General features: G+C 46.5%; 2 protein-coding genes, 4 long non-coding RNA genes, 2 other non-coding genes and 2 pseudogenes across 68 annotated transcripts; 7 read left to right on the top strand and 3 right to left on the bottom strand.

Annotated features, from left to right (window-relative positions):
• Positions 1 to 2,783, bottom strand: part of LOC129474409 (spermidine synthase-like) — an 8,929-nt pseudogene extending 6,146 nt beyond the window's left edge.
• Positions 2,784 to 20,567: 17,784 nt separating this feature from the next.
• On the bottom strand, positions 20,568 to 22,664 carry LOC134735923 (uncharacterized). 2 transcript variants are annotated; one of them, XR_010119529.1, is made up of 3 exons: positions 22,499 to 22,664; positions 21,579 to 22,049; positions 20,568 to 20,797 (listed from the first exon to the last, which is right to left on the bottom strand). It is a non-coding gene; the product is annotated as an uncharacterized lncRNA (long non-coding RNA). The 2 variants fall into 2 exon arrangements; XR_010119528.1 differs by having other exon boundaries at positions 20,568 to 20,905; positions 22,499 to 22,663.
• Positions 22,665 to 22,755: 91 nt separating this feature from the next.
• LOC129474457 (uncharacterized) lies at positions 22,756 to 31,683 on the top strand. The gene is made up of 3 exons (XR_008654541.2): positions 22,756 to 22,911; positions 27,127 to 27,256; positions 31,479 to 31,683. It is a non-coding gene; the product is annotated as an uncharacterized lncRNA (long non-coding RNA).
• Positions 27,446 to 27,511, top strand: LOC129474935 (uncharacterized; annotated as a pseudogene).
• Positions 31,684 to 68,867: 37,184 nt separating the features above from the next.
• On the top strand, positions 68,868 to 198,917 carry SULF2 (sulfatase 2). Of its 11 annotated transcripts, none has more exons than XM_063633381.1 (21): positions 68,868 to 68,965; positions 97,603 to 97,878; positions 117,906 to 118,145; positions 152,441 to 152,592; positions 164,769 to 164,938; positions 170,501 to 170,651; positions 171,903 to 172,078; positions 176,483 to 176,611; positions 178,102 to 178,158; positions 178,613 to 178,742; positions 182,913 to 183,108; positions 190,014 to 190,239; positions 190,377 to 190,476; positions 191,044 to 191,138; positions 192,166 to 192,225; positions 192,733 to 192,902; positions 193,143 to 193,285; positions 194,441 to 194,564; positions 196,581 to 196,614; positions 196,859 to 196,912; positions 197,919 to 198,917. In XM_063633381.1, the coding sequence occupies exons 2-21, from the start codon at positions 97,704 to 97,706 to the stop codon at positions 197,947 to 197,949; spliced, it is 2,613 nt and encodes an 870-aa protein (XP_063489451.1). In that variant the 5' UTR covers positions 68,868 to 68,965; positions 97,603 to 97,703; the 3' UTR covers positions 197,950 to 198,917. The 11 variants fall into 11 exon arrangements, with proteins under 11 accessions (XP_063489451.1, XP_063489454.1, XP_055122225.1 ...); XM_063633384.1 differs by having other exon boundaries at positions 190,380 to 190,476; XM_055266250.2 differs by having other exon boundaries at positions 68,916 to 69,172.
• A 505-nt stretch (positions 198,918 to 199,422) lies between these two features.
• On the bottom strand, positions 199,423 to 432,312 carry NCOA3 (nuclear receptor coactivator 3). Of its 50 annotated transcripts, none has more exons than XM_063633346.1 (25): positions 349,124 to 349,254; positions 269,046 to 269,173; positions 265,042 to 265,120; positions 252,468 to 252,564; positions 233,740 to 233,841; positions 231,803 to 231,975; positions 230,415 to 230,515; positions 228,712 to 228,886; positions 228,139 to 228,327; positions 227,869 to 227,970; positions 222,206 to 222,346; positions 221,652 to 221,778; positions 220,159 to 220,550; positions 219,112 to 219,983; positions 218,104 to 218,239; positions 216,673 to 216,867; positions 216,044 to 216,298; positions 215,815 to 215,941; positions 213,634 to 213,805; positions 208,945 to 209,238; positions 207,195 to 207,299; positions 205,013 to 205,286; positions 203,696 to 203,870; positions 203,205 to 203,346; positions 199,423 to 202,872 (listed from the first exon to the last, which is right to left on the bottom strand). In XM_063633346.1, exons 5-25 carry the CDS (start codon positions 233,820 to 233,822, stop codon positions 202,861 to 202,863), a joined length of 4,242 nt encoding a protein of 1,413 aa, XP_063489416.1. In that variant the 5' UTR covers positions 233,823 to 233,841; positions 252,468 to 252,564; positions 265,042 to 265,120; positions 269,046 to 269,173; positions 349,124 to 349,254; the 3' UTR covers positions 199,423 to 202,860. The 50 variants fall into 50 exon arrangements, with proteins under 50 accessions (XP_063489416.1, XP_063489407.1, XP_063489396.1 ...); XM_063633337.1 differs by having other exon boundaries at positions 207,207 to 207,299; positions 221,652 to 221,799; positions 349,124 to 349,253; XM_063633326.1 differs by having other exon boundaries at positions 205,013 to 205,283; positions 221,652 to 221,799; positions 349,124 to 349,253.
• LOC134735818 (uncharacterized) lies at positions 271,978 to 285,023 on the top strand. Its single transcript, XR_010119336.1, has 3 exons — positions 271,978 to 271,996; positions 275,234 to 275,279; positions 284,938 to 285,023. It is a non-coding gene; the product is annotated as an uncharacterized lncRNA (long non-coding RNA).
• On the top strand, positions 359,042 to 359,149 carry LOC129474980 (U6 spliceosomal RNA). The gene has a single exon (XR_008654719.2). It is a non-coding gene; the product is annotated as a U6 spliceosomal RNA (small nuclear RNA).
• Positions 368,515 to 368,618, top strand: LOC129474990 (U6 spliceosomal RNA). Its single transcript, XR_008654727.1, has one exon. It is a non-coding gene; the product is annotated as a U6 spliceosomal RNA (small nuclear RNA).
• A 25,929-nt stretch (positions 432,313 to 458,241) lies between the features above and the next one.
• Positions 458,242 to 463,949, top strand: LOC134735816 (uncharacterized). Its single transcript, XR_010119334.1, has 2 exons — positions 458,242 to 458,471; positions 463,779 to 463,949. It is a non-coding gene; the product is annotated as an uncharacterized lncRNA (long non-coding RNA).
• The last annotated feature ends 42,218 nt before the right edge of the window (positions 463,950 to 506,167 follow it).

Consider the following 506,167-nt stretch of genomic DNA (forward strand, 5'->3'; position numbering starts at 1 on the left):
CTTTCCTGACGCAGGCCCCCTTCATTCATGTATCGGGGTCCAAGAAAGCATCCTCATATCTGCCACATAGTGAGGGCTGGGAAACCAGGTGGGCTGTACTCTGATCCTCCAACTTCCTCTCCAGGGTCACCGACTATCCAGGATTGCCCAGAACTCTCCAGTTTTAGCACTGATAGTCCCATATCCCAGGAAACCCCTCAGTTCTGAGCCAATGAGGACGGGTGGTCCCCGTGCTTCTCTCCCGGCAGAGCCATCCCTATTCTTCTGCAGATGATTCCAGTGAACAACAAGGGTTCTTTGCTAAAAGTTACTGCAAATAATCAGTCCACATCATCCTCCAGATAGAAAGGAGCATTAGTTATGATACAGGGTTTCCCAAAACAAGGTACACATACCTCCAAAGATGATTTGGGTCTTTCACTAATGAATGCTGCTTTTTTTTTAATGGAGATAGGGCCTCACTGCCCAGGCTGGTCTCAAAATCCTGGCCTCAAGTGATCCTCCTGCCTTGGCCTCCCAAAGTGCTGGAATTACAGGCATGAGCCACAATTCCCAGCCTGTGCTGCTTATTTTAATAGTATAAGAGTACTCAGACGCTAGACAAAAATAAAACTAGTATATGAAACATATGAATTTAAAAAATTAATATTAGAAGAGATTGCATTATGCAAATGATAAAAATTATGACAGCAGTTTGGGAATGTCTGAGATTTGAGAGCTCTGTTGCAGTAGGAAAATCCGAGCCTGGGAGCCTGTGGGCTGGGATAGGCACCCTCCCTCTGCACCTGCTGGTCATGTGACAGTGGACACGCGACATGACCTTGGAATTCAGCTCCTCATGTGTAGCATCATGAGGCCGCCATGGCTCTGTGGGTTCTTCTCCCTCAAATGCAAAGACCAGCCGTGTCGTGGATGCCAGGGTGGGGCCTGCACAGGCTGCCCCCCAGTTCCTGCTGCTGAGACTTCCTGGTATGGCCCCGGACTTGTCCTCTCTACCCCTGGTCCCCAGCCCCTCCTGTGTCTGAGAACTCCACACAGAGCCAGCCATGAAGTCCCTGTTTGGATTGAGTTAGGTGTCTGCCACTTGCAGCCAAAGGGCCCTAATGGATACAAATGGCTCTAGACCAGGGGTCCCCAACCCCCAGGCCACAAACCACCACTGATTTGTGGACTGTTAGGAGCCAGGCTGCACAGCAGGAGGTGAACGCCTGAGCTCTGCCTCCTGTCACATCAGCAGCAGCACTGGATTCTCATAGGAGGGCGAACCCTATTGTGAACTGTGCATGAGGGGGATCTAGGTTGCATGCTCCTTATGAGAATCTAATGCCTGATGATCTGTCACTGTCTCCCATCACCCCCAGCTGAGGCCGTCTAGTTGCAGGAAAACAAGTGTAGAGTTCCCACTGACTCTGCATTATGGTGAGTTGCATAATTATTTCATTATATGTTACAATGTAATAATCATAGAAATAAAGTGCACAATAAATATAATGCACCTGAATCATCCTGAAACCATCCCCCCCCCCCCACCTCAGTGAGTGGAAAAATTGTCCTCCATGAAAGTGGTCCCTGCTGCCAAAAATTTGGGCACCGCCGCTCTAGACGGTCCCATCATCCTGGATCAGGTCCCAGATCACTTCCCTCTGGCCTTGCCGGCTGTACCTTTGCATGTCCTGGTCCTGCCGTCTCCTCCTAGGACCTCCTTCCTCACTCTCCCACCTTCCCTGCCCAGCCCAGCTCACATGTTAGCTCCTCCTGGTAGACCTCCCTGACCTCCCTTCTCTGGGCCTCGTGGCACCTGCTCCTCTGGACGGGCTCGCCTGTGGCCCTGCCTCCTCCTGAACTGACTGACCACAGCGGGGTCTGGGTGATGTTACTCCACCCAACCAGGGGCTGGAGGAACCAGAAGGCCCTCCTCCCTCTGTGGACAGGGTGCTAGACACCTTTTTTGGGCTCATTCATCCTTATAGGCTCCATCTTCCTGTCTCAACTCCTATTTCCCCCAACGCTGACTCTGGGTTTGTAGCAACCAGCTTGATCACCTCCCAGCACATACATGGCCACAGGAGGACTCCAGTGATACATGTGGGCTATTGCAGCATGCATTTCATGGGTTGAGGGGTGAACATCATGAGTGTGGGTCTCGCTCAAGCTTTTTCACCATGAGAACATTCTAGAGAAAGCCTGGAAGCTGGCGGCATCGGCCGACATACTCTTAGTTATAAATTCATCACAGCTCATAAGTCCCATGTTTGGAGCATCTCCATAGGAACGGTGCGAAGTGACCTTGGATTTGCTCCTGACTCCTTTCTCCCTCACATCACTTCCAACTGATCAGAAAATCCTGCTGGCTCTATTTTCAAAATCAGTCCTGACTCCCACCACTTCTCCCCACCTCCACCGTCCCACCCTGGACCTCCAGGCCGCCCTCATCTTTCGCCTGAAATATTCCGAAGCCTCTTCACTGCCACCCCCTTCTCACCCTCTATGGGGCCATTTCTTCCATGACAGCCACAGGGCTCCTGTTAAACCCATTGAATCATGTCCTCTCTCTGCTCAAAACCCCCCAGCAGCTCTGTCATGCTTGAGTCAAATCCACACTCCTCACCATGGCACAAGGTCCTGCACGTGGTCCAGAATCTACCTAATTTTTGACCTCATCCCTGACTTCTCTTCCTATTGCCCACTCCACCCAGGCCCACCAGCTCCTCAGCTTCCTGCAGCCCACACTCGACCCACTCAGGTCCTGCCCTCTCTGGAACATTCTCCCCAGACGTTTCCATGGCCCACATCTTAGCTGAGACTTCGTGGAGTGGCCTTTCCCAGCAGTCCTCTTGGGATATCCCTCTCTCCTTATCCCTTTATCCCAAAGGCTGGTTACCTTCTCTCCATATCCCTTGTTCACCTTACTTGATGCCCCAGGAGCCTGGCTTCTAGGTACTTTCCCCCAGCCTCTCTGGCTTCAGCCCACAGGCACTCTGGCAGGGGATGGAGGACAGGAGTAAAGAGAGTTGCCCCAGGGTGCCAGGCAACAGCTGCAGCGTTGGCAGCAGCTGCAATTCTCAACACCCGCAGCTTCTGCGGCCCCTTCCCCTGGCTCAGATTCAACCAGGTTCTGATACACTACCTCCTCCTTTTGCCCCTTCAGGCCTTGGGAGGCTGGAGCTAGTCCCAGGGACAGCACCTCCACCTTGGTCCCCACAACCCAGCCACACCACTCATGGTCGCTGAACAGTCTCTTCCTTAACTCTCCCCAGCTCTTCTTTTTCATGAGGTTTTCCTGTCCCACTCTGAAGAGAAGGAGATTTAAAACACCATCAAATATGCTGTGACACAGCATCCACTCATAAGATAGATGCCAATTTTAGAGATGTTAAAGATGTGGGAAAACGCGTATCTTAAAGCCAAGGAAAGGTATTAGACATTTACGTCTATCTTGTCTGTCTCTTTCACTCCTCCAGCGGGAACTACATGAGGCAGGGACGTTGCCTATTTTCCTGTCGACTTCTCAGAGACCAGAGCGATGCTGGGCTTGTGGCAGGAGCTCACTACACACTTTTTGGGTTTTTTTTGTTGGGTTTTGTTTTTGTTTTTGTTTTTGACACAGTGTTGTGCTGTCACCCAGGCTGGAGTTCAGTGGCACAATCTCAGCTCACTGCAACCTCTGCCTCCCAGGTTCAAGCCATTCTCCTGCCTCAGCCTCCCAAGTAGCTGGGATTACAGGTGAGCGCCACCACGCCTGGCTCATTTTTATGTTTTTAGTAGAGATGGGGTTTTGCCATGTTAGCCAGGCTGGTCTCGAACCGCTGACCTCAAGACATTGCTAGATCACTGTAAGAAGGTGAGAAATGCTTGACCCGGCTCAGCGTGTTTTGTGCCAGGGTTATGTTCTGAGATATAGGAGGGTTAACTAAGCTGGGACTGTGGATTATTTATACCCCCCCACCCCCGCCACCCTGTGCCTCGACCTCCCAAAGTACTGGGATTATAGGCATGAGCCACTGCGCCAGGCCAGTATTTGAATAAAAGATTGAATCAGCGAGAGACACCCAGCCTCTGGTAGCTGGCCTCCAGTGAGCCCCCCTTTCTGGAACTCGGCTGTCCCCCACTATGTAGTACCATATTTGGTGGGGGTGACCAACAGCATTTGGGAGAAGTGATGATGTGCCACTTCCAATATTCTAAAGGCAGCCATTTCCATCTCGGTCCTCTCTCTCTCTCAGAAGCCATGTGGTGGAGAGGCCCATGTGGCGAGGGACCAAAGCCTCCACCCAGTAGCCACGTAAATTATCCTGGAGGCCCATCTGCCTCCAGCTCTTACAAGTCTTAGAAGACTGCAGCCCCAGCCAACAGCTTGCCTGCAACCTCGTGAAATGCCTGACCCTCAGAAACACATGAAATAACAAATGTTTGTTGTTTTAAGTCACTAAGTTTTGGAAGTAATTATTTACAAAGCAATAGATAACTAATCCACAGCCCCAGCTTAGTTAACCCTCCTATATCTCAGAACATAACCCTGGCACAAAACACTTTGAGCCGGGTCAAGTATTTATCATCTTCTTACAGTGATCTAGCAATGTCTCGTCCTCTCCACGGCCAAGCCTTCCAGGATCAACTCCATTTTTCTCTTTCAGCCTGAGCCCCGGGCCCAACTGAAGGTGGGGGCTTCCAGAGCTTCCCCCCGGCCAAGATCCCTGTGAGCTTTGCCCTTCCCCAGTCCTGACATTGTTGCTGGTTAACTTTCCTGCAGACGCTTCTACATGGGGCCCAAAAAGACTCAGGGAAAAGAAACAGACATTTGTTATGGTACATATACACCATGGAATATAGTATGCAGCAATGAAACAGAAGGAAATCATGTCCTTTGGAGCAACATGGATGCAGCTGGAGGCCATTATCCACAGTGATTTAACATAGGAACAGAAAACCAAATACCACATTTCTCACTTGTAGGTGGGAGCTAAACATTGGCTACACATAAACATAAACATGGCAATGATGGACACTGGGGATTACTAAAGAGGAGAAGGGAGGGGGGAAGGGCTGAAAAACCGGGGGGCCGGGTGCAGTGGCTCACGCCTGTAATCCCAGCACTTTGGGAGGCCAAGGTGGGTGGATCACCTGAGGTTGGGAGTTCAAGACCAGCCTGACCGATATGGGGAAACCCCATCTCTACCAAAAATACATGGGAGGAGGAGGGGCACCTCAGGGTTAATCCTGCTTCCCCCCCACTCCTCACCCCACTCGCTGCAGGATAAATGGCCTCTCGGTCGAACACCTCACAACGGGATGTGTCTTAGCGTGGAGTTTATCAAATCGCAGGCTGTGATGCATTAGTGGGTCTTGAAATCAATTTAGAGGGTCAAGCCCGGCATTGAAAATCTGCAATAGACCAGAATAGACTAGGTCAGGAGACATCAGAGCGTGTTGTGTGCAGCGAGGCTGAGTGTCGTTTGGGGAAACGTGCTGCGTTTCTGTATAAACGGATGTGCGTGTGTGTGCTGGGTGGCAGTTTGCAATGGGTTTCTTACAGTGGTTGCACTAAAAACATTAGAGAATCTCTGTACTCACCGCCTTACGGTAACACAAAGGGGAATCACCTAGCGGTGATCATTTTCCTCAGAACCTTACATTTCCCTGATTTGAGACCCGTTTATAAGACTGAGAAACAGGTCCAAGCTGGTGCCAAGAGTTTTGGTTACATCAGGGGTAGGGCTGTGGCTCTCTCATCCCACAGTCCATGCTGAGGGGTGGAGGGGAAATGAACTGCAGGAAGAAGAAGTGATGAACATTCGAGAAATGAGACCGGGAAAGGGAGAGGCTCGGAAGGCAAACAGAGAGGGGGAGAGGAAGGGACGTGGGGAGGGGTCTGCGACTGGGAGGGAGAGAAAAGGGGAGCAGGACATTCCTGGAGCTCAAGGACCTGCCTTCCTACATTGCTGAGTCAGTGCCACCTGGACTCAGAAACACTCACTGTCCATTCAGTGACCCCTTGGAGCTTTAAGAGCTCTGTTAGGATCCGAGATACGTCTAGTAGATCTTTAGAGCCATTCAGTTTTCATCCCATGTGGGCTCTGGACACCTGTGCATGCAAACTAACACGCTTACACATATGCACACACAGATACACATGCCCACAATCATGCATCCATGTGTTCACACACAGATACACTCATACATATACATACATGCACCTGTGTGCCTACAATGCCCACGCATATATGGACACTGATACATACACACTCACACAGACACACTCATATGCACACACTAACACACATAGACATATGTACACTCACACTCATGCTGACTCCTACATGCACTCTCCCACACCCACACACACCCACGCCCTCACAGACACAGGGAGTCAGGTGTATTTAATATGCAGTTCGTGCCTGTGCCTCCCCCCACATCCCCATGTGACCTGCTCATCAGAGGAGGCCCAGAGTCCTGGGGGAGCCCTGGTGTCCCTCCACCTGATCTCCATGACAACCCATCCCAACACCGGTTTGTGAGTGTGAAACCTTCGGGGCCCACATGACCTCCCGCGTTAATTCATGCAGATCAGCTGTTCACTACTCAACACTCCCATGTTATGTGAGGCAGCAAGGCACAAAATTGGCATCTGCTGTGGGGTGTGTGTGTGCGCGCACGTGTGTGTGTGTGGTGAGCTTGGCACACAGGATGAGGTTTGGGGCAAAAGAGCATGAAAGATACAGACAATAGTAATTGCATTACAGTTGTTGATTGCTTTCAAATGGCTTTACATAGAATATTCATCCCAAAGATATATTACATCTGGTGGTGAATTCTAGAGCATCTCACAGATAGAATGGGGGTAAAAGGAGAAACATCACACTTGCAAATTTGATGAAATTTCCCACACGGTCCTGAAATTGCTGGTGGAATGGGGGATTGCAGTCCGGGTATGAGGCATTCGAGAGAATCTGAATGTGTCCCCCAAAGTGCTCCCCAGAGACCAGCACTGATCAGGCCGTGGAAAGCCCAAGGCCTCACACGACAGGTTCTGGGCTCTGCCTTCGTTGAACACAGGGGTGGAGGGGCTGGGGAGAGAGGCAGAGGCTGAGAATGGCTGGAGACAAATGGTCGGATTCGATTCTTTTATCTGTAGCAGGGACTCAAACCCAGGGTGTCCTGGCTGCTGGAAGGTTGAGCAATGCTGGGCCGTATTTCGACACATGGCTTCACTGGCTGAAGCAGGGCTGTCCTGTGGCCGAGACCCCCTCTTCCAGCCCTGCACAGGTCCCCTGACCCCCAGGCCTGCAGGCATTCACATACCCCCCTGCAAAGCCTCCAACCCTCCTTGGGCAAGGACAGGCACAGCTTCATGACATGGTCCTCCTGCCCTATGTGGGCAGAGTTGAGCCCCCAGAGCTGAGAGGGAGGCTCCCCAATACTCATCTCCCCGATAATGGCCAATGCTCCTCAAAGGGTCACTTCCAAAGAATGCCAGGTGGCAGGCACCAGGTTTTGGCATCTGATACGCTCCCATCCGCTCCCTGGGGACCCAAGCAATCATCCTTTGTAATCTCTGACGGGGAACAACTGGCCATTGTCCTTTAATTAGCAGGGGACACACTAAGCTATGGTCTCCTGCAGGCTCCGTAAACATCCGTGAAATCAGCCTGGTGACTCCAAGCTCGGTGCAGACTGCGGGGACCCATAGTGGCCAAGGGGAGCCCCCGTCCCTGGTCTGGCTCTGAGAACAGCCTCCAGGAGAAACTGCCAAGCCGCTGGGACTCGTGACAGCTGCTCAAACTGGCAAGTTTTTTCTTGCAAATTGAGATCCAGGCTGCGATCTGGGCTGGCTCTGCACATTCTGGGCACCCGTTATGTGCTGGTTGGAGCTGCCTGGACGCCTCTGAGGGCTGCTTGTGCGCGGGTGGAGGCTGCTTTTGAACACATAGCTGTCCCGTGGGCTGCGCCTTCTCCACTTCTTCTGGCCTTATTAAATGATGGTTATTGCAGGCAGCATGCAGCGCCAAGCATCCTCTTATGCAGCGCCGTGAGATGTAGGGTGTCCAGTGTCCCAGGAGAAATTCAAGCCTCATTTCCCTCTGAGACACTGGGATGGGGCCACATGCAGAGTCTCAGTGCCTGGATACGGGGTGCATCATCTGAGTCTGTGCATGAGGTGCCAAGGCCAGGCCTTGGGCTGTCTGGGATGAGATTGAAGTGTGTCTGATGGGAGGGCCCAGGTCACACCCACCAGGGGCCAAGAGTGCACAGATGTAGATGCCAGTGCCTGCCCAAGTTACCCAAAACGGAGAAAGGGAGGCGCTGGGAAGCCCTTGGGCCAGAGGCTGATGACGTGAAATCCTCGAGGGGACTGCGTGCTGCTCAGTGTAGAAGGGGACATCCTGATGTGGCACCCGTGACAGCCCCCCACCGTTCCTGCCCCTCAGACCCACTGTCCCTGGAGACCTATGGAGAGACCCACTGCTGACGAGAAAGCGTCTCCGTCACTTTCTTTGTCTCCCCTTGGTCACCACAAAGACAGATGCTCACAGCCCTCGGGTCACAAGCTTCTGCTTCCGCCCCCTTCTGATGCCCCTGCTCCACGGGTGTGGCCACTGCTCCTGGCTTGCAGTGTCTGTGCAGCTATGACAGCCCAGGTTCCTCTCAGGGTTGGTGTCCCTCCTGCAGAAAGCTCACCCTGTCACCTGGGCCCCGCCCTGCTCCTGAACAGAGGAGGGAAGGACTGGGGTGGTGGCTGATGGATTCTCATGTCACCTCTTTCCTGTATTCCCCTAGGCTCTTCCTTCAGAGCCTCCACCCTGCACCCTGATGACTCACTGTGTCTCATGTAGGAAGCCCCCGGTGACATCTCATGCCCTGTACACAGGTCCCTGCAGCCCGGGCCCCTCCCCAGCTCTGCTGCCTCTGGCGGAAACCCCACTTTCACCCCTCCCTCCTTACATCTGGCGGGGAGTGCAGGGGGCTTGTTGGAGGGAAGCCGCATGTGAGACCCACACGATGCACCAACCCTCACTGTGCAGACCCCACCCCATCTATTTTCTTCCGTCCCTTCTGCAGTCAACACAGCCCTGGCTCTGCATTCGGCCCTCTCTGTACAGGGCTGTGTCTGGGCAGATGGGCTGGGGTGTGTTGTGAATGTCACAGCCCGGCCTGTGCAACAGGAGGCTCCAGGATCCCTTTAGGGGTAGGGTAGGGGGCGGGAGAGTGCAGGTTAAATGGGATGGGCAGGGGCAGGCAGGCAACAGGGGTGATTAATTTTTCTCAAAGTGTTGCCAGGCTACCTTTCAATTCCTTGTCTATGGCCCAGGCCAAGGAAAGCGAATGTTCTGCTGCCAACCTGGCTTGTCTTTTAATCACACCCTTTGCTTGTCAGTTTAGACACCCTGGTATACTCTCATTGCTTTTTAGAAATCTTTGCAACTTGCTGGACTTTTCCACCCAAATAGGAACAGCAGATCATGTGTACTGTGTGCCAGGCACTGTGCTAAATGCATTAGCTATTTCGATCCTCACAATAGCGCTATGAGATGGGCACTATCATTATCTTTATTGTGTAGATGAGGAAACTGGCACAGAGAGGTTAATTAACTAGCCCAGAGTCACTCAGCTACTGAGTGGCAGAGCTGAGATTTGACCCTAGGCAGCTTGGCTAGGGTCTATGCTCTTAATCTCTCACTGTAGGGGCTTTCAAGTGAGTCCCCAGCTTCCATGGCTTCAGTTGAAGGGGCTTCTCTGTGGAGGCAGGGCTAGGAGGAAGTTTATGCATTAGGTTCTACAGCAACCACCTAGAAGGATGGGATTGGCTGTGACTCAGACTCAACCCTTGCTGCTGCCCCTGCCTGGAGCTCTGTCCCCTGGCTCATCCCAGGATCTGCTCCTCCTCCCTCCTCGGGACTCAGTGCAGCATTGCAGAGGATGTTTGCTGAGCACCTGCTATCTGCCAGGCACTGTGCTAGGTGTAGGGGATCTCGAAACAAACAAAATTCCTGCTTTTATGAAGCAGACATTCAGTAAGTGGAGAGGGATAAACAAATCAGTGAAAGGTACGCATGTCAGCTGCTAATCCATGCTATGGGGAGACATTCAGCAGGCTTGGGGATAGGAAGCTCCAGGTATGTGGGAGGGTGTGTTAGCTTCCTGTGGTTGCTGTGACAAATCACCACCAACCTGATAGCTTCAAACAACACAGATGGACTCTCTCCTAGTGTGTCCGGAATTGGTGGGTTCTTGGTCTCACTGACTTCAAGAATGAAGCTGCGGACCCTCGCGGTGAGTGTTACAGCTCTTAAGGTGGCGCGTCTGGAGTTGTTCGTTCCTTCTGATGTTCGGATGTGTTCTGAGTTTCTTCCTTCTGGTGGGTTCGTGGTCTCGCTGGCTCAGAGTGAAGCTGCAGACCTTCGCAGTGAGTGTTACAGCTCTTAAGGCGGCATGGACCCAAAGAGTGAGCAGTAGCAAGATTTATTGCAAAGAGCGAAAGAACAAAGCTTCCACACTGTGGAAGGGGACCCGGGCGGGTTGCCACTGCTGGCGGGCAGCCTGCTTTTATTCTCTTACCTGGCCGCACCCACTTCCTGCTGATTGGTAGAGCCGAGTGGTCTGTTTTGACAGGGTGCTGATTGGTGCATTTACAATCCCTGAGCTAGACATAAAGGTTCTCCACGTCCCCATCAGATCAGTTAGATACAGAATATGGACACAAAGGTTCTCCTAGGCCCCACCAGAGCAGCTAGATACAAGAGTGTCAATTGGTGCACTCACAAACCTCGAGCTAGACACAGGGTGCTGATTGGTGTGTTTACAAACCTTGAGCTAGATACAAAATGCCGATTGGTGTATTTGCAATCCTTGAGCTAGACATAAAGGTTCTCCAAGGCCCCACCAGAGCAGCTAGATACAGAGTGTCCATTGGTGCACTCACAGACCCTGAGCTAGACACAGGGTGCTGATTGGTGTATTTACAATCCCTGAGCTAGACATAAAGGTTCTCCACATCTCCACCAGACTCAGGAGCCCAGCTGGCTTCACCCAGTGGATCCTGCACAGGGGCTACAGGTGGAGCTGCCTGCCAGTCCCGCACCATGCGCTCGCACTCCTCAGCCCTTGGGTGGTCGATGGGACTGGGTGCCATGGAGCAGGGGGTGGCGCTCGTCAGGGAGGCTCGTGCCACACAGGAGCCCATGGAGGGGGTGGGAGGCTCAGGCATGGCGGGCTGCAGGTCCCGAGCCCTGCCCCGCGGGAAGGCAGCTAAGGCCCAGTGAGAAATAGAGCGCAGCGCTGGTGGGCTGGCACAGCTGGGGGACCCAGTACACCCTCCGCAGCTGCTGGCCCGGGTGCTAAGCCCCTCATTGCCCAGGGCCGGCAGGGCCGGCTGGCTGCTCCGAGTGCAGGGCCCGCCAAGCCCACGCCCACCCAGAACTCCAGCTGGCCCACAAGCGCCACGTGCAGCCCCGGTTCCCACTCACGCCCCTCCCTCCACACCTCCCTGCAAGCTGAGGGAGTGGGTTCCGGCCTTGGCCAGCCCAGAAAGGGGCTCCCACAGTGCAGCGGTGGGCTGAAGGGCTCCTCAAGTGCCGCCAAAGTGGGAGCCCAGGCAGAGGAGGCGCCGAGAGCGAGCGAGGGCTGTGAGGACTGCCAGCACGCTGTCACCTCTCACTAGCTCTGGAGGTCAGGAGTCTGCCATCAGTTTCACTGGGTTAAGTCAAGGTGTCAACAGGGCTGGCTCCTGCTGGACACCCTGAGGGCAGGATTCTTTGCATTTTCAGTGTCTGTATTTCCTTCCTTCTTTCCTTCCTTCCTTTCTTCCTTTCTTCTTTTTCTTTCTTTCCTTCTCCCTTCCCTTCCCTTCTCTTCCTTTCCTTTCTTTCTTTCTCCCTTCCCTTCCCTTCTCTTCCTTTCCTTTCTATCTTTCCTTCCTCCCTTCCTCCCTTCCTCTTTCTTTCTCCCTTCTCTTTCTCTTCCCTTTCATTCCCCTTCCCTCCTTCCCTTCCCTTCCTTTCCCTTCCCTTCCCTTTCCTTCCCTCTCCTCCCCTCCCCTCCTCTCCTCTCCTCTTTCTTTCCTTCTTTCTTCTCTCCCTCTCTTTCTCTCTTTCTCCCTCCCTTTCCCTCTCCTTCCCTCCCTCACTCCCTCCCTCCTTCCCTTCCTTCCCCTTCCCCTTGCCCTTCCACTTCCCCCTTCCCTTCCCTTCCCTTCCCCTTTCTTCCTTCCTTCCTTCCTTCCTTCCTTCCTTCCTTCCTTCCTTTTTTTTCCCTCTCTGTCTTTGTCTCTTTCTTTTTTTTAGAGACGGAGTCTCACTCTGTCACCCAGGCTGGAGTGCAGTGGTGCAATCTTGGCTCACTGCAGCCTCTGCCTCCTGGGTTCAGGTGATTCTCCTGCCTCAGCTTCCCAAGTAGCTGGGACTGCAGATGCGAACCACCAGGTCCAGCTAATTTTTTTTGGATTATTAGTAGAGGCAGGGTTTCACCATGTTGGCCAGACTGGTCTTGAACTCCTGACCTCAAGTGATCTACCCGCCTTGGCCTCCCAAAGTGCTGGTCCAGCCTGTATTTTCTTTTAAGCTCCTCATATTCCTGGGCTCGTGGCTCCTTCCTCCATCCTCAAGCACATGATTCCAGTCTCTGCCCTGTCACTACAGCTCCTCTGACTCAGACCCTCCTGTCCCACTCTTATAAAGACCCCTGTGATTACACTGGGCCCACCCAGGTCATCCAGAATCATCTTTCGATCCCAAGATCCTTCATTTAAGTACATCAGCAAAGCCCCTTTGCAATGGACATACACACAGGTCCCAGGGGTTTGAATGTGGACATATATGGGGGGGGCCCTTGTTCAGCCCCCTATGGAGGGTGGTTGTTGATTTTCAGTAGGATGGTCAGGGAAGACCCTGCTGAGAAGCCACCATTTGAGCCAAGACCGGAGGAGCTGAGGCTGTGGGCCAGGATGACGTAGAGGGTGGAGCCTTCCAGGCAAAAGAACAGTGAGTACAAAGCCTGCAACAGGTGTGCTGGCATGTTCCAGGAGAACCGGGGAGGGAGCCACAGCTGGGGCGGAGTGAGGAGAGGAGCAGCGGGAGGTGAGGTCAGAGAAGCCTTGGGGACAGACTCTGTGGGCCTCATGGTTATCATGAAGCTCGGGGTTTTACTCTGAGTATGTGGAAGCCATGGAGGGTTCTGAGCAGAGGAAGCACGGGACCTGACCTGCGTTTCACAGGCTTCCTCTGGCTGCTGTGTGGAAAATGGGGAAAGCAAGAGTGGAAGAAGGGAGGCCTGTCGGGAAGCTTTTGCACAATGGCCCGGGTGAGAAAGACTCATGGCTTGGTCCAGATGCTGGGATGTGTCCCCTACATCCCCTTTCAGAAGCAGGCATGCATGCCCCACTGCCCAGGGGGTTGCCTGCTGAGAGCTCACAGCTGAGACCCTCCCCAGAAAATGCCCCTGGCCGACAGGAGCTGCTTTGCCCAGTCACCCTTCCTGAGGTCCGTCCATCTCTAAGGACTGGTAGTAAACACAGGGGTCTAAAGGTGCAGCTGCAGCCCCTTGACTCGATTCATCGCGGTTCTGAAGGGCTGTTTTTGCTGCAGACTTCCTCGAAGGATGGATTGCAAAGTCATGCGTAGAGCGTGCAGGGCTCGGGTGACTATCTGTATGTCTCTCTATATTTTAGGATCCCTGTCTACATTAGCAATTTGTTTAAAAATATATTTCAAAATTCCTGTGCCCACGTGAGGTCTAGTGGTTTATCCATGAAGGTATAGAATAACGGATAGAGAAGGGGTACTTATGTGGTTTATTGTCCAACAGATCGTGTGGAAGTTTTTCATCATGTCCAGGCACCACCGCTTCCTGGTCAGGCCCATGTTATATATGAGAACAATGGAACAAGTCAAAGGCAAAGCAACACGTCCCCCTGTAAAAACTGTCAGTGTAACCGTCCACTTCCGTATCTGCCCAGTCACTTAACAAATATTGACAGACCACCTTTAAACACAGGCTGCTGTGCTGGTGTCTGGGACACAGCGGTAAGAGCCGTCTGATCTCATTACGCTCTCAGGAAGTTCCAGTCTGTGAGGATGGACAGCATGCAGGTCAACACATAAACATCATTCAGACTGAAAAATACAAGAAAGGACACAGACTGGGATATGGGATAGAGTCATGGGGGTGGAGCTACTGTCTCATTTTGGGTGGTCTGGGAGGGCCTCTCTGAGGAGGTGACATGTGGGCTGAGTCCTGAAGGGTAAGAAGGGGCTGCAGTGGGTGATTTGAGGGAACAGTGTGCTAGGTGGGAGGAACAGCAAGTGCAAAGGCCAGAGATCAGGCAGATCAGAGATGAGGCCAGGGTATCTAAGAAGTCAGGAGAGTGCTAAGAGATGGGGATGCAGAGACGCTGTCAGGTGAAATAGAAAGAGAAGGGAGCCAGGTGTGGTGGCTGACACCTGTAATCCCAGCACTTTGGGAGGCAGAGGTGGGCAGGTTGCTTGAGCCCAGGAGTTTGAGATCAGCCTGGACAATGTGGCCAGACCTCATGTCTAAAAAAAAAAAAAACCAGATGTGGCACATGCCTGTGATCCCAGCTACTGAGGAGGCAGGAGGATCACTTGAGCCTGGAAGGTTGAGGCTGCAATGAGTCAAGATCATGCCCCTGTAATCCAGCCTAGGTGGGTGACAGAATAAGAACCTGTGTCAAAAAAAAAAAAAAGAAAAAAGAAAATAAAGGAAAGGGAAGAGAATTGTCGCATTTTATTCCAACGACAGTGTTTTGTTTCATTTAAACAATTTTCTCTCCCCTTTGAGTCCAGCCTGACACTCAGGAGATGGGGAGAGCCTTCCTCTCATTCTGCCTCACGAGGAGTTCAAACCTGCTCCCTTAAATCTCCATCAGCTCCCGCAAGCCCTTGGGCTCTGCTGGCTCTAACGCTGCTCCCTGTTTACCAGAGGCTTTTACAGGCACATTAAATGTGTCACTCAGACCCTGAACTAGATCGAGCCACAGAAAGCTTTGATTCATGGAGCTGCTGGTCCCCATTACCACAAGATATGCATTCTTTCTCTTTGTTAAGGAATTAAGGTGCCATATTGAAACTTTAATCTGTAAATGCAGGTAAATAAAACATGATTACAGAAATCATTTTCAATAAAAATTCATCTTGAGCTTAAGTTTCTGCCTTACCGAATTCATCTTTTGGGAGTGTGTGGTTGTCCCTGCTGCAGATAATTGTGACCCTGAATAGCTGGACCTGTCTGTGTTCACTGTGAACCAACGGTTTCCTTCAAGGGCCCCAAAGACCCTAAGTGTGAATCGCCCCAGTGGGTGGGGTCTCTTGCCCTGTGAGTCCTCCCACCAGGGGCCCCGTCCTTCCACCCATCTTTCCTCCGGCCTGTTTCCCTTGAGGTCTGAGCTGGGGTGCCCAGTGAGGGGTCATCCTTGCTGTGAGATAAAACCAAGTGGTGACTCCCCATCCCCATGCAGGGCCCTAGAGGGTGTGTGCGGCTTCAACCATCTGATCAAGGGTGGGTTCGACTCCCTGCTCAGAGCAGCAGCTCGTGGTTCATTCAGCCCCAGCGGCGTCTCAATGCGGGTAATGTAAGGGGCACAGAGAACCAAGGATTGGGTCTGATGGGATTAAACCCCCAAATGGTGTCCCTATGTCTTCTCTTTCCTGACACCAGACACCAAGAAGAAACAGCCCCAAGCACACCCATCAGTGAATTCCGAAGGGTGAGCTGGGGGCCAGGCGGCCTCTGAAGGCTCCACGTGGGTTTTGAGCTTTTGCTTTTTGCAGCAGCAAATCTGCTCTGGGCTGGGAATTGGTGTTTGCTAAACACACAGGTGGTCTGGAGAGATGTTTTCCTTCTTTAGCAAAGTAACACATGCTCCTTACAGAGTGTTAGACATGCAAAGAGACAGGCATGTTTTTTAAGGATAAGTTAAACATTCAACAGATTCACGAGGCTTGAGTGAAAGGTGTCCCCGCAGGTCAGCCCCTCAGCCTCCCAGTTTCTTCTTGGAGAAGCCAGTGCAGGGCCCCGCCGTGGGGGCCGGTGGGTAGGAGGCTATCTCAAGACACCAGGAGGCGATTAGAGGGTCTCAGTCCATTTTGATACCTGTGCTCGGGAGTCACTGGCTGGGACTGGACTCCTGGCAGCACCCGGTGAGAAAGGGACAAACCAGGCTGTGACTCTGGCCGTTTTCTCCTCTGCGATTATGATTCCTTTGCTGCACCTCCTCTTCCTGGCCCATCCACAGAGCACAGACCTGTCCTTGATGGCTGACATTTCCCTGCTCCCTGAGGCCAGGTGTGCCCCCTGGGGATGCTCAGAGAGTGTCCCTGGATTGATTTCAGGGCCCTCACTTCTTGGAGGAGATGTCATTCCCTGCAGAGCTGCATTCACCTGCTCTGAGCACTCCTCGTCCTGCCCAAGGACGTGCTCTCTGGTTTGGCTGGAGAGAATGACCCCACCATGCCAACTCTGGGATTCAGGCAAATCAGAGCTGCTGGGCCCAGGCTGCGTTGTCCAGCTGGCCCTGGTGTTTGTATTGAAACACAGCTGTGTGCCCACTGGTTGGTGCAGAGATGCTGTCTCTATCCCTGTGGAGACCCCATGCTGGCACCCCAAGATACAGCAGCACAAGGGGCACAATTGCTGGCCCAGCAGAAACTTGGGGACACTACACACGAGCTACGGTCAGGTTGTGGGGGGAGCCACTCGCTCATTTCCGCCACCTTTGTTCCTGTTTTTTCTCTGCTGGTTCCTGTGGGGGCTGGGTACATTCAGAGGTAGGGACAGGCTAAAGGTCTTTGGCTTTTTGGTTCTGTTGATGGGTGAGTTCCAAATACTAGCTTTCTCTTGTTGGATATTTCATTTATTTATTTGTTAAAAATATTTATTTAGAACACACCATTCATGTGCCACACACTGTTCTAGCCACTGGGGATAGGGTGATAAATGAGATAAACAAAAATACTTGCCCACGTTAAGCTCCTATTCTAGGGAAGACAAAAAAGAAAGAAAATACACGTGTACTTAGGACATTAGAAGTTTCCAGGTACTGTAAAGCAAAATAAAGCAGGCTGGACTCAGTGACTCACGTCTGTAATCCCTAACCTTTGGGAGGTCGAGGTGGGCAGACTGCTTGAGCTCAGGAGCTTGAGACCAGCCTGGGCAAGGCAAAATCCTGTGTCTACAAAAAAAAAAAAAAAAGTTAGCTGGGTGTGATGGCATGCGCCTGTGGTCTCAGCCACTGGGGAGGCTGAGGTGGGAGGATTGCTTGAGCCTGGGAGGCAGAGGTTGGAGTAAGCCAAGATCATGCCATTTCACTCTGGCCTGGGTGACAGAGTCAGACCCTGTCTCAAGGAAAAAAAAAAAAAAAAAAAGAAAAACAAGAAAGCAGAGATGGGAGCAAGCGGGGAGGGGCTGGGGATGGGAGCCTCCCTGAGCCCCCACAGTTCTTCCTGCCCCTCTCCTGTCTCACTGGGCACGGGCCACCTGGGGCTTGTGGTTGTTTTGCGCCAACCTAATATCTTGTTCTTGCCAACAGTCGGAGGCCAACTGAGGCTTCTCTGTCCTCCACAGGGAACAGCATTGGCCTAAACCTGCAGGCACCATTGCAAAGGGGAGTCAGCTCAGGTAAACCCGCTGGTGAAGCATGATTCCAGCGTGGGGACACAGAGGCTGACATATCTTGCTGTAGGTGATTTAATATTGGGCCTCAATATCTCACTCCCCCTGTAAGAGTATGACACATCCACATCCTTACCAGGGCCCGAGGGAGGGTGGATAGACTTATCCATCCCATAGGTATTGCTCGTGGCTGGGTGACTTGCTTATGCCAATGAGATATTCGTAGACACGGCACAGGCAGAAGCCTGGAATGTGTTGGCACTGCCAGGCCTGCCCTCTAATGCTCTTGATTTTTCCCACGAGACCAGTGTGCCCCAGGGAACTTGGGCTCCGGCTGCAGGATGAGAGGCGTGTGGAGCACGCAGGGTTCCAACCCTCAGCCTGGAGTCAAGCCCAGACTAGATCAGCCTAAGCCCAGCCAAGCCACGGGTGCAGGAGTGAAAAGCAAATGCTAACTGTCGATGACATTGACTTTCAAAGGGGCGTGTCATGTTATGTGGCTCATCCCAGCAACAATGAAGATATTTCTCTATCAGTCAGTTGGTAAATGATTATTGACAATGTGCTAGGAAGGTGGAGTGATTGGAGTAGATTTGGTCCCTATTCTCATGGAGCTTACTTTCTAGAGGGGAAGACAGATGATGGGTGAATGAATATAAATTATTCTATTAGGTTGGTGCAGCCATAATTCCGGTTTTTGCCATTAAAGATAATGGCAATCAAAAGCAGGGAGGAGCCGGCGCTGCAGTTCATTAAAACTAATGGCAAAAACTGTGATGACTTCTGCACCAAACTAATAGAATAATTACGAGTGTGCACAACGTTGCAGTGGGAAAGTTCCAAGTGCCAGGATAGCATTTAGCTTCCTGGAGTCAGGAGACGGGGGTTTTCAACCTAAGCAAGGTTAAGTCTAAGCGATGGGGGTGGGCAGGGGGCGATATTTCAGTGGAGACTCCAAGGATGAATGGAAATTAGAAAAGTGAACCCAGCTGGTGAGGGGGGAAGTGTTTCGGGCACAGAGAAGAGCATGTGCAAAGGCCTAGGGGGGGAGGACATCGTGTGTTCATCGACCTGAGGGGCGGCCAGCAGGCTGGAGCTGAGCGGGTTGAGAGGAGGATGGGGAGCTGGGGAAAGGCACTCCACACAGAGGGCACAGCAGAGGCAAAGGCCCGGAGTCAGGCCTGAGCCTGTGTGGTTTGAGGAAGTAACAGAGGCCTGTCTGGGAGGAAAGCAACAGCAGAGGGGAGACCATAAGTACAGGGCAGAGGGCAGGGCCATGCTGGGCACTGTGGGCTGTGGATGGAAACTGGCATTTATGCTCGGGTGAGGGGAACGTGTTAGAAGATTTTAAGGAGGGCAGGAACATTTGGGGATAATGTGTATTCTAGGAATCTCAACCAACTAAATTCATGGTTTGAATGTTCACAAGACTTTTGCACAGGCAAAGGGAAAGATTGTTTCTAGAGCTGTGAGATAAGATCATAGTAAAAAAGAATTACTAAGTTTTAAAGTCATTTCAAATGGTGGATTTCCATCTTACAATTGAATATAAGTAGATTGCAAAGTTGATGGAAAGTAGCAAAGCTTCCAGACTTGCGTGAACAGAAAAGAAACATCAATTTGAAAGAAAACATTTATTTATTTATTTCCTCTACAGTTTTCCTGACTGCTACATTTCATAAGAAGGGATTGTTTATGAGGGTCAAGGAGCTGGAGGCCTGGGGAGGAGCTGGTGTTTTTGTTCAACTTTGAGGGTCCTGGAGCTGCAGCCCAGGGGAGGAGCCGGTGGTACCACTGATGCCTTAGGGTCACGGAGTTGAAGATCCCAGAGGAGCCAGTGCTGCTGTTGCAGCTTGAGTTTCGTGGAGCTGGAGACCCAGGGAGAAGATGGTGCTGCTGTTCTAATTTAAGGATCATGAAACAGAAGACCCAGAAAGGAGCTGGTGCTGCCGCTGCTCAAATCTGAGGGTTTTGGAGCTGGAGCCTGGGGATGGAGCCAGTGCTGCCTTTGAAGTCTGAGAGTCATTGAGCTGGAGGTCCAGGAAGGAGCTGGTGCTGCTGTTCTAGGGTGAGGGTGGTGGAGCTGCAGACCCAGGCAGGAGCAATGTTGTTGTAGTTCGAGGGTCCGGAAGCTGGCGACCCAGGGAGCAGAGGTCTTGTTCTAGTTTGAGGGTCATGGAGCTGCAGACCCAGGGAGGAGCAATGTTGTTATGTGAGGGACTGGAAGCTGCAGACCCAGGGAGGAGAGGTCGTATTTTAGTTTGAGGGTCGTGGAGCTGCAGACCCAAGGAGGTGCAATGTTTTTGTAGTTCGAGGGTCAGGAAGCTGGCGACCCAGGGAGGAGAGATCTTGATCTGGTTTGAGGGTCATGGAGCTGCAGACCCAGGGAGGAGCAATATTGTTGTAGTTCGAGTGTCAGGAAGCTGATGACACAGGGAGGAGAGGTCTTTTCTAGTGTGAGTGTCGTGGAGCTGCAGACCCGGGAGGAGGGATGTTGTGTAGTTTGATCGTCATGGAGTTGTAGTCCCTGGGAGGAGCAATGTGGTTCTAGGTTGAGCGTCGTGGAGCTGCAGAGCCAGGGAGGAGCTGTGTTGTTTTGAGTGTCGTGGAGCTGGAAACGCACGGAGGAGCCGGTGCTTCCTTTGAAGTCTGAGAGTCACTGAGCTGGAAATCCAGGGTGGAACTGGTGTTGCTGTTCTCGTCCAAGTGGAGTGAATCTGGTGACCCAAGGAAGAGCAGGGGGTGCTGTCATATCTGAGGGTTGTGGAGCTGGAGACCCAGAGAGGAGCTGGTGCTGCTGTTCTAGTTTAAGGGTAGAGGCGCTGGAGATCCTGGGAAGGGCCGGTGCTGCCGTTTAAATCTGTGGCTCCTGGAGCTAGAGCCCTAGGCAGGAGCTGGTGGTGCCGTTGTTCAAATCTGAGGTCATAGGGCTTGAGGTACAAGGAGGAGCCGCTGCTGCTGTTGAAGTCTGAGGGTCGTGTAGCTGGAGAGCGGGGAGGAGGTAGTCTTGGTGTGTAGTGTGAGGGTGGTGGAGCTGTAGACCTGGGGAGGAGCCGGTGCTCCTCTGTAGTTTGAGGGTCGTGGAACTGGAGACTTGGGCAGGAGCCGGTGCTACCGCCATTTAAGTCAGAGGGTCGTGGATCTGGAACTTTGGGGAACAGCCCATGCTGCTGTTTAACTGTGGGGAGGATCCGCTGTGTCAATTGAAGTTTGAGGGTTTGGGAGCTGGAGACTAAGGGAGGAGCTGGTGATGCCATGCTATTTAGAGGGTCGTGGATCTGGAGACCTGGGGAGAGGCCAGTACTGCTGTTGTAGTTTGAGGGTCTTGGAACGGGTGATGGGGGAGGAGCCAGTGTTGCTGCTGTTCATGTCTGAGGGTTGTAGAGCTGGAGACCCAGGGAGTAGCCCATACTACGGCTTTTTAAGTCTGAGGGTCATGGAGCCTGAGCTCTGGGGAGGGGCCAGTGCTGCTGTTCAAATGGCTCCTCCCCGGGTCTCCAGCTCCATGACCTTCAAACTAGGACAGCAGCAGCAGCTCCTCCCGGGGTCTTCCAGCTCCACGACCCTCGCACTAGAACAGCAGCACTGACTCCTCCCTGGGTCTCCAGCTCTACAACCCTCAGACTTGAGGAGCTGGAGACTCGGGGAGGAGCCAGTGATGCTTTTCTACTTTGCGGGTTGTGGAGCTGGAGACCCAAGGAGGAGCCGGTGCTGCTGTTCATGTCTGAGGATTGTGGAGCTGGAGACCCAGAGAGGAGCTGGTGCTACTGATCTGGTTTGAGGGCTGTGGAGCTGGAGATCGCAGGAAGAGCCGGTGCTGCCGTTTAAATCTGTGGGTCTTGGAGCTGGAGCCCTGGGGGGAACCCGGTCCTGCCATTCATGTCTTAGGGTCGTGGAGGTGGAAACACAGGGAGGCGGCGGTGCTGCTGGTCTAGTTTAAGGATCATGAAGCCGGAGACCTGGACAGGAGCCGGTGCTACCGCTGTTCAAATCTCAGGGTCATGGAGCTGGAGCCTTGGGGAGGTGCCGGTGCTGCCTCTCAAGACTGAGAGTTGTTGAGCTGGAGATTCAAGGAGGAGCCGGTGTTGCTGTTGTTGTTGGAGGATTGTGGAGCTGGAGGCCGAAGAGGAGCTGGTGTTGCAGTTCAAGTTTGATGGTCGTGTAGCTGGAGACCTAGGGAGGAGCCGGTGCTGCTGTTGTAGTTTGAAGGTTGTAGAGCTGGAGCCTTGGTGGGGAGCCGGTGCTGCCTCCCAAGTCTGAGAGTCATTGAGCTGGAGATCCACAGGCGAGCTGGTGCTGCCGTTGTAGTTTGAGGATTGTGGAGCTGGAGACCCGGGGCGGAGTTGGTGCTGGAGTTGGAGTTTGAGGGTCAGGGAGCTGGAGAGCTGGGGAGGAGCCAGTACTGCTGTTTAAGCCTGAGGGTCGTGGAGCTAAACATGGAGCCAAAGCTGGGGAAGTAGAGAGAGAGAGTTACAGGATGACTCCGGAAACGGTAGATGTAGCTGTACCCCAAGCAAGCTAAGCATGGGAACTTCTCAATGCTAGTGATGAGTGCATTCTTTTTCCTCTTACACAGTTTGGATTTGTTTTCTGTCTCACGAGACAGAAAGATCCTGATTAATACCCTCAGGAATTGAAAAGCTTAAAAAAACTAAAGGGTGTTGGTAATAATAGTAATGGGAATTAAACCATGATTATCCTGGCTGACAGAGACAAAATCATACACACACACTGTATATATCTTTCAATCAGTTAGTAAAATAAAAAATAAATGGAAAAATAGACCCAAGCAAAGCCATAAAAAGTTGTTTCATGGAGAAGCGAGGGAGGACAGAGATTAATCTGAGAGTTGCTGTTAATGGAGAAACTGAGAACTTACCATTTTTCCCGTGAGGCTTTGGTGTAGAATGATACTGTGTGAGTTCTGGCAGCTGAGTCACTTCACAGAGCCCGGTGATGCAGTAGGTGTCACAGAAGGACCCTGTCCCAGTTGGTCCTGCCTCTCTGCTACGATGAGTGCGGCCTCTGATCCCCAACAGCTGACTGTGTCTTGAGACCAGGCCCATGAACACAAGGGTTTCCATGGTGAAGGTTCCTGGATGGAACACCATGGATGTTCCTAATGTTCCTTCCTGATGTTCGTCTGCCATCTTGCTATTTAATGCAATGCTTTCTGAATATTGAATAGAAAGAAGTATTTGTACAATATGGGCAAGGTATAAAGAATATCCACACACTAGACACACAGACAGGGAGGGGCACCCACAGCAAACTCCCTTCGCCTGGGAGCAGGTGTGGTCCTTGAGTCCTATGTCGCCTGTTTCTTCCTCTGCCTTGGCCTACAGGCCCGATGTGATCTGACCTCCGCCTGCCTCTCCGACTCCGTCTCCCCTCCTGCTCCTGTTCTTTCTAACAATTATGTTACAGCCTCAGTGAATGTGACAAGGACCCTGAATCATGGTAGCTTTATTAAGAAAGTTTCATTCCTTTCACATGAAAGTCCAAGCCAGTCGGGTGATCCTTCTCTGTGCATTTTTCAGGGTCTTAGGCTACTTCCATCTTGCTGCTCTGACTTTCTTAGGGTGTAGCTTCCCCCACAGTGTCCATCCTATCTACTGCCAGCCAGCAGGGAGGGGAGAAGAGAACAAGAGGACACAAATCTTCCTTCCTCTAAAGGCAGTTGCTGTGCACTTGCCTCATGTGCATTGGCCACTGCCTGGTCACGTGGCCACTGCTTGCTGCAAGGGGTGCTGGGAAGTTTTCATCCCAGATTCCAGTGCCCACCTGGGTGACTCCTGAGGTTGAGGGGAGAGAGGACATGAAAGAGAGTCAGTGACTCTTCCCACCATCATGCATGTTGCTGCAGTCTAGGGAGACCCACTGCCTCAGCTTGCTCAGGACTGACAGAGGTCTTGGGGCACAGACCTCTCAGTTTTATAACAGGGGCAGTTCCAGGCAAATCATCCCAGCTTGGCTGAGACTCAGAAGTTTCCTGGGACATGGGATTTCTAGTGTTAAAACTGGGAAAGTTCTGGGCAAACCTGGACAAGTTGGTGCCTGCCGTGGGGCCTTTGCATCTACGGTTACCCCTGTCTGGGATTCCCTTTCTGCAGCTCTGTGCGGTGCTTAGTCCTCTTCTGTTGAGGAAAGGCTGATCTCTGGGTGTCCCTGGATGCCTGGTCTGCTGTACTCAGCACTACATGCTCTGTGAAAATCCCTCCATGCTCTTCATAGAATGAGATCTGTTCTTTCCACCCTTCCCTGCCCACTTCAGTTTCAAAGTCTCTGAGGATTATTAATTTTGATTCTCTTCAGCGCTGAAAGATACATCTCTTTCCCTAAATCTGTGGCTGGGTTCACGCATAGTCAGATAAATCTGATATTAACAATAACCTGAATGAAAAACATGTATTAAATCCCAAGATTATGATGTAGGTAGCAAGGATTCTGAAGAGATGTGTAAGCCTAATAAAGGCCAAAGGGTGTGGATTAAAAGGAAATGTGGGGTGGAGAAACATTTCATGAAATAGAACCCCACCTCTTGGGTGAGGTCATTGGTACAAGCTTTCTGGAGGGCAATTTGGCAACTGCCCAATGAAAGTGCATAACTTTTGGTCCCATATTTTATTTATAGGCATTTATCCCTAGGAAATGGTCAGAAATATATGCAAAGATTAATTTTTAAAGATCTTTATAAGAAGAAAGAAGTAGGAAGCATAAATGCTCACTGGTGGTCCCACACCCTGGCACCAGTGCTCCCCTCTCCTAGTGGGTGGGCATGTGCTACATTTTCCCAGGCTTCCTTGCAGTGAGTTGTGTCCATGTGACCAGGTTCTGGCCAATGGGAGGCAATAAAAGTATTGGGTGGTATTTTTGGAGACCCCCTTTTATAACTTCTCGATATGGTTTGGATGTTGGTCCTCTCCAAATCTCATGTTGAAATGTGATCCCTGATGTTGGAGGTGGGGCCTGGTGGGAGGTGTTTTGGTGATGTGGGCAGATCCTTCTCACAATAGCTTGGTGCCATCCCAATGGCAATGATGTTTCTTGCTCTGAGTTTATGGGAGATCTGGTTGTTTAAAGGGCCTGGCATATCCTCCTCCCTCTCTTGCTCTTTCTCTCGCCATGTGATGTACCTGTTTCCCTTTCACCTTCTGCCATGATTGAAAGCTTCCTGAGGCCTCCCCAGGAGCAGATGCTAGTGCCATGCTTGTACAGCCTGCAGAACTGTGAGCTAATTAAACCTCTCTTCTCTAAATAACCCAGCCTCAGGTATTCGTTTATAGCAACGCAGATGGACGGACACATATCTTTAGTGTCATTTCTTAGTTGTTCCGTCCTTTGACCTGCTTCCTGGAATAAGCATATGATGGTTGGAGCTATTCTTGTCACCTTGAACCTTGAGGATTAGGCTTCTACCCTGCGGATAGCAGAATGTCCTCTGTAAGGAAATGAAAGTCCCTAACGCCACCCTAAAGTGACAACCTCCAGTTTTGTTTTTCCTTTTTTCTTTTTTGAGGCCCAGGGTAGAGTGCAATGGCGTGATCTCAGCTCATTGCAACCTCCACCTCCCGGGTTCAAGTGATTCTCATGCCTCAGCTTCCCGAGTACCTGGGATTACAGGTGCGTGCCACCATGTTCAGCTAGTGGAGACAGGGTTTCACCATGCCGACCAGGCTAGTCTCGAACTCATGACCTCAAGTGATCCACTGGCCTCAGCCTCCCAAAGTGCTGGGATTACCGGTGTGAGCCCCTGTGCTGGGCCCAGTCTTGGTTTTTATGAGATAAACTTCTGTCTTGACTGAAGTTAAATCACTGATGGGTGATAAAACCATAACTGGATAAAAAGTAGAAAATTCATGTAATACTTATATCTACATACGCCCATACCAAAAATGATAGTGATCTGTTGTTATCTATATGTAAATATGGACACAAAAATATTGCTTAGTGTAAACAAAGGTCTTCTTTTTTTTTTTTTTTTTTTGAGACAGAGTCTCACTCCGTTGCCCAGGCTGGAGTGCAATGGTGAGATCTTGGCTCACTGCAACCTCTGCCTTCTGGGTTCAAACAATTCTCCTGCCTCAGCCTCCCAATTAGCTGAGATTACAGGCACATGCACCACACCCAGCTAATTTTCGTATTTTTAGTGGAGCTGGGGTTTCACCATGTTGTCCAAGCTGGTCTGAAACTCCTGACCTTCAGTGATCCGCCTGTCTTGGACTGCCACAGTGCTGGGATTACAGGCATGAACCACTGCACCTGGCCCATAAAGCTTTATTCTATTTTAATGAAGCAAAAGTGCGTAAGTGTGTAAGTGTGATAATATGTGTGTATGTCTAACAGGAGCACTACATAGAGAAATGCGAATGCTGCTCATCTTTGGTGTTGGAATCACTTGTGATTTAAAATCTTGTTTTCTTCTATTTTTCAAAACTTTCAAAATGAGTTATGACTTTGATTATTAGCAAAGAAATCTATAATAATTGAGAGGAAAGAAAACCCCACCTCTTGTTGAAACTGACTGGAGCTGGGAGAAATGAGAGATTCCTTTGCAGGTGTCACTTCTCTACCAGAAAAGTGGCCTTGCAGGACTGTCCCACAAGCCAGATGTGCCTCTTTCCCCCGGTCCCTGTACCTGGTGTGAGGTCGCACAGACAGTGAGCGTCCTTCACAGAGTCTGACCTGCCAAGGTCGGGGTGAAGTAGGGGTCTAGAGACATTCAGAACCTGGGGGAGCCGAACAGGTGTGACTGTACATTTGCAGGATGACCTCTCCCCTCAAAGAGCAAGAAATAACTCTAGTGCAATTTCTAAACATTTACAAGAGAGGATTTTTAAACTTTTCACTTCTTTATTCCAACTAGCACATTTGGAAGGATAAAATGCACAAAGAAGACCTGCTATTCACAGTCCGTTTCACTAAGCCAGTGTTATATTCAAAACAGCAGATAAAGCTCATGGCTTTGATAAAAGGGGCAGTCTTTTCATTGGAAACAATACTGCTCCTCGTTCTGGGGAGAATTTAAAGAAAATAATTTGGAAGGACATTTGGCTTGGCATGACACAATCAAATGATTTCAGATCACAAATGTAATCATTTGATGTTGCTTTAAAACCAAACATTTCAGAACAATCTGGCATCACATTCTCTTCTGAGTCTGTGAAAGTGAATTCTGGGTGAGTCTGAATTCCCACAGCAGGACTGAGGATAGAAAAGATTTGATGGTAGAAACCTGGTACTGTGTGGTTATCACGTGGGTTAAAGACGTAGGCTTGGTTCACCCACTGAACCTGCTTACGTATGAGGCTCACCTGAGAAGGTGATATGGACAAGCCCATCCGATGGGTCTGAAGGCTCTTCACCAGGAGTAGAGCAAGGAGGATGGCCCCAGTGTCCCCGTCTCTGAACACGTTTAGCGGGAGGGCTGTAGAGCCTGGACAGATCACCACTGGCTCCATGGGGAAATTTCAGCAGCACTCATTGCCTGTGTCTGTTCTGTGCCAGGCACTGCGCTCAGGGCGGGGATTTGGGATTCACCAGGGCACGAGGCAATGTGCCTCTGTCCTCACGGAGCCTAAGTGCTGGTGGAGACGGACAGTGCAGATGCCAACCGCAAATGACGAGGCACTTGCAGGTAGGGGTCAGCGCCAAGAAAGAAATGAAGGGTGTGTGTCGCTGAGACTCTGGTGGGGGCAACTTAAATAGGGCCATGGGGGAGGGCCTCTCTGAGGAGGTGACATTTGAGCTGAGGCCTCACCAATCAGAAGGAAAAAGCATAAAGGGTCTGGGATAAACTCAACCTGCAGACTTTTAAAATAATATAAGGTGTTACAGCTCTTTCAGAATTTGTCTAGCATGTTTTCCGGTTTTCACTCCCAGGTGGGCTTGGGAAGAGGCATCTGTGCCCAGCTCCTGGCCTGTTCTTTGCACTTGCGGGGGAGGGGCCCCCTTCTCCCACAGCTGTCCCCCCGGGGCCTGCTCCCAGGTGGGGTCTGGTTTTCACCAGAAAGCCCTCCATGCAAAAAAACAAAAAAACAAAAAAACCACACAATTGAATTTGAATTAGTTGCCAACATTTACATTTAATTCTAAAAATCTGTGTTTTCAACTTCATTGGGAAGTCAGACTATCTGGCCAGGCCGGGCTGGGATCTGGTGGATTTCGGTATTTTGGTTTCTGGTTCGGGAGAGTATTTGGGGTTTGCGCCTGCAGCATCTGTCCCAGTGTGGAGTGGGGGTGGGGGCCCAGGCTCAGGTGGGAGAACTGCAGTGGCTGAGGGCCTCGACTGTCTCCAGACGGCCGGATGGACCCTGCCACCTCCTGCTTGGGGTGGGCTGGTGTTCTTTGCTGCCTCTCCTCCCAGCATACAGCCTCTTTTTTTATTTTATTTTATTTTTATACTTTGGGTTTTAGGGTCCATGTGCACAATGTGCAGGTTTGTTACATATGTATCCATGTGCCATGTTGGTTTGCTGCACCCAATAACTCATCATTTAGCATTAGGTATATCTCCTAATGCTGTCCCTCCCCCCTCCCCCCACCCCACAACAGTCCCCGGAGTGTGATGTTCCCCTTCCTGTGTCCATGAGTTCTCATTGTTCAATTCCCACCTATGAGTGAGAACATGCGGTGTTTGGTTTTTTGTCCTTGCGATAGTTTACTGAGAATGATGTTTTCCAGTTTCATCCATGTCCCTACAAAGGACATGAACTCATCATCTTGAACTCCACTGAGACCACCCCCATGTGAGGCTGGGAAGGGAAACCTGCCTTTGTAAGTAAAAGCAGTTGAAACCGGGCTGGAATGTGTCAGTCAGAAACTAAAAGGCCCTGTCACAAGCATGGCCAGGAAGATTGTCACCATTGTGGCACGCAAATGACAGAGATGTGTGGGACAATGTCTACCAAGAGATGAGCCAGGTGAGGGCAGGTCGTCGTGAAGGAGGGAGGAGGGGTCCTCCCCACAGCAGCAGTGCCATCCCTCAGAGAAACGGCCCCTGGGGAGGGACGCGTTCCAAGGAGGCCCCGTGCTGTGCAGAGTGGGTGGCTCGAGGCCTGAATGCCGGGCACTAGGAGCGGTCAGTGTCCCCGTGGGAGCAGGGGTGCTCTCAGCCAGGTGATTGGGGTCCTTGGATGGTCGGCCCCTGTGTGTGTGCGAGGGGGTGGCCCTCTGCTCTGTCCCTTCTGAAGGCAGCCATAAGGGCTGGGATCTGGTGGATTTTGGTATTTCGGTTTCTGGTTAGGGAGGGTATTTGGGGTTTGCCCCTCCAGCATCTGTCCCAGTGTGCAGTGGGAAGCAGCCATAAGGGAAGGAGGCCAAAGCACTCAGCATCAGATGAGCCTGGGTGCAGGTCCCACTTCCTGCCAGGCCAGTGCCTCTGAGCCTCAGTTTCCTCATCTGTATAGCAGGGTTAATCTCAAACATGTATACTGCCTGCCTGCCATGTGCCAGGCCCTTCTTACACATCTTTGATTGCTTGAGGGCAGGGACTTTATTATCCTCCTTTAGAATTGAGAAAGAAGAGGCACAGAAAGGTTAAACTACTTACCGGTGGTCACACAGCTGCTATTGCAGAGTAAAGTCTCCAGACTCAAATGGAGCACTGAGCCCCGCCCTGGGCGCCAACAGGTGCTTCAGGAATGTCCGGTGCCATTTATCACCCTCATCACCTGCTGGGAGCACTCGTCCCATCATGCAAACCCCGTGAGCATGAAGTGAGGGGACACGTGCAGGATCGAGTGTACTGGCGGGTGACGGAAGCGAAGTAATAACCTCAGGATGATATTCACAACCCATATTAGTGCTACCAACAGCCGCATCTGCCTGCTTCTCTGGGCCAGGATTGTCTGCAAACTCCCAGGAGCTGGTCTTGAGTGGGTCAGAAGAAAGGTCTGAGGTTATGGGAAGGAGCAGCTTGCCCAGCTCATGGCCTGTTTTGTACATTGGGAGTCCCTGTCCCCCACAGCTGTCCCCCAAGGCCTGCTCCCAGGAGGGCTTGGGAGACCCCAGAGCTGCGTGGCTTTAGGCCAGGGTTCTGCTGGGTGCTGTGTGTCTGTGGGAGTGACGCCCCCCACCTCAACCCTCTCGCCCCGCCAGCTGCTGGACACACGGCAGCTACAGGGCATGAACTCTGAGACCAGAACCTCTGCAGGTCCTGGGATGCAGAAGTTGCAGCGAGCCAAGATTGCACCATTGCACTCCAGCCTGGGTGACAAAGCGAGACTCTGTCTCAAAAAAAAGAGACATTTATATGAGACAGTCTGTAGAGGTTTGAAATGCAACATGATCCATCGTGTGGAGATTTTTATAGAGAATTAATTGTTTCAGTTCAGTGTGAAGGGACTTAAACTCCTCTCTTCACTAGAATTTTCCAAACTGTTAAGGGGGCATATGTAATCGTTACCTGCATCACATGTAATCAGGGGCTCATATGAAGAAGTGAAACGTTCCTTTCTTACGTGATTGTTTTTGGTGAATTGAGCAGTTTTGTATTCATCATTCAAAATGCACAGGCCAGAGGAATTCCCAATACTTCCGGCTGCCCACCCTCCCACCGCGACTAACAAAAGCCGGCAAGCAATGGCTGTTGATAAGGACACAACGGTCATCGTCATATTTCAAGGGTGTGTGTGTGTGTGTGTGTGTGTGTGTGTGTGTGTGTGTTTTGAGACGAAGTCTCACTCTGTTGCCCAGGCTGGAGTGCAGTGGCACGATCTCAGCTCACTGCAACCTCAGCCTCCCAGGTGCAAGCAATAATCGTGCCTCAGTCTCCGCGAGTAGCTGGGATTACAGGCGCCCGCCACCACACCCAGCTAATTTTTGTAATTTTAGTAGCGACGGGATTTCATTATGTTGGCCAGGCTGGTCTTCAACTCGTGGCCTCAAGTGATCTGCCCACCTCGGCCTCTCAAAGTGCTGGGATTGCAGGTGTAAGCCACCACATCTAGCCAACATTTCACGGTTGTTTGTTTGTCTTTAAGACAGGCTCTCTCTCTGTTACCCAGGCTGAATGCAGTGATGTGATCAAGGCTCACTGCAGCCTCAACCTCCCGGGCTCAAGTGATCCTCTTGCCTCGCTCTCCTGAGTAGCTGTGAATACAGGCGCATGCCACCACACCTGGCTAATTTTTGTATTTTTTGTAGAGATAGGGCCTTGCCATGTTGCCCGGGCTTGTCTCAAACTCCTGGGCTCGAGCGATCCACCCACCTTGGCCCCCCAAAGTGTTGGAATTACAGACATTTCAGTGTTTTTAAAAAATCAAAAAAGCATGACTGGATACAGTCAGGATTTCAGTAGAAGTAGAAAATACAGGAATGTCAGTGAGCAAATAAATGCAGAGAGAACAGGGGATGAGAAGAGGAATGTGGGAAGATGGGAAGCACTGGGTGGAGATGAGGATGGGGATGGGCTGGGGATGAGGTCTGGAGTGCAGGCTACAGTCAGGAAACCAAAAGCTGCCCAAAGCCTTAAGATTGCCCAAGCCAGAAGCACATGAGGCAGTTTTCAAGAGAATAAGGAGCAAGAGATCATTAAATTCACTTACCAGGAGAGACAAGAGATGGTGGGAGTAATTTAATGAGAGAAGCATTGACACTACAAAAAAATCTAAATTCATTCTTTGCCTGACTGTTCACAAGGGAAGAGGGGGAAGCTGTTGCCTTCAGAAACCATAATACATTTTTCTTACTGAGACAAAATTTACAGAGAGGAAGAGATGGGAAAAAGAAGCAACCGAGGTGATGGGAAATGGAGCTGATTTATTCTTGGTGTTAGAGTGGCAGTTTCTCTAACACAGATAAACTTTAAAAACCAGCTCAGACTCGTCCCTTGAGCCCTCGCTGGTTGCTCTCCACAGGTCCCAGCCCATTCAGAGTTTTCAAGGAAGCAGCTCCCCCCACCAGGCTACTGTCACCTTCCTGGGACCTGTGAGCTCCTCATCACCCAAGCTGGCAGAATACCTCCAACTCATGGCTCCGTGAAACCTGAGTGCCTGCCTCCGCTGACCGATTCCCTGGGTGGATTTTCTTCTGGTGGTCAGAAAAATATATCAGTCTTTTCCAGATGTCTGGCATTACATTCTGTCATTTGGAACAATGTGGGAGTTGGCACCAAATCCCACGCAGTCGAAAATCCACATATAACTTTTGACTCTGCAAAAACTTAACAACTGATAGCCTACTGTTGACCAGAAGCCTTACTGATAACATAAACAGTTTTCGTATGTTAAATGTATCATATACTGTATTCCTACAATAAAGTTGGCTAGAGCAAAGAAAATGTTATTAAGAAAATCGTACGGAAGGGAGTATACATTTACTCTTCACTAAGTGGAAATGGGTCATCATAAAGGTCTTCATCCTTCTTCACATTGAGTAGGCTGAGGAGTAGGAGGAGGAAGAGGAGGGGTTGGTCTTACTGTCTCGGGGTGGCAGAGGCAGAAGAAAATCTGCATATACGTGGTCTCTGGCAGTTCTAACCTGTGTTGTTCAAGGGTCCATTGTATTTGTTACCCAGTGGGGTGAAATCAAGACAAATTAAACACAGGTAAGTCCCATTTCAAGAAGTCCAATACATAAAAATCTGCCCATAGAATACTCAAACAACTGAAAGAGACCCAAGGCTATTTTGGATCCAATTTCCCCAACACTGAAGAGGAGAATGTGGCCTTCTGAGAGGCATTCAGTTGGACTCTGTGTAGTGGGATTGCTGTTCCTTTATCTAGGGTCTGGGCACAGGTGCGTGTACCTGATGAGGATTAATTGAAATGTACTCTTATGATCTGGACACGTTTCTTTTCTTCCTCTTCCTCCTCTTCTTCTCCTCCCTCTTCCTCCTCCTCCTCCTCCTCTTCCTCCTCCTCCTCCTTCTTCCTTTTTTTTTTTTTTTTTTAATAGAGATGAGATCTCACTATGTTGCCCAGGCTAGTCTCAAACTCCTGACCTCAAGTAATCGACCCACCTTGGTCCCCCAAAGTGCTGGGATTACAGGTGTGAACCACCGCTCCTGGCCTGGGCACTTTTCTTATGTATGCTATCATTCAATATTTTTTACTCCCGGTGGAATTTTGATTGACAAAGAGCAAGGCATTTTTTGTTTTGTTTTGTTTTTGAGATGGAGTCTCGCTCTGTTGCCCAGGCTGGAGTGCAATGGCACGATCTCGGCTCGCTGCAACCAACCTCGTCTCACTTGTCCTCCCAAAGTTCTGGCATTGCAGGCATGAGACACCATGCCCGGCCTGAGCAAGGCATTCTTAAAAGGTGAGCCACCCCCCTGCGAGGGTGTTTGAGCCACTCCCTCAGGAACCACTCATTCCTGGTTCTTTCCCATGGGATTTACTCCAGCCTCTGCTGCTTCCCCGGCTTCCCACTCCTGGCTCCCCTCCTACCCTCCTGCTTTGTCACGTCCCCTCCAGATCCCCCAAGGACCCTGGCTGGGCTGACCCTCCCATCCCAGAGTTCCCTGTGGCCCCCACTGTCTTGGCTCAGGGAAGCCTCTTTCCCAGACAGGCCCATCCTGGCCACCACCCCACCCTCCATCCCCCAGATGGCACATGTACAAGTCCATCACAGACCCCATCAGAGCCCAGATTTCTTTGGTGAAGATGTGACTTGGCACAAATGAACCCACTCTCTTGAAATTTCATTTCTGGGCTGCATAACCCAGAGGCAGGGCACAGCTAGCATCTAGACCCCCTGTAATGGTTTAGAGAAGGAAAAGAAATCTTGGACTGGTGTGGTGGCTCACACCTGTAATCCTAGCACTTAGGGAGGCTGAGGCAAGTGGATCACATGAGGTCAGGAGTTCAAGACCAGCCTGGCCAATATGGCAAAACCCTGTCTCTACTAAGGATACAAAAATTAGCTGGAAGTAGTGGCATGTGCCTGTAGTCCAAGCTACACAGGAGGCTGAGACGGGAGAATTGCTTGAACCCAGGAGGCGGAGGTTGCAGTGAGCCGAGATCATGCCATTGCGCTCCAGCCTGGGTGACAGAGAGAGGCTCTGTGGAAAAAAAAAAAAAAAAAGAAAGAAAGAAAGAAATCTTAGAGCCCAGGAAGAGAACAAGAACATACCAGGCAGACAGTGACTATCGATCTTCCCCAGTCAGCTTTCCATCCTGTGGCCTCCACAGTCTTTCTCCATCCAGCTCCACGCACGGTCACTCTACTGCATAAAAACCCTCCAGCTCCTGAAATGGAAAAATGCACTTCCAAAGCGGCGTGCTCCCATCACTAACTCCCCCAAAAACTCACCGTCCACACCCTGTGCATATTCAATGTTGGTTCTTATCTTTAATTTCCTCTCTCTATTTTATATTGGCTTATTTTGTTTTTGTTTTGTTTTGTTTTTTGTTTTTTCCTATTTTTTAAGAACTCAGTACTTTTACAATCACCCTTTTGAAACTCTGGAGCAATACAAGCATTTAAGACTATAAATTTTCTTCTGAGTACGGCGCTAGCCGAGTCCCTCAGATGCTGATGTAAACTATTCTTGTTGTTTTCTAGAAACCATCATTCTAGTTTTGGTTTCTGCTTTGATCTGGGAGTTATCTGGGAGAGAATTCCTTCCCCAATAAAAGGCACTGTTCTCTGGGTCCCATTCAATGCGTTTTGACAAATGTGTCTACTCAAGTAAACATCATCCCAATCAAGACACAGAGCATTCCTAGCAGGGCTATCTTTTATTTTATTTATTTATGTATTTATTGAGACAGAGTCTCACTCTGTCACTCAGGCTGGAGTGCAGTGGCATGCGATCTCAGCTTACTACCTTTGTTTCCCGGGCTCAAATGAGAGCTCCCACCTCAGCCTCCCGAGTAGCTGGGACCACAGGTGCGCGCCCCCACATCTGGCCGATTTTTTGTATTTTTGGTAGAGATGGGGTTTCTCCATGTTGGCCAGGCTCGTCTGGAAGTCCTGAGCTCAAGTGATCCACCTTTCTCGGCCTCCCAAAGTGCTGGGATTACAGGCATGAGCCACCACATCTGGCCAGGGCTATCTCTTTATCATTTATTTTAATGTCATTTGTAATGATCAGAGTGTGGCCTATAATATTTATTTTTAAAATTTTGTAAAGGTTTCTTTTGTATTCAAAGAAACAAAAGAAGGGAATAATTTATTAAAAATTCTTAAGCATCAAATATCCTCACCCTTTGTACATTTCCAGCTCTGTTTCTGTATCCCTTCCATGAATTTCCTCTTCCCTGCACTCCTAACCTGGTCTATCCATCCTTAAACTATAGCTCTAATCATGCCCCAAACACTCCCCCTCTTTCAATAGATTGTGAGTAGCTGAAGGGTCCGAGGCCACATGGTTTCCATCTCTGTGTCCCTGCAGCTAGGCCAGTGCTCGATGTGGCAGAGGTGCTCCACCAACATTCACTGACGACAGGTGAATTAAATACACCTGTGAACTGGGGGGACCCAGGCAGGAGGGCAGGTGGTTCAGAGAACCCTTCCTCTAGCTGCAGCCTCATCTCTACCTTGGCTCCATTCACAGCAAGATATTTCAGATTCTTCTTCAGAGAGCCTGAATAATTAAGGGAAAACATTCTAACATTCACCTATTGGTTTTTCTGCCAAGCCCCAGTGGCTTGAAATAAGTAAATCATTTAAACCATCCCATCCTTGTGTCTCGGGGAAGGTGGTAATAGACAGGGAATCGATAGATTCAATCAAGGGAGTGAGAGGCATGCGGATAAAGGTCCCTGGCCAGGGCCTCTCTGCGGCCCTCCGGGCTGGAGACGCCTTGGAAATCCAATCAGGGCTGTTCGCAAGGGACATCACCGCTGACCGTCACTGCATTCTTACCCCTGAGCTGGCTGAGGGTCCCTGCCTAGAGACATGGACACGTGGGCTCAGGAAATAAAGACTCAAAGCCTCCACTTACCCCACACCTCAGCCTCCGAGGGATGCGGGATCGCCTGCTGGGAGGGAGGGGCAAGGGCCACACTGGGGGTGGCACATGGGTGGGATCCGATCCTGCCTGGCTGAATGTCCCCCATGCTTTATCTTTTTCCCAGGCCACCTGGACTTTAAGAGCACTCACCTGACGCCCTCATGCCCCAGCTTTCCAGCCCGGCAGCATCCTTGACTGTGGCTGCCAGGCTTTGTGCCATCTGGCCCCTGCCTGCTCTCCTCTTTCACCTACTCTGCCTTCCTGTTTCACTGGCTTCTCTCTGCTACTTTTTGTTTCGTTTTGTTTTGAGACACAGTCTCATTCTGTTGCCCAAGCTGGAGTGCAGTGGCTCAATCTCGGCTCAGTGCAACCTCTGTCTCCTAGGTTCAAGCAATTCTTGTGCCTCAGCCTCCCGAGTAGCTGGGATTACAGGTGTGTGCCACCACACCAGGCTAATTTTTGTATTTTTAGTAGAGACTAAAAATAGGGTTTCGCCATGTGGGCCAGGCTGGTCTCGAACTCCTGGCCTCAAGTGATCCTCCTGCCTCAGCCTCCCAAAGTGCTGAGATTATAGGCGTGAGCCACCACGCCCGGCCTTCTGCTACTTCTTTGAACCAGAGCCCCGCGCTCCTGTCAAGCCTGTGTGATGCTAGCCCCTCTGCCTGGAAGGCCCTTCTCCCAGCCCCGCAACAGCCCTCCTAGCTCAGGAACTCCCAGAGGATAAACATGAGATGATTTGACAGAGCAAACAGGGCTAGCACTAAGATCGCTGAATCCTGTAGTGGTTCTTCTCCAATTCTTCAATCACCTCAAAGAAAACACCTTGATTTGGTGCTGATGCGCCATTAGCTCCTTTCCAGACCTTGCATTTCATCCTTTTGAACAAAGAAAGGACAGGCCCCGGGCTTCCTGCAGAATGAAGCACCTCTGTTCAGGTTTATTGCTTTTAGTTCTACCGTCATCATCCTTTTGCAAGCAAAAGATGCTGGTTTTCTGTGTACTCTGGTGATAGAGTTTTCCTTTTGAATTCAAGTTTCTTAGTAAAAACAAAAAGGGGGTTGCTAAGCAACATACACTGATGTTAGGGTTGGCAGAAATGGCCAAAGGACCGGGGCATGGGTGAAATCACACTCCTGGGTTGCTCCAAGGTGTTCAGTAAACTGTGTCTCCAGCAGCCGCTTGGGGATGTGGAACTTGGAGAGGTGAAAAGCAGAAGCAGCAGCCCACGATGTGCTTGGATGGAGGGACCCTTGCAGAAGCGAGAAGGGCAGCTGTGAGATGCAGAGTGGAGAATTTGACCTCAGCAGAGGCCAGAAAACAGAGCTGGGAGGAGCAGGAAAAATGTCAGCTCCGTGAATGGCAGAAATCGTGACGATGATGATTTTGGACATCCCATGCGCTCAGGATTTAAACACTGGGATTACAATAAGATTCTGTGGTCCTTTCAAGCCGGAATTGTTGGTCACATGAACAAATTTACAGGGAAAATAACAGCCACCGGTAACTCAGGCAAGTCAGGTTCCCCCAGGCTATGGATAAACAGTCATGCCTGAGTCAGCCTCTTTCTTGAACATTTTTTTTCCAGTTACCTGAGCCAATAAATCCACCTTCGCCTTAGACCATTGGGGTTTAATGTTTCATCACTTAGCAGATGAAAGAATCTTAACTTACAGAAACCACAGAACATAGGTATAATTAATCCTCCATTTTACAGCAGAGGAAACTGAGGCCCCACCTCCTTCTATCTTTATCCTCGGATTTTTGAGACTGTTGCCTTCCGCTTCATCCCAGACATCTGTCCCCTGTTTTCTCCCATCCAAAGAGAAGAGAAAAAGAGACAATGTTCACACCCCACTGGCCATGTTTTGGTCACAAGGAGGCCTGGGAAATGTAGTCTTTATTCCAGGCAGCCGGGCTCCCTGCTACCAGGAGGAATGCTGAGGTCATCCAGCAGTCTCTGCCACAGCTGGGTAACCCCAGCCCTGTCTCTGTCCCCCAAGGGGCAGCTTGAGTGCAGGACAGAGGACCCTCAAGCCCACACCAACCTGACAGGGCACCTTCATCACATGGCCCGGCCAGGTCATCCTCACAGGAGGACAGCACTGGGGTCTGGGCAGGACCAAGGCTCTAGACAGGCCAGAGGGGAAAGGTATGAGCAGTGATGGGTGCAATATCCAAAAAGGCCCCACCCCTTTCCTGGGTGCCCAGGGAACCCCAGGGTCTCCCTCAGTGCTGCTGGCTCCTTCCCGCACCAGGCACCTGAGACAGAGGCTGCGGTGAGAAGACCCCCTGGTCACTCAATCTTGCATTGGATGGGAAACTCCTCCCTTTGAATGAAATGCTAATTATAGCCTCCATGTGTGCAGTCTGTTACCTGCTAAAAATATGCTGTCTTATTCTTGTCTGCACAGGTGCAGCTGAGTTGGGGGAAATCATGCTGTTTTTAGCACTGGTGTAAGCAGACAACTGAATCCTAGACTTTGGGGACGATGTCTGCCTGGGAACTTGTTTCCAAGAGTGTGACAGAAGTGAAGGGCCAGTCAGAGGAGGTGCCACAACCCCAGGGGCACAGCAGAGCAGTGCCAATTGTAGGAGGAAGCATCTTCCAACAGTGGTATCAGCTTCACAGTGGAGGCAGCCTCAGCTTCCAGGGCTGAGAGACATTTGTCATCTTGGCAGGAGGGAGGCTGTTAAAACAGGCACTGGGGGGAGCACAATGGGGCCCCCAATCCACCCAAGAAAGCCCAAAAACAGGGATGTCGGAATGAGATGGGGAGGAGAGGGTCCCGAAGACAGAGGAAGCAGGTATGGGAAAGGATTGAGAGATGACATTCCTTCATTCATCCATTCATTCATTCTACACATATTTATTGAATCCTACCACATACCAGGCACTCTGCTAGGTGCTGGGTTGAAAGGGACAGATAAGGTCGCTGCCCTCATCTTTATTACAATAATATTTCCATGCATATTGAGCCAGGAACTGCCCAAGACACTAGAGACACACATTGAACAAAAACCCTTTCCTGGAGCTAAAATTCTAATGGGGGAAGGGGGGTCTGATGTCCCCTCTCCCAAGAACAAATGAACACGGAAATGATGACAAGAGTTGGGGACTCCCATGGGACCCTCCCATCCCTATTCCTGGGTCTCCAGTTCAGCCTTCGAGAGTCCAGGAGGTGTCGGCTTTCCCACCTGGCCACATCTGCTGCTCGGTTTGTTCTCATGCTGCTCAAAGGCTCAAACCAGCATCCTCAGCCCTGATGTGCCCCCTCACTCTGGGGGATCACAGTCACAGGATGCAAGTGAGCCAGATATCGAAAAAGGTGAAGACCTCCCGGATCAGACAAAAGGATCCAATTGGCTGAGCCAAATTTGCACACAACACCTGCATGGGAGGCAGGCTCTCTGGGTTCAAATCCCAGCCCACTGCCTACCACTTACTAGCTGTGTGACCTTGGGCAGGTTATTTAAACCTCTCTGTGCCTGAGTCTCCTCCTCTTTAAACTGAGGATAATGATAGTTCCTGTTACATAGGATTATCAGACAAGTTAAGGCAGAAAATACCAGTAAAGTGCTCAGTGCACTGTCTGCCCATGGGATGTGAGGGTTTAAAATGTTAGGCATCATCACCCTCATTATGCTTGCATTGAATTTTATATTGATTATTGGCTTTATATTGATTACTTCTGATTATTACTCATTGGTTTTACATTGAGTATTATATGGCATCTGATAACATTCTCATGACCTTCATTCCTGGCCCTACAGTGTCATGTGTTTCTTATAATGCAATCAATTCCATTCCCTGGATCCGACATTTCCCTGCAGAAACACAGGCTGAGAAGGGAGCTCTGAGGTCATCCCCATCTTTATCACAATCAGCAGCCACAGACGTCCCTGAGCCCAGGGCAGGTGCTGGCCCATCGTCCCACAGATGGTTGCACTCTACACTCTACAGAACACATGCTTCCCATTCCATCTTCCAGCATCTGCTGACCCTGAATGGCTCCCTAGCCTTGCCCTGGCCTCCCCTCCTGGTCATGAGCAGCCCCTTCCCCACACAGCAGTTAGAAGGATCCTTCTCATGCTGAATCAGACCTGGGCACCTCTCTGACTGCAACCCTCCAGTGCCCCCATCACGGGACTGATGGGCCGGGCTCTGCCCCCTCTCAGCTCCTGTCTCTGCCCATGCTCTCCTCACACCTGCCCTCAGTCCCTCCAGCTTCCCTGCTGTGTCCCACCACCACCCCCTCTTACTCCCAGCTTGTCCCACCACAGATCCTTCTACCAGGAGTGACCTTACTTAAATATGCCTGCCCTCCGCTGGCTCCTCCTCATCAGACAAGGCAGGTCAAGTGACACCACCTCAGGAGCCCTCCCAACTCCCAAGTCCAATGTCAGCCACACTCTCCCGTCTGTCTTGTCACTCTCCCTTGTTTCATGGGTCTAAGATGGCTGCCAAACTCCAACCATCACACTGACATTCCAGATAGCAGGAAAGCACAAAAGATAAAGAAGAGAATACCTCTCTCTTTTAGGACACATCCCTACAGTTGCACATGATGATTTTGCCTACTTTCCCACTGTCTAGGACTAAGTTCCCTTGCCATGTTTAGCTGCAAGGGGGCTGGGAAAGGTAGTCATGACTCTGGGTGACCATAGGCACAACTGATAGTCAGCATAGTTCTATTTACTAAGGAAGAAGGGGGAACAGCTAAGCTGTTAGGGAACCACTTGGACTCCCTGCCACTGCCACCTACTGACTATTTCACCTTGGGCAAGTTACTGGAGATCTTTGTTGTGAATCTCAGATTTCACATCTGTCATATCAAATGCAAACTCACAAGATCCAGCCTGTTCTGTCCCCTGTCTGTCCTTACGGTCACACCTCTTTCCACTCCCCCACCTGATTCACTTTTCTCCCAAGCATGGGACTCCTTTGTCTCAAATGTGCCAAATTCATTCCTACCCACAGGGCCTCTGCATTTGCTGTTCCCTAAGCATGGAACTCTCTTCTGATGATTTTTCCAAACTGTGGTAAATTACACACATAAATTAGCCACCTTAACCATTTCTAAGTGTACAGTTCAGTGGCATTAACTACATTCACACCATTGTGCTACTATCACCAGCATCCCTCAACAGAACTTTTCATCTGGCAAAACTGAAACTCTGTATCTGTTAAATACTACTCCATTCTCCTCCTCCTCAGCCCTTGACAGCCACCATTCCACCTTGTCTTTATAATCTGACTACTCTAGGTACCTCCTATAAGTGGAATCATACCGTGTTTTTCCTTTTGTGACTGGCTTATTTCATTCAGCATGAAGTCCTCAAGGTTCATCCGTGTTGCAACATGTGTCAGAATCTCCCTCCTTTCTAAGGCTGAGTAATATTCCATTGTATGGCTATACCACATTTTCTTCATTCATCTGTCAATGGACATGTGGATTGCTTCCGTCTTTTGGACATTGTAAATAATACTGCTATGAGCATGTGTGTACAGATACCTCTTCAAGTCCCTGCTTTCAATTTTTTGGGGTATGTACCCAGAAATGAATTGCTGGACTATATGGTAATTACATGTTTAATGTTCTGAGGAACAGCCATACTGTTTTCCATATGGGTATACAATTATACCCCCATAGTATACCCCTATGGTATAATTCCATAGGGTATAGCCATAGGGGTATACAATTGACATTTCCATCAATAGTGCACAAGGGTTCCAGTTTTCCTACACCCCCACCAACACTTGTTAGTTTCTGTTTTCTTGATAGTAGACACCCTAATGAGCGTGAGGTGGTATCTCATTGTGGTTTTGGTTTGCATTTTTCTAATGATTAGTTGTGTTGAGCATCTTTTCATGTGTTTATGAGCCATCTATATATCTTCTTTGGAGAAATGTTTATTCAAGTACTTTGCTCATTTTATAATAGGGTTATTTCTTTTTTTGTTGTTGAGTTGTAGGAGTTTTTTTTTTTTTAATATCCTGGATATTAGCCCCTTATATATATTTCAAACATTTTCTCCTATTTCATAGGTTACCTTTCACTCTGCTGTGTCCTTGGATGCAAAGTGTTTAATATTGCTGTCGTCCAATGTATCTATTTTTTCTTTTGCTGTCTACACTTTTGGTTTCACATTCAATAAATCATTGCCAAATCCAATGTCATGAAGCTTCTCTCTTATGTTTTATTCTAGGAGTTTTATAGTTTTAGGTTTGTGTTGAGGTTTTTCATCCATTTTGAGTTAATTTTTATATATGATGTAAGGTTCTTTTGCATGTAGATATACAGTTTTCCCAACACCATTTGTTGAAGAGACTGTCCTTTCTCCATTGAGCGGTCTTAGCATCTTTGTCAAAGATCATCTGCCCTACATGTGAGGGTTTAATTCTGGGCTGTCTATACTGTTCCCTTGGTCTACACACCTATCTTTATGTCAGTATGATACTGTTTTGATTACTGTAGCTTTGCAGTAAGTTTTGAAATCAGGAAGTGTGATACCTCTAACTGTTCTTCTTTTTCAAGATTGTTTTGGCTATTTGAGGTGCCTTGAGATTCCATATGAATTTTAGTATAAATTTTTCTATTTCTACAAAAAAAATTAGAATTTTGATAGGGGTTGCATTGAATCTATAGATAGCTTTGGAAGGTAAGGGCATCTTAACAGTATTAAGTCCTCTGATTCATGAGCATCATCTGGTGTCTGCATTTATTTGTGTCTGCTTTAATTTTTCAGCAATTTTTATAGTTTTTTATAGTTTTTGGTGTACAAATCTTTTGCGTCTTCAAATGTATTCCTGTCTTTTATTCTTTTTGATGCTATAGTAAATTGAATTGTTTTCCTAATTTTCTTTCTGAATTGTTCATATTCACTGATTTTTGCATGCTGATTTTGTGTCCTGCAACTTGTCAAATCCACTTATTAGTTCTAACAGGGGGATTTCAAGAATCTTTAGGGTTTTCTGCATGTAAGATCATGTCACATGAGTACAGAGATAATTTCACGTCTTCCTTTCCAATTTGGATGCCTTTTATTTATTGTTCTTGCCTAATTGCTCTGACTAGGAGTTCCACTGCTATGTTGAACAGAAGTGGTTCTTCCACTAGTTTTCACTCAGTAGATTCCTTCTCTGCATTCGAGTCTCAACTCAAATATGTTCTCCTAACAGAGAGCCATCCTTGACGCTCCCTGGTCCCCAGTCCCTTGCTATCACATCAACACACTTTATTTTACACCACTTAGTATGATCTGAAATTACACTGTATATTTGTTTATTTATTATATATATAATATACATAATATAATTTATTATATATATAATATTAATATATATATTAACAGGAAATGTTAATTGTTCATTTCCTGTTTTGCCTCCTGCATGGGGGCTCCATGGGTACAGGGACCTGTCCTTCTTGCATGCCCCATGCCTAGGATGGGGTCTGGCACAAAGACATTCCTTGATAAATGTTTGTTGAATGAATTGGTCAAGGATGGGACTGAGGCATCAGCAGATGTAGGCTCCCACGCCCCTGGCAATGCTTCCTTCTCTCAAGAGGTTTCTTCTCTGCCTGCCGACAAAAGTCTTCATCCAAATAGGTTGATTCCTTGCCATCCTCTATAATTGCTCTGAGCAACTGCAGTCGGTCATCTGAGTGGGGATGCATAGCAGTGGCCCAGGATGGGAGGTGTAGAGGACATGCCTTTCTTATCAGGGATAGTCCTAATAACAATATCTTATTTACAACCCACTTCACAGCCTGTGAAGTGTACCAGATGTACTTAAGCATCTGCCATCCCTGAAAGAGAAAGGTAAACACAATTGAGACATTTAGGCAGAAAATGAAGGGAAGATGAAAAGGTTTAAAAACGAGCAAGGGATGCATTTTCCAGCACTGAATGAGAGCATAGGTTTCTTCCTGGTTTCAAGATAAAAGAGGATACCTGAAGGAGAAAAACATTCAAAAAAGGTGATGCTTTATCCTGAAGATTAGCCCACAGCAGAGTGTCAGGGAATCTGTAGTAACGGAGACTCTGGGATAAATTTTTTAGATTAAGAAGCAGAAGGAGAAAAGGCAGCAGCCCTGAGCCTCGACTTTGGAACGTCCTCCATCCGTCTGCATCTGTCAGCAGCTGGCAGAGTGGGTGCATGGCAGGGGGAGCCAGGGCCATTGTTCCTCCCCTCAGCCCTTTCTGCTCTCAGTTTAGGATAAACCAATGTTTGATGGCTTGTCTCTCAAGAGCAATTAGAAGCAAAGCTGCCCGTTACAGGCTAAATCTCAAAGCGCTCCTACAGAAATCTCACTTCCTAAGCCCAAAGCCCTGATCCCGGGCTGCGTTTTGACAAGGCTCATCTGTGACCCTGACCCACACCAGCAGACGACGATGGGCTGACACACACAGCACTTACCGCGGGCCGGGGACTGCAGTTCTGAGCTCTCTCGGGGTGCGTGAACTTGCTTAATCCTCACTGAACTCAACGATGCTATTGGGATTCAGCTCACAGATGAACAGAGCCGGGCTGGGCAGAATCAATGCTCCCTGGGCCCATGGCTGCACAGCGGAGCCACTTCCAGGACCCCTGGCCAGCACCAGGCCCACACCACTGACCACTGACCACTGATGGCACTCTTGACAGAAAAGGGGCCTCAGTGACAGCCCTGATACCAATATTGCTCCAGATGCCTCTTTCCAGGAAAACATCCTCTTCTGAGACAGTGAATCCAATGAACCAGACTTTTCCAGAGCTCTCAGAATTTTGGCTGCTTTCCCACAGTTAGAAGTGTTGGAACCAATTTGTTCTAAAGAGAATATGGGAATCTCTATGAAAGCCATCAGTCACCACCCTAACATGAAAGAGGGACATTTGAAAGGAGATTTCTAGGAGTGAATTAGCAGGAGGAGACACTTTGGCCCAAGACAAGGAGCAGGGCTTCGAGAAACCACCGGCAGAGGCTGGGCTACTCTCCAAACAGGACAGCATCTCCCAGATTATTCTTCCCCCAAGAGTGCTGGGAACCTCCGCGGGCAGAGGGGATGCTGGACTGCACCCATCTGGGAAGGGGTCCGCTGGGTGGGGGTTCCCTAAGGCTTTACATGGGGCAGGAATTGAAGGTGAGGTTTGCAACAAGGGGTGCATTCCCAGCGCCCCAGTGTCTGAAAAGCGTGCAGTATGGAGCCCCAGCATGTCTCTGAATGCTCCTCTCCCCACGCCCCATGCACCTATTTTATGTCAGGTACCGTTGAAGCAGATCCTGAGCGGAGGACCTTCATGCAAGGACTGGATCTAGGATCTGCACCAGGGAAGATGAAAAAGGGGTGGGGAGAGGGGATCAGAAAGAGCAGGAAGCCGGGCCAGGGTGCGGCCTTAAGCCAAGCCCCTTAGGGAGGGAGGCAGGCTTCAGCCCACCCTGCAGGGGAATCCAGCCCAGGGTGTGAGTCACAGCCACTCCTTGCCCTGCCTCAGGGCAGGGAGCTGGGCTTCCGGACACCTGCACTCCAGACACAACCAGCTCTCTGTTGAGGCAAGGCAGATCCAGGAGCCCCAGGGCCGTCCTCTTATGAGAGCCAGAGGTGTGGCCCACGGAGGGGAAGGAAGGTACAGCCATCAGGGCCAGGCGGTGAACACAAAATGCAGAAGAGAATCCCAGGGCACAGAAGCTGGCACCCCCGCTGGCCGCTCCTTATTTCTCTGCTCACTGCCTGTGGGACCCTCAGCCTGTCTCGTGCCCTCCCTGAGCCTCAGTTTCCCCAGCTCCAGAGTGAGAATCGTCATAACTGCCCTGACCTCCAAGGGCTGCCATAAAACCAGGAGAAACTGTCCAGAAAACCCAGCACAACTAGGACCAGCAGTGGGCTCATTAAGAAAGCTAAATATGCTAAAGTGGGTGGGGAATCCAAAAAAAACCCGTTTACACTCACAGCTTTATACAGTTAAAAGAAAACACGCAACTCTCCTATAATTGGCGAATATTTTCATGCCAGGGCTAATGACTTTCTTCATAATGTGGGCCTGCTGTTGGATTCTCCCATTGTCTTTGTTCTTTATATAATTCTACAATGTTCAGTTTGGGCTTCTTTGAAGTGGAATGAGGGTATAAAAACACTTGCCACACAGTCTGAGTGCAGCATGCCTCCACACCAGCATTGTCCAGTAGAAACAGAATGTGAATCACAAACACAGTTTAAAATGTTTCTGTAACTGCATTAGGAAAAAAAACCTAAAAAGAAACAGAATAAATTAATTTCAATGATATATTTTATTTAACCCAACATACCTAAAATATTATTTCAACATACAATAAATGTAAAAATGAAGGTCATTTAACGTTTTTCATTCTAAGTCTTCAAACTCTGATGTGAGTTTTACCCTTCCGGTGCACCTCCATGTTTATCAGATATACCTGACTTCTATTTCGATTTTAGAAATTTGACAGCTGAAAAAGTAGATTCACATAAACAACTATCCCCAAACATATTTAAAAACTTTCCAATAACTGAATCACATACCAGTTTTTAATCATTTAAATTAAAATTGAACACAATTAAAAATTCAGCTTCTCAGTCACATCAGCCACATTTTTTAAAAATATTTTTTAAGTTAGAGATGGAGGCCAGGCTCAGTGGCTCATGCCTGTAATCCCAGCACTTTGGGAGGCTGAGGCAGGCTGATCACCTGAGGTTGCAAGTTCGAGACCAGCCTGACCAACATGGAGAAACCCTGTCTCTACTAAAAAAAAAAAAAAATACAAAAGATTAGCTGGGCGTGGTGGCACATGCCTGTAATCGCAGCTACTTGGGAGGCTAAGGCAGGAGAATCACTTGAACCCGGGAGGCGGAGGCTGTGGTGAGCCACTATCGTGCCATTGCTCTCCAGCCTGGTCAACAAGAGAGAAACTCAGTCTCAAAATAAATAAATAAAATTAGAGATGGGGTCCCATTATGTTGACCAGGCTGGTCTCAAACTCTTGGCCTCAAGCTATCCTCTCATCTCGGCCTCCCAAAGTGCTGAGATTGCAGGTGTGAGCCACCGCATCCAGTCACATCAGCCATATTTAATGTGCTCAGTAGTCACACGCAGCAATGACTATTTCTTTCAACCCTTTTTTTTTCTTTTGAGACAGAGTCTCTTTGTTGCCCAGGCTGGAGTGCAGTGGCACGATCTCGGCTCACTGCAGCCTCCGCCTCCTAGGTTCATGAGATTCTCATGCCTCAGCCTACCACGTAGCTGGAGCTACAGGTGGGCGCCACCATATCTGGCTAATTTTTTTTGGATTATTAGTAGAGACGGGGTTTCACCATGTTGGCAAGGCTGGTCTCAAACTCCTGACCTCTCAAGTGATCCGCTCGCCTCGGCCTCCCAAAGTGCTGGGATTACAGGCTCTCCCGCCCAGGCTGGAGTAGAGTGGCACAATCATAGCTCACTGCAGCCTTGAATACCCAGGCTCAAGAAATCTTCCCATCTCAGCCTCCCAAGTAGTTGGGGCTATGGTTGTGCATACCACACCCAGCTATTTCTTTTTTTTTTTTTTTTTAAGTAGAGACAGAATCTCCCTACTTTGCCCAGGCTGGTCTTGAATTCCTGGGCTCAAGTGATCCTCTGGCCTCAGCCTCCCAAAGTGCTGGGATTACAGACATGAGCCACGGTGCCCTGCCTGCAGCAATGACTATTATGTTGGGCAGTTACTGGGCAGTTCTCGATATTTTTCCGATCTCTTTTTCAGCTTTTTGCCCTTAACAGATCTTTCCAGACAATTCAACTTGGTTTTCATAAAAACAGCGACTCCCTTTCTTTTTCCCCTCCTAATTATCCATTTGCTATGTTTACTAAGTTTTGCAATTGCAATGCCAGGTACATCCAGAGTAAACAGGTTTGGGAACAAACCCCTGAATTTCAGCAAGCAGAGAACACGATGGGCATTTCAGAGAGTAGCAGATAGCCCCAAGCTGTGGGCTTGTCCATCTACTTACAGAGGAACGGAGGGCTTGGAAGCATCAGGGGGGCGAATTAAGGGAGTTGCACAGAGAAGATTCTACTCGCATTTAAAGCTCTAAGTTCAGTGAGTGGCATGTAAAACATAATTGTTGTCATCTCTGCTAGTCTAAAAGCACACCACTCCACCAAAGCCCTGCTCAGATGGCTGCCTAACCAATATCCTTCTGCACATTCCTCCTCCTGACAGAAGCCTGACTTTGTCCTGGTGTCTACCTGTTCCCCATGAAGCCCCTTGGTTCAGGGGATGCTGACTTGGTCCTCAGCTTCAGGGTCATCCCAATTAGTCTACAGTCACTACATTCAGCAATCTCCTGGTGATTGTCAGTGGTCCCGGAAGGGACACATGGCCCAAGATGGCCAATTGTACTGAAGACAAGGAGTACATCCCACACTTGAAGGAATGATTTCTCTCTCAACGTCAGGGGACCTGTGATAGGGACAGGAGGCAGAGAAACTCTGGGCAGAAGAGGGCGGTCCCCAGCCAAGGGTCCTACCCTCGAACCTGGAACCGTGGCCCAAAGTGAGAACATGGTCCCTGTTTTCTGACTTGGATGTTGCCTTTTCCAAAACCACACATGACACACCCCACCCCCCATCCTGTGCCATAAAAACCCCAGGCTTCTCCAGCAGAGAAGAGGAGAAGTAGCTGGACGTTGGAGAGAAGCAGCTTGACTCCAGAGGGATGGCTTGACGGTGTTGCTTCGAAGAGGAGTCCCCCCGGGGAAAGATTATCTTCCCGCTCCATCCCCTTTTCCATCTCCCCTTTCATCGGCAATAAAATCCTCCATATTCACCACCGCTCAATTCGTTCATGCAACCTGATTTTTCTTGGATGCCAAACAAGAGCTCAGGTGCCACAGGTGTGGACACTAAAGGCTGTCACACTGACCTGCTCTCGCTGATGGAGAGCAGCAACCTCATGCAAAAAGGCAGAGGGCCCACTGAGCTGTTTAACACTTAAGCCATCTGCGGACGGCAAAGCTAAAAGAGCACCGTGACGCCCATCCGCTGGTGTTTCTGGGTTTGCAGGTACTCCCCGCTTAGACGCTGCCATGGGGCCCACACAGTTTGCTCCTGCCAGTGCCCAAAGGCACTCGCCACAGCTCCTGAACCCACTCATCGACATGCTCCCTCCCACAAGGGGTTGAGCGCAACAGCTTGGAGTGAGTGGAGTTTGCTCTGCTGGCACCGAAGTGGCCGGGTAGCTCCAGCCTCCAACACTCCAGGTCCCACCTGGGAAGGGGTCGGGGAAAATTTCCTGCTTCACCTGGACAAGAAGACGTGGTGCCAGTTGCTGGTGGCAGCCACATTGTGACATCCCACAACAGGCGAGGGAGACTGGTGGTGTTGCAGAGCCACTGAATCAACCCACCCTGAAGTCCACCTCTCTTATGGGAGATAACATACTCCCTCACTGTGTAAGCCAGATTCATTAGGGGTTTCAGTCGCTTGCAGCCAATGGCAAGCTGACTCACATACAATCCCTCCTAAAAAGCCTTCTCTGACCCTCTCCCTTCTCTGGACCCTGGGACCTTTCTCACTGCATCCTGCGTGCCATTTATGTCCGTGTGTTTCTCCCAGCAGCCCACTGAGAATGAGCTCTGTTTCTTCACTCTTCTCCTTAGCCCAGGGTTCTGCACTTAGTAGGTGCTTTGTAAATTCCATTGCACAAAAACATATTTTATTTCAGTTGCTTTAGAAAGCTGGATAGATGGGTGGAAAGCACTCTTTTGTTTTTTGTTTTTCAGAAACTCACCACTGTGATGTAAACTGCTCTGTTAGATGACACTGCAGTACTTCTATGCCAGTAAAGACAGGTTTTAAGATGCTTTATTTCACTGGGACAAACTACATGTCCATAAAAGTCCCATCCGTCTTTCTCCCACTTGATGGTATTTGAAGACTCAGTAATTTCCTTCCGGCGATTAATATCCCTCTTTAACATTCAAACTCCCTTAAACAGATGTAGTGCTTTCCCACAAACCCATCTGGACAGGTGGCAGCCACGTTAAATCTCCTGCATGGGCCTGCGGCATTCTGGGTACTCACAGAAACTTCTTCCATTCATTCTTTTTTTTTTTTTTTTTTTGAGACAGTCTCACTGTGTCACCCAGGATAGAGTGCAGTGGTGCGATCTCGGCTCACTGCAACCTCTGCCTCGCTGTTTCAAGCCATTCTCCTGCCTCAGCCTCCCTCCCGAGTAGTCCGGCTAATTTTTGTATTTTTAGTAAAGACTGAGTTTCACTATGTTGGCCAGGCTAGTCTTGAACTCCTTACCTCAAGTGATCCACCCGCCTCAGCCTCCCAAAGTGCTGGGATTACAGGCATGAGCCACCAGGCCTGGCTTCTTCCATTAATTCTTTTTTTTTTTTTTTTTTTGAGACGAACGTTCACTCTGTTGCCCAGGCTGGACTGCAGGGGCTCCATCTTGGCTCACTGTGATACAGTTCCAATGAGGGGAGGAATACCAGGGCTCTTGTCTCATGTCGAATTAGATAAGATGACACGGACACACACGGAGTGGTTTTATGGAGCGGAGAGTTTAATACGCAAGAAGGAAGGGAGAAGGAAGAAGCTCCCCTGTACAGAGACAGAGGAAAGGGGGATCCAAAGCTGAAAGAGGAGGTCCCCACCTGCCACGGATACCAGCCAGGTATATATACAGAGGCTGGAGGAGGCGGTGTCTGATTGGCATAGGGCTCAGGGGATTGGTTTGACCAGGCATGTCATTCATGGTAGCCCATGAAAAAGCTGGCTCTCCCACCCTAGTCTTTTAATATGCAAATACAGGGCGCCATGATGGGATATGTGGGGATATGTGGGGGCGGCCATGTTGCCAGGAACAGGTCGGGAAAGGGCAAGAAGGCTCTGGAATCTCCATGTTTGGGTGGACCCAGTTTCTAATGGCTTGCATTTGCATATCAAAGGTTGCCGGCCTGGCTCTAAGAGCCGGGCTTTATGAGAAACTTTTCTGGAGATGCTTTAAAAAACGAAAACTTCCCAAGGACCCCTTTTCCTTTCTATCTGCCTAAAATAATTTCTTAATAACATCTACCACAACTGCAACCTCCGACTCCCAGGTTCAAGCAAATCTCATGCCTCAGCCTCCCAAGTATCTGGGATTATGGGCGCATGCCACCACACTCAGCTAATTGTTGTATTTTTTTAGTAGAAACAGGGTTTCACCATGTTGGTCAGGGTGGTCTCGAACTCTTGACCTCAAGTGATCCACCCACCTCGGCCTCCCAAAGTGCTGGAATTACAGGTGTGAACCACTGCACCTGGCTCCATTCATTCTTTCCAGGCAGGGGCCGCCCATCCTTTCTAGATACGCACCCCCACCATTAGAATAGAATCCAGGTGGAGTGTTTAAAAGAGAAACTGATGCTGCTCTGGGCAACTTTACGTTAGGGAAGAATGTTTTGGATTTAAATCAAAGGTTAGTGTTTAGGGTCCCTTCTGCAGGTGGGCAGGGGTCCCAGAGACTAAGGGTGGAGACACTGCTTGGCCCCAGGGTCACCTTTGGGCATCAGGGTCACACAGTGCACACTCCTGCAGGTTTCTGATGCCCCTTGTCTTCCCTCCAAGCCAGTCACTCCCATTAAAAAAAAAAAAAAAAAGGCGCCTACAACCTTCCGGCGATTAGGCCAAATCTTAGAGTCAGCGTAACCCTCCTCTTTCTCTTATTCCTCCATATCCCAACCATCTACCAAACCTGCTGGCTTTAGCTTCCAATGATGGCCACCATGCGATCGCCTGGCCACACCACTCCGAATACGGAGGCCTGGGCGTCCATCATCCCTTCTTGACTGTGGCAGTTGTCTCCTTGCTGGTTTCCCTACATTGATTCCCTGCATTGATCCTGCACCATCCATGCTCACAGGCAGCCAGAGGGACCCTTTTAAAATATTAAGGCAAAATACATTAAGTCCTCTGTGCCAAACCCCACCCCATCTATCTCAGAATATGACCCAGATGTCTTTGCCATGACCCATGAGGCCCTCTATAACCTCAGCTCGAGCTCTTCTCCTTGTTCTCTCCATGCTGACCCTCCTAGAACACACCCAGCACACTCCACCACAGGGCCTTTGCACATGTGGGTCCATCTACCTGGAAACTTCCTCCCCCAGATGTGCACATGGAAGACTCATTTAATTCCTTCAGGCCTCTGCTCAAAGGGGGCGCACCTCAGAGAGGACTTCCACATCCCAGTCTAAAGTAAACCCTCCAGCCACTTGATATTTGAAGTATATGTGCACACATACACACATATGTCTATGTGACTGTACTTGCGGGGGCAGGCTGTACTTGTTCACTGCCCCTCCCACCCCGCCAGCTCCCCGAGAACAGGGCCTTGGTCTTTTTCATCCACAGTTGCTTCGCTGGTGCCTAGAGCATGCCTGGCACGTAGAAGCTGCTCTGAAAAAGAGCTGGAGTATGAATGAACGGTGGAATCTTCTGAGAGTGCTGCCTCTTCGGAGAACTCGGGGAGACAGAAGCTGCCTGGCCCAGGGCGTCTGATTCCAGGGGCTGGACTTCTTGTCTGGTGTCCCTCCAGGAAGGTGTCCCTAAGAGAATAAGCTGTACTTTATCTTCTCAGTACAAAGGATCTTTTTGTAATTCCCTGGCATGGGAACCATTCCAGAAGCCCCGGAGTCACCAAGTTTGGCCACACTGAACACACTTCCTAGAATGAGCCTCAAATGGTCGGGTCTGCCCGTCTCCAGACACCCAGTTCCTGGACAGTCACCGCAGGCAGCTCCCCTGTCAATCAGGACAGAACCGGACAATCAGGGTGTGGGGCTTGGTGCATCTGAGGGCTCATCTCGGGCCACCCCCGCTCCAGTGAGGAACCTGAAGGCCAAGGAGGGGATGTGACTGGCCACTGAGGGCGTTGCAGGCAGAGCCGGCCAGGACTGGCTTTCCCCAAGGCCAGGGCACTTTCCTGATGGAAGTTTCTGGAAGTCTTCATCCAATTCCATTCTCTCACTCTTCTTGCAAGTCAGCAGGGCAGAGGCAAGGGCAGCAGAACCCCACTTGGCAAATGAAGAAACTGAGGCACAGCCAAGGTCAGTGACTCGCCTTTCTTCAAAGAGCTCATTACTGTGGGGCCCCCAGTGAGTGGTTACAGAGTGGGTCCTGAGCCATGGCCTGGGCTGGGTCCTGGCTCTACCGCTTTCAAGCTGAGCAAATTGCTCACCCCTGTGTGCCTTGTTTTCCCACCTGCAGAACAGGTAATACGCATAATTGACCCGTGGCTTTTCCGAGCACAATGAAACCCAGGCATCACCAATGAGAGGAGCCCAGCCCTGGAGGCAGATGCCAGTTCCACCCCACCCGGCCCTCCGCCCACCAGCTCTCAGGCTCCCTTACCCCTCTGCAGATGGAGGTAGCGGCAGTGCCTCCCACACAGGGCAGTTGTGAGACTTCATGATGGTGTTTTATTGATTTGATGTGTTTTCGATGCTTCTTGTTTCGTTTTGTAAATCAACTAGAGCAGTGCCTCCACACAACAAGCGCAATGTAAGTATTTGTTAAATAAAAATATAGAGAATGCATGTAAGGTGCTTAGACCAGTGTCTGATGTGAGTGACGCTTGGTGAGTTTCAGCTGCTCTGACTTTTAGTGACAAGGACCAGAGCGTGAGTCGTCCTGACCCTCTGGCTTCCCTCCCGTCCATGGTAACTCCCAAGCCATATCTCAGGCCCTTGGGGTCACCCAGACACCGTTTCTCCTTGGAGGTCACCTTGCTCTCTTTGCTCCCATATCCCACTGCCTGCCTCCTCCAGATACTCTGTCTTCCACACATACACACTCTCACACACACACATACACACTCTCACACACACATACACACACATACATACATTCTCACACACAGGCTCACACACTCATAGAGTCTCACACATACACACACAGACTCATACACACATACACACAGGCTCACACACATACACAGGTTCACATACACCTACACTCACACACATTCACACACACACACAGGCCCCAACACACCTACACTCACACATACACACGCATACATACACACAGGCTCACACACATACACACATTCACACATGTACAGACTCACATACACACACCCTCACTCTCACGCGCACAGTCACATACACATTCACAGGCGCACATATACAGACACTGTCACCCTCTCACACGCACATGCGTCCCCTGAGGCACGTGCTACCCACCTCATCCTCCCTGAAGCCCCCCCACCCGCTGCCCAGATGCCCAGCTTGGGGGCTGCCTGCACTGCCAGGACTGCCAGGACTCGGCTGATGCTCTGGCCCGGGGAAGCTGCTGGGACTCGCCCCTCTGCTGAGACAAAACGGGCTGCACAGGCTCCTCATGGTCTCCTTGCCCCACCCACTCCTGGCTTTGTGCCCTTCCCAGCAGCCATAACCAACCCCAGCCATCTGTTCAGGCCTCTGGTGCCTCCCTAAACCCAACCCAGAGACCCTGGCAGTGCTGTCACCCTGTAACCAGGCACTCAAGGCAGTGTAGAACTGTCCCCAGGCAGGCTGGACTCTGGTCTCAGTCAAAACCCGGAGAAAAGGCAAATGCCACAGACTCCACGGGGCAATGGAAAGAAATGGATGGACTGGTGCAGCAGCTAAAAAGCGACCAGCTCCCACAGTGCAGCCTGAGCCATGGAAGGACAAGGGCCACAGTCACACCCATAATCCTCCTTCTCTCTTCTGGAACACCTGGTTGGCCAGAGGCACCCGGGGGCGTCGGGAGTGCCGTGGAGGAGGAAGCTGCGGTGCACTCTGCTCTTGCACTGGCTCAGCACAGACTATGGGCTCTTCTGAGACAGCACCAGGCCAGGCTCAGAGAGGGCCAGGACTCTGTTCCCACAAAGCACTGGGGCTGGTGGGGGACCCACCTGTCAACAGTCAATAGCACAGCACCAGGATGAAATAATCCTGGAGGCGGGGTGGCCCCAGCAGGAAGCCCTCAGCTCCCACTGGGAGTGTGTTGAGGGGGTGTTCAGGGACTCAGGTGGGTTGGGGAGGTGGTGTTGGAGTCAGGCCTCCAAGAATGAGCAGGACATTGAAAAGAAAGGAGGGAGGAGGGCGGGGGTGGGAACAAAGCCAGGGCCAAGAACGTGCTTAGTGGGAGCGAGAAGGCGGCTTTGGTGGATGGAGTGGACAGGGAGAAGTGAGAACCAGGTTAGAGAGGGGCTGGAACCCAGAGGGCAGAGGCCTGAGACGCCCATGGCAGAGCAAGCACTGTGTCCCCTTGATTTAGGCATTGCCTGCCACCTGTCTCATGGAGGGCAGGCTGGGATGGCATTGAACACTTTAAAGATCAATTTATTTTTTAAGTATATAAATTTATTTCAACATCAAACTTTATATGCTTAAGTTTATTGGAAAAAATTAAGTAGAAACCAAAGCAACATCATCAATTGCAGGTAGGTACATACGATGGCCTACCAAAGATGCTAGGCCCAAGGCTGGCTCTTTCTTGGTTCCAGATGGAGATGAACAGTGTTGGAAACGTGTTAAGAATATTAGCACCAAACTGGGACTCTTCTCCTTGAGACAATGGACTGGCTTTCTAACCATGTGTCTCCATGTTATGTCAGGAAGATCTGAGTCACCCAGTGTCACCTGTCATCATCCCCAGGGGAACAGGTGCTGTTCATGCCCTACACATAGCCCTGGAACCCTCCAGCAGGCTCAGAGCCACTTCTAACTGCCAATATCTTCTTTTTGCCTGCAGGCTTTTGTCTATGATCTCAGCAGGCCACTCTACCCACACCTGTGGCAGGTGGGAGGTGCCAGGGGATTAACACTCACCAACAACCCCCAAATAATAACTCATAGGAGTTGGTGTTTAAATACCCCAGCTCCCTCGCTCCTGGGATTCCTCTGTTGTGTGTGATTTCTCCATGGGACTGAACTCCAGCTGTCCTCTGCACCAGCTGGCTGAATACTACGCCCTGAATTGGCCTCCTCCCTTTCCTGTTGCACTTCTAAAGCGCTGCCAGAGCTTCCTAAGGTCACCTCCCAAATAAACTACTTGCTCTCAAATTCTTGTCTCAGAGTCTGCACCTGGGACAACCCAAACTAAGGCATCAACCATCAGTGACATTTGTCCCATCCATCCTCAAGGTCAGACCCCAAACCTGAGAGACTCAGTCCAAAGAGACCAAGAAGACAGCTTGGCTCTTATAACTAGATGAGAAATCAACCCAAGAGAAGCCTGCATGGCAATTTATAATGGGAGGGGCTGGATTTTTCTGTGAAGTATTTTCACATGGCATTGATTACTGAGAGTGAAACTAGAATGAAATCAATCAGATCTGCAGTTGGAAAAGCTCACTATGGCTCCTGTCGTGAAACGTGGATGTGGGCAGTGCCCTGGTCTGCACAGGGAACTGGGTCGGGTGCCACTGCCGTTATCAGAGGTGACACTGGAGGAGACTGGCAGGGGTGGCCGCCCTTGGCAGGTATTTAGGAAGGACAATCACAAGGAATTTGAAATGGATTAAGCCAGGGGAGGAGATTGAGGAGGAGGTGATTTCTGACTTACAATGGATAGAGGTGGAAGTCACTCCAAAGACAAACACAGCAGGAGGAGCAGGTTTGGGAAGGAAGGTCAGGAGTTCAGACCCAGGCGCACTGGCTTGAGTTGCCTTCAAAACATCCAGGTGGAGATGTCAGGATGTCTGTTGGATAAATGAGACCAGAACTCAGAGGAGAGGCAAGAACAACAGTGACCATCGCCCTGCAGACATAAATGAGGGAAAGGGTGTGGATTTTAAGAGTTGTGTATGTATGTTTCTTTTTTCTTTTTTTATTTTTATTAATTTGTTTATTTTTTGAGACAGGGTCTCGCTCTGTCGCCCAGGCTGGAGCACAGTGGCACAATCATGGCTCACTACAGCCTTGACCTCCTGGGCTCAAGTGATCCTCCCACCTCAGCCTCCCAAGTGGCTGGAACTACAGGCACGTGCACCCATACCCAGCTAACTTTTGGTTTTGTTTTGCTTTTGGCAGAGACGGGGTTTTGCCATGTTGCCCAGGCTCAAACTCCTGAGCTCAAGTGATCCACCGGCCTTGGCCTCCTCCCAAAGTGCTGGGATTACAGGTGTGAGCCACCAGGCCCAGCCGTGTTTCTTAAAAAAAAAAAAAGTTTAATTTTTAAAAAGTTTATTATTTCATATCTATGGACATGGAAAAAAATGTTGAGTTATGATAAAATACACAAACATAAAATTTACCATCTTAAACATTCATTTATAGACACTTGAGTTGCTTTCACCTTTTGGCTATTGTGAATAACGCTGCTATGAGCACGGGGGACAAATCTCTCTTCAAGTCCCTATTTTCAGTTCTTTGGGGTATATACCTAGAAGCAGGATGGCTGGATCCTATGGTGATTCTATTTTCAATTTTTTGAGGAACTGCCATATTGTTTTCCACGGTGGCTGCACGCAAACATTTTACATTCCCACCAACAGTGTACAAGAGTTCTAATTTCCCCGTAGCCTCACCAACACTTGTGATTTTCTGGTTTTTGACAGTAGCCATCGTAAAGCGTGTAAGTTGGTCTGGCCAAGGTTTTTGAACTACAGATGTCACAAAGGTACAGAACAAGAAAAGGACTTATGCAGCATCATAATAAGCCAGGGAGATGTTCTGGTCATACCGACATCATTATCAACCTCACGAACCTGGATCAGTTGGGGATGCTCTTGGCTGCAAGTAGCAATGTTACGAAAGCATTTGCTGTCTTGTTAATAAGAACTCCCTGGGCTGGTCTTTTGTGCTCAGTCAGGCTCAGCTGATTGGTGACAGTGACATTGCCCTTCCCGGCCATATGTTGACTCTTCAATGCCACACATATGTGTGCTCAGGACCACATATAGAGCAGCAGGAAGGGGGCATGAGGCAGGGACTCCTCCTTCCAAGACTCTGGCCTTTTTTTTTTTTTTTTTTTTTGAGACGGAGTCTTGCTCTGTAGCCCAGGCTGGAGTGCAGTGGCGCGATCTTGGCTCACTGCAAGCTCCACCTCCCAAGTTCACGCCATTCTCCTGCCTCAGCCTCCCGAGTAGCTGGGACTACAGGCACCCGCCACCGCACCTGGCTAATTTTTTTTGTATTTTTAATAGAGACGGGGTTTCACCGTGGTCTCGATCTCCTGACCTCGTGTTCCACCCGCCTTGGCCTCCCAAAGTGCTGGGATTACAGGCGTGAGCCACCGTGCCCGGCCGACTCTGGCCTTTTTAACAGGAAGAAAACGACTTCCCCAAAACCCAGCAAATACTTCCTGACATCTCAAAGGCAAGAACCAGTCAAGTGCCCATGCATATGACTGGCGCAGGGTAAGTGGTGCTAGTTAAAGCAGGGATGGCTGGGCCCCACCCACAGAGTTTCTGATTTAGTGGGACTGGGATGGGGCCCAAGATTTGGCATTTCTAACAAGTTCCCTGGTGATGCAGATACTGCCAGTCCAGGGACGACACCTCGAGGACCACTGGCTTCAGTGAGCTTGAGCTGGGCACGTGACCACCCAAACCAATCAAAGGGAAAAAGGGGGTAGGTGGTGGAAAAATACAAGACTTTCTGCCACAAACTCTGTGGAGCTCACATGTATCTTTTTTGCCCACTAGACTGTAGGCCCCCTGGGAGCAGGGGGTCACGAAAGTCACCTTTTTGGGCCTTGGGGTCTTGATACAGTTACTGTGTAACTTTAAACAGATTTTGCAAATGAGTGGATAAATGACCATGTCACTAAAGATGTCCAAGGCTGCTGCACCCTCAGGTCACCTCGATCTAAACACCTTCCTGGAGCCCATGCAGGTGAAACACAAAGCAGGCCGGGCGCGGTGGCGCACACCTGTAATCCCAGCACTTTGGGAGGCCGAGGTGAGCGAATCACGAGGTCAGGAGTTTGAGACCAGCCTGGCCAACAGGGTGAAACCCCGTCTCTACTAAAAATACAAAAAATTAGCTGGGCGTGGTGGCAGGTGCCTGTAATTCCAGCTACTCAGGAGGGTGAGGCAGGAGAATCACTTGAACCCAGGAGGCGGAGGTTGCAGTGAGCCAAGATCGCACCACTGCACTCCAGCTCGGGTGACAAAGCAAGACTCCATCTCAAAAACAAACAAACAAACAAACAAACAAAAAAACCACACACACACACAAAGCAGCCCCTTCCCTACCAGGACGGCAGCTCCCCTACAAAGCAGCTCAGGTGTCTTCCCTGTCAGCCTGTCCTCCCGGGGAGGCTGGCTCCCTGTTCTGCAGTGACACTGCAGGGTCAGAACTCAGCCTGTGGATAGCCCAAGAACAATGCCTGTATGGGGATATTCACCGCTGACATAGAGAGCCTGTGGCCATCCATCCCAAATAGTGTCTGTTAATTGCCCACCAGGATGTGGTCCCTTTTGAAGTCAAAGAAACAAGCCCTTAATTCATAATCGTCTAAACAGACACCACCAGCTGAGAACTCCTATAGCCCGGCATGTGATGCTTTATGACCCTGAGCGAATGCAGCTGCAAACAGACAGTACCTGTTACATATTCCTTATCCACAGGGGAAACTTCTGGAAAGTTGCTAGCATGGAATATGATTAATGAAGAAGAAAACGCCTTATCTTTCTGTTCTACATTCACATTCACATGTGATCCACGCTGTGGTCCTGAAATGATCCAAGGTTGGGGGAGATCTGGGAGTCCGTTTACCGATGAGGATCTGCTATTCGGAGCTGACGTCCCATATATGTGCAGTGAATATTCAATCAGCGTAGCTGTGATACTCATAAATCACCCGCTCTGAGGTGAAGGGGAACTGACTAGGATAAGCCAGGCTCACCCCAGAGGCCTCTGCTGCAAGCCTGGTTGGCAGCCCAGTGCTTGTGGGTACCAGGACCTGCCAGAGCCACAGACGACCGGATATAAGCACAAATTGATGAGTCACCCAAGAGCCATTGCAGGTTGAGGACAGACCTGGGTGCCAAGTGGGCAGAGATTCCACCAAGTCCTGGCAGAGGACCAGGCTGTGACGGACAGGAGACACCTCTCAGGTCAGACTCACGTGGCAAGGCAAGGGGTTGCTGGAAGGCAGGCAAGGAAATGCTCCAGCAGGAGCCCAGCAGAGACCGGCCCTGGGTGCCGATCAGGACCAAGCTGGACCCAGCCTCTCTCCAGGGTTGTACAGGGCTCAGGGAGCTGCGCCAAGGTGGAACAAGAGTAGAGGCCGGGGGCGGTGGCTCACGCCTGTAACCCTAGTACTTTGGGAGGCCGAGGTGGGCAGATCACTTGAGGTCAGGAGTTCGAGACCAGTCTAGCCAACATGGCAAAACCCCGTCTCTACTAAAAACACAAAAATTAGCTGGGTGTGGTGGCGTGTGCCTGTAATCCCAGCTACTTGGGAGGCTGAGGCAGGAGAATTGCTTGAACCAGGAAGTCCGAGGTTGCAGAGAGCCGAGATCACACCCCTGCACTCCACCCTGGGTGACAGAGCAAGACTCCACCTCAAAAAACAAATAAATAAAAGAGTCGAGGCCCTGGGTCCTCTTCTCCCCTGTGTTAGCCTTGCTATGTGTTCTTGGGGGTAGTGCTTCACCCCTCTGGGGACAGTGAGCCTCACGTATCTGATTCTGGGCCATGCAGGGGCTGGGCTGGGCCTCCTGACACCCACTGACTCCCTGCTAGCAACCCCAGTTCCCAGCTCCCATCCTCCCACCCTAACTTCCAGGGCAGATAGGATGTGTGCACTGGGGAGTGGACACAGGGTTCTCTCCAGCCAAGTGGAAATGGGACCAGATCCTCCCTCCTCACCCCGTCCCCAGACACTATCCACAGCCCAGATGGGCTTTCATGCACCTCAGCAGCCGGCTCCCGCCCTCTCCCCACCACCACAGCCAAAACTGCTTCTGTGGATGCCTATTGGCATGTTTTGAAGTTATCTACACATTTATTTCACGGTCAACTAGTCCTGAGCACCTCTGGGGAAACCTTATACCACTCTCCTTTTCCCCCAGGACTCCCCAGGGAGCAGGAGTTCTCAGCCCTGGCTCAGGCTGGAGCCACGTAGGGAGCTTTGAAAACCACCCATGCCCGTGAGGGATGGAATTGGGACGATGAAAATGTTTTAAAACCCGATTATGGTAATGGTTGCACAGCTTGGGAAATTTAAAAATCATTCAATGGTACACTTAAAATGGGTGAATTTTATGGTATGTAAATTGTACCTCAATAAACTTGTTTAAAAAAAAAAAAACACTCAGGCCTGGATCTATCACTGAACCATTAAATCAGAATCTCTGATTTCGGGCCTGGGCTGAGATTCCTGCTCTGGTGTCACCGTGGGGACATCTCTTTCCACTGCCACCATCACTTATTCACTCTGGAAGAAGAGGAGTGACCCCTCCCCCAACTCACTGATGGGCATATCCATTTCCTAGAGCAGTTATAACAATAACCATGAACTGGGAGACTCAAAACAGCAGTAATTGACTCTCTCATAGTTCTGGAGGCCAGAAGTCCAAAATCAAGGTGCCAGCAGGGCCGCACTCCTCCAAAGGATCCAGGGAGGGTCTTTCCAGCTGCTGGTGGCTGCCAGAATCCCTGATGTCCTTGGCTGGCAGCAGCATCACTCTGATCTCTGTCTCCTCCTTCACATGAACTTCTTCCCTCTATCTCTACGTCCCCACTCTCTCTGTCTCTTTTTTTTTTTTTTTTTTTTTGTGAGAGAGTCCCGTTCTGTCACCCAGGCTGGAGTGCAATGGCTCAATTTTGGCTCACTGCAACTTCTGCCTCCTGGATTCAAGTGATTCTCCTGCCTCATCCTTCCTAGTAGCTGAGATTACAGGTGCACACCACCAAGCCCAGCTAATTTTTATATTTTTAATAGAGGTGGGATTTCACCATGTTGGCCACGCTGGTCTCAAACTCCTGACCTCAAGTGATCCAACCATCTTGGTCTCCCAAAGTGTTGGGTTTATAGGCATGAGTGACCACGCCTGGCCCCCACTGTCTCTTCTTAGAAGGATACCAATCATTGGATTAGGGTCCACCCTAATCTAAGTATAATCTCATCTTAACTATCTGCATCTACAAGGTCCCCAATTCCACATAAGGTCACATTCTGAGGTTCTGGATTGGCATGAATTGGGGTGGGGGGACACTGCTCCACCCAGTATAGTGGAAATGCTGGCCAAGTCAACTGCATTCAAGCCGGTCATCTCATTACCTATAGTACATACACACTTTCCTGGGTAGACCACCTTATTTATTTCCAGTTAAATGCAATTTTTATTGTCCAAATTTCCAACACTTCTGTTACTTTCCTAACTGGAGTGCAGTGGTGCGATCTCAGCTCACTGCAACCTCCGACTCCCGGGTTCAAGCAATTCTCGTGCCTCAGCTTCCCAAGTACCTGGGACCACAGGCATGTGCCACCACACCCAGCTAATTTTGTATTTTTAGTAGAGATGGGGTTTCATCATGTTGGCCATGTTGGCCAAGCTGGTCTTGAACTCCTGACCTCAGCAATCCGCCCACCTCAGCCTCCCAAAGTGCTGGGATTATAGGCGTGAGCCACCACGCCCAGTCCTAACTCATTTTTTTTTTTATTGCAGCTTTAGCTGAAAAGCATCTTTACCTACATGCCCCTGCATATGGATATCCAGTACTAAATATTCTCCTTTTTAAAAATGTACAGGCTGCTGGGTATGGTGACTCATGCCTATAATCCCAGCACTTTGGGAGGCCAAGGCAGAAGGACTGCTTGAGCCCAGGAGTTCGAGACCAGCCTGGTCAACGTAGTGAGACCTCGTCTCTACAAAAAAATAATAAAAATAGCCAGGTGTGGTGGCATGCACCTGTGGTCGCACAAACTCAGGAGGCTGAGGTGAGACAATCATTTGAGCCCAGAAGGTCGAGGCTGCAGTGAGCCATGATTGCACCACTACACTCCAGCCCGGGCATCAGAGCAAGACTTTGTCAAAAAAAAAAAAAAGGTACGGGCCAGTAATAAGGTAAAATTCACAACAGAGTCTACCTACCAGAGTGGAGTGGGAGGGAATCCACAGAGTCAGACCCTTGCCAGCGGGTTCACTCTCATTTAGCAGAGAGAAGTCTCTGTTTGTCCTCTTCTCTTCAGGTTCCCTTTCTCGGCTCCTGTGTGAGCTTCCAAGGGCTGGTCTCAGGGGTGAGAATCAAAATGTTTAACCACAGGCCCTAACCCATCAGCCCAGATGCCTGCTGTAAACAACCAGAGCTTTTTCCAGGCAAATGTTGACCTAGCTGGTCTCACACAGGGCAGTGTCAGCACTTCCAAGAAGTTCTCCTAGGGGCATTATGCTTGGAGACAGTTTCTGTGTGAGCCTGTGAACAGCCAGTGGTGCTTAAAATCATGGGCCTCTGGCCAGCCTATTCAACATTAATCGTAAGTGCTTAAGAAAGGTTGGCGTTAGATGCCAGACACTGTTCTAAGCTCTTGGTATATAAGCTCATTAATAACTCACAACAGTCCTAGAAGGTGGAGAGATGATTGTCTTGTCCCTATTTGGCAGATGAGTTTAAGGGACAGAGGCCTTACCACAGTAACACACAGTTGGTGCTTGGTAGCAGTGGGATTGAAGTTGTGTGGATTTATCTCTAAAAACTGGGGTCCAATCCCTTCATTTTACTACCATTTCTGTTTGAAAACATCACATATGGGATATTCATTCATTTGTTTAACAAATATCTATTGAGTATCTACTCCATGCAAGACAATGTTCTGGGTACTGCAGCTACAACAGTGAACAAATGGACACGGCCCCTGCTCTCTTGCAGGTAGTGTGGGGTGGGGAGTGGGGAGGGGGACATAGACCGTGGTCACAGACAGAAAGTAAAACCAGAATTTCAGATAGTGGTATGTCATAGGAAGACGCTAAAATGGGGAGGGAGGATAGAGTGATTGGGAAGCATTTTTAGGTGAAACAGACAGGGACAAACTCTCCCAGGGGGTGACATTATGCTGAAACCTGAGTAACGAGAAAGAGTTTTTGGAGCACAGTCTGGGGAGAGAGATGCCAGGGAGAGGCCACAGAAAGTGCAAAGGCCCTGAGGCAGGAAAAGGCTTGAGGAACAAAGTCAAAGATACCTTTGTATCTCTGTGAGCAAGGGAGTGATTACGGAATTACTGTTCATTTCCTTTGGTGTGATAATAATAGGGAGGTCACCTGGGAAAACAACTGATTCTTAGGAGATGCCTGCCCAAGTCCTGAGGGATAATGTGTCATCATGTCTGCAACCACCTCTCAAATGTTCCTGCAACTTATAAAGCACACACGGCAAAATATTAGCAACTGTTGATTTTAGGTGGAGAGTATAAGTGTGTCCACTGTACTATTCTTTCAACTTTTCCACGTGAAATTTTCATAATAAAAATGGAAGCAAGACAGCAGAGAAAGATGTTGGAGTGCCAGGCAGGAGCAGGATTGCATTTCCATCTAAGAGGAGGAGATTTTAGGCCTAGGAGTGGCGTGATCTGGTTTCCTTTGGCATCATTGCCTCAACTGCCCTGGATTTCAAAGTCTGGCTTTGCAGACCATTAAGGAGTGTCTCTCTCAGGAGCGCAAGACAGCATGTTTCCAATTCTGATTTAGTGAACACTCATTGTGTACCTTCCAGCCAGGCATCATGTGTGCGTTTTACCTTTATCAATCTCACTTAATCCACATGACAGCCAGCAATGTCCTCGATATTATCCTCGTTCTTAAGATGAGGAAACTGAGGCCTGGAAAGATCAGCCAAGGAGGGGCCAGACAGTGGAGGCAGAGCCTAGGTTCATTAGAAACCTCAGCCCTGGGGGGGCCCTAAGTCATCATTCCACTTTTACTAAATCACCATCAACATTCATCATAATTGATTAATTAATTATGATCAAAGCTTAAAGGTGATTTTTCTGAAATACGATTGCAAAACTAGATGCACTGTTCCAGAGAGAGCCCTAAAGTGAATTGCGCTAATGGTCAAATGGATCCTGCTTTTTCCCCTGAGAAAACTATCGTCCAACAGAGTTCCCCGCACTCTCCCTTGTCCACAGAGATCTGCAGCTGTGCCGCCTGGGGCCACATTACTCATTTTAATATTCAATTGCACATTTGCTGATGCTGTCTGTGTGCCTGGATTTCATCACATCACAAAATATGTGGAACCCACATCTTTAATCTTTCTTGCCTGCTTATCCAAAGGAAAACCACTAGTGTGGTAAGCAACTAGACAAATTGTCCTGTTATCTGTGTTCTTAGAACAGTATCTTAACTGGAGGCAGCCCTACTGTCTTTCACTGGTAAGAATTCAGAATAAACATCATCATTCTTTGAAATCACTCATAAGAAGCCCCCAGGAGACTGCAGTTATACCCGTTTATAATTCTCCTCCCTCCCAAACTAACCCTCGATTCATAAATGTGCACTTTTCGGCGTCAGGCGTTAGAATAAATTAGACGATACAATTATGTGTAATTAAAGGGGAAAATGGGTACCGTGCTGCAAAGATTAGCCGTGTTTTGGTGAAGTAAAGCATGTCTGTGTCAGCGTGCTGGCCCAGGGAGGCAGCATGAAATACAATTAACGTTCTTCTTACTTAATGGAGGTTTATGGTACTGTTTTTCATTATCACAGTATCTCAAGAAATATAAACAGTTTTTCTCTAATGCAATTGCATCTCTACTGACAACACAGCTTGGGTCTAAGTGAAAATTCAGCAGAATTAACCACAGATTTATATCGTTATGGATGATCCTGGAATCTGTATTTTAAAACCCATGCAAAACTGTCTGCACTCAGGAGCTGAGGAGTTTGATCTCAACCTCCTGAGAGTGGTTCTGCAGCCTCTTCTGCTCTTGTAGAAGCAACTTACAGCCAAACTTGTGTGCATTATTGAAGCCACCTGTGCCCCAGTACTACGGCTCACATTCCCAAGCCTTCCGTCTGCAGTCATGTTCCTTCTTCTAACGTTTCTCCTTTACACGCCAATTTGTTTGAGACACGTTAAAAGCTTGACTTTTACAACCCTCATAAAATCCCATCGACTCCAACCCAAATCCAGCCAGAAGTGCTCGGACAATCAGATTGAGTTTCAACCTCTTGATGGAGATAAAGAAACACATAGCAAGAATGGTTTTTTTTTTATTGTTACATATGAGTCAAGGGAATAAAACAGCAACTCCGGCCTTGCAAGGGAGATAGAATCGGACGGGTGTTCTGCACAAAAGGGCTGCCAAGGAACCTGCAGAGGGAAGAAACGAGGCACGGAGGTGTCAAGAGAAAGGTCCCCCTGAGGTTAAATCAACAATGCTGGGGAGAATGGGGCGGTGTGAGGAGCTTGAAAAGCTTGATTGTCCAGCTAGGATGGTCAGGATCATACCAAGAGATGTCATGGGGGATGAGGGATGTGGGAGGAGAAAGGCTGTCTCCATGTGGGTGGAGGCGGCAGGGGCTGGAGTATCAGGAGGCCATGGGGGTGCCCAGGATTCTGCTGAGCCCCACCCAGGCCCGGCTGAGCGACTTCCCAGGCTGGGGGACATGTGAGCCCTCAGGGCCCCTCACGTATCCCAGGCAGACACCGAGTTCCGAGCTCCAGAACAGGGCCTGCGGTCCCCACCAGCCTGGAAGGACCTGGAAAACAGGCTGAGGCCTTGAACCCAGAAGACCAGGGAGTTTGCTGGGAATTATGGGGAAGAAACATGGCCAGAGGAGCTTTGCAGACCCTCTGACCTCATGGGTGTCTGAGCCACTAAGTCCAGACTAAAACGCATGACCCATAGCACCTGCCTACAATGAACACACACACATACATGCTCGGACACACAGGTACACATGCATGCACACACAAGATCTGTCCCCGTCTACTTAAGGAAGGATAAGGGGCCAACATAGACATTACCATGTTTGGTAATGTCCAGCAACAATGGAAACAACATATCCAAAAAGATAAGCAAATGCCACATGTCCGCCAGGCCCACAGCCACAGAAGAAGGGATTGTAAGCGTCCCCTCTCTGACTGGGGTTACCTGATGAGCAGAGAAGGATGGAGTGAAACATTGTGGGCAGGATCCATGTGGGTATGGGAGAGCCATGTTCAGGAACTCAAGGCCCGAAGGGCATAGTGTGGTAATGCAGTGGGTTTTTTTAAAACTTTTTTTTTGCCGTGGAAATTTCGCCACCCCTGAAATATTCTCCAGAACCCAACATAAAAAGTAGGAGGGAGGCAGATCCCATTCCTGGGCCTCCCTCCTCCACCCCAGGCCCCAGAGGCACCACCAAGGGGCTCTGAGGACCCCGTAAGAAAATTGCTTCTGCAGTGGGGTACATGTCCCCAAACCAGGGACAGCATCAAAAGGATTGAAATCCCACTGGCCAAGTTTTTGACTATAGGCAAGACCCTTTATCTCTCTGAGCATCAGTTTGCTTGAAAGATTGTCAGGAGGATTACATGAAATGACCCGGTGGAAACAGCCATTGACTGCAGAACCTGCCGGAGTTGCACTGTCCCCTGAGCCACACGTGGCTGGTCCCAATTGAGATGTGCTGTAAGTTTAGAATGTACACCAGATTACAAAACTTACTAAGAAAAAATGATGTAAAAATATCTCATTAATTTATATTGATTACATGTTGAAGAGATATATTTTGGATATACTAGGTTAAGTAAACTATATTCTTAATATTAAAATTAATTTCACCTGCTTTTTTCAGACAGGGTCTGACTCTGTCATCCAGGCTGGAGTACAGTGCAACAATCATGGCTCACGGCAGCCTTCACCTCCCAGGCTCAAAGTGATCCTCCCACCTGAGCCTCCCGAGTAGCTGGGACCACAGGCACATGCCACTATGCCCAGCTTAATTTTTGTATTTCTTGTAAAGATGGAGTTTCACCATGTTGCCCGTGCTGGTCTGGAACCCCTGAACTCAAGTGATCCACCCACCTCGGCCTTCCAAAGTGCTGGGATTACAGGCGTGAGCCACTGTGCCCGGCCCTCACCTGTTTCTTTTTACTTTCTAATGCCACTACTAGAAAATTCTAAATGATATATATGTCCTTCTGCAGAGATGAGGCGGAAGGAGAGGGGTCTCCATTATTTTTTGGTCTATGATGCTGAAGCCTGACATTCTGTCCCAGGACAAAGAAGGTGGCAGCTGATCAGCCTTATCAGTGATGCCAAAGGTAGGGCCAGCACCCGACTTGGAAAAGCACGTTCAACGTTTTTCTGATTTATTTAGGCTCTAACTTGATTGGGGAGGCTAACAGGTTCTGGGGAGGAGCCTAGAGCCCCAAACCCAGTCAGGAGATCCTATTTGAATTTCAGATTTAAAAATGAGTATTTTTTTAGTACTAAGTTCCTCCCCGTGGATGTCTGTATTTATTTGTTAAGTCTGATAACTCTACCATGGAGGATCACATCAGAGAAAGGAGATGCTAGGCTGAAAAGTAAAAACCTCCTTGGATTTAAGAGCATGAGCCTGGAGCTAAGGCTTCTTGGCTTCACAGGATCCAGCACTCATAATTGTGTGCTCTTCGAACAGTTACTAAACCTCTCTTGGTTTCCATGGTAAAACGGGCATAGTAACTGTGTGAGATTGTCACAAGATTTAATAAGTTACTGCTGCTTACAAGTGCTTTCCCACAGCGGCGTCTGTTTCCCCTTAGCAAGCAACTCGGCCGTGTTTTCTGCAGCTGCTGGTGGGTTCTCTGCCCGCTCTTTGCCCACCCGCGTCAGGCCGGTCCCCCTCCGGCCTCTTCTGTGGCGCGAGGGACAGCGGAAACCACGGTAGACAGCACCCCCTTGAGTCGAATTCCTCCCCTTTCGGAGGAAGCCGGTTTCTCCTTTCTTTGCTACTCCCGGGCCATTTCTGGGCAACAGCTGCTATTTTCACTTGAGCCCAAGTTAATTTCTCGGGGAGTTCTGGGGCGCGCACAGGCAGCTCGGTTTGCCCTGCGATTGAGCTGCGGGTCGCGGCCGGCGCCGGCCTCTCCAATGGCAAATGTGTGTGGTTGGAGGCGAGCGCGAGGCTTTCAGCAAAGGCAGTCGAGTGTTTGCAGACCGGGGCGAATCCTGTGAAAGCAGATAAAAGAAAACATTTATTAACGTGTCATTACGAGGGGAGCGCCCGGCCGGGGCTGTCGCACGCCCCGCGGAACACTTGGCTCCCTCCAGCTCCGAGAAAGGAGAAGAAGAAAGAGGAAAAGAGGCAGATTCACGCCGTTTCCAGCCAAGTGGACCTGATCGATGGCCCTCCTGAATTTATCACGATATTTGATTTATTAGCGATGCCCCCTGGTTTGTGTGTTACACACACACACACACACACACACGGCTCTGGCTCGCTTCTCTCCCTCGTTTCCAGCTCCTGGGCGAATCCCACATCTGTTTCAACTCTCCGCCGAGGGCGAGCGGGAGCGAGAGTGTGTCGGGTGAGTGTGCGTCTGTGTGTCCCGGCGAGGGTGCGCGCTCGGCGCCGGGAGCGCGGCCAGCTGGGTCCGGAGGCATCGGGAGGCCGAGAGCCGCCGGGACCCCAGCTCTGCGTTCACTGCCCCGTCCGGAGCTGGACTTCGGGGCCGGGGCCGTGCGCCGGGGACAGGCAGGGCTGGGTCGCAGGCAGCGCGTCCCCCGAGCCGGAGGTAAAAAGCGCTAGCGCGCGGAGGGCTCGAGGAGGGCACCGCGGCTGGGCCCCCCAGCGCCCCGGGCCCCCGCCGTCCGCGGCTCCCGGCCCGACGCTCCCCGCCCTCGAGCGAGCCCGCCTCCCCTGCGCGGAGGCCGACGGCCGGCGGGCAGGCGAGCGGGGGGCGGTAGCGCCATACCAAGGGGCTGGCGGGGCAGCGCGGCCGGCCGGGCTGGGGCGATTTAAGAGCGGTCCGGGCGGGGCGCGGAGCCGGACTTTGGCTGGGGCGGCGCGCGGGGCGGGGGCCGGGGGCGGCGGCGGCGGCGCTGGGGGGCGGGGAGGAGGCAGGAGGAGGAGCAGCAGCGCTCGCCGGGGGATGCAGCGGCGGCGGCGGCGGCGGCAGCGGCAGCAGCAGCGGTGGCGGCGGCGGCGGCGCGGAGTCCCCTGCGCCCCGCGGCCCGGCCGGGCTGCGGCAGAGGCGGCGGCGCCCCGCTCCGGGTGAGGCTTCCGGGGCCGTGCGCGCTGGTGAGTGGGGCGGGGGGGTCAGGTGGGTGGCTGGGGGACGCTGGGGTCGGGCGGGGGCTCGCGGCGGCCGGAGCCTTCCCCGGCGTGAGCCCAGCCGCGAGCGCCGCCCAGGTGAGCCGGGGCCGGTCCCGACCGCCCGGCTCCGGCCCCAGCGCTGCTTGCGGAGGGGGGACCCGGCGGGCGGGAGGGAGGCCCCGGCGCCGGCCGGCCGCAGGGGGATGACCTGTTTGACCCCGCTGGCTGGCGGGCGGGCAAGGACTTCCCGCCTCGCCCCTGACCCGCGGACGCGCCGCACCGAGCCCAGGCGGCCCCGGGGGAGGAGCGCGCCTGGGCCCGCCATCCGCAGGGGCATGGCCTTGTTGACCCTTAGGGTTTAGACCCAAGGGACCAGCTAGAAGCCAGCCCACGTGGGGCTTGTCCGGGCAGGACTCGGGGAAGCAGTGGGCCGGATGTTCAGAGTGATTGGAAACTCGCAGACACCGAAAGGACAAACAGGATCGAAAAGGCAGACTTCCTCCCAGGCCAGGGCAGAACCAGTTTCCATCGCCGGGCGGAGAGATGCTCCCCTCCCCGGCTCCTCGGGATTTCAGAAGTCTAGCGGTGAATTCTAGGAGTGCACTTTTCCAAACAAACATTCCTTATAGTAGTTCGTTCATTCGTTCTACAAGCATTTCTGGAGCACCCCCTCGTGCCAGGCACCGCGTTCTGTTCCAGGGAAACGCGGCTGAACAGGATCTGGCTCCTGCGCGCCAGAAGCTGCCGGTTCACTGGGAGGGCAGCAGGGTAGAGAGATGCCGTCTCGGGGTGGAAGATGGAAAGGGAAGCCTGCAATCCTAGTTTGCACAGTGGCCTCGGTCCGCAACTCCCCACCTGCACGCAGTAGGCCCAGCACACAGTAGGAAGGGCAAGCCAGACCTGCTTGTGACGACCCCCTCCTCCTCCTCCTCCTCCTCCTCCTCCTCCCCCTTGAAAGCTTTGATTGATTCCCTGCCCCCCTTTCTGGACAGTCTTCCTGCAGCTTGTTTTAATCACTTTTTGAGTTAAAAGTCAATATTTAATTAACCAAGTAATTACATTCAGCTTACGTTTCAATCTGGGTATTTGCTCATCTGTGCGTGTTGGGACTCCCGCCCTCTCGCCCCTCCATCTGTCCCCTGCCTGTTTCCCACAGGGTCCACCCCCACTTTTGGGGCAGAGACGGGGAGGCTGCGCTGGAGCAGGTTCTCAGGGGGAGACAGGGAGCAGGTGAGACGGGCTTTCTCTGGAGGACACCCCTAGATCTGCGCGCTCTCCGGATTTCAGCTTGTAGTGAATAGTGAAGGTGATTTCTTGACTGAGCCTTTGCCTCCCATTACAGAACCACCAGAGGGTTATAATTAAATTAGAGCCAATCGTTAAGTATAGGAAGGGGGTAGGGAGGACAGAACGAAGGCCCCTTCCCTGTAAGAGATGTTCTCCCCAGCTTCATCTGCCCCACATCATAGAGAAGAGAAAACTCATCCAGACAGCCTGTCGGGTGTGTAATTTAGCCTTCTAATAAGCAGCTTGAAAGGCGAAGGTGGTGGGCTTGGCGGATGGTATGTTGGACCTTTGTACATGAAGGCCTCTTCCTTTCCCAGCCAAATTTATGTACATAAAATCCGTGATGTTGGCGTCACTGCTGTAGCTGAGGGTCAATGTGGGTTTGGGGTTTGAGCTTTGTGTGTACTTCTTGGGTTTTTTATTTGAATTTATGGCTTTTTCTGAAACCCTAATAACATGTTAAATTTTCAAATTTGAGAGTAGAATGATGAGTTGATTGTAAAACTCTGGTCTTGGAGGAGGGCAGTATAGCAGTGTGTGTGCATGCACGCGTGTGTCCCCCAGTTCAGCTGCTGTCCAAAGAACCCAGTTGATATGCAGTTTCACACCTGATTTGAACCTGATTTGGGAGATTTCCTTCTCACTTTTTCTGGCACTGGTTAGTTTATCTGCTTGGACCTGCCTCAAGAAGGCAGCCCGGTTAACCAGGCAGAATATCACCCAACTCTGTCAAGCTTTGGCCATTATCTGATCTTAGACTTTAGTCCTGCAGAAGGAGTCCAGAAGCCCTGTCCTACAGAAAAAGATAAGCATTTCTGACCAGCGCATAGTTAAAAGGTTTAGTCCAGACTTAAGATAATTGATAACACTTAAGTAGTTTTGTATGGGCCTGATCTGAGCCCTTATACCTCACTCATTAAATCCACACAAACACCCTATGAGGTAAGTACTGCCATTGTTGCCATATTAAAGACGAGGAAACTGAGACACAGAGAGGATTGTGACTTGCCTACAGCTGGTCACAGGTAGAGCTGGGATTCAAGAGGCCCTCAAGCTCCGGGGTCCACTTGGAACCACTGGACTCTCCTCCATGACCTTGGCCTTTGTCCCAGATGTAGAAGAAACACATATGCAGGGGAAGAAAACACCTTCAGACAGTCAAACTTTGCAAAGTAGAAGGCTCTCAACTTTCCATAAACCCCCACTGTCCCGACAGAGAGTCCCGGGTTTGTATTTGAGGTCTTTTGCCCCAAGGAAAACATGTGCCTGCCTGGTGCTTTTTCTTCTGCTTGTGAGCAGACACACCGTCCCCTCCCCCAGTCAAAATGCAAAGGGAAACATCAAATGCAGCTGATGGAAAAGCCAGGGGAACCGAGGTGAGGATTTCAGCCCACTCAGAGCACAGTGGCCAGAGGGCAAAAGCTCTCCTGGTGAGGTGAGACCTTCCTGTGGTTGGTGATGGAGTCTCGTTGGCCTGGCCATGGGGGTGGTGCCAGGGTGTTCTGTGTCAGGCCTGGGCGGATGTGGAAGATGGGGGCCTCTCAATGCTGACCTGCAGGTGAGAGGGCCCTCCCTGAGACCTGCTTTCTCTGGGCCTCCTTGGAATGGGCCTTGTTGGAGATCTACAGACAGCCCTGGCCCAGCCGGATTGAAGGCACTGTCTAATTGGGAGAGCATTAAGATCATTATAATTAATTGGCATCCTGATAAATGGCATGGTTGCCTAATTGGGGTGGTTGCTAGGGAACGAGGCCTCACTTGGAGCCTAAAGGGGAAGAGGCGCTGGGCTGGCCACAGTTGGGTGTCAGGGTACAGAGCCAGCGGTGAATGGACCGGAAGGGAGAGCAGTCCATCCGTATCTGCTGGCGTTTACTGAGCAGCTGCTGTGTGCAAGTTGCAAATGGGACATCAGTTAGGGGTACTTGCCTAGAAGAACTGTAATCAGGTTCCTTTCTCTTGCAAGCAACAGAAAAAGAGAAGAAAAAAACTCAAGCCAGCTTAAGGAGAAACGAAGTGGACTTACTGGTTTTTATAACCAAAAGTCTTAAGGTGACTAACTCTAGCTTCAGACACAGCTGGACCCACAGCTCAGAGTTTGTAATGAGAATCCATTCCTATCCACCGCTCCTCTGCCTTCCATGAGGCTGATGTCTCTCTCCAGCTCTGGGGCGGGCAGTCCCTGGCAGCTGTGGGCACCATGGCTAGGAGAGCCAGACTGCCTGGCTCCCTGCCTAGCAGTGGGATCTAGGGCATGCTACTTAACCTTTCTGTGCCTTGATGTTCGCATCCAACAAATGATGATGATCATAGCACCTGTCTCCTGCTTGCGGTAAGCATGAAATGAGATGATCAATGTCAAGTGCTTAGCAGGGCATCTGACCCAGGTGAGCCTTCAGTAAGCATTGACTGTTATCATAACTTAGGTGTCAGGACAGATGTCATGGAGCAGAGGGGTCTCATCCCCTCTGGTTTAAGCCCAAAAGGAAAGAACAAGCCTCTGATCTGGCAGTGCACACCCGAGCCCCATGGTTCCCTCTGATTGGATTGTTTTTTGTCCAAACTAGTCACTGGCTAAGGAAATGAGTTGCCAACAATTGGCTTAAGCCAGGCTCACAGGCCTCTCCCTGGAGCTGGATGGAGGCTGACTGCTGAGACCCCAAAGCCTGGAAGAAAACAGCATTGGGAGTCCCCAGTGAAAGGGAAGCCCAGTTGCTGGAGAGGCAAATGGCCAATGCCTGCGATGATGGGCCACTAATGTGAGCAATGCTGGCCAGATGGACCCAACTTCATTTTGGCCAAGGTGGAGACTGGGGAAACACGCTGCCTGGGCAATGTCTCTCCCTTCCACCAGGGCCAGCAGGCATCAAAGGCCTGACTTTTCTGCCTTACTGTCTGAAGGATGGGGCCTGGCCTTGATCCTGTGCTTTCGGGGGGCCAGGGGCAGTGTTTGTCTAACCTCCCACCATGAGAATCATCTGGCAGTATTTGTGTGAAAAGGCAAAGACCAGATCCTGTTGAATCAAACTTCTAGGGAGGGTCCTGGATGCTGGGGGGCATGACCGGTGTGTCATGTGTATATTCTATATCAGCAGGAGGCTTTGGGGAAGAGGGCTCTGGAGCGTGAGCCCCTTTGTCTTCCTGCCTAATGCAGGGGCTGTCAGAAGGCAGGGAAAATGCTCTAGGCCTGGCATTCTGGCTCATGCCTATAATCCCAGCACTTTGAGAGGCCGAGGTGGGAGGATCCCTTGAGGTCAGGAGTTCGAGACCAGCCTGGCCAACATGGCAAAACCCTGTCTCTACTAAAAATACAAAAATTAGCCAGGTGTGATGGTGCATGCCTGTAATTCAAGACCAGCCTGACCAACATGGTGAAACCCCATCTCTGCTAAAAATACAAAAATTAGCCAGGCGTGCTGGCACGCGCCTGTAGTCCCAGCTACTTGGGAGGCTGAGGCACCAGAATCGCTTGAACCCAGGAGTCAGAGGTTGCAGTGAGCTGAGATCACACTACTGCACGCCAGCCTAGACAACAAAGTGAGACTCAGTCTCAAAAAAAAAAAAAAATTAAAAGAAAAATGACTGCATGATGTGATGGGGTGGGAGGCAACTCTAGGCAGGCTGTCAGGGGAGGCCTCTGTGAGGATGCGACCTTTGAACTGTGACCTAGATTTTAGGAAGGAGTCCGCCTTGGAAAGATCTGGGGGAAGAGCATGCCAGGTAGAAGGAACAGCTAATGCAAAGGCCCAGAGGCGGTGGGAGGGGCCTGTCCAAGACACTTGCTCCAAGCACAAATAGAAGTCAAGTGGGGTAGGCCGGGCACGGTGGCTCACACCTGAAATCTCAGCGCTTTGGGAGGCTGAGGTAGGTGGCTCACTGGAGGTCAGGAGTTCAAGACCAGCCTGACCAACATGGTGAAACCCCATCTCTGCTAAAAATACAAAAATTAGCCAGGCGTGCTGGCACGCGCCTGTAGTCCCAGCTACTTGGGAGGCTGAGACAGCAGAATCACTTGAACCCGGGAGGCAGAGGTTGCAGTGAGCCGGGATCACACTTCTGCATTCCAGCCTGGGCAACAGAGTGAGACTGTGTCTCAAAAAAGAAAAAAAAAAAAAAAAAGTCAAGTGGGGTAGAGGGTCGGGAGTAAGTGGGGGAGGGCACGTCAGAGATGAGAAATACAGGCCATGCTAAGAAATTTTAGACTTTATTTTAAATAAAATGGACAACTCTCTGGACCCGGTGGCTCATGCCTGTAATCGCAACACTTTGGGAGGCCAAGGCAGGTGGATCACCTGAAGTCAGGAGTTCAAGACTAGCCTGGCCAACATGGTGAAACCCCATCTCTACTAAAAATACAAAAATTAGCCAGGCATGGTGGCACGCACCTATAATCCCAGTTACTCGGGAGGCTGCAGCAGGAGAATCGTTTGAACCCAGGAGGTGGAGGTTGCAGTGAGCTGAGATTGTGCCATTGTACTCTAGCCTGAGTGACAGAGCAAGACTCCATCTCAAAAAGAAATAAAAAAATAAAATGGAGAACCATTGGAGGGTTTTAAGTCAGAGAATGATATGATTTGTGTTTCGAAAAGATCCTGCTGGCTCCTGTGAGAGGCATGCTGTGCAGATGGAAGTGGGGTCACCGGGACTGTTAGGCAACTGGGAGGGCCCAAGAGTGGCTTGGACCATGGTGGTATCTATGGAGTTGGAGTGAAATGGGGATTGGAGATGTATTTTGGAGGTAGGGCCCACAGGACTTCCTAGTGGATTGGATTACAGAGTGAGGGAAAGGGCTTTGATTCTCAGCTGAGGGTGATTTTGACAGCCAGGAAACATTTAGCACTATCCGGAGACAGTATAGGTTGTCCCAACTGGGGAAGGGTTGCTACTGGCCTCTAGAGGGTAGAGGCCAGGGATGCTGCTAAACCTGCAGTGTACAAGATGACCCCACAATGAAAAATGATTCAGCCCAAATATTCATGGTGTGTCCTGCCAAGGAGTCAAAGGTGGCTAGGGAGCCTGGTGCGTGGTGATTGCTAAATAGGGAAGATAGGAGAGAAGGTTTTGGGGAGGAGTGATCTGGAATTCCGATGTGGAAATGTTGGGTTTGAGATGAACCCCACCTGGATGTCTGAAAGCTCAGTGGGTGGTGAATGTGGATGTCTGCAGCCGGTCGGGGCTGGCAACCTAAGTTTGGGAGTTATGAGCACATCGATGTTATTTTAAGCTGTGGGACTGGACACGATCATCCAGAGAGAATGTGTTTTGTTTTCTAGTGTGGTTTTCTCCCCAAAACCTCCCCCTAATGCGTGTCATGAATCTATTGGATGAATATTTTTAGCACATCCCACATGCTCACCTCTCTGACGTTTCCAAGAAGTTCCTGAAGGCTCGGGCTGAGCTTCCCCTTCTCCATCACCTGGTTTCTCAGTGATTAACAGACAGAGCTAAGTATTCATTGCTCTGCCACAGATGCCCTTGGGAAATTGCTTAAGGTCATGTGGGATCTCGGGCCTTGTAGGCAGCACGATGCCTTCTGGGTGGAACAGCTGTTGGCATGGCCTTCAGAGCTTCTCCTCCAGCCCAGACCAGGGCTTCTTGGAATTCTCTCTAACCAGAATGTTTTGAATTCCCCACGTTCTCTTAATGTGAATCCAAAGCACACGTTGCCCAGTGGCCCTGACCTCTGCCATGGAGCGTCATCTTATAAGAGGCCTGGCCCACTGCTCTGCACACCTGGGCCCAGTTTGAATCTTAGATAAATTCTATCCCAAACTCAGAGTTGTTATGGCCAGGTCTTGTGTGTGTAAGTTGGTGGACAGGGCCATCCCCAGGGACCACAAACAGTACCAAAGATGTGTTTGGCCATGTGGAAGCCAGATGTGTTAGGGGAAGAATGTGGCCAATAGCTTTTCTTATTGGCTCATGGTCAGGACCCCAGCGGGTGACTTAACCCACCTCAGTAGCCAGAGAAGAGGAGCTTTTTTGTTTTTGAGACGGTCTTGCACTGTCACCCAGGCGTGCAGTGGCACAGTCTCAGTTCACTACAACCTCAACCTCCCAAGCTCAAGTGATTCTCCCACCTCAGCCTCCCAAGTAGATGGGACTACAGGCCACCACACCCAGCTAATTTTTTATTTATTTATTTATTTTGGTAGGGATGAGATCTTGCTATGTTGCCCAAGCTGGTCTCAAACTCCTGGGCTCAAGCGACCCTCCAAAAGTGCTGGGATTACAGGCATGAGCCACCCTGCCTGGCCTGAAGCTTTTTGAAAAGAGATTGAAAAAACTGTTAGCTCACAGAAGCCTTGGAGATGTTCCTGCTTGGTGAAAATCAGACCATCTGAAAGCCACATTTCTGGTCTGCCCTGGAGACAGATACTATCCATAGACTTCTGACTGCAGGCCACTTATCTGGATATTTCAGAGACCAGGAAAACCTACTATAATTCTTAGTAGCTTAGAGTCCTGATCATTTGAATGTGAATTGAAATGGTTTCATTATGAGGAATCGCATTTCTGACTGACAGTGGCTGATGCAATAGAAACATTTAATTCTCACATAACACCAAGTCCAAAGCGGGACTCCAGGGGCTGGTTTTTCAGTACAACAGTGTCATCCAAGGTCCCAGGATCTTTCAAGCCCCTGTTCTTCTGTCCTCATCATGTCTTTGGCCTTATTGCCTCATAGTCTCAATATGGCTGCCACAGCTCCAGACGTCGCATCTCCCTGCAAAGTGGGACTATAGGACAGGACTCCTTGCTGTCTCTCTTAATCAGAGAGTAAAATCCTTGCTAGAACACTCCCACCCTAGCAGACTTTGCTTTCTGTTTCATTGGTCCAGGGTTGGGTTTTGCACTCACCTCTAAATCAAACACTGGGAAAGGGCCTGGCTCCTTCCCATCCTTCAGGTCTCAGCTGAAATGTCACCTCCCTAGAATGCTGGAAGGACAACCTGTTTTATGTTTATAACACTTATCACTCTCTGGAAGTAGCCTGGTTTGCTTATTTGTCCTTTGTCCTCTCACCCCTCACTAAAAAGCAAGCTCTGTGCTTGGGACGTTGTCTTGTTCATCGCTGTATCCTCGGCACTGAGAACCAGGGTGGCACTCTTTGGATACTCAGTAAATATTTTTTTGAATGAAGGAAGCAAGAAAAGAAAGAGGCTTGGAGAGCTACAGGCAGATCTGGCTCGCGTGTTTGCTCGAAGGTGACTGTTCAGGGCAATGATGTCAAAACCTGTTAGTCCTTCGCAAAAAGCTAAGCGGGTGGCTGGGAGGATTGGTTTCATACACACTTGTTCCCCAGTGCCAGAGCTGGGGTTTTTTGCTAGCATTGCTTGCAGAGGAAGGATCGTCCGCTTTATGCCACGGCAGGGACCTCATGGCCTTGCAGAAGGGCTGGTGGAACCCCCCACTTCTGATGACTCTTGGGCCAAGCTAGTCTTCCAGGTCAGTGGTGTGACATTCTAATGAGGGCTCTTGGGTTGAATATTTCTGCGTATGCCCTTGAAAAGACAACTCCCTTCCTGAAAGAACAGCTGTCACAGCCCAGGAGACCAGCCTCTTTAACCTCCGCTCTCCAACCTACCCTCCTGAAAGCTCGCATTTACCGAGCACTTTCTACAGGCTGGTGGTGGTTTAAGTGCTCACTCCTGTGAATGTGTAATAACTCAGCGATGTGGGGATCTTCCAACCCCGTTTTACAAAGGAAGAAAGAGACACAACGAAGTCTCCTTGCACTGCCATGCTGGTAGAATAGGACATCACAGGCCGCCTAACCAGGGGCTGTGTTCAGCTCACAGAAATGTTTTGTTTGAACCTTTTAAAAAGTTGTCAGATTTGTAACAACGAGATTTCACATTTTAAAAATCTGGATTTTTAGCTTCTCCTGAAAAATGGGGAGATGTGGTCCCCACCATTCCCTATAGCCTGAGATTGTGAACCAATTCATTTGACTTTTTTCATTGCACTTTCCCTCCTGTTTTTCTCATTGTGGAGCAATATTTCTCTGTTCTATCTCTACCAAAAGTGGCCAGATGAGAGCTGGAGAGGAAGTGGGGTGTGGAGTTTTCTTACGGGTCCACTTCACCCATTTGTATTACCTTCCTGGCCCACGTAGGCATTTGAGTTTGTCTCCCGTTGTGACAGTTTGTACCAAACGGCTACACTTCCAGGGACATTGTAAGTGTCCCTAGACACTTACATTGTACATTGCAAGTGTGTAGTAATAATAATGTCTATTATCTGTTGATTACTTTTTGCCCAGCATTTCATCATCACAGCAAGCCTTTGAAGCAGGGACTAATATCATCTTCACTTTATCAGTAAGGAAACTGAGGCACTGTGTGTGATGCCATCACTAGAACAGGAGGTCCTGAAGCTTGTTCATCTTTGTACCATCCGTGCTAGGCTTACTGGCTGTTTGAATGAATGATTAAAGGAATGAATGAATGATGTTCTCCTCCAAGTGTTCATTAGCCGAGGAGGCTGAAAGTCTTAACCTCATAGTCATTTGTGACATTTCTGTTGGGGGTATGGGCTCTGATCAGTGTCACTGAGGATTCTTGGGTTGTGTTTCTGCTGTATAACAAACCACTCCAAACTCAGTGGTTTAAGGTAACAACATTTTATTTTGGACGATTCTGTGGGTTGACCAGGTGGTTCTTCAGCTTCATGTGATATCAGCTGGCAGATCTAAAACAACCCCATTCAAATGGCTGGGAGCTCTTGCTGGTCACCAGATGGGAGCTCAGTTATTCTCCATGTGGGCTCTGCCCTATGGCTACTTGGGCTTCCTCGCAGTATGGCAGGTTCAGGGTAGCCTGACTTCTAAGAGTGCAAAAATGAAAGCTGCCAGGGCCTCTTAAGGCTTAACCACAAAACTGGCACAGCATCACTTCTGCCACCTTCTCTTGGTCAAAACAGGTCACAAAGCCAGCCCGGTTTCCTGAGGGTGGGGCCCACACAAGGGTTTGAATACCAGGCAGTGTGGCTTTTTGGAGTCCGCCAAAGTACCCATTCATCACAGACTGCAAGTAGCAGAGCCCAACACTTACTACCTCAAGCTGGAACAGGGTTTACTGGGGGGCTCAGGAAAGGACAGGACAGGAACTGAGGAAATTCTGGGGACCTTGGCACAGGAGTTACTAGCAGCCTCCTGAAGGAGGGTTTCCATCCCAATGTGACAAATGCACCCCTGCTTTTTCTTTCTGCCCTTGACACTTTATTTGACAGTTGGGGACATGGTGAGAAAGTCTAATTGACTGGCCTTGGTCACATGATCACCCCTTGGCAGAGAGGACGGGGGCATCTTGGCAGAGGGGAGGGAGTCCTCAAAAGGAAGCTGGGGTGCTGTCAAAAGAAGGGGACCAGATGGACAAAAATAGTTAGAAATCTCTGCACCGCCCCTGCATAGGTGACTCCACCCCTGGCAGAGCAATGAATATTTTAAAACGAATGAATGGACTTTGAAAGTCCAGTGTAAGTGGAATGCCCAAACCTGTGTGGCAGCTTCTCCAGCTCCGGGGCCCCATAGCCCAGGTGCTGCTGGGGGTCTGGAAGCTTCTCTCCACTTTATGGGGCAAAGTCAACTCCTAGAACCCCTGCCATGCCTCGATTTCCCCCTCCAGAAGATGGGGGCAGTTTGCTTCTGGCTCCTGAAAGGAGAGCATGCGTGGTAATGAGGGACCTGGGCTCAATGCCTGCACTCCCTCCTCCCAGACCCCGCCTCGCCAGTGAGACCGCCTTCCACCCCCACGCCTGGTGACACCCAGTGAGTCCCCGTGGCAGGGGAGGCTGCTAGTAGGAAAAACTGATCCAGACTCATCCCAGCTCGCAGAGCCTCTGACCCGGGCTTTCCTCCCACTTGCCGGTCTATTTCCGGCTGCTAATTAGATTGCACAGCACGCCACGTTGGGAAGCTGACCTGTCGTTCCAAAGGCACTCCACTCGCATCTCCAAATGTAGCGGGTGATTTGGTAAAAGTTGCTTCTGACTCCTTACCCTGGCTTCTGAAATAATTGTAAGCGTCGGGCTGTTTCCAAGGTAAGCTAATGAACAGCTCATCTGCTAATAGCAGGGGCAAGCCGCTGAGGACGGCACGCTCACCTGTGGATTGGGTGAAAAGGAAAGAAGTAATTGGATTATTAATACCAAGCCGTCAAAATACCTTTTATTCCTTTTATATTCTTCTCGAAGGAAACGACAGTCTCTGGAAACATAAATACATGTTCTTTGGGGGTAAGCAGGGCTAAGAAAATGTGGGGCTGAAAAGGGGTAGGGGGTTAAAAAGGTGGAATTGTCAGCCCTCACTGTGGCAGTCTACACTGAGAACCAGCCTACAATTAGGCGTGAATAATGACTGTGTTCAAGTCGGACTTTATTGCTTTTGGCCAAAGGCCTTTTGCAGAAATAACTTTGTAACTCCCTGCCAGGGAAGCTTTTGTCCACAGCTGAGACAAAGGAACAAAGAACAGAGGTGGGAATTTCTGTATCTGATTTCTACTTCCTCTAAACAGCCAGAAAGGACGGTGGGTGTGGCCTGCCCAGAAGGCATGGGCTGGGGCAAAGGGGTGTCCAGCCTCCTGTGGGCCACACTGCTGTGCTCGGCTGTACCATGTTGGTTTCATTCTGCACATTCCCACCCCAGGGCCTTTGCACTTACTTCCTCCGTTGCATAGAAAGCATTTTGCCCACAGCTGGCTTCTCGCCTACCTCTGCTCTCAGCTCAGATGCCACTTCCTTATGCCACCTCCTCATGCCAGAAAGGCCTTTCCCAATTTACTGTCCATCCTATCACCTGACAACTTCCTCCAAAGCTCTTAAGACAATCTGAAATTCGTCTTCATTCATTCATTTTCTCCTCCACCAAGGTGTCACAGCTCCGTGAGGACAGAGGCCTGGCCTGCCTTGTGGCCACTGCTGTTTCTTAGCATGTGGCACATAGTAGGTGCTCAGGAAAGATTGGGTAGCTTGGAAGAGTTGCACATAGCTCCCAGGCCAAGCTCCAGCGGGGCTTTATGGAGCCCACTCAGTGCTTAAAACAGGTTGAAAGTTTTTACTTTGGAAATGGCGTTTCCAGTGTAGTCCAGGCACCACCCTGTCTCTTATCCTAAATCTAGGCCACTTCACTCACTCAGGTCTCCTGCCTGACCCTTGGACACATTTGCATATTTGTCCCTGCTTTAGACAAAGGCCACTGCAGACAGATATCTCTCTCCAAAGGTCACCAGACAACATCCAGACTTCTTGCAATGCGAAGTCTTGTGCCAGACCGCTGGCCTCCACCAACCAGGTCCCATTGACTGGATCAAGGTGTAGTCTTCATCTTAGCAGCCCCCGCACAGGGCGTAAATGGTGTTGATCTCAACATAAGCAGGTCATGGCGGGAGGAGGGTCGGGCAGGAGACCTGAGTGAGTGAAGTGGCCTAGATTCAGGATAAGAGACAGGTGGGGCCTGGACTACATTGGAAACGCCATTTCCAAAGTGAAAACTTTCAACTTTTCCTTTTCTGCTCTCCTCCAAGCCTCTGGGTCATCAAGGAGGGAATCGCATGAACTCCTCCTTCATAGTCTTCAAGGAGACCTACTCCCAATGTAAGGGGAAGTGCAGAGGCCTTGGCGAGCAAGAATGTAACCACAATGTCATTGCCTTTATACTGTTGCCATCTAAGTATGGCAGGGGTTCTCACCTAGGGGCAGTTTTGCCCCCTCGGGGGAGGGACATTTGGCAGTGTCTGGAGATATTTTTGATTGTCACGACTGGGGTAGGTGCTACTTGCATCTAATGGACAGAGGCCAGGAACGCGCTGAACACCCTGTGATACACAGCACAGTCCCCCATCAAAGAATGATCCTGCCCACGTGGCAGTAATGCCAAGGTTGAGAGACCCAGGTTTATGGCAATGGGTGCTGGTTCCTCCAAGATAGACTTTTCTTTCTAAATAAATTTACTGAAATAAGGGAATGAATGAATGAATGAATGAATGAATTTAGGCCCAGATTTGGGTATCCTACTTATACCAGACTTTTAAAAATTCATTTATTCTGAGACCCTGGCATATGGGATGGAGCACAGAGGGTAACGATCAGCCCTGTCGTCCCTTTCGGAGCAGATCAGGCTGTACCATTTGCCTCAAAATCAGGAGCCCCTGCCCTGGAAGCTGCCATCTTGCCAGAAACTTCCTGGGGAGCTGCCTGTAAAAAAAACGCTAGCAGCAGTTGATTCTGGCCCAGGTGGAGAAGCTGTGTTATCCCAGGGGGAGTTCCGGCAGGTTGGGAGATGTTTCCAGGTGTCCTGCCCAGCCAGGCATGATTAGCATCCTTCCCAGCCTGGCCCTGGAGCCCTGGCCCAGCACCCCCATTTGAAGCCTGCAGAGCCTCATCATCACCGCCGCCCCCCCCCAGCCCCCACCCCATCCTGCCACTGACAAGCCAATACCTGCCTGATGAGAGGGGCTCCCAGGGACAGCAGCCTTCCCTCCTGGACTCCAGGGCAACCTCTATGTTGATGGCGGCTTTGAGCACAGGGCTCAAGGGCAGAGCCTGAGTTGGAAAATTTCTCGCCTCTGCAGAAGGGAAGAGCTGGGGGAGGTTGGGGCCTTTTCCCCAAATAAGGTCTTATTCTTCTGTGGGGTTTTCTGGGTTTGTTAGGTGGCTTCCTTTCTACTTAAAAATAAGCTGGGGGTGGTTAAAAAATGGGAAGAAATCAATGTTTCCAGCGTACATAGAACTGAGCAGATGTGTTATCTAGAATAAGGAGAAGAGGTTGTTACTGTGACTCTAGCTCCCAGTACGAGCCCTTCAGTTCACCCTTCTGCCCTGCTCAGAACCCCCTGGACCTGACATCGTGGCTTTAACCCACTTGGGTCATGTGAGAAGGAAGAGTGCCCACCCAGGACTTTCTGAGGCTCAGGGATTCTTTGAAATGGGCGTGGGCACAAACGCCCAACCCTGACAGCCAGGGATCAGATCAGGTTTCACTTCCTAAGAGGGACGATGTACTGCAGGGGAGGCCCATGTGGCTGCCCCAGGCCTGGCCAGCCTCTGTGACCCAGCAGGACCGACTGTTTTCCAGGATGGCCACATGGTACCCTGCAGGCTCATCCATGGTGGGACCTTGATGCTCCTCTGTCGAGAGGTGGGTCTGTGTCCCCTCCACTTGAATCTGGCCAGATGTGTGTAGTCCTGGTAGAAGGAACACCATGGGACAGCAGAAAAGATGAGGCAGCTCCCCCTGGATCACTGGGACCCTCACTGTTGTGTAAGAAATCAGACCCCACTGCAAGGCCGCCATGCTGTGAGGAAGCCCAAGCCACACTGAGGCCACATGGAGGTGCCCACTCTGCAGCCCCTCCCAAGCTCCCAACCGACTGCCAGCAACTGCCAGACAAGCCAAGGCCCTGCTGAGCCTTCTCAGTGGTGGCCTCAGATGTTACAAAGCAGAGACCAGCCCTTCCTGCCATGTCCTGTGCAAGTTCCTAATCAGGAGCCTCTGAGAATAAAAGAAAGGTTTTAATTCACCACTAAGTTTTGCGGTAAATTGTTACACAGTATTAGTAACTGGAGCATTCAGCCAATTCCAGTCTTCCCACCGTGCAGTTATTCATTCATTCACTGAACAATATTCAGAAACCATCCACCTCTTGCCCCTTCCTTGCTCCCACTTAGTCATCTCAGTGGCCTCCCTATGCCTACCCTCATGCCCTGCAGTCTGTTCCCTTCACATAGTCAGAAGGATTCTGTTAAAACCTACATCAGGGCTGGGCATGGTGGCTCATGCTTGTAATCCCAGCTCTTTAGGAGGCTGAGGTGAGAGGATTGTTTGAGTCCAGGAGTTCAACACCAGCCTGGGCAACATAGCGAGACCTCATCTCTACCAAAAATTTAAAAAGTAATCGGACATGGTTGTCCTCACCTGCAGTCCCAGCTGCTTGGGAGGCTGAGGTGGGAAGACTGCCTGAGCCTGGGAAATGGAGGTTGCAATGAGCTATGTTCGTGCCACTGCACTCCAGCCTGGGTGACAGAGCAGGACTCTGTCTCAAAAAAAAAAAAAAAAAAGAGAAACTACACCAGGTCACATCACCTGCAAGCTAGAACCCCCCAGCCCCCTTCACTCAGCTCTGCGCCGCCATGCTTGCCCCCTTTCCGGCCTTCCCTCAGGCATCTTCCTACCTCAGGACAGTCGCGCTTTCTGTTCCCTGTGCCTAGAATGCTCTTTCCCTAAATATCCAGAAGGCATGTCCCCTCCCCTCCTGCAGGGATCCGCCCAATTGTCATCTCTCAGGCCTTTGCTGCCCACCCTATTTAAAGTTACCCCCTCACTCCCTAGCACTCCAGCCTCCCTCCTTAGGACTTGATTTCCTTGGGACACGTTGCCGCATATGCTGTGTAATTTATTTTGGTGTCTGATCCATGAAGGATTGTTTTTCCTGATTCCCAGCACTGAAGAATAGGGCCGGGAGCATAGTAGGTGCTCAGGAAATCTTGGTTGCCTATCTGGAAGAATTAGTACCTCGGCTCTGCCAGGAGCTGGGGCTGTGGCGTCAGGCAACCAAGAGACAGCCTCTGCTCATGCGAGCTTCTGGTGGAGGGATGACCCTCTACAAAATAAAAACCCAGGCCAGGTGCAGTGGTTCACGCCTGTAATCCCAGCACATTGGGAGGCCAAGGTGGGCAGATCACTTAAGGTCAGGAGTTCGAGACCAGCCTGGCCAACATGGTGAAACCCTGTCTCTACTAAAAAAAAAAAAAAAAAAAAAAAAAAAAATACAAAAATTAGGCAGGCGTGGCCGGGCACGGTGTCTTAGGCCTGTAATCCCAGCACTTTGGAAGGCCGAGGCGGGTGGATCACGAGGTCAGGAGATCGAGACCATTCTGGCTAACACAGTGAAACCCTGTCTCTACTAAAAATACAAAAAAGTTAGCCAGGCTTGGTGGTGGGCGCCTGTAGTTCCAGCTACTCAGGAGGCGGAGGCAGGAGAATCACTTGAACCCAGGTGGTGGAGGTTGCAGTGAGCCGAGATCACGCTACTGCACTCCAGCCTGGGCGACAGAGTGAAACTCCATCTCAAAAAAAAAAAAAAAAAAAAATGAGGCAGGTGTGGTGGCAGGTGCCTGTAATCCCAGCTAGTCAGGAGGCTGAGGCAGGAGAATCACTTGAACCTGGGAGGTGGAGGTTGCAGTGAGCCAAGGTGGCACCACTGTACTCCAGCCTGGATGTCAGAGTGAGACTCCATCTCAAAAAAAAAAAAAAAAAAACCCACAAACTCAGGCCAGAGAGTAAATAGAGGAATCACAAGTTATAAGTGCTCTGAAGAGAGCAGTGCTGGGACTGGGGGTGGGAGTGACAGAGCAGGGCCTGCTTCAGGGACAGAGGTCCAGGGAAGGCTCAAGTCACAGCCAGGGTGGCCGAGTCAGGTCCAGAATTTGTGATTCCCACACCCACGTTCCTTCCGCTTTTCCACACTACCTTGTCAGTTGTCAAAGAAGGATGGGCGAGTTGGCCCTCAATAAGGCAGAGAGTTGGGCACAGGCCGAGGAGGCCTAGCGTGGGCTGGCAGGCCATGCCCTGAGGCCTCTGTTCACACAGGCACAAGGTGGCCAGGAAGCCACTTGAGTCAGCCCTCTGCCTCCAGCCCGCCCCCCATTTGGGTTCATTTGGTTGCAAGTGACAGAGCAACTAGGAATGACCTAATTGAAAAAAGGGAATTTCAGTCCTGATCTTGAAGAGTCAAAGTATGGGGAAACTGACCTACAAAGAAAACAGAAACTAGTTAAAGAGAAAGAGGAATTTATTGGGCCTGAAACAAAGAACCCAACCCAAATCTTCCTCTTTCAGGCTGGGCTGGATCCAGGTGTCCAGTGCTGTTAAGTCGCAAGTATGGTGCCTTTCACAGCACTGCTGTGTTCAGTGTGCTGGCTTCATTCCCAACCCCACTCAAGACAAAGTGGCGTCTCTGTCTTCCTTGGTCCTCACATTGGAATCACATGGAGTGAGTTAGCCAGTTGTAAAGACTGGATGCCTCTTCCTGACCAGTCAGGCCAAAGGGCCTGGATTACTCTGGCCCATCACTGAGGCAAGGGGTGGGGAGGCTCTGATTGGCCCAGGTCTAGGATCCCACGATCTAGCATTGTAGCTCCAGAACTGGAGCCTAATTTGAACTTTGTGGACCAAGGGTGGGGAGAAAAGGATCCCCCAATATTTTTTTTTTTTGAGACAGAGTCTTGCTCTGTCGCCTAGGCTGGAGTGCAGTGGCGTGATCTCAGCTCAATTCTCCTGCCTCAGCCTCCCGAGTAACTGAGATTACAGGCACATGTCACCACACCTGGCTAATTTTTGTTTTTTTTGAGACACGGTCTTGCTCTGTCGCCTAGGCTGGAGTGCAGTAGCGCAATCTTGGCTCACTGCAAGCTCCACCTCCCGGGTTCACACCGTTCTCCTGCCTCAGCCTCCCAAGTAGATAGGACTACAGGCATGTGCCACCACGCCCGGCTAATTTTGTATTTTTAGTAGAGATGGGGTTTCACCACATTAGCCAGGATGATCTCGATCTCCTGACCTCATGATCCACCCTCTGCGGCCTTCCAAAGTGCTGGGATTACAGATGTGAGCCACTGCGCCCAGCCTAATTTTTGTATTTTTAGTAGAGATGGGGTTTCACCATGTTGGCTAAGCTGATCTCAAACTCCGGACCTCAAGTGATCCACCTGCCTTGGCCTCCCAAAGTGCTGGGATTACAGGCGTAAGCCACCACACCCGGCCTCAGATCCCCAAGAAAATTGGGAGCTGTTATAGAAAGGAGGTGAGATAATCCTGGGTGGCCCAAACCTAGCAGAGAACACAAGCCAGCATTTATTGGGCACTTGCTGCATACAGACCTGTTGAAAGGCTCCGTGCATGTTAAACCATCCACTCTGTAGGCAAGTGCTGTAGGTGTCCTCATTTTCCAGATGAAGTCACTGAGAAGACGAGGTTCAGACACTTACTTGCCCAACCTTTAGTAAGTGGTGGAGCTGAGATCCAAACCCAGGCAGGCTAGCTCTAGATCCTACCCCTCTCCTACTCAGCATGTTCCCTGCTGCATTTTCCCCCAAGTAAGTATCAGGCTGTTTGCGTACCTCTGTCCGCTCTGTTTGTCAGCTCTGTGAGAATCGAGAGTTTTGTCTGTTCTTTTTTTTTTTTTTCTGATCATGAAACAGTACAAGGCAAGTGGCAGATGCTCAGGTATTTGAGGGTGTGAATTATATGGCCTGTCAAACATCTACCCACTTGACATACAAAACATTTTGGTGCTCAGCCTCCTAAGACTTGAATATATTGTTTTTAAATTTCCTTTGTGCTCTAACTTTAATCCATGGCCACTGTTCTCACAGCTTGCCTGTGGTTTGCCATTATTTCCAGTCCTCTTTTCTGATCGTTCTCACATGTAGCTGGAGTCTTTCAGCTCCAGCTTTTCCTATGTTGACTTAGAATATCACTTCCAGAAGGGCAGGGAGTTTTCTTTTCACTGCTTTATCCACAGTGCCAAGAACTGTGCCTGGCACACACGAGCCTTCAGGAATTTCTTGTTACATCAGTAGTTAGGCAGGTAACTGGGTTCCTAAGCCCTGCATTTTTGCCCTACAATCTTTATGCCCTAATTTCCTTTCCAGATCCTGAGCCTTTGTCTTGAAACCTGATCTTTCCCTCCTCCCTCTGAATGACCCTTCTATTGTCGCCTGCCCTGTTCTTGAGAGCCGGCTTGGTTCTCTGCCTCCATTTGGAAGTCCAAGAACAGGCAAGGAGAGCCACAAGATGGCCTGGACCTAGGTAGGGGAGACAGGGAGAAGCTGTGGCCCATAGGTTACAGGAGCTTCTGTCCTTTCTTTGACGGCCCCAAAGAGGAGGAGAGAAGGCTGGAGAAAGCCTGTAGCCAGGAAGAAGGGGAGACACAGGGGAGTGTAAAGTTTAACAGATGTGCGTGTGTCATCCCCTGTCTAGACAGCTTCTGGGCTTGTGAGGTTTGGGACCACACTTTTCCATCCCTCCAGGGACCTCTCTCTCTTTCCTCTGCCTGCTCTTTGCCCAAACTGTTTCTCCTGCCTGAAGCATCCTGTCCTCCACCATCCTCTTCACGGGCTATCCAAGTCCTGTGGATTCTTCAGAACTTTGCTCCTGGTAGGCTGCTCAGTTTATGCTAAGTACTCCTCCAGGAAGCCCTCCCTGACTGCTCCCAGGCCAGCAGTTTCCCCTTTCCTCTTACTGTTTATGCAACATGCTTAACCTCAGTCCGTTGTATCACTTGTTGCTTTCCGAGTCAGCATAAGTGTCAAAAGAGTAGGCGCTGGGGTCAGAATGTCTGTGTGCAAATAGCCACGCTGGCTGGCTTTGTCTGTCACTTGGAGGTGGCACATCCAAGTGAACCTCCCAGGGGACAGGGAAGAGTGGATTACTGTTGTAATTGGGCAGGGTTCTCCTATCACTGAACACTGTGCCTCACATATAGCAGGCCCTTAATAAATATTTGTAAAGTAAATGAAGGAACAGAGAAATGATCAGGCTCCCTGGACCACCTGGGGAGGCCCCCACGTCTGTTGCTGGGCTCTGGCCCCAGCCCATGGGACGTATCTGCACACCCACAATTTCCTTTCTTCCCACCTCTCATGGGTGTTTCCCGTCTGACCAATGCCGCCTTCTGCCTCTGGCCCCTTCTTCCTCTCCCACCACCTCAACTGCCTAATTATTACCAAACTTCTCTCTTCCTCTTTTTTTTTCTTTTTTTTTTAGACAGTGTCACTCTGTCACCCAGGCTGGAGTACAGTGGCTCGATCTCGGCTCACTGCAAGCTCCGCCTCAGAGTTCACGCTATTCTCCTGCCTCAGCCTCCCGAGTAGCTGGGACTACAGGCGCCCGCCACCACACCCGGCTAATTTTTTTGTATTTTTTTTTTTTTTTTTTTTTTTTTTGTAGAGACGGGGTTTCACCGTGTTAGCCAGTATGGTCTCGATCTCCTGACCTCATGATCCGCCCGCCTTGGCCTCCCAAAGTGCTGGGATTACAGGCGTGAGCTGCCGCGCCCAGCCCTCTCTCCTCCTCTTGTTGGATTTGGAGGTGGAGAGAAGATGGGAAGGGAGGACCAAAGGGACAGTATTCAGCACCCATGCTGCACGACACTGGGCAGGTTCTGGAGCCTCTTCGTGCCTTATCTTCCTTGTCTGTAAATGGAGCATCCCAACTCACAAGGTGGTTTGTAAGGGTGGCATGAGGTCACACACTAAAAGTGCTTAGAATTGTGCAGGGCCCCTGATGTTAGCTATCATTCATTGTTGTTGTTCTGTGGTGTTTCCTGTTTTGGTCTTGGTGCTCCCTGTTGCAAATGACAGCCCTAATTCGGACTCTCTTAAGCCGCAAAGGGCACTTATTTGAGCCTGTACCTGGCTACAAGATGCAACTTGGTCCACCCATTGTCACCAGCATCCTCTCTCGGGCTCCATCCAATGGGTGGCCACCATCAGCACCAGATTCACCCCTCCTGGCACCCAGCACAGTCTCCTCCAGCCTCCAGGACTCCCTCTCGCTTATTGGCCAGACTTGGGTCACATGTCTGCCCCAGGACCAATCGCTGAAGCTGGAGATGGAATTGCTGATTGGTTCCACCTGGCTCACATGATCCGCCCTGCAGTCAAACTATATATAAGGGGTGGGGGGGAATAAGAGCACCTGTGGCCTCAAAGCATTAATAGGGGCTGTTACCAGGAGACAGGAGATAATTCTTTGTTAAGCCAGTAAACATTTTGAATGTCTGCTATGCCCCAAGCACTGTTTTAATTGTTGAAGATATAGATCTGAACAAAAATGACAAAAACCTGCACCTTCAGGGGGCTGATATTCTGCTGGAGGACACCCGCAAAGAAATAAGGGAGCTAGTTGTGACAGATGGTAAGTGCTACTGGGGAGGGCAGAGACTTCGGTTTTAACCTGCCAAGGTGCAATTTGAGCAAAGACCTGAGGAGGGGGAAGAAGGGATGGTGAAGATAACCTGAGTGAAGGCTCCAGGCAGAGGGAGCAGCAAGTTCAAAGGCCCCGGGGTGGGGTGTGCTGTGCTAGCATGTGCAAGGAACAGTGCAGAGACCATGTGGCTGGAGCCAGGTGTGCAAGGGAGAGAGGGGAAGGCAATAAGGTCGGAGAGGTGATGGAGCAGGTTGGGTGGGTTCTTGTAGCCCCTTTGGAGGGTTTTTGCATTCTACTCTGCATGGGATGGAAGTTATTGAAGGCTGTTCAGTGGGGGAAGGCAGGCCTTTGCTTTTGTTTCAACAGGATCTGTCTGGCTGCTTGATGGAAGGGACGAGGTAGAAGCAGGGAAACCAGTTAGGAGGCTGTTGGAATCCAGGCAGGATTCTCCTATCACTGAACACTGTGCCTCATAGGAGGTCCTTCATACATATTTGTAAAGTGAAAGGAGGAAGAGAGAAATGATCAGCTTCTCTGGACCACCTGGGGAGGCCGCTAGGTCTGTTGCGGGGCTCTGGCCCCAGCACGTGGGACATATCTGCACACCCACAGTTTTCTTTCTTCCCGCCTCTCATGGACATTTCCCATCTGACCAGTGCCTCCTTCTGCTTCTGGCCCCTTCTTCCTCTCCCACCACCTCAGCTGCCTGATTGTTCCCAAACTTTTCTCTCCTCTTGTTGTTGGATTTGGAGATCCTCAGAGGAAAACAGCCCATCTGGATCTTTATAAACAGGTCTGGATGAGGTCCCAGGTGTTTGTTCACCGCTGTGGTTTGTGGCATTGGGAAGGTGAGGGCATCAGTCACTCTGAGACCCGTTCCTCTCTGCAGATCGGCAGAGAAGTTGATGTTTCTAAATGCTCAGGACGTTAGGTGTTTCTAGAGATGTCTCCTGGGCTGGCAAGCCCTTTGTCAAGGTCCTGGAGAAGATTCAGGATGGAGAGGAGGAGCCAGAGAGACCTGGAAAGGAGCTGGTGGGAAGGAGAGGTGTTGTCCATGGCAGGGATGGAGTGGCAGGCGGCTGGTGCTGCATGAGTTCACTGGGTGCTCAGTTTAGCCACTTTGAATATTTTACCAAGAAAAAGGAAAAAAAACAAGGCAGAATCCCTTGTGTCATCTTTAATTGATTTCTTCAGCATCCGGAGAGACTGGCACAAGGCCAGGAGAAGTCTGAGCCAGGGGAATTCATCAGAAATCGACCCACTGATGACTTGATCTGATGAAATAATTAGCTCCTGTTATTCTCTGGCTTCTGGTGCCGGAGCTTTGACTTCCATCCAGAGGAGAGCGGGTGATAGCTGCCCAGGAGTGGGGGGTGCTCTGAAACCAACATGGGAGCCAGGAACGAAGTCCAGCTGACTGTGCCCCAGGCTCCATCTTTACCCAGCCCAGGGCTCCCAATGAAGACTGCCCTTCCCAGCCCCCCTGTACCCTGGCATCACAGGCCCAGGGCCAAAAAGGCCCTTGGAGGGCACCTGGCCACCTGGCAAATGAGGAAACTGAGGCTGGGAGACTCTTAGGAACTTGTTCAAAGATCTGCTTCCAGGGGGTCCTGGTTGAGCCGCCCAAATCAGGCCAGACTAGGTTTGAACCCCTTCTCTGCCACTTACCCATATGATCGTGGGAAAGTGATTTTAACTCTCTGTGCCTCAGCTTCTTCATCCATAAAATGGGTGAAATATTGATAGGTGGGTGTGCATATTAATTGGGTTGACACCTGCAAACAGCTCAGAGCAGAGACTGGAGTGTGCTGCAAGCTTTCAGAAAGCTTTTCCTGTGATTGGTTTCTGGTTTCAGAGAGTTGCTATTTGTAGGGCACCCCATCGGAATTCTCCTAATATTAGCACTCCACATCTGTCTCTCTGAAGGAACATGAATGTGCATTTTAGCACGCTGGCTGGTGCACTCATAGTTTCAAGTGCAAAGCATCCCATAGTGTTTCCCGATAGAGGGACATGGGCCACTGATAATATATCCATCTGTTTTCACTCTGCTGATAAAGACATACCAGAGACTGGGTAATTTATAAAGAAAAAGATATAATGGACTCATTGTTCCACGTGGCTGGGGAGGCCTCACAATTGTGGTAGAAGGCGAAAGGCACGTCTTACACAATGGCCGACAAGAGAAGATGAGAACCAAGCAAAAGGGGAAACTCTTTATAAAACCATCAGATCTCACGAGACTTATTCACTACCACGAGAACAGTATGGGGGAAACCACCCCCATGATTCAATTATCTCCCTCCAGGTCCCTCCCACAACACGTGGGAATTATGGGAGCTACAATTCAAGATGAGATTTGGGTGGGGACACAGCCAAACCATATCAGATAAACAACATAGTTTGAGGATTACTCTGATTTCGGGTGGTTCAGGGACTGATTCGATGGCTAGAGTTTGTCTCCTTTTCAGCTGTCTCGCAGCCTCCAGTTACCTCCAGCAGAAAGTCTCAGATGGTGCTAATGTGCTTTGACTCCTATCAACACCTGCTAATCTCACTTCAAAAGAGAGTGCGAGCTCGAGGGCACGCGAAGCCTGGGAAGCTATTTGAATCAAGTTCCACTGATTCAGCTTTCTTTGACTTTTATTTGTACAATTAGCTCTACAGGGAAGCGATGTCCACTTCCCATTTATCTTTGGATAGGAAGTTTTCTTTCCCCAAAACATGTGTTTGTGTTTTTATTTTAAAATGAGGCCATTTAAAGAAGCACGTTAAGGGCTCTGCAGATTCAGCAGAAATCAGGGCCGTGGTCCTTGAATGGAAAGAGTTGGGAAATCCGAGTTTCGTGATGAGAAGCCCACACTGACCAGTGAGCGAGGGCAGAATTCACATCCCATCCCTGCCATCTTCTCTCTGAGTGGCCTCAGAACAGTAATGAAACCTCAGTTTTCTGTGGGGCTAATAATAGTACTTGCAGGAGGGAGCCTTGGTGGAGGTTGAAGGAGATTCCACAGAGTGCCTGATGCAGGACAGCCGCAGTGGTAGGATCAATCTAATAATGGTTTACACTGTGGAATATGTATTCCAGTTAGTACACATGGCCAGGCTGTAGTCCCAGCACACTGTATCAACACATTTAATCCTGCACACCCATTTCACAGATGAGGAAACTGAGGCACAAAGGTGTTACTAGCTCAGGGTCTTTCAGCAAGCAACTCCAAAGTCCATGTCCTTAACCATCACACCACGTGGCACAAAGCAGGTGCCCAGCAAACAGTTGCCGCAATGGCTCTGGCTGTCAGGAGGTGTATGTTTCTGCATATGAGAGATTGAGAAGGAAGCTGTTGTTCGCCCTCTGGTCCCATGAAACTCAGTTCTCATGTCAGACGACTGCATCGAGTGTGTCCCCAGCTCCCCTGAAATTGTGACTCCCTCAGAGCCACCTGGGAAGGAGGCATTGAGCGGAGCCTGCTTCCTGCTCCCAGGGGAGGTGACAGAAGGGAGACGTGCTGTCCTGGCCAGCCTGACATAGGATACAGGTCCCTGAATGAATTAAATTAGGGTGCGCATCAGGACAGCTGGGAGAGTTGATTGAAAGCAGTATTTTCAGAGGCAGATGGGCAAAGGGAGCAAAGAAATGATGCTGCACCCGGGAACTGGTAGCAATAGGAGCCTTACTTTCCCTAGACTTGATGGGGCAAGAGGAGGGAGAGGTGAACTCAGAACTGGAGAGACACTAGAGCCAGGAGGGGCCCCTGGCAGTAGCTGCATCCACACGCAGAAACACGAAGGCTACTGCCTGGGGAGCTACTGTGTGCGGGAAGAGAATAAGTGCGTGGACTTCCCACCACCTCCCATGCTGCAGCCTCCCAGCCGGAAGCCAGAGAGCAAGGATGTGCCGACCGTGCCTTCTGTAGAGCTCAGCCTCCCAGGGTGCCAAGCAGAGCTGGGGGAGAAATGGAGCAGGAGGGACCCTTCCTGGGGTTTTTCAGCCATAGCACTGCCCAGAGAACACAGTGGCCAGCTCCTCGTTGGTGTCCATGGAGAGTGGCTGGGGCAAGACATCAGTGATGGGCGCCTGTGAGCCACGTAGACCCAAGCTATGGCACGGCCCTGCCGAGTCCAGCTTCCCTCACTCTGCGGAGCTCAAAGGACCTTAACAGAACCTCTGTTCCTTTATTTATCTAACTATTTCTTTGTGCCAAAGCCTGGAGACAGCCATGAATAACATAAGCCTGTCTCTGTCCTCAGGGAACTGACCCCCTAGTGGGGAAGAATTGGACAATAAATAAGAAATTGCAGGCTGTAATAGTGATTACAAGAGAAATAAAACCGGTTATAAAATGCAGAGTGCCTGGGTTGGGGGCCGCTCTTTAAATAGGGTAGTCAGGGCAGGCCTCTCTGAGGTGATGACGTTTGCTCTTTTGACAGAAAGGGCCATGAGTACAAAGCAGGAGTTTTTTGTTGTTGTTGTTGTTTTTGAGACGGAGTCTCACTCTGTCACCCAGGCTGGAGTGCAATGACATGATCTTGGCTCGCTGCAACCTCCATCTCCCAGGTTCAAGCGATTCTCCTGCCTCAGCCTCCCGAGTAGCTGGGATTACAGGCATGTGCCACCATGCCCAGCTAATTTGTGTATTTTTAGTAGAGATGGGGTTGCACCATGTTGATCAGGTAGTCTCAAACTCCTGACCTCAGGTGATCCACCTGCCTCGGCCTCCCAAAAGTGCTGGAATTACAGGTGTAATTGTGCCCAGCTGCAGGAGTTATTTTTAAAAGAGCAGGTGCAAAGACCCTGGGGCAGAGAGAAGCCTGACTTGTCCATTCAACAGAAAGAAGCCAGTGGGGCTGGGAAGGAGAGGTGGAGGAGAAGTGGGCAGGAGCCAGATCTCACGGGCCCGGGCAGCCCTGGCAAGAAGTTTGCATTTTATCCTGTGAGCCATGAGCAGCCGGGGAAGGTGCGGCAGGTGAGCGCAGGACTGGCACTAAGGTGAGGCGAGTGCCTGGCACTCGCACAACCTGGGAGTGAGCACCCCCTTCAGTCTGTACCTGCACGGGGCACTGTGCCCTCCCCTGCCCAGTGCTGTGATCTGATGTGTATTTTAGGAAGATCCCTCCGGCTGTCCTGGGAAGAATGGAGGATGGGGGCAGGGAAGAGGGAGGCGGGAGACCCCTTAGGCCACCTTGCAGTCCTCAGGAGAGATGAAGCAGACAGCACATCCCCCTGCCGAACCCAGAGCCGTTGCTGAGCCTCTGAGTTATGACTTTGAGCTGATGGCTGGGGTTCCCCCATGGAGGGCAAGGACAAACAGACCCTTTCAAGGTCACAGAGACACAGCCACCCCCACGGCACTTGGCTTCCTCCCAGCGCATCTGCAGGCTGTGGCTCTCTCGCTCACGCTCTCTCGTTTTAAATAAATGATACCAAAAGTCTATATCTGGATAGGACTTGAAGGCTCATTTCCTCAAGAAGTGAAAAAATGACCACAGAGAGCAAAGAGCAGGGTGAGATTGGAGACCTGCTTGAGCCAGAGCCGCGTCCTCACCTCCCCGCACCCACCTTCGCTGGTGACCTAGTCTGACCCGGGGCCAGGGGGGTGACTGACGGCACGGTGGCCTGTAGCAGGTCTTCCCCCTCCACCTTTCAGCGCTCAATTTTCTCTATTGTCATTTCGTTTATTCTGCAACTTAAAACTAATAGGCTGGGCACAGTGGCTCACACCTATAACCCCAGCACTTTGGGAGGCCAGGGCAGGTGGATCGCCTGAGTTCAGGAGTTCAAGACCAGCCTGGCCAACATGGTGAAACCCCATCTCTACCAAAAATACAAAAAATTAGCCGGGCGTGGTGGCAGGCGCCTGTAATCCCAGCTTCTCCAGAGGCTGAGGCAGGAAAATCGCTTGAACCCTGGAGGCAGAGGTCGCAGTGAGCTGAGATCGCGCCATTGCACTTTAGCCTGAGCAACAAGAGCAAAACTCTGGAGGGGGGAAGAAACTAATAGGAATACTTTCTTGCCCAACTACAAGATCCCTTAACAAGGGGCTTTCACGCACATCCCCAGCGGACTGAAATCTTACAACAACCCTGTCTACCTGTTTTATTCATGGGGAAACCGAGGTTCCAAACGGGCTTGCTCACGGGAAAACTGAGCCAGTGAGTGGAAGATCTGGCACTCACACCTGCCAGTTGTCCAGCCCAAAACGTCCAGCTCCAGGTTCTCGTTTAAACCCCTGATTGAATCCCCCGCTGCTGGGGAGGTGGAACTTCATCTCCCTCACCTCTGTACCCCACGGTGCGGGCAGATGTGAGAGGACCACTAATACCCCCTGAGACCAGCCCACTGCTGTTCGTCTCCCTGGGGACGATTTGTCTGTGGAGTTGGGTGGATTATTCAGAGACGGCTGTTACCTGATTCGGGTCTTGGGCTGCCACCGACACATCAGAGGCTCACTGGATCCAGGGAAGAAATTGTTTCTGCAGAAGTGGCCGCAGAAGGCTTTTCTGCCAGTCTGTTGACCAAGCAAATTGTAAAGACTTTGCTAACTTCAGCGGAGTTCGGTTTTCACTCTGCCATAGCCACCTCTGTTCAAAGAAACTCCCATTGTTCATGCCAGCCACCGTACAAATCATTATGCAAGAATGAGCAGCCGGCAGCCTTGACATAAATATTGACCTGATTCTTCCTCCTCCTCTAGATCTGCGAGTGAAGAGGGACTTGGGAAAAGAAACAAAGCCACAGACGCAACTTCAGACTCCGGCATCCCAAAAGAAGCACCAGATCGGCAAAAAAAAGAAGATGGGCCCCCCGAGCCTCGTGCTGGGCTTGCTGTCTGCAACTGTGTTCTCCCTGCTGGGTGGAAGCTCGGCCTTCCTGTCGCACCACCGCCTGAAAGGCAGGTTTCAGAGGGACCGCAGGAACATCCGCCCCAACATCATCCTGGTGCTGACGGACGACCAGGACGTGGAGCTGGGTAAGCCTCGGGGCCCCAGGGTGGCACCTCGGCCCCTCAGTGCAGGGTCCCTGGGTTAGGCTGAGGCTCCTGAGGTGAGGCAGTGGTGTTGATTCGTAGTGCTCACTTTTGAGTACATTGAAACCAAGACACGGGCCACCCACACGTGTTTGGGGTCACAAATGGGTCCTCAAGGTTAGGGGTCTCTACCCTTCTCCAGTTGCAGAACTATTCCTGGATTTCTCCAAAGAGTTAAAGAGAACAGGCTGGGTGCGGTGGCTCACGCCTGTAATCCCAGCACTTTGGGAGGCTGAGGCGGGTGGATCATCTGAAGTCAGGGGTTTGAGACCAGCCTGGCCAACGTGGTGAAACCCCGTCTTTACTAAAACTACAGAAATGAGCCAGGCGTGGTGGCGCACGCCTGTAACCCCAGCTACTAAGGTGACTGAGGCACAAGAATCACTTGAATCCAGGAGAAAGAGTGCAGTGAGTGGAGATCATGCCACTACACTCCAGCCTGGGTGACAGAGTGAGACTCTGTCTCAAAAAAAAAAAAAAAAAAAAATGAGACATGAGCCTAGAGCCAGATTTTGGAGGCTGTTGTGGGTTATGGCAAAGACTGCCAATCATTGATCCTGTGAAGGGTGGTCCCTCAGTCTCTGTCCACTCTTAAAGGATAACAGCATGTTGTTGGTTGTGAAGGTTGACTAGGTTAGCCTTGACAACCTGAATTTGTCTTTTAGCTACCAGGAAAAGGTAATTTACATAAAACCAAGTTGTTCTTTGCAATGCTTTGTGTTAATGATCACAAGTATAGATTTTTTCCTCCGGGAGCTTCTCAGTGCAAAAAGAATTTGTAGCCAGGAAGCAATCAGAGCCCAGAGCTTTTATTGACAATTTGACACATAGGATACCTATCTCCTGGCAGCATTTAGAATGAGGCGCATTTGATAACTATGGGGAGTCTGCAGACTGTGGCCAGAGAGGTGTGTTTTGTTTCTTGCAGAATTTTGCAGAGAGGTCTTGCAGGCAGCACCTAGACCTCAGAGCTTCTTGGCCTCACATTGTGTAGCCCTGACGCTGTTTCGGCTGTAGTCATGCCTAGAATTTCCGATGCCCTGCACGTTCATTCATTCATCCAGCAGATGTTTATTACGCATTAGTTGCATTCAGTGTGCTGTGTCAGGAGCCAGAGAATTGGGGGAGGCTCATTCCAGGTGAGGAGAACAGGAAATTCAAAGATACTGAGATAGAAATGAGCTCGGTGGTTTGGAGAAAAAAAAATTGCCAGGGAGCCGGAGTGGAGGGAGCTGGGGCCGTGATGGAGAGAGATGAGGCTGAGGAGCCAACTTGGCCCGGGTTGCACCAGGCCTTGTGGCCATGGTGGGGGCTTTGAGTTTGATTCTTAGTGAAATAGACATGGATGAGGGGGCCTTAAGAAGAGGGAGGCCGTGACCTCACTTAGGTTCCAACAGGATCCCCCAGCTCTTTTGATGAAATTAAATTGCAGGGGTAAGGGCAGAAACAGGACACCAATTCGGAGGCCGATGCCGTGATAGGGCAGTGATGATGGAAGCTCAGACCTGGGCGCTGAGATGCGGTCCCACCTGATATATGTTTGGGAAATAAACTGATCAATGGGTTAGGTATGTGGGTTAAGGCAAAGAGACGTTTCAAGGGCAGCTCCGAGATTTGGGGCCCGAATCAACAGGTGAGTGGCTGAATACCCATTCTTAGGAACAACACATTTTTGCAACATGATCCAGCTAAGTCTCATGTCTGAATCTGACTGAATATTGCATCTGTGACTCGTGAATAAAACCAACAGTGTATGCAGATATAAGGAAACCAACAGCATATGCAGATATAAGGAAACCAACAGCGTATGCAGATAAAAGGAAACCAACAGCGGGTATGAAGTAGACACAGGAGAGAGGAGAACAAAGAAAGCCGCGGCTGACTTAAAATACAGAGATTTCTTCTCTCCATTTGACAGATGGAAAAACTGAGGCAGAGAGAAGCCACTTGTCCAAGTTTGCACAGCTGGAATGTGATTAAACATGATTTGAGCTGGGTGCCGTGGCTCACGCCTGTAATCCCAGCATTTTGGGAGCCTGAGGATCACTTGAGGCCAGGAGTTCGAGACCAGCCTGGGCAACATAGTGAGACCCCCCGTCTTAACAAAAAATGTAAAAATCAGCCAAGGATGGTGGCACACACCTGTAGTAGCAGCTAATAGGAGGCTGAGGTGGAGGATCACTTGAGCCCAAGAGGTCAAGGCTGCAGCGAGCCTAGGTCACACCACTGTTCTCTAGCCTGGGCAATAGAACAAAACCCCATCTCAGAAAAAAAGAGAAAAACAAGATTTGAACCCAGAACGCATGATCTTAGCCACTGCTCTATTTAGCCAGATTCCTGGGATGGATATTGAGTTGTTTTCAGGTTGGTAGTGTGTGCGTTTGTTAGTTTTTCACTGTTATGGATATTGTTGCTGGAAATTTAAACAGGCATCTTTGCACAGGCAAGGGAGTGCTTCGGAAGGATAAATTCTAGGAGGTAGATGCGGTGGGTTTAGAGCCCCTGGTGTTCAGTGGCCTGTGTCAGCTCTTGCCCAATAACATTACACAGCATAGATCAGGGCTTACAAGTCTTGCCCTCTATAAACAAGCCAGACCTCTTCCACCAGCAGCACTGCGTTTTAAAGGAGGCTGAGCCTCCTTCAGGAGGTGAGGGATGGGAAGGTGGTTGTGGGAGGGGCATGATAGGCTTTTTATAAACCACTAGACAGACCCAGATCAATAATGCATGTCCCAAAAAAGCCCAATACATTATCTCACAGTCTCTGCTACAACTGGCATGCAGCGGGTGGTCCTAAAAAATTTATCATTTGCTATTTTCTGCTCATCCGTGCAGCAGTTCTGACAGCCCTCTGGGCTGGAGACTTCTCGACTGAGATAATCCCAGGATTCTTTCCAGTCCCAGGGCAGAGAACAGATGTCCATCCTCATTAGGGTCCAGTTGGGAGGACTGGTGCCAGATACACAAGACGAGGGGCTTGTTCTGTTTCCTAATTGCAAGGTTGAGGAGTTGGGGCTGTACCACGTATATTCGATTTTCCTTTCCCTGCGTGCATTTGACTCCCTAAGCTGTCATTTGGAATTATCAAATGCCCAGGGGAACTGCTTCCAGGGCCATACTAGTTCGTAAGTGACCTAAATTATCATTACATGTTTAAAGTAGTTGGGGACATCCCTGTGTCTCAGTGGCCCTCTGAGACCAACGGACTTTTGCTGGCCTTCCACTCCAAAAGAATAAGAGGGAAGCATGTGGACGTAAAGGTCTCATTTGCAGACGTCCTTTATTCAGGGAGGCTGTAGAATCTTTGGTCTCTGCCAGAGTTTACTGGTTTACTTTGATCTAAACCTCTGGAGAGCCTCTGCGGCTCCGACAGGCTCTAGACACCAAGAGGATTAAGACATGGTTCTGGCCTGGAGCAAGAGAATTTTTGCAGCATCCCAATTCTGATCTATGACTTGAGAATTTCTTTAACTGGATTTATTTTTGAAGCTTAAATATTATTTTAAAAGGAACCTCCAAATTCTGACTGTAAAGGAAAAAACCAATACCCATTGCCTTCGGCAAAGGATCACTGTAAAACCAAACACGGTGAAAACCAAGTAGTGTTTTTGAATTTCAGCAAGATGCTGCCTCCCACAAAGCCGGTGTGTCTCTAATGTAATGAGGGTGATGGGCAGTTTCGGAAGTGGCGTTAAAGGTGAAGTAGCGGCCGGGCGCGGTGGCTCACGCCTATAATCCCAGCACTTTGGGAGGCCGAGGCGGGTGGATCACAAGGTCAGGAGATCGAGACCATGGTGAAACCCCGTCTCTACTAAAAATACAAAAAAAAAATTAGCCGGGCGCGGTGGCGGGCACCTGTAGTCCCAGCTACTCGAGAGGCTGAGGCAGGAGAATGGCATGAACCCAGGAGGCGGAGCTTGCAGTGAGCCGAGATCACGCCACTGCATTTCAGCCTGGGCAACAGAGTGAGACTCCGTCTCAAAAAAAAAAAAAAGAAAAAAAAAGAAAAAAAAAAAGGTGAAGTAGCACCTGCCGAGACTTTCTTCTTGACCTGATCAGCAGGAGAGAAACTAGAAAAGAGAAGAACTTTCTCAAGCTTTTGATGTGGGGGTCCTACTTACATGGAGACCACTTGGTGGTGGCTCTTGTGTCAGAGGGTTACGGATACAGCCAGACTTCAGACCCCAGAATATCGGGGCGGATTCCCCAGTGCTCATTTTCCTGAGTGTTCACACCAGGCAGAGATGGGTGCCTTTTAGAGGCCCTTCAGATTGTCGGATTTGAAGTGTGCCCCACGAGACTGCATGCAGTGTTTGCATTTCTTTTCTTTTCTTTCTTTTTTTTTTTTTTGAGACAGAGTCTCACTCTGTCGCCCAGGCTGGAGTACAGTGGTATAATCTTGGCTCACTGCAACCTCTGCCTCCTGGGTTCATGTGAGCCTCCTGGGTTCATGTGATTCTCCTGCCTCAGCCTCCCAAGTAGCTGGAATTACAGGTGTCTGCTACCATGCCCAGCTAATTTTTGTATTTTTAGTAGATTCGCGGTTTCGCCGTCTTGGCCAGGTTGGCCTCGAACTCCTGACCTCAGGCAATCCGCCACCTCGGCCTCCCAAAATGCTGGGATCGCAGGTGTGAGCCACCACGCCTGGCCTGTTGTTTGCATTTAAAAGAATTCTTTGCCTCTCAGAGCATCTTTATTTTTATTTGTTTATATTTTTTGAGACGGGGCTTGCTCTGTCACCCAGGCTGGAATGCAGTGGCATGATCACTACTCACTGCAGCCTCAACCTCCTGAGCTTAAGCAATCCTCTTACCTCAGCCCCCGAAGTAGCTGGGACTACAGGTGTGCACCATCACACCCAGCTAATTTGGGGAGTTTTTTGGGGTTTTTTTTTTTTTAGAGATGGGCTTTTGCCATGTTGCTCAGGCTGGTTGCAAACTCCTGAGCCCAAGCAATCCGTCCCCATCGGCCTCCCAAAGTGCTGGGATTACAGGTGCGAGCTGCTGCACCCAGCCTGTCAGAACATGTTTAAATGAAAATACTCCAAGTAAAGTTGCAAGGGTAAGAGGTGTCTCATTAGCCACCAGGTTCAAATCCTCACTCTACCATTGACTGTGTGTCCTTGGGAAAGACTTGCCCTCTCTGTGCCTCAGTTTACTCATCTATAAAGTGGAGATGATGATCTGTCTCCTTGGCATTCTTGTGAGGACTGAATACCTGGCACCTGTCATATATGTGACAGTTAGCTCTCACTTGGGTTGTTAAAGCCATCCTCTGTTAGAGCACCCTGGGCCAATGCCACAGTATTGTTTGTCTCTAGCAAACTTTACATATAAAAATGACATTAAAATCATTTATGTGGCACTGAACAGCACCATTAGAGTCTCCTCCCAGCCGACACAGTGGGGTGAGTGGTGTCACACTCATGCAGGTGAGCTGGCACCCACTCTGCCAGGTATGTGAGGTGAGCCTGGCATGGCGACATACCCCATAATTTGACACTTGTCAATCAAGTTTGCCGTGGGTTCTTCTGCCGTTACTGCCTCTGCTGATGAACAGAGTTGCACCATCATGGCTGGTGAAAAGCAACTGAGTGGTGGTTTTGGGGCCTGCAAAAGTGCCACGGGAACCAGCCTTCCACTGGATGTTAAAAACGTGTGTGTCACAACCACTGTCAGCCCAGATTCTCTCAGTTACGAGTGATGTAAACCCAACTCAAGCAGGATTGAGGAATCAAAAAGGGGACTTTATTGGACTCATATGAATAAGTCCAAATATACATTGAGCTTCAGGTGTGGCTGGATCCAGGAGTTTTGTCTCTGGATGGCCTCTGTCCCTCCATCTCCCTGATCTCAGCTTTCCTCCAAGTTGGCTTCACTCTCAGGCCAGCTCTCCAGGCAGCATTCCTGGCATCACCAGACCCACATGAACACCATACAGGTACAAGCCATCCCTGTGGAAAGAGAGTTTCTCTCACCTAGAAGAGAGTCCCCAAATTGAGTCTTTTTGGTCTGACACTGTCTGGGACTTCTGGTCAACCAGACTCAGGGGAATGGAACACAGTGGTTGGCCGGATGGAGTCACATGCACATTCCTGGAGCCAGGACTGGAGCCAACCCCACTTGAACCACGAGGACTGGGACTGGGATAGAGCAGGTTCCCTAAAGGAAAATTCAGAAGCTAGCACCAGAAGAAGGCAGGTAGCTGGTGTGCAGTCCAGTTGGAGAGATGCTCATGACACCCTCACGTGGCGCTCTCTGAAGCAGCTGCTCAAACTGTGGACCAGACTCAATTCATTCAGCAGGTGTTTCCTGAGCACCTACTGTGTGCCAAAGGAGATCCAACAGCAAACAAACTAAACAGAGCTTACATTCTAATGCAAGAGTTAACAAAACACATCGAATCTATAGTACATAAGAGAGCAGAAAGTGAGGAGGAGAATAAAGCCAGGAGGGGAAGCCAGGAGGGGCGATCAACCAGGAGAAAGGTGGAGAAAAGAATCGCTGGGATTTTCTATAGGGTAGTCTCATTGCGAAGGGGAAATCTGAGCAAAGAAGGTAAGGAAGCCAGTCAAGGGGGATCCCTGGGGAAGGGCACTCCAGGCAGAGGGAACAGTGTGTGCAGAGGCCCTGAGGCAGATGCTGTCCCAGCAGGCTCAGAGCAGCAAAGAGGCCAGAGCAGTGTGCACAAGGGCAGCAGGAAGAGTGAGCGGTAATAGGGAGGTGTGGTTGGATGGACCGTGCAGGGCATGAGCCTTTGAGTGGGAGGAAGATTTTGGCTTTCTGAGTGAGACGGACACCAATAGAGGACATTGAGCAGAGGAGGACATTGAGCATCTGATTTGTGTCTTCATAGGACCCCTCTAGAAGAATAGACTGAATAGGTGTAATGAGAGCAGGGTGTCCAGTAAGGAGTCTACTGCAACAGTCCATGCATGAGATGAGCCCAGTGAGGAGTCTATTGCAATGATCCAGGCATGAGATGATGGCGGCTCAGACCAGAGTGAGGAAAGTACTAAGTGCTGGTCATATTTCAAAGGTAGAGCTGATACAAGTGCTGATGGAACTGATGAGGGATGGGAAAGAAGAGTTGAGAATGACTCCAAGGTTGTGGCCTGAAAAACTATGAGAATGGATTTTCTGTATACAGAGATGGGGAAAACCATGGTTAGAAGCTCTGGGCCGGGTGCGGTGGCTCACGCCTGTGATCCCAGCACTTTGGGAGGCCAAGGCGCGCAGATCAAGAGGTCAGGAGATTGAGACCATCCTGGCCAACATAGTGAAACCCCATCTCTACTAAAAATACAAAAATGAGCTGGGCGTAGGGGCATGCACCTATAGTCCCAGCTACTGGGGAGGCTGAGGCAGGAGATTTGGTTGAACCCAGGAGGCGGAGGTTGCAGTGAGCTGAGATCGTGTCACTGCACTCCAGCCTGGTGACAGAGCGAGACTCCATCTCAATAAATCAATAAATAAAGCTCAGTTCTGGACCTGGGAAGTTGCAGGTGCCTGTGAAAAGCCAACAGGAACTGTCCAATAGGCAGCCGCATCAGTCAAACTTCGAGGAGAGGGGCCCAGGCCTGGGTGGGCTTAGAGTAAGGGAGGGTGGGGATCATATACAAACTGTGTGCTTGTTTGTGCTTTACTAAATCTGAGACCCACCCCAGATCCTGAAAGTTGCAGGGATCCAGCCTGGAGAGCTGTCCAGTGGGAGAGGCAGGCTTTTGAAAGAAAGGCGTAGCAGAGGTCTGGCCGGCCTCCTGTTTTCCACTTTCCATCTGTGAACACAAGGAAACCACACCCTGTGCCACAGACTGATATCCAGGAGATCAATTCCAAATCACAGGCTCAAGTACTCTCCGTAGGGGCCAAATGGCTGGAAGCCCAGGACAACATACCCAGATTCCAGATACCAGATCGGTGGTAACTTCCAGCTCAGCCTCTCTGAGATCCCACCTCCTGGCCTTCCTGCCGCGGATCACTAGAGGAGGAAAAACATGTGGATGCAGGTTATCTCAGGAAGAAGAGAGGCTCATTTGGACCCACACTGGTGTTCAGCTTGCCAAGCACATTCCTGTAAGATGATTTTTTTTCAATTCAGCAACATTTGGGAGATCACTTGGGTTCTGGGAAGTTAAGTGTATCAGGATTAGGTTTGGCTGCGTGTAAAAGAAAACGTAAAATAACAGTGGCTTAAACAAGGCAGAATTATACAAACGTCTGGAGGCAGGCAGTCTAGGGCTGGCTTGGTGGCTTCAAGGTTATCAGGGACCCAAGCTCCTCCTCTACCTTTCTGTTCCATCATACTTACTGCATAGCTTCCATCTGCAAAGTCACCTTGTGGTTAGAACAGCTGCTGGAGCTCCAGCTATCACAGCCACACTCTAGGCAGCAAGAAAGAGGAAACAGAGGCAGAAGGGCAGGAAAAAGAAAAAAAAACCCACTTCAGAAGTCACATGCAACACGAATAGATCTTATTTACTTAGCCACATGATCTCAGCGAGAATTATAAAGCACACGCAAATTTGAATCATTGGAAGACGGTTTAAGTATTTTCTGCTAAGGTGTGAGCAAGTGCGAGGAAACCACTAGGGATAGGGCAGTGCCCCAGGCTAATTAGCAACAGTGGGACAAGAGGTTACTGGAACCCAGAGACACAGAGGTTCACCCCACAAGAGCTGTCACCCTCTGTTGGCACCACAGAGAGGAAGGTGGAGGAATCTGTCCGCCAACCTCACTTTCTTCTTTCTCCGATCTCCTGCCAGGGGCCCTTGTCAGTCAAATCCAACCCAAAGCCCAGAGAGTGAAGGGGCTTGTTGAACCAGCACCTCCAGGCCAGTGCCCTGGAGTGGAGAACTGGACAAGAGAGCAGGGCTGGAAGGCCACAGGCAGGCTCCTGGCACATCTTTGGCCATAAAGGAGTCTGGGAAATGTTTCCTAGCTGGGTGCATTGAAAATAAAGTCAGGGCCTGATCAGAGGAAGAAGGGGAAAGAGATATTTGTGGGCAACTGAGGGTCTCAGCCACACCAGAGATCAGGAGCAAGGGTCCCAGTGAGGGCAGCTCCCCTAGCAGTGGGAAGTGTGGCTGTGCGGCCTAACACTGGGGAGACCTGCGTCATGAGGAGACATTCACGTGGAAACCCGAGGCAGGAGCACTGCAGGCAGAAGCACAGCACGTGCAAGAACCCTGTGGCAGGAAGAGGTTTCCCAGGACCTTGGAGGAGGGCAGCAGGACCTGGGAATGAAGGGGAGAAGGATGGGGAAGGGGGCGGCAGAGAGCAGACAGGGGAGACCTGGTGGTCTCCAGCAGGCCATGCAGCAGGGTCTGGATTTGATTGCAAGCCCAGTGGAAGGTCCCCAGAATGTTCTGAGCCGGTCAGCTATGCGTGCATGTTCTCAGAAGCACACCCCGGCTGCGGGTGAAGAGGGTGGCCCAGGGACAAGAGCGGAAGCAGGGAGATCAGGTGGTGTTTGCAGTGGTCCAGGTGGGAGATGCTGGTGGTACAGAGCAGGACGGGGCGCTGCAGAGCGAGAGAGGTGGGTGGATTCCGGTGCTGCTTGGGAGGTCGGCAGGGTTTGCTTGATGGATCATGAGTGGGTGGGTGAGGGAAGAGGAACCGGGGATGACTCCTAGGTTTTTGGCTGAGCCGTTGGGCAGATGGCAGTGCCATTTACAGAGATGGGAAGGCGGGGGCAGGAGGAACAGATTGGGGGAGGTGGGGAAGGGGGGACTTAAGCTGCTTTGCAAACATCACCCACCAGGCCTGGGGCTGGGCAGCAGCTCTGCGTAGCCCCTTCTGAAAAATGGGGAAAACACCCTGGAAGCCCTGCCCCATTGAATAAATATCCCCTCCCAGGGATGGTGATTGTAGCATTTCAAGTTAGAGGAATATTTCTGGGTGGAGCTTCTCAGAGAGGAAATGACCAATCATTGCAGAGCCCCGTCAATTACACCCAAGCCCTGCCCTTTCCCACGTATGCTCTGCCACCTCTGTGCTACGGTTGACGATGACCATAGCAGAATTTTCTCCCAGGAACTTCTGCAACCAGAGGCAGCAGAAAGCAACGGAGAAAAACTTAACTGCATGGTCTCTCTGACAACCCGATGCTTATTAATAGAATCTCAGTCCGGCCTCCTCGACATCTGCTTAATTGATTTTGGGTTTAGGAACCGATTTGGAGCCTTGGCTTTTCGTAGCTGAAACCAGCAATAACATTTGACTTTATTTTGTAATGTCCAAGAGTCAGGAGTGGTTCACCTTTGCACCATCAAAAGAAAAACAACAACCTCTGAGCAACAGGTCTCCAGAATCCAGTGTAATTATTCTGGATTGAGTTACAGGCACAGCAAGAGTTGCCACCAGCAGCAGTGAGCACATTACTAGGTGAAAAATAAGAGATTCCTTTTGCCCATGTGTGGCTCCCGATTTCTGCTGTTTGTGCCCCAGGCCTTTCTCTCCCCTCTGCTGGAGACAGAGCTATTCTGGGGCAGTTGGTCAGGTCTGATGGGGCCCAGCCTGCTGCAGCCCATTAGCAGGTGTTGCCTTGGGCATGGCAGGGAGCTCACAAGCTGATCCTACAGCACTGCGGACATTCCAGGGACATTTGAGGGCCAGGAGAGGGCTGCTGAATGAGTTCCAGCCTGTTAGGTGGACACCAGTGGCCAGAGGACAGTGCAGGACACAGGTTCTTCCCCACCTGTGGCTCAACTTCATAGCCCTCTTCATCCCCTACCTGTCCAGGTCAAGACTCTGTTCCAAACTGTACCTGACCCCACAGCCTCTCTTCCCCGCTGAATGCCTGTTCTCTGCAGGTCTCTAGGCCCCAGTAGAGCATTACCTTTGCAGATTTATTTAGCTGCTCCCTTCACTTGGAATTGAATCAGCTAAGGGTTGCAAACTCCATGTCCACAGGGCTAGGCAGGTGCTGGCAAGGAGGAAGTCGGCATGGTAGGGGCGGTGGAAGACCAGAGAAGGACCTTGTCAAGTGGGTCTTCGCTACTTGGGTCCAGCCCACCGTGGGCCCATCAAAGCCAGATCTTTGCATTTTTCAAGCAAAGCCAGAAAGCTGAATTGATGTGAAATCTCGCAATTTAAGAAAAAGGCCATTCAATTTTTAAAATCCTTTCCTTTTGGGCAGACCTAAATCAAACACACATGCAGACAAGATTTAGTCTAGAGGGACTCCGTTTTTTAACTCTGCGTGAGATGATACTTGTTGAAAAGCTGACATGTGGCCGGGCACGGTGGCTCACTCCTGTAATCCCAGCACTTTGGGAGGCCAAGGCAGGTGGATCACTTAAGGCCAGGAGTTCGAGAACAGCCTGGCTAACATGGTGAAACTCCATCTCTACTAAAAATACAAAAAATTAGCCGGGCATGGTGGTGGGAACCTGTAATCCCAGCTACTCAGGAGGCTGAGGCAGGGGAATCACGTGAACCCAGGAGGCAGAGGTTGCAATGAACCGAGATCATGCCATTGCACTGCAGCCTGGCTGACAAGAGAGAAACTCTGTCTCAAATAAGTAAATAAATACATAAAAGCTCACATGCATTAAGTGCTTTCTGTATGTCAAGCATTGAACTAAAAACTGTATATATATATATATATATATATATAATTTTTTTTTTTTTTTCTTCTCAAAACTCAGAGCAACCCTGAGAAGGAGGCACTGTTATTCTCCCTGCTTTGCAGTTGGGGAAACTGAGGTGCAGGGTGGCTAAATCATTTGCACAAGGTACCTGCTTAATGGGAAGTGGCAAAAATCAAGATTTGCAATCAGGCCTTCTGACTGAAATCCTTTTTCATCTTATTGAGTATGGTGGCATAGCGATAGGTTCTAGAATCTGTCCTAGAATTTCATAGTCAAACCTTATACCTAAAGTTATTTATGGGCTGTGTTTTTACAGACAGGGAAGCTGAGGCTCAAAGAAAGTCAGTGATTTACGGCAGTTCACACCTCATTCCTGGCCTCTCAATTCAGTGCTCTTTGGCACCCAAAGTCTACGGATGAAAAAGGGCCTGGTGATTCAGTCTAGGACCGAAGCGTATATGTGCATGTGTTTGTGTGTGCGTTATACACGCACACATATTCATTTGTAGCAGCTGAACCCTTTTAACATACAAAACAGGTAAGAGAGGAATCAGGAGAAGGATGTGGCCTGGAGAGGGGTGTGTGGTACCCCCTTCATCCTCAGCCTGCTCCATGCCAGGTGGACCTTAATGTCCTTCTCCTCAAGGAAAGAACGCACAGCTTGGGGGCCCCTGGGAGCAGACTGGCCCCAGATAGAGTGTAGCAGGTGATATGTGGCCACAACAGAGAGTGTCCTATGTTTCTTGGTCATCTGTAGAAAGCCCACTGTGTGCCCTCTTCCCCTAAATCCCAGGGCCTGCTTCACGTAGGGGTAGCACACAGACAGGCCTGCAGACCCGTGAGGAATGGTAAGTGCCAAATCCTGCCCTCTCCCATTGTTCTAGAAACCTGTGGCCCTCTTGCTGCATTTCTTTTATTTATTTTTTGTTTATTCAGGAGTTCAACACCAGCCTGGTCAACATGGTGTAACTCTGTCTCTACTAAAAATACAAAAAAAAAAAAAAAAAAAATAGCTGGGCTTGGTGGTACTTGCCTGTAATCCCAGCTGCTAGGGAGGCTGAGGCAGGAGAATCACTTGAACCCAGGAGATGGAGGTTGCAGTGAGCTGAGATCGCGCCACTGCACTCCAGCCTGGAAGACAGACGGAGACTCCATCTCAAAACAATCAATAAAATTACACAAGCAAAACTTTAAAATATCCAAGTAATACAAAGCAGAGATAGCCCTTGACTCCCCACCCACCGTGTACACCACTCACCCCAAAGGCACCATCTGCAGCCTGCGTGTCCCCTGAGAATGTTTACTCTTCATTTACTCACACGGAAGCACCAGGAAGAGCAGCAAAAGGCAAGAAGGGAGAGGAGGGCATGATTCTAATCAGCACAGTCCAGAGAAAGCCTTGCTGAGAAGGTGATATTTACAGAAACCTGAAAGCAATGAGGTACTGAGTCTGGGCTAAGGAGTGGCAGGTGCAAAGGTCCTGAGGCAGAAGCGTGCTTGGTGTGTTCGAGGAACAACAAGGAGGAGGTCAATGTGACTGGAGCAGAGGAAGCTTAGAGAGAGAGAGCACAGTAGGAGTTGTAGTTGGGGCGAGTGAGCGTCCAGATCACTGAGGACCTTGTAGGACAGAGGGAGGACTTTGGTTTTTACCCTGAGTGAGGCGGGCAGTCACTGGAAGACAAAGAGCAAATGAATATGATGATTTCACTGACTGTTTTAAAAGAAGTCCTGGCCAGGCAGGCACGGTGGCTCATGCCAGTTATCCCAACATTTTGGGAAACCAAGGCAGGAGGATCACTTGAGCCCAGAAGTTCAAGACCAGCCCGGGCAACGTGGTGAAGCCCCATCTCTACAAAAATACAAAAATTAGCTGAGTATGGTAGTGTACACCTGTAATTCCAGCTACTCAGGAGGCGGAGGTGGGAGGATCACCTGAACCTGGGGAGGTCGAGGCTGCAGTGAGCCGTGATCACACTACTGCACTCCAGCCTGAGCAGCAGAGTGAGACCCTGTCTCAAAAGAAAAAGCCTCTGGCCACCAAACGGAGAATAGAAGAACAGCTTAGGAGCCTACTGCAATAGTCCAGGCAGAGAAAACAGTGATTAGAATGAATTTAAGTCAAGGTCCTGTGTTTACTTACTCCGCCTTTATTTTTCTCCCTGCCCCATCCTTCCTTCCACTGCTTTCCCTAGGATACCCTGCCATCACAGACTCTAATGATATGTCTATAATTTTAAGAAACTAGCCATAGGAAGGCATCTCATTAGTTATACATCAAAATCACCCAAGTTGAGGGCCACAGGGATTTGTCTGGGAGGGGTGCGGGGTTCCCCTGCTCCCAGCTGAAGCAGGCCTCCAACAGACAGGAGCCACCTAAGCCTCAGGAATGGCAAAAAAAAAAAAAAAAAAAAAAAGTCATGTTTTGAATCCTGAAACTCGCTGGCACCTTGCTAAGTCCCCATAGATAGTGTTTGCTCTGACTTAGACCTTTAGAAGAGCAAATTCATTCAGCATTTCCTATGACACTGGCAAGGTCGTCATCTGTGGCAGGTCAGCAAAACATTGATTTTTATCAATGATGGACTTATTGGATGGTGCATCAAAAAATATATATATAACTCGCACTTTAGTTCTCTAACTTGACATAGTTAACTTGGATTGAGATTAAAGGGTTTTTTCTTAAATCACATTAAATAAAAATATCAAACAAATGATAGCACAGTGGTGCACAGAGAGGCCCCCAAAAAGCCACCGTGAATGGGGAGGCAGTTCAGGAGTGTCATGGGAGAAACTGCATTCTAGCAGTTGGGTGGTTTGGGCCCCCAAGTTGAAATCCCAACAGATGGGGGTGGTGGTGAGGCCTCTCCAGCCCATCAGAGTCACAGAGGTGTCAGAGTGACCTCACCCTCGGCCCGGTGTGGTGGGAAGGTTTGGTCATGGAAAGAAATCGGGTCTGTTTTTGTCTGCATGTCCCCAGGTTTATGTTGGACGAAAGAAGTTGAGGTTGGCTGGCCCAGCTGCATTGAAAAGCTTGAAAACTGGCCTTTTCATTTCTGTGTGGCCGCGTCGTTCAGGTCCTTCCCTCCCGTCGGAGCTGTCCTTCTGCATCAGGGCCAGGGCTGGGCAAGGGGATGAGATCATATGTTTTTGTGTTAAGAGATGTGGGTTTACACAGCCTCGTCGCTATGGCAGTTTTAATAAAGCAGGTTACTGTCCCCAAGGGGAGGCTTAGCACGTAGCACTGCCCATGCACAGATGCTGCTGTCATTCCGGGGCACTGTTGTCCTTTACTCATGGATTGACACAGCGCTCGTCCGCCAGCTGATTTGGAAAGGGTGAGTGCTGGCCAAGAGCACCTCACAGCTCGCTTCCTCTGGAATGAGGAGGAAGGAGATCTAAGCATTTCGAGACCCTGGATCTGAGCCCGTTAAAAACAAGAAATGGCTCTGGAGGCTGTTCACTGTTTGCCAAGGCAGCACTGGGGGCTGCGGACTGCAGGTGATTTCATCAGGTGACGGCCTGCCCTGCGTTCTTTTCCAGGAGAGGGGTCTGACCAGTCGGGTGGGTGGCCAGCTTTTGTCCTTTCTGCAGGGTCTGGAGACCGAGAGAGGCTGAGCTGTCACTACCAGCTGCTTCGTCCTTTCTCCTTAGCATTTGGGACCAGGGAGCAAAGGGTTGATTCCACTTGGGGTGCCCTGGACTCATGCATTTAAGAAATATTTGTGAGCACCTGCTGCGTGCCAGGCACTGCTCTAGGCTGAGCTGTGGAGCCATCAAAAGTCACAGGGGACAGCAAACGGGATCAGTAGATAAATACGTAAAAGTATATCATGTGTTAGATGATGCGTGCAGGATCGAAAATGTCAGGCAAGGAAGGGAGTAGAAAATATTCGGGGCCAGGGAACGCTCCACAGAGAAGGGAACTTTTGAGTAAAGACAAGACGAGGGTGAGGGCACCGCTGCAGGGCTCCGGGGGAGAGGTCTTCCAGGCAGAAGGAGCAGCAGGGCGAAGGCTCTGGGATGGGAGCACATCTGGTCAGTCTGCGGACAGAGTGGGGGCCCCTGTGGCTGCAGAGAGTGGGCGGAGAAGGGGATGGGGTTAGGGAGGGAGGGAATTGGGTCCCACCACACTCTGTGGATGGCCAGAAGGACTTGGGCTCCTCTGCTCCTCTGAGGGAGCAGGAGCCCCGGAGAGTGTCAGGAGAGGAGACACTGGCTGCACTATGGGGAATAAGTGACTGGAGTCCAATCAGGAAGCAACTGGCCTGATTTCGGGGAGAGAGGACGATCGCCTGGCCTACGGGGGAGGTGGCAAGGGTCCGATCGTGGATGTTTAAGTTGAAGGGAGAGCAACAGGCTTTGCTGATGGATTGTATGTGGGAACTGAAAGATGGGAGGAACCGTAGCCAAGATGATTTTCCAAGTACCCGGAGGAGAGGGGAGTGCTTCGGGAGGAGCAGGAGGGGCGGTGACATCAGGGCTCGGCTGTGGGTGTGGCACCTGAGGTCTAACCGACAGCCGAATGACATCAACGGATGTCAGGGTTGTACCAAGCCACACATCAAGTGATGTCAGGTCCGGGTTGTACCAAGCCAGTGATTGCCAAATTCTAATCATTCCCTCACAATTTTCATCATATACCTGTGTGCCACTTGTACTATTATTTACTTTTTAAAAATCGGCTGTAATTGTTTGTTGTTGTTGTTGTTGTTGTTTTAAGAGGATTTCCACTACCCTAAAGGAAAAGCTAAGGTTTCTTGCCCTAAGTAGAAGGAAACCAAGCCACGCAATTAATCTAAGGCAGTGCCACCCCCTGCCTGGAGCTCCAAGCGGCCTTTCACACCACCAGCATCCCTGGTGTTTGGTGATGTGACCCTGGGCCACCCCCACCACTGGTGTGCCTGATGAAGTTACCACTAGAGGACCCCCTTCTGGGTCACCTAGGGACCATTCTGAGCTTAACTGAAGCCAAGAGTGGACCTCTCTGCACTTCTTCAGGACACTGTTACCACCTCCTGTGTGACTGCGACATTTTGTGAATGTGAAACTCAGCACCCCGCCTCTACTAGGCTTGAGTCTTCACCGCCTTCCCAACTGTGCAGCCTTAGCCAGTCATTTAACTCCCCAGGTCCAGTTCCCTCTTCTGTGAAATGGGGCATCGGGAGAATTAAGTGATGAATGTCTTCAGCCCAGCCATAAGCATTCAGCCAGTGATAGTTGCCACTATTAATTATAATGCTTATTACTGGCATAGAAGACTGCCCTCTTCCCCAGGAATAAGTTGGAGCACTCTCAATTCCTTAGATATATCAGAAGGTTGCAACACCCAAGCCTTCAGGGGTCGAGCAGGTAATGAGAGTGGGTGCAGGTGGTGCAAGACTGTAGGGAGCGCAGGGGAGTGTGGCAAACTGGAGAGCACATATTCTGTGTGATGCTATTTAATGTCAAATTTTAAAAATCCACTCTACAAGACACCAACACACAGATCTGTGGACTCCAACTGGTTTGGACTCCTGAGATACGAAAACACAAGAGTGTAAGATAGTATTTTATGTGTTAATTTAGCTGGTCTCTGTTGAGCACATTATGTGCCAGGCACTGTGCTAGGCAGTGAGCAAAGTAGGCTGGGTCCCTGCCCTTGTGGTGAAGGCAGCAACATACAAATAAGTGAAATCAAAATGACTTATGTTTGAGGACAGTAACTGCTGTGGAGAGACATGGAGCGGGGAAGCAGTGGAGAGTGCTGTGGGTTGCGGGAGGTGGTTTCAATACAGGCCAGGGAAGGCCTCTCCAAGAAGGTGGTGTCTGATCAATACCTTGAAGGAGACAGAGGTAGTCCTGCAATTGGAGGAGTGAGAGCGTCCCAGGCTGGGGGTACGGCTGAGGCAGGGGCCGGGAGGTGGGAGGGTGGCCAGTGTGCAATCCTGGGACCTCAAGGGCACGACCTTGGTGACTTGATTGGTGGTAAAAATTCAAAGTAGAAGCAGCTGATTGGTGAGCAGAGGGCCTTCCCCAGATCCCAGGAGGCTGCGGTGGGTCTGATGCTTGTTTTCAAGTTTCTAGGGGGTTGCTAGGTGATTGGGATCACAGCCTTCACATGCCTGGTAGACCCTGTTTTGGTTTCCCACTGCTGTCCTAACAAATCACAAACTGGGTGGTTTAACACAATTTACTCTCTCAACAGTTCTGGAAGCTGGAAGTCCAAAATCAAGGTGTTAGCATGGCTGTGCTTCCTTAGAAGGCTCTAGGGGAGAGCCCTTCCTTGCCTCTTCCAGCCCTGGGGACTCTAGGAGTTCCTTGTTCCTTGGCTTATATGTGCATCCCTCCAGTCTCTGCTTCCCTTTGAATGTGGCCTTCCCCTCTGTGCCTGTGCATCTTCTCCACTTTATGTCCTATGTGGACACTTGTCACTGGATTTAGGGCCCACACAGGGAATCCAGAACAAATCTCATCTCAGTAGCCTCAATTTAATTACATCTGCAAAGACCCCTTGTATTAGTCTGTCTTCATGCTGCTGATAAAGATATACCCGAGACTGGGTAATTTAGAAAGAAAAAGAGGTTTAATATACTCAGTTGCATGTGGCTGGGGAGGCCTCAGGATCATGGCAGAAGGTGAAAGGCACATCTTACATGGCGGCAGGCAAGAGAGAATGAGAACCAAGCAAAAGGGAAAACCTTTATAAAACCACCAAATCTCGTGAGACTTACTCACTACCAAGAGAACAGTATGGGGGAAACAACCCCCACGATTCAATTGTCTCCCGTCAGATCCTTCTCACAACACATGGGAAATATGGGAGACACAATTCAAGATGAGATTTGGGTGGGGACACAGCCAAACTATATCACCCTCTTTCCAAATATGGTCAGATTCACAGCCTCCAGAAATTAGGACATGGTCTTATCTTTAGGGGATGGGGACACCATTCAACCCGCTGCACACCTTAAGAACTGCAAGGAAAAGGGGAAAAACCAAGGATGGCTGTAGAAGAAAGAGAGAGGGTTTCCATGGAATATTTCCATCAAATCACTAAGGGTCTGGGTACCAACCACAGCATACAATTGAGCATGCACTCATCACACCTATGTTGAGTACCCACTGTGTGTCACACACAGCAGCAGTGCTGAGGATTCAGCGCTGAGCGGGGCACACGGCCTTTGCCCTCCTGGACCGTGGCCTGCACACAATAGGGCTCCCACACACGTTCATTTGCTTCCTTCCTTTCTTCCTAAGTGTCTTGCTCTGCTTACAGCTTGGTTGAGAAACAAGAACAGGCGTGGCCAGGCAAGGTGGTTCATGACTGTAATCCCAGCACTTTGGGAGGCAGAGGCAGGCGGATTACTTGAGGTCAGAAGTTCCAGACCAGCCTGGCCAACATGGCAAAATGTCGTCTCTACTAAAAATACAGAAACTAGCTGGGTATAGGGGCTACTTGGGAGGCTGAGGCAGGAGAATCGCTTGAAACCGGGAAGCAGAGATTGCAGTGGGCTGAGATGATACCACTGCAATCCAGCCTGGGCAACAGAGCAAGACTCTGTCTCAAAAAAAAAAAAAAAGAAAGAAAGAAACAAGAGCAGGCATGACCGAAACCTCGAAGCCTGAGGTATGATCAGTACTCAGGACACACGCTACAAGAGTGCTCAGAGCTGTCAAGCCCCGGCAGCCAGGGTGGTGTCAGAGGCTCCCTACGAGAGGTGTACTAGGCCGATGGGTTGGATTTGGGGTGAGGGCTGGTGGGTTCCAGGCTGGAAGAAAAGTGTGGACAAGAGGCCAGCAGGGTTTGTGGCTGAAGGCAGAGCACCTCAGCCAGGGAATACTCAGGGAGAAGGTTTGCCACCAGGTTGGCGTGACCAGATTTTCAGTAAGAGCAAACAATTATTGGGAAGGTTCCAAAGAAAACAAAGTATAATCTTCCCTCAATTTACATGGTAGTTGGTTTCCAAGAGAAAAAACAAAACAATTTATATTAATACCCTGCAAAAACAATGCTGTGTTTAAAATTTGTAAAAGTTTGATTCCAGTCTCAGGTCATTTATAAACAGGTTTTTACCTGCCCTGCAGGTAGAGATGCAATTACAGTACAGGACAGTGACAGTACAGTCACTTACAGTCACTCAGCTCCAGCACCATTGCAAAATCCTCCAGACTGCAGACCTGGACCGCAGGAGTGTCCAGGCGGACTCGGGACCCAGGGTCCTCCCTGATTGTGCAGGACAGTCCCACCGTGCAGCAGTGGCCCCTACCCCGTCTGCTCCCGTAGGTCTGCAGAATGTGCCTGCTCCAGACCTAGGGATGCCACGTCCTGAGAGCCCCCCGGTGCGAGTGACCCCCTGGGTCTCCTGCCCTGCGCCTCACTTCCACCCTTGCCTTGCAGGTTCCATGCAGGTGATGAACAAGACCCGGCGCATCATGGAGCAGGGTGGGGCGCACTTCATCAACGCCTTCGTGACCACGCCCATGTGCTGCCCCTCGCGCTCCTCCATCCTCACCGGCAAGTACGTCCACAACCACAACACCTACACCAACAACGAGAACTGCTCCTCGCCCTCCTGGCAGGCACAGCACGAGAGCCGCACCTTCGCCGTGTACCTCAATAGCACCGGCTACCGGACAGGTGAGCAGGGACGGGGGCGGGTGCAGGAAGGGAGTGACAGCCGGGGCGGGCATCCCTGGGTGTGGTCTGCACACCACTGCGGTACCCAAGATGATTCTGGATAGCCCCTAGAGCAACTCTCTTACAATTTCAGAGTTGTGCATTTATTTCTGTGTGTATTAGAGAAATACAGATTTATTTGCCTACAGTAGTGATGTAAAGTGACCTTGTCAAAGGAATTTGAGTCCCCCCAAAAAGTGAGTCTTTTCAAACTATGAATTATAGCGCAGAGAGGCCACAAGGTGCCCATGCATGAGTTGCATCCTCTGTTAATAGTTATTAAGCCCATCAGGGACTGTTTTGCTGACTTCAAACCATCGGCTTGGAAGAAGATTCCAAAACATAGGGGTGGGGGATGGGAATTCGTGGAGGGGAACAGATGTGGGGCTGTGTGGTCACTCTCTACATGGCAGTAACCAAGGTGGTGCAGAAACTGACGTGGTAGTTGACTGTCCACACTCACCCGTGTCGTCCTGGGTGGAGGGCGACCCAGTTCCTGTTTGCTTATCCTGCAGGAGGTCTTTGGTGGGCTCTGAAGGCTCACCTGCCAGGCTGGTTGTCTGAGGTAGAGATGCAATTACAGTATAGTCGCTTACCTCTGGCACCATTGCAAAACCCTCCAGACTCAATTCATTTAACTTGCTTTAATTAAAAATAAATAAATACTCCCCGCCTCGGGTAAGAAGCCGCGGCAGTTGTGAAATCAAGATATTGTGGCTCAGATGTTGCAACCCCAGGAAGTTGCATCCAAGTGACAAGGGGTTTGTTTGGGTGGGAGTGCCGCAAGGGAAGGATGGACGCCTCCTTCAGCCCTGTCCGCAGCCCTGAACCTGCAGCCCTCGAGGCTGGGCAGCTTCCTCAGATACACAGTGTGGGCTGGCAGGGATGCTTTGGGGGTGGGGAGCAAGCCAGTAAGGTGTGTCTTCTTACAGCCTCATCCCTCAGCCAGAATCACCTAGAAAGTATGTTCTGCTGAGAACTAGGGAGGCCTCGTTCCTATACCTTGTTCCTGTATATTGTGCGTGCCATTGTGCAGAATCAACCACCTGTTGGTTCCCCTGAGCCTCTGCAGAAAGCCACATGTGTCAGAGGTTACCATGGCCACCACCCTAGATGGTTGGGGGCCTGGATGTTGCTAGCAGAAGCAGGACAGGCAGGCCCACAGCAGAGCAGTGGGTCCTTATTGAAGATGCACCTGCAACTTGGGTCTAGAAAGTACAGCCATGCACTCAAGAGTGACCAACCTTGAAATGTTTTAAAGTCTGAATATTTCACTGAAAATCTTATTTTAAAATATGCAAGCACAACTTATTTTTTCTTTAATGTGTACTGGGGGCCAAAGAAAATATGCCTGAGGGGTGAGTGTGTGGCTCACAGACTCTTTTCACAACCTCTGGGTGAAAGATCTGTACAGAAACCTTTCGTTTTGAATGCTGGAAGATCAGTAAAGACCCTAAACCTGTTCTCATCAATCCCCCTCATTTCACAGCCAGGGCCACTGCAGCCCAAAAAAGAGACCTGCCCAGAGTCAAAATGAGGTGTTTGTGGCATAATCAAAATGGAATGCAAGATCATGGGAATTCAGAGGGGGCGTGGAAATAGTATTCATCAGACTGAAAGGAAACTCATATATTCTGTGCCATTTTGAGGGCTCAGGGTGGGAGCTAAAGGCTAGTGTTTCCAAATCTTACGGGTGACATGAGAAAATGAATCATTTCAAGAATAAACATTCTCTAAAGTGGATTTCTCAAACTTGTCCTTGAATGTATGCAAATCACCAAAAAGCTGTCTCCCTAAATAAGTGCTTTTATTCAACTATGCTTCATTATTATACCCTTATGAAGACTGGGAGTGTAATGTCAAGTGTAAAGAGCCAGATACAGAGAACATTTACATTTTTATAAAACTGCCACTGAGAATTTTATTCATTATATTTAGAATGCCACTCTGTGCAAAGAATCCCATTCCAGCCTTACTTTCAGAACTCAGGACCCTGAAAACACCTGTTTAGTCTGATGAACTGGTGTACTCCTGGTTATTACATAGTAAGAGCCACATACCCTGTATACTTTCCCTCTTTGCCCTGGCAGCTAGGAAGCTCAGGTTTGAGTTTTATATTAAGTTGTTGTTTAAAGTGGAAATATTTTTAAAGATCCAACTACATGATGTGTAATACTGATCAGTGTTGACTAAGAAAAATGACAAAAATCTATAATGAATTCAAAACCTTTTAGATTTTTTCCTTTTAGATTGATTTGTACATACATATTAGAATATATTGTAAATTTTTAATCCCCCAGGGACCAAAAGTAAATTGTTCCTGCTGAGTCTTCAGCCATGTTAAACCCTGTGTTCACGTGGCCACCTAGCAAAGTTGGTTCAGTTGGATTTAAGTTTGGCTGTGTGTGTGAGAGCGACTGGGGATGTCAAATAAAATTCCAAGTTGTTCTGGTGGCCCTGCTCTATGAAGTGGTCAGAGACTCCGACTCCATTTCTCCTTATTTCCCATTGGTGAGAAACGAGTCACATGGCCATGCATGGCAGCAAAGGGGCCTGGGAAATGTAGTCTTATCCTAGGTGGACATTTGCCCAGATGAAAATTATTTTACTGTGGGAGAAGAAGAAAATGGATACTGAAGGACAAGTAAAGTCTAGACCACCCTAACGGTTATTAGCCATTTGTGTTTGTGATACTCATTTGAATAGAGGAGATCAGCCTAAACTGAGGAAGACTGACCCTAGAAAAATGCTACTTAAGTGGACCAACATTTCATAATAAATAGTGCTTTTAATGTATTAAGGTATTTGATCTTGAAACGAAACTACAATATTTTGAGAATAACTCTGTTATGTTATGTCTCTTTTTTTCTTTTTTTGAGACGGAGTCTTGCTCTGTCACCCAGGCTGGAGTGCAGTGGCACAGTCTCAGCTCACTACAACCTCTGCCTCCTGGGTTCAAGCGATTCTCCTGTCTCAGCCTCCTGAATAGCTGAGATTACAGACGCCTGCCACTACGCCTGACTAATTTTTGTATTTTTTGTAGACATGGGGTTTTGCCACGTTGGCCAAGCTGGTCTCAAACTCCTGGCCTCAACTGATCCACCTGCCTTGGCCTCCCAAAGTGCTGGGATTACATGCGTGAGCCAACGCACCCGGCCCTCTGTTAGGTTGCATCTAATGACGTTTAACAAATACTGGGCTCTAGTTGTAACTAATGAGTTGATTCTTTAAGCAAGTGAATTGATGAAGTGTAGGGAGGAATATAATGTGTTTCACAAATTTAAATGGATGGCACAAGATGATATCCTTTACTTCACCAGGGACATTTTTGTAAAAGTATTTGAGGATTTGATCAATTTTTCCAAGGGCCTCTCCTAATTCTTTGACATCTGAATCTTCCCCTGTGAAGTGCATCTCATACTTCACCATCCTTCTCAGTAGTCTCTTCTCCTTCATGTAGTATCCTTATAGACCAGGTAATTATTCGTCAGTGGATTTGCATGTGGTTTTTGAGCTATCTTCCAGCGTCATTTTAATTAATTTTACAAACCCTGCATCTTTTAAAAGATTTGCAATTTCATGTTGCAGTGCTCTTGCTTTGCATGGCCCCATGTTTGCAGTGGAGATTGACAAAGGACAAAATGAGAGAAGCTAAGTTTAAGCAGGATAAATATCCATTTGTTCATGAATATTTCTCTGTATGGCTTCTTACAACTTGGGGGACTTGGATCTCAGATATGAATACCCTTGGAAGGATCAATTGCATCCTCAGGTTTTTTGTTTTGTTTGTTTGTTTTTGAGATAGGGTCTCACTCTGTTGCCCAGGCTGGAGTGCAGTGGCACAATCTCAGCTCACTGCAACCTCTACCTCCTGGGTTCAAACGATTCTCCTGCCTCAGCCTCCCCAGTAACTAGGATTACAGGTGCGTGCCACCATGCCCAGCTAATTTTTTGTATTTTTAATAGAGACGGGGTTTCACCATGTTGGCCAGGCTGGCCTTGAACTCCTGACCTCAAGCGATCCACCCTCCTCGGCCTCCCAAAGGGCTAGGATTAGAGGTGTGAGCCACCACACCTGGCCACATCCTCAGTTTTTACAAAGGTTTTATAGTCATCCTTTAACACAGTTCAGCAGTTGAAGTGCTGTTGCCCTGCCTGTGATCACTTATATATCCACAAGTCAAATTTGTACAGTGTTCCCGGAATAAGACACCTCCCAGCTCTCTGCAGAGTGGTTGAGGGCATTAGCTTTGCCTGGGTTCGAATCCAGTCTCTGCTGCTTTCTGGCTGCATGAACTTAGACAAGTTGTTTAGCTTCTGTGTCTTGGCCACTTCAACCACAGTTAATAATGTCATTTATAGAGTTTTGTGAACATTAAATATATTAGAACAGTGTCTGGTACATGGTCATGGTAGGCACTTGGGGAATTTCACAATGATGGCTGGGTGCAGTGGCTCACACCTATAATTCCAACACTTTGGGAGGCCAAAGTGGAAGGATCACCTGAGGCCAGGGGTTCGAGACCAGCTTGAGCAAAATAGTGAGATCCCTTCTCAATTTTTAAAAAACAATAATAAAAAAAATTAGCAATGACAATGACGATTTGCACAATAGCACCACATCACACAGCCCACCTCAGGCCAATGTTCTGATGAATGTCATGGTAAGTTGCACTCATGGATCAAAATGTGGCAGCAGGTGCTCATCCTCTCTGGTAATCAGCAAAATGCAAACGCAGCCAACAGTGCATTATCACATCCCAGCCGTGACCACAGCAAATATGAGGAGGTCCCATAGCACCAAATGTTGGTGAGAATGTAGGAAAACAGGAAATCACGTGCACTAGCAGTATGATGGTAAATTGTTCCCTCCACTTTGAAGAGCAGTTTGCCAATTTCTGGCAAAGCTGAAAATGGGCATCTCCTTCCACTCAGCAATTTTACTCTGGCTGTGTCCCCCTCGATTCTAAGGAGGTGATGTTGATGTGTGAGTTCTGCCTGAGCAAGGGAATGCACTTCCTGGCTGTCTTGTTTGCTCTTGAAGATGTGTGATGCTCGTGGCAATAGATTGCCTTTAGATCCAACAGACAGGAACCCCGACTGCAGCTGGCTTCAAAAACATTGAATTTTCTGCTCTCTAAACAAAAGATACAGGCCAGGCACGGTGACTGACGCCTGTGATCCCAGCACTTTGGGAGGCAGAGGCGGGTGGATCACCTGAGGTAAGGAGTTCAAGACCAGCCTGACCAACATGGTGAAACCCCGTCTCTACTAAAAATACAAAAATTAGCCAGGCATGGTGACGTGCACCTGTAATCCCAGCTACAGGGGAGGCTGAGACAGGAGAATTGCTTGAACCTGGGAGGCGGAGGTTGCAGTGAGCCGAGATCACACCACTGCACTCTAGCCTGGGTGACAGAGTAAGACTCTGTCTCAAAAAAAAAAAAAAAAAAGATACAGGCGAGTAGCAGGCAAAGTTGGATCTTGTGGTTTACAAGTATCATGATCATATCACAAGGCTAGAGGTCTGGAGATGGTGGCTGGCACTCCAGCAGCTGTGTGCCTCCTTGTCCACATCTGGCAGGAGCAAGAGAGCATCCTTTTCCAGAATGCTCAAGGCATGAGACCCCTCCTGATTGGACCACCCTGAGTCACATGCCAGCCCCTGAGCTAATCATCGTGTAAAGCACATGGATTGTGCCAACTTGCCCAGCGTGGGTTACCTGCTCTGCAGCAGCTGGCTGAGTCCCTTTTTCTCCAGCACTTGGACTGCCAGGTAGAAATCAAGGGCTGCTGGAAAGGATGAGGAAAAGCATACTGGAGTGCCGATGACAATTTTACTACACTGCCTTTGGCAAAAAAAAAAAAAAAAAGTAACATCAGCTGGCCGGGCACAGTGGCTTACGCCTGTAATCCCAGCACTCTGGGAAGCCGAGGTGGGTGGATCACAAGGTCAGGAGTTTGAGACTAGCCGGGCCTACATAGTGAAACCCCATCTCTACTAAAAATACAAAAATTAGCTTGGTGTAGTGGTGGGCGCCTGTGATCCCAGCTACTCAGGAGGCTGAGGTATGAGAATCGCTTGAACCCAGGAGGCGGAGGTTGCAGTGAGCCGAGATTGCACCACTGCACTCCAGCCTGGTGACAGAATGAGACTCCATCTCAAAAAAAAAGTAACAACAAAAAGCCAACCTTTTCCAGCCCTTTTCTGGTGAACTAGATTGGAGTGTCATTTTCTCCCCATTGGGATGATGCCTTTCTCCTTCCACACCTGAATCTGGCAGTTCTGAGGTTGTTTCCCGGCCCCAGCTTCTGCCATCCGGTCCAGACTTTCGTAGAGATGGTGGCGGGCCCTCTGCCCTTCCACATCGTGTTCTAAAATGTGCCGGGGGAGTAGGGAGTACATGCTCCTTACAAGACCAGGCCTTGCCAGTGCTCTCAGTTGGAGCCTGTTTTGGGGTTTGGCCCTGAGTACCCCAGTTATTTTCACTCTTCTCGCACAAAGCTGGGTAGAGAGGTCGGCTGAGGACCGGAACCTGGCCATCAGCCTTGGGCAGCTACCCTCACCAGGGACGGGGGGGCCTCTGTGCCCTGATGACCCCACCATGGTGGGACACCCTATTTATTTATTTAATAAATAAATAAAATAGATTTTATTTATTTATTAAAAATAAAATTCCATCGCCCTCTCACGCAGGAGGATGGAAAGGCGTCCGCTGGGCATTTTGGCATCCCCAACAAATGAGACTTGTAAAGTGGTTTCATTCAGGACCACAGGGGTAGGAGGGCCGCTGCGTGGGCCATCCTCCTCTACGATGCTGTAAAGTGGTCCAGCGCCCCTCTTTCCCTGCCACTCTCTGGATCTGCCCTTAGCCCCTTGCCCTGAACCCCGTCCACCCTGGCCCCTCTGCCTCCTGGCCATCGCCCTTGGAGCTCTCCCTGGCACATCAAGCATGAGTCCATCATCACTTCCTGGTCCCCCGCCTCCCCGGCGCCTCTCACAGGCTTCTCCTCGGCACCTCCAGTTTTCCAGTTGCTCAGGCCAAAACCTTAGTGCCATTCTTGATTTTTTTTTTTCCTACTCCTTTCACACTCCACATTCAGTCCATCAGCAAACCTTGTCAGCTCTGCCTTCAAAATATGCCCAGAGTCCCCTCTGCTGCCACCAGCCCATCTGCGCCACTGTCTTCCCCGCCTGCCCTGTTCCAGGTTTCTCCTGGGATCCCCCAGCTTCCGCCTTTATGACCCCTTGGTCTCTTTTCAATGCAGCAGCCAGAGGGCTCTGGTCAGAACCTAGTTCAGATGTTCTTTCTCCTCTGGGCAGAGCCCTCCTTGGCTCCCACCTACTCAGGGTAGAGGCCCCCACAGCCACCTCAGGGTCCCAATGATCCTTCCCTTCTCTCTGAACCCTCTCAGCCTCCTGGTCTCCCCTCAGTCACTGTGCTCCAGCCACAGCTTCTCAAGCAGTCAGCCACAACCGACATGCACCCACTCACAGTGCTTTGCACTTCTTTCCTTTTCTCAAAACTTCTACACGTCTGCACTTTCCTCATGTCTGTGTTCCAATGCTGCCTCCTCAAAGAAGCCTTCCTTGACTACCCCATGCCTCCTGTTCATCCCAGTTTTTTCCCACCAGTGCCCCCGTCACCACTGAACACCACTGACTGTGTATTCTGCCCTTTTGTCTCGTTTATTGTCTCGTTTCTAAAGTGCCAGCTCCCAGGCCCGGCGTGGTGGCTCACACCAGTAATCCCAACACTATGGGAGGCTGAGGCGGGTGGATCACTTGAGGGCCAGGAGTTTGAGACTAGCCTGGCCAACGTGGTGAAACCCCATCTCTACTAAAAATACAAAAATTAGCTGGATGTGGTGGCGCACGCCTGTAATCTCAGCTACTTGGGAGGCTGAGGCAGGAGAATCACTGGAACCAGGGAGGTGGAGGTTGCAATGAGCCGAGATCACTCCACTGCACTCCAGCTTGGGTGACAGAGTGAGACTCCATCTCAAAAATAAATAAAATGCCAGCTCCCTGGAAGCAGTGGCCTCTGTTCTGTGCCCTCGTGGGTCCCCAGGCCTAGAGTGCCCACCCCATCGTAGGTGCTCAGGAGACCTTCCCAGGATGAGTGGTGACTGAGTCTCCACATTCTGTCCCCGCTAGCAGCCCACCCCCATCTCTTCCACACTCCTTTCTCCTCTCCCGTTTCTCTCCTCCGCACCCTCACTCCCACCATCTCAGCCTTTCCTGCTCTTTCTTCTCAGCCTCTCTGCACACACAGGGAAGAGAAGACTGAAATTATTCCCGGGATGCCGTCCCTGGGCCCCTGGTGCAGCTGTCCCTGCCTTCACAATGGCAGCCTTCTCTTTGCTTGGCTCTTCTCCTGGGTTTGCTCCCTGCTCTCTTCCTCTCCCCTCGAGTGCACACAAGTGTGCATGCACGCACGCACGCACACACACAGCTCCCTTCTTCCCTCATTCCAGCTGCCTCATCTGCCCATCTTCCCTCCCCCTCTCCGGCCTGTGGGGGGACAGCAGAGCCTCTCCATTCACCCCGTGGAGTGTATCCGCTGCTCACAACAGGGAGCCTTCCTGTCTCTCTCTCTGCACCAAGTACCCAGCCTTCCCCACCGTGGGGATCCGAGTATCCACAGGGATTGCACAGCCCCTCGTGGGACCCAGGCTGACCCAGCGTGTCCTTGAGAGGCACGGATTTGCCACCTCCGTGCACATCTTCACGCGAAATTTCTTCCTCTAATTTGATAGTCACTTCCTTTCTCCAAGACCTCAGATGTCGAAATAAGTGAAGCGCTTGTTTTGAGCAAGAGTCTAAAGAATTAGACTTCGCCTTAAGCGCCCTTGTGACCTTGAGCTGAGACCTCATCTCCTCTGGGCCTCAGTCTCTCCATCTGTGCAGCAGTGTCGTGACATATAAGCACTAGTCACCCAGTGCCTGTGATAAGACGCCACCCTGAGCGATACGTGACCTGTGCCCACAAACCCAGGAGGAGAGGTTCCCTGCGCCGTAAGAGGAAGCGGCCACGGGGGAAAGAGGAAGCAGGTGTGAGGTTTCCGTTTGTTTCCAGGTGACACCCTGTCTGTCCCAGCCCCTTAGCAGGTGTATCCACTTTCCTAGTGGACCACAGACTGGGTGGCTTAGAACAAAAGGCGTTTTTCACAGTTCCGGGAGCCAGAACCCCAAAATCAGGCATCAGGGCCACGCTTTCCCTGAAGGCTTCAGGGGAGGGTCCTTTGCCCTCGAGTTCCTGGGGGTTGCTGGGAATCTTGGCACCCCTTGGCTTGTGGCCGCGTCACTCCAGCCTCTGTCTTCATCTTCATGTGGCCTCCTCCCTGTATGTGCCTCTCTTCCCGTGGCCTGCTCCTCTCTGAATCAGTGTCCAGAGTTCCCTCTTCTGTCAGGACACCAGTGATTGGACTAGAGCCCGCTCTGATCCAGCGTAACTTCATCTTACAACACCATGTTACAAACGCGGTCACCCTCACAGGTACCTGGGCAAGGACTTAAGCATATATTTTGGGGAACACGTTTCAGCTCGTGACGGCTGGGTTCTTTCACACATTAACCCCCCCGGAAAGGCTGCAGAGCCGATGTCAAACTGAGCAAACCTGCCGCTCTTCCCCTCTTCACTGCCCCAGCTGTGGTCCTGGGTGGGGAGCAATGTGGCCGCCCTGCAGATCAGCTCCGTGCGTAGCCTTCCCTTCCCAACCATGGTTTCTCTCAAGGAATCTCCACCTGCAGTGGGCGTTGAAACAGCTGCAGAGTCAAAAGTGAGGGAAGGGTGACTGTGGTGACAAACACGCACACCCTGTCTCCTGGGCCTCAAGAGGCTTCCAGGGGGTTTCAGAGTGCATGAGACCTTTTGTAGTCTATCTGGGTGCTAGCTGCGACTCCCTGAACATTCTGGAATGAGTTAGGCTGGAGCCACGTGGCCCAATACCGTTGCCACTAGCCACAGGGAGCTATTTAACTTTACGTTAATTACAATTAGCATTTCAGTTTCTCAGGTGCACTAGCCATGGTTCAAGGATTCAGTAGGCGCACATGGGTTCTATACTGGATAATGCACATACAGAATGTTTCCATTGGCACAGAAAGGACTCTTGGACAGCATGAGAATAGACTCTATGGCTGGCCCTGTAATCCCAGCACTTGGAAAGGTCAAGGCAGGAGGATCTCTTGAGGCCAGGAGTTTGAGACCAGCCTGGGCAACACAGTAAGACCCGTATCTTTACAAAAAATTTGAAAAAAAAGTTAGCTAGACATGGTGGTCCGTGCTTGTAGTCCCAGCTACTTGGGAGGCTGAGGCAGGAGGATCACTCAAACTAGGAGTTTGAGGCTGCAGTAAGCCATGATCACACCACTGTACTCCAGCCTGGGCAACAGAGTGACACCTTGTCTCTACAAAAGAAAGAAGAATAGAGCCTAATCAAACAAAATCTTTTGGGAGTGGGGAGTGACACACAGCATTGAGAAGGGGCAATAAAATTGCAGAGGGTGGTGGCTATTGAACTTTAGGTGAGTGCTTTCCATAATTCCTCATCTGTAATCCGACGTCCTCCTCATCATCCCTGCACTCATTTCCTCTTATGCTCCCAGTACCTTGATCTGTCTTCCCAAACCTTCCCGGGTCTCGGGTCAGGGTCTCAGGACAGGTTCCTGTTCTCCGAGCAGTGGGCACCATCCATCCGGGGGCCAGCAGGTCGTGCCAGCCCACACAGCGAGTCCTTTGGGAATCCATCTGTGTCGCAGGGGATTTGAGCAAATGAAGGGAAACCGAGCTCCTACACCGAGGCCGGGAGCGGGGCTTCCTCTGCCATCCCTGTGTGAACCCGTTCTAGCCTGGGGGCTCCAAATGCATAGAGGGCTGGGCAGATAGCCCAAAGCAGAGAGGCAGGCTGGGTGGGGAGGGGGTGCCCAGATTTCAACTGTGGACTGTTCACTCTTGTTAAGAATGAGCAACTGAAAACACCAGGCAGGCCCACAGCAAACACACCTGAGGGATGGATTGGTCCACAGGCCAGCAGCTTGCAAACTTCTTTCTAAGCCGGTGGTTCTCAAGGGAGTACACCGCCCCCTAGGGGTTAAACTCTGTGACAGCATTGCCGGTGATGGTGAAGGATTTGACTTTGCTGGCTTCCTGGGGGCGGAGACTAGGAAGGACTTTGATGTCCTGCTCTGCACAGCAGAGCCCACGTGGCCCCCACATTGCATTGTATTCCACATAGCTTCTGAGTTTCCTACCACATCACTCATATGGGTAGATTATTTTATGTTTATTGTCATCTGAGCCTTGAACCTACGTCTATTTTATATGTAAATACTGGAGAGTTTTTGCATATTCTCAGGAATGTACGGAACAAGAAAATGGAGGGAATATTATACTTGAGTGCAAAACTTTCCCAAGAGTCATTCCTTATTTCTGAAAGTCCCATCCCCGATGACAGTGCTACCCCAAAGGATTTGAATGGCAAATGTTGCCCACCCACCCAGCTGCCCTTGTAACTGTCACATTCCCAGTGAATCTGTTTCTAGGTGCAGGCGTCCGCCCGACTACTCTGTTGTGTCTTCTTAATGGATGTGCTGGGGGAATTTTATATTGAAATTTATCTTCGTTATAAATTGCTTTCCTTTTATTTTTCCTGTAGATTGCAGTTAGAGCATTATATTGATTTTCTGGAAATGACATGCATAGGTAGCTTTTGTTACCTATAAATTTCCTTTCAAGAAAACAAGGGTGCTCTACAAAATATTTGTCATAGAAATGGGAGGTCAGTCTGATGGCGCTGAGAACAGCCCTTTGAAGGATGCAAGTAGTGTCAGATTCCTCCAAGGCGATAATTAAATATCCGTTGAGTGACAGGCCTTGTTCTGAGGGTCTGTTGTGGATTTTCTCCCCCTCCTCTAGTCCATCCCTCTGAACAAAACCACACTTTAAAAGGCACAAGACAGATATTTAAGATACAGCTTGTCCTCGTGGTGACTCAGCAGGCAATAAAACCTGTCACTAGAGATGGAGCCCTCCATACCCAGCTAATTGAGTTTCCAGGGAATGAATGGGCCTCGTCCTCACTTGCAGGAGCTGCAAGACCCTTCTAGGGAGCGGATGGCTGGGGCCAGCATTTAATTAGGCACAGGCAGCCTGCCCTCCATGCCACCGACACCCAGAGCTCCGCCTGGCCCTGCTACAACCAGTCAGCAGGACCTTGGTGTCCTCTGCAGCCCAGTCTTCCTCAATAGCCACAGCCTCACTAAAAACAGGCAGGCGGAAGACAGGAATGCATGGAGTGGCAAGACAGAAGCAGCTCTCGCCTCTCGCCCTGGTGATCTGCTTGTCCCTGTTTGTCCCCAGCAACTGGCCACTTCTTCTCCCCACCCACAGCCAGAGGCTGCTTTTTAAAAATGTAAACCTGACCACATCACTTCTGGCTGAAAACCTCTCATGGCTGCCCACTGCTCTTTGGATAAACTGACGTCTCCTCGTCAGGGCTGCCAAGACCTCGCTTGGCCTGGGCCTGCTCACCTCTCTGTCCACATCTCCTACCTGTCCCTTCCTTGGTGACAGCACTCAGGGCTGCCTAGACTCTTTGTTCCTCAGAACTTCCAAGGTCATTCCTGCCCCAGGCCCTTTGTACGTGCAGTTACCTCTGTCTGGAGCACCGGCCCACAACCTTTTTGGTACAAGCAACCAGTTTCGTGGAAGACAGTTTTTCCACGGACTGGGGGTGAGGGATGTTTTGGGATGATTCAAGCGCATTACATTTATTGTGCACTTTATTTCTAATATTATTACATTGTAATATGTAATGAAATAATTATACACCTCACCATAATGTAGAATCAGTGGGAGCCCGAGCTTGTTTTCCTGCAACCAGATGGTCTCAGCCGGGGGCAATGGGGGACAGTGACAGATCATCAGGCATTAGATTGTCATAAGGAGCGCACAACCTAGATCCCCCGAATGCACAGTTCACAACAGGGTTCACGTTCCTGTGATCATCTGCTGATGATCTGACAGGAGGCAGAGCTCAGGCAGTAATGCAAGTGATGGGAAGAGGCTGTAAATACAGATGAAGTTTGCTCACTCGCCTGCCACTCACCTCCTGCTATGCAGCCCAGTTCCTAACGGGCCACAGATGGCTACCTGTCTGCCTATCTGCAGCCCAGGGGTTGGGGGCCACCCACCACGGAGAACTTCCTCCATCCATTCTCTTTTCCTTCCTGCCCTTCCTGTGTCGGTTAGTACTCCTCACCCCTCTCATTCTCGACCATGACACCTGGCTTTATGTTCTTCCTAAGACTTCTCGCCCCCTTGAAATTATCTTGCGTGTTTGTGAACTTTCTTTTTTTTTTTTTTTTTTTGAGATGGAGTCTCACTCTGTCACCCAGGCTGGAGTACAGTGGCATGATCTTGGCTCACTGCAACCTCCACCTCCCAGGTTCAAGCAATTCCCCTGACTCTGCCTCCAGAGTAGCTGGGACTACAGGCACCCACCACTACACTCAGCTAATTTTTGTTTTTTGCTTTTGGTTTTTTTTTTTTGAGACAGAATTTCGCTCTGTCGCCCAGCCTGGAGTGCTGTGCCACCATCTCGGCTCACTGCAGCCTCCACCTCCCGGGTTCAAGCAATTCTCCTGCCTCAGCCTCCCGAGTAGCTGGCATTACAGGTGCATGCCACCAAACCTGGCTAATTTTTTATATTTTTGGTAGAGATGGGGTTTCGCCACATTGGCCAGGCTGATCTCGAACTCCTGACCTCAAGTGATCCACCTGCCTCAGCCTCCCAAAGTGCTGGGATTACAGGCATGAGCCACTGCTCCTGGCCAATTTTTGTATTTTTAGTAGAGACAGGGTTTCACCATATTGGCCAGGCTGGTCTCGAACTCCTGACCTCAAGTGATCTGCCCACCTCGGCCTCCCAAAGTGCTGGGATTACAGGCGTGAGCCACCACACTGGTGAGTGAACTTATTTTTTACATGTTTTGTTTGCTGCCCATCCAAAAATAGCACCAGGCAGGTGTTGAGTACTCAGTAAAGATTTGAACAAGGCCAGGCACAGTGGCTCACACCTGTAATCCCAGCACTTCGGGAGGCTGTGGCGGGAGGATCACTTGAGCCCAGGAGTTCAAGACCAGCCTGGGCAACATAGAGAGACCCTGTCTCTACAAATAATTTTAAAAACTGGCCAGGCATAGTGGTGCACACCTGTGGTCCCAGCTCCTTGAGAGGCTAAGATGGGAGAATCACTTAAGCCCAGCCTGTTAAGGCTGCAGTGAGCCATGATTGTGCCACTGCATTACAGCCTGGGCAAGTGAAACCTCAACTCAAAAGAATTAAAAAAATGAACAGATGGAGAACTCTTGGGCCTTAGGCTTGAAGTAAGCAAAAAAATGAAAACAAAATGGAATTTAGATTACTATCTCATTTATCCAGCACGAAGAAACATAACTGAAATTAGTTCAGGCAAACTTGGCCAGGTCCCAGTGCTCAAACACTGTCAGAACCCTGTCTTTCTGCTTCTTGGGTTTTCTGTCATTGGGTTGGCTTTATTAGGAAGGTTCCCTCTTTGTGATGGCAAGATGGCCCCCACAGGTCCATCTCCCCAGTGTAGTGACCCCAGCTGAAAGAGAGACCTCTTTCCAAGGGCTCCAGCAAAAGTTCCAGGGAAAGCTCTCATTGGCTCATCTAGGGTCCTATGTTTCTTTCACCCAATCACAGCAGCCAGGCAAAAGGAGATACCCTGATTGGCCAGGCCAACCTCATGGGCCTGGTCCAGGAGTCAGCGCTAGAAAGAGCCTCATCAGAACATGTAAGGCTGAGAGCGGAAAGGTTGGTTCCCTCCCTCTTTTTGGTAACTGAAGGCACAATTATGAAAAGACAGGAGAATGGATTCCGGGTGGAAAAATAAAACAGATAACCACTATAGAAACCCACATGCAGGCCGGGCGCAGTAGCTCACGCCTGTAATCCCAGCACTTTGGTAGGCTGAGGCGGGCGGATCACTTGAGGTCAGGAGTTCAAGACAAGCCTGACCAACATTGTGAAACCCCGTCTCTAATAAAAAAAATAGAAAATTAGCCGGGCGTGGTGGCGCATGCCTGTAATCCCAGGTACTGGGGAGGTTGAGGCAGGAGAATCGCTTGAACCTGGGAGGCGGTGGTTGCCGTGAGCCAAGATCATGCCACTGCGCTGCAGTCTCGGTAACGAGTGAAATTCTGTTTCAAAAAAAAAAAAAAAAAAGAAAAAGCTTCTCCTGAAAGGGCAAGTGGGAGGAGAGCATTTCTCCCAGCCCCCAGCTCGCTCTGCTTCCAACATAAGATGCCTCCTTCGTGCAGAATCATGACCCCACCTTCCTCATTTGTTTTCACACAGCTTTCAGTTTAGCAAGATCCCATCTCTGGCATCTAGAACTTTTACAGCATTGATTTATCACTTCGTGCAGTGATTTGCATTTAGCATTTTTTTTTTTTTCAAAAGCAGAAGAACTCGACTCAGGCTGTAACCTTGCAAAGCAGCACAAAGTTAAAAGGATCCAGTTACAGAATATCAGAAATACCCCAGCCCTGAGAGCTGTGGAGCTGTGGGTTTATTTAATGCATTTCTTCCCAGCCCTGCCTCCTCAGCCAATTTGTCTGCCAAAAAAACAAAGACTTCAGTCCTGTGGCATTTCACATCTAATATTTATGCTGTTCTAGAGTTTGCAAAAGGGCTTCCTTTTCATTTATCACTGTTGCTCAGGAACCTCCAGCTCCCCTGCTAGGTTAATGGGATTGTTCTCTGCTGCCCAGACCAGGAGCCCCAGGAAACCAAATGACAGATGGTGAAAGTGACCCAGTGGAGGACTCTTCTACTGGTGTCAGGGGTAGGATCAAAACTCGGCCTGAAGCAGCTCAGTTTCTATTTTGCGACCCTGGGGGCCAAATATGGATCTTGCAAAATGCAGCTGGCAGCCTGAGTCTACACTTCAACCCCAAATTTCTGTCAGAGTTACAAGATGCTTTTTAAAATCCGGAAATTTCACCAAAAATACCCAGATTCCAAACTTCTCTTTAAAACAAAACAAAACAAAAAAAAAAAACAAAGATTATGATAGACCAGGCGTGCTGGCCTGTAATCCCAGCACTTTGGGAGGCCAAGGTGGGTGGATCACTTGAGGCCAGGAGTTCAAGACCAGCCTGGCCAACATGGTGAAACCCTGTCTCTACTAAAAATACAAAAAAAATTAGCCAGGCGTGGTGGTGTGCACCTGTACTCCCAGCTACTCAGGAGGCTAAGGTGGGAGGATCACTTGAACCAGGAGGCTGTGGTTGCAGTGAGCCAAGATCGCACCATTGCACTCCAGCCTGGGAGGCAAAGTGAGACCCTGTCTCAAAAAAAAAAAAAGCCAGGCATGGTGGCTCAAGCTTGAAATTCCAGCACTTTCAGAGGCCAAAGCGGGCGGACCACGAGGTCAGGAGATCAAGACCATCCTGGCTAACACCATGAAACCCCATCTCTACTAAAAAATACAAAAACAAAATTAGCCGGTCGTGGTGGCGGGGGCCTGTAGTCCCAGCTACTCGGGAGGCTAAGGCGGGAGAATGGCGTGAACCCAGAAGGTGGAGCTTGCAGTGAGATCGCACCACTGCACTGCATCCTGGGCAACAGAGCAAGACTCTGTCTCAAAAAATAAAACAAAAATTTGAAAAAAGATGATGATGATGATGATGGTATTGCCATTACTGGTAACATTCCTGCATGGTGGGGATTAGTAAACTGTGGCCTACAGGAGTCTGCTGCCAGGTTTTATAAATAAAGTGTTTTGGAACACAGCCACACCCATTAGTGTATGTACTGTCTGTAGCTGCTTTGGCTCTATCGTGGCAGAATTGAATCGTTGCAATAGAGACCTTATGGCTGCATAGCTGAAAACACTTATAGTCTGGCTCTTTGCAGAAACAGTTTGCTGAGCCCTCCTAAGTGGCACTAGCCCACTGGATTTGTGCCACAGATACCCCCAGGATTTATTAGAATATAGGTGGAGTTGAGGGTACTTCAGTCCCTAATTTAACAGTGTTTTAGAGATGATAGGTGCTTATTTCTCTCCCATTTGACAGTTTGGGCATAAACAGCCTAGAGATGATGTGGCAGACATGATGTTGGCTCCCAGGCTCCTCATGGGTGACGGCTGGACGGCATTCCATCATCCTGGGCGATCGTCCGTCTCTAAAGCAGCATCCCATCCCGTCTGCATCCAGCCAGCAGGACACAGAAACTATAAGGGAAGCTCACTTCCCTTCCTGGAGGGGGGTTTCCAGAAGTCACACACTGCCTGGTGTACCCCTCCAGTTCATAGAAAATACAGAGAATTACAAAGGAAGCCAGTTATATCAAAACACATTTATCAAAATATTTTATAAACTGTGATATGTATGCTTCTTTACACATAAAATGGCACGATGAAGTGGTTATTTAATGGACAATCTGATAACTTCCATGATTTCGAAGTAGCGCTGGCTCAAATGATACTTCAAGAAGTCCATGTTGACTACGATGTGATATGAACATATCCATGATTCCCATTGGTGACAAAGTCCCAGGGACCATCATTCATAATTGAAGGGGTTGCTAGTTATAGGTTAATGAAAATAAACAAATACATACTTTTCCCATTCAATTTCAGGAAATTATATCTTGGGACAACAGATTAAGAACGTCTTCCTCAGGTGATCTGATTCGATTCCACGGCATTAAGTGCCATCTAAATGCTTACAGCTCCTCAGTTTCTAATTCCACAGCTTTTCTGTGAACCTGGTCTGTTTCCATCTGAATGTCTAACCTGAGTCTTGAGGTTAATGTGTCTGATTTCTTTATCAACCCCCTTCCCCAACTCTGTCCCTCCCAGTGTCCCTTTCCTAAATAAGGGCAGATCTGTCCTCCTCGTTGCTCGGACCAAAAACCTTGAGTTATCCTTGACTCTCTTGACTTCTTTCCCATGCCACATCAGCAAATCCCATTGGTTCCACCTTCAAAAATAGCCTGGAACCAACCACCCAAGCCCTTCGCCTGCCGTGATTCCAGTCATCACAGTCTGTCTCCTGAATGACTGTGAGAGCGTCCGAACATTCCAGTTCCCTGCCTCGGACTGGCCTCAACTCTAGGACAGAAGCTCCAGGAAGGTGCAGGTTTTTTGCTGCTTTAATTTTTTCTGTTTTGTTCACTGGTATCCCCAGTGCCTAGAACCATCCCGGCCACACAGGAGTCCTCCTTTAATGTTTACTGATTGAATGAATGAATATATAACATCATGATCAATAATATTATAATAAAAACAATAACCGTTTAGAGACAGTTAACATATTTTCTCATTGAATCTTTCCCAGCAACTTTGTCATTGTAGGGATATTATTATTATCCCCATTTTGCAGCTGAGAAAACTAAGCAGGAAGGCAGAGGTAGCTGAACTTAAATGCAGGCTGTTGGCTCCAGAGCCCATGCCCAACCCTCAGCCCTGCCTGCCTCGGAGGATAAAAATCATTTCTGAGGCCAGGCCAGGTGGCTTGAGGCCTGTAATCCTAGCACTTTGGGAGGCCAAGGTGGGTGGATCACGAGGTCAGGAGATCAAGACCATCCTAACCAACAAGGTGAAATCCCATCTCTACTAAAAATACAAAAAATTAGCTGGGCGTGGTGGCAGCGCGTGCCTGTAATCCCAGCTACTTGGGAGGCTGAGGCAGGAGAATCGCTTGAACCCGGGAGGCGGAGGTTGCAGTGAGCCGAGATCGCAGCACTGAACTCCAGCCTGGGTGACAGAGCAAGACTCCATCTCAAAAAAAAAAAAAAATTTATCTCTGAAACCCTACACTTATGGAAAGACTGATCTGGATAATGACTATGGTTCCTACCTGTGTCCCCCATCTATGCTTCAAGAAAGGCAAAGTGCTCAGGTCCTGGGAATGACCTTCCCTCAAAAGCCCACGGCCGGATGAATTCTGGGAGGATGCAGCATGGGAAGATAACCTCAGTGTGGAAATTCCCTTCGCCTGGAATTCTGGCAGAAAGCACTTCAGGGATAGTCTGAGCCACATCGGAGAGGAGGAGCTCTCGGAGGCTGAGTCCCATTTGTGTGTGTCCCCACCTTTAGCCATGGGGCAGTCCCTCTGCTGTTCCCTCTTCCCTGCCTCTCTGCATCCCCGTGGTTGGGAAGTGCTCCAGTCTGTGGTCGCTGGAGTCCTGAGAGGCTGAACAAGGTAGTCACCAAAAGCCAGGTGGAGACAGACAACTGGGGTTGGGCCTCATCTCAGCTCTGACACTTGGCAGTTGTGGGATGTTGGGTGAAAAGGGGACTTTGCCTCTCTGTGCCTCAGTTTCTCCATCTGTAAAATAGGGACCAAAAAAGGATCTACCTCACTGGGATGTTGTAGATCATCGTCTAAACCAGTGGCTCTCAAAGCATGGTCCCAGGATCTCTAGACTCAAAACTATTTTCATGATAATACCAGGACACTACCTTTTTACCGTCATTTTCCTTCTGGTAGACAGTGGAGTTTTCTAGCAGGTACGTAGCATATCTAGTTATCTAAAAAGGATTAAAATACTCTTCCCTCTTCCATCTGCATATCCATTTTATTTTATTTTTTAGAAATAGGGTCTCGCTTGTCACCCAGGCTGAAGTGCAGTGGCACAGTCACAGCTCATTGCAGCCTCGAACTCCTGGGTCCAAGTGATCCTGCCACCTCAGCCTCTCGAGTAGCTGGGAATACAGGCACACACCACCACGACTGGCTGTATTTATGTTTTTTTTTTTTTTTTAGTTTTTGTAGAGATGAGGTCTCACTTTGTCACCCAGGCTGGTCTCAAACTTTTTGCTTCAAGCAATCCTCCTGCCTTGGCCTCCCAAAGTGCTGGGATTACAGACGTGAGCCACTGTCCCTGGCCTGCATGTCTGTGTGAGGCTGGATTTTTCATGTTAAACAACCAAAACAACATATCTCAGCAGATTGAATGCCAAAACAGATATAAGAATCCTGCTGCCTTCCAGTAAACAAGACATTGAAGAGATTGGCAAAAATGTAAAACAATGCAACTCTTCTCATTAACTGTATTTTGTTTGGGAAAAATATAGTTATTTATCTTTTTTTTTCCCCAAGACGGAGTCTTGCTCTGTCACCCAGGCTGGAGTGCAGTGGTGCAATCTCAGCTTACTGCAACCTCCACCTCCTGGGTTAAAGCAATTCTCCTGCATCAGCCTCCCAAGTAGCTGGGATTACAGGTGCTCGCCACCACACCTGGCTAATTTTTGTATTTTTAGTAGAGACCGGGTTTCACCATGTTGGCCAGGCTGGTCCTGAAATCCTGACCACATGAGCCACCACGCCCAGCCTCTATTTATCATTTTTTAAACGTATGCTAACAAGTAGTGAGTTTATTATTTAAATGAGTGAACAAATATGTTTTGAATTTCTCAGTTTTCATCTCTAATATAATAACTATCACTAGATATAACCAACATACACAGGACTCTGGGTTCCTTAATAAATTTTGACCGTATTGAAAAGCACTGCTGTTGCCTTATGCTGACCTTGAGTGCTTTTTTGGTTTTATAAAGCACACCCACAAATGGAAGTCATGTCCCGTGTGGGCCAAATAGATCCAGGTTCAGCCAGCCAAACACCATACAAGCAAATAGGAAGACAACAATTTAACAATTTTACCCACTCCTCCACTCACAGAGGGTGTGCACTGGATGATAAAAAAACAAATCTACGTTCTCAGCCAGGCACAGTGGCTCACGCCTGTAATCCCAGCACTTTGGGAGGCCGAGGCGGGTGGATCACTTGAGGTCAGGAGTTCAAGACCAACCTGGCCAACATGGTGAAACCCTGTCTCTACAGACAATACAAAAATTAGCCAGGTGTGGTGGCGAACACCTGTAATCCCAGCCAGTCGGGAGGCTGAGGCAAGAGACTCACTGGAACCTGGGAGGCAGAGGTTGCAGTGAGCCGAGATTGTGCCATTGCGCTCCAGCCTGGGTGACAGAGTGGGACTCCATCTCAAAAAAAAATCGACATTCCCTCACTTAGCTGTGCCTCCCACAGGCGTCCCATTACGAGGTGTTCGTTGGTTCAGTCGTTTACCCATTTGTTCCGCAAATGTTCATCGAGGTCTCATCACTGACCAAGCTCTGTTCTAAATGTGGGGACACAGGGGACAAGGGACTCAGAAGCCGCTGCCCTCGTGGGGCTGATACTCTGGTGGGAGGAGCACGTGATAAAAACTAGAAGACAGATTAATGTGACTGGTGAATAAATATGTGGAGAAGCAATGTCGGGGGAAAGGGGAGAGCCTGGGCGGTTTGGGGAGATGCCATTTTAATAGGAGGGTTAGGATTGAGCCCCAGTAAGTTAACATTTGAGGCTGGACATGGTGGCTCACACCTGTAATCCCAGAACTGAGAGAGGCCAAGGTGGGCAGATTGCTTGAGCCCAGGAATTGAGACCAGCCTGGGCAACATAATGAAACCCTGTCTCTACAAAAAAAAAAAAAAAAAATACAAAAGTTATCTGGGCATGGTGGCTTGTGCCTGTGGTCCCAGCTACTTGGAAGGCTGAGGTGGGAGGATAGCTTGAGTCTAGGGAGGTTGAGGGTACAGTGAGCCATGACTGCACCACTGCACTCCACCTGGGTGACAGAGTGAGACCCTGTACTGGAAAAAAATAAAAAGCTTTGAGCAAACAGCTGGGAAAGGTGAGGAAGCAGCCCATGCAGGTATCTGAGGAAGGTGATTTCTTTCAGGGAACAGCAAGGGCAAAGGCCTTGGGGCAGGAATGAGCTTTGGGGTTGGGGTGCTGGTAGGATAGAGGGAGACCCCAGGACAGGAGGCCGGGGGGGAAGTGGGGGCAGATGCGGTCACGGAGCGGGACAGGAGACAGTTGTAGGACTTTGTAGGGCATGGCAAGGACTTTGAATTTTAGTTTAGGTGGATGTGGAGCCACTGAAGGGCTTTGCACAGAGTGGGGGGCTTGATCGAATTTGTGATTTAATGGGATCTTTCTGGCTGCTGTGGAAGATGGGCTGAAGGTGGAGGCAGGAGGACCAGGGAGGAGGTTCCAGCAAGATCCAGGCAGAGGCAGTAGTGGCTTGGACCAAGATGGTGACAGGCAGATGATGGGAAGTGGTCAGACCTGGATGTGTCCTGAGGGTGAAGCTGCTGGGACATATGTGAGGGAGGACAGAGGAGCTGAAGTCCCCTCCATGGTGCGTAGCCTTGACCCACTGGCAGTGATGGATGTGTGGATCACAGGGCAAAAATCAAGAGGCTGGCGTGAAGTGCTGGTTTGACATTAAATGAAGTGATTTGAAGGAAATTACTAAATATGCAATGGTCCAAATGATACATAAAAACGGCCAAACGTGTGTGAGAGGCACGCAGACAACCAGAATTTAGATGATGCCATGAAGGGCAAAGACCCTGTTTTGTTTTCACAGACTCCGTGCATGTGAAATGGCGCGGGTCTGTTTCAGGAAGGACAGACTTTCCACAGGGTTCTGCTTCATATTTCACTGACCTCTCTGAATTGCTTTGGCAAACACTGTTTATTGTCATTGGCTCGGCTCCGCGCTCCGGCCCATCTCTGCTAATCGATGTGTGTCATGCTCAGCCGACTTCACTGTGCGGCACGAACACTCCTCCCCAAGCTCATTACTGGAGTCTCGGAGGGGCCTTGCCATTTTCCAAAATGGTGTCACATCTGGTTTCTAACAACCATTTTTATTTCTCCAGAGGCCCAAGTTTTCATCCCTCTCCCTGAAAACGGAAAGCAGGCTGTATTTTGGGAACTCACAGTTCTTTTTTGTTTTTGCTTTTTTGTATTTTTATTATTTATTTATTTTTTTTTCAGAGACAGAATCTCACTCCATTGTCCAGGCTGGAGTGCAGTGGCACGATCATGGCTCACTGCAGACCCAAACTCCTGGGCTCAAGTGATCCTCCTACCTCAGCCTCCCAAAGTGCTGGGGTTACAGGTGTGAGCTACAGCGCCTGGCCCTTTTTCAGAGTTCTTTATGCACGATCTCATTTGTTGCTGCTCCCATTTTTATAGAAGAATTCACTGAGGCCCAGGCAGAAGCACTTGCTTGCCCAAGGAGTCAGAGTCCTCTGACTCTGCAAACCAAGCTCTTTAAAGCCACACTGCACCCCTGTTGTTATTGGTACGTTTGGACAGCTTTTTAAACTGTGCACTTTACACAGAGTTTCACAACCTCGGCACTGGTGACACTTTGGGGCCGGATCATTCTTTACAGGGGGAGGAGGGCCATCCCATGCATTGGAAGATGGTCAGCAGCATCCCTGGCCTCTGCCCGATAGATGCCTGTAGCACATTTCCCCACCGACCCACCCCCCCAGGTCATAGCAGTGAAAAATGTCTCCACACACTGCCCAGTGTACCCTGTAGGGCAAAATCACCCCTGGTTCAGTGTATTCTGCACACAGCGTGCTTCGGGTTGGCAGCCCTACCTGCTCCGTTGACCCATTTTTTTCAGCGTGTAGCAAGCACTGTGCTGTAGACACTATAACAGAAATCCCTTCCTTTCTTTTTCTTCCCCCCTGCCCCCCACCCTGAGACAGGGTCTCGCTCTGTTACCCAGGCTGGAGTGCAGTGGCAGGATCTTGGTCCACTGCAGCTTTCACCTCCACTTCCTGGGCTCAAGCGATTCTCCCACCCCAGCCTCCCAAGTAGCTGGAACTACAGGTGTGCACCACCACACCTGGCTAATTTTTTGGTTTTTTGGTAGAGACAGGGCTTCTCCCTGTTGCCCAGGCTGGCCTCAAACTCCTGAGCTCAAGCAATCTGCCCATCTTGGCCTCCCAAAGTGCTGGGATTACAGGCGTAAGCCACCACACCAGGCCTAGAATCGCTTTCAGTAAGACATGCGGTTGCCACCTCTCCTGCATTCCTGGGCGAGGGGTGTGAGGCTTAACATTAGAGGGCACTGCCCCACCTTGCACAGCCTGTGTACCTCAATCAGGTCCACCTACCAGCACTCCTGTTGGCCGCTGCTCACTGTGTGCACGCTCTGGGCCAGGTACTGGGCTGGGGCTACAGTGCCCAGCACAGCTCCTGCCTTACGGAGCCCACACCCTAGTTGGAGAGATGAGGATAAACAAGAAAACAAATGCATCCATAGGATAATTTCAGAGAGTGCAGAGGCTGTAGAGGAAATAAACAGCCCGGTGAGTATAGAGGGATGGGTGATCAGGGACAACTTCTCATCTGACCTGAGGCGCCACCGTGAGGAGGCAGGCATCCCAGGCAGAGGGAAGAGCAGGTGCCAATGCTCGGGGGTGGGTAGAGAGCTTGGCTGGGGAAGTTGGAACAGAGTGAGCTCAGCAGTGCATCCCTGAAGGGAGATGGCCTGATGGCTCTTGGGCTCAGAAGGGTCCTCTGGCCATTTGGGGAAGTCTGGACTCTGGGAAGGCTGCAGAGGCAGAAGTCCAGTTGGAAGTTGGCTGTGAGAAGGAAACAGGTGAAGAAGCAAGATGCATTTCTGTCTTTTTTGGGATTTTGTACCCTGTGTATATGTATATGTTGTGTATTCGTGTATGTGTGTATATGTGCTTTTATTGTATTTTCGTGCATTGTGTATATGTATATATGTACATGTATATTCATGCATTGTGTATATGTGAACGTTGTATATCTATGCATGTGTGTATATGTGTGCCATATATTCATGCGTATGTGTATTTTTATGTCATATTCACGCATGTGTATATATGTGTGTTGTGTGTTCATGCATGTATGTATATGTTGTGTATTTGTGCTTGTGTATATGTATTCATGCATGTGTGTATATGTTGTATATTTATGCATGTGCATAAATGTGTGTGTGAGCTGGTTCCAAAATATGAGGACAAATTGCCAAATCAAAGTAAATAAATATTTAATGAAATGGTGTTGCATGATTCAGCGAGTCAGCTCTGGAACATTTGGACTCTTAGAGAGCTGTTTGTCAATTACCTTTAATGTAGTGTGTGGGTGGAGATGGTGTGGGATGAACATGTACCAAAAGTTGCTGATGTCCTTAAAAAAGCCCTGTTGATATTTCCAGCCAGATGGCCCGTCGTGGGGGAGAGAAAGTCCTCCGAAAGCAGTGGGTGCTTTCTGTCCTGCTGGCTGCCTCTTGGGAGGCCCTTAGGACAGATCAGGTCCTGTTTCACCCTTTGCATGCCTGTCAGCTCATCCACGTGCATAGCAGTGGGTGGGGCTGCACTGTCATCTCATTGCCAACAACCACAGGGGACAAAGTCCTTTGTGGTCCCACAGCTAGGAGGTGGCAGATCCAGGATTCAAACCCAGACAGTCTGACTGCAGAGACGCTTTGGGCACTCTGCCACATTACCACCTGTGTTACTAGGAAAAGCGAGAACTAGTGCTGGGAGGAACAGCGTGTTCCTACGCCAGCCCGGCATGGCGGGGACATGTCTGCAGCAGGGAGAGGTGGCCGAGGTTCCCAGTGGTTTCTGGGTGCAGGAGCCCTCTGTCTTCCCCCATAGTCCTTGGCTTGCTTAGTATCCCCAGTGATGCCTCGTGTGCCCCTGTGCCAGGTTTACCACCAGCTAATCTCAGTCCCTGGTGGCCACGAAACACAGCTTTCACAGACCACAAATGCGATTATTACAAGGCAATTTCAGTTAGATTTGGGGCTGGGAGAGAAAACAGAAGGGTCTCCTCCTGCCATCAGGCTCCAAATCGTTCCCCAGGAGCACTTAACTCAGACAAATGGGGAAGCAGCCGCGTGGAGCCTCCACCGCAGAGCTGCCTGCAGGGGAGGTGGCCGACCTGCTGGGCCACAAAGCAGGGTGCAGGAAGGATATAGGGAGCTAGTGATCCCCTCCAAGGGGGCAGGGGGACTCCATTAAGCCAGATGTTAACAGCAAGAAGTTGGCTATAACAGGGGACGGGCCCATTGGTGGATAATGAAAATATAACCCTTAATAGGCAGCCAGTTCCAAGCAATGTACAGCTGTGTGTCACATAGCAACGGGGATACATCCTGAGAAATGTGTCGTTAGGTGATTCTGTCGTTGTGTGAACATCATGGAGTGCACTACACACGCCTGGATGGCATAGCCTACTACACACCTAGGCTCTGTGGCGTGACCTATTACTCCTAGGCTGTAAACCTCTACAGCATGTGACCGTACTGAATCCTGTAGGCGATGGTAACACAATGGGAAGTATTTGTGTATCTAAACATACGTGAACATGTTAACAGAGTACGGTAAAAATATGGTGGGCATGGTGGCTCATGCGTGTATTCCCAGCACTTTGGGAGGCCAAGGTGGGAGGATCACTTGAGCCCAGGAGTTCTAGACCAGCGTGGGCAACATAGTGACACCCCATCTCTACTAAAAATTAAAACATTAGGCTGGGCACGGTGGCTCACGCCTGTAATCCCAGCACTTTGGGAGGCTGAGGCGGGCAGATCACCTGAGGTCAGGAGTTCAAGGCCAGCCTGGCCAACATGGTGAAACCTCGTCTCTACTAAAAATTAAATAATTAGCTGGGCGTGGTGTTGGACACCTGTAGTCCCAGCTGCTCGAGAGGCTGAGGCAGGAGAATCGCTTGAACTCAGGAGGCGGAGGTTGCAGTGAGCCGAGATCATGCCACTGCACTCCACCCTGGGAGACAGAGTGAGACTCTCTCTCAAAAAAAAAAGTGGTTTCAGGTAAGAGTGGATCCCCAGGGCCTCAAACCAGCATCTCTCTATCTCTCTATCTCTTGTATCTCTCTATCTCTTCTCTCTCTCTGTCTCTGTCTCTATCTTTCCCACCTCCGCATTTTTCCATATTGCTTCACACACACACAGACTCTTCCCTCTTGGTGGCAAGATGGCTGCCAGCAGCTTCGGTTATATATCCCACCAGTTCCAAGTCCTGAGGAAGACGACCTCTTTTCTAGTAGCTCCCTAAAAATCCCAGGGCTGACTCGCTGCAGTTGGCCCAGCTTGGGTCACATGCCTTTGCCTCGACTAACCAGTTTGCCCATGATCACCAGGGGAATGCGGTCCTGATGGGTCAGTCAAGGATTTGCACACATTCCTGGAGTCAACAGTCAAGGTCAGCCCGTGCGACTTAAATAAGGAAGTGTTGGTGCCCAAAGAATGACAGAGCCAGGCAGGTGAAGCTTCCACCTAGTGCCAGGCACACAAGAGGCAGTAAGTGCTCTGGCCTTTCAGCAGATGCCGGCCCTGCTACCCAGGGGCAGTCACCAGCCAGCTCATTGTCAATGGCCTTTCCTGGCCTGCCATTAATTCCTCTTAATCTGCCTGCCAAATTGTCCCACCCCCACGCCAGCCCCCAGCTTGCCCCTCCTCTTGTGCTGTCCCTGCCTCGAAAGCTCAGGGAATCCAGGCTTCCTGGGCACCAGCCACCTGCCACAATTTGGGCTGGGCTTTTAATCTTGGTTTCAATTCCAGCTCATTCTCTTGGCTGTATCTCCCAGCCCAGGAGCCCCAGGGCCCATGCTAATTTGCTTCTCCCACCTCCACTGGTGCCGGAATAACCATTTTTAAAAGTGCCTTGGGGAAATCTAATCAAATGAGAGCAAAATCTAATTTGGCACTAAAAGCCTCTGACTGAAGCCCTGTTTTCTAGGGCCTGGTGGAGACTGCATAATACACCCTTTTGGGGTTTTTAAGGGTTGGGGGTTGGAGAAAGGAAAGAGACGTGAAAGGGGAGATTCTAGCAGAGGAAACAGCTTGGGATATGCTGACATCCGTGGCACTGAAAAGAATGGGCAGGAGGAGGACCCCCACCCACTCCCCGCGAAGAAATTCGTATCCCAGCAGCCAAGCCAAGAAGCTAAACTCTAGCATTCATCAGAAAGACCTTGGCCCAAGTCTTCAAGAACCAGTAGGTTCACTGGCTGGAGATTTGGAAGATGTGGGAGTGTAGCGGGAAACCCAGTTCCCCAGTGGGGAGTTCAGTGAAGCCTTTTTCTCTGACTTTCGGTTCACTTTTCTGCAAACTGAGGGGGTGAAAATCTGTGCTTCTTAAATGACTTGGATCTGGGCTCCTTTCAGAATGTGTCAAAAGCTGTGGACTTGTTTCCAGGAAAATGCACAAAAGGCAAAATCTGGCATGTAATGTTCCAGGAGCGGTACGAACCCTGCCACTCCTCATGACAGTCTCCAGGACCCTATGGGATCTGTCCCCTCTTCCCCGTGATGACATTTCCTCCCTCCCTCACTGTCCCCCTTGGGTTCTGCGATGCCCCCACGTTTGTACTAGCCTCAGGGACTTTGTACCTGCCAATTCCCTCTGCCTGGAGCAGTTTTCCTCCTATCCCCTCTGACTCATGCCCTTCAGCCCAGCGGGGCCTCTCACAGCACCACATGGGGCCACTCTGTCCTGTCATTCTCTTTTATTTTCTTCATTGCATTTGTCACCATTCCCCACTAGAACATCAGCTGCACGAGGGCAGAAGGGATCCTGGTGGTCTTGTTCACTCCTGTGATTCCAGTGCCTGGGACAGCTCCCTGCATACCGTAGGGGTTTAATCAACACTTGCTGAATGGATATAGGCATGCATACCTTCCCTAGGGCATTGGGACCCCAAATTGAGCAATTTCGAGTGCCACCATCATGAGGTTTACCATGCCCAGGTACACTGATTCTATTAATATTTTACCCTAGATTGTTTCACTCTGGACTTCAGTTGTTTCAAGAGGAATCTTTTACATCACTGCCAGTATTGTTTGCCACGAGTAGAAAGTGTCGGGGCTCTGTAGGGGTGTAACCAAAACGCAGGTGATAAGAGCGAGATCTGGTATAAAGAAAGTGATTTTTTATTCCAAAGCTAGCTGAGGGGAAGAAGTACAGTCTTCCTGCCTTAAGGGTACTGCTTTGCTTTTGGGAGCAGAAAGGAGGTGCTTTTAAAAGGGAGCCTGGCATGAATGGCACTCAGGGAAGGAAGTGAGTGCTGGGGGGTCTGCATGTCTCGCTGGAGTACTTCATCTACCGGGAAGCCAGCTGGCAGCCACTGATGCCTTTGTGGGTGGAACTAGGTTTTAAGGGTGGCCAGAAGCTCTCCCCCGGGAGGGAGTTTCGCAGCAGGCATACTTTGGGTTGTAGATGGACCATTGTCCTCGAGGCAACCTCCCGGTGAGTGAGAGTTCCGCTCCAGAACCTCTAAGCACATGATTAGATGAACTTGCCCTGAAGAGAGTGTCTGGTGTAGGGGAGGTAAAAGGTCATAATTGCATTTCTAAAGGGCGAAGTGGGGCACAGGGGAAATGGAGAAAGAAGAAGAGTAAAAAATAATAAAACTCTGCCGGGCAGGGTGGCTTACACTTGTAATCCCAGCACTTTGGGAGGCCAAGGCGGGCAGATCACCTGAGGTCAGGAGTTAAAGACCAGCTTGGCCAACATGGTGAAACCCCGTCTCTACTAAAAGTACAAAAATTAGCTGGGCATGGTGGCCATGCCTGTAATCCCAGCTACTCAGGAGGCTGAGGCACAAGAATTACTTGAACCCGGGAGGCGGAGGTTGCATTGAGCTGAGATCACACCATTGCCCTCCAGCCTGGGTGACAAGAGCAAGACTCCATCTCAAAAAAAAACATAAAGTAAAAAATAAAATAATAATTGGCTGGGCTCAGTGGCTCATGCCTGTAATCCCAGCACTTTAGGAGGCTGAGGCGGGTGGATCACGAGGTCAGGAGATTGAGACCATCCTGGCTAACATGGTAAAACCCCGTCTCTACTAAAAATACAGAAAATTAGCCAGGCGTGGTGGCAGGTGCCTGTAGTCCCAGCTACTTGGGAGGCTGAGGCAGGAGAATGGTGTGAACCTGGGAGGCGGAGCTTGCAGTGAGCCGAGATTGCGCCACTGCACTCCAGCCTGGGCAACAGAGCAAGACTCTGTCTCAAAAAAACAATAATAATAAAACTCATCTTTTTCTTAGAAAAATGAGAATATGGATTTATGAGGGGGCTTGTTAAATTTTACCGTCTTCCTTGTTGAGGTCCTGAGCCGATTAAGAAATCAGACCCAAGGGTCAGCAGGTGAAAGTCAGCACTGCACTCTGATGAATCTGGTGAAGGCTGGGTTTGAGGGCATGGCTTCCTTCTGAGGGCATTTGGGCTTCCTGACTAAACTCCAGAGTGTGACAGACTTCTCACTGATGCAGGTCCACACCTCTCCTCCCCACGCAGACAGGACAGGCCTCCTGAAAACTAGCACTCCCTGGGGGCAGCTCAGTCCCCAGAGGAAAAGCAAGGGAAGGATTGGGCTATGCATGCCCACTTTGGCCCTTCAAACCCACTAGGCACATGCTAGGGGTCAGCAAACCACCGCCAATGGACCTAACCAGGCCCTCCATTTGTTTTAGTAAATAAAGTTGTATCGGAACATAGCCCCGCCCACTTGTTTATGTCTTGTCTGTGACTTTTTTTTCTTTTTTTCTTTTTAACAATAGCAGGGTTTAGTAGTTATCACAGAGACCCTTTGACCCTCTGGCCCACAAAGCCTAAAATATTGACTTACGGGAAAGGTTTGGTGACCGCTGCTGTATACTGTCCCCCTCAGAGGAGGTACAGGAGAGCATGGAGAGAGGCCAGGAGTGTTACATGGAGGGCAGCGTTAGAGGTGGGGGTCAAGGTACTAGGTTTAGGAAATCTTGTTTCCTGAGCTACACTTGGTCTCCAGGGGCCTTCCTGGCTCTCACAATGTGGCTCTAAAGACCTGAGGGGTGAGATGCTGGAGGGTTGGACCATAGACAGGTTTATTTAAATAAGATAGGGTTTCTCAGCAGCACACGGTGGTTCACATCTGTAGTCCCAGAACTTTGGGAGGCTGAGGCAGGTGGATCACTTGAGGTCAGGAGTTCGAGACCAGCCTGGCCAACATGATGAAACCTCATCTCTACTAAAAATATAAAAATTAGCCAGGCATCATGGTGCACGCTTGTAGTCCCAGCTACTCAGGAGGCTGAGGCAGGAGAATCCTTTGGACCCAGGAGGCGAAGGTTGCAGTGAGGCAGCATCACACCATTGCACTCCAGCCTGGACAACAGCGAGACCCTCTCAAAAAAAAAAACAAAAAAGATAAGGTTTCTTGGATTAGGCACTGCTGACATTTTGTCCTGGCTCAGTCTTTGTAGCGTGGGGGCTGTCATGTGCATCGGCGAATATTGAGCAGCATCCCTGGCCTCCACCCACCAGATATCAACAGCACACCAAGTTGTGATGAAACCAAAAATGTCTGCAGACGTTGCCAAGTGTCTCCTGGGGACAGAAATTACCCCCCTTCTGGCCAAGAGCCACTGCTTTGAGGAGCTGGATGCATTGAGGCATCTCCAACATTCCAGGTGCCAGAGAAAGAGAAGCACAGGCCTTTAGCTTGCCCGGGACTCTCATGCTGCCTCCCACTCTATCAGTTACTCCCTGACACCTAGCCAGGGACGCCCAGTCGCTGTTTAATTAGGCACCCACCACCTAATTACACTTCACTCTGTGAAAACTAGATATGACTCAGACTCAGAGACTGCAGCCGGTTCCCCGCCGCCTCCTCTGCAGAATGCCAGGTTCTTCCCGTTTATTTTTGCTCCATCCTCCCACACAAAGGGAGGTTCCATCCCGGACCTTACCCCTGAGGCTGCTGGGGGATCCTCCCTTCCTATTTTCACCTCCCCTGTGTACCCAGATCCTTCCAGGAGGTGTTTCATCAGCTCCTCCCTCTGGAGTGGTCACCTCCTGGCCCTGCATGGTGGGCAAGTCATTTATTGAAGTGCTTCCCTTTGCCTTGTACTTTGGGGGTTTCAGAATCCAGCTGTTTGGGTTCCTAAGGGGTCTTCCCACTCCTGGAAAGTGTCAGCCATCTGCCAGGTCACCAGGAAAGCCCCTGCAGAGGGAGCCAACTCCATCACAGCTCTCCCAGGGCCAGGTGGCTCTGTACTTTCTCCAAGGACACTGGTGGATGGGTTGTCCTCTCCTCTAGGGGCACCAGAGCCCCATCCCACCCACTCTCCTCCTTCCTCTGGGGGTTCACCTCCCTGGCCTTTCTCTCCTCATCCTGGGTTCTCAGCCAAGCACTCACGTGGACAAGGCCCAGCGCCAAGCTGTCTGTTAGCAAGATCTCCTTACATCCCTACAACCTCCTGGAACGCCCATATTCTGTGCTCTCAACAATACTCGTCAGAAATTTCAGAACTGCAGTGTCCTCATCTAGAAAGAGAAGACTAGAACAGGATTGCTGTCTCTGGACTCAAATTTTCCCATTTCTTAAATATGGCTTTATAGATTATAATTATTAAAAATTGTACATGCAAGCCAGGCACGGTGGCTCTCGCCTGTAATCTCAGCACTTTGGGAGGCTGAGGCAGGCAGATCGCTTGAGCTCAGGAATTCAAGAACAGCCTGTGCAGCATGGCGAAGCCCCTTCTCTACAAAAACTACAAAAATAAGCCAGGCATGGTGGCATGCGCCTGTAGTCCCAGCTACTCGGGAGGATGAGGTGGGAAGATCACTTGAGCCTGGGGGGTTGAGGCTGCAGTGAGCCGTGATGGTGCCACTACACTCCAGCCTGGGTGGCAGAGCGAGACATCTCAAAGGAAGAAAAAATGTACATGCAAAATAAAAACAGAAGAGGATCATGCAGAGGTCTTGTCTGTCTCCTCATCACAGAGTTTTTAGGCACATCCCCTTCCCAATGAATTAGGGTGATTTTCTTTAAGCTTTGTTGTTGACGTAAAGCATGCGTGTAGAAAAGTGCACAGCTCCCAAATGTCCAGGCCCGTGAGGTGTCGCCAACTGAACCACCTGCTCCAGCAAGAAATAGAACAAGGCCATCGCCCGAGAAGCTCCCCTTGCTGCTCCCACCCACCCTCCCCTGGTCTCCAGGATACCCACTGTTTTTATTCTAAAACCATAGATTAGTTGGGCCTGTTCTTGAATTTCACATAGATGAGGTCATATGGCATGTATTCTTTTGTATCTGGTTTATCTCTCTTAACATTCTTAGGTTGTTGAGATGCATCCCTCTTCTTGAATGTAGCACTAGGTCTTTGTTCAAGTCTCAATGTAGCCTTCCGTTTTGTAAATATGCAACAATTTCTTTACCCATCCTTTTGTTGATAAACATTTCATTTGTTTCTACTTATTTACTATTACAAGTGTGCTGTCATGTCTTATACCTGAGTTTAGGTGAATGTATGAATACTTTTCTGTTGGGTAAATACCTAAGATTTAAATTGCTGGGTAGAAGTTACCAATGCGTTCAAATTTGGCAGACACGTCCAAAGAGTTCCTTACCATGATTGGACCAGTTAGGGCAGCCACCCAGTGTGTGAGGGCTCAAGTTGTCCCACATCCCCACCCATACTAGGTGTTGCCCGTTTCTTTAATGTTAGCCATTCCAGTTGCTGTGTAGCAGACAGAATCCAAGGGATCCACAAACTTCAATGGGAAAAAAAATTACACTCTGGTTTTCACTAACCTACAGCTGAAACTTAGCATTTGCTTCCAATATGAGCATAGGCCATAAACCACAGTATGTTGGCAGAATCTGTAGCTTTGTCATCTGTAGAAATCACCAGTATTTAATATCCCATTGCAGTTGTTGCAGATATTGCAAAATATAATATTTTCACTCGTAACTATTCTGAAATGATCGCTCTCTACAAGGTTTTAAAAGACACAGTAGGCGAGGTATGGTGGCTCAAGCCTGTAATCCCAACACTTTGGGAGGCTGAGGCAGGCGGATCACCTGAGGTCAGGAGTTCAAGACCAGCCCGGCCAACATGGTGACACCCTGTCTCTACTAAAAATACAAAAAAGTAGCCACGCATGGTGGCAGACGCCTGTAATCCCCGCTGAAGATTACTCGGGAGGCTGAGGCAGGAGAATCGCTTGAAACCCGGGAGGCAGAGGTTGCAGTAAGCCAAGATCGTGCCATTGCACTCCAGCCTGGGCAACAGAACAAGACTCCGTCTCAAAAATAAAAAATAAAAGACACACTATATCGCAAATGCGTTTAGTATTTTGATAACCATATTTCCAAACAATTGATTTTCTCTGTAATCCTATATCTTGTATTCAGTGCACATAATAACATTGGAGAAGGGATCCATTGCTCTGTGTGCCAGAGGGCTCCATGGCAGAGCAGGTGTGCATGCCCAGGCCTCGGACACACAGTAGTTTAATAAACATCATCAGGCACTTTCTCATGTGGCCTCCTGATCCATCTCCCTCCGCAGCTTTCTTCGGGAAGTATCTTAATGAATACAACGGCTCCTACGTGCCTCCCGGCTGGAAAGAGTGGGTCGGACTCCTTAAAAACTCCCGCTTTTATAACTACACGCTGTGTCGGAACGGGGTGAAAGAGAAGCACGGCTCCGACTACTCCAAGGTAAGCTGCAACCTTTCCGGCCGGGGAGAGGCTGTGTGGCCCAGCAGTCAGGGGCCCAACTCAGGAGCCAGACTACCTGGGTTCAGATTGTGACTCAGACACTTAACAGTGTGACCTTGAGCATTTTACATACACCTCCTCAGCCAAGCACAGTGGCTCACGCCTGTAATCCCAGCACTTTGGTAAGCTAAGGCAGGTGAATCACTTGAGTCCAGGAGTTCAAGACCAGCCTGGGCAACATGACGAGACCCTGTCTGTACAAAAAAATACAAAAATTAGCTGGGTATGGTGGCACATGCCTATGGTCCCAGCTACTAGAGAGGCTGAAATGGGAGGATTGCTTAAGCCCGGGAGTTTGAGGCTGCAGTCAGCCAGGATCTTCCCACTGCTCTTCGGCCTGGGTGGCAGAGCAAGACTCTGTCTTTAAAAAAGAAAAGAAAAATGTATTCATTTCTCAAAGAATAGTCTCTGCTTCCAAGAGTTTGGTTTTTTAACATTTTGCCGAGGCAGAATATTCTTACAGAAAGTACATATACAGAGTGTACCATTCAAGGGCTTGCCACAAACTGAATGGACATGTGTAACGAGCACCTGGGTAGGCCAAGAAGAGAATGTCACCACCGCCCGCAGCAGTCCCTTCACAGAATTCCCCCCACTCGACACCCCTCCCACGAGGATAACGATGATTCAGACTCTTAGCGTTACAGATTCACTCTGCATCTGGCTTCTCTTGCTTGTGTTATGTTGAGTTCATTCTTGCTGCCCAGCCTTCCATCATGCGCTTATACCACAATTTGTTTATTTCTTCTACTTTTATTAGTCATTTAGGTATTTCCAGTTTGGGGTTATTACAAATAGCACTGCTGAGCACCGTCTAGAACCTAGCTCCTGGTGAGCATAGAGGCTTGTTTCTGTTACACCCGTTGCTCACAGCAGCGTTGCTGAGCATAGGGTGAGTGCGTGCTGCCTAAGCACCTGCAACAGTGGTCGATCCTCCGTTGTAGCTTTTTCTATATTTAACTTAAGATTAATTGACATGAGGTAACATGCACAGATCTTAACTGGACCGCTGGGTGAATTTTCACATACGTGTGCATCTGTTTCACCGCGCATCTGTTTCACATATGCGTGCATCCATTTCACCACGGCTCTGATCAAGACATAGAGCACTTCCAGAAGACTCCCTGAGACCCCTCTCCAGTCATGACCCCCCACCCTGGGGATGACATCTACTCTGACTTCTGACACCGTGGATTATTTTTGCCTATTCTAGAACTTCACCGAAACGGAATCGTATGGTCTGTTCTCTTCTGCGTCTGCCTTTTTTCACCCGGCGCAATGTCTGTGAGGTCTGCGTTTATTCATTCAACAACTCATGGACATTTTGGTTGCCTCCAATTTGGGTCTATTATAAACTAAGCTGCTATTAACATCCTTGTCCATGGCTTTTAGTGGACATATGCACCCATTTCTTTTGATTATATACCCAAAGAAGAATTGCTGGGACATAGGATGTGTTAAGAAGTTGCACCCGGCCAGGCGCAGTGGCTCACACCTGTAATCCCAGTACTTTGGGAGGCCGAGGCGGGTGGATCACTTTAGGTCAGGAGTTCAAGGCCAGCCTGGCCAACATGGTGAAACCCCGTCTCCACTAACAATACAAAAATTAGCCCTGCGTGGTGGCAGGCGCCTGTAATCCCAGTTACTCGGGAGGCTGAGACAGGAGAATGGTGTGAACCCAGGAGGTGGAGGTTGCAGTGAGCCGAGATCACATCACTGCACTCCAGCCTGGGAGACAGAACGAGACGCCATCTCAAAAAAGAAAAAAAAAAAGATGTTGCACCAGTTTACACTCCCAACTGGAAATGAGAGTTGCCCTGCATCCCTTATCAACACTTGGTGTTGTCTTTTTTGTCAGGGCTGCTTTGCTGGGCGTGTAGTGGTGTTTCATTATGGTTTTACCACAAAGATTTTTGAGGATCACATGAGTTAATACATGTAGAACATTAGAAGTGCCCCTTGCACATAGTAAATACTCAGTATGTAGTAGCTTAGATCAGGGCAACAAATATTTTCTGTAAAGGGCCAGATACTAAATATTTTAGGCTTTACAAGGCTTACAGTCCTGTCACCACTGCTGAAGTCTGCCATTATAGTGTGAAAGCAGCCATAGATAATAAACAAGCATGGCCATGCTCCAAGGAAGCTTTGTTTACAAAAACAGGCAGTCGACCTGCTTGGCTGTAGTTTGCTGACCCCTGGCTTAGATGATGATGAGGAGGAGGAGGAGGAGGAGAGGCTGACGTGATGTTTCATCCAGATGTCCCATTTTAAAAGAAATATGGAAATGAACAAATCTTCCTGCCCCATCTGAATCCTCAGAGTCAGCTCTGACATCCCCCCACAGCTGGTACATTCTTTCCCCAGACCGGCTGCCAAATCCATCCCTCTTTCTCTTTTCCCATCCCCACTGCCACCAGTCCTGGGCCCTGCCTACTGTGACTTCTCAGGTTAAAGTCACTAGAGAACAGGCAATCACTGAAAGAGGGTAGCAAGCCAGGAGTGTGTGGACAATAGGGAGTGGTGGGGACTGTGGAGAAGGTGTCTGTCTAAAAGGGGCAGATCGGGCCCAGGTAGAACTGTGGGCCCAGATGGCCAGTTTTCCTGATTTTTCAACAGAAGCCACAAATTTGTATTTTTTACCTATGAAATCTCCTGATTGGTAAATATTGGCAACTAATTCAGACTTTTCTAAAATCCTGCATCAATCGAGCATGCCTGACCCACAGGCCTGTGGCCCTTCAGCCCACCATGTCGTTCTTCTGCCAGCGCCCTCCAGGGACTGTACAGTGAGTTTCACATTTGGAGTCAATGGGATCAAGTTGAGAGCCCCAAACTTGACACATATTACGTGACCTTGGACATGCTACGTACTCCTAAGAGTCTCAACTCCCAAATCTGAAAAACAAGCATACCCTTGCATACTTAATCATGTGTACTTCCATTTACCAAGCACCTACTGTGTACCACTGAGCACCTACTGTGTACCAGGCACTGTGCTGGGTGTTTAACATGTAGTACTTCTGATATTCACAACAATCATATGAGGGGAGTGGACTAGTCAAACCTGATTCCATTATTCATTCACCACCCCGAACAAGTATTCATTGAGCACCTGCTGTGTGCCAGGCACCATGCCAAGTGCTGGCTATTCCAAGGTGAATGAAAATAGACCCAGTCATGGTCCTCCTGGAGCTCACAGTCTGGCACGTGAAGATATGATATAAACTATTAAGTGATGTGCACACATCATTAATGCGCACACAGACACATCACACCTGTCTATTTTGTCGTCCCCAGTATGAGCCATTTCAACCTCCAAGCTTGCTAGTTATTAGAATCAGCTCAAGTTTTTTTTGTTGTTTTTTTTTTTTTTGAGACAGAGTTTTGTGCTTGTTGTCCAGACTGGAGTGCAATGGTGTGATCTCAGCTCACTGCAACCTCTGCCTCCCGGGTTCATGTGATTCTCCTGCCTCAGCCTCCTGAGTAGCTAGGATTACAGGCATGCGCCACCACGCCCAGCTAATTTTGTATTTTTAGTAGAGATGGGGTTTCTCCGTGTTGGTCAGGCTGGTCTCGGAACTCCCAATCTCAGGTGATCCACCCACCTCGGCCTCCCAAAGTTCTGGGATTACAGGCATGAGCCACGGCACCCAGCCACTATAGGGTAAATTTTTTAAATCAGACTAGGCTCTTGAAGTTGTTTGTAAAGAGAAATTTAACTCCCAGTGGCTTAATCAAAGAGGAACTATATTCACCTATTTAACTGAAACCAGCTGTAGGGGTATCAGGCATGGGTGGATCCAGGAGTTCAAATGAACCCCCAAGGAGTCAGTTTCTCTCTGAGGTCAGCTCTGTTTTCTTCTGCTTGACTGTATTCACAGAAGCTCTCTCTCCTCCTGGTAGCAATGCAGCCTTCCTTATATCCTCCCATCTTCCTGGCCAGCTGCAAGCGTGGGAGTCTCTTTCCCAGGAGTCCCAGAGAGTCTCGGTGCATCTCATTGGCTCTGGATCAGTCCTGTGTCTGTCCCTGAGCCAATCAGTGCGGCCGGGAGGATGCCTGGTTCCCTGGACTATAAGTCACATGCTCTACTCCTGAGCCAGACGTGGGGGTAGCAGAAGCTTTACCCTGGAATATTGGCTGAGAATGAGCCCCAAATAAGAATGGAGTTTCCACCAGGAGAAGGCTGACTAGGTGCTCAATGGCCAAAAAATTCTCCTGCTTCTGTTCTGGAAACCCCCTCACACATGGAGATCCCTCTGCCTCTGACAGGTCATCCTGGGCTCCGCATAAGTCTGATGGGTCCAGGCCCAAGTGGCAGAAGCCGCCCCCGGCCTGCCCTCAAGTCTCACTCTGCACATAGTAGGCCTCCAGCCTCCCAAGTGAATTAATTCCAAAGTTCCGATGAGGCAGTCCAGCATGGACTCCTTGGAATATAAATTCCAGTCCCAGGACTAAGCACGCTGTTTCCCTCCTCCCAGCCTCAGTGCAGGCGGATTCTCTAAATATCCTGGAAAATACATTCCCTCCTTTTTAAAATTCTTCACCACATCCACGCCTTATCTCAGAGCAGCCCGATAATCAAGTTATCCCGGGGTGCTCAGGATTCTTTTGGGGCTAAGCATGGGGACATGGAATGTCCGTCGTTTTGCCCTGTTTCCTGCCCACACACATCTCCCCCTGTGAATGAGAACAGCCCTGTGAGGGAGGCATGAGAGGATTCCTGACACACACCCCCCACCCCCCGCCCAGTTACCAGGGGCCTAGGAACAGAGATGCTCTAACAGGGATGTGGGCAGAGGGCGGGGCGGTGAAGTCAGAACTGGCTCAGGTCCAGGGTTCAAATCCTGAGGGTAGCGGTGGGCAGCAGGAGCCCAAGCATCAAGGGAACAGGGGTGAGCCCGGGGTTTCCAGCCAAGGCAGAGCTCAGGAGCCCTGGGCCCTGGGCCCTAGATCAGGCAGTAAGATGCCTCTGGCAAGGCAGAATGTCACTGCTGGCCTCAGGCAGGCCTTTTTGGGAGGCCCAGGCAGGGAGGAAGCAGCAACCCTTCGTAATCCCCCCCTCAGAAGGCCTCTGAGGACTCTGTCCCAAGTCACTAATCCACAGATGGGCACATGCCACCAAAGGGGTCCAGATGTCAAGGGCAAAAAGAGAGGCAGTGGTGATGAGAAAAGAGTGATACAGGACAAGCGCTAATGGCAGAAGAGGGTTGGAGAAGGGAAGACAGTTGTTAGTGGGAAGGGAAGTGAGAATGACCTAGAGTTGAGTCACGTGAAAAGAGGTTTCCAGGCAGCTGGTAAAAGCGGGCCTGGGTGTTGGGTGCCTCTGCGGGGAGGTGATGGCAGTGCACAGCCAGTCTGGGGGCAACCTGGCAGATTCTATGAACTTAATGTGCCCCACCCCTTGCCACAGCATGTACACGTCTCTGTCTATCTGGAGAAGCCTCAGTCATAGGCAGGAGACGGCATGACGGAGCAGTTGGTTGTAGCTTTGTTTGTTACTGAAAGAAATCAGCAAAGTCCACCAATACACGAAATAACTAAATGACCATGAAGCATCCCTCCCCTGGAAGATCCTGGGCAAAGGATGAGGCCGGTCTGCCTTATGTCCTGAGCCCATCAGGCAGAGTGGGAAAAGCAAGTTCCAGAACTCCTCAGGTCCTTAATCAAATGTCATCTCACTTTAGCCTTCCTGGACCACCTCGTATAAGGGCACCCCCACCACACTCCTTACTGCAACAAATCACCATCTGGCGAATTACACCCTGTGTATATTACTGATTCCTTTGTTAAGTATCTGTCTCTTCTCATAAGAATACAAGCCCCATGAAGGCAGGAATGCTCATTTGTTTTGTTCACTGCTGTATTTGTCAGATAGATAAATGAATATGTGCAGTATGATGTGATTAATAATATAAAAAGATGCATAAAGTGACACTATAACGTACCTAACAAAACACTGGAAAGGTTATTCCCAGTAGGGGACAGAAGAGCCAAGGTTATGGGGGTGGGGGTGGGGGTGGGGAGGCAGTAAGGAGTAATCTAATCAAATGAGACTTCACTGTCCTTTGTACTATTTTAATTTTCACAAAGAAAATGTAGGCATATGGTTCTTGAGGAATAATGACTAACACTCATTTAGACATATCATGTACCAGATACTGTTTGAATCATTTTACACAAATTAACCCATGCATTTCTCATCAATAGTCTGTGAGGTATATACTGTTACTATTCCCTACTGTCAGATAAGAAAACTGAGGCCCAGAGAGGCTAAGTAATGTAACCAGGCCACATAGCCTAGTAAGTGATAAAGCAGGATTCGAACCCAGGCCATCTGGCTTCAAAGTCCATGCACTAAACCACAGCCTGTGGGCCCAGACTGGTGGTTTTTGTATGGCCCCTGAGCTAAGAATGGTTTTTATGTTTTCAACTAATTTAAAAAACAATCAAAAGAAGAGCATTTTTCACATGGTATATACAAAAAGGAATGTTGTTCAGCCTTTAAAAAGAAGGAAATCCGGCCAGGCACAGTGGCTCATGCCTGTAATCCCAGCACTTTGGGAGGCCAAACCAGGCGGATCACTTGAGGCCAGGAGTTCGAGACCAGCCTGGCCAACGTGGTGAAACCCCGTCTCTACTAAAAATATAAAAATTAGGTGGACATGGTGGCACATGCCTGTAGTCCAGCTACTTGGGAGGCTGAGGCAGGAGAATTGCTTGAACCCAGGAGGCAGAGACTGTAGTGAGCCGAGGTGGCGCCACTGCCCTCCAGCCTGGCCGACAGAGGGAGACTCTGTCTCAAAATAAAATAATAAAATAAGGAAATCCTATCATATGCGGCAACATGGATGAACCTTGAGAATATTATGCTAAGTGAAATACACCAGACACAGAAGGACAAATACTGCGTGATTCCACTTACATGAGGCATCTAAATTAGACAATAGCAGCAAAAAGGAGAATGGTGGTTGGCAGGGCCCAGGGGAGGGGGAACTGGGGAGTTCTGTTCAAGATGTATGAGGTTTCAGTTATGCAAGATGAAACAGTTCCAGAGATCTGCTGTACAACATGGCACTGAGAGTTAACAGTACTCTACTTCACAGATAAAACTTTGTTAAAAAGCTTACAGCTCATGTTTTTTTACCACAATAAAGCTTTTAAGAGTAATTTTCATGACGTGAAAAATACATGAAATTAAAACTGCATCCATACCTAAAACTTTACTGGAACACGGACATGCCCATTCATTTTCCTGATAGCTCCTTTCAAGCCACAGTGGCAGTAATGAGTAGTTGCAACACAGACATGGGGCCTGCAGAGTCTAAAATATTTGCTGTCTGGCCCTTTACAGGAATGGTTTGTGCATACTTGCTCTAAACCACTATGTATGCTTCTCATTAATAATTTTATCGGGGGGGAGGGGGGAGATGGATCTGACCCAAAAATACAAAAGCCTTGGCTCCAGCTCTGGATGCATGGCTTATTTGTTTGGGGACCTCACTTCCTTATCTGTAAAATGGGTATAATGTCCACTTGTCAAAGTTGCTGTGACGATCAGCTGAGCTAAGATATTTGATAACACTAAGAGCCTATGATCATTCATTACGAGTTGTCTGGAGCCCTTGGAGCTGCTGCCACCCATACGCACTGCCTTGGCCTTGGAGGGAAGCCCGGTGCCCACTCGAAGGAAACATGCTTTTGCCTAGGGCTGAGGCTGGCAGTCTCCGCAGACACTAGCTACTCAGTCGGCGAAGCTTGTGGATGCCTGCAGCCAAGCACCTGAGGCTCAGAGGGTGCTTGCCAGAGGGGGCCGGATGCACCTCGGGGTCCCGGCTGTGGCTTCTCAGCCCTGTGGAACTGTGCAGGCCAGGAGCACCTGGGTAGAGCCTGACTCCTGGGCGCCGGGTTCTGGAAAATGCACCTGGGCCTGCGGGCCTCCAACCATCTCACCCTCCTGCTCGCAGCTCTGAATTTCAGAGTCCTTCCTCATGGCTCGCCCTAGGCACCCCGAACGCAGATTGCCCATATCTGAACTCGGCCTTTCCCCCAGCCCAGGCCTTCTCTGTACCCTTCCCCCAACTGCCTAAACCAGAGACCAACAGGGGTGGGGGGTCACCCGCCCCTCCCGCACCCCACGTCCACCCAGTGGCTGTGTCCTGGCTGCCCCTGAGCATCGCTGGATGCTGCCCCCGCCACCCTGGCCCAGGCCCCCTGTTCTCTCCCTCGGATGCCTGGGCGTGACTGGAGCCCTGTGGCTGGAGGGATGGGTGGCTCTTGTTGGCCGGCCCGGCACTAACTGCCCGCCAGTGGAGCAGGGTGGCAGCTTTGGAAGCAGGTGTGTCACGTGGCATTGCGGAGCTAGCAGAGATTGGGGAAGACTTAGCCGAGGAGTGGCCACTGAGGAGGACGGATAAGGAGGGGAGCTCTCAGACATGGAGAAATCTGCCCAGCCACCAAGACAGTCCTGATTCTTAGCTGAATGGTGACAGAGAGCTGGCTGTGCACAGGACACTGTGGCAAGAGCTTCACATCTATTAGCACTTTAACCTGCCTGTCAGCCTCAAGAGGCAGGTGCCGTAATCACCCCACACACACTTTGAAACATTAGACTGTGGGAGCCCGTGACTCACCCTCCTGGGTCTCATTCCTCCCCCAGCCTGAGCCCTCCCCTGGAGGTAGCCAATATCCTGGCGCCTCTTTCCACACATACCTTTATTCTTTCATCCCATAGGCAGATATCTCAAACAATGTACGACGCTGTGTTTGTGTCCTTAGACTTTTTATAAATGATATCATATCATGCACATCCTTCCACAACCTGCTTTTCTCACCCAATATAACATTGTAAGATTTATCCATGTTTGATCTGTGTTCATCCACGTAGCTCTGTTCTTTTTCACTGCTTTATAATCCCATTGTATATCTTCTCCTAGGAATGGAGGTTAATGGTAGCTTTATTTTTAAAAAAGTTTAACCACATAGTTCTGAGATGAAGTAGTGAAGATGAGTCTGTTATGAAGAGCAATGGTGGCTTCCCACCCCACCCCACTGGCGGGTGGCAGCAACTGTCCACTACTGGCGGTTCCACCTCATTCTCATGCCATTTCCTGACTTGACCCCTTCAGGCCCTGACTGTTAATGTCAAGGTACAGAGCTTTGCACCATTTTTAGATCCATTGTAAGTTACCTTTGTCATTTTAAGAACTTTTCTAATACCTTTAGATCATGTTCCAAAACTATAGCAGCAGCTCTTTGATTTATGTAACATATATTATTTTTATGTAATAAATTCTGTAGAGCCCCCTTATAAAATTTTTACTCCCCAAAATTAATCCATAAATAATATTCAAGGAGCAATATATAAAGAAGCAAGTAACTTTCTCCGCTTCTCTCCTCTTCCCAGTCTTCAATGAGCATTTTGATATCCTTCCAGATTTTTCCTTTATGCTCAAAAATATATGAGGTTAGAGTTTGGTTTCTCCTCTTCACCCTCCCTTCCCTCTGCCCCCACAAAAAATAGAGTGTTTCTGGGTTTGACTATGTTGCTTGCTCTTACCCTTAACCATGTATCTTGGACAACTTTACACATGCCTTTTTAATGTCTGCACAGCATTGCATAGTATGGAAGCAATGCCACTAGGTGTGTTGGCTCATGCCTTAATACCTACACTTTGGGAGGCTGAGGCAGGAGGATTGCTTGAGACCAGGAGTTGAAGATCAGCCTGGGCAACCACTTGCTAGCTGTATCTACTTGGGCTAACCACTGTTAGATACTCAAGACTCTCTTTGTAGAGACCCTGTCTCTACAAAATAAGAATAAAAATGAAAAATTAGCTGGGTGTGGTGGCACATGCCTATAGTCCTAGCTACTCAGAAGGCTGAGGCAGGAGGATCACTTGAGCTGAGGATCTCAGGGTTACACTGAGCTATGATTGTGCCACTGCACTCCAGTCTGAGCGACAGAGCACGACTTGTCTCTAATATGTATGTGTGTGTATAATATATGTACATGTGTACTATTAAACATATATCCTCCTGCTGGTCACTGCGGTGTTTTTGTTTTATAAACAATATTGCAGTGGCCATTTTTGTGCATATGGATATAGTGGATGAGTGTACCTGAAAGAGTGTCTGTAGATGTATGAATACATCATAGTATGTATATATGTTGTATACTTCAGGGTGGAAGCTGTAGCCACCTCTTCACCTTTTTTTCTCAAAAATAATCACTTTTTGAAAGTAATTGTTTTGAGCAGAGCTGCTTCCTAGCAGAGGGTATATTTCAAGAACTCATTACCTTCAAGAAAGATTAGCAGCTAAATATTTACTAAATTCAGGAAGAGTTGTATGGGTGCTGTGGCTCATGCCTGTAATCCCACACTTTGGGAGGTCAAGGTGGGAGGATCACTTGAGCCTGGGAGATGGAGGCTGCAGTGAGCCATGATTTCACCACTGCACTCCAGTCTAGGCAATGGAGCAAGACCCTGACCAAAAAAAAAAAAAAAAAAAGTTAAGAGTTTAGGCAAACCTCAACTTCTTAGCTGAGCTTTTAAAGCCTCCAGTTCTGGCCATTTACTTTTCCTCCAGCTCTTCTCCCCTCTTGCCCAATATGTAAGTCAGTTCCTTATTTTCCTGGAGACATTAGTGCATCCCCATCCCTTTTTTTTGTGCTGCTCTTTATATCATTTCTGCATTTTACCCTCTGACATTTTACCCTCTTTCCAAGGAGCCAGTTGCCATCTGCCCTCTTTTCTATTTTTAGGACACATGGCAAGCACATTCCTGCCTCAGAGCCCTGTTATCTGTGCCTAGAACTCTACCCTGGATCAGTGATTCTCAATCCTGAATACCCATTAGAATCCCCTGGGGAGTTTTTTAAAAGTCTGATACCTGAGCCAAACCGCAGGCCAATCCAACCAGAATCTCTGGGGGTGGGCCCAGGTATCAGTAAGCTCTCCAGGGGATTGCGGCAAAATCCAGTGATATATATCTTCCTACGCCCAGCTCCTTCTCATCATTCAGGTCTCAACTCCAATGTCACCTCCTCAGAGAGGACCTCCCTGACTGCCCCAGCTAAAATATGCCCCTCATCTCAGCTCCCAGTTACTCTTTGTTACATCTCTCTGTTTTGTGATATTTCTTTCATCTGTCACACCTTTTAACTACCTTGGTTCTTTATTTATATATGTGTCTGCTCCTGCCCCAGTGTAGGCACCCCAGGAACTTAGGGATATACCCACCCTGCATGACAGTGTCCCCAGAGTCTTGAAAAAACTTCAGACTTAGGAGCCAAGACTCTGTAGTGCTGGGTCCAACATTTACTAGCTGTGTGCCATTGGGCAATTTACTTAGTTTCTCTGTGCCTTAATTTCCTGTTCTGGAAAATAAGGATTATCATCATACCTACTTTCTATAGTTATGTCAGAATTAAGTGAGTAAATACAGGTAAACACAGAACAGTCCTTGGCACATCGTAAGCACTCAATAGTGTTAGCTATTATTCTTTTAATATCTTTTTTTTTTTTTTTTTTTTTTGAGTTAGAGTCTTGCTTTGTCACCCAGGCTGGAGTGCAATCATGCAGTCTTGGCTCACTGCAGCCTCCACCTCCTGTGTTCAAACGATTCTCCTGCCTCAGCCTTCTGAGTAGCTGGGCTACAGGTGCTCACTACCATGCCTGGCTAATTTTTGCATTTTTAGTACAGATGGTGTTTCACCGTGTTGGCCAGGCTGGTCTCAAACTGACCTCAGGTGATCCACCCACCTCAGCCTCCCAAAGTGCTGGGATCACAGGTGTGAGCCATCCCACCCAGCCTATTCTTTTAATATCTATCTTGAGTGATATATTGCAATTCCTGCCCTGTTCTCCCTACCCACTTCTCTGCCTTATCTCTAATGAGCTTAGCACCATTTGCATCATTTGTCTGGCATTTCATTTATTTTACTTGCTTATTTCTTGTCTGTCTGCTCCCTAGACTTTCAGCTCCAGAAGGGCAGAAATTGTTTTGTTCACTGTTGTGTCCCCTGTGCCTAGCAGGGTGCCTGGCACGTAGCGGACCACCAGTATGAATACCTGGCTCCTCACCTGTTCTCCTGTCTCTCCCCACCCCCCAGGATTACCTCACAGACCTCATCACCAATGACAGCGTGAGCTTCTTCCGCACGTCCAAGAAGATGTACCCGCACAGGCCAGTCCTCATGGTCATCAGCCACGCAGCCCCCCACGGCCCTGAAGATTCAGCCCCACAATATTCACGCCTCTTCCCAAACGCATCTCAGCACATGTAAGCCTCAGCACTCTGCCTGCCAGAGGCACTGCTTAGCATGAAGAGGGAGGGTCAGGCTTTAGCAACAGTACTGTCACCACCATGACTTCGCTGTGCCTCCTCTCTAATCCTCCTGGTTTAAAGACCCCAAGAACATACTGCTTGTCCATGGTGAAACTGGGATGCAATTCCAGACAGCCTGGCCAACAGACCAAGGCAGGAGAATTTTTAACTTGGGATACACGGCCTTCCACCAAGAGGTCTGTGGATGGAACTGCGTAGAATAGGTTTCCTTTTAATGCCATGTGTATTTTATTTAAGACATCTAAAAACATTATTTTGAGGAGGGGATCTATAGTTTTACCAGACTAGTTATTTGCCACCATTTATTGAGCTGTGGGCTGTGTAGCAGGTGCTGTGCTAAGCCCTAGGCATTGTGTCCAGTCCCTGAATACTCACAATGACCCTCGGTGTACCAGTTATCTATTGCCATGTAACAAATCATCCCAGAATCTAGCAACCTAAAACAACAAACACAAATTATCTCACGGTGTCTGTGAGTCAGGAATCTGGGAGTGGCTCTTCTGAGCTTCTGGCCCAGGGTCTGCTGAGGTTGCAATCAAGGTGTCAGCTGGGGCTGCAGTCACCTGAGGCTTAACTGGGGCTCAGTCCCATGGCTGGGTCTTGCCACAGGAGCCTGTGTCCATAGGGTGTTTGAGTGTCCTCACAACGTGATAGCTGGCCTCGCCCACAGCAAATGATCAGATAGAGTAAGGCCAAGAAGGAGCCACAGTGTCTTTTACAACCTAATCTCGAAAGTGGCACCATCACTCTGCCACATTCTATTGGTCACACAGACCGGTCCTTCTACAACGTGGAGGGTCTACGCAGGGGTGTGAAGGCCAGGAAGTAGAGATTATCAAGGGCCATCTTGGAGGCTGCCTGTCACACTTGGTATTCCCATTTTTACAGATGAAGAAACTGAGGCACAGAGAGGTAAGGTAACTTACCTGAGGTCACCCAGCTCTAAGTGGCAGAGCCAGGATTCAAGTCCAGCCCGCACTTCTGCGTCCCATGCCTCTGCCCACCCCTGTAGTACACTATCCAGCTGGCTGGGAAACTTCCTGGAAAGTTCTCCTGCTTCTCTCTGCCTCAGACCACCCCCTGCTTAGCAGTGACTCAGCAGCCCTTACTGTGACATTCTGGGGCTGCAAGGATGGGGCGGTTTGGAATCTGCCTGAATATTCAGGGTGTTTAGCTTCATTACAATCAGAATACATTGCCCTCCTCAAGCCCCTCCTGTAATTACTTTCTGACAGCCCTCGAAGCAGCTCAGAGAGGGTAGAAGGCACTGTTCACCTTCCCATCCCTGTTCACCTTCCCATCCCTGTTCACCTTCCCATCCCCTGGTCTCTGGGGAGGAGGCTTTGACAGAAGATGATGAGCTGGGTCCCAGGGGCTGCAGCATTGCTGCTGTGCACATCTGTCTGGCTCCCCGTCCAAACCCAAGCCCACTCCTCTCCACCCAAGAAGGCCAGCCTCCCCTAGCAGCAGGCACCCCGCCCCACCCCTACTTAGAATTCAATCCCTGCAGGGGGTGGAGGCCACTCAGCCCTATCTAAGGGAGAAGCCGTGGGTGGGGGGAGGGACGCTTTGCTTCAGCAGCATCTCTCAAAGAGGTGCCGTCTTCACCCCATGCAGCAGCCAGCGGCGCCAGAATTTCATGATGAAATTGTTTGACATTGCCTGCTGGTTTATTTTCCCTTTGAAATGAAAATTACAGAAATTGAAAATGAGTACTGTCTGCTCTTATGTGGAGAAGCCCCCTTTGCCTTCTTAGCGGCATGTTTGGAAGGCTCTCTTATCTCGGGGGTATAATCATTTCCTAAAGAAACCAAAAAAGAAAGTTCTGCAGCTAGGATGTTTAATGATGACGTTCAAGAAGGGGTGGAGAGGGGGCAGAGCCGGGGCGCACGGTTAGAGCACTGGATCTTTCTGTCAGGGGTCTCATATCCCATCTCTCCCCTAGAAAGCCGGCACATGCCCTGTCCTGGGGCAGGCCTTGTGGACTCTGGCAAAAGCTGGTAGATGGTGGTACCATCCACCCCACAGACCCCAGGGCCCTGCACCCTCCCCACGCACCCCCACACACACAGTCACATACATACAGACACACACAAAGACATGCAAATGCACACACATAAGCACACAGAGACATACCACACAAGCAGACACACACACAGACACACGCAAGCTTGGGCAACTTAGTGAGACGCTGTCTCTACAGAAAATTTAAAATTAGCCAGGGGTGGTGGTGCACGCCTGTAGTCCCAGCTACTCGAAAGGCTGAGGCAGAAGGATCACTTGAGCCCGAGAGGTTGAGGCTGCAGTGAGCTATGATTGCGCCACTGCACTCCAGCCTGAGTGACAGAGTGAGACCCTGTCTCGAAAAAAAAAAAAACATATGCACATGCAGACATACAAAAACGCACAGTTACAGACACACAGACATACACACATGCAAACACAGACATAGGCAGAGATACAAAGATACATACAGGCATGCCCACAGACACAGCCCACCAGCTCTCAGAGCTTCCCTTCAAAGGGCGCTGATTGTGGCTTCAAGGGCTTTGGGGCGAGGGATGTTGGGGCTGCTGCTGACGGCCCCAGACACACAGTGGAGGGGCTGAGGACACCACCATCTTCCCGCCGTTTCCCCAGCAGAAGGGAAGGGGGATGGTCTTCACGCCCTTTTGTGAACGCACCAGACATTCCTCGGATGCTGGAGGAGGTGAAGTTTTCAGATCTTTGCTGAACAGGCAGCTGGGCCCATGGGAAGATGCCGACATCCTCCCTGGGTTGCCTGGCTTGACACAGGCGACCGGCAAGCCGGCGTCGACCCCAAGCACCACCCAGCTCTGCTGCCTTCTGGCCTCAGTGTCCTCCAAAAGCACTCTCTCAGAGCCGGGGCTGCAGAAATCATCATCCTCTGAACAAACTCACCCCTCACTGTTCTCGAGGGCCGACATCAGCCTAACTTCTCATGGATTCAGAGATGATTGCTGAAAATTGCATCCTGGAATCCGGGCCCTTGGGCCTGCAGGACCAATTTTCCCACACGCTGCACTGCTCTGAGAGCGTCTCTGTCCGACTGCTGCCCCCAGCAGCCCCCTTTCAGTTCCTCAGTGGGAGAGATCTGAGAGGGGAGCTGAGCTTGTTCCTGGGAATGTTCTACATGGCAGGTCAGGCCCTGAGACGGCAGAGCCGGCCCACAGGAGAGCCTGGCCATTCCGTAATGAAAGGAAGCATGGGCCCTGATGGATTTAGTGGCGCGAGGCTGCAGATCAGCCAGGGGCTCAGAAAGCCGAGTCCAGGGGAGTCTTGGAGACAGTGACTCACCACCCGCCTTACATAGCAATGGTGTCCACAGCTGCCAAGCTATCCCAGCGGCAGCGGCACAATTTCTGCCCCGGATGATTGTGATATTTGAGACGCTGCTGAAGTCCCGACATGCCAGGCCACAGGGAGACATGTCTGTGCCCCTCTGACCAGGCTTGTTTTTCCTCCTCTTCTTCGCGGGAGCTCCTTGCCCCCAGAACACCCACTGTGAAAAGCGGTGGAAACTCACCCTTTACTTCAGCCTTGACTGGGAAGAGGGGCCAGATTTGCAGGGAACCTGGCCTTCAAGAACCATCAGGGCGAGGAAGCCCACGTTTTGTGAGACCTTAAACAGTGCCTCCTGTCAATGGTGCACCCCACCCAGGAGACCTACTCCCCCATGCTGCGGTTTTCAGTAGCTCAGAGCAAGGGGCCCGCCATAAACTGAGGTAACAAGGAGGTGCTCTCTTGGTTTTCTCACAATGATTCCTCTGGTTTTGGTTTAATCTCCCATTGACTAACCAGGAAACAGAGAGGGTCAGAGACGTTTAGGGACCTGCCTGCTGAATCACGGAGTGAGTGACAGACCCAGTGTACCTGACTTCTGCCGTGGAGTCACCCATGATGACTAATGACAAAGGGACACACCAATGACAACCTCTCCTGAGCAGTCGTCACGCACTGGCCATGGTTAGAAGGGTTCCCCTTACAGCCTCTCCCTCAATGCTCACAACCATCCTGGGAACTGGCACTGTCTATATTCTCCTTGGGTAGGAAATGACGGAACTGATGCCTTGGGAGGCGACTAACTGGCCAAAGACAGAACTGTGGCTCAAACCCCAGCAGCTGGTATGGCCAACCACTACCGTGATGTCATCATAGATATCTGCATGGGGTCCCTCCATCCCTCACGTCACAGGTGCTCAGACAGAACTTTGCCCAACACACTCCTGCTGCGAGATTAAGCAGCATGCCAGGTGCAGTGGCTCATGCTTGTAATGCCGAAACTTTGGGAGGCCAAGGTGGGTGGATCACCTGAGGTCAGGAGTTCAAGACCAGCCTGGCCAACATGGCAAAACCCCATCTCTACTAAAACTACAAGAATTAGCCAGGTGTGGTGACACAAGCCTGTAGTCCCAGCTACTGAAGAGGCTGAGGCAAGAGAATCACTTGAACCCAGGAGGCAAAGGCTGCAGTGAGCTGAGATCCCACCACTGCACTCCAGCCTGGACCACAGCAAGACTCCATCTCAAAGAGGCCGGGCGCGGTGGCTCATGCCTGTAATCCCAACACTTTGGGAGGCCAAGGTGGGCAGATCACGAGGTCAGGAGATGGAGACCATCCTGGCTAACACAGTGAAACCCCATTTCTACTAAAAATACAAAAAATTAGCCAGGTGTGGTGGCACGCACCTGTAGTCCCAGCTACTCGAGAGGCTGAGGCATGAGAATCACTTGAATCGGGAGGTGGAGGTTGCAGTGAGCTGAGATCATGCCCCTGCACTCCAGCCTGAGCGACAGAACGAGACTCCATCTCAAAAAATAAAGAGAATGTGGCATGTCCCAAATGTGCACATTCAGGTTTCTTCCTCACAATTCTAGCCTTACACATATAACTATAATTATTTAATTTTTAAATCAATTTCTATTATTTCAAACTAAAATCTATTGCAAAAGGATATTCTGTGGTCCTACCTTAACCACAATAACTGCCACCTGCCATTCACCAAAGGTAGCTGCCATCTACCAAAAATAGGTACAAGGCACACAAAGCAATGCTATGGAATTCAAGTTGGGAACTGGTTCCCGATGAAGGCTCTGAACTTGACTTTCTTCCTTTTTTTTCAAAAGGGAGATGAGCAAAGCCTAGAGAGGTGTTAAAGAAACACTAGCACCAAACTGAGACTTTGCCCTGAGAGAGCCGACAAGGGACTGGCTGTCTCACTTTGTCGCTCAAGGTCACTGAATGCTGTGCCTCAGGAGCTTCCCACGTGCACACTTCACACGTGGAGAAACGCTGAAACAGGGTTTCAATAAGCCCCTACCATGCCACTGTCCCCTTTCCCACCAGGGGAGCACACCTGGCCCTGGGCTGCAGACACAGCACAGGGTGGTTGCTCATCTGGGCGGGTCTGGCGAGGACAGGGCAGGGTCCAGGCTGTCCCTGGCTTTGACTGATGCGTGTGTCCTTGCCCACCAGCACGCCAAGCTACAACTACGCACCCAACCCGGACAAACACTGGATCATGCGCTACACGGGGCCCATGAAGCCCATCCACATGGAATTCACCAACATGCTCCAGCGGAAGCGCTTGCAGACCCTCATGTCAGTGGACGACTCCATGGAGACGGTAGGTGCCCGCTGCATGCCTCTTGGTGGGCGTGGCTCCGAACCCCCAGCCAGGCCAGGGCCGAAACCTCCTGGCCCTTCAGGGTTTTCCTGGAGGAATAGAAATCAAAGGCAGAACGAAGAGGCCCCATATGCTAGACCTGGGGAACAGCTAGGAGCAATCCAGACAAAAGCCTCTTCCTTTATGAAACATATTCTAGATCTGTGCTGCTCAATACGGTAACCATGTATGCTAGTTATATTTTTTTCCTAGTGCTATTTACATTTTTAAACACATTTATTGGGATGTAATTCACATACCATACAATTCCCCCAGTTAAAGTGTGCAATTCTGTGGTTTTCATATGCCCAGAGTTGTATAACCATCACCACATCCATGTTAGGACATTTTTCTTACCCCAAAAGAAACCTTAGTCATCGCCCACTAAATCTCCCTCAGCCCCAGCCCCAGACAACTGGTGATCTCTTTCTGTGTCTCTAGATTGGGTGTTCTGCACACTTCCTATACATGGAATCGTACACGCTGTGGCCTTCTGTGCCCAGTGCCTTTCTTTCACTTAGCGCCACGTGTTCAAGCTTCACCCCTGGTGTTGCATGAATCAGTCCCCCTCATTCCCTGTTATTGCTGAATAATATCCCATTGTATGGGTATTGCCACATTTTATTTAGCCATGGCTATTTAAACTGAATACAGTAACATTATAAAGTCAGTTCTTCTGTCACACAAGCCTCATTTCACGTGCTCAGTAGGTTCGTGTGGCTGGAGGCCACCGTATCGGACAGTGCAGACGTTAACACGGCCACCAATGCAGAAAGTTCTGCCACACGGTGCCCTTCTGGATCGCAAGCTCCTGCCACAGGCTGCAGCCCGAGTTTCACTCATTCATTCATTCACCCGACGGCATTATTGAGTGCCTGTGTACATGGGATACAGCAGGCAGGGAACAAAATGACAAAAGTCTCTGCCCTAATGGAGGCAGCATGCCAAGGCAGGGACACAGATGATCCACAGATAAGTAAAAGAGATGGAGGCCGAGAAGGGCCACGAAGAACCGTGGAGGGGAGGGCGGGCCAGGGGGTGACAGGAGGCAGGAAGGTGCAGTGACAAAGGGGAGAGCCCCTGGGAAAGTTGAGCGAAGACCTGAAGCAGGGGAGGGACAGAGCCTGAGATCTCAAGCGCCTGTCACCCCGGGTCGGAGACGGGCCAAGCACCCAGTCCCCACTGCCCCTTGCCTCCTCGCCTGTGTTGCAGATTTACAACATGCTGGTTGAGACGGGCGAGCTGGACAACACGTACATCGTGTACACCGCCGACCACGGCTACCACATCGGCCAGTTTGGCCTGGTGAAAGGGAAATCCATGCCGTATGAGTTTGACATCAGGGTCCCGTTCTATGTGAGGGGCCCCAACGTGGAAGCTGGCTCTCTGTAAGTGTCATCCCCCAGGGACCCAGGGAGGCCCCTGGGCCCAGCTCAGGGCTTCAACTGTGCAGCCCAAACCCAAGCCCACCCTGGGTGGCACACAGTTTTGGCAGAAGAACCCCAGGGCCAAAGGAAAGCAGTTATGTCATGCGTGTTATACCCCTCTGCTGGGGAAGGAGAGGCCAGGAGCCTTTAGCACCTGTGGAAACAGATTGTTTGTGGTGGGGCTGTATGCCAGGAAATTCAGGGAGCTGGGCTGTAGACGTGTGTGTGCGCACATGCGTGTCACCAGCAGGTGGGAATGGCTCTTGGATTTCTGTTCTGTTCTGTTCTAGCATTGCTTTGTGTGCCTTGTACCTATTTTTGGTAGATAGCAGTTACCTTTGGTGAATGGCAGGTGGCAGTTATTGTGGTTAAGGTAGGACCACGGAATATCCTTTTGCAACAGATTTTAGTTTGAAATAATAGAAATTGATTTAAAAATTAAATAAGTTATAGTTATATGTGTAAGGCCAGAATTGTGTGGGCAGTCATCGGGCCTGGAGGTTGTCAGGGAGGAACCCCGGACCTCAGCACAGGCAGCTGGTTGTCAGCCAGGATCAGCTGAGCCACCTCCGGGCAGCAGCATAAACGGAGATGCTGTTCCCTCCCATCCTTCCTGGAGGACCGCGTGGGCCGCAGCCCTCAGCCAGCCATTCTCCTTGGGCTAACCTTTGAGATGACACGTTCTGGCAGAGAACATGCTGCGTCTGGGGCAGGGGAGCGGACAGGCCACTGTTCATGGCAGCAGCTTCCTTGGATCGGCTGAGATATTATGGAGACTGGCTCAAATGGGGTTTTTGAAAAGCAGGTGTGTTGCTATTAAGACTGTCATTTGGTCTGCCTTCTGCCCATGCCCAGATGTGGGAACACACACCCAGCACTCACACAGGGCTGGCTGCAGAATTCCTCCTGAAAAGGCGTTGACAGTGCAGTGTGGAATTCCAGACTGACATGTTCCCACTGCCTTGGACATTTTGCGAGAATTCCAGGAGGCAGGCTACATGAGTTCAAGGCCAGAAAAAGTGATGACTGTCTGTTGACCTTATCAGATCATGCCTGTCTTTGGCTGTTAGCGTCCCCATTGGAATAAGAGCTGTAATAACGATAGTCCACGCGGATGGAGTGTCCGCTCTTCAGGGCCAGGTCTAAGAACTACATAATAATTCATTGCAAGCCGGGCCCTGTGGCTCACGCCTGTAATCCCAGCACTTTGGGAGGCCCAGGCGGGCAGATCATTTGAGGTCAGGAGTTCAAGACCAGCCTGGCCAACATGGGGAAACCCTGCCTCTACTAAAAATACAAAAATTAGCTGGACATGGTAGCGCACACTTGTAGTCCCAGCACTCAGGAGGCTGAGGCAGGAGAATCGCTTGAACCTGGGAGGCGGAGGTTGCAGTGAGCCGAGATCGTGCTCCTGCACTCCAGTCTGGGCGACAGAGTGAGACTCCATCTCAAAAAAAAGTGAATAATTCGTTTCAGCATCACAACTGCCCTGCGACGTGGATGCTCATAGTAGCCCCGTTTTACATCCAAGGCCACTGAGGCACAGAGAGGTTAAGTTGCCTGGGTTGACAGAGCAAGTAAGGGAAGGGGCTGGGGCTTGAAGCCAGGCAGTCTCTATTCCCATCTGTCACACCTCTCAGAAACTCCGAACCATCTCTGTGAACAGAAAGAAGCTGACCCACTGAGGGCTCTACAAACACTGACATTGGGGGTTTGGTCAGCCTCGGAATCTGTGATCTGACTCATAGGACCCAAAACCACATCCCACATGGCCAAGGAAAAGAGAGTGCTCATGTCAGGTTTGGGACCAAAGACACACAGTATCTGTCAGCCAGGACTCCTTTGGTTGCAAGCAGAAATGACCTTTGAACCAGATAAGGCATATAAGATAAAAGGAACACAGTAACTGTAGTTACTGAAAAGTCCATGCACAGCGCCAGCCTCAGGCATGGCTGGATCCAGCAGTCTTACAATGCCATTGGAAAGCTCTCATTTCTTATCTCTCAGTCCCACTTCCGCTGAATTGGCTTTATTCTCAGGCGGGTTTTTCTCCTTATGGCAGGGTCAGCAGCTCCAGATTTTCAGCCATCCTGTTTAGGAAGCCAAACTGCTTTGAACAGAAGACCTGAGGCTGACTCGCACTGGCCTGACTTAGATCACATGTCCTTCCCTGAACCATTCGCTGTAGCCAGAGGTGACAGAAACCCTTGAGTAACCAGGCTGAGTGCATTGGGCAGTGGACTCTGAATGGGGCCAGGTAGTTCCTACAGAATTAGAAGCTGCGACACAGAGCAAGGCATGGGTGCTGGCCAGGAAAAGCAACTGCTGTCCTCCTTCCCCTGAGCCTGGGGCAGTGGGACCACTGGACAAGCTCAGCCCCATCAGCTGCTGGTTGCTGGGTTCCGCAGAGCGCCCGTCGCTCAGCAGTCTTCCCAGCTCCCTCGCCTCTGGATTCAGTTGTAGCACCTCATGCTGGCCTTCGATCCCCCCATGACACAGCCCCATCTTCAGCAGCTGCACACATGCTTGGCAGCCTGCCCGATGTTCACAGGGCACTGGACTGGGGAGAGATGAGGGGTTAAAGATGACAGAAACCCTAGGACACAGGCCCTGCCCTGGTCCCCAGGGAACTAGCGGGGAGGGCACTCAGGCGCTCTGATGGGACTGTCCACCATTCAACAGGTCCTGGGTCCTGTGCTGGGCACACCCCTCAAGTCCGTTACCCTACATTGGGAATGCCATCAGCCAGAAACAAAAGCCAGGAGAGGTGGCCCATGCCTGTAATCCCAGCACTTTGGGAGGCTGAGGCAGATGTATCACCTGAGGTCAGGAGTTCAAGAGTAACCTGGCCAACATGGTGAAACCCCACCTCTACTAAAAGTACAAAAATTATGGGTGTGGTGGCGCATGCCTGTAATCCCAGCTACTCGGGAGGCTGAGGCATGAGAATCACTTGAACCCAGGAGGTGGAGGTTGCAGTCAGCCAAGATCGTGCCACCACACTCCAGCCTGGGTGACAGAGCAAGACACCTCTCAAAAAAAGAAACAGGAGCCAGGAAAGGTGGCAGATGTATGGGAATTCACTTAGCCAATATTTACTGAGTAGCTACTGTGTGTTCTAAGGGTATAAGTCCTGGAGATACAGAAGTGACCATCTGAGCCAGCCTTCCTGCAGCTTAGAGTCTAACTGGGTAATAGACAATAAGCCAGAGAAATAAGTAAATTATATAGCATATGAGATGGTGATAAGTCTTCAGGAGAAAGATAAAGCAGGGAGGGTGGGGAGGGGGCGCAGTTCCAAATAGGGTCCTCAGGAGGGGCCTTGTGTTGGGTATCTGTGCTACAGAACAAACTGCCACAAACTCAGCAGCTTAAGACAACACACATGTCCAAACTCACAGTGTCTGAGGGTCAGAAGCCTGGGCCTAGCCCTGCAGGGTCGTCTGCTTAGGCTGAAATCAAGGTGCCGGCCAGGGCTGTGGTCTCATCCAGAGGCTCGACTGGGGAGCATCTACATCCCTGCTCACAGGGCAGGTCAAGTGCAAGCAGAGGACTTGAACCCATGCAGTCTGCCTCCCAAACTGCTCACAGTCTAGCCGCTGATTTAGAGTGGCTTGCTTCTTCAAAGCCAGCAAGGGGAGAAAGAAACCAGAGCCAGACTGCTAGCAGGATAGAGTTGACTATCTCATAACACAACCACGGGAGTGACAGCCCATCACCTTCACATCTCACTGGTTGGCAGCAGGTGCAGGTTGGTCCACACCCAAGGTGAGGGGGTCACATTAAGGTGTGACACCAGGGACAGGGATTCTGGGGACCACTGAGGCCTGTCACAGGCCTCCTTGGTCATAGAGCAAAGAATTAAAGGGGTGAGGGACGGTGGCCCCTGATCTCCAGGGAAAGAACATTCCAGGCAGAGAGGATGGTAAAGAAGAAGGCCCTGAGGCTGGACTGTGCCTGGGCTGTCAAGGAACAGTGAGGAGCCAGTGTTTGCCCCAGAGGTCCAGGGGAAGGGTTCGGGAAGGGCCAGGATTTGGACTGGTTGTAAAGGCGGGTCACCTTTGCTCAGGAAGTGGGGACAGGAAGGGCAGGAGGGGGACAGGGTGGGGCTGTCAGCTCACAGCATGGCATGTCTGAGACACAGAAGCTAAGGGGGGGCGAGCGCAGAGTGGAGGTTCGGCTGAATCTGAGCCGCAGAGGGGAGCTTGCCAGGCCGCAGAGGTTGAGGTGCCAGACTGCAGCTTCCATACCTGCAGATGTCAGCCCCCAACAAACTGCTGCCCACCTACCGCTCCCCAACGCCCCGCGCGAGGCTGAGACACCACCACCCCAGTGGCTGAGTCCCCGATCTCCTGCCTCCTGCAGGAATCCCCACATCGTCCTCAACATTGACCTGGCCCCCACCATCCTGGACATTGCAGGCCTGGACATACCCGCAGATATGGACGGAAAATCCATCCTCAAGCTGCTGGACACGGAGCGGCCGGTGAATCGGTGAGGAAGGATGAGGGCAGGTGTTGGGGGGCCAGGACATTGACCTGCGGGAACTCAGAGCAAAACCCTGTGGGTCTAGAATGTGGGGTCTCCAAGGGTCGGGAGCTGGGGTTCTCAGGTCCCCCCACGCCAACCACTTACCTGCTGTGGGAGAGAAGCATGGCCCCCTCTCCGAGATTCTGTCTTCCCATCTGGAATGTGGCCAAGGTGACCAGTTGGGGACCTTCTCTGAGCTAAAATTACCCAAAGCTTGAAATGATAGCAGCAGTGATGGTAGGAGTTGGTGCTAACTGCACGGCGCTTGTGTGTGAGGCCCTGTTCTAAGTACTGTGCAGGGAAATCTGGGAATTTGATCCTCACAGTAACCCAGCAAGGTGGACATTATCATCATCCCCGTTTTACCAGTTTGGAATCCGAGTCCCAAAGCGATTGAGTGGCTTGTCGGAGGTATCCCAGCAAGTCTGGATGTAGCTCTGGGAATTCAGATGCTGACTCACCAGGGCCCATAACTTTAATGCTGGAGGGTGTGATGGGAACATATTCCTAGGTGTCCAGAGAGGCAGAATAGGAACCGTGAGGGTGACCAAGTCAGACAGTTGGGAGGTGGGCTGAGTCGGGGCGGGGAGGCTGGTGTGGCCGCAGCAACATCTGGTGGCCAGCGCTCCAACAGCCACCAGGTTCCTGGCCTCCAGGTGCTACTTCAACTCCTGGCTTGCACCTCTGGCAGCAGAGCCCTTCCCCTGTGGCCTCCCAGAGGCTCCAGCCAGGCGAGCACTGTGTGCCCACATCTGGCTGCCCTGTAGGGGGACCGCGTCCATTGAGGCTCCTCCCCTGATTGTGAGGCCCCTCCCCTGATTGTGAGGCCAGGCGAGCTGTAATGGTATAAAATGGACATGTTTGAGGACACTGGCCTGGGAGCCAGGACACCTGGGAGTCAGGGGACAGGGTGGAAGCTTCCCCTCTCAGCTTCAGAGTCCCCATCTAGGAAATGGAAATGACCAGGTGGCACTGGATGAAACATACGAATTACATACATGCAACTGCAAAGCACCAAAGAAGAAAATACCCCCAAAACCCAATGCCATTAACCCGACATCAAGGCAACCGCTGCGCCTGACACTGAGCTCAAGACAGAGCTCGTCTAGCACCAGGGGAGTTGCTGGGCTTCCTGGTGGGGTTTGAGATGTGCACGCACGCACGTGCACACACACACACAGACACACAGTTACTTGGGTGGGACTTACAGTGACTTTGACCTGGGTCATTTCTGCCTTGTGTACTTCAAGACCCAAGTCTCTGGGGAAGGGGTGGCTCAACTCAGAGGAGGGTGTGCAATGCTCCAGTGCCCAGCTGGGCGCGCTCACTACAATTGCCGTCCAGGCTGACCGTAAACCAAGGCTGACGCCTGGTGCCGTCCCTGCTCCTGGGGGAATAGGGGGTCGTGGGAAGCCCTCACATTGCTGAGAAGCAGGAGCCATGCTTTTTTCCAGGTTTCACTTGAAAAAGAAGATGAGGGTCTGGCGGGACTCCTTCCTGGTGGAGAGAGGGTGAGTGCCGGGTCCTGGGAGGGACACCCCTGCCCACCTCCCTCCCTCCGCCTAGGAAGCTCCTGCAGCCCCACCGCATCGTGGTATTCAAGAACTGCCCATGGCTCTGAAGTTGTGTCCAAAGGCCCCTAAACACAAAGCCCATTCACTGCTCCTATAGACGACACAAAATTGGGGTCTGAGGTCACGTGTACTCTTTTGGCATGTTTTGTCCAGCTTCTACAATGTCTTCAGTTAATTTATTGCCAACTCATGCAATTTGGGAAGTTGCTTATAAAATTCCAATATCTTAAGTTTCCTAAACATCAGGAGACCCGGGCAGGGTGGCCCTGTGCCCTCCACTGTGAGGAAAAGCCGGAGCCGAGGGGGCACCCCCCTAGGTGGGCACATGTGCCTCCGGGGCTCCTCCAGAGCTGAGAGGCCGGCCCCGCGGCTCCTGCTGTCTGCCCCATAGCAAACTGCTACACAAGAGAGACAACGACAAGGTGGATGCCCAGGAGGAGAACTTTTTGCCCAAGTACCAGCGTGTGAAGGACCTGTGTCAGCGCGCTGAGTACCAGACGGCGTGTGAGCAGCTGGGACAGGTAAGAAGGCTCCGTTCCCTCCCGACGGCTCCCCCTCCTGACTGCAGCCTGACCTGCGGGGTTCTGAGAGCCACTGAACCAGCAGGGCCAGGGCCTCCCAACAGGTAGCCCTTTAATGCCCTGTGATGCCCAAGATGCTGTTTGGTGGTGCAGGATGACGCTCCCAATAAGCAATTCATTTCTCAGCAGCCTTTGGACCCTGACCGTGTCAGAGGCCAAGTGTCCCATGGGTGTGCGTATGCCCTTAGTGCCTCTCTAGCCCTTGCCGACCCCTCTTGCACAAAGGCCCCAGCAGGAGTTAAATTACTTTATCTTCACCGTATTTACTTTGACAGTATCCTCTTCGTGACTGGTTTTCCTTTTATAGGAGTAATAAGACATGGCTTTTTAAAATAAATATATGTAAGGTTTTAAAAAGTGAATTGATTGCAAGAGAAATATTAAGGAAATTATGGCTAGGAACAGTCCGTGGCTCATGTCTGAGGTCCCAGCTACTCCAGAGCTGAGGTGGGAGGATGGCTTGAACCCACGTGTTGGGGGTTGCAGTGAGCTATGATTGCGCCACTGCACTCCAGCTTGGGTGACAGAATAAGACCCTGTCTCTAAAAACATAAGAAAAAAGAAAATTATCTGGGAAGTATTCAGAGATAGCAGAAACTGACATGTTTTGGGAAAGCCTGAAGGAGGCTCTTCTGAGGCTGGAAGGCCAGGGCAGGCTTGGAGAGGAGGGTCAGGGGAGGGGCAACCCCCACCCCCAGGCAGGGTGGAGAGGGGAGTGGGTGGAGAGGGGTGTGGGCAGGGAGGGGAGTGGGCAGGGAGGGGATTGGAGATGGTGAGGCTCTGCCTTGACTGGCCCAAGGGGTGCCAGAGGTGTGTCCCTGCCCTGCCTGTCAAAGGCTGGGACTTTGAGCTGCGGCTGGAGCTGCGTGCCTGTTTCACCTATGAGAAAAAACAAAACCAGGGCCCTGGTATTGAAGGCGAAGGCCTGAGGTGGGTGCATTTCTGATGGACTGCATTTGAATGATTCCATCTTATGACTGCACACAGAATTAGTACGGGCCCATACAGGCCTGACTGTGCCTCCCCACCCAGTGTGTGTTTGTAAACCCACAGACCCCACTTAGTCACAGAATTAACCCGTATCTGCCACCGGGCAGGAGCTGTGGATTTCATCCCTCTGTTGTACAGCACGAATGCATACCTCCGATTGCCAGGCACTGTCCTAGGTGCAGGGCTACAGCCTTGAATATGCCCAACAGAAACTCCTGCCCTCCCGGAGCTGATGTTCTGGAGAGAGTTCAGCCTTGACTTTGTACCGAGATCCCAGAAGTGGTTCTGATTTTAGTTCTGGGCTAAAAGGAATGAAATGAGGAGGCCAGGAAGCCTTTGCCCCTCAACGAGGGAACATCGTCAAGTCCCCCACTGGTTCTTTCTGCATGTCTCCCCCGACCCAGATCAGGGCTTGGGCAGCCAGAATGACCTCTTTGCTGGGGCCAAGAAAGAGGAGGTATCAGCATTTTGCAAACAATCAGAGCACACCACTGAAGCCAAAGGAAGCGAGTGCTGAGGGCGGGGTTTGGGGCACATAGCCTAGGCCAGCTGGGAGGCAGCAACCCACGGCCCCCGACCCAGCCCCAGAGCTTTGGGGACCCCAGGCTCAGACGTCTGTCCCCCATCCCAGGCAATGGCCCTGCTCACAAGCCCGCACTCCCCGAGTGCCGTTGCCATGTCCCTGCTTGTGCCGTGCCTTCTGGAATGCCCTGCCCAGTGTAGAAGCTGTACCCTGTGGTCCAAGGACGTCTCTTAGGGGGCCTCACACCCAGCCATAGCATTGCCTTGGGTACCTTTTCTGTGCTACCCCACGTGGTAGATGTTTGTTTGTCCTTCGCTGAACAAACATTCCCAGGAACCGAGCTCTTGTGCATCTGCCTGTTTCCTGGTGATACGGGTACATCCTAAGGGCAGGGCCCGGCTAGAATTCATGTCATCATTGCTAAAGCCCAGACTAGGGCCCGGCCCGGGCAGGAGTAAATGTGCCCTGGGCACCTTGTAATGATGATCATCACAGGCAGCACGTGAGTGTAAGCTCTACCTCCAGCCACCCTATCTGGCAGGTATGTTCTCTACACAGGGGGAAACTGAGGCCCAGGGCTTAGGCAAACTGCCTGCAGCCTCACAGCTTCAAGTGGTGGAGCCAGGATTTGAACCCAGGTAGTCGGGCTGCGGGACCTTTGTTCTCAGCAGCTGTAGGGACTCTGAGTCAAGCCGACACTGGCCCAGCCCTGTGGGGCTCACGTGCCGCCCTCGCCAGGACAGCCTCGGGACGGGCCATGTGGACACGGCTTCTACATGAGTAGTGCAGGGACAGCAAACACTTTCCGCGCAAGGTCAGACAGTAAATAGTTTGGGCTTTGCAGGCCACACATTTGTTTTTGTTCTTGCTTTTTACAACTCTAAAAATGTACAATGTAAAAACCGTTCTTGGGTTGCAGGCCGTACAAAAACAGGCCACGGGCTGGAGTTGACTAGCGAGGGGGCTGCCATTTGCCGACCCCTCAAGTCGTGCCCCAGCTGAGTTTGTTGGGTTGGAGGGGAGAGCAGGCAGCGGGGAAGGAGAATTCCAGGCAGAGAGAGCTAAGTGGACAGAGGCTGCTGCCCAGTGCACACAGCTCAGGGCTTCATGCAGAAGTCAGAGCCTGGCTTTTCCTGAAAAATCAGACCTGGGCTTCTGGGCCTGCGCTCCCCTCTGGCGACAGTCAGATGGGTATAGCCGGTCACAGTGCCCACTTTAGCCTCCCCAGGTCCCCCAGTCACTTCTGAGCTGGCCTCATTCAGGGCCATGCCTGCTGGCCCATCAGTCTCCTTCTGCACTAAGGAATCCAGGTTGCTGGAAGGGCCTGCATGTGTTGAAGCGGGTGGGAGCATGGCAGGGCGCTGTGAATGCAATCAGATTCAGCCTCCAGGTGAGAACAGATGGGCGGGACAGGGGCAAGATGAGCAGGTGAAAGGCAGCAGGGCATTCAGCGGCGGCAGGGGGGTGGGCAGGCGGTGCAGCAGAGGGTTGGGGGGGATGGTGGCACCAGATTCCACACTTTTCCTTACAGCTCTTGCACCTCCCAGTTGTGTGACCCAGGACACATCTCTCTACCTCTGTGTGCCTCATCTTGAAGTGGCACAGTAATGACAGCACCTGCCTTGCAGGGTAGCGTGAGGTGTAGTAAGCAAGTTAGTATATTAACACACAGTGCTTGGCACATGCTAAGTGCTGGAGAGACACAGGGAACAGATCTGACCTGTGGCCTGGAAAGGTCACTTTGGCACACAATAGGCCCTAAAGAGTCACTGGGTCAATGGGCTGGAGCAGGTGTGGACAGAAGGGAAGAGAATCCAGTTTGCAGGTGGTTGCAGAATCCCATGAGGGGATCCAGGAGGCTGGAACTGGGGAAGAGAAGAGGGATCAACACGAGAGATTTGGACAGTGATTCTATCTACATTCAGCTTCTGACCACAGGCCTGGAGTTACATGCACACGTGGAGCCTCTGCACACACTGCACTGATTGAGTCTGGGAAGGTGGGCAGGGGAGACCTTGCGCTGGAGCAGACGGGAAGGAAGAGAAGGCTCCAGAAGCAGGAAGGGCTGGAGAAAAGGCATTCTAGGCAGAAGGAACAGTGAGCGCCAAGTCCCTGGGGCAGCAGCCCACGGGGGATACTGGAGAGAGGGCTGGGGCTGAGGGAGAGGAGGACCCATGGGTAGGCCAGGGCCAGATTGCAGAGGGTGTTCAAAGACTAGTATCAGGAGCTTGGGTCTTGTCTTAAAGAAAGTGGGAGCCATTGAAGGGTTTTAAGTAGGAGAGTAATACGATCCGACTTGCCCTTTAAAAAGATTCCTCTAGCTGCCATGTGGGTGGATTTTAGGAGCAGACAGAAGCAGGTAACTGTGAGAGTGGTGGCTGTCGGAGGCATCTCGCGGGGGGATGATGGTAGCTCTGCCCAAGGTTCAAGCAGTGGCGGTGGAGAGAAGCGGCATTGGAGATAGCAGAGGTGGGGCTCGGTAACAGCTGGATGCAAGCAGGGAGAGGGATGTCTCCAGGGTGGATGGGGGTGGCAGGGGAGAGGCGGGTTTAGGAGAGCAGACGAGCAGCTGGCCGAGGCCCTGGCATGTCTTGCAGAAGTGGCAGTGTGTGGAGGACGCCACGGGGAAGCTGAAGCTGCATAAGTGCAAGGGCCCCATGCGGCTGGGCGGCGGCAGAGCCCTCTCCAACCTCGTACCCAAGTACTACAGGCAGGGCAGTGAGGCCTGCACCTGTGACAGCGGGGACTACAAGCTCAGCCTGGCTGGACGCCGGAAAAAGCTCTTCAAGAAGAGTAAGTGTCACAACCTGGCTCTTGCCCCATTCATTCACTCAGACAATTCCACAGAGACTGTCGCTTTGCCAGGTGGTGGTCTAGGGGCTGGGGACACAGCCACACCTCCTCACGAGCCACCCATTCTAGTGGGGAGCAGTAGTAACAAACAGATAAGGCCAGGTGCGGTGGCTTACGCCTGTAATCTCAGTACTTTGGGAGTCCGAGGCAGGCGGATCACCTGAGGTCAGGAGCTCAAGACCAGCCTGGCCAACATGGTAAAACCCCATCTAAAAATACAAAAATTAGCCAGATGTGGTGGCTCAGGCTTGTAATCCCAGCTACTTGGGAGGCTGAGGCATGAGAATCGCTTGAACCCGGGAGGCAGATGCTGTGGTGACCCGAGATTGCACCACTGCACTCCAGCCTGGGCAACAGAGCGAGATCCATCTCAAAAAAAAAAAAAAAAAAAAAAAAAGGAAGAAACACACATACAAGGTTGGCTTGTATTGGCTGGTGAAAATGCTGGGACCAGAGGTTCGCAGGAACCTAGCTCTGTGCTTCCCCTAGGAGCCATGTTTCAATGTTCAATTAGTCAGTGTTTGTGTTGACTTTATAGAACTACCCTGGGCTGGGCACGGTGGCTCACACCTGTAATCCCAGCACTTTGAGAGGCCGAGGTGGATGGATCACTTGAGGTCAGGAGTTCAAGACCAGCCTGGCCAACATGGGGAAACCCCATCTCTACTAAAAATACAAAAAATTAGTTGGGCATGGTGGCGTGGCAGGAGAATCGCTTGAACCCAGGAGGTGGAGGTTGCAGACAGCTGAGATCATGCCATTGTGCTCCAGCCTGGGCGACAGAGTGAGACTCAGTCTCAAAAAAAAAAAAAAATAAAAAACTATCCTGAAGAACAAAAATAGACTATACTTTAGTTGAGCGGGGGAAAGCCTCACCCAACTGAAGAAGCGTCTACACCTTCACACCTCATTCTCGGCAGGGGCCGAGGAGAGGACAGGCAGGCAGAAGCCAGGGAGCTGGCGAAGTGAAGAGAGGGACTCTTCTAGACCCAGCCAGAAGGCTCAGCCGCCACCCTGGGCTATCACTTTACCATTCTGAAGCTCAGCTCCCACCATCAAATAGGAAGAATGGTCCCTGCCTGACTTTCAAACAGGAATGAGCCTGTGCCCTGAAAATGTGTGGAGGCGTCAGGGTCCGCCGGCTAGAAGTGTGTCCTCCAGGTCTGGGCAGCTTCCCACGCAGCCCATTTCTCTGGCCTAAGGACAGCCAAAGCCTAATGAGAGATTTTAGGTGTTGTTTTAAAAACAATTATGGTGAAATACACATAAAATTTATCATCTTAGCCATTTTAAAGTATCCAGTTCAGTAGTGTAAACTATATTCACACTACTATGCAACCTATCTGCTAAACGAACTCTTTTCATCTCACAAAACTAGAACTGTCCCCATTCAACACCATCTCCCCATTCTCCCACCCCACTCTCACCCCGTTCTTCCACCCCACTGTCACTCGTTCTCCCACTCCGCTCTCACCCCGTTCTCACCCCGCTCTCCCACCCCGTTCTCACCCCACTCTCCCACCCCACTCTCACGCCGTTCTCCCACCCACTCCCACCCCACTCTCACCCCGCTCTCCCACCCCACTCTCCCACCCTGCTCTCACCCCTTTCTCCCACCCCGCTCTCACCCCGTTCTCCCACCCCGCTCTCACCCCGTTCTCCCACCCCGCTCTCACCCCATTCTCCCACCCCGCTCTCACCCCATTCTCCCACCCCGCTCTCACCCCATTCTCCCACCCCGCTCTCACCCCTTTCTCCCACCCCACTCTCACCCCGTTCTCCCACCCCGCTCTCACCCCGTTCTCCCACCCCGCTCTCACCCCGTTGTCCCACCCTGCTCTCACCCCATTCTCCCACCCCATTCTCCCACCCACTCCCACCCCGTTCTCCCACCCCGCTCTCACTCATTCTCCCACCCCGCTCTCCCACCCCACTCACCCTGTTCTCCCACCCACTCCCACCCCGCTCTCACCCCGTTCTCCCACCCCTCTCTCACCCCGTTCTCCCACCCCGCTCCCACCCTGTTCTCACCCCATTCTCACCCCGTTCTCCCACCCACTCCCACTCCGCTCTCCCCATGTTATCCCACCCACTCCCACCCCGCTCTCACCCCGTTCTCCCACCCCGCTCTCACTCATTCTCCCACCCCGCTCTCCCACCCCACTCCCACCCCACTCTCACCCACTCCCACCCCACTCTCACCCCGTTCTCGCACCCACTCCCACCCCGCTCCCACCCCATTCTCCCACCCACTCCCACCCCACTCTCACCCACTCCCACCCCACTCTCACCCCGTTCTCGCACCCACTCCCACCTCGCTCCCACCCCATTCTCCCACCCCATTCTCCCACCCTATTCTCCCACCCACTCTCACCCCATTCTCCCACCCACTCTCAGCAACCACTCTTCTACTTCTATGAGCTTGACTGCTCTAGGGGACTCGTGTTAAGTGGAATTGTACAATATTTGTCCTTCTGTGGCTGGCTTATTTCTCTTCGCACAATGTTCTCCGGGTTCATCCATGTGGTAGCCTGTGTTGGAATCTCCTTCCTGATCGGGCACAGTGGCTCACGCCTGTAATGCCAGCATTTTGGGAGGCCAAGGCAGGTGGATTGCCTGAGCTCAAGAGTTTGAGACCAGTCTGGCCAACATGGTGAAACCCGTGTCTACTAAAAATACAATGATCAGCCAGGCATGGTGGTGGGAGCCTTTAGTCCCTGCTACTCAGGAGGCTGAGGCATGAGAATGGCTTGAACCTGGGAGCGGGAGGCTGCAGTGAACCGAGATCACGCCACTTCACTCCAGCCTGGGTGACAGAGCAAGACTCTGTCTCAAAAAAAAAAAAAAGTCTTTCTTTATAAGACGGATGATATTGTGCCACGGACTAATTAGAGATTGAGGTCTCCTACGGCAGGCGCGGTGATCTCCTCTGGTCCATCCAGCCAGGCAGCAAATGTCTTCATCGTGGAGCAGATAAGTCTGTCTCCATAACAGCCCAGCCACTGCCTCAAACAGCGCTTCCCAGCTGATGACCCTCCGTTACGTTTCCTCACCAGCTGATTAGGAACTACTACGTTAACTTTTCTAGCTGAACAGGATGATTGGTTTCCAGATTAGATTACACAGCCAGCATCTCCTTGCTTCAATATGTGGCACAGTCGATAATCTTTAAATAATACAAGATCTTGCAGGGAGAAACTCAGCTCTTTTCCCCCTTATTAATGCTTAGAGGAAAGAAAAATACCTAAGAGTCAGCTCAGCCCTGGTCAGAATCCTCATGTGAGTGTAATGTCAGAGCCCGGGACCTGCACCTCTCAACAGCCCTGTAAGCAGGGCAGGGGTGATCACCCCCTGATGATGGACAGGAAAGCCTGGGTCATGTGGCTGATTTGGGGACTCCAGCCCCATCTCCTGCCCAGCATTCTTCCCCCGCTAGAGTCTCCAACAAGACACTCTGTCCCGCTTTTCTGAGCAGTCAGCCTAGAGCAGGCTGAACTGGGGGCTTTCTGTCCCCCAGGGGACACTTGGCAGTGTTTGGAGACATTTGTGGCTGTCACAATTGTGTGTGATGGAGGGATGCTGCTGGCGTTTAGTGAGCAGAGGCTATGGATGCGGCTAAACGACTTGCAACGAACAGGACAGCCCCCACCACAGAGTTTGATCTGGCCCCAAAGTGTCCGCAGTGGTAAGGTTGGAAAGTCCTGGCCCACCTTGATCCACGGGGATCCTGGCTGCGGCGTGGGGAAGTCAGGCAGAGCCAGCCAACTCACAGCAGAAGGGGGACCTGGGAACAGGAGAAGGGGACGAGGACTCAGGGGATGGGCCCACGTGACTGGTGTTCATTCATTTCTTGAACTTTGTGCAAGACACTGAGATTAGAGTTGACCTAGAGAGACACGGACTTGGACCTCATGGATGAAACAAGATGTGAACAAGTGAACAAAGAGGGCCACTTCCCCTGGTGAAAAATGCATGAAGGAGATGCAGTGGTGGCGGGACCAGCAGAGAGGGGTGGTGGCTCCAGAATGGCGCTCAATGGACATTTAATAAGAACCAAGTACAGAAAGGAGCAGGTCTTGTGACCAGCCAGAGAGCAAGTGTTCTGAGGAGGGGGAAGATGGAGTACAAAGGCCCTGTGCTCAGAATGAGGGCAGTGGGTCCCAGTCACAGAGAGGTGACCGGTGTGGCCGAGGGTGGTGAGAAGCACCGTGGGCACGGGCAGCCACATCACACAGGCGGCCACTGGCGTGGAGAGGCAGGGAGGGGGCCCAGGGTGTCACCTTAGGTGAAGACGTCAGCTGCAGGCAGAGTCCCCACCCCCTGCAGTAGCTGGTCCACACCAGCTCATCAGGCATGAATGCTTCACTAGTTCCATTTCGTGCCATCCTCCAAGGAGCCCTTGTAGGGTAGGCACCATCCCGAGAATTTACCCAAATGGCCGGGGCCACACATGTGCTCAGGGGTTTGCACCTGAGCCATCTGACTGCAGAGTCAAAGCTCTTGGCCGCTGGGTTACGAAGTCCTGCCCCATGCTCTGTTGGTGTGGCAGGAAGGGTACCTCCGGGACTCTGGACACGAACACGGTGAGAGTGACGGGGAGAGCAGGTAGTGTGGCTTCAGTCCAGGAGAGGATTCATACAGGGTTCGCAGACCGCTTCTGTGAAGAGCCAGAGAGTAAAGGTCTTGGGCTTTGTGACTCAGCCCTGCGACTGCAGAGGTAGAAGCGAATGCGAGCAGCTGTACCCAGTGGAGCTGTATTCACAAAGACAGATGGAGGCCGGCCTGGGCCCTTAGGCCATGGTTTAGGGACCCCTGAGTCTAGAGCTGGGAGATGGAGGGTGGAAAGAGGCAAAGCAGCTCACTCATGAGCCGACTGAGACAAAATGAGTGGAGAGGACACGCTGCGTCTATTTCCTGAGCCTCTCGGGGCAGGACCTGCTCGGCACAGGGTGCATCCTTGGCACTTTGTGTACTTGCATCGGGAGACTAAACCGAGGGAGGGAAGTGCCCAGGAGAAAGCTGCCCTGCGTCAGAAAAGGCCCAAGGCTCTGCTGGAGAGGGGAGGCCTCTCCCAGCCCTTCAGGATCCTTCGGCCCTTGTGACTGATGGAAGGTGTCTGAGAACTGAAAGATAAAAACAAAACATCCCCCAAGAGTGGGGGTGGCAAGACCCAGGCCATGTGGGAAGAGAGCCCTTTCCTCCCTCCTTCCATCTCCTTCCGCCACCACCTGCCTCCAGCTGGTCCTCTTTGGTCACCATCTCGGGGTCACTTGGGATCCAACAAAACCTGGGCCACTAACTGGCTCCAGGCCCTTCTCTTTAAATGAGGCACATCTGGAGAAGGATGACAACTGCAGTGCGTGCGTGCTGAAGCCAGACGTGCGTCAGGTGGGCAGAGGTTTTAAAACAGAAAGGAGTGGCGGGGGCTGTGGCCAACGGGGAAGACAGTGGGCAGCCAGAGGGGCCGCCCATCCCCGGCCCGTCCTGACCATATGGAACTGTGAGCCCATGAGACATCTGTTTCCTTTCTGGAAGCTGGAAATCTGGATCCCTACATCACCGCCACCACCTCCCCTTTTTCTTTAATGTCACCAACTCAGATTTGTTTTTGAGACATAGAAGATACAGGCTACCTGGGGTGTCACTTCAGCCTGCACACCTGAGTTTTCAGCATCGGGGCGTGTGCAAAAGCCCCCTCTCAGCCTTGTTGCTGGCCCACCTGGGTGTAGCACCTGCCTACCACCTGGTGGGCAGCCTCCAGCTCTCTGGGACTCAAAGAAGCTAAGTGGCTTCCCTAGTCCCCATCCGTTTCTACCCAGAGACAGGCACTGCAGGTCCCCCTTTTCCCAGTTTAAATCAACATTTTTATATCCATGATGCTTTTTCTCCTTTTAATTGAGGTGAAGTTCAGGTAACATAAAACTCACCATTTTTGGCTGGGCGCGGTGGCTCACGCTTGTAATCCCAGCACTTTGGGAGGCCGAGGCGGGCGGATCACGAGGTCAGGAGATCGGGACCATGGTGAAACCCCGTCTCTACTAAAAATACAAAAAATTAGCCGGGCGTGGTGGCGGGCGCCTGTACTCCCAGCTACTCGGAGAGGCTGAGGCAGGAGAATGGCGTGAACCTGGGAGGCGGAGCTTGCAGTGAGCCGAGATTGCGCCACTGCATTCCAGCCTGGGCGACAGAGCGAGACTCCGTCTCAAAAAAAAAAAAAAAAAAAAACTCACCATTTTTACAATTGTATACAGTGCAGAGGCATTTAGCAGGTTCACAGTGTTGCACACCTCTACCTAGTTCCAAAACATTTCATCACCCCAAAAGGGAACCCCGTACCCACAAAGCAGTCACTCCTCACTACCCTCTCGCTCAGCCCCTGGCAATCACCAATCTTCTTCCTGCTGTTATAGATTTACCTATTCTGGGTAGTTACAGTCTATAAATAGATTGTAACAATACGAGCCTGCTTTGCGTCTGGCTGCTTTCGACATTCATCCGCACTCTAGCGTGAATCAGAACCTCGCTCCCCGTTCTGGTCGCATATTCCGTTGTACAGGTGATGTACTGCCATTTGTTTACCCGCAAGCAGCTCTCGCTTGAAATCCTCGAGTCAGTGGCTTCTTGGCTCCAGGACTTCCATCTTGCCGGTGTGATCACCTCGAGGCCCTCCCCTGCGGTCCAGGATCTGCGAGCAGGCGGGTAGATTTCACGACCCCTCGGGTCGCAGGCAAAGCTGAGCCTCATGCTTGGAAGCCTGGCCCTATCTTGATGAAGGACCCACTGCCCTGGGAGCCTGGCCAGCCTTTCCCGCCTCCCTAACTCTGCCACTCCTCTAATGCCCACAGAGTACAAGGCCAGCTACGTCCGCAGTCGCTCTATCCGCTCAGTGGCCGTCGAGGTGGACGGCAGGGTGTATCACGTAGGCCTGGGTGATGCCGCCCAGCCCCGAAACCTCACCAAGAGGCACTGGCCAGGGGCCCCTGAGGACCAAGATGACAAGGATGGGGACTTCAGTGGCACTGGAGGCCTTCCCGACTACTCAGCCGCAAACCCCATTAAAGTGACACATCGGTGAGTGTCCAGGTGGAAGTCAAGGGTGAAGGGGACAGGACAGACCTCGGCAAGGGCTTCCCACACCTCTTGGGCCCCTGGGCTGGTCCCCCTCCACCTTCACCTCCTCCAAGCCAAACGTGATCCCTTCTCTCAAGCAGGTGCTACATCCTAGAGAATGACACAGTCCAGTGTGACCTGGACCTGTACAAGTCCCTACAGGCCTGGAAAGACCACAAGCTGCACATCGACCACGAGGTGAGTGGAGAGCAGGAGAGGAGCGTGCTCTCAGCCACCACGGGCCTGGCAGGACCCCCAGCTCACGGTGGGAGGGCAGTGAGGCCAGACCCAGGGAAGAGGCTGGAGAGGTGAAGTGAGGTCCCCACAGATTCCTCAACCCAGGGATAGGCGTCAGTCCCAGCATGAGACAGACAGCTTCCTGCCCAGGCTGTCTGAGGGACGATGGCTTAGCCACGTTGTCCCCCTTTTGATTTACAAGAAGTCTGTGCTACAGTGAGGCCTTTCATCAAGCCCAGGGGAGACACTGGAGCCCTCAGTGGGCTCAGCAGGTTCCTGCGCAGGCCAGGCCAGGAAAATGACTCGGTTCCCTTGCAAGGGCTGGCTGGAGGAGAAGGCGGGCTTCCTTCAGCAGGCGGAACAAGTACCTCCTCCCCACCCAGACATGCCGGTGCTGGCCCTGGGGTCCGGGGAGTGCAGGCTGCCGCTGCTGAGCACAGACACGGCAGCGTGGGGGCGGTCACCAGGCCAAGCCTTTGTTGTCCAGCCTTGAAGGTTTCAAGGCCTCCTCTCCTGCCCCTCCCTCAGATTGAAACCCTGCAGAACAAAATTAAGAACCTGAGGGAAGTCCGAGGTCACCTGAAGAAAAAGCGGCCAGAAGAATGTGACTGTCACAAAATCAGGTGAGGCAGTAGCAAAGGGACCTCCCTAAGACCCCACTCTCCTACAGGACAGTTCAGTTCATCCCCTCTCGTGATTGACCCCTTTCATTTTTTTTTTATCTTCTCCCCTCATGGCATAAAATTATCTTCTCCCCTCATGGCATTAAAAAAATCCATAACTTACATCCCTATTGTCAGCCATTGTGGCCCACGGAACTGCTCCTCAGCCAGGCTGGTGCCCAGATTCCAGTACTGCTAGCAAGAGACCCGTGCTGGCTGTGCAGAGCCGGATCCAGGCCGGAAAAGTGCCTCTGCCGATTGCCCTTTCAGAAATCCCCCACGTGGTTTGAGGTCCATGTTCCTGGCTTAGGGGTCCCCTGGCCCAAAGGACTGAACTCTAGAACAGCTCTAACAGAACATTCTGTGCTGATGGAAATGGGCTATATCTGCACTACACCACACGTGGCTGGTGCATACTTGAAATTGTGGCTAGTGTCACTAAGGAGCCAAATTTTTTATTTTGCTTAATTCAAACTGACGTAGCCACCTGTGGCCAGTGGCTCCCATACTGGACAGCACAGCTGTAGAAGCCCTGCTGTCTTTCCAGAAAGTGTTGCAAAACACAGGCTCTCCTGTGTTGACCCTGACCAAGTGTGAGTAGGCAGGGTGGTGAGGGAACCAACCTCAAGATGCTGAGGCTTTGATATGTAAAATTAACCATCAAAAAAGAAAGGAAAAAGGATGCTGAGGCTGATGCATCTAAAGCCAGGCCCAGCTTCTAGTCGTGGCTAAATTACAATTAACCCTACCTGCTAAAGTCTAGCAAAAGTCCAGGCAGAGTCCTGGCTCATGCTTGGAGAAAGAAGCCACTCAGGCAGGTACCTGCTGCCCTGAAGATAGGGTGGTACCCTCCCCACCACCACCCCAGAAGGAGGGACAGGGGTGGGGCAGCAGCAACACACGGGAGTCCCAGAAATCACAGCTTGCACCTGCCAGCAGAGCCCTCTGAGCCACTCCTGAAGCCTGGGGCTGGGGGGGTCTGTTACAGCTACCACACCCAGCATAAAGGCCGCCTCAAGCACAAAGGCTCCAGTCTGCATCCTTTCAGGTAAGAGCAGCTTGAGGTCCTGGGGAAGAGATGCAGAGGCCTGCGTGAGGAGGTGGCCCTCCCTTAAGCTAAAACACAGAAAAAAAGGAAAGAAATCTAGGCCCTTCCCTGGGAAGTGCACGGTGGCCCTCAAGAGGCCTTACTTCCCAATCAACACTGAGCAGGCTTTCCGACGCCCCCTTGTGGCCAAATGCGGTTGCCGCAACTCCACCAAGCAGGGCAGGACACAGGAAGGAGGGGAAAGGGGTGTCAACAGCAGTCCCAGTAGCTGCCTGGTTCTGTCCCCAGCTTGTGCCCCCTTGGGAGTTAAAGTAGAATGACAAGACCCATGTTCTGGTCCCGGCTCTGCCTTGGATCAGCACTGGGACTTGGGACCCTGAATTGCTATGCCTGTGGCTCTCTGTTGGAGAAGCCTCAGCGCAGCCCTTAGGTGGACAGGAAGAGCAGAGACACGGGGTCACTGATCTCTCAGAGGCCCAAGGTGTGTGTGGCCCTCTGCGTCCATAGGAAGGGCCTGCAAGAGAAGGACAAGGTGTGGCTGTTGCGGGAGCAGAAGCGCAAGAAGAAACTCCGCAAGCTGCTCAAGCGCCTGCAGAACAACGACACGTGCAGCATGCCAGGCCTCACATGCTTCACCCACGACAACCAGCACTGGCAGACGGCGCCTTTCTGGACACGTGAGCAAGCCCAGGGCAGGAGTGGACAGGCTGGGGCCCAGGGGGTCGAGAAACTTCTTCACTTAGTGACCCAGATCTCTCTCAGAAAGGGGGTCCCCAACACCAGGGGTCCACGGTGCTCGGGACAGCCTCTTGGCATTTGGCGAACTGGTTTTGGGGGCTGTCCCTGACAGGAATCACTGTTGGCAGATGGGGTCTCCTCCCGCAGGCACTCAGGACATGCTCTCTCTTCCTTGGCAGTGGGGCCTTTCTGTGCCTGCACCAGCGCCAACAATAACACGTACTGGTGCATGAGGACCATCAATGAGACTCACAATTTCCTCTTCTGTGAATTTGCAACTGGCTTCCTGGAGTACTTTGATCTCAACACAGACCCCTACCAGGTACAGACAACCCGAGCTAGGGAGATGGGGGTGTGGGGTACACCAGTGCTGCCAGGTAGGCCCCCCCAACCTCAGGGAAGTGATGACAAATTGTCCAAGTCCCACTGAGTCCCTGAGCCAGTGGGAGTAAGTTGTGAAGCTGCTGAGATTGAGGGTTCCATGTTCAATCAGCCTATTTTGCCTCCATCACCCTGCGTGTGTAATATATATGGCTTCTTCCCTCTAACTTAACATGCAGCATTCAACCAGGTTTTGCCAGAACTTGTGAAGACTCCTAAAACTGTCAAGCTGTAGAATCAAGCCAAATATTACCCACTGCAGGACCTACACGGACCACGCAGCTAATGTAACAGTAACACACTGCACCAAGCACTCTGCTAAGTGCTTCCGTACAGTAAGCCATCTAAACACACGTGACTCAAGTGGCCCAGGACCACACAAGACCAAAAGGAGCAGTGGCATGTCTGGTCATCAGAACATGTGGGCCCTTGTACAGGGACAGTCACTACTGAGCTCCAGCACTAGAGCTTTCCTGTACTGTGGCCTTGGTATTGCCCAGGCTTTGACCTTTCAAGAAAAGCCTGAAATAATTTTTTAAATGAAATCTGATGTTTAAATGTCAGCAGCACAAATGCTTTAATTACTATATAGGTGTCCAGTCTTTCTTCTTAGATAGGTTCACCCTCATACTTTACCAAAGGGGTAGGTGAAGTCCATCACCGGTAGCTCCCAGATTACACAAGAACCCAGGCCACTTACCCGTCCTTTCATCAAATGGCTGCTTTGCAATCAGGAGGAGCTGAGGGCCCCTGAATGAAGGCTGCTGAGAAAACCAAGACTTGGAAGGCTTTCTTTCCAAGCTTGGGAAGTTTCCTGACCAGTGGCTGCAGAACTCCAATGTTAAATACACAGACATGGTTTTTATTCTCCTGAGTTTTCATTCTCATTAAGAGAGAACCTGGTGGGACTCGAAGCCAAAAAGTCACCTAACTCTTCCAAACGCTGGCTCTTGCAGAAGTTGGAGTAAGCAGGTCACCAGCCCCTAGCACCTTCCACTCGCTACCTGCCTGAAATATGTCCCCTGGCTGGTAGAAGAAGGGCAGGGGGAGAGTCCCTGTACTTACCTTGTTGACAGACTACCTTTTTTGCAACTAGCTGATGAACGCAGTGAACACACTGGACAGGGATGTCCTCAACCAGCTACACGTACAGCTCATGGAGCTGAGGAGCTGCAAGGGTTACAAGCAGTGTAACCCCCGGACTCGAAACATGGACCTGGGTGAGTAGGGACCCCAACATGGGGCCCTTGGAGAGCAGGGTAACCAAAGGAAGGGACTCAGGAGGTGGTGTCTACCCCAGTAATGAGCCCGAAATCACCAGGCTTTGGGAGGTGATACAGTTCCAGACGAGTCATGAGAGCCCCTGTCCATAGCAGGCAGATGACGTTTGACAAGCTGTGCTTCTTGAGAGAGGAACACCTGCACCAACTGCCCAGGAAACACACGGAATTCCCTCTCATTTCATTTTCCTCCCTTTTGTTCACTCATGCATTCAACAAACATTTCCTGATAACTTGCACCTGAAACCATGTTGACTAAAGATGACCCCATCCTCACTGACTTGTGTGGAGTCGGTGTTGTCCTAAGAAGAGCAGTCCACAGCGGGAGGCCTCTTGCTTGTATGGAAAGAGTAAAACTGGATGGTAGAATCCGGTGTGACTGGGGAACGGTACCGCTAAATAAAACCAGGGTCAGACCTTGAACTGAGTCCTGAAGAGTAGGACGCAGTCGACCGCTGAGAAAACATGGAGGGCTGGCGTTCCAGGAAGCTTAAAGTGTGAGGAGCAGAAAGCAGCTCTGGGGGTGCAGCCAGCACAACTGAGGCCAGTGGAGAGTGGCGGGAGGGCATCGGGCCACCCTGTGCGGGGCTTCCTAGGCCACGGTAGAGTTTAGATTTCATTTGAGGTGTATCAGGAAGCCAATGGAGGGTTTTAACCTGGGCACCGACATTGCTAGGTGGAGAATGGGACTTTATGGGAGAAAACAGCGAAGATGGTCCAGTTATCCAGGGAGAAATGGTGGTGGCTTGGACTAGAGGTGGGAGCAGTGAAGATGATGGATTTCAGATTCAGGTGGTGAAGCCCCCAGAATGGGAGGTGCGGGATTAGGAGTCCCAGGTAAATCCTGTGTTTTGTTTGGGACAGGACAAAATCTGCAGTTTTAAATTTAGAATGCCAACTAGATAGATATTTTAAGATGAAAAAAGCTAAATAGGCATGGTTGCTCATGCCTATGATTCCAGGGCTTTGGAAGGCTGAGGTGGGAGGATACTTGAGCCCAGGAGTTCAAGGTTACAGTGAGCTATGATAGCACCACTGCACTCCAGCCTGGGAGACAGAGCTGTCGCCCCATCTCTAAAAATAAAAATATATATATATATAAAAGAAAACAAAGCTAAAAGAAAAATGAAGTTCACTTACTAGTGAGAGAGAGTGGCCTAAAACAAACCTTTGGTATTTGAAGTCCCTTGGGGAAGGGACTGTGTCTAGGAGGATGCCTAGAGTTCATGTCAGGAAAATGGCTACACAGCTTAGGAGGAAGGATTTAGATGCTACAGTCGGCTCTAGTTATGAAGAGGGAAGAGCTAATGTATTTACAGAAGATGTTGCACTAATACTTCCTGCTAAGGAGCCTGATGTGATCACATTTTCACTAGTAGCTTCCTAACCTCTGCCACTCAAGTGCTGCTACTCTTGTGATCAAAGTGCAATGACATATTAGTCACTGTGTGCCAGGCTCTGTACTGAGCATTTTACACGTGTTAGCTGACAAGCTTTTGAGGTGAATCTTCTTATCCTCATTTTATGGAGTAAAGTGAACAAGGTGGGCTGACCCCAGAGCCCACGCACTTGATCCTGCCACGTCCTCAGGAAAACTTCCCCAGGGCCCAAAGGGGAACTCCCTCCTGCACTTGGTCAGAGCTCTTGGCTTTCTGTCCTCTGTCCACACATCTTCATGCCCGTGTCTACCTCCCTCACCATGACTAGGGTCAGCACTGAATGAAGCCATCAGGGTCCTGAAACTGATCATGGTGACACTGGATTTTAGGCAATCTACAAGGCTACCTAGGAGACTTAGGGCAGGTTCCCCTCATAATTCAGTCTACTCTGAGTAGGGAACACTATCAGCATCATGGGATTGTGACAAAAAAGCGTAAGATGGTTTTCTGGTGTGTTGGGGTTGTTTTGCCTAAACTATCTGCTCCTGCTTTGTTTTTTCATTTCTCCTTCATTTAGGACTTAAAGATGGAGGAAGCTATGAGCAATACAGGTATTTCGTTTTATTATTAAAGCCTAAACAAAGTTCTCCTATCTTGGCCCATCCTTCAGTCTCATCTCTGTGAGTCTGCACCTGTTATGTTGAGAAACTGCCCTTCCTCTGGTCTGCCCGAGACCAGGATCACCCACCAAAGATCGGTGTCACCTAGGAGACCTTCTTTGTATAGTTCTTTGGGGACTTTTTCTTTCTTGGTGATGGTTAACATTCATTCTCCTTTTGACACTTGAAAACTTAGGCAGTTTCAGCGTCGAAAGTGGCCAGAAATGAAGAGACCTTCTTCCAAATCACTGTGAGTTGAGGAACCAGCTTACAAATAGAGATCTGGTTCTAACTGCTTCATTTTGCCAATGCTATTCTATTGCATGCCATTTCTTACATACCACCCTTCATTTGTTCTCATGATGAGGGTAGGGGGGGAAGTACTAATGCACATCTTTCCCTAAGAAAACACTTGAATCCATTTCATGTTTTAGATTAATGCCTTGTCCAGTACACTGCTGTTTTCGCTATAATCTGTGCTTGGTAAACTTGAGCTATTACTTAGAGGTTGAGAGGCATTTAAATATTATAAATTGCTAGGCATCTTGAAGGCTGTGGCTGCAAAAGTGCTAACTGGTATACAACATCAGCAGTAGGATGGCCTCATTAAATGGTTTCCAAAAAGCCCACGCTACAAACTCTCACTCCAGTGCCATTGGAGGCTGGCAGGGACTAAAAGACTGGCAACCTGCAAAGTTCACCTCTACTCTAAAGGGAGCGGGCCAGTTTGCTCCCCGCAGGAATGGGCTGAGATTTGCCAAATTTTCTAATTCATCTACCAAATCCAAAAATGCAGGTTATGTGTGAGAATTATCATTATCATGCAATTTGACATTAAGTTAACCACGTGGGCAAATTATCCCCCTTGGTGAGCTGCCACTTGCAACCTCTGGTCTACTCATTTCTTCCTTTATATGCATATAATCCTGTGTGGCTTTAATAGGACATTAGTAACAGGCCACCTAAGCCTTTCTTCGTTGCTTCTAGAATTAAGGTACAGAATCTTTACATATCACAATCTCCTTAAGCCACTATTCTATCCAGATCCTTAAATGCCATCCTTGCCAGGCATTGAGTGTATAAGTAAACAACTAAAAATTGAGGTGACTAGGTGGTAGCAATCCCTTTCTAAGTAACCTAGAAATATTCATTCTCAGCAGCCTTGAGGCAAAGCTTCCTCAGCTATGGGATCGATTAGGAAGTCATGATAAAGACCGTAATAGCTAAGGCTAAGATGAGTTTGTTTTGTTCTTTAGGGGACAACTGTGGGAAGGCTGGGAAGGTTAAGAAACAACAGAGGTGGACCTCCAAAAACACAGAGGCATCACCTGACTGCACAGGCAATGAAAAACCATGTGGGTGATTTCCAGCAGACCTGTGCTATTGGCCAGGAGGCCTGAGAAAGCAGGCACTCACTCTCAGTCAACATGGCAGATTCTGGAGGATAACCAGCAGGAGCAGAGAGAACTTCAGGAAGTCCATTTTTGCCCCTGCTTTTGCTTTGGATTATACCTCACCAGCTGCACAAAATGCATTTTTTCGTATCAAAAAGTCACCACTAACCCTCCCCCAGAAGCTCACAAAGGAAAACGAAGAGAGAGAGAGCAAGAGAGATTTCCTTGGAAATTTCCCCCAAGGGCGAAAGTCATTGGAATTTTTAAATCTTAGGGGAAAAGCAGTCCTGTTCTAAATCCTCTTATTCTTTTGGTTTGTCACAAAGAAAGAACTAAGAAGCAGGACAGAGGCAACGTGGAGAGGCTGAAAACAGTGCAGAGACGTTTGACAATGAGTCAGTCGCACAAAAGAGATGACATTTACCTAGCACTATAAACCCTGGTTGCCTCTGAAGAAACTGCCTTCATTGTATATATGTGACTATTTACATGTAACCAACATGGGAACTTTTAGGGGAACCTAATAAGAAATCCCAATTTTCAGGAGTGGTGGTGTCAATAAACGCTGTGTGGCCAGTGTAAAAGAAAATTCCTCACAGTTGTGGACATTTCTGTTCCTGTCCAGATACCATTTCTCCTAGTATTTCTTTGTTATGTCCCAGAACAGATGTTTTTTTTTTTTTAAGGTACTGAAAAGAAATGAAGTTAGTTGATGTATGTCCCAAGTTTTGATGAAACTGTATTTGTAAAAAAAATTTTGTAGTATAAAAGTATTGTCATACAGTGTTCAAAACCCCAGCCAATGACCAGCAGTTGGTATGAAGAAACCTTTGACATTTTGTAAAAGGCCATTTCTTGGGAGTTTTTTGGTGTGTCTGTTTTTTTTTTAAAGTATTCAAGATACTACCGATCAACATCTTTTTGGAAGAAAATGCCTTGGGTTTAGAAGATTTCTTAAAAGGGGAGTAGATGGTTGTAGGTTGACTAAAGTCTACCATACTTCAAGGGACTACAGGTAAGTCTCATAGTATACCAGCTTTGGTACTTCATTTTTTAAAGTATTAATCAATTGCAAAGAAATTCGCCTTGGCCAACCCTTCTTTGTGTATCAGGTAGTCTAACCTGATACAAGTAGTTGACAGATTTCAACTATCACCAGTCCAACCCATTTCTCATTTAATAGATGACGGAGATGATAATCCCTAAAGCACCCACATTTGTTTCAATGCCCCAAACAGGCCAAGGCTCCCTAGCAACTCCCTAGTGGCGTTTTTTAACTTCTTAGAAACTGTTACCATTATTTGAAATAGGCTTCCTTAACCTCCTTTACCCTTAATCCAACAGGGATTAAAAAAAAAAACAACTCTTTCTTTAGGCTCCAATTTTAAATAGAAACCTTTATTTACAATGACATCCAAAATGGTCAGCAAAGCAGTCACAGCTCACCATCCCCCATAAGTCATTTCATGTGGTTTCGATTCTTTGCAGGATAAAGAATAATTTCTATTTTTTTAAGCAACATAATGTAAACGTGATTGAATTCATTCTCAAGAGTATAAGTCAATTCCTGAGAATTTAAATATTGCTCTCATATTTTATTCTTTGAAATTCCATATATTAGGAAGAGAGAAAACACCCTGCTCGTTTATTAACAGTGTGCCTTGGAGTTGAAAACAATAAATCAGTCCTTGAGGTTTTGCTCCTAGGAACCTAATTGTGAACAAAACTCACAGCTTCTGCAAATAAAAAGGTAACTGGGCAGGCATACATGTAACTGGCAATCCATTGTTTACTTTCAGCTGCACCTACCTCTGGATCAAAGGACTTCTAGGACATCAAGCCAATTATCTTCTGTAATACCCTACCCCTAATATAGATACCCCCAACTCACCTCAGATATTAAATACTGATAACTAAGTAGCACTGTTATTGATATTTACACCTTTCAATCCAGATAAAGTTTAGAAAAGTGGCATCATAATATGAACATTAACAATGTAACTTCCATTTATTTTTTAAAGGAAGAAACATGTATCTCCTTTATATCATTCTGACCTTTATAAAATATATATATTTTATTTATATATCTTTGGATTCAGCAAAAAAAAAGTAGGTACTGGAAATATCCCACATTCTAAAAGCAGATGAAAAGATTATACTGCTCACCCAACAGATACCAAGGTTTGAAAAAATGGGGGGTGCTGGGGTGTGAGGAGAGGTAGACAGCAGGAGTACAAAGAATTATCTAAAAAAGATAAAGGGCAATACAGGTAAAAACAAATTGTCTCAAAGACTGCACCTATTAAAAGAAAATCAAAATCTTGAGTTTGCACCAAATGAACAAGTAGAAAATATAAAAACTTATAATAAACTTCATTTTTCTACTATATAAAAAAGGGAGTGCTGCCTTCCAGTTAGCCTGGAGCCAGGTCTGAGGAAAGGATTGCAAAAAAATTTATTTTTTTTGTTTTTAATAATTTTTTAAAGTCAAGAAAGATAAGAGCACCATTCTATTTCTCCCCACACACATAACTTAAAGAAGGATTGAGCTGAAAAAGAGACAGACTGACATGGTTGTACCTCTGTCTCCAAACAGGAGAGTATACTATCTGATAAGCACAGGCCACTACAATGGAAGTTTTTGGATTTACAATCTTAGATATATTTTGAACTTGGTAGGGGAAAGAGGGCAAACTCATAATTGTCTATACTGCTTTGAAAATAAGATCCACTCTAGTGGTGGGTCTGGAAATAATCAGGATTCACTTACTCGTAAGCATATCAAAGATATTAAATGATCTTACCTTCAGAGATATCTAGAAAGATTGGCTAAATGTGTGAAATTCTTAAAATTAACTGGCTCTCAGTTATTGCTAGAAAATGACACCAAGGCTAGCAGAGACCTCTGAAATTCATATTCAGAAACCCAATTCCTTCAACTATTTGAACCCAATGAAGTAACCCAGATAAAGGGAATTAAACTTGATTTTTCCTTTCCTCCCAACTGACTAAAACAGGTGTCAAAGAGAGGCAACAGCAGAAAGTGGCAGGGGGCAGAAGAGGGAGGGGTTTAAAAGGTGCTCAGATTGTGGCTCTGAATCACAGTAAAACTGGCTATTCTGGGTACTGAGTTCCTTAAGAAATAACAGTGACACTATTCTAATCCACAGGGACATAATGAAAGCATCACATTAGTAGAATGAGGGGACAGCTGAGCAGACACCAGAAACCACACCAAGGATTCTACTCGAGATCTCAATGTGGGATTCAGGTCTTAGCAACCAAAATCTGAAAACGCTCCTAAAGGGGATGAAAAGGTAACATAATTGAACATACACAAACACAAAATCCATGAATTGCTATTATTTCGGACTGCTTAAAATCCAAAAGGTCCTCTTCAAATTGCTCGATTTTTTTTAATTCCTGATTTTTTTTTTTAAGTTTATTTCCCCATATCTATTCTTTCCCCCAAAATTAACAAAGTGCTTAGTTCTGGTAGAGGAATTTTTAAAAAATTAAAATGCCTACATCTAAACAAATAATCTCTTTAAAAAGCATTTAGATTAAGAGATTGAAAAGAGCCAGGCATCTAAGGCTGGGGGGTGGGGAAGGAAAAGCTGTGGAGCACTACCCCTCCCCCAGGCCACAAAAGTCAAGGGATGTCTCTTCCAATGGTAGCCTCACCACACAGCTTACTGAAATCAACAATGTTAAATATTTAGCTTCACAAACTCTGTAAAAATGAGTTGTTGTGACCTACAAAAAAAGGTATATACATATTTTACATAATATGATATCTTAAAGGTCATATTTACAAAAAAATCTATTCACAGAAACACTGCGAGATTCTGATTCAGAATGCAGTACCTGGCCTTGGGTTTTCAGAAGTTTATTTTCAAAAAGCATTATTGCTCTACCATATAGGCAAAGGGTGACACCAGTACTTCAAAAAAAAAAAAAATCATAGTTCTTGTCTAACACATAAGTGTAGGCAAAAACCAGGAATGTGTTTCACTATTCCCTCAAGACCTCAAGAATATTGCATTTATCCATTCTTTTTAAATAAAGTGCACTCAGCTGCACATTAGCATGTGAAAAGTTTGCTACTGCTGCAATTAAATACTGTCATCTCATTTCCCTTCTGCAAAGCCATTTGGACATCCATGACAGTTCCTGGAGGTGAAGTATTACATGACATGAACGGCAAATGAAAACCTTCATTAGGAGAAAGTCTAGGACAAATAATAGGGACAGAGCAACTCAACACCATCAGTAAAGGACAATTCAGAATCACCAATTCCACTGGACAAAGGGTCAACACAGAACTACTTGGTAGTGACAAAAACACCTGAAGGCTGGGACTATGCTCTTTGTCCAATACTGCAACTAGAGAAACCAGATGTTCTAATCTCATCTCTCTTGATTCTTCCAGTGTTCTCTGGCCCACCTACGTGTATTTAAGAGATTTTGGCTAGCAAGGCAGAAAAAAAGTGACACAAAAGTTTTATGATCAGTAACACTCCATGTCTCCAGAATTATATCCCTAGGAGGTGGAATGCCAAAAAACATTTCTGTTTTGAACACCATGATACACAGCAGGAAGAGGGGAAAAAAACACGTAGATATTGCCCTTCGGCTTAAAATCCAGTCCTGCTCAAATGACATCACTTAAAATACCCTTGACGGAGCTCAAAGCTGGTCCTTTCTTCAAAGATGGATGCCTGGAACAATGATTCCTTCCCAATAATCCTAGAGTAGTGTCATTTGTACAGTGGTTTCCTTAAGAGGTCCTGGTGCAGAGATGTCAGCAGTATTTCTGTCAGCAACCAGAAAAAAAAAAAAAAAAAAAAACTGAGTAAAACACATGCTTTGCACAACAAAAAAATACCCATGTCCACATTCATGGCTTACAGTGCAGCTCTAGCTGAGTGACTGAGGTTCCTGAGATCCCATCTTACAATGCAGCTCTGGCTTACCAAAAGTATCCAATGGCCCAGTGCCTTCAAACCAAGTTTTTTCAATTACTGTATTTTAAGTTATACATTCAAGTTAAAATATACCTAGGACATTCTGATTATAGCCGATGCTTTAGTTCTATCCAGAGAACAAGAAAAACTTTTTGAAAAAGGTAAGGAATCGATCCCATACCTGATCAGGACCCATAGGCATGCCAGACATGGGCATGGGGTTCATGTTCATCTGTCCCATGTGACCACTGCTGCCATTCATGTGCACCATACTATACACTGCAGGATTCCCCTGGTGGGCAAACTGCTGCTGGGAAAAGGAGCTGTAAGTAAAGAAATGGTAATATTACCTCTGGAAGTCACTTTAGCGACAAAGGGCATGCCCACAGAAATTACAATTGTGTCAAACATTGCTATACTTAAGCTGAGAATGTTAGAGAGAAAACTCCCTGACAGCCTGTGATCCATTTTTCACAGCTTTCTATACTAGATACCCTAATAGATATGTGAATGTTTGAAGGACTCTCAAAATGGACAAGCCAAATAACACCTTCTAATATGAACCCAGTCCTTTCAATCTCTCCATCCAAAAAGGCTTGACTGAAAAATACATTCAGTTCTTGGACTTCTGGGACTAGGATGTGACTAACTTTGTAAGTCACTGTTCTTTACCTGTTCCTGGCCAAATTTCCTGATGGCCAGCCCTTCATTTCTGAGGACTGATAGATGGATGCAGCCTGTGGGTGTTGCATCATGGGATTCTGGGAGGCACCCATTCTTGACGACATCATTGCATTGGAAGGACTAGACACTCGACCAAAGGCTGGATCTGGTTGTTGTCCCATTCCTTACAAAAATAAAACAGAAGAAATAAAAATGCCCAAATGCCTTCTCCTTAGAATATCAGATTTCTGTAGTAATTTGTTTTTTTTGAAAGGGGGTGGTGGTGGAGGGAAGTGATAAGTATAAGATACAGAGTGCTATAAGATGCTACCCCCCAGGTATTCTAGATTCTCACCAAGATGACAACTAGAGTAACAGGCTTACTACAGAAAGGAGCACCATCTGGATCACTGAAAGATCAGTTGCTTCAATGGGCTTTCTGTAGAAAAGGGACTCTATCACTCAACTCACATCACTCCATCCCTCTTTAAAGGGCAGGGGAGTTATAATCCTCAGATGACAGGGCTCCCCAATAGACACCTTTATCCCCACCATGTTCCTGGAACCTCTCAAAGGCTGAACTGAAGAGGTATCTGCATCTGTAATTAATAATAAATCCAGGGCCAGGCGCAGTGGCTCACGCCTGTAATCCCAGCACTTTGGGAGGCCGATGCAGGCAGATCACGAGGTCAGGAGATTGAGACCATCCTGGCTAACATGGTGAAACCCTGTCTCCATTAAAAATTAAAAAAAAAAATAGCTGGGGGTGGTGGAACGCACCTGTAGTCCCAGCTACTCGGGAGGCTGAGGCAGGAGAATCACTTGAACCCGGGAGGCAGAGGTTGCAGTGAGCCAAGATTGCACCACTGCACTCCAACCTGGGTGACAGAGCAAGACCCCACCTCAAAAAAATAATAATAAATCCAAGTCACCAAGAAAATCACCTTAAAAGCCCACAAAGTGCATTCCTCTCACTGACTTGACCAAGCATTCAGAGATTAGAGAGTTCTACTATACTGGAACATATAAGAAGGGGCAAGGGGACAACTTTGCAGTGTTTCTTCCAGAGTTTGGGGACTCTTAATGAGTGGGACTGAAAAAAACAACACCTGAAAAAAATACTCAACTATGACAGGATACACCTGTCTCAATTACCTGTGTGCTGCAGCATTTTTGTTTTCCAATAGTTTAAATTAATTTGGTTTTCTTTGTGAAGTAAAGAGGGAGTGAATCGTGTTTTTGTCTTTCATGTGCAACAAATGTAGTGAAGCTTATGTCCTTAGTAATGTTAACTTGGGGAAGGCATATTTTCACTGTCAGATTTACCATAATTTGGTTGATATGGAAACTGTTGTGGTGGAGCTTGTGGCATTGCGGGTCCCGCCAAAAGCCCATCCATGCTGGGGGAAGCAGTCACATTAGGAGGTGGGCTGAAGGCCTGAGTTTGCTGCTGTTGCTGCTGTTGCTGCTGCTGTTGCTGTTGCTGTTGCTGCTGCTGCTGCTGCTGCTGCATCATCATAGCCACCCTCTGTTGTCGGAAGTGATGACTTAGCAGCTCTCTGCTGCGTTGGGCGACCATTTGAGCATTAAGAAAACTCTGCTAATACCCAAGAAAGAGTGCAATTACATATATATAGCAAGTTGCATACATACAGTACCCCCACAATACACCAGGTATAAGACAGAAAACACCCAGGGCCTTTTTTTTTTTTTTTTTTTTTTTTTTTTTTTTATTTTTTTTTTTTTTTTGAGACAGAGTCTCGCTCTGTCGCCCGGGCTGGAGTGCAGTGGCACGATCTTGCCTCACAGCAACCTTCGCCTCCCAGGTTCAAGCAAGTCTCCTGCCTCAGCCTCCCAAGTAGCTGAGATTACAGGTGTGCACCACCACTCTGGCTAATTTTCGTATTTTTAGTAGAGATAGTGCTTCACCGTGTTAGGCTGGTCTCAAACTCCTAACCTCAGGTGATCCGCCCGCCTCAGCCTCCCAAAGTGCTTAAATTACAGGTGTGAGCCACCGTGCCGGCCAAAACATACAATTCTTTACATAAAAGCTTTCTGACCTGGCGCAGGGGCTCACGCCTGTAATCCCAGGACTTTGGGAGGCCAAGGTGGGCGATCACTTGAGGTCAGGAGTTCGAGACCAGCCTGGCCAAAATGGTGAAACCCTGTCTCTACTAAAAATACAAAAACAAGCCTGCCGTGGTGGTAAGCGCCTGTAGTTCCAGCTACTCGGGAGGCTGAGACAGGAAAATCCCTTAAACCCAGGGAATTGGGGCTGCAGTGAGCCGAAATCATGCCACTGTACTCCAGCCTGGGCAACAGTGACTCTCAAAAAAAAAAAAAAAAAAAAAAAAAAGCTTTCTGGCTATTACAAGGGGAGGGAGGGAGAACTGAAGAAGAGGGACCTGAAAATTATTTGGGGTTAAAAGACAAAAGACGACACACTGTCAAGCTTTAACATGACTAGAAACATTCCACAAAGTGAGAAAACATTTAGGGGTGGAATCTGAGGACAAATTTTTCAGGAACTATGAAAGACAACTACAGAAAAATGAGAATTCAGTGTGTGGGGGTGGAGGGCTGAAACATGAAGCCAAAAAAAAATAAAAAGATGGGGTTATACTCAGATAAGCAGGGGTTCACCCCAGAAAATCTTGTACTTTCTTTAAACTTTCAGAAAGAGGTAAGGGGCAAGGAGAAGCTATCTGGAGGTTCAGAAGGTGACATAACCGAAGTACGACAAGGAAGCTGATTTCGGCTCTACTAGCTACAGATCATCTCCAAAAAGCAAACTTTTATCATCTTTCTGTAGGGCATTCTAGCTCAGCTTCCACAAGATGTTTTATTATCAAGAAAATGTAAATATCAGTACTTCCAAGTAGGCATAAGACAATAAAAATCGAGCATTTCACAGTTGTTTTTTAAAAAACAATTAAAAACAATATTTCAAATCACAGTAGAGGATTGTTATGTGGTCATCTGCCTCATACACATTAAGAAAACCCCTCAATACTGTCCACCACTGGCTGGAAGTAGAAGGGAATTTTAATATCCCCTCCTACTATAGGAAACAGGTCATCTCAGAGGCTATCACTGAGAACAGGATTATGTATTCTTTATTTTCTTCTTTATAATTTCAGAATTTTACCCAGTGTGCATGTTGTTTCATAATCCAGGAACAGAGGAATATTTACAGATTTATTATTTTAAATTCCTAAAAAGCCAAGTGATAGCTGTTCTCACAGTATAGCAACTGATCACAAAGGGAACCAATTAAAAAAACACTTATCAGTGGTTTTAATGAAGGAAGCTCTCTCCCTCCTCTGATTCCTCCCAGTCACCAGCCAGAAGAATGGAAGAGTTGAAAGTCTTTAATGCGACTGCTTTCTTACACAAAAAATTCAGAGTTACCTTCATTTGTTTAACAAACATTTACCCAGAGCCAACCACAGGCCAAGCCCTGTCCTGAGCACAGAGCAATGCATGCAGAGAGGCTCATCATCCTCACCTGGGAGCTCACCTGGGGCTGCATCATAGGCCTCATCACCGCAGCACCACCAGCAGTAGGGTTTTCCATTTTCAATTCAAGTGACTGTCGGCTCTGATTCAAAAACTGAGGTGAGACAAGTTGGTTAGAATGCAAGTAGGGCACGTCAGTCTGCCAAAACAGCTTTCCAGACCCTCAGCACCAGCCAATGAGGTAATGATATCTCCAAACACAATAACCTGGCTAAGTCACATCTAAACTGAACCAGTACTTTCACACTGCAAAAAGGTCAATGTTGAAAAGTCTTTGGCTAGCATATGATGGGCTACTGTTTGGCACTGGGAAAAAAAAGTAAAGTGCGATTTTGCAGCTTAAAGTATATCTTCACACCTGCAATCCTTGCCTTTTGAGAGGCTGAGGTGGGCAGATCACTTGAGCCCAAGAGTCTGAGCTCAGCCTGGGCAACATGGAGAAACCCCATCTACAAAAAATTAGCCAAGAGTGGTGGCACACTCCTGTAGTCCCAGCTACCTGGGTGGCTAAGGTGGAAGGATCACCTAAGCCTGGGAGGTCGAGGCTGCAGTGAGCTGTGACTGCACCACTGCATTCCATCCTGAAACCCTGTATCAGAAAAAATAATAATAAATAAATTTATATATATATATATATATATACACACACACACACACACACACACACACACAGCAGAAACTCAAAAGCTTTATAGTCAGACTCTCTCTGGGATTATTCGGGCACATGGGGAAATACCTTTAAGTTGATCAGAGGAATTCTGAATAAACTCCATTAGCTTTCCCTAAATGATTTTTAGTGAAAAGAAACGGCAGAAAGTAAAATGAATGCAATAACACAGCCTTTCTGAGTTTTAAGAATATTTATGCAATAGAGAGTCTGGCTCTTTGGATTCCAAACTCAGGCATTCGGCCACACGCGGTGGCTCACGCCTGTAATCCCAGCACTTTGGGAGGCTGAGGCAGGAGGATCACCTGAGGTCAGGAGTTCAAGATGGGCCTGGCCAACATGGTGAAATCCTGTCTCTACTAAAAATACAAAAACTAGCCGGGCTTGGGTGGCTCCCCAGCTACTCGGGAGGCTGAGGCACAAGAATCACCTGAACCCAGAAGGTGGAGGTTGCAGTGAGGCAAGATCACGCCACTGCACTCCAGCCTGGGTGACAGAGCAAGACTCCACCTCAAAAAAAAACAACAAAACTTCAGGCATTCGTCTACTTATATGGTTTGGTTCCACCACATTTAATAACTCAGTATGCTCAAGACATAATAAAAACAATTTTAAAACATTTCTTGGGGACTAAGAAAACAATAGGGTAAACAGAAGTCATATTTTAGAATATTAAAAGACAGCTCTAGTTTTATAAAACATCTAGAAAGCAGAATTCCATTAAAAATGCTGAAATCAAGAAGGTTTAAGTATGTGGTTATTAGTAGTAAGGATTTTTTTCAAAAAAAACCTTATCTACCTTTAAGACTACAGTCATCAAGTTAACATTTTTCTTCCCCAAGAGCAATCCTTCCTGACATTTTTTTACTTTTTATCCTGTAAAATAGAATATTCTCATAAAACTACTCCTTAACAAGGAGCCATTTGTACAAATAAAACCTTACACAGAAGTAAAACAAAAAGAATTTCTTTAGTTGACAGGGATAGAGTGCACGAGTGTTAAGAACACTGAGAAACATAGTCTGAAAACAACAGAAGGAGAAGCCAGAGGGAAGAACACATGACTGGTTACCTGCTGGCCCTGCAGCCTCTGCTGAAGCTGCATTCTAAGTTGCTTGGGGGTGTTTGTCCGGGGTCTCATGATGTTGGCTCGCGGATGCATTCCTTGGAGAGGAAAATTGCCTTGCTGGTTCATCTGATTCATCATAGAGTTAAAAGATGGTGATTGTCCCTGAAGATGAAAGCCTCCTTGCATTGGAGGCCCCTGTGCTGGGTATGTCTGTCCATATAATCCTGCCTTCTGATCCATCATTACTGCTGCTTCTTGGCCTTGGAAAGCATCCTGTTTGGGCTCTAATGCCTGTCCCTTAAACACAACACATAGAAGAACAGTGAAGAACATCTATGAAAGAAACAGAAGTCAAATGCTCTAAAAGTGCAAAAAAAATCCAGTCATTCAACAAGTATTTAAGTAAATGCTTGTTATGTGCCAGGCATCACTTCTCTACATGCTAAGGATACATTCAAAATAACATCCCACAGGTGACAGAAAAAGAAGTAAAAGTCGATATTCTGAAGAAGAGAACAACCTGCTGTGCTAAGACAAGAGCCTGCCAGGTTCTGTGCATTTACCTTTATTTTCTCATCCACAGGCACAGAATGCCAAGCATGCAGCCAACACCCTTGACATGTCTCCCTTGAAAGCATACTTCACCCCACTGTACTTCGCAGCACTTCTCATTTTCTCCCATCTCTCTGGCCTTTCCTTGAATGAATGCTAACTGTTCATCAGGGTTCAGTCCTAGGCTCTCTTATTTTCTCTTGATATATTTTCTACTAGGTGCTCTCATCCACTGGTGATAATGAGCACATTTTTGTCTCCAGCCAAAACACCTCTGAACTTTTGATTTTGTTTACGGAAACGCCTACTTAACATCTTCACCCTGATGTCTCAGGTATCTCAGACTTAACAAGCAGAAAACAGACATCATGATTCCCAACAGCCCTTCCCCCCAAGCAGGCTTGTTCTCCTCCAACCTACCCTACTATATCACAGTACAGCTGGCCCTCCATATCCACGGTTCCACACTCATGGATTCAACTAACAGGGGACTGAAAACATTCCAGGGAAAGGAAACCATGGCTGTACCTGACTGAATACACACAGTCATCATTCTTCTTGTCATAATTCCCTAAACAATACAGTGTAACAACTATATAATATACATAACATTTACATTGTATTAGGTATTATAAGTAATGTAGAACTGATTTAAGCTATGTGGGAGGATGTGCATAGGCTATATGCAAATACTAGACTGTTTTATATAAGGGACTTGAGCATCCATGGATTTTGGTATCCACAGGGGTCCTGGAACCAATCTCCCACAGATATCAAGTGGTGACGGTACACAGCATCACCATTCATTGCCCAGGAACCAAAACCCAACAATTTGATTCTTCACATTCTCCCATTCTCCCTTTCCAAGAGTACACATGTGTGACCACCAAGTCCTGTCAATTTTTCCTCCAGGGCATATATGTATCCCTCCCTTCTTTCCATTTCACCCTTATAACCCTTCCCAGGACACCTCTTGGACTGTTACCATAGTAACTGGCAACTATGTTTCTACTTTGTCCCATCAACCTGGGTTCATGTGATCCTCCCACCTCAGCCTCCCCAGTAGCTGGGACTACAGGCACACATCATCATGCCTGGCTGAAGATATTTTAATAAAGCAAACTATACTTTAAGTTAAACCTGGCAGACTGATCATGCATGCTTACCTGCATTCACTTGCTAACCCTACTAAAATGACAATAAAGGGAACTAAGAGGTATCCAGTTTATTTAAAAAAAAATACTTAAAAGGTAGTATTTATCCACAAAACACTAATAAGGAAGGCAACAAAGGTCAAGTATTTCCATATTTATAATAGAAGATACAAAGTGAATAGAGAAGTAGGAACCAGCTCAACAGAACAGAAAAACTTAGACTTATGTGCCTACAGTGGAAAAGTATATATGAAAAGCGAGCAAATGTATCCCACAGATCTATTGAGACTCCAGTGAGGATGGTAGGGGATCAGAGCATGGTGCTGAAATGAGGAGGTTGGTTAGGAGTCTGAGTATAGAGCAGGAGGTCAACTACCTCCCTGCCTGCTCCCTGACTCCTGAAAGGCCCGTACCTTCTACCTACCCCACAAAGGTACTGGGGTTCAGGGGCACCAAGCAGAGCAGACGAAAGGAGTGAGGCAGAGGCTGAAAACAGGAAATTTTATATTTAGCATATTTATAATTTAAATAAAATTTTATATTTTATAATTCAATATCCCACACTTGCCTCCCTAGCCCAGCTCCCAAAATGGAGCCAGGTAATAAAAGATTACCGGGGGCAGGAGTGGTAGTGGTGGTTGAAAACAACTCTACATGTTGAAATCTGGGGAGTCCTGGCCAGGCGCAGTGGCTCACACCTGTAATCTCAGCACTTTGGGAGGCCAAGGCGGGTGGATCACAAGGTCAGGAGTTCGAGACCAGCCTAGCCAATATGGTGAAACCCCGTCTTTACTAAAAATACAAAAAAAAGCCAGGCATGGTGGCGTGCGCCTGTAGTCCCAGCTACTCAGGAGGCTGAGGCAGGAGAATCGCTTGAACCCAGGAGGTGAAGGCTGCAGTGAGCCAAGATTGCGCCTCTGCACTGCAGCCTGGGCGATAGGGAGAGACTCCATCTCAAAAATAAATAAATAAAAATGTGGGGAGTCCTGAAATAAAAGGGCTAGGGCTAGTTCCCCATCTAATTACCCTCAGTAAAGGCAACTGATGCTGCTCACACTTGCAAAGTGTCAAATCAGCTTCTTAATGTCTCACTCTTAACATATAAGAACAGTCAGGGAACACCAGATACTCGATAAAAGCGTCCAACACTTTCCAAGCTTGAATGTGACTCAAGCAAACCAAAGACAAGAAAAATGGAGAGGACTTCAAAATATAGAATGAATTTAATGCCCAACATGTCAACAGGCAATCCCAGAAAAGTAGGTCAGAAAAAAAAACACAGGAGAGATAAGGTTAATAAAGAAATTATAAAAGAAAACACCCCTAAACCAAAGGGAATATCAGTGCATCTAGTACACAGCAGAATGAATGAAAAAAGACCCATACCAAGATACAGCATCATAAAATTTCAGAGGGAAAAAGTTCCTAAATCATTCCAAAGAGAATAAATGGGTCACATGCAAATGAATCAAAATCAGAAAGAAATACAACTCAGTGGCCACACTAGATGCCAGAAAACTATCGGAGAAATCTTTCAAAAGTATAAGAGAAAATTATTTTAAACCTAGAATGTAATACCTAGCCAGACATGTAGGAGGGTGCAATAAAGATATTTTCAGACACACAAGAACCCAAAACATTTTATTTCATGCAGTAGGGATGAAGAAGTTAATAGAAGTTGTGTTGCAGCAAAACAAAGGAGTAAATCAAGACAGAAAGCGATTTGAGATTCAGGATACTAGGAGTCTAACACAGGGTAATAGTGACAATTATTAATTTCTAGACTTGCCTCACAAGGACACAGTAAAACAGAGAGAACTATAGGAGGGAAGGAAGGAATTGATGGGTTATTTAGTATGCCTGAACAAGTGAAGAAATAAAAAAGAACTTTTATACTTCTGTTGGAGTATAAAATATGGCTCCTCAGTGCCATGGTTCTGTGTCACTGGTATCCGTGAAGGTGTACACAAGGACTGCTCAGCGTTTCCCATCTGCACTGTGACAGCATTTTCCACATGGCAGTGTACTTCCATATGTACACATCTATTTCCCCAACAACTGACAGCCCCGATGATCTTTCCTGCTTACTGTTGAATGCACAAACCTATACAGTGGCCCCTCCATAGCCTTTAAATAAAAACAGTCATGGCTGGGCACGGTGGCTCACGCCTGTAATCTCAGCACTTTGGGAGGCCAAGGTGGATGGATCACTTGAGGTCAAAAGTTTGAGACCAGCCTGGCCAACATGGCAAAACCCCGTCTCTACTAAAAATACAAAAGAAATTACCCGGGCGTGGTGCGGGTGCCTGTAATCGCAGCTACTCGCGAGGCTGAGGCAGGAGAATCACTTGAACCCTGGAGTTGGAGGTTGCAGTGAGCTCAAATTGTGCCACTGCACTCCAGCCTGGGTGACAGAGCGAGACTCCGACTCAAAAAAGAAAAAACAGTCACTACAGAATGTGTCTTTCAGAAATACAGATTTGTGAATGGCATGTTTTCATAAGGCTGGGTATGTGAACAGGAACAGGACACCATGATGTTAGGAGGTTCAGATCAGCCACTGTAAACAAATTTTGTTTAAACAAACAAACAAAAAGCTTGCCTCATGAGAATACACACGGCCTGGCTAAGTAGTAGAGAAAGATAGTTATAAAAATGAGAACTTTTAACATGAATAAAAGGTCACATTTTTAAGAACAGTACAGTAGCTTCACTAAATAATTTCTACAATTGCCAAAAATAGTGTGTTGTTGAAAGTAATATCGCAATCATAAGTATATTTTCTATTTTAACATATGAATTGAGACCAAAAAAGGATATTTTCCAAATTTAATGCTGGTATCCATGAATGTAGTGATATAACACAAGTACTAGGAAAGACACACACAAGCATTCTTGTATGTGGCTTCATGAATGTGTACACATGCACACATGCACACACACACACAAATATACACTCTCCTACTTCCATGTTAATGCAACCTACCTGATTGACAAGTTCAGGGATGCCCAAAGCTCTGTCAATTTCTTCCAGGCCTGTGGCATCTGTGTTGCTGAGAAGAGTGTGCAGCTGGTCCAATAATGCTCTTTCGTCACTCTGGCCTTCCAGGTTGGAGGGTGGCCCGACAAGATCGTCCAGGGAATTCCTAAGAAGTGGCCTAGAAAAAGACTTGCAGTCAATTTCAATGGTGCTTTTTTTTTTCTAAGAGTAATAGATCACAGCAACCATGCATAGTATCTTTAATGAACAGTAACTCAAATGCTACAAACACAAGTAATATCAAGTGGTAAAAAAGAGTGAATGGCATCAATTTAAGTTAAAGGCCCACAATTTAGAAATTTCACCAGGCCACTTTAGACCACCATATACAGCTTAAACCCCCAATCCCACCACCAAAATGTAATTGCCAAACCCTAGGCATTTGAGGTATAGCAGAAATGGGGGCCAGGGGAGGGTAGGGAAGGATGGGAGAAGATACTCCTCACGAAAACAATGAAGGAGGTAATAATTATAATACTTGAAAATTAGGGAAATCAAAAGAGTAAAAGGAAAGATAGAAATGTTGAGCTATGGCTGGGCACAGTGGCTCACGCCTGTAATCCCAGCACTTTGGGGGGCCGAGGGGGGCGGATCACGAGGTCAGGAGATCGAGACCATCCTGTGAATGGTGAAACCCTGTCTCTACTAAAAATACAAAAAATTAGCCAGGTGTGGTGGTGGGCGCCTGTAGTCCCAGCTACTTGGGAGGCTGAGGTGGGAATGGCATGAACCCGGGTGGCAGAGCTTGCAGTGAGCTGAGATCGCACCACTGCACTCCAGCCTGGGCGACAGAGCGAGACTCCGTCTCAAAAAAAAAAAAAAAAAAAAGAAATGTTGAGCTATCACTGACGGGAGTCTGGAGAAATACCAAAATCACTTTGTCACACCTGACCCACAGAGCTCATATTGGCAAGTGTAACACAAACCCCATACACCCACAGCAAGTTGCCTCAGTTCTCCAACAAATACAAGGGCATGAAGTTAAACATTTATCCTGCCTCAGAAAAGTTCTGTTAACTTGAAACTATTTGCTCTCTACTGAGTAGAGAAGCATTCAAATAAATTCATATACAGTAGAGAAGCATTCAAATAAACTCATAGAGTACAGAAGCATTCAAATAAATTCATAGTTACATCACTGTCTGCTCAACAGATCAGTTCATTTTTATTTTCCTTGCTTAACTTACTGTAGAATTTCTGTTAGAGCTGACATTGACAGTGGCCTCTTCTATGCAAGTAAGTTACTAAGCCAAATAAAAATGAAATACAATCTACAATTTTTTTTTTTTTGGAGATGGTCTCACTCTGTTGCCCAGGCTGGTGTGCAGTGGCGTAATCTCAGCTCACTGCAAGCTCCACCTCCCGGGTTCACGCCATTCTCCTGCCTCAGCCTCCTGAGTAGCTGGGACTACAGGCACCCACCACCACGCCTGGCTAATTTTTTTTTTTTTTTTTTGTATTTTTAGTAGAGACGGGGGTTTCACCTTGTTAGCTAGGATAGTCTCGATCTCCTGACCTCATGATCCATGCACCTCGGCCACCCAAAGTGCTGGGATTACAGGCGTGAGCCACCGCACCAGGCCTACAATCTTTATTTTATGAAAAATTTTAAAGATGCTATATAGTTATTTCACTATCGTCACTGAAATGTTTAAAATAATTTTAGAAAACAATTAGCCAATCCTTAAAAGAATTTTCTCAATAGGCAGCAGGTGGTTGGGGGAAAAAAGTTTTTAAAAAAAAGTTTAATTTTCTGGACACCTGAGGCTAACCCTCTGAAGAACATTTATAAAACCACTAGAAACATGTACTTATCTTTTTTCCCCCCCTCATGGGACTAGAGAGACAATCATCTCACAGAGAGGCTCTCAGAGGTTTGGCCACTGAATGGCCCTAACGGCTGGACAACATGGTTGTATCTCCTCCCTCTCCTGTGAATGCCACATGCACTGCTTACTGCCTCAGCCTCATTTTTACACAGAGTTACATGAGAAATGCCCAGCTGGCAACCAAGTACCTCAATTACAAGGAATTCTCATTCTCTTTCACGTTTGCTTCTGTGCTCCAACTCTTTTCTAAACTACTCAATGCTGAGATTTTCTACAGAGTCACAAAATAACGCCCCACCTATTTTGAGTGCCATGAGGAACTTGTTCCATGGACAACATGCCATTGGGCCAGGAACCCAATTGGTTAGATGATGCTGCTTGGCCATAGGGATTAGCCCCCATTCCCATGGGGATTTCACCAGGCCCTGGGGGAGCAAAAAGAAAGCACAAATTCTCAAATAAGAGCAAAAATTATCCTGAAGCATCTAACTTTCTTTTTTCATGAAGTGTGGAGGGGGGACACTTACTCATTTGAAGCATCTGCTGCTGCTGTTGCTGCGGCTGCAATATTGGTCTCGCAGCTGGTATGCTATTAGACCGAAGAGGCAACGTGGGCATAGAGCCACCCAGTGCAGGTCTGGGTAAAGAAGTATTATAATCTCCTCCTGGTCTTCCCATGGAGTTTGAATTCATAGGTTCCATTCTGCCAGCCTTTGAGTTGGGTAAGCCCCATTCTCCTGAGGAAGGAGTCTGAGTCACAGTCACATTTCTGTTTGGTCCACCTAAAACAGGTAGCCATATTTAGGTTTTTTCCATATTATAATGAAATCCTTCTTATACCATATAAGTACAGCCATTATACACAACATCAGCCTTGACAAAACAGCACTTTGTCATGGTAAGAAAAGGGCTGGCCAACTGTGGAGACATAGGCCACTATTCTCATGTATTCAACAGGTTGGAAAATGTCATAGACCAAAAGACTCTTTAAGAGTTTACATAAGCAAGACATAGAATAAATGAAGGATATTCATGGAAGAAACATACTAACGTTATTCAAAAAGTTATTATTTACTCCCAATTATTCAGATGGCTTTAAGTATTTTAAATACGCTTTTCCCAAAATAATCATACATACTAATTAGAAATAACATACCCATACTTGAGCCATAATTTTCCTGACTATCCATCATTCTTGGATTCCCACCCAACATGGGTTGCTTTGGTAACATGGGGAAAGCACTGATATTTTTTACTGGAGGACTTGAGCCAACAGAAACAGGGCTATCCAGGGACACTGCTCGGTTATATGGAGGACGAATAGACTGCACAGACTGTGGACTTTTCAAACCTGTTGAAAACACAATACAAAAATATTTCTTGGTGATTTAATACATAAATAATGAAGTACAAAACACAAATATCACCACTCCTCACCCAAGAATGTCTTTCTTACAAAAACAAACATTGTCTTCCTTTACAAAATAAGTACTAGCCCTCACCCACCACCACCCCCCCGCCCCCCTGCCAGCCAGAAAAAGGTCTCATATTCCAAATAAAGTAGAAACAACAATCTCCATGTTGGCTGAAGTACTGAGAACTCTTCTGTAGCCTGATATGGTCACTGATATGCTGCGTCACTTAATATTGAAAAATTCACAAATGTTCCAAGCTCCTGAAGGTTCTTGCATATTTGTACTTAAGTATACTGTTTATAATTTTAATGATCAACTTAACCAGATAAGTTGCCTTCTGATCGAAAAGAAATAAAATGTAAAATCCCCTTCTAATCTTGTTTTTTTCCTTTTTCCCCCCCGCTCTAATTGATCTATCCATTCTAGTTTAAGAAATAATGCTACTGAAAATGAATAATGACCATTCTGAATAATTGTGAATGCTGCCTTTTCAATTGATACACACAATATATCTTTGTTTTTTTGTTTGTTTCTTTGAGACGGAGTCTCACTCTGTCACCCAGGCTGGAGTGCAGTGGTGCGATCTTGGCTCACTGCAACTTTTGCCTCCCAGGTTCAAGCGATTCTCATGCCTTAGACTCCCGAGTAGCTGGGACCACAGATGTGAGCCACCATGCCCAGCCTACCTTTGTTAAACTGATGAAGTAAACACACAGCAACAGGAGAGGGGCTAAATAAGAACCAGCAAACACCAAAGAAGAAAACTATCTTAATTAAATGACAAGATTCTGTTAAAATACCAATGGACAGGTTTTAATCTGGAGTTTGAGTTGCTTTTTAATCCAATTCTCTGTGGCTAAGAAAAATATATGCCCTAGTACTTACAGTACTCACCTGGAATAATCAAAGATGAACATTTTTCTATAAGTGCCATGATTACTGGCATATTAGTTAGAAGTGGGAAATTTATTTAAAAGTAATTTTTAAAAAACAGGAAAATGTTCAAAAAGCTTTCTAAAGCACATACAATATAAATTAGTATAGAAAACAGAGGCAGAATATATGTTCTGAAGTTTTAAATGCTATTTATATCCTGGTCTTAGTGTAAGAGTGTTTACAGGTATGCAGAAAAGTTTCAAAGGCAGCAAAAACAAAACCTAGTTCATTCTTACCCAGAGAATTAGTTCCTTGAAACACCTGTTGTTTAGTCCCCAGATGACTACCATTTGAGGATACGGAATTATTGTAAAAGTCAGAACTAGTCAGATCACCAAGAATAGCATCTAGATTATCCACGTCTCCAGATCCCTGAAAATAAAGTTTTAAAAATTAACCTGTATACATTACTAGACACACAGGTATAAACATACCCATCAGAAAAAATGATACATGAAATAGAAGCAAGTAAAATACAAAAACTACCTACAATGATAATGCCCACCTTAAAGGCCAGTTTATTATGACCCCCATCTCTAATCTTCCTCCTCTGAGATTAAATCACTACATTTGGTCCTTTCAAAGGGGCATTTTTTAAATTTACACAAGACATTTAATTCTCAAACTGTAGAATATTTTGCAGGTAACATTAGTCACTAGCAGTGCACTGATAATTAGCTAACAGATATCTGCATCTACACATACCTTCTGAAAATAAGGGTGATTAATAATAAAAGCAGCAAGCTGGGATGTTCATAGGCATGCTCTAAAAAGGGCTTCAGTCAATAAATTTGGTGAACAGTAGGTTAAGCCCACATCCTAACTTTAAGCCTTTCATTTGCTCAAGTGCATATTAATATATCCTATAAGTTTGGGAAATGCTTATACAGAATGTCATCTTGTGCATGAAACTTGATTTTACCTTAAAATAAAAATTAGGCTTTTTTTTCCTGATTACTTCTACCATTCTCTTAATGACCCAATCTGCCCATTCCAGCAATAAACACCTCCATGAAAAAATTTCATATTGGCTACTAAAGAGTTATAGTCACATCTTAAAACATACACATCTGTTATTTCTAAATTACATCATAACTTTACTGACACCCAAAATAATTATCAAGAAATGACAGTTAAAGATTTAACTTCCTTTAAATAAACCTAAAATGGAAGAATTTTTATATCACATATCTAACACAGAAAAATGATGAAATATGAGCTGAAATATACAGAAAACAAATTACCTCTTCACTTGTCTCTGTCTTAATTTTAGGGTCTTTCTCTTGACTTGAGCTAGGAATGGTGGAGCTGGTGCACTGACTCATTTTATTATCCACTCCTTCCACTTGGGGCTGTAGTTCTTTAGAGAGTGCATCACTAGGATCATCCCTGTCCAGCAGGTATCTAAGAAGTGCATTATTCTCCTTCTTCTTAGGACTTAGCTGCTCTTGCTTGACAACATTTCCGTCCCCACAAGAAGTTATGCTGCTGGTGTCTTTCCCAGTGGCTTCTGCAGTAATCTTGGCTACTTCAGCTGGTGAATTCCCATTCTGCAGCAACTTGTGCAAAATCCGGTGCTTCTCTTGTAACAGTGACCCATGCATATTGGATGTAGAGGATACTCCTCCAGGTGTAGAGGAGGAGACTCCAGAGGGGCTGGTGACACTAACAGAAGATTCTTTACAACTTGAATCTAGGGGGGAGTTGGTCAAGGATGAATGACCCCGGTCATCAGAAGAACAGGTAAGTAACTGCAGTAATTTTTTATGACCTTTGCTTTCCAAAGGACCCCTTTGATTCTCTAACCCCTCAACACTGCTCTCCTTACTTTCTTTGTCACTGAGGTGATCTCTGCTATTTGACTGACACATTGAACTCTCCACTGGATTTTGGTCACAATAAAAGCCCAGAGGACTCTTGGAGTCCTGACTGCTTACTTTACTTGGTTGGGTTATATTCATATTGGGAGAGTTATCCAATTTGGGGCCTGGCGATGACAGAGTAGATAAAAGGGAAGTCCCCACACCCTCACTGATGGCTTGCAGGGCACTGAGAGAGCTGCTGGAAAAGCTGTGGTTCCCAGTATTGCCAGAAGATCCCATGGGAGAGTGCACACCTGAATTTGAAAAAAATTTAGGAAAATAATTAGACTACCAGACACTGTAACAAAATACAACTTAATTTTTCAAAGTTTCTATTATAAAATAGATTAACTTTACAAGAATTACAGTAGTATAGAAAGAATAATTACTTAAAAAGAAAAAAATAACAGGAAATGTCAACACAAATACCTGCAACAGGAGAAAACTGATGTGAGGCTATCTTTGGACTCCCACGATTACGAGGAGAAATCATGATATTCTGCTGGTTTGGGGCAAGACCAGGACTCCCATGTGGGGGGCTACTCATGTTGAGCCCATAGTTGTTGTTCTGGTAGGAAGAAGGTGATTGCATGCCTGGCCCAGGGGTCAATGAAGCTATGTTACTGGAACCCCCGTACCTAGCTCCACTCATCTGCCCTGTGGTGCTAGGGTCTGCCAAGCCATAGGCCCTGCTGCTTGGCATCTGTAAGCCTTGGTTTGGCGACATACTCATGCCGCCTACCGAACTGTTGCATCCAGCCATAGGTGGTCTAATCCCTTGTCCAACAGGATTTGGGTTTGGTCTATATCCATTCTGTTCTCTGCAAAACAAACATCAAACTTTTACTAAAAAATTCTAAGCATGCATGAAAGCCTTTAATCAGATTTAAAATAAAATAAAAATTTAAAAAACCAGCCAGCTACAGTGGCTAACACCTATATTCCCAGCACTTTGGGAAGTTGAGGCAGGAGGATTACTTGAGCTCAGGAGTTTGAAACCAACCTGGGCAACACAGCGAGATCATGTCTCTACAAAAAATTTAAACATTGGCCAGGCATAGTGACACACATCTGTAGTCCTAGCTACTCAGGAGGCTGCGGTGGGAGGATCGCCTGAGCCCAGGAGTTCGAGGTTGCAGTGAGCTGTGATGGCACTACTGCACACCAGCCTGGGTGACAGATCAAGACCCTGTCTCTGTTTAAAAAAAAAAAAAAAGAAAGGAAGAAAGAGGGAGAGGGAATAAAAAAAAAAATGGGATGAATTAACTACCCAGGAACTTAACTTTTTAGGCAGCATTCCAATACCTAGTGACAGTTCCAATCTACATATCGATCAATTATTTACCTAGTAACATATTTTTCAGTAAGCCACAGAATCTATGAGTGAGACCACTGTAGTATTATGAAAGACCAACAGCTATGTTAACTGGAGTTTCAGGTGGGCTTTATTAGAGTTGCCATATTATCTAGGGCTTCACTTGGAGGTACCTGCAAATTACTCAAGATAATTAATGGGTGAATATCCTCCCCTTCATGCATTTCTTATTTGCCACTACCAACACAGACAGTAACTACCTTTATTCTTAAAGTTTACCCTCAAATTTTAAATGCAGTCCCCAAAGCAATACACATCATCAGAAATGAATGGTAAGTCATGTAATCAGATTTTATATGCTCTTTTCATCCACCCATTAGCCTTCCCATCACCTAGCTTTCCTGTAAAGTATTTAATAAATAATCACTTCCACATAAAAATACAACCTTAAACATATCATAATCCAGGAATCTAAACTCATTTCATCAAACCCAATAACCTTCCTAAATTTTGTCTCATTTTGTCCCTTCCATTTTTACTTTAATAATAAAGCATTTTGAGAACACTGCTGCATTTCGTATTAGAATACACAGTAATCTATCATTACCTCTGAAGGAAGTGGGTTGAGACAAAGCCATGTCGATCATTTGTTACAGGATTTCGGAAGAGTTTGCTTTTTGTCTGTGCAGTCACTATAGTTCCATCAGCCAATGAGAATCGATAAACTGGGGTTTCTGCATGGCCATTAAGATAAGCTGTTGGGGAAAATATCCCATTACTGGTAACTACAGTCAGCAAAACAAATATGTATAGGAGGGGACAGGAAGGAAATATATTTCAAGTGCATTTCTAAAAATCCAAGGAAAGACTGGATCTGCACCAAAATCATCAACAGGGTAAAATAAGAACACTCAGGAATCATTTTCCTACCCCTCACCAACAAAACAGCAACTATAGTAATGTGTATACCAAACATAATGACAAACAAGATCAAGAATCAACCCCAAAACCAGGTATGGTGGTGTGCACCTGCAGTCTTGGCTATCAGAAGCTGAGGCAGAAGGGTCAATTAAACCCAGAAGTTCAAGTCCAGCCTGGGCAAGATAGCAAGCCCTGTCTCTAAAGAATAAAATAGGAAGAATCAACCCCAAAATTCTTTACCTTCTTGATAGTGACGTTTCTGGGACCATGACTGCCCATCATTTAGACTAAAAAATCTCTGAATACACCTTCGGATTATATCTTCAAAGCCAGGCCTCATGGAAGATCTCAGTGAATTTGTATCTATATTGACAACCTTTCCTATTAAACAGAAAAAGGAAAAAAAGACTTATATCCAGCCCACAAGTATTTACTGGCTGCCTACACATGGTTAGCACTGGAGAATAAAATAAAAGATATTAAATCTTTGCTCCACCTTCTCTGATCCAAATTTCTACTATATCCAGAGCTTTTCTCCTTAAGACATAGCACCACAGGATTCTCCCTATATGTTCTGCTAAAGAGTATAATAATACATTTGGTCTTTGTCAGATTTCTAGCACAGAGCCCCTGTGTAAAATCCTCAGAATTTCCTGAGTAATAAAAGTATTTTCAAGTTATTCATAAAGAGCCCCTTTGGGACACACCTCAATTTATGCTAATGAGGTGACTTAGGGTGGGGTCTGTAGATCACCTCAGGATGGAGCTGGTAATCAGAAAGACCAAGTAATTAAAGGATTGGAACTTTCTGTTAGTAGTTCCATCTACTAACCTCCAGGAATGGGGCATGAGGGAGGAAGGAGAGCCTGGTGATTAAATTCTACAAAAAACTCTTGGCCTAGCGTAGTGCCTCACGCCTGTAATCCCAGCACTTTGGGAGGCCAAGGCAGGCGGATCACAAGGTCAAGATATCGAGACCATCCTGGCCAAAATGGTGAAACCCCATCTCTACTAAAAATACAAAAATTAGCTGGGCGTGGGGGCGTGTGCCTGTAGTCCCAGCTACTCGGGAGGGTGAGGCAGGAGAATCGCTTGAACCTGGCAGGCAGAGGTTGCAGTGAGCCAAGATCATGCCACTGCACTCCAGCCTGGCGACAGAATGAGACTCCATCTCAAAAAAAAAAAACTCTTGGGCCAGGAACACTGGCTCACGTCTGTAATACCGGCAGTTTGGGAGGCCAAGGCAGGCAGATCACAAGGTCAAGAGTTCGAGACCAGCCTGGTCAACATGGTGAAACCCTGTCTCTACTAAGAATACAAAACTTAGCTGGGCATGGTGGCACGTACTGTAATCCCAGCTACTTGGGAGGCTGAGGCAGGAGAATTGCTTGAACCTGGGAGGCAGAGATTACAGTGAGCCGAGATCGTGCCACTGCACTCCAGCCTAGGCAACAGAGCAAGACTCCATCTCCAATTTAAAAAAAAACTAAAACAAAAAAAAACCTCTTGAACAAGAGATTTGATGAGCTTCCAAAGGATGAACACATTAAGGTGCTGGGAAGGCTATAAGCCCAGGGAGGGCATGGAACCTCCAAACCTCATCCCCACCCCGATACCTTGTCCTATACATTTCTCCCATTGAGATACTCCTGAGTTGTATCCTTCATAAGAAACCAGTAAACCTGAGTAAAGCATTTCCGGATTTCTTGAGCCATTCTAGCAAATCATCAAACCTAAGGAGAGGATCAGAAGCCCAATTTATAGCCAGTCAGTCAGAAGGCCAGGACTTGCAACTGGCATCTGAAGTGAAGTACAGGCAGTTTTGTGGGACTGAACTCTTAAACTTGTAAGATCTAATGCTAAACCCAGGTAGAAACTGTCCAAACTAAAATTGTAGGGCACCCAGCTTATGTCAGACAGAGCACTGGTTAGTGTAGAAAAAAATACATCTGGGGTCAGAAGTGGTGTGGCAGTGTAGAAAACCAGTGTTTTCCCAAATGCTGTACAGAATATATATCACACAAACTCCTTTTACTTTCTGAATGTACTGAACATAACATGTCCAGATAACCTTAAGTTCAGTTTCGTGTAAAGGGAAAAAATAACACCTATGAGGAAAGTTGTTTGTCCAAAGAGATTCTGTCCCTACAACTATAAGCAAGAGAAAATATCTGCTTAAAGAGCCAACAAGGACAATTCTGAGAGATGATCACATTTTTGTACACTTAATACCTAAACTTGGAGGGTTAACCAAATACTCATTTCTACAATGCTGGAAGCTTCTGACAACTGTTGCTTAATATCAAATACAGTGGAGACACCAAATATACATACTCAAAAATACTACGAAATTAAAGAAGGTTTCATGACAACAGATGGTCCTTAAAAAATGTCTAGGCCTTTTCACTCTAAGCAGCACTAGGGTGGTTGGCAAAAGCAAGTGCCTTAGAAAAAGTGGCAGAACGGGAGCAGAGAAGAAAGTGGTTAATCCATTTCCTAAAAAAGACTGATATGATGTGAAAGCACCAGCTATGTTTAACTGGTAACAAACTAGTCAAAAGGGCTCAAGGAACCAAAACTGCATCTGATGGCCTCAAGAACTGTGTTTTTGAAATGAACCTTGCTGATCTGCATAATGATGAAACTGCCCTTAGAAAATTCAGACTAATTACTGAGGATATCCAGGTCAAAAGCTATGTGACCAGCTTCCATGGCTGGTCTTGGATCAGCTTTCAGGCCTTTTCTATGTCTTTGAATGCAGACAGAATGATCCAAGCCATAATAACTGGTCACATAGTTTTTGACCTGGACATCCTCAGTAATCTTTTCTATGACAAAATATGCTCCATGGTTAAACATGGCAGACTTCATATGAAGCTCCTGCTGATGTCAAGATTGCCAAGTTATCTGTTTTGTGTAGGTTTTACTAAGAAATGCAATAATCAGATTTGGGCAATCTCTTATGCCCAGCACCAACAGACATGCCAAATCCCAATGATGATGGAAGTCGTGACCCAAAAGGTACAGACAAATAACTTGAAAGAAGTGGGCAATAAACTGACTCCAGACAAATTAGGAAAGACATAGAAAAGGCTTGCCCAGGCCAGGCATGGTGGCTCACGCCTATAATCCCAACACTTTGGGAGGCCGAGGTGGGTGGATCATGAAGTCAGGAGTTCGAGACCATCCTGGCTAACATGGTGAAACCCCATCTCTACTAAAAATACAAAAAATTAGCCAAGTGTGGTGGCATGTACCTGTAGTCCCAGCTACTCGGGAGGCTGAGGCAGGAGAATGGTTTGAACCTGGGAGGCAGAGGTTGCAGTGAGCCAAGATTTCGCCACTGCACTCCAGCCTGGGCAACAGAGCAAGACTCCGTCTCAAAAAAAAAAAAAAAATTCTTGCCCATGTATTTATCCTTTCTATTACATATTCATTAGAAAATATACTGAAGAAAACCAAGTTTGGTTTGGGAAAACTCATGGGGCTTCATAGTGAAAAGTAATTCTGCAAAAGCTACTGGAGATTTAAAAGGCAGTAATATTGAATAAGCTGACGGAGATAAACCACCAGTCCAATAATCTGTTTAAAATTCAGAATTTTAATGGTGACCAAAAATCTTATTAGTAGCAGGTGGAGACTAGGGAAAAGGGATAAATGCATTCTGGGAAAGAGTAAATACCTGTGCACTCGTGCCCAAAATAGAGATGATTTGTCCTCAACCACCTCCCCTGAGTTTAGCCCTGGGCCACATGACAAATACAAAACAGATGTTCATAAAAATTTATTAAATGAAACACATAAGGGACAGAAGATAAAATATCTCCAGAGGTCAAAACAAGTATTGTGTTGAGTGCAATAAGCCTCCTATAAAATAAGAGATAGCCACTGGAAGGCATTAACTGTAACTACGGTAAGTAGGATCTCAGTTTTAAATGATGTTAATCACACAAAGCATTTGATCTTTCTTGCTTGGCAATTTTTTTCTCCATCATATCCTGTTTTCTTTCATGCTTGGTAATTTCCAACTTTTGTAATAAACATGTATCACTTTTATATACTGATGAGATAATTTTCAAAGATGCTACTTGCTAAACTGCTTAAAGATATTTTATTTAGTATTTTCATTAACAAATGTAAAACATGGCTATTCAAGTAGAAAATTAACACTGCCAAACCATAGGAGGTGCAGAGAAAGACCCACTCTAAAAGGATAAAATAATATATAACAATTGCTGTCACTATGTTTATCTGAGGGGAGTTAATACAGAGAAAACGTTCAAATATAAAGTAATATACAGCCGGGCATGGTGGCTCATGCCTGTAATCCCAGCACTTTGGGAGGCCGAGGCAGGCGGATTACCTGAGGTCAGGAGTTTGAGACCGGCCTGACCAACATGGTGAAACCCTGTCTCTACTAAAAATACAAAAAATTAGCCAGGCGTGGTGATGGGCGCCTGTAATTTCAGCTACTCGGGAGGCTGAGGCAGGAGAATCGCTTGAACCCAGGAGGCAGAGGTTGCAGTGAGCCGAGATCATGCCATTGCATTCCAGCCTGCGCACGACAGAGCAAGACTCTGTCTCAAAAAAAAAAAAGTAATATCCATCAGCGTAAACAAGATTGTGCTTTGAATTGTCAAAATAATCCTTTGCTACTTCTTTTTAATTGTGAAAATTAATCTCAAAAATCCTGAAGATAGGTTACTGATGGCATAAAATGGTTGAATGACTGCAAAGATAGTAATATTTCTTTAAAAATATTCTGCTTTATGTATATTATATATACATATTACATCCATATGTAATAGCGATAGCTATATTTTACGTATACCTACTCCATTTTTATATCACTTGTTAAAGGTCCACATTGTAAAATTAGTGTTACACAAAGCAAAGAATACAGGCTAAGTCAGGCAGACTCAACTATAAATTTTCTTATTAGCCATGATCTTGGACAATAACCCAATCTCTGTCACCAAGCTTCTGTTTCTTTATCCCAAATGAGGCATATATGACAAACCCTTGGCATCCCCATTTACACTTAGGTGACCATAAGAGTAACCCTGAAGGTAAATAAAAATAATATTGCCACAGTGTTTAATTTCATTAATGCATCTTATCAACCGCGATGTCTTTAATTTTTTATTTCTATGATTAAAAAATGGCAGACCAAGACTGAAACTCAGGTTGATGTCAAGAATTACTTCCGGCCAGGCACAGTGGCTCACAACTGTAATCCCAGCACTTTGGGAGGCTGAGGCAGGCGAATCACTTAAGGTCAAGAGTTCGAGACCAGCCTGGACAACATGGTGAAACCCCGTCTCTACTAAAAATACAAAAATTAGCCGGGCATGGTGGCATGTGCCTGTAGTCCAAACTGTTTGGGAGGCTGTGGCAGGAAAATCACTTGAACCCAAGAAGTGGAGGTTGCAGTGAGCCAAGATCGCACAATTGCACCCCAGCCTGGGCAACAGAGCAAGACTCCGTCTCAAAAAAAAAAAAAAAAAAAAAGGAATTACTCCCAATAATTCTCATTAAATTACTTATAATTTTTTTAAACATTGCTTCTTTATGACAAATGGGCTTGAAGTTAAAGAAATACTAAATTCTGACACAAAATGCCATTTGGAGAGAAAACCAGGTGCCCCTAAATTTGTTTTTTAATTTATTTGGGGGATTTAAAATGCCAAACATACCCAACTCAAATGCCAAGAATTTTAGTGAAATTCTTTTAAGGTTGCATAAGCAACATGAAAAATGATATACATAAAGCACTCATAACAGTAGGTATACATTTCTATGATAGTACAGATTAAAAATAGTAACATTTACAAAAATTTCCAAAATAAAAATGTACGTATACACAGAGAGAGAGAGAGAGAGAGAGAGAAAAGAGTTTTTACCTGAAAGATCATGCCTGGTAATAAAGCTCTCAGGGTTTGATGGAAATGCTCTTTCTCCTGTAGTAATGCGGCGTGCCACACAGATCATACAAGATTGCAAATCTACAATAAAAAATTCACCCTGGTAAGGATTATACTTAACTTTTGGATATATACGTTCAATAGGCAAGCAAGGACATGGAATTCAGTAAGACGGGTTACAACACAAGTTTCAAAACTCCAAGTATGGCCACTATTTGTTTCATGAACATAACATATGATAGCTCTTACCTTCCCCTTCCTCCATCATAGCTCGTGGCTGAGACAGGGCAAAGCACTGCATTGTTTCATATCTCTGGCGCATTTCAGGACTGGCGTTTATGTCTTCCAGAATATCATGCGGTGTTTTCATCAACATACGGCAATTAAACGTATGGCTTTTTTGTCTTTGGGTCTCATTTGTCCAGGAAACTCCATTAACTTTGGAAAACAAATTGAAATGACATTTTAAAAAGCTGGTAACTCATTCTATGACCATCATCAAGAATTCAAGCTGCATTTTCTCATTATGCATGTTTTCCATAGTTATATCTATACTAACATTTCAGGCTGGCAATATACAAAACATGTGAATAATTTCAACTTTAACAGAAATCTCACTGCATATTTTGTAACTATATGCCTCTTAAAATGTATACCAAATTTTTAAGTCACTGACTCCATATGTGAAAATTTTGCTATTAAATCACATGCCTTCCTACCCTCATTTGATCACTTGACTTCCTAAAAGAGACATTCAATTTTCTAACACATGGTCAAGGAAAAAAATTTAACCTATTTAGAAAATACACATTAAGAGCCTACCTGTAGATTTTGGTAAATTTTTAAGAAAATCCTTTCTGTCTTCTTCATGTAAGATATTGTAAACACTTGTGTTAACCAGGTCCTCTTGCTTATATTGCAGGTATTGTGTGACATTTTCTGACACAAATACAATGTTTCCGTCTCGATTCACCACAAATAGGAAACCATCCAATGCCTAAAATAGGATATGTTAATACAGGCTGTTATGGACTGAATTGTATCCTCCTCCCTCTAATTCTTAAATTGAAACTCTAACCATCAATGTCACTGTATTTGGAAACAAGACCTTCAAGGAGGTAAAGATAAATGAGGTCATAACGGTGGGGACCCTAATCCAATATGACTGGTATACTATATGGGGAGAGAAAGACACCAGGAATGTACACGCAGAGAAAAAGGCCATGGGAAAACACAGTGACAAGCCAAGGAGAATCCAATCCTGCTGACACCTTGATCCTGGACTTCCAGCCTCCAACACTGTAGGAAATAAATTTATTTGGTTTAACCTAACCAAGTCTGTGGCATTTTGTTATGGTAGTATCAGCAAACAGCAGCCATAGTAGTAAGCAGAATGTGTAAAAACTACTGCTGACTTAATTACTGCAAACAACTATAAGCCACCATTACTACTAACATTAGCACCATTACTACAGGCATTATTGGGGGGAAAAAAAAGAAGAAGAAGAAGAATTGGGGGTGGGGGAGTGTATACATAAATATGTTCAGCATGAAATCTGAATTAATGTCTAACCTAATTTTTAAAGAATTATATCTTCAAAGGAGCTTTTAAAAATGAGAAAAGCATCCTTAGCTCTTCCCATTTTTCCATTTGATGCCAAGTCAAGCTACAGAAACTGCTATACTATTCCTTAATGAGAATTTACAAAGAGGAATTTCAAAACTGATCAACTAAAAGTAGTTGGAACAAACTACCTGAAACAAAAAGAAGTTGACAAGTTAACCTTATGAAGGGCTTCAGCCCCTAAACAAATACAATGCACATTTTTAAGTCTTAACAATTCCTCAAGAATATAAAACCATAGCGTGCCATGTAATCAATCACGCAAAAATTCACCAAAAATGTCTGAGCTGAAACATACAGTCATCACACCCCAGTATCTGTGTAAGATTGGTTCCAAGACCTCCCAAAGATAGCAAAATCCGAGGATGCCCAAGTCTCCGATATAAAATGGTGTATTTGCCTATAGCCTATGCATATATTCCAATATACTTTAAATCATCTCTAGATTACTTATAATACCTAATACAATGTAAATGCTATATAAATAGTCATTACACTGAGGGGCTTTTTTTATTGTTTTAACATTATTTTTTATTTCTTCCCCAGCCTCCAAATCTGTGGTGCAAAACCCATGGATATGAAGGGCCATTTGTACCCAAATATCTCTGTGAAATTATAGGTTACCTTTCCTTTCCTGCTTGCTTATATTTTTATGTTTGTATATGTGTGGTTTCTCAGTTTGCAACTATATTTTTACTAGGGGGGCAAGGCTTCCTGAATTATGTGTATTGTAAATATAAGAGCATTTTACCATCATATTCAGAATACTGAACTGTCTCAAAGAAAAAAATGCTTTCTTTTTGTTCTCATTTCCTAACCAAAATTTCATCAATTTTTTATAGCTTTATAATAAACCAAAGGGCAACACAGCTTACTGGACAGTTAAAATCTTTATACTTGCCTGAAGTAAAAGCGGTCCTAAGGAGTCTTTATCAATAACTCCCTGCCCCGTAGAAGATACATCCGCTTTTTGAACATCATCATCATTGGAAATAGTTTTTCCTGAAAAGACAGAAGGCGGTATAACAAGTAACCCACTATCGGTTATAGATTAAATCACCTTCGAATAGTCCCCAGAAGAGACATAAAGATACACATGCACATGCCCATACATACATACAAAACATTTCCTCATAAGAGAATGATGCTACAATATTATAACATCAAAACTAAACTTCATAGTTACCCAGGAAGCCAGAAGATACCTAAATCGTTTCACTACTAAATGTACTATCCCACAGCTTCCTGAAAAGGAACTACCAAATAACAGGGAATTGTCTGTTAACCATTTCTAAAGAGCATAGCTGGAGGCCCAGCGCGGTGGCTCATGCCTGTAATCCCAGAACTCTGGGAGGCTGAGGCGGGTGGATCACCTGAGGTCAGGAGTTTCAGACCAGCGTGGCCAACATGGCGAAACCCTGTCTCTACTAAAAATACAAAACTTAGCTGGGCATGGTGACAGGTGCCTGTAATCCTAGCTACTCGGGAGGCTGAGGCAGGAGAATCTCTTGAACCTGGGAGGTGGAGGTTGTGGTGAGCTGAGATTGCACCACTGCACTCCAGCCCGAGCGACAAAGCGAGACACCGTCTCAAAATAAATAAATACATAAATAACAAAAAGCACAGCTGGTCAACACATTTGTCTATTCCCATACTTGCTAGCCTCCATCAGTTGCAGTCTCTATCCAAACAAAGGAGCAAAAAGGCAAATATAGCAACAAGTTCCTTCTAAAACAGGGGTCCCCGACCCCCACACAAGTATCAGTCCGTGGCCTGTTAGGAATGGGGCTGCACAGCAGCAGGTGAGCAGTGGGCAAGTGAGCAAAGTTTCATCTATATTAACAACAGCCCCTCCCCATCGCTCACATTACCACCTGAGTTCTACATCCTGTCAGCTCAGAAGCACCATTAGATTCTCACAGGTGTGCAAATCCTAATGTGAACTCCACATGTGAGGAATCTAGGTTGTGTGCTCCTTATGATTCTCTAATGCCTTATGATCTGTCAGCTTCTCCCATTACCCCCAAATTGACCCATCTAGCTGCAGGAAAACAAGCTCAGGGCTCCCACTGATTTCTATATTATGGTGAGTTGTATAATTATTTCATTATATGTTACAATGTAATCATAAAAGAAATAAAGTGCACCACAAATGTAATGTGCTTGAATCATCCTGAAACCATCCCCTCTACCAGGTCCATGGAAAAACTGGCTTCCACAAAACCAGTCCCTGGTGCCAAAAAGGCTGGGAACCACCACTGTTCAAAAAGACATGAGTGTTTTTATTACCTTGCTCTTTTATTTGACGTATCTGTCTTACTGTTTCCTTTAAAATCGCGCATTTATCTGGTTTGACATTGAAATTGTCAATATCACTAAGATTGGCAGATATCAGCTCAGCCAATTCTTCAATATATTTACTTTCCTGCTCCCGTCTCCGCTTTTCACCACTGCAGGTAAGACTAAGGGAAAAGGGGTAGAAAGGGGGGAAAGGAGACATAATATACATATCACAAAAGAGCTGTTAGCAGAATCAGCCCCTATACAACACTACTACACTATTACTTTCTTTTTTTTTTTTTTTTCCTCGAGACAGAGTTTTGCTCTTGTTGTCCAGGCTGGAGTACAATAGTGTGACTTTGGCTCAATGCAACCTCCGCCTCCCGGATTCAGGCAATTCTTCTGTCTCAGCCTCCCTAGTAGCTGGGATTACAGGCATGCGCCACCACACCTGGCCTATTATTTTCTTTTTTTTTTTTTTTTTTGGAGACGGAGTCTCGCTCTGTCACCCAGGCTGGAGTGCAGTGGCGCAGTCTCGGCTCACTGCAAGCTCCGCCTCCCGGGTTCACGCCATTCTCCTGTCTCAGCCTCTCCGAGTAGCTGGGACTACAGGCGCCCGCCACCACGCCCGGCTAATTTTTTTGTATTTTTAGTAGAGACGGGGTTTCACCGTGGTCTCGATCTCCTGACCTCGTGATCCGCCCGCCTCGGCCTCCCAAAGTGCTGGGATTACAAGCGTGAGCCACCGCGCCCGGCCTGGCCTATTATTTTCATATGTAAACAAACTAAACTCAGACAATATAAACTATCAAAAATGCTGTCTTGGAGAATTAGTACAACATAATAGAGATTCATGTAAACCTAAATTCAGTTCCATCTTTGTTAGCTAGGTGGCCTTGGGCAGAGTTAGCCTCAGTTACTTCATCTAGAAAATACGAATAAATCATCTTTACTTCTTAGAGATAATAAAACAACTAACAAATAAGAACAAAAACAGTGGTAGCTACTTATTAATGATGAAGTTTTCTTCATTGTAGATTGATATTTTTCAACTATCACATTAAACCTCAATTTACACTGACTTTGGCAAATACTTTAAAAGCTATAGTGTTGTATAGATTACATTATTTTGTTTCTAATTTTTAAGCTTCTCATTTCACTTGGTAAAAAAAGGATGCAACCTCACAAATGACAAAATATCAACTCATAACCCATTCTTAAAAGATAGCAAAGATTCTTACTTATAACTGTCAGGCCTCTGAGCCTAAGCCTGCACATATACATCCAGATGGTCTGAAGCAACTGAAGATCCACAAAAGAAGTGAAAATAGCCTTAACTGATGACATTCTACCACTGTGATTTGTTTCTGCCCCACCCTACCTTGATCAATGTACTTTGTAATCTCCCCCACCCTTAATAAGGTTCTTTGTAATTCTCCCCACCCTTGAGAATGTACTTTGTGAGATCTACCCCCTGCCCGCAAAACATTGCTCCTAACTCACTGCCTATCCCAAAACCTATAAGAACTAATGATAATCCCACCCACCCTTTGCTGACTCTCTTTTCAGACTCAGCCCACCTGCACCCAGGTGAAATAAACAGCCTTGTTGCTCACACACAGTCTGTTTGGTGGTCTCTTCACATGGACACGCATGACATAACCTTGGTCATCTATTCGTAACTCCTACCCCGCCTTCCATTCAGAAATTCTTATAGTACTGCAAATTGTTAATATTCTACCTTCTAACTGAATCAGCAATAAAAAAAACTTCTATTACATCAAAAAGATGTCCATCTCATCAGTAACACTCTATTTACCACGAAGTGAAACCACCAAAAAATCTAACCAGAGAATGTAAATGACAAGAAGCTAAAATGTTATCCTTAAACAAAGGCGGAGGGAGGCAAACAAGTGTGGTAAAGCACCAGGAAATAAGTCACCTACCCTTGTCCTGGAGTATCACATGGCAATTTGCGTTTTCGTGAATCAGTGGCCAGTGGATCCAAGTTTTCTCCTAATCCACTCATCTTGAAGATACATCAGCAACTAAGACAGAATAATTAGAAATCAGATAAGTACATTAAAAAATATACATGACTCTATGAAGGTGTTATATGACTGAATGACTGCATCTTTTAATTCAGAACTACTTTCTCTAAACAGATAATTCTCAATATTCTTTTTCATAAATGACTATACTGAAAACAACCTCAGATTTCATATTCTAATATGAATTATGCAGAATGTATGTACAACTCCAAGACAGAAATGTTCCTCAAGTCCTACTAAAAATATGTATCTTGCAGGGCGCAGTAGCTCATGCCTGTAGTCCCAGCACTTTGGGAGGTCGAGGCAGGTGGATCACCTGAGGTCAGGAGTTTGAGACCAGCCTGACCAACATGGTGAAACCCTGTCTGGCCAACATGGTGAAACCCCATCTCTACTAAAAATAAAAATTTAGCCGGCCATGGTGTCGGGTGCCTGTAATCCTAGTTATTTGGGAGGCTGAGGCAGGAGAATCACTTGAACCAGGAGGTGGACGTTGCAGTGAGCCGAGATGGCACCACTGCACTCCAGCCTGGGCGACAAGAGCTAGACTCTGTCTCAAAAAAAAAAAAAAATTGACTGATGGAAAAATAGTATGCTTTGGTTAAAATTTCATTGATGAAGAAGATAAATGTAGAGTACTTCTTGTTGAGAAAGATGAGCAGGTTTTAATACTCAGTAACAATTTAAGACATCTACTAAGCCCTCATTTGCTAAGAATTTTATCTGTACTAAACTCTTGTTTTTAAAACAAGATGATCACTGTTGTAAAGAATTACATGTCAACCAATGAAGCTCAACGATTCTAAACTATTTTTTATATATTAAAATGCATCTTGCATTCCAACTAAACTGAGACATATGCGGGAGGACACAGATTTCCACTAGGTGGCAGAATGCTACCAGGAAGGAAGACAGATTTATACAAATAAAAAAAATTCACTCAAGACGCTGATCAAACTTCAAATGTGTAGCTTTAAAAAAAAAATCAAAAGCAAAAAAACCAAAAAAATTCAAAATTTAAAAAATCACATGATCATAATATAAATCAGAAAATCTAGGTTGCAACATTGTCTTTACAGATGCACTAAATATGTATTAAATTACCGAGAAAATTCATTCTATAACTTTGATTGTAAAATGCAAATGCTAAAAAGCTGAGATGACTTAAGTATTTGTTTTTTCCCCATGACAAGTTTAAATGAAGGACAGAAAAAGACTTAAAATAACCTTTAGTGGCTCACTATTATGAGCCACTAGTAGTGACTCACTATTATTAGTAGTGACTCACTATTATTAGTAGTGGCACAGTCAGATCACACAATCTCAGGGGTACTGTATTTTCAAACGTGTCAATGTCACAAAAGACAGTCTGTAAACAGTCCAGATTTTAAGGGAAGCTATAAGAAAATGACAACTAAACGCAATATTTGATCCTAGACTGAATCCTGTGCTGGAGGTAAGAAAATGCTATAAAGAATATTATTGGATCAACTGACAAAATTGGAATATGGACAATAGACATAAAAGTGTGTTGTCAATATTAATACACTTAAGTTGATAAATGAACTACGGTTATTTAAGAGACCAATATTCTTAGTATAATATTTGGGGTAAGAGACTATTACATATGCAAATTATCCTCAGATGGTTAAGAAAAATTGCATATATAATGAGTGAGTGAATAAACCTGTGAACGGGGACAGGCAGGGCAAGGATGAGAAAGGGAGTTGACACTAGGTGAATCCTGACCGGGGGGTAGGGGAGAGATAACTTAGAAACTCTTTGTACTATTTTCTTGCAACCTTGCTTTAAGTTTAAAATTATCCTCAAATAAAAGAGTTTTAAACTTAAAGGTATGTTCAGTTTTGATTTTCCAATTTCCATATTTAAAAAGAGTAGCTCAAGTAATCCCAGTGCTTTGGGAGGCTCAGGCAGTTTGAGTTTGAGGCACTTCAGTTTGACACCAATCTGTGCAACACAGTAACACCCTGTCTCTACAAAATTTTTTTAAAAATAAGCCAGGCATCATCGTGCACACCTATAGCATTAACTACTTAGGAGTAAAACAAGAAGACTGCTTGAGCCCAGGAGTTTGAGGCTGCAGTGAGTTATGATCACGCCAATGCACCCCAGACTGGGTGACCGAGTGAGACTCTGTCTCTTAAAAACAATAATAATAATAAATTAAATAATTAAAAAGAGCCAGGCACAGCGGCTCACGCCTGTAATCCCACCACTTTGGGAGGCCGAGGAGGGTGAATCACAAGGTCAGGAGTTCGAGACCAGCCTGGCCAATATGGTGAAACTCTGCCTCTACTAAAAATACAAAAATTAGCTGGTGGCATGAGCCTATAGTCTCAGCTACTTGGGAGGCTGAGACAGGAGAATCGCATGAACCCAGGAGGCAGAGGTTACAGTGAGCTGAGATCTCGCCACTGCACTCCAGCCTGGGTAACAGAGTGCGACCCCATCTCAAAAAATAAATAAATAAATAAATAAATAAATAAATAAATAAATAATAAAAATAAAATAAAAAGAATAGTGATTCCATTCCTTAAGTACAAAAATAGAATAATTCTTGCTGTGTCTCTATAATTGGTTTGATATTTGTTTCATTCAAAGGTTATTTTTAAATTGAATGGCAAACTATTCATTGAGTAATAACTTTTTTTTTTTTTTTTTTTTAAAGACAGGGTCTTACTGTGTCGCCCAGGCTGAAGCGCAGTGGCACAATCTCAGCTCAATGTAACCTCGGCTTCCCGGGCTCAAGCAATCCTCCTGCCTCAGTATCCAAGGTAGCTGGGACAACAGGTGAGCACCACCATGCCCAGCTAATTTTTGTATTTTTTGGAGAGACAGGGTCTCACCATGTTGCCCAGGCTGGTCTCGAACTCCTGGGTTCAAGTTATCTGCCTGCCTCAGCCTCCCAAAGTGCTAGGATTACAGGCATGACCCACCACACCCAGCCTACATTTATTTATTTTAAATATGTAATTTATTCCACATTCTAGATATTATTTCCTTACTTTGGCTTTTGTTTATAAGCTGAATCCCTGAAACAAATGGAGAAACTATTCCATGGATAACAGCACTTCTTTAATTTGAAAGATAAAATTTTGCCTATATTCTCAATATTATTTCGTTTATTTGTTATTAAATATAAGATGAATACTCAGTAAGGAGTAAGGGGCCTACCACGTAATAGGTGGTCAATACATGTCTTGAATAAATATTGAATAAATATAAAAGCAACATTCAACCTACTAAATCATAGTTTAGAAATTTCCTTTATTCTGATCTATAACAATCATTCAATGCACTCCTACTGCATTAAACTTTTTAAATGTTTGCTTCTACAGTTGATATAGTGTTATAATAAATTCTGACAGCATAAATTAAATCAATAGAAAAACTAAGCCATGACAATCTCTTTATATGCAAAAAAATTAATAAGCACAAATATCAGTTTAAACCAGAAATGCAGATCATTTGTGTTAAGTCAGTGTTTATGTGCATATAATGAAACCTAAATATGTCTACCTATGTCCATAGACACATGCAGCTTTTTCTCTTGATCTCACAAAACAAGCTACACTGTACACATAAGCCTGTGTAATCTTCCTGCTACCAAACTTACTCCTTCAGAGTCCAACCTAATTATCCAAAAAGGTACTAAGGGAAGGCCAGGCGTGGTGCCTCATGCGTGTAATCCCAGCACTTTGGGAGGCCAAGGTGGGCGGATCACCTGAGGTCAGGAGTTCGAGACCAGACTGACCAACGTGGAGAAACTCCATCTCTACTAAAAATACAAAATTAGCTGGGCGTGGTGGTGCATGTCTGTAATTCCAGCTACTCAGGAGGCTGAGACAGGAGAATTGCTTGAACCTGGGAGATGGAGGTTGTAGTAAGCCAAGATTGGGCCATTGGCACTCCAGCCTAGGCAGCAAGAGTGAATTCTGTCTCCAAAAAAAAAAAAAAAAATAAGGCAAAATAATAACTTAAAATCATGAAAAAGGTGTTTACCCAAACATGAAGGTATAATTATTTAAGATATAAAATATTTCTATCTTATTTTTTGTTTTGTTTTGCTTTTGAGACAAGAGTCTCACTCTGTCGCTCAGGCTGGAGTGCAGTGGCACGATCTCAGTTCACTGCAACCTCCGCCTCCCGGGTTCAAATGATTCTCTTGCCTCAGCCTCCCGAGTAGCTGGGATTATAGAGGTGTGTGCCACCATGCCTGGCTAATTTTTGTATTTTCAACAGAGACAGGGTTTCACCGTGTTGGCCAGGCTGGTCTCGAACTCCTGACCTCAACTGATTCGCCTGCCTCAGCCTCCCAAAGCGCTGCAATTACAGGCATGAGCCACCATGTCCAGTCTCTATCTTGGTTTTTTAGGAACAGGTTGGATAGATTTGTAGTTCTTAATTAGACATGGACAAACCTTAGGTACATTTACTGTACAACTGTATAAGACACCACAATGTCTAAGAGTAAATGACAAATTGTTTTATAACAAAAAGCCAAGTAGAGCAAACATCTCCTGAATTTCATTAAAGAAAATGTTCAATATGAGAAATAAAAAAGCATTTCTGGTCCCCAAAATAATAATTTCAATATATACAATAATATAATTCCTGAGCACAAATGACTATGACAAACCCTTCAGGTACAGTTTTCTATTTGGTATTAATCTTAGCTATAAACAAAAAATAAAAAATGGCATTTGTTTTAGTTGCCACGCCTGTTGTCTCCTTCTCACTGGGAGGATATGTTATTTTGATAGATTACTCATTTTAAGATATAAAAGGTAAATGCCTAGCACAGACACACTAGATCTAGATCACTTTCAGTCAACAGCCAAGAATGAAGATGAGAGAGGGGAATAAGGTATGTACCAAGACCATGAAGTTCTTAACCGGTAAGAAACATGGATCAATAAACTGCCTGAGACTAGCTTACATTTTCACATCTTAAATTACAACCTATCTAGTTTGGAGAATATATGTAGTGGATAAAATCCATCTTCAAAGGGCAAATAATATAGCACAACAGTCTCACAGTAAGTTTGATTGTAAGAACAGTCTAGGCCAGGCGCGGTGCCTCACGCCTGTAATCCCACCACTTTGGGAGGCCAAGCAGGGTGGATCACCTGAGGTCAGGAGTTCAAGACCAGCCTGGCAAACATGGTGAAACCCCATCTCTACTAAAAGTACAAAATTAGCCGGGCGTGGTGACACATGCCTGTAATCCCAGCTACTTGGGGGGCTGAGGCAGGAGGATTGCTTGAACCCAGGAGGTGGAGGTTGCAGTGAGCCGAGATTGTGCCATTGTACTCCAGCCTGGGCAACAAGAATGAAACTCCGTCCAAAAAAAAAAACCTGCATTTAAGCAATATATTCTATGCAATTACTTTTTTTGGGCGGGGGGGTGGCGTGGGTGGAATGCAGTGGCACAATCTCGGCTCACTGCAACCTCCACCTCCCAGGTTCAAGCAATTCTCCTGCCTCAGCCTCCCGAGTAGCTGGGACTACAGGCGCCTGCCACCACCCCGGCCTAGTTTTTGTATTTTTAGTAGAGATGGGGTTTCACCATATTGGTCAGGCGGGTCTCAAACTCCTGACCTCAAGTGATCCACCCGCCTTGGCCTCCCAAAGAGTTGGGATTACAGGCGTGAGCCACCACATCTGGTCACAATTACTTTAATGTAGAATAGTAATAGTTAGAATATCTTTCAATGCTATCAAAATCTAATGCTATTTTTATATTATATGGAAAAGTCCAAAGTACATCCATGATAAGATTTAAAATGAACAAGTATCTTAAAACAACTGGATAGAATGTTTCCTAGAAATACTATAGGCCTTTCTACACGTAACATTCAAGCCATGGAACATGTTGAAGCTTAGACATCAACGGCATATATAATAGATTGCTAGAAAATGAACTTTCATGGAATAACTAATTAAAGCTAAAAAGCAGCAAAGAATTATACCTGCTAGCTCAAAAACCATGAAAATTTTGGTATATGGCTTAGTAGCACTAATCAGCTTTCCTTTTGGTTATTTGGGATTAAGACAGGAGGGGAAAAGTTTGATTATACACAGCAAATTAGCCAAATGGACAAGGATACAGGAAATACTCCCTGTCCAAAAGGAAAAGATATCAATCAACACTACCAGTGTTCATTAGGCAAGCAAGAAGTTATTTTGAGGGACCTAAAAAAAGCTATACTGTGCCAAAAGAGGAGATGGGTTATCCAGTAAATCTAAATTGACATAGAGACCAACTAAAATATTTTACTTTTCCTAAATTAATAAGAGAGAAATAAGGAGATAATTTTGTGGTAGTACAATGCTAGGCATCTCACATATACTGGGTAATTTATTTACCATGACCGTCCAAAGTATGTATTACTATAATAGTCCCATTTTACAGATAGGGAAATGGCTAAATAACTTTCCACTAGATCACACACAGATTCTGGATGGCAGAGCTGGAACTACAATATTTTTTCAGACTTCATAACCAACAAAATATGTATCAAATGTTTCTTGGGCATTTTATTCTCCCCCACCCCAAAACAAGCCATTTATACCATTGAATCACACTATAGCCAACCAGTTAGCCAGAAAATTTCTCAGCTTATCAGTAAGAACACCGAGAGGTTATGACAGCCATAGTTTAGGGGCATGCAGTATTAGGGACAGAGGCAAGGAGATGCTCAAGCTCAGCAGATACTAATGCTCCCCTCGAGCACCTTACCTAACCATTACCCTCCAATGTCACTAAACTGCCCTTCGTGGTGGTCTAATATTACCCATAACCCTTGCTTCCACTTGAGATGGTCAATGGCTCACACAGCAAAAGGAAAATTTGAGATCAACAAGTACAAACTATACTCTAAAATGGTCACTCAAGTATTGTTATTCTTTGGTTTGCTATGATTAAATGGTGGAGCTACTTGACTATCCCAGCAGCAATTTAGTTTATCCGTCAGGCTTGTTTCCCTAACTTATACAAGGTATGATTAAATACACTAATTAGAGAGAGGTTTGCTGTATTTCTTGAGAATCACAGTAAGTTATGGAAATTTTTTCAAACAGCTATGGATCTAAACTGTTTTATTAAAAACTGCTTCAAGCACTATGCAAAAGCAGAGACTGCTCAGGTCAATCAGAGAAAACAAGTTCTTGGGAAGAATGAGACAGTCATACATAAAAGTTCTACTCAAAACTGAAATTCCAAATTCTCAAATTCCTAATCAGACAACTTAGAAAATAACCACTACTAGTTAACACAAGGGCTTAATCTTACAAGGTTTTTTCTCTACTCTAAAACTATCAAAAAGTCTCTTAATCTTCTTTCTTTCAATCCTTCATTCATACCCTTCCTAATAAAATAAGAGGAGCTCCAAGAGAACTGGTACCATGGAGAAAAGACTGAAGACAAATATAACGTGTGTGTAAAGGACAGGGGAAGGCAGGGAAGAGAAAAGTTCATAAACGTGGAACTGTTATGTAAAAGCTTCCTCCTCAAGTGGATGACTCTTCCAGTTAGTATCTCCTACCTTTGTTTCCTTTCAATGCTGGTAAGGAAGTTAAGAGCTGTGAGGAGAGAAGCAGGAGGGGAAAGAAAAGAAAATTTTTTTTAATTTTTTTTTTTTTTTTTTAAGACATTGTCTTGCTCTGTCGCCCAGGCTAGAGTGCAGTGGCACAATCTCAGCTCACTGCAACCTCCGCCTCCCAGGTTCAAGCGATTCTCCTGCCTCAGCCTCCCGAGTAGCTGGGATTATAGGCACCCACCACCGTGCCCAGCTAATTTTTGTATTTTTAGTAGAGACAGGGTTTCACCATCTTGGAAAGGCTGGTCTCGAACTCCTGACCTCATGATCCACCGGCCTCAGCCTCCCAAAGTGCTGGGATTACAGGCGTGAGCCACCACGCCTGGCCTACTTGTTTATTTTTCTTTTGCTTCCTCATCCTCTGTTAGAGAGAGAGAAATTTTTTATATCCTTTTGTTTTGTGGCTGATAATTTGCTATTATGTTTTGTAGGATAAAGTATAACACAATCCTTTTTTTTTTTTTTTTTTTTTTTTTTCAATTTAATTCCATTTCAGCTCAAACATTTTGCATGCCCAGAATCATTTTAGCCCCGGAAAACAGAGATAAATGTCACTACCAATTACCAGAACTCTCAGGCTAGCAGAACAGGAAAACAGAAAAACAATTAAATTTGATAAGTGTTAAAAAAAAAAAAAAAAAAGGAAGGAATCGTTTGAACACAAAGAATAGCAAAGCTAGGAGCCTACAGTTTTTTAGAAACAAAACATATACGTGGTATCTACAAGAAACTACCTTGGTGGAGATATATACAAGAAAATAGTACAATCTCAGTTCTTGGTAATTTCTTCTCCACTATCTTTCCTTTATAATGCCAGCATATTGGGTGAAGGGCTAGCAAGAAACAATAAAGTAAAACATCCTATTTTTACCATATAAATTGAACAGAAAAGCATCTGAATGTAAATTATTTTATGCACAAGGTTCCATTCTGTCTTCCTTCTTGCACATTTGTGTTCCAGTTTAAACTTGATGAAGTTGAATTCAAACATAAACTCCCCAGAGACTAGAGTGCTAGAACTGGACATACCAATTAGCCAACTCAGGTGTCAGTTGCAACTGGAAGCTTGCTGCCAAGAGACTTCTCAACCTCTACATGAGCAACAGAGTTGAAGTTCACAGATATACACTGTACAGAGGGAGTTAAGGAAGCCAATTCCATCTAAATCCAAATCAAGTTACCCTCTCCTGACAGTATACTAACTAGCTGGGTAACTCTTGTTTTAAAGGTTACATTGACTTCTACAATTTAATACACTGAATCTATCTCATATATAAGAACAGACTTAAGTCTGAGCTTCATAAACCTGAATTTGGCTTCAGTTTAAACAACCTGTTACCAGTCATACTTCTTCCTCATCAATCACCACCAGCAACCCCAAAATGATCTTTATACTAAAAGTTTTTAATAAAGTTGACTGAAACATTTCCTTTATTTTTAACCTTAAGTCACTAATTTTTTGTTTAATCTTTCCCACATCACTTTTCCATCTAGAATATTCCTGCCCTTCAAGATTAATTTGTCATCTCTGGTAAAACCATCCCCAACTCTCCCAATTAAACAAAGTTTTCCCTTCTTTATCCTAAGCATTTTCCATACTTTTACTACAACATTTTACATATTACACTATTTCTGTCTCTGCTTCCTACCTTGTAAGCTCTCAACCATTGTATGTAACTCTATTTTATTACAAACTTTTTTTTTTTTTTTACTACCATCATTCCCCTTCTCTTTTCCAACTCCAGTTCTCCTTTGCTTTCCCATCAGCTGTACTTTTGACCAACTCCACATCTTCTTAAAATACAGAGAAGGTTCTCCTTTTACAGAGGTAAAAAGAAATAATTTGGCTGGGTGTGGTGGCTCACACTTGTAATCCCAACACTTTGGGAGGCCAAGACGAGAGGACAGCTTGAACCCAGGACTTCAAGACCAGCCTGGGCAAAGTGGCAAAACCCCATCTCTACAAAAAATACAAAACACTTAGCCGAGTGTGGTGACGCACACCTGTAGCCCCAGCTACTCAGGAGGCTGAGGTGGGGGTATCACCTGAGCCCAGGAGGCAGAGGTTACAGTGAGCCAAAGATCGCACCACTGCACTCCAGCCTGGGCAAAGGGAGTGAGACCCTAGTCTTGAGCAGCAGAAGGAGTGGGGCTTTTTTATTTTGTTTTGTTTTGGAGATGGAGTCTCACTCTGTCGCCCAGGCTGGAGTGCAGTGGTGCAATCTCGGCTCACTAAAACTTCCGCCTCCCAGATTCAAGCGATTCTCCTGCCTCAGCCTCCCAAGTAGCCGGGCTTACAGGCAGCTGCCACCATACCCACCTCATTTCTGTATTATTAGTAGAGACGGGGTTTCACCATGTTGGCCAGGCTAGTCTCGAACTCCTGACCTCAGGTGACCCACCCACCCCAGCCTCCAAAAGTCCTGGGATTACAGGCATGAGCCCAGCCGAGGAGGAGATTTTTAAAACCCCAGTATTGTGTACCACTTTTTACCTCTGGGGTTTGTAGTTTAATTTTCCTTTGACAGACATAAATATCTCTACATCAAAAGTAGTACTTATACCTAAGTTTGTCCCTGTGGCATATAATGAAAATATAAACAGCAGAGGAAGAAAGAGATAAATAAAAACCAAGAATTTTAGCCATGCTAAGGTAAGTGAGAAAGAACTGGATAAAGAAGAGTGGTGAGGAGGGAGAGTGGGTATGTGCACAGAGCAGAAATGAAATCTGATATAAATTAAATAACCAATAAAGATGTAAAGGAGAGATGATCACAGCACGTGCCCCATTCTCTTCTAATCTATTCTTTCCATCTACCTCACAGAAGAAAAGACAGTATTGAGAAATAAATGTTAAAGCTTAAGAGATGGCAACATTAGCCACCTGGTAACCAAACAGCTGAGAGCAGCAAGGATGGTAAATAAGTGTACCATGGCACACTAAGTAAACAATGAAGACGGGGAATGGTAACCATGGTCAAATGCAAGACAGATAAATATTCCTAAACCAGAGTGCCTGTAGAGTAAAAAACAAAATAACAAACTTCCCCCTATAGTACTAAAGTTAGCCCTGTCCAGCAATATCAAAAATAGAGGCTACAATGAGTCTGCTCACCTGCAACACTGTTGTTACAAAAATTAACATTGTAGAAATAAATGTAAAGCTAATAAAAGACTTTTGGGTTGATTTTTCAAAGAAAAGATATTGAAGGTAGAACACAGAGAGATGTCCTTCTTATAAAGCAAAGAGGTTGGAGCAGATCTGTAACTCTAGCAACACGACACGGCAAGTCTGACTCACGAGACTTCCTGAATAGGTCATCATCTGTATTGCTGCTTAGTCTGTGGCTCAGTCCTTTTTTTCCTGACCTCACAGCTTATTACTCTTCAACAATTATTAAATAACTTTAAATTCAAAAGAATCCTTTTTAAAAAATGTTTCCAGGCCAGTTTCAGTAGCTCACACCTGTAATCCCAGCACTTTGGGAGGCTGGGGCAAGAGGATTGCTTGAGCCCAGCAGTTTGAGACCAGCCTGGGCAACATAGTGAGATTCTGTCTCTGCAAAAAACACAAAAATTAGCTGGGCATGGCAGCATGTGCCTGTGGTCCCAGCTATTTAGGAAGCTCAGGTAAGAGGATCACTTGAGCCCAGGAGGTCAAGTCTGCGGTGAACCATGATCACTGCACTCTAGCCTGGGGGACAGAGCAAGACCTTGTCTCAAAACAGTAACAATAATAATAGTTTCCATATCCCTAGAAGTTATGTGTCTGATAACAGAATTTGTCTTTTCAAATAAATCTCTAAAGCCATTATTCATCTGATGACAACAATACAAATAATGAATAAGAAAATATATATCAAAAAGTTAAAAAATAAAAAAAGCTTTCAACATTATTTGCTTTCTGGAGGGTGGGGTAGCACTGGTAAAAAGGTTAAAAGGTATCAGAACTGAAACTCAATAAAACCCTTGACCCTCTCCATTCCTCTCCAAAAAGTAGCTACCATCTTATGTGGAGCTAAACATTTATACCATTAGGTCAAGATTGCTTCAGGGAAGAAATCTGCAGTAAGCAAAAATATAAAATACTGAAAAGAGGAGGAGAAGTACATCATTCAATTTAAAATACAACATTAAAAAATAAAAATAAAAAATAAAATACAACATAGCTTGGTTTTTTCTTTGTTGCTATTCAAATGTTAGTTTCATGATCCATAACTTTTTTTTTTTTTTTTTTTTTTGAGACGGAGTCTCACTCTGTCACCCAGGCTTGAATGCAGTGGCACAATCTCGGCTCACCGCAATCTCTGCCTCCCGAGTTCAAGGAATTCCCCTGCCTCAGCCTCCTGAGTAGCTGGGACTACAGGTGTGCACCACCATGCCCGGCTAATTTTTTTGTATTTTAGTAGAGATGGAGTTTCACCATGTTGGCCAGGATGGTCTCAAACTCCTGACCTCGTGACATGATCCAAAACTTTAAAGAACTTTTTTTCTGTACTTCACAAAACCTGCTTATCCATGCCTAGTAAATGAAGCTGGGGTTACCTCATTACTATTAGAGAATATCTGAGGCAAGAAAATTTTATTACGAACTTCTGTAAAATCATCCATACACCTAAACTGGTTAAAACCAAAATCTACTTCACCAACTATCTTAAGAGTGGTCACTGTTTAACATATCAGGTGTCATCCACATAGAAAAAGGAAAGAGTATCCCCTATGCTAAGTGCTTGGGGTAGATGAATTGTTGATCAAAACAGGAATTTTTTTGGCTTCAAGGAGCTGATGACTCAGTGTGAGGAATTAACAAACTAGTAAGTACATCATCAGAAATTGTATTATATGCTACAAAACATCTTTATTTAAAATTAATGGCCGATTTGTGATTCAGAAACAGAAACAACTGAATACCAGACATATCCTATAATGTTATACAGCTGTTCAAAGTCCTAAATCTCTATAGTAGATATGTTTGTTACTAATAAAAGAAGTAGATGCAGGTTAACAACTAAATGCTCCTGAAATTGGCCAAACTTCAGATTGGTTAGCTCAGACCTCCTCCATATTTAAGCAGCACAGAATAGAGGCAGCTGTAGCAGGAATTGGGTGTGCTGCAAGACACCAAATACAACAAGGTGAAAAGTTTAAGTCAAATGCTTCTAGAGTTCCAACCAAATTCACTAGATTTCAAGCCTTTTGATCTCAGGATTCCTTTACCTCTTAAAAACTGGAAACCTGTAATAACTTCTGCTATGTGGGTTATGTCAGTATTCACCATATTAGAAATTAAAACTTAGAAATATTTGAAACATACACTTTTTTTTTTTTTTTTTTTTTTTTTTTTTTGGAGACAGGGTCTCAGCTCTGTCACCCAGGCTGGAGTGCAATGGTGTGATCATGGCTCACTGTAGCCTCGACCTGCTGGGCTGAAGTGATCCTGCCACCTCAGCCTCCCAAGTAGCTGGAACCACACGCATGTGCCACCATGCCCAGCTGATTTTTTTTATTTTTAGTATAGACCAGGTCTTGCTATGTTTCCCAGGCTGGTCTCCAACTCCTAGGCTCAAGCAATTCTCCCGCCTCGGCCTCCCAAAGTGTTGGAATTACAGGCATGAGCCACCACGCCGGACTCATTCACTTTTTTTGTTTGTTTTGTTTTGTTTTGTTTTTTGAGATGGAGTTTTGCTCTTGTCACCCAGGCTGGGCTGGAGTGCAATGCTGCAATCTTGACTCACTGCAACCTCCACCTCCCCAGTTCAAGCGATTCTCTCCTGCCCCAGCCTCCCAAGTAGTTGGGATTACAGGTGCCCACCACCACGCCTGGCTAATTTTTTTTATTTTCAGTAGAGACGGGGTTTCACCATGTTGGCCAGACTAGTCTCAAACTCCTAACCTCAGGTGATATACCTGCCTGGCCTCCCAAAGTGCTGGGATTGCAGGCATGAGCCACTATACCTGGCCCTCATTCACTTTTTAAAGCCCATCATATATTAACATAAATAACAATTTTTGCAAAAAACAAAATTTCTGAAACAATGAGAATTATAAAATAATAAAAAAAAATTTGCAAATAATTACCTGACTTAATAGAAAACAGTTATTTACTTCTGCATTCAATCTGGCACAATGTTATCTTGATTTAAGGATATGAAGAAAATCTGGCCTCACAAAGACATGTACTTGTAAAAGGAAGGACTATTTTAATAGCCTTTTATAAATAATTATGGATATTTCTTGATATTACACTAAAACAAGTGGTAATTTCTTAAAGGTGAGTTTTATAGGAGAGAAAAAAAAATTTTTCCTCTACCCTATCTGAGTTCCTAGTTGGATCAGACCCCTTAACAAAAGACAAATTAACAAGAGAAAATCAGAAATATAATAAATGTACCTCATGTATCCATGAGAGATACCCAGAGAAATGAGTAAATCTTTTCATTTCTAAGAGGTGGCTTAGAATTCAGACTTAAATACCATCTTCAATGGAAACAAAGAAGGGCACGGGGGCTGGGGAGCAATAGTCATGGAGAAGCAACCAAGAAAAGCATGGTAAACAACAGTAAGGCTTGTTATACAGATTTAAGTCTATGCCTTCTCCATTAATAAGTTTCTAGTGATTGAGTCATCCTTTTCCTGGTAATGAGGAAGACACCCTTACAAGGAAGATTTCCTTTATAGATATAAATTTTCCCTTACAAAAGGGTAACTTCTACTCTGTTTTCAGAACTTCTCCTGTGTCTGCTTCTCAAAATAATCCTTACACCAAACAGGCATATTTTAGGGTGGTATATTCTAGTCTCCTACAGTTGCAAAGTGCAATCTGAAACCATATAAATGGATTTTCATGCTGTCTCATTAAAATGCATTGGATCTAACTTGCACTCTGAACAGATCTTTAACCCATGCATCACTGTATGATCAAACACTGGGTCATTTAGATAATACTGGTTCACTGAGTTAAAGTAGATCTTTCAAATGCTGGTACATTTCATTACACAATTTTTTTTAACCCACATTCATTAATGTCACCACCCATTTCATCAGGAAAGTAATAAAGGGCTGTCATGCTCATGGTGGCCGATTCAAGTTTACTTACTTACAATTTCACTTGAAGCTCAAATTTTATCACTGTCAATCAAGACAGTCAGATGTTTTCCCTGTAGTGATAGGTTCACCTCACTCAATTTCAAGACAGTCTCCAAATAACCAAGACTCAGTAGCCATGGTTTGTCAGTCATCCAAGTAAAAATGGTGTTCCATGAAAAAAGTGGATACCTCAGTTCACAATGCAAACTGCGCAAGTGCTTTTCCTGGAGACAGCCATCATACTTTGGCAGGCAGAAGTCTTTGTGCACATTTTCCATTCTCATCACACAGAACATTAAAACGACAGTACTTAAGGGTACAGTGAAAGGTACTTAAGGTAAAAAGTGAATGAGGGTCAGGTGTAGTGTTGCTGCTTCATCATGGACAATCCTCAGGGGAAAACTGATTTTTTTTTTCTTTATGAGCTCATGGCAGTGAAGAATGCAATGTCTACCTAAGAGCGGAGTCTGGCGCCACTGCCTTAATTCATGGTAAGGTGTCAGCAATTTTATGTGTCACCGCATTTCCACCATCAGTGCAAACACCAACAGGATGAAAATAGCAAATAACACATTAGCATTATTATGAGAACAGTCTTAACCATGTAGACCCCTTAAAAGGTTCTCAGAGACTACCGGGGTCCACACACCACACGTTGAGAGCCACTATATTAGATTAAGGTTGGGGCTGAGAGCCTGAAACTGGGTCTGGCTTCTCCAAGATACTCCACGTTCATGTAATAAATGTTTTAGGGCCAGGAGCAGTGGCTCATGCCTGTAATCCCAATACTTTGGGAGGCTAAGGTAGGAGGGTCACTTGCCAGAAGTTCAAGACCAGCCTGGGCAATGTGGCAGGACACTGTCTCTACAAAATACAAAAAAATTAGTCAGGGGTGGTGGTAAGTAAATAAAGCAAGTAAGCAGATAAGTAAATAAACAGATGCTTTAGTATCTACTATCTGTAGGCCTATATAAACAAGCCATGTTGTGAGATCAAAAGAACATGGAGACTTCCTGATAACAAAGAGAAATGCTGCTATCAATCAACACCACCTTATCCCATTGCTCCAAATATAATAATGACAGATAAAATACGAATTTTGTATTAACTTCAAAAGACACAGTTATGCTCAAACATGACAAATATATTTGTGGACTATGACAGAGGGGAAACATAAAGCAATAAATTAATAACTCCATGAACCCAACTGAGCTCCAGGACAAGAAACAAGCAAAGGTAGTCAGGAAATGAAATCATGCACAAGACAAGAAAACCAAAAGCAAGGCTCACAGGTAAAACAAAAAAATCTCATAGGTAGAAACCAAATAAAAAACTCATGAAAGGACAGTGAAAAAAGGTATTATCAATAGCTAAAGTTATTTCAAACTGCCACAGGCAGTTGTAGAGGAAATAAAAGGTACTCTAAATAAATAAAAGGCAATATATATATATAATATATATATATGTCTCATACACACACACACAAAACCTAAGTAATGCATATCACTGACATTGCAATAATACCTCAGAATTAGAATCCTAGATCTAGACTGAAAGCATGGTGAAAATGTATGAAGGCAACAAAAACAGAGGTATAGGTGGCAGGGGGACATACAGAAAAGAACACCAAAATTAAGGGAAAAAAATTAATTTCCCACTCAGCATATAAACCATAAACTAAAATTCTAAAGTGTATTTAAAAAGTGAACTAATGGGCCAGGCGTGGTGGCTCACGCCTGTAATCCCAGCACTCTGGGAGGCCGAGGCGGGCGGATCACGAGGTCACGAGATCGAGACCATCCTGGCCAACATGGTGAAACTCCATCTCTACTAAAAATACAAAGATTAGCCAGGCATGGTGGCATGCACCTATAGTTCCAGCCACTCAGGAGGCTGAGGGCAGGAGAATCGCTTGAACCTTGGAGGTGAAGGTTGCAGTGAGCCAAGATCTCGCCACTGCACTCCAGCCTGAGTAACAGAGTGAGACCCCATCTCAAAAAAATAAATAAAAATAAAAAACAACTGAACTAAGGAATAGTCAAGAAATTCATCAATATCAAAAGATGAATTCAATGCTTAATAAAAATCTTAAAATTAGTTTAAAATAAATGTTTATGATCCTTAATGAGATAAAGAATTGGCGAGGCACAGTGGCTCAAGCCTACACTGCCAGCACTTTGGAAAGCTGAGGCGGGAGGCTCACTTGAGCCCAGGAGTTTGAGACCAGCCTGGGCAACATAGCAAGCCCCCATCTCGATTTTTAAAATAATAATTGAAAGCCATTAAAAATGATAAAAAGAAACCGAAGAATAAATGGATGTTAAAAGAACTATAAGCTTTCATGAATTATAAATAATTTGAAAAGACAGTATCATCAATTATCCACGGCCAAACTCTAGACAGACATGGGACACTTGTCTGAAACCAAGAATCAATAGACAAGGTTAATTCCTAAACTGGACACACAAACATACATCATCAGTGAACAAGAAAACAACAGATCCAACTCAAATGAAGCATAGTGAAGAGGGGAAAAGAATACAGACTTAACAGCTGATTTGAGCCCAGCATGATCTTACCAAATTTACATCTCTGAACCTCAATTTCATCTTCTCTAAAATGGACATCCATCACCTTTACAAAGTTGTTGAGAGGATTAAAAACCATAGGTAAAACAAAACCTCAGTGATGTCTGGCAAATGGTAGGCTCTCGAAAAATGGCTCCCTCAAGAACCGTACGATTTACAGACAGAATGAAGGTAATTAAGAAAAACAGAATTTGGCCTCTAAACTACAAACAGGTCTATAACCTAGTTTACAATCAAAAGATATTTGTGTTTTCTAATCCCTATATTACTGATACAGACAGGAGACAGGGAAATATTGGGTAGAAGAAGGCGGTTCCCTGGCAAAGGCCCCACTCAAGCCTGAAAACCCATGACCCTAAATGAGAACAAGCATTCCTGTTTTCACGCCTAAAAGTTGCCTTTTGACCCACCACGCCCCCATATCCTGTACCCATATAAACCCCAAGCCCCCAGCTCCATAAAGAGACAAACAGAAGAGCAGAAGAATGGCAGAATGGCGCAGCAGAGAAAGACAGAAGAGAAGGAACATCTGAACACCAAGAGGAGTTTGGCTGAGAACGGTCAGAGAGGAGATGGGCCACTGGATGGCCAAATTCCAGGGGAAGATCATTTTCCCACTCCATCCCCTTTCCAGCTCCTCATCCATCCAACTGACAGCCAACTCCATCACTCAATAAAATCCCCGCATTCACCATCCTCAAGTCTGTATGTGACCTGATTCTTTCTAGATGCTGGACAAGGACCTGAATACAAAGAAGGCTCTGAGCTGTTTAACACTTAAGCCGTCCATGGTTGGCAAAGCAAAAGGGGCATACTGTAACACATGCCTGCTTGGGCTTCGGGAGTTGCAGACTCCCACCCCTGGACACTCCCATGAGAACAGAGCCCAGGGGCACTCGCCCCAGATCCCGCACCTGCCTGCATGCATGCTCCTCCTCCCAAAAGGGGTTTGAGAGCATGGAATAGATGAGCCACAGGCCTGTTGCACGTCCTGTGAGGGGTGTCAGGGAACTCTCCCGTTTAATTAGCTGAATAAATTAAGCAAATTGTCTAAATCTTGGTGCCTACAAGAGAATGTAAGAGATGTCCCTTGAGAAATACTAAAATTCTCAAAGATGCTAAGATCTTCAAATGAAGTTTTGGTAGTGGTCTTGAATTGTTCTTATGTCAGGCACTTAAAATGTTTTCTAAAAACCTCTCTGATATCATACATTTCTCCGTCAAAAGAATTTGTAGAAACCGAACTCTTATTAGGAAAGGCATTTGGCTTACAAGTGACAAAGGATTACTTCTTCCTTGAAAAATCATGTTAACGTTCATAACTTACCGCTCTGCAATTTTTTTAACGTAAAGACACTGGCAATTCAGCCTAAAAAAAATCTCTTCACTATTCATCACTCTTAATAAGATGGCTTCCTTTCCAACTGCCAAAAGGAAAATGGAAAGAAACTCAGGCTTCTCATATTTCAAATAAAATTAAGAGAGAGCTATTTAAGTATGGAAACACCAACAGTTTAGATGGTACCTTCACACCACAAACTAGACTTATCAAAAACCTAAGTAAAAATTCTCATACACAAAAATAAATTTCAACTTTCTTCTCAGCGCCTAGGAATCAAAGCCTTAAACTACTGAATCATGTCTGGAAACGAAAACACAGTAGGATTACAGCTGTGCATGGCCAATTTATCTTCTGAAGTCAAAGCATTTCTCCTGTTACCTTGCAGCAAGTCAACGTGATCTGCATATCAATATATTAAATGGTCACAGTATCTGAAACCTATACCAACCACAAAAGGTGTTATTTTAATTAATAAGTTGGCAACATTATGAGCTTTACAGTTTTATTCTATAATTCTTTTTGAATTATCACAATTTAAAGAAAAATTTTAAAGGCTAAGAACCCAGACTAACAATTAATGCCATTCCAATTCTATTTATGTCACCCTCCAGTAAAATAGCCCTATAAATAGCTTGGCAAAGAGAATAGCAATATACCAATAGTTGGTTTAGAAAAAAGTTAATTTCTACAATTTAGTCTTCTACAATAGGACAAAATTTTATGCTAACGAAATTAAAAAGGGCCAAATCAAACAACACTATATAACAAAAGGGCTATCTGGAATGTGTTACATTATTTGTAATAGCACAGAAACTATAAAAGATAAATTTCATGTAAATGAATTAAGTAGCCTGCATTGCTGATCTTCCAAATGCTTGGGTACTCATATAAGTTTAATATATTGAGCTCATTAAAGATTTACACTTAGTTTCTTGTATTAATGACAAGCAATACATGATGGAAAATATATTTAAAGCTTAGGAACATATGTTGAGCATGTGTGCACATGCAAAGCTTTCAAAGTTGCTTTAAAATGTGAAAATGAATATGGCTCCCCCTGTTATCCTTGATAAATGTCAGCTGTCATGTACTCATGTCCAATACATACTATTTTTCACAAAGCAGAGACCCAGAAAAGGCAATTTTGAACCCACCAGCTGCATGTAATGGTTATACATAAGCAAATTCTATTTGAGGTCAGAAGTTTAAAGGTTTTCAATATCAACTTCTAAATAATGCAGGCTTTATATGTTAAATATTACACAGATTCAAAAGCATACTCCAATTAGAAGTTTTTAGAAACAGACAAAATTGTAAGAAGGCAATTACTCTAAAAGTTTGGCACATGAGATAGGCTTATTTATAAGAGTGATACAAACTGGACTATTTGTACAGCAGTTCACCGTTTATTAGATTATTGAGCTGATATTTAGGCCAATTCTATTTCTTAATTAAGTTACAAGATTAAGTACTACAAAGCTATATTATTACCAATCTAACGATTTTCATGTCTATATCTGAAAGCTTAGCAGAAAGTAAACCGCCATAACCTTTGGTCTTTGCTATGGTTTGAATATAGTTTATCTCCACAAAACTCATGTTGAGGCTTGGTCCCCGATGTCGTGGTATTTGGAAGTGATGCCTTTAACAGGCAATTAAGTCATTAAGATGGATTAATGCCTTTCTCACTCCCTTGAGTTCTTGCTCCCACAGGTTTGGACTAAAGAGTGGGTTGTTATAAAGTGAGACCACCTCTTGTGTTGCTAACTTTGCACATGCCTGCTTCCCCTTCCACTTCTCCACCATGGTGTTATGACATGGCACAAGGCCCTCACCAGAAGCTGATAGATCTCAGACTTCCCAGCTTCCAGAATCGTGTGCTAAATAAACCTTTCTTTTATAAACTACCTAGTTTCTAACCCTAGAACACCGGAACACTAGAACAGAACACCAGAAAACAGACTAAGACATTCTTTGACTTTAATAATAAAACACAACGATCAATATGAATTGTCTTTTGAAAGCATTCCCTGTATAATATGTGACCTATACTTAAAATAAATTACTTTTTACAGTAAGTTGTCATATGAGCAACACTAAATTCAAAATAGAATTTTTGAATTCTTTTTTTTTTTTTTTTTTTGCCGGGGACAGTGCCTCATGCCCATAATCCCAACACTTTGGGAGGCCAAGGAGGGCAGATAGCTTGAGCCCAGGAGTTCGAAACCAGACTGGGCAACATGGCAAAACCCCATCTCTACCAAAAATACAAAACATTAGCTGGGTGTGCTAGTGTACGCCTGTGGTCCCAGCTACTTGGGTGGCTTAGTTGGGAGGACTGAGCTTGGAAGGCGGAGGCTGGAGTGAGCCGAGATCACACCACTGCACTAGAGCCTGGGTGACAGACTGAGACTCCATCTCCCCCAACCCACACCCCCTCCCCCCAAAAAAAAGACATTTAAGCTTTTAAAATTATAAATGCGGCCAGGCGCGGTGGCTCACGCATGAAATCCCACCACTTTTGGAGGCTGAGGCAGGCAGATTGTCTGAGATCAGGAGTTCGAGACCACTCTGGCCAACATGATGAAATCCTGTCTCTACTAAAAATACAAAAAATTAGCTGGGCGTGGTGGTGGGCGCCTGTAGTCCCAGCTACTTGGGAGGCTGAGGCAGGAGAATGGCGTGAACCCGGGAGGCGGAGCTTGCAGTGAGCCAAGATCATGCCATTGCACTCCAGCCTGGGCGACAGAGCGAGACACCGTCTCAAAAAAAAAAAAAAAAAAAAAAAAAAAATATATATATATATATACATACATACACATACACATACATACACACACACACACAAAGGAAGTGAGAGAATTAGCCATCAGATCATCTCAAGTAAAATAATTGGAGCTTTACTACTTGTAAATACTGCACTTAACTAGTCCTAAACAGCAGATCCACCAGGATTATGAATTTTTTGGTGAATTTTTTTTAAACTGTAGTTATAAACTTGAGAGCAAACATTGATTTCTGGAGGCATTGCGCAAGATAGCTATAAATATCTCACAAATGTTTAGTGGACAAATAGGAAAGTGGAGATGGATCTGGGTATGGTCTTTTTAAGAATGCAATCTTTTCAATGTAAACTTTCTTGACACATGAAAAAGATATGCTGCTGGAATTCATATTGACCATATAATTACAGGATGACCTCTATAAAAAGACTGAATAAGGTTTTTTAAAAATTGAAGTGAGTGCAATTAACACGTTATTTTTGAAATCTAACAATGTTTGACATAGGAAACCTTTTGAGATCAGTGTCATGAGGAAAGTAATATTTTTCCATAAAATTTCTTTTTGACATCATAGTGCTCTTAGCAGTTTTGCATACATCAGCTAGATTCTTTAACAGCTTTACTGAGATATAATTCACATATTATATGCTTAAAGTGCACAACTGGCTTTTAGTATATTTCAGAGTTGTGTAACTCTCACTGTAATCAATTTTAGAACATTTTCATTATCCCAAAAAGAACTCAACATCCCTTAGCTGTTATTCCCCCCTGCTCCTATTCCCACCCCCTCAACCCCATATAACCCAATCTTCCACCCATTCACCCCTGCCCTTGACAACCACTTACATATTTTTGTCTTTATGGATTTACCTATTCAGGACATTTAATATAAATGGCATCACACAGTATCTAGTTCTTTGTGACTGGCTTCTTTTACTTAGCATAGTGTTTTCAAATACATCCACATTGTAGCACATATCGGTTCAGTCATGCCTAGCTTAATGACAGGGATACATTATGAGAAATGTGTCTTCATTACATTTCATCATTGTGCAAACATCACAGAGTATCCCTTAACAAACCTAGATAATACAGCCTAAATCTAGGCTATATGGTATAGCCTACAGCTCCTACGCAACAAACCTATACTGCATGTTAATATATTGAATACTGCAGGCCAGTGTAATACAATGGTATTTGTGTATCTAAGCATATCTAAACATAGAAAAGGAACAGTAAAAATACAGTATAATCTTATGGAACCACTGTCATATATGTGGTCCTATTCCTTCATTGACTGAAACATTGTTATATGCTACATGACTGTACTTCATTGCTTTTTATTTCTGGCTAATACTTCACTATACGGATACACCACATTTTATTTATCCACCTATCAGTTGATGGAAATTTAAGTTGTTGCTCTGCTACTATGAATACTGCTGCTATGAATATTTGGGTGTAAGTTGTGTGATTATGTATATTCTTAAATGAGAAATCATGAGCACTAATAATAAAAATAGGTTTCAGCCAGGTGTGGTGGCTCATGCCTGTAATCCCAGCACTTTGGGAGGCCAAGGCAGGAGGATCACTTGAGGTCAGGAGTCTCAAACTGGCCAACATGATGAAACCCTGTCTCTACTAAAAACACAAAAATTAGCCAGGCATGGTGGCGCACACCTGTAATCCCAGCTACTCAGGAGGCTGAGGCAGGAGAACCATGTGAACCCAGAAGGTGGAGGTTGCAGTGAGCACAGATTGTGCCACTGCACCCCAGCCTGGGCGACAGAGCGAGACTCCGTCTCAAAAAAAAAAAAAAAAAAGAATAGACTAAGAAAAACAGAATTAACTGCATAGGACTAAATGAACTAGTGAGAGAAATTTAACCAGTTGTTTCAGACTATGGTTTTTTTTTCTTTTGGTTTTTTTGTTTTTTGTTTTTTGTCTTGAGACACAATCTTACTCTATTTCCCAGGCTGGAGTGCAATGGTGCGATCTCGGCTCACTGCAGCCTGTGCCCCCCGGGTTTCAAGTGATTCTTGTGTCTCAGCCTCCCAAGTAGCTGAGATTACAGGCACCCGCCACCACCCCCAGCTAATTTTTATGTTTTTAGTAGAGAGAGGTTTCATGTTGGTCAGGCTGGTCTTGAACTCCTGACCTCAGGTGATCCACCTGCCTCAGCCTCCCAAAGTGCTGGGATTACAGGTATGAGCCACCATGACCAGCCGTTTCTGTTTTGTTTTGAGGCAAGGGTCTTGGTCTCTTGCCCAGGATGGAGTGTGATGGTGCGATCACGGCTCACTGAGGCATCAGCCTCCCAGCGTCAAGCGATCCTCCTACCTCAGCCTCCCCAGCAGCTGGGACCTGTACAGGCATATGCCACCATGCCCAGTTAATGTTTTTATTTTTTATTTTTGTAAAGACGGGGTCTTACTATATTGCCCAGGCTGGTGTTATTTTTTAATATTTTGTTTTCTGATGGCCATATGAGGAAGCCCTTTTCCTTTCTTCTTCATCTGCCTCTAGCTCACAATTTAATATATTATGCGTTTGTAGGAAAATTTTTAAATGGCATTTGAGTATGGTGGCGCATGCCTGTAGTCCTAGCTACTCAGGAGGCTGAGGCAGGACTGCTTGAGTCCAGGAACTCAAGATTGCAATGAGCCACAATCATACCACTGCATTACAGGTAGGTCAAGAGAGTGAGACCCCACCTCAAAATAAAGTAAAAACTGAGTCTATTTTTTCATGTTAATAACATTATTTGCATAGGCTTAATCAAATTCCGTCAAGACAAAGGTAAATAAAATTTACCAGGATAACTGGACAAATCATTGTACAATCTAGGTCATATACTATGTCTTATAATTAAGAACAATATAATGATATAATGTCATATAATTATAATATAATGGTATGACAAGTCCACCATTATAACAAAGATAGTAGGGCAGGACTCAGTGGCTCACACCTGTAATCCCAGCACCAACACTTTGGGAAACCAATGCAGGAGGATTATTTGAGCCCAGGAGTTCAAGATCAGCCTAGGCAATATAGTGACACCTCACTTCCACAAAAAATTTTAAATAAACATCTTATAAATTAAAAAATTTTAAAAAAAGAAAAAGATTTTACATTATACAAGAAGTCAATGCTTATGGGCCTGGTACCTGTTCTTGGTTTACAGGGACTAGCTTCACAGATGGAAGGTCACTTAGTGGCAGCCAATGACTCAGTAAATTTAGGGAACCTGGACAAGAGATGACTTCATCCAAATTTATAAGTATTCCAGGTGAAATCTGGTGGAAAGGGTATTGTATTTGTTTCCTAGTTTCAGCATAAAAGAACAAATAAAAGAGACTTGAAAAGTTCAAGTCAGCCAGGTGCAGTGGCTCATGCCTATAATCCCAGAACTTCGGGAGGTCAAGGAGGGTGGATCACCTGAGTCAGGAGTTCGAGACCAACCTGGACAACATGGCAAAACCCCGTCACTACTAAAAAAAAAAAAAAAAAATTAGCTGGGCTTAGTAGCGGGCACCTGTAATCCCAGCTACTTGGGAGCCTGGGACAGGAAAATCACTTGAACTGGGGAGGCAGAGGTTGCAGTGAACTGAGAGTGTGCCACCGCACTTCAGCCTGAATGACAGAGTGAGAGTCTATTTCAAAAAAATAAAGTCCCATAATCAGACAACGTATATGGGCATAAGGATGGCACTGAATAGAGGCCAGAAAGAGACTTTGGCAAATATGATCAATTAATCAAGTTAGCAAAGCAAACCAAGAAAAAAGGAACATCTTTTCTACAAAGCCCTGGAACTGGATATCTATAATTTAATCAAAAGTTGGTCCTCTGGCCAGGCACAATGGCTTACACCTATAACTTACTCTGAAGCACTTTGGGAAGCCGAGGCGGGTGGATCACCTGAGGTCAGGAGTTTGAAACCAGCCTGGCCAACATGGTGAAAACCTGTCTCTACTAAAAAAAATACAAAAATTAGATGGGCATGGTGTTGGGCACTTGTAGTCCCAGATACTTGGGAGGCTGAGGCAGGAGAATCTCTTGAACCTGGGAGGCAGAGGTTGCAGTAAGCTGAGATTGCACCACTGTACTCCAGCCTGAGAGACAAGAGCCAAATTCAGTCTTTAAAACAAAAAAAAAAGTTATATTTTATGTACTGTAAATTTTACTACAATTAAAATAAAATGAATGGGAAAGATCTCTTTGGCATGATAGGGCATTATTTCCAGGAGATATCAGTTAAGTAGGAAAAAAAGCAAAGTGCAAAAGAGTATATATAGTACGCTATCTTTTGTATAAAATAATAAATAAAACATACAGATACCATCAAAAAAAAAAGAAACAGGAAGGATAAGACAGAAAACATTTAAGTTGGTTACCTAAGAAAACTGAAGAAAAATGGCATGGAAGGGATACAAAAGCAATGTATGCCTTTTGTATAATTTTGACTTTTGAAAGCATGTTGTTATTCTACATATTACAAAAATAAAAATCAGAAATGGGAGGCAGCATAAGCAAACAAGTAAATAAACTTAATTTTGTTTCAAATGAATACCTTAACTAGTTTATACAGAAAGTAAGGTGGGAAGTAAAAGTGGGGTGGAGGTCGGGCGTGGTGGCTCACTCCTGTAATCCCAGCACCTTGGGAGGCAGAGGCGGGCGGATTGCCTAGCCTCAGGAGTTGGAGACCACCCTGGGCAACGTGGTGAGACCGTCTCTATTAAAGATACACAAATTAGCTGGGCATGGTGGCACACACCTGTAGTTGTAGCTACTCAGGAGGCTGAGGCAGAAGAATCCCTTGAACCCAGAAGGCAGAGGTTGCAGTGAGCCAAGATCGCACCACTGCACTCCAGCCTGAGCAACAGAGCGAGACTGTCTCAAAAAAAAAAAAAAAAAAAAAAAGTAGGGTGGAAAAGGGTATGGAGGGCTAATCCAAGCAATTTAAATTTTAACTGTTTACACTCGGTCTTGGGTAAAATTGGAAGGCAGAGAAGAATTATAGACAAATGCTCCACTCATCTTCAGTTTGTTTATTGCAGTGAAATGAAAAAACCAATTCTGAAATTATTTTAGATGTATTAGAGGATTAGGCAAATGAGTAAATGTACTAAGGTTGAGAGTCAGGATTCCCACATAATAAGAAGGGACATAAAAATAAAAAATGAAGTACGAAGAACCCTGTAGACATGGAATAAAGATGTACATACTGATATAAGCTCATGATTTCTAAAATATGTATATGTATGTTTCAATGAACACATGTGCAGTCGGCCCTCTGTATCATGGATTCTGCATCCACGGATCAAAAATACTCAAAAAATAAATTTAAAAAAACAATACAACAATAAAATACAAATTAAAAAATACAGTTTAACAACAACCTACACAGTATTTACACTGTGTTAGATTCTTATAAGTAATCTAGAGATGAATTAAAGCATACAAGAAATTGAATATGGGTTATATGCAAATATAATTGCTACTTTATAGTTTAAAGAACTTGAGCATCAGCAGATTTTGGTGCACACAATGGGTCTCAGACCCAATCACCCTCAGGTATGAAGGGATGACTGTATGAGTATGTATATGTACATGTACGTGTGTAAGCATGCATATTATTTCCTAGCTCTATCCATTAAAAAGGCCAAGATGAGAAAACAGCCCAGAAGTAGTGAGGACACCTAGCACTCAGAGAGATCTTGGTTTCTAAAACTTTTATTCCCCACAAGGACACAGCGGTCCACTTACAGGAGCTTCACTAGCCAAACTTCCAGGACAATTTGAGCACTAAAATAATTAAGCAGGGTAAGTGAATCATACATAAACCATTCAAAAAATAAGAATTTATGAATCCATCACCAATACATAGGGCTATTGAATATGGAATACAGCCAAAATCTGACAGGTAATGTGAAAGGAATGCTGGAAAGAAAAAAATGACCATTTTGCAATCATCACAATAAAAAGCTGGATCAGACAAGAATCAATGAATGCTAAAACTAGAAGAAACCGTGAAAAGAATCAGAATATCTGCATTGTTTCCCCACAGGCTGCTTAGTGCTTGGCAAAAGAGAGGGCAAAAAAACCATACAGTGGAGAAATCTGGCAACACCTTGGCCAAGGGATCAAAATTTGCATCACAATAAGGGACAGATGGACATCATATGACTCCATCTCAGAGTATCACATTACAGATGCAGTATTCCTGCCAAGAATCCATAATATCTTAATCTAATCACAAGAAAATTTCAGACCAACATAAAATGAAGAACATCTCCATTGAAGAGAGTAAGGGGGCTAGGGAAGGGTTGTGTTCTCAAAAATGCCAATGTCATAAGAGATAAAGACAGGCTGTGAAAATATCCCAGGAAAAAGGAGGCCAAAGAGAAATAATAACTGAATGCAGAACCTGACCCCAGACTGCAGTCTATACAGGAAGCATAGAAAATGCTACAAGAGACTTTCTTAGGTCAACTGACAAAACTGGAACATGGGCGATATATTTCATCGATGTCCATTTATGAAGTTATTAACTGTATCATGGTTATATAAGAGAATGACCCTCTTTGTAGGAATACAACAGAAGTATTAGGGGAAAGAAGCATAACATATGTAACCCACCCTCAAACGGTTAAAAAAAAAACATTGTGTGTGTTTATGTGTGTAGAAAAAGACAAAAGAGAGTAGGACAGCACAAATACAAATAATAAAGCAAGTGGGTAAGTCTGGACAAAGGATATCCAGATGTTCTTTATACTATATTTTTGTAACTTTTGTAAATGTATACTTCTAAATAAAAGGTATTTAAAAAAAAAAAAATTGGCCGAGCACAATGGTTAACACCTGTAATCCCAGCATTTTGGGAGGCCGAGGCGGGTAGATCACCTAAGGTCAGGAGTTCAAGACCAGCCTGGCCAACATGGTGAAACTCCATCTCTACTAAAAATACAAAATTAGCCGGGCATGGTGGCGGGTGCCTGTAATCCCAGCTACTCAGGAGGCTGAGGCAGGAGAATCACTTGAACCTGGAAGTGGAGGCTGCAGTGAAACAAGATCACGACATTGCACTCCAAGCTGGGTAACAAACTCTGTCTCAAAAAAAAAAAAAAAAAAAAAACCTGTAGAGATAGTTCTCTGCCAAGTTCAGAAGAATGGGTATATATCACAATTAACTGAGGGATTTTATAGGGAAATTGCAAGACCTAAGACTGGTAACTTGGATAGATTCTCAGATAAAGTACCATTTGAAATGTCAGAGAAGGGAGTTTGTACTTTTTTTTTCTGTAAGCCAAGGAAAGGTAGCACAAAACTTAGAGCACAACATAAGCTTGGCTAAAAGTATACATTTAGCAAAATCTTCCAGCAAAATTTTAAGTGAGTGGACAAGGAAGCAGTAGAGACAAGGACAAACACCCTCATCAAATTATGGGGTCTTGGCCTCGGAAGCTAAAATTAGGAACGGAAAGTGGAACAAATACGGGACACATGAAAATAGAAAGCCAGATAAAGCCTGCTTACCAAATGTATGAGTGCGGTGGGATTCAAAGACAACTCAGATTTCAAACCTAGCTAACCAAGAGAATGATGGGATTACTAAAAGAAATTTAGCTAAGCAAAGCATGACTGCTTTCTCAGCAACCAGACAGCTTTTTCTATTCTCATTTTTCCTATTCTGATATAATATTAAAAGTTAAGAAAAGGGGCCAGGCGCAGTGGCTCATGCCTATAATCCCAGCACTTTAGGCCAAGGCAGGCACATCACTTGAGGCCAGGAGCTTCAGCCTGGCCAACATGGTTGAAATCCCATCTCTACCAAAAATACAAAACTTAGCTGGATGTGGCGGTGCACGCCTGTAATCCCAGCTACTTGGGAGGCTGAGGCATGCGAATTGCTTGAATCCAGGAGGCAGAAGCTGCAGTAAGCCGAGATCACACCACTGCACTCCAGCCTGGGTGACAGAGGGAGACTCTGAAGTTAAGGGGTTAGATGAAATGTTATTTGCCAGCACAAGCAATCTGGGGAAATTTGTCTTCACAAGGTGAAATAGCAAATGTAAGTTAGGCTAATTCAGATGTTTGACTAAATGCCATTAAAATATTCACACATAAGGAGGGGGAATTTCTTCTCTTCCCCCAAAGTTATGTTTGTATATGTATGTATATACATATATACGAATACCATAACCCCTTGTACAACACATTTGAACTGCACTTGTTCTGTTACATGCAGATTTTTCTCTATTTTTGCCATGCCTAAGACAGTAGGACCAACATTTCCTCTTCTTTCTCCTTCTCCTCCTCAAGCCTACTTAACCTCACAAGAAGAATGAAGACCTTTATGATGATCCACTTAATGAATAATATATATATTTTCTCTTCCTTCTGACTTTTTTTTTTCAAGATGAAGTCTTGCTCTGTTGCCCAGGCTGGAGTGCAGTGGCATGATCTCAGCTCACTACAACCTCCACCTCCAAGGTTCAAATGATTCTCCTGCCTCAGCTTTTCGAGTAGCTGGGATTACAGGTACACGCCACCACGCCTGGCTAATTTTTGTATTTTTAGTAGAGACGGAGTTTCACCATGTTGGCCAGGCTGGTCTCAAACTCCTAACCTCAGGTGATCCACACGTCTTGGCCTCCCAAAGTGCTGGGATTACAGGCATGCGCCACTGTGTCCAGCCATGACTTTCCTTTTTAATTATTTATTTATTTACTTATTTTCTAGAGGCAAGGTTTCATACTGTTGCCCATGCTGAAGTGTAGTGGTGCAATCATAGTTCACTGCAGCTTCAAACTCCTGAGATCAAGCAATCTCCCACCTCAGCCTCCCAAGCAGCTAGGACTACAAGCGCACACCACCTTGCTGGCTAATTTTTTGTGTGTTTTGTAGAACTGGGGATGTTACTATGTTGTTTAGGCTGGTCTCCAACTCCTGGCCTCAAGTGATCCTCCCACCTCCAATCCCCAAAGTGCTGGGATCATAGCTGTGAGCATATGAGTGAGCCACCATGTCCAGCCTCCTTAATTTTCTCCTTTTTTCTACTTCTTTTTTTTCTTTTTGGAGATAGGGTTTCATTCTGTTGCCCAGGCTAGAGTGCAGTGGCACAATCACAGCTCAGGCACAGCCTCATCCTCATGGGCACAGGCAATCCTCCCACCTCAGTGTCTCTAGTGCTAGGGATTAAGGCACAGGCCACTATGTCTGGCTAGTTTTTGCATTTTCGGTAGAGATGGGGTTTCGCTCTGTTGCCCAGACTGTTCTCAAACTCCTGGACTCAGGTGATCTAACCACCTCAGCCTCTCAAAGTGCTAGGATTATAAACATGAGTCACTGCACTTGGCCATAATTTTCTTAGTAACATTTTCTTTTCTGTAGCTTACTTTATTGTAAGAATACAGGATATAATATATGTAACATACAAAATATGTGTTAATCAGCTGTTTATATTAACAGTAAGGCTTCTAGGCAAGAGGAGGCTATTAGTAGTTAAGTTTGGGGGAAGTCAAAAGTTCTGCACATTTTTTACTGAACAAGGGGTCAGTGTCCCCAGTCCTCAGTTGTTCAACGGCCAACTGTATATATACACACGTATTCACTCAAGTTCTCTAAGCGCATTCATTTAATAATCATTAAAGAGAAAAACATGAAGCATAAATAGTTTTAATCAAATCACAAATTAAAGAGGAGGGTAGTATCTTCAGAAGGTTGAAGACAAAAAATTACAAAGGATCAAATCAAAGTAAAGCTGAATTACCTGGCTAACCAGTCAAAGGATATTCAAGCAGTTTATTTTTATTGGTCTCTGAGTCCACCATCCAGCAGGTATTTTGATCCTGAGGACAAAAAAAAGAGGAGGGATTGAATTTTATTGTCTTTTCTTCATTTAAGCATTATGATTAGTCATCCACAAATTAAGTCTTCTGGCCAGGCATGATGGCTCACACCTGTAATCCCAGCACTTTGGGAGGCAAGGCGGGCAGATCACTTGAGGTCAGGGGTTCAACGCTGGCCTGACCAACATGGCAAAACCCTAACTCTACTAAAAATACAGAAATTAGCTGGGCGACGTGGCATCCGCCTGTAATCCCAACTACTCAGGAGGCTGAAGCAGGAGAATCACTTGAATCTGGGAGGCAGAGGTTGCAGTGACCCGAGACTATGCCACTGCACTCCAGCCAGGGTGACAGACCGAGACTCTCTCTCAAAAAAATTAAGTCTTCCCATTTTTCCCTTCCCTGGATATATGAAACAAAACAAAAGCTATCAAGTACAACACCTCTTCCTAGGAATCTGAGTAGATGTCTTATTGTACCATATAATCACTACTTCTGTTTGAAAAGTCAAGCATAGGGCCAGGCGCAGTGGCTCATGCCTATAATATCCCAGAACTTTGAAAGGCTGAGGTGGGAGGACCGCTTAGGCCAGGAGTTCAAGATCAGCCTGAGCAACATAGCAAGACACCATCTCCACACACAAAAAAATAAAAATTAAAAAACAAAAGTCAGGGCCAGGCGCAGTGGCTCATGCCTCTAATCCCAGCACTTTGGGAGGCTGAGGTGGGTGGATCACATGAGGTCAGGAGTTTGAGACCAGCCTGGTCAACATGGTGAAACCCCATATCTACTAAAAATACAAAAAATTAGTTTGGCGTGATGGCATGCGCCTGTAGTCCACCTACTCGGGAGGCTGAGGAAGGAGAATCGCCTGAACCAAGGAAGCGGAGGTTGCAGTGACCCAAGACCATGCCACTGTGCTCTAGCCTGGGCAACAAAAGCAAAACTCCATCTCAAAAATAAATAAATTAATTAATTAAAATAAAAGTCAGGCATGGCATATATAATATATACTCTGTCACAGTTTGTAAAAATGGATAATGCAAAATGGAGGTGGTAGAGACCAGTTCTGAATCTTGAAAAGTGATCAAAACAGATGGGTACTCTGAACTTGTGGGGGTATTCATTTGTCCAAAATGAGTGCTCAACACAGAATAAGGACAACATTAATACCCTGGCAGAAGCAAATGCTTAAATGCCCTAGTCCAAAAATTATCAGATGAGGGAGGGATGGATAAAGCAAACAAGCAAAGGCCAGAGGAAAGGCTCAGATGTTTTCTTGCCTTCTATAAAAGGATGCATTTTGACCACCAAAACAAAATATTGGCAAGGAAATGAGAGACCGTTCTTCAAAATAATCTGCAATAAAACACATGAACCATATAAACAGCAGGCTTTTGCACTTGAAGAAATGGTGTGCAGGTTTTGCTGCAATAAATAAGTGAGCCAGTAAGAACACTCACTTTACCTTATGAATTTACAAATTTAACAATAAAGCAAAAATATGATTGCCACTAATTCCAATGGTATCGAACCAAGATAACAACCATAATTATGCCCTAAAGTTAATAGCTTTCATGCTGGAATTGGTAGATCTGTTGGTATGGGGGAAAGGAAAAATGATATATTCACAAGTTACAAGTAACAAACATATTATAGCCATGGCCATTCCACGTAGTGTAGTCTGCAGACAGTGTATGGGGAAAGCCAACCACAATCTAGCTGCATTGTGGAAAGGTCTGTTGTGCTTCTGAAACTAAAATTAGAGGGGAGAAAATCAGTGAGCAGGGAATGGGAGGCACATTACATGTGGCTCACAAAGGAAAAAGAAAACTCTAGGTAGTGCTGAGTGACTATCCCTTATGCAAAATGCTTGGAAGCGTAAGTGTCTCGGATTTTTTTTTTTTTTTTTTCAGATTTTTTAAATATTTGCATATGCACACTGAGATATCTAGGGGAAGAAACCCAAGTCCAAACATAAAATTCATTTATGTTACTTATACACACAGCCTGAAGGTAATTTTATATAATATTTTTAATAATTTTGTGCAAAGCTGTAGCTTTTTTCTTTTTGAGACAGGATCTCACTCTGTGCCCAGACTGGCTGGAGTGTGGTGGTACGGTCATGGCTCACCTCAGCCTCGACCTCCGAGGCTCAAACAATACTCCCACATCAACTACCCAAGGAGCTGGGACTACAGGCACACACCATCATACCCAGCTAATTTTTATATTTTTTGTAGAGACAGGGTTTCATCATGTTGCCCAGGCTGGCCTTGAACTCCTGAGCTCAAGTGATCTGTCTGCCTCGGGCTCCCAAAGTGTTGGGATTACAGGTGTGAGCCACCGTACTGGAACAAATGTGATGTTTTTTAACTTGAATTTTTATGCTATCCAATTTAATTCGTGTAAGATGCAGGGAGAAAAGGTAGGCAGAACTTCTGTAAAGAACCTCTAAGATCTTCTGGCCCTGTTTTAAATCAGGTTTCACTTCTAAAATGGTTCTCTTATGTTTTTTCCTTTATTAGGAAAGAGGAAGGAGGGTCACGGGGTGGGGTTAGCATCTAAGGAACAAAGAGGTGGGATAAGGAAAGGATTTTTGGGGGGGATGGGGGTGGGGGATAGAGTTTCACTCTGTTGCACAGGCTGGAGTGCAGTGGCATGACCTTGGCTCACTGCAACCTCTGCCTCCCGGGTTAAAGCGATTCTCCTGCCTCAGCCTCCCGAATAGCTGAGATTACAGGTGCATGCCAACATGCCCAGCTAATTTTTGTAGAGACAGGGTTTCGCTACGTTGGCCAGGCTGGTATCGAACTCCTGACCTCAAGAAATCTGCCCACCTCGGCCTCCCAAAGTGCTGGGATTACAGGCATGAGCCACCGTGCCCAGCCAGGAAAGGAATTTGAGTCAGAAAGTATCTAGTAGCATAATGGACCTAGGAAACAATTACTGCTGCCTAGTGTAGAAGGTGGTGAGAGGGCCTAGATTAATACTCCAGTGTTATAGTGCTAGTTTTCGTACTTCTCAAAGGAATGTTGACCCCGCCAATCTGCACCCTTGGACCCAAATGTTAACTGCTGGACCCCCAGGTGGAAGATCATGTAAAGTCAGTATGCCCAGATAAACAAAGAATGCAACCATGGGTGGAATCTAAATGATCAAACTGAGGAACAATGAATGAATAAGAGCAGACACCACATGGCAAGACAGAAAATGCAACCAAATCAAGCCTTGACATCACCCCACAGCAGGATCCACTCAGATCACACCTCATTACTCTCCAAATATAAAACCTGCACCCAAACTCTAGCTCAGAGAGGCAGATTTGAGCCCAACTCCTGTCTCCTTACAAGCAGCGTTGCAATAAACTTTTCTTCCTACAAAAACTTGGTGCTTAGTGTTCAGCTTTCCATTGCATACACAGCAAAATAGACCCAGTTCAGTTCGGTAACACAAAGACAAGCCAGGTACAAAATTCTCCCCTCCGAGGAAGTGTATAATTAAACCAGAGAGATTCGCAAATAGTCACAGAACAATGATTGGCTTGCCTACCAGGAACCTGGAAAGGAGTACTACTATATACCAGGATCCTGTAAGTATAGAACTGTTAGTAAATTTGCTGGTGAGTTAAACTTGTCTGGAAAAAAGATTCTGCAAAGGCAACAATCCTAGCAGATTTCTTAGGACAGCATTTTTTTTTCTTTATCAAAAACAAGATTATCCCTTTTCACAATTCAGATTTTAGTCAAGCACACACACAAAAACCAAATCATACTGACATAAAACTAAATGTGACAAGTTCCAGAAACATTAGACATCTGAGAAGGTAACAGGGACATTAAATTTTCTAGTAGAATTAATGGTTTACTGATGACATCTACATTACCAAAACCTGCATCACCAGGCCAGGCACGGCAGCGCACACCTGTAATGCCAGCTACTCAGGAGGCTGAGGCAGGAGGACTGCTTGAGCTCAGGAGTCTGAGTTCATCTTGGACAACATGACCCGTTTTTTAGGTTCTTGTTTTATTTTAAACCTTCATCACCAGAGACCTAAAAGGACGTGAGGGGAAATCATCAAATTAAGCCTTGTTAATAGCTAGTCTGAGAAGATGTGCCTCAAAGCCAGAACAAAGAATAAAATTGTGGAGAGGAGTTGATACACAGGAAAATCCAAACTATATAATATATAATGCTTGGAAACACCAACAGGGCAAAAAGCAGCCACTGAATATTATAAACATGTTTTTCTTTTACTGTTGAACATGAAAAGGGACAAGGATTCTACAATTAATCATATTAAACCCATTGTTCTTTCCAAGCTCCCACTGGCATTGCTCCCAGGATCTCCTTCCTCACTTCCCTAAAATCATAGAAAAGGGGAGCCACTGCATTTGGGAAAAGCTAGCTGTTGCTCAATAATCTTCAAAGTACTACAGAGTAGACTGGGTCACCAAATGAATTTCAGGTTAAAGGTTGCAAAATATTAGTGTTAAATTTAACGTCAAAATCCAACACTTTTGCAGTTGGGATTATTTATCAAGTGATAAATATATTTGATCAAAACTCTAACCATAGGTTTCACTTGCAACAATCAACTACAGCTAATCTATAGCTATAATGAAAGGAGAAGACCAAATGCAAGTTGAAAATCATATGAACATTTCAAGTTATATAAAATGGGGCTGGGTGCAGTGGCTCATGCCTGTAATCCTAGCACTTTGGGAGGCCAAGGTGGGCAGATCACCTGAGGTCAGGAGTTCGAGACCAGCCTGGCCAACATGGCTAAACCCCATCTCTACTAAAAATACAAAAAGTAGCTGGGTGTGGTGGCAGGCACCTGTAGTTCCAGCTACTCAGGAGGCTGAGGCAGGAGAATCACTCGAACCCCGTAGGCAGAGGTTGCAGTGAGCTGAGATCGCACCACCGCACTCCAGCCTGGGCAACAGAGCAAGACTCTGTCTTAAAAAATAATAATAATAAAGTTATATAAAACAGTACCACTTTTTTTGAGCTATATAAACTCAGTTTAAGAATTTTTTTTTCCCATTACTTAGTCCATTATTGTATGTTCAATTAAGTAAAAACGTATTTGCTTCCCAGGAGAACATTGGTAAGACATTTATTACTACTTTTTTTTTTTTTTTTTTTTTTTTTTGAGATGGAGTCTTGCTCTGTCGCCCAAGCTGGAGCGCAGTGGCTGACCTCGGCTCACTGCAAGCTCCGCCTCCCAGGTTCACGCCATTCTCCTGTCTTAGCCTGGGACTACAGGCACTCGCCACCACGCCCTGCTAAATTTTTTTTGTATTTTTAGTAGAGACGAGGTTTCACCGTGTTAGCCAGGATGGTCTCGATCTCCTGACCTTGTGATCCGCCCATCTCAGCCTCCCAAAGTGCTGGGATTACAGGCGTGAGCCACCGTGCCCGGCCTACAATCTTTTTTAAATGCTATAATCTTCTTGATAAGGGAGTGGGGGACAAGGAATTATTTCATATTACAGCATATGCGTGTCTAGTAAAATAAGGACAGGTATTACCACATATCTTGTGATATATACTAGAAAGAATCAAGATGACTTATAATTTATTCTACATATTTAATAAATTAAGCATTTAGTTCTATACGGAATCAGCCTGAAAATTCATAACAACGCAGTGAAAACAGATGCCTTGGCTTCTGAAAACCTGGATTTTGTAAAGTCCTGCTTCTTGAAATGATCTTGTGTTAGATTTTAATTCGATTTCAATTAAATGCTTGCTGTGTATCTAACAGATGTCAGGCACTGCACTGGCACTTGGAAATAAGCAAATCACAGTTGCTGCCATCAATTAATTAGGAAAAGGGAAGCAGGTATAAACAGACACTAAAGTTCCTAAAATGAAAGCTATGTTCATTCAGTAAACATCTGCTAAGCATCGATGTGCCACATTGTGCTAGACCCTATGGATAAAAGGAAGAATTAAAAAGACCAGAGTCCCATGAGAGTATAAGGAAAGCATAGAGAAAAACTACCCTGCCTTTTTCGTGGGGTTGTTAACTGTTCAACACTATTTACACGTGAAAGCAAGACAAATCCAAAACCATTTATCTCAGCCAAAGGGGGAGGTATTAATTGTACAATTTCTGCAATTATGTCCAGAGTTATCATAACCAAAATGCCATTTGAGTTTCTTTATAATAAAAGGCAAAGGACAAAAAAGCTTCTATGAAATGGCCATTTGTGTAAAAATTACATAGGGATACAGGAAACATAAATGGGGTAAAGGTAGCTAAAACTGAAAACTTATTTTTAATTCAAGACATCCAGGAAATTATGCCATACATTTTTGCTTATACAACGATACTATCCACTGAGGAACAATGCAACTAAACTAGCCTAAATTTTTTTTAGTTAGCTTTAGATTAAGGAGAAAACTTAAAAATCTGGTTGGCAGATTAGTATAAAAGGCCTGGTATCTTTGGCTGAGTTGAAGTTACCAATGGTTACCAAAACAAGCATGCAAGCAAGCCGCTTGCTTGCGCTTGTTCTGCCTCTCTCTCCCCGCCACTTTGGAAAAACTGTATGCAGTGCTGCAGGATCACACAAAATAAATACAGGAAAGAGAGTGGGAGAGTTGGGTGGGGAAGTGAGCAAAGCTCTGGGCTCCACCAGTGGAAGGCGTTCCACAAGAATTGCTACAGGGTCAAAAGTTTACAGTGGTTTCAATTTCACCTTTTAGCAGCCAATCAGGAAACAGGCTGCACGCTGACCCCTCGGGCTGCAAATGAACATTAACTCATTGGCTACCACGATTGCACATTTTCCTTTTCTTATAAGGCTCTCCCTTCTTTTTATTTTTTTTAAGGGCAGGGGAGTGGAGAAGGCAAAGAACACGGTAAGTTCAAGGTGACAATTTTATTCAAGACAATATATTTTAAACAGGTGTTTGAGGGGAGAAATGATTGAGTATCTTCTTTCTTCTTGAAATCTGAGTTTCTTTAGCCTGTAGTATCTAACAAACCAATTATTAATGCTAGTATGAAGACAAAAGGAGATGGATTTTCCTCCATGAGGCTGCAATTCTATGAACAATTTATAGGATGGTAAAAAGATAATACTGGTTGTGTATCCAGTAAATGCTTTAAAAGTAACTCATAATAAAGACATCTAACTGAAGGATTCACCTATACCCCAATTTTTTTATTTGCATAGATTCCCTACCCTCTCCTCAAACCATTACTATACACAGGCAATGTTCCTCTATCCTTTTCATAATGTGGATCCACAGAAATGCAGGCAGAGCTCCTAAGGTTTGAATTTTATTTTCTTATATTTCAGTACCTGGGAGTAACTGTACAATAAACTCAGAAGTGAACCATTTGGCAGTAGGTACAACTGCTCCCTAATTAATTTATGTAAATTTCTTCAAAAGGCAGAAACCAATAAACTAATCCATTAAATAATATTTTCAACATTCTATATTTAACACTGAGCAAGGCTAAAATGAAAACCTCTACTACATACACCTTAAGTGGACTACATTTAAAAACTAGATGCCTTTGAAGCACCACAGGATAAAAGTGAAATCGCTGTATTAACTGCTCTCCTATTAAAATGATTAGTCAAATCCTAAATCAACATACTGTGAATTTGTAGTTAGCAATATTTCTCTCTTTGACACAATAGGTAGTTGAATTTTAACAGACTCATTGACTTAAATTTACCTCTACGTTTAGAATACCCTGTAGGCACCACCATTGCCTAAGAAAACGATTTCATGTAGAATATTAGTTCTTATCCAAACCAGCAAAGACACCAGTTATTTCTGAAAATGTGAAAGTAAGCAAATATACAGAAGTGTGTTACTTAATATAACTGCTGAAGGGTTCCAAAATAATTTCAGTGTTTAAAGTTTATATAGCAATATAATGTCAGTTAAGATAGTAAATAAACTCGATGCTGATAGTTTTTTCTTAACTCAACATTAAAAGAAGTAATTTTCTAGTAACAATTCCCAAGCCTTCATGATTTAAGTTTATGCATATTTGGCAATAAAAAGTCTACTTTAAAATAGATCTAGTTGTTTTTTCAACATGGCTTGCAAAAGCTTTACATATATGTATATATAGGTATATAATAAATTAGGGGTCTTCTGTATATCTTCTTTTTACAAAATGGCCTCATTTCGAAAGAAAATGGATGCAATAAAATTTTACATCAAGTCAGCATGTTAGCAAGAAGCTTTTTTGTGTGTTCTGAATTTGATTAATACAAGCCAAGGTCACTTCCTGAAAGATGCCTAGCACTGCAGCTGCAGGCAAACTAGGTTCTAGCGTAAGGCTGGGGGAAGGGAATGCGTGATGGCATTATTATTAACACTCAGATAGGATTCCATCTCCAGCAGTAGCTACTGGGGGAAGTGGGGAGGTTGGGGAAGATCCCAGAGTTCCTAGTATATTAAGATTAAAATATTTCCATTCCTTAATACTTAAAAATAGAAATGTAATTAAATATATAATGCTGATGTCAAAATTATATCAGATATCCTCACTGCTACAATGTACAAGAATATTTTACATAATACTATGCAAATCATTTAGGCCGGGCGCGGTGGCTCACGCTTGTAATCCCAGCACTTTGGGAGGCCGAGGCGGGCGGATCACGAGGTCAGGAGATCGAGACCATGGTGAAACCCTGTCTCTACTAAATGTATAAAAAAAAAAATAAGCCGGGCGCGGTGGCGGGCGCCTGTAGTCCCAGCTACTCGGAGAGGCTGAGGCAGGAGAATGGCGTGAACCCGGGAGGCGGAGCTTGCAGTGAGCCGAGACTGCGCCACTGCACTCCAGCCTGGGCGACAGAGCAAGACTCCGTCTCAAAAAAAAAAAAAAAAAAAATCATTTAATGCCAGACATTGTGTTGAATGCTGAGTTTACGCTAAAGCATTCAGTTTACACTGAAATAAACTCAACATTCAACACAATGCTAAGCATGACCTGTACTTGCTATGCAAAGAGTATACAAAGGAAGATACAGGCCCTTGAAGAAAACAGAATCAGATTCAAATTTCAAAAACGAAGGGTGGCCTAAAAGTTAATTAAGGTAGAAACTTAAGACACAAAAGCCTATTTTGGAAAATATTTGATAAAGTTTTGTTCTGAAATTCAATTTAAATTTTCATTTTATATAAAATTTTAAATTTTCATTTCATCAATATTAATACAAATATTACTATGCCTCTGTGCTAAAAAAAAAATCAAAATATACATAGTAGCAACTAGAAAAAAACCACCTCCCTGAATAATTAATAATGTATTAAGTAGCTACAATGCATAGCTAGGAAACCACAGTAATTACTTTGTTGTACTCTGAGGTTCTTTACACATTTCAATTCATCGATAAAATACCAGGTATAGTCAGGAAATCTACACGTTCCTTGTAATTTTATATATGTAATCTTAGAAAAATTAAATTAATTTTGTGTGCCTTTTCCTATGCACCAAATGGGGGTTATACCTTAACCATGATATTCCACAGAGACAGAGAAGCGGCAAAGCACTGCTGTATTTTTAATTGTTGTATGACAAACGCAAAACGTGGCCTTTTTATCCTATTTGTTCAAAAGTGTTTTCTATTTTCTACACAACTTAATAGCATAATTTTGTCACTCTGTTGTGCTCCCCACCCTTTTTCTGAAGTTTGATTCAGTAATTTCAACAAAAAAACTGAACAAATGGTGTTAGATGCTCAAGTTCAAATAAACTGACCCCTTGAATTTTTGGAGGTCAATGACTGGCAGGAAAGGAGTTGTTATTTAATGGCCAGGGAGCATTCTGTATGTGCAAAGGACTTCTTAAATCATTTTAGGAAAAGGAAGGCAACCAAGTAAAAAACATACTGTGAGAAGTCCCTGAATTCAGAGAATCTAATCCCTAAGTGTGGCTAAGAAAGCCACTTCAAAAAGATCCCATCACGTGCCTTTGAAATAGGACAAACCTGAGAGACAAAGGGTAAAATTAAATTAGTTTTTCATACTCCCTCTCCCCAAGACACCTGTGGGCAGTGAAAAGGAATGAATTTTTCCTCAATTTTTCCTGGTCCCTACAGGCATACCTCATTTTATTGTGCTTTACAGATATTGTGCTTTTTACAAATTGAGGTTTGTGGCAGTCCTGCTTCAGGTAAGTCTACTGGTGCCAATTTTCCAACAGCATTTGCTCACTTTGTATGCCTCCCTTACATTTTGGTGATTCTCCTATTATCTCAAGAAGCTTTTTCATTATTATTTTATCTGTTATGGTGATGTGTAATCAGTGATTTTTTTTTTTTTTTTTTTTTTTTTTTTTTTTTTTTTTTTGGAGACAATAGTCTTGCTCTGTGACTCAGGCTAGAATGCAGTGGCAGGATCTCAGCTCTCAGCTCACTGCAACCTCCGCCTCCCAGGTTCAAGCGATTCTCCTGCCTCAGCCTCCCGAGTAGCTGGGGTTATAGGCGCCTGCCAGCACACCTGGCTAATTTTTGTAGTAGAGACAGGGTTTCACCATGTTGGTCAGGCTGGTCTTGAATTCCTGACCTCAGGTGATCTACCCACCTTAGCCTCCTAAAGTGCTAGGATTACAGGTGTGAACCACCATGCCCAGCCTGTGATCAGTGATCTTCAATGTTACTACTGTTAATTGTTTTGGGGCACCATGCACTGTGCTCATATTAAGATGGTGAACTTAATCAGTAAATGCTGTGTATATTCTCACTGCTCCAATAGCCATTCCCCATCTCTCTCCCACTCTTCAGGCCTCCTTATTCCCTGAGACACAACAATATTGAAGTAAGTCCAAATAATAACCCTATAGTGGTCTCTAGGTGTTCAAGTAAGTAAAAGGAAGAAATGCACATCTCTCACTTTAAGTCAAAAGCTAGAAATGGGCCAGGCATGGTGGCGCACCCCTGTAATTCCAGCACTTTGGGAGGCTGAGCCGGGCAGATAACTTGAAGTCAGGAGCCCGAAACCAGCCTAGCCTGACAAACATGGTGAAACCCCATCTCTACTAAAAGTATAAAAATTAGCCGGGTCTGGTGGCACACACCTATAATCCCAGCTACTTGGTGGGCTAAGGCAGGAGAATCGCTTGAACCCGGGAGGTGGAGGTTGCAGTGAGCTGAGATCGTGCCACTGCACTCCAGCCTGGGCAAGAGAGTGAGACTGTCTCAAAAAAAAAAAAAGGTGGTGGGGAGGGCTAGAAATGATTAAGCTTAGTGAGGAAGGCATGTCAAAAAGCTGAGGCTGAAAGCTAGGACTCTTGCACCAAACAGCCAAGTTGTGAATGCAAAGAGACAAGTACTGTTTTTTTTTTTCTTTTACTAGATACTGGGTCTCATTCTATGGCCCAGACTGGGGTGCAGTGGTGCTATCGCATCTCACTGCAGCCTTGAACTGCTGGCTGTTCAAGCGATCCCCTACCTCAGCCTCAGAAAAAGTTATTAAAAGGAAATTAAAAGTGCTACTCCAATAAACACACAAATAACAAGAAAGTGAAACAGCCTTATTGCTGGTAAGAAGAATGTTTTCACGGACTGGAAAGATCAAAACCACAATATTCCATAAGCCAAAGCAAGACCATAACTCTCTTCAATTCTATGAGGGCTGAGACAGTTGAGGAAGCTGAAGAAAAGTTAGAAGAGGTTGCTTCATGAGGTTTAAGGAAAGAACCCATCTACATAACATAAAAATGAAAGGGCCAGGTGTAGTGGCTCACACCTGTAATCCCAACACTTTGGGAGCCCAAGGCAGGCAGATCACTTGAGCCCAGGAATTAGAGACCAGCCTGGGCAACATGGTGGAACCCTGTCTCCACAAAGAACAAAAAAATTAGTCGAGCATGGTGGCATGTGCCTATAGTCCCAGCTACTCAGGAGGCTGAGGTGGGAGGGATTGCTTGAGCCTGGAGGCAGAGGTTGCAGTAAGCTGAGATTGCACCACAGCACTGCGGCCTGCAGCCTGGGTGACAGAGGGAGACCCTGTCTCAAAAAAAAAAAAAAAGAAAAAAAGAATTACACTGAATCTATTCTGCCTGTGCATTATAAATGGACAATAAAGCCTGAATGACATCTGTTTACAGCAAGATTTACTGAATATTTTAGGTCCACTGTTGAGACCTACTGCTCACAAAAAAAAATTCAAAATATTACTGCTGGCAGGTGGATTGCTTGAGGCCAGGAGTTCGAGACCAGCCTGGGCAACATAGTGAACCCTCATCTCTAATAAAAACACAAAAATTAGCCAGGTGTGGTGGTGTGTGCCAGTAGTCCCAGCTACTGTGCAGGCTGAAGCACAAGAATCACTTGAACACAGGAAGTGGAGGTTGCAGTGAGCCAAGATCACACAACTGCACTCCAGCCTGGGCAACAGAGTGAGATTCTGTCTCAAAAAAAAAAAAAAGAAAAGAAAAGAAAATTAGCCGGGCACGGTGGCTCACACCTGTAATCCCAGTACTTTGGGAGGCTGAAGTGAGTGGATCACCTGAGGTCAGGAGTTCTAGACCTGCCTAGCCAACATGGTGAAACCCTGTCTCTACTAAAAATACAAAAATTAGCCAGGCGTGGTGGCACACGCCTGTAATCCCAGCTACTTGGGAGACTGAGGTAGGAGAATTGCTTGAACCTGGGAGGCAGAGGTTGCAGTGAGCTGAGATCGTGCCACCGCACTCCAACCTGGGTGACAGAGCAAGACTCTGTATGGGGAAAAAATATATATATATACACACACACACACATATATATATAACTGCTCATTAACAGTGCACCTGGTCACCCAAGAGCTCTGATAGCAAGGTACAAAGAGATTAATGTTGTTTTCATGCCCATTAACACAACATCCATTCTGCATCCCATGGATTATGGAGTAATTTTAACTTTCAAGTATTACTATGTAAGACATAATTTCATAAAGTTACAGCTGCCACAGATAATGATTCCTGTGATGGATATGGGCAAAGTGAAATCTTTCTGGTAAAGATTTACCATTCTAGTGGCCGGGCGCGGTGGCTCACGCCTGTAATCCCAGCACTTTGGGAGAATGAGGCGGGTGGATCACCTGAGGACAGGAGTTCAAGACCAGTCTGACCAACAAGGTAAAATTCCATCTCTACTAAAAATACAAAAAAAAAAGATTTACATTCTAGATGCCATTAAGAACATTTCTAATTCACGGGAGGAGGTCAAAATATCGACACAAATAGGAGTTTGAAAGAAGTTGATTCCAACTCTAATGGATGATTTTGAAGGGTTCAGGATTTCAGTGGAGAAAGTAACTGGAAATGTGGTGGAAATAGGAAAAGACATGGAATCTGAAGATGTGACTGAATTACTGTAACCTCACGATGAAACTTCAACAGATGAGGAGTTTGAGGAGTTGCTCCCCCCATTTTTGGAGACAGGGTCTTACTCTGTTACCTAGGCTGAAATGCAGTGGCGTACCACAGCTCACTGCAGCCTCAACCACCCACGCTCAAGCAATCCTCCTGCCTCAGCTTCCTGAGGAGCTGGGACTACAGGCATGTGCCACCACACCTGGCTAATTTTTATATTTTTTGTAGAGATAGGGTTTCACCATGTTGCCCAGGCTAGTCTCAAACTCCTGGGCTCAAGCAATCCTCCTGCTGGGATTACAGGTGTGAGTCACCACACCCAGCCTTAAGGAGTTGCTTCTTATAGATGATCAAATAAAGTGGTTTCATGAGATGGCATCTACCCCAGTGAAGATTCTGTGAACATCGTTGAAATCATAAAAAAAGGACTTACAATATCACATATCGAGACCATCCTGGCTAACACGGTGAAACCCCATCTCTACTAAAAATACAAAAAATTAGCCAGGCACGGTGGCAGGCGCCTGTAGTCCCAGCTACTGGGGAGGCTGAGGCAGGAGAATGGCATCAACCCGGGAGGCAGAGCTTGCAGTGAGCGGAGATCCCGCCACTGCACTCCAGCCTGGGTGACAGAGCGAGACTCCGTCTCAAAAAAAAAAAAAAAAAAAAAAAAGAATATCACATAAACATAATTCTTAAAGGAGCAGCAGAGTTTTTTTGGTTTTTGTTTTTTTTTTTGAGACGGAGTCTCGCTGTGTCAACCAGGCTGGAGTGCAGTGGCGCAATCTCGGCTCACTGCAAGCTCCGCCTCCCGGGTTCGTGCCATTCTCCTGCCTCAGCCTCCCGTGTAGCTGGGACTACGGGCACCCGCCACCATGTCCAGCTAATTTTTTGTATTTTTAGTAGAGACGGGGTTTCACCGTGTTAGCCAGGATGGTCTTGATCTCCTGACCTTGTGATCCCCCCTCCTCGGCCTCCCAAAGTGCTGGGATTACAGGCGTAAGCCACTGCGCCCAGCCATGAGCAGCAGGGTTTTGAGAGGATTGACTTTTGTTGTTGCTGTTGTTGAGACAGGGTCTCTCTCTGTCACCCAGGCTAGAGTGCAGTGGCACAATCTCAGCTCACTACAACCTCCACCTCCTGAGTTCAAGCAATTCTTGTGCCTCAGCCTCCCAAGTAGCTGGGATAACAGGCGCCTCCACCATGTCTGGCTAATTTTTGTATTTTTAATAGAGACAGGGTTTCACCATGTTAGTTAGCCAGGCTGGTCTCAAATTCCTGACCTCAGGTGATCCACCCACCTCAGCCTCCCCAAGTGCTGGGATTACAGGCATGAGCCACCGTGTCCAGCCTTTAAAAAAAAAATTATTTATTTTTTATTGGGGGATGGTGTGGGGTGGGGAGACAGGGTCTGGCTCTGTTGCCCGGGCTGGAATGCAGAGGCACAATCTTGGCTCACTGCAACATCTGCCTCCCAGGCCCAAGCAGTCCTCCCACCTCAGCCTCCTGGGTAGCTGGGATACGGGCGCATGCCACCATGCCCAGCTAATTTTTGTAATTTTTAATAGAGATGGGGTCTTGCTATGTTGCCCAGCTTGGTCTCAAACTCCTGGGCTCAAGTGATCCTGGTCTTGAACTCCTGGGCTCAAGTGATCCTCCTGCCTCAGCATAGGAGGCTGCGGCAGAAGAACTGCTTGAACCCGGAAGGCAGACGTTATAGTGAGCTGTGATCATGCCCTGCACTCCAGCCTGGGCAACAGAGCAAAACTCCGTCCCAAAAAAAAAAAAAAAAAATTGTTTTAATTTGTCCTAGCCACCCCAGCCTTCATTAACCACCACCCTGATCAGTCAGCATCCATCAATACTGAAGTAAGACCTTCACCCAGCAAGAAGATTTACAGCTTACTAAATGTTAAGATGGTCATCAGCATTTTTTAGCAATAATTTTTTTTTTTTTTTTTTTGAGACAGAGTCTGGCTCTGTCACCGAAGCTGGAGTGTGGTGGCACAATATTGGCTCACTGCAGCTTCTGCCTCCCAGGTTCAAGCGATTCTCCCACCTCAGCCTCCCAAGTGGCTGGGATTACGGGCACACACCACCACCATGCCTGGTTAATTCTTATATCGTTTTGGTAGAGATGGAATCTTGCCATGTTGCCCACGCTGGTCTCACGGAGCTCAAGGGATCCACCTGCCTTAGCTTCCCCAAGTGCTGGGATGGAGCTACCCACCAGGCCACAATAAAGGATTTTTTTAATTAAGGTATATACATTGTTTCTTTAGACATAACGCTACTGCAAACTTAACAGAATGGAGTGTAAACATAACTTTTTACCTACTGGGAAACCAAAAAATTAGTGACTCATTTTATCACAACATTCATTTTATCACAGTGGTCTGAGGTATGCCTGTATTTTTTTTCTTCTACCATGTGAACTATTCCAAAGATAACAGAAAAAAAGTACAGACTTACAGTAGCTGCCTAGCTTCTTGCCACGGTCTGGCACAACGGAAGTGCCATCCTTCCTCCCTGGTTTTATTCGAGTACCCAATGCATTCCTCATTTGTCAAGGAAAGTAAACTCAACTGGAGCCACAGCAGCTTGTTGCCTGGTCTTCTTCCAGGACCAATGCAGCTTCTGTGCCAAAAATAGAACTTGAAAGGAAATACTGACTGTAAAACAAAAGCAAACAAAATAGTGGCCTGTATGTCTTCTTGCTCTGCCAGAGTTGTTTTAACAAAAGACTTAAAAGCCACCAGGTATGGTGGCTCATGCCTGTAATCCAACCCTTTGGGAGGCTGGAGGAACACTTGAGGCCGGGAGTTGAAGACCAGCCTGGGCAACACAGAAAGACCCCGTCTCTACAAAAAGAAAGTAAAATAATTGGCCGAGCACAGTGGCTCACACCTGTAATCCCAGCACTTTGGGAGGCCAAGGTGGGTGGATCACCTGAGGTCAGGAGTTGGAGACTAGCCTGGCCAACATGGTGAAACCCCGTCTCTACTAAAAATACAAAATATTAGCCGGGCACGGTAGCAGGTACCTGTAATCCCAGCTACTTGTGAGGCTGAGGCAACAGAATCACTTGAATCCAGGAGGCAGAGGTTGCAGTGAGCCAAGATCATGCCACTGCACTCCAGTCTGGGCAACAACAACGAAACTCAGTCTCAAAAAAGAAAGAAAAGAATTAGCCAGGTGTGATGACATGAACCTTTACTCCCAACTACTTGGGAGGTTGAGGTGAGAGGATCACTTGAGCCCAGGAGTTTGAGGTTGAGTGAGCTGTGATTGCACGACTGCACTGCACTCTAGCCTGGGCAATAGTGTAACATCCTAGCTCTTAAAAAAAAGAAAGAAAAATACTCAAATATTTTATGTTACATCAAACAGGATAGACTGGCTATAATATAATTTTAAAATCCTGTTTAAAAAAAACAAAGTACAACCGAGTGCAGTGGCTCACGCCTGTAATCCTAGCACTTTGGGAGGCCGAGGCAGGGGGATCACAAGGTCAAAAGATCAAGACCACACTGGCCAACATGGCGAAACTCCATCTCTACTAAAAATACAAAAATTAGCTAGGTGTGGTGGTGCACACCTGTAGTCTCAGCTACTCGGGAGGCTGAGGCAGGAGAATCGCTTGAACCCAGGAGACAGAGGTTGCAGTGAGCTGAGATTGCATCACTGCACTCCAGCCTGGTGACAGAGCAAGACTCCGTCTCAAAATACATACATACATACGTACATACATACATACATACATACATAGCACTATACCATGTAAACTGTTAGTACTAATAACATATGCCATATGTTTGCTCCTTTTTTAAAAATTTCTTCTTTTTCTTTTTTGACAGTCTTGCTATGTTGCCCAGGCTGGCTTCCAACTCCTGGGCTCAAGCAATCTTCCTGCCTCAGTCTCCCAAGTACTCAGGACTACAGGTACACGCCACCCTACCCAGCTATGCTTACTCTTTAAAAAGTACATTAGGGCTAGGCGTAGTGGCTCATGCCTGTAATCTCAACACTGTGGGTGGCCAAGGTGGGTTAATTGCATGAGCTCAGGATTTCAAGACCAGCCTGGGCACATGGCAAAACCCTGTCTCTGCAAAAAATACAAAAATTAGCTGGGCGTGGTAGCACGTGCCTGTGGTCCCAGCTATTCTGGAGGCTGAGGTAAAAGGATCGCTTGAGCCCAGGAGGTTGGGGGTGTGATGAGCTGAAATGGCACCACTGCACTCCAGCCTGGGAGACAGAGCAAGACCCTATCTCAAAAATAAATAAATTAGGTGATATAGATAAGGGGGAAGAAGAGGGAGAAGAAAGTAATTTCAGGTCTGGGAAGGGCTCTAAGATACAACATTTAATCCAAGAGCTAAAAGGAATCAACCACACAGACTGTTCCAGAAAGACAGCACTATATAATAGTTGATTTCATTATTCATGTTAATTATTGTTAACATATTATCTATTTTATTATCATTACGCCCAATAGCCCCAAGCTTCTTCCAAATTCCAGCTTGGGACTCACACTGTAGACCAATGAGAACTGGGAACAAAAAGAGAGGGGTGGGAGAGATCAGGCACAGTCGCTCACGCCTGTAATCCTAGCACTTTGGGAGGCCAAGGCAGGCGGATCACTTGAGGTCTGGAGTTAGAGACCAGCCTGGCCAACATGATGAAAGCCCATCTCTACTGAAAATACAAAAATTAGCCGGAAATCACTTGAACCCTGGAGGCAGAGGTTGCAGTGAGCCAAGATCGTGCCACTGCACTCCAGCCTGGGCAAGAGAGAGAGACTCAGTATTAAATAAAAAAAAAAAAATTTTAAAGGTGGCAGAGGGAATGACATGCTTCATTTTTAAACTTAGGTTTAATGGTGTCAATGAAAGAACCATACAAAGCTAGTATACAACATCACTTCTAGGAAGTATAAGAAGTTAGTGGATGGTCATGGGAGTATTATCAAAAATAATGCTTGTTCCAATGGATCTGGAAGGAGGAAAAAAAGATTCAAATCCCAGCTCTCCTAATTACTAGCTATGTTACCCCACCTCCCTCCTCAGCTTCTTCCTTTTTTGGAACAGGGTTTCAGTCTGTCACCCAGGCTGAGGCTGGAGTGCAGTGGCATGACCACAGCTCACTGCAACCTCTGCCTCCCAGGGTGAAGTGATCCTCCTGCCTCAGCTTCCCAAGTAGCTGGGACTACAGGTGCATGACACTATGCCCAGCTAATTTTTGTGTTTTTAGTAGAGAGAGGGTTTCACCGTGTCGCCCAGGCTGATCTCCAACTCCTGGGCTCACATGATCTGCCCACCTCAGTTTCCCAAAGTGCTGGGAATACAGGTGTGAGTCACCGTGCCCAGCCCTGCCCTACCTATTTAAAACAGCAGGGCAGTTATAAAGACTAAATAATCGAGATCCTCCCTACCACTGTCACTGCCTCTAGATAAGGGAAAGCCATGTCTCTGAGAGTAAAAAAAACATACAGCCCAGCCACTCATTAAGCGAGACATCTGGGGCCAGGCACCGTGGCTCATGCCTGTAATCCTAGCACGTTGGGAGGCAGAGGCAGGTAGGTCACTTGAGGTCAGGAGTTCGAGACCAGCCTGGCCAACGTGGAGAAACCTCGTCTCTACTAAAAATACAAAATTAGCCAGGTGTGGTGGCACATGCCTGTAATCCCAGCTACTCGGGAGGCTGAGGCAGGAGAATCCCTTGAACCCGGGAGGCGGAGGTTGTGGTGAGACAAGATTGCACCATTGCACTCCAGCCCGGGCAACAACAGCGAAACTCCATCTCAAAAAAAAAAAGAGAGAGAGACATCCAGGGGGCTCTCCCTTATCTGTCTTATTTAAACTCAACTTAATAGACTGCATGTATTTGGTTTCCCAATCTCACAACAAATCAAAAGGGAGAGACTATTAGAAGCAATAAAGTACTGACAACAGCAACAAAGTACAGCTAACTGACTAGCAAACAGTAAACGAAAATAGAAAAAATAAAATAAAAAGCAAACACAATTGGGAGGCCAAGGTGGGTAGATCACTTGAGGCCAGAAGTTCAAGACCAGCCTGGCCAATATGGTGAAACCATATTGAAAATATTAAAAAAAAAAAATGGCTGGATGTGGTGGCACACGCCCATAATCCCAGCTACTCAGGAGGCCACTGCACTCCAGCCTGGGTGACAGAGAGAGACTCAGTCTCCAAAAAAAGACAGCAAACACAAACACTCTAAATTACATTTAGAGAGCTAGACTCAAGTTATTTCCACCTAAAAAGAAATAATCCTGTTTCATTCATGAGGTATCAGAGGTGTCACCCACTGTGGGAAAAACAATGCTCTTCATTTGTGAATCGTTCAGAAAAGATAAGGTATACTTAGACAAAGTATGAATATGCTTAAGAATGTCCATTTCCATGGGTTAAATTTTTTTTTTACAAGTGTTATGCCTTAATGGTTGTGGTTTTAGCTATCCACAGCAACCATTTCACTATGGACTTCCCTGTACCTTTCTCCTCTACTCTACTACTCCCCGGTGTGGTGCTTATAAGCAGCGGAATGGTCAAAGGGCAAGCAGCAAAAGTTACAAAACCATGGGACTCAGATGATCAACAGTGTTTAATGGGATTTAAGGTAAGAAGTAGCTTCTCCAAGTGTGACACAAAATCCAGACACCTAGAGACCAGTACATTTGAACACCTCTTTAAAAATAGCATAGGTTTCATATATTTAAAAAATCATGCCCTAAACAAAGTTAAACATCAACTGGCTAAATATGGCACAATTTAAACATCAAGATAATAAATAATTATAACCTATCCAATAAACTAAAAATTCATGAGCCCACAATAAATATGAAAATATATACAAAGATTAAGTTCTTGCTTATAGTAGAAAGTCAACTAATAAACATAGAAGGAATAATGGAACTAGAAAATCTCCCATTTGTCAAAAATACTAACAACTGAATCAGGTGGCAAGAATAATCAAAGGAATCTAAAACTAGTAGGTAAAACTTTACAGAATAAGTAGCATGTTTCCTTAATCAGTCAAAATGCCACAGGATACTTTACAGTATCTCTCCACAAGTAACTTTACAGTGGTGAAAGTAGCAGATACCACTTCAGTCAAAGTTAACATTGCCAGTAGCAGGACTAAACAACATGAGTCTCCTGGTGAGACAGACTGAGAAGCGCACATCATTTCTATGTGTTTTCTGACCCCAAAATGCAGAACCTGAATCTAAACATGAGGAAACACCACACAAGCATGGAGGAACTTTCGTAAAATAACTGATCTCTACTCTCCAAAAGTATCGCTGTCATGAAACAACAAAGATCAGAAAATGTCTCAGATTAAAGACCAAAGAAACAGAATGATGGAATGCGTGAGCTTGGATTTCCTTTCCTATAGAGGACATTATTAGGACAACTGGTGAAATCTGAATATTATCTATGGAGTAGATTACTGCATCAATATTAATTTCCCTATTTTTATAATTGTAATATGATGAGTACTTAGAAATAAAAGGGCATCACGTCTGCAACTTAGTCTCAAATGGTTCAGAAAAAAATAATTTTATGCACATATTTTTTAACCAAGATAAAAAGAAGGCAAATGTAGTAAAATGTTAACATTTGGTGAATATGAGTAAAGGGTACCCAGAATTATTTATATAAATACGTCATCCAACTTTTCTGTAAGTTCCAAATTGCTTTAAAAAAAAACCTGGCCAGGCACGGTGGCTCACGCCTGTAATCCCAGCACTTTGGGAGGCCAAGGCAGGTGGATCACAAGGTCAGGAGATCAAGACCAACCTGGCTAACACAGTGAAACCCTGTCTCTACTAAAAATACAAAAAAATTAGCCAGGCATGGTGGCGGGCACCTGTAGTCCCAGCTACTCAGGAGGCTGAGGCAGGAGAATGCCGTGAAAGTGGGAGGTGGAGCTTGCAGTGAGCCAAGATCGCGCCCTGCAATCCAGCCTAGGTGACAGAGTGAGACTCTGTCTCAAAAAAAAAAAAAAAAAAAAAAAAACTTTGGGAGGCCAAGGCAGGCAGATCACCTGAGGTCGGGAGTTTGAGACCAGCCTGACCAACATGGAGAAACCCTGTCTCTACTAAAAATACAAAATTAGCTGGGTGTGGTGGCACATGCCTGTAATCCCAGCTACTCTGGAGGCTGAGGCAGGAGAACTGCTTGAACCCGGGAGGCAGATGTTGCAGTGAGCCAAGATCGTGCCACTGCACTTCAGCCTGGGCAACAAGTGTAAAACTCCTTCTAAAAAAAAAAAAAAAACACCACCCTATAGTTAAGTAACAGAAACAAAACATCTCTGGTGTATAAACAAACAAGGAATTAAAGGTTAGGATACATAGGAGCTTTACAAATTAGTCAGAAAATACAATCTACTAAGAAAAACAGACAAGACAATCTACTAAGAAAAATGGACTAAGAACCAGAGTAGGCAATTCACAGTAGTACAAATGGCCAGTAAACACATGAAAACATGCACAACCCTTCCAAGCACTCAGGAAATGTAAAATAAAGAAAATGGTACTGTGGCAAAAATTTAAAACTTTAAATACATATATCCTTTAGATTCAACAAGTCCATGGCTAGAAATACAGCACAAGTACATCAAGATACAAAAGATGTAGATACCAATTGGGGTTTTAACAAAGATGAAAAATATAACAAGGATATTCACTACAATATTCTACCTAAAAAAAGAAGAGGAGAAATAAAGAAATAAATAATCGGAGAAAGAAATAAATAATGAACATCAATAGGGGAATATAAACTCCAACTTGATGCAAGCTTCTTGATGTGAGAGATTTCAGTTTGTTCTGTTTGTTGAACATATCCCCAGTAACTTGCACATGACAGGTACTCAATAGTTCTTTGCTGAATAGATAAATGACTAAATAAAGGACATCCAACAACAGTATATTATATAGCCATTGAAAATAATGCAATAGATGTCCATATACAATCACCTAAAAGGATGCCCATGCTACAATAACTGAAAAAAAAAAAAATGCAAGCAAAATAACGTGATTGTTTTAATGTGTGAGAACAATGTTTATATAAACGTATCTGCTTATACTTGGGGAAAAAAATGGAGAAAGGTGCATAAATTTTTTTTTTTCATTTTTTGAGACAGGGTCTCACTCTTTCCCCAGGCTGGAGTACATGGCTCACTGCAGCCTCACCCTCAAGGGGACTCAAGCAATCCTTCTGCCTCAACCTCCCAAGTAGCTAGGACCACAGGCGCACACCACCACACCTGGCTAATTTTTGTATTTTTTGTAGAGACAAGATTTCATCATGCTGCCCAGGCTGGTCTCAAACTCCTGAGTTCAAGTGATCCTCCCACCTCAGTTTTTTTTTTTTGTTTTTTTGTTTGTTTGTTTGAGAGAATCTCGCTCTGTAGCCCAGGCTGCAGTGCAGTGGCACCATCTCGGATCACTGCAAGCTCCACCTCCCAGGTTCAAGAGATTCTCGTGCCTCAGCCTCCTGAGTAGCTGGGTCTACAGGCACCCGCCACCACGTCCAGCTAATTTTTTTGTATTTTTAGCAGAGATGGCATTTCACCATGTTGGTCAGGCTGGTCTCGAATTCCTGACCTCAGGTGATCCGCCTGCCTCAGCCTCCCAAAGTGCTAGGATTACAGGCATGAGCTAATGTACCCAGCCACGCCTCAGCCACTTAAACTGCTGGGATTACAGGCCTAAGCCACCATGCCCGGCCTGCACTCAAATTTAATATGCAACTGAATTGAGGGCATGGTTTAATTACTGTACCATTTTTTTTCCCTAACTTTTTGATTTCTTAGAGCAGTTTTAGGTTCACAGCAAAATTGAGACCAAGTACAGAGATAGTCTATCTATTCCTTCTACATATGCATCTCTTCCCTCATCATAAACATCCCCTACCAGAGTGGTGAGTTTGTTACAACTGGTAAAACTACACTAACACATTATCATCACCCAAAATCACTGACTTTTAAGTGGTAAAATTACAAATAATTTTCCATTGTAATTTTTAAATAAAACAAAAATGATGCCACCAAAAAACTTTTTAAGCTCTACAAAATGTTAAACTCCTTAATGTAACATTAAAAAGATAGATTAGGAAAACAATTAGTAACATCCAGCAGTAGTCTTCCATCCAGAATCTACTTTCAGTACTCTAAACAAAGAAGTATGAGAAACGCAGACAAAGCTTGTGGTACCTGATGCTCACATAAACATTACTTTTAGCCAGGCACATTGGCTCATGCCTGTAATCCTAGCACTTTGGGAGGTCCAGTGGAGAGGATTGCTTGAGGCCAAGAGTTCAAGACCAATCTGGCCAACACAGCAAGACCTCATCACTATTTAAAAAAATTACTTTTAATAATCATAAAAGTAGCCTCTAAAATATTATTAAAAGTTTGCACAATTAATGTAAAATGTAAAAATGTAAAAGGATACAGAAATATATGGAGAATATATAAGACAAGAAAAAGAATTTAGAAAATGTAACAAAATGTTAATCCCCACAATTACTAGTAGTACTTTTTCCTGCTTTGAAAGTATTCCAAATTTTCCAAAGTGATTGCTATGCTTTTATAATCACAAAATAATAAAAGGTATATGGTACAGTTGTGATTTATCACTCTATATAAACATTCCTGGGCCGTTTTACATTCAAAATACCAAACCCTAACTAATTCCTTAAAGCTAGATCCCAAATCCAATTCCTGATCCTCATTTGCCAACACAAATTAAAAAAAAAAAAAAATCAAGACAGATGGACAGATGGCAAAGAAGTATATGAAAAGATGATCCACATCACACGTCATCAGGGAAATGCAAATTGAAACGATGATACTAATACACACCTGTTGGAATGACCAAAATCTAGAACACTGACACCACCAAACACTGGAAAGTATGTGAAGCAACAGGAATTCTCATTCATTGCTGGTAGGAATGCAAGAGCCATTTTGGAAGACAGTTGGGCAATTTCTTAAAAAACTAAATATATTCTAACCAGCAATTATGCTCCTTGGTGTTTTACTCAAAGATGAAAATTTACATCCAGGCCGGGCGCAGTGGCTCATGCTTGTAATCCCAGCACTTTGGGAGGCCGAGGTGGGTGGATCACGAGGTCAGGAGATCGAGACCACAGTGAAACCCCGTCTCTACTAAAAATACAAAAAAATTAGCCGGGTGTGGTGGCGGGCGCCTGTAGTCCCAGCTACTCGGAGAGGCTGAGGCAGGAGAATGGCGTGAACCTGGGAGGCGGAGCTTGCAGTGAGCCGAGATTGCGCCACTGCACTCCAGCCTGGGCGACAGAGCGAGACTCCGTCTCAAAAACAAAAACAAACAAAAAAAAACTTACATCCTACAAACAAAAACCTATACACAGGTGCTTATGGCAGCTTTATTCATAATTGCTAAAGCATGGAAGCAACAAAGATGTCCTTCAATAGGTGAGTGGATAAACTGTGGCACATGGAATCTCATTCAGCACTGTAAAGAAATATGCTATCAAGTCATAAAGACAAGGAGGAAACTTAAATGTATATTACTAAGCAAAAGAAGCTAGTCTGAAAAGGCTACATACTTTATGGTTCCAACTATATGACATGTCAAAAAAAAAAGCAAAACTATAGGGACAATAAAATGATCAATGGTTGCCTGAGATTACGGGGAAGGAGGGGATGAATAGGTAGGGCATAGGTTTTTTAGGGTAGTGAAACTACTCTGTATGATATTTTAATGTCAGATCATTGTAAATTTGCCTAAACTCACAGAATATACAACATTCTATGAATTAACCCTAATATAAGCTATGAACTCTAGGTGATGATGTGTCAGCATAAATTCATCAACTGTAACAAATAAATCCACCACTCTGGCAGGGAGTTGCTGATAATGGAGGAAGATATGCACATATGGGAAATCTCTGTACCCTCCTCTCAGTTTTCCTATAACCTTAAACTGCTCTTTAAAAAAATAGCCTAAGCAAGGTGCAGTGGCTCATGCCTGTAATCCCAGCACTTTGGGAAGCTGAGGCAAGAGGATCACTTGAGACTTGGAGAAAAGCCCAGGCAACATAGCAAGATCATGTCTCTATGAAATAAAAAAAAGAAAAAAAAATTGGCTGGGTGTGCTGGCACAGGCCTGTAGTCCTAGCTTCTTGGGGAAGCTGCAGCAAGAGGATCACTTGAGCCCAGGAATTTGAAGCTGCAGTGAGCTATGAATATGCCACTGCACTGCAGTCTGGGCAACAGATCGAGACCGTGTCGCTTTAAAAAAAAAAAAAAAGTCTACTTGAAAAAAAAAAATTGGCCAGTCCCAGTAGCTCACGCCATAATCCCAGCACTTTAGGAGGCTGACGCAAGCAGATCCCTTGAGCTCAGGAGTTCGAGACCAGCTTGGGCAACATGGCGAAACCTTGTCTCTACAAAAAATACAAAAAAGTAGCTGAGTATGGTGGCGTGCGTCTGTGATCTCAGCTACTCAGAAAGCTGGAGGCTGTGGTGGGAGGATCGCCTGAGCCCCAGAAGTCAAGCTGCAGTGAGCCAAGATCACACCACTATACTCCAGCCTGGGTGACAGGGACCCTATCTCAAAAAAAAAAAAAAAAAAATGAGGGATAAGACTACATATTGGGTACAGTGTACACTGCTCAGGTACACCTAAAAACTCAGAAATCACCACAAAAGAACTCATTAATGTAACCAAAACCACCTATAACCCAAAAACTATTGAAATAAAAAAATATTTTTAAATCAAAGCAAGCCGGATCATAAGAAAAATATTTAACACATCGAGAATTTACATTCCAAAATATATAAAGAGCTCTTCAATGACAAAATGGTAACACAAGAAACTAGTTCAAAGATGGACAAAAGACACCTCATTGAAGATATACATATGGCAAATAAGCATATGAAGATGCTGAACATCATCTGTTATTACAGGACTGCTAATTAAACAATGAGATACTATGACACACCTATTGGAATGGCTAAAATCTAAAAAACTGACAATATCAAATGTTGTGAGCATGCAGAGTAACAGGAACTCTCATTCATTGCCTGTGAGAATATAAATGGTACAGCCACTTTAGAAGACAGTTTGGCAGTTTTTCACAAAGCTAATACCTAGCTTAACCATATGATCCAGCAATCACACTTCCAGGTATTTATCCAATTGACTTGAAAACACGTCCTCATGGCCGGGCACGATGGCTCACATCTGTAATCCCAGCAATTTGGGAAGACAAGGCGGGCAAATCACTTCAGGTCAGGACTTTGAGACCAGTCTGGCCAACATGGTGAAACCCTGTCTCTACTAAAAATACAAAAAGCCGGCCATGATAGCACACACCTATAATCCCAGCTACTCAGGTGGCTGAGGCAGGAGAATTGCTTGAAACCAGGAGACAAAGGTTGCAGTGAGCCAAGATTGTGCCACAGCACTCTAGCCTGGGCGACAGAGCTGTCTCCAAAAAAAATTAAGGCCAGGTGTGGTGGCTCACTCCCGTAATTCCAACACTTTGGGAGGCCAAGGTGGGTGGACTGATTGAGGCCAGCAGTTGGAGACCAGCTTGGCCAATATGGTGAAAGCCCATCTCTATAAAAAATACAAAAATTGGCCAGTGCAGTGGTTCATGCCTGTAATCCTAGCACTTTGGGAGGCCAAGGTGGGAAGACTGCCTGAGTTGAAGAGTTTGAGACCAGCCTGGGCAACACAGTGACACCCCATCTCTATTAAAAATACAAAAAATTACCCAGGTGTGGTAGGGTGCGCCTGTAGTCCCAGCTACCTGGGACGCTGAGGCAGGAGAATCACTGGAACCTGGGTGGCTAATTTTTTTGTATTTTTAGTAGAGACAGGGTTTCACCATGTTGGCCAGACTGGTCTCGAACTCCTGACCTCAAGTGATCCGCCTGCCTCGGCCTCCCAAAGTGCTGGGATTACAGGCGTGAGCCACCATACAGAGCCTGAAAAGATTTTTAATGCAGATGAAAGTGCCCTATTCTGGGGAAGAAAAAAGACCGCAAAGGACATTTAGTAAGAAAGAGAAGCAAGCATCAGGATATAAGGCAGGAAGGGACAGGCTAACTCTACTGTTTTGTACAAATGCAGTAGGGTTTATGATCAGGACTGCCCTCATCTAAGAAGCTGCTAACCGCCACCTCCCTCCCCTACCCCAAACCTTGAAGGGAAAAGATAAACACCAGCTGCCAGTCTTTTGGTTGTATAAGAAAGCCTGGAGAACAAGAAGCCTTTTTCTGGATTGAATCCATCAATGCTTTGTCCCTGAAGTCAAGAAGTGCCTTGCCAGTAAGGGACTGCCTTTTAAAGTTCTTTTACTATTGGACAATGCCCTGACCACCCAGAAGCCTACAAGTTCAACAATGAAGGCATCGAGTTGGTTTACCTGCCCCCAAACATGATAACTCTAATTCAGTCTGAAGATCAGGAGGTCATAAGGACCTTTAAGGCTCATTACACATAGTGCTCTATGGGAAGGATTATGGATGCTATGGAAAAGAACCCCAATAGAGAAAATATCATGAAAATCTGGAAAGATTACACCATGGAAGATGCAATCATTGTTACAGAAAAAGCTGTGAAAGGCATCAAGTCCAAAACAATAAATTCCTGCTGGAGAAAACTGTGTCCAGATGTCGTGCATAACTTCACAGGATTTAAAACAGAGCCTATCAAGGAAATCATGGAGGTTGTGGATATGGCAAAAAAAAAAAAAAAAAAAAGAAAAAAGTAGGGAGTGAAGGGTTTTAAGATATGGATCTTAGAGAAATGTAAGAGCTAAAAGACACCATACACCAGAGGAATTAACAGAAGATAACCTGATGGAGATGAGGGCTTCTGAACCAGTGCCAAACAATGAGGAAGATGACTTAGAAGCAGCAGCGTCCAAAAAAAAGAGACTGACATTAGACAATCTGGCAGAAGGGTTCCAATTATTCAAGACTGCTTGTGACTTATTTTACTGATAGGGACATTGAAACTGATGCAAACAGTTGAAGAACTGGTAGAGTTCTTTGCACCCTGCCAAATTTCATGTTTTAATCCTAACTTCTCAGAATGTGACTATATTTAGAGACAGAACTTTAAAGAGGTGATCCTATTCAAAACGAGGTCACTAGGGTGGCCCTAATCCAAAATGACTGATGCCCTTGTAAGAGGAAATTTAGGCTGGTGCAGTGGCTCACGTCTGTAATCCCAGCACTTTGGGAGGCCGAGGCAGGCAGATCACCTGAGGTCAGGAGTTTGAGACCAGCCTGACCAACATGGAGAAACCCCATCTCTACTAAAAAAAAAAAAAAAAAAAAAAAAAAAAAAAAAATTAGCTGGGCATGGTGGTGCCTGCCTGTAATCCTAGCTACTCGGGAGGCTGAGGCAAGAGAAATCGTTTGAACCTAGCGAGGGGAGGTTGCAGTGAGCCGAGATTGTGCCATTGCACTCCAGCCTGGGCAACAAGAGACAGACTCCATCTCAAAAAAAAAAAAAAAGAAATTTAGACAGAACAGAGAGAAAACCATGTGAAGACACAGGGAGATGTCAGCCATCTACGAGTCAAAGAAAGAGGCTTCAGAAGGAAGCAACCCTGCTGAATTTGGAATGCTAGCCTCCAGAACTGTAAGAAAATGAATTTGTTTAGCCACTCAGTCTGTGGCACTTTGTTATGGCATCCTTAACTAGACTGGGTTTGTAGACTAGCACTATATTTTTAGTTGTAATCATTGGTTCAAGTTAAACTTGAAACCACTAAGGATTATACTCATTTGAAAAGTCAAAAACCTAAACATCTAAAGCCAGAGTCAGAAATTATATCTCATATATATCTTTGTCAATAAACTGAATTATCTATATTGTTTGGGCTATGGCTGATTTGAAGGACTATTAACTTTCTATGTATTATCTGACTATATTACTTAATTTGAAGGAAAGTATGTACATTCTCAATTTGTATATATGCACCTATTTACAGATGGTCCTCTCAATATTAGAAACAGTTTGTGATTAAGAGGAACACAGACTTTGGAATCAGACAGGTGGAGGTTTAAACTCCAGTGTGTTACCATTTACTAGTTATGCGGCCTTAAGCAAGTTATTTCACCTCTCTGACCCTCAAATTCCTCAACTGTAAATGGGGATGAAAATAATATCTTACAGGATTATCAGGATTAGAGGAAGCCAAGTTAAGCACCTGACACAATTCCTAACACATGGTGGGCACTCAGTAAATGGCTATAGGATCATCATCCAAAGAAAATAGGCATGAAAAAAGTAGGTGTCACTGTTGACAGGACTGTAAGCTATTAAAGCTTTCTGAAAAGCAATTTTGAAATCCAACCAAATATGAAAGATATCCCTTCGACATCCACAGACCCAAAAAATTTGACTTTCAGGAATCCATTCTATGGAAATTTCTGCAGGAGTAGGAAAAGATGGGAGAAAAAGGATGTTCTTTGTGGCACTGTTTTAACAGCAAATAGCTGGTTTATTATTAGACTATCCACAGATTCATATTTGCCATTATTTTTTAAATGAAAAAGATCTCTGGGTACTGACAAAAAGATGGCAATGGCAGAGTAAGCACAAAGTGAGCCAACAAAGTAAAAACTGTGTTTATATATGCACGGAAATGGGTATGAAAGGATTTAATTCTAAAGCTTTCACTTTTCACATATACTCTACTTTGTAAACTTTTAAAAACAATGCTTTAATAGACATTGATGTCCACCATCTTTTGAGACTGTAATGCTTTCCTGGGCTATAGAATGGGACATGTTAAAGAAAGCTTCACCAGCCTGGCCAACATGATGAAACCCCATCTCTACTAAAAATACAAAAAATTAGCCAGGCATGGTGGCAGGCGCCTGTGATCCCAGTTTCTCAGCAGGCTGAGACGGGAGAATCGCTTGCACCCAGGAGGCGGAGGTTGCAGTGAGCTGAGATCACATCACACCAACCACTGTACTACAGCCTGGTGACAGAGTGAGACCCCATCTCAAAAAAAAAAGGAGAAAAGAAAAGAAAACTTCAAAGAAAAATACATTGCTCATTAACCCTTCCTTCTCATTGAAAAAGTCCACAGTCTACTTTAAGCCCAGGTTCAAAATATTGCAAAATCAATTTCTACTCTATATTCTTTCAGCAGCTATTTCTACAGTCAATTCTAACCTTGTGGAGTTAGTCACAAAACATTTTAAAAACTGCTAATTATTTGCCACATAAACAGTCCCATCATAAAAACTCTTCCTCTTCTTGTTCCAAAACAACCTGGTTAAATATACATGTGGAATACAAAATAACTTCAATAGGCTTGGCACAGTGGCTGCTCACGCCTGTAATCCCAGCACTTTGGGAGGCCGAGGCGGGTGGAATGCTTGAGCTCAAAAGTTCGAGACCAGCCTGGCCAACATGGTGAAACCCTGTCTCCAATAAAAATACGAAAATTAGCCAGGCACGGTGGCACATGCCTGTAGTCCCAGCTACTCAGGGGGCTAAGGCAGGAGAATCGCTTGAATCCGGGAGGCAGAGATTGCAGTGAGCCAAGATCACACCATTGCCTGGGCAACAGAGGAAGACTGTGCCTCAGAAAAAAAAAAAAAAAAAAAAACAGCCAGGCGCGGTGGCTCACACCTGTAATCCCAGCACTTTGGGAGGCCAAGGCAGACGGATCACGAGGTCAGAAGATCGAGACCATCCTGGCTAACACGGTGAAACCCCGTCTCTACTAAAAATACAAAAAATTAGCCTGGCGAGGTGGCGGGCACCTGTAGTCCCAGCTACTCGGGAAGCTGAGGCAGGAGAACGGTGTGAACCTCGGGCGGGGGCAGAGCCTGCAGTGAGCCGAAATCATGCCACTGCACTCCAGCCTGGGCAACAGCGAGACTCCGTCTCAAAAAAAAAAAAAAAAAAAAAAAAAAAAAAAGGCCGGGCACAGTGGCTCACACCTGTAATCCCAGCACTTTGGGAGGCCAAGGCAGGCAGATCACAAGGTCAGGAGATCGAGACCATCCTGGCTAACATGGTGAAACCCTGTCTCTACTAAAAATACAAAAAAAATTAGCCAGGCATGGTGGCAGGCTCCTATAGTCCCAGCTACTCGGGAGGCTGAGGCAGGAGGATAGCATGAACCCAGGAGGCGGAGCTTGCAGTGAACCAAGATAGTGCCACTGCACTCCAGCCTGGGTGACAGGGCGAGACTCTGTCCCAAAAAAAAAAAAAAAAAAAAAAAAAAACACACCCTTTAATAGTATCTAAGGAAAAACAAAATAAATCTGCATCCAAAATCAGAGGAATCAGTTTGAAAGCTTCAGCATTTTAGATTGGTATGAACTACAATTCTCCCCATTATTGAAGATAATCCAAATTTTACTACACAGAATACTGACACTGGAATTATGGATGGTCACAACAGAAATGGAAATACCTTGTTTTACAAACGAGAAACATGAACCACAAGTGACTTGACCAAGTTCACACAGTAAAAGAAAGATGGAAGATCAGTGCAGGGCCCTGGACTCCCAGTCCAATATTCTTTTTTCTAGATCATGTTGCCTAACATCATAGCTTACAGAGTTTTATATTAACACCTTTTTCCAAATAAATTAGCAAATATAGCATCAGATAATATACTTGGCTTCATAAATATGCAAAAATGAAACAAACGTTAGCTGGCATATATATACTACCTGGCATATTTGCAACAATATCTATAGAGCTTTGCATTCATTAAAATTTCGAGAGTGTAAACAGGGAATCCTTTCCCCATTGCTTGTTTTTGTCAGGTTTGTCAAAGATCAGATAGTTGTAGATATGCAGCATTATTTCTGAGGGCTCTGTTCTGTTCTACTGGTCTGCATCTCTGTTTTGGTACCAGTACCATGCTGTTTTGGTTACTGTAGCCTTGTAGTATAGTTTGAAGTCAGGTAGCGTGATGCCGCCAGCTTTGTTCTTTCAGCTTAGGATTGACTTGGCTATGTGGGTTCTTTTTTGGTTCCATATGAACTTTAAAGTAGTTTTTTCCAATTCTGTGAAGAAAGTCATTGGTAGCTTGATGCGGATGGCATTGAATCTATAAATTACCTTGGGCAGTATGGCCATTTTCACAATACTGATTCTTCCTTCCCATGAGCATGAAATGTTCTTCCATTTGTTTGTATCCTCTTTTATTTCATTGAGCAGTGGTTTGTAGTTCTCCTTGAAGAGGTCCTTCACATCCCTTGTAAGTTGGATTCCTAGGTATTTTATTCTCTTTGAAGCAATTGTGAATGGGAGTTCTCTCATGATTTGGCTCTTCATTTGTCTCTTATTGGTGTATAAGAATGCTTGTGATTTTTGCACATTGATTTTATATCCTGAGACTTTGCTGAAGTTGCTTATCAGCTTAAGGAGATTTTGGGCAAGGACTTCATGTCTAAAACACCAAAAGCAATGGCAACAAAAGCCAAAATTGACAAATGGGATCTAATTAAACTAAAGAGCTTCTGCACAGCAAAAGAAACCACCATCAGAGTGAAAAGGCAACCTACAGAATGGGAGAAAATTTTTGCAACCTACTCATCTGACAAAGGGCTAATATCCAGAATCTACAATGAACTCAAACAAATTTACAAGAAAAAAACAAACAACCCCATCAAAAAGTGGGCGAAGGATATGAACAGACACTTCTCAAAAGAAGACATGTATGCGGCCAAAACACACAGGAAAAAATGCTCATCATCACTGGCCATCAGAGAAATGCAAATCAAAACCACAATGAGATACCATCTCACACCAGTTAGAATGGCGATCATTAAAAAGTCAAGAAACAACAGGTGCTGGAGAGGATGTGGAGAAATAGGAACACTTTTACACTGTTGGTGGGACTGTAAACTAGTTCAACCATTGTGGAAGTCGGTGTGGCGATTCCTCAGGGATCTAGAACTAGAAATACCATTTGACCCAGCCATCCCATTACTGGGTATATACCCAAAGTATTATAAATCATGCTGCTATAAAGGCATATGCACATGTATGTTTACTGCGGCACTATTCACAATAGCAAAGACTTGGAACCAACCCAAATGTCCAACAATGATAGACTGGATTAAGAAAATATGGCACATATACACCATGGAATACTATGCAGCCATAAAAAATGATGAGTTCATGTCCTTTGTAGGGACATGGATGAAGCTGGAAACCATCATTCTCAGCGAACTATTGCAAAGACAAAAAACCAAACACCACATGTTCTCACTCATAGGTGGGAACTGAACAATGAGAACACACGGACACAGGAAGGGGAACATCACACACTGGGGACTGTTGTGGGGTGGGGGGGGGGAGAGGGATAGCATTAGGTGATATACCTAATGCTAAATGACGAGTTAATGGGTGCAGCACACCAACATGGCACATGTATACATATGTAACAAACCTGCACGTTGTGCACATGTACCCTAAAGCTTAAAGTATAATAATAATAATTAAAAAAAAAAAAGAAATTTCAAGGTGTAAAAATATCTTGATCGGACATTGCAAAAGGTGTCTGCTCTACAGAAGCAGAGATGAAAATGCTTTAGGAGAACCAATTCATCCAATTCCCCTGAAAGCTGAGGAACTAGTTAGATTCTAATTAGCCAAAAGACCAAATTTTCAGGCCAGGCACGGTGGCTCACGCCTGTAATCCTAACACTTCGGGAGGCCAAAGCAAGCAGATCCCTTAAGCCCAGGAATTCAAGACCAGACTGGGCAACATGGTGAAACTCTGTCTCTACAAAAAAATACAAAAATTAGCTGGACACGGTGGTGTGTGCTTGTAGTCCCAGCTACCCGGGAGGCTGAGGTGGGAGGATCCCTTGAGCCCTGGAGGCAGAGGTTACAGTGAACCAAGATCATACCACTGTATTCCATCCAGCCTGGGTGACAGAGCAAAACCCTGTCTTAAAAAAAAAAAAAAAAAAAAAATCTAACCATGTATTTTGAAAAACATGTTTTTGTTTGTTTCAATCACATTTTTACTTTTTAAAGTAATGCTTCTCATCTCTGATTTCAAAGTCACCTTTCATCCTAATGAAGACACACAGCTCTGATTTTCTCTCTAGAACAAGACCCAGATGAAATATAGACTAATGCAAAAGGGAATTTCTTTTCATATTTTCCTTTATTGAAAATTGGTTTGATAAAAACAACGAAAACCTTTAATGAACAGCTTTTCTGGTATAATGTTTGCATATAACAAAAAAAATTAAAACCTAGAAAGGACAAGGAAAATTAACAGCAGTATGAGACAAGGAATATATGAAATAGAACCTAGGTAGATAGCTCTACTATCTACCTGCAATTTGGTTTGGGGAAAATATAATGATCATCCTATTCTTATATGGACAAGGGCTTCAGCAACTGGCAACTTCAAGCTAAGTTTATCAAAATAAAAAATAAATGCTAAGAAATCTTTGCTCTTGCCTCGTATCAAAAAGCAAATATTGAGGGAAATATGTTTAGTTATCTTCAAACATAACCATAGTAAAATTACGCTGCTGCATTTTTTAAAGTCAGAAATGGAATAAAATCAAAATATTACAATATGGACTATGGCTAATTTATAGATTTTCCATTAGCCTTCTAATCTGGCAGGTTAAAACTCAATATTCAAAAAAAATACAGTTTATCAATACTAACACAAAATGCTGTTTATAAGTATAATTTTGCTAGATATGCTTCAGTAACGTGATATGATAATTAACTTCATTTTATCAACTGAGTGTTGATATTTTCCCTTAACAAAATCCAAGTATTCAGGGCTATTAGTGATGAGTGACCTTGAGACAGCACTTGGCAAGCAGTCACCATGGCAACACTACCACAAAAGTGCCTCATCCTCAGCAAAAGGGCCAACCTGGTGCATTAGGATTTAAAAACCTAGAGATACAGAGCTTCCTTAAAGCCCAAAAAACAACAGTAAAATTAAAATTTTTTTAAAACCTAACAATTTACTTTTAAAAAATGTTTACATTAACCTTTCTATTTTAGCCTTCCTATTTATTCCTCATGGAAGGATACATATATATTAAGTTATCTTAACAGTGAAATATTGAACCATATAAAAATTCTTCTTTTCCCTGTTTCCTACGTGGGCAAAATAAATTGCTATGGCATACACAAATAATGTTTTTCCATTTTTTTAAAATACATGTTTAAAATTTTTCAACAGAATCACCACTATTTTAATCATCTTTTAATCACTGTCAAAAAGAAACATTCATCTTAGTTTGAAAATTTCTCTTCCAGCCTGTACTTTCATAAAGAAACACACACACATCCTGGAGAGAAGGGGTCTTAAAATTTCAAATACAAAATATGCATTTGTAATTCTGTTTATAAAAACACGAAATGTAAAGATCTTTAGTGTGTACAGTTATACGTCTTTGCTTCAGACATAAATTAAGGTGGTTGTTGTAGAAAGTCTACTGCTTGAAAGATGGGAATGTGTCAATTCAGGGAACGTGTCATTACATCACCAACACAGCCAGCATGGAGCCTGACAACAAACAGGTACCAAAGGACTTGAATGTTTTTGCTCAAGTACCTACCAGAAGATTCTTGAAAAACTATGGGCCCCAGAACATTTGCAAGTTGACATTTAAATTTTTCATCAATTTAGTTACGAAGTAGTCACCTCCAAGATATTATGAGTATTAGCATTTTAATAAGGTGTTATATCATTCTTATGTATTGAAAAGAACCTAGATCATCTCTAAGTCAGAAATTTTACAATTCTTCCTTTCTCCTGAAATATAAAATTTCCGTTCTTCTTCCCCAGAATTTAATCATGAGGAAATGCCATTTTACTCTTGAATGTATTTTATTATCCTATATCTGAAAAAAGATACATAAACTGAAATAATTAAATTCCATCTTATCATAAGGTCTAAGTATTGAAAAACATCTTATTCTGAGTTACTATGATCATTAGGATGTAACTGTTCAAAACATAAACATATTACAAATTTGGGTAATATATACATAAAAATACACTTTTCACTGTCAGTGAATCTGTTCAGCTACAATGGACAAGATGTTTTGTCCCTCTCCCACCACCAACATGCATTCATTTTTTGTAAGATTAAAAATAAAATGTGCTGACCATAAGTAGATTAAATACATGGAAGGAGTTACGTGAAAGCAATGTCATTCAATTCTTTCAGTATAATCTTAATTAGATGATAAAAGTCTCAGTGAACTACCCAAAAATTATGTTTTCATGATCTCTCAGAGAGCAATTTGATTAACTCCCACCTCAATTCTGATGAAAACACACTTAGAAACCAACTAATAGGTCGTTTGTTAATCAGCTGTTGAGAGTCATTCACTTGTTAAACTCTGACACCAATATTTCTAATTGCCCATGTGTTTCAAACCCCCCCACCGTTTTTTTTTTTTTTTTCTGAGATGGAGTTTTGCTCTTGTTGCCCAAGCTGGAGTGCAATGGCACGATATCAACTCACAGCAACCTCCGCCTCCTGGATGCAAGCAATTCTCCTGCCTCAGCCTCCCGAGTAGCTGAGATTACAGGCATGCGCCTCCATGCCCGACTAATTTTGTATTTTTAGTAGAGATAGGGTTTCTCCATGTTGGTCAGGCTGGTCTCAAACTCCCAACCTCAGGTGATCTGCCCGCCTCGGCCTCCCAAAGTACTGGGATTACAGGCGTGAGCCACCGCGGCTGGCCTTCAAACCCTTTAAAAAAAAAAAACTGAAACACAACACAGTAAAATGGGAGACATCTTACTTTCTTTTGGCAGTTAGAAGAATAATTGTAAAAAGAGACATCTGGAGAATAAGGCTCTGCAAGCTTTCTCAGGCCAACTTAAAAATTTAAAAGAACAGCCAGGCGCAGTGGCTCACGCCTGTAATCCCAGCACTCTGGGAGGCCCAGGTAGGCAGACTGCTTGAGCTCAGGAGCTTGAGACCAGCCTAAGCAACATGGTCAAACTGTGTCTCTACAAAAAATTACAAAAATTAGCCAGGCATGGTGGTGGCATGCGCCTGTAGTCCCAGCTATTTAGGAAGCTAAGGTGGGAGGATTTCTTGAGCCTGGGAGGTTGAGGCTGCAAGAAGCCTTGGTTGTGCCACTGCACTCCAGCCTGGTGACAGAGGATGACTCTGTCTCCCAAAAAAAAGAAGAAAGAAGAAAGAAGAAGAATTTAACAGAACAAAGGTTTGTGAATCTGCAAACCTGGAAACTGATCTCATTAAATCATCTGTGCTCGAGCCTCTAGATCCAAACACCACCAATTTATAGAAAACACAGAAGACTTTTTTTTTTTTTTTTTTTTTTTGAGACAGTCTTCGCTCTGTTGCCCAGGATGGAGTGCAGCGGACAGATCATAGTTTGCTGTAGGCTCAACCTCCTGGTCTCAAGTGATTGCCATGTCTCAGCCTTCCAGGTAGCTGGGACCACAGGTACCTGTCATCCTGAGCCCAGCTAATTTTTTTTTTAACCACATCATGCCCAGCTAATTTTTTTTTAACTTTTTGTCAATCTGGGGTCTTGCCATGTTGCCCAGGCTGGCCTCAAACTCCTGGGCTTAAGTGATCCTCTCACCTCAGCCTCCCAGTGTGCTGGCATTACAGGCAAGAGCCGCTGCACCAGGCCTAAAAACTTTTTTATTACAAAGTTAATACATGTTCTCCATAGGTGATACAAAATTAAGGTTAGGCATGATGGCTCAGGACTGCAATCTAACACTTTTGGAGGCTGAAGTGGGAGGATCACTTGAGCCCAAGAGCTCGAAACCACCCTAGGCAACGTGGTGAGACCCCCATCTCTACAAAAAATTTAAAAAAATTTTTAAATACAGTTTTTACATCTTTGAAGTTTATGCCTTACATCCAATCCAAACCAAGAAAACACTAATTTAACAAATGTTCTCAATAATAATTCACTAATAATTTTTAAAATTCATTAAATGGTATTTTTAGGAGACCCTTTAAAATGCCAATTGATTTTATCATATTCACCAAATGAAGACCTCACAGATATTATTTCACATCTTGTGCCTAACAGCAGTAAGCAGAACAGAGTGGCCCTTCTTGGGGAGACTACACAGTAAACCATCATGACATAATTAATCCTTTCTAGATTACTGCAACTCTATTGATTTGCTGAAACAGAATTATAAAAACATTGAGAAGACATAATATACACGTACGCTTTTTTAAAAGCATTTCTCAATTGCATGTTAATGTCTATCGACATGTACCATCCCTTCTCAAACTGCCACTGAAAATGCAGTAAAAAAGATATTTTTTTAATTTTTATTTTATTTTTTGAGATGGAGTTTCACTCTTGCCACCCAGGCTGGAATGCAGTGGCATGATCTCAGCTCACTCCAACCTCTGCCTCCCAGGTTCAAGTAATTCTCCTGCCTCAGCCTCCCAAGTAGCTAAGATTATAGGCGCCTGCCACCATGCCCAGCTAATTTTTTGTATTTTTAGTAGAGACGGGGTTTTGCCATGTTGGGCAGGCTGGTCTGGAACTCCTGACCTCAGGCGATCTGCCCGCCTCCGCCTCCTGAAGTTCTGGGATTACAGGTGTGAGCCACCGCACCTGGCCTAGAATGAATTTTTTTTTTAATTAACCTTTTTTTATTAGGCTTAGAGAGTAAGAAAACAAATAAGAAATTCTCTTATATATATGACAGGTGGTAACTCACAATTCCTCTATATTAACAAACCACCCTAACTTTATTTAACCAATTTCAGAGTCACCTTCCATCTTAAATGGATTTCTAGAAACAGCTCCAGCCTAAAAAGACTGGAAGCTAAAATAAAACCAACAAAGGCTGAGCATGGTGGCTCACACCTATAATCGCAGCACTTTGGGAGGTCGAGGCAGGTGCATAACCTGAGGTCAGGAGTTCAAGACCAGCCTGGCCAACTTGGTGAAACCCCATCTTTACTAAAAATAAAAAATTAAATTAAATTTAAAAATTAGCAGGGGGTGGTGGCAGGCGCCTGTAATCCTAGCTACTCGGGAGGCTAAGGCATGACAATTGCTTGAACCCAGGAGGTGGAGGTTGCAGTGAGCTGAGATCATGCCACTGCACTTCAGTCTGGGTGACAGAGCCAGACTCCATCTCAAAAAATAATAAAATGGGCCGGGCGCAGTGGCTCACGCCTGTAATCCCAGCACTTTGGGAGGCCGAGGCGGGCGGATGACGAGGTTAGAAGATCGAGACCATCCTGGCTAACATGGTAAAATCCCGTCTCTACTAAAAATACAAAAAAAAAAAAAATTAGCCAGGCGTGGTGGCGGGCGCCTATAGTCCCAGCTACTTGGGAGGCTGAGGCAGGAGAATGGCGTGAACCTGGGAGGTGGAGCTTGCAGTAAGCCGAGATCGCGCCACTGCACTCCAGTCTGGGCGACAGAGCGAGACTCCGTCTCAAAAAATAATAATAACAATAATAACGATAAAATAAAAATAAAATAAAATCAACAAAAACTAGGAACTTTCCTAATGTACTCCCACCACAGCGTTTAAAGAGAAACGATATGCTGTGACCCAGAAAAACATCTTAACGCCACAGACAGGGGTGAGAGAATGGCTTTAGGACATCCTCCTTTCAAGGAAATACACGGTATATTTATTCACTCGACAAATGAATGATGAACATCTACCATATGCCAGACACTTACCTAAGTGTTTGAGATATGTCAGTGAGCAAGGGGTACTAGGATTTTTATTCTTGTGGAGCATATGCTTTATAATTAAACACAATAAATAAGTAAAGTATTAATATATTAGAGCATTAGTGCTATAAGGTCAGAAGTTCCAGTATTAAATAGGGTGGTAAGGGTGGGCCTCATTAAGAGTGTAAGAATTGAGACTTTAAAGAGATGAGGAACTTAATCAGATATATGACAGAAACATTCCAAGAAAGGGCATACCCAAAGGCAAGAATGTGCCTGCACTGGATGAAGAACAGTACTGGATCAAGAATGAACAAGGAAGACAGGAATGATAGGTGAGATCAGAGATATAACAGAGGCAGGCCGGTCACGGTGGCTCACACCTGTAACCTCAGCACTTTGGGAGGCCAAGGCGGGCAGATCACCTGAGGTAGGGAGTTCGAGACCAGCCTGACCAACATGGAGAAACCCCATCTCTACTAAAAATACAAAATTAGCTGGGCGTGGTGGCACATGCCTGTAATCCCAGCAACTCGAGAGGCTGAGGCAGAATTACTTGAATGTGGGAGGCGGAGGTTGCAGTGAGCCAAGATTGCGCCACTGCACTAAAGGCTAGGCAACAAGAGGGAAACTCGGTCTTAAAAAATGAAAACAAAAACAAAAAAACAGAGGCAAGTCACAGAGTCTCACTGAAACAAAGTAAGAACTTTCATTTCTACTCTGGGTGAAATAAGAAACCTCTACAAAGTCTAGAAGAGAGGAATGACAAACCAGTTTAGGATTGTAAAAGATCCCTCCAGCTGTTATGTTACTAACAGGATATAAGGAAACAAAAGTAAAATGCAGGAAGACTTGTTAGGATGTTATTACAATAACTCACAGAAAATGTTGGTTCAATGGAATTATTGAGATGTGGCCAGACACTAGATAGATCTTAAAAATAGCAAGGAGTTAAAAGAGTAGTCAAGGTTTTTAGGCCTAAGCAACAGCAAGAATGAATTACCAACAATGAGAAAGAAGGCTTTAGTGAAGATCTTACAGGGAAAATGATGTGATCGGTTTGGGACACGTTGAGTTTCAGTTGTCCATTAGAAATCTAAATGAAAAGGTTCAGAGGACAGTTGGATATACAAGTGAGGAAACAAAAGAGAAGTTTATCTCACATAAACAATATACAGGCCTGGCACAGTGGCTCATGCCTGTAATCCCAACATTTTGGAAGGTTGAGGTGGGAGGATCACTTGAGCTCAGGAGTTCTAGACCAGCCTGGGCAACATGGCAAAACCCCATCTCTATAAAAAATATAAAAATTAGCCAGGCATGATGGCATGCCCCTGTAGTCCTAGCTATTCAGGACACTGAGGTAGGAGGATCGCCTGAGCCCAGGAGGTGGAGGTTGCAATGAGCCATGATCACACCACTGCACTTCAGCCTAGGCGACAGACCAAGACCATGTCTCTATATATATACCACAAAGATGATCCAACATATGTATAGTAGGAGTCCCAAAGAAGAAAACCAAGGCAGTAAGACAACAAAAACAAAAAGCAAATAAAAAAAAACCAACACTAAGAAAACCTTCATGATATTGAGAAAGAGACAAAAAAAAGAAGGGAAGGAAGCTTGAAACTATTAATACATATTGAAAAGACTCACTGAATGCCCAAGGAAAAATGTGTCAGACCAACCAACACCAATAAGATTACAAAGGCCAGGTGCAGTGGCTCACGCCTGTAATCCCAGCACTTTGGGAGGCCAAAGCAGGTGGATACCTGAGGTCAGGAATTCGAGATCAGCCTAGCCAACATGGCAAAACCCTGTCTCTACTAAAAATACAAAAATTAGCTGGGCATGGTAGTACGCACCTGTAGTTCCAGCTACTAGGGAGGCTGAGGCAGGAGAATCCCTTGAACCTGGAAGGCAGAGGTTGCAGTGAGCCGAGATCCTGTCACTGCACTCCAGCCTGGGCAACAAAGTGAGACTCTGTCTCAAAAAAAAAAAAAAAAGAGTACAAACAAAAAAATCCTATGGATATATAAACAATTACAAAAAAAGAAAAAAGCTACATTGCTCAAAGAAAAACAGGTCAACATCATACTGTAACAGCTATGCTCTGTTCCAGAAGACAGTGGAATGACATATTTCAGATACTGTGGAACAGAATTTTATCATCACCAAGCCAGCTTTTAACTATTAAAGCTGCAGACAAACTTCTCAAACATAGTGGAACACAAGGAATACTGTTCCCATAAGCTCTTCCTGAGGAATTTATTAGAGAAAATGAATTCCAGATGACCCAAATAACTGGAAAGTCCATATCAACATAAAAATGGTAGTGGGCATTAAATATATATTTATCTGTAAAAACCTGAATGAGGGTTCTAAGTGACACTTTATACTACATAATGACTATGTTCCAACAATGTAGCTAGAGCACAACTATCCATAAACTGAAGTATGAAGAGATAAAAACTGGAAAAAAAAACTGATTACTTGATATCAACTCAAAGAAAAAGATACTACTTTAAATCAAATGCTTGGGAAGAAAAAGAAGTTACTAGGTAATTTCAATAGTATTCAAAGTAAGAAACCAATAGAAAATAACCAAAAAATGGGGGGGAGGGGAGCACTAAGTCTATTACATAAGGATTTTAACATAAAGGCAACATCTAAAACAAAATACAAACTTCATAAATTTTTTTAAATACCCACAACAATTAGTCAGGCATGCTGACACATGCCTGTGTTCCCAGCTACACAGAAGGACCGCTTAAACCCAGGAGGTTGAGGCTGCAGTGAACCATGTCAGCACAACTGCATTCCAGCCTGGGTGACAGTGAGACCCAGCCTTTAAGAAAAAAAAAAAAAAAAAAAAAAAAAAGTAGTATTAAATAAAGGACAAATAAAGATATATTATCATGGACATCCTACACCTAACTGAAAAAAAAAATACTTGAAAAATTACAAAATAAAGCCCCAAAACAACAAAAGGGAGAGATTAATAAAGAATAGGATTGGATCCTGGAACAGAAAAAAAACACAATAGTGGAAATTTGACAATATCTGCTACTTAGTTAACAGTATTATACCAGTGTTAGCCTTAGTTTTGATCACTATAACATGGCTATGCAAGTTACTAAATTGGGGGAACCTGGGTGGAGTACACAGGAAAACTCTACTATTTTTGCAACATTCCCAAAAGTCTAAAATTATTTCAAAATAAAGTTTTTTTTAAAAACTTTGAGGAAAAAAATGTTTTTTACCACAGAATACTAGTAAACTAACTTATTTTAAATACTAGTAAATAAAGAGAGTCTAAGATATATCCCATCTTTCCTATGTAAACTGTACCCACACCAGGTAACCACATACTTGATTAGAAAAAGTTTTTCTTGGCTGGGCACAGCGGCTCATGCCTATAATCCCAACACCCTGGGAGGACAAGGCAGGTGGATCACCTGAGGTCAGGAATGCGAGACCAGCCTGGCCAACATGGTGAAACCCCGTCTCTACTAAAAATACAAAACTGAGCCAGGCGTGGTGGTGCGCACCAGTAGTCCCAGCTACTTGGGAGGCTGAGGCAGGACAATCACTTGAACCCAGGAGGTGGAGGTTGCGGTGAGCCAAGATCACGCCATTGCACTCCAGCCTAGGCAACAGAGCAAGACTCTCTCCAAAGAAAAAAAAAAAAAGAAGAAGAAAGAAAAAAAAAGTTTTTCTTTATAGTATCTGCTAATATTAACAACTCAAACAGATGTCATGTGTCTTCTGATAAACCACATTCCCTGGGAAGTAGTCTCACTGTAGTAGCCAGCACCAAGATGACAACCGCAGCGACACGCATCTCTAGGTATTCATGAATTTAAGCAGTCCCCTCCCACACTGTATCAAAGTTGGTCTATGTGACCAAAAGAAAAGTGACAAGCTGTCACTTCTGAGGTCATAAAGGCATTTCAAATTCCCCCCTCATTTTCTCCTTCTCTCTGATCACTAGCTCTGGCAGTACCTTTAGGACACTCAGGCAGAAACTGAGGCCTCCCACCAATGGCCGCTGAGTAAGCCACCTCGGAAGCAAATCCTCCAGCCTTTGTTAAACCTTCAGATGACTGCAACCCATTAAGGGTACTAAAACCAGAACCCCCCAGCTAGGCTACTCCCAGAGTCCTAACCTTCAGCAACTGTGGAAGATAATAAATACTAAGGAGTTTGGGAGGTTTGTTTTGCTTTGTTTTGAAACAGAGTCTTACTGTCACCCAGACTGGAGTACAGTGTTGTGTTCTCAGCCAACTGCAACCTCCACATCCCAGCTCAAGACATCCTCCCTCCTGCCTCAGCCTCCAAGTAGCTGGGACTAGAGGTATGTGCCATCATGCCCGGATAATTTTTGTATTGTTTGTATGGGGTTTCGCCATGTTGCCCAGGCTGGTCTCAAACTCCTGGGCTCAAATGATCCACCCGCCTGGGCTTCCCAAAGTGCTAGGACTACAGGCGTGAGGCACCATGCCTGGCCAATTTTTAGAGACAGGGTGTTGCCTAGGAGTTGCCTATTCACAGATGCAATCATAGCTCACTGCAGCCTCAAACTTCCAGGCTTAAGCAATCCTCCCACCTCAGCCTCCTGAGGTGCTGCGACCAATAAATGCTGGTTTAAAATGTCAAGTTTGGAGATAATTTGTTACGCAGCAACAGATAATTAATACACTTGTCAAAAATAACTGAACCAGAAACTGATCAAGACTTGAAAGCTACCATTTTAAAACTAGAGAGAGAGAGGACAGAGGACACACTGAAAAACCACCATAAAGATATACTCCGCAAAATCCAGACAATAAGAAATTGCCAGGCACGGTTACTTGTGCCTGTAAGCCCGGCACTTTAGGAGGCCAAGACAGGACAATCACTTGAGGCCAGGAGTTCCAGACCAGCCTGAGTAACATAGCAAGAGCCCCATTTCCACAAAAAAAAAAAAAAAAAAATTTAAATGTAGCTGGCATGGTGGTGTGCACCTTTAATCCCAGCTACTCGGGAGGCTGAGGTGGGAGGATCGCTTGAGCTGAAGAGTTTGAGACTACAGTGAGCTATGATCGCAGCACTGCACTCCAGCCTGGGTGACAGAGTAAGTCTCTGTCCCTCCAACAACAACAAACAAACAAACAAAAAAAAACAACTCTACAGGGCAAAAAATAATTTGATAAATTGGAAGGAAAAAAGAGATGGAAGAGAAAACCTATATTAACAGAAACTTAGGATGCATAAAAACCAAACTGCAATGCCTGCATCTTGTTTGAATCTGATTCCAACAAATTAAAAAATGAGAAGAACTAGAAAACTGAAGTGATTGCATATTTGATACTACTAAGAAATTAATGTAGGTTTTCTAGATGTAATAATGTAGAGTTTGCTTTTTATGAAAGACAGTTGTATCTTTTATGGATACTTAAGGAAATTATATAATGTCTAGTATTTGCTTCAAAATGGTATGAAGGATTATTGCCTGTAATCCCAGCACTTTGGGAGGCCTTGCAAGGCAGGAGGGTAACTCGAGGCCAGCCTGAGCAACAACATAGAAAGGCCCCATTTCTACAAAAAAATTTAAAAATTAAATGGGCACAGTGACACACACCTGTGGTCCCAACTACTAAGGAGACTGAGGTGGGAGGATCCTTTGAGCCTGAGGAGAGAGAGGGGAGGGGAGGGGAGAGTGGGGAGAGGAGGGAAGGGAGGGGGAGGGGCGAGGGGGGACAGAGAGAACATTAGTGATGTAAACAGGATTAATGCTTGTTTCCACCCTTTAGAAGTTAATCATGAATGCTACAAGTCACAAAAAGTAACCCTGGCAATGACTCACAAAGTATAACTGATTGTAAACGTGGCAAGAGTGACACTCAAGGAATTTAGGGACAGGGAGTTACCCTTTTATTTCACCCAAAGATTTTTCTTCTAAAAATTAGTACTTTCTCCATCTACTTGATACAATAGAAGCAAATACATGTAGAAAGCATGATCTACTTTTCTCTGGGGTAGTAGCTCCTGCACTCTCATATGGAGATTTTAAAAAATTAAGATACAATAGTTCATGTTCAAACAGTTTGCAGTTCCATTTGTAACAAATATTAATACGATTTTAAAGGAAAAGTAAATAATCTCACTAACTGAAAATATCTCCCAGGAATTCATTTACATCCTTCCCTAGATTATCCCAGCCCCAAGCAATCATTTCTTCCTCTGAACTCCAAAAGTAATTATTTGTACAATTTATTTGGCAATTAATCCTTCACTGCCTTGTTAAACCTCTTGCATTATTCTCTGAAATGTTATTTAAATCTTCTCTAGTTATCTAACTTTCATATTTATTTCTCATCTCCCCAAACAGACTATAAATTCCTTGAGAAGAAGAGATAAGACCTTATATTATTTTGTATACACACAGACACACAGACTAGCTAGCACAGAGTAAATACAAAGATATTTGATTTTTTTTTTTTTTTTTTTTTTTTGAGACAGAGTTTCACTCTTGTTGCCCAGGCTGCAGTACAATCGTGCGGTCTCAGCTCACTGCAAACTCTACCTCCTGGGTTCAAGCGATTCTCCTGCCTCAGCCTCTCAAGTAGCTGGATTACAGGCACCCACCACCATACCCAGCTAATTTTTGTATTTTTAGTAGAGGGGGGTTTCACTGTGTTAGCCAGGCTGGTCTCGAACTCCTGACCTCAGATGATCCGCCCTCCTCGGCCTCCCAAAGTGCTGGGATTACAGGCGTGAGCCGCCGCGCCCCGGCCAAGATACTTGATTTTAAGGAAAAATAGGAAAAATCAATTACAAAGAAAATGTTTAAAGCCATGCCAACTAAGTATCTTCAAGCCAAAGTTGACAGACAGGCCAATGTACTATTTTATTTCCTTGACTCCTAAGGCAATGTAGGGTGGTAAAAAGGGCATGGCCTCTGAAATCTGAGAGACCTCAATCTGGATCCTGTACCTGGAGAGCTTACGTAATTAACCCATGAGCTTCAATTTCCTCCTCTCTCAAATGAAGATAGTAATATCCACCTCTAAAGTTTCATGATTGTTAAATGAGAGTTTATGTAAAACTAGTATCCCTTAAATATTTTGGGGTTTGTTCATATTTTTACATCTTTAAAATCAGAATATGTCATGCTATTAACAGTATCCATTTATTCATTTGGCAGTTTTACATTTTCTTTCCCAGTAGTACATAAAATAGGCCGGGTGCGGTGGCTCACACCTGTAATCCCAACACTTTGGGGGGCCAAGGCAGGCGGATCACTTGAGGCCAGGAGTTTGAGACCTAGTAACACGTAAAATAATATTGTGTTCTGTAATTGATGGTATCTTAAACTTGATGAAATTTGGTAATAGCTAGCAGCATCCTCAACAACGCTGGCTTCATCTCCTCCTTCCTCCCTCACACACATTCATAAACTATCATATGAACAGAAAACAAGCTATAAAATGGAAGAACCACCAAATCCATTCAAAGAGCATAGCATTTTGCCATTCAGTGTGTGCTCAATAAATAAAAACCTGCTACTGCTACTCTAAATTTATTCAGCAAATATTTGAGTACCTACTATGTGTCTGCCACCATTCTGAGCACTAAGGATATAGCAGTAAACAAAACAGATACCTCCCAGCCCTCAAAGAGTTTATGTTCTATTAGCACAACTTTTATTTTATTTTTTCCTAGAGACAGGGTCTTGTTGTCACCCAGGCTACATACAGTACGATGGTATGACCAGAGTTCACTGCAGCCTCAAACTCTTGGGATCAAGCTACCTCCTACCACCTTATCGTAGCTTATCAAGCCACCTTATCAAGTAGCTGGGACTACAGGAACATGCCACCATGCCTGGCAGCACATACAAATTCTATGGCACAAGAAATGAAAAGCCAAAATTCACAATTAAGTCAACAGATTGTCCCAAAGGCTGAAAAAGCTAAGCAACCCAAGAAAGATACTAAAACACAACTCAGGCAAACCACTAAGGAAAACCTTACCCAAAGGCAAAGTGAAGTCTTGAAATCAATTCATCCAAGTTTTTGCTCTAAATAAAAGGTTTGGGAAAAAGTAAAACAGCCAGAACAGATGCTGAAACTTAACAGGGAAGAGTGAGAATATAACATTTTCTCCAGTTTCTGAAAACTAAACATCTTTTAGATTCATCTGAAAGAGAAGAATAGTGGCTGGGCACAGTGGCTCACGCCTGAAATTCCAACATTTTGGGAGGCCAAGGGGGCGGATCACGAGGTCAGGAGTTCAAGACCAGCCTGGCCAACATGGGGAAACCCCGTCTCTAATAAAAATACAAAAATTAGACCGGCATGATGGCACACGCCTGTAATCTTGTAATCCCAGCTACTCAGGAGGCTGAGGCAGGAGAATCGCTTGAACCCGGGAGGCAGAGGTTGCAGTGAGCCGAGATCACGCCACTGCACTCTAGCCTGGGCGACAGGTGTCTCAAGAAAAAAAAAAAAAAAAAAAGAATAGTAATAATGCTGGTTATTTAAGAAACACAAACTTCTTTCAGGAGGCAGAGAAAATTATGTTTTTAAAAATTATCTTACACGTCCACAAATCATTTTTCCAAAGCTCTTCCAACTGCAGTTACGGACTGGAACATCAGACTCTTTAATAGAATGTTACAAGCTCAGGTTCACCACTGCTCTCTAACCCAAATAAATTAATATTATTCTTCGCTTCTAACGCAGTGCCTAAAAAAACCACATCATGAATTACTACAGCAGTCCAGACCCAAAGACTTGTGTCAAGTCAACTAAAGATCATCTAAATGGGACATTTTTAATTATCTTGGGTTTTTCTTCCCCAAAGTTACAGCTTAAAAACCTATTCGGCCGGGCGTGGTGGCTCACGCTTGTAATCCCAGCACTTTGGGAGGCCGAGGCGGGCGGATCACGAGGTCAGGAGCTCGAGACCACGGTGAAACCCCGTCTCTACTAAAAATACAAAAAAAATCAGCCGGGCGTGGTGGCGGGCGCCTGTAGTCCCAGGTACTCGGAGAGGCTGAGGCAGGAGAATGGCGTGAACCCGGGAGGTGGAGCTTGCAGTGAGCCGAGATCGCGCCACTGCACTCCAGCCTGGGTGACAGAGCCAGACTCCGTCTCAAAAAAAAAAAACCTATTCGTCCAGGCATGGTGGTTCATGCCTGTAATCCTAGCACTTTGAGAGGCCAAGGTGGGTAGATCACCTGAGGTCAGGAGTTCGAGACCAGCCTGGCCAACATGGTGAAACCCCGTCTCTACTAAAAATACAAAATTAGCCAGGCGTGGTGGCAGGCACCTGTAATCACAGATACTCAGGAGGCTGAGGCAGGAGAATCACTTGAACCCGGGAGGTGGAGGTTGCAGTGAGCCAAGATTGAGCCACTTCACTCCAGCCTAAGAGAAAGAGCAAAGCTCTGTCTCAAAAAAAAAAAAAAAAAACAGCCAGGCACAGTGGCTCATGCCTGTAATCCTAGCACTTTGGGAGGCCGAGGCGGGCAGATCACAATGAGGTCAGGAGATCAAGACCGTCCTGGCTAACACAGTGAAACCCAATCTATACTAAAAGTAGAAAAAATTAGCCGGGCATGGTGGCAAGGACCTGTAGTCCCAGCTACTCCCATTTGAACGAACCTGGGAGGCAGAGGTTCCAGTGAGCTGAGATCGTGCCAACTGCACTCCAGTCTGGGCAACAGAGCAAAACTCTGTCTCAAAAAAAAAAAAAAAAAAACCCTATGTAAACCCCTTGGTTTTTATAAGTGGTCATTTGTTGAACTAGCTAATTTGGCAGTTTTACATTTTCTTTCCTAGTAGAATATAAAATAGGCCAGGTGCAATGGCTCACACTTGTAATCCCAACACTTCCCCCCAGATTATCATAAAAATAGGAGTTTGAGTTACATTCTATAACCTTTCTATAGAAAAATACTCCATTACCAGGTAGAAGTGATTACCACAGGCAAAAGTAAATTACACTCAATTTACTTCTCAGATAAGTTCTTTACAACTCTACAAGTAAAGAACTTAACTGAAAAGCACTACTTTTACCAACTTTCCTTCTCCTTGTCTAAAAGATTTAATCCCTTCCAGACCAAGGAAATGTAGAGAACTCAGTTGCATATGGATAGACAGCATATCCTCTAATCCAGACAGCATCTATAAATATGAAGAACTTCTTGGCTTAAAACAAAACAGGCCGGGCGCGGTGGCTCAAGCCTGTAATCCCAGCACTTTAGGAGGCCGAGGTGGGTGGATCACAAGGTCAGGAGTTTGAGACCAGCCTGACCAACATGGTGAAACCCCACCTCTACTAAAAATACAAAAAAAAAAAAAATTAGCCGGGCATGGTGGCGCACACCTGTAATCCCAGCTGCTCAGGAGGCTGAGGCAGGAGAATTGCTTGAATCCAGGAGGCGGAGGTTGCAGGGAGCCGAGATTGCGCCACTGCACTCCAGCCTGAGTGACAAAGCAAGACTGTCTCAAAAAAAAAAAAAAAAAAAAAAAACAGTGAGGCCAGGCACAATGGCTTCATACCTGTAATCCCAGCATTTTGGGAGGCCCAGGCAGGAGGATGGCTTGAAACCAGGAGTTTGGGATCAACCTGGACAACAAAGTGAGACTTATCTCTATTTCAAAAATAAATAAATAAGAACTCAAAGCACAGATATCAATCATCACTTAATAAAGAGGCAAAGAGCCCCTACAAGCTTTAGAATGACAAAGGCATGACAACAATTTGTTTTGCAGTAAATGATAACACAATATTATCCTTTAAAGGAGACAAAATGTGTATAGGATATATCGTCTGCACCAAAAAATAAGCTCTTTTTTGGGCAGGGACCTTTCCTTACAAAACTTTCTATCTCCTAGGATGCTTTGCATATACCAGGTAAGCATTAACATTCATTGGCCAGATGGGGGGGCTCGTGCCAGTAATTCCAACACTTTGGGAGGCCAAGGCAGGAGGATCACTTGAGGCGTGGACAATGTAGTAAGACACTATCTCTACAAAAAAATTTTATCATATTAGCTGGGCATGTAGGTGCGCACCTGTAGTCCTGATACAGGAAAAGGGCAGGGAAGTAAGTGCTGGGTAGAGAAGGGTAGGGTACGTGGTGAGGGCTCCACCCTCAGGCCTGTGCTCAAGGACCTAAGTGAGAACAAGCATTTCTGTTTTCGCACCCAAAAAGTTGCCTTTTGGCCTGCCATGCCCCCCTATCCTGTGCTCATATAAGCCTGGGACCTTAAGCAGACACACACACAAGCGGCTGGACATCGAGAGGAACAGAGGAGCAGAAGAGCACACTGACAGACACCAGCAGACGCCAGCCAGCCATCTACATTTAAGTTGATGCAGAATTTCGTAGGGGGTGGTCAGAGTAGAGTCTGGCCGCTGGGCAGCCCAACACCAGGGGAAGATCACCTTCCCACTCCATCTCCCTTATGGCTCCCCATCCATCTGCTGAGAGCTACTTCCACCATTCAATAAAACCTTGCACTTGGCCGGTCGCGGTGGCTCATACCTGTAATCCCAGCACCTTGGGAGGCCGAGATGGGCGGATCACGAGGTCAGGAGATTAAGACCACCAACATGGTGAAACCCCATCTCTATTAAAAATACAAAAATTAGCCGGATGTGGTGGTGCATGCCTGTAATCCCAGCTACTCGGGAGGCTGAGGCAGGAGAGTCACTTGAACCTGGGAGGAGGAGGTTGCAGTGAGCCGAGATTGCGCCACTGCACTCCAGCCTGGCAACAGAGTGAGACTCGGTCTCAAAAAAAAAAAAAAAAAGCAAAAAAACCTTGCACTCATTCTCCAAGCCCGTGTGTGATCCGATCCGATCTTTCCAGCACACTAGGGCAAGAACCTGGGATACAGAGAGCCCTCTATCCTTGCAATAAGGCAGAGAATGTAACTCAGCTGATTAGCACAAGCCACTTGTAGACCGCAAAACTGAAAGAGCACACTGTAACACACGGCCACTGGGGCTTCAGGAGCTGTAAACACTCAACCCTAGATGCTGCTGTGGAGTCAGAGCCCAAAAACACTCCCCACGACCTGCCCATCTGCATGCTCCCCCTAGGGGTATGGGCAGCGAGGCATGGAAGAAGTGAGCCTAGCTACTTAGGAGGCTGAGGTGGGAAAATTCCTTGAGCCCAGGAGTTTGAGGCTGCAGTGAGCCATGATTGTGCCACTGCACTACTGCACTCAAATCTGGCAAGAAAGCAAGACCCTGACTCAAAAACTAAGAATAATAATAACGCTCATTATTTAAAAAGAAAAAAAAAAAACCCTGGGCAACACAGCCAGACCTTGTAATGATTCTTACACTGGATATAAGGAAAATAACTATCCAAACACCTTTTTTTATAAATTAAAAAAAAAAAAAAGAGATGGCGTCTCACTCTGTCACCCACGCTGTAGTGCAATGGCATGATCTCTGCTCACTGCAACTTCCATTTCCCAGGTTCAACCGATCCTCCCACCTCAGCCACCCGATAGCTGGGACTACAGGTGCATGCCACCACACCCAGACAATTTTTTGTATTTTTGGTAGAGATGGGGTTTCACCACGTTACCCAGACTGCTCTTGAACTCCTAAGCTCAAGTGATCCGCCTGCCTCAGCCTCCCGAAGTGCTGGGGTTACAGGCATGAACCAGCTCATCTGGCCCAAACACCTCATTCTCAAAAGATGTCAGTAATCTAAAGTAAAGGCAGACAGTTGCTTTGAGGTTTTTTCATATCTTATTCTTAAGCCTGAAAAACATACAATCAATAGACATTTTCTGAATGTCCACAATGTACTCAGAAAGTTACAGATCCCTGAAAAGACTCAAATTCAGCATGATCCAGTAAAAGGATGCTCACTACCCAGTTAGCGAGACTAATGCTAGTGAAACACTTTTATATATATATAGCATCTTGTGGTGGGTACCAAGTACCAAGTTGGACAGCACAAACTAGAAGCCTAGTGAAAGAAATAATCACAAGTTCATGCTTTGGTTTCTCTGTAGAGCAAATAAATCTTTTTTTTTTTTTTTTTTTAAAGAATCACGAGTTCAAATGGACAGGAAGGACACAATAAAAGAGCCTTGGATGGGTAGTTTGACAAGAAAATGAAGCCAAACAATTCTAGTTGCTCAAGCCAAAAACTTTTGAATTATGCTTGATTCTTCTCTTCCCTCTTCCCCCCCACCCCACTGAAACCATCACAGAATCCTGTTGGCTCTACCTTCAAAAGAAGATACATACAATCTAATCACTTCTTATCACCTCTCTTGCCATAATCATAGTCTAAACCAACATGGATTACTCTAACAGCCTTCTAATAGGTTATCCTGGGTTTTTTGTGTTTTGTTTTTTCGTTTGTTTTTGTTTTTGGAGACAGGGTCTTGCTCTGTTGCCCAGGCTGGAGTACAGTGGCATAGCCACAGCTCACGGCAGCCTCAACCTCCTGGGTTCAAGCAATCCTCCCAGCTCAGCCTCCTCAGTAAGCTAGGACCACAGGTACCTGCCACCATGCTCGGCTAATTTCTGAATTTTTTGTAGAGATAGGATCTATGTTGCTCAGGCTGGTCTCAAACTCCTGGGCTCAAGAAATCCACCCTCCTCGATCTCTCAAAGTGCTAGGGTTACAAGTGTGAGCCACTGCACTTGGCCTAGCTCTCCCTGCTTCTACCCTTGCACTCTTACAGGCTACTCTTCACAAGACTGCTGGAGGGTCTTATGAAGACCCTGATAGAGTTCATTTAATCTCTGCTAAATCCATATACTGTATAAGGCACTGTGTATGTGTAAAAGAACAAAGAAAAAAGGACTAGAAAGATATACATACAAAATCTATTAATAACGGATGATGCCGGCTGGGCGCGGTGGCTCACGCCTGTAATCCCAGCACTTTGGGAGGCCGAGGCGGGCAGATCATGAGGTCAGGAGATCGAGACCATCCTGGCTAACACGGTGAAACCCCGTCTCTACTAAAAATACAAAAAATTAGCCGGGCGAGGTGGCAGGCGCCTGTAGTCCCAGCTACGCGGGAGGCTGAGGCAGGAGAATGGCGTGAACCCCGGGGGGCGGAGCCTGCAGTGAGCCGAGATCGCGCCACTGCACTCCAGCCTGGGTGAAAGAGCGAGACTCCGTCTCAAAAAAAAAAAAAAAAAATAATGGATGATGCGGTTGCTAGTAATCCTTATTTTTTTTGTACTTTTCTGGATTTTCCATGTTTTCCACATGAACATGAATTAATCACCTTTACAACCAAATAAAAAAGAAATGCTTTAATTTGAGACGGAACCTGGCTCTGTCACCTAGACTGGAATGCAGTGGCATGTTCTCGGCTCACTGCAACCTCCGCCTCCCAAATTCAAACGATTCTCCTGCCTCAGCCTCCTGAGTAGCTGGGATTACAGAGGTGCCTGCCACCACGCCCGGTTAATTTTTTTTTTTTTTTTTTTTTTTTTTTGAGACACAGTCTTGCTCTGTTGCCCAGGCTGGAATGCAATGGCACAATCTTGGCTCACTGCAACCTCCGTCTCCCAGATTCAAGCAATTCTCTGCCTCAGCCTCCCAAGTAGCTGGGATTACAGGCGCCCGCCAACACATGTGACTAATTTTTTGTATTTTTTAGTACAGACGGGCTTTCACCATGTTGGCCAGGCTGGTCTCAAACTTCTGACCTCAAGTGATCCGCCCGCCTCAGCCTCCCAAAGTGCTGGGATTACAGGTGTGAGCCACCGTGCCCAGCCAAATGATCTTTTTGGAATAACCAAAAATACAATTAAAAACCTGCAGAAAGCCAGGTATGATAGCTCGCACCTGTAATCCCAATACTTTGGGAAGCTGAGGTGGGAATATTGCTTCAGGTCAGGAGTTCAAGACTAGACTAGGCAACAAAACAAGACCTGTCTCTACAAGAAAAAAAAAATTTTTAATTAGCTGCACATGTTAACACTCACCTGTAGGCCAAGATACTCATGAGGCTGAGGTGGGAGCCCAGCAGTTCTAGACCAGCCTGGGCCTGGGCAATATAATGAGATCCCATCTCAAAAGGAAAATAATGGAAACTATGCATTTATATGCTATTATGCTATTTTTTTTTAAATGTATTTTTTTTAAGCTGAAGTCCTTACAACTGTCTGCAAGGCCTCACTGTTACCTCTCAGATTTCTCTTGCTACTTACCTCTTTGTTCACTGTCCTCCAAACACTGTGCTGCGAAACACTGGTCACCTTGCTGTTCTTCAAATTCACTAAGAATGCTCCTAACAAAGGGCCCTTCCACTGGTAGTTCTCTCTACACAGAAAGCTCCCCATCCCAACCTTACCCCAACCCAATATTCTCAGGGCTTACTTACTTCCTGGTGTCCGTGTTTAATTATCACTTACTTAGCAAAACTTACCATGATATCTAAAAATGTAAACCCTCCAACACACACACACACACACACACACACACAACACACACACACAAGTCCCCCCTACAAAGTTTTATTTTTTTTCCGTAACCATTCTGGTCACGGTATATTCCTAATATCTAGAGAATAGCCAACACATGGCTAGCACTCAATAAATCTTTGCAGAATAAATTAAAGTATGGAAGAAGAAATGAAAGTTAAAGGATTTTGGAGGGTGTAAGGATGTACATGTTTGAGGGGTCAAGGACTAAACAAAAATCAATCTGACAGGAGCAAAGAACACACGCAGGAAAGAAGCTTCCAAAGGTAAAGAAAAGCCTTGGTTAACAGTGAGAAACCAGAAAAAGTGAGGGACCTGAAGGATGTAAAGTTGACAGCGGTAAAAAGGTTACAAGCCAGATGGAAATTTAGGCTGAGGGAAGGGATAAGACAGTTGCAGACTGAAGGAAAGCTGAGAAGAGGAAGTGCATGAAGAGGTCAAGAGAAAAGTTACAGATACAGGAAAGGTCAAGAGGAAGGATGAAACTGTACAAGGAAGGAGCAGATCATAGGGAAGGGGTGGAGAACACTGTTATGTTACAACACTGTTCTTGCTCAAATCTAGCCCGACAGTCCAGAAGAGATACACTTCTCCATTAATATGGCTTTACTTCCAAAATGTAAGTGATGTGCAAGTGTAAAAACACACAAAGATATCTATAATACATCTGTTTCATCACTCTGAACCCTTAAATTCCTCTCTGCAAGTGCAGTTTAAAGGTTAATTTACATATCTTGAATTCCCCAATTTCTTTTTGTTTGTTTGAGATAGTCTCGCTCTGTCGCCCAGGCTGGAGTGCAGTAGCACAATCTCGGCTCACTGCATGCAGCCTCTGCCTCCTGAGTTCAAGCGATTCTCCTGCCTCAGCCTCCCGAGTAGCTGGGATTACAAGTGTCCACCACCAAACCCGGTTAATTTTTGTATTTTTAGTAGAGACAGGGCTTCACCACGTTGGCCAGGCTGATCTTGAACTCCGTACCTCAAGTGATCTGCCTGCCCTCAGTCTCCCAAAGTACAGGGATTATAGGTGTGAGCCACCGCACCCAGCCAAATTCCTCAATTTTATTCCTTAATACCACTGTTGGGCATTAGCCATGGAAGAGATGGAAGATGAAACAGGGTAGATAATTACAATGTATTTGTAATCTACTCTTCACCCTACTGCTACGCCAGTTTACAGATCTAGGCAACCTGGACTTACATCATTAGAAAAGTTGGATAATAACACCATGTTTGCCTTTAAATGTCAAGGAGCCAAACAAAAACACAGCATCAATTTTAATATAAAGTCTACTGACATTTTAAAATATTAACAGGAACCTAAAATAGTTAAAATTGTTGGCCAGGCACAGTGGCTCACGCCTGTAATCCCAGCACTTTGAGAGACCGAGGCAGGTGGATCACTTGAGGTCAAGAGTTCGAGACCAGCCTGACCGACATGGTGAAACCTTGTCTCCACTAAAAAAATACAAAAATTCGCCAGGCATGGTGGCAGGAGCCTGTAATCCCAGCTACTTGGGAGGCTGAGGCAGAAGAAATGCTTGAACCTGGGAGGCGGAGGTTGCAATGAGCCAAGATCGTGCCACCGCCCTACAGCCTGGGTGACAGAGTAAGACTCTGTCTCAAAAAAAAAAAAAAAGTTAAATCATTAAAAAGTTATTGAATCAAACCAAAATACTGAGCTATGAAAATCTTTTTAAAACTTTGTTTCAATTTTCTCCTCTATACAAATCCTTTTAAAACTTTAATTTTCTCATCATTCTTCTGTATGTATAAAACCCTGTGAAATTTTATGTATGCAGCACTGTGACTAAAAGGATGATTATATATCTTCTCAGATACAAAATCTACTGAAATAAAACAATCAAAACCATTTGAAACAATCAGGAATTTTGGAATCAGAAGTTTTTTAAAATAATTTTACAATTTCAGTGTTTATGGCCACACTATTCAGGCAGAGATGAAACAAACATACAATACCTTAGATGTGAAAATATATGCACTGCTCATTAAAAGCTACATGCCATTTTATCACTGATAAGAGTAGCTTCAAATTCCACTCAGAGTGCAACTGCAGTTGCAATGAATCCAGCAGTATAAGCATGCCTGCATGTTATTATGGGAAATAGTGGAAAATTTCACAGGCTGACATCCAGAATGTCTGCGGTTCTTCTTCATATTTCTTTCTTCCTGCAAAGCAGTTAATAGACCAGAAATTAAGTTTTTTTTAAAAGGTGGAAATTTCCACTGTTTCTTTTTAAACTAGCCTTCTTAAATGTAAGTTGTAAAATGTTCCAAAATTCCAGCATGAGAGAAAGAATAATTCAGACAGAAAAGAATTGTTTATCATCTCCACATTTGGGTGAGGGGACTGTTAAATAAATTGAGGTAATGCCGGGAGCAGTGGATCATGCCTGTAATCTCAACACTTTGAGAGGTTGAGCCAGTGGATCACTTGAGGTCAGAGTTCAAGAACAGCCCAGCCAACATGGCAAAACCCCACCTCTGCTAAAAATACAAAAATTAGCCAGGTGTGGTGGCACACACTTGGGGTCCCAGCTACTCAGGAGGCTGAGGCGCAAGAATCACTTGAATCTGGGAGATGGAGGCTGCAGTCAGCCAAGATCACACCACTGCACTCCAGCCTGGGCGACAGAGACTCTCTCTCAAAAAAGTTTTTTAGAGGCTGGGCACGGCCACTCACACCTGTAATCCTAGCAGTTTGGGAGGCCGAGGTGGGTGGATCACCTGAGGTCAGGAGTTTGAGACCAGCCTGGCCAACGTGGTGAAACCTCGTCTCTACTAAAAATACAAAAATTAGCTGGGTGTGATGGTGCCTGCAATCCCAGCTACTTGGGAGGCTGAGACAGGAGAATTACTTGAACCCAAGAGGTGGAGGTTGCAGTGCTGAGATGCACTCCAGCCTGGGTGACAAGAGTGAAACTCCATCACAAAAAAAAAAAAGAAAAAAAAATTTTTAAATAAATAAATAAATTGAGTTGAGTATCACCCTGAGTAAGAAAAAAGTGTTCAGCCAGGCACGGTAGCTCACGCCTGTAATCCCAGCACTTTGGCAGGCCAAGGCGGGTGGATCACCCGAGGTCGGGAGTTTGAGACCAGCCTGACCAACGTGGAGAAACCCCGTCTCTACTAAAAATACAAAATCAGCAGGGCGTGGTGGCTAATTAGCTACTCAGGAGGCTGAGGCAGAAGAATTGCTTGAACCCAGGAAGTGGAGGTTGCGATGAGCTAAGATTGCACCATTGCACTTCAGCCTGGGCAACAAGAGCGAAACTCTGTTTCAAAAAGAAAAAAAAGAAAAAGAAAAAGAAAAAAAGTGTCCAGGTACATACTTAGGTAATATAGTGTTACAATAATTGCTAAATGTGACAACACATTGTAAAGCTGATTTTTTTTTCTCATTAGCTTATACAGCAAGCATTCAAAAACTAATTCAAGTTGGTAGAACAGTTACGCGTAGAAAGAACAAAAAGACAAGACAGTATGTATATATACTTGATGCAAAAGTAATATATTCTATACTAATAGAGGTAAGCCATAAAGATTGGGTTTTTCAGTGAGGGTTAGAGAGGGAACAATGGCAAAAGCTTACAGGCAAGATTAAGTGTTTTTTTATTTTGGCAACTTTTCATTATGTTTATACCAGACCAATATATTCACAGTTTTTCATTTTAGTTTGTAATAATAAATAATGAAACAGACAAGGAATTATTTATTCATTTTTATTAGAGAGATAAAAAGATGAAGCTCTAGGCCATTTAAAAGTATTTAACATAGTTAAGTACAGTAGACAATTTACTATGTTTAAGAATGTAAATGTTCCAGATTAACAATCTAGGTTTTTCTTTCCCTATATATGGATTAAAGAATGCAGTTTATAGTATATGTTAGCATAACTGTTATTCTGAGCTTTAAAACACTTGTTATTCCTCAAAATATATACATATGACCAAGAAATGGAGCATTACTACAGAGACTCAGCTGATCAATTAGGATTGTACACCAAAGCCTGGGAGAAAATATCTGCAAACCATATCTAATAAAAGATGGATATCGAGAACACTTAAAAAAATGAGTTTTTTTCCTAAAAACTCAGTTTTTTCTAAGAATTCAGTAACATAAAAGCAACCTGATTTTTAAAACAGAAGGGGGAGGAGGAAAGAAAAAGGAAAGGAAAAAGAGGCAAAAGATTTGAACGGACACTTCACCAAAGAAGCTGAATGAAATTTCAAATTAAAATCACAATGGGATACCACTACATATCTACCAGAATGGCTAAAACATAGGAGAATATTAATACCAAGTGGTGGTGAGGTTATAAAACTGAAATTTGGCTATATTGCTGGTGAGAACACAAAATGGAACAGACAAGTAAACAGTTTCACAGTTCCTTATAAAGTTAAACACACATTTACCATATGATCCAGCAATTCCACCTCCTAGGTATTTGTCCAAGAAAATGAAACCTTCTGCCCACACTAAGGTTTGTATTCAAATGTTCACAACAGCTCTATTCATAATAGCTAAGAAATGTTGCTCAACTGGTAAATAAACAAACTGCCATATATATTGTCTATATACTATATTGTATACATACTCAGAAACAAAATAAGAACTCATATATGCAACAACATGAATGAATCTCAGGGAATTAGACTAAGCAAAAGAAGTATGACACAATGCAGCAACAAAATATACATAAAGAAAAAAGAAGCTGACACAATATACTTTATGATTACATGAGATTTATATGAAATTCTAGAAACGACAATACTATACTAATACAAAGCAGATCAGCAGACCTATAACATCTTAATACTTACCTCGAACATTGAGAACAAAACAAAGATGTCTACTCAACAATGTACTAGAAGTACTCGCCATAACAATAGAGCAAGAAAAAAAGGTATACTGACTGGAAAGGAAGGAATAAAACTGTCTTTATTCAGACATGATCACCTATATATACAATCCTAAGCAAACTACATAAAAGCTACTAAAATTAATTTAGCAGTTATAATATATTAGGCAAAAATACAAAAATCAACTGTATTGCTATATACTAACAATGAATTATTCAAATTGAAATCTAAAATCCAATACTATTTATAATCTCATTAAAAAATATGGAACTGGCCAGGTGCGGTGGTTCATGCCTGTAATCCCAGCACTTTGGGAGGCTGAGGCAGGTGGATCACCTGAAGTCAGGAGTTCAAGACCAGCCTAGCCAACATGGTGAAGCCCTGTCTCTACTAAAAATACAAAAATTAGCCAGGCATGGTGGTGCATGCCTGTAATCCCAGCTACTGGTGAGGCTGCGGCAGGAGAATGAGGCAGAAGTTGCAGGGAGCCGAGATTGTGCCACTGCACTCCAGCCTGGGCAACAGAGCAAGACTCCATCTCAAAATATATATATATATATATATATATATATATATATATATATATATATATATATGTGTGTGTGTAACTTACTGATAAATCTGACAGAAGCTTTATAAGATCTGTACACTGGGGGGACCTCCTCTTTTGGCTTTAGAGCCCCCTCCCTCTGTCTCTGTACCAGGGAGCTTCTTCTTTCTGTCTTCTCCCTTCACTTGTCCCTTCACTTCTTGTCTATTAAACCTTCTGCTCCTTAAAACCACTCTACGCGTGTCCAAGTCATCTTATCTAAACCGGCATGAGGAGCAAGAACTCTGGTGTTCCCCCACTCATCAGAGCCGTATCATTTTGGTACATGGGCCGAGAAAGGAAATTCAACCATCAGAGTGGTGGGTATGGAATGGATTTCAACTTTAAATCTGTCCTTTAATTTCAAGGCTCTCTTCCAGCTACCCTGTCGCCAAACTTTCCTTCTCTTTCTATCCTCGGTCTCTTACCCTCGCTCTGTGTGTCTAACATGCAGGAGTCTTTACAGTTCAGGGAAACAGGTATGTTAGAAAAGATTGTGAATCACGGCAGGCAGTAATTCAATAAATCTCTCTCTCTACATTCTGGCGAACACATGGTATTTCTAAGCCATCTAGTAGAAATCAGGCTGTAGGCCTCTTCTGGGAACAGAAAGTTTCTGCTTTTAACAGGAGTAAAATGTCTTCAGTAGACAAATTTTAGTCTCAATATTGTCCCACTGACAGGAAAATGACCATTCAGTTCCTACATTCCTTTAAGCCATCTATTCTGGCTCCTATTAAGACAGTACTTAATTAGTAAGGCGATTTTAAGTTCCGAAGTTAACCGGAACCGTTCTTCTACGGGTGAATGCTTTAGCATGGGTTATGGAAATTACCTACCACACCACACTTGTGGGAATTGCTGTCCTCACTCTACTATTTGCAATAGGGTTATACATGGTAGCACCTTCTAACTGAAATATTAGAGAGTTTCCACTGCTGTAATATTTTGCTTATTATCCTTATAGCAGGGATAATAGTTGACGAAAAGGAAGCATGAAAGTTTTACTATCGCTGAGTCTGCTAGGACTTTTTATTGGGTTTAGTAATGCAGTTTTAAATGAAACATGCTGCTTTGGGATTAACACCTCTAGTAAAGTAGAGGAAAATCTACAGGTACTTAAAAATCAAAATTATTGACAGGCTCAGGGAAAATGCCGGATTCAGCCCCCAGTGGCTACAACCCCTCTTTAATAAATTCCAGTCTTCTTTATGGAATTGGTTAACCCCTTTATTAAGCACTCTCTTGCTTATATGTCTTGTACTGTTTGGACCCCGTATAGTTAATACTATAACTCGAATTATTTCTTCTCGCCTAGAAGCAATCAAACTCCAAATGGTGCTGTAAACTGAACCACACATGGACAGGCCAGCCATTCTTCTGAAGACCCTTAGATCAACCCCAGGAGGAGCCCTAGCTGCTGTTTCCCATTCGACGCCCCTTTTCAGCAGGAAGTAGCCACAAAGAGTCGTTGCCCAAAACCCCCTGACAGTTAGTGTGGCATCTCCACAGGGGATAATGTTGTAGGAAAAGGGGTCCTTGGGAAGTTTTCGTGGTTTTTTTTTTTTTTTTTTTGAGACGGAGGTTCGCTCTATCACCCAGCCTGGAGTGCAGTGGCACGATCTCGGCTCACTGCAAGCTCCGCCTCCCGCGTTTACGCCATTCTCCTGCCTCAGCCTCCGGAGTAGCTGGGACTACAGGTGTAGGCCACCACGCCTGGCTTTTTGTATTTTTAGTAGAGACGGGGTTTCACCATGTTAGCCAGGATGGTCTTGATCCCCTGACCTTGTGATCTGCCCGCCTAGGCCTCCCAAAGTGCTGGGATTACAGATGTGAGCCACCGCACCCAGCCAAGTTTTCGGGGTTTTTTTTGTTTGTTTTTTTGAGACAGAGTCTCGCTGTCGCCTAGGCTGGAGTGCAGTGGCGCAATCTCGGCTCACTGCAAGCTCCGCCTCCCGGGTTCACCATATTCTCCTGCCTCAGCCTACCGAGTAGCTGGGACTACGCACGCCCGCCACTATGCCCGGCTAATTTTTTGTATTTTTAGTAGAGACGGGGTTTCACCGCATTAGCCAGGATGGTCTCGATTTCCTGACCTCGTGATCCGCCCGCCTTGGCCTCCCAAAGTGCTGGGATTACAGGCGTGAGCCACCGCGCCTGGCTCGTTTTTTTATTTTTAAAGCATCTCTGGAAAAGTTTCTCGTAAAGCCTCAGCCCTTAGAGCCAGGCCAACAACCTTTGATAGCAGGCCATTAGAAACTGGGTCCACCCAAACATGGAGATTGCCTCAGCCTTCTTGCCCTTTCCCCACAAGTTCCTGGCAACATGGCCTCCCCCACATATCCCCACGTGTGTAGAACATTATAGCGCCCCTACATTTGCACATTAAAAGGCCAGGTTGGAAGGGTCAGCTTTTTCACGGGCTATGTGAATGATCTGTCTAGTCAAACCAATCCCCTGAGCCCTATGCAAATCAAACACTGCCTCCTCCAGCCGCTGCATATATATCTGGCTGGTATCTGTGGCAGGTGGGGACTTCCTCTTTTGGCTTTGGAGCCCCCCTCCTTCTGTCTCTGTATGGGGGAGCTTCTTCCGTCCGTCTTCTCCCTTTCTTCTTGCCTATTAAACTCTCTCCTTAAAACCACAAAAAAAAAAAAAAAAAAAAAAAGGCCGGGCGCGGTGGCTCATGCCTGTAATCCCAGCACTTTGGAATGCCGAGGCGGGCAGATCGCGAGGTCAGGAGATCGAGACCATCCTGCCTAACACGGTGAAACCCTGTCTCTACTAAAAATACAAAAAATTAGCCAGGCGTGGTGGCATGCACCTGTAGTCCAAGCTACTTCGGAGGCTGAAGCAGGAGAATGGCGTGAACCGGGGAGGCGGAGCTTGCAGTGAACTGAGATGGCTCCACCGCACTCCAGCCTAGGAGACAGCGAGACTCCGTCTCAAAAAAAAAAAAAAAAAAGATCTGTACAATGATAAGTACAAAACACTGCTAATGGAAACTAAATAAGACCTAAATAAATGAAAAGATATACAACGTGCTCATGGAAGCAAAGGCACAATACTGTTCAGATGTTGATTCTCTCCAAATCGATCAACCGATTCAATGCAATCACAATCAAAATCTCAACAGAAATTTCACAGAAATAAGCTGATTCTAGCAATTATATGGAAATGCAAAGGGCCTAGAATAGCCAAAACAACTGGAAAAGGAATAAAGTTAGAAGAATTACTCTATCTGATTTCAAGACTTCCATAATCTGTATGGTGCCAGAGTGTTGGATATGAGTTCTAAATTTCTCTTCAAAGAATGTCAGTACGTTCAATTCTTTGCCTTCTACTTTTAAACTTAACTTCCTCGTAGAGCAACCTTTTTCAATCACCTGTTCCACTCTGACTTATTCCGATTACCTGCTTCGCCCTGACTCATTGTTCACCTTGACTCATTCGTATTTCTTGCTCTGCCACAGCCATTTTTCCCACCAAACCACTCACCCCAACACTTTCTTTAAATTAGCAAATCGGAATTAGCTTAGCCTGCGCAGTCTAACCCTAGCCAATAGGGGAATGACACAGCAGCAGAGGCCACGTGCGTCAGGAATAAGAATCCCTTCCCCTCCCTTGTCCAGGTGTGCACTCACCATTGCTTCATCTGTGAAGGTGCACCCTTCTATAAGAGTAAATTGCCTTGCTGAGAAAAAAAAAAAAAAAATCTTATATTCGAGTGCTATTTCTTTTGTGGCACCGAAACTTCATACAAATTTGGGGGCTTGCCTGTGATTACATTCCCCTCCGGGGGTGGTCTCTGGTTCTCTCTTGTGAGGAGGTGCACCCCGCCCCCTTGTGGCGGCCTCAGGGGTGACAAATCAGGACCCACGCAGTGCGAGGAATACCCTGAGCTCTCAGCAAGGTGGAAAGAAACTGGCCAGCAACCTAGGTAAAAGATCCTCACATACTGCGGTGACGACTCTGTGCACAGACCAAGGAAGGAGAAGCCAAGAGAGCCGGTAAAGTACTTCCTCGGTGGTCAAATTCTGGAAGGCTAAATGTGTATGTGCGTGAATGATCACAAACAACCCTACTTGTGGTGTTTTCGTGTGGATGATGACAAGTCCTACTGCTGGATGGAGTGAGTGGGTACCCTCTGTGGTTCCGTAGCTACCTCATGTGGCTTAGGGCAGATCCTGCCCTGGGATTTATACCGGCACGCCAACGCTAAGAGGGGCCTAATTATCCCTTGGGGGAGCAGCCAGAGAGGACAACACAAGTGCAATGAGCACAAGGGACCTTCAGAGGGGGAAAGGGAGGAAGCAGGTCAGCCTTCCAAGGCAACAAGGCAAGACACCCCCTAGTTTGAGGGGTTGAGCCTTCCAGGGCAGGCAAGGCAAGACATCCCTGGTTTGAGAGGTTGAGACTTCCAGGAGAGCCAAGACAAGACACCACTGGTTTGAGGGGTTGAGCCTTCCACAAATTTCAGGGGGTTGAACCTCACACAAACCTCCGGTAGTAAGGAAAATATTCAGAACTCCCCTTTCCTTTCTACTCAGGGGAAGAAACAGTAGCTCCACTCCTGCTGGTCCCTCCCCTAGGGGAAGGGCAAGGAGAGGGGAGAACAGCGGCATAAGTGGCTGGCAGAGGCAGGGAAAGACCAGCAGAGAGGAAAGAGAAAGAGGGAGGCAGAGAGACAAAGAGGGAGTCAAAGAGAGAAACAGAGAGAGAGAGTCAGAGAGAGAGAGAAGTAGAAAAGAGAAAAAAGTGTACCCTATTCCTTGAAAAGCTAGGGTAAATTTAAAACCTATAATTGATAATTGAAGGTCTTCTCCGTGACCCTGTAACACTCCAGTACCACCTTGTTTTCACTGTAAACAAGGGTGTAGCCCGAAAGCACTGAGGCCACTGACAACCTGTAGCCTTCTTTTTTTTTTTTTTTTTTTTTTTTCGGCCGGGCACAGTTGCTCACACCTGTAATCCCAGCACATTGGGAGGCTGAGGCCAGCAGATCACAAGGTCAGGAGTTCGAGACCAGCCTGACCAACATGGTGAAACCCCGGTTCTACTAAAAATACAAAAATTAGCCAGGCGTGGTGGTGGGCATCTATAGTCCCAGCTACTCAGCAAGCTGAGGCAGGAGAATCGCTGGAACCCAGGAGGTGGAGGTTGCAGTGAGCGAGATTGCACCATTGCACTCTAGCTTGAGCAACACAGTGAGACTCTCTCAAAAAAAAAAAAAAAAAAAAAAAAAAATTTTTTTTTTTTTTCTGTGGAGACAAGAGTTTTGCCACATTGCCCAAGCTGGTCTTGAACTCCTGGTCTCAAGCAATCCTCCCAAGTGGGCCTCACAAAGTGCTGGAATTACAGGTGTGTGCCACCATGCCTGCCTCCAAATTTATTAACCTGATATTCAGTTCTTAATCACCGTCTTTTTATCAGTCTTTCAGACTAATTTCCCTTGGTTTCAGACATACTGTTTCTTCTCCGTCTTCTCCCTTGTTTCTCCACTGCTTTCTAGTCTAGTTGTTGGGCACATCTCAGGTACCATCTCGTGTAGGTAAATTTACCAGAACACCAAAACTAAAAATATAATTTCTTTCTTTTTTTTTTTTTTTTTTTTTGAGACAGAGTCTCGCTCTGTCACCCAGGCTGGAGTACAATGGTGCGGTCTTGACTCACTGTAGTCTCGGCCTCCCAGGTTCAAGCAATTCTCCTGCCTCAGCCTCCTGAGTAACTGGGACCACAGGCACGCACCACCACGCCCGGCTTTTTGTATTTTTAGTAGAGACAGCATTTCACCGTGTTGGCCAGGGTGGTCTTGATCTCCTGACCTCAAGTGATCCACCTGCCTCGGCCTCCCAAAGTGCTGAGATTACAGGCGTGAGCCACCGTGCCCGGCTTTTTTTTTTTTTTTTTTTTTTTTTTTTGAGATAGAGTCTCGCTCTGTCACCCAGCATGGAGTGCAGTGGCACAATCTCGGCTCACTGCAACCTCCACCTCCCAGGTTCAAGCGATTCTCCTGCCTCAGCCTCCTGAGTAGCTGGGATTACAGGTGTCCGTCACCACACCTGCCTAATTTTTGTATTTTTAGTAGAGATGAGGTTTCACCATGTTGGCCAGGCTGGTTGCAAACTCCTGACCTCAAGTGATCCACCCACCTCGGCCTCACAAAGTGCTGGAGTTACAGGTGTGAGCCACCGCACCAGTCATTTCTTATGTGAATCTTAATTGTATATGTGTGTGTGAGTCAGTATTTCTTGATTGGTAGGGTGGATTCAAATTGTCTATTTCTTGAAGGTAAGGAGTAATCCTTTTATAAGCTTTAAAAATCCTCTATTGGCCAGGCACGGTGGCTCACCCCTGTAATCCCAGCACTTTGGGAGGCCGAGGCGGGTGGATCACCTGAGGTCAGGAGTTCAAGACCAGCCTGACCAACATGGTGAAACCCCATCTCTACTAAAAATACAAAAGTAGCCAGGCGTGGTGGAGCATGCCTGTAATCCCAGCTACTCGAGAGGCTGAGGCAGGAGAGTCTCTTGAAAACCCGGGAGGTAGAAGTTGCAGTGAGCCGAGATCATGCCATTGCACTGCAGCCTGGGCAGGCAACAAGAGCGAAACTCTGTCTCAAAAAAAAAAAAAAAAAAAAAAAAAAAAAAAAAAAAAAAAAGAAAGAAAAAGAAAATCCTCTTTTTTTTTTTCAATTATGTTTCTTTTTTTTTTTTTTCCCAATTATGTTTCTTTTAGGTGCCCCAAAATGCTTGGTGTTTGGATGTGAAAGTTCTAATTTATGTATTTATTTTGAGGTAGGGTCCCCCTCTGTTCCTCAGGCTGGAGTACAGTGGTGAAATCATGGCTCATTGCAGCCTGAACACCTGGACTTAAGCGATCCTCCCACCTCAGTGTCCTGAGTGGCTGGGATTACAGGTGCGCACCACCATGCCCAGCTAATTTTTTTTTTTTTTTTTTTTTTTTTTTTTGGCAGAGACGGGGTCTCCCTATGTTGCCCAGACTTGTAATGAACTACTGGACTCAAGCAATTCTCCCACCTCGACCTCCCAGATTATTAGGATTACAGGTGTGAGCCAGCATGTCTGGCCTGGATGTGAAAGTTTTTAGAATTCAACTCTCAAGTCAGTTTTTCTACCTGGAAATGGAGTTAAAATTAAATATTCCTAGGGATTTGCTTGGGACCTGTGTCTCCCTCATAGAGTTGTCCCAAGAAAATCATATCAGCCTTAGAGTACATTCCATGTTTTCTAAATTGCCCTAGAACTGGACGATCCTTCTTTACATCATTTAAATGTTTTTATTCAGTACCACTGTTTTTCAAAGAATTGTGCTAAGTAATGTGACTGTTAGAATCCCTTTGTGATCTAGGAGTTTATAATCTAGTTGAAAAATAAATGTAATTGGCCAGGCACGGTGACTCACGCCTGTAATCTCAGCACTTTGGGAGGCCGAGGCAGGCAGATCACCTGAGGTTAGGAGTTCGAGACCAGCCTGGCCAACACGGCAAAAACCTGTCTCTACTAAAAATACAAAAATTAGCCAGCTGTAGTAGCGAGCACCTGTAATCCCAGCTACTAGGGAGGTTGAGGCAGGAGAATCGCTTGAACCCAGAAGGCAGAGGTTGTTGTGAGCCGAGATCGAACCACTGCACTCCAGCCTGGGCAACAGAGCAAGACTCCTCCAAAAAAAGAAAAGAAAAGAAAAAAAGAAGAAAATGTAATTGCATCAACATAAGCAGGTGGTTCAGAAGTTCAGAGAAGAAAAAGTCCTTTTCAACTGGGATTATTAGCAAATACTTGAAGATGGAATAGATCTAAAGGGAATTAACTGATGCTTCAGTTTCTTCTCTTTCCCATCTCTTTTTACTCTGTACTGTTTCGTTATAGTAAAAAATATTATAAGGTAATTTTTTTTGGGTGGGAGACGGAGTCTCGCTGTCACCCAGGCTGGAGCGCAGTGGTGCTATCTCAGCTCATGGCAACCTCCACCTCCAAGGTTCAAGCGATTCTCCTGCCTCAGCCTCCCGAGTAGCTGGGATTACTGGCATGTGCCACCACGCCTGGCTAATTTTTGTATTTTTAGTAGAGATGAGGTTTCACCATGCTGGCTGGTCTCAAACTCCTAACTTCAAGTGATTCATCCGTCTAGGCCTCTCAAAGTGCTTGGATTATAGATGTGAGTCACTGCGCCCAGCAAATTTTTTTTTTTTTTTTAAGACAAGGTCTCACTCCTGCCCAGGCTAGAGTGCAGTGGCGTGATCTTGGCTCACCCTCAGCCTCCTCAGTTCAAGCAATTTTCCCACCTCAGCCTCCCGAGTAGCTGGGACTACAGGTGCGTGCCACCAGGCCTGGCTAATTTTATTTTTGTACTTTTTTGTAAAGACAGGGTTTTACCATGTTGGCCAGGCTGGTCTTGAACTCCTGACCTCAAATGATATGCCTGCCTCGGCCTCCCAAAGTGCTGGGATTACAGGCTTGAGCCACGCGCCCAGCCTGACTGCTTGAAACCTTTCATTGTTTTTTATTGTCTAAAATTTGAAACTAAACTTCGCATGGAGTTCCCAAAGATTTTCATAATCTGACTCTAATTTTCATTTCAACTATCATCTATGTGTGTATCTTATTTATACGTCAGTTGCTTGATAGTCTAGACCCTTGCTCTGTCTTCTACTCTCTTATTCCAATAAAATTCTCTTCCCTGTGTCCTGATCTATATTTCAGTTCCTATTCCTGGGTATAAAAGATAAAAGCTGCCATTTATTTTTTAATACTTTATTTTGTTAGAGCTGTTTTAGGTTCATAGCAATATTGAACAGAAGATACAGAGATTTGCCATATACCTCCTGCCCAAACCCATGTGTAGCCTCCCCTATCACCATCCCCCCACCATCTTGATACATTTGTACCTACACTGAGGCATCATTATCATCCAGAGTGTGTAGTTCACATTAGAGTTTACTCCTGGTTTTGTGCATTTTATGAGTTTGGAACAATTTATAACAACATGTATTTACCATTATAGTATCTACCATACAGAGTAGTTTCATTACCCTGAGTACTGTGCTCTGTCTACTCATTCTTTCCTCCCCACTAACTCCTGGCAACCACTGATCTTTCTAGTGTTTCCAAAATTTTGCCTTTTCTAAGATGTCACATAGTTAGAATCACACAGTATGTGGCCTTTCTAAATTGGCTTCTTTCACTAAGTGCAAACTTAAAAGTTTTCTTCACATCTCTTCATGAGTTGATAGCACATTTCCTTTTAGTACTGAATAATATTCCATTGTCTGGATGTACCACAGAAAAGCTACCACTTACTGATTGATGATAATACTGGTATTAAGGCTGAGGGCAGTGGCTCATGCCTGTAATCCTAACACATTGGGAAGCTGAGGTGGGCGGACCACTTGAGGCCAGGAGTTCAAGACCAGCCAACATAGTGAAATCCCATCTCTACTGAAAAATAAAAAATTAGCTGGGAGTGGTGGTGCATGCCTCTAGTACCAGCTACTCAGTACGCTGAGGCATGAGAATTGCTTAAACCCAGGAGGCAGACTGCAGTGAGCCAAGATCATGCCACTGTACTCTAGCCTGGGTAACAGAGTGACCAGTGACCTGTCTTAAAAAAAAGAAAAAAAAAAGAAAAAGAAAAAGCTCACGCCTGTAATTCCAGTACTTTGGACTTTGGGAGGCCAAGGGGAGGTGGATCACAACATTAGGAGCTTGAGACCAACACAGTGAAACCCCATCTCTACTAAAAAATACAAAAATTAACCAGGCATGGTGGTGCGCGCCTGTAGTCCCAGCTACTGGGGAGACCGAGGCAGGAGAATTGTTTGAACTCAGGAGGCGGAGGTTGTGGTGAGCCGAGATCATGCCACTGCACTCCAGCCTGGGCAACAGAGCGAGACTCCGTCTCAAAAACAAAACAAACAAACAAACAAAAAAAAATATATATATATATACACACATATATACACATATATAGCTATTAAAAGTTACTATTATGTGTGTCTGTCCCTGGGCAGTGTTAAATGCTTAATATACATTATATCATTCATAGTCCCTGTCTGTCCCTGGGCAGTGTTAAATGCTTAATATACATTATATCATTCATAGTCCCGGTTTTTCAAACCTCTTTTGCTGTAGAATTTTTTTTTTTAAAACACAAATGAAATCTTATACAAAACACTATTTAAAATACAAGTGGCTGGGTGTGGTGGTTCATGCCTGTAATCCCAGCACTTTGGGAGGCTGAGGCAAGCGGATCACCTAAAGTCACGAGTTCAAGACCAGCCTGGCCAACATGGCAAATCTCTGTCTCTGCTAATACAAAAATTAGCCAGGCATAGTGGCAGGCACCTGTAATCCCAGCTACTCCGGAGGTGGAGGTTGCAGTGAGCTGAGACTGCACCACTGCTCTTTAGCCTGGGTGACAGAGCAAGACTCTGTCTCAAAAAAAAGAAAAAAAAAAACAAAAACAGCACACCTGTGATCCCAGCACTTTGGGAGGCCGAGGTGGGCCAGATCACTTGAGGGCAGGAATTTGAGACCAGCCAGGCCAACATGGCGAAACCCCATCTCTACCAAAAATACAAAAAAAAAAATTAGGTGGGCATGATGGCACATGCCTATAATCCCAGCTACTCCAGAGGCTGAGACACGAGAATCGCTTGAACCTGGGAGGCGGAGATTTCAGTGACTCGAGACCAACCACTGCACTGTAGCCTGGGCAACAGAGACTATCTCAAAAAAAAAAGATTTGTTACAAGTTTATTTTTGAAATTTATACTGTTTTTTCAGTTATAAAAGTAGTGAGAATGAGACTGTTGTGATATGTAGAAAATCTGAAATTGGGTTATGAAGAACGGTTATGGACCTAAATCCATCTCTGCCTCTACTTTATTTCTATATTAAGAAAATGTTGACTTAAAGAGAGTTGCAAATGGTCTCAGTTAAGAAAATACTTTTTGAAATAAATTACAGGTACACATCAGATCAATTTAAAAGTTATCAAAGGGTATACAGTGGCCATCGTTTCTTAGCTGCCTCCTTCCCTGCCCTGCAACCATTGTTACCCTAGCCTAGGCATATATACTTGCATATAGTTTAAAGTTTTTAAGTTTAAGCATTTCTTCTATATTTTTGGCAAACTTTAAATTGATGTATAACATTTATGGAAGGGCACAAGTACAGCTTGCTAAATTGTTATAAATGAACACACCTATGTAACTGGCACTCAAGAGCCCCGTTTTGCACAGTATATACTTTAAAAATGATCTTGGGGAAGGATTCATATCAGTTTGATTTATAGTTGCTTAGAATTTTTTTTTTTTTTGCGACAGAGTCTCGCTCTGTCAGGCTGGAGTGTAGTGGCATGATCTTGGCTCACTGCAACCTTTGCCTCCTGAATTCAAGTGAGTCTCATGTTTCAGCCTCCTGAGTAGCTGGGATTATAGGTGTGTGTCACCACGCCCAGCTAATTTTTGTATTTTTAGTAGAAACCGCATTTTGCCATGTTGGCCAGGCTGGTCTCAAACTCCTGGCCTTGAATGATCTGCTTGCCTCAGCCTCCCAAAGTGCTAAGGTTACAGGCTTGAGCCACCTCGCCCGGCTAATAGTTGCTTAGAAATTTCTAATAATTACACTGCATTCCATCGTATGGTTATAACATGATTTATTCAGTTTCATATTATTTCAAACAAAACTGGAAGTAAATATCCTCATATGTATTTGATGGTAAGCAGTTTCTCTGTGTATTTGTGTACAGGGTAGTGTGTAGACCTAAGCTTGTGTTTTTCCTGGGTGGAACCCAGAAGTAGAATGGCTGGGTTATATGCTAAGTGTATAATATTTATAAATTTATTTTATTTTTAATTTTTTCGAGTCTTGCTCTGTTTCCCCAGCTGGAGTGCAGTGGCGGGATCTCGGCTCACTGTAACCTCCGCCTTCTGGGCTCTTCTCATGCCTCAGCTATTCTCATGCCTTAGCCTCCCGAGAAGCTGAGGTTACAGGCACGCGCCACCACATCTGGCTAATTTTTTGTATTTTTAGTAGAGACGGGGTTTTGCCATGTTGGCCAGGCTGGTCTCAAACTCCTGACCTCAAGTGATCCCCCCACCTCAGCCTTCCAAAGTGCTGGGGTTACAGGCTTGAGCCACTGCACCCAGCCAATATTCACAAATTTAAAGAAACTGCCCACTGTTTCTCAAAGTGATTGTACCATTTCACATTTCTCCTAGCCATGTATCCATGTATGATACAGTTCTAGTTGTTCCACATCCTTACCCACAAATGGTATGGTCAGTCTTTTTAATGTTACCCCTCATAGTGGGTGTATAGTGGTATCTCGTTGTGGTTTTCAGTTTCTCTAATGGCTGATGTTGAGCATCTTTTTTCGTACTTACTTGCCACTGGTGTACTTTTTTTCTGTGAAGTCTCTGTATGTATCTTTTGTGTTTTTTTTGTTGTTGTTGCCAGGCTCGAGTGCAGTGGCGCTATCTTGGCACACTGCAATCTCCGCCTCCCGGGTTCAAGCAATTCTCCTGCCTCAACCTCCCGAGTAGCTGGGACTGCAGGCATGTGCCACCACGCCCGGCTAATTTGTGTATTTTTAGTAGAGACGGGGTCTCACCATGTTGGCCAGGATGGTCTCAATCTCTTGACCTCATGATCCACCCACCTCAGCCTCCCAAAGTGCTGGGATTATAGGTGTGAGCCACGGGGTCCAGCCTCTTTTGCCTGTTTTTAAGTTGGATTGTTTTTATCTTACTGAGATGTAAATTAGTTATTTTTTCTAGATGAAAAACTTTTTTTGTGTTTATATTTTTTGTTTTTTGTAAAAATTATTTATTTTATTATTTCCTATTTTTTTCATAGGATGGGGTCTCATTATATGGCCCAGCCTAGTCTTTAACTTCTGGCTTTAAGCAGTCCTCCCGCCTCAGCCTCTCAAAATATTGATATTATGGGCATGAGCCCCTGCACGCAGCCTGATTTTATTTTTTTTTAATTTGTATAAATTTATGGGGTACAAGTGTAATTTTGTTACATGCATAGATTGCCTAGTGGTGAAGCCAGGACTTTTAGGGCATCATTTACCCAAATCACATACATTGTACCCATTAAGTAATCTCTCATCATTCCCCTCCTCACCCTTCCTAGTCTCTTGTCTATTATTCCACACAATATGTCCAGGTGTAGCATAGTTCCCACTTATTTTATTTTTGGAGATGGGCAGATCATGATGCCAGGAGTTCAAGATCAGCCTGGCCAACAAGGGGAAACCCCGTCTCTACTAAAAATACAAAAATTAGCTGGGTCCACGTGGTAGTGCTGCCTGTAACCCTAGCTACTCAGGTGGCTGAGGCAGGAGATTCACTTGAACTGGGGAGGCAGAGGTTGCAGTGAACTGAGATAGCACCAGTGCATTCTAGCCTGGGTGACAGAGCAAGACCTTGTCTCAAAAAAAAAAAATAAAACAAGAAATATATATATATATATATATATATATATATATATCTCGAGACATACATATCTCAGTTATATATCTATATAGCCAAGAGCACGCCACTGCACTCCAGCCTGGGTGACAAAGAGAGACTCTGTCTCAAAAAAAAAAAAAAAAAAAAAAATTACACATGGTGGTGCACACGTATAGTCCCAGCTACTTGGGAGGCAGAGGCAGGAAAATTGCTTGAGCCCTGGTGGTCAAGGCTGCAGTGAACCATGATCATGCCACTGCACTCTGGCCTGGACAACACAGTGAGACCCCCATCTCAAAAAAAAAAAGACAGAAAAAAATGTTTAAATGTTATTCTTCAACGTGCTGTACCCTGATGGCCTGGATCAGTAGTAGTCCCTTGCCTCCTCTGAACTTCTCTACAATCTCTATAGGCAAAACCGACTTATCACTGATTGCCTTGTACTGAAGTGATGTGAGTACCTGATTGTGCACACTTGGAGGTCACAAACTTTGTTAACTCTCACAGTTCCTTAAATAGTAAAGGCATAATAATCACTGATTAAGTATGTCTGTGCATGGAAGAGTAGGCAACAACAACCAAGCAGCAGCAAATTAAAGATGATTGAAGTTTAAGGCCTCAAGACTCACAATAGTGGTACGAAAACTCAGTTTAAGAAAACTCACTATACTGGGCACGATGGCTCACGTCTGTAATCCCAGCACTTTGGGAGACCAAGGCAGAAGGATCACTTGATCCCAAGAGTTCAAGACCAGCCAAAGACACACCCTCTACACAAAACAAAAACATTTGTCTACACAAAACTTAAAAACATCAGCCGGGAATGGTGACATGTGCCTGTAGTCACAGCTACTGGGAGGCTGCGTTGGGAGGACCGCTTGAGCCCAGTAGGTCAAGGCTGCAGTGAACTGTGATGGTGACACTACACTCCATCCTAGATGACAGAGCAAGACCCTCTCCAAAAACTGAATTAATTTTTAAAAGTCACATGTGGATGACTACATTGTGATTTGGGGGAAAGAAAAGGGAAACTGAAGGTTACTGGGCAAGTTCATGCTTACAGGTTTGCCAAATCTTAGAACCCATACACTCAAGGCTTCTACCATTCTAGATATGATCATGTACTTTTTTTTTTTTTTGAGACGGAGTCTTGCTCTGTCACCCAGGCTAGAGTGCAGTGGCGCAATCTCAGTTCACGGCAACCTCTACCTCCAGGGTTCAAGCGATTCTCCTGTTTCAGCCTCCTGAGTAGCTGGGATTACAGGCACCCGCCACCGTGCCCAGCTAATATTTTTATATTTTTAGTAGAGACGGAGTTTCACCATCTTGGCCAGGGTGGTCTCCAACTCCTGACTTCCTGATCCACTCATCTCGGCCTCCCAAAGTGCTGGGATTACAGGTGTGAACCACCACGCCTGGCCATGATTGTGTACTTTTAAAGTTGCTTTCCGGATTCCATTTTATTGATTCCTGATGAGAGTAGTTTTAAACTTAATATGGTAACAGTCCTGTCTTATTATATGACAAAGATATCACTGACCCTCCCAGTGATGCAAGATGTGTAGAGTTATTTTTCTCACTGGTGGAGTTTCTTCACTGGTAGATTTTCCTAGATGCAGTCAAATACTGTTCCAACTGCGGTGAAGACAACTACCTCAATTGAGATTAACACATTGTCATAAAACACAATTACCACCAAGCAAGTAAAAGGAAATAGATGAGCTGGGATAGAACACAGAGTGTGTAGTAGACTAAAGAGACAATTTGATAAAGATTACTGAGTAACTCTTACAACATTTTCAAATAAAATTGCCAAAATTTTTTTAATAGAGATGGGGGGTTCTTGCTATGCTGCCCAGGCTGGTCTTGAACTCCTAGGCTCAAGCAAATCTCTGGCCTTAGCCTCCCAAATTGCCGGGATTACAGGCGTGAGCCACTGCACTCAGCCCAAAAATTGCCAAATTTCAATCTGGAAACAAACTCAAGCTGACATAGCTACTCTACAAGATGACCTAAATTAAATAATCCATTTCAATGACAGCAATTTCACTGAGAGTAAAGAAAATAACACTTGCTTTTCTTACACGAGAAGGAGGCGGCTGAAAATCCCTCTCTCTGACACACACACACACACTTTTACCCAGTTATAGCATATACTGTGATGAAGTCAGGAGATTAAAGTCCCTTTTGAGACAGGGTCTCATTCTGTCACTTAGGCTGGTGTGCAATGGCACAATCACAGCTCATTGCACCCTCAACCTCCTGGGCTCAAGTCATCCTCCCAGCTCAGTCTCACATGTGGCTGGGACCACAGGCGCACATCACCATGCCCAGCTAATTTTTTTTCCTATTTTTTGTAGAGACAGGGTCTTACTTTGTTGCCCAGGCTGGTCTCAAATTCCTGGGCTCAAGTGATCCTCCTCTCAAAGTGCTGGGATTACAGGTGTGAGCCATGGGACCCAGCCTCTAAATTCTTTATAAGTCAGCACTGAAAGTTGCATCTAACTTCACACCGTTATCTGGTATGAAGAGCTTAATTCACTTATGTTCGATCAATAAAATTTAAATAAGAGTACTGTACATATCTACATAATGCCTTAAGTTTATAGAATTGTATAAAATAAGGAACCTTGGAAGACCATACAGAGCACCCTTTGTTTTAAAATTTTAAAAACTGGCCTAGAGAGATTGATTTGTCCAAAGCTTATAGCACATGCTTACAAATTATTCTCAACTCTGCCCTAGGTAAGTCTTCTTTTCAAAGTAACAAGCTAACAAAATATATTGATCAGGTACCAAAAAGGAAAAAAAAGGGTTTCACATGTAGATTTCTTTTTAATCAAAGTTCTGTTTTGAAACTGAACATACGATCATGCTGCTCTTTCCACCAACAGCAATTAACTTTCATTTATAAAAATGTCAGTTTAGGACATTTCGATTATGATACACATTTTCTTTCAAAGTAAAATAATATGGCTTTAGATTTCATTTAAACAGAAGGGCAAAGAATATTTACTCCAAAAGTGCCCCCTTTTTTGTTAAAACCCTTTCTTCCCCTCCCCATGCTTTCTCCTCTTTTGTACTAAAGTTCTCAAATGCATGAGATGGAGGAACAATACCACAATACAACTGCAGGCTTCCTGCCTACTAGTCAGTCATTATTCTTAAGTCTTCAGAATTTTCAAAACACTGCTTGGGTTGCTTTGAAATTCCTTCTTTCAGATTTTCCCTCCTTCATGGAACATCTATTTAAAAGAGTGACTTCAAAAATGTCTTGCTGCACCCAATCCAAATTCTCTAAACAAACTAAAAATGCTAGCCTTAGATATGAAGGTGGGATGTAAATGCCTGAAGCTTGGCAAACACCAATCTAATAAAAGTACAGGACAGAAAGAAGTATATTTCTGGCCAAGCATAAGAACAGTCTTTTTTTTATATGTATATAAATTAAGCTTGTTTCTGAAAATTTACATATTTATATGGATAGTATCACGAAATTAAAAACTACATCATTACTATCCCTTTTTTTTTAACAATACAATTTATAGACCTAAAAATCTCAGACTACATTGATAGCTGAGGAGAAAGGGGCTAAGTCAATTATTACTGACTTAAATTTCACACTAAAATGATGTATATTCATTTTTTTTTAAAAGTTGTTGGCCAGGCACGGTGGCTCACACCTGTAATTCCAGCACTTTGAGAGGCCGACGCGGGCGGATCACCTGAGGTTGGGAATTCGAGACCAGCCTGACCCACATGGAGAAACTGCCATCTCTACTAAAAATACAAAATTAGCCAGGTGTAGTGGCACATGCCTATAATCTTAGCTACTCAGGAGGCTGAGGCAGGAGAATCGCTTGAACCTGGGAGGCAAAGGTTACAGTGAGCCGAGATCGTGCCATTGCACTCCAGCCTGGGCAACAAGAGTGAAACTCCATCTCAAAACAACAACAACAAAAAGTTGTTGGGTGCTCTGAGGATCAGGGTTAAATTAAAAATATATATATATGTTGTTGGGGACAGAAAAAATTAACAGCACCAGTCACCTGCAAACCTGGGGAATTTCACACTCTTCCAACCACACTTAGATGGTGGTAGTACTTACTAACAAACTTATTAGGTTGTTGACATAAACCAAGAGCTACTCAAAACATGGTGTAGAGGGGTGATATACATGCTCTGCACTGCCCAGCTCAACATGCGTTCTTTCCTTTTTAAAGGTAAAAGCATTAAAGATGGAAGGTTCATGAACAACTTGTCAAATTGTTACAATAAATGGAAATTTTTCCAAAATCTCTAACACCTCTAACAAAAAGACTGTTTTAAACAATATTTAATAAAGTCTAATCCCAGTACAACAAAATAATTTGGCCAGTCCCCTGGAGTTCGTTATAATGGGATTTAACTTGTACACTCAACATTCAATTAACCATAAGGCTTATCCTAATTGAGGATTATGCTGACTTCTGCAGTCCTTTCCCATCTACCCATCTACCACTCCAACTCAGATGCCATAGCCACCAAAAGCAAAGCCCCAGGAAGCAGATTATCCATTACTGCGTGATACCCAGGCCAAGATTCCCTTTTCATCATTATGTGACTAATCAATAGTTAAATTCAATAATCTAGTCACCCTGGTTTCCAAAAAGTGAAGCTGCATAACCCTCACTCATAGCCTCTAACCAAGGAAATTAAACATTTCAACAGAATACCTTTTCATAGGAATAACAGATGAAAAATGCCACACCCTTTCCTAGAACATATCAATAAAAAAATTAACAGAAAATTTAAAAAAAGACACAGACGTTCCTAACAAAAATATTTAAAAAGCCAAACAAAAAAGACACTAGTCCATTTGCTCTTGGAATATTACTTTAAATGGGTAAAACCTGTTTGCCAGTCAAGTCGGACTCCTTTCCTTTGCCTTTAGGCCACAAAGTTTACTACACAGTTAGTTAAATAAACCCTATCACTGCCCCCCACTGTAAACTGACCTAGGCTGGCAGTACCTATCAAACTGAGTTAATGCTAACAAAGTTTGGTACTGGCAGTATGCAGCCTAAGAAGATTATCCAGTTTGTGGATAAATCGGCCTTCTACTCACTGCAGGTCTCCCATTCTACTCCTGCTGTGTATCTTCTGGCCATTTTCCTGTTCATTTAAAAACTCTCCACCAGAAGGTAGGAAAGGGAAAGGCAATTAAATTCAATTCCATAATTTGTTAGGGGGCTGAAAATAGTTAGGCTCTGGATAAGTTGCATCTTTAACCCAAAATAATCTTCTCCCAGAAACCCTCTCAGAAAAACGATGGACAAAATGAATTTACCTAGTAAAAACATGACCAAACTCACGGAATATGCCTCATTACCACAAAGCCCCTCCTCCACCTTAATTCTGAAGTGTTTACTTTGTAACCCCTCCCCAACCCCAAGAAGCACTCATAAAATGGGAGAAAATGGGCCGGGAGCGGACTGTAACCCCAGCACTTTGGAAGGCCGAAGCAGGTGATCGCTTGAGGTCAGGAGTTCGAGACCAGCCTGGCCAACATGAGGAAACCCCGCCTCTACTAAAAATACAAAAATTAGCCGGGCGTGGTGGTGAGCGCCGGTAGTCCCAGCTACTCCGGCAGGGGCTGAGGCACGAGAATCGCCTGAACCTGGGAGGCAGAGGTTGCAGTGAGCCGAGATCATGCCACTGCACTCCAGCCTGAGCAACAGAGTGAGACTCCGTCTCAAAAAGAAAAAAAGAGAAAATGCCTACTACATTTTACTGCAGCACTCAATCTCAAAGCTATTCCTGAGAATCCAAACCAACATAGTCCCCTTGTTTTTCAATTTTTTGAAGTATGAGAAAAAAATAAGAAAAAGTTAACATACATTTCCAATACTAATTTTCTGCTCTCAGAGCTTTAACCACTCAATAATGCAAAAAACAAATATTTATACCAAGGATTCAAACCAAACTGCTACAGGTAATCTCTTCAATCATGATCAACAAGTCTTGTTTTTTTTCTAGTCCTAGATAGCTTTACAGGGTAACAACTGTATTAAATTGTGACAAATCTGCTGTTGTAGACCAAAAGTCACTGGCGGCTAATATGCATTCTAAACTTGCAACAAATTAAAAGTTTTCAAAAGTACTCTACCTCCTCTGGCCAAAGTGTGAAATTATATCGTTTTTAAAAATGCAGGCTGACATGATGGCTCACACCTGTAATCCCAGCACTTTGGGAGGACAAGGCAGGCGGATTACCTGAGGTTGGGAGCTCGAGACTAGCCTGGCCGACATGGTAAACCTTGTCTCTACTAAAAATACAAAAATAGCCGGGCGTGGTGGTGCGCACCTGTAATCCCAGCTACTTGGGAGGCTGAGACAGGAGAATTGCTTGAACCCAGGAGGCAGAGGTTGCAGTGAGCCAAGATTGCGCCACTGCACTCCAGCCTGGGCAACAGAGCAAAACTCCATCTCAAAAGAAAAAAAAAAAAACAGCCCTGCCCGCAAAAAAAAAAAACAAACAAACCCAAAGCCGTTTATTTCAACCATCAATTTGGGATAGGACAATAGTAGAGTCTTTAAAATCTTACCCTATTGTCCAAACTAAAATTTATTTTTTAATTATTTTTTAAAAGACTTTTCAATTACAGTACTCCAAGTTAAAATGAATTATTCCAGAATCATACTGCTAATGCACAAGACAGAATTTTTTTTTTTTTTTTTTTTTTGAGACAGAGTCTCATTCTGTCGCCCAAGCTGGAGTGCAGTGGCGCAATCTCGGCTCACTGCAACCTCCGCTTCCCAGGTTCAAGCCATTCTTCTGCCTCAGCCTCCTGAGTAGCTGGGACTACCGGCGCTCACCACCACGCCCGGCTAATTTTTCTATTTTTAGTAGTGACGGGGTTTCACCATCTTTGCCAGGCTATTCTCAAACTCCTGACCTCGTGATCCACCAGCCTTGGCCTCCCAAAGTGCTGGGATTACAGGCCTGAGCCACTGCAGCTCGGCAGGAAGAACTGAATTCGTTAAAAGAAAAAAAAGACACACTTAGCTTTTATCTTTAATGTAATGTCCCTGCAAGAAAGCTTATTTCAAAAGACCAGTCAAGAAGACATTAGTAAGCAACCATTTTTAAACTACTTTTTATTTGCATATCGCCTAGAAAAAGGGTCCCAGGTGCAACAGTACTTCACTCCTTACTGAATTCTATTTTATTTGCTCAGGAGGTGAGTGGCACTTTTTAGAAATAATTTTTTTTATACAGAGAAGGAAATGCACAGCATAATCATTTTCAAAATACAGTGAAATTATTTAATATAATCTTTAATAACCTAGCTCTAATATCACTGAATTTCCTTAACAAATTGTTAGTGTTGGCAAATTGTTAAAACCATTCTAAAATATAAAAATATAAATCTCGCTATTGATGCTCAGGTTGTTGTACATTTTCAAAGCCTTTGTAGTTAAATATCTTATGGTAGAAACATTTCCTATAACTGCCCTAGAAATATTACAGCCTCCCGCTTAGTCCACGATTCCCATCTTCTATATGCCAAAAGCTGGTATATGCCTTTTATTTCAAATGCTGATTGGACAATTAAGTCATTTCCACCTATACATAAAATGCCCCTATAATTTAGGATCACAGGCAATTTAGATTACTGCTCATTTAAATGCAGAACCTGAAGCAACCTCTAGTGACAGGAGCTACAGTGTTCAATATCATTTTACATGTTACAAGCAGAGGCTTCATTTTACATACAAACAATGAACCCTGGCAGAGTTCTTCATCCTAAAGCCCCACAGATTGTTATTTCTTTAACGGTATTAATAAATAAGGTGACATAAGCAGTAAGTTCAGAAGAGCTTTTTCCAATAGCTACCAACACTTTTTTTTAAGACAGCAAAAACAGTATTCCCACATTTTCTGTTTCTTCTGTTCATTTTATTTCCCTGCTTTTGGTATCCAACAGAAGTGGTTTCAAATGAAAATCTTAAAATAATTACTCCAAAGACCAAGGATATTCTAAAAACCAGTAACAGTCTTTGCCTCTGAGAAGGGGAAACTGGAGGGTTTGGCGTGAAAGAGAGATTCACTTTTCAATATGTTTGTACTTTCCAATTGGATATCATGCGGTAGAACCATATTCTAAATGAGCATACATTTAAAATATTTTCAAGAACAAACAATTCACAAACTTACAGGTTTCCATTAACATTTTCGTTTGTGCAGCATTCGCTGAAGACCTAAGATTTTTATTCCTCCAATCACCTTCTCAACAACCTGCTGCAACAAATACTGAAGCTTTTTTTGCAGCCAGGGATCAGTTAGGTGGATCCGAGGCCAGGCATTTAAATCAAAGAGATGCAGCAATCTTACTCAACACTACTACCACTCTCACGCATCTCATTCAACTCCATTTAAAACCACTGCAGCAAGACAGCTGGTACTCTCCTTCCTGTTTCTTTACCGTACAGGCTTAATAACAAAAACAGGTTGGTTTTGAAGCCCTGCTCAAATACTGCAAAAAGGAAGTCTTCGCATTCGGGAGGGGGAAAAAAAAGTTTCGACTTCGAGAGAATCTCATAGCTTCCGTGTCAATCCATTTGGGAATCCCAGACTCCTGCTAGTGAGGTACATGCTCGCTCGCTCTCACTGCTGCTCTCTCGGTTAACTTTTCCACCCTAGATGCCCTCAAACTGCCTAGGAAGCAACTAAGTCACCCAATGACCCATGGCTAGTTTTGTTAAGGCAGCTACAAGACAAGCAGTTTATTTAAATCATGACGAACTGAATCGATGTTCATAAAATGAGAGATGGGGAGAGCAAAAAAAAAAAAGTAGTAATAAAGACAGCCAAACCCCAAATTTAATCAACCAACTTCCCACTTGCCATCTCCCAGTCTTCACACCAGAGATAGTAAAACGCCTTTTTACCGAGAAAACTAAGAACCTACCCGAGCCCAACATGAAAATTCCGCGGACAATTCGTGTTAAAATATTTTTTAAATGCCCAAGTGAGGAGGAAACACAGCAACCAAATCTCACCCGGCTGGGAGGCTGGGGTGGGGGGGTCCCCGCGGCTTTTCCCTCCCGTGCTTCCCAGTAGCTGCTAAGGAGCCGGGGCAGCAGGAGGAGGACGCGGGGAGCTTTCAAAAGGGCTGGGGGAGGCAAGAGGAAGAAAAAACTTTAAGGACAGAAGGGGAAAGTGGGCCCCTGCAGTCCCCCCGCAAACTCCGCGGGGACCCCCTCGGATCCCGAAGCCGGCTGCCACCCAGCTTCGTCTCCGCTCCGACAGCCGTGGGCCGCCCCCCGGGCTGAGGGGAAGCGGCGCGGCCCCGACACCCCGAAACTACCTCAGCGCGTCCCCCGGCCGGCGCGCCCCTCAGTGCCTCGGCAGATCTGAAGCCGCTGGCTCTCGCAGCCTGGGGAACTCGCCCCTCTTCCCTCCGCCTCGCACTCCACCCCCTCGCTCGCCACCGCCTCCTCCTTTATCTCCACTCACCTCCCGCCGCCATTTTCCTCGCAGCTCAGCTTTAAATCGGAAACTCGCCGCTCAGCCCGCAGCCGCCGCCGCCACCGACCAAGCCGCAGCCGCCGCCGTCGCTGTGGAGGGGCTGAGGCGGCAGCAGCTGAAGTCGCCGCGCGGGGGCCACTGGGATATGTAGTCCCGAGGCCACACCCAGCACTACCGGTCCCAGGGGGCCTTGCGCGGCCGGCCTAGGGTTCCAGCGCCCCCCACCCTGGCTTCCGCGGCGGAGGGCGTGGCCACGTGGGCTCGTGCGGCTGCTTTCGCCCAGCATCAACTGGGAGCTCCCTCAGGATCCGGAGAACCGGAATGCAGTCCTAGCCCTGCCCTTAATTTTTTTCATATTTGCCTTCGTCCAGTAATACCTAACATTTGTGGAGCGTTTCTGGTATGCCAAGCACGGATCCTCAAAATAAGCATCCCGTAGGGACCATGATCATCCTCATTTTTCAGATGAGCGAACTGAAGCACAAGGTCGGAAGCCACGAGGTTGTTCCTTAGCTGCTAAAGTCACTGGGTGAAATGTTGTTGGGCAGCAGTATATTCACGGTATATTTAGTCCCGAAGTATCATCCCACAGCGTATTTATGACTTACAATAAAGAACAGCTTGCTTTACAGTGGAAAGATCTGGCAGGCACCCCCTTACCAAGTGATCGAACTTAGCACCACCAATAATGGGTCAGGACTTGTTGTGTGTCTCCTAATATGATGCAGTGGGGAAAGCATATTGCTACCTCTGTCGTATACTTGCCACATACATACACACAAAAAGCTTACCTGAATCTAACCATGAAAAAATAAACGAATTCAGAATGTGGGACATTCTACACAACATCTAGCCTGGAGTCTTTTAAAATATGACAGCATGAAAGAGGTGAAAACTAAACGCAATAGGTGAGACTTGATTGGATTCAGGATGTTTTTTTATGTAAAAAGAATTTGGGGGGCAATTTCAATGTGGACTGTATGTTAGATAATATTGAGTCAGTATTAGATGTGTTGAGTGTAAATAAAATAGAATAATCTGACCACTTACCACCTCCATGGTCAGCACCATCATTTCCCACCTGGACCACTGCAACAGCCTCCTCAGTGTTCTGCCTGCTTCCACTCTTTCTCCTTAGAGTCTATACTTAACACAGCAGCCAGAGGGATCCTGGTAAGAACCAAGTCAGTTTATGTCCCTCCTGCAAAATTCTTGCAGTAACCTGCAAAGCCCTATACAGCCTGTCTCTTGCCCTCCCCTTCCCTCTCTAAACTCATCACCTTCTTCTCTTCCACTCACTTCTGTAACTCCGCTACACTGGACTCCTTGGCCTCTCCAATGTGCTTAGCACACTCTGGCCTTAAAGATCGTGCACTTGCTATTTCCTCTGCCAAGAACACTATTTTCCCAGAAAACTCAAATAACCCATTCCCTAATCTCCCCATGGTCATTGTCCAAATGTCACTTATTCAGTGAGGCTTTCCCTAATTGCTCTATTTTAACTTCCTGCCCACTCCGATCCCAGCTTTCCCTACTCCTATTCCTTTCTTCATTTCTTTTCAGAGCATGAATTATCATTAAAATCACGATATATTTCTGTTTACTTATGTTATTTAAAATATCTCATTTCCACTGGGTGCGGTGGCTCACACCTGTAATCCCAGCACTTTGGGAGGCCAAGGCAGGCAGATCACCTGAGGTCGGGAGTTCAAGACCAGCCTGACCAACATGGAGAAACCCCGTCACTACTAAAAATACATAATTAGCTGGGCATGGTAGCACATGCCTGTAATCCCAGCTACTCAGGAGGCTGAGGCAGGAGGATCACTTGAACCTGGAGGCAGAGGTTGCGGTGAGCCGAGATGGCACCATTGCACTCCAACCTGGGCAACAAGAGTGAAACTCCGTCTCAAAAAAAAAAAAGTAAAAATTAAAAAATTAAATATCTCATTTCCAGGCTGGGCACAGTGGCTCACACCTGTAATCCCAACACTTTGGGAGGCCGAGGTGGATGGATCACCTGAGGTCAGGAGTTCCAGACCAGCCTGCCCAACATGGTGAAACCTTGTCTCTACTAAAAATACAAAAAATTAGCTGGGCATGGTGGCAGGCACCTGTAATCCTAGCTACTCGGGAGGCTGAGGCAGGAGAATCACTTGAACCTGGGAGGCAGAGGTTGCGGTGAGCCGAGATCATGCCACTGCACTCCAGCCTGGGCCACAAGAGCGAAATTCTGTCTCAAAAAAAAAAAAAAAAATCTTTCCACCAGGGCACAGTGGCTAGGCCTGTAATCCCAACACTTTGGAAGGCCGAGAGATTGCTTGAGCCCAGGAGTTCAAGACTGGCCTTGGCAACAAAGCAGAGACCCAGTCTCTACAAAAAATTTTAAAATTAGCTTGGTGTGGTGGCGCCTGCTTGTATTCCCAACTACTCAGGAGGCTGAGGTAGGAGGATTGCCTGAGTAGGGGAGGTCAAGGCCACAGTGAGCCATGCTTGCACCAGTGCACTCCAGCCTGGGTGACAGAGTGAGACTCCATTTCAAATATATATATATATATATATAAAATAAAAATAATAAAATAAAATACTGCATTAGATGCTGAGAACCCAGAGATGAAATGCTCACACATGTATGGCCTTTCACCTCAGCAACTGAACCTGTCTCCTAGCTACTCTCCTTTCTTCTCTCCCATTGATCCTATACAAGGCACTCCCAATACAGTAGCCAGAGGGATCCTTGAAAAATCATGTATTAAATCATGTTACTTCCAACCTAGGCCGGGTACGGTGGTTCACACCTGTAATTCCAGCACTCAGGGAAGGCAAGGCAGGTGGATCATTTGAGGTCAGGGTTTTGAGGCCAGCCTGACCAACACAGTGAAACCCTGTCTCCACTAAAAATACAAAATTAGCTGGGCATGGTGGCACACACCTGTAGTCCTAGCAACTTGGGAGGCTGAAGCAGGAGAATCTCTTGAACCCAGGAGGCAGAGGTTGTAGTGAGCCGAGATCGTGCCACTGCACTCCAGCCAGGGCAACAAGAGCGAAACTCCATCTCAAAAACAAAAAAAAAACAAAACAGAAAACTTCCAACCTAAACAGCTTCGAATGGCATCCCACTGCATTTGGGATAAAACTCAGACCCTAGTTGGATGTGGCGGCCCACGCTTCTAGTCCTAGCTACTCAGAAAACTGAGGTGAGAGGATTGCTTGAGCCCAGAAGTTCGAGGCTGCAGTGAGCTGTAATTGTGCCAGTGCACTCCAACCTGGGTGACAGAGGGAGACCCTGACTCCATTTAAGAAAACAAACTACTTTGACCCTAATTGATTTGGTCTCTGCTCCCCTCCCTGATCTCAGGTGATATATCTTTCCCTATTTCTCACCCCATGTCACACTAACATTCCTGAACACACCAAGCATATTCCTGCCTCAGGACCTGTGCCCCTGTTGTTCCTTTTGTCTAGAATTTTCTTTCCTCCTGGCTTGCACTCTATTGCCATTCAAGTCTCTGCTGCAATATCTCCTTCTCGGATAGAACTTCTAAAGCACTAAACACACACACAGACACAAACACAGTCATATCACCCTGCTTTGTCTTCATAATGATTCATACCATACACCATCTGAATTTTTTTAGAATTTTCTTTTTTTTTTTTTTGAAATGGAGTTTCACTCTTGTTGCCCAGACTGGAGTGCAATGGCGTGATCTCGGCTCACCACAATCTCTGACTCCCGGGTTCAAGTGATTCTCCTGCCTCAGCCTCCTGAGTAGCTGGGATTACAGGCACATGCCACCATGCCCAGCTAATTTTTTGCATTTTTAGTAGGGACGGGGTTTCTCCATGTTGGAATGCAGTGGCACAATCATGGCTCACTGTAACCTCAAACTCCTGGCTCAGCTGAATTTTTGTGAGACAGAGCCTTGCTCTGTTGCCCAGGCTGGAGTGCAGTGGTGTGATCTCAGCTCACTGCAATCTCCACCTCCTGAGTTCAAGGGCTTCTTCTGCCTCAGCCTCCCAAGTAGCTGGGATTACAGGCATGTGCCACCACACTTGGCTGATTTTTGTATTTTTAGTAGAGATGGGGTGTTACCATGTTGGCCAAGCTGGTCTTGTACTCCTGACCTCAAGTAATCCAACCTCCTCAGCCTCTCAACATGCTGGGATTACAGGCATGTGCCACTGTGCCTGGCAAACATTGGCAGAGTTTGATGGAACCTGTAGGTGATCTTGTAGTGAGTGACATGTGGAAACACTGCTCTAGACTCAAAATCTAAGCCAAATGAGTGACATGCTCTAAGAGATAGTCTGTGGAGGTGCCCACCATCATTCTTTCCTGCTGTTTGCACAGGCCACTCCTACATTGAGAGGTAGGCTTTATTTCCTCTTCCTTGAATTGGAGTTGGCTCTGTAACTGTTTGACCAATGGAAATGGTGGAAGTGATGCCACGGAACTTTCAACTCTAGGCTTTAAGATGATTGGGGTGGCTCATGCCTGTAATCCCAGCACTTTGGGAGGCTGAGGCAGGTGGATCACCTGAGGTCAAGAGTTCGAGACCAGCCTGGCCAACACGGTGAAACCCCATCTCTACTAAAAGTACAAAAATTAGCCAGGTGCCATGGCACATGCCTGTAACCCCAGCTACTCTGGAGGCTGAGGAAGGAGAATCGCTTGAACCTGGGAGGCAGAGGTTGCAATGAGCCAAGATTGTGCCACTGCACTCCAGCCCAGGCAACAGAGTGAGACTCTGTCTAAAATAAAATAAAATAAAATAAAATAAATAAAATAAAGATGATTGGCAGCTGACACTTTCTTCCTCATGGAACCCAGATGCCAGATTATGGGAAGCCCAAGCCACATGGAGGGGCTACATGAAGTAAAATTGAGGCACTCCACTTGGCAGCCCCAGCTGAGATTCCAGGCAAGAGCCTGCAGTAACTGTCAGCCATGCAAATGAGTCTTCTCATACATTTCAGTCCTTAGAGGCCCCAGGTGACTATAGCCTTGACCAGAACATTGTGAAAAAAAAGTTATAAAAAAGGAAAATTGGTAGTTTTTAAAAATAAAAATAAATGGCCAGGCACAGTGGCTCATGCCTGTAATCCCAGCACTTTGGGAGGCCAAGGCAGGTGGGTCATTTGAGGTCAGGAGTTCGCGACCAGCCTGACCAACATGGTGAAACCCTGTCTCTACTAAAAATACATTTAGCTGGGCATGGTGGCACACACCTGTAATCCCAGCTACTCAGTCTGAGGCAGGAGAATCACTTGAACCCAGGAGTCAGAGGCTGCAGTGAGCCGAGATCGCACCACTGCACTCCAGCCTGGGCAAGAAGAGTGAAACTCCATCTCAAAAAAATAAAATAAAATAGAAAATAAAACTAAATAGGCCGGGCACAGTAGCTCACGCCTGTAATCCCAGCACTTTGGGAGACCAAGGTGGGCAGATCACGAGGTCAGGAGATCGAGACCATTCTGGCTAACATGGTGAAACCCTGTCTCTACTAAAAATACAAAAAATTAGCCAGGGGTGGTGGCGGGAGCCTGTAGTCCCAGCTACTCGGGAGGCTGAGGCAAGAGAATCGCTTGAACCCAGGAGGCGGAGCTTGCAGTGAGCCAAGATCGCGCCATTGCACTCCAGCCTGGGTGACAGAGCGAGACTCCGTCTCGAAAAAAAAAAAAAAAAAAAACTAAATCATAATTAAATAATTTTTTTAAAAAAAGAACTAGAACAGGCCAGGCATGGTGGCTCACACCTGTAATCCCAGCACTTTGGGAGGCCGAGGCAGGTGGATCATGAGGTCAGGAGATCAAGACCATCCTGGCTAACATGGTGAAACCCCATCTCTACTAAAAATACAAAAAATTAGCCGGGCTCAGTGGCGGCCGCTTGTAGTCCCAGCTACTCGGGAGGCTGAGGCAGGAGAACCGCATGAACCTGGGAGGCGGAGCTTGCAGTGAGCCAAGATTGCACCACTGCAGTCTGGCCTGGGCGAAAGAGTGAGACTCTGTCTCAAAAAAAAAAAAAAAAAGAACTGGAACAGAAGAACCATCCCACTGAACCTAATCAACCAAGAGAATCATGGGAGATAATAAAGATGTTGTTCTTTCAGCCACTAATCTTTACAGTGATTTGCTATGCAGCAATGGATCATTGAAATACTATGTAAGTGTGGGCCGGGCGTGGTGGCTCACGCCTGTAATCCCAGCACTTTGGGAGGCCGAGGCCGGCGGATCACGAGGTCAGGAGATCGAGACCATCTTGGCTAACACGGTGAAACCCCATCTCTACTAAAGATACAAAAAATTAGCCAGGCGCGGTGGCAGGCGCCTGTAGTCTCAGCTACTCGGGAGGCTGAGGCAGGAGAATGGCGTGAGCCCGGGACGCGGAGCTTGCAGTGAGCCAAGAGAGCGCCATTGCAGTCCAGCCTGGGCGAGAGAGCGAGACTCCATCTCAAAAAAGAAAACAAAAGAAATACTATGTAAGTGTGAAGTTTTGTTGAACTGTGGCTGAGAACTTTTAATAGGTAGGAAGAATAATTTCAAATTCTGAAATTATCCCCCAATAAAATTGGCTTGGTCTAGGGGACCCAAAGGCACAAATTCTCTGAGGATAGGATTAGAAGGTCAACTAGAACAAGCCCTCCAAAAATGAAGAGATCCTGCCTACAAATATTTCTGAGTGCATGAAGCCTCTACTTGCATGCTGCCAGGATGACTGTGTACTTCCTCAAGGGCAGCTGTGCCAGTTAGGATTCTTGGGTTGCAAGCAACAGCAATAGACTCTGAAATGTAGCAAAATGATATCCAGGAACTCAAAGAATCAATGGGAAGGCTGGAGGGCCAGGTCAGAAATACCAGAAACAAAGGGAAGAAAAGAAGAAAAGTAAAAGTGAATAAATAAAAAAAGATTTAAAAAAAGAAAAAGAAAGCAAGGGAAGAGAAGATACTTGAAGATACTTGAACATCTTTAGCTTTTCCCTTTTTTTTTTTTTTTTTTTTGAGACAGAGTCTCACTCTTGTCACCCAGGCTGGAGTGCAATGGCGCAATCATGGCTCACTGCAACCTCCACCTCCCGGGTTCAAGCAATTCTCCTGCCTCACCTCCCAAGTAGCTGGGATTACAGGCATGTGCCGCCACAACTGGCTAATTTTTGTATTTTTAGTAAAGACAGTGTTTCACCATGTTGGCCAGGCTGGTCTTGAACTCCTGACCTCAGGTGATCCACCTGCCTTGGCCCCCCAAAGTGCTGGGATTACAGGTGTGAGCCACCCTGCCTGGCCATACTTGAACATCTTATCTGAGACCAGCAGTAGATCTAGAGAAGACCAATCATTTTATGCTGTCCTCTCATTACCCTATTCCAAGATTCAAATTCCAAAGAGTAATCTGTTCAATTGATCTAGCTTGGGTCACATGTTTTATATGAAAGGAACTCTAGACCAGTAACAATGGTAACTAGCCTGCTTGCAACTTACTGTCAAATGATTTAGGGAGAAAAAATGCATACACACAGGGAGAGAGAGTACAGGTGAGCAAATGTGGCAAAATGTGATCAATTAGTACATTTAGGTTTAGGGTACACAGGTTTGTGTTTTTTTGTTTGTTTGTTTGTTTGTTTTGAGGCAGAGTCTCACACTGTCATCTAGGCTGAGGTGCAGTGGCGCGATCTCTGCTCACTGCAACCTCTGCCTCCTGGGTTTAAGCGATTCTCCTGCCTCAGCCTCCCGAGTAGCTGGGATTACAGGCACCCGCCACCAGGCCCGGCTAATTTTTTGTATTTTTAGTAGAGACAGAGTTTCACTATGTTGGCCAGGCTGGTCTTGAACTCCTGACCTTGTGATCCACCCGCCTCAGCCTCCCAAAGTGCTGGAATTACAGGCATGAGCCACCTTGCCCAGCCTTTGTTTTTATTTTTTGAGATGGAATCTCGCTCCATCACCCAGGCTGGAGTGTAATGGCACAATTTCGTCTCACTGCAACCTCTGCCTCCTGGGTTCAAGCGATTGTCTTGCCTCAGCCTCCCGAGTAGTTGGGATTACTGGCATGCACCACCACGCCAGGCAAATTTTGTTTCTAGTAGAGATGGGGTTTCACCATGTTGGCCAGGCTAGTCTCGAACTCCTGACCTCAAGCAATCCTCCTGCCTCAGCCTCTGAAAGCGCTAGGATTACAGAAGTGAGACACCATGCCTGACTGATGTTTTTTGTTTTTTTTTTTCTTTTGCGACAGGGTCTCATTCTGCTACCCAGGCTGTAGTGCAGTGGCATGATCACGGCTCACTGCAGCCTGGACCTTTTGGGCTCAAGTCATTTTCCTGCCTCAGTTTCTGTCCCTACTGCTATCTCCCACATTCTTCCCTCTTTCATTGTGTGAGATATAGCCAGATACCCTAGTGGTTAAGAGTATGGGCTTTTCAGGAGTTCAAGCCCAACCTGGGCAACAAAGTGAGACCCCTGTCTCTACAAAATTAGAAAAATTATGGCCAGGCGCAGTGGCTCTGCCTGTAATCCCAGCACTTTGGGAGGGCCAGGTGGGCGGATCACTTGATCTCAGGAGTTTGAGACCAGCCTGGGCAACATGGCAAAACCCTGCCTGTACAAAAAAAAAAAAAAAAAATTAGCCAAGTGTGGTGGCATGCGCCTTGAGTGGTCTCCCAGCTATTCAAGAAGCTGAGGTGGGAGGATCACCTGAGCCAAAGAGGTTAAGGCTGCAGTGAGCCGAGATCGCAGGGCTCACGGTCTCAAAAATACATACATACATACATAAATTAGCCAAGTATGATGGTGTGCACCTGTAGTCCCAGCTACTGGGAGGCTGAGGCAGGAGGCTCACTAGAGCCAGGGAGGTCAAGGTGATTACACTCTACCCTGGAGTCTAAAAAAAAAAAAAAAAAAAAAAGATGAAAAAGAAAATGTGGGCTTTGACACTCACTGCCTAACCTGCTAAGCTGGTTCTGCTACTTACAAAGCTGTGTGATAGTGGCTGGTTACTTGAACTTTCTGTGCCTCCATTTCCTAAAGTGAGAACACTGATAATGATAACAACAACAATAATGCTTATGTCATAGGGTATTATCAGGATTAAATAGAACAGCATAGTCAAAGCTCTAAACACAGTGTCAAGCACAAAGCACTCAAATGTTAATAATGATCATGTATGGCAGTTCCAAACTTGCTTCGTAGGGGTTAATATCCAAGGGTTAGTAACAATGTTCTCCTCCCTCACCCCACACCATATTTTGCTTCATTATAGTAATTACAGTGTGAAATTTCCCTGCAAGTGAAAATAGATTCCTTGGGTAGAAGCCTAAACCCTGCACATGCCTAAAACTCTGTTTCGAAATACCTAATCTGAAAATGAACTGGCACAGCCCCAAGCTCCACCCCCAGGCTGTACTCTGAACCACTTTTCTCCCTGGGAAGGACACACAACTGAGGGGGAAAGAGAGAGCAGAAGAGAGAGATCAAAAAATGCAATTTAGGGTAAACAAGTACTTGACTTCTTCTTTTGCTTAAAGAGGGGAAAAACACCCCTGAGAAGAATCATATTTAAGGCAGATTTTTGGAGATAAAGAGCAGCCTGAGCTTTACAACCCGGAATCGCCTTGTTCATGCCTCTTCCTTTAAACTCAAATCAGGGTTTGGCGACCTGTGATTTTCGTGCCAGAGATGACACATGCGCCCGTTGGAATTGGCACCTGGCCTGGCTGCAACAGACTTGTCCTGCTCCACGACCTGCAAATGACTCCACAGCTGGAAGAATTTGAAGCCCAGCTCATTTTTGTTTTGTTTTTCCTTTCTAGCCTTACATATTAAACATATTTGCTTTGGAAGAAAAAATCATTTGCTATCAAATGCTTTAAAAGTATCCATTGTAAGAGGGCTAACATACAAATAAGGACTATGATCATGTTGGCAGCACATACACTAAAACTGAAACAATACAGAGAAGATTAGCATGGTCCCTGCAGAAGGATGACATGCAAATTCTGTGAAGCATTCCAGTTTTGGGGTTTTTTTTTTTTTTTTTTTGAGATGGAGTTTCGCTTTTGTTACCCAGGCTGGAGTGCAATGGTGTGATCTCGGCTCACGGCAACCTCTGCCTCCCAGGTTCAAGCTATTCTCCCGCCTCAGCCTCCCAAGTAGCTGGGATTACAGGCGTCCACCACCAGGCCCAGCTAATTTTTTGTATTTTTAATGGAGACGGGATTTCACCATGTTGGCCAGGCTGGTCTTGAAATCCTGACCTCAGGTTATCCGCCTGCCTCAGCCTCCCAAAGTGCTGGGATTACAGGCGTGAGCCACTGCACCCGACCCCAGGTTTTTGTTTTGTTTTGTTTTGTTTTGTTAAGTGTTAACAACAATGTAGAGAAATTGAACCATTTGTACACTGTTGGTGGGACTGTAAAATGGTACACCATTTCGGCAAATTGGTGGGCAGTTCTCCAAAATGTTAAACAAAGAATTGCCATATGACCCATCAATTATACCCGTAAGTATATACTCAAGTGAATTGAAAACATATGTCCATGCAAAATCCTGTACAGTAACATCCTTAACAGGTTTGCAATGTAATTGATTGATAATAGCCACAGGGTTTTAATTTTTATTTTTTTAAAGCTAGAATCTCAACTTACCTTATACATTCACCCCTGGCATAGAACTGTTTGCATGCCCCAACATGTCTACTCCTTCCTAATCTGTAAGTACTAAATCACTGGAAGAGGGTTTATCCTCTCAAATAAGCTTACTGTCATCACTTTAAAACTCTATTTCTTTTTTTTTTTTTTTTTGACAGAGTTTTGCTCTTGTCGCCCAGGCTAGAGTGCCATGGCACGGTCTTGGCTCGCTGCAACCTCTGTCTCCCAGGTTCAAGCAATTCTCCTGCCTCAGCCTCCCAAGCAGCTGGAATTACAGGCACCCACCACCATGTCCAGCTAATTTTTGTATTTTTAGTAGAGACGGGGTTCCACCATGTTAGGCAGGCTGGTCTTGAACTCATGACCTCAGGTGATCTGCCCACCTCAGCCTCCCTAGGTGCTGAGATTACAGGCATGAGCCACTGCACCTGGCCCCCAAATTCATTTTTTAAAAAAGGAAGTGTTTTACTCCAGGGCTGGAGTCAGCCAACCTTTATATGATGGGATACTATGAGTCAGCCAAACTATATGTTGGAATATCATGTAATCAGTGAAACATTATGAAGCTGCTTAACACTCAGCAGTTAAAAAAGATCTCCCAGATACTTTACTTTTTTTTTTTTTTTTTTTTGAGACGGAGTTTTGCTCTTGTTGCCCAGGCTGGAGTGCAATGGCACGATCTCGGCTCACCACAACCTCCGCCTCCCGGGTTCAAGTGATTCTCCTGCCTCAGCCCCCCGAGAAGCTGGGATTACAGGCACGCACCACCATGCCCGGCTAATTTTGTATTTTTAGTAGAGATGAGGTTTCTCCATGTTAGTCAGGCTGGTCTCGAACTCCCAACCTCAGGTGATCCGCCCACCTCGGCCTCCCAAAGTGCTGGGATTACAGGCATGAGCCACTGCGCTACTTTACTTTTAAAAAAAGTTGTGGATACATTGTAGGTGTATATATCAATGAAGTACATAGGATGTTTTGTTACAGTCTTGCAATGTGAAATAAGCACATCACAGAGAATGGGGTCCAGACACTTTAAGTTAAAAAAAAAAAAAGTAAAGCAGTATGTATAATAGGCCTTTTTTTTGTGTGTTACAAAAATGTATATATATAGGCCAGACACGGTGGCTCACGCCTGTAATCCCAGCACTTTGGGACGCCAAGGTGGGCGGATCACCTTAGGCCAGGAGTTCAAGACCAGCCTGACCAATATGATGAAACCCCATCTCTACTAAAAAAAATACAAAAATTAGCCGGCCATCTTAAAAAACAAACAAACAGGCCGGGCGCGGTGGCTCACGCTTGTAATCCCAGCACTTTGGGAGGCCGAGGCGGGCGGATCACAAGGTCAGGAGATCGAGACCACGGTGAAACCCCGTCTCTACTAAAAATACAAAAAAATTAGCCGGGCGTGGTGGCGGGCGCCTGTAGTCCCAGCTACTCGGAGAGGCTGAGACAGGAGAATGGCGTGAACCCGGGAGGCGGAGCTTGCAGTGAGCCGAGACTGCGCCACTGCACTCCAGCCTGGGTGACAGAGCGAGACTCCGTCTCCAAAAAAAAAAAAAAAAAAAAAAAAAAAAAAAAAACAAACAAACAAAAAACCTACAAAAATTAGCTGGGCATGGTGGCATGCACCTGTAATCCCAGCCACTCCAGAGGCTGAGGCAGGAAAATTGCTTAAACCCAGGAGGCAGAGGTTGCAGTGAGCTGAGATCGCACCATTGCACTCCAGCCTGGGCAACAAGAGTGAAAACTCCATCTCAAAAAAAAGAAAGAAATACAAGTGTCAATACTGAATTACAATGTGAAATATATTTGTTGCTGTCTGTGATTCAGCCAAAGGCTTGAAGACACTGAGCTAGGAGGGTGACTTTTTGGCCCCCATATTCTTTTTCATGACCTCAAACCTCTGGGCCAGGTTTGGTATATAGATCTGCGATCCCAATTCCTCTCAAGGGTAAAGTCAAGAGAGAAGTACTGCCAGTGGGAAGGCCATGGCTTCTGAGGTGGCCTTTTGAGGAACTGACTTAACCCTTGCCTTTTTCTAGAGACAGATAAATGTGAGGTGTTGCCATTCTTCGCAAATATTTTCCCACCTTGGCTTAGGAGCTATTCTTACATTTTCTCTCTTTTTTTTTTTTTTTTTTTTGAGATGGAGTTTTGCTCTTGTTGTCCAGGCTGGAGTGCAATGACATGATCTCGGCTCACCACAACCTCTGCCTCCCGGGTTCAAGCGATTCTCCTGCCTCAGCCTCCTGAGTAACTGGGATTACAGGCGTCCACCACCACGCCTGGCTAATTTTGTATTTTTAGTAGAGACAGGGTTTCTCCATGTTGGTCAGGCTGGGCTCGAACTCCCGACCTCAGGTGATCCACCTGCCTTGGCCTCCCAAAGTGCTGGGATTACAGGAGTGAGCCACCACTCCGAGCCCATTTTCTTTTTTTTTTTTTTTTTGAGACAGAGTCTTGCTCCGTCACCTAGGCTGGAGTGCAGTGTTACGAGATCTTGGCTCACTGTAACCTCCATCTCCCAGGTTCAAGTGATTCTCATGCCTCAGCCTCCCGAGTAGCTGGGATTAAAGGCATGTGCCAGCATACATGGCTAATTTTTGTTTCACCATGTTTGCCAGGCTGGTATGGAACTCCTGACCTCAGGTGATCTGCCTGCCTCGGCCTCCCAAAGTGCTGGGATTACAAGCATGAGCCACTGTACCCAGACAATATTTTCTTTCCTTTCCACCTGTCTTCCTCTTTCCTTTCTTTTTCCTCCTTCCTTTTATTTTATTTTATTTTTTGAGACAGAGTCTCGCTCTGTTACCCAGGCTGGAGAGCAAGGGTGCAATCTTGGCTCACTACAATCTCCACCTCCTGGGCTCAAGTGATTTTCCTGCCTCAGCCTCCCGAGTAACTGGGATTACAGGCACGTGTAATCCGCGCCCTGCCCTTATTTTTTATTTTATTAGAGACAAGGTCTTGCTCTGTCACCCAGGCTAGAGTACAGTGGTACAGTCATAGCTCACCGCAGCTCAGACTATTCCACTGCTTCTCAGGCTCCTGAGTAGCTGAGACTACAAGCGCATACCACCACACCCAGCTAATTTTTAAAATTTCTTTGTAGAGACAAGGTCTCACTATATTGCTCAGGCTGGTCTTGAACTCTTGGCCTCAAGTGATCCTTCCGCCTTGGCCTCCCAAACTGCTGCTTACACTTCGATCACAGGTGTCAGCCACTGCGCCCAGCCTCTTCATTTATTTTTAACTTCTACAAAGGAAATGCGATATAAGTCCCTCAGCCACCCACTTCCTCTTCCAGAGGAGCCACCATTGCCAGTTTCTTAGGTATTATTTAAGAGATGCATTTACAAATAAACACACACACACACACATATTTATATATATTCTTTTTTTTTTTTTTTTTTTTTCTGAGACAGAGTCTCCCTCTGTCACCCAGGCTGGAGTGCAGTGGCGTGATCTCTGCTCACTGTAACCTCCGCCTCCCGGGTTCAAGCAATTCTCCTGACTCAACCTCCCAAGTAGCTGAGATTACAGGCATGCACTACCACGCCCAGCTAATTTTTTAAATTTTCAGTAGAGCCGCGGTTTCACCATGTTGGCCAGGCTGGTCTTGAACTCCTGACCTCAAGTGATCCGCCTGCCTTGGCCTCCCAAAGTGTTGGGATTACAGGCATGAGCCACCTCATCTGGCCTATACATATATACATTTTTGTAACACAAAAAAAGGCCTATTATACACACTGCTTTACTTCTTTTTTTTTTTTTAACTTAAAGTATCTGGACCCCATTCTCCATGATGTGCTTATTTCACATTGCATGCCTGTAACAAGCATCCTATGTACCCCATTGATATATACACCTACAATGTATCCACAACTTTTTTTAAAAGTAAAGTATCTGGGAGATCTTTTTTAACTGTTGAGTGTTAAGCAGCTTCATAATGTTTCACTGGCTATATGGTATCCCATCATATAGAGTTTGGCGGGCATTTAAATGTTGGCTGACTCCAGCCCTGGAATAAAACACTTCCTTTTTTAAAAAATGTATTTGGGGACCAGGTGTGGTGGCTCACGCCTATAATCTCAGAACTTAGAGATGCCAAGGTGGGCGGATCACCTGAGGTCAAGAGTTAAAGACCAGCTTGGCCAACATGGTGGAACCCCGTCTCTACTAAAAATATAAAAATTAGACAAGCGTGATGGCGGGTGCCTGTAATTCCAGCTGCTTAGGAGGCTGAGGCAGGAGAATTGCTTGAACCCAGGAGGCAGAGGTTGCAGTGAGCCAAGACCGTGTCATTGCACTCCAGCCTGGGCAACAAGAGCAGTGAAACTCCGTTTCAAAAAAAAAAAAAAAAAGCAAAGAAAAGAAATAGTGTTTTTTTTTTTTTTTTTTTTTTTTTTTTTTTTGAGACGGAGTCTCGCTCTGTCGCCCAGGCTGGAGTACAGTGGCGCAATCTCGGCTCACTGCAAGCTCCGCCTCCCGGGTTCACGCCATTCTCCTGCCTCAGCCTCTCCGAGTAGCTGGGACTACAGGCGCCCGCCACCACGCCCGGCTAATTTTTTTGTATTTTTAGTAGAGACGGGGTTTCACCGTGGTCTCGATCTCCTGACCTTGTGATCCGCCCGCCTCGGCCTCCCAAAGTGCTGGGATTACAAGCGTGAGCCACCGCGCCTGGCCTAAGAAATAGTGTTTTAAAGTGATGACAGTAAGCTTATTTGAGAGGATAAACCCTCTATCAATGATTTAGTACTTACAGAATAGGAACATGGAAGGAGTAGCCATGTTGGGGCATGCAAACAGTATCTACGCCAGGGGTGAATGTATAAGACAAGTTAAGATTCTAGCTTTAAAAAAAATAAAAATTTGCCAGGCGCGGTGGCTCACGCCTGTAATCCCAGCACTTTGTGAGGCCGAGGTGGGTGGATCACCTGAGGTCAGGAGTTCAAGACCAGCCTGACCAACATGGAGAAAACCCGTCTCTACTAAAAATACAGAATTAGCCGGGGTGGTGGCGCATGCCTGTAATCCCAGCTACTCGGGAGGCTGAGGCAGGAGAATCGCTTGAACCTAGGAGGCAGAGATTGCAGTGAGACAAGATCGCACCATTGCACACCAGCCTGGGCAAAAAGAGCGAAACTCCATCTCAAAAAAAAAAAAAAATTTAAAACCTTCTGGCTATTATCAATCAACTACATTGCAAACCTGTTAAGGATGTTACTGTACACGTCAGTCATGATGTCTGCCCCACTTACCCACAGACCCTTCTAAAGACAGGGCAGAAGTCACCTTCTTTGATACCATGTGACTGGCAACTTTTGCTCACACCACAGCTGATTGAGTCAGACATGGGCATCAGCCCCAGGGGCAGCCAATGCATGGGTAGGGCAAGTGATTTATGAGATGGCTGGACCTAGAATATCTGGCCCAACAGGAACCAGGTTGACCTGTGAGATTACCACTTGGGATGCCTTTAAATTAGAAACTCTAGAGTAAATCAACTTTTTAAGAAAAGGATTTGAAGCTGAAGGGATAAAAGATATATAAGACAGGAGGGAGTAGGGTGGGAAATGAAAGAACAGAAACTGAATATTCAGAGCTAGGGGGTAGAGAAAAGATACTAAAAAAAGCGCAAAGCTGGTCAATTTCCAGCAATACAGCAGATTAGATAGCCTGAAACACTCAACCCCACCCGCAAAAACATCTGGAAATTCTGAGTAAAAGATAACAAGTACTCTTTTAAACGAATCACAGGGTTCACAGGAAAGAAAGGGAAATCCCCCATGTCAAAAAACAAAAATGGAACTGAAACACAACGGGTAGTGTGAACTGATACTATGCCAGAGGAGGAGGTGTCACGGGTCTCAGAAAGCAAAGACCTCCAATTGCAATGCAAATGCAAGGGCAGGAAATCAGGCCTTGGGGCTCATATAATCCGAAATTACAACACAGAAATCATCCTCCTGGAGCTAGGAGTCAACCCACCAAGCAAAGGCGTAGCTTCAGATAATAGCATGTTTGCACAAAAACCATCGAAAGATGAGCTAATAATTATTAAGGACACAAAAGAAGGTACCAAAATATGCAAACCGAATAATATTGTCAAAAAAAAAAAAAAACAAGCAGGTTTGATGAAGAACCTGGCTCAGGCCTGTAATCCCAACACTTTGGGAAGCCAAGGTGGGCAGATCACAATGTCAGGAGATCAAGACCATCCTGGCTAACACGGTGAAACCCCCGTCTCCACTAAAAATACAAAAAAGTTAGCAGGGCATGGTAGCAGGTGCCTGTAGTTCCAGCTACTCGGGAGGCTGAGGCAGGAGAATGACGTGAACCCCGGAAGCAGAGCTTGCACTGAGCCAAGTTCGCGCCACGGCACTCCAGCCAAGGGACAGCGCAAGACTCCATCTCAAAATAAATGAATAAATACATAAATAAAATAAAAACTAATTTCTGGCTGGGCACGGTGGCTCACGCCTATAATCCTAGCACTTTGGGAGGCCGAGGCAGGTGGATTGCCTGAGCTCAGGAGTTCGAGACCAGCCTGGGCAACAACGATGAAACCCCGTCTCTACTAAAATACAAAAAATTAGCCAGGCATGGCAGCATGCGCCTGTAGTCCCAGCTACTCAGGAGGCTGAGGTAGGAGAATCACTTTAACCCAGGAGGCAGAGGTTACAGTGAGCTGAGATTGCACCACTGCACTCCAGCCTGGGCAACAGAGCAAGACTCCATCTCCAAAAAAAAAAAACTAATTTCGTTCTCTTTTTTTTCTTATTTAGTATTACTTTTTTTTCTAGAGACATGGTCTTACTCTGTAGCCTAGTCTGGAGTGCAGTGGTGCAATCATAGTTCACTGCAACCTCAAATTCTTGGGTTCAAGGGACCCTCCAGCCTCAGCCTCTTGAGTAGTTGGGACTACAGGCATGTGTCACCATGCCTGGTTCAGGACTCATTTATTGAATGACACTATGTACCAGACCTGTCCCAAGCACATGCCAATGCAGTTCCTATTATGAAAGCTTACAGTCCAGACTTGACAAATTCCCAAATGACTACCCTGGAAAATTTCAACCCCCATACTGGGACTCAGTTTCTACGTTTGTGAAATGAGCAATTTAAACTCAATGTTTCCCCTAGTGTAGGTAAGATTATTTTTGGTAAAATAGTCGGGCACCATTAAAAAACACTGTGGAAAAGAGTCTCTTTTTCATTTTTTTTTTTAAGTAGAGATCGGGGGTCTCACGATGTTGCCCAGGCTGGTCTCAAACTCCTGGCCTCAAGTGACCCTCCCATCCCGGTCTCCCGAAGTGCTGGGATTACAGCCGTGAGCTACCACACCCAGCCAGTCACCCCTTTTCCTTTCTTTCTTTTCCTTCTTTCTTTCCTTCTTTCTGTCTTTCTCTCTCTCTCTCTCTTTCTTCTTTCTTTCTTTCTTTCTTTCTTCTTTCTTTTTTTTTCGAGATGGAGTTTGGCTCCCATTGCCCAAGCTGGAGTGCAATGGTGCGATCTTGGCTCACGGCAACCTCTGCCTCCTGGGTTCAAGTGATTCCCGAGTAGCTGGGATTACAGGCGCCACCACCACCCCTGGCTAATTTTTTGTATTTTTTGTAGAGATGGGGTTTCACCATGTTGGCCAGGCTGGTTTCGAATTCCTGACCTCAGGTGATCCACCCATCTCAGCCTCCCAAAATGCTGGGATTACAGGCTTGAGCCACCACGCCCGGCCTCAGTCACTCCCTTTTCAATCCTCTTCTAATTCTACCTCTAGTAGGAAGTCTCAATGTGGTGCAATCTCCTTTTCTGTTTTTGATTTTTTTGAGTCAGGGTCTCACTCTGTTGCCCAGGCTGGAGTGCAGTGGCACAATCGTGGCTCACTGCAGCCTTGACCTCCTGGGTTCAAGTGATCTTCCCACCTCAGCCTCCCAAGTAGCTGAGACCCCAGGCAGGTGCCATTATGCCCTGCTAATTTTTTTTTTTTTTTTTTTTTTTTTTGTAGAGACAAGGGTCTCCCTATGTTGCCCAGGCTCGTCTCAAACTCCTGGCCTCAAAATATTCTCCCACCTCAGTCTCCCAAAGTGCTGGGATTACAGGCATGAGCCACCACCCCCAGCCCAATCTCCTCTATGACAAAGGACAAGCAGATCTGGACCCTAAAGCCTGTACAGGCAACAGTCTCCAGCCAGCATATAATCACATTGTGTTGTTTCACTGTCTTTATTTTTACTTCTAGCTCCCATTTATGGCAAGAGGTATAGGTTTTCTGCTTATGTATTGACATAACGTTTCCTTTTGAAATAAAATTCATATAGCTAAAAATAAGTGAACCGATGCAAGAAAAATGCTAACTAATATAGATGGTACAGATATAAAAATGCTAAATAATATAGATGATATGGCAAAAATCATAAAGATAGAACAGGAACAACTCAAGTTAGGCAAACACAGATCTATTTCACTCAGCCCATTTTGCAGGCATGAAACCTAAGGCCCAGAGCAGGTAATAGAATCTCAGCATTATCTCGCTGCCTCCGACATGGCAAGGAAATTGCAGAGGATGGCTGTGCATTCAGAATTCGTTAGACAGTCATGAACTTCAGGAGATTCCAAGCCAGCAAGCAGGTCTGCCGGTCAGGTATGCAGTTCCTGAATCCACAAGTGATTGTATTGCACCTTCCTTTCCACCTTGTCCCCACTGGACAAGATTCATTCATTCAACAAATATTTATGCTCCCTGCAGCAGTACACATACTAAAATTGGAATAACACAAAGATTAGCATGGCCCCTGTACAAGGATGACATGCAAATTCATGAAGTGTCTCATATTTAAAAAAACAAACAAACAAACAAACAAACAGAAAAACAGTCCAGGCGCAGTGGCTCATCCCTATAATCCCAGCAATTTGGGAGGCCAAGGCAGAAGGATCATTTGAGCCCAGAAGTTCGAGACCAGCCTGGGCAACATGGTGAAACCGCATTTCTACAAAAAACGCAAAAATTAGCTGGGAGGCCGGGTGCAGTGGCTCATGCCTGTAATCCCAGCACTTTGGGAGGCTGAGGCAGGCAGATCACCTGAGGTCAGGAGTTTGAGACCAGCCTGGCCAACATGGTGAAACCCCGTCTCTACTAAAATTACAAAAATTAGCTGGTCATGGTGGTGCGTGCCTGTAGTCCCAGTTACTCTTGAGGCTGAGGCACAAGAATCACTTGAACCCAAGAGGCAGAGGTTGCAGTGAGCTGAGATCGCGCCACTGCACTCCAGCCTGGGAGACAGAGCAACAGACTCGGTCTCAAAAAAAAAAATTAGCTGGGCATGGTGGCACATGCCTGTAGTCCTGGCTACTTGGGAGGCTGAGGCCGGAGGAGCACTTCAGCCCAGGAGTTCCAGGCTGCAGTGAGCCATGATAGCGCCACTGCACTCCAGCCTGAGCGGCAGAACAAGACCCTATCTTAATATATACATATACAAAAACTGGCCAGACTTGGTGGCAGGTGCCTATAATCCCAGCTACGGGGGAGGCTGAGGCAGGAGAATCGCTTGAACCAGGGGGCGGAGGTTGCAGTGAGCTGAGACTGCGCCACTGCACTCCAGGTTGGGTGACAGAGTGAGACTCTGTCTCAGAAAAAAAAAAAAAAAAAAAAAAAAAAATCCCAGAGATATATTTGTTGATATCCTGCCGTTTACCCGGCACTGTGTTAATTCTTAGGAATGTAATGGTGAGACACAAAGAGCAACAGTCTCTCCTCTCTGGACTTTGTAATCCAGCGGGGACGGGGACAGAACATCAGTTAACACATACACAAAAGCAAGATAATTACAGATTGTAATCAGTGCTGCAAAAAAAAAAAAAAAAATAGCTTGTGACAGGTACAGAATAATCACAGAACTACTTATTTAACTAGTTAGGCTTGATGGTATTTATTTGTTAATTTACTTTGACCAGGTATAATGTGGTTCAAAATTCAAAAGGTACAAAAGATTTCTGGTGAAAATCTTTCTTCCACTCTTCCCTAGACACCCAGCATCTTTCCCTAGAGACAACAAGAGTTAACTGTTTCTTGTGTATCCTTTCAGAGGTATTTGAATCATGTACAAGCAAAAAATATATCTCCTGTTTTTTACTTAAATGGTAACATAGAGGCCAGGTGCAGTGGCTTATGCTTGTAATCCCAGTATTTTGGGAGGCTGAGGTGGGAGTCATTGGAAGCCAGAAGTTTGAGACTGGCCTGGACAACACAGCAAGACCTTGTATCTACAGAATTTTTAGGCCAGGTGCATGGCCTGTAAACCCAGCATTTTGGGATGCTGAGGCGGGTGGATTACCTGAAGTCAGGAGTTCAAGACCAGCCTGGCCAACATGGCCAGGGATCGGTGGATCACAGGCCAGACTGGATTACAGCCTGGCCTGTAAGCCCAGCAGTTTGGGAAGCCAAGGTGGGTGGATCACTTGAGATCAGGAGTTCAAGACCAGTCTGGCCAATATGGCGAAACCCCATATCTACTAAAAATACAAAAATTAGCTGGCGTGGTGGCACGTGCCTGTAATCCCAGCTACTTGGGAGGCTGAGGCATGAGAATCGCTTGAACCCGGGAGGCAGAGGTTGCAGTAAGCCAAGACCGCACCACTGCACTCCAGCTTGGGCGACAGAGAGAGACTCTGTTTCAAAAAAATAGAAATAAAAATGAAAAATAAAAATACAAAAATTAGCCAGGCATGGTAGTGCACACCTGTAATCCCAGCTACTCGGGAAGCTGAGGCAGGAGAATCGCTAGAACCCAGGAGGCAGAGGTTGCGGTGAGCTGAGATCACGCCACTGTTCTCCAGCCTGGACAACAGAGTAAGACTCCATCTCAAATAAATAAATAAATAAAAAGGTAACATGTATGCAATACATCCTTCCCACCTTACTTTTTTCACCTACCAGCACATCTTAGACATTTCTTCACTTTCTTTAGGTAAGTGGATAGAAAAGGCAGCCTTTTGTCAAGCACAGAATTCAGGCTGGGAGTGGGGTACAATCCAGACGATTTCAAGTACCAAGAGTTTGATATGTGCAGAAAGAGGAAGACGCCAGTATACCTGGGCGTGATAAGCAAGGCTCAAGAAGCAATGAGAATGCCAGACAGAGAGGCAGGGTCTGGGCATGCAGGTTCTTGTCGGTCATAAAAGAAGTTTGCCATTTATTCTAATTGCAGTAGCCACTGGATGTGTTTTTAACAGAGTGACATGATCTGACTTGCATTTTCCAACGATAACCCCGGTGACTGTGTGGGGAGTTGGGTCAAGACTGGGAGAGGATACCAGATGAGAAGTGGCTGCGGTATTCTAGGCAAGAGGGGATATGAGCTTGGGCTAAGACGATGTAGGAGAAAGGATGGGGCTTCAGGGTATATGTTGAAGCTAGACAAGAAAAACTTCAAAACAGATTAGATGTGGACAGCAAGAGAAAGTAGAGAATTGAACCCCTGGGAAGTGGCATTGTTAGGTTTTGTGGGTGACTTCATGTCTATAACTTGCTTTATGATACTTCAATATAATCAGTTTGTTTGTTTTTGTTTTTTGAGACAGTCTCACTGTCTCACTGTGTCACCCAGGCTGGAGTGCAGTGGCAGGATAATGGCTCATGGCAGCCTCGATCTCTCTGGCTCAATCTATCCTCCCACCTCAGCCTCCTAAGTAGCCGGGACTACTGGCACACACCACCAAACCTGGCTATTTTTGTATTGTTTGTAGAGACAGGGTTTTGGCCAGGCATGGTGGCTCACATCTGTAATCCCAGCACTTTTGGAGGCCAAGGCGGGCGGATTGCTTGAGCTCAGAAATTCAAGACCAGCCTGGGCAACATAATGAGACTCCATCTCTACTGAAAATACCAAAAAATAGCCAGCATGGTGGTGCACACCTGTGGTCCCAGCTACTCGGGAGGCTGAGGTGGGAGGATTGCTTGAGCCTGCGGGAGAAGGTTGCAGTGAGCCGAGATTGCACCACTGCACTCCAGCCTGAGTCACAGAGCAAGATCCTGTCAATAGAAAAATAAAGGAAAGAAAGGAAATGAAGGAAGGAAGGAAGGAAGGAAAAGAAAGAGAGAGAGAGAAAGAAAGAGAAAGAAAGAAAAAGAAAGAAAGGAAGGAAGGAAGGATGGGAGAGGAGGGGAGGGAGGGAAGGAAGGAAAGAGAAAAAGAAGGAAGGAGGGAGGGAAGAAAGGAGGGAAGGAAGGAAGGAAAGGAAGGAAGAAGAGCTGAGAATTTGTATTTCTTTCTTTTTTTTTTTTTTTTACGATGGGGTTTCACCATGTTGCCCAGGCTGGTCTTGAACTCCTGAGCTCAAGCAATCTGCCAGCTTCAGCCTTCCAAAGCTCAAGGTGTGAGCCACTGCACCAGCCTAATCAGTCTGACATTATATAAATGTCAGTTTAAGCCGATGTTTTTTTTGTTTGTTTTCTTTTAACATACGGGGGTCTCCCTCTGTTTTGCTGAGGCTGAAGCGCAGTGGTGTGATTATAGCTCACTGCAGCCAAATTCCTGGGCTCAAGCCATCGTCCTGCCTCAGCCTCTTGAGTAGTTAAGACTACAGATGCATGCTACCATGCCTGGCTAATTTTTAAATTTTTAGTAGAGATGAGGTCTTGCTGTGTTGTCCAGGCTGGTCTCCAGCTCCTGGCCTCAAGGGATCCTCCTGCCTTGGCCTCCCAAAGTGCTGGGATTACAGACACAAATCACAACACCTAGCTCCCAGTGATTCTCAAAGTGTTATCTGTGGGCCAGAATCACTTGATTAGATTAGATTAGGTTAGGTTAGAAATACGAATTCTCCCTGGCACTGCGGCTCATGGCTGTAATCCCAGCACTTTGGGAGGCAGGTGGATCACGAGGTCAGGAGATCAAGACCATCCTGGCTAACATGGTGAAACCCCGTCTCTACTAAAAATACAAAACATTAGCTGGGCACAGCTACTTGGGAGGCTGAGGCAGGAGCATTACTTGAACCCAGGAGGCAGAGGTTGCAGTGAGCCAAGAACGCGCCACTGCACTCCAGCCTGGGCAACAGAGCGAGACTCGTCTCAAAAAAAAAAAAAAAAAAGAACATAGAATACAAAGATAATTAACCACCACTTAACAGTAATGGCCGCACCAGCAAACTAAAATAGAAGTAAATTCCAGAATGTTTTGGAGACAGGTAAGAAACAAAGGGAGTGTTCTCAACAATGGAACCTTATCAGAAAAAGGGAAGCAATGCTAGACTTGTCTGGAACAGCCTTTTCTAGGTGTGGTTCCCCAGAGCCCTGGGAAAAACAGGCCTTATCTTGAAAAGAGGAAGGATTGGATGCAAGGAAGTTTGAAGCAAACAATGGCAGTTCAGGCCTTGTTGGAGAGAACTGAGTTGTGTGCAAAAGTAATGAGGGAAAAAGGTTTTTTAAAGCAGAATTCTGACCACAGAAGGCATGCTGTAGGTGGGGGGAGGAAAAAGTTTGTTTCTAAGAACAGAGAAGACAGAAGAACACATGGGTACAGAGAGACAAGGAGACCAGGATTAGAGTCTGGGGTCACCAACTAAAAGGCACATATGACCCTGGGCAAGGGATTCCACCTTCACCTTTTAGTATTTCACTATTTTCCCCCTCTAAGAAGTTAGACTCTCAGCTGCTGTAAATTTAAAAATCATTCCCCAAGGCCTTTCTCTTTCTACCATCTTGGAGCCTGTCTGCTTGACAGGGCTTTTTTTTTTTTTCTTTTGAAACAAGGTCTCACTCCATCGTACAGGCTGGAGTGCAGTGGTGCGATCATATCTCACTGTAACCTAGAGCATCCCAGGATCAAGCGATCCTCTAACTTCAGCCTCCTCAGTAGCTGGGAACACAAGTGCATGCCACCACACCTAGCTAACTTTTTTTAGTGTTTTGTAGAGATAGGATCTCCTTATGTTATATTTAGAGACCCAGGCTGGTCTCTAAATCCTAGGCTCAAGGGATCTTCTCGCCTTGGCCTAGTGCTGGGATCACTGGCGTGAGACACCCTGCCCAACCAGGACAGGACTTCTAAAAGGCAGATATGTCTGGAAGGCTGTGGTCTAAGGCCATTTTCCTTTTTTTTTTCTTTTTCTTTTTTTTTTTGACACAGACTTTCACTCTGTCACCCAGGCTGGAGTGCAATGGCATAATCTCGGCTTACTGCAACCTCCGCCTCCCGGGTTCAAGTGAGTCTCCTGCCTCAGCCTCCTGAGTAGCTGGGATTACAGGCATGTGCCACCACATCCAGCTAATTTTGTATTTTTAGTAGAGACGGGGTTTCACTATGTTGGTCAGGCTGGTCTCGAACTCCTGACCACAGGCGATACACCCGCCTCGACCTCCCAAAGTGCTGGGATTACAGGCATGAGCCACTGCACTCAGCTTTATTTTCTTTTTATTGTAGAGACAGGGTCTCACTATGTTGACCAGCCTGGTCTCAAATTCCTGGCCTCGGGTGATCCTCCTGCTTAGGCCTCCCAAAGTGCTGAGATTACAGGCATGAACCACTGGGCCTGGCCCCAAGGCCACTTTTGCTGGCTATAAGCAGGGTCTCTTGAACGAACGGGAGTACACAGATCTTCTTAACATTGAAGGCATTTATGCCTGAGATGAAACTGAATCCTATTTGGGGAAGAGATGTGCTTATGCATACAAAGCAGAGAACGGGACAGTGACTCCAGGCAGCAAACTGAACAAAATCGAGTGATGTGGGGAAAGGTAACTCAGACCCATGGAATTATGGGCATAGTTCATGCCAAATTCTGAAACAATCTTCCTGCTAAGGCCACTGGAAAAAGATTCCATGTGATGCTATACCTCTCTTAAATAAATGAAAAGTAAATAAATAAAAAACATATATATTTTTGGAGATGGAGTTTCACTCTTGTTGCCCAGGCTGCAGTGCAACGGCGTGATCTCGGCTCACTGCAACCTCTGCCTCCCCAGTTCAAGCGATTCTCCTGCCTCAGCCTCCCAAGTAGCTGGTATTACAGGCACCAGCCACCGCACCTGGCTAATTTTTTGTATTTTTAGTAGAGACGGGGTTTCACCATGTTGCCCAGGCTGGTCTGGAACAACCGACCTCAGGTGATCCACCTGCCTCGGCCTCCCAATGTGCTGGGATTACAGGCCTGCGCCACCATGCCTGGCCAAAAGTAAATTTATTAAAACGTAGTAATAATAAAAATCATTCCCCAAGAAGGACACACACAATATCACTTTTGTAGTATTTTTGCCAAAAATATTCAACCTGAATCTAAACCTGTGGACACAGACAAGTTCAAATTGAAGGTGTTGAATAAAGCTGAACTGCAAAATATTTAAAGAGGTTTATTCTGAGCCAAATATGAGTGATGATGGCTAGCAGAAGACTTTTTTTGGCGGGGAGGTGGGTGGCAGGGTCTTACTCTGTCATCCACGCTGGAGAGCAGTAGCATAATCTCAGCTCACTGCAACCGCCACCTCCCGGGCTCAAGCAATCCTCCCGTCTCAGCCTCTGGAGTAGCTGAGACTACAGGTGTGCGCTACCACACCCAGCTTATTTATTTATTTATTTATTTTTATTTTATTTATTTATTTATTTATTTATTTTGAGATGGAGTGTCCCTCTGTCATCCAGGCTGGAGTGCAGTGGTGTGATCTCGGCTCATTGTAACCTCTGCCTCCTGGGTTCAAGCAATTCTCCTGCCTTAGCCTCCCGAGTAGCTGGGACTACAGGCGCACACCACCATGCCCGGCTGTTTTGTATTTTTAGTAGAGACAGGGTTTCACAATATTGGTCAGGCTGGTCTCAAACTCCTGACCTCAGGCAATCCACCCACCTCGGCCTCCCAAAGGGCTGGGATTATAGGCGTGCACCTGGCCTAATTTTTTATTTTTTGTAGAGACAGGGTTTCACCATGTTGGCCAGGCTGGTCTCAAACTCCTGACCTCAGGTGATCTGTCTACCTCGGCCTCCCAGAGTACCGGGATTACAGGCATAAGCCACCGCACCCACCCTTTGGGTTGGTTTTATACATTTTAGGAGGACATAAGATATCAATCAATACATGTGAGGTGTACATTGGTTCAGTCCAGAAAGGTGGAACAACTCAAAGTGAGCGAGGGTATTTACAGGTAACAGGTGGTTTCAAAGATTTTCTGATTGGCAATTGGCTGAAAGTTAAGTTACTATCTAGAGATCTGGAATCAAAAGAAAGGAGTGTCTGGGTTACGATAAGGGGCTATGGAGACCAAGGTTTGTATGAAGTAGATGAAGTCTCATAGGTGGCTGCCCTTTGAGACAATAGAGGACAAATGTTTCCTATTTGTTGGGCAGGCATGGTAACTCATGCCTGTAGTCCTAGCACTTCGGGAGGCCAAGGCAAGAAGATCACTTGAGCCCAGGACTTCAAGACCAGCCAGGGCAACAGAGTGAGACCCCATCTCTGTAATTTTTTTTAATGTTTTCTATTTAGACCTTTACAGGATGCTAGATTCTCAGTTAATCTCACCAGGATTTGGAGAGCCTGGAAGAGGAAAAATCTAGTTATGTTCATAGAAATTCTTTACAATGCAAATTTTCCCCCACAAAAGAAGCCTTTGTAGGGCCATTTTTTTTTTCGTAATGGGTTGAGAGGAGGGGGAGAAAGGAGGAGGCTCCTGGGGCCATTTCAATATGTGGCAAGGTAACTTTTTTTTTCTTTTTTTCCTTTTTGAGACAGAGTGTTGATCTGTTGCCCAGGCTGGAGAAAGAAATAACCATAAAAATAGCCAATCAGCAGCCCATGCTAGTGCTGTGCCTATGAAGTAGCCATTCTTTTATTCCTTTACTTTCTTTTTTTTTTTTTTTTTGGAGATGGAGTCTCGTGCTCTCCCTCAGGCTGGAGTACAGTGGCGCAATCTTGGCTCACTGCAGCCTCTGCCTCTCTGGTTCAAGCAATTCTCCTGCCGCAGCCTCCCGAGTAGCTGGGATTACAGGCGTGTACCACCACACCTGGCTAATTTTTATATATTTTTTAGTAGACACAAGGTTTCGCCATGTTGGCCAGGCTGGTCTTGAACTCCTTACCTCAGGCAACCCACCCACCTTGGCCTTCCAAAGCGCTGGATTACAGGCATGAGCCACTACCCAGGGCTGAAATGTTGCTTTTTTTGGTCTTTGTTTTGTGGCCGGGCGGGGTGGTGCACACCTGAAGTCCTGACTACTTGGAAGACTGAGGCAAGAGTACCCCTTGAGAAGTTCAAGGCTGCGGTGAGCTATGATTGCACCACTGCACTCTTGTCTGGGTAACAGAGTGAGACCTTACCTCAAAAAATGAATGAATATATCTTTGTCTTTTGAAATCTACTCTCTCCTTCCAAGTCTGAGTCAGGGACTAGTTGGACTAGGGTGACTGATTTCTCTTCGTTTGCCCAACAGATTCTCACTCTGTTGCCCAGGCTGGAGTGCAGTGGTGTGATATCAGCTCACTGCAACCTCTGCCTCCTGAGTTCAGATGATTCTCTTGCCTCAGCCTAGTGAGTAGCTGGGATTACAGGCATGTACCATGACACCGAGCTAATTTTATTTATTTATTTTTTTTTTGAGACAGAGTATCACTCTGTCACCCAGGCTGGAGTGCAGTGGAGTGATCTCAGTTCACTGCAACCTCTGCCTCCTGGGTTCAAGCGATTCTCCTGCTTCAGCCTCTGAAATAGCTGGGATTACAGAAATGCACCATCAAGCCTGGCTAATTTTTGTATTTTTAGTAGACATGGGGTTTCACCATGATGGCCAGGCTGGTCTCAAACTCCTGACCTCAAGTGATCTACCCACCTTAGCCTCCCAAAGTACTGGGATTACAAATATGCACCACCACACCCGCCTGGCTAATTTTTGTATTTTTAGTAGAGACGGGGTTTCACCATTTTGGCCAGGCTGGTCTCGAACTCCTGACCTCAGGTGATCCACCCACCTGTAATCCCAAAGTTCCGGGATTACAGCCATGAGCCACCATACCTCTCTCCCACAGACTGCACTCCCAGCCCTCATCCTTAACCCCCTGACAACTGCTAATCTGTCCTTCAGTTCTAAAATGTTGTCATTTCAAAAATGTTACAAGCTGGATGTGGTGGCTCATGCCTGTAATCCCAGCACTTTGGGAGGCTGAGGTGGGTGGATCACCTGAGGTCAGGAGTTTGAGACCAGCCTGGCCAACATGGTGAAACCTCGTCTCTACTAAAAATACAAAATTAGCCGGGCGTGGTGGCATGTGCCTGTAATCCCAGCTACTTGGGTGGCTGAGGCAGGAGAATCACTTGGGCCCAGGAGGCAGAGGTTTTAGCACTGCAAGTCCTACAATCCAGAAACCCCCTCAATCCCAGGAAAATCATGATAGTTGGTCACCCTAAAGGGAGACCCAAATTCTCTCAGCTGGGCATAAGTCTCGCCACAAAAATGAAGAAAGGAGGCTGGATGCGGTGGCTCACGCCTGTAATCTCAGCACTTTGGAAGGGTGAGGTGGGCGGATCACGAGGTCAGGAGATCGAGACCATCCTGGCTAACACGGTGAAACCCCATCTCTACTAAAAATACAAAAAATTAGCCGGGCATGGTGGCGGGCGCCTGTAGTCCCAGCTACTCAGGAGGCTGAGGCAGGAGAATGGTGTGAACCTGGGAGGCAGAGCTTGCAGTGAGCCGAAATCATGCCACTGCACTCCAGCCTGGGCGACAGTGCAAGACTCCCTCTCAAAAAAAAAAAAAAAAAAAAGAAGAAAGGAAAGTATTTCCATTAAAAGCCACCATTTAGCCTCCTGCTGGCCTAGGGAAGTTTCTCTAGGCTCAGGTCTGTACTTACCTGAAAAACCCCTGGGAGACAAGCAAAAGATAACAATGACTGTGCTAATTTTCCAGTTGCAAATGTGGCTGTGAAAGTCAGGGGACTGGCCAGATGTGGTGGCTCACGCCTGTAATCCCAGCACTTTGGGAGGATGAAGTGGGTGGATCATGAGGTCGGGAGTTCAAGACCAGCCTGGCCAAGATGGCGAAACCCCATCTCTACTAAAAATACAAAAATTAGCCGGGCACGGTGGCAGGCACCTGTAATCCCAGCTAGTAGGAAGGCTGAGGCAGGAGAATGGCTTGAACCTGGGGGGTGGAGGTTGCAGTGAGCTGAGATTGTGCCACTGAACTCCAGCCTGGGTGACAAGAGTGAAACTCTGTCTGAAAAAAAAAGAAAGAAAGAAAGTCAGGGGACCAGAGACACTTGGGTCCTGAACTTTTGTTAAATCCTGGTAAAATTTAAAAAACCCTATATCAAATTAATTCAAATTAATGAGGAATTTTAGCTCTGTTCCAAGCATTATTCATGTAACAAAGCAAATGATCACAAGTCAAATCCTACCATTCCTTCTGGCCCTCAAAGAGAAGCCCTGCTGTTCAGCTGCTAGCTCTCTTGCGTGTTTATCTCAGTTTTCAGTTCCTCTGTTTTTCTGTGTGTGTGTGTGTGTGGTTTTTTTTTTTTTTTTTTTTTGAGACAGAGTGTCACTCTTGTCGCCCAGGCTGGAGTGCAATGGTGTGATCTCAGCTCACTGCAACCTCCGTCTCCCAAGTTCAAGTGATTCTCCTGCCTCAGGCTCCCAAGTAGCTGGGATTACAGGAGACTGCCACCATGCCCGGCTAATTTTCCTATTTTTAGTAGAGACAGGGTTTCACTATGTTGGCCAGACTGGTCTGGAACTCTTGACTTCAGGTGATCTGCCCGCCTTGGCCTCCCAAAGTGCTGAGATTACAGGTGTGAGCCACCGCGCCGAGCCGAGTTCCTCTGTCTTGAACTGAGAAGTAAGATTCTCTTTTGAGGAGGATTGGTTAAGAGGCAGCCTTGCTGAGTTCAAAACCTAGCTCGGCTGTGTGACTATGAGCAAATTACTTACTTTCTTTGTGCCTCAGTTTCTCCCTTTGCAAAATGAAGATAACAATTATATAGGGATGTTGTGAAAATTAAGATTAATAAATGTTAGGTGCTTGGAATAAGGGTTGGCAAACTTTTTCTGTAAAGGGCTGGAGAGTAAATATTTTAGGCTGTGGGCCCTATGGTCTGTGATAAAACTATTCAACTCTACAGAGCAGTCATAGACAAAATGTAAATAAATGGGCATGGCTGTGTTCCAATACAACTTGATATAAAAACAGGAGGCAGAACCAAAGACTGGTATCAGCCAAGATATGTTTCAACAAGTAAATAGTTAAACTGGTACATCCATATCATGGAATACTACCCAGCAATAAAGAGAAATGAATCGTTGGTTCATGCAACAGAAAGAATCTCCAGAAAATTATGCTGAGGGGGAAATAAAATCCCCTAAAATTACACACTGTATGGGGATTGGGTATGGTTCCAGTTGTGTAACTTTTTGTGTGAGGGGCGGGGAAGCAGGGGGAAAGAGTCTTGCTCTGTTGCCCAGGCTGGAGTGCAGTGGTGTGATCTCAGCCCACTGCAACTTCTGCCTCCCAGGTTCAAGTGATTCTTCTGCCTCAGCCTCTCGAGTAGCTGGGATTACAGGTACCCACCACCACGCCCGGCTAATTTCAGTAGAGACAGGGTTTCACCATGTTGACCAGGCTGGTCTCAAACTCCTGACCTCAGGTGATCCGCCCACCTCGGCCTCCAAAAGTGCTGGGATTACAGGCGTAAGCCACCACATCCAGCTTGTAACATTTTTGAAATGATATTTTAGAACTGGAGGACAGATTAGCAGTTGCCAGGGGCTTAAGGATGAGGGCTGGGAGTGCAGTCTGTGGGACAGAGGTGTGGGCGAGGTTATACAAAGGCACAATGAGGGATCCCTGGGGTCTTGAAACTGTTCAGTATCTGGACTGCGGTGGTGGACACACAAGACATATGTGATAAAATTTTATAGAACTTAATACACACACAAATGAGTACAGCTAAAAAGAGAAATCTGGTCGGGTGTGGTGGCTCACACCTGTAATCCCAGCACTTTGGGAGGCTGAGGTGGGCAGATCACCTGAGGTCAGGAGTTCAAGACCAGCCTAGCCAACATGGCAAAACCCCATCTTTACAAATAAGAGAAATCTGAATAAGATTGGTGGGTCATATGACTCAACATCCCAAATGTGATATTATACTATGCTTTTGCATAGTTGGAGGAAAATGGACAAAATGTAAAAGAGATCTCTGTATTATTTTTTACAAGTGCGTGTGAATCTGCAATTATCAAAATTATTTACTTCTCTTTTTAATTTTTAGAGATAGGATCTCCCTGTGTTGCCCAGGCTGGTCTCAAACTCCCGAGCTCAAGCAATCCTCCCATCTCAGCCTTCCAAGTGTGGGGATTACATGTGTGAGCCACCACACTTGGTCCAAAATTTTTTCAATTCAAAAAAAAAAAAAAAAAAAACTAGTGGTGGAGCTGGATTTGGCCTGTGAGTTGGCCCACCACCTGTTAGCAGTCCCTGACCACTGACCTCATGCCTGGCAAATGCTAAGTACCATATAAGTAGGATGACCAACTCCTTCTGGTTTGTCCAGGACTTTCCAGGTTTGCAGTGTTAAAATCAGGGGAGTCCTAGTCAATTGGGTTGAGTTGGATGCCTGATTCTACATTTTTTTTTTTTTTTTGAGATGGAGTCCCCCTTTGTCGCCCAGGCTGGAATGCAGTGGTGCAATCTCAGCTCACTGCAACCTCTGCCTCCTGGGTTCAAGCAGTTCTCCTGCCTCAGCCTCCCAAGTAGATGGGATTACAGGCACGTGCCATCACGTCCAGCTAATTTTTGTATTTTTGGTAAAGACAGGGTTTCGCCATGTTGGCCAGGCTGGGCTGGAACTCCTGACCTCAGGTGATCCACCCACCTCAGGCTCCCAAAGTGTTGGGATTAGAGGCGTGAGCCACCTTGCCCAGCCTTTTTTAAAATAGATTTTTTAAAAGACGGGGCCTTGCTATGTTGTCCAGGCTGGATTGCAGTGGCTTTTCACAGGTGCAGTGAGAGCACACTGCGGCTATCATTCACTGCTGGCCTTGAAACTGCCTCTGCCAAATTATGACAGTAAGATAAATTTTACAGAGTTGACTCCATCTTGCTTCTGACCTCCAAACTCCTTGGTCATTCCTGGGCATAGGCCAAGCTAACTTTGGGAGGAATTTAGTTTATAGTTTTACCTTAAAGCAAAGATGATAATAGCCCTCCCCAAAACTAAACCACCTTTGTAAAACTAATGAAAGGCCACAAGGTTAGGCAGATGAGAGGGGACTGAATTCTGATAAAACAGGTGCAGTTTCTATAATCCTTTACTGCTCGGGAGTCATGTGGCCAGGGGTTACAAGATTTGTGATTTTCCCAATTGCTTCTATAGATAACATCACCTATAGAACCTAAGGTTGTTGTTTTTTTTGGTTTTTGTTTTTTTGAGACGGAGTCTCGCTCTGTCGCCCAGGTTGGAGTGCAGTGACATGATCTTGGCTCACTGCAAGCTCTGCCTCCTGGGTTCATGCCATTCTCCTGCCTCAGCCTCCCTAGTAGCTGGGACTACAGGCGCCCACCACCACGCCCAGCTAATTTTTTGTATTTTTAGTAGAGATGGGGTTTCACCATGTTAGCCAGGATGGTCTCCATCTCCTGACCTCATGATCTGCCTGCCTTGGCCTCCCAAAGTGCTGGGATTACAGGCATGAGCCACCATGCCCAACCAAGTTAAGGTTGGTTTTTAAAGATTTTTTCACACTAACCCCACCTGGACTCATGACTCAACTGATCTTGTGACCCCACCCAGAACATTTTCCACACCCCTATGATTTCATCTCTAACCAATCAGCAGCACCCATTCCCTAGTCCCTTGCCCACCAAATTCTTCATAAAAACCTTAACCTCAAGCATCTGGGGAGCCTGATTTAAGTGATAATTCCAGTTGTCCTGTGTGTGCTGGTCTTTGTCAATTAAACTCTTTCTCTACTGCAACGCTGTGGTCTCAGTGGATTGATTTTGTCTGTACAGTGGGCAGGAAGAACCCATCAGGTGATTACAGCCTCAAGCAATCCTCCTCCTCAGGATCCTTTGGAGTAGCTGGGACTACAGACATACACCACTGCTCCCAGCTTTCGATACCTACTTATTATCACATCCTGGAAAATCCCTCCCTCCCAAGAAAGCCAAAACAGTTGATGATACCAAATGTAAGCATTATTATTTTCTACACTGTTATTATCATTTAATAAGAAGCACACATATGCCACATGTATATGAACTCTAAGCTCTACCAGATCTTTTTTTTTTGGAGACAAAGTCTCACTCTGTCACCCAGGCTAGAGTGCAGCAGCACAATCTCGGCTCACTGCAACTTCTGCCTCCCGGGTTCAAGCGATTCTCCTGCCTTAGCAGGAGACTGTAGTAGCTGGGACTATAGGCAACCACCACCACACCCGGCTAATTTTTGTATTTTAGTAGAGATGGGGTTTTGCCACGTTGGCCAGGGTGGTATCTAACTCCTATTTCAGGTGATCCACCTGCCTTGGCCTCGCAAAGTGCTGGGATTACAGGCGTGAGCTACCACGCCTGGCCCATACATGTGTTTTGTTTGTTTGTTTGTCTGAGACGGAGTCTCGCTCTGTTGTCCAGGCTGGAGTGCAGTGACGCGATCTCGGCTCACTGCACTGCAAGCTCCACCTCCCAGGTTGAAGTGGTTCTCCTGCCTCAGCCTCCCAAGTAGCTGGGACTACAGGCGCCCGCTACCACACCTGGCTAACTTTTTGGATGTTTAGTGGAGACGGGGTTTCACCATGTTAGCCAGGATGGTCTTGATCTCCTGACCTCGTGATCGCCCATCTCAGCCTCCCAAAGTGCTGGGATTATAGGCGTCAGCCACCGCGCCTGACCCATACATGCATTTTAAATAATCTGAATGAGTTGTCAGTATTTGAATACTGGTAGATTTCACATAAAGATCTGAATTTCTGTCAATTTCTGGCTTCTTTTGAAATATGTATATAAAAGTATGGGAAAAGAGGGTCTACTTTCCTGATGGCTGATCTGAGGATCGGGAAAGGAGCATGGGCTCTCCAATTTACCATGGTACCCACTATTCCCTGATGCCTTCCAGACACTGAGGCCAGTGAAGATTACAGGTTATCTTACTTAAGCCAGCTCTATTCATTGCATTTTAGGTTCCTGTTATGCATTTCAGTTTGTTACTCCTGTCCAGAAATTAAACTCCATCTGAGTAGACATTATTTCTGCTTTGGTTTCCATTATGCCCAGCATAGTACCATAGGATGTACTTAATAGTTGAGAAAGAAAGAAAAGAAGAGGACCAGGTGTGGTGGCTCATGCCTGTAATCCCAGCACTTTGGGAGGCTGAGGTGGGCGGATCACGAGGTCAAGAGATCGAGACCATCCTGTCCAACATGGTGAAACCCCATCTCTACAAAATACAAAAATACAAAATATACAAAAAATACAAAAATTAGCTGGGCATGGTGGCACATGCCTGTAGTCCCAGCTGCTTGGGAGGCTGAGGCAGGAGAATCGCTTGAACCCGGGGGGCGGAGGTTGCAGTGAGCTGAGACTCCGTCTTAAAAAAAGAAAAGGAAGAAAAGAAGGAAAAAAGGAAGGAAGGAAGGAAGGAAGGAAGGAAGGAAGGGAGGGAGGGAGGAAGGGAGGGAGGGAGGGAGGGAGGGAGGGAGGGGGAAAGAGGGAGAGCCCTCCCTCCCTCTGTTGTTTTCTCCCTCTGTTGCTCTGTTATTTGATCAGAGCAACCCAAAAGGACTAGTATGGGTTTCCTTATCTTTCATCTCCAGACGTAGCAGATAGAACAAGAATATTTGCAAGGGAAAAAAAAGGTCAGATAACAGGGTTGAAATAAGAAGAAAGAAAAAGAAACAAAAATGACCCCATTACCTGGGCATGCTTGCACGTGCCTGTAGTCTCAGCTACTCAGGAGGCTGAGGCAAGAGGATCGCTTGAGCCCAGGAGTTTCAGGCTGCAGTGAGCCATGACTGCACCACTGCACTCCGGTTTGAGTGACAGAGTGAGACCCTGTGTCAAAGAAAAAAAAGAAAAAACGACCCCATTATTCAGATCTAGCAGCATGTTGCTGTTTACCAGATTTAGCAGCCATGCTATTAAATAAAGATGTTTTTAATTAACAAAACATGCCTTCTCTTTTCTTTATCAGTTTTCACTTTTCACTGAGTAATGCAAAAGAGGCATGTGTTTTTGGGGGGGTGGGGAGGCACTGATGCAAATTGGGGTAGTGAAAAACATGTTTGAACTTGCCCCCTCTGGGTTTAGTCGGCACTCTCTATGCCCTGTCAAACCCTTCTGGAATGAACATTTGATGTTCCGGGGGTAAACCAAAAATAACTCCAAGGTGACATGTACTGCGGACCCTTGAGATTATGTGTTTGTAATTGTATGAGATAAAAAAAGAGGAAGCAGAAACACACACATATATACACACGCAACCTTTCTACAGCTGGGCGCGGTTTCTATCAGCCTGGTCAACAAAGCCAAGCTTTCTGTAAAGAAACAAGCTGGGATCTTTCAAGGCCTTGGGTTCTGGGTGCCACTCTAAGGTCCTGCCTGTGCAGTTGACTTTTATACATTTGTTTTGCAAGACTTCAAAACCTCGATGTTCTGGCCACTTGGTTCTTGCAGCTGGCAGTTGGCACATTTAAGGGCTCTCCCCAAATGAAGGCCTTTGAAAATATATTTGAAAAATGTAGCCCCCCCCAAGTATAAAAAGGCTATCTGTAAAGACCGTTTGAACTTTGAAGCTCCACCTGAAGGCAGCAGTCCTTGGAAAAATTCCTCAAGCTGGGCATGGTGGCTCATGCCTGTAACCCCAGCACTTTGGGAGGCCAAGGTGGGAGGATCATTTGAGCCCAGAAGTTCAAGACCAGCCTGGGCAACATGGCAAAATCCTGACTCTACAAAAATAGGCCAGGCACGGTGGCTCACACCTGTAGTCCCAGCACTTTGGGAGGCCAAGGTGGGCAGATCATGAGGTCAGGAGTTCAAGACCAGCCTGGCCAACATAGTGAAACCCCATCTTTACTAAAAATACAAACATTAGCTGGGTGTGGTGGCACGTGCCTGTAGTCCCAGCTACTTGGGAGGCTGAGGCAGGAGAATTGCTTGAACTTGGGAGGCGGAGGTTGCAGTGAGCCGAGACCGAGCCATTGCACTCTATCCTGGGTGACAGAGTGAGACTCCATCTCAAAAAAAAAAAACCCACAAAAATCAATTAGCTGGGTAGCTGGGTGTGTGCCCACGGTCCCAGCTACTTGAGAGGCTGAGGCAGGAGGATCACCTGAGGCCAGGAAGTTGAGGCTACAGTGAGCTGTGACTGCATCACTCAATGCCAGCCTGGGTGACAGAATGAGACCCTGCCTCAATCAATCAATCAAAGAAAATATTCCTCCAGCACCAGTTTTCATGCAAGGGTATTTTTGTTCAGTTTGGTTCAGCCAAATAAAGTCCAGGATAGAACCTGGGTCTATCAGAGTTCCCCAAATTTCAGTGACTCATGTAACGCCTTTGAGATTTTTGCCATCGCCACAAACCACCTTTTTTTTTTTTTTTTTTGAGACAGCGTCTCGCTCTGTCACCCAGGCTGGAATGCAGTGGTGCAGTTGTTACAGTAGGTAGCTAGTCAGACATGAACAGAGCAAGACAGAGTTCCCCCATAGCACACATACACCAGGAATGTCAGGTGACCACAGGTGACCATCAGGTGATGCTCAGGTGGTTGTTAACTATCTCTCTAAAATAATGATTGGTCTCAGCTGACGCCAGGGAAAGGCAGTCTCCCAATAAGCAGAAAAAAAAAAAAAACCCTGAAACTGGTGATCAGCAGCTTCCCAATAAGACGGCAGGACTGGGTAAACGGGCTCAAGCATGGGAATTAAGAGGCAAAATGGCAAAGTTTAACTGATGACCATCTAGGGACATTCAACTGGTAAGGGAAGAATGCCTCAAGTGAGCACATACACAACTCCAATAAACACATTGCACACGTGCAGACAGCCCATCCCCAGTGAAAAATCACGGGAGAAGGAACTCAAGACCCCGGAAGTATGTCAGCGTATAAAAACCCCAAATCACGGGTGAAACAGGGAGCTTGATTTCTCAAGTCGCCTGCCTGAACCTCTTCCAACATAGAAAGGCCCCGTTTCTACAAAAAATTTAAAAAATTAGTCAGACGTGGTGGTGCACACCAATTATCTCAGCTACTTGGGAAGCTGAGGTGGGAGGATCACTTGAACCCAGAGTTTGAGGCTACAGTGAGCTATGATCACCCCACTGTATTCCAGCCTGGGCAACAGAGCAAGAACTATCTCAAAAAAAAAAAAAAAAAAAATATATATATATATATATAGGTTTGACCAGTTAGAATTTTTCATTCCTTCTGGGTACAGTGATTGGTTCAAGAATGGGGTTGTGATCCAAGCCAAGTCTTTGAGGCTCAGTTCTTAAACTTTTGTTGCAACAGTTGCCTAAAAGATTCCTCTGGAATTGCTAACTCGGTAGGAAGTAAGTCTATAGTTGCTGGAGCCACCACTCGGTAAGATTCTGCCTGAGAATAAAGCGGAGATGAGCAATGAAAACAGAGACCAGATAATTATGACATCGTTGCTCAGATCCAGCCATGCCTGAAGCTGGGAAACTGAACTTTTGAGTTGTGCCAGCCAATACATTTCTCCCTAATATCTTTTTTCTTTTTGCTTATTTGTTAGTTGCAATTGACTGATATAATATATATATACCAATATATATTACAAATGGCAGGATACATAGCAGGCATTATTGTTGGCCTACTCAAAAACTTTTCTTCCGTTCTAAATGGGAATTCTGGTTGTGACCAGATGTTCACCTTTCTCCTGCTGGCCATGTGCTTCCAGGGAGATGGATCCCAGTCCCAACCCCAGCCTGAGGAACAGATATGAGCCAATCACGGTGATCCAGACCACTTGTCAGTGGTTGGTTTAGGCTTATCATGTGATGCCTTCTAGCCAATAAGACAAGAAAAATACTCCGCTGCATGCTGGGAAAGGTTTTTCTCATTAACAGAAACATGTTGTTATGACTTGAATGCCTGAAATGGTGGGCATTATCATGGCATCACGAGTGAGAATATCTAACACACTAAGAGAGGCGGAGAAGAACTACAGAAAGAATTTAGGTTCTGACGATATTTGAGCCCCTGAGAACTATCTATACCTATGGATCCTTGACAACTTGCAAGAGTTGCTCTCTTGGTGGCAAAGTTACTGTAGTAACTGAAGCCTCCCAAACCGACACCACCACACAGGAGAAGAGCATATGCTCAGGGCTTTCTCTTGAAAGGGAAGAAACTGCTTCCCTTCTGGAGTCCCAGATAAAACCTTGGATCTCATTGCCTCTCACTCAGTGATGTGTTCATCTCTGAACCTAACAAGAAGGCCAGAGAGGCTGGGCGCGGTGGCTCACGCCTATAATCCCAGCACTTTGGGAGGCCAAGGCGGGCAGATCAACTGAGGTCAGGAGTTTGAGACCAGCCTGGCCAACATGGTGAAAGCCCGTCTCTACTAAAAAATACAAAAAATTAGCCAGGCGTGGTGGCATGTGCCTGTAATCCCAGCTACTCACGAGACTGAGGCGGGAGAATCACTTGAACCTAGGAGGCAGAGGTTGCAGTGAGCCGAGATCGTGCCACTACACTCCAACCTGGGTGACAGAGTGGAATTCCATCTCAAAAAAAAAAAAAGGGAAGGCCAGGGTAAAGAAAATACTTTGATTGATGTAAGCCAACCAGGACCCAACTCTGGAGCATGGGGTAAAGTAAATCTTATTCCAAAACACACGGAAAGAGTGTGAAAGTTGGCGTTCTGTGGTTCCATTAATGGTGTCCTGGAAAGATTACAAAAGAACACTGACATTCTCTTCCAACCCAGGAAGTCATAGGACTTTGGGGGCAGGGGCAGAAGGAGAAAGAAAGAGACATGGCATTTGCTCAACATGGTACTTAGCATTATAGAGGATTGAGAAAGTATAGCACATGATCCCTGCTCTCAGAGAATTTACAAGTGAGATTAACTGCCCCTTAATATATCAGTTTGGGAGATCTGCCCTTCAAAGACTATATTTTTTTGTTGAATACTCTATTAGAGTAACACTAGCCACTGTAACAAATAACGCTCACATTTCAGAGGCTTGCATAATAGAAGTTTATCTCCTCTAGCACTGCATTGCCGGTTGACTGACAGCTCTCCTCCATCCCTGGGGCCTCATCGTTGATGTCTGCATCCAGTGGTGGCAGGGGAAGGAGAATGGAAAAGGCGCACATGTTTCTCAACTGCTTTGTGCAGAGCTAATACACATTTCTTTTGCTCACATTCTATTTGCAGAATGAATCACAGGCTGTACCCAGATGCAAAGGGGATTGGGAAATATTGTCCCTGGCTGCTTTCCAATGACAACTCTATATCCTAAGGATAACTAGCCATCTCTGTCTCTCAAATATTGCCTGTAATAATGGCAAGTACCCACAAGGATGCAGAAATGCCTTGATCATATTTAAGCAATTTAAATCATATACCAAAATTTCTCACTCTCAGCCCGATTGACACTTCAGGCCAGATAATTCTTTGTTTTGGCGTAATCCTGTGCATTGTAAGATTCAGTTTAGCAGCATCTCTGGCCTCTACCCACTAGATGCCAGTAGCACCCCCACCACGAGTTGTGACAATCAAAAACCTCTCCAGACAGTGCCAAACATCCCCTAGGACACAGAACATTTCCATCCCCCAGAAAGTTCCCTCTTGCCCCGTCCCAAAACAAGATAACCACTATTCTGACCTTTATCATCCTTAGTTTTGTTTATTCTTAGACTCCACATAAATGGAATCATACAGAATGAACTCTTCTTTTTTTCTTTTTTTTTTTTTTTTTTTTTGACACGGAGTCTCGATCTGTCGCCCAGCCTGGAGTGCAGTGGCGCAATCTCGGCTCACTGCAAGCTCCGCCTCCCAGGTTCACGCCATTCTCCTGCCTCAGCCTCTCCGAGTAGCTGGGACTACAGGCGCCCGCCACCACGCCCGGCTAATTTTTTTTGTGTGTGTGTTTAGTAGAGACGGGGTTTCACCGTGGTCTCGATCTCCTGACCTCGTGATCCACCCACCTCGGCCTCCCAAAGTGCTGGGATTACAAGCGTGAGCCACCGCGCCCGGCCTTTTTTTTCTTTTTTAAAACAGAGTCTCGCTCTGTCACCCAGGCTGGAGTGCAGAGGCATAAGCTTGGCTCACTGCAACCTCCGCCTCCCTTGTTCAAGGGATTCTCCTGCCTCAGCCTCCCAAGTAGCTGGGATTACAGGTGCCTGCCACCACACCTGGCTAATTTGTTTATTTTTTGTAGGGACATGGTCTCACCATGTTGGCCAGGCTGGTCTCAAACCCCTGAACTCAAATGATCCACCCGCCTCAGCTTCCCAAAGTGCTGGGATGACAGGCGTGAACCACTGCATCCGGCATGAACTTGTGTATCTGGCTCCTTTCACTCAAATAATGCTTTTCAGATTGAGTCACGTTGGATGCCCCAGTAATTCTTTCCTGGCTGTTGTTGACTAGAATTCCATTTGGGGACCATACCATCGTTTGTTTACCCTCTTGTTGTCGGGCAATTGGTTGTTTCCAGTTTGGACTATTATGAAACAAGCCTCTATGAACATTCCGGAACAAATTTTTTTTTCTTTTTTGAGATGGAATCTTGCCCTGTCATCCAGGCTGGAGTGCAATGGGGAGATCTCAGCTCACTGCAACCTCCACCTCCTGGGTTCAAAGCGATTTTCTTGCCTTAGCCTCCTGAGTAGCTGGGACTACAGGCGTGCACCACCATGCCCAGCTAATTTTTTCCTCAGGTGATCTTCCCTCCTCAGCCTCCCAAAGTGCTAGGATTACAGGCATGAGCCACCGCACCTGGCCTGGAACAAGTATTTTTATGGACATGGGCACACATTTCTCTTAACCCAAGAGTGGAATAACTGGGTCAGCAGTAGGTAAATGTCAAACTTTATTAGGTATTGTAGTTAACCTATATTATTTTTAAGTTGGATATATTTATTTATTTTCATTTTTTATTTTCTGAGATGGAGTTTCACCCTTGTTGCCCAGGCTGGAGTGCAATGGTGCGATCTCGGCTCACTGCAACCTCCACCTCCCGGGTTCAAGCGATTCTCCTGACTCAGCCTCCCAAGTAGCTGGGATTACAGGCATGCACCACCACGCCTGGCTAGCATTTATTTGTTTTTTAGAGGGTCTTGCTATGTTGCCCAGGATGGTCTCAAACTCCTGGCCTCAAGCGATCCGCCTGCCTCAGCCTCCCAAGGTGCTAGGATTATGAGCATGATCCACCACACCCGGCCTTCTCTTTGTACCCTTTCCTTCACCCTTCTTTAGAGGTAACCACTCTGAGCCTTTCTGCTCTGTCCTTCTAGAACATTCTTTCTATTTAGGCAGCTAGTTTATAGCAGTTAAGAGCTTAATGTGGCCTTGGGCACACGTATGAACTCTCTGTCTTCCTCATTCCTAAAAAAGGCATTTGTTTGTTTGTTTGTTTGTTTTCTGTGACAGACTCTTGCTGTGTCACCCAGGCTATAGTGCAGTGACATGATTTCAGCTAACTGCAAACTCTGCCTCCTGGTTCAAGTGATTCTCCCGCCTCTGCCTCCTGAGTAGCTGGGACTACAGGCAGGCGCCACCACACCTGGCTAATTTTTGTATTTTTAGTAGAGACGGGGTTTTGCTATGTTGTCCAGGTTGGTCTTGAACTCATGACTTCAGGTTATCCACCCACCCAGCCTCCCAAAGTGCTGGGATTATAGACGTGAGTCATCACACCTGGTCTGTTTGCGTTATTTTGCACATTTCTATCTGCTATGGTTTGACTGTCCCCTTGAAAGTTCATGTTGAAACTTAATACCCAATGTGGTAGTACTGAGAGGTTCAGCCTTTAAGAAGTGATTGGGCTTGGCCCAGTGGCTCATACCTGTAATCCCAGCCCTTTGGGAGGCCAAGGCGGTCAGATAACCTGAGGTCAGGACTTCAAGACCAGCCTGGCCAACATGGTGAAACCCTCATCTCTACTAAAAATACAAAAATTAGCCAGGTATGATGATGTGTGCCTGTAATCCCAGCTACTGGGGAGGCTGAGGCAGAAGAATTGCTTGAACCAAGGAGGCCGGAGGTTGCAGTGAACCAAGATCATGCCACTGCACTCCAGCCTGGGTGACAGAGTGAGACTCTATCTCAAAAAAAAAAACAAAAAAAAAACACACAGGAGTGATTGGGTCATGAAAGCTCTCACGAATGGATTTATCCATTCATAAATTAATAGATTAATGAGTTAATGGTTAAATGGATTAATGAGTTGTCACAGAGTGGGACTTGTGGCTTTAGAAGAAGAGAGACCTGAGGTAGCTGCTCAGACCCCTCTTCATGGGATGCCCTGTGCTTCTTTGGGTCTCTGCAAAGAGTCCCCAACAGCAAGAAGGCACTCATCAGATGCAGCCCCCCCGAGCCTGGGACTTCTCAGCCTCCATAATTGTAAGAAATAATTCCTCATATATGTACCCACTATGTACCCACATAAATTAAAAATTAAAAAAGAAATAATTCCTTTTATTTATAAATTACCAAGTTTTATGTATTCTGTTATAAGCAACAAAAAAACAAACTTAAGACAATATTATTGAATTTTCCAGAAAGGTCACTTCTGTATAAATTAAGGAAAGACTGTATTTTCTTTTGTTTGGAATGTTACCAAAACTTGTTCACTACTTCAGAAAACCATGTCACTTCTGGCAATGCAACTCGATAAAACTCAAGGGAGTTTCATCACCAGTAATCACCCCTGTGTGGGTCCACATTCAAGGCTGTCCCGTCACAGTGAATGTGCACATCTGACCTCTCCGATGCGTCCTCAGTTAGATGGGGCTGAACACACTCATACCAAAATCTCTGTGTTAGGGCATCATATGGAGGGTTCCAATGACAAAAGGAAGAAGGGGAGAAGAGATGCTGAACAGACATTAAGAAGAGTTGGCCGAGACAGGCAGATAGCCTGAGCTTAGGAGTTCGAAATCAGCCTGGGCAACACGGTGAAACCCTGTCTCTACTAAAAATACAAAAAAAATAGCAGCTACTTGGGAGGCTGAGGCAGGAGAATTACTTGAACCCAGGAGGCGGAGGTTGTAGTGAGCTGAGATCGCACCACTGCACTCCAGCCTGGGTGAAAGAGTGAGACTCTGTCTCCAAAAAAGAAGAAGAGTTGGCCTTGCTGTAATTATTCCCATTTCATAGGTGGCTAATGCAAGGCATAGAGAGATTCAAGTGGTTGAGGAGTGGAGGAGGCAGACTCAAACCCAGTTACCACTACAACTTACTTACTGCCTGTGTTAGTCAGGGTTCTCCAGGGAAACAGAACCAGTAGGATGGATAGATAGATAGATAGATAGATAATTATATTAATAGATGATAGATAATAGATAGATTGATAGATGATAGATAGATCACCTCTTGGCCTTTTGGCTAAAATCAAGTGTAGATTGATAGATGATAGATAAGTGATAGATAATAGATGATAAATAGATGATAGGTAGATAGGTACATAAATAGATGATAGGCAGATGATAAATAGATGATAGGCAGATAGAGCAACAGATTGATTTATAATAGATAAATAATAGAAATAGATTGATAGGTCATAGATTGATAGATAATAGATTAATAGATAGATGATAGATAATAGATTGATAGATCATAGATGAGATAGGTGATAGATACCAGAGGATAGATAGATAGATAATAAATAGATAAATAGATGATTGGTAATGCCCATAATCCCACCACTTTGGGAGGCTGAGATGGGCGGATCACCTGAGGTCAGGAATTTGAGAACAGCCTGGGCAACATGGTGAAACCTCATCTCTACTAAAAATACAAAAATTAGCTGGGCGTGGTGTCGCATGCCTGTAGTCCCAGCTACTTGGGAGGCTGAGGCAGGAGAATCACTTGAACATAGAAGGCAGAGGTTGCAGTGAGGCAAGATCACACCACTGCACTCCAGCCTGAGCAATAGAGTGAGACTCCACCTCAAAAAAAAAAATCAGCGATAAGTAGACAGATAATTTAATAGGTAGGTAGATAGATAGATAGATAGATAGATAGATAGATAGATAGATAGATAGATGATAGATAGTTATGAATAGGAAGAGATTTATTACAGGGATTGATTCATAGGATTATGGAGGCGGAGAAGTCCCACTATCTGCCATCTGCAAGCTGGAGGCCCGAGAAAGCTGGTGATGCAGTTCCAGTCCAAATCTGAAAGCCTGAGAACCAAGGGAGCCAAAAGCATCCGTCCTGGTCCAAGTCAGAAGGCCTGAGATGTCCAAGGGCAGGAGAAGGTGGATGTCTCAGCTGAAACAGAGAGAGAATTCACGCTTCCTCTGCCTTTTTGTTCAATTCAGACCCTCAAGGATTGGGTCATGCCCATGCACGCTGGCGAGCGAGGTTCTTCTTTACTCAGTCTATTGTTTCAAATGCTAATCCCTTCTGGAAACACCCTCCTGGAAATGTTTTACCAGCTACCTGGGCATCCCTTAGCCAGTAAATTAACTATAACACTGTCTATGTGCCACATAATTTTCTGGCAACAGTTCTCATAAATTGTTGAAAAATTGCATTGATAAATAAAGGTAAACACAGGCTCTACTGTTCCTTGTGTTCTCTGACACAGCATCCAATCGCTGGACGTCAGGGAGTGAGTCCCAATGTTACAGGGTACAGAGAGTTCAGCAAAGAAATGCTCTTAGCTGTGAAATTTGAATATATCAAGTACCTGCATATTTGATGACATTAGGAATTATTGTTAACTTTTATTTTTTTGAGACAGAGTCTTGCTCTGTTGCCCAGGCTGGAGTGCAGTGGCACAATCTTGGCTCACTGCAACCTCCATCTCCCGGGTTCAAGCAATTCTCCTGCCTCAGCCTCCTGAGTTGGTGGGATTACAGGCATGCACCACCACACCCAGCTCCTGAGGCCGACCTCGGCCTCCCAAAGCACTGGGATTATAGGCATGAGCCACCGTGCCCAGCCATTGTTAACTTTTAAAATGTATGATATTAGAATTGTGATTATGACCAAAGTCGAGTCTTTATTTTTTAGAGATACACATGGAAGTATCCACAGAGTGGTGTGATAGCTGAGATTTGCATCCAAGCAGCAGGGATGAGAGTGGAGGGAAAGATGAAGCAGGATTGCCCCTAAATTGCTAATTGTCAGTATCTTTTTTATGTTTTTATTTTTCTTTTAGAGATGGGATCTTGCTTTATTGCCCAGGCTAGAATGCAGTGGTGAGATCATAGCTCATTGCAGCTTCCAACTTCTGGGCTCAAGTGATCCCCATTCTGCTTCAGCCTCCTGAGTAGCTGAGACTACAGGTGTGTGCCACCATGCCCAGCTGAGTTTTTTTTTATTGTTTTTTTTTTTAGATGGTGTGCACCCAGGCTGGAGTGCAGTGGTGCAATCTTGGCTCACTGCAACCTCTGCCTCCCAGACTCAAGTGATCCTCCTCCCTCAGCCTCCCAAGTAGCTGGGACCACAGACATGCACCACCACGCCTGGCTAATTTTTGTATTTTTGGTAGAGATAGGGTTTCACCATGTTGCCCAGGCTGGTCTCAAACTCCTGGGCTCAAGTAATCTGCTGGCCTCGACCTCCTAAAGTGCTGTGATTACAGGCGTGAGCCACCATGCCCGGCTCACCCATCTAATTTTTAAATTTTTTGTAGAGACAGAGTCTCGCCATGTTGCCCAGGCTGGTCTTTAACCCCTGGGCTCAAATTATCCTCCTGCCTCAGCCTACCAAAGCAGTGGGATTATAGGTGTGAGCAACTGTGCCCAGTTGAGCTGATAATTGTAGAAACCAGATAATGGACAAGGGAGATGATGATACTATTTTCTCTCCTTTTGTATGTTTGATTTTTTCATAATAAAATAATAATCAATAAAGGAAAGCTCTTGCTATAATTTTTCTTTTTCTTTTTTTCTTTCTTTTTTCTGTTTTTTGTTTGTTTGTTTGTTTGTTTTTTGAGACACAGTCTTGCTCTGTCGCCCAGGCTGGAGTGCAGTGGCATGATCTCGGCTCACTGCCACCTCTGTCTCCCGGGTTCAAATGATTCTCCTGCCTCAGCCTTCCAAGTAGCTGGGATTACAGGCACATGCCACCACGCCTGGCTAATTTTTGTGTTTTTAGTAGAGATGGGGTTTCACCATGTTGGTCAGGCTGGTCTGGAACTCCCAACCTCAAACGATCCAGCTGTCTCGGCCTCCCAAAATGCTGGGATTACAGGCCTGAGCCACTGCGCCCAGCCTTATTTTTCTATTTAAGTCTGTAAAGCTGACTTCTCCATTAAAGGCATTCTAATTAATATCTATTGATAGAAAACCACAGTTAACAATCTATACACCATGTATGCCATGTATGAAATTAGGAGCAGGTGAATTAAAGCTGTCCAGTCATGAACTGCTTTCACTCTTGCTCAGAGTTCATCTTGACGGCTTCCTAATTCCCTGAAGACTGTCAGATGAGGCAGAGAACAATATCTCCCAAAAGTTTTTGTGGTATCTGAAGAAAGTGACTCATTGGAAACTCAAAGTCAGGGCCTGTGGGTTACTTATAATGATAGTTAACTCTTACATAACAGTGACTGCATGCCAACCTCTCTTGTTAGTACTTGACAAATATTAACCCATTTAATTTTTATCAATCTCAGGAAATATGTACGATTATTAAGCCTATTTTACAGATGAGGAAACAAAAGCATAGAGCATTTAAATGACTCATCCAAGGTCTCATAGCAAGTAAGAGGTGGGGCCAGGATTTGAACCCAGGCAAACAGATTCCATGATTGCATTCTTCATCATGATTTCGACCACCTCCATATTATTTTGGTAGTGCATCTCTGGCAGTTTACTGAGCATCAGATAATAGCGAATTGGGGCTAGGTTGGGGAAAGCAGTTAAGATCAGTGTTCATTCTGTGCCAACCTGAAGTATTCCTAGAAATAGCAGATAACTGAGGCCGGGCGCAGTGGCTCACACCTGTAACCCCAGCATTTTGGGAGGCCGAGGCGGGTGGATTACTTGAGGTCAGGAGTTGGAGACCAGCCTGGTCAACATAGTGAAACCCCCGTCTTTACTAAAAATACAAAAATTAGCTGGGCATGGTGGCCTGTACCTATAGTCCCAGCTACTCGGGAGGCTGAGGCAGGAGAATCATTGGAACCTGGGAGGCGGAGGTTGCAGTGAGCTGAGATCCCACCACTGCACTCCAGCCTGGGCAACAAAGCAAGACTCTGTCTCAAAGAAAAGAAAAGAAAAGAGCAGAACAGAAAATGTACATTATGTGTCTCCCCTAGGAAAGCTATAATAAAATAGCCAGCATTTAGGGAACTGCTGTTGTGAATAAGCTGCTGTACTCACAGAAAAATATACTATGATAATCTCAGTTGCATCAATAAATATTCTATGTACCAGGCTCTGTTCTGGGCACTGAGGATACAGCCCTGAAAAGACCAACATGATTTAAACCCACGTGGAGCTTCTTGGGACCTACATTGACCAACATAGTGGGGCAGAAGAGATGCTGTACACGTCTAGAGCATATACCTTGAAAAACTTTGCAGCTTCCATTTTCACTCTTTTGGAACTCTGCCCCGAGACCACCACGCCAGAAGAAACCCTGAAAGAAAACCCACAGAATGAGAGAAACTTAGCCACCTGGCTGTCCCGGCTAAGCCTTCAGCCACATGCAGCTTCATGAGCAAACCCAGGTGAGACCAACAGAAGGGCCATGCAACCACTCAAAGACTCATAAGAAATAATAGGCCAGGCCCAGCGGCTCACGCCGGGACTCCCAGCACTTTTGGAGGCTGAGATGGGCAGATCCCTTGAGTCCAGGCTGGACATGGTGGCTCACGCCTGTAATCCCAGCACTTTGGCAGGTCGAGGCAGGCGGATCACTTGAGGTCAGGAGTTTAAGATCAGCCTGGCTAACAAGGTGAAAGCTTGTCTCTACTAAAAATACAAAAATTAGCCAGGCGTGATGCTGCATGCCTGTTATCTCAGCTCCTTGGGAGGCTGATGCAGGAGAGTCACTTGAGCCTGGGAAGCAGAGGTTGCAGGGAGCTGAGATGGTGCCACTGCACTCCAGCCTGGGTGACAGAACAAGACTCCATCTCAGGGGTTGGGGGGAGATCCCTTGAATTCAGGAGTTGAAGACAGCCTGGGCAACATGGTGAAACCTTGCCTCTACAAAAAATTAGTCGGGCATGGTGGTACAGGCCTGTAACCCCAGCTACTCGGGAGGCTAAGGTGGGAGGATCACTTGAGACTGGGGAGGTGGAGGTCGCAGTGAGTTGAGATCACACCACTGCACTCCAGCCTGGGTGACAGAGAGATACCCCATCTCAAAAAATAAATAAATAAATAAATAGTGGCCATTTATTGTATCAAACAAATTCCCAATACATCATTCAGTGTCCAACTTGGGGTGGGGGTGTGTTTTTTGGGGGGAGCCTAATTTATCTCAGATCATAGAGATTCAAACCAAGATCAAAAGAGCTAGTGGTTGGTTGTTGTTTTTGAAAACTCATAGCTAGACCCTCAAAAGTTAATAAATGCAACAGGATTTAAAACTCAGCTTTGTTCGTCTTGGTGTGTTACGAAAGAACACAAGAAAAAAATTGCATTTCACCACTCCTGTGGCTTAAGAAGAAAGCGAACAAACAAGTCAATTAGCTCGTAAGTGAGGGCCCAGTCGTGTGGTGGAGAGACTCTCCTGCCGCACACAATCACTTACAGAGGAGTGGAGTCAATAACAGCCAAAGATTTCACCTGATAATTGTCAAAATGTTTAAATACACCATTACAGTGTGCAAACAGGACTTTATCTTCAGCTCCAAGCACATCAGAACCGCTGGTTTAATTCCAGCAGCTTATGCTTTCAAAGGAGTATTGAGTGAAGGCATACAGGGATGGGCTGAAATCCACACCTTCCCCCAGGCAGATCAACAAACCTTTTCGCTGGGCTGAGTCCAGCTTCTGAACTTTTGTACAAAATCTCTAACACCCACTGTCACAAAAAACTGAAGACCTGTCTTAGGACCAGGGATGGATCCAGGTTTTGTGGTACCTGAAGCTTAGACAATTTGGGGGAGCCTTCTTTAAAACAAATACAAAATTTTAAGTACAGAATTAGGTATAAAAGTGAATGTTTAGGCCAGGTGCAGTGGCTCATGCCTATAATCCCAGCACTTTGGGAGGCCGAGGTGGAAAGACTGCTTGAGGCCAGGGGTTCGAGATTAGCCTGGGCAACATGAGACCATGTCTCTACAAAAGATTTTTTAAAATTAGCCAGGTGTGGTGGCATGTGTCTATAGTCCTAGCTACTCGGGAGCTGAGGCGGGAGAATCGCTTGAGCCCAGAAGGTTGACGCTGCAGTGAGCCATGATTGCACCACTGCATTCCAGCTTGGGAGACAGAGCGAGTCCATGTTTCTTGTTTCAAAAACATAAATAAAAAAGAAGAAGAAGAAAGAAAAGAAGAAGAAGAAGAAGGAAGAAGAAGAAGGAGGAGGAGGAGGAAAGGAAGAGGAGGAGGAGAGGAAAAAGGTGAATATTTAAAGTGAGAACAGGGCCAGATGCAGTGGCTTACACCAGTAATCCCAGCACTTTGGGAGGCCGAGGCAGGCAGACAGCTTGAGCTCAGGAGTTCGAGACCAGCCTGGCCAACATAGTAAAACCCTGTCTCTACTAAAAATATACACACAAAAAAAATTTAACCAAGTGTGGCGGTGTGCACCTGTAGTCCCAGCTACTTGTTAGGGGCTGAGGTGAGAGGATCACTTGAGCCCAGGAGGTTGAGCCTGCAGTGTGCCAAGATCGTGCTACTGGACTCCAGCCTGAGTGACAAAGTGAGATCCTGTCTCAAAAAAATAAATAAAATAAAATGAGAAATCACAAAAAAGTCATGGGGCTGTTTTAGCCAGACTCCAAAATGCCCTCCAGTGATCCAATGATCCTTTGCCTCCTGGTGTGCCCACCTTGTGCAGTGCTCTCCTGTATTGCACCAGGGTGGTCTGTGTGACAGGTAAAATTTGGCAGAAGTGATGGTGCATCATGACAATAGCGCTTCTGTCTTGGTTTCTTTCTCTGTCTCTCTCTTTTTTTTTTTTTGAGATGGAGTCTCACTCTGTTGCCCAGGCTGAAGTGCAGTGGCACCATCTTGGCTCACTGCAACCTCCACCTTCTAGGTTCAAGTGCTTCTCGTGCCTCAGCCTCCTGAGTAGCTGTGATTACAGGTGTGCACCACCACGCCTGGCTAATTTTTGTATTTTTAGTAGAGATGGGGTTCACCATGTTGGCCAGGGTGGTCTCAAACTCCTGACCTCAAGTGATCTGCTCACTTCACCCTCCCAAAGTGCTGGGATTACAGTTGTGAGCCACCACACCCAGCCCCTCTCTTTTTCTTAAAACTTCTCTCTTGGTTTCTCTCTCTCTCTTGCTTAATGAGGGAGCCAGCTTCCATGTCATGAGGGACTGAAACCTTCTGACCACAACCACATGAACAAGCTCAGAAACAGATCATCCAGCCCCAAAGAGGCTTCCAGCAGCTGCAGCCCAGCCAACAGCAGGACTGTAAACAGGGGAGATACTCTGAGGCAGAACCACCCAGCAAAGCCACTCCTGGATTCCTGACCCGCAGAAACTGTGAGGTAAATGTTTATTGGTTTAAGCTGCTAAATTTTGAAGCAATTTGTTACACAGCAATAGATAGCTAATACAGAGGCCTTCAGAGACTCATGTTCCTGTCTTCTGGGATGGTTTTAGGTCATTATTTATTTACTTACTTACTTATTTTTCTAGACGGAGTCTTGCTCTGTCTCCCAGGCTGGAATGCAGTGACTCAATCATGGCTCACTGCAGACTCAAACTCCCGGGCTCAGGAGATCCTCCCACCCCAGTTTCCTGGGCAGCTGGGACTACAGGCGCGTGCCACTGAGCCCAGCTTTAAGCAATTTTCCAGAAGCGTTCACTTACAAACGCTTTCTCTTTGCAGCCTGGATTCCATCCCCACTGAAAATTCCTTCCAATGCCCAGCACTACTGAATCTCTGCTTCCTAAAGGTGTGTGGAACACCGAGTAGGAACTCAAGCTATATTTGCTGAATACATGGATACATAAGAGCCTCGCAAGAGTGATATTTCATCCTTATTTTATAGATCAGGAAATGGAAATTCAGACATTAAGTAACTAGCTTAAGATCACACAGCTAGAGACCGACTAAGTCTTAATTCCTCAATGGAAAAATTTTAGAACCTGTAGTGTCAATTTCTTTGATGCTTTCCATAATACCAAATACATACTAAATGCTTAATGCAGATTGACTGAAAGAGTTAATGGTGTGAGATGGGTGTGGTGGCTCACACCTGTAATCCCAGCACTTTGAGAGATTGGGTGGTTGGATGGCTTGAGCCTAGGAGTTCAAGAACAGCCTGGGCAACATACTAAGACCCCGTTTCTGCTAAAGGGTGTGGTGGCTTACGCTGCACCTATGGTCCCAGCTACTTGGGAGGCTGAGGTGGGAGGATCACTTAAGCCAGGTAGGTCAAGGCTGAGGTTAGCTGTGATTGTGCCACTCACCTCTAGCCTGAGTAACAGAGTGAGACCTTGTCTCTAAAAAAAAAAAAAATTAAGTTAATGGCATAGCATGTCTTTATCTAGTTAGATAAATGTCTCTTTAGTATAGAAACAAGAGGCCGGTCATGGTGGCTCACGCCTGTAATCCCAGCACCTTGGGAAGCCAAGGCGGGCAGATCACTTGAGGCCAGGAGTTGGAGACCAGCCTGGCCAACATGGCAAAACCCTGTCTCTACTAAAAATAAAAAAAATTAGCCAAGCATAAAGGCGCACATCTGTAGTCCCAGCTACTTGGGAGGCTGAGGCAGGAGAATTGCTTGAACCCAGGAGGTGGAGGTTGCAGCCACTGCAACCCAAGATCGCGCCACTGCACTCCAGCCTGGGTGACAAAGAAAGACTCCGTCTCAGAAAAAAAAATAAAAAAATATATATATACACACACATATATATACACACATATATATATACATACATATATATACGTATATATATATGTATGTATATATATATATAAACAGGAACCATGGTGGGGTGGTGGCAGGGGCAGAGAAAATAATGTGTTATTATACTTTCTTTCTCACAAACAGTAATGGAGCAGTGGCAGTATTTTATGAAAAAAAAAAAAAAAACTGACAAAACCACTTCAAAAGTGTCCAGACACTAAAGTTTAAAATAATAAAGCGTTTGTATTTCATTTCATGAACAATATTAAAAAGTTAATTTTGTTGGTTTTAAAAGCCTATGTAAAACCAATTAATTTGTGGTTCATGTCTCACTCTTTTGAACAGTAACAACATCTCCAGATTGACGCACAGTTAGGGGTCTAACCACCCAAGAGTAACCATGGGCAATCCTGGGATGGCACTTTCTTCCCTTCAAGTGGTCACTGGAGTTGGCCAAGGTCAAAAGTTAACCAAGTGTTCCAGCAGCCTGGGGGTTGTGGTAAATTACATGAGTGCCCTGCTTTCCTTTGAACCCTCCGATTCTCTGCAATTGCAACGATTTAGGAGTGCGGATATTCTAATTAGGCCATGTGAAATTTAATTTCATAGTGGTGAAATTTGCAAGGTCTTCTAAATGTGCACAGAATAAACATGGAGACTTTGAAAATTCATGGACTTGTTCGCTGAGTTATTATTCACAAAAGTCTCTTCAACTCCAAGCACAAAGTCTGGGACATATTAGGTGGTCAATAAATTAATAAAGCTGACGTGAATGGGAGTTAATTGGACATCTAAATGAGAATGGATCACTCAGTATTTCCACAAACTCCATCTCTTTTATCAACAAGGCCTCTGGACTCTGTGCTGTCTGATCACGAGGATTTCATTCTCCTCTTTGCCTAGAAGAGTCAATATCTATTGATTCAACCTCTGAATATCTGTTCCCCTCTTCTCTGGAAACAAGTCCTTAATTTCTTTCTAGGATTCTATCCCTCCCATCCCTAATCCACATGTTTTGTTTTGTTTTGCTTTGGTTTTGAAGACAGGGTCTAGCTCCTTCGCCTAGGCAGGAGTGCAGTGCAGTGGCACGATCATAGTTCACTGCAGCCTTGAACTACCCGGTTCAAGCAATCCTCCCACCTCAGCTTCCTGAGTAGCTGGGACTACAGGCACATGCCACTACACCTGGTTAATTAATTTATTTTTATTTTTTCTTTTTTAGAAACAGGGTCTTACTATGTTGCCCAAGCTGGTCTCAAACTCCTGGGTTCAAGCAGTCTGCTTGCCTCAGCCTCCCAAAGTGTTGAGATTACAGGCATGAGCCACCAAACCTGGCCTCCATGTGTTTTGGAGGGCTGATTCCACTCCTGGCTCTAGAGATGAGCATGCACCTGAACATGACTAACCAGTGTGCTCAATTCCTCTGGCCACATTCATTAGAACAGAGAGAGACACATGACCTAAATTGACCCATTCAGGCCCAATCCCCCTCTCCTTTTAAAAAATAGACTACAGGCAAGGCACAGGGGCTCACGCCTATAATCCCAGCATTTTGGGAAGCTGAGGCGGGTGGATCACCTGAGGTCAGGAGTTCGAGATCAGCCTGGCCAACATGGCAAAACCCCATCTCTACTAAAAGTACAAATAAATTAGCCAGGCGTGGGGGTGGGTGCCTGTAATCCCAGCTACTCAGGAGGCTGAGGCAGGAGAATCACTTGAACCCAGGAGGTGGAGGTTGCAGTGAGCCGAGCTTGTGCCACTGCACCCCAGCCTGGGCAACAAGAGCAAAACTCTGTCTCAAAAAATAAATTAATTAATTAAAATTAAAATTTAAGCCAGGCGCGGTGACTCATGCCTGTAATCCCAGCACTTTGGGAGGCCGAGGCAGGCGGATCACAAGGTCAGGAGATCAAGACCATCCTGGCTAACATGGTGAAACCCCATCTCTACTAAAAATATAAAAAATTTGCCAGGCGTAGTGGTGGGCACCTGTGGTCCCAGCTACTCGGGAAGCTGAGGCAGGAGAATGGCGTGAACCCAGGAGGTGGAGCTTGCAGTGAGCCAAGATCGTGCCACTGCACTCCAGCCTGGGCGACAGAGCGAGACTCCGTCTCAAAAAAAAAAAAAAAATTAAAAGAATTAAAATTTAAAAATAGACTATAATATACAGCAGTTTTAGAGTCACAGCAAAATTGAAGGCAAAATACAGAGTTGGTTGTGCATGGTGGCTCATGCCTATAATAGCAACACTTTTGGAGACCAGGTAAAAGGATCTTTGGGAGCCAGGAGTTCAAGACCAGCCAGGGCAACATAGGGATGCCCTGCCTCTAAAAAATAGAAAAATTAGATGAGAGTGGTGGCTTACGTCTGCAGTCCCAGCTATTTGGGAGGTGGCTGAGGTGGGAGAATCCCTTGAGCTTGGGAGTTTGAGGCTGCAGTGAGCTATCATCACACCACTGTATTCCAGCCTGGGCCACAGAGCAAGACCTGTCTCTAAAAAAAAAACAATATGGGCCAGGTGCCATGGCTCACGCCTGTAATCTCAGTACTTTAGGAGGCAGAGGCAGGTGGATCATTTGAGGTTGGGAGTTCAAGACTAGCCTGGCCAACATGGTGAAACCCCATCTTTACTAAAAATACAAAAATTAGCCAGGTGTGGTGATGAGTGCCTGTAGTCCCAGTTACTGGAGAGGCTGAGGCAGGAGAATCGCTTGAGCCTGGGAGGCAGAGGTTGCAGTGAGCAGAGATCGTGCCACTGTCCTCCAGTCTGGGTGACAGAGTGAGATCCTGTCTCAAATAAATAAATAAATAGACTGGGTGCCATGGCTCACGCCTGTAATCCTAGCCCTTGGGAGGCCGAGGCAGGTGGATCACCTGAGGTTGGGAGTTCGAGACCAGCCTGGCCAACATGGTGAAACTCCATCTCTACTAAAAATACAAAAATTAGCTGGGCATGGTGGTGGGCGCCTATAATCCCAGCTACTTGGGAGGCTGAGGCAGGAGGATCACTTGAACCTGGGAGGCAGAGGTTGCAGTGAGCAGAGATCACGCCACTGCACTCAAGCCTGGGCAACAAAGTGAGACTCCATCTCAAAATAAATAAATAAATTAATTAATTAAAAAATATGGAGAGTTCCCATATACCCAGTCTCTTCACATGCACAGCCTCCCTGACTATCAACATCCTGCACCAGAGTGGTATATTTGTTAAAATTGATGAACCCTCATGACCCCTCATTATGAATCGACGTCCATAGTTTACATTAGGGTTCACTCTTGGTGTTGTGCAGTTCTATGGGTTTTGACAAATGTATAGTAAAATGTAAGCACATTATGGTATCAGACAGAATCATTTCATTGCCCTAAAAATCCTGTGTACCACCTACATCTCCTCCTTCCTAACCCCTGGAAACTGCTGATATTTTGACTGTCTCCATAGTTTTGCCTTTTCCAGAATGTCATATAATTGGAATCATACAGTTTGTAGCTTTTCCACATTGGCTTCTGTTCATTTGATAATAAGTATTTTAGGCCGGGCGCGGTGGCTCACGCTTGTAATCCCAGCACTTTGGGAGGCCGAGGCGGGCGGATCACGAGGTCAGGAGATCGAGACCACGGTGAAACCCCGTCTCTACTAAAAATACAAAAAATTAGCCGGGCGTGGTGGCGGGCGCCTGTAGTCCCAGCTACTCAGAGAGGCTGAGGCAGGAGAATGGCGTGAACCCGGGAGGCGGAGCTTGCAGTGAGCCGAGATCGCGCCACTGCACTCCAGCCTGGGTTACAGAGCGAGACTCTGTCTCAAAAAAAAAAAAAAAAAAAAAAAAAAAAAGTATTTTAGGCTTTCTATGGCTTAAATACAGTTTGTCCTCACCCAAATTTATGTTGTGACTTTGTCCCAATGAGGTAGTGTTGGTAGGTGGTGCCTTTAAGGGGTGATTAGGTCATTAAGATGGATTAAGGTCTTTCTCATTCCCTTTAGTTCTCGATCCCACGGGATTGGATTCATCAGCTCCAAAGCAGGTTGTTATAAAGCAAGACTGCAGGCTGGGCACAGTGGCTCACGCCTGTAATCCCAGCACCTTGGGAGACTGAGGCGGGTGGATCACTTGAGGTTGAGAGTTCGAGACTAGCCTGACCAACATGGTGAAACCCCGTCTCTATTAAAAATACAAAATTAGCTGAGCGTGGTGGTGCACGCCTGTAATCCCAGCTACTCGAGAAGCAGGAGAATCGCTTGAACCTGGGAGGCGGAGGTTGTGGAGAGCCGAGGTCGTGCCATTGCACTCTACCCTGGGCAACAAGAGTGAAACTCCATCTCAAAAAAAAAAAAAAAAAAAAGTGAGACTGCTTCTTGTGTTGGTCACTTTGCCCATGTCTGCTTCCTCTTCTGTATCATGTTATGACATAGCACAAGACCATCACCAGAAGCTCAATTTTTCTTTGTTCATTCATTTTTTTGTTTGGTTTTGTTTTTTTGAGTCGGAGTCTCGCTCTGTTGCCCAGGCTGGAGTGCAGTGGCATGATCTCGGCTCACTGCAACCTCTGCCTCCCAGGTTCAACCAATTCTCCTGCCTCAGCCTCCCAAGTAGCTTGGATTACAGGCATGCACCACCACACCCAGCTAATTTTTGTATTTTTAGTAGAGATGGTGTTTTGCCATGTTGGCCAGGATGGTCTCGAACTCCTGACCTCAGGTGATCTGCCCGCCTTGGCTTTCCAAAGTCCTGGGATTACAGGCATGAGCCACCGTGCCCAGCCCATTTGTTTGTTTTTGAGACAGGGTCTCAATCTTTCACCTGGGCTGGAATGCAGTGCCATGATCATGGCTCACTGTAGCCTTGACCTCCTGGGCTCAAGCAATCCTCCCACCTCAGCTTCCTGAGTAGCTGGGACTACAGGCATGCACTACAATGTCCAGCTAATTTTTAAAATTTTTGGTAGAGATAGGGTCTCACTATGTTGCCCAGGCTGATCTTGAACTCGTGGGCTCAAGCAATCCTCCCACCTTGGCCTCCCAAAGTGTTAGAATTAAAGGCATGAGCCACCATGGTCAGCCTGCTTGTTTTTTACAGACAGGATCTTCCTCTGTTACCCAAGCTGGAATGCAGTAGCACCATCACAGCTCACCGCAGCCTCAAACTCCTGGGCTCAAGCCATCCTCCCTCCTCAGCCTCCCCAGTAGCTGAAACTACAGGCCACCATGTCCACCTAATTTTTATTTTTATTTGTATTTATTTATTTTATTTATTTATTTATTTTTGAGATGGAGTCTCACTCTGTTGCCCAGGCTGGAGTGCGTTGGTGTGATCTCGGCTCACTGCAACCTGTGTCTCCCAGGTTCAAGCAATTCTCCTGTCTCAGCCTCCCCAGTAGCTGGGATTACAGGCGTGCGCCACAACACCCAGCTAATTTATTTGTATTTTTAGTAGAAGTGGGGTTTCACCATGTTGGGCAGGCTGGTCTCGAACTCCTGACCTCAAATGATCCACCCACCTCGGCCTCCCAAACTGCTGGGATTACAGGCATGAGCCACCATGCTCAGCCATTTTATTTATTTATTTATTTTGAGATGGAGTTTCACTCTTGTCACCTAGGCTGGAGCGCAGTGGTGAAATCTCAGCTCACTGCAACCTCTGCCTCCCAGTTACAAGCAATTCTCCTGCCTCAGCCTCCAGAGTAGCTGGGACTATAGGCGCGTACCACCATGCCTGGATAATTCTTTTTTTCTTTTTTAGATCCAGTCTCTCTCTGTCGCCTAGGCTGGATGGAGTGCAATGGCGTGATCACGGCTCACTGCAACCTCTGCCTCCAGGGTTCAAGTGATTCTCCTGCTTCAGCCTCCTTAGTAGCTGGGATTACAGGTGCGTGCCACCACGTCCAGCTAATTTTTGTATTTTTAGTAGAGACAGGGTTTCACCATGCTGGTCTTGAACTCCTGATCTCAGGCGTTCAAGTGATCGAATTGAATGAGCCTCCCAAAGTGCTCCCAAAGTGCTGGAATTACAGGCGTGAACCACCATGCCCGGCCTAATTTTTGTATTTTTAGTAGAGACGGGGTTTCACCATGTTGGCCAAGATGTTCTCCATCTCCTGACCTTGTGATACACCTGCCTCAGCTTCCCAAATTGCTGGGATTACAGGTGTGAGCCACGCGCCTGGCCCATTTTATTTTTATTTTTGTAGAGAAGGAGGTCTCCCTATCTTGTCCAGGCTGGTCTCAAATTCCTGGCCGTAAGTGACCCTCCTGTCTCAGCCTCCTGAAGTAGTGGGATTATAGGTGTAAGCTACGGAGCCCGACCAGAAGCTCAGTTTTTAAAAGCTGAATCCCACATCCTGCAGACCTTAGACAACCCAGCCTCCAGAATCTTGAGCTAAATAAACCTCTCTCCTTTATAAATTCCCTAGTCTCTAGTATTCTGTTATAGTAACAGAAAACGGACTAAGGCAAAGTTTCTCCACATCTCTTTATGTTTTGGCAACTTATTTCATTTTAGCACTAAATAATATTCTTTTTTTTTTTTTTTTTTGAGATGGAGTCTTGCTCTGTCATCCAGGCTGGAGTTCAGTGGTGCAATCTTGGTTCACGGCAACCTCTGCCTCCTGGGTTCAAGCAATTCTCCCACCTCAGCCTCCTGAGTAGCTGAGATTACGGGTGCGTGCTACCATGCCCAGCTAATTTTTTTTTTTTTTTTTTTTTTTTTTTAGTAGAGATGGGTTTTCGCCATGTTGGCGAGACTGGTCACGAACTACTGGCTTCAAGTGATCCGCTGGCCTCAGCCTCCCAAAGTGCTAGGATTACAGGCATGAGCCACTGTGCCCGGCCAGCACTGAATAATATTCTATTGCCTGGACGTACCACAGTTTATCCATTCACTTACTGAAGGACAGCTTGGTTGCTTCCAAGTTTGGCAATTACGAATACATCTGTTATAAACATTTGTGTGCGAGTGTTTGTGTGGATGTAAGTTTCCGATTCACTTGGGTTAAATGCCAAGGAGTGCAATTGCTGGATCATGTAGGAAGAACATTTTAGTTTTAGAAGAAACTGCCAGACTGTCTTCCAAGGTAGCTGTGCCATTTTGCATTTCCACAGCAATGAATGAGAGCTCCTGTTGCTCAACATCTTGACCAGCATTTGGTGTTGTCATTTTTAAAAATTTTAGCCATTAGCCATTCGGCCAGGCACGGTGGCTCACACCCATAACCTCAGCACTTTGGGAGGCTGAAGTGGGAGGATCACAAGTTCAGGAGATCGAGACTATCCTGGCCAACATGGTGAAAACCCGTTTCTACTAAAAATACAAAAATTAGCCGGGCATGGTGGCGGGCACCTGTAGTCCCGACTACTCAGGAGGCTGAGGCAGAAGAATTGCTTGAACCCAGGAGGCAGAGGTTGCAGTGAGCCGAGATCTCGCCATTGCACTCCAGCCTGGGCGACAGAGCGACAGAGCAAGACTCCATCTCAAAAAAAAAAAAGAAAAGAAAAGAAAAGATAAGAAAAAATTTTAGCCATTCTAGGCCAGGCACAGTGGCTCATGCCTGTAATCTCAGCACTTTGGGAGACTGAGGCCAGCGGATTACTTGAGCCCAGGAGTTTGAAACCAGCCTGGGCAACATAGGGAGACCCCCCCATCTCTACAAAAAATTTAAAAATTAGCCAGGCATGGTGGTGTGCAGCTGTAGTCCCAGCTATTCAGAAGGCTGAGGTGGGAAGATCCCTTGAACCCAGCAAGTCAAGGCTGCAGTGATCAGTGATCACGTCACTGTCCTCCAGCCTGGGTGGCAGAATGAGACCTTGTCTCAAAAAAAAAAAATTTAGCTGTTATCTAATAGGTGAGTAGTGGTACCTCATTTTTTTTAATTTGCAATTCCCTACTGATATATGACATTAAGCACCTTTTCATATGCTTATTTGCCATCTGTATATATATATTTTTTTGAGACAGAGTCTTGCTGTGTGTGCGTATATATATATATTATATATATATATATATTTTTTTTTTTTGAGACAGAGTCTTGCTCTGTTGTCCAGGCTGGAGTACAGTGGCACAATCTTGGCTCACTGCAACCTCTGCCTCCCCGGTTCAATCGATTCTCCTGCCTCAGCCTCCTGAGTAGCTGGGATTACAGGCACCTGCGACCGCACCCAGCTAATTTTTGTAGTTTTAGTAGAGATGGGGTTTCACCATCTTGGCCAGGCTGGTCTTGAACTCCTGACCTCATGATCCACCCACCTTTGGCTCCCAAAGTGCTAGGATTACAGGCATGAGTCACCGTGCCCAGCCATGTATATCTTCTTTGGTAAGGTATCTGTTCAGAGTATTTTGCCAATTTATTTTTTAATTTTAATTTTCTTTTTCTTTTCTTTTCTTTTTTTTTTGAGACAGAGTTTCGCTCTTGTTGCCCAGGCTGGAGTGCAATGGCAGGATCTCGGCTCACTGCAACCTCCACCTCCCGGGTTCAAGTGATTCTTCTGCCTCAGCCTCACGAGTAGCTGGGATTACAAGTGTGTGCCATCATGCCCGGCTAATTTTGTATTTTTAGTAGAGACAGGGTTTGTACATGTTGGTCAGGCTGGTCTCGAACTCCCTACCTCAGGTGATCCACCTGCCTCGGCCTCCCAAAGTGCTGGGATTACAGGCATGAGCCACCATGCCAGGCCTTCAATTTTTTTTTTAATTTGTTTTTGAGACAGGGTCTCGCTCTATCACTCAGGGTGGAGTGGAGTGTGATTTCGGTACACTACAATCTCTACCTTCCTGGCTCAAGAAATCCTCCTACCTCAGCCCTGCCAAGTAGCTGGGACTACAGGGCTGTGCCTTCACACTCAGCTAATTTTTTGTAGTTTTTGTAGAGACAGGGTTTTGCCATGTTGCCTAGGCTGGTCTCGAACTCCTTGGCTCAAGCAATCCACCCATCTCAGCCTCCCAAAGTGCTGGATTTACAGGCATGAGTCACCGCCTCTGGCTTTTTTTTTTTTTTTTTTTTTTTTTTGAGGCGAGGTCTCACTCTGTTGCCCAGGCTGGAGTGCAGTGGTATGTTCTCGGCTCACTGCAACCTCTGCTGCCCGGTTCAAGCGATTCTCTGGCCTCAGCCTCCTGAGTAGCTGGGATTACAGGCACCTGCCACCGTGCCCGGCTAATTATTGTAGTTTTAGTAGAGATGGGGTTTCACCATCTTGGCCAGGCTGGTCTTGAACTCCTGTCCTCATGATCAGCCTGCCTCGGCCTCCCAAAGTGCTGGGATTACAGGCGTGAGCCACCATGCCTGGCCTTGCTCATTTTTTAATCAGGTCGTTCATTTTCGTGGTTTTTTGTTTTGTTTTGTTTTGTTTTTTGAGACGGAGTCTTGCTCTGTCACCCAGGCGGGAGTGCAGTGGCGCGATCTTGGCTCACTGCAAGCTCCGCCTCCCAGGTTCACACCATTCTCCTGCCTCAGCCTCTCCGAGTAGCTGGGACTACAGGTGCCCGCCACCATGCCTGGCTAATTTTTTGTATTTTTAGTAGAGACAGGGTTTCACCGTGGTCTCGATCTCCTGACCTCGTGATCCACCCGCGTCGGCCTCCCAAAGTACCGGGATTACAAGCGTGAGCCACCACGCCCGGCCACATTTTCGTGTTTTTTTAAACGAGTCAGCATCGCACTATGTTGCCCAAACTGGAGTGCAGTGGCTATTCACAGTCAGGATCATGGCACATTACAATCTTGAACTCCTGGGCTCAAGTGATTCTTTTAGCTTAGCCTCCCAGATAGACTACAGGCATATGCCACCATGCCCAGCTCTATTTTCGGATTGTTGAGTTATTTGTTTTTTTATTTTTATTTAATTAATTAATTAATCAATTTTTTTTTTTGAGACAGAGTCTCGCTCTGTTGCCCACGTTGGAGTACAATGGCGCGATCTCGGCTCACTGCAACCTCTGCCTCCTGTGTTCAAACAATTCTCCTACCTCAGCCTCCCCAGTAGCTGGGATTATGGCATGCACCACCACAGTCGGCTAATTTTTATATTGTTGGTAGAGACGGAATTTCGCCGTGTTGGCCAGGCTGGTCTCAAACTCCTGACCTCAGGCGATCCACCTGCCTCAGCCTCCCAAAGTGCTGGGATTACAGGCAAGAGCCACTGTGCCCAATCGGATTGTTGTGTTATTTGGATAAAAGTCCTTTATCAGATATGTTTTTGCAGATGTTTCTCTCAGTCTGTGGCTTGTCCTCTCTTTCTCGTGACAATCCCTAAACTTTTGTTGCACCATCCAGGAAAGCGGCATTCTCCCTGCTGAGGGTGCTGAGAGGTGAGATCAAAGTCCAGAGCTGCTGGCAGCCATCTTGGAATCACAGGAATGGGGTTGACTGAGAATGGAGTCAAGAAAGAAATGGGGCCGGTAATCCCAGCACTTTGGGAGGCCAAGGCGGGTGGATCACAACGTCAGGAGATCGAGACCATCCTGGCTAACACGGTGAAACCCCGTCTCTACTAAAAATACAAAAAATTAGCCAGGCGAGGTGGCGGGTGCCTGTAGTCCCAGCTACTCGGGAGGCCGAGGCAGGAGAATGGCATGAACCCCGGGGGTGGAGCTTGCAGTGAGCCGAGATCGCGCCACTGCACTCCAGCCTGGGTGACAGAGCAAGACTCTATCTCAAGAAAGAAAGAGAGAAAGAGAGAGAGAGAGAGAGGGAGAGAGGGAGGGAGGGAGGGAGGAAGGAAGGAAGGAAGGAGAAAGTAAAGAAAGAAAGGAAAGAAAGAAAGACAGACAGACAGACAGAAAGAAAGAAAAGAAAGAGAAAGAAGAAAAGAAAGAAGAAAGAAAGAAAAGAAAGAAAGAAAGAAAAAGAGAAAGAAAGAAAAGAAAGAAAGAGAAAGAAAGAAGAAAAGAAAGAAAAAAAGAAAGAAAGAAGAAAGAAGAAAGAAAGAAAGAAAGAAAGAAAGAAAGAAAGAAAGAAAGAAAGAAAGAAAGGGCGCCTGTAATCCCAGCACTTGGGGAGGCCACGGCTGGAGGCTTGCTTAAGCCCAGCCATTTGAGACCAGCCTGGGCAACACAGCAAGACACCATCCCTAAAAAAGTTAGCTGGGCATGGTGGCGCACACCTATAGTCTCAGCTACTTGGGAGGCTGAAATGGGAGGATTGCTTAAACCTAGAGAGGTGGAGGCTGCAGTGAGTCATAATTGCAGCACTACACTGCAGCCTGGGTGAAAGAGCCAGACCCTGTCTGGAAAAAAAAAAAAAAAAAAAAGGAAGAAAGAAAGGGAGAGAGAGAGAGGGAGAGAAAAGAAAGACGAAAGGAGAGGGGAGGGGAGAGGAGGGGAGGGGAGAGGAGAGGAGGGGAGGGAAGATGGTTCACAGACCCAAAACCCCACAAATGGCTCAAAATCTACAAAAATAAGATCAGCTTTTATCAGAAATGAATTTAGAACTATGAAGTGACACTACTTTTTCACCTGTCAGATAAGCTAAATGAAAAAATAACTGATAATACAGCATGTGGCCAGGGTGTGAGGAACATGGCACTGTCAATCAGACTCAACTTTGGATATAGTAACAGAGACAGGACAGATTGGTGGCTTCAATGAGATAAAAGTTTATTTCTCTTCTCATGTAAAAGAAGTCTATAGATTAGTTCTCCAAGGCTGGTATGGTGGGTCCTCTTTCCCCAGAAACCTTGTTTCTGTCTGTCTGCTTCCATTCTTAAATCCACATGACTCAAGATAGTGGCTGGAATGCCATCCATCAAATCTGCATTCCTGGCAGCAGGAAGCGGGAAGGGAGAAAAGGGTGCAGCCTTTCCTTTCTGGAAGCCTCCACTCATGTCAACTTACATCTCATTGGCCAGAATTTAAGACATATGACTAAGCTATAAAGTGACACTACTTTTTCACCTATACCTAACTGCAAGGGAAACTGGGAGATTTAACCTTTATTCTAAGTTCTAGGTGGCAATGTGCTAGAACAAAAATTGGAATCTGGCCAAGCACAGTGGCTCATGCCTATCATTCCAGCCCTTTGGGAGGCTGAGACAAGAGGACCACTTGAGCCCAGGAGTTCAAGAACAGCCTGGGCAGCATAGTGAGACCCAGTTTCTACAAAAAAAAAAAATTTAGCCAGGTGTGGTGGCAAGTGTCTCTGGTCCCAGCTACTTGAGAGGCTGAGGTGAGAGGATGGCTTGAGTCCAGAAGGTCGAGATTGCAGTGAACTGTGATTGTACCACTGCACTCCAGCCTCGGTAACACACTGAGACCCTGTCCCTCCCCACACAAAAAAGATAAAAAATTGGAGTCTTTTAACATGGAGAAGGGCAAAAAATGGATGTTGGGAAATAACTGGCCATTCCTGGATGGTTTTTTTACATTTTTTAAAATTTTATTTATTATTTTATTTTTATTTTATTTTATTTTATTTTATTTTATTTATTTATTTATTTATTTTTGAGACAGAGTCTCACTCTATCATCCAGGCTAGAGCACAGTGGCATGATCTCGGCTCACTGCAACCTCCACTTCCCGGGTTCAAGCGATTCTCCTGCCTCAGCCTCCTGAGTAGCTGTAACTACAGGTGCCTCCCACCACACCTGGCTAATTTTTGTATTTTTGTAGCAATGGGGTTTCACCATGTTGGCCAGGCTGGTCTCGAACACCTGACCTCGGGTGATCCGCCCACCTCGGCCTCCCAAAGTGCTGGGATTACAGGAGTGAGCCATGGTGCCTGGCCTGTGTTAGCTTCATTTTTATTTTTATTTTTATTTTTTTCAGGGACTACAGGAAAGGTAAACGCTTCATTCTTAGGCATTTCCCATGTGGTGGCCCACCGAGGCTCACAGCAGTCAACCTTACATCCCACCACAAAGCAATCATGGTAGAAAAAGAACATCTCTTTTCCAGTATTTCTAGAAAACATCTCAGAACTGACTCTCACTGGACTCTCTTAGGTCACATGTCCATCTTTCAGCCGATCACCACAGCCAGAGTTGAGCTATGTTGGTGTCCGGATTGACCTGAGTCACCTGCTTATTCCTGGAGCCCATGGGTGGCGGGGTCTGCCTCACCAGGACCACAGACACCAAGGGGGAGAAGGAAACCCCACCCAGGAAACCTAGAGCTGTTTCCAGAAGGAGGAGGAGGGGTTGCTAAGTAGGCTAAGCTACAAACATCTACAACAGTCACGCAGGGAACTTAGGGGAAAGCCACCCCAGAAGCCCACAGTTTCCTAAGGTGCAGCTCACTGCGCACGCAACTACCCCAGCTCTTTCTGTTGCCTGGGAGCTCACGTCTAAGAAATCACAAAATGTAAACACGGACTAAAGGGGAAGTCATCAGAGGAGAAGAGTATGTGAAGGGAAGAGGTTCAGAAGGGTGGGAAAACATCCAACTCTTGGACTTTGTTACCATATTCACCTTGTCGAAAAGTTTCTAAACCTGATGAATGGCATTCCAGAGGACTGAAATAATTGGCACATGTGACTGAGGAAATGCAGGCAGTAATCTTCAAGAAATTGTGGAGAGTGGGAACAACTGGAAGATTGGATTTGGGCAAATGTACGTAATTTTAAAAAGCTGAATCCCAAACCCTGCAGACCGATTGGTTTGGGTGGTTATTTTTCCGCTTCCTCTTCCTCTTTTTCTCTCTCTCTCTCTCTCTCTTTTTTTTTTGAGACGGAGTCTTGCTCTGTTGCCCAGGCTGGAGTGCAGTGGTGTGATCTCGGCTCACTGCAACCTTTGCCTCCTGGGTTCAAATGGTTCTCCTGCCTCAGCCTTCCAAGTAGCTGGGACTACTGTCGGGTGCCACGGCACCCAGCTAACTTTCGTATTTTTAGTAGAGACAGGGTTTTGCCATGTTAGCCAGGCTGGTCTCGAACTCCTGACCTCAGGTGATCCACCGCCTTGGCCTTCCAAAGTGTTGGGATCACAGGCATGAGCCACCGTGCCCGGCCTCTTTTCTTTTGCTTCTTCTTTTCTTCCTTTCTCTCTTTTTTAAAAGACAGTTTTATTGCTATGTAATTTACATGCCATGAAATCTACTGCTTTTGTGTGTGTAGTTCAATTATTTTTAGTAAATTTTTAATATAATGCAGCTTTTTCATCACCCCAATAGGAACTCTCAGGCCTGCTTATCCTTCATCTCTGATCCCACTCCCAGCTCCAGGCAACCACTAATCTACTTTCTGCCTTAATAGATTTGTCTTTTCTGGCTGGGCGCGATGGCTCATGCCTGTAATCCCAGCACTTTGGGAGGCTGAGGCGGGTGGATCACGAGGTCAGGAGTTCGAGACCAGCCTGGCCAATATGGCAAAACCCCGTCTCTACTAAAAATACAAAAATTAGCCAGGTGTGGTGGCACATGCCTGTAATCCCAGCTACTTGGGAGGCTGAGGCAGGAGAATGGCGTGAACCCGAGAGGTGGAGGTTGCAGTGAGCCGAGATGGCGCCACTGCACTCCAGCCTGGGTGACAGAGCAAGACTCCAACTCAAAAAAAGAACAAACAAACAAAAAAATAGATTTATCTTTTCTGGCTGGGCACAGAGGCTCATGCCTGTAACCCCAACACTATGGGAGGCCGAGGTGGGCGGATCACCTGAAGTCAGGAGTTTGAGACCAGCCTGGTCAACATGGTGAAACCCCATCTCTACTAAAAATACAAATATTAGCCAAGCCTGGTGGCACATGCCTGTAGTCCCAGCTACTTGGGAGGCTGAGGCAGGAGAATCACTCAAACCTGGAAGGTGGAGGTTGCAGTGAGCCAAGATCGCACCATTGCACTCCACCCTGAGCAACAGAGTGAGACTCCGTCTCAAGAAAAAAAAAAAATTTTTGCCTTTTCTTTTTTTTTTTGAAAGAGGTTCTTGCTGTTGCCCAGGCTGGAATGCAGTGACATGATCATGGCTCATTGCAGCCTCGATTTCCTGAGCTCAAGGGATCCTCCCTCCTCAGTCTTCCCAGCTGCTGGAACCACAGGCATGCTACTGCACCTGGCTAATTTTTTTTATTTTTTTGTAAAGATGGGGTCTTGCTATGTTGTCCAGACTGGTCATAAACTCTTGGGCTCAAGTGATCCACCCACCTTGGTCTCTCTAAGTGCTGGGATTACAGGTCTGAGCCACCTCATCCAGCCCCATTATTTTTATTTTAGTGTATGTGTGTATATGTATCTACTGAGACATAGTATAAAACATATATTTTACTGTGGATCATTGTCCAAAAGGTTGAAAACATAGTTATTGACTGTCCTCTTATTATGTAACTTTTTATATGGGTTTATTGTCTCTTATAAACCAAGAACAAAACTTTCAGAAGGCAGAGTTTCCTTGTATCCTTGTTTTATCGGTGATTTAAAAAAAAAAAAAAAAAAGGTACAAGTGTGTTCTTCCCACCATCAAAACAACAACAGAAAGCTTTGATTCAGTCTTAGTAAAAATTAAAAGCAATTCTAGGTCATCTCAGCTTTTTGTTAACATCAAGTACTTTGAATTTTCTGTCAAATAAGGGAAAGGGAGGGGCGGATGCAGTGACTCACACCTGTAATCCCAGCACTTTGGGAGGCTGAGGCAGGAGGATCACTTGAGCCCAGGAGTTCAAGACCAGCCTGGGCAACATAGCAAGACCTCATCTTAAAATATAAAAAAAATCGGCTGGATGCAGTGGCTCACACCTGTAATCCCAGCACTTTGGGAGGCCAAAGCAGGTGGATCGTTTGAGGTCAGGAGTTCAAGACCAGCCTGGCCAACATGGTGAAACCCCGTCTCTACTAAAAATACAAAAATTAGCTGGCAGCAGTGGTGCACACCTGTAATCCCAGCTACTCGGGAGGCTGAGGCAGGAGAATCGCTTGAACCCGGGAGGTGGAGGTTGTGGTGAGCCGAGATCACGCCACTGCACTCCAGTGTGGGCAACAGAGTGAGACCCTGTCCCTGTACCCCCCCAACCAAAAAAAAAAATGTATAAATTAAAGATAAAAATAAGGCTAGGTGTGGTGGCTCACGCCTGTAATCCCAGCACTTTGGGAGGCTGAGGCGGGTGGATCACAAGGTCAGGGGATCGAGACCATCCTGGCTAACACGGTGAAACCCGGTCTCTACTAAAAATACAAAAAAATTAGCCGGACATGGTGGCAGGCACCTGTAGTCCCAGCTACTCGGGAGGCTGAGGCAGGAGAATGGCGTGAACACAGGAGGCGGAGCTTGCAGTGAGCCGAGATCGTGCCACTGCACTCTAGCCTGGGCGACAGAGCAAGACTCCGTCTCAAAAAAATAAATAAATAAAATAAAATAAAAAATAAAAATAAAAGGGAAGGTGGGTTGTGATACATTTTCATTCTGATGGCCTAACCAACACAGTGCCCAGTGAGACCTAGACAGATGGGATAAGTGCTTTATTTTTGTTTAGAGGCCACAGATTTTTAAAATATTCTCTAAGAAGAAGCAGGAAAATTCACAATTTAATTTTGAGTTCTTCGTAAGTCATTTCATTTTTTAAAGTCCTCATGGAATGGTCATTCAATGTTAAATATGAACTTTCCATTTCTAGAAGCATGTGAAAGATTGTTTTGTTCTTTAATCTAGAACAACAATCTGTAAACTGTTTACATAAAGGACCAGATAAATATTTTAGGCTTTATGGCTCTTCATCACCATGACTCAAGTCTGCCAGTGTAAGGCAAAGCAACCATAGACAGAATGCAAATGAATAGGCAGGGCTGTGTTCCATTACACTTTATCTGTGGACACTGAAAATTGAATTTCACATAATTTTCTTTTGTCACAAAATATTCTTTTTTTCCCTCACCCCCTTCTCAAAATAATTATTATTTTCTGAGTTGTTTTCAACCATCCAAAAATGCAAAAACCCGGCCAGGTGTGGTGGCTGATGCCTATAATCCCAAGATTTGGGGAGGCTGAGGCCAGAGGATCACCTGAGGCCATGAGTTCGAGACCAGCCTGGCCAACATGGTGAAACCCTGTCTCTACTAAAAATACAAAAATTAGCTGGGCATGGTGGTCCATGCCTGTAGTCCCAGCTACTCAGGAGGCTGAGGCAGGAGAATCACTTGAACCTGGGAGGCAGAGGTTGCAGTAAGCCGAGATGGTGCCACTGCACTCCTGCCTGGGCAACAAAGCAAGACTCCATCTCAAAAAAAAAAAAAAGAAAGAAAGAAAGAAAGAAGAAAAATTTGCCTTTTTGAAACCAACCTGAGCAACAAAGTGAGATGCCATCTCTATTAAAAGCAAACAAACAAAAACTGAACTAAAAACCATTTGTGCTCACTGGCCCTGCAAAGAAAAAGTATGTGGTAGGGACGGAAATTTGCTTACCCTTTCACATTTTTATTTTGTTTTCTGAATGGGTAATAATTTCAGCTTGGTTCAGAATTCAAAAAGCACAAAGGGAAATATCTTCCCCACTGAGACACTGAGCCACCCGGTTTCCTATCCCAGAAATAGGTAATGGGTCCACTTTCTTATAGATACTTCCAGACATTGCCTATGAATATACAAATAATTATTTATATAAATTTGTATATTTTTTTCTGACAAATCCATAATGTTCTGAATCTTGCTTTCTTCACTTAATCTTGGAAGTCATTGTGGAGCAGAGCATAGCCACCTCACTAATTTTTCAGCTCATAATATTCCATTGAATAGATCAGGGATCAGCAAACAGGCTCATGGGCCAAATCTGGCCATTGCCTGTTTTTTTGTAAATAAAGTTTTATTGGAGCACAACCATGCCCATTCACTTACATATGATGTATGATGTATGACTACATTTTTTTTTTAAGACGGAGTCTCGCTCTGTCGCCCAGGCTGGAGTGCAATGGTGCGATCTCAGCTCACTGCAACCTCTGCCTCCCGGGTTGAAGCAACTCTTCTGCCTCAGCCTCCCGAGTAGCTGGGATTACAGGTGTCCAGTACCACGCCGGCTAATTTTTGTATTTTTGGTAGAGACGAGGTTTCACTATGTTGGCCAGGCTGGTCTCGGACTCCTGACCTCAGGTGATTCACCCGCCTCGGCCTCCCAGAGTGCTGGGATTACAGGCGTGATCCACAGCGCCCAGCCTGTATGACTACTTTTGAGCTACAACTGCAGAGTTGAGTCATTGCACCAGAGCCCTCTGAGTCTGCAAACCTACAGTACTTACTCTCTGGCCCATTATGTAAAAAGTTTGCTGACTCCAAGTATAGATGTTCTTCAGTGTACTCAAACATCGTTTGACAATGAACAGTTAGTGTTCATTCCAAATGTTTGCGGTTACAGATAGTGCTGTGATGCATAACGTGTCCATGTTTAATTGTCCACGTATGCAACTTTCTCCAATGTCAGAAAATCCTAGAAGCACAATTGCTAGGTCAAAAGATATGTGCATTTGTAATTTTGATAGAAATTGTCAAGTAATTTCTGGAGATTATATCAGTTTACATTCACTCCCACCAGCAGCAAATAAAAGCAATCAATTTCCCAACACATTTTCTGACTTAGTCTGTTATCAGGCTTTTTGATCTTTGTCTAAGTGGTAGGTTAAAAATGGTATGTCAGTATGATTTTAATTTTCATTTCTTTTATTGTGAATATATTTGTGTCCTAGGGCTGCAATGACAAATTACCAAAAACTTAGTAGCTTTAAACAACCAAAACATGTTCTTTCACAGTTCCAGAGACTAGAAGCTCAAAATCAAGGTGTCAGCAGGGCTGGACTCCCTTCTAAACCTCTAGGGAAGATTCCTTCCTTACCACCTGTACCTTCTAGAGGTTGCCAGCAATTTTTGTTTTTCCTTGGCTTGTAGATGCATTACTCCACTCTCTGCCTACATTTTCACCTGCCTTCTCCCCTTGCATGTCCATGTCTCTGTGTCCAAATTTTTCTCCTTTTTCCTTTTTTTTTTTAATTTTTTTATCTTTTCTTTCTTTTTCGAGACGGAGTCTCACTCTTGTCTCCCAGGCTGGAGTGCAATGGCACAATGTCGGCTAACCGCAACCTCCGCCTCCCGGATTCAAGCGATTCTCCTACCTCAACCTCCGGAGTAGCTGGGATTACAGGTGCACGCCACCACACCTGGCTAATTTTTGTATTTTTAGCAGAGACAGGGTTTCACCGTGTTGGCCAGGCTGGTTTTGAACTCCTGACCTCAGGTGATCCGTCCACCGTGGCCTCCTGAAGTGCTGGGATTACAGGTGTGAGCCACCGCGCTCAGCCTAAATTTTAAAATATTAGACATCAGTATGACGTACTACTCAGCCTTTGATTTCACTTGCTTATTAAGTATATTTACACTATTTATGACACCTACCTTTTCTTTCTCTTTTTCTCCCTTCCTTTTTCTTCCTTCTTTCTTTCCTTTTCTCTTTCCTCCCTCCCTCCCTTCTTCCCTTCCTTCCTCACTCTCTCTCACCCTCACTCCCTCTTCTCTTTCTCTTCCTCTTTTTTTTTTTATGCTCTACTTCCTCAACATTCTTCCCTTACCCCAAGTTGCTGTTTCAGATCAGGAAGATTAAGAGGCCATAGATAACCTTTCTTAACTTTTCTGTGAATTATTCTTTTTTTTTTTTCTTTTTTGAGACAGAGTCTTGCTCTGTCGCGCAGGCTGGAGTGCAGTGGAGCAATCTCGGCTCACTGCAGCCTCCGTCTCCTAGGTTCAAACAATTCTCCTGACTCAACCTCCCGAGTAGCTGGAACAACAGGCACGCGTCACCATGCCCGGCTAACTTTTGTACTATTAGTAGAGACAGGGTTTCGCCACATTGGCCAGGCTGGTCTTGAGTCCTGACCTCACGTGATCCACCCACCTTGGCTTCCCAAAGTGCTGGAATTACAGGCGTGACTCACTGCACCCTGCACTTTTCTGTGAATTATTCTACTGGAAGCTCAACTTGATCAGATCCTGTTCGTCAGTAGAGAAGCAAAAACGAACCAATACAAAACACACATCAGGGTTTCTTAGCACAAAGATGAGTGACAGAGGTAATTCCAGCTCTCTCAACAATCCTTCAGTAAAAAGATACTATACAGAAAGTGTTTAAACCACAGCTTTAAGTCAACAGTGAGTAATTGATCAGCTCTCCTACTGTTTTTATACAATACATGATGGTTAAAAAAAAGAGTGCTTCTTGAATAACTGGAAGTTGAATAATGTACTTATGTGTTGCAAGAGTTTCCAGTTTCAATGCAAGAAAATATACCATAAATCGGCGGGACGCGGTGGCTCACGCCTGTAATCCTGACACTTTGGGAGGATGAGGCGGGCAGATCACGAGGTCAGGAGATTGAGACCATCCTGGCTAACATGGTGAAACCCCGCCTCTACTAAAAATACAAAAAACTTAGCTGGGCATGGTGGTAGGCACCTGTAGTCCCAGCTACTCGGGCGGCTGAGGCAGGAGAATGGTGTGAACCCAGGAGGCGGAGCTTGCAGTGAGCCGAGATTGCGCCACTGCACTCCAGCCTGGGTGACAGAGTGAGACTCCGTCTCAAAAAAAAAAAAGAAAATATACCATAAATCCATAATTACATTTTCCTTTTAAGATACAATACACAGGGCTAGGTGTGGTGACTCACCCCCCTAATCTCAATGCTTTGGGAGGCTGAGGTGGGAGGATCACCTGAGGACAGGCGTTTGAAACCAGCCTGGGCAAGCTGGGCACGGTGGCTCATGCCTGGAATCGCAGCACTTTGGGAGGCCAAGGCGGGTGGATCACGAGGTCAGGAGATTGAGACCAGCCTGGCTAACACGGTGAAACCCTGTCTCTACTAAAAATAAACAAAAAATTAGCCAGGCGTGGTGGCAGGTGCCTATAGTCCCAGCTACTTGGGAGGCTGAGGCAGGAGAATGGTGTGAACCCAGAAGGTGAAGCTTGCAATGAGCTGAGATAGCGCCACTGCACTCCAGCCTGGGCGACAGAGTGAGACTCCATCTCAGGAGAAAAAAAAAAAAAAAAAGAAAGAAACCAGCCTGGGCAACATAGTGAGACTCCAATATGTACAACAAATTAAAAAATTAGCCAAGCGTGGTGGTGCCTGTCTATAGTCCCAGTTACTTAGCAGGCTGAGGTGAAAGAAGGAGTATCACCTGAGCCCAGGAGTTCAAGGTTACAGTGAGCTATGACTATGCTGCTAGTCATAGTAGCATATGGAGACCTTGTCTCTTAAAAAAAAAAAAAAAAGATACAATGATACATTTATACATTTTCAACATTTACATACAGTTCCATAACTTGAACCTGGTTGACATTGCCCAGCTTAAGCTGACCAGTTTAAGATGAAGACCATCCAATTGTTTTACATTCCATTATTTTTTGATGTGTTGGGAGGGAGAGAGGAAGACAGGCTTTCAAGATCTTCCTCATAAATGCATTCAGTTGAATAAATGTGCTCTGAGTTAGAGCCACACCTTCTGAAAATGAAGAGCAGTCATGCAGGCTGGAGTGGCTCTGACATTTACTAGCTGTGTGACTTTGAGTAAGTTATTTAGCTTCTCTGTGCCTCAGATTTCTCACCAGTAAGTGGGTGAAATAACAATATCTGCCTATTGATAACATGATATATAATGTTATTTTATATGTTATAAATATGTATGTATATATACAATATATAACAGTAAATACAGTAATGTACTATACAGTATACATACACCTATGCAGTATATATACATACAGTAATATAATGTTAATATTATGTTACTATTAACTATTACATATATTATAAAATACATTATATGTATTATATATTAATATAGTATATATTTAATAATACATATATGTATAAGTATGTAGTGTTTGGTATATAGCAATAGCTCAATTAATGTTTATTATTCTTTTTTATTTTTATTTATTTTATTTTATTTTATTTTTTTTGAGACGGAGTCTCGCTCTGTCACCAAGCTGGAGTGCAGTGGCACGATCTCAGCTCACTGCAACCTCCGCCTCCCAGGTTCAAGCGATTCTCCTGCCTCAGCCTCCCTAGCAGCTGGGACTACAGGCGCCTGCCATCACACCTGGCTAATTTTTGTATTTTTACTAGAGACAGGGTTTCACCATGTTGGCCAGAATGGTCTCGATCTCTTGACCTCGTGATTCGCCCACCTTGGCCTCCCAAAGTGCTGGGATTACAGCCTCGAGCCACTGCGCCCAGCCTTTATTTTTGTTTATTAACAGGACAGCGTCTCGCTATGTTGCCCAGGCTGGTCTTGAACTGCTGGGCTCAAGCAATCCTCTGGTCTTGGCCTTCTAAAGTACTGGGATTACAGGCATGAGCCACCTCACCCAGCCTAATGTTTATTATTATATTTGGCATAGCAAGAGTTCTCACACCAGACCACAGCATGTTAACCTCCTTAACTGTCCCATGATCTTAGAAATGGACCATCATACTGAGAAATGACCTTGTCCCAGCCACATACTTGTATGGGCCCATTATCTCACATCCATACTTTTATCAAAAAACAAAAACAAAAAATGCGGAGGTGGGAGGATTGCTTGAGCCCAGGATTTCCAGACTAGCCTGGGCTATAGTGAGACCCCCCATCTCTACAAAAAACAAATACACAAAAAAGTTTTCTGGCCAGGCACGGTGGTTCACACCTGTAATTCCAGCATTTTGGGAGGCCAAGATGGGAGGATCGCTTGAGCCCAAGAGTTTGAGACCAGCCTGGACAACATAGCAAGACCTTGTCCCTATAAAAAACAAAAAAATTTTTTTAAGTTTTTTGAGCACAAAGGACTTTATGCAATCATGTTAGATACTGGTAGTTGAGAAGTCTATGTGTTTGAACTTGCTGGCTGTCAGCCAGTTGAGAGAGTGCAGAGAAGCACATCTACAAGAAATATTGCTTAAGAACAACAAAGGAAGAGGGCTGAAGTTCACGCCACTGAGTTGCACATTCTATGAATTTTTCTTCTGTTTCTTCTATTATAGAAATACACATGGGGTAGGCAAGGGGGTTGAAAAGTCAGAGATCAAGTATAGTTGCGCTCCGGGTGCAGTGGCTCACTCCTGCAATCCCAGCACTTTGGGAGACCGAGGCGGGCAACGTCTCTATTAAAAATACAAAAATTAGCAGGAAATGGTGGCAGGCACCTGTAGTCCCAGCTACTCGGGAGGTTGAGTCAGGAGAATCGCTTGAACATGGGAGGCAGAGGTTGCAGTGAGCCGAGATCATGCCACTGCACTCCAGCCTGGGTAACAGAGCGAGACTCTGTCTCAAAAAAAAAGAAAAAGATAGTTGTGGTCAGCAGAGCCCAATAATAAGGCCTTGAAGCGCAATGCTTGTGAGCACCAGTTGTGGAGTGAGGAGAAAGGTCACAGTCTTAGCTCCACATCCAGCCTGCTGTGGCACCTTTGAAAAGCCACTTAAGCCCCCTAAGCCTTCATCTTGGTCTTGGGTCAGTGGCCCCAAGGAACAGTCTCTGGGAGGGAGATTTGCACCAGAATATTTATGGGAGAATGCTCTGGAAAACAACACCTATGATGGGGAGAGGGAAGGAGGATTGGGCAAAGAGAGGAATTTATGATGCAATCTCAACGAAGGCTGAGATGGCCCTCAGAGATACTCCAAACTGAGGTCAGGGGGCTGGGCCTTTGTGCTACTGTATTAACCAGGCGCTGGATACATCAGTGGTTCTTAATGCAGGGAGAGGGAGAATTTTGCCTCCCAGAGGATATTTGGTGATGCTCAGAGGTTCAGAGATATTTTTGGTTGTTGTAATAGGAGAAGGGGTCCAGCCTGGCCAACGTGGTAAAACCCGCCTCTACTAAAAATACAAAAATTAGCTGGGCATTGTGGTGCGCACCTGTAATCCCAGCTACTTTGGAGGCTGAGGCAGGAGAATTGAATTGCTTGAACTCAGGAGGCGGAGGTTGCAGTGAGCCAAGATCATGCCACTGCACTCTGGCCTGGAGGACAGAGCAAGACTGTCTCAAAAAAAATAAAGAAAAGGAAAAAAGAGGAGGGGGCTGCTAGCATCTAGTGGATAGAGGCCAGGGATGCTGCCACATGTCCTGCAGGGCACAGGACAATTCCCCCAACCCCAACTACAAAGCAGTGATGTCAACAGTGCAGAGGCTTTTCAAGGAGAAAGGCTGTTGAACAAGGCAACTTCCTTCAGCTAAGGGCAATTTCTGAAGAGAGACTCGTCAGAATGTGAGGGAGCAGCAGCCAACGCTCCTGGCAGCTAGGGGAATACATGCTGTGTCCTGCAGAGGGAAGGTGGACGGTGGATCACAGCATCCCTGTCTTTTTTTTTTTTTTTTTTCAATCAGGCAGTTTCCCAGACCAAAACAATTTCAGAGAGACTCCTCCCCACCACATCATTTTTTTTCAGCCCTTTTAAAATTATGCAAATAATACTTGAATCCTATCTCCTTATAAAAATTAAAATGATCCAGATCAGGGTTTCTCAACTTCAGCACCATTGCCATTTTAGGCTGGATAATTCTTTGTTGTGGGGGCTGGGCTAAGCATTGTGGACTCTTTTGCAGTATCCCTGGCCTTGACCCACTGGATGCTAGTAGTACCCTCCCCCATCTCAACCATTTGTGATAACCCAAAATATCTCCAGATATTGCCCAATATCCCTAGAGAGGAGAATCAACTACTTTGGGCACATTGCCTATAGGGTAGGCCTGCTCTGCAAAAAGCAGAAGGAAGAAAAATAAAAAGAGCAGAATCACCCCCGGATGAGAATCATTCCAGGTAAATCTGACGTAGCCTTCAACTACAGTTCCCAATCTCAGGCCCTTCCCCTGAAGTAACCACTGTCATAGGTTTTAGGTAGATTCTTCCAAAAAAAAAAAATTTTTTTTTTTGAGACAGGATCTTGCTCAGTCACCCAGGCTGGAGAGCAGTGATGTGATCTCTGCTCACTGCAACCTCCGCCTCCCAGGTTTTAGCGATCCTCCCACCTCAGCCTCCCAAGTAGCTGGGGCTACAGGTGCTTGTCACCCACCACACCCAGGTAATTAGAAAAAAATTTTTTGGAGAGATGAGATGTCACTATGTTGCCCAGGCTGGTGTCGAACTCATGGGCTCAAGCCATCCTTCTGCCTGGGCCTCCCAAAGCACTGGAATTACAGGTATGAACCATTGTGCCCAGCCTCCAAAATTCTTTGTATGCATTTACATAGGTACATAACTGCCCAGTGGGTTCTCCTTGCCCACTGCCCAGATAGAGCCAATTTATTAAGACAGGAGAATTGCAATAGAGAAAGAGTTTAATATGCCTAGAGTTGGCTAAGTAAGAGACTGGAGTTTTATTATTACTCAAATCAACCACCCCTGAAATTTGAAGGCTAGGGTTATTCAAGGATAGGGGGCAGGAGGCTAGGGAATGGGTGCTGCTGACTGGTTGGGGATGCAATCACAGGGCTGTGGAAAACAGTCCTTGTGCACTGAGTCTGCTTCTGGGTAGGGGCCACAGAGGAGTTGCTGATCCAAGTGGAGTTACCTAGTAGTCAGAAATGCAAAAATCTGAAAAGATATCTGGGAAGGCCAATCTTAGGTTTTTGTTTTTTGTTTTTTTGGTTTTTTCGTTTCTTTGGTTTTGTTTTTTGTTTGTTTGTTTTGAGACAGGGTCTCACTCTGTCACCCAGGCTAGAGTGCAATGGTTGATCATGGCTCACTGCAGCCTCTACCACCCAGGCACAAGCAGTCCTCCTGCCTCAGCCTCCCAGGTAGCTGGGACCACAGGTGTGCACCACCATGACTGCTATTTTTGTTTTGTTTTGTTTTCTGTAGAAATGGGGTCTCCCTGGCCGGGCGCGGTGGCTCACGCTTGTAATCCCAGCACTTTGGGAGGCCGAGGCGGGCGGATCACAAGGTCAGGAGATCGAGACCACGGTGAAACCCCGTCTCTACTAAAAATACAAAAAAAAAAATTAGCCGGGCGTGGTGGTGGGCGCCTGTAGTCCCAGCTACTCGGAGAGGCTGAGGCAGGAGAATGGCGTGAACCCGGGAGGCGGAGCTTGCAGTGAGCCGAGATTGTGCCACTGCACTCCAGCCTGGGCGACAGAGCAAGACTTCATCTCAAAAAAAAAAAAAAAAAAAGAAATGGGGTCTCCCTATGTTGTCCAGGCTGTCTTGAACTCCTGGACTCAAGCAATTCTGCCTTGGCACACAAAGTGCTGGGAGTACTGGTATGAGCCACCGTGCCTGGCCCCAATCTTAGGTTTTATAATAGTGATGTTATTTACAGGACTAACTGGGGAAGTTGTGACTTCCAGAACAATGGCTGGTAATTATTTAACTATGCCTACATTTTAGCAGAATTCAGACCCCTCTTATAATCTTAAACTTGTGGCCTTTTATTAGTTTTATAAAGGCAGCTTAGTTTAGGGAAGAGCCATTATCCTTTAAACTACGAACTAAATTTCTCCCAACGTTAGCTCACTCCACACTCAAGAGTGACCAAGGGCAGTTTGGAGTTTAAAAACAAGATGGGGGCCAGGCGTGTGGCTCACACCTGTAATCCCAACACTTTGGGAGGCCGAGGCAGGTGGATCACAAGGTCAGGAGTTTGATACCAGCCTGACCAACGTAGTGAAACCTCATGTCTACTAAAATACAAAAATTAGCCGGATGTGGTGGTGCACACCTGTAATCCCAGCTACTCAGGAGGCTGAGTCAGGAGAATTGCCTAAACCCGGAAGGCAGAGGTTGCAGTGAGCAGAGATCGTGCCACTGCACTCCAGCCTGGGTGGCAGAGTGAGACTCCTTCTCAAAAAAAAAAAAAAAAAAAAAAAAAAACCAAGATGGGGTCAGGGCATGGTGGCTCACACCTGTAATCCCAGCACTTTGGGAGGCTGAGGCAGGCAGATCACCTGAAGTCAGGCATTCAAGACCAGCCTGGCCAACATGGTAAAACCCTGTCTCTACTAAAAACACAAAAATTTTAAAAAACAAAACAAAACAAACAAACAAAAAAAGCCAGGCGCAGTGGCTCACGCCTGTAATCCCAGTACTTTGGGAGGCTGAGGTGGGTGGATCACGAGGTCAGGAGATCAAGACCATCCTGGCTAACACAGTGAAAACCCATCTCACTAAAAATACAAAAAATTAGCCGGGCATGGTGGCGGGCACCTGTAATCCCAGCTACTTGGGAGGCTGAGGCAGGAGAATGGCGTGAACCCGAGAGGCAGAGCTTGCAGTGAGCCAAGTTCGCACCACTGCACTCCAGCCTGGGCGACAGAGCCAGACTCCGTCTCAAAAACAACAACAACAACAACAAAAAAAAAAAACTTGTGATTGTCTTTTTTTTTTTTGAGATGGAGTCTTGCTCTGTCACCCAGGCTGGAGTACAGTGGTGCTATCTTGGCTCACCTAAACCTCTGCCCTCTGGGTTCAAGCGATTCTCCTACCTCAGCCTCCCGAGTAGCTGGGACTACAGGCACATGCCACTACGCCTGGCTAGCTTTTGTATTTTTAGTAGAGACTGGGTTTTTCCATGTTGGCCAGGCTGGTCTCAAACTCCTGACCTCAGGTGACCCACCCGTCTTGGCCTCCCAAAGTGCTGGGATTACAGGCGTGAGCCACCGCACCTGCCTTATTATTATTATTATTTTTTTTTTGAGACTGGGTCTCCCTGTGTCATCCAGGCTGGAGTGCAGTGGCGTGATTATAGCTCACTGCAGCCTCAAACTCCTGGGCTCAAGCAATCCTTCCAAGTCGTTGGGACTACAGGTGCATGCCACCACACCCAGCTTGTTCACTCTTACAGACACTGAGGATGCAGAAGTGAACAATACCAGACTTCTACACAAGGAGGTTTTTTTTTTTTTTTTTGAGATAGAGTCACTCTAGCCCAGGCTGGGAGTGCAGTGGTGGGATCTTGGCTCACTGCAACCTCCACCTCCCGGATTAAAGTGATTCTCCTGCCTCAGCCTCTGAAGTAGCTGGGATTACAGGCACGCACTACCACGTCCAGCTAATTTTTGTAGTTTTAGTAGAGACAGGGTTTCACCATGTTAACCAGGCTGGTCTTGAACTCCTGATCTGAAGTGATCCACCTGCCTCAGCCTCCCAAAATGCTGGGATTATAGGCGTGAGCCACCAGGCCTGGCCATACACAGAGAGCTTTAATTCTTGTGCAGTAGATAACATAAATAAAATACAAAAGAAAATTATAAAACATAACTTTGGCCGGGCACAGTGGCTCACGCCTGTAATCCCAGCACTTTGGGAGACCAAGGCGGGCAGATCACGAGGTCAGGAATTTGAGACCAGCCTGGCCAATATGGTGAAACTCTGTCTCTACTAAAAATACAAAAATTAGCCAAGCGTGGTGGCATGCGCCTGTAGTCGCAGCTACTTGGGAGGCTGAGGCAGGAGTATCGCTTGAACCCGGGAGGCGGAGGTTGCAGTGAGCTGAGATCATGCCACTGCACTCCAGCCTCGGTGACACAGCAAGACGCCATCTCAAAAAAAACAAAGAACAAACAAAAAAAGCCCCATAATTTTATAAAATAATATAATGTCATATAACATACTAACAATGTATACTACATGATACTAACGTAACAATGTATACTACATGATAATGCAACTATTAAGTCAGTGGGTAAAATGATTGGCTTTTGCCAGTCATGGTTTTCTGGACCCAAACCTCTTGCTGCTTGAAGGCCCCTTTTTTTTTTTCTTGAGACGGAGTCTCACTCTGTCACCCGGGTTGGAGTGCAGTGGTGCGATCTCGGCTCACTGCAACCTCTACCTCCCGGGTCCAAGCGATTCTCCTGCCTCAGCCTCCCAAGTAGCTGGGACTACAGGCATGTGCCACCACGCCCGGCTAATTTTTGTATTTTTGGTAGAGACAGGGTTTTACCATGTTGACCAGGCTGCTCTTGAACTCCTGACCTCAGGTGATCCCCCGGCCTCAGTGTCCCAAAGTGCTGGGATTACAGGTGTGAGCCACCGTGCCAGGCCTGAAGGCCCTATTTTCTAGGATGAATTCAGTTGAGAAACCTGAGTATAGATAGCCCTGCTTACAAGAAGAAGACCAAACACCCAGTTGCTTAGAGCAGCCTTCGGGTTATGTTTCAGGATGTGACTGCAGGTTAAAAGCCCCGGGGAAGGTGAGGTTTCCATGTCAGGCCATTAGCACTTGTTAGCACTCTCCCTTTTTATGAAAGTGGCCAGGGAATGGCTTACTAATTCCCTCTTTCATTAAGTCTGATCATCACCATTAATTAACATGGCCACTATGGAAATAAAATCAGAGCATTTCAGAATCAAAGATGGATTGAAACAAGTTTAAGGAAAGCTTTCAGCCTGGAAGCTTTAATGGCTGAGAATGCACAGCCTTTACTCTAAGATGACAAGAAAATGTTAATTCCAGGAGGGAACTGGTTTGGAAGCGGAGAAGGTTAAGCCAGGACTCGCCATTCTGTTATGTTGAAAGGTATCAACTTATGTCTAGGTCTGTTGCTTATTGCTTGCAATATATTACATTTTTCTCCAGGCTATTTAGCTCTTGACATTTAAAAATAGTTTGGTTTGCTCTTTTGCCTGGAAAACAATTGTGCCATCCGATCAATTTTTTTTATATGTGTTTCAGAACCTGTTCCTCCCTTCTCCCCATCAATACCATCAATACCACTCATGGTATTATACAGGCCTTAATTCTTTTTTTTTTTTTTTTTCTGAGACAGAATCTCGTTCTGTCACCCAGGCTGGAGTGCAGTGGCATGATCTCGGCTCACTGCAACCTCTGCCTCCCAGATTCAAGCAATTCTTCTGCCTCAGCCTCCCAAGTAGCTGGGATTACAGGCATGTGCCACCATGCCCGGCTAATTTTTTTGTACTTTTAGTAGAGACGAGGTTTCACCATATTGGCCAAGCCGGTCTCGAACTCCTGACCTTGTGATCCACCCACCTCGACCTCCCAAAGTGCTGGGATTACAGGCGTGAGCCACCGCGCCCGGCCAGGCCTTAATTCTTGTTGGAATTTTAAGTGTCATAATAAGCAACATCCTCTTCTATCACCTGAATTCAGAATAGTTTGAAAGACAAATGCTTGTCTCAGAGAGAGAACAAATGATCACCATTATCCCCAACAATGCTGGCTGGAGAATATGGCTTTTGGTGTGTGGACAAGCGAGCTTGCAAGCATTCCACCCCAAATGTGACTCACCTTGTTCATCATTTAGGGTACTGCCAGGATCATGGACAGATAAGCTCCAAATCTTGATGGTTTGATGCAATCACTTAGTTCTTCCCCTATAAATTTCACAGTAGGAGTTCCTGATCAATGGAGCTTCTCCTCCACCAGGTACAGATTCAGGGATCCATGTTCCTGAACCCCTATCTTGTGGCTCCACTGTTCTTAACACTTGGCTTCCAAGGATGCTCATCTGTACCAAACCAGAAAGTGTGTGAGCCAGCAGGAACTCTGGAGAGAGAGTGTTCTGGGCAGACAGAGGGAAGTACAGGTGCAAAGGTAACGTGTGCAAGCCGCAAGGAGACAGTGTGGGTGGGGTAGCGAGTCACTGGGAGGGAGGGACGAGGGTTTTAGAAGGATAAGGCAGAAATGGTCCCTGACTTCTCTAGAGGCAAGATATTGACACTGAACTAACAAAAGTTGTGAAATGCACCAAATGGGGACCCAGAGGAAAGCATGGCTCTATTTAAAAGAGGCAGTCACAGCCGGCACCGTGGCTCACACCTGTAATCCCAGCACTTTGGGAGGTGAGGTGGGTGGATCACGAGGCCAGGAGTTCAAGGCCAGCCTGGCCGATACGGTGAAACCCCGTCTCTATTGAAAATACAAAAATTAGCTGGGTGTGGTAGTGTGCACCTGTAGTCCCAGCTGCTCAGGAGGCTGAGGCAGGAGAATTGCTTGAACCCGGGAGGCGGAGGTTGCAGTGAGCCGAGATTGTGCCACTGCACTCCAGCCTGGGAGACAGAGAGAGACTCCGTCTCAAAACAAACAAATAAATAAATAAAATAAAATAAAATAAAATAAAATAAAATAAAATAAAATAAAACAAGATAAAAGAGGTAGTCACTTCTCAGTTCAACCAAGAGTTGCAAGACAGGGACGTGGGCCCAATGTGGCCTGATCCTCTGATTTTCTTAAGATTAGAAATTGGGAGGAGACGGATCTCAGAAAGTCATTTGTGGCCAGGCGCAGTGGCTCACACCTGTGATCCCAACACTTTGGGAAGCTGAGGCAGGCAGATCGCTTGAGCCCAGAAGTTCAAGACCAGCCTGGGCAACAAAGTGAGACCTCATCTCTACAAAAATAAAATAATTAGCCAGGTATGGTGGCATACAACTGTTATCTCAGCTACTCGGGAGGCTGAGGCAGGAGGATCACCTGAGCCCAGGAGTTCAAGGCTGCAGTGAGCTGTATTCACACCACTGCACTCTAGCCTGGGCAAATTAATTAATAATTATTAATTAATTTTTTTTGAGACACAGTCTCACTCTGTTGCCTAGGCTGTCGTGCAGTGGCACAATCTCAGCTCACTGCAGCCTCTGCCTCCCAGGTTCAAGTGAGTCTTTGCCTTGGCCTCCTGAGTAGCTGGGATTACAGGCACCCACGACCACGCCTGCCTAATTTTTGTATTTTTAGTAGAGACGGGGTTTCACCATGTTGCCCAGGCTGGTCTCGAACTCCTGACCTCAACTGATTCGCCCGCCTCAGCCTCCCAAAGTGTTGAGATTACAGACATGAGCCACTGCACCCAGCCCTAATTATTAATTAATTTAATAAATAAAATAAAGCCATTTGTGGCCAGGCACAGTGGCTCATGCCACTATTGCATGGAGTCTGTCCCTAGTCAGCTTCTGCAGGAACTCAACTCAAGACAAGACCTTTGGCCGGGCGTGGTGGCTCACGCTTGTAATCCCAGCACTTTGGGAGGCCGAGGCGGGCGGATCACGAGGTCAGGAGATCGAGACCACAGCGAAACCCCGTCTCTACTAAAAATACAAAAAAATTAGCCGGGCGTGGTGGCGGGCGCCTGTAGTCCCAGCTACTCAGAGAGGCTGAGGCAGGAGAATGGCGTGAACCCGGGAGGCGGAGCTTGCAGTGAGCCGAGATCGGGCCACTGCACTCCAGCCTGGGTGATAGAGCAAGACTCCGTCTCAAAAAAAAAAAAAAGACAAGACTTTTCTGAAGGTCCCACCTGCCACCCCAGCTGGGGGCTGACAGTAGGAGCCAGAGAGAGGCTGCAGAGTGGGAGGAGGCTGGACTTTCCCAGCTGAAAAGCAGATGCCCGCAGCACACAGGGCCTCTCGGAGGTTGAGAGAAGACCAAGGCACTTCTGTTTTTTAAAGGTCTCACTTAATGAAAAGAAAAAAGCAGAAAAACCAAATAGGGTTACCAACACTGTGGTTGATTTTTAAAACTCGGTCCTGTCAGAGGTGATGTGCACATCTCAGTGGGAGGCCCTCTCTGGATGGGAGGCCTGGATCTGTGATAAGTCCCAAGATCCTTTTTTTTTTTTTTTTTTTTTTTTTTTTTTTGAGACAGGGTCTTGCTTTGTTACCTAGGCTGGAGGACAATGGTATAATCACAGCTCACTGCAGCCTTAATTTCTCAGGCTCAACCAAACCTCCTGCCTCAGCCTTCTGAGTAGCTGGGACCACAGGTGTGCACCATGACACCTGGATAATTTTTTTTTTTTTTTTTTTTTTTTTGTAGAAATGGGGGTTTGGGGCTGGGCACGGTGGCTCACGCCTGTAATCCCAACACTTTGGGAGGCTGAGGGGGTGGATCACCTGAGGTCAGGAGTTCAAGACCAGCCTGACCAACACGGTGAAACCCCCATCTCTACTAAAAATAGAAAAATTAGCTGGGTGTGGTGGCGGGTGCCTGTAATCTCAGCTACTCAGGAGGCTGAAGCAGAAGAATCGCTTGAACCCAGGAGGCGGAGGCTGCAGTAAGCTGAGCTCACTCCACTGCATTCTAGCCTGGGCAACAGAGTGAGACTCTGTCTTTAAAAAAATAATAATAATGAAATGGGGGTTTGCCGTGTTGCCCAGGCTGGTCTCGAACTCCTGGGCTCAATTGATTTTCCCACGTCAGCTTCCCAAAATGCTGGGATTGCAGGCATGAGCCATTGCTCTCCCAGCCCTGAGATCCTATTTCTAGTCCCTCTGTGCAGAGAGGGAGTGCTCAGAGCAGTGGAGCAGGAGGGACAGGGAAGATGGGAGTGCTGGAAATCATTCCTCCTCCTCTCTGCTTGCCCTTCTGTGAACTCCTTCCCTCTCGTAGGCCCCTCTAGTTGAGCATCTTAATCTGATTCTACAGAGTAATGTAGTTAGGGGCATCCCTCTCTTCGTGCCCCAGGTCTCCCAGCACATATCTTTCCTGAAATTGACAGAAGCAAGCAAGAGCCCGTCTGTGACACAGGGCAGCCACGCATAGTGCAGGCTCTATGCAGACATGCAAAGCCATTTGGTTTGAAGTGGCCTTCTTGATCAGGAACCACCCCTTCCTTACATCTCATAATGTAAGGGGACATTTTAACCCACATGTAAGATGCTGGTTAACTCACATTTGGGAAACCCAGTTTGCTGCTGTGTTCCCAGCTGTGCCTAGAACAGCCCCTCTCTTCAGGTGATGACAGACAGTGGTAGTTTGGTTTTATGGCTCTGGTCTAAGAACTGCTTAAATTGATGCCTGCTTTCACCCCAGCACCGCCTTCCTTTTGAGCCCCTACTACGTGGGGACAATTTGCATATTAAGAAAGAGGTAGTCCGGGCCGGGCGCTGTGGCTCAAGGCCAAGGCGGGCGGATCACAAGGTCAGGAGATCGAGACCATCCTGACTAACACAGTGAAACCCCATCTCTACTAAAAATACAAAAAATTAGCCAGGCATGGTGGCGGGTGCCTCCAGTCCCAGCTGCTCAGGAGGCTGAGGCAGGAGAATGGCGTGAACCTGGGAGGTGGAGATTGCAGTGAGCTGAGATCGCGCCACTGCACTCCAGCCTGGGCGACAGAGCAAGACTCCGTCTCAAAAAATAAAAATAAAAATAAATAAAAAAGAAAGAGGTAGTCCAGGCACAGCAGCTTACGCCTGTAATCCTACCTCTTTGGGAGGCAGAGGCAGGAGGATTGCTTGAGGCCAGGAGTTCAAGACCAGCCTGGGCAACATGGTGAGACCCCGGTCTCTATTAAAAATTTAAAAATTAGCCAGTTATGGTCAGGCGCGGTGGCTCATGCCTGCAATCCCAGCACTTTGGGAGGCCGAGGCAGGCGGATCACCTGAGGTCAGGAGTTCGACACCAGCCTGATCAACATGATGAAACCCCGTCTCTACTTAAAATATATTTTTAAAAAATGCCAGACGCTGTGGCTCACGCCTGTAATCTCAACACTTTGGGAGGCCAAGGTGGATGGATCAGGAGGTCAGGAGTTCAAGACCAGCCTGGCCAATATGGTGAAACCCCATCTCTACCAAAAATATAAGAATTAGCTGGGCATGGTGGCTCGTGCCTGTAGTCCCAGCTACTTGGGAGGCTGAGGCAGAAGAATCACTTGAACCCAGGAGGGAAGGTTGTAGTGAGCCAAGATCGTACCACTGCATTTCAGTCTGGGTGACAGACAGAAACTCCATCTCAAAAAAAAAAAAAAAAAAATTAGCCAGGCATGGTGGCAGGCATCTGTAATCCCAGCTACTTGGGAGGCTGAGGCAGGGGAATCGCTTGAACCCGGCAGGCAGAGGTTGCAGTGACCCGAGATCGTGCCATTGCACTCCAGCCTGGGTGATAGAGCAAGACCCAGTCTCAAAAAAAAAACAAAACATTAGCCAGTTGTGGTGGCTGGCGCATGCCTGTGGTCCCAGCTACTCGGGAGGCTGAGGTAGGAGGATTGTTTGAGCCCAGAAGGTCGAGGCTGCAGTGAGCCATGATCACACAACTGCACTCCAGCCTGGGTGACAGAGCGAGATCCTACCTCAAATAAATAAATAAATAAATAAGTAAATAAATAAATAAATAGAGGAAGGAAAGGAGGGAGGGAGGGAGGAAGGAAGCTGCTAGCATTTAACAGTGCAGGGGCTGAGGGCAGGCTGGCCAATGAGAAAGCTATCTGTGAAGAAAGAAGGGAGGGAGAGATTCTTGGTCCTGTCTGATGGTCTCAGGGCTAAGGGAGGGAGGATGCTGGGAATTATACGGAAAGAACATCTTCAATTGGAAACATTTTATTTCCTGGATTTTCACATCAAGTGTGCATTACAAAAAAAAATGTGGATGATTATTCTTGCTGTTATAAGAAACGGAGTTCACAATAAAATGAGGCCAAACTGCCTCTTTAACCTCCATGAATGCTGTCATCAAGAACTGTGGGGATTTTTTTTTTTTTTTTGCTTTTCCTAATCACTGTACCTTTCCTTTCCTGGGGGGCACGAAATGATGACTGTTGAGGCAATGCAGTGAGTGGTAATGTACATTGCAATGTTACTGTGCCAGAATCATAAAGGATTTGATTTTTCCTTGGAAAGGTAGTAATTATTGTAGCATGAATCATCATTTTCTCTAACTTCTGCCTAATATTTTGGGAGGCTATTTCGTACTTTTCCAAATGTTTGTATTCATTTTCCTATTTGATCCCTACTGCAAATAGGGAGAAATCTTTGCCTTAGTGTAATATTCTTTGACCTCAGCTCTAGACAAAAGCACTATCCTACCAACCAGTGCATTTAACAAAGATCAGCGAGCATTAAACAAAGACCAGCCAGCACCTTATATGATTCAGGGTCACTACCCTCATAGTGCCTTGGCTTTACTTCAAAGGGATCTGTACTTTGGGAGAAAAGTCAACTACCTAGACCTCTGTTCCTCCCTTGACCCAACAAGTTTCTCCCTTCTGCCCAAAGCCAAGCCTTGCCTTGCCTTCCTTTCTTTCTCTTTCTCCCCTCCTTCCTTCCTTCCCTCCCTCCCTCCTTCCTTCTCTTTCTTTTCTTTTTAACAGGGTCTTGCTCTGTCCACCAGGCTTAGAATGCGGTGGCACAATCTAAGCTCACTGAAGCCTCTATCTCCCGGGTTCAAGCAATCCTCCCACCTCAGCCACCCAAGTAGTTGGAACCACAGGCACACACCACCACGCAGCTAATTTTTTTTGTATTTTTTGTAGAGATAGAGTTTCACCATGTTGCCCAGGCTGGTCTCGAAATCCTGAGCTCAAGAGATCCTCCTGCCTCAGCCTCCCAAAGTGCTGGGATTACAGGCGTGAGCCACCATACCTGGCTGTTCTGATTTCTTGGGGCTAATTGTCAGTGCTCTTTGACCTCTGACCAGAGGAACCCCCCTTTGGCAGTGGTGTGCTGATAAAAAGGCTCTCCAAGGGAAAAACAAACAAACAAAACAGCCCTGGTTTGCAGCATTTGCCAGTTTCTGTAGTGTAAATACTTCTACCATGGCTAATTTCAAGCTACCTACAGTGTACAACTGACTTAGGATTCCTGACTTTTTAGGAAGTGGCTCTCCGGAGCAGGGACAAGCCTATCTTGGCATTCTACTGCCTATGTCTGAAGCACAAGCAAGGTTATTCTCTACACATTCTTTTTTTTTTTTTTTTTGAGACAGGGTTTCACTGCAGCCTCAAACTCTTGGATTCAAGCAATCCTCCCACCTCAGGCTTCCAAGTAGCTGGACTACAGGCCCACTACACCTGGCTAGTTTATTTATTTTTTGTAGAGATGGGGTCTCACTGTGTTGCTCAAGCTGGCCTCAAACTCCTGGGCTCAAGGGATCCTCCCACCTCAGCCTCCCAAAGTGCAATTTCTTATTAATAGGCAGCTGTGCCACCTCTAATCTTTTGCCTGCTCTACCAAAGCTATGAAGAATAACCTTGCTGTCACAGTGAGAAGTGGGTGAAAGATGCTCCAGGCAGAGGGGAGGATATGTACAGAGGCCTGCCATGGACACCTGTTGTTTTTGCCTGCCTGCAGCTATTTCCCTTCTTGATTGCCAGTGTTCACGTTTCAGATGGGGCAGATTCCCCCACCAGTGCTGGTGGGAGGCTGTGAGGCACAAGACCCAAGGCTGACTGACCAGTGAAGCCTACCCTACTAATCATAGCGATTGGTTCAGGGATGGTTGCCTCACCCCAGCTGATTCAATGAGCCTTATCCACAGGACCTTCTTCTTTTTTTTGAGATGGAGTAGTCTCACCCTGCAGCCCAGGCTGGAGTGCAGTGGCGCAATCTCAGCTCACTGCAACCTCTGCCTCCTGGGTTCAAGCGATTCTCCTGCCTCAGCCTCCCAAGTAGCTGGGACTACAAGTGCGCACCACCACGCCCAGCTAATTTTTGTGTTTTTAGTAGAGACGGGGTTTCACCATGTTGGCCAGATGGTCTCAATCTCTTGACCTCGTGATCCACCCAACTTGGCCTCCCAAAGTTTTGGGATTACAGGCATGAGCCACTGCACCTGGCCCACAGGACCTTTTTCTAGGGCAATAAAGAGGAAATGAGAGTCCTCTTTCCACCTGGGTGGCTAATTAGGCTGCAACCTTAGGACCATCCTTCCATCCCTTTGGGAGAGACTGAGAATGAAGATAATGCAGTGGAGACTAGGGGCAGCCAAGGGAGACTAGAGCCATCTATGTCTGAATCCACCTTCTTGGGTCCTTTCTTTCTTTTTTTTTTTTTTCTTTCTTTCTTTTCTTTCTTTCTTTCTTTCCTTCCTTCCTTCCTTCCTACCTTCCTTCTTTCTTTCCTCCCTTCCTTCCTTCCTTCCTACCTTCCTTCTTTCTTTCCTCCCTTCCTTCCTTCCTTCCTCCCTCCCTCCCTCCCTCCCTCCCTCCCTTCCTCCCTTCCTTTCACAGAGTTTCACTCTTGTTGCCCAGGCTGGAGTGCAATGGCACGATCTCGGCTCACTGCAACCTCAGCCTCCCAGGTTCAAGCAATTCTCCTGCCTCAGCCTCCTGAGTAGCTGGGATTACAGACGCACACCACCATGCCTTGCTAATTTTTATATTTTTAGTAGAGACGGGCGTTTCACCATGTTAGCCAGGCTGGTCTCGAACCTGACCTCAGGTGATTCGCCCGCCTCGGCCTCCCAAAGTGCTGGGATTACAGGCGTGAGCCACCACGCCTGGCATTCTTAGGACTTTTCAGTTGTATGAGCCTAATACACTCTAAAGGCTTAGTCCAGTTCGAATTGGGTTTCTGTCACTTGAAACTGAAAGAGTTCTGACTAACCCAGTACGAGGCCGGAAAGGGCTTGGTGCAACTCGGAGGAAGTGAAAGAAGGCACAGAGACCAAGGGGAAGAGCGGTACCAGAAAACTGGCTACAGGCCAGGTCACGGAGGAACTTGTAGGCCACGATGAGCATTTTGGTTTTGAACTCAGTGAACTGGGAAGCCATGGCCTGGTCTGAAGCAGGAAAGTCACATGTAAATGGCTTCTTCAGGGACACGGGACATTGAAACATGTGGTTATTAGCTTATCAGAGCCAACAAACATCCTAGCTCCCAGTGTCAGGTTGAAATTCTGCTGCAAAGGGTACCAGCTGCTGGGATTTTTGTGTCCAAACACCTGCAGTGATCTTTCTTTGGATATGAGCCATCAGAAAAAGGGCAGAATAATACAAAAGTATTTCGGGGATAATAGCTATAGGAAATTACTGATCCATTCCTGTTTTTTTGTTTTTGTCTTTTTTAAAGAAAGAACAAAACTGTGTGTGTGTATTGATTATTGTGTTGATTGGACTATTACATCAAACTGGTAACAGTAATTGCAATAGAAGAGTGGGCTTTCTTGTTTGTACACTTCTTTTTTTTTTTTTTTTTTTTTTTGAGACGAATTCTCGCTCTGTCGCCCAGGCTGGAGTGCAGTGGTGTGATCTTGGCTCACTGCAACCTCCACCTCCCAGGTTCAAGCTATTCTCCTGCCTCAGCCTCCTGAGAAACTGAGATTGTAAGTGCATGCCACCATGCGTTGCTAATTTTTGTATTTTTATTAGAGACAGGGTTTCGCCATGTTGGTCAGGCTGGTCTTGAACTCTTGACCTCAGGTGATCCACCCACCTTGGCCTCCCAAAGTGCTGGGATTACAGACTTGAGCACCACTGCACCCAGCTGTCTGTTAAAATTTTTAAAACATATATCTTTTTCCCTTTCCATAATGTAGGTCCTGTATTATAGAGCAGCAAACTTTCTCTGTAAAGAGTGCCAGAGAGTAAATATTTTAGGCTTTGTGGGCCGTGCAGTCTCTGAATGACTCCATTCAGCTGTGGTACTGCAAAAGCAGCTACAGACATTATGTAAATGTATGAGTTTGCTGTGTTCCAGCAAAACTTTGTTTACAAAACAGGTGCCAGGCCAGGCAAGGTGGTTCATGCCTGTAATCCCAGCACTTTGGGAGGCTGAGGCGGGTGGATCATCTGAGGTCAGGAGTTCAAGACCAGCCTGGGCAACATGGTAAAACCCTGTCTCTACTAAAAATATAAAAATTAGCCAGGCATGGTGGGGTGTGTCTGTAGTTCCAGCTACTCGAGAGGCCGAGACAGGAGAATCACTTGAACCTGGGAGGCAGAGGTTGTGGTGAGCCAAGATCACACCACTGCACTCAAGCCTGGGCAACAGAGCGAGACTCCATCTCAAAAAAAAAAAAAAAGACAGGGGCAGACTGGGTTTGGTCTTCTGTGGGCCTTGGTTTGCTGACCAGTGTTATAGAAAAGACAACATATAAGGATATATAAGGTGGCTGGGCACGGTGGCTCACACCTATAATCCCAGCACTTTGGGAGACCAAGGTGGTGGATCGCTTGAACTCAGGAGTTCGAGAACAGCTTGGGCAACATGGTGAAACCCTCTCTCTACCAAAAATACAAAAAATTAGACAGGCATGGTGGTGCATGCCTATGTTACCAGCTACTCAGGAGGCTGAGGTGTGAGGTTGAGGCTACAGTGAGGGAGGTAGAGGCCGGGAAGGTAGAGGTTGCAGTGAGCTGAGTTTATGCTGCTGCACTCCAGCCTGGGTGACAGAGCGAGAACCCTGTCTCAAAACAAACAAGAAAACAAACAAACAAACAAAGGATATATAATTTTATATTATAAGGATATATTTACCAAGATGTTTGTTGCAGTTTTTTGGGTGGTTTTTTTTTTTTTTTTTTTTTTTTGACACAGGATCTCTGTCTGTCTGTATGATTGATGGAGGCCTGGTTTTTCCCATTCAGCAACTATTCACCCCCCAAATCGTGACAGCAGCACCCTGATTTCCCTTCCCCACCTTTAGTCCCTGTGGAATGCATGGGGTGCCTCAACTGCCTCTGCTCAGCAGGAGACACATGAGCCAGCGGTGTGTTTGAGCTGGCTCGAACTGGCTCACTAGAGCTGCTGGGACATGACAAGAGTCCTGTAAACCGGTTGACACTACATGGGTAATTGAAATTGGCTATGGTTTCAAGCTAATGGGGGTATTTACATCATAGAAATCAGGAAACACTACAAATCGAAGCTTTTATTTTCTCAAAAAGACTATTGTTAGACATTTATCAACACACCACTGCGTGTAGCTCAGATCTGATCAATCAGAGGGCCACAGCTTCCTGGCCATAGAGCAGGACTGGGCACAGAACTCAAGCAAGGCCATGAAAGTGAGTTCAGGTGTTAGGAAGGGTACTCTGTTCTACTGGGGCTCCTGGACTGATAGGATTAAGCCCACAGTTGTGAGAAGCCACTAATAGAGGATTTAAGGTGTAAGGAACTAAAAGATGGTGAAAGTTCAAGTCCTGTTGACATTATTTGAGGCCCTTGATTCAGCATTGCCTAAAACTAGAATGTCCCCTGTGCTACAAGCCAGTATATGTACTACATTATTTTTCTAGCATATACTGTTGGTGCCCTATAGCAAATCCCCTTGGCCTGCTTCTGAGATCAGCTACAACTATGATGGACAGGCTGGCAGCTCCCACCTCACACACACATCTGTTTCTCTTCTTCTTCTTTTTCTTTGAGAGAGTCTCACTCTATTACCCAAGCTAAACTATAGTGGCGTGATCTCAGCTCACTGCAACCTCCGCCTCCTGGGCTCAGGTGATCCTCCCACACTAGCCTCTTTTTTTTTATTTTGAGATGGAGTCTCGCTCTGTTGCACAGGCTGGAGTGCAGTGGGGTGATCTCGGCTCACTGCCACCTCCACCTCCCAGGTTCAAATGATTCTCCTAACTCAGCCTCCCAAGTAGCTGGGATTACAGGTGCAAGCCACCACACCCAGCTAATTTTTGTGTTTTTGTAGAGACAGGGTTTCACCATGTTGACCAGTCTGGTCTTGAACTCCTGACCTCAAGTAATCCACCTGCCTCAGCCTCCCAAAGTGCTGGGTTTACAGGCATGAGCCACCGCATCTGACTTCTTTTTCTTTTGTCTTGAGACAAAGTCTTGCTGTGTTGCCCAGGCTGCGTACAGTGGCATGATCACAGCTCACTGCAGCCTCAATCTCCTAGACTCGAGCAATTTTCTCACTTCAGTCTCCTTAGTTGCTGGGACCACAGGTGCACGCACCACCCCCTGGCTTTTTTTTTTTTATTTTTATTTTTTTGGTAGAGACAGTGTCGCCTTATGTTGCCCAGGCTGAACACCTGTGTCTCTTAACCTAAGAGCTGTCTCCAGCACAGGATGCAAGACAGCCCCAAAAAAGCCACCAGAAGCCATTCTTAACTAATGGAATACAGGAGTCAATGGGTAAGTACCCCAGCTTCTCAGTTCCCTGGAGGGACAATTGTGATTTGGATTTATTTTTTCCTACCTGCATCAAAAAAGCAATGCAGAAAATACGTCCACCATATATATTCTATAGCTCAGGGAATTTTTTTTAAGACTGGATGAGGGCCAGGCACAGTGGCTCACGCCTGTAATCCCAGCACTTTGGGAGGCCAAGGCGGGTGGATCACAAGGTCAGGAGATCGAGACCATCCTGGCTAACATGGTGAAACCCCGTCTCTACTAAAAAAAAAAAAAAATACAAAAAATTAGCTGGGTGTGGTGGCGGGCGCCTGTAGTCTTAGCTACTCGAGAGGCTGAGGCAGGAGAATGGCATGAACCCGGGAGGCAGAGCTTGCAGTGAGCTGAGATCACACCACTGCACTCCAGCCTGGGCGACAGAGCGAGACTCCATCTCAAAAAAAAAAAAAAAAAAAAAAAGACTGGATGAGGCTCTCTAACCCAGATGCATACTAGGTTTTGAGGCTCAGAGCTTAGTGAAACTAAGCCTTGTGTTCCACAAAATTCTGATGCTCATGCAAGAAATATCCAACTGGGGAGGATACTTTGTCCATGGACTGATTTGCCCAGGCACAAATTCAGGCTGAAAATAGCAAACTAAAGTTAGCCGAGATGTTCTGCCTTGTGGCCTCCTTCAGGAACATCCTGTCCAGAGGAAAGGATATTTAAGGAGAAAGGAAGCAGCACAAGTTCGACTCAGCCAAGAAACAGAGGAAGGACATCCCAATCACAAAGTGGGGCACCGGTCTGTGTTCCAGCAAGAGGTGGAGGATAAACAACCATGAAACATCTACTGTGTGTGTGTACTCATGTATTTTACAGATACTCTCTTCTCTCACTTTGTCCTTTATGTTTTTAATTTTCCTCAAACTTCTTTTTCTCTCTGTTTACTTACACATTGGTTTTTGTTTGTTGTTTGTTTGTTTTGGGACGGAGTCTTGCTCTGTCGCCCAGGCTGGAGTGCGGTGGCATGATATCGGCTCACTGCAACCTCTGCCTCCCAGGTTCAAGTGATTCTCCTGCCTCAGCCTCTCAAGTAGCTGGGATTACAGGTGCCTGCCACCACACCTGGCCAATTTTGTATTTTTAGTAGAGATGGGGTTTCACGATGTTGGCCAGGCTGTTCTCCAACTCCTGACCTCAAGTGATCTGCCCACCTTGGCCTCCCAAAGTGCTGGGATTACAGGCGTGAGCCACTGCACCCAGCTTACTGATCTGATCTTGGAAGCACAGTTAGTCAGTGCATTTTGCTACAATGATTTGGGGTTTGTATTAGGAGACTCATTTGCAAGAAATATAGGCACATCCTAAACTAGCCTGAACAAAAAGTTTGGAGGACATCAGGTGAACCTGAACCGAGGGGCCCAACATGGCTGGTTTCCATTGCTCTATCATCTCTCAGTTCTTCTCCAAGTCGGCTTTCCTCTCCTGTAGCTTTGCCTACATGCTGGTTCTGGGGTTACTTCTCACCAGCACAGCAACACCAACGGAAAGGGAAAATACCCCTGACAATAGTTCCAAGAACAAACTGAGGAGGGCTTCATTGGCTCAGTCTGAGTTACCATAAGCCAATCATTTAGCCAGGAAGGTATATGTTTTTTGTTTTTTGGGTTTTTTTTTGGTGGGGAGATGGAGTTTCACTCTTGTTGCCCAGGCTGGTGTGCGGTGGCGCAATCTCGGCTCACTGCAGCTTCCACCTCCCAGGTTCAAGTGATTCTCCCATCTCAGCCACCAAGTAGCTGGGACTACGCCACCACGCCCAGCTAATTAATTTCTTTCTCTCTCCTCTCTTTCTTTCTTTCTTTCTTTTTTTGTATTTTTAGTAGGGATGGGGTTTCACCATGTTGGTCAGGCTGGTCTCAAACTCCTGACCTTAAATAATCCACCTGCCTTGGCCTCCCAAAGTGCTAGGATTACAGGCGTGAGCCACAGCACTCAGCCAAACCATTTTAAAGTATACAATTCAGGCCGGGCGCAGTGGCTCACGCCTGTAATCTCAGCACTTTGGGAAGCCAAGGTGGGCAGATCATGAGGTCAGGAGTTTGAGACTAGCCTGACCAACATGGTGAAACCCTGTCTCTACTAAAAATACAAAAATTAGCCGGGCATGGTGGTGCATGTCTGTAATCCCAGCTACTCAGTAGGCTGAGGCAGGAGAATCGCTTGAAGGGAGGAGGAGGTTGCAGTGAGCTGAGATCATGAGACTGCACTCCAGCCTGGGTGACAGAGTGAGACTCAGTCTCAAAAATAAATAAATAAAATAAAATATACAATTCAGTGGCCTTTTCTTTTTCTCAGCACTAAATTTTATTTATTTATTTATTTATCTATTTATTTATTTAGACAGAGATGGGGTTTCCCTATGTTGCCCAGGCTGCTCAAACTCCTGGCCTCAAGTGATCCTCCTGCCTCAGCCTCCCAAAGTGCTGGGATTATAGGCGTGAGCCACTGCACCTGGCCTGTCCCCAGTAATATTGTTGAAATACAAAATTGGTTTTCTTGAGTGAATTACCCTGGTGACTTTGTTGAAGATAATTTGGCCATATATGTGTCAGTCTCAGCTGGACTTTTTTTTTTTTTTTGAGACGGAGTCTCGCTCTGTCTCCCAGGCTGGAGTGCAGTGGCGCTATCTCAGCTCATTGCAAGCTCCACCTCCCGGGTTCATGCCATTCTCCTGCCTCAGCCTCCCAAGTAGCTGGGACTACAGGCACCCACCACCACGCCCAGCTAATTTTTTGTATTTTTTTAGTAGAGACGGGGTTTCAGGGTGTTAGTCAGGATGGTCTCGATCTCCTGACCTTGTGATCCGCCCACCTTGGCCTCCCAAAGTGCTGGGATTACAGGGGTGAGCCACCACACCCGGCTAGCTGGACTTTCTGTTCTCTTCCACTAACCTATTTGTCTATCCTTCTTTATTTTAATTTTTTATTTTGAGATGCAGTCTTTCTCTGTTGCCTAGGCTGGAGTGCAGCGGTAGGATTATAGCAAACTGCAGCCTTGACCTCTTGTGCTCAAGCAATCCTCCTGCCTCAGCCTCTCAAGTAGCTGGGACCACAGGTACGTGCCACCACACCCAGCTAATTTTTTGTAGAGATGGCGTCTTGTTATGCTGCCCATGCCAGTCTTGAACTCCTGGGCTCAAGCAATCCTCCCACCTCAGCCTCACAAAGTCCTGGGATTACAGGCATGAGCCATCGTGCCCTACAAATCTTTCTGTTACCTTTTCAAATATGTAAATTGTCCATGGATACCCAATCATACAACACAATAGCCCTTGTTCATACAGGTATTTTCTGAGTCTAATCTGTGCCAGTCATTGGGCATACAGTGGTGCTCAGGACCCAGCACCTTCCCTGGCCTCATGGAGCTTGAGGTAGTAAACATCTGCTGGTTTTGCCTGCTCAAAATCCTCCCTGCTTCAAGCAACAACTTCCCCCTCTCCACTGGAAAGCCACTGCCCATCCACTCTCACCCAACGTGTTCAGAGAAAGCTGACCTCAACATTCCCTTCAAAAGGTGGATGCATAGGCCAGGTGCGGTGGCTCATGCCTGTGATCCCAGCACTCTGGGAGGCCAAGGCAGGTGGATCACCAGGTCAGGGGTTCAAGACGAGCCTGGCCAACATGGTGAAACCCCGTCTCTACTAAAAATACAAAAATTAGCCAGGCGTGGTGGTGCACGCCTGTAATCCCAGCTATTCAGGAGGGTGAGGCAGGAGAACCGCTTGAACCCAGGAGGTAGAGGTTGCAGTGAGCTGAGATCGCGCCATTGCACTCCAGCCTGGGCAACAGAGCGAAACTGTCTCAAAAACCAACAAACAAACAAAGGTGGATGTATGATCCAGGTTTGGCCAGTGAGCAACAGCACTGTTGCTCATTGAGCGACATTTTTCTAGACCTGCCAGTAAGATGTAGTTTTCTATACTCTGGTTTTTGAAGTTGGGGAGCTACAGGGGACACTATTGCCTGAGATTCTCGTCCTGAGAAGCCAACATGGAGGACGTGAAGGTCTCCAGGTGGAGATCAACAAGTACTTACCCTGTGGCCATCATTCCGGCTGTGCCTGAAGCTCACGAGGCTCCTGGGATTTCCAATTCTATGAGTCAATAAATTTTGTTATAATTATAATTCTGTTTATCTTTTTACTTTTTTTTTTTTTTTGTCACCCAGGCTGAAGTGAGTGGCACAATCTCCGCTCACTGCAACCTCTGCCTCCCAGGTTCAAAGGTTTCTCCCTGCCTCAGCCTCCCGAGTAGCTGGAACTACAGGTGTGTACCACCATGCCTGGCTAATTTTTGTATTTTTAGTAGAGATGGGGTTTCGCCATGTTGGCCATGCTGGTCTCGAACTCCTAACCTCAGGTGATCCTCTTGCCTCGGCCTCCCAAAGTGCCACGGTGTGAGCCACTGCGCCCAGCCTTATCTTTTTACTTAACACCATTTGAGTTGAGCCTACTTGCCCTCTGCTCAATATAAAAGAGTTAATGCAGGCAAAAAGGACAAAGGCTGGGTCAACATAGGCATCTCGGGGCAATTCCTTGGCCAACTTTTGAGGCAATGGTTATGAATTCCCTCCTTTGAAGGCCTCTGTCTAGCCCCTCTATCCAATCAAATAACAAGTCCCTAGAGAACAGTATTTTTCACACTGAAGATTATGACCCACTAGTGAATCATGAAGTGAATTTATTGGGTTACAGCTAGCACTTTTTAAAAAATGAAATAGAAAAGAATACAAACAATAGAAAATATCAGAGGGCATTCCATGTTGCAAGCCTAAGTATTGTTAATAAAAATTTTTCTGTTGTGTGCATGTGTGTACTGAGTCATCATGTAAAATGTATTTGTTACTGTGGGATACAGTCGAATAGGCTGGAAAACCTCCACTGCAGAGTAATCCGTGGCAGACTCTGTGGGCTGCCCACCTAATACCCCTCCCTGCCTTTCTCCTTGCTGAGAGAACTATGATTTTGTTCAGGAATGGAAGCAGCCATGTGTTTATAGGGAGGTTGAGCTGTGTGGAATTATGGGTGGGGGCTAAGCCTCTTTATAGCCCTGGGAATGAGTGTTGTTGTTGTTGTTTTGAGACAGGGTCTTGCTCTGTCTCCCAGGATGGAGTGCAGTGGCGTGATCATAGCTCACTGCAGCCTCCACCTCCTGGGCTCAAATGATCCTCCCACCTCAGCCTCCCAAGCAGCTAGGACTACAGGTGCACACCACCACATCCAGGTAATTTTTTTATTTTTATTTATTTTATTTTATTTTTTATTTTTTTGAGATGGAGTCTCGCACTGTCACCCAGGCTGGAGTGCAGTGGCACAATCTTGGCTCACTGCAACCTCCACCTCCAGGTTCAAGCAATTCTCCTGTCTCAGCCTCCCAAGTAGCTGGAATTACAGGTGTGCACTACCATGACCAACTAATTTTGGTATTTTTAGTAGAGACAGCGTTTCGCCATGTTGGCAAGGCTGGTCTCCAACTCCTGACCTCAAGTGATCCACCTGCCTTGGCCTCCCAAAGTGCTGGGATTACAGGCATGAGCCACTACACTTGGCCTATTTTTATTTTTTAGAGACGGAGTCTCAATATGTTGCTCAGGCTGGTCTCAAACTTCTGGGCTCAAGGGATCCTCAGAGAGTGAGTTTTAATCAATCTAAGTCAGTGGTTCTCCAGTTGTGAATGCTGAATCCTCAAGACCTTTCCAAGAGGTCCACAAAGCCTTTCTTTTTGCAACAACATATCTGTATGAAACCAGAATTTCTCCATGTATTTAAAGCAAAACAGATATCACAATGGGTTGAATGCAGAAGCGGACACAAAAATCCAGCTTCTTCTGTTAAGCAGACATCAAAGAGATAATAGCAAAATGCAAAACAATGCCACTATGCCGCTTGGAGACCAAGGCCAGAGGATTGCTTGAGCCCAGGAGTTCCAGACCAGCCTGGGGAACATAGAAGGACCTTGTCTCTACAAAAATTATGAAGTAATTAGCTGGATGTGGTGCTGCATGCCTGTGCTTCCTGGTACTCAGGATGCTGAGGAAGGAGGATCACTTCAGCCCAGGAGGTCGAGGCTGCAGCGAGCTGATTGCACCACTGCACTCTAGCCTGGGAAACAGAGCAAGAGCCTGTCCAAAACAAACAAAGAAACAAACAAAAAATGCCACGCTTTCCACTATTTTTTGTCTTGCAAAGTATAGCTATTTTCATAAAAAATTATTTGTGTTAATATGTAAAGGGTAATTTTAAATGAACTAATAAATACATGTTTAATTTTTTTCACTTTTAACTTCTAATATAGCAAATATCAATAGACATAACCACATAAACCAAAGCTCTTTGGAGTCATTAATAACCTGACAACAGCTTTTTTGTCTTCTTTTGTTTTGTTTTGAGACGGAGTCTCACTCTGTCACCCAGGCTGGAGTGCAGTGGCACGATCTCGGCTCACTGCAACCTCCGCCTCCCAGGTTCAAGCGATTCTCCCACCTTAGCTTCCTGAGTAGCTGGGATTACAGGCGTGTGCCAACACGGCCAGCTAATATTTGTATTTTTAGTAGAGATAAGCTTTCACCATGTTGGCCAGGCTAGTCTCAAACTCCCGACCTCAAGTGATCCACCCGCCTCAGCCTCCCAAAGTGCTGGGATTACAGGCATGAGCCACTGTGCCTGGTCCTGAGACAACCATTTGAGAACACTGACCTAAGCCACTCATGCTTGTTTCCTTCAACTGGCCAGTGATTTTATTAGGAATGTGATGCAATTCTAGTAAATAAGATTTAAAGTTAGCTGAAGACTTCTGAGGAAGTTTTCCTGCTAGAAAAATAAAAAAGAAGAGCAGCATGGGAGAAAACAGGTTCTCTTCTACTCCACTGGCTTAATGTGTATGTGATGTGCCTCCTGGAGCAGTGGCAGCCATATTACAACTATGAGGTTACAGGTTGAGAAAAAAGCCGACACACTGAGGATGGCAGAGTGAAGAGATGGAAAGAATAAGCGTCCTTGAAGATAGTGTTGAGCCTCTGTATCCACCAGCCCAGGACCACCTATCTCTGGATTTCTTGTTCTGTAAGATAATAAATCTCTCCCCACAGATCATAAAATCTATAAAGCCAGAGTTTTGCTTGGATTTTCGGGGGCGGTAGGGGGGGTGGTCTGTTTTATTCATTGCCATATCCCCAGCACCTAGAACAGTGCCTGGAACATAGTAAGTGATAGGAAAATGTTTGTAGAATAAATGAATGACTCCTTAAAGATATTCCTTGTGGTATTTTGTTATTCTCGTTACTTATAGCCAAAACACCGTGTGTGTGTGTGTGTGTGTGCGCGTGTGTGTGTGTCAGGATCTTGCTGTGTCACCCAGCCTGCAGTGCAGTGGCATGATCGTGGCTCACTGCAGCCTTGACCTGCTGGACTCAAGTGATCCTCCTGACTCAGCCTCCCAAAGTGCTGGGATTACAGGTGTGAGCCACCGCTCACAGCACAAAACATCTTTAATTGATTCAAATGTCCAACCCTACTCCAATTTCTGCTTATGGGAATTATTTTCATCCATCCTCCTCAGTAAGCCTTTCATCAAACAGTGTCTCAGCCCAAGTTGAGCACGCCCTAACTTTTTTTTTTTTTTTTCAAGACAGAGTTTTGCTTTTGCTGCCCAGGCTAGAGTACAGTGGCGTGATCTCAGCTCACCGCAACCCCTGCCTCCCAGGTTCAAGTGATTCTCCTGCCTCAGCCTTCCGAGTAGCTGGGATTACAGGCATGCATCACCATGCCCAGCTAATTTTGTATTTTTAGTAGAGATGGGGTTTCTCCATATTGGTCAGGCTGGTCTCGAACTCTCAACCTCAGGTGATCCGCCTGCCTCAGCCTCCCAAAGTGCTGGGGTTACAGGCGTGAGCCACCGTGCCCAGCCAAGCATGCCCTAATTTATAACCTCACAACACCATGGGGTTATCTCTATTTCAGAATTTGTCACTTTTTGGGGTGGGGGGGTAGCTGTCTCTTTGATCTATTTCACTAGAAGTGGAGGTCAGAGGCTTATTAGTTTGGGTAAAATCTAGGCTGCTATAACAAAGAGACCTTAAGTTTAGTGGCTTAAACAAAATCAAATATATCTCTCTCTCACTAACAACCCAAGTTAGGAGATCCTAGGGTAGCAGGGAGGCAATGGCCAGCTTCAACACACAGCTTCAATCTCTGGGTCCGAGGTACCTGCTCTAGGTCCTGCCATCACACCTGCATCCTGGCCCGTGGAAATGGCAGAAAAAAGGGCAAAGGGAGAACATATCCATTCCTTTTAATAGCATGACCCATTAAGTGATGATAAAGTGTGTCTGAGCAAAAAAAATAGCATGACCTGGAAGGAACATTTATCATTGTTGCTTATATCTCACTGACCAGAACTCAGTCACATGAACACTTAGATACAAAGCAGGCTCAGAAATGTAGTCATCAGGCCGGGCACAGCGGCTCACATCTGTAACCTCAGCACTTTGGGAGGCTGAGGCAGGCAGATCATCTGAGGTCAGGAGTTCAAGACCAGCCTGGCCAACATGGTGAAAACCTGTCTCTACTAAAAATACAAAAATTAGCCAGGCATGGTGGTGGGCGCCTGTAATCCCAGCTACTCAGGAGGCTGAGGCAAGAGAATTGCTTGAACCCAGGAGTTGCAGTGAGCCGAGATGATGCCACTGCACTCCAGCCTGAGTGGCAGACCTAGACTCTGTCTCAAAAAAAAAAAAAAAAGAAAAAAAGAAATGTAGTCATCGGGGGCCGGGCGTGGTGGCTCACCCCTGTAATCCTGGCACTTTGGGAGGTCAAGGTGGGCAGATCACCTGAGGTCAGGAGCTGGAGACCAACCTGGCCCACGTGGTGAAACCCCACCTCTACTAAATATACAAAAATTAGCCGGGCGCAGTGGCTGGCGCCTGTAGTCCCACCTCAGGAGGCTGAGGCAGGAGAATCACTGACCCAGGAGGTGGAGGTTGCAGTGAGCCAAGATTGTGCCACCGCACTCCAGCCTGGACAACAGAGTGAGACTCCATCTCAAAACAAAAAAAAAAGAGAAATGTAGTTATCAACTAGATAAACATGCACCCAGCTAAAACTCATAAGCTCTGTTATTAAAGAAGGGGAAAAAAAAGAGATATTAGTGCTGAAACAGCTGTCTCTGCCATAATACTCAGTTTGATTCATCCTTGTATCCTCAGAGCCTCGGACAAAGCCAAGCATAGTGTTGAGGAAATGTTTAATGAAGAACAAATGAGAAAGAACAGAACCCACGGCCGGGCGCGGTGGCTCAAGCCTGTAATCCCCAGCACTTTGGGAGGCCGAGGCGGGCGGATCACGAGGTCAGGAGATCGAGACCATCCTGGCTAACACAGTGAAACCTCGTCTCTACTAAAAATACAAAAAATTAGCCGGGCGTGTTGGCGGGTGCCTGTAGTCCCAGCTACTTGGGAGGCTGAGGCAGGAGAATGGCGTGAACCCGGGAGGCGGAGCTTGCAGTGAGCCGAGATCGCGCCACTGCACTCCAGCCTAGGGGACAGAGAAAGACTCCGTCTCAAAAAAAAAAAAAAAAAAAAAAGAACAGAACCCAAGAATCTTGCTTTTTTTTTTTTTTTTCTTTTTGAGACACAGTCTTATTCTGTCACCCAGCCTGGAGTGCAGCGGTGCAATCACAGCTCACTGCAGCCTCGACCTCCTGGGCCCAAGCAATCCTCCCACCTCAGTCTTCTGAGTAGCTGGAACCACAGGCACACACCACCATGCCCGGCTTTTTTTTTTTTTTCTTTTTTTTTGAGACGAAGTCTGGCTCTGTCGCCCAAGCTGAAGTGCAATGCCACAATCTCAGCTCACTGCAACCTCCGACTCTCAGGTTCAAGCAATTCTCCTGCCTCAGCCTCCTGAGTAGCTGGGATTACAGGCACCCGCCACCATACCAGGCAAATTTTTGTATTTTTAGTAGAGACGGGGTTTCACCATATTGGCCAGGCTGTTCTCGAACTCCTGACCTCAAGTGATCCGCCCACCTCAGCCTCCCAAAGTGCTGGGATTACAGGCGTGAGCCATTGGGCCCGGCATTTTTTTTTTTTTTTTTTGGTGGAGATGGGGTCTCTCTATGTTGCCCAGGATGGTCTCAAACTCCTGAGCTCAAGTGATTCTCCCAATTAGGCCTCCCAAAGTGTTGGGATTACAGGTGTGAGCCACAGTCCCAAGCCAAGAATACTACTCTTGATGGATATACCATTAATCTTGAAATCAAACAGAAATCAGATGACACAATATTATCTCATGAACACAGCCAGTCGTGTTGGCTCACGCCTGCAGTCCTAGCACTTTGGGAGGCAGAGGCAGGAAGACCACTTGACCCCAGTAGTTCAAGACCAGCCTGGGCAAAATGGCGAAAACTAGTCTCTACGAAAAATACTAAAATTAGCCGGACGTGGTGGCACGTACCTTTAATCTGAGCTACTTGGGAGGCTGAGGCAGGAGAATCTCTTGAACCCAGGTGGCAGAGGTTTCAGTGAGCCAAGATCGCACCATTGCACTCCAGCCTGGGTGACAGAGAGCGACTCTATCTCAAAAAAAAAAAAAAAAAAAGGCCAGGCACGGTGGCTCATGCCTGTAATCCCAGCACTTTGGGAGGCCAAGGGGGGTGGATCACGAGGTCAGGAGATCGAGACCATCCTGGCTAACATGGTGAAACCCCACCTCTACTAAAAAAATACAAAAAAATTAGCTGGACATGGTGGCAGGCGCCTGTAGTCCCAGCTACTTGGGAGGCTGAGGCATGGGAATGGCATGAACCTGGGAGGTGGAGCTTGCAGTGAGCTGAGATTGCGCCACTGCGCTCCAGCCTGGGCGACAGAGTGAGACTTCATCTCAAAAAAAAAAAAAAGAAAAAAATGACATTGTGCACTTTAAATATACCCAGATCCTAAGATCCTAGCACAGTTGGAGCCAGGTGCTCAAAGATGCCGTCATGCTCTCAGCTTCTTCTGTGAGGCTTCACTCTCAATGCGATAGGAGGGGCCAGCAGTCTCATGAAAGGCGTGTCTCTGACAGTTTTAGCAGGAAGTGGTAGGAAAAGAATCCTCTGATTGGTCCAGTTTGGGTCATGTGCCCAGTCCTGACCAATCACATTGGCCAGATGGATGAAGCCCTCTGATTGGCTAGGTCTGGGTCACATGTTCACACCAAGCTTTGAGAGACCCAGATCTGGAGTAGAAAAACGGAAGTGATTGGCAAGGGTCTGCTCAGCAGAAATAGCTCTATTGATCTACTCCATAGGTACCTCTCTGTCTGGCTTCTGTTTCATTTTTCCCATTACAAAAATCCAGGGAAACTATTGGGCAAAGGCAGAGTCTCCTCCAAGGGCCTCAGTTGCTGGGCAGACAAAGACCAAATCGTCTTTTCTTTAAGGGGGCGGGGTGCTATAATCACTTATATTAATTATTCAACCACATAAATTAACTTCCAGGACTCTGGATATATTTCTGGGGGAGAGTCTAAATAATTCATATTTGACTCATAATACATACATATTCTAATACCAGATAATTGGAAAATTATACACCAGAAATACTGTTCATGCAAATATGCATTGTTACCCTCTGCATAAAGGAGGCATCACAGGCATAATTAATAATGATAGTGCCACAATAACAGTAGGTTTAGTTCTGTGTTAAATTGTTTGGTTATAATGCGTTAAATGTAAGTCTATGATTTAATGGTTTTATACATGTACATACGCATGCATATAATTTTACATAAAATCATAAAGGTGATCATATCATATATATTGGGGGAAAGAAAGTTTTTTTTTTGTTTTTGTTTTTGTTTTTTTTATGTGAGATGGAGTTTTGCTCCTGTCGCTCAGTCTGGAGTGCAGTGGAATCTCGGCTCACCACAACCTCCACCTCCCAGGTTCAAGTGATTCTCCTGCCTCAACCTCCCGAGTAGCTGGGATTACAGGGGCTCACCACCACGCCCAGCTAATTTTTACATTTTTAGTAGAGACGTGTTTTCACCATGTTAGCCAGGCTAGTCTCAAACTCCTGACCTCTGGTAATCCACCCCCTTGGCCTCCCAAAGTGCTGGGATTACAGGCTTGAGCCAACATGCCTGGCCAGGAAGTTTCTTCTAGAGAAATCTTTTTGGTTTTTCTCTTTCTTTTTCTCTTGGCTTCTCCTTCCCTATTTCTCCTTTTTCTCTCCTGTTCTCACCTCGGATTTGTATACTCCCATCTTTTTCTCCATGCCTAGGTAATTTTATACAAATACACATATACGGACAGCCTCGGGGGCTCATACCTTTAACCCCAGCACTTTGGGAAGCTGAGGCAGGCGGATCACTTGAGGTCAGGAGTTTGAGACCAGTCTGGCCAACATGGTGAAACCCCATCTCCACTAAAAATACAAAAATTAGCCAGGTGTGGTGGGCTCCTGTAATCCTAGCTACTCAGGAGGCTGAGGCACGAGAATTGCTTGAACCAGGAGGTGAAGTTGCAGTGAGCTGAGATTGTGCCACTGCACTCCAGCCTGGGCAACAGAGCAAGACTATATCTGGAAAAACAAACGAACAACAACGAAAAACAAATACACATATACATACATATTTGGATACACGTACATGCATATGTAAATATAGACATGCAAACATACATATATACACATTGAATACACAGGAGTTTATATAAATAGCATCATGTTATACTCATTTTTCTGTATCCTGCTTTTCTCATTTAACACATCACATTGACATCCCTCCAGGCCACCTGGCAAAGAGCATTTTAGTGGCTGTGCAATATTCTGTTGTGTGGCTATACTGTGATCTATTCAGAAACTCTGTAAGGATGGATATTTACTTTGTTTGCCATTTTTGCCAAGATGAACAATATTGCACAAATCTTCTTGCACATATATTCTTACATATTAGTTCCCAAGAGTGGAACTTATCCCATGGAAATGTTAAAAGGCCTTGCCCAAAGGCTGTAACAATAATATATTAGGGTTGCCGGGCGTGATGGCTCACGCCTGTAATCCCAGCACTTTGGGAGGCCAAGGCGGGTGGATCACATGAGGTCATGAGTTCGACACCAGCCTGGCCAACATGCTGAAGCCCCGTCCCTACTAAAAATACAAAAAATTAGCCACGTGCGGTGGCACATGCCTGTAATCCCAGCTACTCGGGAGGCTGAGGTAGGAGAATCGCTTGAACCTGGAAGGCAGAGGTTGCAGTGAGCGGAGATGGCACTATTGCACTCCAGCCTAGGCAACAAGAGAGAAACAATGTCTCAAAAAAAAAAAAAAAAACCCACACACACACAATAATGCAGTAATGTAGAGCCAGGCACGGTGGCTCACGCCTGTAGTCCCAGCACTTTGGGAGGCTGAGGTGGGTGGATCGCCTGAGGTCAGGAGTTTGAGACCAGCCTGGCCAATGTAGTGAAACCCCATCTCTACTAAAAATACAAAAAATTAGCTGGGCACGGTGGTGGGCACCTGTAATCCCAGCTACTCGGGAGACTGAGGCTGGAGAATCGCTTGAACCCAGGAGGCGGAGGTTGCAGTGAGCCAAGATGGCGCCATTGCACTCCAGCTTGGGCAACAAGAGCAAAACTCCGTCTAAAAAAAAAAAAAGAAAAAAGTATTAGGGTTTTTTCCTTATGGCCATCAGCAATAACTGTTAAGATTCTTTTTTTCTTTCTTTCCTTTCCTCCCTTTGCCTTCTGTGTCTCCTCCCCCTCTCCCTCTTCCTTTTCCTTCATTTAAATTAAGGTGAAGTTCACATAAGGGAAAATTAACCAAAGTGGTATTTACCACATTCACAATGTTGTGTAACCACCACCTCTATCTAGTTCTAAAACATTTCTATCACCTCAAAAGGAAACCCCATACCCACTTCAACTATTTGTGCAAAGGCAAGGTCATTAAGCATTGAGTGGCAGCCAGAAGGACTTGGCAGAATACAGGCATGGATAAATTGGCTAATTTTAGTTCACGAATGCTGCATTTTAATAACCGTTAATAACTCACATAGTGAATTACTATTAAGTCGCCCGTGGATGCATATAGACCTGAAATGAGTTCTGGCGGTGTCTGTCATTCAGGGGCAAGAACTGAAAGGAGGACAAGAGATTTCAATATTCTAGAACACTGTGGCTTCTGTGATCTTTCTTGTGACAGATACAGCCTACTAGCTAAGCCAACTACCATCCCTAACCTGTGACTTTTCTTCTTCCTATTTTTTTTTTTAAATTTATTTTTTGAGACGAAGTTTCGTTCTTGTTGCCCAGGCTGGAGTGCAATGGCATGATCTCGGCTCACTGCAACCTCCACCTCCCAGGTTCAAGCGATTCTCCTGCCTCCGCTTCCCGAGTAGCAGGGATTACAGGCATGCACCTGGGATACTGGCCACCACGCCTGGCTAATTTCGTATTTTTAGTAGAGACGGCGTTTCACCATGTTGGCCAGGCTGGTCTGAAACTCCTGACCTCAGGTGATCCGCCCGCCTCGGCCTCCCAAAGTGCTGGAATTGCAGGCTCGAGCCACCATGCCCGGCCATTCTTCTTCCTATTTTAGAAGCTGGAAAGCTTCACATTTGTTCTCCCAGGTTCCTTTGCAACTGCAGTTGCCAACTCTGCTGTTGGATTTCCAAGAAATGTTTGCTTTCCGGATAAAAGGGAGAGACACAACTGGCTCCAGCCCTTTTCCTGTTCTTCCTGCTTTGAATACTCACATGATTCCTGGAGCTGCAGCAGCCATCTTGTTTACCAAGAGGGAAAGCCAAGATGATCACAGAATAGCCAGCACTGGTATTGTTCCGCCAGCGACAGCAGATACTTACCTCCAGATTTTTGGGGAAAAAAAAATGTAAGCCACTCTTTTTTCCTTTCTTCTGTTTTGTTTGTTTGTTTTTGTTTTTGTTTTTTGGTGTTTTTTTTTGAGACAGAGTCTCGCTGTGTCACCCAGGCTGGAGTGCAGTGGCGCAATCTCAGCTCACTGCAAGCTCCGCCTCCCAGGTTCACGCCATTCTCCTGCGTCAGCCTCTCCAAGTAGCTGGGACTACAGGCGCCCACCACCACGCCCGGCTAATTTTTTGTATTTTTAGTAGAGACGGGGTTTCACCGTGGTCTGGATCTCCTGACCTCGTGATCTGCCCACCTCGGCCTCCCAAAGTGCTGGGATTACAAGCGTGACCCACCGCGCCCGGCCTGGTTTTTGTTTTTATGAGACAAAAGTGAATCACAGGTCAAAGATGCAAAGGTTGCTGGCCTGTCATACATGCCCTGTGTTGGGCTGGAATGCAGTGGTGTGAACATGGCTCACCGTAGCCTTGACCTCCTGGGCTCCAGTGATCCTTCCCACTCAGCCTCTCGATTAGCTGAGACTGCAGGCATGCACCACCACACCCAGCTAATTTATTTTTTGTAGATTGTGGTCTTGCCATGTTGCCCAGGCTCGTCTCAAACTCCTGGGCTCAAGCAGTTCTCCTGCCTCGGCTTCCCAAAGTGCTGGGATTACAGGCATGAGCCACTATGCCTGGCCATGTAAACCATTCTAAATCATGGTTTCTGCTATTTAAAGCCCAAAGCCCAAAAAATTCCTAACTGATTCATTTCTTTTGCTACTTAGATGCAACAATAATATACCATAATTATAATTATACTTATGATTTCTTTTAGCTTGGGAATTCAAAAGTCCGTTCCTCAAGTGAAATTTTTTTTTTTTTTGAGACAGGGTCTCCCTCTGCCACTCAGGCTGAGGGCAGTGGTGAGATCACAGCTCACTGAAGCCTCCACTTCCCAGGCTCAAGCAATCCTCCCACCTCAGCCTCCCGAGTAACTGGGAGTACAGATGCGCACCATCACACCCTGCTAATTTTTCGTATTTTGTAGAGACAGCGTTTTGCTATGTTGCCCAGGCTAGTCTCGAACTCCTGGTCTCAAGGGATCCTCTTGCCTCAGCCTCCCAAGTGCTGGGATTGCATGTGTGAGCCACCTTGCCAGGCCCAAAGTGAAATATTATTAAGCTCCTGGAGAGTTGGCACCCTCAGGATTTCTTTTTTAATTGGAAATTCAAGGTTGAAAAATAGATGAAAAACAAATCAGGCTGGGTGCGGTGGTTCACGCCTGTAATCCCAGCACTTTGGGAGGCCGAGATCAGGAGTTCAAGACCAGCCTGACCAACATGGTGAAGCCTCGTCTCTACTAAAAAGACAAAAAATTAGCCGGGCATAGTGGCGCATGCCTGTAATCCCAGCTACCGGGGAGGCTGAGACAGGAGAATTGCTTGAACCCGGCAGGCGGAGGTTGCAGTGAGCCAAGATTGTGCCATTTCACTCCAGCCCGGGCGACAGAGCAAGACTCCATCTCCAAAAAAACCAACCAAACAAATCAGGCTGGGTGTGGTGGCTCACACCTGTAATCCCAGCACTTTGGGAGGCTGAGGCAGGTGGATCACCTGAGGTCAGGAGTTTGAGACCAGCCTGACCAACATGGAGAAACCCCGTCTCTACTAAAAATACAAAATTAGCCAGGTGTGGTGGCACATGCCTGTAATCCCAGCTACTCGGGAGGCTGAGGCAGGAGAATCACTTGAACCCGGGAGACAGAGGTTGCGGTGAGCCGAGATCGTGCCATTGCACTCCAGCCTGGGCAACAAGAGCAAAACTCCATCTCAAAAACAAAAACTAATCACAGCACCCTGGGCAACATGGTGAAACCTTGCCTCTACGAAAAATACAAAAATTAGCCAGGTGTGGTGGCAGGCACTTGTAGTCCCACCAACTTGGGAGGCTGAGGTTGAAGGATTGCTTGAGCCTGGGAGGTTGAGGCTGCAGTGAGCCATGATCATGCCACAAACTCCAGCCTGGGTGACAACGTGAGACTGTATCTCAATACAAAAGCAAATAACAGGGGCCAGGCACAGTGGCTCACACCTGTAATCCCAGAACTTTGGGAGGCCGAGGCAGGCGGATCACCTGAGGTCAGGAGTTCAAGACCAGCCTGGCCAACATGGTAAAACCCCGCCTCTACTAAAAATACAAAAATTAGCTGGGCGTGATGGCAGGTGCCTGTAATCCCAGCTACTCAGGACGATGAGGCAGGAGAATCACTTGAACCCAGGAGGCAGAGGTTGCAGTGAGCCAAGATCGTGCCATTGCACTCCAGCCTAAGTGACAAGAACAAAACTCCATCTCAAAAAAAAAGCAAATCACAGGTAAGAGATGCAAAGGACACAGGCCTGTCACACATGTCCTGTGTTGTGCTTGAACTCTGGTAATTTTATTTTATTTACATTTATTTATTTATTTTGAGATAGAGTCTTACTGTGTTGCCTAGGCTGGACTGCAGTGGTATGATCTTGGCTCACTGCAATCTCCGCCTCCTGGGTTCAAGCAATTCTCATGACTTAGCCTCCCGAGGAGCAGGAACTAGGTGTGTGCCACTGCACCCAGCTAATTTTTGTATTTTTAGTAGAGATGGGGTTTTGCCGTGTTGGTCAGGCTGGTCTCGAACTCCTGACCTCAAGTGATCCTCCCGCCTCGGCCACCCAAAGTGCTGGGATTACAGGTGTGAGCCACTGCACCTGGACTGAACACTGGTAATTTTAAAATGAAATACATTTATTACTTTTTACGAATACTCAAGTAAAAGACCAAAAAAATTCAAATTTAATTTTAATATAAATCACTGTAAGATGTATGGGATTAATATCCACACTCAGGATTTCTCAGTACTCACTTTTCATAAAAATCAGCACAAAATAAGACATACCTAGAAAATTGCAAAAGAGAGGGTCCTGTGGTGCCTATCTAGTCTCTATTCCTCTAGGGGGAATGCAGTGGGGTCTTAAGATACCCTCTTGGCTGGGCGCGGTGGTTCACGTCTGTAATCCTAGCACTTTGGGAGACCGAGACAACCAGGTTACTTGAGGTCAGGAGTTCCAGATCAGCCTGGCCAACCCGGTGAAACCTTGTCTCTACTAAAAATACAAAAATCAGACAGGTGTGCTGGCATGTGCCTGTAGTTCCAGCTACTCAAGAGGCTGAGGCAGGAGAATCACTTGAACCTGGGAGGTGGAGGTTGCAGTGAGCTGAAATCGCGCCATTGCACTCCAGCCTGGGTGACAACAGCAAAACTCCGCCTCAAAAAAAAAAAAAAAAAAAAAAGATACCCTCTTAGAGCCGGGCATGGTGGCTCACACCTATAATCCTAGCACTTTGGGAGGCCAAGGCAGGCAGATCACCTAAGGTCAGGAGTTCGAGACCAGCCTGGCCAACATGATGAAACCTTGTCTCTACTAAAAATACAAGAATAACCCAGGCGTGGTGGCTGGCGCCTGTCATGATCTGATTATCTGAAAGCAAAAGGAACAAAACTGAAGTGCAATGAATGAATGAGCTCACATGTGTCTTGTTTAGCCTTAGAATTTATATTTAGCAAAATACATAAGCCTGTGTTCCTCACCTGAACTCCTGGATAACTCACTGTGGGTATTTACACGTCACTGGGTAGCTGTCTCTCGTGTCTCATTTATTCCCACACATGGGCTCATTCATTCATTCAACAAACATTTGCAGACAGCCCCTTCTCTGCTGTGCTGCCCGTTGCTTTCATGCAGTGTATCTTCATACTTTCTCTAATAAATCTGACTTTCTTTACCAAAAAAAAAAAGAAAAAACAAACATTTGTCCTATGACCTACTGTATGCCTAGCACCAGGATGGGTGGGGTTAGTCTGACTTCTTTTGAGTGACCTAAGCCCAACTCAAATTGGCTTATGTAAAAAAGAATTTGGCTGGGTATGGTGGCTCATGCCTGTGATCCAGCACTCTGGGAGGGCCAGGCAGGTGGATCGTTTGAGACCAGCCTGGCCAACGTGGTGAAACCCCGTCTCTACTGAAAATTTAAAAATTAGCTGGACATGGTGGTACGCACCTGTAATCCCAGCTACTTGGGAGGCTGAGGTAGGAGAATCACTTGAACCTGGGAGGTAGAGGTTGCAGTGAGCTGAGATTGCACCACTGCACTCCAGTGTAAGCAACAGAACGAGACTGTCTCAATAAATAAATAGGAATTTATTGGCTTATGTAACTATGAAACTTATGTAACTTATGAAAGCTCTAGTGCAAGTCACCTTCAGGCTTGGCTGGTTCTCACAGTATGAGAATTAGCCTCTCTCTTCATCTCTCAGCTATACTTTCTTCTGTGGAGGCCTGCTTCACCCTCAGGTAGCTTCTACCCTGAGATCGTAGCAGTCTTGGCCTCTACCCACTCTAGCTTAACCACCCACAGAGAGAGGGAAAGCCCTTTTCCCAACAGTTCCAGTGAAAGTCCTGAGCTGCCTCTAATTTGATTCAGTCTGAGTCACATGCCTTCACTGGATTGATTGGGAGGTGCTAGATGGTGGTTGGCCAGTGTGTCGTCACATGGTCACACCAGTAAATAAGAGATTCAGTCCCATCTGAATCACGTGGATTGAGAATGAGGGAAAAGGTAGTTTCCCGAAAGAATGCTAGGGCACAGTGGCCAAAAAAAAAGAATGGATGCTGGCCATGCAAAAAACAACAGATGTCCAACTACAGACATGACAAAAATGGATAAAATACCTTTTATGGGACTATAGAACCCCCACATGCACCTGGCAGGAGTGTGGGCTGGCAGCTGCTATGTGGGAGAGCAACCTGGCAGTGTTTTGCACCCACATAGCCTATGCCCCGGCATCTCCTTCCTGGGGAGAAGAGGCAGTGATGTGTGTGGAGGCGGCCATATGGGGGCCATTGCTAGGAGAGTACTTTGGTAAAATGTGGTGAATGCACAGAAGATGGGGAAGCCGAAGAAATGGACTAGATATTTACAGAGACCCGTTTTGAGATCTTCAAAACAGAGTGAAAGCAGAAACCAAAGAACTCTGTAACAGGAGACTATTTGTGTAAATGTAAAACGCATGTCACGGTGAGTAATCAAGATAGCGTTGCCCTTGGGGGATGTGACTAAAAGGAAGCACAGAGCTACCCAATTAAATATTACATTTCCCAGCTTTCTTTGCAACTAGGCGTGGCCACATGACAACGTTCTGGCCAATGGGATGGGAACAGAAGGTGGGCAACTTCCTGGACCAAGACCATAAACGGAAAAGAGAGTGCCCTCCCTCTCTCTTCCTTTCTTTCCTGCAGGAGCTGGAGTGACTCTCTTGGTCCCTAAGGTGGAAGCCATGTGTTGAGGACACTGAGCAACAAGATAGGAGGAGCCTGGGGCACAGCCAGAGAACAGGAAGCCACCCAAATAGCTCTCAACCCCTTATAGATGGACTACTAAATGGGAAATAAAGTAGACTGTTCTCTCTTGATCTTTGTACAGAATCTATGTGCTAACTAATATAGTGCTCATTGGGAGGCTGAGACAGGAGGATAGCTTGAGCCCAGGAGTTCGACACCAGCCTGGGCAACATAGCAAGACCTCATCTCTACTTAAAAAAAAAAAAATTAGCAGGGCATGGTGGCACCTGCCTATAGTCCCAGCTACTCGGGAGGCTGAGGCGGGAGGATGGCTTGAGCTCAGGAGCCAGAGGTTGCAGTGAGCTGATATGACGCCACTGTACTCCAGTCTGCATGACAGAGACCCTGTCTCAACAAAACAAACCAAAAAGCCATAGTGCTCAATAGGTTGATATTATCATGACTTTCTCCTCAGTTGTCATTAGGATGATGATGATTTTATTGACCTAAAGCATTATGTACAGTCCAGCAAAGTCTTGTGGTGCCTTAACAAATAATGGAGGCAGTAACCCTTAGAGTTCTTGAGTTGCAGGTGTAGGAAACCACTGCTGACTCAAGTAAAAATATTGGTAGAATATGGTGTAGCTTATTGACTCAAAAGAAAGGCTGGAGGCCGGGTGCGGTGGATCACGCCTGTAATCCCAGCACTTTGGGAGGCCAAGATGGGCGGATCACCTGAGGTCAGGAGTTGGAGACCAGCCTGGCCAATATGGTGAAACCTCATCTCTATAAAAATACAAAAATTAGCTGGGCACGGTGGCACACGCCTGTAATCCAAGCTACTTGGGAGGCTGAGGCAGGAGGATCGCTTAAACCCAGGAGGCAGAGGTTGCAGTGAGCCGAGATTACACCGTTGCATTCCAGCCTGGGCGACAGAGTGAGACTCTGTCTCAAAAAAAAAAAAGGCTGAAACTAGGCTTCTGGAAGGCTAGGATCTGGGGCAAGTCCTGGAATCCAGGTGACAGGAACTCATCAGCATTGGAGTAGTACAGAGCTTCAAAACAGAGTGAAAAGTTAAGTATAAATAACAGGAGGCTGGCCGGGCACGGTGTCTCACGCCTGTAATCCCAGCACTTTGGGAGGCCAAGGCAGGTGGATCACGAGGTCAGGAGATCGAGATCATCCTGGCTAACATGGTGAAACCCCGCCTCTCCTAAAAAGGCAAAAAAAATTAGCTGGGCGTGGTGGTGGGTGCCTATAGTCGCAGCTACTCAGGAGGCTGAGGCAGGAGAATGGCGTGAACCTGAGAGGCAGAGCTTGCAGTGAGCCGAGATCGCACCACTGCACTCCAGCCTGGGCAACAGAGCGAGACTCCGTCTCAAAAAAAAATAGGAGGCTATTTGTGTAAATGTAAAACGCATGTCACGGTGAGTAATCAAGACAGTGCTGCCCTTGGGGGATGTGACTAAAAGGAAACACAGAGCTGCCCAATTAAATATTACATTTCCCAGCTTTCTTTGCAGCTAGGCGTGGCCACATGACAAGGCCACATTTGGATGTGGGGCAGATCGGACAGGGAGGTTGTGTTTGCACAAAAGCATCCACCTGTGATGTTTAAGTTGAGATGGATGAAAAGAAACTGGCCATGTGCAGATATCGGAAGAGAGAATCCCACGCAATATGCCATTGGAAGGAAATCTTAGTTTGAGAAATTCAAGAGGTGCCAGTGGTGGGGGTGGTGTGGGCATGGCAGGGGATAGATTCTTGGAGAACAAAATGATGAAGAAGGCAGAGAATGTATGAGATGAAATCAGAGGCCAGGAAGAGATCATGGAGGAACTTGGAGGCCACTGAAAAGTCTGGGGCCGGGCACAGTGACTCACACCTGTAATCCCAACTCTTTGGGAGGCTGAGGCCAGAGGATTGCTTGAGCTCAGGAGTTCAGGACCAGCCTGGGCAACATAGGGAGACCCCCATCTCTACAAACAAATTTAAAAATTAAAAAATTGGCCGGGCGCAGTGGCTCACACCTGTAATCCCAGCACTTTGGGAGGCCAAGGCAGATAGATCATGAGGTCAGGAGTTCAAGACCAGCCTGGTCAACATGGTGAAACCCCATCTCTACTAAAAATACAAAAATTAGCCAGGCATGGTGGCAGGCGCCTGTAATCCTGGCTACTCGGGAGGCTGAGGCAGAGAATTGCTTGAACCCAGGAAGCAGAGGTTGCAGTGAGCCAAGATCATGCCACTGCATTCCAGCCTGGGCAACAGAGTGAGACTCTGTCTCAAAAAATAATAATAATAAAAAAATTTTTTTAATTAAAAATTAAATTCCTAATTAGGCCAGGTGCAGTGGCTCATGCCTGTAATCCCAGCACTTTGGGAGGCCGAGGCGGATGTATCACCTGGGGTCAGAAGTTTGAGACTAGCCTGGCCAACATGATGAAACCCTGTCCCTACTAAAAATACAAAAATTAGCCAGACATGGTGGCATGCACCTGTAATCCCAGCTATTCGGGAGGCTGAGGCAGGAGAATTGCTTAAACCTGGGAGGTGGAGGTTGCAGTGAGCCGAGATCTTGGCATCGCACTCCAGCCTGGGTGACAAGCACGACACTCCATCTCAAAAAAAAAAAAAAAAAAAAACAGGCATGGTAGTGGACACCTGTGGTCACAGCTACTTGGGAGGCTGTTGCAGGAGGATCCAGGCTGCAGTGAGCTATGATCACACCACTGCACTTCAGCCTGAGTGACAGAGCAAGACCCTATTTAAAAAAAAAAAAAAATTGGTTTTTATTCTTTTTTTTTTTTTGAGACAGTGTCTTGCTCTGTCGCCCAGGCTGGAGTGCAGTGGCGCTATCTCAGCTCACTGCAAGCTCCACCTCCCGAGTTCACGTCATTCTCCTGCCTCAGCCTCCCGAGTAGCTGGGACTACAGGCGCCCGCCACCAGGCCTGGCTGATTTTTTTGTATTTTTAGTAGAGACAGGGTTTCAGCGTGTTAACCAGGATGGTCTCGATCTCCCGACCTCGTGATCCGCCCGTCTTGGCCTCCCAAAGTGCTGGGACCACAGGCGTGAGCCACTGCGCCTGGCCAATTTGGTTTTTATTCTGGTTGTCCTGGATAACAATGTTGAATTTTAAGTAGAAGACTGGCGTGACTTGATTTACTTTTTCAAATCTGCCTGACTGCTGAGTGGAAAAGTGATTCGTGGGCCAAAGGTGGAGACAGAGAGACTAAAAGATGGGAGCAGTAGAGATGGGGGTGACGGTGGGAGCCCACAATGCTTGCTAATGGCCTGGAAGCCAAGTGGGAGGAAAAGAGAACAAGGACCACTCCTTACTCTCATGCTTATGAAGCCCTATGGAAGCGGCAGAGGGTGGGGCAAGAGGCAGTCAAGAGTTCTGTTCTGGACAATTGATAGCTGAAAACGCCAGCCAGTCTGTAGATTTGGATGTGTGCTGGAGAGAGGAGATATGAATAAGGAAGTCATCAGCATGGAGATGCTATTTAAAATCTTGGCACTGAACCAGATTATCTAGAAACAAGGCAAGACCCAGGCCCCAAATCCTGGGACCATACAAGGTGTCAACATGCACTTAAATCTTTTTTTTTTTTTTCGAGACGGATTCTTGCTCTGTCACCCAGGCTAGAGTACAGTGGTGCGATCTCGGCTCACTACAAACTCCGCCTCCCAGGTTCAAGCAATTCTCCTGCCTGGGATTACAGGGGCCCGCCCACCATGCCCAGCTAAATTTTGTATTTTCAATAGAGATGGGGTTTCACCATGTTGGCCAGGCTGGTCTCGAACTCCTGACCTCAAGTTATCCACCCGCCTCAGCCTCCCAAAGTTCTGGGATTACAGGTGTGAGCCACCGTGCCCGGCAAATCTTACTGTCTTATCTAGCTAGACACCTCTGGGGATGTCATTCCACAGAGGGTCCCATTTCTCTGCTCCTTTGTTTAGTAAAATTTCTCAAAGCCATGTTTACCACTACCATCTCCCCTTTCTCTCCTGTTCTCTCCTCAATGGACTCTATCAGGCTGAAATAAGTATTTCAGGTTTTTCTTTTCTTTTCTTTCTTTTTTTTTTGAGACAAGGTCTGGCTCTTTCTCTTTTGGGGGGACGGAGTCTCACTCTGTCGCCCAGGCTGGAGTGCAGTGGCGCGATCTCGGCTCACTGCAAGCTCTGCCTCCCAGGTTCATGCCATTCTCTTGCCTCAGCCTCCTGAGTAGCTGAGACTACAGGTGCCCGCCACCACACCCGGCTAATTTTTTGTATTTTTAGTAGAGACAGGGTTTCACCATGTTAGCCAGGATGGTCTTGATCTCCTGACCTCATGATCGACTCACCTTAGCCTCCCAAAGTTCTGGGATTAGGCGTGAGGGTCTGGCTCTTTCTCTTAGGCCGGAATGCAGTGGAGCTATCACGGCTCTCTGCAGCCTCCACCTTCCAGACTCAAGCGATCCTCCCGCCTCAGCCTCCCTAGTAGCTGGGACTACAGGCGTGTGTTACCACACTGGGCTAATTTTTTTAATTTTTAGTAGAGATGGAGGGTCTCACTCTGTTTCCTAGGCTGGTCTTGAACTCCTGGGCTCAAGTGACCTTCCTGTCTCGGTGTCCCAAAGTGCTGGGATTTCAGGCATGAGCCACCGTGCCTGGCCTATTTAGATTTTTTTCTTTTTTGAGACGGAGTTTCGCTCTTGTTGCCCAGGTTGGAGTGCAATGGTGCAGTCTCGGTTCACTGCAACCTCCGCCTCCCAGGTTCAACCGATTTTCCTGTCTCAGCCTCCCCAGTAGCTCTGGGATTGCAGGCGTGCACCACCACCCCCAACTAATTTTTGTATTTTTAGTAGAGACAGGGTTTCACCATGTTGGCCAAGCTGGTCTTGAACTTCTGACCTCAGGAGATCCCCCTGCCTTGGCCTCCCAAAGTGCTGGGATTACAGGCGTGAGCCAGCACACCCGGCCCAGATTTTGCCTGGTTTCAGTCAGCCAAGACCACACTTCTGCACTCCAGCCTGGGCGACAGAGCAAGACTGTCTCAAAAAAAAAAGTGCGTTTATTTCAGGCCAGACATGGGGGCTCACACCTGTAATCCTAGCACTTTGGGAGGCCCAGACAGGAGGATTGCTTGAGCTGGGGAGTTCAAGATCAGCCTGGGCAACATAGCAAGACCCTGTCTCTATAAACAAAAAATAAAATAAGTTGATTTAATAAAAACTGTTGAATTAATAACAAGGTAAGTGGTTCTTGGATATGAAGAGATACATCCCACTCCATCATCAACAGTCTAGTCTAGGCCAGGCATGGTGGCTCACACCTGTAATCCTAGCACTTTGGGAGACTGAGGTGGGAGGATTGCCTAAGATCTGGAGTGCAAGACCAGCCCAGGCAACATAGCAAGACCCCATCTCTACAAAAAAATTTTTTTAAGAACTCAAGCTGGGCGCAGTGGTTCATGCCTGTAATCCTAGCACTTTGGGAGGCCGAGATAGGAGGATCCCTTGAACCCAGGAGGTCAAGACCAACCTGGGCAACATAGAGAGACCCCATCTCTCTCTTTTTTGGGGGTGAGGGGGACGGAGTCTTGCTCTGTCACCCAGGCTGGGGTGCAGTGGTATGATCTCGGCCCACTGCAACCTTTGCTTCCTGGGTTCAAGTGAGTCTCATGCCTCAGCCTCCCAAGTAGCTGGGATTACAGGCCACCACGCCCAGCTAATTTTTGTATTTTTAGTAGAGAGGGGGTTTCACCATGTTGGCCAGGCTGGTCTCCAACTCCTGACCTCTACCTCCCAAAGTGGTGGGATTACAGCATGAGCCACCACACCCAGCACCATATTTATTTTTATTTTTTTTCTTTTTTTGAGACAGAGTTTCGTTCTTGTTGCCCAGGCTGGAGTGCAATGGCACAATCTCGGCTTGCTGAAACCTCAGCCTCCCAGGTTTAAGCGATTCTCCTGACTCAGCCTCCCAAGGAGCTGGGACTACAGGCATGTGCCACCATGCCCAGCAAATTAGTAGAGATGGGGTTTCATCATGTTGGCCAGGCTGGTCTCAAACTCCTGACCTCAGGTAATACAACCCACTAGGCCTCCCAAATTGCTGGGATTACAGGCGTGAGTCACTGCGCCTGGCCCTTTTTTTTGGGGGCCAGGCGCGGTGACTCACGCCTGTAATCCCAGGATTTTGGGAGGCCAAGGCAGGCGGATCACAAGTTCAGGAGATCGAAACCATCCTGGCTAACATGGTGAAACCCCGTCTCTACTAAAAATACAAAAAATTAGCCAGGCATGGTGGCGGGCGCCTGTAATACCAGCTACTCGGGAGGCTGAGGCAGGAGAATGGCGTGAACCCGGGAGGTGGAGTTTGCAGTGAGCTGAGATCGCGTCACTGCACTCCAGCCTGGGCGACAGAGACAGACTCCGTCTCAAAAAAAATAAGAAAGAACTCAAACATGTTAGAGAAACACACCCACGCCCCAGGGTCTTTGCTCTTACCGTTCTCTCTGCCTGGAACACTTCTTCGCCAGATATCTGCTCTTTCTCTTCACTCCAGGTTTTGCTTAAGTGTCATCTCAATGACATCTCTTTATTAAGTGTCATCTCTTTATTTTCCTCCATGTGTTCTCCCTATTGATTTATTCATTCATTCACTGTTCTAGGGCAGGAGGCATCCGTGAAGGCAGAGATTCTGTCTGTTCTGCTGATTTCTGTGGTCCCAGCACCCAGAATAGTACTGCACGCAAAAGCATATCTGTTGAATGAATAATGTGTGAACGAATGCACCAGATTATGAATCGGGCACCGGCATTCAGGGAGCACGCAGGACTCTCATCACAACACTATAGCTTTAGTCCTGAAAATTCCTCTGCCGGGCGCGCTGACTCACGCCTGTGATCCCAGCACTTTAGGGGACCAAGGTGGGTGGATCACCTGAGGTCAGGAGTTTGAGACCAGCCTGGCCAAACATGGCGAAACCCCGTCTCTACTAAAAATACAAAAATTAGCTGGTGCACGCCTGTAATCCCAGCTACTCAGGAGGCTGAGGCAGGAGAATCACTTGAACCTGGGAGGCAGAGGTTACAGTGAGCCAAGATCACGACATTGCACTCCAGCCTCGGCGACAAAAGTGAAACACCGTCTGAAGGAAAAAAAAAAAAAAAAGAAGAAAATTCCTCAGCAGAAGTCTTTGGGAAGGTCAAAGGTGAAACTCCGAATTGTTCTCAGCTGTGCTTTAGCCATTTCAGCCCCCTGAGAGCCCTAGGGCTCGGTCCGCCGCCCTTCCTTTACATTCCTGAGCTCTGAAGTCCCCACCTCCTTTCAGCACCCTGAGTTCTTTCCTAGGATGGAATGACCTGAATAATATTTTCCATGTTAGTGATGGGGTCCAAGAATGTCCATGACGCATGAGACAAGAGCTCCCAGCCCGGGGAATGGAACGCTGCTCTCTCTGGAGCCACCAGGGGGCGCCATTTCTCCACGGAGTTTTGCGAAGGCCGCGCCGCAAGAAGCTGCTCTCCCAGCAGGAGGCGAGGCTCTTTGCCTGTTGCAGGGTTGGGTATATCGGAAGGATTTGGATGTGCTCAAGCAGGTGGTGGGAGAGCTTGCTTTGATACTCCCAAAGAAATTGATTGCCCAGATTCTCTCCAGGTTCTCTCCTGCTTGTAATTAGACCAGTGTTCCACTCCAGACTTTGGCTGCAGCTGCGTGACCCTGGACAATTCACTGTGAATGTTGCAGCCTCGGTAACCTCATGGATAAGAACACTGGGACCCCATGGGATTGTGTGTGGACGCAATGAGATGAAAGTTTGCAGGCACCAACCATTGCTCTGAAATGGGAGCCAGTGATGGGATCAGAGGTTGTTAATTATACTAGTAATCAACTGAGCCCTGGTTCTCAAAGCCTGTTTCCTGGATCAGCAGCAGCACCTGCTAAATTCTGATGGAGTTTGATAGAAATGCAAATTCTCAGCCCCACTTCCCCCAAACTCCATGATTAAATTTCTTAATCTGCCGGGTGTGATGGCTCACACCTGTAATCCCAGCACTTTGGGAGGCCGAGGCGGGTGGATCACCTGAGGTTAGGAGTTCCAGACTAACCTGGCCAACGTGGTGAAACCCCCGTCTCTACTAAAAATACAAAAATTAGCTGGGCGTGGTGGCACCTGTAATACAAAAATTAGCTGGGCGTGGTGGTGGGCTCCTGTAATCTCAGCTACTTAGGAGGCTGAGGCAGGAGAATCGCTTGAACCAGGGAGGCTACAGTTGCAGTGAGCTGAGATCACGCCATTGCACGTGGTGGCACCTGTAATCTCAGCTACTCGGGAGGCTGAGGCAGGAGAATTACTTGAGCCCGGGAGGCAGAACCTACAATGAGCCGAGATGGAGCCACTGCACTCCAGCCTGGGAGACAGAGTGAGACTTCGTCTCAAAAAAAAAGCTTCAGCAGGGCATGGTGGCTCATGCCTGTAATCCCAGCACTTTGGGAGGCCAAGGCGGGTGGATCAGGAGGTCAGGAGATGGAGACCATCCTGGCTAATACGGTGAAATCCCATCTCTACTAAAAATACAAAAATTAGCTGGGCGTGGTGGCGGGCCCCTGTAATCTCAGCTACTTAGGAGGCTGAGGCAGGAGAATCACTTGAACCAGGGAGGCTTAAGTTGCAGTGAGCCGAGATCACGCCATTGCACTCTAGGTTGGGCAATAAGAGTGAAACTCTGTCTCAAAAAAAGAAAAAAAAAAAAAGTTTCTTAATCAAAAGGCCTGAGAATTTCAAGAAATGCAGATTCTCAAATCTTTCAATTAAGAAACTCGGTGGGGGTGAGTCCCTCAATCAGTGTTTAGCACGCTCCCCATGTGCTTCTGATGCCTGCTCAAGTCTGCTTAGAGCAGTACGGACTTCTCCTGTAGGGGTTCGGAACACAATACTCCAAAATACGGCACTTTGGCAAACTGAGCATTTGAAGCTGAAGGAATTTGAGGAAGCCATAGAAGCAGGAAGGTCACTCTCTGACTTTCTCTTGCCTTCCTCTTCTGCAGTGGGGCACTCAAGATTTCTCTGACCTGCCTCTCCTGAAAGTAGGCCCCAAGCCCCTCATTCCAGAGGGGGTCCGGTCCTGTCCCTGGAGACCATGAAGACTAAACACGCAAGCCTTGCTAAGTTCCCACCGTGTACTACATCATTGGATCAAACCCTTTTGTCCTCCTGTGACACTGCTGCATGACTGTCCATAAAAACACAGGTGCCCTGGGTCACGGTTCTTCACTTTGGAAGACTCCTGAGTCACTCAAAACTTGGGTTAAAGAAATTTGTTACGCTCATCTCTTGTTAATCTGTCTTTCTTTAGGGGTGTTAGCCATGAACCTTGTGATGGGTGAGGAAAAGGTACTTTTTCTTCCCTACAACCCTAAATCATAGTTACTTAGGAGTGGAGCTGAAATTGAAAAAAACAAAAATGTTAGACTTACTGCCTGCAAAGCTACAACCCAGGATATGGTGTGCATGTATATCCCATTAGTGATGGACATGCCAAAATGCCACCCCTCCCCCTGCTTTTTTTTTTTTTTGAGATGGAGTCTTGCTCTGTTGCCCAGGCTGGAGTGCAGTCGTGCCATCTCGGCTCACTGCAACCTCCTGCTCCCAGGTTCAAGCGATTCTGCTGCCTCAGCCTCCCAAGTAGCTGGGATTACAGGCGTTTGCCACTGCGCCCGGCCAAAATGCCTCTTTTTGTTCTAGTTTAAAGCTTGTAGTTTTCTAGAACAGTGGCTCTCAACCGTGGCTACACATTAGAATCAGCTGGGGCTCTTTAAAAACTATATCAAGCCGGGTGTGGTGGCTCACGCCTATAATCCCAGCATTTTGTGAGGCCGAGGCAGGCGGATCATTTGAGGTAAGGAGTTTGTCACCAGCCTGGCCAACATGGTGAAACCCCGTCTCTACTAAAAATGCAATAAAATTAGCCGGACATGGTGGCAGGTGCCTATAATCCTAGCTACTTGGGAAGCTGAGGGAGAATTGCTTGAACCTTCAAGGCGGAGGTTGCAGTGAGCGGAGATCGCACCATTGCACTCCAGCCCAGGCGACAGAGCGGGACTCCAACTCAAAAAAACAAAACAACAACAACAAAAAAAATCAAATGCTTGGTCCTCTCCCCAGACCAATTAATCCACAATTTCTGGAAGACCCTGTGCTTTTATAAATTCTTTTTTTTTTTTTTTTGAGACGGAGTCTCGCTGTGTCGCCCAGGCTGGAGTGCAGTGACGTGATCTCAGCTCACTGCAACCTCCGCCTCCCAGGTTCAAGCAATTCTCCTGCCTCAGCCTCCTGAGTAGCTGAGATTACAGGCGCAGGCAACCACACCTGGCTAATTTTTGTATTTTTAGTAGAGACGGGATTTCACCATGTTGGCCAGGCTAGTCTTGAACTCCTGACCTCAAGTGATTCACCCGCCTCAGCCTCCCAAAGTGCTGGGATTACAGGCGTGAGCCACCTCATCTGGCTTTTTTTTTTTTTTTTTTCTTTTAGAGAGAGGGTCTCATTCTGTTGCCTGGGCTGGAGTGCAGTGGAGTGGCATGATCATAGCTCAGTAGCAGCCTTGAACTCCTGGACTCAATTGGTCCTCCCACTTTGGCCTCCCAAAGTGCTGAGATTACAGGCATGAGCTCCACTCCTGACCAGGGCAAGTCTTTTTTTTTTTTTTTTTTTTTGAGACAGAGTCTTGCTCTGTGGCCCAGGCTGGAGTGCAGTGGCGCGATCTTGGCTCACTGCAAGCTCCGCCTCCTGGGTTCACACCATTCTCCTGCCTCAGCCTCCGGAGTAGCTGAGATTACAGGCACCCGCCACCATGCCCAGCTAATTTTTTTATTTTTATTTTTAGTAAAGACGGGGTTTCACTGTGTTAGCCAGGATGGTCTCAATCTCCTGACCTTGTGATCCGCCCGCTTCGGCCTCCCAAAGTGCTGGGATTACAGTCGTGAGCCACCGCGCCCGGCCTAGAGGTGCCAGGATTTAAGGAGGCTGTCACTCTCGGGGCTGTGCAAGTCTAGGGTGGGTGCTTGAGAGCCAGCGCCTCCTTAAGTACCTTCTAAGTCACTTGGGTAGTTCTCATTCCCTGAAGGAGGAGGGCCAGAACCAGGCAGGCTTGTTAAAAAGCCAAAATTGGCCGGGCGCAGTGGCTCACACCTGTAATCCCAGCAATTTGGGAGGCGGAGGCAGGCAGATCACCTGAGGTGAGGAGTTCGAGACCAACCTGACCAATGTGGTGAAACTTCGTTTCTACTAAAAGTACAAAAATTAGCCGGGCATGGTGGAAGGCACCTGTAATCCCAGCTACTCGGGAGGCTGAGGCAAGAGAATTGCTTGAACGCGGGAGATGGAGGTTGTAGTGAGCCGAGATGGCACCATTGCACTCCAGCCTGGGCAACAAGAGCAAAACTCCGTCTCAAAAAAAAAAAAAAGCCAATATTGTGTTACAGCAGCAGAATTTTCTTTCCCTTAAGCAGAGAACAAATTAATATATAAAAATAAAAATGCATACCAGGAAGTTAACGATTCATGAACAATTACAGAGGGCTGGTAGTGTGGCCATGGAAAGAAGTTTACATTCTGGGCCTTCAATGCAAACTGTTCAAAGTCTACACCCTGGCTGGCCCGAAGGCAGTGAGTTATCTCAATTGATTGTTCACATCCAGTTACAGATGGAACTTCCTTTTTTTTTTTCTCTCTGAGACGGAGTCTTGCTCTATTGCCCAGGTTAGAGTGTTGTGGTGCAATCTTGGCTCACTGCAACCTCGACCTCCTGGGTTCAAGCGATTCTCAGGGCCCTGGGGCCCTGAGTGCTTTGCTGTGAGAACAGAACAGGAGGAAGTGCCTCAAGGTAGTAGTATTGGAGTGAGCTAGGGGAGGATGGAAAGCAAATGAGGTCAGAGAAAAGCAGCTTGGGGGACAGATGTGTAGGACCTGGTGGATCACAGTGAAGGGTGTGTGTGTGTGTGTGTGTGTGTGTGTCTATTTATTTTTTTATTTTGAAACAGGGTCTCCCACTGTGGCCCAGGCTGCAGTTCAGTAGTGCAGTCACAGCTTACTGCAGCCTCAACCTCCTGGGCTCAAGTGATCCTCCTGCCTCAGCCTCCCTACTAGCTTGGGCTACAGGTGCACGCCAGCACGCCTAGCTAATGTTTTTTATTTTGTAGAGATAGGGTCTCCCTATGTTGCCTGGGGTGGTCTGGCACTCCTGGACTCAAGAGATTCTCCTGCCTCAGCCTCCCAAAGTGCTAGGATTACAGGTGGTAACCACTGTGCCTGGCCTAGGATTTGTTTGTTTGTTTGTTTTGAGACAGAGTTTCACTCTTGTTGCCCAGGCTAGAGTGCACTGGTGCAATCTCAGCTCACTGCAACCTCTGCCTCCTGGGTTCAAACAATTCTCCTGCCTCAGCCTCCCAAGTAGTTGGGATTACAGGTGTGCACCACCATACCCAGCTAATTTTGTAGTTTTAGTAGAGACGGGGTTTCACCATGTTGGTCAGGCTGGTCTCGAACTCCTGACCTCAGGTGATCTGCATGCCTCGGCCTCCCAAAGTGCTGGGATTATAGGCATGAGCCACTGCACCCAGCCAGATGTGTTTTAAAATTGTAGTAAAATAGGCCAAGTGCAGTGGCTCACATGGGAAGCTGGGGCATGAGAATTGCTTGAACCTGGGAGGTGGAGGCTGCAGTGAGCCAAGATCATGCCACTGTACTCCAGCCTGGACTACAGAGTGAGAATCTGTCTCAAAAATAAATAAATAAATAAATAAATAAATAAATAAATAAATAAATAAATAATTTTTTAAATTCTGGTAAAATATGCTTGTTGTCCCAGCTACTTGGGAGGCTGAGGCAGAAGGATAGCCTGAGCCCAGGAGGTTGAGGCTGCAATGAGCTGTGATGACACTACTGCTCTCCAGCCTGGGTGAGAGAGAGAGAGAGAGAGACCAGAGAGAGAGAGACCCAGAGAGAGAGAGAGAGAAACCCAGAGACAGAGAGAGACCCAGAGAGAGAGACCCAGAGAGAGAGAGAGAACCAGAGAGAGAGAGAGAGACCCAGAGAGAGAGAGAGAGAGAGAGACCCAGAGACAGAGAGAGACCCAGAGAGAGAGACCCAGAGAGAGAGAGAGACCCAGAGAGAGAGAGACCCAGAGAGAGAGACCCAGAGAGAGAGAGAGAGAGAGAGAGAGAGACCCTGTCTCTAAAAATTAAAGTTGTGATAAAATATACATAACATGGAATTTTCCATTGTAACCTAAAGTTTGCCGTTCAGTGGCATTAAGTACATTTACGTTGTTGTGCCACCCTCACCACCATCCATCTCCAGAATTTTTTCATCTTCCCAAACTAAAACTCTGTACCCATGAAACACTAACTTTCTGTTATCTGTCACTCCCAGCTCCTGGCAACCACCATTTACTTTCTGTCTCTGCATTTGCCTATTCACGGGACCTCATGTAAGTGGAATCATACAGTATTTGTCCTTTTGTGTCTGGCTTATTTCACTTAGCATAATGTTTTCAATTTAATCTGTCTTGTAGCCTGTAGACTCTCAGGCATTTGGCTGAAAAATATATCCACCCCCTGGAGTCTGATCACTTGAGTGTTCCCTTCCTGGCAGTGACCTTCTTGTACATTCTGATTTTCTAAGTCTGTTCTGTCTTCCGAGCTGGAGTCTGACCAGTTCCAGGAAGCATTTCAAGTGGGCTTTGGTATCAGAAAGAACAGCGCTCACATCCTGATTTGGCGGTTTGCCTGCAGGGGGACACTGGATGAGCCCCTCTGAGCTTCAGTTTCCTCACCTGTGGATGGAGACAATTACTCCAGTCTCGGGGGTTGTTCTGACATTTACATGAGATGACACTACTTTGCTCAGTGCCTGTTACTACCAGAGAAAACAAATGTTACCTATTACTGTTAGCTTGGACATCCAAGCTTATCCAATATCTTGTAAAAAACAAACAAACAAAAAACCCAGGGCTAGGCACGGTGGCTCACGCCTGTAACCCCAGCACTTTGGGAGACTGAGGCAGGCAGATCATTTGCGGTCAGGAGTTTGAGACCAGCCTGGACAACATGGCAAAACCCCATCCCTACTAAAAATACAAAAATACTCCGGGCATGGTGGCACGTGCCTGTAATCTCAGCTACTCGGGAGGCTGAGGCAGGAGAATTGCTTAAACCCAGAAGCAGAGGTTGCAGTGAGCCAAGATTGCGCCACTGCACTCCAGCCTGAGCAACAGAATGAGACTTCATCTCAAAACGAACAAACACATAAACAAATAGTGTTTGGCCAGGCATGATGGTTCATTCCTATAATTCCAGCACTTTGGGAGGCCACGGTGGAAGGATCATGTGAGTTCACGAGTTTGGGACCAGCCTGGGAAACATAGTGAGACGTCTCTATCGTCTCTACACAATAAAAATAAAAAATAAAAATATTGCTGGGTGCGGTGGCTCACACCTGTAATCCCAACACTTTGGGAGGCCGAAGTGGGCAGATCACGAGGTCAGGAGTTTGAGACCAGCCTGGCCAACATGGTGAAACCCTGTCTCTACTAAAAATACAAAAAATTAGCTGGGCGTGGTGGGCGCCTGTAGTCCCAGCTACTCAGGAGGCTGAGGCAGGAGAATGGCGTGAACCCGGGAGGCGGAGCTTGCAGTGAGCCGAGATCATGCCACTGCACTCCAGCCTGGTTGATAGAGCGAGACTCCGTCTCAAAAAGAAAAAAATAAGATCAGCCTGACCAACGTGGTGAAACCCCATCTCTACTAAAAAAAAAAAAAAAAAATTAGCTGGACATGGTGGTACACGTCTGTAATCCCAGCTACTTGGGAGGCTGAGGCAGGAGAATTGCTCGAACCCACGGAGGCAGAGGTTGCAGTGAGCGAGACTGTGCCATTGCACTCCAGCTTGGGCAACAGCGTGAAACTCCGTCTCAAAAAAAAAAAAATTAAATAAATAAATAAATAAAAATATTAGCTAGGCATGGTAGTGTATGCCTGTAGGCTCAGCTACTTGGGAGGCTGAGTTGGGAGGATGGCTTGACCCCTGGAGGTTGAGGCTAGAGCAAGCTGTGTTTGCACCACTGCACTCTAGCCTGGGTGTGGGAGTAAGACTCTGTTTCAAAAAAAACAAAAACAAACAGTATTCTGTATCTGTTACCCATTAGTAGTTAGCATAGGAGCATTTTTCCTGTTCTCTGGCTTGGAATTTAATTTTATCTCTCTCTCTCTCTGCTTTTTTTTTTTTTTTTTTTTTTTGAGACAGAGTCTTGCTCTGTCGCCCAGGCTGGAGTGCAGTGGCGCAATCTCAACTCACTGCAAGCTCCGCCTCCCGGGTTCACGCCATTCTCCTGCCTCAGCCTCTCCGAGTAGCTGGGACTACAGGCGCCCACCACCACGCCCGGCTAATTTTTTGTATTTTTAGTAGAGACGGGGTTTCACCGTGGTCTCGATCTCCTGACCTCGTGATCCACCCGCCTCGGCCTCCCAAAGTGCTGGGATTACAAGCGTGAGCCGCCGCGCCCGGCCTTCTCTCTGCTTTTTTTAAATTGAGATGTGGTTTTATCATGTTACCCAGGCTGGTCTTCAACTCCTAGGCTCAAGTGATCCTCTTGCATCAGCCTGCCAAAGCTGGGATTTCAAGTGTGAGCTACCATGCCTGGCCTGCAATTTAATTCATTTATTTATTTATTTATTTTAGATGGAGTTTTCACTCTTGTTGCCCACTCTGGAGTGCAGTGGCAAAATCTCTGCTCACTGCAACCTCCACTTCCCAGGTTCAAGTGATTCTCCTGCTTCAGCCTCCCTGGTAGCTGGGATTACAGGCGTGCACCACCACACCCGGCTAATTTTTTTGTATTTTTAGTAGAGATGGGGTTTCACCATGTTGGTTAGGCTGGTCATGAACTCCTGACTTCAGGTGATCCACCCGCCTCGGCCTCCCAAGGTGCTGAGATTACCGGTGTGAGCCACCACCCCGACCAAATTTAATTCATTATAGAGATTTGACTTCATCTCCAGCTTGAATTTTCTTCTTCCACTGGGCTCTAGGTTTTGTTTTTTTGTTTGTTTGTTTGTTTCCCTTTTCTCAGATCTCTCAAGAATGAATGGGCTCTAGGCTTTTGAGGACTATCCTTTTGCATGCTCTAAGGGCTGAACCCTGAGCTAGAACCGTATGAATTTGATAAATATCTTTTCTACTAATGAATGATTAAATCCTGTCCTTCCTCCCATCTTTACAGCAGGCTGACCCCAATTCTATCAAAGGGAGGGGCACCTATTCCTTGGAATACCCAGTCCCAGGCTGGAGACTTCCTCTCCAAAGTTTCCCTGAGATGTCAGTTCTGAGACATTGTTACCCAAAATGTCCCACCCAACACACACGAAATGGAGCTCCTAAAAAATTGCTTTCACGGCAGGGCACGGTGGCTCATGCCTGCAATCCCAGCACTTTGGGAGGCCGAGGCAGGCAGACCACTTGAGGTCAGGAGTTCAAGACTAGCCTGGCCAACATGGTGAAACCGTGTCTCTACTAAAAATAGGAAAATTAGCTGGGCGTGGTGGCACATGCCTGTAGTCCCAGCTACTCCGGAGGCAGAGGTGAGAGAATCGCTTGAACCCGGGAGACGGAGGTTGCAGTGAGCTGAGATTGTGCTATTGCACTCCAACCTGGGTGACAGAGTGAGATTCTATCTCAAAAAAAAAATTACCTTCACATACCTTCTCTTCTCCATACATAGTCAAGAAGCCTGCACATCAGTCATGTGGCCATCCTATAAAACTTTAAACACAGAGATACCCTTACATATACACCAATGCTTTAATATACAGAGACCTATTAACCCAGCAATTCCACTTCTAGGAATTTTTCCTATAGATAATCCTTGCCCAAGACAGATAAATTAGGAGATGTATTGTTGCATTGCTCATAATAGCCAAAGACTGGAAGCAATCCAAATGTCCATCAATAGGAGATGGTTAAATAAATGATGATGCAGCTGCTTGGTGGATACAACTCCACAGCCACTTAAAAACAATAAAACAGCTCTATGTGAATTGATACCAAGCAATTCTCCAAGATATACTGATGACTGCAAAAAAGCAAAGAGCAGAACAGTGTGCATAGCATGCCAGTATTTGTGTCAACAAAACCAGGAAAGGCAAGGTACTGTGCTTTTGCATGCATGGGTTATTTCTGCTACCTGGTAACAGTAAGTGATTCTGATTCTGGGGAGAGTATCAGAGGATCATGGTGGGACGGAGACTTCGTTTTTCCACGGATAAATTTATTTTTTTTCTTTTTTTGAGACAGAGTTTCACTCTTGTTGCCCAGGCTGGAGTGCAGTGGCGCAATCTCGGCTCACAGCAACCTCTGCCCCTCAGGTTAAAGCGATTCTCCTGCCTCAGCCTCACAAGTAGCTGGGATTACAGGCGCCCACCATCACACCCGGCTAATTTTTTTTTTTTTCCTTGAGACGGAGTCTTGCTCTGTCGCCCAGGCTGGAGTGCAATGGCTTGCTCTCAGCTCACTGCAACCTCCACCTCCCAGCTTCAAAAGATCCTCCTGCCTCAGCCTCCCAAGTAGCTGGGATTACAGGTGCCTGCCATCATGCCCGGCTAATTTTTTGTATTTTTAGTAGAGACAGGGTTTCACCATGTTGGCCAGGCTGGTCTCAAACTCCTGACCTCATGATCCACCCGCCTCAGCCTCCCAAAGTGCTGGAATTACAGGCGTGAGCCACCACGCCCAGCCCCATGGATACATTTCTATGCCATTTTAATTCTTTACTATATGCATGTTTTTCTATTTCCTAGAATTTTTTTCAGATTAATATGCTATATGCATTATGTCTTGGTCAGGAAGTGGTAAGGTCTTGGCCCTCAAGCTAACAGGGTGCACAGCTCTTGAAAGATTGGAAATTCTGCATCTGTTCTCTGCTGAATGATGTCAGCAGAAGCTGTGCGACCTTGAGCTTTTATTTCAGTGGAGGTGTTGTGGAAATGCTCAGTTGGCAATCACCCCCGATCCTTAGAAGGCGCTTCACAGTTTACAAAGCTGAGAGGCTCTGCACTTTTCATGATCTCCTCTATCCTTGACAACAGTGTCATGGGGTAACTGGGGAAGGCAGGAATTTGTCCAAGGTCACACCTGGAAAATGCCCAAGCTGGACTTCGACCCACCTTTCCTTCTCTGCTCCTGTTATGTGGCTTGAAGGAGCAATTTTCTTTTTCTTTTTTTTCTTTATTTATTTTTTGAAACAACGTCTGGCTCTTTCACCCAGGCTGGAGTGCAGTGGTGAGATCTCAGCTGACTGCAAATTCCACCTCCCAGATTCAAGCAATTCTCCCTGCCTCAGCCTCCCAAGTAGCTGGGATTACAGGTGCCCGCAACCATGCCCAGATAATTTTTGTATTTTTTAGTAGAGATGGGGTTTTGCCATGTTGGCCAGGCTGGTCTTGAACTCCTGACCTCAGGTGATCTGCCCACCTCGGTCTCCCAAAGTATTACAGGCATGAGCCACTGCGCCTGGCTGTCATCTTTGTTGGTTCATTCTCACAGCCAACAGTCCAAGCTGTGGAGAGCATCAGGGACTGGCCATTGGACCCGATTCTTTCTCATCACCCACAGTCCTAGGTGATCTCAGCCCATATGCGTCATGGCTTTAAATTCCATCTAGATGCTGATGCCTCCCACATTTATACATCCAGCCCAAACTTCCCCTGCACTCCATCATCCGACTGCCTCCGTGACATCTCCACTTGGATGACTAATAGCTCACCCCCGCATTCATCCTCCCCCAGCCTGTTCCTCCCACTGCTGTCCCCATCTCAGCCCGCACCAACTCCAGCCCCCCAGCAGCTCAGGTCAGAAGATATCGAAGTCCCAGCACTTTGGAAGGCTAAGGTAGGGGAGATCACTTGAGCCCAGGAGCTTGAGACCAGCCTAGGAAACATAGAAAGACCCTGTCTCTACAGAAAATTCAAAATATGGCCGGGCGCGGTGGCTCAAGCCTGTAATCCCAGCACTTTGGGAGGCCGAGGCGGGTGGATCACGAGGTCAGGAGATCGAGACCATCCTGGCTAACACGGTGAAACCCCGTCTCTACTAAAAAATACAAAAAAATTAGCCGGGCGTGTTGGCGGGCGCCTGTGGTCCCAGCTACTCGGGAGGCTGAGGCAGGAGAATGGCGTGAACCCAGGAGGTGGAGGTTGCGGTAAGCCGAGATCGCGCCACTGCACTCCAGCCTGGGGGACAGAGAAAGACTCCGTCTCAAAAAAAATAAATAAATAAAAATAAAAAATAAAATAAAATAAAAAATAAAAAAAAGAAAATTCAAAATATTAGCTGGGCATAGTGGTGTGTGCTTGTGGTCCTAGCTACTGAGGAGACTGAGATGGGAGGATCACCTGAGCTCAGGTAGAGGCTGCAGTGAACCATGATGGCGCCACGGCACACCAGCCTGGAAACAAAACAAACAAGTCGCGGTTGCAGTGGCTCACGTCTGTAATCCCAACACTTTGGGAGGCAGGCAGATCACTTGAGGTCAGGAGTTTGAGATCAGCCTGGTCAACATGGTGAAATCCCATCTCCATTAAAAATACAAAAATTAGCCAGGTGTGGTGGCGTGCACCTGTAATCTCAGCTACTCCGGAGGCTGAGGCAGGGGAATCGCTGGAAACCGGGAGGCGGAGGTTGCAGTAAGCTGTGATCGCACCACTGCACTCCAGCCTGGGCAACAGAGTGAGATCTTTTCTCAAAAACAAACAAAAGAACAACAACAACAACAAAGATCTTGAAGTCATCCATGCCTCCTCTTCCTCCCTCCCACACTCCACAAACCCTGCCGACTACATTTCCCAAGTAGATCCAGAATCCTGCCTTGCTGTCCTCCTTCACCCTGCTCTGAGCCACCTGCATCGCAGGCCTGGAACATTCCAACCGTCCCCACTGGTCTCCCTACATCTGCCATGGCCCCCTTCAGTCGATTTGCAACCCCATGACCAGAGTGATCTTTGTGGAACTTGTCAGCCTGTGGAAAGTCTTATCTGCGGAAAGTCTCCAGTGATTTCTGGTCTTATTTAGAGTAAAAACTGAACTTCTTAAAATGGCCTGCGACATATTTCTGTTTCCTCAGTACCCTCTAACCTTCCCCACCACCGTGGCCTCCCAAAGAGTGAAACATCTCAGCAGTGATCACCTTGCTATTCCTCCGACACCTGGTCCCTGCAGGGCACTCCGAGGCCAAGGGCTTCCTCTTCCCTCTCCCTTAAGGCTTCTCAATCTCACTGCTGCCGACGTTTGTGGCTGGGCCATTCTTTTTCTTCTTCTTTTTTTTTTTTTTTTTTTGAGACAGAATCTTGCTCTGTTGCCCAGGCTGGAGTCCAGTGGCACAATCTTGGTTCACTGCAACCTCTGCCTCCCGGGTTCAAGCAATTCTCCTGCCTCAGCCTCCTGAGTAGCTGAGATTACAGGCGCATGCCACCATTCCCAGCTAATTTGTGTATTTTTAGTAGAGACAGGGTTTCACCATGTTGGCCAGGCTGGTCTCGAACTCCTGACCTCGTGATCCGCCGCCCTCAGCCTCCCAAAGTGCTGGGATTACAGGCATGAACCACCGTGCCCAGCCGGCTGGGCCATTCTTTGTTATGGGGTTGTTCTGTGCATTGCAGGATGGTTAGCAGCATCCCTGGCCTCTACCTGCTGGATGCCAGGAGCAACTCCCTAATATTTCCAGACAAATGTCCCCTGGAGGGCAAAATCACTCTTTCTGGGAACCCCTGTTCAACCTGTACTGCTCTACCCCAAAATCCCCACGCCTCCTCCTTGATCTTATTCAGGCTCAGCTGTCACCTCCTTGGTGAGGCCTCTGTCTACACTGATGACCACTGTTGCCCATCCCAACCCCCACCATCTCCCTTGCTGCTATATTTTTTTCCATAGCACTCATCACCATTTAACACACTACCTATTTTATTGTTCCTATTTATTGTTTATTATTTACTTATTGTCCTTATTTATTATCTATTTATTGTTTATTACCTGCCTCTTCTTACTAGAATGTAAGCTTCAAAAAGCCAAAGCTTGGCAGGGCACAGTGGCTCACTCTGTCTGTAATCCCAGCACTTTGGGAGGCCGAAGCGGGTGGATTGCCTGAGGTCAGGAGTTTGAGATCAGCCTGGGCAACATGGTGAAATCCCGTCTCTACTAAAATACAAAAAATTAGCCGGGTGTGGTGGCACATGCCTGTAGTCCCAGGTACTCAGGAGGCTGAGGCATGAGAATTGCTTGAACTTGGGAGGTGGAAGTTGCAGTAAGCTGAGATCGTACCACTGCACTCCAGCCTGGGTGACAAAGTGAGACCTTGTCTCAAAAAAAAAAAAAAAAAAAAAAGAAGGCAGGGCCTGGCATAGTAAGCACTCAGATGAATAGTTCCTGAAGGAAGGAGTAAATGCCAGCTCTTGTAACAGATGCATGAACATATGAACATGAGACCTCAGCCTCAAGAGACCTGCATTCCATCCTGGGTGCAGGGAATAAGCAGGCAAATAAATGTGTGCAGTAGCAGTTGGCTATCAGAGCAATAAAGAAAAATAAAGCAAGTGTGTCCGTTTCCTAGGACTGTCGAAAAAAAGCAGCACAACTGGGTGGCTTAAAACTACAGAAATATATTGTCTCACAGTTCTGGAGGCTACAAGTCTCAAATCGAGGTGTGGGCAGGGACATGCTTCCTCTGAAACCTGTAGGGGACAGTCCTCCTTACCTCTTCCTATTAGCTTCAGGTGGTTGCTGGCAATTTCCGGCATGTCTTGGCTTGTAGATGCATTGCTCCAATCCTCTGTCTTCACATCATCTTCCGTCTGTGTCTGTCTTTGTGTCCAGATTTCTTTTTTTTTTTTGAGACGGAGTCTTGCTCTGTCACCCAGGCTGGAGTGCAGTGGCACAATCTCGGCTCACTGCAAGCTCCGCCTCCTGGGTTCATGCTATTCTCTTGCCTTAGCCTCCTATGTTGCTGGGACTACAGGCACCCGCCACCATGCCCGGCTAATTTTTTGTATTTTTAGTAGAGGCGGGGTTTCACCATGTTAGCCAGGATGGTCTCGATCTCCTGACCTCGTGATCCGCCCACCTCGGCCTCCCAAAGTGCTGGGATTACAGGCATGAGCCACCGTACCCCGCATCTGTGTCCAGATTTCTTTTCTTTTCTTTTTTTTTTGAGACGGAGTCTCGCTCTGTTGCCCAGGCTGGAGTGCAGTGCAGTGGCACAATCTCGGCTCACTGCAAGCTCCGCCTCCTGGGTTCACGCCATTCTCCTGCTTCAGCCTTCCGAGTAGCTGGGACTACAGGTGCCTACCACCACGCCCGGCTAATTTTTTTATATTTTTAGTAGAGATGGGGTTTCACCATGTTAGCCAGGATGGTCTTGATCTCCTGACCTCGTGATCCTCCCGCCTCGGCCTCCCAAGCCAGATTTCTTTTCTTTTCTTTTCTTTTTTTTCTTTCCTTCCTTCCTTTCTTTCTCTTTTTCTTTTTTCTTTTCTTTTTTTTTTTTTAGACAGGGTCTTGCTCTTTTACCCAGGCTGGAGTGCAGTGGTGCAATCTCGGCTCAGCGCAACCTCCATCTCCCGGGTTCAAGCAATTCTCCTACTTCAGCCTCCCAAGTAGCTGGGATTACAGGCACGCACCACCACAGCCCAGCTAATTTTTGTATTTTTAGTAGAGATGGGGCTTTACCATATTGGTCAGGCTGGTTTCAAACTCTCAGCCTCAGGTGATCTGCCCGCCTTGGACTCCCAAAGTGCTGGGATTACAGGGGACAGCCACCAATGCCTGGCCATGTGTCCAGATTTTTTCTTCTTTTTTGTTTTGAGACAAGGTCTCACTGTCACCAAGGCTGGATTGCAACCTCAACTTGGCTCAAGTGGTCCTCCTGCCTCAGCTTCCCAGGTACCTGGGACTACAGGCACACAACCCCTGATAATTAAAAAATTTTTTGTCAAACAGGCAGGGTCCTGCTATGTTGCCCAGGCTAGTCTTGAACTTCTGGGTTTGAGAGATCCTCCTACCTCAGCCTCTCAAAGTGCTGGGATTACAGGCATGAGCCACTGTGCCTAGCCCAGATTTCTTCTTCTTCTTCATTTTTTTTTTTTTTTTTTGGCAGCAGGGTCTTACTCTGTCACCCAGGCTGCAATGCAATGACACCATCACAGCTCACTGCAGCCTCGACCTCCTGTGCTTAAGTGATCCTCCCGCTTCAGCTCTTGAGGAGCTGTGCGCCACCACACCCGGCTAATTTTTGTGTTTTTTGTAGAGACAGGGTTTCACCGTGTTGGCCGGGCTGATCTCAGACTACAGGGCTCAAGTGATCCGCCCGCCTCAGTCTCCCAAGTGCTGCGTGAGCCACCACACCCAGCCTCAGATTTCTTTTTTTTTTTTGAGACGGAGTCTCGCTCTGTTGCCCAGACTGGACTGCAGTGGTGCGATCTCGGCTCACTGCAAGCTCCGCCTCCCGGGTTCACGCCATTCTCCTGCCTCAGCCTCCCAAGTAGCTGGGACTACAGGCGTCCGCCACTACGCCTGGCTAATTTTTTGTAATTTTAGTAGAGACGGGGTTTCACCATGTTAGCTAGGATGGTCTCGATCTCCTGACCTCCTGATCCGCCTGCCTTGGCCTCCCAAAGTACTGGGATTACAGGCTTGAGCCACCGCACCCAGCAGAGATTTCTTCTTTTTATAGGAACTTCAGTCATATTGGATTAGGGCCCACCCTAATGGTCCCATTTTAATTTGATTACCTCTGTAAAGATCCTATTTCTTTTTTTTTTTTTTTTTTTTTTTTTTTGAGGCGGAGTCTCACTCTGTTGCCCAGGCTGGAGTGCAGTGGTGTGATCTCGGCTCACATAACTTCTGCCTCCCAGGTACAAGTAATTCTCGTGCTTCACCCTCCTAAATAGCTGGAATTACAGGCATGTACCACCACACCCAGCTAATCTTTGTATTTTTAGTAGAGATGGGGTTTCGCCATGTTGGCCAGGCTGGTCTCAAACTCATGACCTCAGGTGATCCACCTGCTTCGGCTTCCCAAAGTGGTGGGATTACAGGTGTGAACCACTGTACCTGGCCTCAGATTTCTTCATTTTATAAGCACAGCAGTCATATTGGATTAGGGCCCACCTTAATGACCCCATTTTAACTGGATTACTTCTGTAAAGATCCTATTTCAGGCCAGACGTGGTGGCTCACGCCTGTAATCCCAGCACTTTGGGAGGCTGAGGTGGGTGGATCACGAGGTCAGGAGATCAAGACCATCCTGGCTAACATGGTGAAACCCCATCTCTATTAAAAATACAAAAAATTAGCTGGGTGTGGTGGTGGGTGCTTGTAATCCCAGCTACTCTGGAGGCTGAGACAGGAGAAATTGCTTAAACCTGGGAGGCAGAGGCTGCAGTGAGTGAGATCACACCACTGCACTCCAGCCTGGGTGACAGAGCCAGACTCCATCTCAAAAAAAAAAAAAAAAAATCCCATTTCTATATAAAGTCACGTCCTTGGGTACTGGGCGGTAAGACTTTAACATATCTTTTTAGAAGGGACACAATGAAATCCTTAACCACAGGATATGGGATTAGGGAGTGATGCTGGGCACTCCTTTAGGGAGGGGGTCAGGAAAGGCCTCTCTGAGTTGGTGATATTTGAGCAGAGACCTGCATGGAGAGAAAAGTCCTGCAAACACCTGGGAAGTGTTCCGGGCCAAGGGAACAGCAAGTGCAAAGTGGCAAAATCAATGTACCTACTATGTCACAGTGCTGTAAGGATTCAATTAGCAAACAGTTAATATAAGTCATTATTATTATTGTTCTTCTTCTTCTTCTTCTTCTTCTTCTTCTTCTTCTTCTTCTTCTTCTTCTTCTTCTTCTTCTTCTTCTTCTTCTTCTTCTTTATCCTTTTTGTTAAAGGCTCTGACTCAGTGGCTACACATGGGCCTGGTTGCCTTCTTGAGGCTGGGAATCCACAGTGAAGAAGCCAGACAAGGCCCTGTGGTCATGCTGCTGATAGCCGGATGACATCGATCATCTTGGTTGCAGAGACCAAGAGACCAACAAGTCAAAAATAAAGCAACAGGCCAGGTGTGGTGGCTCGTGCCTGTAATCCCAGCACTCTGAGAGGCTGAGGTGGGCGGATCACTTGAGGCCAGGAGTTCGAGACCAGCCTGGGCCATCATGGGGAAACCCTGTCTCTACTAAAAATACAAAAATTAGCCGGATGCAGTGCCATAGGTCAGTAATCCCAGCTATTCAGGAAGCTCAAGCAGGACAACCACTTGAATCCAGGAGGTGGAGATTGCAGTGAGCTGACATTGTGCCATTGCACACCAGTGTGGGTGACAAAGTGATATTCTGTCTCAAAAAAATAAGACTGGGCACAGTGGCTCATGCCTGTAGTCCCAGCACTTTGGGAGTCTGAGGCCGGTGGAACACCTGAGGTCAGGAGTTCAAGACCAGACTGGCCAACATGGCAAAACCCCATCTCTACTAAAAATACAAAAATTAGCCGGGCATGGTGGCACGTGCCTGTAGTCCCAGCTACTCAGAGGTTGAGGCAGGAGAATTAGTTGGACCTAGGAGATGGGGTTGCAGGGAGCCAAGATTGCACCACTGCACTCCAGCCTGGGCGATAGAGTGAGACTCAGTCTCAAAATAAATAAATGTAAAATAATAATAATAATAAAGCAACAGGGTGTGATAGTTGATAGTCAGTAGTCCTCATAGGACAATACAACAGGTGACCTCATAGAGGGTGACTGCTGGGCAGGGCTGGGTGGGAATTTCCTCTAGATAAGGCAATCAAGGAAGGCCTCTCTGAGGAGGTGACGTTGCAGCTGAAGTATCTCTTCAGGTGTTAGGGAAAGTCTATGAAGAAAAGTCTGCTGATCAGATCGAGATCTATGACTGGGCTGGCATTGACCGTGGGGAGATGCACCAAAGGTGAGAACCTGACCAGTCTATTAATGCCTGAAATCACTTCCCATTTATAAAGAGTATAGGTCCTGATCAAAATGGTCTGGAAGTCCAAACTTCCCTCACCATCCCCATGGCCACCCTGTCCCTATAACTGAATAAAGAAAACATAAGTAAGAAATGGAAAATAACTCCTCAGTCAAATCCCAATGTTCATTTCTGACCTTGGGTAAAGACAGAAGCAATTAAAAACAGATACTGGTGGACGCCCCTGCTTTACCTGTTGGACAACTCTCAAAGAGAGTTAACCAAGTGGCTCCATGTTCTCAGAGGGTTGTTTGGGTTAGAGTCAACACATCTCTTCAAAGGCCCTAGAAAATCCTTTTCTTCTGGGAATTCCTTTACCTTCTAATTGTTTCAGGGCAATTTGCCAGTAAAGGGGAGCTTATGCTAGGTGTTTAAGCAATGCTGAATGCAACTGTGTTGAGTCAGGTTCTATAAAGTCTCTTCTGCCTGGCTAGAAAAGAACGTGGCTGTTTTGACATTTCCATGATCATGCTGCTTTCCTTTTGAAGCTACATTTGTTATTTTGCTTCATTTGGGGAGAAAAGCCAGAGAGAGATTGAGAGAAGGGGCCTGACAACAAGCGTGTGCTCTATTATCAGGTCGTCGTGGGGACTCTGGTGGATTTGTATTTTGCTCTGCAATTTATTTCTGTATTTCTTTTTTCTTTTTATGAGACAGAGTTTCACTCTGTCACCCAGGCTAGGGTGCAGTGGTGTGATCTTGGCTCACCGCAACCTCTGCCTCCTGGGTTCAAGCGATTCTTCTTCCTCAGCCTCCTGAGTAGCTGGGATTACAGGCACCCACCACCACGCTGGGCTAACTTTTGTGTTTTTAGTGGAGATGAGGTTTTCCCATGAAGGCCAGGCTGGTCTCGAACTCCTGACCTCAAGTGATCCGCCCCTCTCGGCCTCCCGAAGTGCTGGGATTACAGGCATGAGCCATCATGCTCAGCTGCTCCGCAGTTATTTCCAGAGCACCTGCTAAGGGCTGGAGCACTGTGCTGGGATCCAGGAGTCCATCGGTGAAGCCACAGGTAACCTGCCCTCATGTGGCTTATAGTTTCCTGCATATTCACATCTGACAGACTCAAGCAGAGCTTTAGCAGCAGAATCCTAAAGAGTAGGACTTTTCTTCTTGGCCCTTCCACCAATTAGCAGGCCCTCAGGTTTCCCCCTCTTCGAAAAGGGTTCAGACAGTTGGGCGCGGTGGCTCATGCCTGTAATCGCAGCACTTTGGGAGGCCGAGGCGGGCGGATCACAAGGTCAAGAGATCGAGACCATCCTGGCCAACATGGTGAAACCCCATCTCTATTAAAAGTATAAAAATTAGCTGAGCGTGGTGGTGGGCGCCTGTAGTCCCAGTTACTCGGGAGGCTGAGGCAGGAGAATCACTTGAACCCAGGAGGCGGAGGTTGTAGTGAGCCGAGATCACGCCATTGCACTCCAGCCTGGGCGACAGAGCAAGACGCCGTCTCAAAAAAAAAAGAAAAGGGTTCAGCCATCCATGCCATGTATCTCACAAGGACTTGCGAGAGGCCCCTAGGTGACCGTAGAGTAGAGGATGGCTGTACGAAGTTGCTTTTTATGGAGAGTGTATTCTGTGCTAAGAACTGGGTGGGTCATTTATTTTTCCTTTTTTTCTCAGATGCGGTTTTGCTCTGTCACCCAGGCTGGAGTGCAGTGCCATGATCATAGCTTACTGCAGCCTTGAACTCCTGGGCTCAAGCAATCCTCTTGCCTCTGCCTCCTGAGTAGCTGGGACTACAGGTGTGCACCACCAAGCCCAGTTAATTTTTAAAATTTTTCGTAGAGAAGAGATCGTGCTGTGTTGCTCAGGCTGGTCTCAAACTCCTAGCCTCAAGGATCCTCCCAAGTCAGCCTCCCAAAGCACTGGGATTACAGGCTTCAGCGCTGTGCCTGCATTTTTTTTTTTTTTTTTTGGCGGTGGCGGGGGGGTCCTTCCCCCACCCTATTTGGCTGGCGTTGGTTTCTCCCTTACCCAGAGGTCAGAGGGGGCCAGTTTATCTTCCTAGGAGGCTCAAGACTCTGAGCAGCAGGAAGGTAACTGTGAAAGGACATTGCTGGGGAGAGTTTGATGGAACCAGAGAGGTAGAGGTGCCAGATTGATACAGGATGTACTTATACTAAAAAAAAGATTCCTTATTTATCTGAAATTCAAACCGAACTGGGCATCCTGTATTTGTATTTGCTAGACCTGGCCACCTTACAGAGGTTCTGACATCAGGCTGGTGGAGGCCTGCGCTGTAGCCGGGACGAGAGGCATCGGAGTGAGTCACTGTTCCGGAGGCTGGTGAGCCGAAGTGTTGAGGGCAGGCAATTCATGTAAGAGAGCAGTGAGCAGGGGCAAGGGTGGGATGGATTCCTAGAATCTGAGCAATTTCTGCAGCTGGAAGCCTCCCGCCCCCAGGGTAATCCACCACTTCTGCCTTCAGCTTCGGGCCTTTGGCCTTCAGCTCCCCATGGAATTCGTCCCTCTCCTCTCTCTTTGTTTGAGCTGCTTGCTGTGAATACCAAGTAGTCAGCTCTTAGGCTAACCTAGCCCATGCACTGCAGCCCTCTGGGCCACGCTCTCAGTTTTGCTTTACATTGGAATCACTGCCACTTCCTTTTGTAACCCAGTTACCCCCAGTGGGCTTCAGTTTTCCTGCACCTTCATTAAAAGCCGATTTTTCTTTTTTTGTTTTTTGAGACAGAGTCTCGCTCTGTCGCCCAGGCTGGAGAGCAGTGCAGTGGCACAATCTCGGCTCATTGCAAGCTCCGCCTCCGGGTTCACACCATTCTCCTGCCTCAGCCTCCCGAGTAACTGGGACTATAGGCGCCCGCCACCAGGCCTGGCAAATTTTTTTTGTATTTTTAGTAGAGACGAGGTTTCACCGTGTTAGCCAAGATGGTCTCGATCTCCTGACCTCGTGATCCGCCCGCCTCGGCCTCCCACAGTGCTGGGATTACAGGTGTGAGCCACCACGCCTAGCCAAGAGCCGATTTTTCTAATTATTTCACTTGAAAATTGGGGATTTGGGCTTCTCTGCAGCTGATTCATTCAGCTACTCTCTTGTTCAATATTCACCAAATTATTTTTGAGCACGTACTATGTGCCAGAGTGATACAGAATTGAACAAAACAGACAGTAAGTAAGAACTCGATTATAGGAATTTATACTTGCCCGGCGCGGTGGCTCACATCTGTAATCCCAGCACTTTCAGAGTTCAAGGCAGGTGGATTGCTTGAGCCCAGGACTTCAAGACCAGCCTGAGCAAGTGGCGAAACCCCGTCTCTACAAAAAATACAAAAATTAGTTGGGTATGGTGGTGTGTGCCTGTAGTCCCGGCTACTCAGGAGGCTGAGGTGGGAGAATCGCTTGAACCCAGGATGGAGGTTGCAGTGAGCCGAGATCGCGCCACTGAACTCCACCTTGGGAGACAGAGCAAGACTCTGTCTCAAAAAAAAAAAAAAAAATTTGTACCCAGTGATTAAACATGTACAAAGTATTAAATTACGATTGTCATGGGCACTATGAGGACACCATATAACTGGAGGATCTGATTTTTTTTTTTTTTTTTGAGACAGAGTTTTGCTCTTGTCGCCCAGGCTGGAGTGCAGTGGCGCGATCTCGCTCACTGCAACCTCCGCCTCCCAGGTTTAAGCAATTCTCCTGTCTCAGCCTCCAGAGTAGCTGGGATTACAAGCGCCCGCCACCACACCCGGCTAATTTTTGTATTTTTTAGTAGAGATGGGGTTTCACCATGTTGGCCAGGCTGGTCCTGAACTCCTGACCTCAGGTGATCACCCACCTCGGCCTCCTAAAGTGCTGGGATTACTGGCGTGAGCCACTGTGCCCAGCCTAGGATCTGATTTTTTTGGGAAATGAGTCTGGGAAGGCTGTCCTGAAGAAATGAATTTTGTGTTGGGTTTTGAAGGATGAGTAGGAGTTACCTGATAGCAATAACAATAGCAATAGCTAACTGGGTGCCAGATGCTGTGCTAAGTGAGCACTTTTTACTACATGAATTAATTTAATCCTGACAACACTCTAGGAGGTGCTATTATCCCCACTTTAGAGGCCCAGAGAGGTTGAGTTACACATGCGGTGGCACAGTGAGTGAAAGGCAGAGCCAAGATTTGAACCCAGGCAAACTCACTCAGTCTTTGAAGCTGGCTGGAGCTCAGACCCTGAGCAAAAGCTGGAGAAGGGAATCCTACAGGCCCCCTAGGGCTTGGTGAAGAATTTCAGACTTTGGCCTGAGAACAATGGGAAACCTGTGAAGGGTTTTAGAGGTGGGGGTTGGGGGATGGGGATGTGATCTGGCCCAAATTGAAATTTCAAAAGATCCTTCCAGCTGCTGAGGGTGGAGGATGGGAGCAGAGTCGGGGTGAGGAGGCTGTTCCCTTCCAGCCCAGATAGCAGATAATGGTGGCTCTGGAGCCGAGCACCTGTGCAGAATGGAGCTACGCCGCCGCAGTCGGCAGTGGAAGGCGCTCAGGTGAAGCCACAGGACTTGGGATGGGAGATGGGCAAGCGGCAGTCAAGGGTGATGTCCAGATCTGGGGCTTGAGGAACCAGGTGGATGGAAAACACAGGGAGGTTTGGGGGGCCTCAGAACACGAGACGAATTGAGATTGAATTGCCCTCTCTGGAATTTCTGTTTGTGTTTGGTCTATTTTTTGCTGCTGTTGTTGGTAAATTGGTTCCCGATCGCCTGTAAGTGTTGGTTTCTCCATAGTTTTAGCTTCTTGAAATTTTAGAGGCCAAGTAGGCTGAGGTTTCATTTTTCTTATGAATGTTTTCCTTTTTTCAGATGTGTAAATTAATTGATCTCTCTGCACCTCAGGTTTCTCACCTGTAAAATGGGGGTTATCCTCGTACCTGCCTCATAGGGTTGTTGGAGGGATTAAATTAATTAATACGTAAAGTGTGTTTGGAACAGTGCCTGGCACATGGCACCTCAATAAGTGCAAGCCACTCTTCCAAGATAAAGACGAGGAGGAGGAGATGTCGTCATGACAACGAGGAGGGCGATGGAGGCAGTGGTGGCAGCAGGAGGAGGCTAAAGCCCATAGAAGTCACTCCAGGAACTTAGCAAGGCCACATTAAGCCTGTTGTGCCCAGTATTAAGCAAATTGTTTTAAAGCATTTGTACTGAGCCACAGGAATTGACGTTCACTCAAATCAACAGACTCCCCTGTGTGGGAGCTACTCTAGGCTCTGGAGATGAACCCTCATATCAAGTGTTCGTAAAGGACAAGATTGCTGCCCTGAAAAACAAATACAACACATAATTTTTTTATTTTTATTTTTTGAGACGGAGTCTCGCTCTGTCACCCAGGCTGGAGTGCAGTGGTGCCATCTCGGCTCACTGCAACCTCCACCTCCCGGGTTCAATGGTTTCTCCTGCCTTCCTGCCTCAGCCTCCTGAGTAGCTGGGGTTACAGGCACCCGCCACCATGTCCAGCTAATTTTTTGCATTTTTAGCAGAGATGGGGTTTCACTGTGTTGCCCAGGCTGGTCTCGAACTCCTGACCTCAGGTGATCCACCCGCCTTAGCCTCCCAAAATGCTGTGATTACAGGTGTGAGCCACTGTGCCCAGCCAAAATTATTTTATTTTATTTTATTTCTTCCTTTTTTTTTTTTGAGATGGAGTCTCCCTCTGTCACGCAGGCTGGAGTGCAGTGGCGCGATCTTGGCTCACTGCAACCTCCGCCTCCTGGGTTCAAGTGATTTTCCTGCCTTCCTGCCTCAGCCTCCCGAGTAGCTGGGACTACAGGCGTGCACCACCATGCCTGGCTAATTTTTGTATTTTTAGTAATGATGGGGTTTTCACCACGTTGGCCAGGCTGGTCTCGAACTCCTGACCTCAAGTGATTCGCCCCCCTTGGCCTCTCAAGGTACTGGGATTACAGGCGTGAGCCACTATGCCTGGCTTTTCTTTTTCTTTCTTTCTTTTTCTTTTTTTGTTGAGACAGAATCTCGCTCTTTCACCCAGTCTGGAGTGAAGTGGTGCAATCTTGGCTCACTGCAGCCTCCATCCCCTACCAGGTTCAAGCGATTCTCCTGCCTCAGCCTCCCAAGTAGCTGGGATTACAAGCGCCCACCACCACGCCCGGCTAATTTTTGGGTTTTTTTTGTTTTTTTGTTTGTTTTGAGAAGGAGTCTGGCTTTGTCACCCAGGCTGGAGTGCAGCATGTGATCTCAACTCACTGCAACCTTTGCCTCCTGGATTCAAGTGATTCTCCTGCCTCAGCCTCCCGAGTAGCTGGGATTACAGGTGTCCACCACCACACCTGGCTAATTTTTGTATTTTTAGTAAAGACAGGGTTTTGCCATGTTGGCCAGGCTGGTCTCGAACTCCTGACCTCAGGTGATCCACCCATGGGAGGTATTTTCATATCTATTAATTCATTTTCTCTATTTACTATATAACTCTATGAGATAGAGAGTAGTATTCCTATTTTATACGTGGAGGATCAGGTGTAGAGAGTTATAGAAATTATTTGGGGTTCTGGAGCTACACAGTGCAGAGTCACAGTCCGTCTTAAGCTTGTGTGTACATGTCTACCTTTTATAGGGCTCTCTTTTGGGGTGGGTTCAGGGATGGTGTGGATTAGATGTGGAGGAGAGTGGGGATGGGAAGGCAAAGAACATTGTGGAATATTTTGAGTCTTAGTAATGGAAAGATGGTGGAGGGAATGGTGACCTTGTCTCTGAGCTTATCTCCATGCTTAGGTCCTTTGGATCTTTTTTTTTTTTTTTCGAGATGGAGTCTCTGTTGCCCAGGCTGGAGTGCAATGGCAGGATCTCGGCTCACTGCAACCTCTGCCTCCTGGGCTCAAGCAATTCTCCTGCCTCAGCCTCCTGAGTAGCTGAGATTACAAGTGCCCACCACCACGCCCGGCTAATTTTTGATTTTTTTTTTTTTTTTTGAGAAGGAGACTCGCACTGTTTTTTTTTTTTTTGAGACGGAGTCTCGCTCTGTCGCCCGGGCTGGAGTGCAGTGGCACGATCTCGGCTCACTGCAAGCTCCGCCTCCTGGGTTCACGCCATTCTCCTGCCTCAGCCTCTCCGAGTAGCTGGGACTACAGGCGCCTGCCACCACGCCCGGCTAATTTTTTGTATTTTTAGTAGAGACGGGGTTTCACCATGGTCTCGATCTCCTGACCTCGTGATCCGCCCGCCTCGGCCTCCCAAAGTGCTGGGATTACAAGCGTGAGCCACCGCGCCCGGCATAGAGACTCGCACTGTTGCCCAGGCTGAACTGCAATGGTGCGACCTCGGCTCACTGCAACCTCTTCCTCCCAGGTTCAAGTGATTCTCCTGCCTCAGCCTCCAGAGTAGCTGGGATTACAGGCACGCACCAGCATGCCCAGCTAATTTTTTGTATTTTTTAGTAAAGACGAGGATTCACCATATTGGCCAGGCTGGTCTCGAACTCCTGACCTCGTGATCCACCCACCTCGGCCTCCCAAAGTGCTGAGATTACAGGTGTGAGCCACCGCACCTGGCCAATTTTTGTATTTTTAGTAGAGACGGGGTTTCACCATGTTCACCAGGCTGTTCTCTAACTCCTGAGCTCATGTGATCTGCCTGCCTCAACCTCGCCTCCTACAGTGCTGGGATTACAGATGTGAGCCACCCTGCCCAGCCTGGTCCTCTGCATCTTATTATTATTATTATTTTATTTTATTATTTATTTATTTTGAGACAGAATCTCGCTCTGTTGCCCAGGATCTGCATTGGTGCGATCTTGGCTCACTGCAATCCCCGCCTCCCGGGTTCAAGAGATTCTCCTGCCTCAGCCTCCCGAGCTGGGACTACAGGCATGTGCTAATTTTTTGTATTTGGATTTTTGTTTATTTTTTATTTCTATTTTTTATTTTTTCGACTGAGTTTCACTCTTGTTGCCCAGGCTGGAGTGCAGTGGCACGATCTTGACTCACCACAACCTCTGCCTCCTGGGTTCAAGCAATTCTCCTGCCTCAGCATTCCTGAGTAGCTGGGATTACAGGCATGCACCACCACGCCCGGCTAATTTTGTATTTTTAGTAGAGACGGGGTTTCTCCATGTTGGTCAGGCTGGTTTTGAACTCCCGACCTCAGATGATTTACCTGCCTCGGCCTCACAAAGTGTTGGGATTACAGGCGTGAGCCACCGCGCCCGGCCAAACACAACCACCCTTTTGTATTTTTAGTAGAGACGAGGTTTCACCGTATTAGCCAGGATGGTTTCGATCTCCTGACCTTGTGACCCGCCCGCCTCGGCCTCCCAAAGTGCTGGGATTACAGGCGTGAGCCACTGAGCCCGGCCACTTTATTTTATTTTTTGAGACAGAATCTCACTCTGTTGCCCAGGCTGGAGTGCAGTGATATGATCACTCACTGTAGCCTTGAGTTCCTTGACTCAAGTGATCTTCCTACCTCAGCCTGTCGAGCAGCTAGGACTACAAGTGTGCACTAGCACGCCTGGCTAATTTCTTCTATTTTTTGTAGAGACATGGTCTTGCTTTGTTGCCCAGGCTGGTCTCGAACTCCTGGGCTCAAGCAATCTGCTCACCTCAGCCTCCCAAAGCACTGGGATTACAGGATTGAGCCATGGGACCCAGCCTCTTTGCACCTTATTTGGTGTAGCCATACCTGGCCATTTTTTGTTCCTCTGAAACATCAAGCTGCCAAGCTCAGCCCAACTTAGAGCCTTCATACTTCCTGTTCCCTCCACCAGGAAGGTTCTATGTTCTTCAGCTCCAATGTCACAGCCTCCTTGAAGGGTCTCCCCACCTCCTGCCCACACTATCTAAAGCAGATAAACCGGCAGGCACTGTGGCTCATATCTGTAATTCCAGCATTTTGGGAGGCTGAGGTGGGAGGATCATTTGAGTCCAGGAGTTTGAGACCTGCCCGGGCCACATAGCAAGACCCCTGTCTCTCTTTTTTTTTTTTTTGAGACGGAGTTTCCCTCTTGTTGCCCAGGCTGGAGTGCAATGACACAATCTTGGCTCACAGCAACCTCCGCCTCCTGGGTTCAAGCGATTCTCCTGCCTCAGCCTCTCGAGTAGCTGAGATTACAGGCATGAGCCACCATGCCTGGCTAATTTTGTATTTTTAGTAGGGAAAGGCTTTCTCCATGTTGGTCAGGCTGGTCTTGAACGCCCGACCTCAGGTGATCCGCCTGCCTCGGCCTCCCAAAGTGTTGGGATTACAGGCATGAGCCACTGTGCCTGGCCTGACCCCCATCTCTTACAAATAAAAAATTAAGTCTGGGTGCGGTGGCTCATGCCTATAATCCCAGCACTTTGGGAGGCCGAGGCAGGCGGATCACAAGGTCAAGAGATCGAGACCATCCTGGCCAACATGGTGAAATCTCGTCTCTACTAAAAATACAAAAATTAGCCGGGCATGTTGGCATGCGCCTGTAATCCCAGCTTGGGAGGCTGAGGCTGAGGCAGGAGAATCTTTTGAACCTGGGAAGCAGAGTTTGTAGTGAGCTGAGATCTCGCCACCACACTCCAGCCTGGCGACAGAGCGAGATTCTGTCTCAAAAACAAACAAAAAAACTAGTAAAAAATTAAAAAAAAAAATAGCTGTGTGTGGTGGCACACACTTGTGACCCCAGATACTCAGGAGGCTGAGGTGGGAGGATTGCTTGAGCCAAGGTGGTTGAGGCTGCCGTGAGCTGTCATCTTGCCATCACACTGCAGTCTGGGATACAGAGTGAGGACTCCCTCTCTTTAAAAAAAAAAAAAAAAAAAAAGGCCGGGCGCGGTGGCTCACGCCTGTAATCCCAGCACTTTGGGAGGCCGAGGCGGGTGGATCACGAGGTCAGGAGATCGAGACCATCCTGGCTAACACAGTGAAACCCCGTCTCTACTAAAAATACAAAAAATTAGCTGGGTGTGGTGGCAGGCGCCTGTAGTCCCAGCTACCCGGGAGGCTGAGGCAGGAGAATGGCGTGAACCCAGAAGGCGGAGTTTGCAGTGAGCTGAGATCATGCCACTGCACACCAGCCTGGGCGATAGAGCCAGACTCCGTCTCAAAAAAAAAAAAAAAAAAAGCCGGGCGCGATGGCTCATGCCTGTAATCCCAGCACTCTGGGAGGCCGAAGCGGGCAGATCATGAGGTCAGGAGTTTGGGTCCAGCCTGACCAACACGGTGAAACTCCATCTCTACTAAAAATACAAAATTTAGCCGGATGTGCTGGCACGCACCTATAATCCCAGTTAGGAGGCTGAGGCAGAAGAATCACTCGAACCCGGGATGCAGAGGTTGCAGTGAGCCAAGATCATGCCACTGCACTCCAACCTGGGTGACAGGGTGAGACTCCGTCTCAAAAAAAAAAAAAAAAAAAAGAATGGGACCGTTAGTCCTGATGTCAGTTTACTCATAGAGGAGTGGGGTTTATAAGTATAATGGCGCCTGCTTTATAGTTTTGAGGATAAATGGGTTAGTTAATGTAAAGTGTTTAAAATCGTATTTGATGGCCTGGCACAGTGGCTGACACCTGTAATCCCAGCACTTTGGGAGGCTGAGGCAGGTGGATTACTTGAGCCAGGAGTTCGAGACTAGCCTGGCCAACATGGTGAAACCCCGCCTCTACTATAAATACAAAAATTAGCCCGGCGTGGTGGCACGTGCCTGTAATCCCAGCTACTCTCGAGACTGAGGCAGGAGAATCCCTTGAACGCAGGAGGTGGAGGTTGCAGTGAGCTGAAGTTGTGCCGCTGCACTCCAGCCTGGGTGACACAGCGAGACTCCATCTCCAAAAAATAAAAAAATAAAATAAGAGTGAGCCAAGAGGGAGGCCGGGCGCGGTGGCTCACGCTTGTAATCCCAGCACTTTGGGAGGCCGAGGCGGGCGGATCACGAGGTCAGGAGATCGAGACCACGGTGAAACCCCGTCTCTACTAAAAATACAAAAAAAAAATTAGCCGGGCGTGGTGGCGGGCGCCTGTAGTCCCAGCTACTCAGAGAGGCTGAGGCAGGAGAATGGCGTGAACCCGGGAGGCGGAGCTTGCAGTGAGCCGAGATTGCGCCACTGCACTCCAGCCTGGGCGACAGAGCGAGACTCCGTCTCAAAAAAAAAAAAAAAAAGAGTGAGCCAAGAGGGAAATAGTAACAGCAACTAAATGAGTGCTGACTCTGTGTAGCGTTGCTGCAAGCTCTTGGTAGAGATGATTTATTCAATGATTCCAGGTACTTATTATTTTTGTTCCCATCGTACTGATGAGAAAATCAAGGCACAGAGAATTTAGTACTTCAAGCAAGGCCGCACAGCTGGCAAGTGGGGTGGCTGGGATCCACACCCAGAGAGTGTGGCACCAGCAACCACACACTCAATCACTGCACAGTTGTGCTTCTTGATGTGGGGAAGAGAGAGGAAAAAGGTTACAGGTGCAAGAGAAATGGGGCTAGTTGTTAAGCCAGGGCTCAGAGGGGAAGATATCCGATGGAGGTTGCCGCAGAGGAGATGCCTTGTCGGCTTTGGGGAATCCTTTCAGAAGCAGGAGGGAAGATGCAGACAGGTTGAGGCCCCGTGGAGGAAATGGCTAGCTGCTGGGTGGTTTGGGGAAGTGGGCAGATCCGTTGATTGTAGGAAGGGCCAGAGGAGATCAAGTACCACGGCTCCAAGGAGGAGAGAACAAGTTAGAGAATGGAAAGAACAGGTGGATGATCGGAGTGGCCAGAACAGAGTGAGCCACAGGAGGGTGGAGGGAGATGGTCGGAGATAAGAAGGGCACAGCGCCATCGGGGAGGCTGGTGGGCCATTTTCTGGACTTGGGCTGTTACTGAGAAATAGGAGTCATTGATGGATTTTGAGCAGAGGAAGGACAGGAGCTGACTTGTGTTTTGAAAGGATCACTGGCAGGCCGGGAATGGTGGTTCACGCTTGTAATCCCAGCACTTTGGGAGGCCAAGGCGGGCGGATTGCTTAAGCTTAGGAGCTCCTGACCAGCCTGGCCAACATGGTGAAATTTGAAACCCTGTCTCTACTAAAAATGCAAAAAAAAAAAAAAAAAAAATTAGCCGGGCGTTGTTGTTTGCACCTGTAATCCTAGCTACTCGGGAGGCTGAGGCAGCAGAATCACTTGAATCCAGGAGGCGGATGTTGCAGTGAGCTGAGATGACGCCACTGCACTCCAGCCTGGGCGACAGAGTGAGACTGTGTCTCAGAAAAAAAAAATAAAATAAATAAGTGGCTGGGCACAGTGGCTCACGCCTGTAATCCCAGCACTTTGGGAGGCCAAGGCAGGCGGATCACGAGGTCAGGATATCGAGACCATCCTGGACGACCTGGTGAAACTCCCGTCTCTACTAAAGACACAAAAAGATTAGCTGGGTGTGGTGGCGGGTGCCTGTAATCCCAGCTACTCAGGAGGCTGAGGCAGGAGAATTGCACGATCCTGGGATATGGAGGTTGCAGTGAGCTGAGATTGTGCCACTGCACTCTAGCCTGGGCGACAGAGTGAGACTTTGTCTCAAAAAAAAAAGGAGAGAAAAAAAATAAAAGGATCACTGGCAGCCTGGGTGGTACGGTGTGTGTATGTGTGTGTGAGTGCATGTGTACAAGCATTTGCAAGGGCAGAAGCAGAGAGCTCAGGTAAGATTCTTGCAACCATCCGGATGGGAGATGGTGTTCTACTGAGCTCTAATATATGTCAAGTGCTGTGTTCAACTCTTGAGGGCATGATGGTGAAGAATTCAGACAAGGTCCTTCCTTGCCTGGTGAAGCGCTCAGCCTGGTGCACAGCTTCTCAGCCTCTGCACTATTGACATTTGAGGCTGGCTAATTCTCTGCTGTGGGGTCTTGTCCTGTGCGTTGTAGGATGTTTAGCAGCACTAGATGCCAGTAGCACTCCCCACTTCCCTGAAAAATCTTACAACCCAAAATGGAGACAACCCAAAATGTCCCTAGACATTGCTAAATGTCCCCTTGTGGGGGCAAAACCACTGGTCTAGTTGGAGGGAGAAACAGAGCGAATGAATCTATAGTCTTCTGCCCATAAAAGTAATTGCTAGGAAGAAAAAAGAGTAGGGCCTGAATTTTCCTGCTTTTCATTTTCCTTCTGCTCCTGCATCCCTTGCTCAGCGCCCCACCCGTGCTGTGGCCATCTGCCTGATGAGGCGCGGTCATCCACCCCCTGCCCTTTCCCCTAGCCCTTTTTGTTTTCCCTCCCGCCATTTGCCTAATCCTACCAGTCCCTCCTAGAAAGAGGCAAAAAAACAAAACAAAACAAAAAAACCCCACACCCGTCGCCTAGTAGGCATCTTCTCCAAGGGAGGGAGGCCCCTATCTGCCTCTTTGTGGCTGTAACATGATGCAGTCAGCTCCGGGCTCTGAAGGTGAGCCCTTCTGTCACCATGCCCGAAGTTGGCCTTGGTTCTAATTGGCCAGAAAGGAACAAAACAAAACAAGATATTTAAAACACTTCCCTGCCTCAATCCTGTCCATTTCGCGTAACGGTCAGAGAGGCCTGCTGTAGCTGGAGGCTGATAACTGCAAGTGTGCTTATTTTCGTAGGCAGCCAAACAGGCTATCTCGGGATGCAGCTTGTGGGGCCGCTCCTGCCGCTGCTCGCCTGGCTGGAGGCCAGCGGAACGGGCGAGCCATTTCAGGGAGGCCAGGCCTCAGCTCATAAGGTGCTGGGGGAAGGGAGCTGGGGCCAGCCCTTCCTCTCCCTCAAGACGAGTGTTGTTACTGTGACACTCTGCCTGGCTCCCTACAGCCTGATTCTGTACCCCAATCCTCTGTGTACCCTGCGAATATTAAGAGAGACACATTTTGATCTATTTTTATTAGCTCGTTGCTTATTAATATCACCAAGGAACCTGCTTGCTTAGGCCTGTGCTGGCTTTTCTAGCCAGAGGCAGAATGATTGGACTGTTTTCTTCCCTTTCCTTAAAGGGCTTAAAGCCAGGGTTTCCCAACCTTGGACATTTTGGATCAGATACTTCCTCGTTGTGGGGGGCTGGTCCTGTGTACTATAGGATGTTTTGCATCATCCCTGGCCTCTACCCACTAGATACCAGTAATACAACCTCCCTAGCTGTGACGACCCACACGTCTCCAGGCATTGCCAAATGTCCCCTGGAGGGCAAAACCCCCCATGGTTGAGAACCACTGGTTTCATGGAATATAAAAGCCTAATTTTAGAGATGGCAAAGTGTTCCCCCTTGACATCTTGCATCTTGCTGGAGGTTGGGAGGGAGCGGGTCGCTTCCTCTGGGCCTCAATCTGTAATGAGGGGCATTTGAATGAGTCTAATCTAAAAGTTTCCTTCAGCGCCATCAGTCAGTACTGAAAACCCACCTCAAAAGGGTTGGTCTTCTTCAGGTTGCAGCACTGAGTTGTGATGACACCACTGCACTCCAGCCTGGGCGACAGAGCAACACACTGTATCAAAAAACAGAAAAGCAAAAAACCGGTCTACCTCCTAAAAGAAAACACAGATTATGCGGTTGCTGTTCGTAGGTTTCAGCCTCATTGTTTCTGCTGTGCTTGGTTCGGCTTTGCTTTTGCTTCTTTCTTTAGAGGCAGGTGAAGGTACAGAGTTTAGGGAAGTGAAGTGCTAACTGGGATGGACGTCTGATCTCTGGCACTTCCTAGCTGTGTGACCTTGGGCAGCTCACTTCACCTCTCTGGGCTTAGTTCCAGATTTCTAACAATGCCACCTACTTCAGGAATCAGTCTATGTAAAGCACTAATTTAGAAGTAGCTGCTGGGATACTCACTGCAGCAGGGCTTTAAGAGGAGCTGCTGAATGGATTTCTAGATTGAGACCGGCAACATTTGGTTTTATATCCTGCTTATCAGCCACATTCCATCAAGCCCAGGACCAGCCCTTCATAGGCCTGCCCCAGGCTTTCTTTTCAATCTGTGTTCCTCCCAGGATTCCATCTGCCACCATACTTTTGTGTCTGTCCCCAGCCGAATTGCTGTTTTCCAGATAACCTCAGACCTACCCGAATGCCAACAGCATTCCTCAAACAGAGCAGAGCTGCCAGAATAAGCCAGCAGCTTCCTGCTCTTTGCCCCAGAAAACATTTCAAGTGATCAAGTGATCAGAGAGAGGGAGGGAGGTGGGGAGGATGCTGTAGCTGCTTATGCAACAAGCTTTAATCCCAGGTTAAAATCCACCACGCACACCAGCGGCATATTTTATTTCCTCATTGGTTCGTGGACTTAGCTGCATGGGACATCTGCCACCAACCCCACAGTCCTGTTTGTTCCCCTCAAAGCAGCACCCGCAGAAACAAACAGCATTCCATATGGGATGGTGGTGGAGGGCCGCTGCCCACACAGCTAGGAGGGCGAGCACGCACTGCTTTACTGTGGCCTCCACCTCTCGCCTCCTCCCATTTGGTCTCCCCATACAGCTTTCTACCTCCAGGAAGAGCAGGCCCCTCCCTTCTGGTGAGGCCCAGGCCTGCTGTCCTGAGCGCTGGAGCTTTGTCAGGTTAGGTGGCCATGGAGCTGTCCCTCCCTGCAGCTTGGCCTCAGCAGCCTAAAACTGTAACAGCAGCAACATCCTGTCCGTTTTTATAAAGCCTGGGTCCTGCACTGCAGTACAGTGAGTTTCGATTCCCAGCTCGTTCCTGAGCCTGTTTGATATGAGATTCCCGGCCAGGAAGAATTTATGTACAAGCAGTGGGCATCTGTTGTCCATGTGGGGGTTGGGGGGGGGCAGGGAAAGCAAGCCACCAGCTCTTCGTTTTCTTTGTGGGAACCGTGTGGGACAAGAAAGCCCACAAGTCCTAATTTTAGGAGGAGAGGGGAGACTTTATTGCTCCAGAGTTATGCCTCCTGGCATATGGCTGCGTTAACTCTGGAAGCTTTCTCCAGCCTCTAAAGAATGGTGTTTATTTAGCTTCTGTGGTTCCAGCTTGCTGTTTTAAAAAATCCTGTTAATTAAGCACCTTGTCATTTAAAATGCCGAAGAAGGAAAGAGAGCGAGAAAGCTGGGGACATTTTACGGTCCTTTTCGATCTCTGGGTACAGACCAACTGCGAAGGCAGCTTTAGGGAGGAGACCGGCAAAGACCTCCTAACGCAATTGAAGTGGGTAGAATTATAAGCAGCTCTGAACAACCAGTTAATATTTTACTGGGGAGCGGTGCCAGAGATGGGGGGGTGGGGGGGCTGCCAAATGGAGGGCTGTGTGTGAAATCGCTGCTCCATCTGCCTTGGGGGACGAAAAGAAGCCGTTCTCTGTGCAAATAAATGGAAGCAAGAATCCTTAGGAAGCCCAGGGGATTTGTCTGCCCACCGAGGAGGGCCCAACTCCCC

This window comes from Symphalangus syndactylus, chromosome 24, assembly GCF_028878055.3.
Source record: "Symphalangus syndactylus isolate Jambi chromosome 24, NHGRI_mSymSyn1-v2.1_pri, whole genome shotgun sequence".
Taxonomy (NCBI): Eukaryota; Metazoa; Chordata; class Mammalia; order Primates; family Hylobatidae; genus Symphalangus; species Symphalangus syndactylus.

Excerpts from the sequence above, each read along its gene's own strand:
- SULF2 (XM_063633381.1), top strand. The coding sequence starts at position 97,704 with ATGGGCCCCCCGAGCCTCGTGCTGGGCTTGCTGTCTGCAACTGTGTTC. Across the intron at positions 164,939-170,500 it reads CCAAACGCATCTCAGCACAT|CACGCCAAGCTACAACTACG; the intron begins GTAAGCCTCAGC and ends CTTGCCCACCAG. Across the intron at positions 192,226-192,732 it reads TCCAGTCTGCATCCTTTCAG|GAAGGGCCTGCAAGAGAAGG; the intron begins GTAAGAGCAGCT and ends CTGCGTCCATAG.
- NCOA3 (XM_063633321.1), bottom strand. The coding sequence starts at position 233,822 with ATGAGTGGATTAGGAGAAAACTTGGATCCACTGGCCACTGATTCACGA. Across the intron at positions 216,868-218,103 it reads TCAAGGAACTAATTCTCTGG|GTTTGAAAAGTCCACAGTCT; the intron begins GTAAGAATGAAC and ends TGTTTTCAACAG. Across the intron at positions 205,287-207,194 it reads AGCCCCAGGTGAGCTCCCAG|CAGAGTTTTCTTAATGCTCA; the intron begins GTGAGGATGATG and ends CTTGGGTATTAG.